This window comes from Ovis canadensis, chromosome 10 (genome assembly GCF_042477335.2).
Source record: "Ovis canadensis isolate MfBH-ARS-UI-01 breed Bighorn chromosome 10, ARS-UI_OviCan_v2, whole genome shotgun sequence".
Taxonomy (NCBI): domain Eukaryota; kingdom Metazoa; phylum Chordata; class Mammalia; order Artiodactyla; family Bovidae; genus Ovis; species Ovis canadensis.
The window spans coordinates 62,023,858-62,600,573 of NC_091254.1; the positions used below are offsets into that span (position 1 = coordinate 62,023,858).

Here is a 576,716-nt window from a genome sequence, read left to right on the forward strand (position 1 = left end):
AATGTAGTTCCCTGTGCTATACCATTTATCCTTGTTGGATCATTTACCTTTTAAAAATATACAATGATCTCCCCACAAGGTCAATTTCCGCTGTTGTTTTCCTGGTGGGGCTTCAGACATCTTTTGACTCCACATACAAGATAGAATGAAAGAAAACAGAAACTGTTTCCTTCTGGAGCAGTCACGTAGTTTCAGTTTTCTTCTGGTGCCAAAAGGTGTGAAATAGGACTGGGTGGTATTTAAATTATTTCAACTGGGATTTTCAGCTTCAATGAGAATTAGATATTTCACATTTGTTTTTAAAAAATGTACATTAGTTTATTTAGGTATTTCAACATATATCGATAAGCATATTCAAGTATGAGCTGTAACTGTTACAACAAAAAGGACTTTTACTGGGAGGGGAGCAAGTAGATTGTCTAAAATATTTAACATGTGAAATAGTTTCCTAACATTCGCTCTCGAAAACAGAATTACCAGAACAATCTCTTCAAAGGGTTGGATGTATCTTCACAAGCGTGCATCTGGCGAGCTATTGTTTTCAGTAGCTGGAGGTGATAATGTGATCCCTTCTGATGTAACACACCAGAATTTCTATTCAGTTCCTGGGGACCCACAAGAGACCCCAGTTTTTTGCTCTAACAGACAAAGCATTATTAGTTAAGAGACTGAGTGACTTCACTTTTACTTTTCATGCATTGGAGAGGGAAATGAGAACCCACTCCAGTGTTCTTGCGTGGAGAATCCCAGGGACAAGGGAGCCTGGTGGGCTGCCGTCTATGGGGTGGCACAGAGTTGGACATGACTGAAGCGACTTAGCTGAGGCTTCTATTTAAGGCTGTCAAATGTACCTTTTCTTTTTTTTACACACTTAAAATACCTGGTGTATATAAGCTCAATAGTAAATATACTAAGAGATGTTTGTTGTTGTTATTGTTAAAAATCGGATTTCCAAGGACAGTATTTCTGAAAAAATGAATGTTTTTAACCTGTCATTGAAAGGCAATAATGTAGATCTGCAAAGATGTCACAAAAGTTCACAAGCCCATTAGCATCATCAATAACATGCTGGTTAGGAAAAGAACCCTAGAGAAGGTAAGCAACTATCATTCAGTACAGTTCAATTCAGTCGCTCAGTCGTGTCCGACTCTTTGCGGCCCCATGAATTGCAGCACACCAGGCCTCCCTGTCCATCACCAACTCCCGGAGTTCACTCAAACTCACGTCCGTCGAGTCAGTGATGCCATCCAGCCATCTCCTCCTATGTCGTCCCCTTCTCCTCCTGCCCCCAATCCCTCCCAGCATCAGAGTCTTTTCCAATGAGTCAACTCTTCGCATGAGGTGGCCAAAGTACTGGAGTTTCAGCTTTAGCATCATTCCTTCCAAAGAACATCCAGGACTGATCTCCTTTAGGATGGACTGGTTGGATCTCCTTGCAGTCCAAGGGACTCTCAAGAGTCTTCTCCAACACCACAGTTCAAAAGCATCAATTCTTCACCACTCAGTTTCCCTCACAGTCCAACTCTCACATCCATACATGACCACTGGAAAAACCATAGCCTTGACTAGATGGACCTTTGTTGGCAAAGTAATGTCTCTGCTTTTCAATATGCTATCTAGGTTGATCATAACTTTCCTTCCAAGGAGTAAGTGTCTTTTAATTTCATGGCTGCAGTCACCATCTGCAGTGATTTTGGAGCCCCCAAAAGTAAAGTCTGACACTGTTTCCACTGTTTCCCCATCTATTTCCCATGAGGTGATGGGACCAGATGCCATGATCTTTGTTTTCTTTTTTTTTTTTTTATTTTTTTTTTTATTTTTTTTTTATTTTTAGTTTTTTATTTTTTAAATTTTAAAATCTTTAATTCTTACATGCATTCCCAAACATGAACCCCCCTCCCACCTCCCTCCCCAGAACATCTTTCTGGGTCATCCCCATGCACCAGCCCCAAGCATGCTGCATCCTGCGTCAGACATCGACTGGCGATTCAATTCACATGATAGTATACATGTTAGAATGTCATTCTCCCAAATCATCCCACCCTCTCCCTCTCCCTCTGAGTCCAAAAGTCCGTTATACACATCTGTGTCTCTTTCCCTGTCTTGCATACAGGGTCGTCATTGCCATCTTCCTAAATTCCATATATATGTGTTAGTATACTGTATTGGTGTTTTTCTTTCTGGCTTACTTCACTCTGTATAATCGGCTCCAGTTTCATCCATCTCATCAGAACTGATTCAAATGAATTCTTTTTAACGGCTGAGTAATACTCCATTGTGTATATGTCCCACAGCTTTCTTATCCATTCATCTGCTGATGGACATCTAGGTTGTTTCCATGTCCTGGCTATTATAAACAGTGCTGCAATGAACATTGGGGTACATGTGTCTCTTTCAATTCTGGTTTCCTCGGTGTGTATGCCCAGCAGTGGGATTGCTGGGTCATAAGGTAGTTCTATTTGCAATTTTTTAAGGAATCTCCACACTGTTCTCCATAGTGGCTGTACTAGTTTGCATTCCCACCAACAGTGTAGGAGGGTTCCCTTTTCTCCACACCCTCTCCAGCATTTATTGCTTGCAGATTTTTGGATCGCAGCCATTCTGACTGGTGTGAAGTGGTACCTCATTGTGGTTTTGATTTGCATTTCTCTAATAATGAGTGATGTTGAGCATCTTTTCATGTGTTTGTTAGCCATCCGTATGTCTTCTTTGGAGAAATGTCTATTTAGTTCTTTGGCCCATTTTTTGATTGGGTCGTTTATTTTTCTGGAGTTGAGCTGCATAAGTTGCTTGTATATTTTTGAGATTAGTTGTTTGTCAGTTGCTTCATTTGCTATTATTTTCTCCCATTCAGATGGCTGTCTTTTCACCTTGCTTATATTTTCCTTTGTTGTGCAGAAGCTTTTAATTTTAATTAGATCCCATTTGTTTATTTTTGCTTTTATTTCCAGCATTCTGGGAGGTGGATCATAGAGGATCCTGCTGTGATTTATGTCTGAGAGTGTTTTGCCTATGTTCTCCTCTAGGAGTTTTATAGTTTCTGATCTTACATTTAGATCTTTAATCCATTTTGAGTTTATTTTTGTGTGCGGTGTTAGAAAGTGATCTAGTTTCATTCTTTTACAAGTGGTTGACCAGTTTTCCCAGCACCACTTGTTAAAGAGATTGTCTTTACTCCATTGTATATTCTTGCCTCCTTTGTCAAAGATAAGGTGTCCATATGTGTGTGGATTTATCTCTGGGCTTTCTATTTTGTTCCATTGATCTATATGTCTGTCTTTGTGCCAGTACCATACTGTCTTGATGACTGTGGCTTTGTAGTAGAGCCTGAAGTCAGGCAAGTTGATTCCTCCAGTTCCATTCTTCTTTCTCAAGATTGCTTTGGCTATTCGAGGTTTTTTGTATTTCCATACAAAGCTTGAAATTATTTGTTCTAGTTCTGTGAAAAATGTGGCTGGTAGCTTGATAGGGATTGCATTGAATTTGTAAATTGCTTTGGGTAGTATACTCATTTTCACTATATTGATTCTTCCAATCCATGAACATGGTATATTTCTCCATCTATTAGTGTCCTCTTTGATTTCTTTCATCAGTGTTTTATAGTTTTCTATATATAGGTCTTTAGTTTCTTTAGGTAGATATATTCCTAAGTATTTTATTCTTTTCGTTGCAATGGTGAATGGAATTGTTTCCTTAATTTCTTTTTCTACTTTCTCATTATTCGTGTATAGGAATGCAAGGGATTTCTGTGTGTTGATTTTATATCCTGCAACTTTACTATATTCATTGATTAGCTCTAGTAATTTTCTGGTGGAGTCTTTAGGGTTTTCCATGTAGAGGATCATGTCATCTGCAAACAGTGAGAGTTTTACTTCTTCTTTTCCAATTTGGATTCCTTTTATTTCTTTTTCTGCTCTGATTGCTGTGGCCAAAACTTCCAGAACTATGTTGAATAGTAGCGGTGAAAGTGGACACCCTTGTCTTGTTCCTGACTTTAGGGGAAATGCTTTCAATTTTTCACCATTGAGGATAATGTTTGCTGTGGGTTTGTCATAAATAGCTTTTATTATGTTGAGATATGTTCCTTCTATTCCTGCTTTCTGGAGAGTTTTTATCATAAATGGATGTTGAATTTTGTCAAAGGCCTTCTCTGCATCTATTGAGATAATCATATGGTTTTTATTTTTCAATTTGTTAATGTGGTGAATTACATTGATTGATTTGCGGATATTGAAGAATCCTTGCATCCCTGGGATAAAGCCCACTTGGTCATGATGTATGATCTTTTTAATGTGTTGTTGGATTCTGATTGCTAGAATTTTGTTGAGGATTTTTGCATCTATGTTCATCAGAGATATTGGCCTGTAGTTTTCTTTTTTTGTGACATCTTTGTCAGGTTTTGGTATTAGGGTGATGGTGGCCTCATAGAATGAGTTTGGAAGTTTACCTTCCTCTGCAATTTTCTGGAAGAGTTTGAGGAGGATAGGTGTTAGCTCTTCTCGAAATTTTTGGTAGAATTCAGCTGTGAAGCCATCTGGACCTGGGCTTTTGTTTGCTGGAAGATTTCTGATTACAGTATCAATTTCCGTGCTTGTGATGGGTCTGTTAAGATTTTCGATTTCTTCCTGGTTCAGTTTTGGAAAATTGTACTTTTCTAAGAATTTGTCCATTTCTTCCACGTTGTCCATTTTATTGGCATACAACTGCTGATAGTAGTCTCTTATGATCCTTTGTATTTCTGTGTTGTCTGTTGTGATCTCTCCATTTTCATTTCTAATTTTATTGATTTGATTTTTCTCTCTTTGCTTCTTGATGAGTCTGGCTAATGGTTTGTCAATTTTATTTATCCTTTCAAAGAACCAGCTTTTGGCTTTGTTGATTTTTGCTATGGTCTCTTTTGTTTCTTTTGCATTTATTTCTGCCCTAATTTTTAAGATTTCTTTCCTTCTACTAACTCTGGGGTTCTCCAACTCTTCCTTTTCTAGTTGATTTAGTTGTAGAGTTAGGTTATTTATTTGACTTTTTTCTTGTTTCTTGAGGTATGCCTGTATTGCTATGAACTTTCCTCTTAGCACTGCTTTTATAGTGTCCCACAGGTTTTGGGTTGTTGTGTTTTCATTTTCATTAGTTTCTATGCATATTTTGATTTCTTTTTTGATTTCTTCTGTGATTTGTTGGTTATTCAGAAGTGTGTTGTTCAACCTCCATATGTTAGAATTTTTAATAGTTTTTCTCCTGTAATTGAGATCTAATCTTAATGCATTATGGTCAGAAAAGATGCTTGGAATGATTTCGATTTTTTTGAATTTATCAAGTTTAGATTTATGGCCCAGGATGTGATCTATCCTGGAGAAGGTTCCATGAGCACTTGAAAAAAAGGTGAAATTCGTTGTTTTGGGGTGAAATGTCCTATAGATATCAATTAGGTCTAACTGATCTAATGTATCATTTAAAGTTTGCGTTTCTTTGTTAATTTTCTGTTTAGTTGATCTGTCCATAGGTGTGAGTGGGGTATTAAAGTCTCCCACTATTATTGTGTTATTGTTGATTTCCCCTTTCATACTTGTTAGCATTTGTCTTACATATTGCGGTGCTCCTATATTGGGTGCATATATATTTATAATTGTTATATCTTCTTCTTGGATTGTTCCTTTGATCATTATGTAGTGGCCTTCTTTGTCTCTTTTCACAGCCTTTGTTTTAAAGTCTATTTTATCGGATATGAGTATTGCCACTCCTGCTTTCTTTTGGTCTCTATTCACGTGGTATATCTTTTTCCAGCCCTTCACTTTCAGTCTGTATGTGTCCCTTGTTTTGAGGTGGGTCTCTTGTAAGCAGCATATAGAGGGGTCTTGTTTTTGTATCCATTCGGCCAGTCTTTGTCTTTTGGTTGGGGCGTTCAACCCATTTACGTTTAAGGTAATTATTGATAAGTATGATCCCGTTGCCATTTACTTTATTGTTTTGGGTTCAGGTTTATACACCCTTTTCATGTTTCCTGTCTAGAGGATATCCTTTAGAATTTGTTGGAGAGCTGGTTTGGTGGTGCTGAATTCTCTCAGCTTTTGCTTGTCTGTAAAGCTTTTGATTTCTCCTTCGTATTTGAATGAGATCCTTGCTGGGTACAGTAATCTGGGCTGTAGGTTATTGTCTTTCATCACTTTAAGTATGTCTTGCCATTCCCTCCTGGCCTGAAGAGTTTCTATTGACAGATCAGCTGTTATCCTTATGGGAATCCCCTTGTGTGTTATTTGTTGTTTTTCCCTTGCTGCTTTTAATATTTGTTCTTTGTGTTTGATCTTTGTTAATTTGATTAATATGTGTCTTGGGGTGTTTCGCCTTGGGTTTATCCTATTTGGGACTCTCTGTGTTTCTTGGACTTGGGTGATTATTTCCTTCCCCATTTTAGGGAAGTTTTCAACTATTATCTCCTCAAGGATTTTCTCATGATCTTTCTTTCTGTCTTCTTCTTCTGGGACTCCTATAATTCGAATGTTGGAGCGTTTCATATTGTCCTGGAGGTCTCTGAGATTGTCCTCGTTTCTTTTAATTCGTTTTTCTTGTTTCCTCTCTGATTCATTTATTTCTACCATTCTATCTTCTATTTCACTAATCCTATCTTCTGCCTCCGTTATTCTACTATTTGTTGCCTCCAGAGTGTTTCTGATCTCATTTATTGTGTTATTCATTATATTTTGACTCTTTTTTATTTCTTCTAGGTCCTTGTTAAACCTTTCTTGCATCTTCTCAATCCTTGTCTCTAGGCTATTTATCTGTGATTCCATTTTGATTTCAAGATTTTGGATCATTTTCACTATCAATATTCGGAATTCCTTCTCCGGTAGATTCCCTACTTCTTCCTCTTTTGTTTGGTTTGGTGGGCAACTCTCCTGTTCCTTTACCTGCTGAGTATTCCTCTGTCTCTTCATCTTGGTTATATTGCTGCGTTTGGGGTGGCCTTTTTATATTCTGATAATTTGTGGAGTTCTCTTTATTATGGAGCTTCCTAACTTTGGGTGGGGTTCTATCAGTGGCTTGTCAAGGTTTCCTGGTTAGGGAGGCTTGTGTTGGAGTTTTGGTGGGTGGAGCTGGGTTTCTTCTCTCTGGAGTGCAATGGAGTGACCCGTAATGGGTTATGAGACATCAAAGGTTTTGGGATAATTTTGAGCTGCCTGTATATTGAGGCTCAGGGGAGTGTTCCTGTGTTGCTGGAGAATTTGCGTGGTATGTCTTGTTTTGGAACTTGTTGGCCCTTGGGTGGAGCTTGGTTTCAGTGTAGGTATGAAGGCATTTGATGAGCTCCTATTGCTTAATGTTCCCTGAATTCAAGAGTTCTCTAATGTTTTCAGGCTTTGGGTTTAAGCTTCCTGCTTCTGGTTTTCAGTTTTATTTTCACAGTAGCCTCTAGACTTCTCCATCTATACAGCACCGATGATAAAACATCTAGGTTAAAGATGAAAAGTTTCTCCACCTTGAGGGACACTCAGAGAGGTTCACTGAGTTACAAGGAGAAGAGAAGATGGAGGGGGTAGTTAGAGGTAACTGGAATGAGATGCGGTGAGATCAAGAGAGGAGAGAGCAAGCTAGCCAGTAGTCACTTCCTTATGTGCGCTCTATAGTCTGGACCGCTCAGAGGTATTAACAGAGTTATACGGGGAAGAGGAGAGGGAGGAAGTAGATAGAGGTGACCAGGAGGATAAGAGAGAGGAATGAGTAGGAGAGAGACAAATCCTGCCAGTAACCAGTTCCTTAGGTGTTCTCTACCGTCTGGAACACACAGAGATTCACAGAGTTGGATAGAGAAGAGATGGGGGAGAAAAGAGACAGAGGCCACCTGGTGGAGAAAGAGGAGAGGCCAGAGGAGGAGAGAGTGGACAAGTCAGTAATCTCGCTCTCAGGTAAACTTGGGTAGTGAAGTTTGGGTTTTTAAATGTACAAAATTGACAACAAAGATTAAAAATCTGGAGTAGAGGTTGGATTTTCAAAGATACAATATTAAAGAAAAGCAGAAGGAAAAAGGAAGAAAGAAAAAAAAGAATTATTAAAAAACAAACAAACAAACAAAAAAACAAAACACCAACAACCATCCAAAGAGTATATATGGTGTTTGCCTTAAAAAAAAAAAAAAGTCTTTTTTTTTTAAAAATAGTAATACTAGGTTATAGAAATAAAAATTAGAGGAGAAATAGAAGACTTAACAATTAAAAAAAAGCTCGGAAAAAAAAGAAAAAAAAAAGCAAAAGGCAAAAAAAAAAAAGAATGATTTTAAAAATATTTAAAAATTAAAAATATATCTGGCTCTTCTCTGATGTTATGGGCCGTGTGGGCTCACTTCCAAGGTGGTTCCCTCTGTTTAACTTCTTCTGTTTGCTGGTTTTTAGGCTCACTAGTTCAGTCGCGCTGTGGGGAGGGGGGATGCTGCAAACAAATAGCACTGCCGTGTGTACACAGTATCTCTGCCCCGCTTGACCTGTCCTTTCTCGCGGCGTACAAACCGCTCCGGCTCTATGATGCTCAGCCGGGAACCGTCTGGGGCCGGCCCTAGGCTGCGTGCACTTCCCCGGTCCAAGCCGCTCAGGTTCGGCCCTCAGGCAGCCCTCAGAGGCACAAATGCGGCTGGGACTGCGCTTTGTGCCCTTCCCAGGTCCGAGTAGCTCAGGAGTTTGGCGAGCGCGATCGCCGCGGCTTGTCACCTTTTCCGCCGCTGCCGCTCAGCTCTCTGGGTGGACCGCTGGCGCACCCCGTGAGGCAGACTGTGACTGTCCAGCACCCCCAGAAGTCTTAGCAAAGGAGCCTGCTTGCAGTTAGGTAAGTAAAGTCTCTCCGGGTCTGCAATTGCCCCTTTCCAGTCCTTACGGCTCTGGCTGCCTGTCCCCGGCGGGGAATGGTCTGCAGCCGGCTTTTTCCGCTCCGTCCTTTGTTCTGTGCTCAGTCCTGGCGGTGTCTTATGTTCGAGCTTTTCGCGTGGTAGCTATCCCACAGTCTGGTTTGCTAGCCCAAGTTAGATCGTTCTGGTTGCGCGTCAGGCGTTCCTGCCCGATTCTTACAAAGCTCTGCAGCCCGCGCCTCCCGCGCGTCCCTGCCCTGCCCCCACTTCCCAATGGCGGATGCAGGCGCCTGTGCTGCTTTTCCGCTGGGGGAGTTACTGGTGGGCTTGTAATCTCTTGGTTTTAATTATTTATCTATTTTTCTTTCCTGTTATGTTGCCCTCTGTGTTTCCAAGGCTCGCCACAGACTCGGCAGGGAGAGTGTTTCCTGGTGTTTGGAAACCTCTCTTCTTAAAATTCCCTTCCCGGGACGGGCTTCCCTTCCCGGGACGGAGCTCCCTCCCCACCTCCTTTGTCTCCTTTTTCGTCTTTTATATTTTTTCCTACCTGTTTTTGAAGACAATGGTCTGCTTTTCTGGTTGCCTGATGTCCTCTGCCAGCCTACAGAAGTTGTTTTGTAGAGTTTGCTCGGCGTTGAAATGTTCTTTTGAGGAATTTGTGAGGGAGAACGTGATCTTCCCGTCCTATTCCTCCGCCATCTTTTTCTGTCTCCGATCTTTGTTTTCTGAATGTTGAGCTTTAAGCCAACTTTTTCACTCTCCTCATTCACTTTCATCAAGAGGCTTTTTAGTTCCTCTTCACTTTCTGCCATAAGGGTAGTGTCATCTGAATACCTGAGGTTATTGATATTTCTCCTGGCAATCTTGATTCCAGCTTGTGCTTCTTCCAGCCCAGTGTTTCTCATGATGTACTCTGCATGTAAGTTAAAGAAGCAGAGTGACAATATACAGCCTTGACGTACTCCTTTTCCTATTTGGAACCAGTCTGTTGTTCCATGTCCAGTTCTAACTCTTGCTTCCTGACCTGCATATAGGTTTCTCAAGAGGCAGGTCAGGTGGTCTGGTATTCCCATTTCTTTCAGAATTTTCCACAGTTTATTGTGATCCACACAGTCAAAGGCTTTGGTATAGTCAATAAAGCAGAAATAGATGTTTTTTCTGGAACTCTCTTCTTTTTCAATGGTCTTTTGTTACATTCTCAGCATCTGCTTCCTGTTTCAGCTAAAACTATCAGGCATCTGATTTCCAGCCTTTTTCAGCTCCTCCCGTGTTGTCTTTTCACCCAAGATGGTGATGGATAGTGAGAGGCACATGGTGTGTGGGCTCTATAGTCAGTTCAGCTGGGTTGGAATCCTGGCCCTGCCACTTTCCGAATGAAGCTATTTCTTTACCATTTTTGCCTCAGTTTCCCTACCTGCGATGATGTGTGGTGGTGGTTTAGTCACTAAATTGTGTCCAACTTTTACGATTCCATGCACTGTAACCCACCAAGCTCCTCTGTCCATGGTGATCCTCCAGACAAGAATACTGGGGTGGGTTGTCATTCCCTCCAGGGGATCTTCCCGACCCAGGGATTGAACCTGTGTCTTTTAGGTCTCCTGCACTGGCAGGCGGGTTCTTTACAACTAGTGCCATCTGGAAAGCCCCTACCTGCAATGATGGGATGATGCAATCTCCTACAGTAACAATTTGAGACAAGTCAAGCATCAAACAATGTTTTATATGGAACAGGTTTTCCATGTGTGTTAGTTATTATTTTTCAAGCGCATGGTGGATATTGTTTCTTGGGTGCTGAGTCTACCAATGCTCTCAGCTAACATGTTTATTGAGCACTTACTATGTACCAGTTCAAGATGCTTGAGATATATCACTGAACAGAACCCCACAGATCCCTGCCCTTGTGGAGCTTCTTCAGGTAGAAGACAGAGAGTAGTCAGTAAATATTATAACTAAGTAAATTGCATTAGAGTGATAAACACTATAGGAAACAAAAGGTATCAGTATGGGGATTGGGAGGTAGGCAAGGATGAGATTTCATACATATGTTCAATACAATATTCCTAAAATAAAACTCATTTTTCTGGAAAAATTAGATTCCCTGATTTTCATTTATTGATAAATCATTCTCTTTGCTGCTCAGGTTAAAAACTCAAGTCACTGGGAATTCCCTGGTCGTCCACTGGTTAAAACTCTGCACTTCCACTGCAGTGGGCAAGGGTTTGATCCCTGGGTGGGTGATAGGGGGGAATTCAGTTCCTTTAGTTTCTTTTCTATATTCCTCCTAACGTGCCACTACATTTCATGTCTTCCTTTATTGTCTCTTGAATCTACCAACTTGAACCTTAGGCCTGTGTTACTGTCAGCTGTCACAGCCTCCTAACCAGAGCCTGCTTCTGGTCTCATCCTGAACTTCACTTGCAAATTCCTTAACAGTTCACCCTGTCTCTTCCTTTCTCTGATGCCTATGGAATGAAGATGGAAGTTGTTCAGGGATGTAAATTCAGGGATGTTCATAATTTGGTTCATCCTGTCTTTCTAGTCCACTCCCACCCCGCCTAAATATAACTTTCCATTTCAGTAAGAATAACCTTCAGGTCGGTCAGTCGCTCAGTCATGTCCGACTCTTTGCGACCCCATGAATTGCAGCACGCCAGGCCTCCCTGTCCATCACCATCTCCCGGAGTTCACTCAAACTCACGTCCGTCGAGTCAGTGATGCCATCCAGCCATCTCATCCTCTGTCTTCCCCTTCTCCTCCTGCCCTCAATCCCTCCCAGCATCAGAGTCTTTTCCAATGAGTCAACTCTTTGCATGAGGTGGCCAAAGTACTGGAGTTTCAGCTTTAGCATCATTCCTTCCAAAGAAATCCCAGAGCTGATCTCCTTCAGAATGGACTGGTTGGATCTCCTTGCAGTCCAAGGGACTCTCAAGAGTCTTCTCCAACACCACAGTTCAAAAGCATCAATTCTTCAGCACTCAGCTTTCTTCACAGTCCAACTCTCGCATCCATACATGACCACTGGAAAAACCATAGCCTTGACTAAACAGATCCTTGTTGGCAAAGTAATGTCTCTGCTTTTCAATATGCTATCTAGATTGATCATAACTTTTTTCCCAAGGAGTAAGAGTCTTTTAATTTCATGGCTGGTCACTTCTATAGATTCACCTTCTGTGCCTACACACCACACTAGGTTCTTTTCTGACACTCTATTGCTTAGCATTTGCTTTCTCTTTGTACAAGTATTAGGACTTTCCTTAAATTTAAAATTTCATAGAAACTTCGTGTAGTTTGACGTATCAACGTATCCCAAGTAAGACATCCCCATGAGGAAAGTGGTGTGGACCTGACCTCAGCAAGGTGGATGCGCTGATGGAGGGAGCTCACGGTTTTCTGGAAACTCAAGCTTTTGATATCTTTATACCCAGCTTACTTAAGATTACCAGCTAACTAGTTTACACCAAAAATGTACAAATAAGATCTTTTTTTAGACTACCTGCATTCTCCCCTGGCTTACAAATCCTGTTCTTTATCTCAATGATTTCCTCATCTGAGCAATTTATGTAAAAATAGTATCTGCTTTTTGAAACATGTTAGTCACTCAGTGTGTTGGACTCTTTTTGATCCTCTGGACTGTAGCCCAGCAGACTATGTCCATGGAATTTTCTAGGCAAGAATACTGGAGTGGGTTGCTATTTCCTATTCCAGGGGATCTTCCCGACTCAGGGATTGAACCCGAATCTCCTGCACTGCAGGCAGATTGTTTACCATCTGAGCCATCAGGGAAATACATATAGAAATTATTTCACATTTTAAAATGTTTCAGGCTTCCCTGGTAGCTCAACTAGTAAAGAATCCACTGGCAATGCAGGAGACCGCAGTTAGATTCCTGGGTCGGCAAGATCCCTTGGAGAAGGGATAGGCTACCCACTCCAGTATTCTTGGGCTTCCCTGGTGGCTCAGACATTGAAGAATCCACTTGCAATGCAGTAGGCAGGCCTGGGTTGGGAAGATTCCCTGGAGCAAGACGTGGCAACCCACTCCAGTATTCTTGCCTGGAGAATCCCCATGGACAGAGGAGCCCTGCAGGCTACAGTCCATAGGGTCACAAGAGTCAGACACGACTGACTAAGCATAGCAGCGATTCAAGTGATGAAGTCTTTAGAAAGGCAAACCCACCTTCTACTTTTGTTATGCAAATAAAATCCAACTCCATTTGGATGGTTTGTGTAAAATATAGTTTCCACTGGTAAATATCAAAGCACTTTTATTCATCTATTTTATTCTGTGAGGTCCTAATCCAGTGGGTTACCATCTTGGTTTCTCAGCAATACTGTCCACTTGACTCAAGCTGCCTGCATGTAAATGGTTCAACAATTTCTTTTCCTTTATATGGGTCTCAGTACTAGTGAAATACACAGTTCTATCTCATAAAAGCCCTTTCCCAAAAATTCCTTTTAATTGAAATATTAAATCATACCAGTCTTTAAAACCACAGGGACCATGTACTGGGAACTATCACCAACCAAAACTATTCTTTCGGATTCAGGTTTCTCAGATGGCTGGCTATTTTCAGCTGAGTTCCTAAGCAGGACTAAACATAGGGTTCCTCTTCACCAATATGGGATAAGACAGCCATCAAGGCTTTGCTTAAAAAAAAAAGCCTATCTTTCCAGTTTAGCTTTGCTTTAGATTGACTATAATGGTTTGTTGATAACAGGTGTTTTATATTTGTTCCTTTATTAGTCTTGTTACAGTTGCCATAAAAAAGTACTATTTCCTCACAGTTTTGAAGGTTGGAAGTTCAAGATAAAGTTGTTGGGTGGTTGGTTGTCTTAAGCCCCTTTCCTTGGCTGGTAGACGGCCACCTGCTTTATGTATCCCCACAGGGTTTTTTTTCTGGGCACACGCAGCCCTGGTGTGTGTCCGTACAGGAGAGCAGTCAGCTTGGGTTAGTTCTCATCCTGAAGACCCATGTTTAACTTACTCACCTCTTTCAAGGCCCTTACCCTAAATATAATCCCACTCTAGAGTAACTGGCGGAGAAGGCAATGGAACCCCACTCCAGCACTCTTGCCTGGAAAATCCTGTGGACGGAGGAGCCTGGTGGGCCATAGTCCATGGGGTCACTAAGAGTTGGACACAACTGAGCGACTTCATTTTCACTTTTCACTTTCATGCATTGGAGAAGGAAACGGCAACCCACTCCAGTGTTCTTGCCTGGAGAATCCCAGAGACGGGGGAGCCTGGTGGGCTGCTGTCTATGGGGTCACACAGAGTCAGACACAACTGAAGCGACTTAGCAGCAGAGTAACTGGAGGTTACTGTTTCAACACAGGATTTAGGGAAACACAATTCAGCCCAAAGTTTCCTAACAGAGATCCCACGCTCACGCTAAGTCGCTTCAGTTGTGTCCGACTCTATGCGACCCTATGGAGAGCGGCCCACCAGGCTCCTCTGCCCACAGGTTCTCCAGGCAGGAATAATGGAGTGGGTTGCCATGTCCTTCTCCAAAAAAAGCATCTAAATATTTACCAAATACTTATAGAAACACAAGTTGAATTCGCAGAAACATACTTTAAATCAGAAGTACAGGCTGATTTCACCAAAATGGTTTTATTTCGGACACTGACAACATGCACAACGATGCAACTGTATGATTACTTTGTTTGGTTTTCTTAAGTATTACTTAAGTATGCATTGAAAATACATGTTTACATTTAAGAAATGTAACACATTTAAGTCCTCTGTAAACAGAACTCCTTCTCAATATATTTTCCTGCTTTGTTTCATACATAAATAACATAATCTACAAAGTTATAAATAAAACTATTAACTCTTATGACGTAAAAGTATATACAAATTTTGGAGCTTGACAAGAGTGTTTTCTTTCTGATTTTATATAAGTAACAACATGCAGTGTTTGCAATGTTTTTTAATCATATAGATGACTTATAATCAAAACCTTTATTGTCTCCCAAACTGTTCTCCCTATAACAGACATTCAGTGTACTTGGTAAAGATGGCACCATTCAAAAGTCAATGTGGTCAAAAGACCAGATTTTTAAAACAGAACAGAAGGTTGCCATTAAATATTATTAAGCCTTATTAAAATCACTTTAGTTTGTCTGAAGAACAAAATATGCTACCAGAGTATTTGCTTGTACTATCATTTAACTGGAAAGCTAACACAATCTTAAAAAATCAGATTCAATTTGTAGTAGGTCTTGGGAAAAAATAGTTCATGGAGATTCTGTTAGAGGAACAGAAACCATATTATCCTAAATTTTCTAAACTTTATTTTGAACCATCACTTCAATCAGTTAAAACTTACAGGGTAAAAAATAACGACACACAAAAATGATCTTAGAAAGGTATATTCAGAATTCCTGATGCAGAAAATGTGATTATTTTTTGTTTAATGACTGGAAATCTTTATTCCTTCAGAAACTAGTAACATTTATTGAATGTCACCACCTGTTTGGTGATTTACTAGATAACCACTCAAGGTATTTTATTAAGTAAGCACTCAAATTATTTTTACTTAACAAAAGTAAAAAGACTTTTCATGTTGGAATTGTTTCATTATGAATTAAAAACTTAGAAAAACATTCTCAATTAATATCTTCCCTAAATTTAAATGAATCAAATGACAATACTAAGCTAAGCACTGTCATTACCTTTAAAATCTAAGTTTTCTGAAAGTTTTACTTTTCAATCAATATGATCTGGGTCACACTATTAACTGCCACTCAACTTCATGTTTAAAAAAAGAAAATATTCTTTGTTAAAGAGCAGATTGACAACACGTTTTCCATGTTCTTACAAAAAACAAGATTCTGACATGCATAATGAATCTAAATCAAAAATCCACACATGGTAGCGGAAATTCTGTCAACTTTCAGTCTAATACAACATAAATCCACAGTTATTTTGCATAAACAATTCAAAATTTAAGTTTATAATGGAAATGTCAACAAGTCTTAACTACAACATTACTACTGATGGGTTCCACTATAGTTCACCCAGGCACAGCAGATGTGCACATCTGATGGACAGACTGCTTAGAAAATTAAAGCTATCAGAGCTATAAATTAGGAATACATAAATATGAACACAGCAATGCCAAAGCATTAGAGCGGTTAAAGAAAAAAAAAAAAGATGTGATGTAAACACAACTGATAGTTTTCTCTGTAAGCCACTTTCCACTGATTTAGAAAGCTATGGTTTTATAATTCTTTTAAAAAGGACAATGTTTCCACATTGCTACATGCAGTGATTTCATTGTATGTTCTTGACTACAACGCAATCTTCAATCTTCTTACACAGCTTGACATAGCTCATCAGGATTTCTTCAGGAAGTCAGCTTGTCATATTTTCAGCAGCCTAGAACAAGAAAGTATGATTCAGTAAAACAAAATCATGGGGGGGGGAAAAAACACCATGGAAATAAATTTGTCAATATTGCACTGTCATTAACAAACAACTCTTCCCCCACATATAGCAAAGCACTTTTATCAGCACAATGCAGAAGCGTTCACTTTTTGCAGGACATTATTAGAACTACCATTTGGACTGACTGCTAGGCTAACAGTAGAAAATTATTGTGTTTGTGCTCAGTCACTCAGTTGTGTCCAACTTTTTGTGAGCCCATGGATTGCAGCCCGCCAAGCTCCTCTGTCCATGGAATTTTCCAGGCAAGAGTACTGGAGCGGGTTGCCACTTCCCATTCCAGGGGATCTTCTCAACCCAGGGATTGAACCTGCGTCTCTTGAGTCTCCTGCATTGGCAGGTGAAGTTTTTACCACTGCACCACATGGGAAGTCCAAATTGTGACATAATCTTAAATAACAGTTAATGTAAAAATATAACAAGCACTACTTGAAAAATTAACTTATAGAAGTCCTCATCCACAGTCTTTGTTAGTTTGTTTCTGTATTGTTTCATTACAGTGCAAAAAGGGAATTAAGAATGAAAAAGATCTGTTATGCTGTAATGCAAAGGAAAAAAAAAGGCAAAAGAGGAATAATGAATTCGTGGCTAACACAGCTTTACCTAAACCAGCATCCATTACCCTTTCCCTGATTACTCTGTAGAAATTTCCACACACCATTATCATTCATCAGAAAATTATTTTATATGCATTTCTAAAAGATAGGATTTAAATAGGCAATTTCTCAAGGCCAAATATGGAAATACTGAATTTAAATAAAAGTACATGGTAAACTCAATTCATTTACATTTCAACCTCCTAATTAAAACTTGTTTTTTAATATTCAGTTCAGAGATCCTTCAAGGAAATTCCTTAAGATACCTGGAAAGTCGTAGGTAACTAAGTATGAAACATTCTTGTCAACAAAACCTCCCATGTTTTGCTATATAATGGTTGTTCATCTTTCTCTTCTTGGGTTTACTATTCACAAGAATTAGAACCTGATCCCATTTTCATACTAATTTTAGAGGTTCCCCTTCAAGATAGAAGGCAACATGTCTTTTCATTTGAATTAGGCAAGCCGTCAACCTTGTAGAGCATTCATGTTAAATGGGTGCAGAACTACTTTCCAGTTGAAAGGAAGACAGCAATGGCATCCTAGAAACTCAAACAGTTTCCAGACAGTCATTAAAGACTCCAAAAGTGTATACACAGCGGTTCTGGGGAAAACCCACATCCGAGGTCTTCTCTCCAAACTTTCCATTGCCCAAGTTTATTCCCTCCTTTGAGGATGGATGGGGACATGGGACTTACTTCATCCCTCATTTCTCTGCCAACTACAAATTCTACAGTGCCAGTGTCCTCATGCTGCAGTGAGGAGATACATCACATACTCTGAGGTATCTGGTAGTACAGGACAGCTTCAAAAGAAAACACAAGGCTTAGTGCGTTTGAAGTCACCGATAGTGTATAATTCAAGGTACCATGGCAAGAAAGTAGAAAATATGGGAAAATGAGTTTTGCCCACAATTTCTGAAATCAGAATCTATAAATGACTGCCAACACATAAATACTAGCTTTGAGGAAACAACACAAAAATTCAGTGTTGATAAAAGTAACATTCATAAAAATAAAGTCTTGTTTTTAAAATAAATACACGTGATTAACAATTCTACTTATGCTGCAGCAAATAAACATAAGGCAATCTGTCTACCACTGTTAAGAAATTTATCTATCTGGGTGACACACAACTAGCTGCTTTTACTATAATATACGCACACACATATTTATGCATACATATAAAATACAACACCTATATACAAATCTAAAAGATTTGAAAGAGAAAAACAAAATAATTAGCAAAATTATTATAATTTTCTTCATATTTAAGAACAGAAGAAAAAACTATGTTTCAGATCAACAATTCCTTGCAACATTTCATCACATCTGTGATTTATATTGTACATGGTCTAAAACAGATGAGTACCATATAATTAAATTCTAATCACTAGGATTTCTAGGTAAAGATAATACAATGCAGCAAGAAGAGTTTCTCCTTACTCTATTTATCACACTAAGAGAAATAAACAAAAAATATGCAGAAAAAAATTCATGAGCAGCAACCACACAAGAGAGAGAACCTATGCATATTAAGGCAGTAAGGCTGGGGCAGGGTAAGGCGGTCAAGAGAAGACAGGTGTGGCTGAGTGCAGTTCTGAACCAACCAGCTCCCAACCCAGATCCAGCAGGAGCAGTTAGGAGAGAACAGACTTTGATCTGCAGAGAATCAACCTGAGGAAGTTTATTCATTTTTAATTCAATGAGATTAACTATAATATTTTTATTTTCAAAGTAGCATGAGACCAGCTAGAATGATGTTAACCAAATATTATCAGGGGTTATCTACTGGTGATCTTGAATGATTTTTGTTTCCTTCTTTGTATTTTCTGATCTAAATATTTAAAAATTACCAACATGTATTACTTTTATACAACTTAAATAGATTTCAAACATTACTTTCAAGAAAAAGTTCTAATGAACATTTCTTCTTTACTGGAAACTTTTCACGATCTCTTCCCCTACCTAGTTTTAGAAAGAGTCAGGTATACCAATTTTAGATTATGGGAGAAATGTGTTTTAAGAGGCTTTGTGGGTGTATGAGACTGATTTTCCATTCAAATGGGCAACACTTTCTGATTTTTGTTCAACTTAATTGTAGTAAGTCCCCTACATGGAAATGAGTTCTTTTCTGAGAGTGTCCAATTTGTTCATAAGTCCAACAAAGTTAGCCTAGGTACCTAACCGACACAATATGGTACTGTACTATAGGTTTATAATAGTATTATTATAACTGTATAACTGTATTTTAGGTTTATAATACTTTTCACACAAATAATACATAAAAAACAGACACAAAAAATAAAGAAACATTTTGAATCTAACAGTGCGGTACCGTGCAAAGTATAAGACAATGGCTGGCATATAGGGAATGGCATTGAGTGGACAGGCAAGAAGAATTACTAATGGTGAGGGAGAGGATGTGCAAGATGGTAGAGCTGAAGGATGGTCAGCAATAGGAGGCAGAGGGCAAGCTGCAATTTCACTCACACCTGACGTTCACAACTTGAAAGTTTGCTATGTAGGGGAGTTACTGCATTGACTTTGCCTTCAGAGTTCATTAAAATCCACTGGATGTGGAATAACCAGGACATCAAAGCTGAAAAAGTTATGTTAAACAGGCACTTCTGAATCTCCTAATACCTTGGTTTTTATTCTAAGAAGCTATGTTATCTGCCCCCTACCTGTCCAGCTAGGTTTCTTGTCTCCAGTTCCTTCACATCAGTCAATCTGCATTAATACAAAAATCTCTTGCTATTCTGCCTTCTTATTCTCTTTCAAACTCCAGCATAGCTGAATAAAAATTTTTGTGGTTGTGGAAGATGTATATTAAGTAAATTCTCTTCCACTGAAATTTCAGAAATTTACTAATAATAGGCTATGATACCTGTTATTTTTAAAAACAGGGTTATGAGACAGTATTAAGCCAGGGAAGGTACTTGGGCTCCAGTCCACTGGTTTGGTTCTAATCATTTCCTGCTTTTTTAAATAGCAGGCTCAGATATTTTTTAGAACTTACTGTAGGCAGAAACTTAGCAGTTAACAACCCTGACGTCAGAAGGTCTGAGCTCAAATCCTAGCTCAACCACTGAACTGGAAGTCTTGGGAGAAGTGAGTTAGCACCAAAGCTTCAGTTTCCTTAGGGGTAAACTCTTACTAGTCGTCACAGTAAACATCCGTGCATTGACTATAAAGGAAACAATGCAGCGAGAGTCCTCAGTGCAGAGTTTAGCAAAAGCAGAGTAAATACTAGCTATTCTTACTGTATTATGTAGTTATTTTTCTTTCTCTCATATGAAAGCAACAGTTATTGAGTTAAAAAAAGGAATATAAGTTGCTAGACAACACAGGGAGCTTAACTTGGTGCTCTGTGATGGGATGGGAGGTGGGTGGGTGGTTCAAGAGGAAGGGGACTTGTGTGTATTTGTGGCTGATTCAAGCTTTGCATGGCAGAAGCCTCAGTTCAGTCGCTCAGTTATGTCCAACTCTTGGTGATCTCATGAACCGCAGCACGCCAGGCCTCCCTGTCCATCATCAACTCCCGGAGCTTACCCAAACCCATGTCCATTGAGTTGGTGATGCCATCCAACCAGCCTACACAATTGTAAATTGTGTTTATTACACAACTGTAAAGAAATTATCCTCCAATTAAAAATACATTTAAAAAAGAAATATAAAATTTGAATAGTTTTCATAATTACTTAAAAATTCTGATTAGAAGCCTTACATGTATATCTGACAAAAGTTCATTTCCAAAATATTTAAGCAAAGACTACCCACAAAGAAGAATAGGACAGATAACCCAGAAAAATGGGCAAACTACATGAAAAGATATTTCACAAAAGAAAATGCCTCCCCCCCAAATTCATTTGATCTCACTGGTACTCACAGAAATGCTAATACACAAGGAGAAGTCCAAACACACTTACCAGAATGACTAAAATTAAAGAACACTCACAATAATAAGTATAGAGAAAGATGAGAAGCAAGGGAAATTCATTTGCTGCTGGTGGGAATACAAATTCATATAACCACTGTAGTAAAGTCTGGCCTTAATTCCTCAAGTTGAAGATACACAGAAGCTATGATTCAGCAATTCTAGTTCTAGATACACACTCAACAGAAATGCCCACATACATGTATCAGAAGACATAGACAACTAAGCTCAGAGCAGCATGTTCATGATAGCTCTGGACAGGGAGCAACCTAATACCCATTCATAGTAGTAAGGATAAATAAAAGTACTACATTTGTATGAAACATGATTATTACAGTGAAAAGGAATGCACTACAGCTGCATACAACAGAAATGAACCTCACAAAAACAATGTCAGATGAAAGAACTCAGTGGAAAAAAGAAACTGTGCTGTCAAATCTCACAGCAAGTTAAAAATTTTTTCACAAAATTAAACTGGTGTTTAGAGATCCATGCTTAGTCAGTGAAAATGTTAAAGTCTCTATCATAAAAATTAGGAGAGTAGTTACTGGAATGGGGAGCAGGAAAGAGAGGTTAGTGATAGGAGAGCATAAGGGAACTTCTAGGGTGCTGACAATGAGAATTGTACTTATGATACATTTTTGCTCTGTAAATGTGCCTTGTTTACCTCTTGGTGTTAGATTTAATAAAAAAAAAAAAAGTTTTAAAAAGCACAAAACCAATGACCCAGATTATTTGAATTTATCAGAGAGTAACTTAATCTGAGATGGGTAAACTGCATGTCTCCTCAAAGGAAAGACAAAAGGGTAGAGGATAAGTTACTTCATCCTTGGACAAGTTTTAAGAAGGACTAACTTAAGTGTTCATATGCTGCTGCTGCTAAGTCGCTTCAGTCATGTCTGACTCTGCGAACCCATAGACGGTAGCCCAACAGGCTCCGCCGTCCCTGGGATTCTCCAGGCAAGAACACTGGAGTGGGCTGCCATTTCCTTCTCCAATGCATGAAAGTGAAAAGGAAAGTGAAGTCACTCAGTCGTGTCTGACTCTTCGCAACCCCATGGACTGCAGCCCACCAGGCTCTTCTGCCCTTGGGATTTTCCAGGCAAGAGTACTGGAGTGGGGTGCCATTGCCTTCTCCAAAATGTTCATGTGAGTTTAATGAGTTTAACACTCAATATGAGTGTTACATAAATATGGAAATAACATCATGTGAGATTTTAAATAGGAGTGTGTGCAAACAAGAAAGGGAACACAACACCTTTACTGTTTGCAATCTCAGCAATTAAAAGGTGGTTGATGCGAATTTGAAAAAAGGTGGTCCTCTGGGTCCACGCTGGCAACACAGCCCATCTGGCCTCAGCAGTTCTTGGCCTCTGGACTACTCTTCCCTTTCCTTCAAGGATGTGCACACACTAACAGCTCCATCAGCCGCCTATAGAACCCCAGAAGTATGACAGCCTTTCTTCATCCCTTTAAGTCAAGCTAGCCTGATTTTGTACTGAGATGTTCACTGTATCTGAATCACACAACCTAATCTCTTCACCAAAAGGTTATCTAGCTACACTCTCAGCCTTCTTTCCAGAGATCTATCTGGGTAGGCTGAGAGCTTCCCAAAGTGAGCGCTGGTTTCTTTTTACTTATTCCTTCCTCAATTTCCTATTCCCCTTACATTTTACCATAAGCAGCAAGGAGAAACCAGGCCCTACTTTCCATGCTTTGGAAATTTCCTTAGCTAAATACCCAAGTTATTGCTTACAAGTTTTATTTTCCTTCCAACAGCAGAATATAATTCAGCTGAGTGCTCTTTATACCGAGGATGGCCTTTCCTCCAGGGTCCAACACCCGAGGTTGTTCATTTCTGTCTGAGACCTCAGACAGGCACCTTTCACGTTCATATTTCTAACAAGATTCTATTCATAATGATAGACATATTCTCTGAGATGACTGATGCTCTTTTCGTTCTGAGCTCTCACTAGAATCACCTTTAATGTCTATCATTCTACCAAATCTTTAAGGCCATCCAGGCTTTTATTATCAAGCACCCTAAAACTTTCCAACCTCTATCTATTACCCAATTCCAAAGTCACATCCACATTTTTATGTATTTCTTATAGCAGCACTCCACTTTCCAATAGTAAACCTAAATTAGATTTCTAGGGTTGCAATAAACATGTACCATCAATTGGGTAGCTTACAACAGAAAATTATTCTCTAATAGTTCTGGAGGCAGAAGTCCTCTGAAGGCTCTAGCAGAGTATCCTTCCTTGCCTCTTACCTTCTGGTGGCTGCCAACAATCCTTGGCCTTCTTTGTCTTGTAAACACCATCACTCCAATCTCTGTCTCTGTCATCACAGAGCATCCCCTCTGTGTCCTCACAGGGTATGTGCTTTGTATATCTGTGTCCAAATTTCTCTTGTCTTTATAAGGACACTGGTCATTAACCCATTATGATCTCATGGCAATTTGATTATACCTACAGATACATTATTTCCAAACATGGTATATTCACAGGTGTTGCACACTTAAGCATATCTTTGGGGGAGGGGGGCAGAAACAATATCACCCCCAACACAAGCAGAATTCTAAACATAATCAGAGACTTTTACAAAAAGACAACATGGTTCAGATAGAGTATTTTGTGATCTGAACATACACTACTAAGATCCCGGCCTTCAGAATTTCTCCTGATGACAGATGTTAGTTTAACCTTGTTTAGAATTATTCACATAAAATTTCAGCATTAATTGTTTTCTAAACAAAAGCATTTTCATTCAGAGTGAGTGAACATATGAATCTCTACCTTTAAGGCTTCTGTGGCCTTGCGAAGTTCCTTAATAACTGATGATAAAGCTTCTGGGTTAATTCCTTGTTCACAAAGCCGCACACATATAGACAGAGTTTCCATATCTAATCCAGTATTCAAAATTCTTGAAATCTCAAGTAGGACTGGAAAAAGACAAGAAAATTTTAAGAATAAAATCTTGTAACATTTAAAAAATGCACGTGAATACCTCTGTTTTTAATTCATATAATGTTGTATAACACCAAAGAACAGCACAGCATTCCTAGATTTGGAAACCGGGATGTAATACTGGAAAACCGGCATGTAATACTGCCCTTACTTAGCTCTAGAAACTTACAAATAAATTACAACCTCCCTCCACATAACTTTTCTATATCTTGGTTTATATTCTACTACTCATTTAGTATCTATCTAAAATTCACATACCATAGTCCAGATTATTCCGAACATTTTCCCACTTTTTAGCATTCTCTTACAATGTAATTTAATCATTCATGTAATATTCCATTTTAAGGAAATAACATATATTACTTAACTGCTCTATTTTGTTATGTGGGTCTCCTGTTTCCCTGATGAAAATAATACCATGACAAATATCTGTACATAGGAACTTAATTTTATCAGAATAAATTCCTAGAAGTGGAACTGCTTAGTCAGTAATATACCATTTGGATTTTGATATGAGCTGTATGAAAATAACACTTTATTTTGGGATGAACAGACAAATGAACAATACTAAGCCACCTTTAATTTCAGTCTAAGTCCTTTTGAAAACTTTCATAATATTCATGATTTTTGTGATATGGGCCTGTTCCACTTTTTCATACTTCATATTCATTTTCATCTTGAGAAGTTCAATTTGTTTAAAAAAAAAAAAAAAACCTCTCTTCCATTCCTATACTTAACCTGAACACATGGAGTACCGTTCTAATGTTTTCACCTGCTAATCCTAACATCTGTATCAACTGAGGATCAGTTTTAACAGATTAAAATTTTCTTATCATCAGTCACATTCTTCTGTTTTTGCATACCTAATAATTTCTGACTGGATGCCAGACATTGTGAATTTTACTGTGCTGGGTGTTTGACAGTTTTGTATTTCTATACATATTCTCAAGCTTTGTCATGAGATATAGTTATCTAGAAACAGTTTGATCCTTTGGTATCTTTTTGGGGTACTTTCCTTGCACACTGATCAATGCCATGCTGAATACCTGAGGGAGAACATTCCATGGACCTCCAGAATTCTCTCTAGGTGCAGGCTCTTTCCTCTCAGGTACTCTGTCTTAAAAACTCTGCCTGCCTTGGTCTCCCTGGACCCTAAACTCCTGCTCAACTCAAGGTATCTGCTGGGTTTTGCCTCAGTTACTCCCATCCTGCCACTGCACTGCAGCCTTGAAGGCAAAATCTTAAAAAAAAAAAAAAAGAATATCTGATCTTGTCATATTCCTGTTTTAAATGTAGTAGCTTCCAAGAGTTCTCAAATCTTCAATAGGGCCTTAGTATATTCTCCTGTCTGGCTCATCTCACATTTCACAACCATAATTACACTGTCTTTACATGAGCCTTTCAGTCTCATTTACCAAGTTCTTCCCAGTGTAAGACCTGGGGAGAAGGAGTCCAGATAAGTTATTGCAATTATGCAGAGACTGGTAGGTGGCATGGACAGGAGAGATTAATACAAAAGGTCAAATCTGAGATGAGTGAAGAACTGAAGAAGCTTAGTGAAGGATAGAGGTAGGGGAGACCTCACATGAGAAAGCAAGGGGATTGATGGTGGGAGCATGGGCTATATGTTTGCTTCACCAACACTGCCTTGCACACTGTGGACTCTCTTTACTTCTTTTGCTAGTTTACAACTTGATACAAGTCAACTGTGTATTGAAAATATTTGGGAAAAAAAATTCTTGGCAGGCAGATTCTTTACCACTCAGTCACCTGAGAAGCCCCTATACAAGAGGATGAATGTGGGTTATATGCAAACACTTAGCCATTTTATATGACAGACTTGAGCACCCACAGATTGTGGTATGGGTGGGTGGGTGAGGGTGCCTTGAACCCAATTTCCCGGCAAATACTGAGGAACAACTGTATCACACTGAAGCCTCAAGTAGGGAAGAAGGAAAGTTTAATCACCATTGCCAAAAACATAATTTGTTGTTACTGTCGCTAAGGCTAAGTCATGTCTTACTCTTTTGCAACCCCATTGACTGTAGCCCGCCAGACTCCTCTGTCCATGGGATTTCCCAGGCAAGAATACTGGAGTGGGTTGCCATTTCCTTCTCCAGGGATCTTCCTGACCCAGGGATCAAACCCATGTCTCCTGCATTGGCTTATGTAGGTCAGCCCAGTCCCTTGGGCAAGTTAAAGTTCTATTTCTGGCAATGCGAGTGGAGAAAGGTGGGATTATTAAAGGACTGCATTGAGGACTTTTTCAGTTGAGTGTGTGGTCAATTCTTAACAGTGAAAGTGTCCCTATGTTTCCCTTTGTGCCTCAATCATTAGAGACAGCCTGGAAAATATTTCATTAACTTTGCAAAACTACACATTTTGACTGACTGTTTTGGACTCAATTATGATTCAGGAGATGTCAGTTTGATCCCTGGGTTGGGAAGATCCCTTGGAGGAAATGGCAACCCACTTCATTATTCTTGCCTGGGAAATCCCACGGAGAGACAAGTCTAGAAGGCTACAGTTCGTGGAACGGCAAAGAGTCGGACATGCCTGAGTGATTGATCATGCATGCATGGCATGATAGCAGCTAGTTCCAATGGACATGACAGGACCTAACTGCCACATTTAACACATGTTGATACACTGCCAACCTGGGGCTTTCCTTTTTACCTTCTGATTTGGGGACACACTGTGTATAGAGGAGCAGTGTTCTCTACTTTGCACACTCTCTCCGCCAGTGTTGGTTGAGAAAAAATAATCTGGTCTTTCTTCACTTTTTCATATTCTAACACTATAATCTGCAGTTCTGCCTGTGAAAACCTTGATGATGCAGCCAATTAAAAACAATCAGTTCTCATTTCTGTATCAGTAGTTTCATCAGAGAGAAAATGTGGGCTTTCTATTCAAATGGAATCCTGTGCCCATATAATAAGGAACAGTTAATATAAGAAAACTGACTAGAAGTCAGGCCTCAAATACACTTCACACTGTTCAGAAACCACATTGGCTTCCAAGCAAAGATGTAAGACAATAATGGTGTACACTAGTCTCTATGTACACAAATCCACTTACAAAATAAAACTAATAAGTTCTGCTATTTCAAGAAGGATGGGAAAATAGGCTGAATATGGTATTAACAAAATTCCATTTTTCAGAAAAAGACAAAAGCAGACACTGAGTAAAATATTAGAAGCAAAGACTCTTAATAAAAAAAAATTCTTTGAAAAGCGAAGCAGCAGCGAGTGCAAAGAAAATCATAAGCTTTATCACAAGTCCTCATAAAGAAGGAGCTCTAATAGGAAGTGGAGCCTATAGTGAAAGAGCCAGAGATAGGACATGAAGGCTGACACTGCTTAATGAGAATTTCACGGTTTGAAAGAGACAGCAGTTCATGTGGGTATCCCTTGGAAAACGCAAAAAAGCAAAACTTAACATCTATCAAACACACATATACAGATGCAGGCAAATAAAATGGGGACAACAAAAGGGGTCGCGGAATGATGTTTATACACAAAAACAGTGCAAGAACTACCTGTTAATGGTCACCTTCGAGATACCTTTATCAGGTTATCTTATTTAAATATTTACAATAATCCTAGGAGGTAGTAGGGGGCTTCCCTGGTGGCTCAGACGGTAAACAATCTGCCTGCAATGCAGGAGACCTGGGTTCGATCCCTGGTTGAAAAGATCCCCTGAAAGAGGGCCTGGCAACCCAAGCCACTCCAGTATTCTTGAGCGAAGAATCCCATGGACAGATGAGCCTGGCCGGCTACAGTCCATTGGGTCGCAAAGAGTCGGACATAACTGAAGCGACTTAGCACTCACACAGCACGAGGTAGCAGTCTTGTTTCACTGGGGTAAAAAAAAAAAAAAGCAGGCTCAAAGATGTTTAAACGACTTGTCCAAGCCTACACCAGGGCTATAAAGTGGCAGAGCCGGCAATAGAAAGAAAGGAAAGACAGGGTAACTCCAAGACACTTTTTTCCTCTATTACTTGCGGGCAGTTTTTACCTGCGTGCTCCCTGCTGCAAAACAGGTAAATACGCCCACGGTCTCCGGACACCGGCATCACCGGCTCCAGGACTAAACGGGGGCAACTCTGATTAAAGCACAACTTGTTTCTTCAAGGGGTAGGTATTTAACATGCTCCCGCTGCAGCGCAAGGTACAAGGAGGGATGGAGCGGTGATCAAACACAGGAAGCCACTGTCTGCAAGGAGCTCACAGTCTGGGGCGCTTCGGAGGCGCTCCCCTCACTGGATGCGGCGCGCGGGGTGGGCAAGGCGCGCGAGGCCGGCGCAGGAGAAGGGATGCGGGGGAACTGGCGCGGGGACCAGGCGTGGCATGAGCTCGCGCGAGGAAGGTCGCGGGGACTGGGCGCGGGAGAGGGCGCGAAATGAGCACTCGGGAGAAAGCCCTCGAGGCGGGAAACAGGCGACGCGCGGGGTCCGTTGCGGGAGGGACCAGGCGCGCGCCGGGCTGACGTGAGACCACAACGCCGTGCGCGCGACAAACTACGCAGGAACGGAGAGACGACTCTCAAAGGATGGGGCCATCAGCTCTGGAGGGTCCCTTAGAAGCATCTCCAAAGATGCCGAGCGGGGCAGGAAGTGGACCTGAAGTCCTCGTGGGCCCAGCCCCGCCCCAGGGCCTTGGCTCTGGGGAACAGAGGCAAGGTAAAGGGGGCGAAACGGGCACTCACTGTCCATGGTCTCCCTCACCGCATTCAGATTCGCTGCCGCTGCCGCCGACCCGGCGCCACTGCTGCTAGCCATGGCGGAGGCCGAGGGAGGCGGGCGAAGGGCCTGACCCGGAACTGGAGCACCTTCCTTTCTCCTGGGCAATCACACCGCGCGTTCCGGGCTCACGCCGGCAGGCTCCGCCTCTCGCGCTGTTCGCCAGCGTGAGGCTGCGTTGATTTGAATTTGGAGCCGCGATACTCTGGGCAGAACGCGAAGCGAGGAGTTGCCATTCGAATTTACTACGCGGCCTCGCTGCGATTGGCTGGTTCGCGGACAGCGGTACGACGTCATTGGCCAGTCGCGCACAAGGCCCGTGCGCTGGTTGGCCTGAGACAGCGCGGAAGCGGGGAGTTAAAGAGTCTGTGCCTGTCGTGGGAGCTTACCCGGCACCGTCGGGAGCGCCCTGGAGTCGCTTTGGGGGGGCTTCCTTTTTATATACACAACTAGGTATGTTCTTTGTGATTCCTGGCCTTTCCTCCTGTCTCGAGTTGGAGAACTCCCTTTGCCCGGCTCTGAACCAGCTGCACGCTCGCCTGGGAATGAATGAGAGCTACCGGGGAGTGGGTGTGGAAGAGGGGGCCCCAGAGAAGAGTGATCGAGTAGGGATGGGAATGACACTGGCGTCAGCGTTCTCCTTTGCCTGTCATCCGAGGAGGCTAGCTACACATCAGCCTTCCATGGAGTGGGTTCTTTTCTCTAGTTGTACTGCCCCTCACTTTAACGGGAAATAATGTCGTCTCGCTTCCATCGTGGGAGGGTGGGGGTCTTAGCCAAAGGCTAAGGGTGTTTGAGAAGAGGCAATCCAAAGCGGTTAATTTCGTAGCCCTAATCAGTCATTTCTTTTCTGATGGGGGCTAAAGTGCAAGACAGGCACCTATGTACAAAGGGACCAGAGTTTTCCTCGTCTCTTATTTGCTACTGTTGTTCTGTCGCTCAGGCTTTTCCGACCCTTTGGGACCCCCGTGGACTGCAGCACGCCAGGCTTCCCTGTCTTTCATCGTCTCCTGGAGTTTGCTCAAACTCATGTCCATTGAGTTGGTGATGCTATAAATAACTGTTTAGTAACTGCAGTTTGCTGGGTAATTGCTGGGCTGTTGGAATTACGTACAAAGTGTTTGTTTACAGACTTGAGATAATAAAAAGCTGTAGGTCCACTGTTCTTTAGCAGGAAAAGGTTTTGTGCCTATTAGAACGTTTAGTTGTCCCGAAGGGGGAACTCACCTCATTCACATTCGGTTGAGTGCTACTTACAAACCAGTTGACTTCTCTGAGCTTGTTAAGTCTCCTGCAAAATTCTGTCACTAATACTTTACCTACCCTTCTAGCTTTCAAGATTATTTAGAGCATCACACTTGTGTAAACTACAAAAAAGCCCCAGGAGCTTAAGTTTTGAGTTAATTCTTTTTGTGAAATGTATGTTTGGTAATGGGGCTTCCCTGGTGGTTCAGCAGTAAAGAATCCGCTTGCCAATGGCAAGGGTCGTGCATTCGATCCCTAGATGGGGGAGATCCCCTGGAGAAGGAAATGGCAACCCACTCCAGCATTCTTGCCTGGGAAATCCCATGAACAGAGGAGCCTGGTGGGCTATACTCCATGGGGTCGCAAAAAGTTGGACTCCACCTGGATGCTAAACAACAACAACCTTTGTTGAATACACTTTAGTTGTCAAAATGAATGTCTGTGGAACTTTGTACTTTTATTATATATACTTATGATTTCTTTTTAGTTTTTCCTCTGTGCTATGGGAGATGTCAAAGAATCAAAAATGCAAATAACACCTGAAACTCCAGGAAGGATTCCTATTTTAAATCCTTTTGAAAGTCCTGGTGATTATTCTAATCTCCATGAACAAACTGTCTCCAGTCCTGTTTTTAAATCGACAAAATTACCGGTAAGTTAGTCTCAACTACTTTTTCCGAATAACTTTAAATGTCAGTCTTTCTTTACAAGTGGTAAACTGGAGTGCACTTTTTAATTCTAATGGTTATTGGTTTTTATAATATAGTGACTGGACTAAAAATGACTTAGCTAGTTATACGAATATTATATATACTAGCTATACTAATATTCTTTTGGATTTTTGCCACCCAGTCTTAGCTTTCAACTTGCTTTTTTTTAGTTAGCATGTTTCTCACAGCTGTGGGTGCCACTAGTTACTATGTTGATGGTCTAAGTACTAATACCATAATAGAGAAGAAACTATTTCGTCTAATTATTTTCAGGTATTCAGCACATTTTATTTGAATGGTATGTGTCAGGTACAGTTCTTTCCTGCAGAGGTTACATCTCGAACAAGTCAGAGTCATAAAACACTAATTCTCAGAGAGCTTGTACTCTGTACCAGGGGTCAGCAAACTTTTTCTGTTAAGGGCCAGATAGTAAATATTTTAGGCTTTGCAGATTATCTGGTTGCTGTTACAGTTACTCACCTCTGCCTTGTATTATAGAAGCAGCCATTGGTAGTATATGAACAGTAAATGTGGCTGTGTTGCAGTAGAGCTTTATTTATGGACACTGAAATTTGAATTTCATTTATAATCTTCACATGTGAGATGCTAATATTATTTTGGATTTTTGTCACCCATTCTTAGCTTGCAGATTGTTTGAAAACAAGTCAACCTGTACTCTAATGAGATAGACAAGGCTAAACTGGCAACCTCAAGAGAGTATGTAATGTGCTATAACAGAAGGCTGATATGGAGGGAAATAGTCTCTTTAACATATTAGGGAAGGCTTCCTCTCTTTAGCTTCTTTTTACTGTTATTGACTACAATGGAGAAGTTCTTTTGAAGTTTGATCTTCTGATTTAGCAAATTATCTAGAAAACTGCAAACTGTGTGGCTTTTGATGCTACTAGCTACACGTGCATATCTACATGCAGCTAGTTATGCACTAGAGGAAAGTTTTACAGTTATACACTTTATATTGAGTCATTATGTGACCTCATGATTTTAAATTGAATGGTATTCAATTTTATTTAATCTTAATAAAAATAACAAAATGACTGCAACTTAATCCTCAAAGCAAGAATGCATGACAGACATCTTGGATTTTTAAGCCTGATTTTTCAAAAATATATTCCAAATTTACCAATTAGAATTTGGTTTGGTTTACAAATTCTAATTGTAGAGTTACAAAAATAAACTTTTGGTTTATTGGATCGTTGAATACAGAAAAGCAGCACTGGTTACCACTCATAATTATTTATTGCATATTTTATGAGCTTTTGCAGATATTTTTGTAGTTAGGACTTTGTATAATTTCAATTCATTCCTGGTGAAAGTAAAGGCTTTTGATAACTCTAAGAGATTTTTAGTTTTATTTTGTGTTTTGCATCACTGATGAGAATTATTTGTGGAATTTCTATACCTTTAATATGCTGTGATTTTTCTATTATTATGTAATTTCAGCAGTCACCCAGATGGAATGTCAGGTCAGTTGATTTAGTGTGATCTGCTTACCATTTGCCTTTTAATTTAGTGATAAAGTCAAATATCTGTAAGATTTTTTATATTATAACCATTCACATTGTTTTTGAAGCTGACATTTGAAGTTAGCATTTTGATGCACTGTTATATGCTTTTGCTCATAAGATCACTTTCTTTTGTTAAGACTCCAGGGGAATTTAGATGGTCTATTGATCAACTAGCTGTAATAAATCCTGTAGAAATAGACCCAGAGGACATTCATCGTCAAGCTTTATACCTAAGCCGTTCTCGGTAAGTTTTTCTTTCTTGCTCTTAAGTGTAATAACGTGTTATCAGTCCAAGGTAATGAATAATTCTTTTCCCTTTAATTTTAGAATTTAATCACACAAAGATGTACACGTGTTGAGATGCTCTTGCAAATATTTGTCCTGCTGTTGTACCCCTTCTTCTCTTGACTTGGTAGCTTGGTGACCATCCCCTTGTAATTAATGCTCATCCAAAGTGCTAAAGAAAGGGACTAGAATGGGGATAGAATGTAAAAGGATTTTACTTAACACTAGATGATACCTTTGATAGGGAAAGTGAAAAGTATATCAAAAAGCAAATGTGTCACAAATGAGATGAATTTTTTGTGGTACGCAAACCATATGTCTTATTTTGCCTCCTCTCTTCAGTATGTTGAAACGTGAACAGCCAAGAGAAATTTATAGAGCCCTGTAGGGGACACTGAAGCGGTACAGGAAGTTATTCCTGCCCTTTAGACTCAACAAGTTGTGAAACAACATTTCTATACTAGTAAACCAGGTATTATCTGAGCAGGTTTATGAAAAGACTCTTGGTGTATTTCAGTAAATAGACCTGTAACACAGAAGAGGGGAAAAGGCGCTGATTTTAATTTAACTCATGTAATTCAGTAAATGGTTATGGTTTCTACCGAGGATAGTGAGTATACTCTTAAAACATGTTGATTCATTCTTAGAAATAAGCGCAGGCTTCCAGTGCCTCTTCCTCACTAACCCAAGTTCCCTGTTTCAGAGCTTCCCACCTTTTTCATGCCATGCTACGTATGAGAACTGCAGTTCTCTAAAAAATGAGAAATGCAGGGTATCCTGGTGTAAAGAAATGAGTCTATCCATATTGGAGATGAAGAGTCCCGAGAGTGCTTCCCTTCCTTGCCCGCCAAGGGTCTGTTCAGGGCACACCAATCATACTGAACAGTGTATGTGTTATGCTGGTGTATTGGTTAGGACACCCTGCCCTGTATGACTTCTCAGACCCTCCTGTCATCCAACTCTACAATATTTGGCCAAACTGATTTTCACTGCTTCCAACCATCACCTGCGTATCCCAGGTTGTTGAAGTCCTCTGATGAAGAAGCAGTAGGTTTCTGAATTCAGTATTGCTAGATCAGACCTTACTAATATTGTACACTGTTTTTATGCACTGAGATCTCGATGATGTCCACGATAAGAGGAAGAGCACTGAGTTAGAAGTCTCATAATGGCTGTTCAAATGGAGATATGTGGATTCTAACTGTTGTGTATTTTCTCACAATTCCTGTATTTATAAATCCACTTGATTTTAATTTTTAATACATGTACATTGGGGGCAGGAGGAGAAGGGGACGAAAGAGGATGAGATGGCTAGATGGCATCACTGACTCGATGGACATGAGTTTGAGTGAACTCCTGGAGTTGGTGATGGACAGGGAGGCCTGGTGTGCTGCAAGTCATGGGGTCGCAAAGAGTCGGACACGACTGAGCGACTGAACTGAACATTATTATAAGCTTTGTTAAGGTACAAATTAGATTAAAAAAATTTAGAGAGAAAAAGGTGTCTTACATAGTTATTCATGATAGCAAATACTTTCTCTGGGAAAAGATTAGGGAAGTGGTCCTTCAAGGCTAACTGCTGAGTCCTTGGCAAGTATATGCCTTGTCCTTGAGACCTAGCAATATTAAATCTATAAGTAATAAATTTGTGGTTCTGTAATTGCATATTCTATCAAAGTGGGAAAAAATTCGTTCGGACAAGTTTTATATTTCAAATTTTATAGTGTTGATATTTAATTTCAGAATTAATAATTTTGCCAGTTTATTTAGAACTGTAAGGATGATAGTCTTTTTTTCATTTATGTCAAAAGTAAGATTTGATTCCAGAACTACAACTATGATAATTTTGCTATAATAGAAGAAAAGGAATTTGGACAGTTTTTAGATTTCTGTGGCATGACATACTTCTTAAATTGTGATTAAAGGGCACAGTTTATTCAAATTATTTTATTTCTGTTGTTAATAGTAATTTAAAAATTGTATCCATGTAAGCCTTTTACTAGAAAATATTCCATTCAAACTGTGAATGGAAACGGGGGGGCAGGTAAGGCTAATAGCACAAGGCTGACTCTCCAAATACTGTCATTTACAAAATGTGATAAGATCCCAATTTTTCTTTTAAAATGAGCTTAACATTTGCCAGTTTCTAACGTGGAAGAAAACTATTTCTTTGAAAGGTTATTATTTTAAATGTTCAGTCTGCTGAAGTAATGGTATGGTTATTTTTCTTTTTTATCTCTGCGTAGAATAGATAAAGATGTGGAAGACAAAAGACAAAAAGCCATTGAAGAGGTAACTTGAAACTATTACTGATGGTGAAGCCAGTTAAGCATCAATTCTGCGTGCACAGCACCTCTAAGAGAGGAAGACTTCCTTCACATTCTTTCCTGTCTCAGCTTCCCCAAGCCTGTCCCTTCCCAGTATCCCTCGGAGCTCCCCTAAGACTAGTGTTTTTGAGCTGATCCAGCGTCTTTCATTGTAATAATCTGTTTAATGCTTTTCTCCCCAAGACTGAGTTCTTTTCTGGTCAAAATTCATCTCTTCCTTCTCAGGACCTAGCATAGTTTGTCTTCTTGTGCCTTTGATGAACACGGACCATTGTTTCAAGTGGGAGTAGAGAAAGCTGGATATTTTCAAGCCTTGAAAATCGTGCCTGGCCTCAGGAATGGTTTTATTTTTTGTTCTTGTTAATTCTTTGAATTTTTAAGACGCTGAATATATTTCATGAAATATAGTATACTGTTAAATAGAAAAAGTATATCACAAGATAGTTTTTTGTGTTTTTATAAAGCTAATAAACTAAGCATTTCACTTTTTGCTTTCCTTTTTTTGCTAAAATCCTTTAGAGTGTAAAGGTTGTCTGTCTTAGTTATTTTTCAGAAAGTCTTCAGGCCGTGACAGCGTTTTTTGTCCTTCCTTTTCCCCTTACTAGTCTTCCTCTGCCCTCTTCTATTCGTTAGCTATGCCTGATTCTTCTACACCCCAAAAGACTTGAGCTATGGCATGTTCTGAGATTCAGTGAGCCCCATATTTCAGATATAGCCTGTTTCTTAGGAAACAGTTTCATAAGCTTTACTCCTGCTAAATATTATCTACTTGTTAATCTATCTAATAATTTCAACATTTTCATTCTAATCCAGTCACCTGATTCCTCTCCAGTTGAATGTTCTCAGACTCTTCCCCATTTCCCAACATTTTGGGAAATATGCTTCCTCTTTCAAATTCTCAACTTAATTTTAAAGGGAAATTTAAGAAAAAACTTAAGAAAATTAATTCAGAGTGAAGACTATGGCTAATGTAGCAGAAGTTAATGGATCAGTAGCAAATTCAATTCAAGTTTATATATGTGACATACAGTAAATACATGCACATAGTAAAAACAGAAGAATCCAAACTGCAAAAATAAAAACATAAAATTAAAACAAAGAGCCTCTCATTCCCTGTCCTACTCCTTGAAAGTAATTGCTATTAACATTTCTTAAGTATACTCTCAGATTCATTTTGTGTATATAATAGTTCATGTCCTTTAAATAATTGCACATAAATAGGATCATCATTCTGATACTCTATTGCCTCTTTCTTTTTCTGCTTAATAATCGCTTAGATTTTATTTTTGATTATCAGCACATAGTGATTTTTAGTAAATAGCATAGTATTCCATTGTATGAATGTATCATAATCAAATCCAGCCCCATTGACAGATGTGTAGGTTGTGTTCAGTGTTTTTCTGCAATGAACACACTTGTACATATATCTTTATGGACTCGCTAAATCAGAGGGTTTGTGTTTTCAATTTTGGTATCAGTTCAGTTCAGTCGCTCAGTCTTGTCCAACTCTTTGCGACCCCATGAACTGTAGCACGCCAGGCCTCCCTGTCCATCACCAACTCCCGGAGTTCACTCAAACTCACGTCCATCGAGTCAGTGATGCCATCCAGCCATCTCATCCCCTGTCGTCCCCTTCTCCTCCTGCCCCCAATCCCTCCCAGCATCAGAGTCTTTTCCAATGAGTCAACTCTTCACATGAGGTGGCCAAAGTACTGGAGTTTCAGCTTTAGCATCATTCCTTCCAAAGAACACCCAGGGCTGATCTCCTTTAGGATGGACTGGTTGGATCTCCTTGCAGTCCAAGGGATTCCCAAGAGTCTTCTCCAACACCACAGTTCAAAAGCATCAATTCTATATTTTGCCATATTGCCTTCCCTAAAGGTTGTACCAATTTGTTCTCCTGGCCATGTTATGATACTGCCTATATTCTCATATCTGCAATACTGGCTGTCAGCAAGCTGCTTAAATAATGCTATTCTTACTACTTTAAAATTTTTATCTTGTTATTGGATTTCCATCTCTTTCGTTTTGAGTGAACTTATGCTTTGCTTCATGAGTTTGTGAGTCTTTTATATTCCTTTTTTTTTAGGGGAACTGTATCTCTGCTCCCCATCTCCATTTTTTAAACATCATTTCTTTATGTGTTCATAGGTAGTTTAGTCAGGAAATTAGTTTTTTGTCATAAGTATTGCAAAATACAAAGAAAATTTTTGTGTTACCTTCAAAACGTAGAGTTGGGAGGGCAAAATACTGTACTACTTACTGTATTAGAGTGTTGGTATAAATGTCTTTCCTCTTTTATTCCGATATAAAGTGAATTAAGCCTAATACAGTAATACAGCATTTATCCAAATGCTGTCCCTCCACTTTTGATTACATTGCTGAATGGGAAAAGAAATGTATGTGGTACACCATTATATGCAGGCATTCTACCACACAAATACAAAAGACAGTAAGTCCCTGTATTCGAACCTTCAAGTTGCAAACCAGAACCCGTGCCATCAGCGTCAGGCGTGAGTGAAAGTGCAGCGTGCCCTCCGTCTCCTGTTGCTGATGGTCCCCCAGCTCTCCCCTCTCCCACCTCCTCTCCCTCCTCCAGCCAGTAGCTCTTCTTGTCTTTTCACTTGATGTCAGCTCCTGTATGCCAGCTGTACTATCCTGTAAGATTCAAAATGTTTTCTTAATTTTTTTATTTGCTTTTTCTGTGTTATTTGTGTGAAAAGTATTATACATCTATGACAACACAATACTATATAGATGACTGTGTTAGCTGGGTACCTAGGCTAACTTTGTTGGATTTACGAACAAATTGGACCTGCGAACTTTTTTTGAAATAGAACTCATTCATATGTAGGAGACTCTCTGTAAATACCCTCAGGAGCATAGATATTGTTACATGTAGTAAAATAATTCGCAAGGGATGATTTGGGTTTTTATTTTATTTTTAAATATTTATTTAAGCTTACATAATTTTAATGTTGGCTTTGTTTGACAACTGATCCACAGGATTCCTGAAAAGTTAATAATCAGATTTTGAGAGTCAGGACAAGGTAGCTCCAGCACATCTCCTCTTGGTTTACAAATATATGTCTGTCTTCCTTTCTTCCTTCCCTCTTCATCCTCCCTTTTGTCAACCTCATCCTTCCCTCCAAAAAAGTTTGGGGAGAAATGAAAGATATTTTCTTTGTGAATAATACCTTTAGCTTAATTTGCAAATTTCAAATGTAAGGGGTTGATTTGAAGTTTTAAACTTTCTCTTTATATATACTTTAAATTTCTTCCATTTCACCTTTGCTCACTTGAGCTTTAAGTGTTAAATTTTAAAATATAACTATAAAGTCAGTGTGTAGCATGTTTGATGGTTATTTAGCACAACTACCATTTCCTATTTCATATGCCTAATGGAAGGACTTTTAATTCTCCTAGTTTTTCACTAAGGATGTCATCGTACCCTCTCCTTGGACTGATCATGAAGGGAAACAGCTTTCAGAGTATCATTCCAGTAAATGTGAGTGTATTAAAAATTGTGTGAATAAAACTCATAAAAATAGAAAGCAGTGAATGTAAAACAACATATATAGTGAAGTATCAGTTTATCTGCTTTGGTAGGAAGCTTGCTATAAAATTAAATTTCTGGGATACCAGGTTTAACTATTTAAAAGTAAGGATTCAAAACTTGACTAAAATTTACAAAATTCTTTTTTTTTAGCCATTCTCTTCTGAATTTAATTTTTTTCTTCATGATTATTGTGAATATCAAGTTATAATGATGGTTATAGAGACCCATAGGTGCAGAAATAGTATTGGATATAGATCTGACTTGTTAATGATTTTTGCAGTGATTTTGAAAGTTAATTTTTTTAATGGAAATCCTTAAATTGCTTTGTTTTTTGCTAGTTTGCTGGTTTCTTATAGTAGTAGAGGAGGAATGGGCATTTATATGACCTCTGGGGTGGTGTAATACAGCCAATTATCTGCAAAGTTAATAAGAAAATTGAAGGTCAAGCCAACAACCTTTCGAATGTTTTTCTACTTGCAGGAAATGGTTAGCTTATATTTGCTCTCACTGTCCTCTGAGTTGTGAGCAGTGTTCAAATATTGCTTTTATACACACACCCCTCATTTCAGTGGAATTGCTACTTTTCAGAATGGCACCCATTAATAGGACACAGTATAAGAGGGAATGTTTGTCCTGTTCTTTATCAAGACACAACAATATTGGAAAGATGGGTCAGTCACTTTTCATGTGCCCAGTGTTCAGCGCTTTCAGTATTCTTGCAACAGCTTGTATGAAAGAGGTGCTGTTATTGACCTCATTTTATAAGTGAGAAAACCTAGTTTTCAAAAGGCTAGAGCACCTGTCCAGAGTTACAGAAATAAGGTGTCAGAACCTGGCTTTAAAGCGAAGCATTTCTCAGTTCAGATTCTGTACTTCGTTCAGATTCATTTCAAAGTAAAGGTGGCGTGCAATAGCCAGTGGAGACCTGGGTTGTAGACCTTCTGTATTATAAACCGGAAGGAGTGATCTTGATCAACTTTTTCAGTGCCTTTTGGCCTCAGTTTTTTATTTCTAAAATCAAGGAGTTAAACAAGATGGTTGTATGTTAACATCCCTCCCAGTTCTGAAATTCTGTATCCAAGGTAACATCTTCATAGATACTAGGTTCCCTGCCCCCAGTTTTTAAATGTTGGACTTTTGAACAGGTGAATCAACCTTCTTATGTGATCTTATTTTTAAACATCATTTTATACTTAAAGTATCCTGTTTTAAAGTGACGTGAATCAGGAAAATGCTAGAAATACCACATATGGCCTCTTTGGTATGGTCATCAAGCCCATGATGACAGAGTGTTGTGGCTGATCAGGGGAGCTTTGCTATGCAAGATGGTGTTGGAAGACAGTTCAGTTCTCTGTGGGTCTCTCATTTCTATACGTCTCACGAAGGGTAGCACGGACAGGTTTTGTTCCAAACTATCTTTTCAAGGATGTTTGTATTGTGAACATCCTTGGAGAATAGAGATAGAGCATCCTTCTGGAGCAGAAGGTAGGTTTGTGTTGATATCTGATATAATAGTGGTACTGTTTCCCTCTGGAGCAGGTTGGGTTGCAGCTTATAAGAATGGGATTTCCTAAGCTCAGGGTTTCTTGGTGGGGACACGGACCCTCTGTGTGTGCTGTATCTGCCAGGACTGTTTCGTATCACTTAGGATTGATGGTCAAAGAGAACTGATACGAACATGAAGCTCATGCTGCCTGCTATGGTGAGAATAGTGAAGTCCTTTGTCTTTGACCCGAAGCCTTATGTCTTCAGCCAGTGTCCATGGAACGTTGACATGCTAACTTGTCAGACCCTTCATAGTTCTTGACATATAGTAGCTATTAGCCGCATGTGGCTATTTAAATTTGAATGAACTAAAATTTGAAGTTTGGTTTCCTGGTCATACATTCACATTTCAGGTGCCCAGTAGCCACACCTAGTGGCGACCGTGTTGGCCCCAGATACAGAACTTTTCCATCATTCCAGAAAAAGCTCTCCTGGAAAATGTGATCTTAGAATAGAGGATGGCAACCTCTGTCTGTAAAGGATCAATTGTTAAATATTCTAGGCTTTGCAGACCATACTGTTTCTACTGCAACCACTCAGTTCTACTGTACCATGAAAGGAACACTGATGATACATAATGAATGAGTGTGGATGTGTTCCAGTAAAACTTTATTTACAAAAAAAGGCAACAAGACAGATTTGGCCCATGGGCAATCATTTGCTGACCCTTTGTCTAGAGTAATACTGTCTGAGTTTGAGCTGTGCTGTATAGCAGTATAGTTTAGTAGCTGTGTGACTTTACGTGAGTTACTTAGCTGTTCTGTGCCTCACTCTCCTTACCTATGAAATGATGGTTGTTGGGAAGATTAAATGAGATGATACCTCCAAGACCACATACTTAGCACGTGGTTAGTGCTCAGTGTTATTTACCTAAAGAATAATAAAGGAAATTGTGAGTCACGGGGGAAAATGATTCTGTTTGTACATGTGGACTTTATGCTGTCAACTTTTACTATTACTAATATTTATGTAGCAGGGTGCTTCAAGGAGTGTACTTGTTGTTTTATTTATGGACTTAAATGAGAATTTCTTAGAAAAGTATACACAGGCTGAGAATTTCTGAGCTAAAGACAGTGTGTTTATCTGATTTGATTGTGCAGAGCTAGAGTGCTCTCCAGAATGACCACACACCCTGCATGCCCACCCGCAGTGTTTAGGACTCCTGTGTCTCTACATCCCTGCCAACACTTGGCTTTCAGATTTGTGCCGTTCTAATGTGTTGGGGCTTCCCTGGTGGCTCAGTGGTAAAGAATCCACCTGCCAGTGCATGAGACCCAGGAGATGTGTTTGATCCCTGGGTTGCTGGAAAAGGAAATGACAACCCACTCCAGGATTCTTGCCTGAAAATCACATGGACAGAGGAGCTTGGCAGGCTACAGTCTACGGTATAACAGAAGAGACATGACTTAACAACAACAGCAGTGGTTTGTTTGACATTCTAAATGATTGTTTTAATTTTCATTTCTCATATGCTCACAGCTTTTTAATTTCCTTTTGTAAAATCCCTATTTATAAATCATTCTTATTGGAGTTGTCTTTTTCTTTTTCCATTTAATTGCTAAGATTCTTTGTGTAGTTACATTAGTAGTTACATTAGTTCTAAACATTTCACATGTCATCTCCTTTCACATGTGTTACTTTTGTTTTGATGTCTTTGGTCGTGTAGGAATTCTTATTTTGTTGTAATCAAATCTATGTATGTTTCCTCGTTTGATTGTGGTGTTAAAGTTATGGAGTCCTTTTAGAGGAAACAACTGAGGAGACAATTGCTATACAGTTGAACAGTGTTGTGATAATGCCACAGTCAGGGAATTGGGAAGAAGAGTCAGGAAAGAGTTTTAGAAATACTTAGAGTCAAGAAGGAGAAGGCAGTGGAACCCCACTCCAGTACTCTTGCCTGGAAAATCCCATGGACGGAGGAGCCTGGAAGGCTGCAGTCCATGGGGTCGCAAAGAGTGGGACACGACTGAGTGACTTCCCTTTCACTTTTCACTTTCATGCATTGGAGAAGGAAATGGCAACCCACTCCAGTGTTCTTGGCCTGGAGAATCCCAGGGACGGGGGAGCCTGGTAGGCTGCTGTCTATGGGGTCACACAGAGTTGGACACGACTGAAGTGACTTAGCAGCAGCAGCAGAGTCAAGAAAGAGAGCCTATTTGTTTTTTATGTTACTCAAATGTTTGGTTGAAGGAAAACTGCTAGGTTTGGAAGAGCTTTATATACACTATTAAGATGTTTGGTGAAAAAGTATGAAAGTGTTAGTCACTCAGTTGTGTCCGACTCTTCTCTGAGAGCTGTGGATGGTAGCCTGCCAAGCTCCTTTGTCCATGGGATTTTCTAGGCAAGAATGCTGGAATAGGTAGCCATTCCCTTTTCAAAGAGAAGGTCTCCAGGAGACCTTCCCAATCCAAGGACTGAACCTGGGTCTTCCACATTGCAGGCAGTTTCTTTACCCTCTGAGCTACCAGGGAAGCTCCTTAAGGTGTTTGAACTCTAGCCTAAGGACCAAGGATGTTATAGGGTTTTTGCAGCAAAGCACCTTTATTACATTTGCCTTATAGAAGGTCACGCTGCCTACAGCAAAGAACGCATTTGAATTTAGAATTTTATTTATCTTTTACCATTCTGATAGTAGACATTTAATGAGAGATTTTAAATTATCCACCCACTCACTCATTCACCCATTTATTTACTACCTGGTGATTTTTTCAATTTAAGAAGCTTAATACTAGTCATTACCTTATATATTTAGAAAAAAAATTATGTGTAGCCATATCTTTGACTCCTGTCTTGAGGGGAGGAAAAAGACTGAGTGCAGTTTTACTGATCAAATTGCAGTTTCTGTCAAAATGGCCTGGCATTTTAATTCCAATAATTTATACCCATTAAAAAATAGTTATTAATGGCAGCTCTGGGTCTTTGTTGCTGTGCATGGACTTTCTCTGGTTGCAGGAAGCAGGGGTTATTCTCTAGTTGCTATGTGAGGGCTTCTCATTGTGGTGGCTTCTCTAAGCGCAGGCTCTAGGGCTTGTAGGCTCAAGTGGTTGTGGCTCACAGGCTCTGGAGCACAGGCTCATTAGTTGTGCTGCACAGGCTTAGTTGCCCCACAGTTTGTGGAATCATCCTGGACCGGAAGTTGAACTGGTATTCCCTACCTTGGCAAGCAGATTCTTAATCACTGGCTCACCAGGGATGTCCTGTCCATACCTATTGTGAAAAAGCATCTAGCCACTGAGGATCTGCTTGAGGACATTGACATTAGCTAACATGTGTCCCTAGCGTTTTAAGGTTGACATAGAGACCAACCCTGCTCCCCTTAAAAAGGATCTTTTGATGCTTCCTTACTTGCTATGGTGATCTTTGAGTTTTAGCCTTGTGGGGATTCCCTGGTGGGTCAAATGGTAAAGAATCTGCCTGCAGTGCAGGAGACCTGGGTTCAGTCCCTGGGCTGGAAAGATCCCCTGGAGAATGGAATTGCAAACAACTCTAGTATTCTTATCCTCAGTTCAGTTCAGTTGCTCAGTCATGTCCTACTCTTTGCGACCCCATGGACTGCAGCACGCCAGGCCTCCCTGTCCATCACCAACTCCCGAAGTCCACCCAAACCCATGTCCATTGAATCAGTGATGCCATCCAACCATCTCATCCTCTTTCGTCCCCTTTTCCTCCTCCCCTTAATCTTCCCCAGCATCAGGGTCTTTTCAAATGAGTCAGCTCTTGGCATCAGGTGGCCAAAGTATTGGAATTTCAGCTTCAGCATCGGTCCTTTCAATGAACACCGGGACTGATCTCTAGGATGGACTGGTCGGATCTCCTTGCAGTCCAAGGAACTCTCAAGAGTCTTCTCCAACACCACAGTTCAAAAGCATCAATTCTTTGGTGCTCAGCTTTCTTTATAGTCCAACTCTCACATCCATACATGACCATTGGAAAAACCATGGCCTTGACTAGATGGACCTTGGTTGACAAAGTAATGTCTCTGCTTTTTAATATGCTGTCTAGGTTGGTCATAACTTTCCTTCCAAGGAATAAGTGTCTTTTAATTTCATGGCTGCAGTCACCATCTGCATTGATTTTGGAGCCCAGAAAAATGAAGTCAGCCACTGTTTCCACTGTTTCCCCATCTATTTGCCATGAAGTGATGGGACCAGATGCCATGATCTTAGTTTTCTGAATGTTGAGCTTTAAGCCAACTTTTTCAGTCTCCTCTTTCACTTTCATCAAGATGCTCTTTAGTTCTTCACTTTCTGCCATTAGGGTGGTGTCATCTGCATATCTGAAGTTATTGATATTTCTCCCGGCAGTTTTGATTCCAGCTTGTGCTTCTTCCAGCCCAGCGTTTGTCATGATGTACTCTGCATATAAGTTAAATAAGCAGGGTGACAATATACAGCCTTGACGCACTCCTTTTCCTATTTGGGACCAGTCTGTTGTTCCATGTCCAGTTCTAACTGTTGCTTCCTGACCTGCATACAGGTTTCTCAAGAGGCAGGTCAGGTAGTCTGGTATTCCCATCTTTTTCAGAATTTTCCATAGTTTATTGTGATCCACACAGTCAAAGGCTTTGGCATAGCCAATAAAGGAGAAATAGATGTTTTTCTGGAACTCTCTTGCTCTTTTGATGATCCAGCGGATGTTGGCAATTTGATCTCTGGTCTCTGCCTTTTCTAAAACCAGCTTGAACATTGGAAGTTCATGGTTCACATATTGCTGAAGCCTGGCTTGGAGAATTTTAAGCATTACTTTGCTAGCGTGTGAGATGAGTGAAATTGTGCAGTAGTTTGAGCATTCTTTGGCATTGCCTTTCTTTGGGATTGGAATGAAAACTGACCTTTTCCAGTCCTAGTGCTCCAGTTTTAATGTTCTTATCCTAGCGCTTCCACAAATTGGAAAATAAATAAATTTAACAGAAGCTTGTCAAATTTTATATTTACATATGCAAGCATTTGTTTTTTAAATGTAAAATAAAAGCTCCCACACTTTATTTTTTTGATATGGAAAAAGTAACCCTATAGTAAATGAATAGAAAATTTAAGATTTTTCACTTAGAATGTTTTATAGGTATCAACACAAATAATGAATCTCCGGTTGGAAGAAAGCTGACCATCCATTCTGAAAAAAGCAATGGTGAGTATGGTATAAACTAGAAAAGAAATATGTTCTATACTAATGCAACATTTAATATTAAATTCAGTTCATGTGATAATATTTCACTCTGGAATTGAAATTGTTTGCTTTTTATAATTGAGCTTTATGAAAACTGACCTTGTGAAAGTGAAAGTGAGATTGTTCAGTTGTGTGCAGCTCTTTGCGACCCCAGGGACTGTAGCCTATCAGGCTCCTCTGTCCATGGGATTTTCCAGGCAGAGTGCTGAAGTGGATTGCCATTTCCTTCTCCAGGGGATCTTCCCGACCCAGGAATTGAACCCAGGTCTCCCGCATTGCAGGCAGACGCTTTACCATCTGAGCCACCAGGGAATATTAATAGATCTATCTGGCCATGTTTGAGAAATGGCAATAGTGTGTTATGTTGTGGTGCAAAGCCTGTGGATTGATTTTTGGTTTTGGAAGGCATTCTTGTGAAACTTTGTTAATATTGGGAAATCTGTCCCCAGATTTAAGCCGGCTGCTTTTTTAATTCATGTGCCAGCAGCACAACCAGGACTTAACTTTTAGCATTTATGGGTTTACATCAATGTTAGAAAGTGAGGGAACCTGTCTATGGGAAGATGGTGTGGAATGGGATGCATAAAGGAAATGACCAAGTTTGGCTGGAGCGTCATGGGGAGACAGTTGATTGGGAAACCCGTACTGAGCTGCATGTTAGATGCTTGCCTTGATTTAACTGTGTTTGTATTTATTTATCTGCTTGCTTCCAGCTGCTTGCCAGACATTGCTGTCTCTTCCTGTGGATTTTAATTTAGAAAAGATATTAGGTAAGTATTGTATTTGTTTAAACCTTTAATAACTTAAATAAAAGATTTTGTTTTAATGCTTCTTTGTAAATGGGGATCTGTGGCAATACCTCTTTTTAAAGAGGTGAGGAAGCCATCCTGGAATTTCTAATTTTTCTTTAACAAGGCCTGAATTAGCCTTTTTGTCATAATGAACTTAACTATATACATAAACTATTCACAGACACATCTTAGTGATATTACCCATACTAATAAGGAAACACTCAAAAAAGGATTTCAAACAGCATCTATGCAGTTAAACTTTTACCCTCTTTTTGAAAAAAAATTCAAACCTAATACAAACTTTTTTTTTTAATCAGACAATTAAAATATAACTGCTCTTCTGAATGACTAGCTCTGCCTTTTATTCCATTAATATTAAATGTAGGTGACTATTTTAGAGCTGATGAATTTGCAGATCAGTCTCCTGGAAACCTCAGTTCTTCATCCCTCAGAAGAAAGCTCTTTTTAGATGGCAACGGAAGTATCTCTGACTCCTTACCTCCAGCTTCTCCCAGAAGTCCTCGTAGTGGTGCCCAGACGTCACTTGAGGTTTTTTATTCAATAGAATTATCTCCTGTGCAGTGTAGGAGCCCTGTGCAGACCCCGAGTTCGGTAAGAAGTGGATTAACAGTGACTGGTTGGTTGGCTGTAGGCATCTTGGACCTAGAAGTTCCTGTTGCTCTCAAGAGGAATGATTCATTGTCTGTTGGGTTTTATATTTCATGTGGGTTAGCCCAGTTCACATTTTGTCATTAGGTATAGAATGGTTTTGGTCACACTCCAACTGTGTATTTAGAGGTAAATGAGTCTCAAGAAATTTCAGTATAAGATATTTACTGAATTATGGAAGATTTTCAGCATAACACACCTAGTTTGGTAGTAGTGGAGTAACTTAATTTTTTTCATAAACTGCTACTTAGTATAATGGTTTGTGTAAATATGGTGTATTTTTATCTGTCTAGTATATTATGTTTCAAAATTTTGGAAGTCTTCTTAACTATCCTCACAAGATGCCTTGCCTTTTGGTGTCTTTCTTTTTTTTTTTTTTACCTTTTTTCTTCTTATTAAAGTATAGTTGACTTACATTGTTGTGTTAGTTTCAAGTGTACAGCAAAGTGATTCAGTTATACATACATATGTATCTATTTTTTTCAGATTCTTTTCCCATGTAAGTTATTACGAAATATCGAGTATAGTTCCCTGTGCTGTACAGTAGGTCCTTGTTGATTGACTATTTTATATATAGTAGTGTGTGTGTGTTTATCCCAAGCTCCTTGTTTATCCCTCCCCACCTTCCCCTTTGGTAACCATAAGCTTATTTTCTGTGTCTATGGGTCTGCCTTTTGGTGTCTTGCCTTTTGCCACAAAGCAAAGGTGGCATCTTGCTCTCTGAGGGCTAACCAAATTATACAACTCAGCTTATAAATGTGTTTTGAAAATAAAGACAAGTAGCACCTGGTGTAACAAAGCTAAGGAGGAGATCCCTATAATTTTGTTTATTTAATTTTATCACAGGGGCAGTTCTCTTCTAGCCCTATTCAGGATAGTGCAAAAAGATACAGTTTGGGAAGCATCACCAATCCTTCACCATTTTCTTCACCCACTTTCTCACCAGTTGCGTTTCAAATAGGAAAGACACCACTCTCAGGTATGTCTTATAATAAAATGCCCAATTAAAATTTTTATATTATCAGTGTTTATTATTACAGAGGCTTATTTTAGCTTGTTCTAACTATAGAGCTCCAAATGACTAGTAACCCTTTTGAAATTTAGAAACCTGGGTTTTTTTTAACAAAAGGAATAATTTACTTTCAAAGACTGAAATTCTCCGCAAGGTTTTGCTCTCATGTCAGATACAGGTAATTTGACTAGCACTATTTATATCAAATATCTTACAAGCAGAATCAAAGAAAGATGGCAGTTGTAGAGATAAGTTGGTTTTGGAATGCCCTCCACTGTGTAATTCAGACTTTGGTAATCAGATATTCGGGCTTCTCAGGCAGTGCTGGTGGTAAAGATCCCATCTGTCAGTGCAGGAGACATAAGAGATTGAAGGACAGAGGAGCCTGACGGGCTACAGTCCATAGGGTCGCAAAGAGTTGGACACAACTCAAGTGACTTGGCACGCACGCACAGTCAGATATTTATATTTTGTGAAAGTGTATTTGTTTGCGTAACGTTTTTAGGTGAATATCGTATGGGGGGATTTACATATTTCTCCTTACACTATATCAGTTTCTTTTTTAAAAAATTACAGCACTTGTTGAAAATCATTCACAGTTTACAAAAATCTATTCATGATAAATACAGTTAGAAAACTGAAAGCTATTTTTGTTAGTCTTCTCCTTATATATGTACATGTGTATATGTGTATATATATCTCCACTTATATATGAACACACACACATAGTTCCATATCCTGCTTTCTTCACAAAGCATTTTATTATAAGTATTCATAAGTCATCCAAGTCATTTATTATTGTTTGAAACCATGATTTTGAATCACTGTATGATAGTCCATTTCATGGATGTACCTTTGTTTTTAATCATTGGTAAACATTTAGATTATTTCTAATTTTTCCTTATATATACATTGTATTGTATATATTTATTTCTTTAGGTTAAAATCTCAGAAGTAGAATTATTTGGTGAGCAAGGATGACTGTTTCTAAGCTCTTACGGAATTTTGTCAAATTTTCTTCCTAAGAAGTTGCACCAGTTAAAATTTTCATCTGTGGTGTGTGAGGAAGTTATTTTCCCCCATCTAGCAACATTGGTCTTCCCAGTGTTCTTTTTGATTTTTTTTATTGTTTGATTCTTTATGATGTTTGTTGATTTGGTGTGTTACAAAAAGGTCTCTTACTGTACTAATTTCTGCGTCTTTAATTTATCACAATGTAGAATTCTTTCCAAATGTTTACTGGTCATTTGTTTGGGAAGGTGAAGGAATTATTAGTTCAGACATCAGAATTTTTGTTCAACAAATGGCCACTCATTGCTTTAATTTCCCTACTCTTTATTATTTGTGTGGCCAAACACTTCATGAGTTCATTTACCAATGGGAGGATTGTTTATGTGCTTTGCCCATTTTTTACACTTTTGTTTTTATTAAGCTAATGAAGTGTTGTAAAAAACTATTAACTTGTAAGACATTTTTATAATTTCATTTACCATCGTTAAGCTCTTTATTTTTGCAGACATTGTTGTGCAGTCCTTTGTTTACCTTTTAATATTGCTTACAGCGCCCACCTGGGGCTTCCCAAGTGGTGCTAGTGGTAAAGAACCCATCTGCCAATGCAGGAGACATAAGAGACACAAGTTCAATCCCTGGGTTGGGAAGATCCCCTGGAGGAGGGCATGGCAACCCACTCCAGTATTCTTGCCTGGAGAATCCGCATGGACAGAGGAGCCTGGCGGGCTACCGTTGATAGAGTTGCACAGGGTCAACACAACTGAAGTGACTTAGCGCTCAAGCAATTTAGCACGCAAGCATGGCTGGTATTTTACCTAAGGACAGATTATTACATATTTCATTTACCAGGTTATTTTGCAGCTGTCAGCTGGCTTGTTCTATATCTTGGATTTGAACAGCATTGCTGTAACAATATGTTTGTCAGGAAATGATTTTCAGGGAATAAAATATTTTGTTTAACTACAAAAGGGAAAACACCAGAGTTTGAAGAGCCTCGCCCTGCCTATGGATACACATTTGTTTGTGCTGTTATTTTTGACACCAAAATTTCACTTTAGGAAATACCACCATTGTTAGAGACATCCGGTTTTGCTGTCCTGGACTGTGATGATGACCATTTAATAATGGCTTTTCCATTTCTCATGAGGTGATTTCTCCTTCCCCATCTATTTTTTTCCCCTCCCTATCTTTTAGAACGAAGGAAGTTTGCTTTTCATTCTCCTGATGCTTCATCTAGGACCAATTGTAATGGGATTACCAATCCATATATCAGAAGTCCTTACATAGATGGCTGCTCACCAATTAAAAACTGGTCTCCTATGAGACTGGAGATGTGCAGAGGAGGTGCCCAGTATCGGACCTCGCTGATTCGGGTCCCTTTTACTCTTGAGGCTCGTAGCGAAGATGAAGAAGACCAGGCAGCTGTTCCTTCCACAGACGCCTCCTCCCCAGCCACGGGCACGGCTGGCGCCCACCTGCCGCAGTTGGGCGGTGACGCGTCTCCGCGCGGCGCGCACTTGGTGGTGACCGCCATGTCTATTACCCAGAGCCAGTCCGGAGCTTCTGAGAAAGAACTGGAACTGCTGCAGGATGTGGAGAGTGAAAAGGAGAATAACACTGTGGATATGGTCGATCCCATCGAGATAGCCGATGAGACCACCTGGATTAAGGAGCCAGTTCATAATGGGAATTTACCCACGGCAGATTCCATGAGCGGGATCGCTTTCAGTATTGAAAGCTCTCACATGTGCTTGTCACCTCTCGCAGAAAGCAGTGTCCTTCCCTGTGAAAGCAGTAACATTCAGGTAAGGTGTTTGAATGTTCTGGAGTCCTTTCCTTGCTCCCTTGGTGTTCTCTAGCCTTTCCTTTATAAGATTATTGTAAGAAAGAAAATGGGTTTGGGACCTAGCCTTCCCGTGATTAAGACTCCTGGCTTCTACTGTAGGTGGCGTGGGTTTCATCCCTGGCCAGCAACTAAGATTGGACATTTCCTGGGTCATGGCCGAAAAGAGAGAGAGAGAGAGAGAGAGAGAAATAGGTTAAATGTGAAACCTACCGCATTATATATTGTTTTTTGAATCAGCACTAGATGATATCAAGAGGGTTGTTTTCTTTGGCCTGGTGATGCATATTTTATGATCATATTCACTGATAATTCTTTGGAGTACGAAAAAAGCGGAAAGCTGCTAGAGTCTGGCAACTTCTCAGGGTTCACCTTTCTTTCCTGTGGAGCTAGTTCCAAAGGAATTCAGTTTGTGGTGTAGCTTTGTATGCTAAAAATACAATAGTTTTGGTTTTTCTTTTATATGATTTAGGGAGAAGACATAGTTGAGAATAATTTTATGTGTTTTTTTTGTACTTTTAAAAAACGTGATTCATAACCGCCATTTTTCATTTAATCATACATTTCCAATTTTGTAGTATCAAATATCAAGAAGGCTTGATCATTTGACAAATACAGTTCACAGTTAGCAGCTTCCTTTCAGAAAGACATTTGTTTCATTAATTGCCATATTCTTTGAGTTGGGAGTTTTGAAAGAACTTTAAAATAGTCAGAAAGGCAATTCTACCTCCCATTTCATAGTAACAATGTCTGACACTTCTGTAGCTCTTAAAATATACCAGGCATTATTTCAAGTACTTTACATGTGTTACTTTGTTTAATCTTCATAATAATCCTATGAAATAGATGAACTATTGTCCCCATTTTACAGATGAGGAAACTGAGGGTCAGAGAGGATCAGTAAATTGCCTTTGTAATTATTAGTAAGTGGTCAAGCCAAGATTCAAATCCTGGCAGTCTGGCTTTAAAGTCCATATTCTTTAAGTTAATACTGGTCCGTAGTAATAATTAATACACAGTCTTCCACTGTGCCAGACACTCTTCCAAACTCTTTATACTAATCCATCTAATCCTCACAACTCTATAATGTTATAGTGCTGTCAGTTTTGACATGATAAAGTTTAAAACTCATGGAGAGATTTTTAAATGACTCCAAATTACATATACTCCTTTGCTCATATTTTATGCCTCTATTGTCTATCGTAACTTCTAGGATCATTGCTCAGAAAATACACTAGAATCACCTTTACATATTCCAGCCTCTAAATTTGGTTCCTAAATAAAGAAGCACATCAGGTCAAACTTAGTCTTAAAAGTATCATTAACTTTTTTGCTCTCTTTTTTTCTTCCTTTCTTTCAGAATTCTTATAGAAGCACTAGAAAATACTTCCATAGACATACAAATTAATCACCCAGTCCAACCACCCATTGGGAGCCTGTCTTACTGCTAAATTGCCATCCACTCTCTCCCTGAGTACCTGCAGGGATGTCCCAGCCTATCTTAGAGAACTTCTCTCCCCATTTACAAGTCTCCTTCACATAGTTCTTTCTGTCTGTCGTATCTACCTGTCAGTTTCAGTTTTACCTTTTGGGCTTTATCTGTTAGCAGAAAATTTTGTAGTTTAAAAATATTTTCATACATTCTTTACTTCCAACCACAGAGGTAGCTCCTGATATTCAGAAATGGTCACCTTTCTCAGGGCCTTTTGACTTGCTTTATTGTGACAAGTTGGCCTCCAGGCATGGTACCCAGCTGTATTCCTGGAGTATCCCTTCATCCTGAGAATTTCCTCAACCTCTCCCATGTTCTGTGCCCCATTCTCTTTCCAGGCTTGCTTCTCGCTTGACTGGAACACATTTTCCAGTAGCTTTCTGGGGAAAAGTCCATTTTTCAAGATAACACACTTTTGCTGGATTTATCTTTATTCTGTCACATTTGAGAATTTGGAAATAATTGCCCTTCAGACTTTGACGGCGTTGTTTCATTGATTCTATTCTCAATGTTGCTGGTGAAAGATCTGAAACCATTTGAGTGCTTCACCGTTTTGCACTGGTCTCATTTTACCCCTTTCTGGAGTAAAGGGTCCTGAAATTGCAGTGATTCTTTGGTGTGGGTTCCTTTTCATCAGTTGCACTTGGCACTCAGTTCCTTATGATTTGTAAACTCTTGCCCTTCACTTCTTGGATCTTTTCTTGAATATTATCCTCAATTTCCACTGTTCTCTTCAGAAGTCCTTTTGATTCTCTAATTTAAACAAATCTTTTCACTGTTCTCTTCAGAAGTCCTTTTGATTCTCTAAACAAATCTTTTCACTGTTTTTTGTTTTTAACTCCCTTTTGTTCTAATTTTGGGGAAATTTGCTCAACTTTATATAATAACCCTTCTATTGAGTTTTTATTTCTGTATCTTGAATTTCTAAGCTTTTTTTTTTTGTTATTGTTGCTTGTTTAGTCCTTGGCATTAATTCAGAAATCTGTAGCGTGGCTGGCAAAGCATTGCGTGGTCTGGCCTTGGCTTTACTCTCCAGCTTTATTTTGTTTCTCTTCCTTCTCTGTTTCAGTCACATTGGCTTTCCAGAGTTTGAAATACTGTGTTGCCTCCCCTGAGGGCTGTGGGGAGTGGTGAGGTGACCTCTGTTGTCTAGTTGGCACACAGTATGCACTGACATTAGTAGTGGCTTAGATGGGAGCTGGCGAGGGGCAGGGGAGGGGGTCAGCCACCATGTTACCTACATTTTTCTTAAGATGATGATAGAATGGACTTTCTAGGCTATTCTGATGTTGGTGATTGGGGCAAATGTAGTTTTCTCTTAGCTGATCATAGTTGGCATATCGGGGTTAAGTGCAAGATGACTGCCTTGTGGGTTGTGTTGTTTGGCGCTCAGCACTGTGCGGTTAAGTGCAGTCTGTGCAGTGATTGGACAGAGGCAGGGGGCCCTCAACTCTTCCTGACCTCATCCCAACACTGTGAAAGTTATCTTTCCCGAGCCTCAGTCTCCTTATCTGTGCAGTTAATAGGGTATTGCAAGGAGAAAATGAGAATGATATTACACTGAGTACCATATGGGATCTGGTACTTTTTTAGGCCTTCACAAAATACTTGTCCTGTTTGTACCAAAATTGAAGTTTGCTAGAGTCCCTTTTTTTCTTTTGCTCTTTTGGGCTGTAAGAGTGTGTTGTAGACTGCTACAGTTTTAATTAAAATGAAAACTTGAGCTAACATCTAGAACTATTATATAAACATGGTATTATTATGAAGGTAAGATTTTTTATTTCAACAATAGGTTAGAGTATAGAACATCTTTTAAAAATGTGTGTTGTTTTGAATCCTCATAAGGTAGCATGCCTTTTTTAGGTAAATTTTATTTAGAGATGCAAGTAAGCTTTTAGAGACAAGCTTAGTAAATAAATTGCAAGAAGTTGATTGTAATTTTTATTTTCATCCACCGGATGTGAGCACAAAGTAACAGAAAAGTATGTTCTTGGCACCTTGTTCACTGATTTTAAAGAAAATTACAAGATGTATTTTATTAGAAGGAATTGTAGTAACTACTTTGAAGAACAGTTCTATGTAGAACTACCTTTTATGTTTATATATTGCTTTTAAAATTCAATATAATCAATATTAAATATTACTTGTAGTGTTCAGTTGTGAATGATATATATAAAGTGATTTAATTTTTTTAAATGGTCTTTACATTCAATTATATAAGCCATATCATATATATATATATTTAACATTTTATATAAATATTCTAAAATAAATTTACTTAAACATAAAAGTTTCTGAAAATACATTTTGTGGTTAAGTGAATTAGTTTGTGGTGTTACCTGTGGTGGTTTTTGTCTCTCCTCATTCCTGGCAGATGGATAGTGGCTATAATACACAGAATTGTGGGAGCAATATTATGGATACCGTTGGAGCAGAAAGTTACTGCAAAGAAAGTGATGCACAAACCTTGGAAGTCGAGAATAAATCTCGAGTTTTTAATACAAAGGTATGGAAAAAACATAGAGCAAGTTTGAAATGGTTGTAGTATTTTACTAAATGTGACTATTGTCAGCCTGTTTCTTTTCCCCATTTTGCTTAAAACTCCACTATCATCTTTATGCCTCATCCTGTCTTCATTTAACAGCAGGAGAAAGTGCTTCAGACCACTTCATTTTCCTAACTCTTCTGCTATGAGGGAGCATAAGAGCTTGGGGTTGGCGGGGTGGGGGAGCTAATGCTACTTTGGAAATGGGGCTGAAATCAGTTCCTTTAAGCTACAGGGCAACAGGAGGAGAGGGTGTCAAATAGGAGGGAGGTAGACCTTTTTGCCTAATATTGTCTCAAAGCTAAATATAAAGAGTTTTGATTATTAGAGAGGGAAATAGTACAACTGAGAGATAACACATCAATTAAGAACAGGCAAAGGTAAGGACTCTTAAAATCCGAGCCTTCAGAGGTAAGATATATGTATCTAAAAAGCTGAGTATTTTTGGAAAAGTACACTGGTTGACATGGACATTCACTGAACCTCCAGAGAGGACAGCTATGACTATATACTAGGAGACCCTCCGTATTATCTGCCAGTTCCACATCCATTAATGCAGCCAACCTCAGATCAAAAGTATTCAAGGGAAAAAAATTCCAGAAAGTTCCAAAAGCAAAACTTGAATTTGCCATGTGCCAACTATTTACATGGAACTTATATTGTATTTGCCACTATTTACATAGTATTTATACTGTATTAGGTATTATAAGTAGATTAGAGATGATTTAAAATATATGAGAGGATGTTTGTATGTAAATATCAGTGCTATGCCATTTCATATAAGGAACTTGACTATCCACAGATTGTGGTATCCTTGGGGGGTGGGGGTCCTAGAACCAATTCCCTATCAATACTGAGGGACAACTGTATTCATATTTGAAGAATTCCATTATAACTTTATAATATAACTTCTCACTAATCAGGAGAATCTGATTTTTGTGTGCCAGTTTAATATGCAGGCTACACTATTTTACCTTTCCTCCATTTTGTCATGAGGGGTGGGATACTAGTTGTCCACTTAAAAGCAAACAAGCATTAAGATACAGGAAGTACTTTTATGATACAGAACACTGATTTGTAACAAAATATGTCTTCACTGTCCCTCTAGAGTGCATAAGGAAATTTGCATCTAGGTTTTAAAGACAGTTCACATAATAATTGTATCCTTAAATGGTACTGTTTAAACTGAAAATAAGGTATTTCTTTTTTCACAGCAAGACCACTCAATGCAAAGGTGTTGGTTGAAAACTTCAAACCTGCCTCAATGCAGCAGTCCTTAGGATACCTCTCTCAGAACCAAAGACTATCACTGGACAGCTCCTCGTATTTTTTATGCATGGGATCAATAATGTGATCATGATTGGGGAAAAACTGCTTCAACTAACATGCTGAGCTTTTTTCTTTCCCTCCTTAATGTGAAAAATCAAGGGCTTAATTCAGTGACACAGAGACAACAGAAAAGCTCCTGGAACTTTCAACAAGTTACTTCAGTACAGGTTCATTTTATTATCAATAAATATTTTTATATTGACATGGAGTGATGTGTTTAATGAAAACTTGAGTGATACCTTTGCTTCAGTCCTACAGGGTCAATGAACTGCTTCTTAGTGAGCCTTACTGACAGTACTAATTTAGCATTAGTCTGGGAAGATGAGGAACTGTGAAGGTGCTACGTTTTATTTTACATAAAAGTATGTGAATATACAGATGAATTCAAATTTGTAACCTTTGTGAAAGGAGTAAATATTAAGAAGGGAACTTACGAACTTTGTATTCAGGTTCAGAGTAGAATGGGTATATAATTTTAGGGGGAAATATTCTTTACTTTTGGAGAATGTATACTCAGATTTTACAAATCACCTTTTAAAAAATGTCTCATTTAAGGAATAATAATTCACATGCAGCCCTAGGAAATAAAGACATCCTCTCATCGTGTCACATGCTCCCTTCCTTTTGTGCACCTTGTGAAGTTCCTGCCAGCCTGCAAGGCTTATTTCTTGCTGTGTACCTGCCTTATCCTCCCCTCAGTACACTAACCATTAAAGCCACCAGCCACTAGTTCCACTGCTGATTAGTGCGTTAGGAAGCCGAGTCCTCAGTCACAGGATTTCATGTGTGTTGCTCAGTCCTGTCTGACTCTTTGCAACCACACGGACTGTAGCCTGCCAGGCTCCCGTCAATGTGATTTCCCAGGCAAGAATACTGAAGTGGGCTGCCATTCCCTTCTCCAGGGGGTCATGGAAACTTAAAACAATCGTACATAAGAGGAATTCTAGAGCCCAGGAGTAGGACTTGGTTGTGCTTTTTTTAATAGCACAAGGCAAGAAAAAATGTAGTTGTGATTATAACTTGAATTCAAGTCCCTCCTTGTCACTTATTACCCGAAATAGGTCATAAAACTCTATCAACCTCTCACCTGTTTGTTACATGGGGATAATAGTCTTTATCCAACAGGGCCTCTTAAATGAAATATTTATGTTGTTACCATAAGAAATGGCATTTGAAGCATCTTAGATTATCAAGGAAAAGGCTTCAAGGGTGAAAATAAGGTTTCTGGTCATTTTGAGCTACTCAGTAGGGACTAGAGCCTGAATTAGGCCTTCCATATAAAAGAGGCACAAGAGAAGAAATCTGGAAAGAGATATATGAGGTCAGTGTAGCCTTGTCTTAACCTGAAACCTCCCTTTTCCTCAACTGTAGGGAGACCATTGCCCATGGGCAAAGAATCTTTGAACGGTTGGGCATGGAAATCAATTTTGTTAAACACATGAAAATTATGAAACTTAAATTTCCCCATGTGTAAATAAGGTTGGAAGGTAGCCATGCTCATTTGTTTACATCAACAGAAAGCAGCCCATGGCTGCTTTCTCTCTGCAAGAGCAGAAGGGTGGAGTGACACAAACCCCCTGGCTGGTGGAGGCTGACATGACTGGCCTCTATGGACAAGGCTTGCTGACTGGCAGGCACTCTGGGGCTTAGTTCACTCGTGGCTTTTCCTCTGACGGAAGCAAGTTCTGCCGCACTGTATGGATGTTTTCCTCAGTCCCAGGAAATGGGAACAACCATTTTATCAACTTATTGACCAGAGATATATTAATACATCTTTCGATACCTGCAATGTTTCAGTATTCACTTACATAACATACTGCTGGCCACAGGCGGTCGTTTCTGCAGAAATCCCTGGGTCAGTAATGTATTTCCAATTACTGAGTGCCTGGATGACAGTACATCTTGTAATTGCTCCCACTCACTACACCTGCTGGTGTGTGTGCTAGTTTCACTCAGTGCCCTCCAAGCTCCTTCAAGGCAGAGATCGTTTGCTTGACTGGTGACAAGCCTGGTACACTGTCAGTACTTCGGAAATTGAATGAGCAACGTAAAATGTTTTAGGGTATCCGCATCCCAAAATATTTCTGAAAATACTGACTTTATCATTAATAATCTTTGTGGTTGACAAAGCAGTTGTCACTGGCACACCAAACAGCAACACTTCAGTCAACACCTCATTCAACCCCTCCTTCCCTACATAATCTGATACATATACACGCAATTTAAAAGCCATTAATTACTCCCTTTTTATAAGTTAACATGCTGTGACATTTAAAGTGCCATCGCTAAGCTTTCTTTGAACCCTAATGTGTTATTTTCAGGGAGATATCTGAGCTGAAGGTCAAGGATGATGATCACACTTATCTGGTATTTAAAAAAATAACTATTTTCCCAGTCAGATCAAAATATTCTACTTCACCTTCCTTCAACAATTTCCCAAATAGTCACATCTGTTTACGGACCACTAATAAAATGCAGGTTTTTAATAGTAAAGGAATACAATGTAAGTTGTGGCCATGTGTGTACAAGTTTCTCAGTCATGTTCGACTCATTGTGACCCTTCCCCTCCACCCCCCGCCCCACTGACTGTAGCCCACCAGGCTCCTCTGTCCATGGGATTTTCCAGGCAAGAAAACTGGCGTGGGTTGCCATTTCCTCCTCCAGGGGATCTTTCCAACCTGGGGACTGAACCCACGTCTCTTGAGTCTCCTGCACTGGCAGGCAGATTCTTTACTACCATGCCACCTGGGGTGCCCTAAAATGAGATAAATTAAAGATGGCAGAGGAAATTAAATGCTGAATTCCCTGACAGCTCTTGACTTCATTGTCTTGAATTCTAAAAACTGCCATCCCATACAGTTACAGCTTTCAAGACTTAGATTGTTCCTTGCTTCTAAAAATGTTATATTTTCACCATAGGAAAATTAGTTTTTTTCTGTCAATAGTAGATAATCAAATTATGCAAAACTCATCTCCTCTTCAGTGAGCAGGTGAGTGCTCCCTTTCAGTGATCTTCACAGATCCCTCAGTTTCTGTCCTGTCACTATATAAGTGATGGTTATTCAATTGAGTTTTTCTGCATAAATAGTTCTTTAATCCTGGAAGGAAGCAGTATGATGGGACAGACACAGTCAACGGTTCAATAAAAATGCAAATTTTAAAAATTATTAAAATATACTTAGAAGTAACAAACTATATCACACACTTCTTAGGTTTACAAGTGTTCTCTCAAGATTCTTTTTTTAAAGGAAACCAATCCTTGAAGTTTTTTGTTGTTGCTGACTGTAGCTATTTTTGAAGCTTCTTCTTCTTTCTCTCTGGTTCATTAATGTCCATGTTTGAAGAATCAGCAGAAACGCTTATTCCTGGTATCTAAAGTAAAGCAAAATGGGAGAAACAGGTGAGTAAAAGCGTAACATCATGAAGAAACCTCAATCCAATCTTCCTCTTCTTCACTGACACTTTGAAGTTCAAAAAGATGGAGGGATGGTGGGGGGAAGGGGAAACAGTAGTTTTCCACACAATGTACCTATGTATGTATATCACACGCAAAGGAATAGTGGTTCAGGATATAACAGGAAGACATGATCTCAACAGACAGACGCCTGTCATTTGGAAAGGGTGTGTTTAGCCATAACATACTCAGTTTCTCTACTGAGAGCTACTGTCAGCATTAGAGGCCTCAGGTGTGTTGGGAGCAGAATCAAGGTTAAGGTCCAATGTCTTAGGGTGAGTCACACTTTAAACTGCTTTTCAAAAGTGCCAATTTCAAAACTGGTAAAAAGAACTAGGCGGATCTCAGGATTCCATTTGTGGAACCAAGGAACTCAGAAGTAGCCCAGATGCCTGAGTTCCTGCAGCCTATGGAAATCAGTGATAAAATAGGATTTCCTCTGTAGATACCTGTCCTGCACACTACTTTGAAGATTCTATAACTAAACAGAAGTAACCCAGGACTGTATCACTCTCTTTCACAAAACACGTACTGTTTATTCCACAACAACATGAACAGCATAAGTCTGGTCTTACCTGTGGTTCTACCAGGGACATTCGGATTTTCTGATGCTGAAGATTGGATGAGTCTAACATGATTTTCACTTTAACTTTATCAAATATATGAAATACTGTGTCTTCTATTTTAAGTGATGGTATCTAAACAAAACACATTTTACTATTTTTAATTGCTTTTTTCCACTTGAAGCTTGGTTCTCATTCTTTATAATTTATCTTCCAAATTAATTTAAACGTTTAAGTTTAAAAATAACCTCAATATTTAATAAGCACCTAGGTGTTCAACATAACCAAAACCACTAATCTAACACCCTCACATACAAATGACCTATTTATGTGCAAACTTCTCCCTTTCACTCTGTGGTACCAATATTTTATTCATTAATCACAGGTTTCTCAACCCTTTAACTAGCAAATTGTTGGTCTTGTACAGGAGCACACAGGTAATTGGGCAGAATTTGTTTTGTACTTCTACTAAGGTCAGGGAAATAGGGAGTGTGTCAGGTAAAACACACTGGGAACTGGATGATAAAATTCCCTTCTTGGAGCTGTCAACAGCCATTTATTCCTTGACTTTAATCCATCTGTTCACCAGGAACAAAGCATAATTCAAGTTTTCCTTAGAAGGGAAAACTTTACAGAGTAGAAAGAAATTAATAACTTTTGTATATGAGAACATATACTGAGGTGAGAAATTGTGAGTAAAACGCTAAGCTTAGTAGGCATAAAATTCTGTAGGGTACAAAAATAATTTTACCAGTTAGAGGTACCACTTGCAACCTACTGAAGACAAAGCGTTCCCAGTCCCACCAAAAGAAAAACCCCAAAATAAAACCATCAGAAATACTGTACCTCATCATCATATATAAGCCGTGGCTTTGGTTTGTCCTTTTCTTCAAAAAACACTGTACCTTCTAAACCATACTTTGGAATTAATACCACAATAGCATTCTTCCTTACAAATAGAATATAAGCTTCTTCACTTACTATTCCTTTGCTTTTGAAAAATAACTGTAAAAGAGCAGACAACCTTATTAAGAATTACCTTAAAGTATTTTGAAGTTAACAAAAAAAAATTATGCAATCAAATTAAAAGTGAACAAAACTTCATTTCTGCTAACATTAGTGACAGAAGGCAAATACCTGGGTATGAAAAGCCACAGAGGCACGCTGAGCGTACTGAGCCATTTTGTGCCGGAAATTGAGATTTTTACATAAATCTGCAAGCTTGTGTTTGTCGGTCAACTCTGGATAAGTACAGTCAGCTCCAATAGCCACAGCCAACAACCGATGAACAATGATGTCTGCGTATCTAGACACATGAAGAAAAAATAAGAATCATGCCATGTTAGCATTTAAATATCCTTTTACAATTTGAAATAAAGTATTTTCTCTCATTTGTTAAGGAGAAAATGTACCTTCGGATGGGTGAAGTAAAATGTGTGTATATTGGGGATGCTAAGCCATAGTGATGAAAATCATTGTCCATTCCAGAGCAGAAGTACACAGCTTGCATCATACAGCGAGTTGCTAATATTCTTAACAGGGTGTTTAGATATGGGAAAATAGGTGAATCCGCCTGGTCCAAAGAGTCAGCTAAAGCCTTGGCTGTATCAGTTTTAATTTCCAAATTCTGTGAATAAATAGAGAAAACTGTTAGTCCCTTGGTCGTGTCCAAGTCTTTGGGACCCCATGGACTGTAGCCTGCCAGGTTCCTCTGTCCATGGAATTCCCCAGCAAGAATACTGGAGTGGGTAGTCATTCCCTTCTCCACAGGATCTTTCTGACCCACGGATCAAACCTGGTCCTGCATTGCAGGCAGATTCTTTACCATATGAGTCACCAGAGAAGCCCAGAGAATATGGAAAAGGGATCAAATTAAACATTTAAAAATCATTACCAGCCATGTCTTCAAAATGTAACTGATCAGGCTAGAAAAGTATGGTGTCTTTTGACCAGGTAATAAGTGTTTATGCCTTTTAGCCTTACCTAGGAGAACTGAAAATAAATTTAGTAAAAGTCATAGTGGTTTTGTGTAATATCAAACCTTAAATTTTTCTGAATTCATTTGAAGGTGCTGAAGTACCAACATTCTCAAGAAGTTTCAAGGGGGAACGAATAGTGGGGGCAGTAGTGCTGCCTCTCAAAGTCCAGCTGTTCTCGCCTAATCTTTGTTGGTTTGGAGAAATGTCAAAGCAGATCTGGTTCCGTTTCCACATGTTGGGATTTTCTCTACGGATCCTTTTCCTCCATTCAATGTAGAAGTAAAGGCCAGAGTATTGGTGACTACAGCTCAACATGATGATACAGCAGTTAACTGCCTATTCTACTTTGCAAGATGAGGCAAAAATACATAAACCTTCCTTCCTCTACCCAGGTCACAGAAAGAAACAGGACAATAAGAGAACATTCTCCAATTTACAGAGTAAGCCTTGGAGGAGAAGAGAAGACCATATATCCATGTTGATGGATATAATAAGAGCTGGCCCACCATAAAGGTCTGAAAAATGAGAAACCAGCATCCTCCTGTTAGAATAATGCTCTGAGATCCAACACCCTTTCTTCTCTCTCTTCTGGACAGGAAAGCTGTGGCTTGAGCAAGTGATCCAAAGAAAACCAATGCAAGCCATAGTCACCCCAAAAGCAGGGGTAATCATGTCTAAATAAAAGTCTACTAACCAGAGGCAGGGGGAAAAAGGGGCTGAGAAAATGGGTTCCCCTTTTTATGTTTCTTCTTTTTTTCCATGTTTGCAAAAATGGACTTCTTCCTTAGGGATGTGAAAGAGGACTGAAGCGAGTTGAAGATAAAGAGGAAAAAAAAACAACTAAGTCTTAAAAGGTCAGTAGTTCAGAGGAGACATGAAGTAACACAAGCATGAAGAAAATGTGTAAAAGCACAGAGACATGGAAAAGTTTAATACGTTCAGGATATTATAAATAACGTAGCCTGGAACATCTGGCTTTAGTATAGGGCAAATGATTTCACTGTGTGAAGAGATGACCATACCCAAGTTAGATGACTTCTTTAATGAAAAGAATTACTGGCACATTTTTGCATTAGGAAACAAAACTTTTATGGAACTGTGACTATAGATTATTCAGGGCAAACACTATATCACAACATGAATACAGATAATGTTTCTAGCTATGGAACCATACCTTGGATTTAGCTGCCTTAACAAGAATTTCATAATTTGATGGAGGAGGAGCAGGATGTTTTCGAAGCAGAGCATGCTCAGAAAATTCTTCATGAATTTTTTTTGCAACAGAGATATTGGCAAGTAACATAAATTCTTCCACCATGGAATTTGTTTCTCTGCCAAATGAAAAGACATTAAATAAGGAAAAAGAATGAGACTTCCACATATCATTCACAAGTTATCTTTTCTGTTAATGAGATAATGAAAATTCCTATGCAAACATTCATGTGTGTATACACATGAGTATTTTTAAGAATTAAACATCCCTTTCATGTCTCAGTTACTATGCTAACAATCTCTTACAATTCACCTACTGCATGAGTAAATCTTATGCTAAAGGGTATTTTACAAGCAGCATTAAAAAACAGAAGCTTTACTAACTCTAGTAACATGTAAAACCTAAATCATAAGCATTTTCACCTTTTTATACTGAGTCCAAGGAGATTTTTATTTAATTCTGTATCTACAGAAATACAGTTTTCTAAGAATTAAAAGCTATTTAGGTCATATCAATATTGGCTTAAAAAAACTGAAATTTTCACCAACAAATTCCACAAATGAAAAGATATTTAAAATAGTTATTTTGGGTGCTTATTATGTCCCAGGCATTGTGCTATAAGTGCTGTTTTCATTGTGGTATGTGTGCATGTATATACATACATATACATATGAATATAGGTACTAGTCCTATTTTGTAGATAAGAAAACTAAAGATGTGTAACATTAATCTCTCACTAAAGGTCAGAATTACTAGTGTAACAGGATCTGGGCCCATTATGACTTGACTTCAAAACTCTTAACTAATTTGATACTGTTTTTCATCAAACACAGTAAATGATTTGTGTATACAAAATATTAGTAAGTGATCTTTTTTTTTTAAATAATTTTATTTATTTGCTTGGCTGCACTGGGTCTTCATTGCTGTGAGCAGGTTTTCTCTAGTTGCAGTGAGCGGGGGTTACTTTTTTTTGTGGTGCGCAAGCTTCTTGTTGTGGTGTCTTCTCTTATTGCAGAGTATGGGCTCTAGGGTGAGCAGGCTTCAGCAGTTGTGGAACATGGGCTTAGTTTATCCAAGGCATGTGGAATCTTCTTCCCAGACCAGGGATCAAACCCATGCCCCCAGAACTGGCAGGCAGATTCTTAACCACTAGATCACCAGGTAAGCCCCTGTGTTCTGTTTAATAGTGCTTTCTCCCAAGTTACTGAAAATGCATTATTAATCTGTCACTCATGTTTCCTTCTTTAACAACATAACTTCTTGACAAGACTCCTGAAGCACGTTAATTTTTTTTTTTAAATTAGGAAGACCTCCAAACACGTCTTTAAAACTATGGGGACAATCTCTTAGAAATGTGATTTTTATTCTTGGTAAGAAGAAATGGTTGATGTTCTACTTTGGTAAAACAAGATTCAAGATTTTCCTCAAAAGAGCCCTTGGTAGTGGGTGTACTGTTCCTACTAACATTAGACTTATTTGCATAGTTCACTCAAAGGTATTTTTAAATTGTAGCTCTAAAGCTGTAAAGCACACACTGGTCCTAACTAACAAACTTGAGTATAATCCCGTTTTTAATCCTTGGTCATCTGCTAGAAAAGTGTAAATGCATGCTTAATTTCAGAATCACCTTATATAAAAGGTATGGAAAGACGCCTAACTCTGACTTAATCAAAATCAGCCTTGCCTCAGGGATCGAACCCAGGTCTCCTGCATTGCAGGCAGATTCTTTACCATTTGAGCCACCAGAGAAGCCCTTGCCTCCTAAACCTTAACCCAAATCAATAAAACAATAACAAGGCTTAACCTCTGACTATTCTTCACAACACCCTATGAGTGCGTACCACTACCAATTCTATTTTACTTAAAAATAAATCGAAGTGTAAAGAGGTCAAATAATTTGTCTGGAGTCATTGGCAGAAATGGGATCCAAATTGAGGCAGTGTGACTTCACATTCCAGGGTTTTGGCCTAGGTCTGTCCTATCACAGTATATTCCCTATTATTCTCTATTAAATACTTAAGAAATTAATGAGGGTAATCCTCTTTTACTTACAATAACTATTACTAGTCAAGTTCTAATACACCACACATTAAAACAAATGAAGCTGGCAAGTTTTCTTTTATAATACAAATAAGGTATTTGAGTTTTAGATGAGACTAGAAAGTAAAATCATATTTATTTTTCTCTACAGAAATCATGACTCCACTAAAATACATATTTGGGGGTACAAATGTTTTATTAATATATACACTAGATATTATATTAAAATAATAATCTTATCAACTACTCATCAAAAAAAATTGCATACCTGAGTTCCTTGGTCTGCAGATCTATAGGATCATGAGTTTCACTGTCCATGTGGAATCGAACTTCTGGAGAAGAAAGAGTCAAAGCCCTAAATAAAATAAGGAGGTGAATCAGTTATGTGAGCAGTAACAGATATAGCTCTGGAAGTTACTCTTAAAACAGAAATGATTAAAGCAAGTATGTGACAGTTTCTCTTTTGAAAGCTTTATAACCACCTGCTAACTTTTATGTTCCTTTATATTTTCACAGATGGTCTAATAGTTTATAGTTCTAGAATCAATTTTAAAAGGCAGGACAACAGCAATACAACAAAATGAGTCCCTGTGTTTCTCAGGATAAAGAATGTCTTCTGTACCCAAAATGAGAGGGTTTGATAAGTTTCATAAAGAACGCAATCAGTTATATTTTATTTACTACAGGAAGGGTGAGGGATGGTGGAAAGAGGCAAAAGGGAAGCTTCCCTGGGCAAATGAGTAGCACCAAAAGATCCTCAGTTCAAAAGTATCTTCCACATACACTCAACCAGCCAATGAGGAGACTGATAAACCACAACTCACGTTACAGATACTGATGGCTATTAGTATCTGAGTACTATGTGTCAGATAACATACTAGGCTAAGTGCTTTACATGCACAGCTCATTTAAAGATTTGGCAAGTTCTTCTTTCCACAAGGCAAGCATAATGTGGTTCTACACATCATGAACCTATCTGCATCCAGTCAGTTCCAAATCAACCAGAAACTAAGAATTTTATTGAGGCTGGGTAACTTCGGACAATCACAAAGAAGGGGAAAAGATGAGTTTGGGGCAAGTGGGATTCCAAGTCCTTTTTTCCTTGACTCACCTTTACTGCAAGAACTATAGAAGGAATACTAGAGAGGGAATCTGACAAATATGCCTTTCTTTCCATGACAAATAACTTGAGCAATACAAGGTTCTACACTACAATTAACGTGTTAATTAATACAGCTTGACCTAAAGAGCAAGGTACACTAATCATATTTTGATCATTACTTCTTCACAGAACATTTAAAACATAACTCTTATCCTTTAAGATAGACATATGACAGATATAATTTAAGATAAAACATATCCTTTAAGAAGGTGAAAGATAACCATTTTTTTTTAACTGATTGCTTTCTCTATTCACCCTAAGACTGAGAAGACTCAATGATAGGTTTTACCAGTAGATGAGTATCTACTTTCAAAACTAGAAGTACAGAGAGTTTCAAATTAAATAAATAGCTTTTCTGTCCTAATCACAATCTACATTATAGATACAAATCAACATCTCTTATTTTAAAACTGTCAAAATAGTTTCAATTGGTTTTATTCACTTTGCTTTTACAAGAAACCTTCTGATACCTGGCATACTGTAAACCTTCAATAAATGAATACGATGAAAAATGTGTTGTTTTGCATTACAAAAGAAATCTAATTATAGTCATCTTATTTACGTCTTAATGACAAATTTGAGCAATAAAGTTTTCACTGGGTTTTACTGCATCTAAATTATCCTTTCAATTTCTCTTCAAGTCAGTTTCAAGTTTAGTATTTTGGATCATAAGAAAATTCCCAGAAAACTGAAATATGAGTAGAGTTAGGTAGGGGTGGCTCAGCATAAATACCTAGAACACCACTGTCAATGGAACGTCCTGCAGGAAATGGTCTCAATCCACCCTATCCAATATGGTACCCACCAGCCTACCATGTGGCTCCTAAGCACTTGGAATACCGCTAGTGTCACTCAGGAACTGAATTTTTAACCTTTAATTTTCACTTTAATAGGCACATCTTATGAAAACAGCAGAGATCTAGAGTTTGCACTATCCAACAAAACCACTTTCAGTAACCACTTGTGACTCCACTGTGGATGGGCATGGGCATCCAGAGACCAACATATGAAAGGCTCAAGTACTTGCTTTACTCTGACAGTTGATTGTTTTTCAAGAATCAAATTTCTTCTGACTACTTCAACAGATTTGGGTATGTGGATATTCCTTAAAACTCCTTTGCAGTCAGGCAAATGCCATGAGATAACAGCTAAAAGATGTGAATCTGCCACTAGTGATCAGATCTTCGGTAAGACTGCTTCAATGTAACCCCTAATCATTTAAAAACTGAAGATGTTGGATTAAACATGCTCTAAAAATCTCTTCCAACTCTAAGTGCAAGGATTTCATTTATCTTTATTGAAACATCTGAGAAAAAACGTTTAGTCTTGAAATTCATTTCTAGTTAAAATCAGGAACAAGCCATAGAAAAGTCTCAAGAAGATCTTCCCTTCCAAAAATTTCTTCAAGATCTTTAATTCAGACATATCAAGGTCTTCAACATAACAGAACTCCTGAACAAACATCAGTCCAGAATCAAGTCGCTAATATTTAAATAGGTAGCTAGAAGAAATAGAATGTATCTATTTAAGAGTCCCTACTCAGTCTATTAAATAATTCATCATTGACCAAGATAAACACTTCATAAAGAGTTCACAAGTTATCATTAACAGCAGGATAGGAGAATTAAAATAAATCAATATTTTTGAAATGTACCCTTTTTCAATTCTTCTTTTTTTCAAAATTTTAGCTAGTTTATTTAGTCCACGGAGACTAGTAGTAATATTATCGTTCATGGCTGCTGAATCAATTCTCATCTGAGCTTCAGCATATGTAAGGGAAGCCTAAAAAAAGAAACCATATATTAATACAAATGCTTAAAAATCTGGTTTACTTTTGAAAATTTATGTTTCCACTATAAAATATCCATGATTTCAGAAAACCTAAAATCAATAACAAAAGAGATTCCTGGTTATAATATTTATATTCCACACTGATGATTTCTGGTTCATTAACTCTTATCTGATGCATTACACAACATAAGCAAACTTACATTAAAACAAAATTAAATGGTAGAATTTCATTATTCTTTTAATGCATAAATACTTAGAAAAAGTTAAAATAAGATAAAAGGAAGGTTAGATTATTCTTTGATAATGACTATAAAGTGAAATCATTTCCAGATGACCAGTACTTCCTTACATACAGCAAATAATAAAACCGTAAGAATCGAGACATCATGTTTTATAGGAAATCTACTAAATACCCCAAATTAAGTATTTAATCTAAGAATTAGAAAATCATAGTAGAAAAGATTAATTTCCAGTACAATCTAAATAAACAAACAGCTTTCTGCTCTGCTCCTATATTTCCCTCCTCATGGAAAAATGCCTTTTAGCCTTTTTTTTTTAAAATAGTTTTATGAGTAAAAATCAGGAATAGTGAAAAAGAGTTAGGTGATGCAGATCAGGATAGATTCTTGGGAGAACCAACTTATCTACTAGGAGCTAAGAGTTCCTTGTCTAAAAATGTTTTATGTTACATGTTTACTAAGTTTTTTTCATATAAAATTTTGCTACACTAACCAACTTTGGGAGAATTATAAACTCCCCTTATTTAAAAATATAAATCTAGGAAAATTTAAATCATTCACACATGACTCCTTGTCAGTTTCACACTAAGCTTTATTTCCAACCACTAGCTAATCAGAAAAGAAAGATGTTAAAGGGAGAAAAAAGAAGGTAACCTTAGAAAATAGATCACTGGAAAAAGAGGGTTTCGCAGACATCAGAGGAAGAATCAGAGCAAAATGAGAACATAACGAAATTGGATGAAAGATACAAAAGAAGAAAAGGAGTGAGAAATGTAATCTGGCTCCGTTCTTTTTGAACATCAATTTCAGACTAGTTCTACTAGAATTCAACTGTGGCTTATATCATTTCAGTGAAAAATGTGAGGAGCAAGAAGATGGTTTACACACCATCTTTTAAAATACTAACCAGTTATAAATTGGGATAACTTCAAATACTGGAGTTCCTACATTAGGGCTAAAAGAATCTACTTGGTCACTTAAGCATACAGGCTTTCTAAGTTTCTGATGACAGAAAAACTGCCACATAATCTCATTTCTAGATAACATCAAAAATTAAGCAGATAACTGAAAACAACAAGATTTAGTGGCAATACTGGGGGAAAACTTCTTTATAATACACCTAACTTTTAAAAAACAATCTAGAACATTGTTAAAAGTAAAAAGGATGTGCAACATGAAATATTAAACATGAAACCAACCTTAGAATTAATGACACTTTTGGTAAACCTCGTTTTTAAGATTTCAGCATTGTGAGTCATTTCCCAAATACATGAAAATGCCAACCTATGGACAAAAGTAAGACAGTATTTGTTAATGGGAATCAGTTAAAGTAGTGAATACTATGTTTTTATGAAGAAGCGTGCATAAATACCTGTCAACGTTAGATCTCAGGGAACATAAGTTAGAGCTAAGCAACTCTGGAACCATGTCAATCCTCTGAAACATATAAAATAAGATAGCAGCTTACTGAGCTATATCCATACATTTATTTGAGGTTCTATTCTCAAATAACATTGATGTTCTAAGCGGGGTGGGGGAAGCCCTCTATAAATAGAATTGAGACAATGTGAAATTAAAAAAAACAAGTCTATTTCTAGAGAAGTAGCTACACACAATTTTTACAAGAAGGAAGCAACGGGCTCTCCTCATAGCTCAATTGGTAAAGAATCCGCCTGCAATGCAGGAGACCCTGGTTCAATTCCTGGGCTGGGAAGATCCCCTGGAGAAGGGATAGGCTACCCACCAGTATTCTTGGGCTTCCCTGGTGGCTCAGCTGGTAAAGAATCTGCCTGCAATATGGGAGACCTGGATTCAATCCCTGAGTTGGGAAGATCCCCTGGAGAAGGGAAAGGCTACCCACTCCAGTATTCTGGCCTAGATAATTCCATGGACTGTATAGCCCGTGGGGTTGCAAAGACATGACTGAGTGGCTTAAAAAAAAAAAGCAATGGAAGAAAACTGGATTTCATGTCAGTGGTAAGTTCTCTACACTACCCACCTAGCTGTGCCCTGAAAGTTTGAAATCTCTGCTCTATACAAAATGTTTGTACTAGATAGCAGACACAAGCCCTAAGAACTCTACAACGGGACCCTCCTCCAATGCTTCACACAAACTGCATGGTGTTTTCAACATCCTTAAAAAAGAGAAACAATGAATTCTTATGGAAAAAAGGTACACAAAAGAACTCTGACAGTTAATTAAGCCTGACTTTCCCTTCTACTCTCACAATTATTCTCTGTAAGTTTCTGGGAGCACACTTATGAAGAAGAAATAGTAATTGTGACAGAACAGACTCATGACTTAACTATATATAAAAAAATGGAAAATATATTAATTACTTAGACAAGTTGACACTTCACAGCAACTCATATCAACTGCATCTACCTGTTATTTGGCTAAGTAACAAAAAACACTGCAATATTTTCACTGATTTAAGGTTGCCATTCTGAAGGAGATCAGCCCTGGGATTTCTTTGGAAGGAATGATGCTAAAGCTGAAACTCCAGTACTTTGGCCACCTCATGCGAAGAGTTGACTCATTGGAAAAGACTCTGATGCTGGGAGGGATTGGGGGCAGGAGAAGAAGGGGACGACAGAGGATGAGATGGCTGGATGGCATCACTGACTCGATGGACGTGAGTCTGAGTGAACTCCGGGAGTTGGTGATGGACAGGGAGGCCTGGCGTGCTGCGATTCATGGGGTCACAAAGAGTCGGACACAACTGAATGACTGAACTGAACTGAAGGTCGCCTTATTCTATGTATGTCCTTTAGCTAATTCATATATTATTCCACACTGTTTCAGAATCCAAAAGTACCCATGATTATGACAAACTACACAATTAACAAAGTGATTACTCATATTTCGCTAAATACTGAGGCTCTCCCTTCCTCAGGAAACACCTCAGATGACTTAATTAAGAATAAAACAGATGACAGAAAAGATGTATCAAAATTCCACTTTAACACATTTACCTTTTCACAAAGATATACAGTTGTTCCCCTTCTAGCTGACTCTTGATCCAAAGCATTTCCTGGCCTAATAAAATGGCTAACATCAGCAATATGAACACCAACCTTAAAAAAGATAACAAGGATGTCAACATGCTTAACTGGGTAAATGTACCAAAGGAATTCTAACGAGAAGAAATTCAGCTAAAAGGAAAAGAAGACACCAGTCACAGTTACCATTTCAGCTTTTTCATGCCCATGAGTCTCTGCAGCTACAAAAGATTCTACCTGACATGAATAATTCACAAATTCTACAATGGGTCAAAAGAAAATTAATTCAAGACCAGAACTACTTTTGAATAGAATGTCATCGTAATTACAAATACCTCCAAATTTCCATTTTCAAGTTCTCTACAATGGAGAGCATCATCTATATCAGTACATCCTGGGGGGTCCACACTACAGACGCACAGATGTCTCAGGTCTTCTCGGTTTTTCATGTCCTAAAAATGCCATATTATTGAAAACTAGAAAACAATTTTGGTGGTACAGATGTAACACAGCTCTATCAAATCAATGATAATTATAATAAAAAGCAGCTTTATATTCTCAGTGATAACAACACTTCATGATTTATAATTTGTGAAGCCCTTGCCTTTGGAAAATGTGATATCAGCCAGTGTCTGTCGCCTAGAAAAGTCTGTCTTTTAGTAAAGTAAATGCTTTTCGTGATAACCTAAGCATTCTGTAGCAAACTAAATGCAATGGAGGAGGGGGATAAGGTTTCTACATGGTTTTTAAAAGACACATACAGAAACCAAATAAAACTAGTAGCTTAGATACAGTAATCCATAAACTCGCTAGGAATTCTTTTCAACATACCTTCTCAGTGATGCTCCAGGGCATCTTTGGTAGAAAGCTAAGAACAGCCTGTGAGAAAGCCTGATGGGGAACATCATGCTCAAGTAACAAAACTTCTGTTTCAGTCTCTTTGTCTCCAACTTCACCTAAATTTTTCACAAAGTGTCCCTAAAACCAAAGAGTATTATAAGACCGGTGTATTTTACAGCTGTTTATTAACTTATATTCTATTATCACACTTAATGGTTGAACGTTTTCCATTACCACTTTAGTATTTCTAAATTTTCTCCACAATTCTTAAAAATGATTATTAGGTAAATTAAAGCTAAAAATGACAAGACTTCTCAAGTGATTTATGGTGGAGACTTTCTGAGAGTTCAGTTCTCATAAAACAAGGTCTCTGTTTAGTTCCTATTATCTCTCAAGTTTAAAAGTTGCTTCAAATATCCCAGCTTCAAAATTTGTTTACTAGAATCTACTTAGGTCTCAAACACTAATTTTGTAGTCACTGTCACCAAAAATTACTTGTTAGGAAGTCTGAGTAAAATTAACCAAGTGATTTACATTGGAATTTCCTAGGATTAATTTTCAGATTGGATGTACTACTTAATACTCCTAAATTTCAGCATGCCTTTTATATAAAGACAGATTCTATTTTTAGTAAAAGAAGCAACTTTATTCCTAAAGTTTTAAATAGTCTAACATAAAATTATTATTTCAAGCTTACATTTGGATATCTGGAATTTCTCGGCCAACCATCAACAGCAACAATAATTCTCCGTCCTTCTAATGTAGAGGCCTGTCTGGTTTCTATCCGAATTCTAGGGATTCTCTTATCAGCAGGAGTAAAGAGATGTCTTCTTGACTAGAGAACATTAGGAAAAAGCATTTACACACAAAAGGCTGGGGATGGGAGCAAGGTGAGGGCTCTAAATTTTGTTCAATGTACATCATTTTCCATTACATAGCAACATGCTCTTTACTCACCTCCTTAATATCAGACTTGGAAAGCATGCCACAATATGGTCTCCAATTCCTTTTTATTATCCCAACAACTCTACCTGTAGGCTTTAACATTTTTTCATTTACAGCAGTCTTAAGCTGAGATGTAAAAATAAAAGTAAAAACCTTCAGTTATCTGTCCTGTAAGGGTAATGAGACAATTTCCCTTCAAAATTAGAATACAGATACTAATACTTTTTCAAGCAGTAAATTATGACATAAAACTATGGAATTTTGATGCTTCAAGATTCCAGCAAGAGCATGCCAAACAAAACCACAAAAATAGTTCTATAATAAAGCACTACCAAAAAAAAAACCCAAAAAGAGAAAACTGAATAAATATGTGAGAACCCAACTCTTCAGTTTTAATGTGAGGCTTTACTGACATATACAGACACACACGCTCATGCACAGGTCTGGTAATTAATAGGATTTCAGTAGTTTCCAGTAATGAGCAGAGTGGTACTTATTAATTTATTTTAAAAAAAGAGATGTATCTTTAAATGCTTGTCTTATTCAAAATATAAACCCAAATAAGTAATAGTTCTTACTAAAAATAGCAAAAGAACCCTATGCTATTTCACCTCTAATACTCTCCTATGGCCTGGACCTTGTAAAGATAATGTTATAGTAAGACTCCAAAGTAGTGATTATAATTCATACAGAGAGAAGAACTACTAATGGTCTGTGAATTCCAACTACTTGTATCATTCTTGTAATTCTAAAATGGAAAAATACCTATCAGGTAGACTTTAGGTCATAAAAAACAACAGAAAGGATTCTCATCATAATAAATATGGTAACAGAGAAGGAATTATTAAACAGACCTATTTTTAAGGGCCTAGAAGTACATCTATTATGCTGAGGGGATTTTAAACATTGCATAAAAGCATTTTGGAAAATTTTAAATCTGTAAAAGAAAAAAAAAGAAAATTTTATTTACTTAAACAATTCAGCTAGATCATATAACTGAATGTCAGAGTTCAAGTTTCATACTCAAGTTAAGTCTTTTTGTATTTTGTATTTCAACCTGTTTATTTGAGCAAAGTAAGACATTAATTTAAAAGACTAACTTGGAGGCAAAGAAATCAACTATGTATATGACATACATTAAACCTACAGAACTATAATTTTATTCCATAAATCTGAAAGCAATGAAACCTATTTCATTTAACTTTCTCCAAAATTGTTTCATTGAATTTTCTCCGAAGCTAATACATTAACAAATTAATCAAAGCTACACAGACAAAAAATAAAACCTGTTTGGTTTCATACAATGCGTTCTCTCTCCTCTTCCTTCTCTATATCATCTTCATTTTGACCTTCATCTTGTAAAACCACAGAAGATGGTGCTACCCACTGATGCTTGGGAAGAAGCTCCACAGCCACAATATCTTCATGAATAGCTCGGTTTAAATTTTTAAGTCCTTGTAAGATTATCTGTGTGAATAGCAAAGAACACATGCCCAGATATTTTCAAAGGCTGTATAATAATGGGAAGGTTGCCCTAAAGAAGTTGAGATATATTCTGATGTCTCTATGTCTATTTCCCTTCCTTTATATTTTTTCTTCCGTCATAGTGTCCCTTTGCTCTGCCCTCTAAATTTCTCAGTATCAAATAGAAAAAACAATGTCAGAAAATATGACTTGTGTTCATGTGTTCCACATAACTCTTACATTAATACCAGAATTTTTAATCTCTCTAAATCTCAGGGTCCTGATTGGTAAAACAAAAGAGTGCCTACTTTTATAGGCAGAGTTGAAAATTAAATGAAATGCAGCATTCAAAGCACTAAGACAAGTACTTGGCAAATAGTCAGCACCCCAAAATGACTGCTGTTTGCTTTAAAGTGTGGGAAGCCCTCTGGAGCAATTATACATTAGGTAAATGGTATTTCCCATAATAGATCCTAATGCAGAAAATAGAGGTACCATAGCAGGGTTTGTTTTTGATTGATTATATTTGTATTCTCTTAAAAGGGGTTAATAGAAAGTTCTTTACCTCAATAAGCAGTTTCCTGAAAAAATGATTAATTCTATCATCTGTGACTTCTCACATAACTTACTTCAAGCTCACAAACTAGGAGGGTAAAGCAAATTTAAATTCTTGTACAAAAATCTGAAACACTTATGAAAGAAAAAAATGAACAGAAAATATTTTAGTGTGAAACGCACTCATGTACACACTTGCCTCTTTATTGTCTTCGTCATCACCATGGACCCATACTGTAGCTTCTAAGTAATTTTCCCTGCTGGCTCGAAATGTCCCTTGAAGGTATGTGCCAGATTTGATGCCCTGTTGTAGCTTACTTAACGGAAGATGCTCTGAAAATATTGTTTTTCCACTTTCTATTTCATTCTGTGAAATAAGCAAACCAAGAGATATAGTTAGTATGTGAGTCTTCGGTATGCTCCACATACAACTATTATCACTATCAGGTATTATTTAAAACAACCACCCACGTTACAGTATATACAACTCTTATGAATTTAAAAGAACATAGCACAGTAAGAAAAAAAATGCTTTTTATTCTTACGGCAACATACACAAACATTTCCATTTCATTACATTTTGGTATCAGCCACCGAAGAAAAAACTCTATGTACCCCTCCAACCCCGTCCAGGCCTTCTCGAATGAAGGTGTGTAGCTATGTGATCAAGTGAGCGGGCAGAAGTATATAAAGGGTAATAGGAAACCTCAAATGTATGAGAAGACTGTGGTTCCGGAAAGCACAAGAAAAGCTATTTTTACTTAGATTATTTTAAACAGCTAAGGCAGTTAGACAGAGGTAGCCTGGGACCTACTGTAGATCCACCGCAATACCTTCCAGAATCCTCTGAGACCTCCAACATCCGATAACCTAACTGCTTGGCTCCTTTAGACGTCTACACTTCCTAAATTTCCCATCTTCTAAGGAGATCATTTTATACTTTCTCTTCTGCTTAACTCTCCAAGTTCCTTGTCTTCCTTCCTCATTCTCAGATAAGGGACCTCCACCTCCACAATGAGAATCGGAAGCAATCAATAGAGACTCGCTCCATGCTGAATCTGCTCACCTATGAGCATCTATCCACCACTTCCTCACCTCTACTCAAGAACTTTGTTATTCTCTTTCTGGAATCAAATTCACCCCTGTACTATAACATCCTCACCATCATATAAACATGAACTATTAAAAATAAATATGGACTTATTAAACCTACCATGAACATGACCTATTAAACAGACTAATGATATGGCCTATTAAAACTAATTGTACCCTCACAGTCCCATCTATCACCAAATCCTAAAATCAACAAAATATTTATATCAATGAAATACACACAACATCTGACTTCTCACTACCTTAACTTCTGCTACCATGATCCAATTTTCTGTCTTGTCTCCCAGGGATACTAAAATATCCATCTAAGTGGAGGCCCCTGCTTCTAACCTATTCTCCTTAGAACAGGGAAATAGGTATATTATTCTGCTCAATAGCTGTCCAGTACTCATGGACTAAAATCCAGATTTTTTCCATGACTTACTACATCCTTACATGATCTGGTCCCTGCCTATATTTCTGACTTCATTCCTAACATTTTTCTCCCTTGCTCACATCCCATCCACACTTTTAGGGATTTCTCAATGTCAACTTATTCTAACCTCAGAGCCTTTTAACTTGCTATTCCTTCCACGTGAAATGCTCTTCCCCTAGTCATTAACTCCTTTAACATACAACACAGCTAAAATGTCTCTGTCTCAAAGGAATTTGCTTTAACATCCTTCCCATCTCAACTTAGATACAATTTTATCAAGAAGCCTTGACATTTCAAATCTGGGTTAGATGCCTTGGCTAAGTACGGTTAGCTCTCCTATCATGCTTGTTCTGAAAACACAAATGTGTTCCAATGCAACTGGTAAATTAGAAAACTACCAGGTGAGAGCAGAGAACTGCATCCAGCTGAACCAAGCTGAATCCACAAAACACACACACACGCGCACACACACACACGTCTCAAACACCTAATGGTTACTTAAGATTACCATGTTTTATTAGCCACACCATCTTCATCTGGTTTAACAACTTTCTGTTCAAATTGAGATAACCCTCTTTCCACTGCGTCAGGAAGTTTCTGCATGTGTCCCTAATCACATTTTCCCTTAAGCTCTGTGAAAGTGAAAGTGAAAATGAAGTTCCTCAGTCGTGTCCGATTCTTTGCGACCCCCATGGACTGCAGCCTACCAGGCTCCTCGGTCCATGGGATTTTCCAGGCAAGAGTACTGGAGTGGGCTGCTATTTCCTTCTCCAGGGGCTCTTCCTGACCCAGGTATCGAACCTGGATCTCCTGCTTATAGGCAGACACTTTACCATCTGAGCCACCAAGGAAGCCCAAGCTCTGTAGTTTTCATTATATAAAATTTTACGTGGCACAGTGACTTTGGGGAACACACACACGTACTATAATAGAACTGACTGCAGTTTCACTATATCCTACATTTACTCTACTCTGTCATAGTACATAGTCAAATACCGTGAATTATCAATGTTGGATTACTTCCTGTTTCTTCATTTAGACCTATCCACCTCATTTAGTGCTACCCAAATCAACTCTGTGATAAAGGAAGTGTTCTTGTGATCTCTAATATGGTAGTCACTAGGCACAAGGGGCTCTTGGACACTTGAAAGGTGAACAACACAACTGGGAAACTGAATTGTAAACTGAATTAAATTTAAACAGCTGCATGCAACTAGTGCATATATATTAGATAGGATAATCCTATTACCTGTATTCTAAAAATAAAGTCCAGCTTTTATTTTTTCACTTCTATTTAGTTTTGTGAAGTAGCTGGTTGAAAACAGGAAGAGAAAAAAACGCTGTAAAGATTGGATGCACATATAATATACTATTATATAAAACCTAACAGTATCTACCATTTACATTTACCATAATTATGTGCCAGGCACTGAGATAAGAATTTTATTAACACTACTATTACCTGAGCAAACTCTGGGAGATAGTGAAGGACAGAGGAGCCTAAAGTGCTGTAGTCCATGGAGTTACAAAGAGTTGGACACGACTTAGCAACTGAACATTATCACCATCCAACCCTAACAATGCTATGACACGGTTATTGCCAAACACACTTCACATTCAAGGAAACAAGGTTAAGGATTCCCTCTCATATCCACTACTGCAGTGACCCCCTACTCCTGCCTCTGCCTCTAATCTTGCTGAGATACAATGTATCATCTTATAAATCAAGATTAGAGTGGTTTTCCAAATAAGTAACATTTCTGATTGTTCTCCATTCCTCCTAGCCACACTCTTATCAAACTTTAATGTGTTCAGCCTAAGAGTATAAAGTAGGGAGCCCAGAATCCTATGTGCTAACTTCTCTTAGTAACAGCCCTTTCAGTTCAGTTGAGTCGCTCAGTCGTGTCCGACTCTTTGCGACCCCATGAATCGCAGCACGCCAGGCCTCCCGGTTCATCACCAACTCCCGGAGTTCACTCAGACTCGCGACCATTGAGTCAGTGATGCCATCCAGCCATCTCATCCTCAGTTGTCCCCTTCTTCTCCTGCCCCCAATCCCTCCCAGCATCAGTCTTTTCCAATGAGTCAACTCTTCGCATGAGGTGGCCAAAGTATTGGAGTTTCAGCTTTAGCAACATTCCTTCCAAAGAAATCCCAGGGTTGATCTCCTTCAGAATGGACTGGTTGGATCTCCTTGCAGTCCAAGGGACTCTAGAGAGACCTTTATATGATAGTTTTAAAAAAAACTACTAACAAAATAAATTCCTGAGTCCTCACTATCTGGCCCCTTCCCTTCCTGTCCTACTTCTCATGAGCCCTCCCTCCTCCTATGGAATTAACACTACAGCTGGATACCCTCTCTCCAGTGCCCACCACCTGTTTGTCAAATACCTACTCCTTATCACAAGCCAGCCATGAGTTCCTTCACTGATTAATCACACAAACAGTGCCACCTTGTGCCAGGCCCTACTTGGGTTGCTGAGGATCAGTGAACAGTGGTATTGTAGAAGTCAAGACTTTAGGGACGGCATTTTGATCAAAAGCCTATTGCAGCCATTCGTGTTGTTTATCACCGAATTCCTATTTCAATTCCAGCTTGCCCACTGATATTCCAATTTCTAAATCTGGTAATTATAAGCTTAACATCCCAAAGTGGCTATGTTAATCTTTCACTTCTCAAAAACAAAATAAAGCAAACTCAAACATACCCCTTCTTCAGACAAACAAGCAAGACGATCTATGAGTTCAGGGTTAGCAGTTAGGCTTTTTATATATTCTTCACCTGAAAAATAAGTTTTTTGTTCTTGATAAGTTTAAATGTGTTTTTTATCCCCCTTAGATTCAGAAGAACATGGGTTATCTTATTTGTGACAGTACACATGTCAATTTTTTGGGGGGGGGAGGGACCCTCTCTGCTGAGGTAGTCAAGCCTGAGAGGCAGTGGATCGAGTGTGTCTATGAACTTTTATTGCTAAGCCCATTCCAAATGTTGACAGGGAAATTAACAGCCACTGCTGGCACAACTCGCTTAGCTTAGCAATGTTGAAAAATTAAAAAAAATACAAAAATATCACATTAAGCTATATATGACCATGAAAATACCAAATAGTCAAATGAACATCTGACCATGGGCCTGATAATTTTTGCATGCATCTGCAAACATGAACTAACAGTCTGGATACATGGAGACTTACAAGTGAACGCTGGTATCCCTTCTTCTATGGCTTTCTCTTTGTTTTTCCTGTCATTGGTTATGAAGATAACTTGCAGCTGATTCTCTGCTGACATATCCTTCAAATGTTCATTGTACCATTTTGCAGCTACTCGGATGGCTCTATCATTCCTGTCATTAGAATTTTCTCCCTGTAACTGTTCTACATAAGTTTCTCTAAGTGCAATGAAAAGGGGAAAAGAGAAAGATAAGAAATGGAAATCAACAGAATCAAGCACACATAAAAAGTCTTTGGACATAAATGCTTAATGATCACTGAACTTAGAGTCAATAGTACATCTTTTCCCCTCAATGTATTCACATTTATACCTCACAGAGGAAATAAATAAGATAAAATAGTGATGTTTTTAAGACAACAATTTGCTTAGAAAGAAAAAAATCATATTACTAATGGAATAATAAAAAGGCTAAAACAAATTCACCTCACCAAAAGAAAAACACAGAAATTTATACTATAGGTTGGGACATTTAAAAAAATCAGTTTGTTGAAAAAAAAAAAAAACTATACTAATATTTTACAGGTCTGATAATGAGATTTCATTCAAACTGTAGATTAACAGAAATTCCTAAAAGCTACCAATTGTACGATTAGATGACTTGTGATCATATGATTAATGTAGTTATTAAATACATGATGCCTGTAAATTATGCATGATACACTCATAATACATGACAAGGGCCAGCAAGAGAATGAAAGACAAGACCCAGATATGACTGCATATTCCTTCTAAGTCCACCAACTCTGTGCTATCAAATGTCAGTATACTTACTTCTTTAAATCTGTTCTTCAAAGCCAAATTTAAGAACAATTACAAAATTCAGCACAATAACTTCTACCTACTTCTTAAAGGTTAAGGATTCAATTTTAGAGTTTTATAATAAATATAAACAAACCTGCTTTAATATAAACATACCTGCTTATGCTTTCAGAATTATCAAAGACATGGTCATAAATTTCTGAATTGGTTTTAGCATGCCTGAGTGTCCTAATTCTTCCTGTCAACCCCAGTACTGCTAAGCTCTATTGACTGCACTTAAGCCAACAAAAGTGTTAACTTTGGATTAAAAATCTGATGGTCATGCTCTACAGAAACTAGGTCTCTGAGTGCTGAAAAACAGTTCCTGTTTTTGGATTTTAAGGAGGAGATAGAAACAAGAAGTCTTGAAGTGCTTAACTGATATTCTTTACATAAATAATATTTAAGTGTGGGATATAAGAATAAGGAAGAGAAATTTGAGATATTAAACATTTTTAAAGTTGTATATGCCCATGGGATTTCATTATCCAATCCACTGTCTAACCCAACAGTTCTCAATATCTGGGGTGATATTGCCCCCCTACAGGACATTTCACAACATCTGAAGACATTCTGGGTTGTTACAGCTCAGGGGATTGGTGGGGGGTGGGGTGGGGGGGTGTTTGCTACTGGCATCTAGTGAGTACAGGCCAGGAATGCTGCTAATCACCCTCCAGTGCCTCACACAGCCTTTCCATAACAAAAAATTACCAAGTCCAATATGTCAATAATGGCAACATTGACAAATCCTGATTAATAAAAGTAAACTGGATTTGTTATCAATTATTTATGTAATACAAGAAATGCATGTTCAGTCCATCAGTCGTGTCTGACTCTTTGCAACCTCATGGACTGGCCTGCCAGGTTCCTCTGTCCATGGGATTTTTCAGGCAAAATACTGGAGCAGGTTGTCATTTCCTCCTCCAAGGGATCTTCCCAACCCACGGATGGAACTCACATCTCCTGCATTGGCAGGCGGATTCTTGACCACTGAACCACCCACGAAGCCCAATGTAATAAATAGACAATAACATATTTTCTAAGATCACACATTAAGTTGAAACAAACATCTTAAATCTGAAACGAATTTTATTTCTTAACCTTACTGTCTTCAATGTGATCAGTTATAAGGTATTAGTGTAACTTTTAAGAGCCCATTAAGAATATACCTGCTTTATATTTTTAAAGCTCTCTTTCATAAACTCCTATATTTAATTAACTTATGTTGGTTATTCATATAATATGGTATATCAAAAACCTAGGCAAATCTCATCTTCCAAAATCCTACTGCTCAACTCATGCTAAAACCAATTCAAAATGAACACATTTTGGAAATTAAAGGACCTACCACATTCTAGGAATCAGGAGACTTCGGTTCTGGCTTTGACCCAATTGATGCCTATGTGACCTTAGCAAGGTCTGTAAACTGTAAGAATCAAACATTACTCCCAGAAGTATGAAACTTAAGTGTATCTTCCAACAATGTCACAGGTGACAGCCAGGAACTTTCACCCCCCAATTTAGCTAACTCTAGTTTCTTGATAACTGAGGTAATTTTCCCCCCTACCTATGGTGTTCGTTAGTAAATGTGTAGAAATGCTTCTCTTGGTTATTAGTCATATCTCGGATTCGTTTGTATACCGGAGCACTCCTATTTCTCACTTCTTGGAGAACTGTTTGTAGCACGATGACATTCCTGATGGCAGGGTCCTCAAGGACATCAATCTTTTAAGCAAATAAATAAATAGTTATTTTTTCCCGTGTTCATTCATAAATTGCTTCTGTTGAACCTAAACCTCTGCCGGTTTTTTTTTTAAACTACCTGTACGTTAAACTAAGGAGCTATTTTGCAGCAGAAAACCCTGCAGGTCGATTAAAGAAGAACACGTGTGAACAAACTAGTTACAAAACTTTGACGAATTAATCATTAATAAAGAGATACGTTGGCCCACATGGTTTTCGCTCGTAGGGACTTACAAGCTGCCTGAGGGTCGCAGGCAGGAGGCCACAGAAGCCCAGGTCCCCGGCCTCCAGACATTAAAATCTAAGGCAGAAGAGACAGCAGGAGTTAGAAAGTTGACGGATCTAAAATTCTTATAACTCCAAGAACTCAAAAAAGTAAAGGTTAAAAAAAAAAAAAAGTACAAGGAAAAAGAACCTCGGCCTGGGGGCAGGAGGCATGGGTCCCGGTGGGGTTGGCTCTCCCTGAGTACGTAATACTGCCCAAGACGCTCCTCCTAGGGTCTCAGTGTCCCCGCCTCCCTTTCTCCTGGTGGGACAGCGGTGCCGCGGCTCCGCCCGCCTACCGGCGCACCTGGTGGAGCAGCACGTTGGTGTCCGGCAGCAAGTAGTGTGGCTGCGGGCAGAGGCTGCTGGCCCGGTCCAGGGGTTGCAGCTCGAGGACAGGTCCCTCGTGCGCTCCGCCGCACGCCGCGCACCCCGACGCACCGCAGCCTATGTCATCCCGCAGGTAGTGCTCGCGCACTATCTTCATCACGCCACCCGCGCGCGTCTTTTTCAAGAAAGTCTTGGACTTGAGCATCTCGCCTCCCTGCTCGGAATCCCGACCCGCTTTAGTGCTCTTCCGGCGGAAAGTGTCACGCTCGGAGCCCTGTTGCACAACCGCACTTTAACCAGAAGTTCGCTCCTTCCTCCTCCGGGATATTAGTGTACCCCTCTCGCGGAAAAACTTCGAGACTGCCGTTGACTGGCCTTCTAAGGTCTGTGAGGATTGGGCGAAAGCGGGCAGATGGGCGGAGCCCAGAGCCCTTTCCATCCATGAAATGGGCGAGGCCAGCTCTGGACTCCAGCTCCCAGCATTCATTGCTTCCCGCGCCCGGTGGACCCGGGAGCGCTGAGTTCCGGCAGCGTGGGCATCAGCCAGGAATCTGTTTCCTCTGTCCTCCCGGCGCGGAAATGGTTGTCTTGGTTACCGGTGCTAACCGTCTCCCACCTGTGATTCCTTGTTGAGGGGCTGCAACCCAAGCTGCCCTCTGGAGACACTTCCAGCTCCTCTAAGAGGCAACTGCTCGAGTCTTCAGCGTGGAGTAATTGAAGCTTTCCAGGTAGCTCGAGGCTACTCTGTTTTCGCATTGGTGTAGGAATCCTTTGATGCTGCCAAATTCGGGTTTTATCCTTCACGCAACACGTGTGGGCAGTGCCAGTCCCTCACCCTTTGTAATCCCGGTGATGTTACCTGTCTTTGATTCGCCTTTCCTTACCTACCGCTGTCCCTTTAAAAATGAGGGAAGCCAATCCATCCAGAGTTCTCAGGATTCTCCTATACACATTTTTCCTAATCCTTCAGTTAAAAAAAAAAAAAAACAAACAAAAACTAGTATCTTCAGTACCATAAGTAATTTATTATATTGTGCAGAATTAAAAGCAGGTAGTTGCTGAAATTTGTGTGAAAGGGTAGAGTTTTAGACTGAGGAATTTTTCTTTTACCATCTTGTTTAATTTTGCTATCTGCAAGTTTATAAAAATGTGTTTTATCTCAGCTTCCCGTTTTCAAAAAACTTCAGTGATGCAGCATTACCTGTAGGATAAATTTAGAACATATTGAAATATGCAAGGACCTCCACAGTCTTGATTATGCATAAAGGACTACCCTTCTGTGTATTTCTGTGGGGGTGGGGTGGTGGGGTGAGGAGTCACTACTCATTTTCACATAGACTTGGCCCAACCTGACTACCATTATCTCCTGAGGTTGTTTTACAGTTTCATCACCTTTATACCTGCATGCTTTTCATTTTTTATTACTCCTCTCCAAATCCCTCAAGATTCTAAATCCTCCCTCTGTGTAACCTTTCCCTGACCAGCTCAGAAGTATCTTTATCTTATAACATGTGTTACTTTTATGAGTAGCATTCTTGGCTACTAGCGATTTAAGTCTTTATTGTTTATCTCTTTCTTTACACCCAAGTAAGAGACCTGCCCCCAGGAACTGAGTTTTCACTTATCAAAAGTGTGGGTTCATAATAGGACTTAATGAGTTTGATTTAATATGTTTGATTTGAGCAGTAATTTACCAATCTGTCCTAGATTTGGGGGTCCTCCCATTTGCCTAATAATTTCTTAGGGAATCCTTAGTATATCTTTGATAAACTTTCTGCTTTCCACAAAGAATGTTTGAATATATTTAAATCAATATTTTTTAATCTACAGAAAATTGAAATAGAGTTGGAAACGAAAAGTGACCCGTAATAATTTAAAATGTCTCGAAAAGTCAGCAAGGCATCAAAAAAAATGAACATCTCTAGCTCCCTGGAATCTGAAGATATTAGTTTAGAAACAACAATTCCTACAGATGATATTTCCTCATCAGAAGAGCAGGATGGCAAGATCAAAATCACCAGGCAGCTAATTGAACGGAAAGAACTGCTTCATAATATTCAGTTACTGAAAATAGAGCTATCACAGAAAAATATGATGATCGATAATTTGAAGGTTGATTATCTTACAAAGGTAAGATCATATGTAAATTTTGTTATCAGTGTGCTTTGTTGTCTTCAAACTGCAGATAAATAAGAATTAAACTTATGAATATATAATCAGAACTTGATACTTTTAACATTTTGAGAGAATAATTATCGGTGTTTTTTTTCTAGCCAAGTTGTTTTTCTGCTTCACTGAGAATTAGCTCTGATATGACTAGCTGGGTAGGAAGAATCAAGATTATTATTACATTATTGAATCTGCTTAATCCTCTACCATGGAGATTTGGTTTCTTTTATACTCTGCTATTTGATAGTTCCTGTGTCATAGTACCAAGTATAACAAATTCAGTTACCGTAGCTTTAATAATTATCTGCCAAATAAGAAGGAATGCCTCAGTCCTTGTTTTTCTGCCTTTTGTGGGTTTTTTTAGAGTATTTTATGTAAGACCTGGTGAAGTTGTCACTAGTGATAAAAAAATTTACAGGGATTTCAGAAAGATAGGAGACACTGCTTAAGTCTTACTACTCTGTCTTCTGAGAAAGTCTTCTCTTTCCACAGAGAAGAGATATGGAAGATGGTAAACCCTCCATCTTTGCTCTTGACTTCCAGCTCTACCTATCTCCTCCCCTCCCATTTGGTTTCAGTTATCTTATCTTTTCTCTGTTAAGTCAGTCTTGGGTAGTTCTTGCCTATGTATAGGGATCATGCTGCTAGAAAAATTTCTTTAGGAAATTTAGGAAAATGAAATGTCCTAAACCCCAAGGTCTTGATGATGTAAAGAAATCGTTTAGGTACATTTTTAAAAAAACATTAATAGTTAATGTTTATTGAGTGCCTGTTCTGTGCCAGACTCTGCTCTGTGAGCTTTTCATGTGTTATCTCATTTGAGCCATACAACTGTTTGAGGTACAGGTGCTTTTAGAGCATCTTCTCTGACCCATCAAATTAAGTGAACCAATAGAATAAGTTAGATGGGTATTTCATTAAGTACACAGTAAGTATTAGTTATTGTTGTGGTTATTGACTAAAATAATATTCTCATTGTTTTCACCCTGTTTATTTTTTGTGCCTTTTATACACGTTCATAGGATTACTTGCCTTGTTTGTTGGGTATTTGTCTCTTAATAGAGTGTAAGATTCCTGAGCACAGGAACAGGGGACATCTTTGTAGTCCCTGTTGTAGCTTCAATGCTTAGAACTGTCTCTGGCACCTAGCATATGCTTGGCTGTTTCTTATATGAGTAACTGAACCCCATTTGCTCTTGAAAAAATGGAACCACAACTGGTTAATACCTTACCAAAGCCATTCACATAGAAGTGATGGAGCCAGGTGGGATTAACACCAGGAAAGCTAAAGCCTGTATTCCATCCAAGTAAGTCTCCTAAGACTTCCTTTTAGGTTCTCTGTGGTGTCACCTACCAAGACTAGGTCACTTGATATTTTATCATTGTATCCAGTGGTTTCCCATTTCTTTTCCTTGAGTCATATTTTTACTCCTCAAATGGATTCCCATGGTGATACTGGCTTATGTATCTCTACCCCTAAAATCTCCTTCACTGGAACTAATTAAAGAACCCCAAGGTAGGTCTCCATTCTTTGACCCAGACAGTCAACAAATAATCTGTTTTTAAAAATATTTATTTATTTTTTGGTTGTGCTGGGGTGTCTCTTGCTGTGTGCGACGAGTAGGGGGCCACTCTCTAGTTGTGGTGTGAGGACTTCTCATTGCGGTGGCTTCTCTTGTAGCAGAGCACAAACTCTGGGGTGCGCAGGCTTCAGTAGTTGTGGCCGGGGGGCTGGCTCACTAATTGTCGCACAGGAGCTCAGTTGCCCCGTTGCATGAGGGATCTTCATAGACCAGAAATCAAACCGGTGTCCTTTGCTTTCCAAAAAGGATTGTTAACCACTGGACCACCAGGGAAGCCTTAAGTATTCTGTGGTATTCAGCTGTGTACCACATTCAAAATTACATTTTATTTGGCTACTTTTTAAATTGCTCATTTTCACCTTGCATTGTGCTCAGTTGTCAATGGTTTCTCTTTTTAAAATGTAATGTTTACGTTACTGGAATAGTGGTTTACTCTTGAGATGCTTCCAAGGATAGCAAATTAGAGCTACAGTTCTAGATACACACAGTTTGAGTTTAAATCCTAGCCCTTACATTTACCTTGGACAGATTCCTTAAGTTTTTTGTTCCCTGATTTCCTGTAAAATAATAATCATGTTTTGTACTTCATGGAGTTGTTAGGAAGATTAATCAATGCACATAAACTCTTAGATGGCTGTGATGGAGTGTGTGCTCAGTCATGTCTGACCCTTGTACAATAAGTAATAGGGGTAGTTATACTTGCTTAACACTATATTATTATTATTACATTGTATCCCATGGTGCTTTATATAATTTTTTATTGTGGTGGTTTTCTGGTTGGGCTGAAAATGTAGAAGATTAAATTAGTCATATTCCTGAGTTTACGATACATAATCATCATTGACCCTTGCAAGATAAGTTCTTATTTTGTATGTTTATTCTTTTATTCCTGTAATGCATTTCCCTTCCTCCTCCTCTTTATGTTTGCCTTTATCTTTTAACATTTGTTCTTTTTTTTTTTTTTTGATAATTTCAAACACATTTATTTTCTCAATCACTTTGAGGTTGATTTGTGTCATATAATTTCAACAAACGCAAGGTTTACAGAAAAACTGTGGTAAACAATGTAACTGTCTCCAGGAAGAGTCGTATTTACAAATTAAAGAACAACTATTTAATTAAATGTAGGTTTTAGAAAAACATTATGCATTACCACCATAAAAAAAAAAAATATATTCCTAAGTATAGTTCTAGTATCCAGTGAAATCTGAAGAGGTAAACAAAAATTTTTTTCAGTCATATTCAGAAAATCTAATGTGTTGACTTGCTTGTTGAGTCTTTTCGAGTCTAATCTTTTCAGCTTTGGTGATTAACTTCTCAGTAAGACCTGGTACTTTTCTTTTCATGAGGTTGATTAAGTTTGGCCTGCCTATCTACCGAAATCTTCAGCCAATACCTCTGTTCATGATCACCAGAAAGAATCTCTAATTTCCAGCAGTGTTTCTTTTTAATTTCCGAATGTGCAGTTACTACTGCTTGAGCATCCTCAGGAGTTTTAAATCTAGCATGGCATTCTGTATCTCCTTCCAGCAAATCAACATAAACAACTTCTGAGATTGCTGCCAAAGTACCCTTGACTTGTTTCCTGCCAGGTAAAGGCTCGGTGCTAATGATCTTCACAATCACACCACTCACAAACTGTGGTCCTGCTGCATTAACTTTCTCCTGAGGACCACACTCTTCACTGTTTTTTCATTTTTCATTCCGGAATTAGTAGGTACTCCATTTGTTTCCATTTCTGATTGTGATTTTATCTGGGATATTGTTTTTTTTTAAAGAAGCCATGCTGGCTTTTTGCAGTGCTAAATACTCTTTCTTCAAATCCAACCATTCTGTTTTTGGTAGTACTCGTAATGGAATAACCTCTTCTCCCATTTTATGCCTCTCTTTATGTTTTTTCTTATGCTTTCTTTTTGCTTTCGGTAGGGATCCGTCCTTTATATCTTCAGTATCCTTTTTCCTCTTCCGTAGAGACTTCTAATTCTTTGCTTTCTTTACAAACTTTTGGAGCTTCTTTTTTAATGTTGTCTTTCTGAGACACTTTCGTAACCTTCGCTTTGGGAGTGAGGCAGTCTGCATCTTCAGAGCCGCTTCTTTTCCTCTTCCCTACTTTGACTAAAGGTAAGCTGGATACTTCGGTTTTTTCTCGTTTTTTCTTTTTCTTTGTGGGTTGTTTTTGGGGTTCAGTAACCTCTACTTCAGAGCTCTCAGATGTGGTCCTTGATCTTTTCTTAACAGACACTTTTGTTGCTCGCGTCCATATTTGACTCCTTGGTCTGGATATTGTCGTCTTTCTTTGTTCAGCCTTTCTTCTTCTTTTTCTTTTTCTTTTCTTCAGTTACTGTGAGAGCAGGAATGGGCTTGTTTTTCACTGTCTTGGGAACTACACCAGGTTTTCTTGGTGCTTCCTCTGGTGGGTTATTAAGAAACTCAATAGCTTTTGCAGCTTGTTATTTTGTTTCAAATTCCACGAAGGCAAATCCCTTTGGGTCCCCAGTAGACTTATAATGTAGTATACTTATATAAACAACATTGCTACATTTCCCAAATACTCTCTCAATCCAGCTGTGGTTAACATCCTTGGGAAGTAGTTCCACATACACAGTCCGCTCATCCTCATCCTTTGGTCTTTCACCCAGTGGCTTTTTCCTCCTGATTCTGGTGCCTTCTAAATCCAGCTCTACAACAGCAGAACTTTTTAGTGCTCTGGCTATTAACTTTCCATCCATGGTCAATTTTTTCATTTTGTTGAATGACACAAGAAGTGATATATCAACATATCCATCTCTAGATTTTTCTATCTGCTCTTGAAGAAATCTATCCTTATGGAGATTTGCATCTCCAAACCAGAAGTCCACTTGCTTCATAATATCTGCAAGCACCTGTTTAACTCTAGACCGTTTCTTTTTTTCTACTTCTTTTTTCTTTTCTATGCTTTCTTCCATTGCCTTTTCTTTATTTCCACTTTCAGTTTCCATTTTCTGTCCAATTCCCAAAATACAGAGCCAGAGACTGCATTCTCAACATTTATTCTTTAAAAAAAATTTTTTATTGAGGTATAATTGATTTATAGTATTATATGTTTCAAGTGTACAACATAGTGTTTCACAATTTTTATTTTTCAAGTTATTTATTGATTTATAAATAAAATCAATCAATCAATTAATTAATTTAAATTAATACATAAATTCAGCTGTGCTGAATCTTTAAACTGCTCACATGGTTTCTCTAGTTGTGGCTAATGGGGACTACTCTCTAGTTGCAGCGCATGAGCTTCTCATCATGGTGGCTTCCCTTGTTGCAGAGCATGGGCTCTAGGGCATGCAGGTTTCAGTGTTACAGAGCATGGGCTCAGTGGTTGTGGCGCACAGGCTTAGTTGTCCCATAGCATGTGGTATCTTTCCAGACCAGGGATCGAACCTGTGTACCCTGCATTGGCAGGTGGATTCTTAACCACTGGATCACCAGGGGGCCATCTCATAATTTTTAAAGGTTGTACTCTAATTGTAGTTATTATTATAAACATTTATCTTGGAAATTAGTATTTTTCTTATTTTTTTCTTTACATAAATCTAGACTGCATATTTTGTTTTAGATTTTATTTCTTTTATAATTTTTCCTTTCAACTCAGTGCAGTTTTTAAAATCCTTCATGTTGCTACATGTACATGTAGTCCTTTGCTTCCAGCAGCCACGCAGTTCTGGTGTCTACCCATCTGTTTACCCCCTCCCACTGTGATAGGCCCACAGGTTGCCTCCAAACCCTTGCCACCAAATGTGGTGTTCCCTTCTTTAGATATTTCTCTTCCAGACCTGATTTGAGATATATATTGGAGAAGGAAATGGTAACCCACTCCAGTATTCTTGCCTGGAAAATTCCATGGGCAGAGGAGCCTGGCAGGCTACGGTCCATGGGATTGCAAAGAGCTGGCCATGACTGAGTGAGTGAGCACATTGACACATATACTCAGGAGTGGAATTTCTGGCTGCAGGGTACATGTCTACTTCATTTAAGTGTATTTCCAGATTTGTCTCCAGGATAGCTGCCTACTCTACATTCCTGTGTTTTTTTGTATACAAGCACTAGAGTTGTCCTGCTTGGAGACCCCTTCAGTTCAGTTCAGTTCAGTTCAGTTCAGTTCAGTTCAGTCGTGTCTGACTCTGCGACCCCATGAATTGCAGCATGCCAGGCCTCCCTGTCCATCACCAACTCCTGGAGTTCACTCAAACTCATGTCCATCGAGTTGGTGATGCCATCCAGCCATCTCATCCTCAGTTGTCCCCTTCTCCTCCTGCCCCCAATCCTTCCCAGCATTAGGGTTTTTGCCAGTGAATCAACTCTTTGCATGAGGTGGCCAAAGTATTGGAGTTTCAGCTTCAGCATCAGTCCTTCCAATGAACACCCAGGACTGATCTCCGTTAGGATGGACTGGTTGGATCTCCTTACCGTCCAAGGGACTCTCAAGAGTCTTCTCCAACACCACAGTTCAAAAGCATCAATTCTTCAGCACTCAGCTTTCTTCACAGTCCAACTCTCACATCCATATATCAACACTGGAAAAACCATAGCCTTGACTAGATGGACCTTTGTTGGCAAAGTAATGTCTCTGCTTTTCAATATGCTGTCTAGGTTGGTCATAACTTTCCTTCCAAAGAGTAAGGGTCTTTTAATTTCATGGCTACAATCACCATCTGCAGTGATTTTGGAGCCCAAAATAATAAAGTCTGACACTGTTTCCACTGTTTCCCCATCTATTTCCCATGAAATGATGGGACCGGATGCCATGATCTTCGTTTTCTGAATGTTGAGCTTTAAGCCAACTTTTTCACTGTCCTCTTTCACTTTCTTCAAGAGGCTTTTTAGTTCCTCTTCACTTTCTGCCAATATATTTGCTGTCAAATATGGGAAGAAGTGAGAATCCCCATGGATAGGGGAGCCTGGCGGGTTATAGTCCATAGGGCTGCAAAGAGTCAGAAATGACTGAAGCGACTTAGCATGCATGCATGGGAAGAAGTATTATAAGGTAGAAGAATTAATCTGTAATTCGTCAAATCCAGGACACCTGGATTATAAAACGAACTATTACGTGTACTACTAAGGTTAAACACTGCTAAATTAAACTGTTATGTGCTGTAGTTTGTAAGATGTATTCTGGCTTCAGAGATGAAAAGTGTGAAGGTATGTGAGTCTGGGATTGATGAAAGAATAGTATTTTTCTCCACTCATTTATTCTCCAGAGCTTACCGATGCATTGAACATCCTGTATATGAAGGTGAAAATGTCATGTTCAGCATTGAAAAAAATGAATTTTCCTGCATGAACTGTAGTGCCATGAAAATGGTTGCAAATCACAGGGAGGGTAGGTTTTTGCTGAATATAATTTGTTGCTATTAACATTTAAATGGCCTGATTTTAAGTTATTGAGGTTCCCGTCATCAGAAGCTTTCAAGTAGACCTGAATGATCAAGTGTCTTGAATATTATAGGTGTTTCTTCTATGGAAAAAGATTGAACCAGCTGTCCAGTGTTCAGTTGTTAGTATGAGAATTTTGAAAAACATTGGTTGCCAGTCACAAAAGTGTGGAAACCATAGCTTAAACAGGATAAGGATTTTGTTTCTCTGGTATAACAGAATTCTGAATATAGGCAACTTAGACCTGGTATTTACCATTGATATCATTAGAAACCCAGGCTCCTTTTAGTCTTCTGGTGGCTGTAAAAATAGCATATGTTTTTCACCTCAAAATCACAGATGGCTGATCTGCCTCCGCTGTTGTGTCCATGTTCTAGGCAGAAATAAGGAGAAGGGTGATGGAAAAATGCAGCATATGCCAAATGAATTTGTTCTTTAAAGAGCTTTCCTAGAGCTCAGGCTGGTGACGTTGATTGACTAGGACTATATAGCATGGCTACACCTAGGTGCCAGGAGAGGGAAGCTGGGAAGTGTATATTTTTAACTGGACATGTTGCTGCTAATAAAAATCAGAGTTACCTGAGAAAGAGAGATAAGTAACAGTTTTTTCCTCTCTTCAAGATCTTTCTTAGTTCAGAAATAAGTGAATCTGTATAATCTAACATCTCTCCACACCAATATAGGAACAATATAGTGCTTATGTTTATTATAGCTTATTACTAGTGATATGTTGTTGTTCAGTTGCCCAGTTGTGTCTAACTCTTTGTGACCCCATGGACTGCAACACGCCAGGCTTCCCTGTCTTTCACTATCTTCCAGAGTTTGCTCAAACCCATGTCCATTGAATTGGTGATGCCATCCAACCATCTCATCCCCTGTCACCTGCTTCTCCTCCTGCCCTCACTCTTTCCCAGCATCAGGGTCTTTTCCAGTGAGTCAGCTTTTCGAATCAGGTAGCCAAAGTATTGGAGCTTTAGCATTTGTCCATGCAGTGAATATTCAGTGTTGATTTTCTTTAAGATTGACTGGTTTGATCTCATTGCTGTCCAAGGCACTCTTAAGAGTTTTCTCCGACACCAAGTTCAAAAGCATCAATTCTTCTGCACTCAGCCTTCTTTATGGTCCAACTCTCACATCCGTACATGACTACTGGAGAGACCATAGCTTTGACTAGATGGACCTTTGTCAGCAAAGTGCTGTCTCTGCTTTTTAATACTTTTCAAAACTAATGGTATAGTTTATTACTAGGACTAATGTTGCTTTGATTTCTCCGTCTCTAAAAACCCAAGCAGATTATTCACAGGATACTTCCCAAGCATTGATTCCCATTCCCCACTCAGCTGCTTGCTGACTGAGAGCCCTGGAAGGGGAGTTGCTCAGGCCAGGCTTCCTGATCTTAGAGGACTGTTCGGTGCACTTTTATGCACACTTATTGCTGTCTAACTCTCCTTGCTTTCTCCACTTCCTTATTCCTCTCCTCCTCACTCTTCTAGCCTGTCAGTTTTTAAATGCTAAAATCTCTTTTTGTTTATCTCTCACTACTGATCCCTGGGTTCCTCATTGCCTGGGAAGTGCTGGAGGGTATCTCCCTAGCTTGACTGTCTCTGAGTCGAGGGATTTAAATCTAGAAGTCAGTTGAAACTGTTAAAGTTCCCACCCTGAAAAAAGCAGAAGTTTCACTCCTTACGGTAACAGTCTTCTTGAATTGCAGAATGGTAATTATGAGGAATGTGGTCATAATTTGTTGATTTAAGACATTTATTGAGACGTGACTGGGAATACAGCAATGAATATGACAAGAGTCCCTTTTTTATGGAGATCACATTTAAGTGAGAGACATCATCGAACAACAATTAAATAAGCTGTCTTCAGGGTCATGTGATACACCATTGCTTAGCAATGGGAATTTTCTGCTTTAGATAGGAAGTCAGCAAATTTTCTCTGTAAAGGCCTGGGCAAGACAGTAAATATTTTAGGCTTTCCAGCTTGCATATGGTGTATTACATATTCTTCCTTCTTCTTTTCTTTTGGCTTTTAACAACTTTATAAATGTAAAACCTGTTCCTAGCTTGTGGACTATATAGGAACAGGACATGGGCAGGATTTGGCCCGTCAGTTTGATATGTTAAGCCTTGCTTTCAATTCTGTGTTAGAGAAGCCATTTGAAGAGTTTAGGCAATTGGACTTATATGTCCTGATTTCTGTTTTCAAAATGTCACTGAAGCAATAGACTAAAAGCAGGTAAGGTAGAAGAGAAAGACCGTGCTAGATAATTGCCTTGTGTAAGACTCCAAGTTTTTGGCTTCATCTCCTGGAGCCATTTATTGAGAAATAGAAGGCTGGAAGAAAATTAATGTAGGAGGTAAAATATAAGTTCTGTTTTGAACACATTAAACTTTAAATGCCAATTAGACTCCCAGATGAAATTGTCACTTTGACTTTAGAGGAAAGTCCATGACTGAGGGTAGGTAGATGTGTCTGTGTGTGTGTGTTTGTATGTAATATACATCAGCATGTGACAGTGTTAGTTGCTCAGTGACTCTTTGCTACCCGTTGGACTGCAGCTTCGAGGCCTCTCTGTCCATAGGATTCTCTAGGCAAGAATACTGGAGTGTGGTGCCATTCCCTCTCCAGGAGATCTTACTGACAGGGATCGAACCCAGGTCTCCTGTGTTGTATGCATGTAAGTACCACATAAAGCTTTGTTATTGGGTGACATTACCTGGGGAGAGTAGAGGACCCCAAACCAAGTCAAGAGGTAGTCAAACATTAGAAATAGGGTAGAGGAAAAAAATCCATCATAGGAACCTGAGAAGCTTAAGAGGGCCCTGTGAGTTAAGGAAGAAAACCAAGAGGAATATCACATAAGATGAAAGAGGATGGAGTGGTCCACTCTGCCAAATCATGCTATCATGTAAGATAAATATGCAGAAATAACCATTGGACTGGGCATTATGGAGGGGATTCATAACCTGAACAAGTATTGTTATTGGAATAGTGTGGGACAAAAACCATATGAAAGTTTTATTAAGGATTGACTTGTGTTAACCTGCATATTTTAAATGGTGAACAAGAATTGCCTGGGTTGAAAGGGAGAGAGTAAAGAATTTTTTAAATGGACTAAGAGTCAGCTCAAGTGTATGGAGACTTAAGAGAGAGCATAACATGTTTGAGGAATGGCAAGCATTTATTTTGGCTAGAATAGAGTTTTCTTTTAAGCTAGTGACAACAGGCATGGTTGGCAAGGGCCAGATCAAGAAGGAGTAGTAGAGGGACTTCGCTAGTGGCATAATGGATGAGAGTCCACCTGCCAATGAAGGAGATACAGGTTCGGTCCCTGGTCCAGGATCCCACATACCAAGGAGCAACTAAGCCCCAAGAGCCAGGACTACTGAGCCCAACTGCTGAAGACCTTTACGCCCTAGAGCCCGTGCTCCACAACAAGAGAAGCCACCACAGCCAGAAGCCCACACACCACAGCGAACAGTAGCCCCTGCTGTCCACAACTAGAGAAAGCCCACATGCAGCAACAAAGACCCAGCGCAGCCAAAAGTAAATAAATAATAAGTAACTTTAAAAAGAAAAAAAGAGTAGTGTAGAATGCCATGAACTTTGGAATTTATTCTGAAGACAGTGAGGATCCGCTGAAGGATTTAACACTGGGGAAATACATTTTTGATAGCATTTTTAAAAGATACGGTAAAGGGAGATAGTTTTGGAGATTCGCAAAACTGAAGGTGGGGAAAGAGTAGGAAACCACTGTCATAATCTAGGTAAGATATGACAGGGATCTAACTGAAGACTTGTCAGTGGATGTTAAAGAGGATGGTGTAGTTGTGGCACCTTTTTATGGAATAAACTCAACAATAAAAAAACAGTGATTTTTGATCAGAATAAGCAATGGGAGAGATGTATCAAATGTGACTGAAATTTTTTTGCCCTGGAAATCAAGGAGATGCAAAGAATATAAGATTAGGTGAGGTGGGTGACTAGGTTCATTTTAGACATTTGTAGCATCACCCATGTAGTAGTCAGTTGAAGACATGTTTCAGACAGATATATGGATCTACAATATATGCAGAGTCTGGCCAGGAAAAAATTATCTGGGCAAGGCACCAGCATAAAAACCCCAGTTGTCAAAGAGTTTTTCAGTGAGATTCAGTTCAGTTCAGTCACTCAGTCATGTCCGACTGTTTGTGACCCCATGAATCACAGCACACCAGGCCTCCCTGTCCATCACCATCTCCCGGAGTTCACTCAGACTCATGTCCATCGAGTCCGTGATGCCATCCAGCCATCTCAACCTCAGTCGTCCCCGTCTCCTCCTGCCCCCAATCCCTCCCAGCATCAGAGTCTTTTCCAATGAGTCAGCTCTTCGCATGAGGTGGCCAAAGTACTGGAGCTTCAGCGTTAGCATCATTCCTTCCAAAGAAATCCCAGGATTGATCTCCTTCAGAATGGACTGGTTGGATCTCCTTGCAGTCCAAGGGACTCTCAAGAGTCTTCTCCAACACCACAGTTGAAAAGCATCAATTCTTCAGTGTTCAGCCTTCTTCACAGTCCAGCTCTCACATCCATACATGACCACTGGAAAAACCATAGCCTTGACTAGAGGGACCTTAGTCGGCAAAGTAATGTCTCTGCTTTTGAATATACTATCTAGGTTGGTCATAACTTTTCTTCCAAGAAGTAAGCGTCTTTAAATTTCATGGCTGCAGTCACCATCTACAGTGATTTTGGAGCCCCAAATAATAAAGTCTAACACTGTTTCCACTGTTTCCCTATCTATTTCCCATGAAGTGATGGGACTGGATGCCATGATCTTCGTTTTCTGAATGTTGAGCTTTAAGCCAACTTTTTCACTCTCCTCTTTCACTTTTATCAAGAGGCTTTTTAGTTCCTCTTCACTTTCTCCCATAAGGGTGGTGTCATCTGCATATGTGAGGTTATTGATATTTCTCCCAGCAATCTTGATTCCAGCTTGTGTTTCTTCTAGTCCAGAGTTTCTCATGATATACTCTGCATAGAAGTTAAATAAGCAGGGTGACAATATACAGCCTTGACGTACTCCTTTTTGTATTTGGAACCAGTATGCTGTTCCATGTCCAGTTCTAACTGTTGCTTCCTGACCTGCATCCAGATTTCTCAAGAGGCAGGTTAGGTGGTCTGGTATTCCCATCTCTTTCAGAATTTTCCACAGTTTCTTATGATCCACACAGTCAAAGGCTTTGGCATAGTCAAAAAAGCAGAAATAGATGTTTTTCTGGAACTCTCTTGCTTTTTCCATGATCCAGCGGATGTTGGCAATTTGATCTCTGGTTCCTCTGCCTTTTCTAAACCCAGCTTGAACATCAGGGAGTTCACGGTTCACGTATTACTGAAGCCTGGCTTGGAGAATTTTGAGCATTACTTTACTAGCATGTGAGATGAGTGCAATTCTGCAGTAGTTTGGGCATTCTTTGTCATTGCCTTTCTTTGGAATTGGAACGAAAACTGACCTTTTCCAGTCCTGTGGCCACTGCTGAGTTTTCAAATTTGCTGGCATGTTGAATGCAGCACTTTTACAGCATCATCTTCAGGATTTGAAACAGCTCCACTGGAATTCCATCACCTCCACTAACTTTGTTCATACTGATGCTTTCTAAGGCCCACTTGACTTCACATTCCAAGATGTCTGGTTCTAGACTAGTGATCACATCATCATGATTATCTGGGTCATGAAGATCTTTTTTGTACAGTTCTTCTTGTATTCTTACCATCTCTTCTTAATATCTTCTGCTTCTGTTAGGGCCATACCATTTCTGTCCTTTATCAAGCCCATCTTTGCATGAAATGTTCCCTTGGTCTCTCTAATATCCTGAAGAGATCTCTAGTCTTTCCCATTCTGTTGTTTTCCTCTATTTCTTTGCATTGATCACTGAAGAAGGCTTTCTTATCTTTCCTTGCTCTTCTTTGGAACTGTGCATTCAAATGCTTATATCTTTCCTTTTCTCCTTTGCTTTTCTGTTCTTTTCTTTTCACAGCTATTTGTAAGGCCTCCCCAGACAGCCATTTTGCTATTTTGCATTTCTTTTCCATGGGGATGGTCTTGATCCCTGTCTCTTGTACAATGTCATGAACCTCATTCCATAGTTCATCAGGCACTCTATCTATCAGATCTAGGCCCTTAAATCTATTTCTCACTTCCACTGTATAATCATAATAAGTGATTTGATTTAGGTCATACCTGAATGGTCTAGCGGTTTTCCCTACTTTCTTCAATTTGAGTCTGAATTTGGTAATAAGGAATTCATGATCTGAGCCACAGTCAGCTCCTGGTCTTCTTTCTGTTGACTGTATAGATCTTCTCCATCTTTGCCTGCAAAGAATATAATCAATCTGATTTTGATGTTGACCATCTGGTGATGTCCATGTGTAGCGTCTTCTCTTGTGTTGTTGGAAGAGGGTGTTTGCTATGACCAGTGCATTTTCTTGGCAAAACTCTATTAGTCTTTGCCCTGCTTCATTCCGCATTCCAAGGCCAAATTTGCCTGTTACTCCAGGTGTTTCTTGACTTCTTACTTTTGCATTCCAGGTCCCTATAATGAAAAGGACATCTTTTTTGGGTGTCAGTTCTAAAAGGTCTTGTAGGTCTTCATAGAACCATTTGACTTCAATTTCTTCAGCATTACTGGTTGGAGCATAGACTTGGATAACTGTGATATTGAATGGTTTGCCTTGGAGATGAACAGAGATCATTCTGTCGTTTTTGAGATTGCATCCAAGTACTGCATTTCGGACTCTTTTTTGACCATGATGGCTACTCCATTTCTTCTGAGGGGTTCCTGCCTGCAGTAGTAGGTATAATGGTCATCTGAGTTAAATTCACCCATTCTAGTGCATTTTAGTTCGCTGATTCCTAGAATGTCAACGTTCACCCTTGTCATCTCTTGTTTGACCACTTCCAATGTGCCTTAATTCATGGACCTGGCATTCCAGGTTCCTATGCAATATTGCTCTTTACAGCATCGGATCTTGCTTCTATCACCAGTCACATCCACAACTGGGTATTGTTTCGCTTTGGCTCCATCCCATCATTCTTTCTAGAGTTATTTCTCCACTGATCTGCAGTAGCATATTGGGCACCTACCGACCTGGGGAGTTCCCCTTTTGGTATCCTATCATTTTGCCTTTTCCTACTGTTCATGGGGTTCTCAAGGCAAGAATACTGAAGTGGCTTGCCATTCCCTTCTCCAGTGAACCATATTCTGTCAGACGTCTCCACCATGACCCGCCCGTCTTGGGTTGCCCCACAGGCATGGCTTGGTTTCATTGAGTTAGACAAGGCTGTGGTCCTAGTGTGATTAGATTGACTAGTTTTCTGTGAGTATGGTTTCAGTGTGTCTGCCCTCTGATGCCCTCTTGCAACACCTACCATCTTACTTGGGCGTGGGGTATCTCTTACCTTGGGCGTGGGGTATCTCTTCACGGCTGCTCCAGCAAAGCACAGCCGCTGCTCCTTACCTTGGACGAGGGGTATCTCTTTACCGCTGCCCTTCCTGCCCTTCAACTTGGGATAGCTCCTCTAGGCCCTCCTGTGCCTGCGCAGCCACCGCTCCTCTGGTTGCTCCTCCCGGCCGCTGGCCCTGGCCTCAGTGAGATTAGATTAAGGGAAAAATAATCCCAGTGACAGCCTGGTAAAAAATGATTTATGAGGCAGCAGATTCAGAGCATAGTTTAATAACCATTTGTATGAACAAACAGAAGGTTTTATTATATTTGCAAATTGACCTTGTTATTTACCTTTTTCTCTTGATTAAGATTGAAGAATTGGAGGAGAAACTTAATGATGCACTTCACCAGAAGCAGGTACTAGCCCTGAGATTAGACAACCAATTGACTTTCCAACAAAAAGATGCCAGGTAAAAGTTTTAAAAAGCAATAATATCTATTTAGCCGTTAAAAATAATGTCATTACCTATTTGTGCATGTGATTCTAAGCTAAAATAGAGAAATCTTAAAGACAGTAATCATTTTTGCATCCAGACTAAGAAATAACTACTTGATATAATACACAAAAATACAAAAAGCCAGAATTTGATATTCATTCAATACATATTACAGATATAACTGAACCATACATGAAAATGGAAGCACTCTAAACTTATCACCACTTAACTTCCTATCTTTTTTTCTCAGCTGTTTGTAAGACCTCCTCAGATAACCCTTTTGCCTTTTTGAATTTCCTCTTCTTAGGGATGGTCTTGATCACTGCCTCCTGTACAATGTCATGAACCTCTGTCCATAGTTCTTTAGGCACTCTATCTATCAGATCTAGTCCCTTGAATCTATTTGTCACTTTCCCTGTATAATCATAAGGGATTTGATTTAGGTCATAGCTGAATGGTCTAGTGGTTTTCCCACTTTCTTCAATTTATGTCTGAATTTGGCAATAAGGAGTTCATGATCTGAGCCACAGTCAGCTCCTGGTCTTGTTTTTGCTGACTGTATAGATCTTCTCCATCTTTGACTGCAAAGAATATAATCAATCTGATTTCGGTATTGACTATCTGGTGATGTCCAAGTGTAGAGTCTTCTCTTGCGTTGTTGGAAGAGGCTGTTTGCTATGACCAGTGCATTCTCTTGGCAAAACTCTGGTAACCTTTGCCCTGCTTCATTTTGTACTCCAAGGACAAACTTGCCTGTTAACTCCAGATATCTCTTGATTTCCTACTTTTGCATTCCAGGTCCCTATAATGAAAAGGACATCTTTTTTGGGTGTTAGTTCTAGAAAGTCTTGTAGGTGTTAAAAGAACCATTCAGCTTCTTCAGCATTACTGGTTGGGGCATAGACTTGGGTTACTGTGATATTGAATGGTTTGCCTTGGAAACAAACAGATCATTCTGTCATTTTTGAGAATGCACCCAAGAACTGCATTTTGAACTCTAGAAGAGAAATTGAAGGCAGAGGGTAAAAGGAAAGATATACCCATTTGAATGGAGAGTTCCAAAGAATAGCAAGGAAAGATAAGAAAGCGTTCCTCAGTGATCAATGCAAAGAAATAGAGGAAAACAACAGAATGGGAAAGACTAGAGATCTCTTCAAGAAAATTACAGATACCAAGGGAACACTTCATGCAAAGACGGGCTCAATAAAGGACAGAAATGGTATGGACCTAACAGAAGCAGAATATATTAAGAAGAGGTGGCAAGAATAAACAGAACTATACAAAAATATCTTCCCCAGATAATCACGATGGTGTGATCACTCACCTAAAGCCAGACATCCTGGAATGCAAAGTCAAGTGGGCCTTAGGAAGCATCACTACGAACAAAGCTAGTGGAGGTGATGGAACTCCAGTTGAACTATTTCAAATCCTAAAAGATGATGCTTTTGAAATGCTGCACTCAATATACCAGCAAATTTAGGCAACACAGCAGTGGCCACAGGACTGGAAAAGGTCAGTTTTCATTCTAGTCCCAAAGAAGGGCAATGCCAAAGAATGTCAAACTACCACACAATTGCACTCATCTCACTTGCTAGCAAAATAATGCTCAAAATTCTCCAAGCCAGGCTTCAGTAGTATGTGAACTGTGAACTTCCAGATGTTCAAGCTGGTTTTAGAAAAGGCAGAGGAACCAGAGATCAAATTGCCAACATCTGCTGGATCATGGAAAAAGCAAGAGAGTTCCAGAAAAAAACGTCTGCTTTATTGACTATGCCAAAGCCTTTGACTGTGGATCACAAGAAACTGTGGAAAATTCTGAAAGAGATGGGAATACCAGACTACCTGACCTGCCTCTTGAGAAACCTGTCTGCAGGTCAGGAAGCAACAGTTAGAACTGGACATGGAACAACAGACTGGTTCCAAATAGGAAAAGAAGTACGTCAAGGCTGTGTATTGTCATCCTGCTTATTTAACTTATATGCAGAGTACGTCATGAGAAGTGCTGGGCTGGGTGAAGCACAAGCAGGAATCAAGATTGCTGGGAGAAATATCAATAACCTCAAATATGCAGATGACACCACCCTCATGGGAGAAAGAGGAACTGAAGAGCCTCTTGATGCAAGTGAAAGAAGAGAGTGAAAAAGCTGGCTTAAAACTCAAGATTCAGAACACTAAAATCATGGCATTCGGTCCTATGAGCAAACAATGGGAACAGTGAGAGACTCTATTTTCTTGGGCTCTAAAATCACTGGACAGTGACTGCAACCATGAAATTAAAAGACACTTGCTCCTTGGAAGAGAAGCTGTGACCAACCTAGACAGAATATTAAAAAGCAGAGACATTACTTTGCCGACAAACGTCCTTCTAGACAAAGCTATGGTTTTTCCAGTAGTCATGTATGGATATGAGAGTTGGACTATAAAGAAAGCTGAGTGCCAAAGAATTGATGCTTTTGAACTGTGGTGTTGGAGAAGACTCTTGAGAGTCCCTTGGACTGTAAGGAGATCCAACCAGTCCATCCTGAAGGAAATCAGTCCTGAATATTCATTGGAAGAGCTAATGCTGAAACTGAAACTCCAATACTTTGGCCACTTGATGCAAAGAAGTGACTCATTGGCAAGGACCCTGATGCTGGGAAACATTGAAGGCAGGAGTAGAAGGGGATGACAGGATGAGATGGTTGGATGGCATTACCAACTCGATGGACATCAGTTTGGATCAAGTTCCTGGAGTTGGTGACGGACAGGGAAGCCTGGTGTGCTGCAGTCCATGGGGTTGCAAAGAGTTGGACACGACTGAGTGACTGAACTGTACTGAACCAGCTGTCTTAACCTTTCTTCATTTGCTTTATAGAAAGTATTGATATATTCTGTGGTCCTTTGGATTCTTTTGGGCTGAAGTACCTTCTGTTTGCCTGCCTACTTTCTCCAGCTCAGTTGTGTGCTTATCCAAAGTTCCTTGTATTTTTCTCAAATCTACCTATGCTAACTGTGCTTACTATACTTCTATAACTTAATTAAAATTATATTTTAAAATGAATACAAAGGCATATACATTTATTTGCAAATTATAATGAATTCTTTGGAATGATTCAATAAAAGTGAGTGACTAAAAGATCATCAAATAAGTGTAAGCAAGAGATGTTTAGACATTGGGGCATAAATCAAATCTATAAAAAATATGCTCAGATTTTTTTCTCAAGTATCTTTTTAAAAGGTTTCCTGCCATTGTAAAGAAATTGAACTTGGAAATTGTGAGAAATGATTTACAGAAAAACAAGGCACATCTCCAACATGACAGAAAACCGAGACCCTGAGGGCAAAATGTTTCAGATGAATGTTTATTTCTATATTTTAATTAGAGGTAAATGTAAAAGGAGGCATCTTTTCCGGTTATGAGATTTTACTATTTAACTGATATGTTGAAGAATTATCTGACCAGTTATCAGCCACTATCACATTAGATGAGTGTGGTTCTCAAATTTGACCATGCATCAGAGCCACCTGGAGGGCTTGTGGGAAAAGACTGTTGGGCACACTCTGGGTTTCTGACTTGGGTTGGGCCCTGAGAATTTGCGTTTCTTCCAATTTCGCAGATGATGTGAGTGCTGCTACTGGCTTGTGGGTAACGCTTTGAAAACCACTCTACTGGGTAATAGGGCTTCTATTCTAGTTCTTTAGACAGTGATCAAATTAAATGAAGTACGGAGGGCAGTTAGGAGACTATTGCTGTAATCCTCTTGATAGTGGTAAAAAGAGGTTGGATTCTGAATATATTTTAAAAGTAAAGCCGGTAGGATATCCTAATGGATTCAGTGTGGGGTTTAGGAGAGAAAGAGGAATCAAGGATTGTACCAATCCTTGGCCTGAATAAATCAAAGGATGGAATTGCTGTCAACTAAGATGGTGAAAACATAATGGAATAGGTTTGTGAGTGAAGAGCGGGAGTTTAATTTGGAACGTTAGGTTAGAGTTATTGTATTAGACATCCATGTGGATATATATGAGAAGTCTGATCTAGAGAGATAAATCTAGGAGCCATTAGAATACAGACAGTATTTAATTCACAAGACTGGATGAATTCCCCAAGGGAGTGAACACAGACAAGAGGAGAGGACCAAGTAATCCCAACATTAAGATAAACAAGATAAAAAGACTGGGAAAGTGTCGCCAATAAAACAGGAGAAAAATGAAGAGGAAAATAATACGGTATCTGGGAAACCAGATGAAAAAAGGAGAGGGCAGATGTCTCGAGTGCTATTGATAGAGATAAAAAGAAATGAGAATTGATTATTAACAATCTGGATATTTCAGTTACCTGGAAATTTTGCTGGAAGCATGAAAACCTTATTAGCCTTTGTTTAAGAGGAAAGGCGATGGAGAGAGTGCATATAGAAAACTGTTGAGAACACAATGGGCAGTGAAATGGGGTCAAACATTGTGGGGGCTTTTTTGTTCATTTGTTTTAAAATAGGACAAATAGTGTTTGTATGTTGATGGGGTACAATGGTGGGGGGGATTCATATGGTCCCTTACTGCTCAAAATTTTCCAGTAGGCAACTAACCATGTCTACTACATGTATTCCTTGAGAAAGGTGACAATTACTGTTTTCATTACCTCATTGTCTGTATTGACATTATGGTGGTTCTGTGTTACCATCTTAAATTACCTGGATAAAGACAATGAAAATTAGTTCAGTGAGTAGGGTCTAAAGCAGATATATCAGATTTACACCTTAAGCAGAGGAAATGTATAATTTTATAATTTGAATTTTAAAAGTTATTAACATTTTCTATTTAATAATTTTTTTTGCTGCACACTTAGTAATTAGTATAACTTTGTCATTTCCTGTTTAACTGGTTAAGTAAGCATTTAGCTGGAGCCAAAAATATTGCTGTTTCTCATTTAATTTGATGTTACTGTAAAATAGGAACTTTGAGAAATTATGTCTCCGTGATTTTTTTAACCTTACCATACATTCTGTGATATTGTAGAAAATATCAAGAACTAATGAAACAAGAAATGGAAACGATTTTACTGAGACAGAAACAACTAGAAGAGACAAATCTTCAGCTAAGAGAGAAAGCTGGAGATATTCGTCGAAACCTGCGTGACTTTGAGTTGACAGAAGAGCAATATATAAAGCTAAAAAGTTTTCCTGAAGATCAGCTTTCTATTCCTGAATATGTATCAGTAAGTGTCTTGTATCATAAAAAACAAAAAAACTGTGTTTTCAGACTAAAATTTGCCATTTCCGTAATAGCCATAACTTTTCAAGTACCCAAGTGATACATTAATTTATGTCTCTGATCTGAAGGTAGTGAAATGGTGTTCAGATGACCAAATTTTAAAGTGTATTTACCACTGAGCTCTGAAGTCAAGCAAATAAATGGGGTTAATGGCTGGAAGATCCATAGAAATGAATTATTTTATCATGAACTCTGGTGGTTTGTAATGTTTATAGAGATGACAATGGTTGCCAGGGGTTAGGGACAGCAGAGGAGAGGAGAGTGGTGTGATTATGAAGGGATAGCTTGAGGGAGATGCTTATGGATCTATGTAGGTCAAGTTCTAAACTGTGGTGTTGGTTACATGGGTATGTACATGGGATTGATCTATGGCAGTGGTCTCAAATATTTTTAGTATCAGTATCATTGACACTCTAAAAATTATTGAGCTTTTGTTTCTGTGAACTGTGTCTGTTAATAATGGATTAATTAGTACTGTAAATGTATCTACTTAGAATTTTGCAACTGAAATAACTTCTAGGGAAAAAAAAACACTAGTATTTGAGAAATGAAAATTGCAGACAGTTTTGGATTATGGTTTAGCTGTGTCAGGAATCAATCTTTCTGGTGTTTTGTCAAACCAGCCAGAGTCTGAAAGAGCGTGGGTCATAAAAACAAGTATATAATATATTCACAATTTTTCTAAGAATTGTTTTTGATTTAACATTTATTTGCATTGAGATAATCATATAATTTGGCGTTGGGGTACAGAATGAAGCAGGGCAAAGGCTAATAGAGTTTTGCCAAGAAAATGCACCGGTCATAGCAAACACCCTCTTCCAACAACACAAGAGAAGACTCTACACATGGACATCACCAGATGGTCAACACCAAAATCAGATTGATTATATTCTTTGCAGCCAAAGATGGAGAAGCTCTATACAGTCAGCAAAAAAAAGACCAGGAGCTAACTGTGGCTCAGATCATGAACTCCTTATTGCCAAATTCAGACTGAAATTGAAGAAAGTAGGCAAAACCACTAGACCATTCAGGTATGACTTAAATCAAATCCCTTTTGATTTTACAATGGAAGTGAGAAATAGATTAAAGGGACTAGATCTGATAGAGTGCCTGATGTACTATAGACGGAGGTTCATTAAATTGTACAGAAGACAGGGATCAAGACCATCCCCACGGAAAAGAAATGCAAAAAAGCAAAATGTCTGTCTGAGGAGGGCTTGCAAATAGCTGAGAAAAGAAGAGAAGCAAAAAGCAACGGAGAAAAGGAAAGATATTCCCATCTGAATGCGAGTTCCAAAGAATGGCAAGGAGAGATTAAAAAAGCCTTGCTCAGCGATCAATGCAAAGAAATAGAGGAAAACAATAGAATGGGAAAGACTAGAGATCTCTTCAGGAAAATTACAGATACCAAGGGAACATTTCATGCAAAGATGGGCTCAATAAAGGACAGAAATGGTATGGACCTAACAGAAGTAGAAGATATTACGAAGAGGTGGCAAGTATACACAAAGTACTGTACAAAAAAAGATCTTCATGACCCAGATAATCACAATAGTGTGATCACTCAGCTAGAGCCAGACATCCTGGAATGTGAAGTCAAATGGGCCTTAGGAAGCATCACTACAAACAGAGCTAGTGGAGGTGATGAAATTCCAGTTGAGCTACTTCTAATCCTGAAGATGATGCTGTGAAAGTGCTGCATTCAGTATGCCAGCAAATTTGGAAAACTCAGCAGTGGCCACAGGACTGGAAAAGGTCAGTTTTCATTCCAATCCCAAAGAAAGACAATGCCAAAGAATGTTCAGACTACCACACAATTGCACTCATCTCACACGCTAGTAAAGTAATGTTCAAAATTCTGCAAGCCAGGCTTCAGCAATACGTGTATCGTGAACTTCCAGATGTTCAAGCTGGTTTTCGAAAAGACAGAGGAACCAGAAATCAAATTGCCAACATTCGCTGGATCATAGGAAAAGCAAGAGAATTACAGAAAAACATCTATTTCTGCTTTATTGACTATGCCAAAGCCTTTGACTGTGTAGATCACAATAAACTGTGAAAAATTCTGAAAGAGATGGAAATACCAGACCATCTGACCTATCTCTTGAGAAACCTGTATGCAGGTCAGGAAGCAACAATTAAAACTGGACATGGAACAACAGACTGGTTCCAGATAGGAAAAGGAGTACATCAAGGCTGTATATTGTCACCCTGCTATTTAACTTATACGCAGAGTACATCATGAGAAACGCTGGGCTGGATGAAGCACAAGCTGGAATGAAGATCGCAGGGAGAAATAACAGTATCCTCAGATATACAGATGACAACACCCTTATGGCAGAAAGTGAAGAGGAACTCAAAAGCCTCTTGATGAAAGTGAAAGAGGAGAGTGAAAAAGTTGGCTTAAAGCTCAATATTGAGAAAACTAAGATCATGGCATCTGGTCTCATCATTTCATGGGAAATAGATGGGGAAACAGTGGAAACAGTGGCAGTCTTTATTTTGAGGGGCTCCAAAATCACTGCAGATGGTGACTGCAGCCATGAAATTAAAAGACCCTTACTCTTTGGAAGGAAAGTTATGACCAACCTAGATAGCATATTAAAAAGCAGAGACATTACTTTGCCAACAAAGATCTGTCTAGTCAAGGCTATGGTTTTTCCAGTGGTCATGTGTGGATGTGAGTTGGACTGTGAAGAAAGCTGAGCACCAAAGAATTGATGCTTTTGAACTATGTCATTGGAGAAGTTTCTTGAGAGTCCCTTGGACTGCAAGGAGATCCAACCAGTCCATCCTAACGGAGATCAGTCCTGGCTGTTCATTGGAAGGCCTGATGTTGAAGCTGAAGCTCCAGTACTTTGTCCAACTGATGCAAAGAGCTGACTCATTTGAAAAGACTGTGATGCTGGGAAAGATGGAGGTCAGGAGGAGAAGGGGACGACAGGATCAGATGGTTGGATGGCATCACCAACTCAATGGACATGGGTTTGGGTGGACTCCAGGAGTTGGTGATGGACAGGAATGTGTCGCGTGCTGCGGTTCATGGGGTCGCAAGGAGTCGGACACGACTGAACTGAACTAGGCAAATAGTTTTGATCTCGTGGATTTCCTAAAAGTGTCTCAGAGTGGCAGCAGTGGCCTACAAGTCCCAAGAACACACATCCCACACATATTGCAAGTTTGTGATACACAGAATTCATTTCACCCTAAGATGCCTGAAATTTTTCATCTGTAAAAGGCTTAATAATAATAACAGTGTCTTTATTCAATATCTTATAATAATCTATGATGAAAAAGAATCTGAGAAAGAGTATATATATATATATGTGTGTGTGTGTGTGTGTGTGTATAACTGAATCATCTTACTGTACACCTGAAACTAACAGAATGTTATAAATCAACTACTTCACGTAAAAAAATAATAATAAATTAACAGCACTTTTCTGTTGAGGTAATTGTGACGATTAACTGTGAATATGTACGTAGAAAGCTTAACAGTGCTCAGAACTTAGTAAACACATAATAAATATTATCTTTTCTTTTTGCTGGAGTGGTGATTGCCTCTCTTGGTTCTCACTGGATAAGGTTTCTAGATTAATAATTTCCTATAAAATGGAGTACTGTTTTGTTCATCCAGCTTTTTATTTAGATAGCTCAAGCATAAATTTTTCTGCCTCCAGTACTGTCCAGAACCAATGATGTATCTCAACTGCTGTCATTGAGGCTCTTTATTCAGCATAGCTGGAAAGTATTCCATTAGTGGCAGTCATACATGTTTTTGTTCTCTGGTGTTCTTTGTCTTATCTTTTGTTTTCAGATAGTATTGTCCTAATTAGTTAATTATACACAGATTTATTGTGTTAAGTGCTAGCTTTAGTACTGGCCTCTTACCAAATGTGGCACTCCTACAATACAGCAGTACATTAAGGAGTTTCAGATTGTATGACTATACAATAATTAGTCACTACTTGCCTTCTCCTTACTTGCGGATAGCTTAGTTTTGTAGAAACTTGTCAGATGGAACACTTTACTAAGTTAGGCAGAGAATTGAGAGTGGAAACAGAAATTTGAACTGATTGGGAGTAGTGACATGAAGGATACCTCCTGATTATTTATCCCTTACACGGCATTGGTAGTATAAGTAGAGCTTCACCCCGCGCCTAGGATGGTAGTAGTGGTTTAGTTGCTAAGTCATTTCTGACTCTGCAACCCCGTGGACTATAGCCCACAGGGCTCCTCTCTCCATGGGATTCTCTAGGCAAGAATACCCGAGTGGGTTGCCATTTCCTTCTCCAAGGCTTTTCATATATATATTTAGGCACTGGGGACAGAGCAGTGCACAGACGACACAAATCTTCCTGTCTTCCCAGAGATTACATTCCTGTGGAGCAACACACACGGCAAACTAAACCAAGTAGCATGTTTGTCGTAAATGGTATGGAGAAAAGAGCAGAGTGAAAATAGGAACTGCTGTCACTGAAGGTGCTGTATTAAATCAGGTCAGGCAAGGGAATTCCCTGCAGTCTAGTGTTAGGACTCCATGCTCTCACTGCCACAGGCCTGGGTTCAGTCCCTGACTGAGGAACTAAAATCCCTCAAACAGTGTAGCCTGGCCAAATATATATATATATATATATATATATATATATATATATATATATATATAATCTCAGGGGAGTCAGGGAAGGTTTTACTGATAAGGTCATATCTGATCAGAGGCCTGAAGGGAGTGAAAGCATGAGCCATATATTTACATATGGGGAAAAGCTTGCTTTCCTATCAGAGGAAATAGCAAGAGCAAAACTTCTGAACACTTGATATGTTCAGGAAATAAGCTGATAGTGTAGAATTAGCTATAGTAGTAGGTGAGAAGTAAGGAGGAAGTGAAGTATTGATAGAAGAGAGGAAAGAGAGACTGTGTCAGGGCCGGGGACTTACAGATAATCTGGGCCTTAAAGGGACTAAATTGAACTCAAAGTATTAGTGGAGAAGTCAGGGCCAATTAAAGACCACCTTGTTTTAGTTTTGAGCAAACAAAATTTAGTGTATAGGCATATAATCTGAAACCCCTTAACACTTTTCTTTATTACCTTAATACTTTTATTTATACTACTGATAATTGAGAGTACTATTAATTAGCAAATTTTAATTGTAATTTGTGTTGCACGACTGTTTGTTGATTTTTTTTTTTTTTTTAAAGATTCGGTTCTATGAACTAGTGAATCCATTGAGAAGGGAAATCTCTGAACTACAAGTGAAAAAGAATGACCTGGCAGAAGAATTAAGTGCAAACAAAGGTCAACTGAAACAACTGACTGAGGTTTGTCTAATTTTGATCCCTGGTGGTAAGAGACTCCAAGGAGGTCTTAAGATTTGTGATAAGGAATATAAAAGTCAGTGATAGAAAAATGGGACTTGACCATGCTGACTGCTGTGATTCTTCATAAGTAGTGGGAAGGAGATGAGACTGCAAATAGCCATCTTAAAGACTGATAGGGTACATCCATGATACTGACCTATAATCCCCAGCTGAGTGTTTTGTTCTTGTAATTCATTTCATTCTGAGTTCTTCATTACAGATCCACCCTGTGGATGATACGAAAGGGAGCTGGTCCATTTATTAGTCATTTAGTCTCTTAATACAGTTACTTCCCCTAATACCTGTTCAGAGCACGTGCTCTGATAATAGCATCCATCCCTGTGAGGCCTGATGCCATGCCAGGTGCTGACAGGGGTGAATACAAGTGTCTGCCCTTCCAGAGTTCAAATTCTAGTAAGGTGGAGTTATATCTTAGATGAGATCTTGACACTCATTTTTTGTGTGACCTTGAACAAGTCATTCAGTGTTTCCTGCTCTGTCAAATGGAGAAAATAATCTTATTTTTCCATTCATTCCATTGAAGTGCCCACACTTGTGTTTCAAAGTAAAAATGTGATTTTTAGTAAAGTTGCATATAAATAGCTATTTTGTGTCCTACTTCAAGGGCAACTTTTACCAAAGACCTACTTTCCAGAAATAAAGTATTGTGATTTAATTTAGATTTTGATGCTCTGATTTGTAGCACTATTAGTGCTGGATGGAATCTACTTCTGTTGTTAGTATAGAGCCACTGTTGCAGGCAAATGAAGGCTCAGCTTCCTTCTTCTGGTAGGAGCACTGAAGTCATCAGGAGCGATGCCACAGTGTGGTGGTTTTTTTCTGCTGCTAACCTACCACATTGTTGTGCACATTTAGAAAGATAGCTCTTAATTTAAAAAAAAAATTTGCATCCAGAGTCACAATAATAAAGGACAAAGTTCTAAGGCCTCCGTTTGTCTTCTAACTAATTTTGCAGCCTTGAGCAAGTCATTTACTTTCCCTTGTCTCTGTTAAATGGCCAGGGTGGTGGTGGCGGCGGTGGCACAGGGTTTGTCAGGGACAAGGCAGACGCGTTTTCAGACTTGGTTCTGCCACACTTTATGGTACCTCAGCATCCATCAAGGACTTCTTGTATTTCAGAGGGAGTCTGGAAGAGCTTTCTAGCCTCGTTTCTATCAAACCACCTCTGTTTTAAATCACTTTTGACATTTGGGGATTCTACAAGTGATTTCTCCTGAACAAAGGACTCTTCGACCCCCCCAAAAAAGAGTCCTGAATCTCTAAAATTATCATATTTTTACTGTATGGTAAAGCAAGTCTCTCTACTCTCAAGGGTCAGTAATGGCATTATATCCCAGATTTTAGTTTGTTTCAACCTTACTAATACCTTTAGTGTTTTATTGACATGAAAGCATAGATGATTAACACTGGTTTCATTCATAGGGTCCCTGAGTGTTTTTAGTGCACTGATAATTCTTAAACACAGAAGCAGTTTTGTTTGTGAACATGTTCGAGTTCTCCCGAAAAAACAAAACCAACAGGATAAATAAATGTTTATAGATAGAGAAATATTTTAAGAAATTTGCTCATATAGTTGTAGCAGACTATGTGCAAACTTATGTGCGTGTATGCTAAATCGCTTCAGTCGTGTCCAACTCTGCACCCCTATGGACTGCAGCCCACCAGGCTCCTATGTCCATGGGATTCTCCAGGCAAGGGTACTGGAGTTGGTTGCCACGCCCTCCTCCAGGGGATCTTCTAGACCCAGGGATCAAACCTACGTCTTTTACATCTCCTGCATTGGCAGGTGGGTTCTTTACCACTAGCGCCACCTGGGAAGCCCCTGTAGAGGCTTGGCGAGTCCAAAATCTTAACAGCGTAAGCAGGCAGCCTGGAAATTCAAGAGAAGGTTGCAGTTTGAGTCCAAAGACTGTCTGCTGACAAAATTCCTTCTTATTCAGTCTCAGTTTTACTAAGGCCTTAACTGATTGGATGAGGCCCATATGGGAGGTAAACTGCTGTCCTCAAAGTCTACTGGTTTAAATGTTAATCTCAGCTTAAAAAATGTCTTCACAGAAACATCTAATATAATGTTTGACAAAATATTTGGGTACCATGGTCTAACCAAGTTGACATAAAAAATTAACCATCACTGAACCTTTCCATCTATAAGTTTGCTTCTTAAAGTTTTACCACCTTTCAGCTAAAAATATAATCCTATGTCTTGAAACTCTTTCTGAATTTCATACTATAAAGGAAAAATTGAATCACATTCAGGAAAAAACAGTTAATGCCTTATCTCTATAATAAAAGGTCTTAGAAACTCAGAGAATATGGTTTAAACATATGGAATTACTTTTGTATTGAAACCACCCTTAAAGTTAGATTTTCTGCTCTGTGAAGGGCCTTACCCAGCTTACGCAACACAAAGAAAACATAGAATGAATATTTTTATTTTATTTATATTTTTTATTTATTTTTTGGCTATGCCATGTAGGATCTTAGTGGGATTTAGTTTCCTGACCAGGAATCGAACCTGAGCCCTCTGCAGTGGAAGTGCAGAGCCTTAACCATTGGACCACCAAGGAAGTCCCTAGACTGAATATTTTAAATGAAAAGTCAAACCAGCAAGGACCTTTTTTTTATAAGGGTATAGTGAATCAATGTTAATATTTAATGTTAAAAGAAATTTTGTTTGACACTATTTTGTGGAGGTTTATTTTTTGAGGTGGTTTGTTAAATTATTTACTGCTTTGATATTTGGGGAATTCAGAGATACTAGTTTAAGTTTCATCTCTGCAGTTTGATGATGGTGTGATGATCTTGGATAAAGGACTTAGTCTTCTCTACCCTTCCCTTCAGTTCCCATGATAAAAATACAGATGAGAATATGTAACTCTTCCCTCATTTACATGGTCATTATTATGAGAATAAAATTCAGTCAATAAATATTCACTATACATCTGTTATGTGCCAAGCATTGTTATAGGTATGTGGGGTACCTCAGTGAATAAAACAAAGATCTCCAGCCTTGTGAAAATTATATTTTAAAAGGAGGGCAGGGAAACAAACAGTAAACATATTAGAAAGGAAGCACAAAGTAAACTATCAAATTTACAGACAGCAAAGTTTTTGAGGGGTAGAATACTGTTACCAGTAAGGCAAATTGGAGGACCATCTCAGAAGACAAGTAAATATTATAACCAATGTGTTTTCTTTTATACATCTCATAGCTTATGATCCCCAAATTAGCACATTCAAAATTGATTAGCATCCCTAGAGAGTATAATTTTTTTCTGTTTTATTATGAAAGTTTTCAAGCTATAGATAGCTAGAAAAAAATTTACAGGGAACACCTAATTTCTGCCTGATAATTTATACTTACCTTAATCTGTCCATCCACCAGTAATATTTATTTTATTAGAAATTGCCAGATTTTTTTTTAATGTATCAGTAGTTCCTTTATATTGCTGGGGAATATTTAATTGTATGGATATATTCATTCTCCCTTGATGGGTATTTGAGTTATTTCCACTTTGAACCCATTATAAATGAAGCTGCCCCAGACTTTTGAACATTGGCTTTGTGTGGACATACATTTTTGTTTTTCCTTAGATAAAATTTAAGAGTGATACTTTTTACTTCTAGATTTCTATTTGTTGTTTATTATTGTTTTTATTGCTCTGGTATTTGTTTTTTCATTATGAGCATATTTTCCTTTATACCACTGAGAATAGTTAAAACCTCTACTTGAAAATCTTTCTGTGCCAATTCCAAAATCTGGGTCACCTCAGAGTTGGTTTTTGTTGATTATCTTTTCTTTTAAGAATGGGTCACATTTTCCTGTTTCTTCAAAGGTCAGATAACTTTTTAAATTGTTTATTTAAATCATAGAGTAAATGTAGATCTGAATAGTACAACTGCTATGTTGGATAGACTGCATTTTGACAGTTACTGATGTTTTTGTTGTAGCAGGAATTTAACTGATTTATGCTCAAGCTGTATACTATGTCTTTTGGGCAGCACATGAAATTTCAGTTGAGGTGGTTTTTTTTTTGGCTTAAGTAGGACTGCTTGGGTCTGTCCTACATATATGTTGTTCAGAGGTCAGCCAGATATTTGGCAGAGATTATCCACAGAATAGAGTTCCCCTTCTCTGTCTCTAGAATTCCCTCCTCACTTTAGAGCATCTGAGTTACCCATACTCTGTTTTCTGCTTCTTCAAGCTAAAAAGATGAAGGATTTTCTCTTATACATCTGTCATCTTACTTGGCACGTGGTAGCTCTGCCTTCCAGCTAAAAGGCTTTTTAAAAAAAAAAAAAAAAAGAGAGAGAGAGAGACACGGGGAAATTCACCCAGTGCTGTTCCATTCTTCCTCTTATAGATTATATCCCTCCAGAATCTGCCTGATTTGGGTCACTTTCTTGTGCGTTCAGGTGGTTGTTTTATATTTTGCCAGAATTTGAGATTGTATTGCCAGTAGGGTTGGTCAGATGGGGACTTACAGATTCATCACCAGAAATGGAACCACCTTACAATTTTGTCTGAAACACAAGTGAAGAAAAAGAAAATAGATTCTGTGCATGTGAAATATTTGGCTTTGAAACCCACTGTTTTCTCTAAAAGGAACCTTGGCTTTGTTAGAGAGTCTTTCAACATTTTTAACTTTGTACTGACAGGGGTGATGACTCATGAGGCATTATTTGTTGTTGTCCCGTCGCTAAGTAGTGTCCAGCTCTTTGTGACCCATGGACTGCAGCACACCAGGCTTCCCTGTCCTTCACTGTCTCCTGGAGTTTGCTCACATTCACGTCCATTGAGTCTGTGATGCTGTCTCACCATCTTATCATCTGCCGCCCTCTTCTCCTTTTGCAGTCTTTCCCAGCATCAGGTCTTTTCCATTGAGACAGCTCTTTGCATCAGGTGGTTGAAGTACTAGAGCTTCAGCTTCAGTATCAGTCTTTCCAATGAATAGTCAGGGTTGATCTCCTTTAGGATTGACTAGTTTGATTTCCTTGCAGTCCAAAGGAAAGTACCACAATTCGAAAGCGTCAATTCTTCGGCACTTAGCCTTCTTTATGGTCCAACTCTCACATTTGTACATGACTACTGGAAAAACCATAGCTTTAACTATGCAGACTTTTCTTGACAAAGTGATGTCTTTGCTTTTTAATATGCTATCTAGGTTTCTCCTAGGCATTATTAGGGGAAATATTAAAAGTAAAATAAAATACATCACTAGACCTTGAACAAAATGTACAGTTTTGGACATTGTGACTTTGGTTGTTTGCACATCTTATTTATTAATAATTATTGAATTCCTTATATAGCTATAAAGTTCAGAATTTAGAAACTAAACTCTGGTATTTGGGCAACTGAGTTTAGTATCTGAGGACATAGAGATTAAGATGGGTCAAATGAACCCCAACAGCTGGGGAAAGTGTAATTGAAGTTCATAGAAATCACAAAATCATGAAATCACATAAGGTGAGGATTGACTTGCAAGAGGATAAACTCAGGACAAATACAAGAAGGTAGTATTATTTCATAGAACAGTTCAGTTCAGTCACTCAATTGTGTCCGACTCTTTGTGACCCCATGGACTGCAGCCTGCGAGGCTTCCCTGTCCATCATCAACACCCAGAGCTTCCTCAAGCTCATGTCCATTGAGTTGGTGATGCCATCCAACCATCTCATCCTCTGTTGTCCCTTTCTCCTCCCACCTTCAATGTTTCCCAGCATCAGGGTCTTTTCCAGTGAGTCAGTTCTTCACATCAGGTGGCAAAGTGTTGGAGTTTCAGCTTCAGCATCAGTCTTTCCAGTATTCAGGACTGATCTCCTCTAAGATTCACTGGTTGGATCTTGCAGTCCAAGGCACTCTCAAGAGGCTTCTCCAACACTGCACTTCAAAAGCATCAGTTCTTCGGCACTCAGCTTTCTATAAAGAAACTCTCACATCCATACATGACTGCTGGAAAACCCCACAGATATGAGATGAGAAACTGATTAAGAAATGTAGTAGAATGTGATTTTTTGACCTTTAAAAAATAGAACATAAAACAAGTAGTAAATTAATAGAAACTTAAAAGAGGAGGCAACAGTTGACAAACATAAATGCCTCAAAAGTGACAGGATCATGACAGTCCCATGTGTATTAAGATATTTTTTAGTTATGTCTCTGAGTTTTATAACTGGGAGTTAAGGAAACAAACTTTCCACTCTACTAAGACTGTGGGATTAAGTTGGTCTTTTCCAAAATGATCTTAATTTTGTTGACCACATGGTGGCAGCATATATCCACTGATTTCTGTAATCAGTTTTGGGCTGCTCAAAAAATACTGTCATTGCCAGAGCTTTACTGTGTTACCTTATTTTCCTTTATATTTCTTATTTCATATCTGTTTCCTTAAACCAATCAAATACTATGTCTTCCTAATAAAACTAAGTTGATCTATAACTGGGAGATAGAATTTTAAGAAACAAACTTTTCTGGCATAATATGCCAGATCAAAGGTGTCTCAGTTATTAACCCTGATATCATAATTATACCTAACAGATACATTCAAAGATGTTAAAGCCCCACAAGTACACACTTAGTTATACTTTTATTCATATATTCTGCTACCTGGTGGCATATATGAGATGAAAAACTGATTTAGAAATGTAATAGAAGCTGATTTTTTGACCTTTTAGTAGATTTCTTGAATTTTCTTTCATTAATTTTTTCTACATCTTTAGTTATTTGGAAATAATATCTATTGTAGATACTAACACTGGAAAATAAGGCTCATCTTTTACTTCAAGTTTAGAGTCTTTAAGGGTCAGTAACATAGTCTAATTATAGCATATTTTGAGCTGTTACATATGTGAACTTGTGTATAGTACTTAGTGTTCTCATAAGTGCTGTACTTTTATTTTCTATTTATGAAATCTCTTTGTAATAGGTCAGAATTCTGGTCTAGTGCATGTAGTTAAGCTATTTGCATCTGTTATGCTATTGTAGAGTTATTTTCAGCATGCTTCTTTCATTTCAAAAGAAATAAATGTTAATACTAATAAGGCATTAATGAGTCTGTGTGGAATGACATTAAGTTTCATGTTGTTGTTTAGTCCCAAACTTGTGTCTGAATCTCTAGTTATCCCATGGACCATAGCCCTCCAGGTTCCTCTGTCCATGGGATTTCCCAGGCAAGAATACTGGAGTGGGTTGCCATTTCCTTCTCCAGGGGATCTTCCCAGACCAGGGATCGAACCCACATCTCCTGCATTGGCAGTCAGATTCTTTACCACTGAACCACCAGGGAAGCCCAAAGTTTCATAAGGAAATTATGCAATATTTTTCTCTTATGAGAGCTTTGGTAACTAGGAAGCAAAAGTGTTTTGTTCAAGAGAACTTCCTTGTTTAGGAAACATAGTTACATTTGTTGAGAAAACTTCTGCAAGATTACCTTGAGGCTCATCTTAAGTATTCATACCTGAATAATCCTGTCTTTATTTGAATGAAAATGAAGCATTTCATTAATGATACATACTTGTGATTCAGGTTTTTTTTCATTTCAGGGATTACTTTAACTGTTTGTTTTCTGAAGTTTCTGTTTTATCCTGCCCAAAGATGAATTTAAAATTCCCTTGTTAGATACATGCTATGATGGTACTCATCAGTTATAATTATTTTAGAGTATCTGACAAATTCATTCAGTTCAGTTCAGTCGCTCAGTCGTGTCCAACTCTCTGCAACCCCATGAATCGCAGCATGCCAGGCCTCCCTGTCCATCACCAGCTCTCAGAGTCTACCCAAACCCATATCTATCGAGTCGGTGATGCCATCCTCTGTTGTCCTCATCCTCTGTTGTCCCCTTTTCCTCCTGCCCCCAATCCTTCCCAGCATTAGGGTCTTTTCCAGTGAGTCAACTCTTCGCGTCAGGTGGCCAAAGTATTGGAGTTTCAGCCTCAGCATCAGTCCTTCCAATGAACACCCAGGACTGATCTCCTTTAGGATGAACTGGTTGGATCTTCTTGCAGTCCAAGGGACTGCACTGCACTTATCCTACACTGCAGTTCACAAGCATCAGTTCTTCGGCGCTCAGCTTTCTTCACAGTCCAACTCTTACATCCATACATGACTAATGGAAAAACCATAGCCTTGACTAGATGGACCTTTGTTGGCAAAGTAATGTTTCTGCATTTTAATATGCTGTCTAGATTGGTCATAACTTTCCTTCCAAGGAGTAAGCATCTTTTAATTTCACGGCTGCAATCACCATCTGCAGCGATTTTGGAGCCCCCCAAAATAAAGTCTGACACTGTTTCCACTATTTAACTGTGTAGATCATAACAAATTTTGGAAAATTCTTAAAGAGATGGGAATATCAAACCACCTTACCTATCTTCTAAGAAACCTGTATGTAGGTCAAGAAGCAGCAATTAGAATATGGAACAATGGACTGGTTCAAAATTGGGAAAGGAGTACAATAAGCCTGACTATTGTCACTCTGCTTGTTTAACTTATATACAGGATATTTCATGAGAAATGTCATACAGGCTGGATGACTCACAAACTGGAATCAAGATTGCTGGGAGAAATATCAACAACTTCAAATATGCAGATAATACCACTTAATAGCAGAAAGTAAAGAGAACCTAAAGGGCCTCTTGATGAGGGTTGAAAGAGGAGAATGAAAAAGCTGGCTTAAAACTCAGCATTCAAAAACCTAAGATCATGGCATCCAATCCCCGCATTTCATGGCAAATAGAAGGGGAAAAAGTGGAAGCAGTGACAGATTTTATTTTCTTGGGCTCCAAAATCACTGTGGACAGTGACTGCAGCCATGAAATTAAAAGGTGCTTGCTCCTTGGAAGGAAAGCTATGGCAAACCTAGACAAGATATTAAAGAGCAGAGACGTCTCATCCCTTTGCCAACAAATGTCTGTATAGTCAAAGCTATAGTTTTTCCAGTAGTCATGTATGGATGTGAGAGCTGGACCATAAAGAAGGTTAGCACCAAAGAATTGATGCTTTTGAACTATGTTGCTGGAGAAGACTGTTGAGAGTCCCTTGGACTGCAAGCAGATCAAACCAGTCAATCCTGAAGGAAATCAGCCCTGAATATTCATTGGAAGGACTAATATTGATGCTAAAGATCCAATACTTTGGCTATAAACTTCTCTGTATCAGAGGATGAGATGGTTGGATGGCATCATTGACTCAATGGACATGAGTTTGAGCAAATCCTATGGGACAGTAAAGGACAGGAAAGCCTGGAGTACTGCAGTTCATAGGGTTGCAAAGAGTCAGACAGACTTACAACTTAACAACAACAACAATCAAGAAACATAATTAAAGAGAAGAGTTTTACAAAAACAAGGAGAAATTAATAAAAGTATAATAATGATAGGAAAGTTTATAATGTACTTCCTTCTGAATTGAATATATCTTATAGACATAAAAATGAGTCAGGGCTAGAAGAAATGAGGCAATAATTTTGATTTACTTGTTATAATAGAGTTTAAAATTCCTTGGCCAGGGGATAATCTTTTTTTTTTTTTTTTTAATGTCAATGAAGGGAATTCCCTGGCTGTCCAGTGCTTAAGATTTAATTCCTCCTAGGGGATCTAAGATCCCATAAGCTACACAGGGTGGCCAGTAAATTAATTAATTAATTTAATTCAATGAAAAGTTTACAAAACTATCATGTATATACTTGGCTACATAGTAAAAGATTTAAATGTTAAGGACAGATTTAATAGTTCCTATTTTTATTTTAATTCAGTAGTGGTCATTTAAAGGGGACTGGAAATAAATTTGGAAATTAAGAAACTTTTTTTTAGGTCAAAAGTAATAAACAAGAAAAACACTTTTTAAATCATAGAGTAAATAAAAATATGAAAACAAGAACATTTTACATCAAAATCTTTTAGACTTATTTAGAGCTGTGCCAGAGGAAAATCTATAGCCTTAAATTACCTTTATAATTGAAGAGAAGGATGGAAAATAAAAGCATATAGTAGTCAATTTTAGAAAGAGAAAAGAACAGTAAAATAAGGAGTTTGCGATTATTGGACATTAATTAATATTGCATGTAGCTCTGTGGTGACAGTCTTAAAAACTGAAAGAAATGTCCCAACAAAATGTAGATTACCACACTAAGTAAAAGTGGAGAACTTGAAGAGAAGAATTACTGCAGAGGTATTACACAGTGAATTCTTCAGTCACTAGTCGTGTCTGATGCCTTGTGACCCCATGGATTACAGCACGCCAGGCTTCCCCTTCCTTCACCATCTCCCTGAGGTTGCTCAAACTCATATCCATTGAGTCACTGATGCCATCCAACCATCTCATCTTCTGTTGCCCACTTCTCCTGCCCTCAGTCTTTCCCAGCACCAGGGACTTTTCCAATGAGTCGGCTCTTTGCGTCAGGTGGCCAAAGTTGGATCTTCAGCTTCAGCATCTGTCCTTCCAATGAATATTCAGGGTTGATTTCCTTTAGGATTGACCGGTTTGATCTCTTTCCAAGGGAAACAGTAAGTAAAGGTATATGATTAATGAAGTTACCAGATTCGCCAGACTTCCCAGGTGGCACTGGCAGTAAGGAACCTGCCTGCCAGTGCAGGAGACATAAAAGATGCAAATTCAATCCCTGCATCAGGAAGAACCCCTGGAGAAAGGCTTGGCAACCCACTCCAGTATTCTTGCCTGAGAATCCTATAGACAGAGAAGCCTGGCAGGCTACAGTCTATAGGATCATGAAGAGATGGACACGACTGAAGTGACTCAGGGCACGTGCTCCAGGTTCACAAATATATTGCCCTGGTAGGGTCAGTTGATTTCTATAAGGATAGCTGATTCCAGTTTGTTAAAAGTTGTCGTTTAGTCGCTAAGTTGTATCTGACTGTTTGCAACCCCATGGACTACAGCCTGCCAGGCTCCTCTGTCCATAGGATTTCCCAGGCAAGAGTACTGGAGTGGGTTGCCATTTCCTTCTCCAGGGGATCTTCCCTACCCAGGGATCGAACTCACATCTCCTGCACTGGCAGATGGATTCTTTACCATTCTGTCAGCCAGGAGGCCCATAATTTAACTATACCAAACTAGTACTGAAAAAGATGGAAAGCTCTGAGAAAGATAGTACAAAACAAATCCATCAGCCATTTTTACTTAACGACTAAAGTTGCAGAAATTCTAAATGCTCAAAAATGAATTCTAGCATTTTATCAAAAGAATAGTGCTTTATGTCTAATACAGTATATTTTAGGACAGAAAGAATAAACTGTTGCATCAGCAAGTTAAAGAAGAATACTCATTTAATTGTATCATTAAATGAGAAAAGATTATAAAATTCAGTGAACATTCCTAAGAAGGAGACTAAGTATTTACTTTCAAAAAATGTTAGCAAAATACTTTATCCTAAATGGCAAAACTATAGAACTTTTTCTGTAAAAATCAGTAACTAGACACAAACTTGGGTTGTTTATTATTATCTAACATAGTCTTGGAGGGCCCTAGCAGATGCACTAAGAAGGAAAAACTCTCCATGTAAACTTTTGAAAGGAGATTAAATTTTTTTTCTGTTAGAAACCACCTAAATTTAATGCAGAAATGTATAAGTGATCAATAGCATTTCTTTAGGTTTAGAGAAATAACTGGTAGAGATGGACTTGGGGGAAAATAATTAACTCATGATGCAGATAGTAGGCTTATATGAAGAGGACTATTAAATTGTATTGTTGAACCTGGAAGCACCATATCTTAGGAGAAAAAGTCATAAAAGTAGCATTTTTTCCCATATTAATGTATTAATTAAATTCAGTTATTCTGTATCCCAAGAATTTTCTGATTTTCTGTGTTTGATTTTTTTGGTGGAAGACAGATAATTCTGTCCAAGGATTGGGCTTGAATAAATGATTTTGGCTTATATGAAAAAGTAAGTGTTCTGGAATTGCCAAGAAAAATGTGGTGGAAAAAATTGAAAGGAAGGGGACGTTGAGATGCTTCTCCTACCAAGATCCCACTTTATACTTCAAAACTAAATGTAATATTGACATAGAAACAGATGTCAGTAGAGCAAAATATAGAAATAGATCTAATTATTTACTACAATATTTGGCAACAAACATCTGTCTAGTCAAAGCTATGGTTTTTCCAATAGTCATGTGTGGATGTGAGAGTTGTCCTGTAAAGAAAGCTGAGTGCCGAAGAATTGATGCTTTTGAACTGTGGTGTTGGAGAAGACTCTTGAGAGTCCCCTGGACTGTAAGGAGATCTAACCAGTCCATCCTAAAGGAGATCAGTCCTGAATATTCATTGGAAGGACTGATGCTGAAGCTAAAACTCCAATACTTTGGCCACCTGATGCAAAGAACTAACTCATTGGAAAAGACCCTGATGCTGGGAAAGATTGAAGGCAAAAGGAAAAGGGGACGACAGGATAAGGTGGTTGGATGGCATCACCGACTTGATGAACATAAGTTTGAGTAAGCTCCAGGAGTTGGTAATGGACTGGGAAGCCTAGAGTGCTGCAGTCCATGGGGTTGCAAAGAGTCAGACACAACTGAGTAACTGAACTGAACTGATTTACCACAATAGCCATAGTTCAATTCAGTTGAGAAAGAATATTTTTTAGTATAAGGGTCCTAGCACAAGTGGGTGATACTCATCTGTTAAAAGAAAAGTTGATTGTCACATTTTATACTATATACATGTATTAATTCTAGTTGGATTAAAATTTTTCAAAGGAAACCTAGGCCATTACTTCAACAATCATGCCAATTTTTAGCTCAGGGTCCACGTGCCTCTAGGTGGAATGGGAAAAACATTATTTTCACTTCTCACCGAAATTTAGAGCTTTAGTTATAAATGCCACAGTAGGTTTGTCCCTGCCTAGAGCTCTGTCAGCATTAGAATTCAGGTATTTTCCTATCACAGTGTAGTTACCACAAGTATCTTTAGAGATAGGCTCATCACTATTCCAACCCTAGCGTAGTTGTTAGACTCCTCACTAGATCTTATCTTAATGCAGTAAGGGAAAAAAGGTCATATGTCGGGCTTCCCCAGTGATCCAGTGGTTAAGAATCTGCCTTGCAGTGCAAGGGACTCTGGTTTGATTAAGATTCTAAGTGCCACAGAGCAGCTCAGCCTGGGAGGTACAATGCCTGAATCCACGCTCTAGAGGTTGTGAGCTGCGCCAACTGAAGCCCTGGTGCTCTTCTACAAGAGAAGCCCATACACCACAGTGAACATTACCTCCCACTCACTGCAGCTAGGGAAAGCCTAAGTGCAGCCACAAAACCCCACACAGCCAAAAAGTCTTTTTTTTTTTAAGACAATAAAAAGACTCAATTTTTCAAAAGAACATGTATGACTTTAAAAAATATTTCAGTAGTTTTACTGCAGTATGCAATTAATACTTGAATGACATGGGGTGCTGACCCTCTGCACAGTTGAAAATCCGCATAGACCTTCTAGTCAGCCCTCCCTACCTGTGTTTGGACACAGATTTAAGCAATTCTGTGTTTACGGATTCAACCAACCACAGATCGTGTAGTATTGTAGTATTTATTATTGAAAAATATCATCATGTAAGTGGACTTGCACAGTTGAAACCTGTTAGTTATTCAAGCGTCAGCTGTAATGTGTTTCCTTTGTAATTCTGCATTATTTTTATTTTTGATTTTGGAAACTTTAGTCTCCGAAGGGATTCACAGTTGTCACCAGATTGCTAGTGGAGTCCAGGGCACAGAAGAGTCTCAAAAATTCCTAATTTATATGATTATTAGCAGTACTTCTCAAACTCTAATGTAAATACAAGTCACCTGGGGATCCTGTTAAAATGAAAACTGACAGAGTAGTTCTGGGTCGGGGCCTGAGACTGTTCATTGTTAGGATGCCTCCCAGCCTGTGCCCCTTCATGGACTGAACTATGAGTAGCTAAGTTTTGGACTGAGTTGTCCAACATAGTGGTCATGGCCACTTGAGGCTATTTAATTAAAATTTATGTTCTCAGTTTTACTAGCCACAGGTGGTTAGTGACTAGCCTATTGAATGGTACAGATGTAGAACATTGTCATCGTTGCAGAAAGTTCTATTGGACAGTGTTCTAGAGGTTGGAGTAGTCTTAGCCAAGACAGAGAAACAAAAAGCTTTAAGAGAAAAAAGTAAAAAGGAAGCCACAGGCAAAGTTTAATATTTAAAGAACACATTTGGTACAAAAATTGGAATGTAGATGATCCAAAGTTAGTATCAGTACTGCTTAAAGCTCTTAGAAATTAACATGAAAAAGACAACCCAATAGAAAAATAGAGAAAGACTATAAATAGATATTTCACAGAAAGTACAGATCCAGATGTCCAGGTGCTCAAACTAACTAGCATTTTGGGAAATATTATACAATTAAAATAACAATGAGAACTCAGGTTGGCAAAAATGGAAAAGGTCTAATATCTATGTAGGTATAAGAGAAAAGATACAAACATTGCTGGCGGAAAAGTGAACTGCTGTAATCTCTTGGAAAGACATCTGGCAGCATCAGTTAAAATGAAAAAGAAGCACTCCTCAGCGCAACAATCCAGTGGCGCTCGAACCTTGTCCCATGGAGTAAAATACTAACATGTAAGACTGTGCACAGGGAGGTTTCCTGTAGCAGGTGCTGGAAGGGGAAAGGAGGGACAGGAAACAATAAATTCTAGTCAATAAAACAACAAGAAAATGGTTACATAAACAATATACAGTGCACACTGGAATTTTCTGTAGTCGTTGACAAGAGAGAATTGGAGAATATCAGTTATTTTAGGATTTACCCAAGGAACCTATCTTCCCATTTGTGTTGTTTTCATGAGTATACGAATATGGAGAAGAAGAGGGAAAAATGCATGTTATATAACGTGAGTCACCTGAGGATGCAGATGGTATATCAAAGAGAAGAGAGGGAGGAAAGAGATTAAAAATATGAAATTTCCTTCTCTTTAACTAGTATGTAGGATAGTTCCACAGTATATATCAGTTGCTCAGTTATGTCTGAGCAAGTAAGGATGTATGATGCAACAACAGGTGACTTATTAATGGTAAAAGAAAGTCACCTTTGCTTTACTAGTAAATTGTCATAGTTATTTTAAATACTTCCACAGTTTAAATGTGCACAAAAAAATTTATGTAAATAATTCTTAGTGACTCCATGGACTGTAGCCTGCCAGGCTCTTATGTTTATGGAATTTTCCAGGCAAGAATACTGGAGTGGTTTGCCATTTCCTACTACAGGGTATCTTCCCGACCCAGGTATCAAACCCACATATCTTGGGTTTCCTGCATTGGCAGGCTGATTCTTTACCAGTGAACTCCCATGGAAGCCCCAAGTTTTCCCTTTAAAAAAGCTTAAACTTTTGTTTGACCTTATATTTATTGAAAAGATATTGAAAATTATCATGTCATATATTGAAATTTTCATGTTCTTTTTAGCTTACTTTTTATATTCAGTTTTGTCTTCCCGCCACCACCCCCCCCCCCCCAACACTTTAAAGAAGAAGTCTAAATTTTTTGAAAAAGATTGTATTTCTTGAGGATCTTAACAACAAGTAGTAGTCTCTGGCAGCAAACAGATGGTTGTCTCTTAAAGGAACAGTCTTTAACAATCAAAGATTAATTAGGTTTCTTGTTCTTTTCAATATTTACTTGCTGGGAGTAGGTTATAGGCAATGTGAAACTTGTAAGAGTTCTGAGGAGTGAATTCTCATGTTCTCAGAATAGCTAATTTCATTTCTACTTCTCTTAGCTGCTCTATTTCTCCCCAGGCAAGAGATCACTTCATTTATTGAAGATTTATTTTGACTTGTAGGTTACCATTCTTTTCTCAGTATCTGTGGTGTGAGAGACAAAAGATTTAAATGATGCTTAGAAATTGTATCTAAAGTAATTGCCTTTGGGTTTATGCAGCTGCTAATTGTTTAAAATATGCCTATTTAATTGAATCTTTGAATACATTTTTATTTTTGTGGAAAACATTTATTCAATGTTATCTTGTTATGATTTTTATAATATGTTTTAAGGAATAATTGTAGTAATTATTTTCAAGGAAGGGAATCTAAAGTTAACTATGAATTATGCCTGTGCCATATTTTAACCTGTAAAATTTGCAGTTAAAGTTTTTTTTTTTTTTAACAGCCTGGATTTGGGCAGTAGATAATATTAACTTCCAGTCAATCGTTTTATAGGTTCCATGGATAGAATCTGTAAAAATCAGGAACTTGAAGTTAAGAAAGGAATGAACTATTTATGAATTCAAGAACCTGAATTCTAGCCCTATCTCTGCTCAGTCTGGAATCTGGGACAAAAACACTTAACCCCTTCAGGCCTTAGTGTTCTTATCTTGGAAATAAGAAGATTCTTATTTCTCGTGTTATCTCGTGTTTCTTTCATCTCTGAAATTCTGTAATTGTGTCCTGCTCAGCTGCTGTTGTTTGGAAATAAAGACTTTATTTAAAGGTCTAATGGTTGATAACTTTGCCAAAACACCGTGTAACATAATTTTTTTTGTTTTTATATTGAACAGCAGAGAAACACAGAGTGAAAAACAGTGTTTCTTCCATTGCTCTCTGCCCTCTTCCCTTCCGCTGTGACGCTCACGTGCATGTCTCCGTTTCCATTCCTAAGACCAGCATCCCTGCAGAACTCCTCCCCAGTTAACGTTTTCTTGGTTAAAGTCTCTTGCTTCACTTTTTTAAAGCTTTAAAAAATTTTTCTTTAATAAAGCAATTAATAAAGAAATTGTAACTGACATTTTACACAAAGAATACATGTTTAACCACCATCCAGACTAAGAAATGGAAGCTCCTTTCACGCACCTTTTCTCAAAATCTTTGAGATGTTTCAACTGAGGGGTTTTTTTTCAGATGATAATTTTCGTTTCAGTTGGAAAACCCATTTATTAATCCTTAATTGTTAAAGTTGCTTTTTCTACATTTTGAGCTTGTTGTCTTAAATGCTAGTGCTGCATAGTCCCTTTATATCAACGTTAGTTGACTCTGCACGCATTTCCAGTGTAACTACTGTGTGAGGTTCCTGGGTATAACCAGAGATCCAACAGGACTTCAGGGAGCTTCAGAGTGGGTGTGTAGAAAACCAAGGGTTAGAGACAAGGCAAGGAACATGCAGCTACAATAACAGACTTATTTTCAGGCTAGCGGTAGCCTTGTATTATTTCCTATTATGAATAATTTAGGAGATGAAAAAAAATGACATTAAGCCCAGCAATCAAAATCAGTTCCATTCTAGATACAGAGGAGACCTGCAAACTGAAATCTTCTCAGTGACTTGGTTTGTCCTTGATATCCCTGTGCAGTTTTTTGGTTTTTTTGTTTTCCTTTATTGAAAGAGGACACTGAGACTTGCTGTTAACCAAACCTGTTTACTTTTTATTTAGACATTTTCTGCTAGAAAGAGTTGGTGATTGGAAATTTTGTTTTCTTTTTTACGTTTGAAAAAATTAAGTTTTTTACTTCTTTGAATTCAGTCAATTTAATATCCTGTTTAGCTCCTTCTTTTCCAATTTTTGTTGTTGTTCAGTTGCTCAGTCATGGCCAACTCTTTGCGACCCCATGGACTGCAGCATGCCAGGCTTCCCTGTCCTTCACCATCTCCCGAAACTTGCTCAAACTCATGTCCGTTGTGTTGGTGATGCCATCCAACCATCTTGCTCTGTCGTCCCCTTCTCTTCCTGCCTTCTAGCTTTCCTAGCGTCAGAGTCTTTTCCAATGAGTCAGCTCTTCGCATCAGGTGGCCAAAGTGTTGAAGCTTCAGCATCAGGTCTTCCAATGAATATTCAGGACAGATTTCCTTTAGGATTGACTGATTTGATCTCCTTGTAGTCCAAGGTAATCTCAAAGGGACTCTCAAAAGTCTTCTCCAACACCGCAATTCAAAAGCATCAATTCTTCGGTGCCAGCCTTCTTTATGGTCCAACTCTCACATCTGTACGTGACTACTGGAAAAATCATAGCTTTGACTATCTTTAGCCTTAGCCTTAGGAGAAGGCAATGGCAACCCACTCCAGTACTCTTGCCAGGAAAATCCCATGGACGGAGGAGCCTGGTAGGCTGCAGTCCACAGGGTCGCACAGAGTCGGACACGACTGAAGCAACTTAGCAGCAGCAGCAGCAGCAGCCTTAGCCTTAGCCTTAAAGTTTTCTTTCTCTTGTTGGTTTTCTTTCTCTTTTTGGTGTTCTTTCTCTTTTTGGTGTTCTTTGTCTTGTTGGTGTTCTTTCTCTTGTCAGTGTTCTCTGCTTCCTCCCTGTCTTTTTATTGAAACTGCCTGACAGAATCTCAACTCCTGATTTTTCTACCTGAGCACTACTAAAGAAAATCACAAAGGCAGTAACACAGCTATAAGTTTATTGTTACCGACTTTGAATGGGCCCACACAATTGTGCTGTAATTCAATTTTTTTCTAGTTTTCTCCTTTTTCACAGCAGTTATTTTAGGCATTCAACACTTCATATCTCTAGCTCTCAGCTTTCCTCCTCTCTCTTTCTCAGCAAATGAGTTGGTGTTTCATTCCACAGAGAAAATGGAAATCTTCAGATGAGAACTGCCAGTTTCTTGCCACAAACCTGTTTACATCTGTACGGTTTCTGTTTTGTTTGTTCCTACTGTTTGTGGTGGCAAGAGGCTTGCTTTCAAAGAGTAGAAAATTATATGCCTCCAGAAACCAAGAGATGATATAAAATCTGTGAACCAGTAGGGTAAGAAGTGGTTCTGTGGCTTGCTGGGAATTGATAGGAGCTACCTGAAGACATCCAAATGCAAGTTTTAAATACTCTTGTCAGCTGGAGCAAAGCCTGCCTTGATCAGCATGCCTGCTGGGCTAAAGACTAGTCTTCACAGAGAAAATGGAGCCTTCTCAGGGGCTTTACCCCCCAACCCTCACCATGCCTGTTTTCTCCAGTATCAGTACCTCTTTTTCTATTCTTTCATATCTATATTTAGACATTCTCAAGCAATCCCATTCTTGGAACCTTTCATGTATCCCTGTTTTCTTGTCTAACTACTCTACTTTCTCTACTTTTAAACTGAAGAGAGAATTGCCTTCTGCTCTGGTGTTTGACAGATTTCAGTTGGAGTCTTTACCATACTGTTTGTGAGCTCTGAGGTTCTTATCCTCTCCAAGCCTACTTTCTTCAACCATAAAAATGAGATGAGGATAATATTAATAATATGCCCGGTCATAGAGTTAAATATTAAAGAATGTAGGTATACTATTAATAGCGCCAAAAAGGTCATATTGAGTCCTTTGCTTACATACATTTGCTTTAGCCCCTGGCAGTCTGTCTTCTGTTCCCATCCCTGAAGCCCTAATGTGTTGTTTGTGGGTTTTGTCCCCAGTAGTCATTGATAGCCCTGACAGCCTCGCCTCCTTAAAGTAGTTGTTTGGTTGTCCCTGCCGCACACCCCAGGCTCACCCTCTGCTTCTGTGAATATTCCCTCGGGTTCCTTTGACTCTGTCCTTCCCTCACCCTTTAAATGTTTATCTTCCTCAGCATTCTGTCTCAGCCTTTGTGCAGTTGAGCTATCAGTTTAGCTAGAATCTCTCTGGTAGCCAAAGCAAAGAAAGAGCATTGCGATGATATTAATGTATAGTTCATGGTCGTTTACTATGTGTTAGGCATTTTTATAAGCGCTTTACATGTGTCCCTTGGTATAATCTGCACAGCAGCTCCGTGGGCCAGTGAGGTAGATAAGAGCATTGACGTCCTGAGAGGTAAACCCCCTCCAAGAGCTGCTGCAGGTAATTTAGTTCTAGGCAGGTGAATTCTGGAGATCTCTGTCCTAATCATAACACTATATGTTCTCCCCCAAAACAGATGATTAGTAATGCTTAGAAAGGTAAGAACTGGAAACTACAGCATCTTCTGGGACATAGATCTGAAATGGTATGTGTGGTGATTTTTTGGGGGAGATGAGAGTCTCCTCAGCTTTGATCTGCTAATAAATAACTCTTAGTAACATTTCATCCCCATGGAGAACGTCAGTGCAGAATAGTATTACCAACACAGAACACACCCAGTATCATTTTTCCGTGATTACATTTTTCATATAGCCATCTGATAGAAATTTAGAGCTAACATTTCACAGTCAGGCCTAATAGTTTAAAAGGGACATAAACACTGTCTTAGTCATCTTTGTATCTACAGTATCTAGCCCAGGACCAGTCACTTAGAAATAGTTGAGTCAGTCTGTGACCTGCATGTGACCGCACTGAGCTCGTCAGCTCCTTAAAAAAGAATGACTTGGGACAGGATGTATTTCACGTGACAGGTTCTGGGGGTAGAGCTGATGATCACTTGCAAGATCTGCTGAGTTCAAAGGGTCAGAAGTAGAAACTCCATCCCTATGTCCTGCTTCTCCTCCCCATTTCCATATTCATGTTTTTCTTCATTAATTTATTGTATTTATTTCATTCTTACTGTATACCAAGTCCTGTATAAAATAATGGAGATCCAATGGCAAACAAGATAAAGTCCCTGCCCTTAAGATGTTTACACTCTGGTGTGAAAAAACTAATTTGATAATACACTAAGATCAGTACTCTAAAGGGAGTATTGATAGTATTCAGGTCTTCAGGCAGTGAGAACAGGTTAGAGGAAGCAGTGTGTTCAGAGAACCTCAGATCTTCATTAGGGTGAACTGTGAATGTGAGAAATGGTGAGAAATGAGGCTCGTAGGAAGCAGGGCCAAGTGCGCATTTAAGGCTTGTACTTCTGCTCCTCTGCCACATGTCTGCAATCCCTTTCTCCTCGTTTGATGAGTACGAGAAAGCTCAGTGTAGAAATGTGTTCCAGGCACTACAAAACTCCTTTTTTGCTGAATACCACAACTGAAACTGCACGGTTAATCTTTTCAGTAACTATTTTTCATTGTGAATGTTTGATATTCATGTGGCTCTTTGCCTGTCATTGTGAACTCTTCAAGAACAGGGGCAGTGTTTCATTCATTTCTGTGTCTTTCGCATCTAATAGTAACTCAGTAAATGTTGAAAATGTCATTAGCATATGTAGTCATTTTATGTGTTATGCTATTCACCAAAGCATAGTTGTCCTATTTTTCTATGAAAAACAGAGTTCAATTTTTTTAATATAAATTTATTTATTTTAATTGGAGGTTAATTGCTTTACAATATTGTATTGGTTCAAGTTTTAAACAAATGAACTTATAGACTACTCAGTGAGTTTAAGATTACTGGCCTTTGAGTAAGGAAAAATTACTAAATAGAAAAATTGAGAATTTTTTAAAATTACAAAGATACTCACAGTTCAACAAAAGCATTCAATACAGAATTTGGTCAAGTATGTTTAGTTTGAATGGTTTGTTACTGTTTTTGACCTATAGACTTATGAGGAAGATCGCAGAAACTACTCTGAGCTTCAAATTAGATGTCAACGTTTGGCCTTAGAATTAGCAGACACAAAACAGTTAATTCAGCAAGGTGACTACCGTCAAGAGAACTATGATAAAGTTAAGAGGTAAGTAGTTAAGATGTCTTTGTTACTTGTTCTCTTTTTTAGCATGCATCAGAGTCACTTGAATTCTTACCATCAACATCATTAATGCTACTTTATAGCTCTCTTTTTTTTCTGTTTCCATAGTTTTTTCTTTTCTAAAATGTCATATAGTTGGAACCATGCCACACAGAACCTTTTCAGATTGGCTTCTTTGACTTAGTTATATACATTTAAGTTTCCTCCATATCTCTTCATGGCTTGATAGATCATTTGAATAATGAATAGTATTCTATTGAATAGTACTCATTGAATAATAATATTCCATTGAATGATGAATAATATTCCACTATCAAGATGTACCACAGTTTACTTATTCATTCACCTGCTGAAGGACATCTTAGTTGCTTCCAGGTTTTGGCAGTTAGGAATAAGGCTGCTATACAAATTCATGTGCCAATTTTTATATGGACATAAATTTTCAACTCCTCTGGGTAAATACCAAAGAGTGTAAACATACTCATATGGTAAGAGTATGTTTAGTTTTGTAAGAAACCAGCCAAGTGTCTGTCCCAAAGTATCTGTACCATTTTGCATTTTCACCAGCAGTGAGTGAGAGTTCCTGTTGCTCCACACCCTTGCCAGTATTCATTATCAGTGTTCTGGATTTTACATTCTAATAGGTGTGTACTCATATCTCATTGCTTTAATTTGCATTTCTTTGATGACAGGTGCTATGGAACATCTTTTCATGTACTTAGTTACCATCTGTATATCTCCTTTGGTGAGGTATCTGTTAAAGTCTTTGGCTTATATTTTAATTGGGTTGTTTGTTTTCTTACTGTAAGTTTTAAGAGTTCTTTGTATATTTTGGATAATAGTCCTTTATCAGATACATCTTTGGCAATATTTTCTCCCAGTCTTGCCATGTCTTCTTATTCTCTTGATATATACCTTATTCTTTATTGTATAAAAGCGTGTAGTTTTGGCAGCTTGGTGAGTTTAGATTGTCTTTTTATATCAGTTGTTTTTATTTTATTTAGAAGTTGCTTTTGCCTTTTTAAATGTGATAGGAACCCAGGGAAATCCTATGTGTATAAATATTTTTGAACTCTTACTTGACTGTTTTTATTTTATGGAGTGAATTTAAGTACTTTGCAGTTTTATCTAAAGTGTTTTCAGCTATTTCTTTTCAACAAAAGGCACATACACTTTCAAAAAAATGATACTTTCTGAGGATATGTTTCCCATTGTGTTGCTGCTGAACAGCTATAGCATATAATTTTCCTTTTGCTGGAATAGACTAATGAACCACTACTTAGCTATATGCCCTTAGGAAATCTCTAATTATTCTAAGCTTAAGTTTTGTCATTTGTGAGGTGGTACTAATACAATAACTACACTGTATAAATTTAGAAGATTGAATAATTTTTATGAAAGTATATATGTGTGCATATATACCCATATATAGAGATTATTGTAAGTGTTCACTCCTGTGTCTACTTGTACCTAAAACAATTCTTAAACCATTGTAGTCACTCAGTGAGTGTTTGTTAAATGAATGAATGCTTTATAAACTGTAAAACACCGTAAGTAAATTTGCAAGGATTTGGGAATATGACGTTGGTACTCCTACTCCCGGCATGACTGGCATGCAGTGTGTGTTACTATGTATATATTTTTATATCAAAATGTAGAGATTATTAGAGCTTGAAATCCATGACAGCTATACGATTGGGTTCTCAAATAGAGCTAGATTTCAAAAGAATCATTTAAAAATGAAGTAGATTGTGATGATAAGATGATACTTTGAGTTGGTGTTTTGATGATCTCTCAGGGCTTCCCTGTGGCTCAGCTTGTGAAGAATCCAGCTGCAGTGTGGGAGACCTGGGTTCGATCCGTGGGTTGGGAAGATCTCCTGGAGAAGGGAAAGGCTACCCACTCCAGTATTCAGGCTGGAGAATTCCATGGACTGTACTGTCTGTGGGGCCACAAAGAGTCAGGCACGACTGAACAACTTTCACTTTCTGCCACTATAAATCTATAGCAACAATAGGTAAAATATGAAAGGAGAAAACTAAAAGGCATAGTCATCAAAATAATCCAGAGTGGCCATGAAAGGATGGGTAAATGAGCCAAGATGAGCCATGAGTTGATAGTTCTTTATGGTGAGTGATGAAAGCAGGGAGTGGGGTGGGGAGGTGTCTCATTTTATCATCTTTATATATATTTATATATATATATATGTATATATATGTTTTCTACAATGAGAATCTAAGAAATAAAACTATAATAAACATCATCATGTGCTAGAAATGGAACAAGAAAACAACCAGGCAAGGGTGGCTCAAGCTGAGAATCCTTTGGTTTACTCAGTAGAATGAATGGAGTTTTAAAAATTGGTCTGATCACAAAAATATAAACTGGGAGAAAAAATCACTTTAATGTCCTTGATAAATTCTCACAAATGTACAGAAGAGAACAGGTATATTGTAATTAACTGCATCATTATTAGAAAGAATTCAAATGCTTTTTGACAGCAGCATGGAGAGCAGGTTATATTAAAAAAAAGAAAATAGATTATAATTTATTTCTATAATATAATTCTGTGTGACAATTAAAATAATTAAATTAGACCTGATTGTATATATTTGCTCGCTCAATCGCTTCATTTGTGTGCAACTCTCTGCAACCCCATGAACTGTAACCCACCAGGCTCCTCTGTCCATGGGATTCTCCAGGCAAGAATACTGGAGTGGGTTGCCATTTCCTTCTCCAGGAGATCTTCCCGACCCAGGTATCAAACCCACATCTCTTTATATCTCCTGCATTGGCAGGCGGGTTCTTTACCACTGGCGCCACCTGGGAAGCCCCTAGTGTATATGGATAAGTCAAACACATTTAATTTTAAGAAGCAAAATGCATATGCCCATCTTTCTTTTTTACACTAAAAAATCATAGCAAAAGTCATTACCTTGTGAGAATAAAAACATTTGTATGTAAAGACATAAAACAGTTAACATGAACCAGAGTGTTAATACTGATAGTCATCTTTAGTTAGTAGGTTTATGGGTGATTGTTATTTTTTAACTTGTGCTTTGCTCAAGTATAAATATGCTATTTTGTTAAGCAGAAGAAATCTTAGAAGTCATCTTTCTGAATGAGTTATTGAAAATCTGATGAAAAGAAAAACAATTTTTAATAGCTCTCCCATGGAAACACCAGGAGAGTAGCTGAAATAAAGGGCAAAGAAACTGATTCTGGCTATAGAAGAAAAGTTAAGAAATAGTAAATCTGTTTCTCTGCTCATTTTTTAAGATATCTGTTTGTAGGTTTGGTCCAATTCTTAGTTTTTCTGTGTTGGGGAAAGAGCTCATCTAAGAATGGAAATTAGAATCTCTGGGTAATCATGAACAATTTGTGAATGAAGCAGTCACAAGAATGCCTGCCTGTGTATCAGCAACACAATCTGAGTAATGAGTGAAGGGCTTTTGAGCCTAACAACTGAAAGCCTAGAGCCATGTTTAAATTCTTTAAAAGTTTTGACTTCCAGATTAGATTGAAGATGATTAGTGAAAAGACACCAGAGTATACCTTTAAAAGTTTTATTGTTTACTTTTGTCAGTGTAGCTTACATATTTATTTTTTACAGATAATAAATTTATATTTATCTGAGCAAGATCTCAAAGAGTCTCCTAAATTTGAAAAGCAGATACTTTATTGTTCACAGAATGACACTGAAATATCTCTGTTCAGTTTCCTGAAATATAATCACCCCTTTTAAAATGCTTGTTATAAAAAGAGATGTAGAATTTACATATGTACTTGAGTTCTAGTTTAATAAAAACAAATGTATTTGAATTTTATAGTGAGCGTGATGCACTTGAACAGGAAGCAACTGACTTAAGGAGAAAATATGAAGTACTTGAAGCCTCTCACATAACTCAAGCTAAAGAAAGAAGTGAATTATCAAAAGAGGTAAGCTTATAGAGTCACTTGTTTGTTTGTTTTTAATATTCATTTGTTTGGGTGCACTGGGTCTTCACTGAGGCACGCAGGGTCTTTATTGTGTCATGGTCTTTTGAGATCTTTGTTCCGTTGCATGTGGAGTCTTAGTTCCCTGACCAGGGATTGACCCTACATCCCTGCATGGCAGGGTGGATTCTTTAACCACTGGACCACCAGGGAAGTCCCGAGTCACTTGTTTTTTTATTGTACAGTGATTGTGGACATAGCCCAGGGCAAGAATTGTGAGAGGGAAATTGTTTCTTTTTTGATATAGTTGCTGGAAAGAAGGGACTTTTTAGTAGCTCTGTTTGGATGGAAATTTTCATGATAAGAATTAGCCTCTTTATATGTTGAGCACAAGCACAAATGAAAGAAATAATTCAGTAAACCTTGAAAAGTAAGATGACATTGCTCTGGACACTCTGTCTCTGCCTGTGTATAGGTAGCCACCTTACAGCAGACTGTTACTTTACTGCAAAAGGATAAAGAGTATCTCAACCGCCAAAACATGGAGCTTAGTGTTCGCTGTGCCCACGAAGAGGATCGTCTTGAAAGACTTCAAGCTCAACTTGAAGAAACTAAAAAGGCTAGAGAAGAGATGTATGAAAAATACGTAACATCCAGGCAAGATTTACATGATTTTCCATAAAAATAGATGTCAATCAAACCATCTTCTTTGAGGGAACTCCTGGCTTTGGGGACAAATAAGGTTTATAGGATAATGTTAAGATAATTGTTTTTGTTTCTTCACAAGATACTCATATTCTAACTGATTTTTTTCTGAAGACATTTTGTTTTTTTCCAAAAGCCTGTTTTTTTTAGGTAGGGAGATCTACACTGTTACTGTTTTTATTAATTTTTTAAAATGATATAATCTTTTTAGCTCCCAGTGACTTAAATCTCTATATAAGTGTTTTAAGAAAGTATTTATATACTTTTATATATTTAATGTTAGTTGCTCAGTCATGTCCAACTCTTTGTAGCCCCATGGACTGTAGACTGCCAGGCTCCTTTGTCCATGGGATTTCTCAGCAAGAATCCAGGAGTAGGTTGCCATTTCCTACTCCAGGGGATCTTCCTGACCCAGAGATAGAACCCAGGACTCCTGCATTGTGGACAGATTCTTTACCATCTGAGACACTGTATGTTTATATGCCTCATATATGTCTCTTCAGAAGGTATGTATTTTATCAGCATTTTTGTGAGCATTTCAAAAACTAAAATTCTGAATTTTATCCTTTAAGACTTCATATATTCGTAACATTTTTCTCAGCTGGTGGTATTTTTCATCAGTTTGTGCTTCTGCTAATACCCTATGTAATGCTTTGTGACTTTGCTAAGAGATCACAGTGGCTGTGGTTGTTGTGCTTAGAAGGAAAGTTTTTGTCAAGAGTCCACGAGGGTCTTTTTTTTTTTTTAAGATTGTCCCCTAATATGCACCACATCAGATTATTATTTCTAAATGAAGTGCATTCCACAATGCATTGGTTTAAAAGTCTTTGGCCATATGCATTAAAAACTATTAGTAAAATATTTTTGAAGATGAATAATTATCCAACATGAACTAACATTTTTTATAGTAATTAAGCTTTTGGGGCAGTATGTTTAAAAGGAAATCTTAGATGGAACTACTTTGAAAAAGTATTTTTAGGAATTATAAAACTTTATATCTAATACTGTTTTTTTAAGGAACATTGTATATAGAGCATATTTGATGTAAGGTATTAAAATCTTACACGAGGGGCAAAGACCTATTTCTTTCACCAAAAAAAAATAATAATAATAATGGATATTCCTTTTGACTCCTTTCAGAGACCGTTATAAAACAGAATATGAAAATAAACTACGTGATGAACTGGAACAGATCAAATTGAAAACTAATCAAGAAATCGATCAACTCCGAAGTGCCTCTAGGGAAATGTATGAACGAGAAAACAGGTAAAAAAGGAAAGTAGGACATTTCTGTGATATTTTATTGGTGTTTGAAGCTTATAGTTTTATTGAAATTAAACTTTAGTTCACAATGTAATGTCTTTTTTAATATGTTAGAGAAAGTTTATCATAAATCTGAATCTAAGTATAATGAAATATTAAAGTTCTCAGGCCTTTGATAACTAGCTTACAACAGGGTTTGTCAGACATTAGGCCTCTTTATTCTGTTATTCCTATTGTCTTTTTATTACCCTGTTAACTTGTCCTTTTGCCTTTATGTTAGTTCCATATTAAGGACAGAAATGAAAAGGAAATTAGAACTAAGAGATGCTAGTTCTTCCTATAACATGCCAGTGATTTCTCCAGGAAATTTCAAAGACTGGAATAATAATAAGAAATATTACTTGTGCCTTGTTTAGCTGCTGGACCTAAAAGAAATCATATTTTTAGATAATCTTAAAGGAGGATAGGTTTTTTTCATGCAGTTACTTTTAGATCAGCATATATCAGGTTTCCTTAGTGATTAGCAGTATTAAGAGAAAAATAAATGCTACTTATTTCAATAGCAGTTATTTTTATATACTATCATGATTCATATGGCTTTTCAAAGTTGACATCTAGAGGGAAATTTATTTGGAAATTAACTTAATTGTCATACTAGTTTATTAACACTGACTTGAATGTATTTGATCTTTGCCAATAAGCAAGTCTTTAAATCAGACTGTGGTTGATATTAGAGAAGTTTACACTTGAACTCTCAGAACAATAAATTTATTTATTTAGCAAATATTTACTAACCATGTACTGATACATGTCATGAGCCGTAGATACACTGATGACCTTTGCCTTCACAAAGCTGGCAGTCTAATGGAGAAATAAGGAACAATTAGCAAAAGTATGATAATAATAGAGCAAATGGCAGGATACTCAGAATGAGACCACATAGACTGAAGGTGTATCTAACTGAGCCCTGGGAGGAATTGGGGAAGGTTGCATGGAGGGAGAAATGCATATGCTAACATCTGCATGGTGACTAAGAATAAGACTGTCAGTTATGGAAGGGAAGGAAATTAGGGGCGCTAATGCGTACCCTGGAGACAAGTCAAAATGAAGTTTTTGGAACAAACTGCAAATAATTCAGTATGGTTAGCCCATAGAGTGAGAAGCAGTGAATTGTAAGAAATGAAGCAAAAGAGGGAAATGGGTCCTAATTATGCATTTGAGCTATTGTCTAACATCGTAAACAGTTAAAAGATTTTGAGACTATGCATGATATGATCTGACTTTATATAGAAATCCATTCTGTGATGTGGAGGAAGATTGAGGGTGTATAAAGCTGTAGACAAAGAGGCCTCTTTTAGAGATTGCTTCCCTTACCAAGGTGGGAAGTAATGATGGAACTACAGTAGTAGCAGCAGAGATGGGGAGGGTTGGGCCAGACTGGGAAAAATGCTCAGGAGGTAGCACTAAGCTAACTGGATAGACAGGAGGATTCGGTGACTAGATTGGACTGGGGAGTGAGAAGGATGTCACTAGGTTCTTGATTGGGCAACCGTGGGGACAGTGATGCAGTCTTTAAAGCATCAGAAAAATACATGGCTTTACCTGAGAAACATGACAAATTTAGTTTAGTTTCACTAAGTGTCTGTGACATGCGTAAATAGAAAAATTGACTGTATACGGTCTAAATCTTAAAAGACCCAGAAAGTGAAAGTGAAGTTGCTCAGTCGTGTCTGACTCTTCGAGACCCCATGGACTATATATATCCTACCAGGCTCCTCTGTCCATGGAATTTTCCAGGCAAGAGTACTGGAGTGGGTTGCCATTTCCTTCTCCAGGAGATCTTCCTGATGCAGGGATTGAACCCGGGTCTCCCACACTGCAGGCAGACGCTTTACCCTCTGAGCCACCAGGGAAGCCACCCACTAAACTTGTGGCATAGGTAATGCTGCTGCTGCTAAGTCGCTTCAGTCGTGTCCGACTCTGTGCCACCCCATAGACGGCAGCCCACCAGGCTCCCCCGTCCCTGGGATTCTCCAGGCAAGAACACTGGAGTGGGGTGCCATTTCCTTCTCCAATGCATGAAAGTGAAAAGTGAAAATGAAGTCGCTCAGTCGTGTCCGACTCTTCGTGACCCCATGGACTGCAGCCTACCAGGCTCCTCCATCCGTGGGATTTTCCAGGCAAGAGTACTGGAGCGGGGTGCCATTGCCTTCTCCGATAGGTAATGCTACTGTTCTCTTTTACAAATAAGTACTTTTAGTCCTGTGACTCAGTTCTGTTATGGATTTTGTAATAAAAGCTTTTATTGGTCAACGTAAAAATCTTAAAATTTATGGGATTGTTTCTATGATAAACATGCATGATTACTTCCAAATAGTGCACATACCCACATAAACCTTAATATGTAGTCATTTTGAGAATGTACTGATTTTTTAGTGTTTGTTGTTGTTATTGTTGTTGGTGGCGGTGATTTTTTTTCTAAAGTCCTTTAAAATACAGCTCATGTATTTGCAATTTGTATTTATAAATTACAAATGCAATTTACAAATTGTATGTACAAATTTACATGTATTTACAAATTGATGTAAACAAATTGATGTAAACTCCTCTCTAAAATGATTGGTAGCAGTAGGTTGGGAAACAGATGATGGAACCATTTCTGGAAGCAGGGAAATTGAGCAGGTTTCCTTTTCCCCTATGTTCTGACTCCATAGCCACATCGAAGTGGATGCCACCTAGTCAGGGAGTTCCTGGGATTGGGGCTACCACCCTAGAAACTCCAGCCAGCCACCAGGATGACTGCATGATAGTGAATCTAGGGTGGATGGTTGCCACCAGGTGGAGCCAGACTGCAGCCTGGGCCCCCAGCCAGCTGTGATACAGACTCACCTGTATCATTTTATTAACCTCACAATAATCTAATCCTGTGTTTTATGTGGCTGAATTCTTTTGAATCCCAGTTTCCTCATTCCGGTGGCAGGATTTAACTGTAGTTAGAGCTTACATCCCACTTGTCTTTCACAAAGTAAAAATAAATTGTAAATTATTTCCTTTGAAACTTAAAATAATTAAGGAAAGGGTTTTAGTGTTCCTTGTTATGAAACATGAGATCCAGAAAACACAAGAGTACTCATTTAGGTGTTTTTGTGCCTGAGCAAATTGATTACTTGCTCTGGACTTAGATGTTTATGTTGATTACTTGTACTTCATCAAAGTGTGCTGTTACAATATGAATTAAAGTGGGAAAAGTACTTACACTTGCATAAATGTACTTAGTCTCCTTGTCTCTTGGGCAATAAGCATTTTTAGGAGAAAGTTAAGTAAGATTAGAGAAATATGATTTGCTTTTAGTTTGTTTTCTATGCAATGGGGGATATTATAAGAGAGTGCCTTTTTAAAGACTTAAATATAAATCATGACACCGTAAAACCCCTTCAAGAGAAATATGCAAAATATTCTCTAACATATGTCATAGCAATCAGTCTCAAGTCAATAGACATAAAAGCAAAAATAAACAAATGGACCTAATCAAACATGTAAACTTGTGCATAACGAAGGAAACCATAAACAAAATGAAAAAAAAAGGCATATAGAATGGGAGAAAATATTTGCATACAATATAACAAAGGTTTCATTTCCGAAATATACAAATAGTTCATATAACCCAATAACAAAAAAGCAAACAACCCAATCAAATAATGAGCAGAAGACCTAAATAGACATTTATCCAAAGAAGACACACAGATGGCCAATAGACACATGAAAAGATGCTCAACATGTCTAATCATTAGAGAAATGCAAATCAGAACTACAGTGAAGTGTCACTTCACACCAGTCAGAATGCTGCTGCTGCTGCTGCTAAGTCGCTTCAGTCGTGTCTGACTCTGTGTGACCCCATAGATGGCAGCCCACTAGGCTCCACCATCCCTGGGATTCTCCAGGCAAGAACACGAGTGGGTTGCCATTGCCTTCTCCAATGCATGAAAGTGAAAAGTGAAAGTGAAGTCACTCAGTCGTGTCCAACTCTTCACGACCCCATGGACTGCAGCCTACCAGGCTCCTCCATCCCTGGGATTTTTCCAGGCAAGAGTAGTGAAGTGGGGTGCCATTGCCAGTCAGAATGGCCATCATTAAAAAGTCTAAAAATAACAAAAATGATGGAGAGGGTGTGGAGAAAAGGGAACCTCCTACATTGTTGGTGGGAATGTAAATTGGTTGCACCCACTATGGAAAACAGAATGGAGATTCCTTTAAAATCTAAAAATAGTTTCTGTATGATTCAGCATTCCTACTCCTGGGCATATATCTGGAGAAAACTCTATAATTGAAAAAGATATGTGTACCCACGTGTTCATAGCAGTTCTACAATGAAGTAATACTCAGCCATAAAAAAGAATGAAACAGTGCCCCCATATTGCAGCATCATGGATGGACCTAAAGATTATCATATTACGTGAAGTAAGGCAGACAGACAAAGATGAATACTATATGACATCAGGTATATGTAGAGTCTAAAATATAATGCAAATGAACTTGTTTACAATACAGAAACATTCTCACAGACATAGAAAATAAACTTAGGGTTACCAAAGGGGAGCAGGGATAAATTAGGAATTTAGGATTAACAGATACAAACTACTCTATAAAAGAAATAAGATCCTACTGTATATTACAGGGTACTAGATTCAGTTTCCTGTAATAAACCATAATGGGCTTCCCTGATGGTTCACTGGTAAAGAATCAACCTGCCAATGCAGGAAATGTGAGTTTGATTCCTGAGTTGGGAAGATCACCTGGAGAAGGAAATGGCAACCCACTCCAGTATTCTTGCCTGAAAAATTCCATGGACAGAGGAGCCTGGCAGACTCCAGTCCATGGAGCCACAAAAGAGTTGGACACAACTGAGGGACTAAATAGCAACAACAATGAACCATAATGGGGAAAAAAAATAGATACTGAAGGGTTGAGATTTAATGAAGGAACTTTGCTACTTTAATAAAGAGAAAGAGTGCCTTTTATTTTCTCTTTTTAGATGTGAAAAAAAGATGGAAATCATTCCCTCCAATCTTGATCTGCCTCTGCAGTCAATCATACCAGTAGTTTGTGAAGTTAAGGAGTTGAGAGGCAAGAAGAAGAAAAAATAAGAGATAAAGACTTAAGAAATGGCTGAGATAAGCAAAAAGAGAACTTACGTATTTGGGTACATCTAAAACTCCAATACTTTGGCCATCTGATGTGAAGAGCTGACTCATTTGAAAAGACCCTGATGCCGGGAAAAATTGAGGGCAGGAGGAGAAGGGGATGACGGAGGATAACATGGTTGGATGGCATCACCAATTCAATGGACATGGGTTTGGGTGGACTCCGGGAGGTGGTGATAGACAGGGAGGCCCGGTGTGCTGCAGTTCATGGGGTCGAAAAGAGTCGGACACAACTGAGTGACTGAACTGAACCAAAAATACTTTATTTGGAATTATAAGGTGTATGCATGCTTTAGCTCAGTCTAGGAGTTAGGTTTCTTGTCTTTCTCTGAACTTTTTTCTTCTTTAAAATGATATTTGGGAGCTATGTAAAATAATGAGTGAAACTCACTCTGGTGGTGAGATTTATTATATAAAAGACTTCTTACTTAGTAGGACCCTCTTGTACATTTGGAAGAAGAGCATTATTCCCTGAACAGGGAGTATAGTGTGAGAGAGATTTGGAATCAGACAGATTCTGGCTGTACGACTTTATTAGCTGAGTGAATATGTCACCTAATATCACTGAAGTTTAATTTTTTGTTTTATAAAATGAGTGAGTATATTTCACAGGGTGATCTGTAAGTTCTAAATGAGATAAAATATGTAAAAAGTACATTATAAATTATAAAGCTGTATATAAATGGTATTTAGGTACTTTTTATTTATGCGAAATGCTTAAAAATTTTCTTTTATTCATTATGTTGACAATTTAAGTAAAATGAGCATTATAAAACAGAAAACTGCTAACATTATAGAATTGTTTGCGTGCCTGTGTGCTCAGTTGCCAAGTAATGTTCGACTGTTTGCAACCCCATGGTCTGTAGCCCACCAGACTCCTCTGTCCATGAGATTCTTTAAGCAAGAATACTGGAGTAGGTAGCCATTCCCTTCTCCAGGGGATCTTCCCAACCCAGGGATCAAACCCAGTTCTCCTGCATTGCCGGCAAGTTCTTCACCATCTGAGCCACCAGGGAATCCCTGGAATTGTTTATCATCACTAAAAGGCAATATTACAAAATATATAATTATTCTTAAGTATTGATTTCCATGGCATTTAACCATTTTCGTTAAATAAGACAATATAAGCATAGAGGTGAAACTCCAGTACTTTGGCCACCTCATGCAAAGAGTTGACTCATTGGAAAAGACTTTGATGCTGGGAGAGATTGGGGCAGGAGAAGAAGGGGACGACCGAGGATGAGATGGCTGGATGGCATCATGGACTCGATGGATGTGAGTCTGAGTGAACTCTGGGAGATGGTGATGGACAGGGAGGCCTGGCGAGCTGCGATTCATGGTGTTGCAAAGAGTCGGACACGACTGAGTGACTGAACTGAAAGCATGGAGGGTCTGCATACCATTTGTTTCAGTCTAAATTTCTGCAAATGGCTGACTTTTGTTGATTAATATTGTGAGATGGTGAAATAAGAGGAGATAAATTCAGCTGATTAAGTTTTTCCAGAACGTAAAACTGGTTCATTATTATAGTCTCATTATTATAACCACAGAAAGAGCTATACGCGTAGTAATACTGTAAAAAAGAGTAAAGAAGAGTTTGTGAGAGATGCTCATTATACTCTTTTCTGCACAGAAAAATATGAAAATGCAAATTGCTCTACAGTTATTTAAAAGGGGGAAGGCAGTAGGGAAAAGGAAATCAAAATTATGCTTTTAAGTGTCACAATTAGTATTGCTTTAGTCATTTTATTTTCCCACCATATCACTGGAAACCATCTTGACCACAATTTATCATTTCCAAAGTACTCAAGAAGAAATTTAAAGAAATAAAAAACTTAAGTTTTGTGTAGAATCTCAGTGTGATATTAAGTACCTTTGAATCTTGAATCTGTTTATTTACAAAAATTAGTTGAGTATACATAACACATTACAATAGGTGAATTGCAACTAGTGTACAGGGATTTCATTCATGATTTGAGAAGTGTATGCCCTCATTAGTGCTTAAACAAGCATACTTCTTTCACTGATATCTTAACAGATATCTGTATGTGGGGTGGGCAGGGAGGGCGGCGGGGGAGCATGCCGCATGACAAGGGGATCTTCCCAGCAGGGATTGAACTCATGCTCCCTGCAATGGGAACATGGAGTCTTGAGCACGGAGTCTTAAACCACTGGACTGCCAGGGATGCCCTGTATATTTTTAAAGTTCTTTTATGAAAACACTTAACCATATTCATAGTGTCTTTGCAGTTAGACTATTCTGAAAGTATGTGGCTTTACAGATAGCTTCTCAAATAATTGTAAATGGAGTTTTATTATTAGCTATTTTTTATTGTAAATTATTTTCTTTATGCCCGGTAGGTGATTACCACAGGTGTTCACTGCTTAATTGATAACATTTAAGAATTTTCAAGGTGTTTAGGGTGTTCCAGGTAAGAAGCAGTGAGAGTTTGGGTTGTGCAAAAACTTAGATTTGCCTGCACTGTTTAGTTCATAGGATGGTGAGGGAGGCTGGTTGAAGAGTGGGGTCAAATTTTTAAATGTTCTGTTGTCAGGTTATTCTAGGAGATTTTATAGTAAAAGAGTGACATGATATATTCGTTTTTTGTAACCACAGTTGCAGTGTGAGATGGATTATGATTGTAAAGGACACAAAGGCAGGAAGACTGGTAAGGAGACAGTTGCAAAATTTAAATGAATATGAAAAATGGAAAGAGAAAATAAAAGTTGAAAGAATATTTATAGTAGAATTGACAAGATCTGGTGATTGGCAGGAAGTGAACAAGAATGACTCAGCTCTTCTGCTTGCCTAGTCTCAGAGAGGTGAATAGTTAGATACGGCCATTAACTCAAGGTTATAGACAAAATTGAGAAAGGAAGATAACAATTAATTCCTGATGTTTTACTGATATGACAGCTCTGATCAAGCTCCAAAGTACCTTCTCTAAGATCATATTGTTTGTCTGTTGTTCATTAAAACAAGTTTAATTTTATTATTTATTTTGTTATTATTGGGATAGCATTTGACATTTGACATTATCATACAGTTGGTCACTTTTACCCATTTTGCCCTTCCCTTCCCTTTCTCCTCTAGTAACCACCACACTGTTCTCTGTATGTTCATGTTTGTTTTTGTTTGGTTTGGTTTGTTCATTTACTTTGTTTTTATTTATTTACTAGTTTTTTATAGTCCACCTATGAGTTAGATCATACAATATTTGTCTTTCTCCATCTGACATACTTCATTTGGCATAATAACCTCAAGGTCCATCCATGTTATTGCAAATGGCAAGATTTCATCTCTTTTTTATTGCTGAGTGCTATTCCATTGTGTGTGTGTGTGTTCAGATTAGTGTTTTCTTGTTCTTAGACTATATATCCAAAAGTGAGATAACTGGATCATATGGGAGTTCTATTCTTAATTTTTTAGGAATCTTCATACTGTCTTCCATAGTTGCTACACGAATTTACATTCCCACCAACAGTGATTAAGGGGTCCCTTTTCTCCACATCCTCTTCAACACTTCTTATTTCTTGTCTTTTTGATGATAGTTGTTCTTGTCAGGTGTAAGGTAATAGCTTATTGTGATTTTGATTTGCATTTTTCTAATTGGTGATTTTGAACATCTTTTCATGTACTTATTGAGCACCTGTATGTCTTCCTTTGAAAAATGACCATTAAGCTCTTCTGCCCATTTTCAATTGGGTTGATTTTTATTGTTGAGTTGTATGAGTTCTTTATCTATTTTGTATATTAATCGCTTATTGTGTGTATCATTTACAGACATCTTCTCCCATTCAGTAGGATCATTGTTGTGTTATTGATGATTTTCTTCACTGTGCAGGTTATTAATTTAATGTTATCTTATTTGTTTATTTTTGCCTTGTTTCCCTTGCCTGAAAAGACATATCTAGAAAAATATTGCTAAGATTGATGTCAAAGAACATACTGCTTATGTTTTCTTCGAAGGGCTTTATGGTTTCAGGTCTTACATTGAGATTTTTAATCCATTTTGAATAAATTTTGTATATGATGTGAAATAGTATTTTTGCATGTGGCTGCCCAGTTTTCACAACACCATTTATTGAGGAGGCAATCCTTTCTCTACTGTATGTTCTTTGCTCCTTTGTCATTCCACTTGTGTCGGTTTATTTCTGGGCACTCTGTTTTGTCACATTGATCCATGTATCTGTTTTTCTGCCAGTACCATTCTCTTTTGATTACCGTGGCTTTGTATATACATTGAAGGCAGAATGTGTGATGCCTGCAGTTGTGTTGCTTTTTCTCAGGATTGCTTTAGCTATTCGAGATCTTTTGTGGGTCTGTGATTTTTAGATAGTTTTGTTCTGTTTCTGTGAAAAAATGTCTTTGGGGTTTTGATATGGATTACCTTGAACTTTAGACTGCTTTAGGTAATAAGCCATTTTGATAGTTAATTCTTCCAATCCATGAGCACAGAACATCTCTCCTCTTGTTTGTGTCTTTTTCAATGTCTTTCAACAATAAGATCACATAATTTATAACTAGGAATTTTCTCTACTGTGCCCCGGATACAATTCCCCTCAGCCCTCAGGAAAGACCCTGAGGCAAGAAGGGATCTTAAGCTGCTGAAGCTTCTGTAGCAGTTTTCTCTGTTTTCCCCAAGGTATGCTTACAAATATTATACTTTTATTTTTTTACAATAAAAAATCTTGGGAAGCATTGCCCTAATTTTAATTCTCTAAATGAATACCTTCATATTTTAAAAATTTTTTATTAAGTGTAATTGACTTATTATATTAGCTTCTGGTGTACAGCATAGTAATTCAGCCTTTTTAATAGATCATACTTGATACAAAGTAATTACAAAAGCATGGCTATAGTTCCCTGTGCTCTACAATACATTCTTATGCTTATTTATTTTATACATAATAGTCTGTGTCTTTTAATCTCATACACCTATCTCTTCCCTCCCCTAGATTTTCATATTTAGGTTACATACTAACTGTAGCTACTATTTATTGAGTATGCATAAATAGATGTATCACATACGTTGTAGAGAGAATTAATTGGGGCATTTTATGAGGTTGTAGGTATTAGTATCTCCATTTTACAAATGTAGAAACTGAGACACTGAGAGATTGTGATTTTTCTGTAATTGTAGACGTTTTAACTGGTGAAACTAGATACCTCTCACTCTATAATGTAATGAAGATTCCCATCTTACTGGCCAAGGATATGCAAATTGACAAAAAATTTCTTACTGAAACTAATTTTTGTGGTAATGTTTTTGGAAAAGAATCTCAGCCTTTTCAGAGAATTTGCAAATCTTGAAGGCTTTGCAGGTGGTGCTAGTGATAAAGAATCTGCCTGCCAATGCAGGAGACTTAAGAGATGGGAGTTTGATCCATGGTTCAGGAAAATCCCCTGGAGAAGGGCATGGCAATTCACTCCAGTATTCTTGCCTAGAGAATCCCCATGGACAGAGGAGCCTGGTGGGCTACAGTCCACAGGATCTCAAAGAGTTGGACATGACTAAAGAGACTTAGCATGCACATATGCACACAAACTCTACTTCACACTTGAAGGCTGAGTGTGAATTATGAGAACTGTATAAAAGCATTTGTAATTTTGAAACTTAGAGAAGAGACCTTTATTTTTCTATAAAATGATGTTTTTTGACAGGGCCTGCCTCTCTGAGACTCCTCTCCTGAGTCCTAGGCTCTGCACCTGTAAGTAGAGCCTGTCCCCTCTCTGCTGCTCAAGGGCACACTCCAGTAGTTCTCCCTTCTGCCTCCTATACTGGCAGTTTTCCCCTTTTTCCCATGTATAAGCATATTGTTTCTCCTATCTTTAAAAAAAAACACTGTATCTCCACTTCCCACTCTCATCCCCCCATTTCTAACCACCTCCCCCATTTCGTTGCTCTGCTTTGTGGCCAGATTCCTGCAAAGAGTTTATATGCTCATTCTTTGTTGTTATTGTTGTCAGTCAGTCGTGTCCGACTCTTTGAGACCCCATGGACTACAGCACGCCAGGCTTTCCTGTCCTTCACCATTTCCCAGAGTTTGTTCAAATTCATATCAGTGATGCCAGCCATCTCAAACTCTGTCATCTCCTTCTCCTCCTGCCTTCAGTCTTTCCCAGCATCAGGGTCTTTTCCAGTGAGTTGGCTCTTCACCTCAGGTGGCCAAAGTATTGGAGCTTCAGCTTAAGCATCAGTACTTCTAGTGAACATTCAGGGTTGATTTCCTTTAGGATTGACTGGTTTGATCTCCTTGCAGTCCAAGGGACTCTCAAGAGTCTTCCCCAGCACCACAGTTCAAAAGCATCAATTCTTAGACACTCGGCCTTTTTCATTGTCCTACTCTCACATCCGTACATGACTACTCATTCTTTACCCCATTTTAAAAGTCCACTGCCAAGCTTTGCCCCTGCCCCATACCAATCTAACAAAGCTACTCTTACCAAAACCCCTAGAGACCATGTTGCCCAAAGTGTAGTGGTCGGGTTCTTAGTTCTTATCTTGCTTAACTGCAGCAATATTGAATACAGTTGATCACTCCCTCTTCCTGGAAACATAGTCTAACTGCCTTCTAGAATCCTGCACTGTGGCTTCCCCATCTCCTTGACATCTTTTGCAGCTGCCTCCATGGCATTTCCATTTGGTTATCTAGTAAACATCTTTAATTTAACGTGTCTAGAAGCAAACTTCTGTCCCTCCAACCTAGCTCTGCCTCAGTCTGCTGCTGCTGCTGCTAAGTCGCGTCAGTCGTGTCCGACTCTGTGCGACCCCATAGATGGTAGCCCACCAGGCTCCCCTGTCCCTGGGATTCTGCAGGCAAGAATACTGGAGTGGGTTGCCATTTCCTTCTCCAATGCACGAAAGGAAAAGTGAAAGTCAAGTCGCTCAGTCGTGTCCGACTCTTCGTGACCCCATGGACTGCAGCCTACCAGGCTCCTCCATCCATGGGATTTTCCAGGCAGGAGTACTGGAGTGGGGTGCCATCTCCTTCTCCTTGCCCCAGTCTGACCCAATGCAATTAAAGACAACTCTAGTCTTCTCACTCAGACCAAAACTTTGAGGTCCTTTTCAAAATCTTTCTTATTTTCCATGTTTTAGTCATTCTAAGATCCTTTTGATTGTGTCTTCATAATTTATTGATCTTTTATCATCTCACAGATATAGCCTCAGTTTAAGGTACCATTATCTCTTGTTCTGATTACTGCAAGAGCCCCTTAAGTGGTCCCCTATCTTCCTTCTGTGTTCCTGTTAAACAGTAAGTCAAATTGGATCACTCCTCTGCTCAGGTAAAAAGGCATTCCATCTTACCGCATCAAAGTTTAAATGATTAAAAATGAAATTATAAGTGATTAATATGGCCTGTGATAACTACATGATCTATGCCTAGTATCCCCACCTTTCTTTCATAGCCTGTCTTCTAGACACTTGCTTAATCACCTTGCCTCCTCTTCCTCTGACTGTTAGGCATGTCTGCCACCTCCTTTGTATGTGCAGTTCCCACGGCTTAACCACCATTTCTGGATGTCCTGGAGCCCTATCTCCTCGCTTTCTCCACACCTTCAGATGTCACTTGCTCTCTATTTTTCCTGACGAGTCTGTTTAAAACTATGAAAGCCCCCTCTTCTCCTGTACTTGCTCACCCACACTCGTTAGCCCCTTCTCTGCTTAATTTCTCTCCAAGGACTTAGGACCTACTGGCATATGTTTGGTTTCTTTCCTACTATAATGTAATCTCCATATGAGTAAGGACTTTCATCTTTGTTCAGTGTTATACTCCCCTGTGCTAATGTCTGATTTATAGTAAGTGTGAAATAAATACTTGTTTAGCGAAAAAATTATTTATTCCTACTTTGGAGAAATCAGACTATGGGTTTAGATGAAATGAAAACCTGTACAAGATTTATAAGATGGATTTAATCCGGACCTAGCTTGGTAATTGACGTTCATAGTCACTCAGTTAACTGTCCGCCAGAGTCACCTAGTTTCATTTTAATATATTCCATTTTATTCCATCAACTACTTGTTAAACCTCAACACATTAATGGAACAAGTGTTTTGCATTTTGGTACTTACCTTTTTTATAATTTTAAAAGATCATTTATCTACTTTTGGCTGAAGTTTTCACACCTATAAAATGAAAAAAATCTACTTGGGAACCAACTGACATAAAGGGAAGAAAAGTCTAGCTTGTTCATTTGACAGTAATCTCAGTAAGTTTCCACTCTTAGAATGCCTAGCTTCCCCCAAGAAAGTATGTTATATAAAATTTCTACTTTGCTCCTTTTTTTCATATCCTGTCTATTCAGTTGTCAACTATTTATGTTAATTAAAGGACAGGTTATCAGTCATTGATTGTATAATAGCAGATAATCCACTTAGAATTCTTTTATTTCATGCTATCTTAGAAACAAATGCAAATGAGCAGTTGTATGTTTTGTCCTGGAGGAAGAATCTGAAGGTAGAGGAGATTAATTCAGATGCTTTTCTAATAAGTAAACTTGTCCTATAAACAGCTGCTTTCAGTCCCTTTTTTGTCCCAACTAGAAAAAATATGTTCATTTTTATTAAACAAAAATATTTTTATTTGGATACAGAAAGAGGAGAATGGGTTGCTTAGTCGCGCTTGCTGAACTCTTCTGATGACCATGTTTCTTTTGCTGTGTATCCTTGGTCAGTTTCAAGTTCTGAGGCATTTGCGATGTTTATTCAGACTAACACGTGCTCTTGGCATTGTCAAATTCTAATTTTTTCTTATTAGAATTTTAAAAGTTCCTAAAGTTTTTCTCTTTCTTGTCACATTCTTCCTACCACTTTCCAAGTATGTATTTCGGTTTGGCCTATTGATACCATGAAATTGTATCAAATATATCTTGCTGCTAAAAAAGTAAGAAAATACATTCCTTCCTGTACAGAACTCTAATATTATTGTATGTTTTGTACTGAGGTTTGCGGGTTTCAGTTGTGAGATTATTATTGTTGTTCAGTCATTAAGTCATGTCCAGCTCTTTTCCAGCCTCATGGTCTATAGCCTGCCAGGCTCCTTTGTCCATGGGATTTCCCAGGCAAGACTGCTGGAGTGCTCCCCAAGTGAAGGGCAGGATGGGGTTGGGAGTGGGAGAGAGATTCAAGAGGGAGGTGACATATGTATGCCTATGGCCGATTCATTTGATGTGTGGTAGAAACCAACACAGTATTGTAAAGCAATTATCTTCCAATTAAAAATAATAATTAAAAAAAAAGAACTCCCAAGTGGGTTGCCATTTCCTTCTCCAGGAAATCTTCCCAGACCAGGGATCAAACCCATGTCTCTTGCACTGGCAGGAGGGTTCTTTACCACTGAGCCATAGATGCCACAAAAGCCCATACTTTTGGATAAACTTACATGTTCAAAGTCATCTCTGCACAAATACACTAGGTTGCATATGAAATACGTCTATTTTGTTGTAACAGTTAAATTCTTTTGTTGGAGAAATAGTTAAGAACTTAACTCTTAAAGTTTATTGTTTGAGTGTTATAATTTAAGTGATATCTTCCAGTTGTTTTTCCATAGAAGTCCTGGTTTATGCCTATTTCTCTGGCATAATCATATTTTTTGTTTGTTTGTTTTTGGCTATGCTGGGTCTTCACTGTGATGTCCAGGCTTTTCTTGTTATGGTGCTCAGATTCTAGAGCATGCAGACACAGTTGTTGCGGCACATGGACTTAGTTGCTCTGTGGCATATGGGATCTTAGTTCCTTAACCAGGGATCGAACACACATCCCATACATTGGCAGGCAGATTCTTAACCACTGGACCATCAGGGAAGTCCCTGGCATAATTATTAACAGCACCTTCTTTCACTCAAAAAGCACCTAAGTTGAAATGTGTATTATTTGGACACTAATGATAATACTTGGAGAAGGAAATGGCAACCCACTGCAGTACTCTTGCCTGAAAAATTCCATGGACAGAGGAGCCTGGTAGGCTACAGTCCATGGGGTCACAAAGAGTTGACACGACTGAGCAACTTCAATGTCAATGTCAATGATAATACTAGGATACTCACTTTTTTTTTTGCATTTTACATGGAATTGATAAAATTTCTTTTCCCTTTTCTACTACCTTTCCTCTTAATCAACCTCCCACATGCAAATATAGAATGATGGGAAGAGATAAGCATATGTGTATGGAAGATGGAGTTAGTAGGAAGCAACATGAAAGAATTACACTTTAGGAATCAGTTAAGAAAAACAGTGTAGGAATCAAATGCTAGCTTTCTAAAAAGCATTTCTAAGGATGAAATATTTGAATTTGTATAATTTAAAACATTTGCTATAATGTTGGCCACCTTCCAACATCTTTCTCTGTTATTATATTTTATTATATATACTCAGTTTGAACTTTGAAAATTTTAACTCCATTAGCTTGTTCATGCTCTTAATTTTTCAAGTTTGTCTTTTGAAGAACATTTGAGTTCCTGCTATTTGTTCTGTAATTATATTTATTTTACATTTTCTAATACATTTAACATTTTCAAGTGGATGGTTTACTTGTTACATAACAGTTACAGTCTTAGCTGTGACAGGAATCAATCCATCTTGTGTTTTATCAGACTAGCTTGAGTTTGCAAGAACATGGACCATAAACACAAATGTATAATATAGTCACAATTCTTCTAAGAATTGTTTTTGACTTAACATCTATTTGCATTAGGAGATAATCATATAATATAAATCTCACAATGACAGAATTTCCCAAAGAGAGGATCTCTGTGAGACAAGGGTACTCTTCAGAGAGGCGGCCTCTTGTGATGAAGAGCATGGACCCAAGCACCATTCGGTTTGGGTTCGCATTTGGGCTCCAGAGTTTATTTACCATGTGACTGTTGTAGGCAAATACTTAACTGCTCTGTGTTTCAGTCTTGTCCTTTGTATTATGGAGATAATGATACAGCCTATACTTTGTGGGGTGGTTGTGAAGGTTCGATGAGTTATTAATATATGTACAGTGCCTGACAGAGTTCCTAGCACAGCATGAGCACTCTGTGTTTACTGGTTCTGTTATTGTCAGTGGAAGAATTGCAGTTTCTCGCTCAGACTGAAACATTAAATGTCAGTTCATAATATTAAAGGAAGTATCTCTGATCTTTATGTTTAAAGGAATTGTGCTATTTCTTACTGAAGTATGCAGGTTGTGGCAGGATATGGAAGGCGTGGTACCTGATAAGACCAGTTTATACAGAAATCTTACCAGCAGGCACCTGTGGGAAGTCTTGTTGGTGGAAACTTGAGTTTCTAGCACTTTCTCCCATTCATTTCATTTTTCTTTATTTGAGTAAACTTTATTTATTGGTCCTTCAAGGGCTAACTTACATGTCTTTCATTCACTCATCTGTTCCTCTGCTTAAAAATAAACAGCTCCTCTTCTTTGTGGCCATAGAACTTGTTTACGCATTAATATAGCACTAATGATAGTTTCCCTGGTGGCTCAGCTGGTAAGAATCCTCCTGCAATGAGAGAGAGCTGGGTTCGATCCCCAGGTTGGGAAGATCCCCTGGAGAAGGGAACAGCTACCCATTCCAGTATTCTGGCCTGGAGAATTCCATGGACCGTGTAGTCCATGGGGCCGCAAAGAGTCTGCCACAACTGAGTGACTTTCACTTCACTTCACTTAAATGATAGTTAGCTGGATGATGCAGACTGTGGCATAGTGAATGCACTGGTACCTTCTAACCACACTTGGTCTCATAAGCCCTAATAGTTTATTTGGGGTTTTATTTCTTTCTCTTTCTTTCTACCTCCCTTCTCTCCCTCCCTCCTTTCTCTCTTTCTTTCTCTTCCAGTTTTATTGAGATATAATCGACACAGCACTGTATAAGGTTAAGGTATACAGCATAATGATTTGACTTTTATACATCATGAAGAGATGACCACATAAAGTTAAGTGAACACCCATCATTTCACATAGATACAAAATTAAAGACATGGCATCACCAACTCAATGGACATGAGTTTGAGTAAGCTCCAGGAGTTGGTGATGGACAGGAAAGCCTGATGTACTGCAGTCCATGAGGTCGCAAAGAGTCAGACACAACTGAGCAACTGAACTGAACTGAACTGATGAGAACTCTTAGGATTTATTCTCTTAACTTTCATATATAACGTACAACAGTGCTAATTATATTTATCATGTTGTACATTACAGAGACACAGATTTGATCCCTGGGTTGGGAAGATCCCCTGGAGAAGGGCATGGCAATGCACTCTAGTGCTCCTGCCTGGAGAATCCCATGGACAGAGGAGCCTGGCAGATTACAGTCCATGGGATCTCAAAGAGTCAGACATGACTGAAGCGACTTAGCATATAGGCACATTGCTAGTACTTATTTACCTATAACTGGAAGTTTGTACCTTTTGGCCACTTTCATCCAATTCCCCCTCCTCCTACCACTCTCCCTGCCCCAACTCACGTAGCCTGATCTTTTTTTCCTGTAAGTTTGTTTGCTTGTTTGTTTCTGTGGTATAATGACCTACAGTACTATGTTAGTTCCCACAGCATAGGGATTCCATGCATGCATGCATGCTTAGTTGCTCAGTCATATCCAACTCTTTGCAACCATGTATACTATAGCTTGCCAGGCTCCTCTATCCATGAGATTCTCCAGGCAAGAATCCTGGAGTGGATTGCCATTCCCTTCTCCAGGAGATCTTCCCCACCCGGAGATCGACCCTCAGTCTCCTGCATCTCAGGCAAATTCTTTATGGTCTAAGCCACCAGGGAAGCCCATAATGATTCCATATTTCTATACATTTCAAGTGATCATTATGGTAAATCTAATTATTATGTTTGCTTTTATTTCTAATGCCCATTTCTGCAGTAAAGGAAATATAGTTAGAGACTGGAGCTTTTTTACCTACCAACTAAGCTTTTATTATGATTAACTAGTACTCTAAATGTGTCTCCTTGGAATTTTGCAACTGAAATAACTTCTAGGGAAAAAAAAACTATATAGTATTTGAGAAATGAAAATTGCAACCAGTTTTGGATTACGGTTTAGCTGTGTCAAGAATCAGTCTTTCTGGTGTTTTGTCAAACCAGCTGGAGTCTGAAACAGCATGGGTCATATAAACAAGTATATAATATATTCACAATTTTTCTAAGAATTGTTTTTGATTTAACATTTATTTGCATTGAGATAATCATGTAATTTGGCCTTGGAGTACAGAATGAAGCAGGGCGAAGGCTAATAGAGTTTTTCCAAGAGAACGCACTGGTCATAGCAAACACCCTCTTCCAACAACACAAGAGAAGACTCTACACATGGACATCACCAGATGGTCAACACCGAAATCAGACTGATTATATTCTTTGCAGCCAAAGATGGAGAAGCTCTATACAGTCCACAAAAAAAACACTGGGAGCTGACTGTGGGTCAGATCATGAACTCCTTATTGCCAAATTCAGACTGAAATTGAAGAAAGTAGGCAAAACCACTACACCATTCAGGTATGACCTAAATCAAATCCCTTATGATTATACAGTGGAAGTGAGAAATAGATTTATTAAACTAGATCTGATAGAGCGCGTGATGAACTATAGACGGAGGTTCGTGACATTGTACAGGAGACAGGGATCAAGACCATCCCCATGGAAAAGAAATGCAAAAAAGCAAAATGGCTGTCTGAGGAGGCCTTACAAATAGCTATGAAAACAAGAGAAACAAAAAGCAAAAGAGAAAAAAAAGTTATACCCATTTGAATGCAGAGTTCCAAAAATAGCAAGGAGAGATCAGAAAGCTTTCCTCAGTGATCAGTGCAAAGAAATAGAGGAAAACAGTGGAATGGGAAAGACTAGAGATCTCTTCAAGAAAATTAGAGATACCAAGGGAACATTTCATGCAAAGATGGGCTCAATAAAGGACAGAAATCATGTGGACCTAACAGAAGCAGAAGATATTAAGAAGAGGAGGCAAGTATACACAGAAGAACTGTACAAAAAAGATCTTCACAACCCAGATAATCATGATGCTGTGATCACTTACCTAGAGCCAGACATCCTGGAATGTGAAGTCAAGTGGTCCTTAGAAAGGATCACTACGAACAAAGCTAGTAGAGTGATGGAATTCCAGTTGAGCTACTTCTAATCCTGAAAGATGATGCTGTGAAAGTGCTGCACTCAATATGCCAGCAAATTTGGAAAGCTCAGCAGTGGCCACAGGACTGGAAAAGGTCAGTTTTCATTCCAATCCCAAAGAAAGGCAATGCAAAAGAATGCTCAAACTACCACACAGTTGCACTCATTTCACATGCTAGTAAAGTAATGCTCAAAATTCCCCAAGCCAGGCTTAAGCAATACGTGTACCATGAAATTCCAGATGTTCAAGCTGGTTTTAGAAAAGACAGAGGAACCAGAGATCAAATTGCCAACATTCGCTGGATCATAGAAAAAGCAAGAAAGTTCCAGAAAAACATCTATTTCTGCTTTATTGACTATACCAAAGCCTTTGACTGTGTGGATCACAATAAACTGTGGAAAATTCTGCAAGAGATAGGAATACCAGACCATCTGACCTGTCTCTTAAGAAACCTGTATGTAGGTCAGGAAGCACCAGTTAGAACTAGACATGAAACAACAGACTGGTTTCAAATAGGAAAAGGAGTACATCAAGGCTGTATGTTGTCACCCTGCTTATTTAACTTCTATACAGAGTACATCATGAGAAACACTGGACTAGATGAAGCACAAGCTGGAATGAAGATTGCTGGGAGAAATATCAGTAACCTCAGATATGCAGATGACACCACCCTTATGGCAGAAAGTGAAAAGGAACTCAAAAGCCTCTTGATGAAAGGGAAACAGGAGAGTGAAAAATTGGCTTAAAGCTTAACATTCAGAAAACGAAGATCATGGCATTTGGTCCCATCACTTCATGGGAAATAGATGGGGAAACAGTAGAAACAGTGTCAGACTTTATTTTTTGGGGCTCCAAAATCACCACAGATGGTGCTTGCAGCCATGAAATTAAGAGACGCTCACTTCTTGGAAGGAAAGTTATGACCAACCTAGATAGCATATTGAAAAGCAGAGACATTACTTTGCCAACAAAGGTCCGTCTAGTCAAGGCTATGGTTTTTCCAGTGGTCAGGTATGGATGTGAGAGTTGGACTGTGAAGAAAGCTGAATGCTGAAGAATTGATGCTTTTGAACTGGGGTGTTGAAGAAGACTCTTGAGAGTCCCTTGGACTGCAAAGAGATCCAACCAGTCCATCCTAAAGGAGATCGGTCCTGGGTGTTCATTGGTGGGACTGATGCTAAAGCTGAAACTCCAATACTTTGGCCACCTCATGTGAAGAGTTGACTCATTGGAAAAGACTCTAATGCTCGAAGGATTGGGGGCAGGAGGAGAAGGAGACGACAGAGGATGAGATGGCTGGATGGCATCACTGACTTAATGGACATGGGTTTGGGTAGACTCCGGGAGTTGGTGATGGACAGGGAGGCCTGGCATGCTGCAATTCATGGGGTTGCAAAGAGTCAGACACGACTGAGCAACTGAACTGAACTGAATCATATAATATAAATCTCATAATGACAGAATAACTAAATATGTAGTTCATTTAGTGATGAAAAATATGTGTTTAATAAATTCTGAGGATATCATTCTATCTATAAAATTAAAAATTTCATATCTCAGTTAATTTGATAATAATAGAATATTTTTGAAGGTCTTTGCAATCAGGATGATACCAGAAAATAATGACATGCTGTTTTTGATGTATATTTTAAAAGGTACCTCTACTTAGATAACAGTATGCCGAAGTTATTTTCTATTTAGTAAGAGTTGTCTATACTCCAGTTTTTTTTTTAATTATTTTATTTCTGGCTCATAAGCTATTTTACTGATTAATCTCTATTGGTTGACACTTTCTAAATTTTGAATCTGTTGTTAGCATCACTGTGCAAAAGATGACATCAAGCCACTGGCACAACAAGTATGACCACTAAACATTTCTGTCTAATAGTTATTAGATAGATTTACTCAAATTGTGTGAGTTTTCATGGCTCCCTACTGACATTCTGCATCAGTAATAAAAACCAACTTCTAATATCCAGTCCTGTTCTTTATGGGAGATAGGTTGATATAATGTAAACAATACTCACTTTGGAGTGAAACACAGCTGAGCTCAAATTATGGATTTAACACTGAAACTCCATTACTTGGACCCAGGGATTTAAGCCCTCTAAATAATTTACTTGACCATAAAGTAGATTAGAAAATATAACACCAAGGATTTGTAGGGATTAAGTGAACACAATCATTTACATTATACTCCAAATTTATTAATGTTATACCTCTGTTAGAGGATTTTAAAGAAAAATTTAATGACTCCTAAAGAAACTTACTGTTGGTATTTTTCTTGATCCAAACTTCTACTATGATAAAAAACCAAATAGGATTTGATTTTTGAAGGCCCCTATCTGGCTGTATACCCTTCATACTGTTCATGAACAGTATGAAAAAGGCAAAAAGATAGGACACTGAAAGATGAACTCCCCGTGTCTGTAGGTGCCCAGTATGCTACTGGAGATCAGTGGAGAAAGAACTCCAGAAAGAATGAAGAGACAGAGCCAAAGCAAAAACAATACCCAGTTGTAGATGTGCCTGGTGATGGAAGCAAGATCCAATGCTGTAAAGAGCCATATTGCATAGGAACCTGGAATGTTAGGTTCATGAATCAAAGCAAATTGGAAGTGGTCAAACAGGAGATGGCAAGAGTGAGCATTGACGTTTTAGGAATCAGCAAACTAAAATGGACTGGAATGGGTGAATTTAACTCAGGTGACCATTATATCTACTACTGTGGGCAAGAATCCCTTAGAAGAAACGGAGTAGCCATCATGGTCAACAAAAGAGTTCAAAATGCACTACTTGGATGCAGTCTTGAAAATGACAGAATGATCTCTGTTCATTTTCAAGGCAAACCATTCAGTATCACAGTAATCCAAGTCTATGCGCTGAACAGTAAGGCTGAAGAAGCTGAACGTTCTATGAAGACCTACGAGACCTCTTAGAACTAACGCCCAAAAAAGATCTCCTTTTCATTATAGGGGACTGGAATGCAAAAGTAGGAAGTCAGGAAACACCTGGAATAACAGGCAAATTTGGCCTTGATGTACAGAATAAAGCAAGTCAAAAGCTAATAGGGTTTGGCCAAGAGAACACAGTGGTCATAGCAAACACCCTCTTCCAACAACACAAGAGAAGACTCTACACATGAATATCATCAGATGGTGAACACTGAAATCAGATTGATTATATTCTTTGCAGCCAAAGATGGAGAAGCTCTATACAGTCCACAAAAAAAAAAGACTGGGAGCTGACTGTGGGTCAGATCATGAACTCCTTATTGCCAAATTCAGACTGAAATTGAAGAAAGTAGGCAAAACCACTAGACCATTCAGGTATGACCTAAATCAAATCCCTTATGATTATACAGTGGAAGTGAGAAATAGATTTATTAAACTAGATCTGATAGAGTGCGTGATGAACTATAGACGGAGGTTCGTGACATTGTACAGGAGACAGGGATCAAGACCATCCCCGAGAAAAAGAAATGCAAAAAAGCAAAATGGCTGTCTGAGGAGGCCTTACAAATAGCTATGAAAACAAGAGAAACAAAAAGCAAAAGAGAAAAAAAAGTTATACCCATTTGAATGCAGAGTTCCAAAAATAGCAAGGAGAGATCAGAAAGCTTTCCTCAGTGATCAGTGCAAAGAAATAGAGGAAAACAGTGGAATGGGAAAGACTAGAGATCTCTTCAAGAAAATTAGAGATACCAAGGGAACATTTCATGCAAAGATGGGCTCAATAAAGGACAGAAATGGTATGGACCTAACAGAAGCAGAAGATATTAAGAAGAGGAGGCAAGTATACACAGAAGAACTATACAAAAAAGACCTTCATAACCTAGATAATCACGATGCTGTGATCACTTACCTAGAGCCAGACATCCTGGAATGTGAAGTCAAGTGGTCCTTAGAAAGCATCACTACGAACAGAGCTAGTGGAGGTGATGAAACTCCAGTTGAGCTATTTCAGATCCTAAAAGATGATTATCTGCCTCCGGAGAATCCTGTATGCAGGTCAGTAAGCAACAGTTAGAACTGGACATGGAACAACAGACTGGTTCCAAATAGGAAAAGGAGTACGTCAAGGCTGTATATTGTCACCCTGCTTATTTAACTTATACGCGGAGTACATCATGAGAAACACTGAGCTGGACGAAGCACAGGCTGGAATCTAGTTTGCAGGGAGAAATATCAATAACCTCAGATATGCAGATGACACCACCCTTATGGCAGAAAGTGAAGAACTAAAGAGCCTCTTGAAAGTGAAAGAGGAGAGTGAAAAAGTTGGCTTAAAGCTCAACATTCAGAAAACAAAAATCATGCCATCTGGTCCCTTCACTTCATGGCCAGTAGATGGTGAAACAGTGAAAACATTGGCAGATTTTATTTTGGGGGGCTCCAAAATCACTGCAGATGGTGATTTACAGCCATGAAATTAAAAGACCCTTGCTACTTGGAAGGAAAGTTATGACCAACCTAGACAGCATATTATAAAACAGAGACATTACTTTGCCAACAAAGGTCTGTCTTGTCAAAGCTATTGTTTTTCCAGTGGTCATGTATGGATGTGAGAGTTGGACTATAAAGAAAGCTGAGCACCAAAGAATTGATGCTTTTGAACTGTGGTGTTGGAGAAGACTCTTGAGAGTCCTTTGGACTGCAAGGAGATCCAACCAGTCCATCCTAAAGGAAATCAGTCGTGAATATTCATTGGAAGGACTGATGTTGAAGCTGAAACTCCCATAGTTTGGCTTCCTGATGCGAAGAAGTGACTCATTTGAAAAGACTCTGATGCTGGAAAAAATTGAAGATGGGAGGAGTAGGGGACGACAGAGGATGAGTTGGCTGGATGGCATCACCGACTCGATGGACATGAGTGTGAGTAGGCTCCCGGAGTCGGTGATAGAACTGCAGCCTGGTGTGCTGCAGTCAATAGGGTCTCAGAGTCGGACACGACTGAGCAACTGAAGTGAGTGATCTGATCTGGCTGTATCACTCCTAATTTTCACTGTTGTTATCTTCCACCTTTTGGACATTCCCCTTAACTGTCACTGTGTGTATCTTTCTGTCAATTTCACTTCCTGCTGTCGTCAGCACTGTAAGTGAATGACTAATTCTGTGGCCTCATACTTCCTTGAGCCCTGCATGAACATTGACCTTCATCTCAGCTCTGCTTCATTGCTATTCTCATGTCACACCCTCCATTTTATGAACTAAAATTCCAGAGCTGAAGGCAGTACTCTACCTCTGAATCACCATTCTTTGACAGCAGTCTCTGGTCTTCCATCCTCCCTGCACAACCACTTCCTCGTAATCTGTGGGTTATCTTATCAGGACTTCAAGTCCTTTGTCCCTTGCCTTCTAATCTCAGTCCTTCTCTGTTCTCTTCCTTTCCTCTCCAAGTGAGACCCAGGATCCATTAGTTCATCAGTTCTCTTGCTTCATTTCCATTTGGATTTTTTATCCAAAAATGAAGGTTTTATCCCAAACTTGATTTCCATTTGGATTTTTTTGATCTCTATATTGTATCTCTATATCTATATCTCTCACTATGAAGTTGTATTTTATATTTATTAACTTCTCAAAACCTCAGCTTTCTTGTGTTTATTATCTTGGTAGTTATACCTACCTCATTACATTATGGCAGGGTTAAATGAGTTGCTATATATACAAACCAGCCAGCCTGCCTTCAGCCATGTTGAGAAAAATTGTGATGAAAGGTAGCATGACACTTAAAGATTAGAGCATGTTTGTACCTATGCTGCTGTGTGCTGCTAGAGAAACTCACCAAGCCAGGCGTATTCATATTACATGCGCTATAGATCACCCAACCCCTAGGGCATCCCTAAGATTTATCAGTTAGTCCGACTCCAAGCAAACCCATTTATGAGTCTTGAAAAGATGAATACTGTGTGTTTGGAATACCTGAAATATATATTTAAATTTTAGAAACCTCCGAGAAGCAAGGGATAATGCTGTGGCTGAAAAGGACCGAGCGGTGATGGCTGAAAAGAATGCTCTAGAAAAACACGATCAGCTGTTAGACAGGTAAGCATCCTGAAAACAGAGACGTTGAAACTTTGATTTTTGTTCCCGTTACTCTTTCTTTTAGAATATATCTTTTTAATAGAAGTTTAGTTTTCATTTAAGTATTATGTACATGTAATAATTTACATATATGATAATGGTACATATTGAAACAAGACAGAGAACAGCGTAGTCACCCTAAGGAGTTTCCTTATGTCCCTTTGGTCAGTCTCAGCCACCACCCATCAAGAGGTGAACACTTTGTGATTTCTCTCACTGTAGTTTAGTTTTGTTCTTCATGGATGAAAAAGACATGGAATTGTGCAGTGTGTACCCTTTTGTGTCTCAGTTCTTTCACTCAACATTGTATGTTTTCATCCATTTTCTGTTATACCAGTAGTTCATTTCTTAACTTGCTGGGCATGAATATTCACAGTTTGTTTATTCGTTCACCTCTCAGTGGACGTTTGTTTTTCTCCCAGTTTGGTGCTACTATGAGGAAAGCTGCTATGAATGTTTGTATACACGTCTTTTGTGGGTATATGTTTCTGTTTCTCTCGTATAAATAGCTAAGAGTGAAATTGCTAATCATCAGTAGATGATTATTTTTACCATGAAAGACGTGGAAGTTGAAATAACTCCTTGACCCATGGACTATAGAATCAGTTATGTTATGTGTTAGCAGACATGAAAGCAGCATTCATGTCATTGTGCATCCATCCTCAGAATTGTTGGTTAACTAAATACATTGTCATTGAGTAGTAATATTTTGAAAAGGGTTTTTTTTTGTTTTTTTTTTAGCAGTCAGTCTCAGCAGTGGGTTTAAAATATTCAGTGAGCCATGTTATAAACAGAACAGGGTCATCCCGACTCTGCTGTTCCCCTTATAGAGCACAAGTCGAGTAGATGTAGCACAATTCTTAGGCCACCTAGGATTTTCAGAACAGTAAATGAGCATTGGCATCACCTTAAAGTCGCCAGCTTCATTAGCCCCTAACAAGAGAGTCAGATTGTTCTTTGAAACTTTGAAACTAGACATTGAGTTCTCCTCTCTGGCTATGAAAGTCATAGGTGGCATCTTCTTCCAATAGAAAGGTATTCCATCTACATTGATAATCTATGTTTAGCATAGCCACTTTCATTAATTATCTTAGCTAGATCATCTGGATAACTTGCTACAGCTTTCACATCATCACTTGCTGGTTTGCCTTGCGCTTTTATGTTGTGGAGATGACGTCTTCCCTTAAATTTCATGATCCCATGAACCAACCTCTTCAAGCTTCAGACTTTTCTTCTCCAGCTTCCTTACCTCTCTTAGCTTTCCAAAAATTGAAGAGACTTAAGGCCTTGCTCTGTATTCGGCTTTGGCTTAAGGGAACATGGTGGCTGGCTGGTTTGATCATCTGACTAGACTACTATAACTTGCTTCATATCAGCAGTAAGGCTGTTTTACTTTCTTATCATTTTTGTCTTCACTGGAGACACAGTTTCAATTTCCTTCCAAGAACTTTTCCTTTACATCCACGGCTTGGCTAACTCTTCAGCGCAAGAGGCCTAACTTTCAGCCTATATCAACTTTCAACCTATAGCAACTTTCAGTGTGCCTCTAAGCTTAATCATTTCTAGCTTTTGATTTAAAATGAGAAATGTGTGCCTCTTCCTTTCACTTGAACACTTTGGAGGCCATCGTAGGGGTAATTTCAGTATTGTTGTTTCTCAGGGAATAGGGAGGCCCAAGGAGGGGGAGAGAGCCTGAGGAGATAAGAGAGTCTGTAAATGACTTTAAGTACTAAGCTGTACAGTCTGTTTGCCATTCTGTTGAATAACATGATCAGAGTTCCCAGTTCTAGAATAATTACCCTGGAAGAACGAGTGATGAAAGTAGTACTAAGTTAATAACAGGAAGATAGTTCAGAGAATACTATAAATAGTTTATCTTATATAGGCAAGATTTCTAAAGCCCCCAAACAATTACAGTAGTAACATCAAAAATCACTGATCCCAGATCACTATAATAAATATAATAAGTTTAAAATATTATGAGAAATCTCCAAAATGTGACACCGATATGCAAGTGAGCAGATACTGGAAAAATGGCACTGGTGAACTTGCTTGGTGCCACAAACCTTCAGTTTGTAAGAGAAAAAAGAAAAGTCAGCATGTGCAAAGCTCAATAAAATGAAAGTGTATTAAAAGGAGATATTAAATAGTGGGGCTGTATGTAACCTTGTTCTTTATGAACCTTGTTCATAATTTTCCAGGTCTCCTGTAAATGTGTTATCATACTTCCATAATTTAAAAAATAAAAAAATATAAAAAAGGAGATATTAATATTTCTGTATCAGCTTAGAATTAAAATACAAGGACAACTTTGAAGATTTTCATATGGAGATACTATTCTATGGTAATAGGAGTTATATCTAGAATGTGATACATTGGTTGGTTCTGGGCACCCAAGCTCTAAACCAAAGGTCTTAATTGACCAAACCTACTCAGAAGATTAGAAAACATCCTATTAGTGCCCAGATTATAACTGTCTACAAATAGTTGAAGGGTACTTTTCTCACTTGGTAAGGTCTAAAGTAGTAGAATTAGAACAACTGAGTAGACATTACAAAAAGAGTAAAGATAAGCTTTCTGATGAAAGTGAAAGTGAGTCTCTCAGTCATGTCCGACTTTTTGTGACCCCATAGACTATACAGTCCTGGAATTCTCCAGGCCAGAATACTGGAGTGGGTAGCCTTTCCCTTCTCCAGGGGACCATCCCAACCCAGGGATCAAACCCAGGTCTCCCACATTGCAGGCGGATTCTTTACCAGCTGAGCCACCACGGAAGCCCAAGAATCCTGGAATGGGCAGCCTATCCCTTCTCTAGCGAATCTTCCCGACTCTGGAATCAAACCAGGGTCTCCTGCATTGCAGGCGGATTCTTTACCAACCGAGCTACCAGGAAAGCCCAAGCTTTCTGATAGGGCTTTTCAAAACGCCTCGGCATCGAGTGTGTTCTCCATCAGCAGAAAAGTGCAGGCATCAGCTGGCTAAGCATTTGGTAGGATTGTGTTTATACGGACTGAAGTATCAAGTGGGTAGTTTGATGCATTTATAAAGTCTCTCCTTTTTTAAGTATTTGTTTAGTTATTTGGCTGCATCAGGTATTAGTTTTGGCACATGCAGGATTTTTCACTGAGGCACATGGACTCTGTAGTTGTGGCGTACAGACTTAGTTGCTCAGAAACATGTGGGATCTTAGTTTATTGACCAGGGATCAAACCCATGTCCCCTGCATTGCAGGGCGGATTCTTAACCACTGGACCTCCAGGAAAGTCCCTGAAGACCATTTTAATCCTGAAATTATCTGTAACAACAAGTTCGAAAGAGTTAATACACTGATTAAGTTACCATGTAAAAGGAATGGTGAACCCAAGCAATTTTTGTATCTTAAAATCTCTGTAGTTCACTTTTCCTGTTGTTTTTTTTTAATAAAAACCTATTGTTTAACACAATATTCGAAAAAGATACTCTCTCTGTATATATTTAAATATCCACTGAAATTCTTTTGAGTATAGTTGGCCTAGGAATATTTTGGGAATATCGTGTATATGTTTTGTGTATATTGAAACCCTAGGAAAAATATTTGTTTTATTTTTCAGAGGTTGAGTTTTTACTCTGGCTTCCTTTGTGTCAAAATCAGAATAAACAAATGTGTTTCATTTACATGCACTGCGATTTCCCTGAATCGTGCTTAAGTAAAGCCTGAGACATGTCTATACACAATTTTCCTGTCAAGGATAACCAATCACAACTTTTTCATTTTTGTTGAAAGTTTTACTTTATCAAATGCTTCATTTAATGATTAAACAACCTGTGTTATTATAAAGAGAAATGTAAGGAAGTGGTATGCCACTTTCAAACATGAATGAAAAAGGCTTTTTGCTCAAGACTTTAATTTTCTACAAAAACAAATCGGGCTTTTCTCAGGCATAGAAAAGACCTCTATATGTCCCAATTCAAATTACATAATTTATTTAATAAGTAACAAATACCCAGCTTTCATGAGCAGGAATAGTTATTACCTCTCCTTCTGTTGCTTTGAATCTCTATAAGCACTCTGAGGACTCTTTCTGCCCGAAGGGGAAATTTTTAAACTCAGTCAGTGTGAACAGAGTAAATTTGAATACACTGTTACATCTGTGGGATCCTGCAGGAGAGGCCTGTGTTTGAATCTTAGTTTAAGTTTATAATCCAGCTGCTGCTGCCAAGTCGCTTGGGTTGTGTCCGACTCTGTGTGATCCCATAGACGGCAGCCCACCAGGCTCCCTCGTCCCTGGGATTCTCCAGGCAAGAACACTGGAGTGGGTTGATATTGCCTTCTCCAATGAATGAAAGTGGAAAGTGAAAGTGAAGTCGCTCAGTCGTGTCCGACTCTTAGCGACCCCATGGACTACAGCCTACCAGGCTCCTCTGTTCATGGGATTTTCCAGGCAAGAGTACTGGAGTGGGTTGCCATTGCCTTCTCCAGAGTTAATTTTAATAGTCTTTTCCAGTTATAGTTATTTTAATTTTTTTAGCTATGATTTGATGTATTTGGAATTTTTTTTTCAGTTTGTAGATATTGTTAAGTGAATATTACTTGACAATATGATTTCAATCCCTACAACTTCTCTGGTAATAGTAGAATTTTGTCCTGATTTTCCACTTGTAGAAGACAGAAGATAAGAGGGAATAGGAGATCTAGTGAGTAGATTAAGAGAGTCATATGTTATATTGGGCTAATTTAAAGCTTGATATAGCAGCCAGCTGTCCTAAATTTCCATTCAGTGCTTTATCCCCAAGAGTAGAACAGTTTTGACATGGCTTTATTCTACCTTTTGTCATATTCTTATATTGTTTTATCTTTGTTTCTTTGTTTTTTAATCGTGCCTTGCTCCTTCAATAGGCCCATAAATGTTTGTGTCATTTGAGATGGGATAAAGGATGTTGAAATTTGAAATAGAATTATTTATACTGTGTTTAAACTTTGTTTACTTAATAAATTCTGTGGTAATTTCATTCATATTATCCTTAGTTTTCCTGGTTACATAACGTTTAGTTCACATCATAGTTGTTATTTGAATGCAGAAATTCTTGATTCTCAATCCCATAATAAATTACTCTTTTGACATACTTCTCTATGAAAGAAAGAATATACAATAAATTCATGCTTCTTAAATAATTTTTAGTATTTTATTTTTTCTTTGAAAATGTGCAAAGTACTCTCTTTAATTGTAAGCTCAGTTCAGTTCAGTCGCTCAGTCGTGTCCGACTCTTTGGGACCCCATGAATCGCAGCACGCCAGGCCTCCCTGTCCATCACCATCTCCTGGAGTTCACTCAGACTCACCTCCATCGAGTCCGTGATGCCATCCAGCCATCTCATCCTTGGTCGTCCCCTTCTCCTCCTGCCCCCAATCTCTCCCAGTATCAGAGTCTTTTCCAATGAGTCAACTCTTTGCATGAGGTGGCCAAAGTACTGGAGCTTCAGCTTCAGCATCATTCCTTCCAAAGAAATCCCAAGGTTGATCTCCTTCAGAATGGACTGGTTGGATCTCCTTGCAGTCCAAGGGACCCGCAAGAGTCTTCTCCAACACCACAGTTCAAAAGCATCAATTCTTTGGCGCTCAGCCTTCTTCACAGTCCAACTCTCACATCCATACATGACCACAAGAAAAACCATATCCTGGACTAGACAGACCTTAGTCAGCAAAGTAATGTCTCTGCTTTTGAATATGCTATCTAGGTTGATCATAACTTTTCTTCCAAGGAGTAAGCATCTTTTAATTTCATGGCTGCAGTCACCATCTGCAGTGATTTTGGAGCCCCCCCAAAATAAAGTCTAACACTGTTTCTACTGTTTCCCCATCTATTTCCCATGAAGTAATGGGACCAGATGCCATGATCATTTTCTGAATGTTGAGGTTTAAGCCAACTTTTTCACTCTCCTCTTTCACTTTCATCAAGAGGCTTTTTAGCTCCTCTTCACTCTGCCATAAGGGTGGTGTCATCTGCATATCTGAGGTTATTGATAACAGCTGCTGTGCTTTGCTGGCGCAGCCGTGAAGAGATACCCCACGCCAAGGTAAGAGAAACCCAAGTAAGATGGTAGGTGTTGCAAGAGGGCATCAGAGGGCAGACACACTGAGACCGTACTCACAGAAAACTGTCAGTCTAATCACACTAGGACCACAGCTTTGTCTAACTCAATGAATTGTAAGCTACTCTGATGATTTTTCAAAGTTTATAAGATTATGTTTTATTACTTGATTACTCTTATTTTTTGAAATGTTCTGTTTGCCCATTGGTTTGTTTCATTTATATTGAAACAGTCAAGCTCCATGTTCTCAAATTTTCTTTCAGTTTTTAAGCTGCTGTTCCATCTGACATATATTTGGCCACTTGTATAGGATATTCTAAACTGGTTTCATCACATCCTAAGTTACCACAAGTGACTCTATTTCTTTCCTTGTAAAGGCTTTGGAATTAGTAGTATATAATGTCATGTACATGAAAGCATTAAGAAGTTTATTGCTGAGATGAAAATTATTTCTTCCTTCTTGGTCGAGACACAAGGCTTTGAAAAGAACTGATAAGAAAAACCCATATTTGGATCACAGTGTATGGATTTTGTTTTATCCACCTCTCATCTATCTTTCTTTTTCTTTATAAGGTATTGGTCTGATCTGAAATTCCTTGTCCCACCAGAAACAATGGCCCAGGGGGTCCTGTAGCCAGTCATGGATAGTTTGTTGCTTATAATTGGGCTTAAAGGGTACTACAGGTTCTAAAGTGATATACCTATTCTCCTCCTCAAAAGAATACATCTTTAGTATTTTCATGCAGCGAGTCAAAATACACACATGCACAAAACAATTAGATACTGTTTTCTGTCAGTCTGTTTTTTTTTTCCAGAGGACTAGGTGGCTTCTGTAGCCAAAAAACAACAAAAAAAGCTATATTAGGGAAATTAATGATGGATGCCAGTATTGTTAGTCCGTGGGACAGAACATCTTTATACAGTAATAGACTAGAGTTATCAGCATATCTTGTTGTGTAAATGGAACAATTGATATAGAGAAAGCTGTTTCCATTCCTGGCAGCATAAACCTCTTCTCTCCTCAAGCCAGAATAACTTTCAATGGATATCACTCTCAGAAGATCAATTCACTGTTGATATTATCAAATCAAAACTGGGCTTTAGCAGTCTATCTTAGTCCTTATTCTTTTTTAACTTATTATTTCAAATTTCATTTGTGCACAAAAGCTACAAGAATGATGCAAAGAACTCCTTTAGGTCTTTTATCTAGATCCTCCCCTTTCTAGCATTTAACTACATTTGTTCTATTATTCTTATTCTCTCTCTCTCTCCTCTTTCTCTCCCTTCTTCCCCCACACATTATTTTTTCTTTCCTGCATAGTTTAATGCATCATATACTTTTACATCTTCACAGTTTATTTTCTAGGAATAAGAATATTCTCTTATACAACCACAGGACACTTGTCAAATTCAGGATAACATTGATAATAACACTGGTATCCATTTTTGCCATTGTCCCAGTAATGTCCTTTTATAACAGTTTTTTGTCTGGCCCAACATCCCATCCAAAATTATGCTCTACTTTTAGTTATCATGCCTCTTAGTCTCCTTTAATCTGAAACAGTTCATTTGTTTTCTTTTCCATTTTGTTTTAATGACTTTTGATTGATATGTTGGATCATATACATATATATGTCTCTTCTTTCTGGAATCTCTTCTGCTCAGCTTTTAACTGTCACTTTAGGGAATGACCAAAAGTGCTTTTAAACTCAAACCGTATCTTTTCTTATGTTTTGTAAACTGTACTTCCAGCTACGTGATTGACATTTTTACCTCGATGTTTTTCTGGACCTTTAAACTCAGTATTTCTGAAACAAACTCAGCTTCCACCCACATTCACCCTTCCCAGAACAAAAAGTGGCTTTAGCTGACCTCACATCAATAAACTATACTAGCATTCTTAGGTCATTTATTTCTGTTTGACCTTCCAGAATAATAATCCTTTCCCCTTGTTCCTCTGTGTAATCTTGCTAAATTTCATAGCTTCTAAAACCCCTGTCATATCTGTATAATCCTCTGCATTCCTGCTGCCATCATCCTGGGTCAGCTTCTCGTTACTTCTTGACTGGTGTCATGTTGTAATTGTGTACAGTAGCCTCTTAATTGATTGCTCCATCTTTCCCCCTCAGTCAGTCCTCTTGCCCAGACCTGTTTCTCCTCCCGTAGTTCTGCATTCTGACTAATGTCATTATTTGCCCAGGCACTTGAACAAGAGAGCTGGTGGTTCACATCTCCTTTTTTTTCCCCCCTCACTCCTCTTCTCTTTATTCAACCAAGAACTGTTTGTTGACAACTGCCATGTGCCATTTGCTGTGCTAGAAGTTGATGTACATAAACAAATCCGTGAAGGGAGACTGCCCCTACTGAAAGTCAATTGAGGGAGACGGAAAATAACCAAACAGATCCATAATTATTATAATTATGTGTTTTGATGACTGCTCTGAACTAGATTAGAGGAGGAATAATGGATCGGGCAGGGTATATCATGGTAAGATAGTCCAGAAGGGCCTCTCTGAACACTTAAACTAAACAAATGTCATGTTATTTCTAATTTCTAAATATATCTAATCATGTCCCTCCTCTTAAACCCAGGTGCCGCTGCTTTAGTCAAAGCTTTCTTTTCTCTTGCCCGAACTATTTATAATAGCCTCTGAACCATCTTGCCACTTTCAGTTTAGTCCTATTTTCATCACTCATTCTTCAAGAATAATGTTCTAAAACTGAGAGCTCTGATCATGTCATTCAGAAGAATGGCATCCAGACTGCCCACAACTTAGCATTTAAAGTCATTCACAGACTTCCTGCCTGTCTTCGCAGTTGCAGATCTTTCTTTTGATTCTCCCCTTATACTCAGGACTAGTTGATCTTTTCACATTCTGCAAGAGTGTGGTGCTTCCTGGCTCACCCTTTTATATGTATTCTTTGCTAAGAATGACCTTTTCTTTCCCTTTCTCATGTATCTTACCTTTCACCTGTCAGGTAGAGGCACATTCATGAGGTGAGACTGAAATCACTGATCTTGTCTTCCATGCATGCCTTAAGTTCCTGTCAGAAATATTGACATCTCTGCTATTTTCTAGCATTATAATTGTGTTTAATTTGCAAATCTTTCCCTCTGAAGTGTTGGGGGTTTTTCTTGAGGTCAGAGGTTTTTCTCTTCGATATCTTTGCCTCTCTAGTAAGATAAGGCCTCTATTCAGTGTCTTTGATATAAGGAATTCTCAACAAATATTTATCAATTTCAACTGATCAGAGCTTACCATGTTCATTTTGACTCTTTCCATCATGAAGGCAGTTTGAATGCTGAAAAGAGTGCCCCAGACTTGATTTTACTGTATCAGTGATTCCCAAATCTAGATGAATTTCAGTTACCTGGAGAGATATTTTTGGGTTTTGGGGGAAGACTTTTTTTTTTGCCTCCCTCTACTTGGTAGAGGGTCCCCAGGAATTTGGATTTCCTACAAAGCTCCGCAAATAATCCTGAGCTATTCATTCCTCAGATATGTGTTTTGGAAACACTGCAACAGTATCTATCACTGTGCCCTTCTTGGTGCCTTAATTAACCAGTAATCTCAAAGAAAATATAAGCTTTTTTTTTTTTTAACTTGGATACAATCTCAAAAATGACAGAATGATCTCTGATCGTTTCCAAGGCAAACCATTCAATATCTCAGTAATCCAAGTCTATGCCCTGACCAGTAGCGCTGAAGAAACTGAAGTTGAACGGTTCTTTGAAGACCTACGAGACCTTCTAGAGCTAACACACAAAAAAGATGTCCTTTTCATTATAGGGGACTGGAGTGCAAAAGTAGGAAGTCAAGAGATACCTGGAATAACAGGCAAATTTGGCCTTGGAGTACAAAACGAAGCAGGTCAAAGGCTAACACAGTTTTGCGAAGAGAACGCACTGGGCATAGCAAATACCCTCTTCCAACAACACAAGAGGAGACTCTACACATGGACATCACCAGATGGTCAATACCGAAATCAGACTGATTATATTCTTTGCAGCCAAAGATGGAAAAGCTCTATACTGTCAGCAAAAACAAGACCAGGGGCTGACTGTGGTCAGATCATGAACTCCTTATTGCCAAATTCAGACATAAATTAAAGAAAGTAGGGAAAGCCACTAGACCATTTAGGTATGATGTAAATCAAATCTCTAACAATTATACAGTAGAAGTGACAAATAGATTCAAGGGATTAGATCTGGTAGAGTGTCTAAAGAACTATTAATGGAGGTACATGCCATTGTACAAGAGACAGGGATCAAGACCGTCCCCAAGAAAAGGAAATTCAAAAATGCAAAATGGTTGTCTGAGGATACCTTACAAATAGCTGAGAAAAGGAAAGAAAAGGAGAAAAAGCAAAGGAGAAAAGGAAAGATACACCCATTTGAATGCAGAATTCCAAAGAATAGCAAGGAGAGATAAGAAAGCCTTCCTCAGTGATCAATGCACAGAAATAAAGGAAGACAATAGAATGGGAAAGACTAGAGATCTCTTCAAGAAAATTACAGATACCAAGGGAACATTTCATGCAAAGATGGGCTCAATAAAGGACAGAAAGCATGTGGGCCTAATAGAAGCAGAAGATATTGAGGTGGTAAGAATACATCGAAGAACTATACAAAAAAGATCTTTATGACCCAGATAACCACGATTATATGATCACTCACCTAAAGCCAGACATCCTGGAATGTGAAGTCAAGAGGGCCTTAGGAAGCATTACTACAAGCAAAGCTAGTGAAGGCAGTGGAATTCCAGTTGAACTATTTCAAATCCTAAAAGATGCTGCTGCTAAAGTGTTGTACTCAATATGCCAGCAAATTTGGAAAACTTAGCAGTGGCCACAGGTCTGGAAAGGTCTGTTTTCATTCTAGTCCCAAAGAGAGGCAGTGCGAAAGAATGTTCAAACTACTGCACAATTGCACTCATCTCACAGGCTAGCACAGTAATGCTCAAAATTCTCCAAGCCAGGCTTCAAGAGTATGTGAACCGTGAACTTTCAGATGTTCAAGCTAGTTTTAGAAAAGGCAGAGGAACCAGAGATCAAATTGCTGACATCCGTTGGATCATCAAAAAAGCAAGAGAGTTCCAGAAAAACATCTATTTCTGCTTTATTGACTATGCCAAAGCCTTTCACTGTGGATCACAACAAACTGTGGAAGATTCTTAAAGAGATGGGATTACCAGACCACCTTACCTACCCCCTGAGAAATCTGTATGCAGGTCAAGAAGCAACAGTTAGAACTGGACATGAAACAATAGACTGGTTCCAAATCGAATAAGGCATATCTCAAGGCTGTAAATTGTCACCCTGCTTATTTAACTTATATGCAGAGTACATCGTGAGAAATGCTGGGGTGAATGAACCACAAATTGGAATCAAGTTTGCCAGGAGAAATATCAATAATCTCAGATATGCAGATGACACCAGCCTTATGGCAGAAAGTGAAGAAAAACTAAAGAGCCTCTTGATGAAAGTGCAAGAGGAGAGTGAAAAATTTGGCTTAAAGCTCAACATTCAGAAAACTAAGATCATGGCATCCAGTCCTATCACTTCATGGCAAATAGATGGGGAAACAATGAAAACAGTGACAGGCTTTATTTTTCGAGGCTCCAAAATCACTGCAGATAGTGGCTGCAACCATGAGATTAAAAGACCCTTGCTCCTTGGAAGGAAAGTTATGACCAACCTAGACAGCATATTAAAAAGCAGAGACATTACTTTGCCAGCAAAGGTCCATCTAGTCAAGGCTATGGTTTTTCCAGTAGTCATGTATGGATGTGAGAGTTGGACTATAAAGAAAGCTGAGAGCCAAAGAATTGCTGCTTTTGAACTGTGGTGGTAGAGAAGAGTCTTGAGAGTCCCTTGGACTGTAAGGATATCCAACCAGTCCATCCTATAGGAAATCAATCCTGAATATCCATTGAAAGGAGTGATGCTGAAGCTGAAACTCCAACACTTTGGCCACCTGATGCGAAGAGCTGACTTTTGAAAAGACCCTGATGCTGTGAAGGATTGAAGCCAAGAAGAAAAGGGGACGACAGAGGATGAGATGGTTGGAGGGCATCACCGTCTCCATGGACATGAGTTTGCGTAAGCTCTTTGAGTTTGTAATTGACAGGGTAGCCTGGCATGCTGCAGTTTGTGGGATCACAAAGAGTTGGACACAACTGAGCGACTGAACACTACTGAACTGATGATGCACAAAACTTAGAAAGGAATTAAAGAGAAAAGTGAAGATAGGAAAAGGAGGGAGGGTAATCCAGAACATTGAATTGATAATTTGAAAAGGAAGGTTTCTAAATCAGAAACAGACTAAAACAAAAACAAAAACAGAAAGAGAAAAAAGTCATCCAAACATTTAGTGAAGTGATATTAGACATAGAGAACAGACAAAATATATCCATGTTCAGAGAATTATCAAGAAGAATTTTTAAAAAAGAGAAAGTTAGTGTGTCAGGATAAGAAAGCAAAATGGAAGAGGAAAAAATATTTAGAGATATAGTAGAAGAAAATTCTTTCTGAGATAAGGATCTGCAGTTTAGCAGAATTCACCACATTCTGGGTGGTGTGGAGAGAACAGGAACAATAGTGCAGTAAATCCAAGTGAAGTTGTTAAATATAACTTAAAGGAACATTATTAGAAGTATCTGGACTGGATAAGTAAGTCATTTGCTAAGGAACAAAATACTGGTTGAGCTTAATTTTCTCTTTCCATAATTTTGTACTTTATTTGTTTAGCAGTATTATTATTTTTTTAATATATTGATTGATTAGTTGATTGCTTTGGTAACCCCAGGTCTTAGTTGCAATAAGTTGCAACTTAGTTGCATCCTCAGTTGTGGCATGGAGAGTCCTAGTGGTGGCAGTGTGGGATCCAGCTCCCTTACCAAGGGTCAAACCCCAGTCCCCTGCATTGGAGGTCAGAGTCTTAGCTACTGGACCACCAGGGAGGTTCCTGACAATATTTATTAACCATCTGTTTTAAGCAAGCACTTCTTGACAGTGGAATTGAAGATATAACAAAAGGTCTCTGTCTCAGCAGAATTTACATTCTTATGGTGTAAATCAGAATGCATGTAAATAAGCAATAAAGAAAGTAATTTTTAGAAGGTAGCAATTATTTGTAGTGATGCTTCCTAAGGCCCTCTTGACTTCACATTCCAGGATGTCTGGCTCTAGGTGAGTAATCACACCATCCTGATTATCTTGGTCGTGAAGATCTTCTTTGTACAGTTCTTCTGTGTATTCTTGCCACCTCTTCTTAACATCTTCTGCTTCTGTTAGGTCCATACCATTTCTGTCCTTTATCAAGCCCATCTTTGCATGAAATGTTCCCTTGGTATCTCTAATTTTCTTGAAGAGATCTCTAGTCTTTCCCATTCTGTTGTTTTCCTCTATTTGTTTGCATTGATCGCTGAAGAAGGCTTTCTTATCTCTTCTTGCTATTCTTTGGAACTCTGCATTCAGATGCTTATATCTTTCCTTTTCTCCTTTGCTTTTTCACCTCTCTTCTTTTCACAGCTATTTGTAAGGCCTCCCCAGACAGCCATTTTGCTTTTTTGCATTTCTTCTCCATGGAGATGGTCTTGATCCCTGTCTCCTGTACAATGTCACGAACCTCCATCCATAGTTCATCAGGCACTCTGTCTATCAGATCTAGTCCCTTAAATCTGTTTCTCACTTCCACTGTATGATCATAAGGGATTTGACTGAGGTCATACCTGAATGGTCTAGTGGTTTTGCCTACTTTCTTCAATTTCAGTCTGAATTTGGCAATAAGGAGTTCATGATCTGACCACAGTCAGCTCCTGGTCTTGTTTTTGTTGACTGTATAGAGCTTCTCCATCTTTGGCTGCAAAGAATATCATCAGTCTGATTTCAGTGTTGACCATCTGGAGATGTCCATGTGTAGAGTCTTCTGTTGTGTTGTTGGAAGAGGGTGTTTGCTATGACCAGTGCATTTTCTTGGCAACACTCTAGTAGTCTTTGTCCTGCTTCATTCCATATTCCAAGGCCAAATTTGCTTGTTGCTCCAGGTGTTTCTTAACTTCCTACTTTTACATTCCAGTCCCCTATAGTGAAAAGGACACCTTTTTTGGGTGTTAGTTCTAAAAGGTCTTGTAGGTCTTCATAAAACCATTCAGCTTCAGCTTCTTCACTATTACTGGTTGGGGGATAGACTTAGATTACTGCGATATTGAATGGTTTGCCTTGGAAACAGAGATCATTCTGTCGTTTTTGAGATTGCATCCAAGTACTGCATTTCAGACTCATTTGTTGACCATGAAGGCTACTCCATTTCTTCTAAGGGATTCCTGCGTGCAGTAGTAGATATAATGGTCATCTGAGTTAAATTCACCCATTCCAGTCCATTTTAGTTCACTGATTCCTAGAATGTCGACGTTCACTAAAGCATCACTACAAAGAAAGCTAGTAGAGGTGATGGAATTCCAGTTGAACTATTTCAAATCCTGAAAGATGATGCTGTGAAAGTGCTGCATTCAATATGCCAGCAAATTTGGAAAACTCCGCAGTGGCCACAGGACTGGAAAAGGTCAGTTTTCATTCCAATCCCACAGAAAGGCAATGCCAAAGAATGCTCACACTACTGCACAATTGCACTCATCTCACACACTAGTAAAGTAATGCTCAAAATTTTCCAAGCCAGGCTTCAGCAATATGTGAACTGTGAGCTCCCTGATGTTCAAGCTGGTTTTAGAAAAGGCAGAGGAACCAGAGATCAAGTTGCCAGCATCTGCTGGATCATGGAAAAACCAAGAGAGTTCCAGAAAAACATCTATTTCTGCTTTATTGACTATGCCAAAGCCTTTGACTGTGTGGATCACAATAAACTGTGGAAAATTCTGCAAGAGATAGGAATACCAGACCACCTGACCTGCCTCTTGAGAAACCTATATGCAGGTCAGGAAACAACAGTTAGAACTGGACATGGACCAATAGACTGGTTCCAAATAGGAAAAGGAGTACATCAAGGCTGTATATTGTCACCCTGCTTATTTAACTTCTATGCAGAGTACATCATGAGAAATGCTGGGCTGGAAGAAGCACAATCTGGAATCAAGATTGCTGGGAGAAATATCAGTAACCTCAGATATGCAGATGACACCACCCTTATGGCAGAAACTGAAGAGGAACTCAAAAGCCTCTTGAAAGTGAAAGAGGAGAGTGAAAAATTGGCTTAAAGCTCAACATTCAGAAAACAAAGATCATGGCATCTGGTCCCATCACTTCATGGGAAATAGATGGGGAAACAGTGGAAACAGTATCAGACTTTATTTTTCTGGGGTCCAAAATCACTGTAGATGGTGACTGCAGCCATGAAATTAAAAGACGCTTGCTCCTTGGAAGAAAGTTATGACCAAGTTAGACAGTATATTCAAAATCAGAGACATTACTTTGCCAACAAAGGTCCGTCTAGTCAAGGCTATGGTTTTTCCATTGGTCATGTATGGATGTGAGAGTTGGACTGTGAAGAAAGCTGAGTGCCGAAGAATTTATGCTTTTGGACTGTGGTGTTGGAGAAGACTGTTGAGAGTCCCTTGGACTGCAAGGAGATCCAACCAGTCCATTCTGAAGGATATCAGCCCTGGGATTTCTTTGGAGGGAATGATGCTAACGCTGAAATTCCAGTACTTCGGCCACCTCATGCGAAGAGTTGACTCATTGGAAAAGACTCTGATGCTGGGAGGGATTGGGGGCAGGAGGAGAAGGGGACGACAGTGGGTAAGATGGCTAGATGGCATCACTGACTCGATGGAAGTGAGTCTGAGTGAACTCCGGGAGTTGGTGATGGACAGGGAGGCCTGGCATGCTGCGATTCATGGGGTTGCAGAGTCGGACACGACTGAGCAACTGAACTGAACTTAGCAATTATTTAAGAGAGATAAAATGAGAGTGTGATTCAAGGAAGTGAAACTATATGAGGGGTGACATTTTTGCATCCTGAGTGATGAAAAGTCACTGGTCCTATGTGGACTCAGGAAACCTGTTACCCATGTGGCCCTCCTTAAAAAAACCTACTTAAAAGTGTAATCTGCACTTCCCTGATGGCTCAGAGGGTAAAGGATCTGCCTGCAGTGCAGGAGACATGGGAGACTCAGGTTCAATCCCTGAGTCAGGAAGATCCCCTGGAGAAGAAAATGGCAACCCACTCCAATATTCTTGTCGGAAAATTCCATGGACAGAGGGACCTGGTGGGCTGCAGTCCATGGGGTCACAAAAGAGTCGAACACGACTGAAGCCTCTTTTAAAGCATGTCACCACAGCCAAAGAATCAAAGAACTTATGCATTGAGATGTTAAGGTGTAAAAGAACTGGCAGTGAACACTTAATGTAAAATTAAATCATAATAACTGTTGTCATTCTGGTTTCAAAACACATTATAATCATAATAGTTAAGGGGAAACTACAGCATAAAAATAATAATTTAACATAAGTAAAGGCAAAAATAGTGACTTGCGACTAAAATTAGAGAATTGATGGTGAGAGGAAAATAGTGTGTATATAATATATATAATATTGTATAATTATAATTTCCTCAAACTTCATAAGAATCAATAGCATTATCAACAAATATATATTTAAACATATTAGTTATGAAAGAAAACATTAATTTAACTGAAAACAGATAATATACTTGCATATTGCCAGAGGAGAAGGGAAAAGAAAAAGAAAGCATAGACTTTATAACAAAAAATAGATAAAGCAAACATCAAAGAAGCATAAAATGGAAAATATAAATTCTTAAGATGACAGACAACTGAATGTGTCTTTTCTGGCAATTTTAAGTGTGATGGACCCCCTATTATATAGGAAATGAAATACAGTTTGGGTCAAAAATTAAACTATATTCTTTTCACAATAAATATCTCCCGATATTTAAAGAGGAAAAATAGGGACTGTGATTGTGATCCAGTGATTAAGAATCTACCTTACAAGGCAGGGGACACAGATTCATTCCCTGGTCAGGAAACTAAGATTCCATATGCTGTGGGGCAGCCAAGCCTGTGTGCTCTAGAGCCATGCACCCGGCTACTGTCTGCAGGCTCTAGAGCCCCTGCGTTTGAACTGTGGTGTTGGAGAAGACTCTTGAGAGTCCCTTGGACTGCAAGGAGATCCAACCAGTCCATTCTGAAGGAGATCAGCCCTGGGATTTCTTTGGAGGGAATGATGCTGAAGCTGGAACTCCAGTACTTTGGCCACCTCATGCGAAGAGTTGACTCATTGGAAAAGACTCTGATGCTGGGAGGGATTGGGGGCAGGAGGAAAAGGGGACGCAACAGGAGAGGCCTATGCGCTGCAATTAAAGAAAGCCCTCGAGCCGTCACAAGGATCCAGCACAGCCAAAACAAAAGAGATGCAAAAGATTTTTTTTTTAAGTGAAAAATAACACTATTCTAAAACTATTCTGGAATAATTCCTTTATTAAAACTGTTTTAAAATAATAATTCAGGGCCTTGAGAATCCCTCTGTCGTGACAATATATACACAATGAAGAGATGCTCCAGAATATTTAGGCATCACATTTGCCACAGGGAAAGTGCGCACTTTTTCACTGAATCTAGCTTAAGGCCACATTAAGTTATGATCAAAGATATAGTTCAGTATGTAGCTCGTTAATTAGCTTAGTGAGAATATGGTGATAGTAAGATCAAGGTTTCAGGTCCATTCATCTTGCAGACCTTTTATTTTATTTTTTGTGGAGGTGAGTGGAGGAGGATGAGGGGGTTCTATCATCTTTTCTAAATCTATCCAGCTGCCTCACATATTGTAATTTTTGGTCCCAAGTGGAGAGAGTAGATAGAATCAGTACAAATATGTAAGTGTTACTAGAAAAACAACTCAAAGCACATGCTCTTCTGGTGACTTATCAATAACGTGTGTTTGTAAATGAAAGAAAACACATCATCACATATCTGCACATTTTTCAAGATGCTTTCTTAGAAATCCAGAGTCGTTGTTGGTCAGTCATTATGTATATGAATTGAATCAGAGAGAGGGGTATGTGTGGGTGGGTGGGTGTGTGTGTGCGCACACACGTGCATTTATATAGCTTTCTTTATAGGCTGCTGCTCTGTTGCTTAGGGGGATATTTTCATAGATTTACATTTGGTAAATATATCTGTGTCCAAAAAAAGATATGTGTAAAAAGTTGGAATGCCAGCTGACTAAATCAACTCATAAAAACTTCAGTTAAAAGCAAGATATTTTCCACGATTATTTTAAAATATGATGTTTACTGGAAGGAAAGTCCAGAGAATTACCACAGATGAAGTGTGAGTGTATTTCTCCCACTTGTAAATGAGCTCTTATTTCCTACAGTGTATATTCTGGTCCACAATGAGTCATTTTCAACATGTTTCAATTTAACTCCTAATACATTTTTAAACTTGGCAGGCATATTTAGATGAACGTTACTTCCAGTTTTAGAGACTGCTTCTAAATTATACTTCAGTACTGCAGTCATTATGAAAAGTTCTTTCAGTAAAAAGGAAACAGAATTGATTGGAAGTGTTATGTTTTGAAGGAATAAAAATGGTTGTCATGAATAAAAATCAGATAGTTAAGCTTTTAAAAATTTTGTTACTGCATAACCCTCCTAATATTATCTTAAAGTGCTATAAGGTTCGTCTTATTGATAGAAGGCACTCAAGAAAAAATGAGATTTATTTTAGGTAATAAAGTTAATATTTATTGATCTCTTACTATGCCTAGCACTGTTTAAGTGTTTTAAGTGTATTAACTTTTTTAATGGCCATATAATAAGTAGTAGTTCAGTTTCTATAAACCATTCAGACTTTTTTTCTATTATATTACATGGAGCCTGACACATTTCTGGACATATAACTGGTGTTACATGAATGTTTGTAAAAGTTAATATTTTATGGAGAATTTTACATATGATGAATATTTAATAATTCCTGTTTATAAATTTGTGCAGTCCTGTGAATCTTACAGTCTACTGGCAGATTTCAGTTGATCAAACTGTCCAGTGTTACAATTTTAATATCTTTATTTTTATCATAAAAATGTTTACTCTAACTTTAAAGGTTGCCTAAAGTTTAGAGCTGGGAAAAACTTAGTTATTGAAAACAGTCTACTCATTTAGCAGATGAGGAAAGAATCCTAAATGGTTATATGACTTGCCCTGAGTTATACTGTTACTAGGAGCAGCATGAGAAGTAGACATGTGTTCTCTTTGTTCCTGTCCTGGTGTTCGTTCTGCCACAGAATTGTGTCATTCCATCACTAAGAATATGAAGCACAACGTGTGTGATGTTAAACAGCATCAGTATGTACATTTTTGCTCTCCAGTATGCATGTTAAAAACAATAACAAAACTCACAATGATGCTGTATTAATTTCCTGTGGTTGCCATAATAAATTATCCCAAACTTTGTGACTTAAAACAGCAGAAATTTATTCTCTCAGTCTGGAGGCTAGAAGTCTGAAACCAAGGTGTCTGTAGGGCCATGCTCTCTCCACAAGCTCCAGGGACACGCCATTCCTTCCTTCTTCCATCTTCTGGGGCTCCAGGCATTCCTTGCTTTCCTTGGCTTATGGCCACATCTTCTCTAGTCTCTGCCAGTCTTCATATCACCTTTTCCTCTATATGTGTTTTATAAGGATATCTGTGATTGCATTTAGGGCCCACCCAAATAACCCAAGGCAGGCTCTTCCTCTCAGGATATTTGCTTAATCACATCTGCAAAAACCCTTTTTACATGTAAGGTAATATTGGAACATGGACATACATTTTGGGGACAGCCCACCATTCAACCCATTCAATATGCCTTTTAAGTCATTTGAATTAATATAAAGTTGGATTATCTTTTCAACCTACTAATGTGACATTTAGCAAATTACTCGATCTTAAATGACACCTTATAGATTCTAGCCTCTGTACCATATGATGTGTGATGTGTATTTACTCTGAACTAAAAGACATCCTACTTCTAATAATATATTTTTAAGAACATCATGGCAGGTACATTCTGAGTTAAAGAAACAGAATTGGATGTTTTTAACATAGTGTGGAAAAACAGCTTTAAGCTAAGCTATATTAACTTCATTTAGACCATATAATTGCTTTCTTCTATATAGCGAATACTTTTTGCTTTATTATACTTAAGATTCAATAAGTAAGATCTTTTAATAATATAATGACTTCCATGTTTTATTTTTGTTATACTCATTTTTTTCATTCAGCAAACTTTTAGCCCTTCCTGGTTTTAATAAATGTATGTGTAACCTGTTTATTTCTAAGTCATATGCTGGATACGTGATCATTTAGTTTCTCCTTCTGTAGAAATCATTGTTACTAGTATGAAGAAATTCCAGAAATCATTGTTACCAGATGTGAAGATATTCTCAATTCCTTTTATCTGTTAAAGGGTTTTACTGTAAATGAAGGAAGAAACATAACTATATATTATATAATTCTGTGCATCATAGAATTAAATGATATTTATTTTACAGTTTAAATTCTCAATAAATGTTAACTATTATTATTTATTCTCACCATCCAGTTAGTTGACTTTTAAACTTTAATTGTGTATTCTCTGTTCAGCACAATAAAGACAAAGGGTTGAAGCAGTCTCTGACTAGATCTGGAAGAACTATTTCATGCAGATGGATAACCTTGACTGTTACAAAACTCTTGGATGAAGGAGGTCCCTTTCCTCAACTTACCATTTATTTTAATCATTAGTAATTCATATTATTGGGATTTCCCTTGCATTATTTGAGAGTTTCAAAACATTGTGTTGGCCAAAAAGTTTGTTTGGATTTTGCCATAACATCTTACAGGAAAAACTTTTTAGCCAGCCCAGTAATATATCCATGTGTTTTTTTAATGGGTTTTTTTTTTTTAACTTAAAGGCAATATGTTTTTATTTTACAAGTTAGAAGTCTAATCTGTACATTTGTCAAAAGTAGGAAATGAGTTAATAGATCTTCAAACAGCGAAACTTAACTGACATCCACATATCTATTATTAGATTTCAGATGTTTTCCTTTAATTCACTGGAACCCCAAATATGAGTTTCTGTTAGCGAGAATATTCATAGATGCTCCAAATGTAATGATGCCTGTCATTTCTAACATACTTTTTGTCCAAAATCACAGAGATGGAAAATGACCAAAAGAATACATCTCCCAGCCTCCAGGCAAGGGTGCACCCAGATCATTCAGGTCAGGTAGACTGTCCACATGTAAACCTGTAGAGGAATTCATATTCCTGTAAATGACAATGAAATGTTAGCTTTGAAATAGTTTTTTAAAGTAGTTTAGAGGAAAATCACAGTATGGTTAATAGCCTGTCATTTATGAGAATGGAATGTTCTGTATGTTGGTACCACAAGACATGTCTATTCTTATTCATTTCTCATCTTTTGCTATTAGTTAAACTGTGCATTTGATCCAGAAATAAGTCAACAGATGTTTAAATGGAAAATGTGTTATGAAATCCAACCATTTGTGTATAGTAAGCATAGATTTTCTTTTTTTTCTTTTTTTTTTTGGACCTCAAAGTAATAGCACTTGAGGTCCAAAATCAAGTTCTTTAACTAAAATGCTGGTCTCTAATTTTTGAAAATTAAAACCATGAACTGAGTGCTTCTAAAGATAACAATTTTTTAGCCAGTTTTCCATGTCACTAGCTACTGTACAATTATGTGTTATCCAATAGCAAATAATGCCTCTTATCGTGATAGAAACCACCTCTTGCTCAGCTCTCTTATCGTGCTTAAATATTAAGCATTACACTTATAAGAAATTGTAAGCTCTAGTAGCTGTTCTACAGGCTTATGTACCAGTTTTCGTCCCACAAATTTTAAGCAGAACTACCTTTACAAATTAAAGTATACACAACAAACTGGAAAATTCTTAAAGATGAGAGTACCAGACCACCTTAACTGCCTCCTGCAAAAGCAGTATGCAGGTCAAGAAGCAAGTTAGAACTGGACATGGAACAACGGACTGGTTCAGAATTGGGAAAGGAGTGTGTCACCCTGTGGCACATTAATTTAATTTATATGTAGAGTACATCATGCAAAATGCTGGCCTGGATGAATCACAAGCTGGAATCAAGATTTCCGGGAGAAATGTTAATAACCTCAGATATGCAGATGATACCACTCTAATGGCAGAAAGAAAAGAGGAACTAAAGAACTTCTTGATGAAGGTGAAAGAGGAGAGTGAAAAAAACTGGCTTAAAACTCAACATTCAAAAAAGAAAGATCATGGTATCCAGTCGCATCACTTCATGGCAAATAGATGGGGAAAAAATGGAAACAGTGACACTTTATTTTCTTGGGCTCCAAAATCACTGCATCAGTAACTGCAGCCATGAGATTAAAGGATGCTTGCTCCTTGGAGAAAAAGCTGTGACCAACCTAGACAGTGTATTAAAAAGAAAAGACATCACTTTGCCAGCAAAGGTCCATATAGTCAAAGCTATGGTTTTTCCAATAGCCATGTACAAATGTGAGAGTTGGGCTGTAAAGAAAGCTGAGCACCAGAGAATTGATGCTTTTGAACTGTGGTGCTAGAGAAGACTCTTGAGAGTCCCTTGGACACCAGGGAGATCCAACCAGTCAATTATAATGGAAATCAATCCTAAATATTTATTGAAAGAACTGATGCTGAAGCTGAAATTCCAATACTTTGACCACCCGATCGATATGAAAAGCTGACTCATTGGAAAAGACCTTGAAGCTGAGAAAGACTGAGAGCAAGAGAACAAGGGTGCGACAGAGGATGAGATGATTGGATGGCATCACCGATTCAATGGACATGAGTTAGAACAAACTCTGGGAGGCAGTGAAGGACAGGGAAATCTGTCATGCTGCAGTCCATAGGGTCACAAAGAATCGGACATGACTGAGACTGAACAACAACAAGACACAGCTGAAGTTTATGCCTTCTTACATCATACATATGTCTTTGATGGTAGAGAGCACTAGAGCAATGTTAAATTAATGCCTCACACTTTCTATAAGCTTTCAATAAAAAGTTTAGCAATTGTAATTCTTGGCGTTCATTTGACTAGACTATGAAAAAGTTCGTTTTTCTTTTTATGAATTTTATTTATAAAAATGATGCAGTTTATAAACACTTCTAATTTTTAATTGCTGATACTATCTGATGAATGTTATAAATTTGTACATACATAATTGTGTACCCAAAGTAAAACTCCATACAGCTAAACTCATTTTCCTGTATCATGGAATATTGTTGTTTAGTCGCTAAGCTGTGTCTGACTCTTTGCAACCTCTTGGACTATAGCCTGACAGACTCCTCTGTCCATGGGATTCTCCAGGCAAGAATACTGGAGTCGGCTGCAAATTTCCTCCTCCAGGGGATGTTCCCAACCCACAGATCGAACCTGCGTCTCCTACGTTGGCAGGCAGATTCTTTACCAGTGAGCCACCAGGGGAGAATATACTGGATATTGTCATGACTGCCTCTTCTCTGTGAGAATTAAGTATCCACTGCACAATTTTATGAAATGTTCTCTGCTTCCCTCAATTCTTTAATATCTGAATGAATCTAAGGCTTCCTTCCTGTCAATTTCAAATGTGTAACATTGCTTACCTTATTTCTTTTTAGTTTAAATGTGAGCCAACATTATGAACCCTGTACTTTTCTGTGAACCTCAGGAAGCAGAAGAGAAATATCTCTCTCCCTATGCTTTCAGAGGAGAATGTATGTATGTATGTTGTACTCAGATTTCTCTTGGGTGAAGTGTGGACTATGACAAGAATAATAGAGAGGTAAAATCTCTCCCTAAATTTTTCTTTCAATGGACTAGAAAGTGTTCAGCTCAATAGTCCTTGAACCTTTGTGCGTAACACTGTAGATGAAAAAATTTCTTAAGATATGATTTCTGTTTCCAAAGAGCTAAAAGAATAACTGTATATACATATTTATATTTTAAAGCAAAATGTTCTGTATCTCAAGGATCTCTACTGGTCTATGAATATCCCTATTTATTTTAAAGTAGTATAGGGAATGATCTTTTAGAGAAGGAGGTATGTGAAACAAGCATCTGAAGTTTGAATTGTGATATGCCAATCTGAGAGAAGGGCATTCCCAAAACTTTATAAACCTTCCTAAATGTAGAAGGAAGACAATTAAAGGATTATCCAGAAATAACAGATAATTCAGTCAACTGATTTGGCATATGTACAGTTAGGCAGAGGAGATAGATAATTTCATATTCTGGTAGCCCTGAAATAGAAAACAAAGAGCTTATATTCACTTCAGTGAGTTGTGAGGGGTAATGCGATGAGAATCATTTTAGATCATTAACTTGGTAATAAGCCATGAAATTAAAAGATGCTTACTCCTTGGAAGGAAAATTATGACCAACCTAGACAGCATATTAAAAAGCAGAGACATTACTTTGCCAACAAAGGTCCATCTAGTCAAGGCTATGGTTTTTCCAGTGGTCGTGTATGGATGTGAGAGTTGAACTATAAAGAAAGCTGAGCACCAAAGAATTGATGCTTTTGAGCTGTGGTGTTGGAGAAGACTCTTGAGAGTCCCTTGGACTGCAAGGAGATCCAACCAGTCCATCCTAAAGGAGATCAGTCCTGGGTGTTCATTGGAAGGACTGATGTTGAAGCTGAAACTCCAATACTTTGGCCACCTGATAAGAAGAGCTGACTCATTTGAAAAGACCCTGATGCTGGGAAAGATTGAGGGCAGGAAGAGAAGGGGACGACAGAGGATGAGATGGTTGGATGGCCGACTCGATGGACATGGGTTTGGGTGGACTCCAGGAGCTGGTGATGGATGGGGAGGCCTGGTGTGCTACGGTTCATGGGGTCACAAAGAGTCGGACACAACTGAGCAACTGAACTGAACTGAATATATATTCAGAGAAATATATATTTCAGAATAATTCAGGATACCATGAATAGGAGCATCTGACACTCAAGTAACAGATAACCATGGCCTCAATTGGTGTGATAGCCCAAGGGAATAGATGGGAAAATTGGTTTTAGAAATACAGCTAGGGGCTGGTGACTTGTGGAGATTCTCTACCCTGTTCTCTACTCATCACACTTCCTTTCCCAGAGAAAAGAAATTCTTAATATGTTTGGCTCCTGTTCCAAGATGGTTCTGGTCATCTTTCTCGTTTCTGGTCTCTAATCTCTCACAATCATGAAGACAGGTTGCTCTTCCATTTCCTCTTTCCCTGTGACTAGAAAAACAGGGTTGGAGATCACTTGCACTTGTTAATCTTTGGCAATATATACACATGCACTGATGTATTTAGTCTCCAGGAGCCATCCAGAGTTAAGATGGGACTGGGGCTTAATGACCTCTCTTAAGCTGATCACATTCTCCATTCCCATCTACCAGAGACTTCTAAATTGCAGTTTTCACTCCTGAGCCCAGCTGAATAACACAGTCGTGATTCTGTTTCCCATTTGCTCCTGGCCTCTTTGCACCTGTTTTTTTAGGAACATCATGCTGAGGGTGCTTATTTTCATGGATCATTAAATATTTCTTGGATCTCCCCAAATGTCATCTTAACAGCACTCAATCCCACTGTCTCCACAAACAAGTGGATCCTATGGTCTGCACATATTAGAGGCAATATAATTTATGTTTCAGATTACCATTTCCAGATGTAGATTGCCCGGGTTGTGATACTTGCTCCATCATTACTGAGTACATGACTTAAGGAAAGATGTTTAACCTCTGTGCCTGTTTCCTCATGTATAAAATGACAATAATAGTAACTTAATCATAGAATTGTTGTGAAGACTAAATTGGTGTTTGGCACAGAGTTTGCCACATAACCAACATTAAACAATAGTTACTGTGATTAGTAAAGATTCAGTAACTAACTAGGTTTGTGTGTTTGGGGGCACTTATCAGTGATTTCTACAAAATTCGGGGTAGTGAAGTTGACAGTAATTTCATAAGACTTTGTGAAAGCAGAAGTGATTCACAGATGAATGAGGGTTATGATACTGATTTAGGACTTGTACTTGAAGCTCTAACACATCATTGACATAATAAAAATATGGTAAATGGGAATAAGGATCTCAAGCCTGGGAGAAAGATTAGGACTGCAAGATAAAAATTGGGGACATGTCAACATTGCTGAATCTTGTAGTAAGAACTGTGAAATTTGAGAAGAGATTTAATGAGTGCTAAATACTTTCTGTGAATTAGATACTCTGTCAAATGTTTTGAGAGTTTTTTTTTCTTCTTTGATTTTTTTTCTTGATTTTTATTATTTCTCACAAATGGCTATTTTTTAAGTGAGGAAATTAAGGCTGAAGTAGATTGTTTTCTTAAAGTATGATAGCTGAAATCTACAAGCAAGCTATTAAACTAATCTCTAGCAAGATTACAGAACACAGGGTCGTGATGAAAATAAGTTGATTATCTCTCTGTATACTAGTGATAAGTAGTTGAAATTTTTGAAAATTAAAAGTCTTTTAGTACTTACTGTTTGTAACAGCATCAAAACTACTAAATACTTAAGGATAAAATTAACAAAATATGAAGCAAGTACATGACACTGAAAATTAGTAAATATTGCTGAGAAAAAGTAAGGCAGACCTAAATAAATAGATACATCACATTCCTAGATTGGAATGCTGAATATTGCTAACGTGTCAGTTGTCATCAAAGTGATTGATAGATTCAGTGCAATTGTGATGAAAAACTCAGCAGGTATTTAGTTGGAAATGAGAAGCTAACCTAAAATTTACATAGAAATTTACAGGACCCAGAATATCCAAAATAATTTTTTAATGTGAAAGTGCCAGTATAATTCAATAAAGAATTATATAATCTTTTCAGCAACATGCTAGAACATTTTTATATCCATGTGCAAAAAACTAAACCACAACCCTTACCTCAAAATATAAAAATTAATTTGTATTAGATGCATTCTGGGCAGATGTTTTCTCCAACTCTGTGATTTGTCTGCCTTTTCCTTTTTAATCAGAAGAGCAAAAATTTCCTTTTTCATGAAGTGCAGTTTAACAACTGTTTTCTTTATGGTTCAGCAGCACTCATAGATCTAAATATAAGGACAAACAGACACACACACACACACACACACACACACACACACAAAATACAGAAAAATCCTATTAACCTTAGGTTAGTCAAAGAACATGTAAATAGGACACAAAGAGTGTGAACCGTAAAGAAAACAGTTGTTAAACTGAACTTCATGAAAAAGGAAATTTTTGCTCTTCTGATAAAAAAGGAAAAGTCAGGCAAATCACAGAGTTGGAGAAAACATTTGCCCAAAACGTATCTAATGAAGAACTTGTACCCAGAATACTTACAATTTAATTAAGAATATAAACTTTCCACTTAAAAAAAAAAAAGTGGCCAAGGTTTGAATAGACATTTCATGAAAGGAGAAATGCAAATAACCAATAAGCAAAAGAAAAGATGCTCAATATCATCACTCATCAGGAAAATGAAAACTAAAACCACAATTAGATACCACAACAACCAGAATGCTACAATCTAGAAGGGCTAGACTTTAAAACACAAATAATACCAGATGTTGGCAAGACTGTAGATTAGCTGGACTGTCTACACATTGCTGGTGCGAATGTGGAGTGGTACAATCACTTTGGGGAACAGTTTGGCAGTTTCCTATAAAGTTGAGCATTAACTTACTGTATGATTCAGCAGTGCTACTTCTGGTTATTTACCTAAGAGAAATAAAAATGTGTGTCCACAAAGGGCCTGAATATAAATGTTTATAGCAGCTTTATTCATAATGGTCCAAAACTGAAAACAGCCCAAATATACATCAGATAGTCAATGAATGAGCAAATTTTGGTATATTAATTCTCTGAAAAACTACCCAGCAAGAAAAGGAACCAGCTGCTCAACACGCAACTCCATTGGTAAATCTTTCTAAAACGTAGTATGTTGAATGAAAGAAGGCAGTTAGAAAAGGCTGCGTACTATTTGACTTCATATATGAAACATTCTAGAAAAGGCAGAACTAATAATGACTGATGATCAGTCACCAACAGCCAGAGGTAGGTTGAAGGAACTGACTTCAAAGTAGCACAGGGAATTTGGGGGTTTGATGATAATGTGGTTTGATTGTGGTCCTGGTTGCATGACTGTGAACATTTGTCAAAACTCATAGACTTTTATACTTAAAATTGATTTGGCTGCTCTTGGTCTTAGTTGTGACACGTGGGGATCTTCGGGCATGTGGGATCTATTAATAGTTACCTGACCAGGGATTGAACCCAGGTCCCCTGCATTGGGATCATGGAGTATTAGCCACTAGACCACCTGGAAAGTCCCAAGCTAATTTTTGTTTTAAGGTGATTAAAAAAGGTATAGCCAATGGGTGGTATGCCAATATTCAAATTTATTTCTCTACTTTTATGGCAGGGGTGGGAGAATCAGACAAAAAATAACAGGAATTTTAAGATCTCTATTTTCAGATGACTTGTAGGAGTGAAAACTAGTAAGAGGCTAAATTGTGACGATGCAAACCAGCACTATAAACAAATAGGAAAGAAGGGTCATTAGTTTAAAGAGCTGACAGAGTTAAGAAAAAAGTTGAGCTTTGTAAAATTTTTTAGGACACAAGAGAGCTTAGCAGGTTTGTAAGCAGAGGAGACTCACTATGACAGAGAAAGTTTGAAAATGTAATCAAGTGATAATTGAGGAAGTCAAAGTGTTTTGGTATCCAGAGGTCAATTAGAGAACTATGATCCTTTGAACCAGAAAAGGAACATTTTCAGAGATAGAGCATTAGAAAAGAAAGAAAATTAGGGTATAAAGAGGTTTAGGGTAGAGAGGAGAGAATTGAAAGAAACCTTTGCTGGATAGGTAACTGATCTTAGCAAAGAAGGAGTCATCAAAGGAGAGTGAAGAAGGCTCTAAAGGACCCAAGGTGTTAATAAAAGACAGCATTTTGGGGGAACACTCAGTATAGAAAATAGAATAGTCTAATAGGTATGGATACATTTATTCCAAGCATCAGTAAGAGTTAGGTCATAAACCTGGTTAGCATGTTGTCACTAGTGTTCCAGAGCTACTCTTAACTCAAATCAGAGCCAAAGCAAATCTAGCCTGCCATCTGTTTTAGTACAGCCTGCAAGCTAAACATGGATTTTTATATTCTTTAATTATTAGAAAAAAATCAGAAGAATATGTCATGACATATGAAATTCAGATGTTAGTGTCCATAAATAAAGTGTTATTGGAACACAGCTACAGTCATTTCCTTATGGATCATCTATGGCTTCTTTCAAGCTACAGCTGCACAAAGCCCAAGTTTTTTGCTTCTAGACCTTTACAGAAGAAATTTGCTGATTCCTCATCTCAAGCATTTAGGCCAGCTTTTCAGTAGCTCCCACAAGTAGCAGTGGTCATTATCCATCTTCTCTGTAGCCATTCCCAGTTCTGAGTAAGGCGGGTTACCATTTGTAGATTTCTTCATGGATATCAGGGTGCTCTTCCCAATGCATCTGTTTAGCTGGGCTAATGAAAAATTATTTGACTTTGAAGACATAGTTCTGTGTCTTGACACGGATAAGATATTCACATTCTACTAACTGGAAACAAACAAAAACACAAGTTCTATGCTTGCAAAATTTTTGTATTTCAAGTAATTAGAATATTTTATGGTTCATGTGAAACATAGTACAACATGTAGGCCAGATTGAAAACTACAGTTTGTTTGCCAGGAAAGCATGTAAGGTCACCTATCATTTTATCCATGAGAGGCCTGTTTTTGTTTGGTTTTAGAAAAAGGGTTGGCGATCTTGAGTATTTAATTTCATTCAACAAATACTTTGCGTTTACTATACCACCACAATTTTAAGCATTTTTCTGGTGTAAGCTCACTTAATCCTCATAACATGATGAAATAACTATAATTATTAACATTTTGTAACTATGGAAACTGAGACATAGGTAGTAAGGGGCAGTTGTGGATCCATTGCAATCTAGCTTTAGAATCCTTGCTTAATTTAATTAAATGTAAATATTTAAAATTGCAGTTTATAAAAGAGTACTTTAGTCTCATCACATGAACCTTCAGTATCACTTGATATACTTTTTGAGTCAATTAAAATGGCTTTCCAAAATATCATCTGCACTGCTTTTTGTATTTTTTCATTTTTGGAATCCTTAGATGATACTGTTGCCAAATTTTCATCTTTTGCCACAGTACCCTTTCCAAAAGGTTTTTTTTTTTCCATTTGTTCTTTTGGTGTGTTTGTGATCTCCACCACGTGATTGATTATGTTTCATTTGTAAGATAATTTTTGACATCTGCTTTGGTTGTAAGGCAGCATCCCAGAAATAATTACTAAATGTGTTGAATGTCTTTGCCTCTATATTTATTGATTCCTTCAAGAAGACAGTATCAGCATCAAAATTTGCGTTGATTATGGTCTTTACAAGCCAGTGTGCCCTTCCTACACAGTGTTTTACATTTCAAAGTAAAGTTATTTAGAGAATTTTCAATGAAAAGGATATTATAAAAACTCAAAGAAAAAGTGACCCTTTGCTTTCAGGATGGTTTTTGAGGGAAAGGCCTCATCTTACATTCACACCTGTACTATAGGTGATGGTGGGCAGGGAACCAACTTTGTCTAAAGCAAGAGAAGTAACTTTTCTCTCTAGACTTCCTTCTAGAAAGAAAGTGAAAGTGAAGTCGCTCAGTCATGTCTGACTCTTTGCAACCCCATAGACCATAGCCTACAAGGCTCCTCCGTCCATGGGATTTTCCAGACAAGAGTACTGGAGTGGGTTGCCATTTCCTTCTCCAGAGAATCTTCCCAACCCAGGGATCAAACCCAGGTCTCCCACATTGTAGGCAGACGCTTTACTGTCTGAGCCACCAGGGAAGCCTGCCTTCTAGGACATCCATAATACCTTTAATGACCTGAGCCTCCTTAAACTCCACACCTAAACCCAGGTTTACTCTGCCCATGAGGAACCACTGTGTGTTTGATTCTTTCCATGAATAGCCCTAGCCTGTTTTATCTTCTCTTTCAACTTTGTCTCTGCAGTCTTCTTTCTATAGTCATGTCTGTCCACACTAACCTGCCAACAGTGTGTTGCTAGAGTTTGAGTATGTCTTTTTGGTACACACTTACTTTCATTTGAATTTTTTTCTCTCTTGGACACAGGATGTTCCAAGAGAAGAGCCCAGAAATTTGAGGCAGATCTGGGTGCAATTTCCAGCTTTGTTACTGACTTGGGCAAGTTATTAACTTTTTCAAGTCTCAGTTTCTTTATCTCTAACAAGAGAGTAATCCACAACTCTGTGTTAGTTTTAGAGATGATTAAGTGAAAAAAAATATGTATACATGGATAGCAAATACAAACATAAGACACTAAATTATTGAGCTTTGTTCCTTTGTAGTGATCTATACACTTGTTGACAAGAGTCATGCCAGTTCAAGTTTTCTTACAGTAAAATCCTTTAGGGTTCATCTCTGACTGATTTGTTAAGTCTGTATTTATTTGGCTGTGTCAGGTCTTAGTTGTGATATGTGGGCTCTTTTTAGTTGTGGCATGTGAGCTCAGTTGTGGCATGTGAACTCTTGGTTGTGGTGTGTGGGGTCTAGTTCCCTGATCAGGGATTGAACCTGGGCCCCCTGCATTGGGAGTGCAGAGTCTTAGGCACTGCACCACCAGGGAAGTCCCTCATCTCTGACTTTTGATCACAAGCCTCCTTCTAGCCTAATATTAGAAAGTAGAGGCTTTGGGTCTTGGTTACAATAACAAGTAAGAAAAAAGGAAGAGGCAACGGAATCTAATAAAAGTGCCAACCTTCTTCCAGCCTGGGGCTTTCCTGGTGGCTCAGACAGTAAAGAATCTGCCTGCAGTATAGGAAACATGGGTTCAATCCCTGGATTGGGAAGATCCTCTGTAGAAGGAAATGGTTACCCACTCCAGTATTCCTTCCTGGAGAATCCGTGGACAGAGGAGCCTGGCAGGCTATAGTCCATGGGGTCACAAAGAGCTGGACACAACTGAGCAACTAACATTTTCACACTTTTCCCCCAGCCTCATGAGAAGGAACTTAAACACTTCCTGGGCTGGAAGGGTACAGGAAAAGTGTAGGGAGAGAGGTGATGGGGCTCCAGGAAATATTTAAGGAGAGAAAGCATTTCTTTATAGTACTAATGTGAGATTTTTAAATGTTTATTTTTTTTCATTCAATTAATACTTATTTTATTTGATTATATTAAATACTTTATTATTACACTTTCATCCTGATGTATTTATTAGCCATAAGTAGACACTTAAATAAATACCTCAGTATGCAGAGATTTTCTGAAATTTTATAAGTATTTGACAGACAGCCATAGAAGAATCATAGCATGATTCTTCTATGCTAACAGGCATGATATTTTATTGTATATCCACTTGTTTGAAAATCCTGAGGTAGTATTGTGTAGGAAAACTGGTAAGCAATTATTTAGTCCACTAAGTCTAAGGAGAGAACTTTAGAGAGGAGAAAGTAGACATAACAGAGTGATTTCGTTCTTCTCATTATTGTGTTTTGTTTTTCTTCTTCATGTCTGTTTTACATGCCCTCATGATAGATATTCTTGTGGGTAGGCTAGTGAGTTGCACTTGTATTTTTTAAACCTTGTGTCCATTTTGCAACAATTTTAATCATTATAGAACCTAGATGTATCATGCTATATGCTATCATATCACACAAACTTTGCTCCATTTGCATTTCTGTTTTAAAAATATTTTTTGAATGTTGTCACGTCTCCATCTACCACCTTAGTCATTAGGTAAACTACATTTTTAGAAACTTTCATCTTTCTTGTAGCTCATTCCTACCTATCCTATCATTTTGTTTTTTTTTGTTTTTTTTTTTTTTGTCCCTTCACTTCCTGTAATTTGTTTTTATCTTAAACTGACATCCAAACCTGGAAATAGTCATGTTAATTCACTCGTTTTGTCATATTTCAGGAAAGATTGTCACTCATCAGATTCGTTTATGATACTTTGGTGTTTTCTATCCTGGCTTGGACCTACTTAATTTCAGTTTTGTAACACCTAAAATGGTTAATATGAGTCTGTTTATTCAGACTCATATTAAAGAGTCATTAAGAGCTTATTACATATCACCTGATACACTAGATCCTAAGAATCCAGAGATACATTAAACTTGAGTAACTAGAATAACTTGTATTTTAATCGTACAAGGCACTGTTGTATGCTTTTCACGTATATTTGCTCGTTTAGTCAGCTTAAACTCAACAGTCCCAAGTCTGTCCTCAGAGATGGAGCCATGGCATCTGAATTCTTACAGGTTCCAGAGGCAATGCTGATGGTTGGCTCCTTTAGCCTATTTTCAAAACACGTTTATATAAGTTAAGTTGTAGATTTTGCCTGTTAATAGGAAGTTTGCCTAAATAAATGACCTTTATTTTCCATTTTGCCTTATACAGTACTTTGTGTGTTAGCTGTAATAAGTTGATTTCCATTCTTTACCCTATATCTTGGGGGAAAATGGGGCAAAACCATGATTAGCCTACATTCTGCTACTGTTCATACCTGACACTGTTCTTCATAAAAGCTCACCCCAAAAGTGTTTTTTCTTAAGACTTTTTATTTTTAAGACACCATTTTTTTAAAGGAGTTTTAGGCTCACAACAAAATTGAGAGGAAAATACATAAAACAAACTATATAACTATTTTTAGATTTGACTTTTTAATGTTCTGATTTTTTTTCTTTAATGTAGCTTCACACTACATTAAAAAGCCTATATTGAAAGCAGCATGAAATAGTTTTGAGTACTCCAATGCACTGATGTAATAAATACTCTTAGTTCAGAGGATGATTGAAGTTGAATTTTAAGTGTTGTCATGTTGCCACAAAAGAGAAAACAGCTACACATTCAAATACTGTTATAAAATATTTTACTCTAATTTTATCTCATGCATGCTTTGAGTTATTTTAAGGCAGCATTCCTTTCGTTATATTTGTTTCACTTAAGTACTTACTTTTATCTATCTTCACATACCTGGTACCAATTTTTTGCCTTTATAGATGGCCAAATATTACTACATATTGTTTATTAATGACATTACATATTTTATTTGATCATGATATGATAGATGCATTGAATTACTCTTAATGCATGCTTGAAATTCTTATAAATCCATGGTACAGTTGTTAAACATACTCAGCGTTTTTAACTCAGCAAAAGAAGCTCTCTCACATTCATTGAAGAATTAGCTTGTAAGCCAAAAATGACAGATGTAGTATTACAGCTGAGACGTGGACTTGTTGAAAAAATCATCTTAATGGCAGAAACATTTGGACAAATACGCAAACGCCTTTTAAATTCCTTTCTCATGTCCTATAATAATCATTGTTGTAATACTGATAGTTGTTTTGTAAGTTTTTACTACCTGCTTTTTTTTCTTTTTCAGTTTAGAAAATTTCACACTTGAAATGACCAGAGTTACTAGAGTTCTGTTTCTCTGTAACATAATATGTGTATCTTTAAACTACTCTTCTGATTTTCGCTGAAAATAGTTTGGATTCAGTATCTAAGTATATATTTTAAAATTTTATAATATTGAGAACACAAAAGAATGAAAGAGAACAGTTAGTAGAACAATAGGTAGCAGTAATGTATAAAAGTAAAATCTCTAAAATTACATTTTTCATTTTAATGTCAATGAAAAGAATGCAATTTCAGATATATTCATGGTTCTAAGCATGTTTTTGACCTTTAGAACTTTCACATGGGCAACATGGTCCTATCAGTAGATTTCTTTCCTTTACAAACAGCAATTCTCAATTAGAAAACAGACACTTCCCTCTGGATCGGTATATTACAGGGTAGCTAGTTGGTATGTAATCTGAATAACACAAGATTTTGGTATACTCACCTTTCCAACTGATATATATATATTGATATAATTGAAGAGTATAACTATATATTTAAATATTAAACATGTAGTGATATGATGTTATTTATAAAGAAAAACCTGTAGATATTTGACAAATCCTCCTTTGAAAATTCACTTATAAGTTGTGATATCAATATGTATAAATATAAATGTGTATATAAATGTACATTAATTTGGAATGTATAAAACTACATAAAATTTTGGGTTTTCTTTGTTTGCTCTTTAAATATATTTTTGGTTGCACTGGGGTGTGCAAGGCACACAGGCTTCAGTAGTTGCCACACACAGGCTCAGTAGTTGCAGCTCGCAGGCTCTAGAATGTGGGCTCAGTAGTTGTGGCTCACGGGCCTAGCTGTTCAATGGTATGTGGAATCTTCCCCGACCAAAGCCCATGTCCCCTGCATTGGCAGGTGGATTCTTACCCACTGTACCACCAGGGAAGCCTGTTTGCTTTTTTTTTTTTTTTTAGTAATTTTACTCATTTATTTATTTTTGGCTGTGCTGGGTCTTTGTTGCTGCCTGGCTTTTCTCTGCTTGCAGAGAGTGGGGGCTGCTCTCTATTGCAGTGTGCAGGTTCTCGTTGCAGTGGCTTCTCTTGTTGCAGAGCACAGACTCCAGGGCTTCAGCCATTGCAGCATGTGGCCTCAATAGTTGTGGTTCCCAGGTTCTAGAGCACAGGCTCAGTAGTTGTGGCACATGGACTTAGTTGCTCCATGGCATGTGGGATCTTACCAGACCAGGGATCAAACCCTTGTCTCCAGCATTGGCGGGTGGATTCTTTAACACTGAGCAGCCAGGGAAGCCTCTGTTTCCTTTTTTAAATAACAAATTAGAAATTGGAGATTGGGTCTGGTACAGCAGGAGTGCTTATTTCTGGCTTCAGAGATCTTTCAAGTGTTTTCAGGATATTAAAAAACTAAACTGATATAATGTACTTCATCCCTTATTTGGCTAATAAATAAACACTTCAATTTTGAGAAGTAAAATATATGTCAGCCATAATTATTTAAATGGAGGGTGCTTAAGTTTACATTTTTTAAATTGCTCATATCAAACATTTTTTAGTTGCCTTTAAAAATTACTTTTAAGTCAAACCACATAATGTAAAAACAACTTTTTTTCCAGCCTTTCACATCTCCCAGATATTGTTACCTACAATAATACCATTTCACCAGGATGCACACTTTTCATGTTCTTATGTGATTTTGGCTATATTTATAATACATGTCTAAATATGTATGTAAGTAATGAATCAAGCTTGTATTTTTTAAACAAACACAATAGAATGTATGGATCTGAATGATTATATCCTCCACAAAGTAAGCACTTTTGGGGCTCATACAATGCTTTTCCCAACTGTTCAGTCATCGCTCAGTATAGTTAGTATAGTTAAAAGTATATAAAAGTATAGTTACTTTTTAGCACAATCCTTAGAGTAGCCTTTAATTGTAAGAGCTTTCTTCCTTCAAAGATGTATTTGTTTTTGGAAAATCATACTTAGAGTAAAACTCATTGCTTTGGGTGGGTGAATAAACTGGGCACTACTATTAGTATAAAAAATGAAGTGAGAAACTGGGGAAGGGCTAAATATCTTGACAATCGAGGAATAATTAAGAATGGAAAATTATGGGGCCAATAAAAATAACACTTAAAAGGGGGATTTAATAGCATAGGAAGATTTTTACATTCTATTGAGGGGGGAAAGGATAGCAAATTCGATATGAGGGTGTGATTTACATATAGAATGTACATATATGATAAGATAAAAAATTGGTGAGAAACCATGTTTCATACACCTGTGGGACCATTTTTAATTGATACTGCCACTTGGGAGGGCAGTATCTCTTAAACTTTAAAATCCTTTGACTCAGCAGTTCCACTTCATGATCTTTCTTAGAGAAACATTCACTCATGAACTGGAGGCATTATTTAAAATCATCTTTGAAGCACTCTGTATAATAAAAAAAAATTGGAAATAATCTAACTGGTCATAAGTTTAGTATAAAATAAATGAATTTGGGAATTAATTAAATGATTATGTCCACATTGTGATCTGCTACATAGAAAATGGAAAGAATGAGGTAGAGGCATGGAAAGATCCCCATATTCTTAGATGAAAAATAGTTTACAGAGTGTATGTGACATGCTGCCATTAAAAAAAATAATAAAAGTAGATTGATATATCCTTCTGTGTACATGTATTGCTTAAAAAGAAAAAAGAAAACCTCAAAGAAGATGCACAGAAAAGTGGTAAATAGGAGGTCTTTAGTCTTTACTTGGGGCTTCCCAGGTGGCACTGGTGGTAAAGAACCCGTCTACCAATGCAAGAGACATAAAGAGATGTGGATTCAATCCCTGGATCAGGAAGATCCCTTGGAGAAGGAAATGGCAACCCACTCCAGTAATCTTGCCTGAAAAATCACATGGACAGAGGAGCCTGGTGGGCTATAATCCATAGGGTCGCAGAGAATTGGACATGACTGAAGCAACTGAGCAAGCAAATGTTTACTTCTAATATTTGAAGTCTTTCCCTAAGACTGGATGTGATACAGAATTAAAATTAAAATCTTCCAGTTTGTGTTTTAGTTTTGTTCTTAACTGATAAATATAATTCTTTATTTCCTTTATTTGCCAGGTCAATCTGCTTTAATTTATTTTTGTTGGACTGTTTTGACTTTGCTCATGGGTGTATATGTGTATATTCCATTATTGTAATTATTATTTGCCTGATTTTGTAACTGCCATTTGTCTGGGGTTCATCTTTGGTTTCTCGTTTTTGGATATTTGTTTTAATCTCACTTAACGCCATAACAAACCACTTGTGGAATCTTCGTTCCTGACCAGAGATCAAGCCCTGAGCCTTTGGAGTGGGATCCTGACTCCAAGACCCTAGACTACCAGAGAACTAACCCTAGGGAGTTTCAAATAGTGAGAACTCACACAACGGAAACCACCTGAAAACAAGATCCACATCACCCAACCACCAGTAGCACCCTGTACAGGACACCTCATCTAAGCAACAAACAAAACAAAAATACAAACCCAATCACCAGCAGACAGTATTACCACCTCACTCAGCCTTGCCCATCGGAGGAAAAACAAGCAAACAAAAAGCACAAAAATCTCACCCTGTACAAAGCTTACACAAACCACTGGACCAACCTTAGGAGGACAGAAACCAAAAGGAAGAAAGAATTCAACCTTGAAGCCTTGGAAAAGGAGACTTCAAGTGAGGTAAAAAAAAATAATGAAAAGGCAGAGAAATACTACACAAATGAAGAAACAAACTAGAAACACAGAAGTCCAAATAAATGAAGAGCAAATAGGCAAACCACCTGAAAAGAATTCAGAATAATGATAGTAAAGATGATCAAAAACCTTGAAAACAAAATGGAGAAAATGCAGGAATCAATTAACAAAGATCTAGGAGAATTAAAGAATAAACATACAGAGATAAACAACACAATTACTGGAATTAAAAATACTCTAGAAGGAATCAATACCAGAATATCTGAAGCAGAAAAATGAATCAGTGAGCTGAAAGATAAAATGTTGGAAATAGCTTATGAAGAGCAGAATAAAGTAAAAAGAATGAAAAGAACTGAGGATAGTCGCCGAGACCTCTGGGACGATATTAAACACACCAACATTCGAATTATAGATCTGAAGAAGTCCAAGAAGAAGAGAAAAAAAAAAGGGTATGAGAAAGTTTTTGAAGAGATTATAGTTGAAAATTTCCCCAACATGGAAAAGGAAACAGTCAAGTCCAAGAGGCACAAAGAGTCCCATGCAGGATAAACCCAAGGAGAAACACACCAGGACACACACTAATCAAACTAACAGACTAAACACAAAGAAAGACTTAAGAGCAGCAAGGGAAAAGCAACAAGTAACATACATGGGAAGCCCCATATGCTTAACAGCTGATCTTTCAGCAGAAACTCTGCAGGCCAGAAGGGAATGGCAAGGTATATTTAAAGTACAGAAAGGGAAAAACCTACAGCCAAGATTACTGTACCCAGCAAGGATCCCATTCAAAATTGATGGAGAAATAAAAAGCTTTTAAGACAAGCAAAAGTTAAGAGAATTCAGTACCACCAAACCAGCTTTACAACAAATGTTAAAAGGACTTATGTAGTCCAGAAATACAAGAGAAGAAAAATGATCTACAAAATCAACCCTAAACAATTAAAATGGCAATAGGAACATATATGTCAGTAATTACTTTAAATGTAAATGGATAAATGCTTCAACGAGAAGATAGACTGGCTAAATGGACACAAAAATAAGACCCATATATATGCTGTCTACAAGAAACCCACTTCAGACCTCAAGACACATAGACTGAAAATGAGAGGATGGAAAAATATATTCCATGCAAATGGGAAGCAAAAGAAAGCTGGAGTAGCAACCCTCATATCAGAAAAAATAGACCTTAAAATAAAGATTACAAGTGATAAGGAAGGACACTACATAATGATCAAGGGATCAATTCAAGAGGAAGACATAATGATTGTAAATATCTATGCACCTAACATAAGGAGCACCTCAACACATAAGATAAACACTAACAGACATAAAAGGAGAAATTGACAGTAACACAATAATAGTAGGAGACTTTAACACCCTACTCACACCAATGGACAGATCATCAAAACAGAAAATTAGTAAGGAAACGCAAATCTTAAATGATACATTAGATGAGATGGATCTCATTGTTATCTTCAGGCCATTCCATCCAAATGCAGAAGACTACACCTTCTTCTCAAGCGCACATGTGACATTCTCCAGAATAGGCCAATTCTTGGGTCATATATCAAACCTCAGTAAATTTAAGAAAATTGAAATCGTATCAAGCATCTTCTCCTACCACAATACCATGAGACTAGATATCAATTGCAAGAAAAAAACTGTAAGAAACACAAACACATGGAGATTAAACAACACGTTTCTAAATAACCAACCAGTTACTGAAGAAATCAAAAGGGGAATCAAAAAATTTTTAGAAACAAATGACAATGAAAACATGAGAACTCAAAACCTATGAGATGCAGCAAAAGCAATTATAAGAGGGAAGTTTATAGCAGTACAATCCTACCTCAAGAAACACGAAAAACATCAAATAGACAATCTAACTTTGCACCTAAAACAACTGGGAAAAGAAGAACAAAAAAAAAAAAAAAACCCAAAATTAGTAGAAGGAAAGACATCATAAAGATCCAAACAGAAATAAAAGAAAAAGAAATGAAGGAAACAATAGTAAAGATTAATAAAACTAAAAGCTGGTTCTTTGAGAAGATAAGCAAAATTGACAAACCTTTAGCCAGATTCATCAAGAAAGAAAGAAAGAAGAATCAAATCAACAAAATTAGAAATAAAAAGGAGAGGTTACAAAAGACAATGCAGAAGTGCAGAGGAATTTAAGAGACTTTTCTGAACAGTTATATGGAAATAAAGTGGGTAACCTGAAGACATTGACAGATTCTTAGAAAAGTTCAGTCTTCCAAGACTGAACCAAGAAGAAATAGAAATTATGAACAACCCAATTACAAGCAGTGAAATTGAAGCTGTGATCAAAAATCTCCAAAAAACAAAAGCCCAGGACCAGATGGCTTCACAAAATAATTTTATCAAACATTTAGAGAAGAGCTAATGCCTACCCTTCTAAAACTCTTTCAAAAAATTGCAGATGAAGGAATATGTCCAAACTCATTCTATGAGGCCACCATCACCCTGATTCCAAAACCAGACACAAAAAAAGAAGACTACAGGCCAATATCACTGATGAACATAGATGCAAAAATCCTTAACAAAATTTAGCAAACAGAATTCAGGAACACACCAAAAAGCTCATACACCATAATCAAGTTGGGTTTATTCCAGAAATGCAAGGATTCTTCAATACATACAAATCAATCAGTGTGATACACCATGTTAACAAATTGAAAGACAAAAGCCGTATGATAATCTCAATAGATACAGAAAAAGCCTTTGACAAAATTCAGCACTCATTTATGATGAAAACTCTTCAAAAACTGGGCATAGCCTACCTCAACATAGTAAAAGCCATATAGGATAAGACTACAGCAAACATTATTCTCAATGATGAAAAACTGAAAGCATTTCCCGTAAGATCAGGAACAAGACAAGGATGTCTAGTTTCACCACTATTATTCAACATAGTTTTGGAAGTCCTAATATAGCAATCAGAGAAGAAAAAGAAATAAAAGGAATCCAGATCGGAAAAGAAGTACAGCTCTTAGCAGATGACACAATACTGTACATAGAAAGCCCTAAAGATAGTAGCAAAAACTTAGTAGAGCTAATCAGTGAATTTAGCAGTGTTGCAGGATACAAAATCAATATACAAAAATCACTTGTATTTTTATATACTAACAATGAAAAATCAGAAAGAGAAATTAAGGAATCAATCCTATTCACCATTACAGCAAAAAGAATTAAATATCTAGGAATAAACTTACCTAAGGCTACAAAAGAACTGTACACAGAAAATTATAAGACACTAATGAAAGAAATCAATGATGTCATAAATAGATGGAGAGATATTCCATGTTCCTGGGTAGGAACAATGGAGGAATGTCTGTTTAGGTCTTTTTTCCACTTTTTGATTGGGTTGTTTGTTTTTCTGGCATTTTTACAACAATATTGTGAAAATGACTATACTACCAAACACAATATTCAGTTTCAGTGCAATCCCTATCAAGTTACCAGTGGCATTTTTCACAGAACTAGAACAAAAATTTCACAATTCATATGGAAACACAAAAGACCCCAAATAGCCAAAGTAGTCCTAAAAAAGAAGAATGGAGCTGGAAGAATCAACCTTCCTGATTTCAGATTATACTACAAAGCTACAGTCATCAAGACAGTATATTCCTGGCACCAAAACAGAAATTTAGACCAATGGAACAAGATAGAAAGCCCTTACACTTACAGATACCTTAATCTTTGACAAAGGAGGCAAGAATACACAATAGGGCAAAAACAGCCTCTTCAATAAATGGTGCTTGGAAAATTGGACAGCTACATGCAAAAGAATGAAATTAGAACACTTCCTAACACCATACACAAAGATAAACTCAAGATGCATTAAAGACCTAAATGTAACACCAGAAACTATAAACCTCTTAGAGGAAAACATAAGCAAAACACTTTGACATAAATCAAAGCAAGATCCTCTGACCCACCTCCTAGAGTAACAGAAATAAAAACGAAAGTAAGCAAGTAGGACCTGATTAAACTTAAAAGTTTTTGCACAGCAAAGGAAACTATAAGCAAGTTGAAAAGACAACCCTCAGAATGGGAGAAATAATAGCAAATGAAACAACTGACAAAGGATTAATTACCAAAATATACAAGCAGCTCATACAACTCAATGCCAGAAAAACAAACCAATCAAAAAGTGAGAAAAATCCCTAAACAGACATTTCTCTGAAGAAGACATACAGGTAGCTAACAAACACATGAAAAGATGCTCAACATCACTCATTATTAGAGAAATGCAAATCAAAAGTACAATGAAATATCACCTCACACCAGTCAGAATGGCCATCATCAAAAAGTCTACAAACAATAAATGCTGGAGATGGTGTGGAGAAAAGGAACTGCTCTTACACTGTTGGTGGGAATGTAATTTGATAAAGCCACTATGAAAGACAGTATGGAGATTCTTTTAAAAAAAACTAGGAATAAAACCACCATATGACTCAGCAGTCCAACTCCTAGGCACATACCCTGAGGAAACCAAAATTGGAAAAGATACATGTATCCTATGCAGCACTGTTTACAATAGCTAGAACATGGAAGCAACCTAGATGTCCATCAGGAGCTGAATGGGTGAAAAAGTAGTGGTACATATACACAATGGAATATTACTCAGCCATAAAAAGGAACACATTTGTGACAGTTCTGATGAGGTGGATGAACATAGAGCTTATTATACAGAGTGACGTGAGTTAGAAAGAGAAAGATAAATATTGTATTCTAACACAAAAATATGGAATCTGGATGAATGGTACTGAAGAACTCATTTACAGAGCAGCCATGGAGAAACAGACATAGAGAATAGACTTATGAGCATGGGGAGATTGGAGGAGAGGGCGAGATGCTTGGAGAGGGTAACATGGAAATTTACATTACCGTATGTAAAATAGGTAGCCAGTGGGAATTTGCTGTATGGATCAGGAAACTCAAACAGGGGCTCTGTATCAACCTAGAGGGGTGGGTTGGGGAGGGAGAAGGGAGGGAGTTTCAAAAGGGAGGGGATATATATATATACCTATGGCTGATTCATGTTGAGGTTTGACAGCAAAACAACAAAATTCTATAAAGCAATTATCCTTCAATAAAAAAATTAATTAAAAAAAATTAAAACCTTGAAAATATTTACTTGTGCAGAGAAGAAGGAGCAATATGAAAATATAAACAGTTATCATTATAAGCTTATGATTGACATTTTTTCTGTTTTCCATATTTGCCAAAATTCTATGATAAATCTATTATTTGTATAATCAACACAAAAATTGTAAAGCCATTTTGAATAAATGATGAGAAGACATTTCTCATGTGGCTTATAGATCATCTCAGAATAAAAGTAAATCCAAAGTATTTCTTAAACAGTGATCAAATTGTTCATTTACATAAGTGTCTATTCCCAGCCCTATGAAGTAGTAGCACTTATCCTGATGTCACTGGTGCATTTGTTAAAAATTTAATTCTCTTTGTTTTATTTACAATTTGTATAGCTGAGACTGTCTAGTAAATACATTAGTATGGTTTGAGTAGGTAATTTTGACTACTGGTTTAAGATACCAAGTTTCAAATCATTGTGAAAGACTTCTATTGTCTTCATGTGTTTGACATTGTATCTCTTCTTTAAAAAGAAAAAGTCTTTATTCTTTTAAAGTCTTGAATATGATGCATGGCCAGTATATATATTTTTTTATTAATCACTTTGGTTCTGAAATACAGGTTTTGGTAAACTCTGGCATACATGTCTTTGCTCAAATACCACCTTCTCCTCCCAACCCCTTTAAAATAACACCATCGCTGACATCTGCATATTTCCCCTACTCTATTATTATTATTATAATTTATTACCATATCACTTTACATTTGTTTGCCTTCCTCGCATCATTATAATGTGAGCTTCTTAGAGTAGTAATGCAATTTGTGCTTCTCTGGTATCCTAATAGAACCTGACACACTTAAATACACAGTAAATATTTTTAAATGAATTAAATGTTGTGGAATGAAATATTCTGGTTGGGACCTCCCTGGTGGTCCAGTGGTTAAAACTCCATGCTTCCATTGCAGGGGCATAGGTTCAATCCCTGGTCAGGGAACTAAGATCCTGCATGCCATGTGGCCTGCCCACACCCACATACACACTCACACACACACAAAAGGAAATATTCTGGTTAATAGAAAGTTAACCCTATATAAAACAGCCTATTTGAAAGAGAAAATAAAAAGCTTACTCCATACTCATGCTTTAAATATGTAATTGATAGAATACTACATATTTAAATGCATATCCTTAGAAGGACTGATGCTGAAGCTCCAATACTTTGTTCACCTGATATGAAGAGCCAACTCATTGGAAAAGACCCTGATGCTGGGAAAGATTGAGGGCAGGAGGAGAAGGGGACGTCAGAGGACAAGATGGTTGGATGGCATCAGTGACTCAATGGAAATGAGTTTGCGCAGAGTCTGGGAGATAGTGAAGTACAGGGAAGCTTGCCATGCTGCAGTCCACAGGGTGACAAAGCGTCAGACGAAACTTAGTGACTGAACACCAACAACAAATAATATTAGTTAATACAAGATTAGATACAGATCTATAAATATAGATATACAGATAGATATTATTGAGAGCAAGAAAACCTTTAGGGATAATTGAAAAACCAATAGTTTAGTATCTTTAACCTAAGATAATTAGCTTTTTCTCAGTTCACAGAAGCAGAAAATCCAAATGAACAGGTTTGTGTGTGTGTGTTTTTCCTCAATTCTTAATTAGCAGAATGATTCGGAAGGCTTGGTTAACTGTCAATGACTCATCCAGAGCATTTTCAGCATGTGGTTCAAGGCTAGTATTACAAGTGGAACTGGTCTAGAAGCACAACCAAAATTCTCTCTAAACAGAATGGAAATGAGTTTTATCCCCATAGGAGGCATAGAAAGTAAAGGTACAGATTAGTTATCAGCTCAGCCAAAATGAATACTTCAAAGGAAACTGAACATCAACTCAGTGAAGCCTGTTGAAAGAATAAGAAGGAAGGACCTGAAACACCAGAGTGAAAAGAGATTGATGTCCCACCCGTGTAAACAAAATTCATTCTTAGTAATCAGAGATGACAGCTTCTGTCCCTGGCTAATCCAGTTTCCCACAGTGTAATCCCTATCTGAAGTTTCAGGCCCGTCTCTGTTTCTGAGCACTATTCTTTTCTTGGTTTTATTTTTGTTTTTTCACATGTAGAAAGTTCATCAGCAGCCTGTGCTCCATTTGTTTGTGGAGTTTAGAATTAATTTCTCCTCCCCACACAGAGGATTTAGTGGTTCAACCATGACTTCCTGCTCCCGTGTATTCTTATAAACCCCACAAGTATTTTCCCTGTATTGACCCAGAGTTCCTCTCAAAACTTGATCTAACTGATGCCCAGCTACTAAAAATCCCTCCCTGAACACTTGCCTATAACTGGAAATCCTATGACTTTGCTTAGCTTCTTTTACCAGTCTTCCTTGTATGTGCCTTGCCTCAGCTGCTTCACTGCCTTCATTCTAAATTAGACCAGCTCTCAGGATTTCTTAATGGAAGGACCGCCTATCGATCCTGGTAACTACAGGAACCTTACCACTGGATATGTGAGATCTTAGTTCCCTGACCAGGGATCAAACCGATGCCCCCGCAGTGGAAACATGAAGTCTTAACCAATGACTGCCAGAGAAGTCCCACACCCACTTTTAATATTTGGGAAGCCATGAACATTATGTGGATAAAAATTCAAAGATCAGCTGCTGTTACTCATTGGAGTAAAAACTAGATTAATAATTATAGCAGTCTTTGACTTTCTTGGGCCTCCCTGGTTGGTGGCTCAGACAGTAAAGAATCTGCCTGCCATGTGGAAGACTGGGTTTGATCCCTGGATCAGGAAAATCCCCTGGAGAACGGAACAGCTACCCACTCCAGTATTCTTGCCTGGAGAATTCCATGGACAGAGGGCAGAGTTGGACATGACCGAGTGACTACCATTTTCACTTTTGACCTTCTTACCCGTGATAACTTTGTTGATAGAAATGGGAGTAAACATACATTGCTTGGCTTAATACATCAGAGTATAATGAGCAAACTTTCACCATAGTATATATGTAAAGACTGCTGATGTAAATATTGTTATACAGATCTGTTGTTATTTAGTGTTTTATCTAGTGCTTTTGTTCCAATGAGCTCTCCTGTTTCTGAAGACAGAATTCTATCTTGATGTCTCTCCTGCAGTTATTTCTCAGCATTGCAGAATATGCAATGCTGCTTGGAGTTTATTCACTGTAGCTGAAAGCATTTCTTATGGGTTAACTCTGTTGTTCCCTGTCTAATTGCTCATTTTCACCTTTTCACAGATGAAATTCTCCTTGTTTGTCCAGCTTAAAGTATGTTGCAGTGACTATTCCTTAAGAGCAAACAGTTCATTCTAGGTCTTTATAGTACTATTCTTAAAGTAGTGTGTGATTTATGAGTAAGTCTTATGCAAACTAAAAACCCAGCTAATGTAAAGACTAATCTAGTCAAACTAGGGACCTGGGGTGACTATAGCTGGAGATGCTGATAAACTTTGTAAGAAATGTGACCTCTTAAGGTTACTACGCTGAATTAGAATGTCAAACATAAACTTGCGAACATATGAATAATATTGCCTTCATTCAAATAAAAGTTTCACATTAAGAGGAGAAGATGAGAAGTCTGAGTCAACTGCGTAAAATGTGACAGGTTATATTAGCAAAACAAATAGGAGGAAGTTAGCTGAATTGTCAGCCTGTACCCTGGTCACCATCTCTTCCTCACACTGAAACTGCCTTTGCAGCGCTAATGTTTCTAAAGTGTTTTCACAGTTCAACTTAAGTTAAAATAATAACTATTATTACAAAGACATAATGATTTGAGGCAGATTTTCCTTTACTGTGTAAACGACATGAGAATAGATGAATCCTTTAGAATTATCATTTGGTTCATGTAAGTGGCATTTTATTAAACTTAATATCCTCAAATTTTTAGGTAATCACTATTGTACTTAACTGTGTAGTAAAATGGGAAGGTGAATAGTGCTAAAAGAAACTTTCAAATGCCACATAATGAATAAGAAGAGCAGGTGTAATCTAAAAGCTAAGTCTTTCATTTCCTGTTTGAAGTTGACCTCAGAATTACTCACAATGTCCTGGATCGTAAAAAGGCAAACTTTACATTTTAATTTTTTCAGAACAATCTCTTTTAAAGATAAATATCACATTCCAAATGACTTAGTATTTATTTCAATAATAAGGTCTAGTATGCCCCATAGTGTAGCATACAAATAGGTATGGATTTCACATGTTTTATGCATTTATATTTTATATGACAATTTACCCCAGGGAATTCAGGGCATTTTCATGTCAGTAAGTTGTTTAATTAATAAATTTTTGACTAAAGTAATTGTTTTACTGCTTCATATCCATGACGATGGCTATAATCAAAGAGACAATGATAAGTTTTGATAAGAATATGGAGGACTTACCACCCTCGTAATTGCTGGTGAGAATGTGTAACCACACTAAAAGCAGTTTGTCAGTTCCTCAAAAAGCTTAAAACCTGAGTGACCATATGACCTAGCTATTCTTTTATATATGTATATAATTAATGCCTGGACTTCCCAAAAAGTTAAACACACAAGCTGACAGTCACCTTAAAGCCTTGGTGTGTATTAAGTGATGTGTACCAATAAGCCTGAATGGAGCTTCCACTACTCTGAATGTAACATACTTGAAAATAAAGAAAGATTCAAGAGTACCAAGAGTGAAGTAGCCTGTAGCAAGAATCTAATGCCTGTCTTCTCTGATATTTAAAATGTTCTTGTCACAAGAGTGAAGCGACTTCCTTTAAAACACGTTTGAAAGTTTATCTGACTTCAGAAATATCAGCTAAGATTCTTATGTAATAGTGGAAAGATCATTACTATGGAGTCAGACATAGCTGGATTTGAGACCCCTTCTGAAATCTACCAGGAACTTCTTCCCCTTAAAGAAATGAATTAATCTCTGAACCTCTGGTTTCTCATCTGCAAAATACCTAATAGAGTTGTGGGGTTAAATGAGATGCCATGGGTAACACAGACTGTACTGTCTGTTTCTCTGGCCTGCATGTACTCTTGTTTCTACTTCTAGAGAACTTCCGCCTTGGACTTCTTCCTGCTGTGTACTCAAACTCACATCTGCACAAAGAGTTAATTCTTCTTCTTGTATGTACCCATCAAACCTAGGGTTTACCTTATTGAAGCGCTTATCTTGTTCTATTGAATTTTCATATTTATTTGCATCTCTTCTCCAGAAAACTAAGTTCTTTTTTTTTGGGGGGGGGGGCACACCACGCAGCTTGTGGCATCTCAGTTCCCCAACCAGGGTCTCAGTCCCTGGACCAGGGACTGAAGACCGGCCCTGGCAATGAAAATGCTGAATCCTAACCACTAGACCACGAGGGAACTCCCAAAACATAAGTTCTTCAAAGGGGAAAAAAAATTGTCTTCCACTGTATACATATTTGCCTGGCATGGTGACTAGCTCAATAAATATTTGAAAAAATTGAATTTTAGGAACATCTAGCATTATATTGGGTTCATAATAACTCCCTGAAAAGGCATACTATGTCTTTGTTTTGCTTTTTGTTAGAACATAGTCAACTTGAAGCATTTCAGATCTACAGTATGCAGTGATTTATATGTTAAATGGAAATGTTTTTATTACTAGTTATACCTATGGAATGAAGAGAATGTTTCTTATCTGTTTTGTAATAGACTGCTTATTGTTATATATTTATCTTTGTAATATGTACATTATGTTTTCTTATAAAAATCAAATATATATTTACCAGCTTAAAAATGTATTTTATATATGTCTCAGGAATTGCAAGTTAATGCATATATTTCATGCCATTCTTCTCCATTTAATATTGTTTAGACTTAGAATGAAATAGCAAGGTTGGAAACAATGCTATAGATTTAAGCCTATGAAATATATGGAAATTAAGTCATTTTAAGTAATAACTGAACCTTGTTCTTACCATTTTTATTTTAAATGTCTTATCTCGCAAAATAATAATAATAGGTAATAGCTATTTTGGAATGGGAAGAATGAAAATAAGAGATCAGTAAAGGAAGTTTAATCAGTATGTTTTGTTTCCCCAGACTTAGCATATTTCCATACACACGACCATCTAAATTATTTACAAAAGCTTTGCTGAATAAATAAAAGTTATTAACTGAATGATAATATAGGGATATTGAACAGGTAGAAGTACTGCTTATGTTTCTATAAATTGAGATTCCTTTATTGTGTCATAATTGTTTTCTTTTTTCAGGTACAGAGAACTACAACTTAGTGCAGAAAGCAAAGTAACAGAATTTCTCCATCAAAGTAAAATAAAATCTTTTGAAAGTGAGCGTGCTCAACTTCTACAAGAGGAGACTGCAAGAAATCTCACACAGTGTCAGTTGGAATGTGAAAAATACCAGAAAAAATTGGAGGTACATATACAAGCTTTTGTTTTAAAATTAACACAGAATGTCAGCTCTGTAAGCATAAGATCTGTTTTCTTTTTCATTTAATTTTGGTTGTGCTTGGTGTCTGTTGCTGCACACTAGCTTTCTTCTAGTTGGGGCGAACTGAGGCCACTGTGGCACTTGGGCTCAGTAGCTGTGGCGCACAGTTGCCCCACGGCATGTGGAATCTCCCTGGACCAGGGATTGAACCCGTGTCCCCTCCATTGGCAGGCAGATTGTTAACCACTGGACCACCAGGGAAGTCCATATATCATATTGAGCTTTATAAATAATATTTGTGTTATGCATGAGAAGGAGCCGTGTCTTTAATTTTTAAAGATCTCTTATCAAGAGAATGTATCTTCCTCTTTTAGATAAAAAGGTGGAAAGAAGTAATGGACAGCCTCTAAGAAAAGAAATGCAAATTGCCATAGGTCTGTTTGTTGTTTTTAAAGTGTTGGCAGAAGTCCCCTTAAATGGGAAATCTCATTTAAGTAGAAAATGGACCATCCCTTCTAGAGAATGATATGGTAATTTGTGTTAAAATCCTTAAAAAATTGATCCAGTAATTTTAGTTAAAGGAACAATGAGGTGCTTGTTGAGAACAAGTAAGGTTTTATGTTCTTTGTGTATATCACAGCATTATTTATTATCGTAAAAACTGGAAGTGTCTTAAAATGTCCAGCAATAGATAATTAAACAGTTTTTGATTAGTATGTTAAAATTATAAATTTTGCTGTATTCATACATTGTATGATTATGTGCAATCATGTTCTTCAATATGTTAGAATCAAGGAAATGCTTCTTTAAAATGCTGAATGAAAGACACAGTAATATCATTAAAGTGAAGTCCCTCAGTCATATCCGACTCTTTGCAACCCCATGTACTGTAGCTCGCCAGGCTCCTCCATCCATGAAATTTTCCAGGCAAGAATACTGGAGTGGGTTGCCATTTCCTTCTCCAGGGGATCTTCCTGACCCAGGGATCGAACCCAGGTCTCTCGCACTGCAGGCAGACTCTTTACCATCTGAGCCACCAGGGAAGCTTAATAATATCATTAGCATGATTAATTAATGATGTAAGTATTCATTACAATAAACTTTCAGAGACTACATTTTGGAAAAGTACTCTGATAAGATTAACAAAACAAAAGGAACTTCCCTGGTCATCCAGTGGTTAAGAGTCCACCTCAGAGTTCAAGGGGGACACGTGTTATATCCCTGGTTGGAGAACTAAGGTACCACATACCATGGAGCAACTAAGCGCACACACCACAGCTCTCTAGTCCTTGCACACTGGAGCCCATGCAACACAGCTAGAGAGTCCGTGCACCACAGTGAAAGATCTGCATGGTGCATCAAAGATCCCACGTGCCCCAACTAAGACCCAGGGCAACCAAAATAAATAAATAAATATTTAAAAAATAATAATAACAACAAAATAAAGAGTCTTACAGAAAATAAAGCCTTAGGGAAAAACATAAAGACAGTGTTAATTAAATAGCACATATTTAAAGAAACATGAGTAAAAATTATAGATGATACCTACTTCTGAATAAACCAGTGTTCTGCATTTAAAACTTTTTCAGGTACCTTCTTTGGGAAACTGCTGCAGTCACAATCTGCTACAGGCGACTCTCCCACACATTTTAGATTAGATTAGCTCTGCTTTGGTGTTCGTCATCTGCAAATTTTTTATGGTTTAAGTATTGTAATTCCTAGCCATTTCTTTTTCTTTCCACATCAGATGGCTGTGCTTACGGATGTGTTTGGGGGGAGTGAGGGGTTATATTTAGGAAAGTAGAAAGCCACTTGCCCTATCTGCATACTGAAACCAACATTTCATTAACCAATACTTTACAACACACAGCGCTGATGTTCTAAACCTTCTGTTTTATTGTTTTTAGCTGGTTGTAGTCAAAACTGATTTCATGACCTCCTAAAGGTTGCAACTTGAAATATGAAAACCAGTTTTCCATAGAGCTACCCACTTAGTCTGTGGATGCAGGTGACTAGTAATTATTGAGCTCTCTGTAGAGGCCTTACATGGAGAAACACCTTTGTGAAAAATACTATGATTGTAAAAACTTGAGTTGATAAAACTGAGGTGTTAGGGGAATTTCTTTAGTTTCTCCTCTGTTAAACTAGGATCTTTGAGAGGACAGGGACTATTTATTTACTATTGTCATCAGTGCCTAACACAGCACCTCACTCATAGTGGATGCTCAATAAATATTTAATGAGTGAATGAATGGTTTGATGCTGCGCTATGCTTAGTCAATCAGTCGTTTCTGACTCTGCGACCGCATGAGCCGTAGCCCACCAGGCTCCTCTGTCAATGGGGATTCTCCAGGCAAGAATACTAGAGTGGATTGCCATGCCCTCAGGGGATCTTCCCAACCCAGGGATCAAACCCAGGTCTCTCACATTGCAGGTGGATTCTTTACCATCTGAGCCACCAGGGAAGCCCAAGAATACTAGAGTGGGTAACCTATATCTTCTCCGGGGGTCTTCCCGACCCAGGAATTGAACTGCGCCTCCTGCATTGCAGGCAGATTCTTTACCAGTTATAATGAAGTCAGAGAGAAATAATGTTGTGAAGGGTAAAGATTACTATAATTATGTACTTTTTGATGGCTTTTACCCAATATTCTCATTGATTTATGCCTTAGGGACAGTCTGTTTTATTTTTTTCTTATCAGTTTCCAAATGCTTTCCAAAAACTGGCTTTAGAACTTTCTTGGTGATTCAAGTGGTTAAGAATCCACCTGCCAGTGCAGAGAACACATGTTCGCTCCCTGGTTCAGGAAGATCCCACATTCTGTGGGGCAGCTAAGCCCATTCCACAGCTACTGAGCCCACGTGCACCTGGAGCCTGTGCTCTGCAACAAAAGAAATCACTGCAATAAGAAGCCCACACACAGCAACTAGAGAGTAGCCCCCACTCACCACAACTAGAGAAAGCCCTCACGTAGCTACAAGACCTAGCACAGCCGCAAGGAAATAAATGGCAAGTTTTACTTAAGAAAACACTGACTTTATATTTTTGTCTTAGAGCAATTATTGACCTATAATTTTGTGTTTTCATTCATTTATGTATGTTATCTATATAAGTTTATAACTTTGTATTATAATTCTGTTATTTAAAGGAAGGAAATATCCACTGTGAGAGCTTGATATTTAATGGATTCTTAAAAGCAGTTGACCTATTTTTTACATTCATGATTAAACTCAGATGTTCATAGGTTGGTTTTTCCCTAAAGAATCTTTAATGTAATAGCCATCCATAGGTCTAGTAATCATGTTCTTCAGTGGCTTTTCAGAAACTGTAATAAATTTATTCACACCAGCCACTTAGACAAACCCATGATAAAAGAGAATTCTCTACTGTGGTGTACCAGAGGTATTGAAAGGTACCCCAAGTCAAAAGTTTCTGGCCCTCTCTTCTTTCTGTCATGAATGAGAATTTTAAATTGTATCTTTCAATTTAATACTACCTTTCAGTCTCCTCTTAAAATAGTATTTTATGAAATATGTCGTCTCCAGCATTTTAGTTCTTTGTTTCTTCAGATATCCATTTCTGCAGTTTTTCTTTCGTAGTTTTGTTGGGAAAGTGAGATACAGATGAAAGGTTATCAGCCCTGCTGTGAGAACCACCATTTAACACTGTCCTTACTGAGCCTTTCTACTGACAAAGGCATTAATGTGTCACCGGCGACCAGATTCTTAATGAATTACATCCCAACTTAGTGAACTCTCTGAAAACCCCAGATTGTTTCACTGTGCAGTGATTTTGTTATAATAAATTCTCTAGAAAGCATTTCCAACCAGCAAGAATTAATGCTACAACAGGAATTTTCTTTTTCTGATCCAGTCAAGGATACTACAAATCATCCTACAAATATAACTCCCGTGTTACTCTTTTTCCATCTTCCAAAGGAATGTATTTAGAGGGTAGGGGGTGATTGTTAGTTTATTTGGAGTTGGGAGAGAGTTTTGATGGAGGTAATTTAAGAAAATGAGATGAAATAGATTAAATTAAATCAAAATTTCTGCTTGTTAAAAGCTGTAAATAAATCTTCCATGTCTTTTTTCTCCCTATTGCAGGAAGCAGTCACATACATTTGTTAAGGTAAACTTTATGTCATTAGAGAAAACTTTTCTTCAAAATTACTTAATAATAGAGAATTCAGGATAATTAAAGCAGTATATCTAGAGAAGGAAATGGCATCCCACTCCAGTATTCTTGCCTGTAGAGTCCCAGGGACGGAGGAGCCTGGTGGGCTGCCGTCCATGGGGTCGCACAGAGTCGGCCATGACTGAAGCAGCTTAGCAGCAGCAGCAGCAGCAAAGCAGTACGTCTCATCTTTATGAGCCATTTAATACAGAGTATTCGTACTTGTATTTCCTGCAGTGGTAATAGTATTTTTCAGCACTTTTACTATATTCTAGTCACTCTGCTGAACACTGTGAATTTATCCTCTCATTTAATGCTTCCCACAACACACTGAGGTAGGCCTAGAAAGAATAATTACCTAAGATCACAACGAGTAAGTGTCAAAGCCAGGATTGAAATCCAAATCTTTCTGGCTCCAAACCATATTCTTACCATAATATTCAATTGCTTCTCAGGAAATACTGCATTCCTTATGCTGATTGAAGAAGTAAGTATAATACCACCCCATAATTTAGTCTGTACTAGTAGGTAAACTTGCTAGATAGTTGCAATTTAATGTAAGCGTTAAAACATTCCTTTGTCACTAGAAATGTCTCCTTCTTGGTGAATTCAGTATTGTCACCCTAGTGATTTCTTCAGTAAGTTACCATAGGAAAATATAGGCTTCTACTTAAAATAACTCCAATTTCCATGTCTTTTATATGTCTTTTTAATAAATTTGTTATCCTTTCTTTCTGTACAAAGGCACTTTCTGGTACTGTTCCAAGTAGCACTTCACATTTACATTTTGGTTTGCTGCTTTGAATTTATGATTGTTCAGCAAACCAAAAATCTTAACTAAAACCATGGTCAGGGTAAATGAAACAGTCTGTGGTAGAAAACTGAAGGACTCATTACGAGTATGTAATTTTTACACACAGCTTTGCAAGTCTTTCTCAAATATCTGTGATCACTAGATAAATAATCTCCACCTAGGTGAGGAGTATAGCATTATTGCATTTTTTGAATTCTAACAAGCAAATGCCAATGTTACTCCTACAACTATTCCTAAGTTTTACATTTTTTTCAATTTATATAAAAAGGTGCTTCATAATTTTCAGTTCAAAACAAATTATTTTCCTTGGGAACGAATGTATTTTACCTCTTCGGTCATCTTCATTGAGCTTTCTCTTCATATCTAAATCATTAAAAAATATTTTTTGCTTCATGTTTTCGTCTTAACTGCCAACCAATTTAATTCTGCCTTTGCCATTTTTTTTTCCACTTCTAGGTTCTAACTAAAGAATTTTATAGTCTCCAAGCCTCTTCTGAAAAACGCATTACTGAACTTCAAGCACAGAACTCTGAACATAAGGCAAGGCTAGACACTTATGAGAAACTGGAAAAAGAGCTTGATGAAATAATAATGCAGACTGCAGAAAGTAAGTCTCCCCCAACACACACACCCCCAACGCAGACACAGCTTTTTCTTCTGACAGCACAAGGAACCTGATACTGTTTCTAAAACTGCTTTGCTATATTTCTTTAAAATATTACTTGTGACTTTCTTTGAAAGAATACTTTGTAATTTAAAAAATAGTTAACCTTAATTCTAGTGATTTGAGAGCAAAAAATATATATTTGTCTAACTATGATAGATTTTATCTTTTCATTTATTTATTTGTTTTACTGTTTCATTTCACTCATTTAGCGATAAAGTGATTACATATGCCAGGATCTAGGGTGTAGAGTTCATGCAATAATTCTTGCTTATAGGTATTCCTAGTCTATTCTGCTGGGAGAGACAAACATGTCAACAGATAATTAAAGTGCTATTAGCAAAAGAGAGGCAGATCTTGGTAAGTACAGAAGAGATCGTGAGTTAATTCCTTGTTCGAGGTGAGGAATCCCAAAGAGGGGAGATAACATTTGAATGAGTCTTGAAGGACAGATAGAAATTCATTGCACACCCTGTATTACAGACTTTGACCTTTAATTTCTACTTCTTTATTCCCCTCTTATTTGCCATCTTCCTGTGTTGTCCTTGACTCCAAGAGAATATTTCAAATTAACATTTCACCATTGCCTGAGATGTTTGCTACAGTACATTATTTCTATTCAAAAGTCAGAAATGATAGTATTATTCTTATAAAAGTAGGTTTAATCTTCAGCTGAAGTTGAGGTTGACTCTATCTGGGGTAGCTTTTCTTATGAAGACTGTATTATGTTGGTAGCCCAATTTAAGAAAAACTTTTTTTCATTAATTACCTTTTTTTAATTTCTAAGGTCAGTGTCTGATAACTGCAGTAGTTTCCAAATTTATCCTCAGTTTCTTCATGGCATCTGAGTAACCTCTATAAAATATAGATTTGACCATACCATACACCTGCTTTAATGCCCCTATAAACATAAATCAGCCTAAGGTCAAATTCCTTAGCATGTCTTTTTATGATTAGACTCATTTATCTTTGTACTTTTTCATGCCTTGCCATTCTTATCATATCACCTTATTTTGAAAGTTCTATATTCTTTTTTATCTCTGTAACGTTGCAGATGTCCCTCTGTTTAAATAAATAAGTAATAAAAGAAAACTTCCTCAATCTGATAAGAGATACCTATAAAAAATATACAGCTAATATAACTAATGATGAAATATCAATTGCTTTCCCTTTAAGGGAGAGAACCAGGCAAGGATTTCTAGAGGATTGCCTTCTAGAACCAGGCAAGAAGTTTTCATAACTTCTATCAAACATATTTGAGCTTTAATGGATGATAGGAAAAAATTTACAAAGATCGGAAATGAAGAGGAAAGACTATATTTTCAGATTACAAAGCAATCACTGACACTGATAAGTAAATTTAACAGGCTATGATAATTACATGAAAATATACTAGAAGTAAACAATTGGAAATCGAAATTTTAAAAGCAATTTTGTTTACAATAGTATCAAAAAACACAAAATATATAGGAATAAATTTAACAGTACAAAATACAAATCATTGCTAGGAAAAATTAAAGAAGACTCTCTAAAATATCTAAAGATAAAATCATGAATTCTATTAATTCAGTGTTGTTCCAATCACAGTTCCTTTTTTAACATTTTAGTATTCCATTTATGTGAAAATTCAAAGTCTACTTTTAATAATAGCATGACACACCTACCAGAATGCCTGAAATTAGCAAGACTGACCATTCTCAATGTTTGTGAGGAAGACTTTCTTATAAAACCAAACAACCTATCCAGTTATCCAGCAATTTCATTCTTAGTTACTTTCCCAAAGACAAAGAGCATATGCACACTAGAACAACCCAAATAATGTGAGCGGGTCAGAGGGAGGAACACAATTGGAAGGCCCACACAGACTGACTTCAAGACTTACTATAATGCTATTGTGTCAAGCTAGCATACTACTGGCATAAAGAAAGACAGATACAGCAACAAAATAAATTAGAGAACTAATAAATAGACCCACACTTTCTGGGTTATTTGATTTTTAATAAAGACAGCAAACCATTCAACTGGAGAAAGGAAAGTTCCATACATGGTGCTAAAAAAATTAGACATATTTTTGAAAGTGAACCTCAACCTTATTTCATACCATACACTAATACTAACTTAAGAAAAAACTTGCAAGCAATAAGTAAAACTGTAGATGTTTGGAAAACATGATTGTTTTTGCAACTTGATGCAGCTCAAAATTTCCTAGATAGGTTCTTGAAAGGAACTATAATAAAATAAAGCTTTACTAAGTTGATTTCATCAATATTAAAAACCTCTGCTCTTTTAGAAGACATTTTTAAAAAATGAACTAAGTTGCAGAGTAGGAGAAGTAGTCATAGTCTTATATTTGACAGAGCAATGGTATCCATATTAAGAAAATGACTCGGAGGAAATATTCACAAAAGTCTTGACATAAGATTATCCAGATGGGCCTATCTCAAGGGTCCTTGTAAGAAGGTTATGTGATGATGAAAACAGAAGTTGGAGAGAGGATTTGAAGATCCATAGAAAATGTTAAGAAAGTCATAAGAAAAAATATATTTACAGTACTTCACTCTATCTATTAATACTGTAGGTTTACATCATCTTCCCATGTGGTGCTAGCAGTAAAGAACCTACCTGCCAATGCAGTGAGACATAAGAGACACAGGTTCGATCCCTGTGTTAGGAAGATCCCCTGGAGAAGGGAATGGTAACCTACTCCAGTATTCTTGCCTGAAGAATTCCTTGAACAGAGGAGCCTGGCAGGCTACAGTTAGGGGGTCGCAAAGAGTTGGACACAACTGAAGCAACTTAGCATGCATGCATCTACATCAATATTGTTTTAAATGGTGCAAACCACTGTAGATGTTATATGTATTGCTAATGCTAGATATCCAAAATGAAAAGATAGATGGACCTAGAGGTTATCATACTAAGTGAAGTAAGTCAGAAAGAGAAAGACAAATATCATAATAATACATTTATATGTAGAATCTAAAGTATGGCACAAATGAACTTAGTTACAAAACAGAAATAAACTCACAAACATAGCAAACGAACTTATGGTTACCAAAGGGGAAGAAGGAGGTAGGAGAATTAATTAGAGGAGTTTAGGATTAGGAAATACAAACTACTATATGAAAAGTAGATAAACAAAATAGATAAACCTACTTTCTAGCACAGGGAACTGTATTTAGTACCTTGCAATAAACCGTAATGGAAAAAAATATGAAAAGGAATATATATACTCACTTTGCTATACATCACAAACACAACATTGTAAATCAACTATACATCAGTAAAAAATTCATATTATTAAAAATAAATGAAAAGATAATGTGAAGAAAAAAATTCACATTTATTTACAGGTATAAAAATTCATGCATGGATAAAAAAGAAGCAGCAATATCACTTTATCACAGCCCAACGTAACTGATATGATTGTTTCAGGGTAGCCTAGCCTATACACTAATGACTGAATCACTATAAAATTTTTGTGACATACAGTATTACAGTCATATTTACATTACAGTATTGGAAACATTGTTACACCTTTTAAAAAGCTACTTACCTGTGATGATACACTAACATGCAGTTTCTTCAGTTATGAGAGACATACAGTACAGTAATGTAATTGTTTGACAGCAAGGTTATAAAACAGTAAGAAAACTAACACATTATTGATTTTGTTAAATATTACCTATGCCTGTATAAGGATAGAATAGCATCTACATATACTTTATGCATTCATGACTTACCTTATTCTTAGCTTTTTTAGATATTTTAAGGCTACATGGTTCATCTGCAAGTTTTTTCAAATTGTTTCAAATCTCCAAAAAATAGAATATTCATGTATGAGTGTGACCCAAGCAGTTCAAATCCTTGTTGTTCAAGGGTCAACTGTATATATTTCTCAAAATGCATTGAATGGTAGACTTAAGATTTGTACCTTTGACCATATGTAAATTTTATTTTAAAAAAAGAACCGTAAATAATATTGAACTATAGTTGATAATTTACACATGGAACTGTTTGGAGTGAAGGCTCAGTACTGCAACTTCTTTTGAAATACATCAGCAAATAAGATAGATTCTCGAATGCACAGCATTGGTAGCTCAGATGGTTAAGAATCGGTCTGCAATGCAGGAGACCTAGGTTTGATCCCTGCGTTGGGAAGATCCTCTAGAGAAGAGAATGGCAACCCACTCCAGTATCCTTGCCTGGAGAATTTCATGGACAGAGGAGTCTGGCAAGCTACAGTCCATGGGGTCACAAAGAGTTGAACACGACTGAGCGACTAACACAACAACAACAACTTGGATGAATACAGTGATGGACAGATGTGTGAGATGTATAATTTAAATTCCAGATGTTGGATATATGTGTATATTTCTTTCAGGTTTTTCATATATGTAAAATATTTTCTTAATAAAATTTTTAGAAAAGATATAAAAATTAATTTTTTTGCTGTGACATTGTATAAACCATATCTTTGTTAAACTAGACTTATTTGTACTTGGAAGACCAGTAAACTAGGTTCTTTTCTATCCATTTACACTGGAAATTAGAATATTCCTATCCTTGTTTAATGAATACTTACTGAAAAATGAAATTTGTGAAATGTAAGGGCAAAACATTCTTTTTTAGTACCATAGTGTGTACAGTACTCAAAGGATTGTTGTCTAATTCGTCTCATTTCAGCTGACACAAGATGCTTAGACTTTATTTATTAAGGTGTAACCATGACAAAAAATCTCAACAACCAGATAACCATGATGATGTGGTCACAAATTTCAAGCGAGACATCCTGGAGTGTGAAGTCAAGTGGGCTTTAGGAAGCCTCACTACAAACAGCTAATGGAGGTGATGGAATTCCATCTGAGCTATTTCAAATCCTAAAAGATAATGCTTTTAAAGTGCTGCGCTCAATATGCCAGGAAATTTGGAAAACTCAGTAGTGGCCACAAGACTGGAAAAGGTCAGTTTTCATTCCAATCCTAAAGAAAGGCAATGCCAGAGAATGTTCAAACTACTGTGCAGTTGTGCTCATTTCACAGGCTAGCAAGGTAATACTCAAAATCCTTCAAGCCAGGCTTCAGTAGTACATGAACCAAAAACATCCAGATGTACAGGCTGGATTTAGAAAAGGGAAAGGAACCATAGATCAAATTGCCAGCATACCCTGGATCATAGAAAAAAGCAGGAGAATTCCAGAAAAACATTTACTTCTGCTTCATTGATTACACTAAAGCCTTTGACTGTGGATCACAACTAAATGTGGAAAATTCCTAAAGAGATGGGTATCACCACCTGAGAAACCTGTATGCAGGTCAAGAAGCAACACTTAGAACCAGACATGGAACAATGGACTGGTTCAAAATTGAGAAAGGAGTATGTCAAAGCTGTACAACCTGCTTATTTAACTTATATGCAGAATGTACATCATGCACAATGCGGGGCTGGATGAAGCGCTAGATGGAATCAAGATTGCCAGGAGAAATAGCAACAACCTCAGATATGCAGATCATACCATCTTCATGGGAGAAAGTGAAGAGGAACTAAAGAGCCTCCTTAATCAAGGTACAAAAGGAGTGAAAAAGCTGGCTTAAAACTCAACATTCAAAAAAGTAAGATCATGGCATACATTCCCATCACTTCATGGCAAATAGATGGGGAAACAAATGGAAATGGTAACAGTTTATTTTCTTTGGCTCCAAAATCACTGCAGATGGTGACTAGCTCTGAAACTAAAAGAAGCGTGATCCTTGGAAGAAAAGCTATGACAAACCTAGTTGTTGTTCAGTTGCCAAGTCATGTCCAACTCTTTGTGACCCCATGGACGGCAGCATGCCAGGTTTTGCTGTCCCTCCCATCTCCCAAGGTTTGCCCAAGTTTGTGTCTGTTGAATTGGTGATGCCATCCAACCATCTCATCCTCTGTCACCCTCTTCTTCTGCCTTCAGTCCTTCCCAGCATCAGGGTCTTTTCCAGTGAGTTAGCTGTTCATGTCAGGTGGCCAAAGATTGGAGTTGCAGACAGTGCATTAAAAAGCAGAAACATCACTTTGCTGACCAAAGTCCGTATAGTCATATGTATGGTTTTTCCAGTAGTCATGTTTGGATGTTAGAGTTGTACCATAAAGAAGGCTGAGCACTGAAAAATTGAAGCTTTCGAACTGTGGTGCTAGAGAAGACTCTTGAGAGTCCCTTGGACAGCAAAGAGATCAAACCAGTCAGTTCTAAAGGAAATCAGCCCTGAATATTCATTGGAAGGACTGATGTTGAAGCTGAAACTCCAATACTTTGGCCACCTGATGTGAAGAGCTGACTCACTGGAAAAGACTGATGCTGGGAAAGATTGAGGGCAGGAAGAGAAGGGGACAACAGAAGATGAAATGGTTGGATGGCGTCATCAACTCTATTCACGTGTGTTTGAGCAAACTCCAGGAGATGGTGAAGGACCAAGAAGCCTGATGTGCTTCAGTCCATGGGGTCACAGAGTCAGATATGACTAACTGAACAGTAGCAAACCATGGCAAATTGCAGTATCCTGTTTATGCTTGAATTGCTTTTTGTAATTAAGTGTAATATTACTTTGGAGAAGGAAATGGCAACCCACTCCAGTATTCTTGCCTGGAGAATACCATGGACAGAGGAGCCTGGCAGGCCCTGGTCCATAGGGTCGCAGAGAGTCAGACACAACTGAAGCAACTAAGCCCGCACATAATATTAAGTATTTGAGGAGTTTTGTTTTCAAAGATCTTATCAAGTTGTTAAAAGTATAGATATTGTCCAGAAAGTAAATAAATTTTTTGTAAATATCAGATTTCTAATTGTCAATTGAGGGACCTCTTCTCCATCCTCCTTCTACTTGTAACCTCTGCTCAGCATTTGTCACATTTTTCAAAACTCTTCTCTTGCTTCTTAAATCATCACTTTTGATTGTTTCTTCTCCATCATTTTTATTATCTCTTCTTCTATCTGTTTCTAGTTCCTGGGGATTTTTTCCCCTCATCCTCTTTAACTCTTACTTACCTGTTTTCTAGATAATCTTATCTCTTTCCGCAATTTCAGTTAGTGTCTTTAGGCTAGTCATTCCACAGGTCTGTATGGAATTCTAGTTTTCATTCCTTTCCTAAATCCAGTTAATAATAGTACCTGTAACTTGTGAGGAGTTCTGTTTTCTCATTACTGGAATTTTTTTCCTATATAAAATCAGAGTTAACAACAAAAATCTGTTGGTCATGTCACTTACCTGTTTTAATCACTTTTAACTTTTTGTTATCTTGTTGTCTTAGAATAAAATCCAGGCTCTTTAGCCTAGCAAACAAGACTACTACCATTGTTTTTCAGACTAACTGTAGCCACTTTCCTCCCAATTGTTAATACTAAAACTTCTCAGCTCTGTGCCTTTACACATTACAGTTCCTTCCGGCAACTTCTCTGTAAATGTCATTCTCCCCATACCTTCTTTATGCCTGTAGCATGGGAAAAATGGTAGTACTCAGATATTAGTTGTGCTTCTAAGACACATTCATATGTCTTTAGTACCATTTACCATGTTGTATAGTATATTGCTTCTTTAATTAAATCATCACTAGAATAATTATACCATAAGTTACTAACCAAGTAAGTATTTCTCAAATTTAAGTTGTCCATCAGTATCTGATGAGTTTTTGAGATGTTAGCTAAATTTACTCCTCTCTCTTCTGAACTTAGAACGATGTAAGACAGACAAGAGTCAGACGGGTATCTAATGCCAGCTCTAGCTCTGATAGAGATGAAGTGAAGTCAACTTGGATCTGAGTAGTGATAGCTGATAACACGACTGCTCATGGCACCACGCATCTCTCGCTTCCACATGTCCCTCATAATTAACAGTCTGACCTCTGAAAACTGATCTTGGTTCAGTGTGAAAAATAGAGTCAAAATTGAAGGAAAACACTTACAAATATTCCTAAAATGTTTACTGTACCACAGCAGGATCAAACAACAAAAAGGCATATTACAGTGATAGGCCTGCAAGTAACTTCCTTACTAATGTAGAATCTGTGGCTTTGTTTTAAACTTGAAACACTTCTGAAAGTAGGTTTCTCTTTTGGACATTAAAATAATGGTTATCAATGAATAATGTTATAAAAATTGTTATATGTCATTGACTGCTTTAAATTGAGCTATAAACCTTCAGTTTTTATGGCCTTTGATTAAATGTTTTTTCATCTCAACTTCCAGTAAAATTATCATTGCATTTAAACTTTTTACCCATAAAATGTTAACCAGTTGGTTAAAATTTCTTTTGGGGAGTGTGTGACAATAACAAAATTTAGAAGTAAAGGTTGTTGCTAAATTTTTTGTAATTAAAAAAAAGTCAATAGGTTCTTAGACTGTATGTTTTCTTTACAGAGTAGCCTACATAAATGCATAATTTCATTATTGCAAGTTAGGATAACTTGATAACAAGTTATATAACTTTATCTTCTGATAAAATAATGAACATCTTTTCTAATTAAAAATAGTCATTTATCAAGAAGAGAAGTGATGAGATTGAGGTTATCTTTACTTTTTCATAATTACATAACAAACATTTCATGCAAAAAGCCTTTGAATCTCAGAATAAACAGTCTATATTATTGTGTTTTATAACAAGACAACTTAATGTGTCATATGATGCAGTCCCTTACACTTTGAAGCAATAAATGGGACAACTCCAAGCAAGCAGACACTTTATGAAATATGCTGCTATTTACAAATGGCCTGTTTGAGATTATGCATATAAGTGTTCTTATATTCACTAATTCATTATTATGACCTCTTTTATTTTCACTTCTGGCATGCTTTTTAAGAAGAAAGAATTTCACAGCATATACTTATTATTTTCCAGTTGAAGATGAAGTTGAAGCCGAAAGGGTTCTTTTTTCCTATGGCTATGGTGCTAATGTTCCCACAACAGCCAAAAGACGACTAAAGCAAAGGTAGGATCAATATATATTTGTTTACTTATCTAGTCAAGCTAAATGTAATGACATTCTGCTTTTTGATAATGTACTAAATGGAGTGACAAATAAAGTTACTGTATTTCTTCTTATGCATAAATATTACATTGTTCATGAAATATAACATAGTAATAATCATGCCTTTCATGTATTTTTAAGTAGACTGTAAGTGTACATTAGAATTTTCCTCGAATTGGATTCCATTGAATAATGGCATCATTTAAATGCTGATAATGGCAGCATTTAAATTTTTTCAGGTTAAAATTAATGAATTGTGTTTCCTTTTTTCCCTTGTTTCATATTCGCCTGTGTACATTCCTTGACTTATACTTGAAAGAGAGAGAGAAAAAGATTGAGAGAGAGAGAAAGAGAGAGAGAGCTAGCATATATGCACTGGTCACTCAGTCGAGTCTGACTCTCTGTGACCCCGTTGACTGTAGCCCACCAGGATCCTCTTTCCATGGGATTTTCCAGGCAGGAATACTGGAATGAGTTGCCATTTCTTCCTCCAGGGGATCTTCCCGACCCAGGGATCAAAACCGTGGCTCCTATGACTCCTACATTGTAGGAAGATTCTTTTACTGCTGAGTCATCAGGAAAGCCCAGCAGATATATTGTGACTGAAAATATAAAAGACTTTATGAAGACCAAGAAAATGTTTAGAAGATCCACCAGTTATTTTATAAAATACTATTTATTGAAAGTATGCCAAGAGAAAATTGTACCTATATTAATTGGTTTTCTAGTTGACCTAACTCCTTTCTCCCACCTAAATTCATCCTGCTTTGCAAAAAGAGTCCCATTTGCTACCATAACAAATCTAAATGTTTCTGTCAGACTTCTGAGCCCTTCCATGTAGCTCTGCTTCTCCAGCCTTATTTGTCTGTCTACCCAAAATGATGGTAGTATATCTCCCTGCCTATAAACATCTATTTTCCATGTAACCACACAACAAGCATTTGTCTTTATCTTGCTAGCTCTCATTTCCATATTGCTTCCCCAGCCAGATGGAAAGATCCTCAAGGTCAGCAAGTACATCTTATTCTTGTTTATTCTCCATTGTCTCTACCCAGCATGGTGTGAGATAGCTAGCAGAATTGTCTCTTCATCTAAGTATTTGAGGATTCAAAGCTGCTTATTTATCTGTTATTTTTATATGAATTGATTTAAACATTTAGAGATATTACATACTAAGTAAGAAAAACAATTAATCTTAACTCTAACACTTTTATAGAAGCTTTGGCTCAGAAGATAACATGTCTTTATAGATATAGGTCATTTTATGAGAGGTAACAAAAAGATGCTTAGAACTTGTGTTTCCTACTAGTTACACTAAATAGATCAAGGATAGTTGACTACTAGATAACAAATTGTAGCTGGCATGGTTAATTCTGTTTAGTGAAGATGCAAGTATTTCTAAATTATGTATTATTTGAAAAATTGGGTGTAATCCCATTCCATTCACATTCTTCCCCGAGTCCCTCCGAGTTCACTAAGGATGACCTAGGATAATTTGTCGTTTTCAGGGTATTTCTGTATTTGAGGATTATATTGCCAAGGGAAAAATAGAAAAGTGATTTTATGGGCAAGCAACTTTTTTTTTTATCAGTGGCAAATGATTGGTAAAATGCTAAAAATTGAAATTTGAAGGAAAAAGTCCATAATTTTTGCATCCAGTTCCTTCAAATGCATCTTGTTCACAAGAAAAAAGAAATTTTCTCTTATAAGGTTTCTTTTGGTAGCCCCAAATACTGAGTTATTCTAAAATTGAAAGCAATTATTACTATTAACCTTAATATTTTTTTTGGAATTTCCAAAGCAGATGTTAATTTCTTAATATTTAGACTGAAAATATAAGGAACCACAACTGATTCATGTTCTGCATAATCTTAACTGTCTGTTCAAATATTTCTAAAGATTTTATCACTGAGCTATCTATGTGCCTTGAACAAGTGCCTAATGGGCATGCTATTAATACCTCCTACCAGCTGGTGCCAGGCATTCTTCTCATGATGAACCAGAGGGTTATTTTGAGGAAGTGCTTCTCAGGTCATCTAAATGGAGTGAAGGGAAAGTAAGTCTGGATAGCCAGAGGACATTTATGCATTCCTTTTTCCATTCATTCAACAACTTTTATTGAGTACCTACTGTACGCACAAAGTTGACCCATGTCAAAGAAAACCCCTTTTGAGGATCTGATGCATTTCTGAAGTTTGCAAAGTCCTTATTTGATTTTCTGATGGATATTTGTAAAGAAGTAAATGGCTTTGTACTTTAGGTTTAATTTATTTAAGATTGTTGTATGGCAGAAACCAATACAACATTGTAAAGCAATTATCCTCCGATTCAAAAAGAAAAAAGATGAAAGCAATATAATCTTCTAGAAAATTTATATTTAATTTATCACATTTAAAATTAAAACAATGGAAGCTTAGGGTGACTTATAAAATAACAGAATGGCCCATGAAATATTTACATAACAAAGTTTCCATTATACATCAGCCCATAACAAAGTGTATTGAAATTTCAAAGGAACTTGTTTCACATCTGCTATACAGTATACCCCATTCATACAGTGTTTGATTTGAAATCTCATATATTCAACAACTAATTCCCTGGTGGCTCAATGGTAAAGAATCCGTCTAACAAAGCAGGAGACGCAAGTTCAATCCCTGGATAGGGAAGATCCTCTGGAGAAGGAAGTGGCAACCCTCTCCAGTGTTCTTGCCTGGGAAATCCCATAAACAGAGGAGCCTGGCAAGCCACATTCCGAGGGGTTGCAAAAGAGTCAGACACAACTTAGGCACTTAACAACAACAAATATTCAACAACCAATTCAGGTATTTCAGGGTAGCACTTAATTGGAGGGGGTTTCTGATTATAAAAATAATACGTGTTTATTTTAGAAAATTGGTAAAATTACCAGTAATCCTGCTATCCAAAGATAACCATTCAAAAATGTATACAGATAGATATATTTTCTACATATTTATGGTATTATTGTATGTAACTTAGAAGTTTAACTTTTTGTCTTCTAATTTTACCCTGAACATTTTCTTATATCATTGGATATTCTTCAAATAGATAAATTTTAATGGTTATTCAAAACTTTAGTTTGTAGGCCTTCTGTTTTTGAGTGCCATATTGCCATTAGTAAATCGTCACTGAAAATTTTCGCTAGTTGCCTATTGCCACTTAAGGCATATTATGAAATTAAAATGAGAAAATGGATACAAAGTTCATCACAGTGAATGCCTGGCATCGAGTAGGTGTTCAAGTGAAGTTTGTTATGTTAGTTAATGTTCCTTAAAATAAATTGATCAAAGCATTGATTTTAGAGATAAGGCCAGTGTTCCAAAAATGCTGGTGAGGCATAATTTGAATTTTCCTTTAAAACAATTTTGTTTTATTGTAATGAGACCCTCTTGAAGTAATTAGTAGAAACAACCCCTGGACATGAAACTAGTTTTGAGATTCACATTCTTTGATATAACTCAATTTCTTAAGACATAGACCATAATGCCAGTTTCCCATAAAGAAGTAACAAAACTAACTTTTCTAAATTAGTTTGAAAAATAAATTCCAGAAATGTATCCTAAACGCATTACAATTGTTAAATAAGGGTGCTCCCAGTTTGAATTTTCAAGAGAGATATGAGCAATAACTAAATATTGTATTAAGCTTTCTGGGCCAAAGTCATGGAAAGTTAAAAGGGCTTAGACAATTAAAGCAGATTAAAATAAAATAAGCTCTTCTTGACTTGACTAAACTTGAAAATCTGAAGTAATGTTTTTGTTTCGGTCATGATTGTTTTGAAAATAGCAAACAAGATTTTCTGGTTACATGTTTTGGTTATGCTCTTTAACTTGTAATACTAAATGGGCAACACCCAGGCACTAACGTGGTCCTAGTGTGTGCATCTCTGTTTGTTTTGGCAGACCTGAATGTGGAGACTTTTCTGAGGGTTTTTAAACCTTTCAAATTGCAAGATTTACTGCATACTACTGACCTTTGTTTTAGTTTCTGTCTAGTTTTATAAAGAGCTTTAAGTTGAAACTTTCACAGTAGACTAATCTTTATAATAAAGGAAAAGATAACACAGAGGGAGCTTTTATTTTTCTCTAGCAGACTTTTGAGCATAAAGTAATTTTGTTTTCCTCTCCTTTATTCTCATATATGTGAGTTCTCATTTTTGTCCTTAGAGAAAAGTTGTGCTTATTTCATTTGGGTTGGTTTTAGGAATAGTCCTTTAAAAAGCTACTGCTAATCAACTTGAAAGTTTAACCCTACAGAAAAACTAGAAAAAGACATACAACTATAGGTAATCAGAATAAACCACTATTTATTTAGTCCCTGTAACTGCCACAAAAGTGGGCAGTGCAGGGAGCAACCTGATGCTCTCTGAAGCTGAAATCATTCTGGCCTGTATGCCCTTTTTCTGAACCATTTCTTCATGCCGTGCTAATAGAGACAGAACTCTGACCTTCTAAAACTGAAGAAGATCAAAAACCCCAATGTTATTTCGGTCTATGTAACTAATTAGCAGGTACCTGAGTATATACAGTTAGTATTTAAATTTTGGTAATACTGAGTGAAGTATCCAGTATTGAAGGACTCAAGACAGAGTATCAGTCCCCCACTGTGCTTTGATAACTCAGATATGAGCGAGGGTCAACCATGTTCACTTTGGCTGGGCTATGCTTCTATGAAATTATGTGTGATAATCAGAAGTGCTGACTTCCATTGACAAATCCAAAATGGTAACTTTTATTTGGTGTCATGAGGTGCTGAAGAAAGCTAAGAGATAACCCATGGGAATTAATTTTACCATATAACAGGTAAAAATTTAGTTTAAAATTTAAATATAAAACTATACTCTGGTGGTATTAGTTTCTAGTTCATGTCAAATTTAATCTTGGTGCAGGTAAAAAAAAAATCACATGGCAGTTAAGTAATTACAAAGAATTGAATGCTGTACCTACTGTAGTATCCCAACAAAGAGCCTGTAAAAGCAGTGCTTTCTTGAGGAGTTCAGTACTAAATAAATAAATAGCCTACCAACCAAACTTTAGCAGGAGTCATTTTTCCTGACTGTATCCCTGGTTACTCATTATAAAGAACTCACTATAAAGACTTGTTTTCATTGTATGTGCATTGTAGTTAAGGAGACATAAACTCAGCATAGTTGAGCAATTGTTCATTTGTCTTGCCTTGAATTTCATTTAAGCTAAAATCACGTCCTTTCTTCTGACTTCTAATATCCCAGATTTCTAAAAGAATATACCCGTAACATCAAACTACTCAGCACAGCAACATGCCACATTTAAATATTTAGGAGGTTGAAATATAAAAGCAGTCACAGGTGAATTCGGCCAAAAGTTTAGGGAAGAGCTACCACTTATCCTCAAAGTCTTCCAGAAAATTTCAGAGGAAGGAGAACTCCCAAACTCATTTTGTGAGGCCACCATCACCCTGATACCAAAATCAGATGAAAATACCGCAAAAAAAGACAGTTACAGGCCAATATCACTGGTGAACATACATGCAAAAGTCCACAACGCTCTAGCAAATAGAATCTAACAACACATTAAAAAGATCATATATCATGATCAAGTGGACTTTATCCAGGGATGCAAGGACTCTTTAATATATACAAATTAATCAATGTGATGCACCATATTAACAAATGAAAAGAGAAAACCATATGATCATCTCAACTGATGAAGAGAAAGCTTTCAACAAAATTCAACACCCATTTATAATTTTAAAAAACCTCTGCAGAAAGTAGGCATAGAAGGAACATAACTCAACATAATATAGTTAAGGGACCGACTCGTTGCAACAGCATGGACTACAGGGCTCCAGACTTCCCTGTCCATCACCAACTCTGGGAGCCTGCTCAAACTCATGTCCGTCAAGTCAGTGATGCCATCCAACCATCTCATTCTCTGTCATCCCCTTCTCCTCCTGCCTTCATCAGGGTCTTTTCCAATGAGTCAGCTCTTCATATCAGGTGGCCAAAGTATTGGAGCTTCAGCATCAGTCCTTCCAATGAATATTCAGGACTGATTTCCTTTATCATTGACTAGTCTGATCTCCTTGCAGTCCAAGGGAGTCTCAGGAGTCTACTCCAACACCAGAATTCAAAAGCATCAATTCTTTGGCACTCAACTTTCTTTGTAGTCCAACTCTCACATCCATACGTGACTACTGGAAAACCCATAGCTTTGGATAGACGGACCTTTGTCAGCAAAGTAATGTCTCTTCTTTTTAATATGTTATCTAGGTTGCTCATGGCTTTTCATCCAAGGAGCAAGCATCTTTTAATTTCATGGCTTGAGTTACCATCTGCAGTGATTTTGGAGCCCAAGGAAATGAAGTCTCTCTCTGTTTCCATTGTTTCCCCATCTATTGGCCATGAAGTGATGGGACCAAATGCCATGATCTTAATTTTTTGAATGTTGAGTTTTAAGCCAGCTTTTTCACTCTCATCAAGAGGTTCTTTAGTTCCTCTTCACTTTTTGCCATAAGGATGGCGTCATCTGCATATCTGAGGTTATTGATATATCTCCCTGCAATCTTGATTCCAGCTTGTACTTCTTCCAGCCTGACATTTCGCATGATGTACTCTGCATTGAAGTTAAATTAGCAGGGTGACAATATACAGCCTTGATGTACTCCTTTCCCAATTTGAAGTCAATCTATTATTCCGTGTCCAGTTCTAACTGTTGCTTCTTGACCTGCTTACAGGTTTCTCAGGAGCAAGGTAATGTGGTCTAATATTGCCATCTTTTTAAGAATTTTGCACAGTTTATTGTGATCCATACGGTCAAAGGCTTTAGCATAGTCAATGAAGCACAAGTAGAGGTTTTTCTGGAATTCTTTTGCTTTTTCTGTAATCCAGTGGATGTTGGCAATATGATCTCTGGTTCCTCTGCCTTTTCTGGGGCTTCCCAGGTGGCTCAGAGGGTAAAGCATCTGCCTGCAATGTGGGAGACCTGGGCTCGATCCCTGGGTTGGGAAGATCCCCTGGAGAAGGAAATGCAACCCACTCCAGTATTCTTGCCTGGAAAATCCCATGGATGGAGAAGACAGTCCATGGGCTCGCAAAGAGTCAGACACAACTAAGCTACTTCACTTTCTTTCTTCTTTCTTTCTTTCTTCTGCCTTTTCTAAATCCGGCTTGAACATCTGGATGTTCTTGGTTCACATACTATTGAAGCCTAGCTTGGAGAATTTTGAGCATTACTTTGCTTGCATGTGAGATGAGTGCAATTGTGCAGTAGTTTGAACATTCTTTGGCATTGCCTTTCTTTGAGATTGGAATGAAAACTGACCTTTTCCAGTCCTGTGGCCACTGCCGAGTTTTCCAAATTTGCTGGCATATTGATCACAGCACTTTCACAGCATCATCTTTTAGGATTTGAAATAGTCAACTGGAATTTCATCACCTCCACTAGTTTTGCTTGTAGTGATGCTTCCTAAGGCCCACTTGACTTTGTGTACCGGGATGTCTGGCTCTAGGTGAGTGATCACACCATCGTGATTATCTGAGTTATGATCTTTTTTGTATAGTTCTTTTGTGTATTCTTGCCACCTCTTCTTAATATCTTGTGCTTCTGTTAGGTCCATTACATTTCTGCCCTTTATTGTGCCTACCTTTGCATGAAATCTTCCCTTGGTATCTCCAAGTGCCTTCAGTTCAGTTCAGTTCAGTCGCTCAGTCGTGTCCGACTCTTTGCGACCCCATGAATCACAGCACACCAGGCCTCCCTGTCCATCACCAACTCCCGGAGTTCACTCAAACTCACATCCGTCCATCGAGTCAGTGATGCCATCCAGCCACCTCATCCTCTGTCGTCCCCTTCTCCTCCTGCCCCCAATCCCTCCCAGCATCAGAGTCTTTTCCAATGAGTCAACTCTTCGCATGAGGTGGCCAAAGTACTGGAGTTTCAGCTTTAGCATCATTCCTTCCAAAGAACATCCAGGACTGATCTCCTTTAGAATTGACTGATTTGGATCTCCTTGCAGTCCAAGGGACTCAAGAGTCTTCTCCAACACCACAGTTCAGTCCCTTACCAGATATGTATTTTGAAATCTTCTTTGCCAGTTCTGTGGATTACCTTTTCACTTACTCTTTGTTTTTTTTTAACTTACTTACTTTTGGCTGCTCAGGCTCTTTGTTGCTATGCATGGACTTTCTCTAGTTGCAGCAAATGGGGGCTACTCTTCACCGTGGTGCGTGGGCTTCTCATTGCGGTGGCTTCTGTGTTGTGCAACACAGGCCCTAGAGCTCGCAGGCTTCAGTAGTAGTAGCATGTGGGCTTATTTGCTCCATGACATGTGGGATCTTCTTGGACCAGGGATTGAAACCATGTCATCTGCATTGGCAGGCGGATTCTTAACCACTGGACCACCAAGGAAGTTCCTCTTTTCACTTTCTTGATGGTGTCTTTTGAAGCGCAAAACTTTTTAATTTTAATTCAGTCCAGTTTGTGTCTTTTGTCATTTGTACTTTTGGTGCCATATCTGAGGGTCTTTTCCCAGATCCAAGTTCATGAAGATTTTCTTCTGTGTTTTCTTCTAAGAATTTATACTTTTAACCCTTTCATATAAATCTTTGATCCACTTTGAGATAATTTTTGATATCATGAAGTAAGGGCTTTGTACCTTTTTAATGTGGCTAATAGAAAATTTAAATTGCATGTGTAGCTTGTATTATATTCTGTTGGACAAAACTGGCCTAAAATAGTAGTCTCCAAACTTTTCCTATGAATCCCTATTAGGGGGAAAAAACTGAGCGTGTACTCAGGAATATTATATGTCTGTGTGTATGTGTGTGTCTTTAGTTGCTGAATCGTGTCCAACTCTTTGTCACTCACATATATTTATATATTTATATGTACATATATATGTTGTATGCACACACTGTCACATGAAAAGTGTCTTATATGCATGCTCACTCACTCCAGTCATGTCTATCTCTTTGTGACCTCATGGACTGTAGCCTGCCAAGCTCCTCTGTCTATGATATTTTTCTGGCAAGAATACTGGAGTGGGTTGCCATGCCCTCTTCCAGGGGATCTTCCCAACCCGGGGATCAAACTTGCTTCTCTTGCCTCTCATGTATGGCAACAGATTCTTTACTGCTGAGCTACTTGGGAAGCTCCAATCCATACCATACTGCTTTCAATTTTCTCCAGCAGATCATTCTTCACTTCTGTTTTTCCCTCTACCCAGAATGCAGTTTCTCTGCTTTGTCACTGCATTAGTTAATTTTCATTCTTCAGTGTGGCCTTTTATATTATTTAATGTACTACTATAATTTTTTTTTACTTGCTCATCTTCTTCAGTTAGCTCCTCCAGGAAGAAACTGTGAAATCCTAGTACCTGTGTAGATGATAGGTTTTTAATAAATGTTTGTTAAAAGAGAATGTTCATGATTATTTTATTAATTAATGAATATGTTTCTTCCAACTCAGCTTGCTTTTCTGCAGTCATTGATAGTCCGTATCCAGAGGGAAATAATTGCTAATTTTCTTTTTATCATTTTTAAAAAGTTTAACTGCAAGTATTATAATGATGAAAATTTTTATTTATTGTTTCTCCTGAGTGTTCTGTGTGCTTAAATATTTTATTTTTTGAAGAAAAAGTATCTCATAGTATTTTTTTATTCTTGATACTATATTCTTTTTCTTTTTTCCCTAGAACAAGGACTCTTAAGGGCAATTTGAGAACTGTAACGTGATTTCTAGTAATCTGTGAGAAGATGTATTCTGCTGTCCTTACTACTGACTTGGAAGTGAATTTTTAAAGCATGATTAGTGGGTCAGTTGTAGACCAATTGTACCATAGTGGCTTTCATTTTCTAAATATTGGTCATAAACATTAGCATTCATAGTAATAGTCACAGTTGTTCCCATCAGCATCAGTTCTTAGAAAAGTTTTCTCAATCAAACAGTGCTATGAAATATCCATTGAAATACTGTAGAACACATTTCTGGGTGATTTCAAGAAATTGTAAGATACCTTCCTTCTATTTAAAGTAGATTTTTCTCCCTCAGAATCCTCCAACCAAAAGCAGGGAAATTCAAAGTAGTGATAGCTTTGGTTAGGGCTTAAGCACCAGCATACCAAGAATTTCTTGAATTCAGTGGTTGATAAGTGGTATCACACCATATCTGCATAAGAGCATTAGGCAATTCCCAAACAAAACAAAAAGCACCCAAACCAAATGAGCTGTTTAATATTATTAAACTTGATCTCTTCAAGTCATTAACTGCTTGAAAATGTTAGTAAGGGGTGACCTTTGCATCTCATTATTTTTGTGCATTCTTTATTTCATTTAATCTCATCAATAACTGTTTCTATATAATAGTGTTTGATTGTATTCTTTATACTGAACACTATACAAATATGATCCGTACTACCAACATACATTTATTAAGAAATTGCCATGTCAAAAAAGACCCTAATACTGAGTTCTGTTGGAGACAGAAAGATAAAAGTTAATTTTAACATGTATGGAGGATGAGAAAAAGAGAATGAAAGTATGGATGAAGATAACTGCAAAGTTTTTAAATTAACCTAATGAAAAGACACAGCTAATGATATGTAATACTGATGTTTGCAAAGATGAATCAATAGATTTAAAATGTAAACATAACAAAATTATCATTAAAACTTATTTTATTTGAAGAAGATCTCTATCTTATTTTAAAGCCAGATTTTAGAGAACTTGATATATTTTACATTGGGGGATTGAGTATATGGTAGCCATAAACAACAAACTGAGAAAAATTCTTAAAGAGTAGGGAATACCAGACCACCTTATGTGCCTCCTGAAAAATCTGTATCCAGGCCAAGAACGGTTAGAATTGGACATGGAACAACAGACTGGTTCCAGATTGGGAAAGGTTTACGTCAAGGCTGTATATTGTCACCCTGACTATTTAACTTATATGCATAGTATATCTTGTGAAATGCCGGGCGGGAAGAAGCACAAGCTGGAATCAAGATTGCAGGGAGAAATATCAGTAACATGACACCACCCTTACGGCAGAAAGTGAAGAAGAACTAAAGAGCCTCTTGATGAGAGTGAAAGAGGAGAGTGAAAAAGCTGGCTTAAAACTCAGTATTTCGGAAAACTAAGATGATGGCATCCAGTTCCATCACTTTATGGCAAATAGATGGGGAAGCAATGGAAACAGTGAGAGACTTTGTTTGGGGAGGCTCCAAAATCGCTGCAGGTGGTGACTCCAGCCATGAAATTAAAAGATGCTTGCTCCTTAGAAGAAAAGCTATGACCAACCTAGACAGCATATTAAGAAGCAGAGACATTACTTTGCTGACAAAGGTCCGTCTAGCCAAAGCTATGGTTTTTCCAGTAGTCATGTTATGGATGTGAGAGTTGGACTTATAAAGAAAGCTGAGCACTAAAGACGCTTTTGAACTGTGTTTGTTGGAGAAGACTCTTGAGAGTCCCTTGGACCGCAAGGAAATCCAACCAGTTCATCCTAAAGGAAATCAGTCCTAAATATTCATTGGAAGGACTGATGCTGAAGCTGAAATTCCAATACTGTGGCCACTTGATGTGAAGAAGTGATTCTTTGGAAAAGATCCTGATGCTGGGAAAGATTGAGGGCAGGGGGAGAAGGGGTCAACAGAGGATGAGATGGTTGGGTGGCATCACTGACTCAATGGACATGAGTTTGAGTAAGCTCTGGGAGTTGGTGATGGACAAGGAAGCCTGGCATGCTGCAATGCATAGGGTTGCAAAGAGTCGGACACGACTGAGCGACTGAAATTAACTAAACTGCAAATACCTTAAAAAATCAATAAAGGAAGAAAGTAAATGAGTGACTCCCTCAGACTAAACAGGGAGGAAAGAGAGTAATGCTAATGGGTACAAATTTTTTTTGAGGGGGAGGAATAATGAAAATATTCTAAAACTAAATTATAGTGATAGTTGTACAACTCTCTATATAGTAAAACCCATTGAATTGTAAAGTTTAAATCAATGGGATTTATGGTATTATAAATTACATATCAAGAAAATTTCATGTTGATAAAGCTGTTTTTTTGTAAAAAATGATTGTCAGGCACAGAAAGACTGTGTGTTTTCCATCTCTAACTTTAATTGGTTATTAAGGCAAAATCTTAGGTGTCGCAAGGATAGAAACCCAGATATGAGCATACCTAAGTGAGCTACCCAGTTCACTGTATAACAAAAGAACTCATAATTTCGAATAACGGGTTCTTAGAAATAGGTATATAGGGTGATATTTAGCAATTTTTTCCAGAGTTTTGTATGAATTCCTTTTTCTGATGTTCAGTTCAGTTCAGTCGCTCAGTCGTGCCCAACTCTTTGCGACCCCATGAATCGCAGCACGCCAGGCCTCCCTGTCCATCACCAACTCCCGGAGTTCACTCAAACTCACGTCCATCGAGTTGGTGATGCCATCCAGCCACCTCATCCTCTGTCGTCCCCTTCTCCTCCTGCCCCCAAACCCTCCCAGCATCAGAGTCTTTTCCAATGAGTCAACTCTTCGCATGAGGTGGCCAAAGTACTGGAGTTTCAGGTTTAGCATCATTCCCTCCAAAGAAATCCCAGGGCTGATCTCCTTCAGAATGGACTGGTTGGATCTCCTTGCAGTCCAAGGGACTCAAGAGTCTTCTCCAACACCACAGTTCAAAAGTAGCAATTCTTTGGCGCTCAGCTTTCTTCACAGTCCAACTCTCACATCCATACATGACCATTGGAAAAACTACAGCCTTGACTAGACGGACCTTTGTTGGCAAAGTAATGTCTCTGCTTTTGAATATGCTATCTAGGTTGGTCATAACTTTTCTTCCAAGGAATAAGCGTCTCAATTTCATGGCTGCAGTCACCATCTGCAGTGATTTTGGAGCCCCCCAAAATAAAGTCTGACACTGTTTCCACTGTTTCCCCACCTATTTCCCATGAAGTGATGGGATCAGATGCCATGATCTTCGTTTTCTGAATGTTGAGCTTTAAGCCAGTTTTTTCACTCTCCACTTTCACTTTCATCAAGAGGCTTTTTAGTTCCTCTTCACTTTCTGCCATAAGGGTGGTGTCATCTGCATATCTGAGGTTATTTTTATTTCTCCCTAGTGTATGTTAGGAAGTATTTAAAATACAATGGAATTATTTCTGTCCTATAATTTGAGTTAGAATGAAAATATTTTTCTTCCTGTCATTGTAGAACATCCTGTCTTCTCAATTTGTGCAGATCTTGAGATTCTAGGATTAATGGACTAAGTTTATGGACTATGAAAATGTAATAAATATTCAATTTTTAAGTTTCTGGAATTACAGAACAAGCCTTTTCAGCATTTTTAGCAGTTTTTAAAGCATTGTGTCCCAATGGTTAGGAAAAACAATTTTATAGCTGAGCCTTTTTTTTTTTCCCATTGTGTCTTAAAAGTGGAATTGGGACATTTTTCATTTAATGTGATTATAAATACTGAAGATTACACTCAGTAAATAAGTTGTGATGTAGTGATCACAGTGTGATCTTTTAGTGATTTCTTTTAGTACAGAATCTTTACCTTTACTATTAGACATCTGTCTCTACTTTTCCTACATGTTTTCCATCTCTATTTTCAATAAAAAATCTTTTTAGTTGTGTTTTTTGTTATGAAATACATTATGTTGTCTGAGGAAAACACTGATGCTCTTCAAAGTGCAAGATTATTATTGTTTCAACTAATTGCCTTATTTGTTTGTAAAAGGGAAATTTTTATAAAAAATGGAGAAAAGCTGTAAATTGCTTTCTTGTGGTCTTTTCAAGCAAATATCACAATGTAACTCTCCACTTTTATAGCAATGGCTAGAAACTATTACTGTGATAATCAACATATCACAGTTGCATTATCATGAAGATTTTTTATGTTGCTTTCAAAATTCTGAGTTGTTGGGATATTGGTCTTCTACTGCTGACACCTGAGAATATTACTTGACTTTATTTTTCTGTTAATATTGAAGTATTATTAGGAGACGGTCAATTTTCAAGCACACAGGCACATTTTTAATGTTTGAGGTAGTAGTCCTCTTTTGTACACATTGATTTTCTTATTCCATTCTTCTAGTGTCCACTTGGCAAGAAGAGTGCTTCAGTTAGAAAAACAAAACTCGTTGGTTTTAAAAGACCTGGACCATCAAAAGAACCAAGTAACACAGCTTTCACAAGAGGTAAATAACCTAAACAAATGAAACACATATAAAGAATCACAGTGTTGATTGTAATTCCTTGTTACTCCTTTGTGTATTTTCTGAGCAGTTTCAAAATAAGCTGTTTGCTAGTACAAAATGATTTTATAGTCTATGAAAACTAACTGAATAAAGCAACTTAAAGTGTATGGTAAAAACTAAGATCAAAAAATGAGATTAAATACCCAGACTAAATATAAATGCAGGCTAGACAGACAAAGCTTTGATTTCTGTAAATATACACTGGCAAAGCAAGTTTAGCAAATTTTGGTGGCATTTTAAGTTTTAAACTAAAGCCTCATTTTCCAAGTAAATTTTCTTTTTGACTTCCTTGATGAAAAATGACTTATCTATTAAACACACTTGACTGGTATACACTTAACCCCTCACAGTCTTTGATATATGATAGTTCCCAAATTATACTTACTTTTTAAAAACTCAAATTTATATTTCTTTTGCTTAGCATTTTACTGTATCATTTAAAGACAATATATACATTTTACATAGTACTTCCAATCTTCTTATTTAATCAGTATCTAATTCCAGTTTTCTATGCTTCTGAAATTCAAGTAATAAAATGATTCAAACCAAAGATATCACCTTCGTAGCATTCCCTTTACTTCCTGAGTTTCAGCATAATGAATTTTTCTATGTTAGTATTTTAGGTCTTATAATAAAGGGACTTTTAAATGAGTATATTAAAAACTATTAATATGTACCATATATTCTGCATTTGTTTGCCTACAGACCTGCTGATATTTGTCTACGTAGTGCCTTCTTTGTAATGTGCTTTTAATACTACAGCATTAGGAGGATCTTTATGCTCAAAGTATTTGTGATATGATATGATATGGTATGATATGATGTGATGTGTGTTATGATGCCTGGAATTCATGTTCCATAAAAATGTAAGAGAGGAGCTCAGTAGATAATACAAGAATCTCAAAATATTGATAATGATTGAAGCTTGGTGATGGGTACATATAGATTCAGTATTCAGTTCTGTACTTTTGTGTGTATTTGAAATTCTTTCATAAGACTTACAGAGAATCAGTAACCCTAAAAAGGTTTCTACTGACTGTAGTGTATACTTTTTCCCTTGCAGTTGAAAAAAGTATTAGAATTTGATATATTCCATGGATTTTACTTTTTCCTGCCTTAGAAAAATTTTCTTAAATTGAAAAAGAATTCCATAAACTAATTAGCTGAAAGGTGATAATATTAGATTGCTTCTATACCAGTAGACTATTCATGATAGATGTTGAAAAAACAAGAGAGAAAGTCTCTCAGAATCTGTATTCTTTTGAGTAATTTATATATTTAAACCACGTAGGAATTTCTGAGAATTAATACAGAGATAAAAATCAACTGACTAATATTTAAATTTAACATTAATTTTTATGTTATTCAAATTATACTGAGATTATACATAAATGAATCGTCTAAATCAAAGTGCTAAAAAAATATTCAAAATGAAAACACATACTCCTTTTATAGCAGCTTTATTGAGTCATAATTGATGTAAACTAACCTGCACAGATTTAATCTGTACAATATAACTGATATGCATAACCATGAAATCATCACCAAAACAAAGACAGTAAACACATCTGTCGCTGCCAATGTTTCCTTGTGTCCCTTGGGAATCGCTGTCCCAGCCCTCCCCACCCCCATCCTTGTCCCTAAGCCACCACTGATTTGCATTATGTCACTGTAGACTAGTTTGCATTTCTTAGACTTTTATGTAAATTGAATATATATACATGAGCAACTCCCAGTTGCCTTATATATATATATATATATATAATATGCACACACTATTTTGTCTGTCTTCTTTCATTCTGCATAATTATTTCAAGATTTGTCCATAGTCCATTCCTTTTACATTGCTGAAGAACATTCCATTGTATGAATTTACCACAGTTGTTCATCCATTCACTTCTTGATAGATACTTAGGTTATTTCTGGTTTTTACCTATTATAAATAAAGCTGATACGAACGTCCATGTACAAGTCTTTATATAAACATATGTTTCTGTTTCTCTGGGGTACATTCCTGGGAATGGAATAGCTGGATTGTGTGGTAGGTGTCTAATGTTTTAAGAAACTGCCGAACTGTTTTCCAAATGTTCATACTATCTACTTTTCCCACTAACAGCATATGAAAGTTCTAGTTCCTCTACCTCCTTGCAATGATTTGATATGGTCAGTCTTTTTAAGTTTACCCCATTCTCATAGTGATTTTAGTTTGCATTTTCATAATGATTCATCTTTGCTATTTGTTTGTCTTACTGGGAGAAGTGTCTGTTCAAATTTTTTGCCCATTATATCAGATTGTTTTCTTATTAGTGAATTTTGAGAATTATTTGTGTATTCTAGATACAAGTCTCTTATCAGCTATATGGTTTCCACATATTTTCTCCCACTCTGTGGCCTGTGTTTTCATCTCTTAGTGTTGTTCTTCGAAGAGCAAAAGTTTTTAATCTTGTCCATTTTTTCAGTTCACTCTTTTTTAGACTGTGTTTGGTATGTTATATCTAAAATATCTTTCCCTAACTCATGGTTAGGGTTTGTCTGTGTAGTCCTGTAGATCTTTCGTAGTTTAAATTTATGATCCTTTTTTAATGTTTGTGTGGAAACGACACAGAAGAGCCAAAAAGCTTTGAACCTGAACAGAACTGGAGGACCAGTACCATCTACTTTCAAGACATTATAAAGCTACAGTAATGAAGATGATGTGGAAGTGACATAAAGACAGGGATAACTGGAACAGAGAGTCCAGGGACAGACTCACACGTAGATTTTTAACTGATTTTCAGCAAAGGTGTTCTTATTCCTTTGTGTAAATCCAAATTTCCATCTGGCATCATATTGCTTCTGGTTGATATACTTCTTTTAACAATATTTATAAAGTAGGTCCACTGGAGATAAATTCTTTTCACTTCTGTATGTTACAAAATGTTATTTTACCTTTTTGTTGTTTAGGTTTTTTGGTCTTTCTTTTTTTTTTTTTTTTTTTAACATTTCTGTCTATTCCTAACAAGAGTAAAGACTGAAACATATTTCTCCATTATGCTACTACAGCCAAATAAACTAGAAGGGTTCACTGGGTAGCCTTTCCCTTCTCCAGGGGATCTTCCCAACTCAGGGATCAAACCCAGGTCTCCCACATTGCAGGCAGATTCTTTACCAGCTGAAAAACAAGGGAAGCCCAAGAATACTGGAGTACATAGCCTTATCCCTTCTCCAGTGGATCTCCCTGACCCAGGAATAGAACCGGGGTCTCCTGCACTGCAGGCAGATTCTTTACCAGCTGAGCTATTAGGGAAGCCCTTTTCTTTTTTTACTGGAGTAAAATTCACGTAACATAAAATTCACCATTTTAAACATTTTAAATTGTACAGTTCAATAGTTTTTGTTATGTTTGTAATGTACAATCATCACCACTATTTACTTACAGAACATTCACATCACCCAGAGAGAAACACTGAACGCACTAAGCACTTACTCCTCAGTCTCCCTTCCCTCCAGCCCCTGGAAACCACTAATGCGCTTTCTGTCTCTATGGGCCTGTTCTACATACTTCATATAAATGGAATCATGCAAAATGTGCCTTTGTTTGTCTGACTTCTTCAGCATAATGTTTTCAAGGTTCATATATTAATATGTTGCACCATCAGTACTTAATTTTTTATGACTAATATTCCTTTGTACAGATATTTCACATTTTGTTTATCTGTTCACCAGTGGTGGACATTTACCATTTCCATCATTTGCCTATTGTAAACAGCACTGAGCATTCACGTACATTTTTGTTTGTTTGAACACATATTTTCAGTTACAAGTACATACCTAAGCATGGAATTACTGGGGTCACATGGTAATTCTGTTAACTTTTTGAGGAACCATGGAACTGTTTTTCACAGCAACTGCACCGTTTATATCCCCATCAGTAATGTTCAGGGTTCCAGTTTCTCACATTCTCACCAATGCATATTTTCTGTTTTCTAGGTTTTTTTAAATTCTAGCCATCTTAGTGAGTGTGAAATGGTGTCTCATTGTGATTTCAATTTATATTAACCTTATAATTAATGATGTTAAGCATTATTTTGTATGTTTACTGGCCATTAGTATATCATTTTTGCAGAAATACAAGATATACCCATTTGAATGCAGAGTTCCAAAGAATAGCAAGGAGAGTAAGAAAGCCTTCCCAGTATTCTGTGCACAGAAATAGAGGAAAACAATAGCATGGGAAAGACTAGAGATATCTTCAAGAAAATTAGAGATACCAGGGGAACATTTCATGCAAAGATGGGCACAATAAACTACAAAAATGGTGTGGACCTAACAGAAGCAGAAGATATTAAGAAGAGGTGGCAAAAATACACAGAAGAACTATACAAAAAAGATCTTCATGACCCAAATAACCATGATGGTGTGATCATTCACCTAGAGTCAGACATCCTGGAATGTGAAGTCAAGTGGGCCGTAGGAAGCATCACTATGAACAAAGCTAGTGGACATGTGGAATTCCAGTTGAGCTATTTCAAATCCTAAAAGATGACACTGTTAAAGTGCTGCACTCAATATGCCAGCAAATTTGGAAAACTCAGAAGTGGCCACAGGACTGGAAAACATCAATTTTCATTCCAATCCCAAAAGAAAGGCAATGCCAAAGAATGTTCAAACTACCACATAACTGCACTCATCTCACATGCAAGCAACGTAATGTTCAAAATTCTCCAAGCCAGGCTTCAACAGTACAAGAACAGTGAACTTCCAGATGTTCAAGCTGGATTTAGAAAAGGCAGAGGAACCAGAGGTCAAATTGCCAACATCTGCTGGATCATCAAAAAAGCAAGAGAGTTCCAGAAAAACTTCTATTTGAGCTTTGTTGAGTATGTCAAAGCCTTTGACTGTGTGGATCACAACAAACTGTGGAAAATTCTTCAAGAAATGGGAATACCAGACCACCTAATCTGCCTCCTGCGAAATCTGTATGCAGGTCAAGAAGCAACAGTTACGAATTGGACATAAAACAACAGACTGATTCCAAATTGGGAAAGGAGTACATGGAGGCTGTATATTGTCACCCTGATTATTTAACTTATATGCAGAGTACATTATGAGAAATGCTGGACTGGATGAAGCACAAGCTGGAATGAATATTGCCAGGAGAAATATCAAAAACCTCAGATATGCAGATGACACCACCCTTATGGTGGAAAGTGAAGTAGAACTAAAGTGAAAGAGGAGAGTGAAAAAGTTGGCTTAAAACTCAACATTCAGAAAACTAAGATCATGGCATCTGGTCCCATCACTTCATGGCAAATAGATGGGGAAACAGTGAGAGAATATTTGGGGGGGGGCTCCAAAATCACTGTAGATGGTGACTCCAGCCATGAAATTAAAAGATGCTTACTCCTTGGAAGAAAAACTATGACCAACCTAGACAGCGTATTAAAAAGCAGAGTTATTACTTTGCTGACAGAGGTCCATCCAGTCAAAGCTATGGTTTCTCCAGTAGTTATGTATGGATGTGAGAGTCAGACTATAAAGAAAGTGAGCACTGAAGAATTGATGCTTTCAAACTGTGGTGGGGGAGAAGATTCTGGGAGAGTCCCTTGGACTGCAAGGAGATCCAACCAGTCCATCCTAAAGGAAATCAGTCCTAAATATTCGTTGAAAGGATTGATGCTGAAGCTGAATCTTCAGTACTTTGGCAATGCGAAAAACTAACTCATTAGAAAAGACCCTGATGCTGGGAAGGATTGAAGGCAGAAGGAAAAGGGGATTACAGAGGATGAGATGGTTGGATGGCATCACTGACTCAGTGGACATGAGTTTGAGTAAGCTCCAGGAGTTGGTGATGAACAGTGAAGCCTAGCGTGCTACAGTCCATGGGGTCACAAAGAGTCGGACATGACTGAACGACTGAACTAAAATGAGCTTTGGAGAAATGTCTACTGAAAGCCCTTGCCTATTTTTAAATTGAGTTGTTTGTCTTTTTGATGTTGAGTCATAAATGTTCTTTATGTATTTGATATTAAATTCTTTTAGCTATATGATTTACCAGTATTTTCTCTCATTCTGTTGGTTTTCTTTGGCTTTCTTGTTAGTTCCTTCAATCACAAAAGTTTATAATTTTGATGAAGTTCAAGTTATCTGTCTTTTCTTATGTTTTTTGTGCTTCACCTTTGGAAGTTTTACAGCTTGAATTTTTATTTATGTTTTTCATTGTGCTTTTTAATTATTTTTTAATTTAAATTATATATGTTTAATATATACAACATGATATGTATAAACATAATGAAATGGTTACTACATCTAAGCTAATTAACAAATTTCCAGATATGTCACATTTTGTTTTTCCATTCATCCACTAATGGCGTTTGGGTCATTTCCATCTTTTGACTATAAATAATGCTACTGTGAACATTTAAGGATAGGCACCCTACATTTAGCTATCTATTTGATTTTTTTTTTTTTTTAGTATACACCAAAGAGTAGAATTGTTGGGTTCATATTTGTTTTGTTTGTTTGTTTGTTTTTATCTTTGTTTTTGAAAGATATTTTCCCTAGGTAAGAATTCTAGGTTGACTTTTTTGCTGTCTCATATTCAGTTTTCTTCATATTCAGTGAAAGATGTTGCTCCACTCTCTTCTAGTTTGTATTGTTTTCGCCAAGAAATGCTCTGTCGTCTTTATCGTTGTTCCTGTCTAGGAAATATGTCTTATTTTCTGGTGACTTTAAGATTTTCTTGGCTCTTGTCAGATTCCACTGTGCTAGATGAGACTTGGGCCCTAGCGCGCTAGAAATAAACTCCCTTCTTGCCTTTGCAAAAAAAAAAAAAAAAAGATTTTCTTTTCACTAGGTTTAACCAATTTGACCATGATGTGACTTGCTGTTGTTCATGTTTCCTGTGCTTGGGTTTTTTCAGACTTCTTTTCTATGTAATGAGTGAGTGAGTAAATAGGGAGTGAAAGTCACTCAGTCATGTCCACCTCTTTGCGACCCCATGGACTTAATTCTCCAGGCTAGAATACTGGAGTGGGTAGCCTTTACCTTCTCCAGGGGATCTTCTCAACCCAGGGATCAAATCCAAGTTTCCCACATTACAGGCAGATTCTTTACCAGCTGAGCCACAAGGGAAACTTCTATGTAATATGATCATCAAGTTTAGAAATGTTTCATCCATTATTTCCCCCAGTGTTTTTTCTATCCTTTTCTCTCTCTTCTCTTTGGAGACTCTATTGCACATATATTTGCCTGCTTGAGGTTGTCCTACAGTAGAACAAATGATGTTCTGTTCTTTCTTTCTTACTTTTTTTTGGTCTTTCCTTTTGAATAGTTTATCTTACTAAGTCTTCAAGTGCAGTAGTATTTTCTTCTCTAATATGTAATCTGCTGTTAATCCAGTCCACTGTTTTTCATTTCACATGTTGTGGTTTTCATTTGTAGAAGTTCAGTTTGGATCTTTTTTTGTATCTTCCAGCTTTTTATTTAAGCTTTTTTTTTTTTAAGATTTAATTTCTTGGGCATATGAAATACAGTTTAAATAATTACTGTATAAGATACCATTATCTAGTAATTCTATTATTGTATCACTTATTGATTGATTGATTTCATTATATATCATATTGTCCTGCTTCTCTGCATGCCTACTAATTTTTTACTGGATGCAGACATTGTGAATTTTCTCTTACAGCTAAATATTTTGGAATTTCTTTAAGTTTCTATAAGCTTTTTTTCTCAGAAACATGATTATGTTTCTTGGAAAATGTTTGATTCTTTCAAGTCTTGCTGTTAAGCTTTTACAAAAGCAAAGAAGGGTTCATCTTAAGGCTAATTTTTCCCCCACTGATGAGACCAAAGTCTTTTGAGTACAAACTGTATATGTGTGCTCAGTCATATCTGATTCTTTGCAACACCATGGACTGTAGCCCGCCAGCCTCCTCTGTCCATGGGATTCTCCAGGCAAGAATACTGGAGTGGGTTACTATTTCCTCCTCCAGGGGATCTTCCCGACCCAGGGATTGAACCCACATCTCCTACATTGGCAGGCAGATTCTTTAACACTGCACCACATGGGAAGCCAGTTGAGTATTATACCCTATATTTTGTGAATTAGTAGATTCCTTGTTTTGGCTGTTGGGAATAGTAGTATTCCGGGCCTATGTGATCTTCAGAGATTGGTCCTTTTATCTTTTCAGTGATCCTGTCTCAGCCACTGGTGGTTTTCTTTACACACATGTACTGTTCAGTGCTCAAGTGAATGTGCAGACTTTAGTGTTCACTGTCTGCACAGCTCTCTTTTATTCATTAGTCTGCCAGGTGAACTGTAACCACCTCAAGTTCTTTTTCTAGCAGCAGCTCCTTGACTCAGGGAGTTTGGCAGACTCTGCCTTGGTTCGTCCTCCCTACGGACTCTCTCTGTGCAGGAAAACGGGGCATTTGTAGGACTGGGCTCACTTTGTTTCCTGTGTCTCAGGGATCCTTGACATCCTTCACTGCTTGATGCCCGGTGTCTTCAGACCATTACTTCATTAGCTGGTCCAGGGCAAAAGAGAAAAAAGTTAGTTGGTTTCCTGTGTGTGTGTGTGTGTGTGTGTGTGTGTGTGTGTATGCCCACCTAATTCCCAAGAAACCACCAAGTTAGTTATAAGTGTTGCTGTTATTAAACAGTAGAAAATCTAGACTAAATGATAAAGCATGCCACATTACCACCCTCAAGAACTGGTCTTCATTCACCACCTTAAACCCTGATTCTTGTTCTTTGTAGTCATTCAGTAAATATTTATCAAACACCTACTTTATTCAACCACTAATGAACAAAAGAGGCACATGGTCTTGCCTTCTTAGTGTGTACAGCCTCATTCACTAAGGCCTTGTTTTCTCTTGCAAGCACTTACACATTTATCTGTTATAGCTAACTTAATTTTAGAAAACTGACTTTGAAAAGAACATGCACAATCTCAAGTGACCAAATGGCAAGATTTAGTTGCCTGGAATTTTGTACCTAGGAGGCACTTGATGAAATCCAGGTAATTTGTTACAGAACTTTAGGTTGCTAGATTTCAGAGAGATTGCAAGATGCATAGGTAGAATAAAGCAGATCTATATGTATGAGACATTCATACAGTCTTGATAAATTTTTTAAAGGAAGATTGCAGAATATTATGTGTTGTGTTCCTCTATTTGGATGTGTGTGTGTGTGTGTGTGTGTGTGTGTATAAAGGGTGGGGTTGTATCTCTGTTAAAGCCTAGAGAAAAGTTTAGAAGATATACAACTGTCATGCCAAAGGCACACAGATACCAGTATGCATGCATTCTTGTTGTGGTTGTTCAGTTGCTAAGTTACGTCCGACTACAACCCCTTGAACTACAGCATGCCAGGTTTCCCCGTCCTTTACTATGTCTCGAAGTTTGTTCAAACTCATGTCCACTGAGTCAGCGATGCCTTCCAACCATCTCATCCTCTGCCACACCCTTCTCCTCTTGCCCTGAGTCTTTCCGAGCACCAGGGTCTTTTCCAGTGAGTCAGTTCTTTGCATCAGGCGGCCAAAGTATTGGAGCTTCAGCTTCAGCATCAGTCTTTCAATGAATATTCAGGGTTGATTTCCTTTAGGATTGACTGGTTTGATCTTTTTGCTATCCAAGGTACTCTGAAGAGTGTTCTCCAACATCACAGTTCGAAAGCATCAGTGCTTCGGCACTCAAGCTTCTTTATGGTCCAACTCGCACACCCATACATAACTACTGGAAAAGCCATAGCTTTGAGTATACAGACCTTTGTTGACAAAGTGATGTCTCTGCTTTTAAATATGCTGTCTAGGTTTGTCATAGTTTTTCATCCAAGGAGCAAGCATCTTTTAATTTCATGACTGCAGTCACTGTCTGTAGTGATTTTCATTATGAATATAAAATAAACTTTGTTTGGGTAAACTTAAAATCAGAGAATTAACAGAGTTTATACCAACATCCAAGTTCTCTTCCCACAGATAAGTGAGCTTAGACCTAGCATGGAAGGTCTGGATGCACCGCAGATAGGCCTCTAATAGAGATCCCAAAACACTGTGCACATTTAAAGTGAAAGAGGATAATAGGAAGGACTTTCTTTATGATCCAGTGGCTAAGATTCCCAATGCAGGGGGCCTGGGGTTCGATCCCTGGTAGGGGAACTAGATCCCAAGTGCCACAACTAAGAGTTCACATGCTGCAACTAAAGACCCTGCATGCTGCAGCTGAGACGTGGTGCAGCCAAATAATAAATTTTAAAAAAGAAGGTAGGGAACATCTCAGTGGCTGTCCCAGCGGGAGAGGGAGAGTTACTGCTCCTATCAGCCTGTTCAGTTACTGGTCCTATCAGTGTTAGAGGATGTGAGCCTGCAGGACCCCCCGTGTTTGTCTCTCTAACATCAAGCAGTCCTTACCACTGGGACTGGGAGTAGAAGTGAGGAACAACTAATTGTTACTGCATGCATTTGTCAATTGTTTGGATTCATTTCAACTCATATAAGATTTTTTAAAAGTATAGATTTGGTCATCGATATATTTTCTAACTCATAATAGGTATGAAGAAAATGTTGACCCATTAGATAGATCATTAACCTAACCCATCCACCAAACATAGGTAGCTTTATAAAGATTATAAAGATAAGTAGCAAAATCCTATCTTTTAAATATATCTATAAACAAGGATTATTACATTCCAGCAGTATTCTTTGTACCCAAAATTTCATTGCCTAGTGTGTACATACATGTACATGAAGACCCATACATACATGCTTCAGTATGCTTATGATACATGCATGGAGACATTTGGAATGATGCACACCAAAAGATGTCATTGATGTTGGTTGTTATTGTGGAAAAGGCACTGAGGTTCCAGGATGGATGGAAGAGATCTTTCAGTTAATACTCCCTCTCTGAACTTTGAATTACTTACTGTGTGTATGTGATACCCCCTGTCTCTCTCTCTCTCCCCCTTTCTTCCTCGCTGCCTCCATTTCTTTACCAAGAACAAGTGTATTAAAGAAATATGGAAGTGTTACAGAATATCAGAAAAGGGATTTGCTATAGGAAAAATTCAAAGCATCTACAAATGTAATGTGGGATTTTGAAGCATTAATACTGAGAAAAGGAAATAGGAAGGGTGTCTAATGTCTGCCCAGATAAGGAAAATTATGTGGCAGAAGGAGTTTTTACTTGATGGAGTCTTTGTAATGCTTGCCAGTATGTTTTAGTTTCTACCAGTGACCTTAGGAAACATGATTGCCACAAACATAATAAATGTCTGTATGTATATCAGAAGATGGAGAAGGCAATGGCACCCCACTCCAGTACTCTTGCCTGGAAAATTCCACAGACAGAGGAGCCTGGTAGGCTGCAGTCCATGGGGTCGTGAAGAGTCAGACATGAATGAGCAACTTCTTTTTCACTTTTCACTTTCTTGAATTGGAGAAGGAAATGGCAACCAACTCCAGTATTCTTGCCTGGAGAATCCCAGGGACGGGGGAGCCTGGTGGGCTGCCATCCATCTATGGGGTCGCATAGAGTCAGACACGACTGAAATGACTTAGCAGCAGCATGTGAGAAGAACGTTTGCCTCTATCCTCTGAGTATCTGACTTGAGAAATTGGGAGGGTTGTTCCACCAGCATTCTGGTGGAGCCCAGGCTCTAGGAAGGAGTCTATAGTACACACAACTCCTACAGCCCCACTTCAGCATTTTAAAGGAGGAGATTCACATGCCAACCCCAGCCCTAAAACTACACAGTCAACATTTCCCACCATATTTCTAAGACTCCACTAATATGAAAGGGAAAAAAAAAGTTCCACTATTTTTTGTATCACTGAAGAGTCAAAGGGCTTCCCAGGTGGCTCAGTGGTAAAGAATCTGCCTGCAATGCAGGAGAAATGAGTTCGATCCCTGAGTCAAGAATATCCCCCAGAGAGGAAATGGCAACCCATTCCAGTATTCTTGCCTGAAAACTTCCATGGACAGAGGAGCTTGGAGGACTGCAGGCCATGGGGTTCCAAACAGTCCATGGGAGAGCAACTGAACATGCATGCAGAAAGTCAAAAGTAGATGATACTGCCAGTTAAAGTGTGATACAGTACTTTATTATCACTTCAATTTTTCTTCTAATTTTAGACAAACATTCTTTAGACAATGATTTTTATCATATATTATACAATTCTGTTTCTGCGCTTTTCTTCTAACACAAACTTTTAGTGGTGAAAATCACATTATCATCTTTCTGAAGACATTTTTATGGCAGTTAAAACTCAACCAATGAAGGGTTATCCAGAACTCAATTGAAACTACAGTGTAAACAATTAAGACCAGATTTGTTGATGTGCAAGCAGGGCCGATAGGGATTCTAAGATGTGTCCCAGTTTCATAGAAAAGATGAAAACTAGTATGATCTATTGAATCCCTTTGCTTGGGAAAGTTTGTTGATACGTAAAATTCTTCCATAAAGACCAGTGGTTTTGTTTCACCAGTAGAAATGCAAAGCTTAGAAAGTAAACATTTGGATGAAGTACCATGTCGCTTACAATTTTTTCACAGTTTTTAAAGGTTTGTTCCGTTTATGGTTAATAATATATTGGCTCTATACCCTGTATTTTACAGTATCTTCTCGTGGCTTACTTACTTTTTACATAATTGTTTGTACCTGCTAATCCCTACTCTCCCTGTCCCTCTCCCTGTGGTAACCATTACTTTGTTCTCAGTATCTATGAGTCTGTTTTCTTTTTGTTATATTCATTAGTTTGTTTTATTTTTTGGTTGCCACATACAAGTGATGACATATAGTATTTGTCTTTCTCTGACTTATTTCACTTAGCATAAATAGCCTCTAAATCCATCCATGTTGTTGGACGTGGCAAAATGTTCTTTTTATGGCTGAGTAGTATTCCATTGTATGTATATACCACTTCTTTTTTTTCTCTCTCTCCTATTTTTTAATTGGAGGATAATTGCTTTACAGTATTATGTTGGCCTCTGCCATATGTCAGCACGAATAAGCCACAGGTATACATATGTTCTGTCAAATACAGTTTAATTCATCAGTCCATCAAAAGTCTTTCATCCACCCAAAACTCTCCTCCAGGCTGTAGATCATTATTTCCTGTTTTAAAATGTCCATTTCTTCCCAGAAAATGTCCAGATTCTTTAGCATGGTCAACTCTTTAGCATGGCCATAGAAACCCAATTCAGTCCAGTTTAACCTATTTGTCATCCTTGTCTTATGTTATCTTTCTCTCCCCACGTCCTTGCTTACATCCAGCTCCCCCACCAAATAATGTGTCCTTTGCTCCCACTACATCCACTTTGTTACCCTCCTGCTTTGAAGTCTCCTCCATTTCCTTTTGTTTCTGTGTTCCATCAATGTCAACAAACCCCAGAGTTCTTCTTCTTACTAAGATGGGCATCTTACCTCGTCTTGTTTTATGGCTTCAGCATGAAGTAGCCTTTTTGGTGTAGGCCTTTTTTAGTAAGCCAGTTGTATATGTGGAAATATATATAATCATAATTCAAACAGTACAGAAGGAGAATTCAGCAAATACCAAGTCTTCTCTACTCAGTTCACCCCATCTCTGAACATCTCTCTAAGTGTCCTGCTTCAGTGGCACTGACTTAGTACAATCTCTTATCTCTCATCTGAATTATTTTAGTAAGCATCTGCTTCACCTTCCTTTCTATTCTTTAAGCCCTCTGCCTTGTTGCCAGAGTGCTGTTTCTAAATATAAATCTGTTTTTCTTTCTTCCACAGTCAGAGCTGTCTGTTTCCTAAGAATAATGATATATAAAAGTGTCCATTATCCGAGCCTTGCCTGCCTACCCAATTTCCTCTTGCATTACACAACACACACACACACACCCCCACTATGCTCCCCCCATACATAACTACTTGTGCTTTACTTGTAATTCTCCAAGCATTCAATGCTATTTTATGTCACCATGCTTTCGCACATTCTAGTCTGCCCAGCATACCCTTGTCTACGTCACAGATACTTGTCTTTTAAGATCAGTTTCAAGTATCACCTATTCTTCTAAGCCTCTTCTGAACCCCAGGTAAAAGTGGCTTACATATCCCCATCATGCCATATATACCTCTCTCTCTCTCATATGTGTATATATATATACCTATATATGTGCACACACCCACATGTCCATATAATTAGTGACCTGGCTGTCTGTAAGCTTTATGTATATGTTTTTATTGGTCTGAGTATTTCCACCATTTAGTACAGTTCTTATTTCTAGTAGGTAATAAATAAATATTTGTTGAAGGATTAGTTTCCAGTTTTGATGGGACAAAGTATGCTTTTTGTTATATACTGGACAAGAGATGAGTATATATATCATCTCTACCCACCACCACCATGAAAAAAAATGCTCCAGTTGCATCAGTAGAATCATCAACCTTTATTAAAAACACTGTGGAGTTTTTTCTTTTGCCTTGTTTTGTTTTAGGGTGAAATGGCTATAAAACTAAGAGCTGAGTAATAAAAAGGTATAATAAAGGTAAGAACATCTTACATGTCTGTAGCATTTAAATCATATGCTGCTATATTCATTTGCCATTAGATTATGAAAACCATGGGCTTTCGGATGGGACAGACTGAGTTAATCTGTCTCTAGGCAAGTTATTTAAACCTCAATTTTTTGATGTGTAAGGTAGGAGTAATAATACTCTATCCATATTTGCCCTAAGAATTAGAGATAACCCAATCTGAGATAAGCACCTAGTACACTGACCTGTTAAATCACTCTGTAAATGCTGACAGTTTAGGTATTTGTTTGTTTGGTTTTTATCCTTCATATCATGTATTTTTCTCTTGGCCATAGTATTGATGAAATAAATATTTTATTAATAAAGATAGCATGTTTTAAAAGAAATAGTAGTTGCATCATTGGAGTTCATTGTGCTTATTTTGCCTGTATGAAAATATTCAAAATGAACTATTTGAATGAATTTTAACACAGTATAATAAGATTTTTTAATGATAATATAAGTAATTTCTATGAAGAGATGTATGGTATGAAAACTGCAGCTCTAAAGAGTAGTAAGCTGCTCTTAATTGAAAAAGTATATTTAATTGCATACAGACATAGCATTTTAGGAGCAGTATGCAAAACTGCATGTTTTAAAACTAATAAAAACTTCAGAATAACCAGAATTTTTATGTTTAGAGAATATGAATTACTAATAAAAATTCAACTAATTTGTTGAGTCATTGTATAGAAAAGATTAAATAGCAATAATATAAATAAGATAATTAACAGCACCAATAACATAGTCTTTATTAGAAATTTTAAGTAGATACTTTTATAAAATCAAAATTATTTTAGGAATAAATAATAATAATGGCTAGCAATATCAGAGAAGAATGAAAGAATCAGAAAAATGACTCAGATGCAAAGTCTGTCCAGTTCACTCAGGTTCCTGGTGAATATGGTATTTGTCTTAGTAACATACTGCAAACTGTAACATGTGATCCCTCCACTCCTCAGACCTAAAAGATCTGATCTAAAAAGATCACTTTTCACCAAGTGATCAAACTGTCAGTAAACTGGCTCCAAAGTTGACCTGCAACAGATTTGGGTTTTGACAGATTTGAATATAAACTCGATCCTTTTTAGTTAAAGATATAACTACCACATGGACAAATAACTGTTACCTTTTTTTGACTGTGACCTATAGTAAGAAGTGTATCTTAATATCATCCCAGTATGTACATATGTATGTATATTTGCTTGTGTGTGTGTGAATATATAGGTGTGTGTGTATCTAAAATGATTTTCCCAACACAGCGAATACCCTTACCACATTCTGCTAGTTGCTATTCTGTTCTGTTTCTTTTTTCTTTTAATACTGTTTGCAACCCACAGTGTGAAAACACTCATCTGGACAGGCATGTAACACATTTTTTCTTCTTAAGTCAGCCTTCCTGAGAAATCAGTTTCAGGGTTAAAAAGAAAGGAAAGGTGAAGAAGTAAAAATGAGTAAAGCATGTTAGAGAAATAGGGAGTCATCTGGTATGACTGTAATATAAAAGTGTGTAAGCTTCCCAGTTGTATGTATCTACTATCTTCAGGAGCAATGCTAATCTAATCTCTCTATCATTTTGAATTAATAGTGTAATGGTGAAGCAGTTGTCATACTTTTCTGTATTTTTGTTCTGGCCCTTTTCAGTCAGTTTTTTCCATTTTTTCAGCATTACCCCTTGAACAGTCTTGAACAGATTCACTGTGGTTTCTGCCATTGGTTGGAATTAGTACCATTTACAGATGTGAGTAATTTCAGTCTGTAACTTTTCCTCCAGACTATTTAGAATACATACATATGACTGTGGATCAGAGAACCCCATTATTTACCTTCTTTATCAAGCCTTTATCTTCCCAAAAAGGCAGCCCTCTAATTCCAGGGTGATTCCTTTCTTAAAACAAATCTTGTTTTAAACTTTATTGAGTTTTTCAAAGGCCTCATATCCATGTTTTAACATTTTTATCACTAAATTGCAGGTATTATTCCTGACAAACTCCCAACAAATAGCAGGATTTTCCATTATAGAAAGTATGTTACTTTTCCCCCCAAAAAAATTTGTTTCCTTATGACTCTTCACAACAGAAAGGACTATGTTAGAAAAATCTATAAAGGTAATGTTATTATAAAATAAATGACTTTGTCAAGTGTTAGATAGTATTGGTATGAAATTGTCTGCCAGCAAATATGTATTAAATGCCAACTGTGTGCCAGGCATTGCTCTAAGCCCTGAGAATAATCAGTGGAGAAGACAGACAAAAATTCCTGCCCTTGCCCTTTGGAGCTTTCGTTCTACTGAGGGGAGAAACAAGAATATTTTGCAAGTAAAAGATATACTCAAGTTATATAATGGAAGTTAGAACTCAAGTTATATAATGGAAAGTAAAGCAGGGAAGAGGATAGTGATTATGACTGCCTGTAGTTACACATGGACACACAGAAGACATAAAATGAGTGCCATGGTTCTCATGTATCTTCTGAAAGTGGCCAAAGCAGCAGGGAAACCACCACAGAGCCTCTTAAGTCCCATGTCAACATCAGTGCCCAGGGAGAAGCAATCAGATGTTTGTAGCATGGGAGAATGGCTGTGAAGCAGATTTCTTTGTGGTAAATTGGTCACATTTCTTCACTGCTTGTATGTGTGCCTATGCATGCATGCTTATAGCCTCATTCTTTATTTGGGGGAAAGTAAGGTGATAGATAGAGTGCCTGATGAACTATGGAATGAGGTTCATGACATTATACAGGAGACAGGGATCAAGACCATCCCCATGGAAAAGAAATGCAAAAAAGCAAAATGGCTGTCTGGGGAGGCCTTACAAATAGCTGTGAAAAGAAGAGAAGCGAAAAGCAAAGGAGAAAAGGAAACATATAAGCATCTGAATGCAGAGTACCAAAGAATAGCAAGAAGAGATAAGAAAGCCTTCTTCAGCAATCAGTGCAAAGAAATAGAGGAAAAGAACAGAATGGGAAAGACTAGCGATCTCTTCAAGAAAATTAGAGATACCAAGAGAACATTTCATGTGAAGATGGGCTCGATAAAGGACAGAAATGGTATGGATGTAACAGAAGCAGAATATATTAAGAAGAGGTGGCAAGAATACACGGAAGAACTGTACAAAAAAAATCTTCACGACCCGGATAATCACAATGGTGTGATCACTAATCTAGAGCCAGACATCCTGGAATGTGAAGTCAAGTGGGCCTTAGAAAGCATCACTACAATCAAAGCTAGTGGAGGTGATGGAATTCCAGTTGAGCTATTTCAAATCCTGAAAGCTGGTGCTATGAAAGTGCTGCACTCAATATGCCAGCAAATTTGGAAAACTCAGCAGTTGCCACAGGACTGGAAAATGTCAGTTTTCATTCCAATCCCAAAGAAAGGCAATGCCAAAGAATGCTCAAACTACTGCACAATTGCACTCATCTCACATGCTAGTAAAGTAATGCTCAAAGTTCTCCAAGCCAGGCTTCAGCAATACGTGAACTGTGAACTTCCTGATATTCAAGCTGGATTTAGAAAAGGCAGAGGAACCAGAGATCAAATTGCCAACATCCGCTGGATCTTGGAAAAAACAAGAGAGTTCCAGAAAAACATCTATTTCTGCTTTATTGACTATGCCAAAGCCTTTGACTGTGTGGATCACAATAAACTGGAAAGTTCTGAGAGAGATGGGAATACCAGACCACCTGACCTGCCTCTTGAGAAATCTGTATGCAGGTCAGGAAGCAACAGTTAGAACTGGACATGGAACAACAGACTGGTTCCACATAGGAAAAGGAGTCCGTCAAGGCTATATACTGTCACCCTGCTTATTTAACTTATCTGCAGAGTATATCATGAGAAACGCTGGACTGGAAGAAGCACAAGCTGGAATCAAGATTGCTGGGAGAAATATCAATCACCTCAGATATGCAGATGACACCACCCTTATGGCAGAAAGTGAAGAGGAACTAAAAAGCCTCTTAATGAAAGTGAGAGAGGAGAGTGAAAAAGTTGGCTTAAAGCTCAACATTCAAAAACCTAAGATCATGGTATCCGGTCCCATCACTTCATGGGAAATAGATGGGGAAACAGTGGAAACAGTGTCAGACTTTATTATTTTGGGCTCCAGAATCACTGTAGATGGTGACTGCAGCCATGAAATTAAAAGACGCTTACTCCTTGGAAGAAAAGTTATGATCAACCTAGATAGCATATTCAAAAGCAGAGACATTACTTTGCCGACTAAGGTCTGTCTAGTCAAGGCTATGGTTTTTCCAGTAGTCATGTATGGATGTGAGAGTTGGACTGTGAAGAAGGCTGAGCGCCGGAGAATTGATGCTTTTGAACTGTGGTGTTGGAGAAGACTCTTGAGAGTCCCTTGGACTGCAAAGGGATGCAACCAGTCCATTCTGAAGGAGATCAGCCCTGGGATTTCTTTGGAGGGAATGATGCTAAAGCTGAAATTCCAGTACTTTGGCTGCCTCATGTGAAGAGTTGACTCATTGGAAAAGACTCTGATGCTGGGAGGGATTGGGGGCAGGAGAAGAAGGGGAAGACAGAGGATGAGATGGCTGGATGGCATCACGGACTCGATGGACGCGAGTCTGAGTGAACTCCGGGAGTTGGTGATGGACAGGGAGGCCTGGCGTGCTGCGATTCATGGGGTCGCAAAGAGTCGGACACGACTGAGCAACTGAACTGAACTGAACTGAAGGAAAAGGAATTCTTATCTGTCCACATTCTGGGCTGGTCTGACATATTGCTTTCTTTTCGTTATTAAGAAGTAATAATAAATACTGGCAAAACACGTACCAGAGCCAGACTCACTGGGTTTAAAACCTCATTTTTGGTAATTTACTAGCTGTATAAAGTTGGATCAGTTGTGGGGGGTGGGGGGGTGGAGGGGTGGGGGGTGGGGGGGTGGGGGGTGGGGGGGTGGGGGGTGGGGGGGTGGCAGGGGTGGGGAACAAAAGCAAGGGAAGAAAAAGTAAGTTTTAAAGCAAAGACAGTCTGAAAAGACTACATACTATCATACTATGTTTCCAAATGTATGACACTCTGGAAAAGGGGAAATTTATGAAGACAGTAAAAAGATCAGTGGTTGCCAGGGATTAGAAGGGATGAACAGACAGAACTGCATGGGTTATTAGGGTATAGTGAAACTATTCTTTATGATGTAAACAGTGGATACATGGGATTACAGTCAGTCCTCCATATCCACAGATTCCACATTCATGGATTGAATCAACCAACTGTGGATCAAAAATACTTGGGAAAATAAAATCCAGAAAGTTCTGAAGAGCAGAACTTGAATTTGCTGACACTAGCAACTATTTCCATAATATAATTGCATATATAATTATATAATATAATCATATTAGGTATTATAAGTAATCTAGATATATTTTAAAGTGTACAAGAGGATATGTGTAGGTTATGTGCAAAGACTGTGCCATCATATTTTCTATAAGGAACTTGAGCATCCTTGGACATGAGCATCCATGGGGGATCCTGGAGACAGTCCCCTGTGGATTCCAAGGGACAAACGTACATTTGTCAAAACCTGTAGAATATACATCACCAAGAGTGAACCCTTGGTGGTTTAAGCTGTGGACTTTGAGTGATAATGATGTGTCAGTGTAGGTTCATTAATTGTAACAAATGGTGATGGCTGTGGGGTTGGGGGCAGGCAGAGTACCTGGGACTCTGTACTTTTGCTTAATTTTGCCGAACCTCAAAGTGCTTTAACAAAAGTCTTTAAAAAGTAAAAAGGAAGAAAGAAAAAAAGAACAAACATGAAAGAGAATGAAATCTGAGAACCACAGAGAAAAGATAGGAGAAGAGGAAAGGAAGGAGTGGGGAAGATGTCAGTGACTGAATGTAAGGGTATCATGGCCACCTTTTGTCACTTGTGCGATTTGTCAGTCCTTAAAGCTGTTTTTGTTGATAGCAGAAAAATACCCCCTGGAAAGTAATACTGTCTAGAGAAAAATTAACAGAACTTACTTTTGGGTAATGTTAAAGAATTTGGGAAAGACGGAGTTTTCTGTGTGTCTGTGTACATTTCATGTTGGTGTGTCACCCCTTGTAAAGTTAGTGTTACATGTTTTATGGATGCACAATATGTAGTGTAACTGGACATGATATCTTATTTTTTGATGTTCCAATACAGAATTATATAGAAATTAACATTTTATTTTAATACTAATAAACATATTTACCCTGTGAAGGGCTGATTCACTACATGAACAAAACATTAAACTTTAATTGTAGTACATCTCTGTGTCTAAATTTGCCACGGGCTTAAACCAAGATGTCTTTGTTATAGTTCATCCTGGAAAAAAGTTCAATCACATGGATCCAGGACAATATACTAGAATTTATTCTTTAATCCATCTTTTTAAAGGCTCACAATACCAGATCATATGAGTATGTGTGTGAGAGTGTGTGTGTGTGTGTGTGCACATGCCAAATGCCAGCCACCACTGAAGCAAGGAAAAACAGTGACTTATTTATAAATTATATCCTGTTTACATATCAAACAGATATTATAACTGTTTAAAGTCTTTCCCTTACTAGTGTGCCTTTATAAATTCATAAATGGCTATAATTTTTTCTTTCAAGAGCTATTACAAATCACATTGTAAATCCCTCCTCCGCTGTCAGCATTGTTGTACAAGTGAACCACATTAAAATGAATTTTTCAGGGGTAGCTTTGAGGGGGAAAGAAACTTAAAGCACTTGAACTTGAGAATTCCATTCTCTAACGCTAATCACAGGCCCTTCCAGCTTTCCCAGTTCTTCCCACCCTCCCAGTCTTTTCATTTCCACCACATCTGTGCTTTATTTGTACTCATAAACCCTTTGCATTTCCAATCTGTCAAGCCCCTTGGCTCCACGTGGCCTCCTAATACAGCCTGGGGCCTTATCAGTCATTTGAACATTACATTCACTGACCACTCTCCAAGGCTTTGTTGCCAGATTCATCTATCACGCTTTCCTTGACATTCCCACCTTTAGCCTAATATCTTATAATCAGATAGTTACTCCATCAATATATAATGAAAGGGAGGAGAGGAGAGAAAATTCTTCAATACAGTTTTAATGTACTGAAAATTTCTTGTGGAAATGTTACTTTTGCTGCTTGCAAGTGGAACAAATTCCTGTTGTTGTACATCAACAGGGTTCGCATACCTGTGGCCCAGTATTTTTTATTTTTCTATATCTATCCTGTTTCCCTTTATCTTTACTGAAGGCGACTTCCACTCTTGCAAACCATCCATTCCATTATATAGCTTTCCTTATTACAGTTAGATCATCTAAATTTATTTTCCTTGAGTCTTTTTCACCCAGGGATTTTTTAGTATGTTCACTTACTCTTTTCTTCTGTGATCTCTCTCCAAAAAAATGAGCTTTGTGTGTGTCCGTGTGTGTGTGTGTGCACGTCCGTGCATGCACTCAGGCTCAGTTTGTGTGTGTTAATGTAAATAACTTTTAAAACTTAACCCCTCTCTCTCTTCTTCCTTCCTTCTGCTCTCTCTCAACCTTTCTTCAGCTCTGCCCTTCCCTCAGTGATCACCAATGACTTCCTGATTGTCAGTATTTTCTTCTCAGTCCCTTACTCTTTCAGTGGCATGACATTATAGATGTTACAGACATTACTGAAATTTTGTCCTCACTTTGCTTTACAGCACCATTTTCCCGCATATAGCTCTTTAGTCTTCGTAACTGATATCTTCTTCTTCCAGACCTGAAATGTAGGTGTCCCTTTCATGTTCTTACACCTCAGTAATGATTCTCAAATTTTAGTGAGCATAAAAATCACCAAAGATTTTTGTTGAGAATATAGGTTTCTAGATCCTACCCTCAAAGATTATAATTAGATAGGCCTAGAATGAGGCCCAGGAGTCTGCATTTTTAACAATCTGCATTCTTATGACTCTAATAAAAGTGATTCAAGGCCACACTTTGAAAAAAATAATCCTCTGCAGCCCTATCTACTCCTATGACCTCAGTCATCGCTTCCAAGCTGATTATTTCCAAATATTTTAACATCCTACTCTCATGAATTTCTCCTTATTCTGTAGACCATACTTCTGGACCATACTCAGGACCAGAGCAGGGCTGATAATCATGCTTACTTTGATTATTAAAATAATGTTCAGAGAAACACCTGTAAGCAGCTGTTGCCCTCAGCCCACAAGTGTCATTCTACCACTATGGTGCTGTCTATCCTGGTGCCTCTCCTCAGATCTTCTGTACCTCCCCACTTTTCAGCAACAAAAAAGTAACACCTGGAACCACAGAGTTTCTCCAGGATCCTGCCCCAGTGCAAAGGCTAGCATCCTAATTGGTTGAATTGTATCCATTAAATATTAATATTACCCCTGTTGTAGGGGATGATGTCATTAACTATATGGGGCACAGGAGAAGAAGCTAGTTTTAGTGGGGAGAATAGTCAGTTCAGCATATAAGATAGTTTATGTGCAGTACTCTTAAACCTACTAAAATAGTTGGATGGAGTGACCTGTAATAAATTCAAAAATTACAAGAGCTGTGCTTTCCAAGTTTGACTAATCATCAGAATCTAAGGCCCAACCCTGAGAAATTTATATTCATTAGAATTGGGGCAGGACCCAGAAATCAGTTTTTTAAACATTTCCCGCAGTGGTTCTGATGATTATGTAGATATGAGAACCACCGCTTTGGACTGAGGACACAGAAGTATACAACGAAAGTATTGCCCCCTGTTGAACCTCAAATAGGCATTTCCATTCCATGGCATAGTCAGAAAGATCAGACAACAGGATATGTGGGTTTCTCAGCACAGCTAATTACCACGACAAGAAAGTATCTCATGTATGTATTTTATACACAGAAAGCAACTCAATCTTGCATTCCATTCAACAGAATGCATTTTGTCCCTGATAAGAAAGAGTTCCATTTCTAGGAGTTCCTATGAAAATAAATTCTATAAGGAAATCAATTCCTGTTTGGGAAAAAGGTAACAAAGTATAGTCACCTTCTTAAGTCTTTTAAGTTTAAGAGAACATATATAATTATATTATAATCACGTGTTGCATTTCTCTGAATCATATGTACAGTTTATTGAAACAAAAGAGAAATAACAATTCTATAAAATGTTGTATCGTGAGTTTAGTCCTGAGTCATTCGTTATGTACGTGATTCCTGAGTCACAAATTACTAAGGCTTTCCTATAAGGAAAAGATTACTAACAATAGGCAAAGTGAGTGATTGTGAAACTTTTTGAATACAAATGATTATAGTTACAAAAAGATTGTTTTAAAACTGTATCGGAGAAATTAAATTCTGTTGTTACATTAATTTCAAAAATAGATATTAACATCAGTTTTCATCTAGGGGATTTAAAAGCTTATAAAGAAACATTCTTAAAATTTACAGCCTTATGCAAGTTTTACTACCTAGAGAGAAAGAAGTTTGTTGGTTGCCTAGTAGAGATACATTTTGGAAGTAAGGTTTTTGGTCCTCAGTTTTGTTTATAATACTAAAACCTAACATATGTAATTGCTGTAATGAGAAAAAACAAAGTAAAATAATTAAGGTTAATGACTGCTGTTACATTTTTTTCTGTAAATGCCCTTAGTTCTCCCATGTCCCGCCCACCCCTGCTCCCCACCCCCAACTATTCTGCACTTGGAAACGCAAAATAACTTGTCAGTTCAGTTTATTCAGTTAGGGTCAGTTCTGTGAAAACAAAGTCAAGGCAATTGTTTGATTTAATTGACTGGTGAAACTGGTTATACAGGTAAGTAGAAGTTAGTTTTATTTTTGTCCAGCTGCATATTTGAATGTTCATAAAATAACTTAGCAGAATAATAAGATTCCAGTGACATAGTAATAGATTTTAAAGAATGATTACCAAAGCAAGGGAAAAGGGCTCTAAAACACAAACTATAGAAAATATTCATGGTATTTTTTTTCTTTATGGCTCCACTTTCACTGTAATGAATTGTGTCCAAAAAAAAAAAAGTCTTCTTTTCTTTCACTATTCATATCCTGTTCTTTGAGGAATTTTTTTCCTAGGTGACAGTTAATATAACCTTAACAAAAATGTCCAATATAATTTAGGTGAATCATTTACATAACTTTTATAAAGTGGTCCTCAAACTGTATGCTGATAGCCTTTAAGAGTTAGTCAGCCACCTCTTGGCTTCACTGTCTTCCTCACCCACCTGAACCTCATGGTTGGTCATTTTCGCTATGAATGTTTCTGCCCTTGATTCTTTGTACCTTCCTCTCTACCGTCCTCTGTCTACACCCTGCTGTTCTCCACACCTTCAACTTTGAGGCTGCTAGTCACTCTTTTTTTTTTTTTCCCCTATGAGAGGAGAACCAAAAAAAAATGCAGTGCTACAATAAATGATATGTTTCAATAATTCAAAAAAAAGGTATAGATCTTGTAAATGTAGTTTATTTGAGAGGGAAATATAAATCATTTCTTGTCCTAGAAAAGCAGCAAATCTTCAGCCTCAGTTAAACTTGTTAGGATTTATAAAGAAAAAAGGAAAAAAAATGTTCATATAAAAAGCTAGAATTTTATTGTCAAAGAACATTTAAGGTGATAAAGTAGGAATTTTATAATTTTTTTGTTCTGCATAATAAAATACTCCCTTCCTGACCCCCTCTTCCTTATAATAATAGATACCCACCACTTTTTTTCTAATTGTTCAGTTTTTACATATCCAGCTTTATAATTGCTTTTTCAAGAACTTATTTTATACCAAAGTAGTGGCTTCCTCATACTGACAGTGCTGTTTAGTCCTGTTCTAGCATACATTTTATATTTGCTTAGGAGAAGAAGAGTAAACACAAAGAAATTAAAAAAAAAAAAACTAAGGTTGGTTGATTACATAAATGATAAAATCCTTTAGAAAGATCTTTGGTCTTATATATCAAAAACATTACATAGTTATACCCCTTTAATATTGGTGCTTCTGTTATGGAAAAAATTTTTTAAAGAAAGTATTAAGGAAAAATTTTATCTACAGTATAAAATCATTTGTTTTAGCATTATTTATACTAGTCAAAAATTGATGACAGCCTAAATGTTTGCTAGTATAAACAATGTAATTAAATTGTGACTCATTGGCTTACTAGATAGTTTTATAACCATTAAAAATATGAATTAAGGTCTTCCAACATCCTGGAAGAATGATTATGATAGAAGATAAAGTGAAAAGGGATGATACAAAATTTTACACAGTACACTAACTTTGAACAATCTGAAAAGGAACTAAAATATTTTATTTATAAAATAAAATACTTAGGAATAAATTTGATCAAAGGGGAGAAAGACATGTACACTGGAAACTACAAAACATTCCTGAAAGAAGTTACAGAAGATATCTATGGCTAATAGAGGATTTAAGATTGCTTTTTGTGGGTTTGGTTGGTTGGCTTGGTTGTTTTTTGTTTTCATTTTTTTAAAAATTGAAGTATTGTTGAATTATAACATTGTATAAGTTTGAGATATAGAACATAGTGATTCACAGTTTTTAAAGATTATACTCCATCTATAGTTATTGTACAATATTGACTATATTCCCTGTTCTGTACAATATATCCTTGTAGCTTTTTTTTTCTTTCTTTCTTTTTAGCCATGCTGCATGGCTTGTGAGATCTTAGTAACCTGACCAGGGCCCTTGGTAATAAGAGTGCAGAGGCATAACCTCTGGACTGCCAGGGAATTCCCACTTACTTCTTTTATACATACTAGTTTGTTCCTCCCCTAGCCTCTCTTCCCTCTCCCTACAGATAAACCACTAGTTTGTTTTCTATCTCTGTGAGTCTGTTTCTTTTTTTGTTATATTTACTAGTTTGTTGTATTCTTTAGATTCCACAGATAAGTGATAACATTACAGTATTTGTCTTTCTGTCTGACTTACTTCACTAAGCATAATATCCTCCAAGTTCCATCAATGTTGCAAATGGCAGGATTTCATTTTTCATGACTGAGTAATATTCCATTTGTGTGTGTGTGAGTGTGTGTGTGTAGTTATTGTTTAGTCGCTAAGTCCTATTCGACGCCTTTGGTGCCCCATGGACTGTAGCCTGCCAGGCTTCTCTGTCCATGAGATTTCCCAGGCAAGACTACTGGAGTGGGTTGCCATTTCCTACTCCAGGGGATCTTCCCAACCCCAGAGATCGAGCCCATGTCTTCTGCATTGGCAGGTGGTTCTTTATCACCAGGCTGCCTGCAAAGCCACCACATCATCTTGATCCATTCATCTGTTGATGGACTTGCTTCTATATCTTGGCTTTTTAAGTAACTTCTGCTATGAGTATTGGGGTGCATGTATCTCCATCTTTTCCAAAGGAGAGTAGAACCCAAAAAAATTGCAGTGCTAAAATAAATGATATGTTTAGGGGAGTAGGATTGCTTGATCATCTGATATTCTATTTTTAGTTTTTCGAAGAAACGCCATACTGTTTTCCATAGTGTCTGCACCAATTTATATTCCCACCAGCAGTGTTCAAGGGTTCTCTTTTCTCCACATCTTGCCAACATTTGTTATTTGTGGTCTTTTTGATGATAGCCATTCTGATAGGTGTAAAGTGATAACTTACCATGATTTTGATTTACATTTCTCCAGTGATTGGTGATGTTGAGCATCTTTTCATCTACCTGTTAGCTATCTGTATGTAGAAGACTTAATATTGTTAAGATAACAGTACTGCTCAAAATGACTGACTGATTCAGAGCAGTCCCTATCAAAATCCCATAGGTATGTTTTGCAGAAACAGAATAGCCCATTTAAAAATTCATGTGGAATTTCAAGTGACCTCGAATAGCCAAAACAGTCTTGAAATTGAAAAACAAAGGTAGAAAGACTCATACTTTAGATTTTAAAACTTATTGTGAAGTTACAGTAATCAAAAGAGTGTTATGCTGGCATAAGGACAGACATATAAGACCGATGGAATAGAGTTGAGAGCCCAGAAGTAAATCTCACATATATAGTTTTTTAGTTAAGGATGCCAGGACCACTCAGTGGAGAAAATACAGTCCTTTCAACAAACAGTACTGGTAAAATTGGATATCTACATGTAAAAGATTGAAATTGGACCCATGTCTTATACTACATATAAAAATTAACTGAAAATGAATCAAATATGTTAAATTTCAAAAATAAAGGTATAAAACTCATAGAAGAAAACATAGGAGAATATCTATGACCTTGGAATCAGCAGTGGTTTCTTTAAAATGACACCAAAAGAATGTACAACAACAACAACAAAAATAGGTATGATTATACGTCATCAAAATTAAAAACTTTTGTGATCAAAGGTCAGTATCAAGATGGTGAAAAGATAGCCTACAAAATAGGAGAAAATATTTGCAATTCATGTAGCTAATTAAGGATTTAATATCCAGAATATATAAAGAACTCATATGACTCAACAGCAAAAAAAAAGCCTAACTAAAATATGGGCAAAAGATGTGAACAGACATTTCTCTAAAGAGGATATACAAATGGCCAATAATACATAAAATAACTGTGTTGGAGAGGATGTGGAGAAATTGGAACCAAGTGCATTGCTGTTAGGAATGTAAAATGATGCAGTCACTTTGAAAAACAGTTGGCTGTACCTCAAAAAGTTAAATATAGAATTACCATATGACATAGCATTTCCACTCCATTCCTAGGTAGATAACCAAAGGAATTGAAAACAGGGATTCAAACAAATATTTGTATACCACAACATTAGTCACAATAGTCAAAAAGTGGAAACAATGCAAGTATCCACCAGCAGATGAATGAATAAATAAAATATGCTCTAAACATACAATGGAATATTATTTAGCCATAAAAAGGAATAGGGTACAACATAGATAAACCTTGAATACATTAGAATTAAATGAATTAAACAGATGCAACATGACAAATATCATATGATTCCACTTATATGAGGTATCTAAAATGGGAAAATTCATATAGAAAGCAAAGGGTTTCTGGAAACTAGGGAGTTAAAGGGAGTGTTTTTACTTAATCTATACAGAGTTTCTGTTTGGGTTAATGAAAATGTTCTAGAAATAGATACCAGTGATGCTTACCTGTTGTGAATGTACTTAATGCCATTGAATTGTACACTGTAAAATGCACAAAATCATAAATGTTATGTTTACATTTTAAACATGATTATTTAAAATACATTTAAGTTCAGTTCAGTCGCTCAGTCGTGTCCGACTCTTTGCAGACCCATGAACCACAGCACACCAGGCCTCCCTGTCCATCACCAACTCCTGGAGTTCACCCAAACCCATGTCCATTGAGTCTGTGATGCCATCCAACCATCTCATCCTCTGTCATCCCCTTCTCCTCCTGCTCTCATTCTTTCCCAGCATTAGGGTCTTTTCAAATGAGTCAGCTCTTCACATCAGGTGGCCAAAGTATTGGAGTTTCAGCTTCAACATCAGTCCTTCCAATGAATACCCAGGACTGATCTCTTTTAGGATGGACTGATTGGATCTCTTTGCCATCCAAGGGACTCTCAAGAGTCTTCTCCAACACTATAGTTCAAAAACATCAGTTCTTCTGTGCTCAGCTTTCTTTATACTCCAACTCTTACATCCATACATGACTACTGGAAAAACAATAATAGCCTTGACTAGATGGACCTTTGTTGGCAAAGTAATGTCTCTGCTTTTTAATATGCTGTCTAGGTTGGTCATAACTTTCCTTCCAAGGAGTAAGCATCTTTTAATTTCATGGCTGCAGTCACCATCTGCAGTGATTTTGGAGCCCAGAAATATAAAGTCAGCCACTGTTTTCAGTTTCGCCATCTATTTGCCATGAAGTGATGAGACTGAATACCATGATCTTAGTTTTCTGAATGTTGAGCTTCAAGCCAACTTTTTCACTCTCTTCTTTCACCTTCATCAAGAGGCTCTTTAGTTCTTCACTTTCTGCCATAATATAGTTATTTAGGTGCATAAATTATACATAGTGGTTTAGGTACATAAGTAAAGATGACAAGGAATATGAAAGCATGAAAAATTACTAAATTATAAGTGATTATGTTATTTTGGGGCTTCCTGGTGGCTCAGATTGTAAAGAACCTGCCTGAAATGCAGGAGACCCAGGTTCAATCCCTGGGTTGGGAAGATCCCCTGTAGAAGGGAATGATAACCCCACCCCCGTATTCTTTCCTGGAGAATTCCATTGACATAGGAAGCTGGCAGGCTACAATCAATGGAGTCGCAAAGAGTTGGACATGACTGAGCGACTAACATTTTCACTATATTATTTTGAATAGAAATAAAGTTCAAGTAAATGATTTTCATTTTAGCTAATGGATATTCATTAAAAGATAAATTTTATATCACATGTTGTCTCAGACCAACAAACAGTAAGAAAATTTAGGTGACTCATTCCCCAAATTGGTAAGACTTAATATTTTATTTAAAAATTTTCTTTCCTATTTACATGGTCTTTATTTTTATTTTAAAGAATAGTTATGTTGGTTGGTAATTTTTAAAACCTTCAGATTTACAAAGGAAGAGCTTTTCAGAGTAATTCATGTAAGGGAGAGCTGATATCTGTGCTAGAGCATTTTGAACAGTCAGGTTCTTATAAAATTGCCTAGATTTTAATGAAACCTTTTTTTTTTCTTTAGCTTGACAGGGCCAATTCTCTGTTAAACCAGACTCAACAACCTTACAGGTATCTCATTGAATCAGTTCGTCAGAGAGATTCTAAGATTGATTCCCTGAAGAAGTGTATTACCGAACTCGAAAAAGATGTCAGGTAACCATCTACAAATCTTGTATTTGAGTAATAAAATATTATTATTATTTATTTGGATAATAAAGGCATTGTGAGCATAATACTGCTGTAGTTGAGGTGGGAAATTGGTAAGAAAAAATGTACATGACGAAGGTGATCTTAAATGTGATGTGTTCGATTCTCTTAGAAAAGCTAAATCATATCCCATTAAGGTATTCACATTCCACCTGGTAAATCAGAAGTCTTAGCCTGGAAGTAGCAATGCTACACTGATTAACAAAGCACTCCCCCAACCCCAGGGCACACAACAGCCAACCTGTGCTGTCCTTGTTCCCTAGAATTCTTTAGTGGGATGGGCCACTTGTGGAGTCAGAGCGACTTTTTAAACAGATAAAATGTACACATTTACTTAGATTCCTGTTGACTTTGCCAAGGAATTTAGGCTTTTCTGCCTCTGACCTTTTACATGAAGTAAACCATAAATTACCTTTCACATCCTTAGTTGAAATTATTTTCTTACATGGCACCTTATCAAAAGACTTGCTCCACTGAATAATTATTCAGATTCTTTACCTGTTCATCTCATGAGATCATTTTAATCTTTTTAAATTACAGTAGAATAATGATGCTATGTAAAGAAAGATGTTTTAACTCATGGATGCTTCGTTAGTTGGCTTAATTATCATTAGATTTTAAAATTATTTAGAATAAGTAATTAATAAATTATTAACCAATTTAAAAAGTATAAGCAAAGAATTAGATGAGAAAGAAAATTCTTAAATTAAGTAATTAGAAAAGGTAGTTTATTTAAAAATATAGTTATTAGAGAAGATAGCCATTAAATTTAGGTTACCCAAGATATATAACCAAAAATATAAAACTACTGATAATTAACTGCATATAAGGACCACATGCTAACTGTTTGCACCAGTGGAGCTCTCTGATAACTAACTCAAAAGTGTGAATGTTGTTTTTGATGAATCAGAATAATCTTTTCCTCTCTTTTCTACCCCACCAAAAAATTGGCCTAGAATTTTATTCTTGATCATAATTTTTCAATAATGTAATAATTTTAAATCACATTGATGTTTTAAATGTCAACATAGATAACAGTTAAATATTTAAAATATTCATAACCAGCATTATTAAATTAATTCAATGAATTAACTAAACCGTTCTATAAATAGCTATTGGGAGCAGTAGAAATTAGGTCTTATCATTCACTGGGCACTTGATTATCCTAGGGAAATGGAGGAAAGAGCCCCAAAGAGAATTTTTTCTTTACATATTATAGAAATTTGTTATATTTGAAATTTTGTATAGAGTTTTGTTTTACCTTTGTAATCTTGGAGCAGGGATATATAAAAAGCCCTGTGGGAAATTTGCCTCTTTCAGAATTACCTTCAAGTAAATTTGTTTGAATATTTATTTTACTAAGAATTAGGATAGCTAAAAATGTTTATTATAGAGAAAAATATAGCCAGCTATAGGAGAAAATTATAATGATGAACAAATTCATCCCTGGAGAAAATTAGCCATTTGTCATCTAAGAACATATTAGTTTTGTGATAGGGCCAAAATTTGAATCCAGATCTGTCTGCTTTCTAATTCCATAATCTTCACCTTTATGTTATACTGCCTCCCTATGTTCTAATCTGAATAAGAGCTAATTTTTTATTAATAATATAATTAAGAGAAGAAAAAAAAAACAAAAAATAATGCAGAATAGTAGTTAAAAGGAGAGCTTTTCATGAGTTGATAATCACTGAAACTATGTGACAGATACCTGGGGGCTTATTAAATTTTCTCTCCTGAAATATTTCATAATAAAGTCACTTTTCAAAAAACAGATTTTAAAAGGGAGGACAAGGGCAAATCCAGCTCCGTCCTTAGTTTTGAATTAGAGCAAATCAATTAAAGTCTCTGAACTCCATCCAGTACAACTTCCTGTCATGATAAAATATTACCTTTCTGCAGTGTCCAATATGGTAGCCACCAGCTACACGTGGCGATTGAGCATATGGTAAATGTTACTGAGGAACTAAATTTTTAATTTTATTTGAATTAAATTAATGCTAATGTTCATTGCCAATTTTGGCTAGCTAATGGCTTTAGTATTGGACACTATAGCCAGTTTTCTTATCTGTGAAATGAGAGTGGCACCAACAGCACCTAATTCACATGGTTAACCTGTGCACTAAATGATATAACCTTTGTAACATATATAGCACTGTTCCTACACTTTAAAATGCTCAATTAATGTTTGATATTATTAGTATTGTCTTATTTTTAACATATTTTTATGTTGAAAATATCTTTAAAATGAGAAATAACATTTCTCAAAATATGCTGAATCTTGACAAAAATTTGTTTAGTTGCTAAGTCATGTCCGACTGTTTTGCCACCCTATGGACTGTAACCCACCAGGCTCCTCTGTCCATGAGATTTCCCAGGCAAGAATACTGGAGTGGATTGCCATTTCTTTCTCCATGACAAAAATTAGGACTCCCTTAATAACACCAACAGTAAGTAATCATAAGAACTATGCCAATTATGGAGTTAAACAAACAAAAAAAATTTTATGTGCTAAACATCTGAGACCTTTAAAGCTGTCTGTGTTTCATAAATTTATTATATATTATTTTAGTAGACTCTGAACTGATATTTCACAGGATATGAAGTCTTGCTCTTCATTGAAGCAATTATCTTCTAATGTGAAGAGTTACGGTGCTTTCAGCATTGTAATTATGGCTTTCAAGATGCTGTAGATGTACCCTGATGTCATGGATGAAAAGATGCCGTACAATACACAGCCCAGTCAACAAGTCAGACACAGCAGGTTAGGTCACATTCTGCCTACCATCACCCTGACTCTGAGCCAGTGGCATTTCAAATAGAGTAGAATTATCCTGAGCTTCAAGTACGTATCAGCCTGGTTTTTTTCTCATGGTAAATGCATCTGTAAAAATATAGATATTAATGTGAACATCAAAGGGTAATTGTGAAAATTAAATGAAGTAGCATATAAAAAGCAAAAGCTTCCGGCACACAAGAGAAACTCAGTAAATGTTACCTCCCTTCCTCTTGTACTTCATTAATTCGAACTTTAAACATTTGATGACCCATCCAAAAAGATGACTAAGTGATCATGTTCTTTGAAAATTCCTGTTTGTTTTTGCTGGGTGTGGATTTTAATTGTAAAGAATATTTACATAAACTGATTAATTTGTAAATATTTCTCTAGCTTATACAATATAACCTTCTTTAAAGAACTAAATATAATTTTATCATTTTTCTACAAAATAAGGCAGTATCACTATGTCACACCCACAACTTGCCAGTTTAGCTATTGATACAATTTATTCAGTGCCTAGAAAGGTTAGAGTAAATATGCACTAAAATGAGACTGTGATAAACATGTTAATAGCTAACACTTGAGATATCACTATTCACTGTCATTAAAGGAATAATCTGTTCTAAATGTAGTCTTTTTAACAATCCATCAATCCACAAGACAGTCTGAGTTATATAGGTTTGATCTATAGGTCAGGACTGAAGGAAGCATGGAAAGAGAATAATTAGCATAAATTTTCTTTTTCTGTTGTCAGTTTCCATTTTTTGTTAACTAGTCATTTAGAAGGAAAAGACTACTTAGGCTTATAAGACTAAGCCAGAGTATATTGATCCAGGAAGTTAAGGAACAGTATATCAGGAATATGTTTTCATACAGCAGGTGAAAGAGAGCCATAAACATGAATTTCTGAGTAATAATTAACAGTGAATTGAACAATTATGGGTGTAATATACCATTCACCGTAGATGTGCTTATAAGGAGATTTGTTTCGTAGTTGCTTTATGAGTCACGCATAGAAGCTTTGTGTTTTTAAGGGTAAGTTTCCACTGTTATGAAATGTCCTATGGAGATTAAACTTCCATTGAGTAATTACTGTGTGTGGAAGAACACAGAATATAGTAATCATCATATTCACTTTTAGAGACCCATGTGTTGGAAGTGGTCTCCATTGTGATTTAAGAAAGACAAGGCTAAGACTGAGAATATACACCCAAGGGGCTTCCCTGATGACTCAGTGGTAAAGAATCTACCTGCCAAGGCAGGAGACACAGGTTCAATCCCTGGGTCAAGAAGATCTCCTGGAGAAGGAAATGGCAACCCACTCTAGCATTCTTGGCTGGAAAATCCCATGGACAGAGGAACCTGGCAGACTGCAATCACAAAAGAAGCAGACACGACTGAGCAACTACATGTCTGTGGAGCCAGCGTGTCGCAGAGTTGCTTTGTAAGCCAGTTTATCCACTTGCCTTTTATTCCATATTATATGGTTATTTTTGTTACTTAAGTATGAAATATTTACTTTATTCTAAAAAAATTAGGCACTACATATGAAGCATTTCTAATGAATTATTCGGTCCAAATCCTTTGATTACATCAACGTTCCATTCCTATTACACTGTACTTTACTTATGGGCCTGTTGATATTTGAGAGCCTGTCTTTATGTCTTTGTATGCACGCCCCTGTGTGTACTACATAGAGTACATGTCTACATTCTGTGTTGGGGGGGTACATGTATATGAATATGTAAATGTATATGAGTATGTATATGAACACATCTGTTCTTTGAAAATTCCTCTTCGTATTTATTGGACATTTATTTTCATTTTGAAAAATATTTTGTCTTCTTAGCTAAAGATAGAATTTTAAAGTTACAGAAACACCTGATCCTTTACCATTTTGGGGGGGACTCAAGCAGAACACAGCACTCGATTTCCTTTATATCTAGTTTTTTTCAACTCCTCGGCTCAGTAGGATCTCTGGCGCCTAAATACAAAAGTCTGTTTGTTTTCCTGTTGAGGTGCTTACCTTTATTGACGTTTAATTACCATTTTCCTCTTATGACTCTTATCTAAATCAGTTACACAGTATAGCATTTATATAGAGGTTTGTGTTCAGGGTTTTATATAATCATTCATTAGATAATTCACATGTCCCTTTGACATACATGAGCATCATTTCCACTTTAATAGATGTGAATACTGAGGTTCAGTGGGGTGGTATTTGTGGTGCATTATACTACACAGTTGAATCTGGCACAGTTGGAAATGGAAGTCAGAATTGCATCTAGTCTTTCATCTCAGAGGACACACTCTGATGCTTCCTTGGGGAAGTTCTGTTACTAGGAAGAGAATTTGAATTTCTCTGTTCTCAAGTCCTTGGAATTAACAGTTCTCCCAGAACACCTACTGCTATTCCTTGAGTTTAAAAAAAAAACTCCCCCTAATATTTTAAAAATTGGTGGCTTTCCATTTTCTTAAAGTATAACTTAAAACATCCTACCCGTTCAGCAGACAATTCTCGTTAACTTTACCGTCTCAGATTCTGTTTTGACATTCAAGGAATTGTGCTTCTTCAATTCATTGTTGCTTTTCTTAATCCTGGTTGCAGTACTGTCTGAATAGACTCACCCCAATGGCTTTCAAAGGATATTTAATGGTTCTAATTAATTCTTATATGTTGAATAATAAAACTACAGACAGTGTAAGATAAGCCTCAGATATTTATCTTTTCAAATAATAATGTGTCCTTACAATTAGGCTTGTCACCCTTTCCTATCAGAAAATAGGTCATTTCAAAGAAAAATCCACAATGCAGACTTAGAAATTAAAGACTGAACTAAGAATATGGAGGCAAAAATTGTTTTCCTGAGTTTACTATAGACCAAATATCTAATTTATCTCAGTTATATACCTGGTAATTTAGTATGTGGCTTCCCTGGTGGCTCAGAGGGTAAAGCATCTGCCTACAATGCGGGAAACCTGGGTTCAATCCCTGGGTCGGGAAGATCCCCTGGAGAAGGAAATGGCAACCCACTCCAGTACTCTTGCCTGGAGGCTACAGTCCATGGGGTTGCAAAGTCGGACATGCCTGAGAGACTTCACTTTCACTTTCTTTCACTTTCAAATTATAAAATATACTTTCAGTTTTAAGGATAAATGTTATAATTTGACTTTCAGTGTCTCAAATTTTAATATGGTGCCATATGTACTTTCTTTTTACCTTTTATATAAGTCCCACTTCATCTTTTTACATTTCAGGAGTAACCAGTCATCTTTGAAAAAACACTAGTTGTATGCCCCCACTAGGCAGAAAAGTATTCTATGAAAATGTCTCAGTCACATTGTCAGATTGAAAAATTATTCTTATAAAATAGGTAGGCCAATGATTGAATCAAACATTGTAGTCACTGATCTGATATCTTTATGAACTATAAATTTAATTTTTCTTCAATTCAAATCATCAAATTTGTCTTTAATCTTCTACAATTTCTTATTTGTTAAATTTGTACTAGCATGACAGTTTTTTTAAACTTGGTGTATTTTTTCCCCCTAGCAATTTAAATAAAGAAAAGTCAGCTTTGCAGCAAATGAAGGATCAAATGGCATTAGATTTGGAACAACTTCTAAATCATCGTGAGGTACTTTTTCCATTTTGTCTTACTTTTTAACACTTTAGGCTTTTTCAGAATCAAATTGGGTTGAGATTATTGGATCCCAGTTGCCCATATTCATTATGAGTTAATTCTTATTCCTGGAATTCCTAATTCTTTATGGCCCCTTATTGCCTTATGCATATCTCTGTCATTGAATTTCCATGTTATTTAATAATCATCTGTGTTACACCTTTCTCCCTCTAGACTGTAAATTTCTTTAGTGTACCTCTTTGTCTTGTTTATCATTCTGTAGCCAGTGCCTAGTGTACAATATTTGTGTTGAACTTTAAAAGCCATAAGTTTTCTTTAATTTCTTCCTCATGAAAAATCTTTTAGACTTAATACAATCCCTATTTTATAAAAGAAGTAAATGAGTTTTAGGGGGTTTGCCTAGAGCCAGATGGTCACTGGGATAACCTCAGTTTTCTTCCTCATTTTTAAAGTCAGATTTATTGAGATATAATATACAATAAAATTCACCCTTTCTAGCATACAATTCTGTTAATTTTGTTAATGTGCACAGTTTTGTAACCATCACCACAAGCAATATATAAGACAGTTTCATCATCACAGAAAATTCCCTCTTGAACCCTTTTCCCCAACTCCAATCTGAGCAACCAGTGATCTATTTTCTATCCCTGTAGTTTTGCCTTTTCCAACAAAAGGTATTATCCTTTCACAGAATGTCAAATAAATAAAATTATCAGGGAATTTTCCTGGCAGTCCAGTGGGATAGGACTCTGCGCTTTCACTGACAGTGAGACAAGTTCCGTTCCTGGTCAGGGAACTAAGATCCCACAAGCCAAGTAGTACAGCCAAAAAAGGAAATAATAACAACAATAATAAAATTATTGGTCTTTTCAATCTGGGTTTTGTTCAGTTGCCATAAAAAGATTCATTCATGTTGTTATAAATATTAGTAATTTGTCCTTTTTATTGCTGAGTAGTGTTCCCTTGTATGGATATACCACAGTTTGTTAATCCGTTTGCAGTTGAAGGTCATTTGCGTCATTTCCATTTGGGAACACTTAAAAATAAAGCTGCTGTACACTGTTGTGTATATGTTTTTATGTAAATAAAATTTTCCTTTTCTCTTGGTAAATATCAGGAGCAGGATTTCTGGGTCATGTGGAAAGTGTATGCTTAACATTGTAAGAAACTGCCAGACTATTTTCCAAAGTGACTATGTCTTTTGCATTCCCACCAGCAACAAGTGCCAGTTCCAGTGGCTCTGCATTCTCACCAACAGTTGGTATCATTAAGCTTAGTTTTTTAATCCATGAATTTTTTCCACTGTACTATCACTGCCTTGTCTTAGCCACGTTTTTACCATTTTGCAGTCCTAACAGAGAAAGAAATGCTCAAAGCAGATCATTGGTTTATAAGTATCCTGAAGACATTGCTTCCTAGTCTGGAAAAGATATATCAGGTATTTGGGAAGAAATTTTTGGAAGGAAATTATTGAGAGAGATGAAGCAAAGAATATTCCTAGAAACAACTTAAAGATACATATCCTAGAAATAATGTCAAGGGAATTGGGAGACTGTCTTTATCTTAGAAATGGCCTTTGGAGTGAGTTCTCTTAAAGGTGTATTTTATGTGATGGGTGAAAAGGATAAGAAAGTGTCCCTGGGCTAGATTTTAGAGATGATTTTTAGGTAGATAAGTAGACCTGACAACAAGTTACAGAGTAGAGAAATTTCTGAAGATACTTATTCTTTTTTCCGACTTTCAGCATTCCAGGCCTTATCTACTATTACTTGTGTCCTAGGATTCTGATTTCAAATAGTTGTTGCCTCACTGTGGAAGCCAGATTTATTCAGTATATGTATCATAACAAAAGTTTTTAAAACTGAATATTTAAGAAGTAGTAGCTACAGAGGTCCATTGTCATACCAAAAGCTTTTTTTTTTTTTCCCCCAAAAAGCTGCATAATAGATAATGTATTTAGAATGGCAAGTCTCATTTGAATTTAGAGAATTATGCTCAACTCTGAAAAATATATGAAAGCCTTCATTTATATATTTTGTATGTCACACTTGGAATCACATTATTCATGAGTCCAAATAAAAGCTCTAAGTTTTAATAGTGGGTTGATACTTGAGTAGGTTTAAAGGAAAATTTGTCTAAACATAAAAATTAAATACTAGCAAGGTGAATTAAGTTGACAGCTACCGCATGGCATCAATGAAGTTTGTAAGTATACACATCTAATTAAATAATTATCAGTTAATTTGCATGCATTTGAGATTTCTTCATTTTGGTATACAAATAATCCAACATTATGACTTTTCTTTATGCCAAACAGTCAAAGAAAAGTAGCTTTTCTTTCTCCCCAAAGCAAAATAAAAATTCAAGTTTAATGAAACAAATCTAATATAAGCTTGTAATCTTTTCTAAGAAATGGTTTAAGGAATTCCCTGATGGTCTAGTGTTTAGGACTCCGAATTTTCATTGCCAGGGGCCTGAGTTTGATCTGAAGTCCGGGAACTAAGATCCCACAAGCCTCCTGGCCAAAAAAAAAAGAAGAAGAAGAAGAAAGAAAGAAACAGTTTAGCACCAACTTGCATCACATGTACAGCATGCATGCTCAGTCACGTGTGACTCTTTGCAACCCTGTGGACTGTGTCTCCCCCGGCTCCTCTGTCCACGGGATTTTCCAGGCAAGAGTACTGGAATGGATTGCCATTTCCTACTCCAGGGACCCTTCCCAACCCAGGGTTCAAACCCACATCTTTTGTATCTCCCAAATTGGCAGGCAGATTCTCTACCACTGCATTACCTGGGAAACCCTTATAATGTATGCACACCCAAATGCAAATGCAGAAGGCTTCTATGGAAAGAAAATAGCCTGTAACCTAGGAATATGCTTGAACATTCCTTTGAACATTTACCTGATGAAACAGAATCTGCAAGATTGATTTATTCATTTTATGACTCTGAGGGTGACATGCCCAGAACACCCAGTAGATAACAGTTGAATAAGAATAACTCTGATAAATAAGTCAAATTTATTGAAAGTGAAAATCTGGACTGAGACTAAGGGGAGGGCAAACAGTCACTGAGGGCACAAAATACTGGAGGTGCCCCCTCAGGGGCATGCCCAGTGCAGGGCTGGCAGCTGAGAGCTTGCCTCACCCTTGTTAGGACCCTGTGAAAATGATCTAGCATGAGTCATTGATTCAATCAGGCAAATTTTCTCAGTTTAAATAAGTGATTCATAAAGAGACCAAATGAACATTTAAAGTGTTTCATATTCTTTTTTGCATTGGACAGGTCTTGCTTTAATTTTAAAAGTGATGTTACTTAGTTCTGGTAAGACTGTGTGTGTGTGGTAATAATACGAAATGAGATCCCCACCTCATTTACATAGTTATCAAATATGTGTTACATGAAAAAAAGAAAATGAGTGGGATAGTCCTGGGCTGACAATGCTAGGATAGGTGAGGCAGGGTTTTTCTTTTCTGTATTGGTCTTAGCTCAAAACGTCAGGTTAAAACCTCATTCACATTAGTAGTTCAGTTGTGGTCTTAAGAATTTCCAGGAAGAATAAAATCGATAGTGGTCTCTTATTCTATTAATTTTTAGAATTGATACATTCACAAACCGTTGTGTGTATTTGGAAAGTGTATTGGGTTACTTTTATTCTCATCTTTTCTTTAGAGAAAGTGTATTAACCTAATAAAAAAATGTTAAGAAAGGATTGTTGTTTAGTCACTCAGTTGTGTCTAACTCTCTGTGACCCCAGGGACTACAGCCCACCAGGCCTCTTTGTTCATGGGATTTCCCAGGCAAAAATGCTGGAGTGGGTTGACATTTCTTCCTCCAGGGGATCTTCCTGACTTGGGGATCAAACGTGCGTCTCCTGTGTTGCTGGCAAATTCTTGTCCACTGCGCTGCCAGGGAAGCCCTACTGAGCCTATGCTTTAGAGCCTGTGAACCTCAACTACTGAGCCCATATGCTGCAACTACAAAAGCCCCTGCACCCTAGAGCCGGTACTCTGCAGTGAGAGAAGCCTGATCATCACAGTGAAGACTAGCCCCACTCTCCACAACTGGAGAAAACCCACCCACAGCAGTGATGACCCAGCACAGCCAAAAATCAATCTTATTAAAAAAAAAAAAAAGACACAATTTAATGTCATGATCTCTGCCTTTATAGAAGATCAGAACAAAATCTGGTGCCATTTTTCTTTGTTTTGTGAAACTTTAGGGACCTACTAAGTGCTTCCATTTATATTATATAATTTAGTGTTTGCTGCTGTCCCCTGAGATAAGTATTATTGTCCCTACTTTTACAGATGAAACTGATGCTGAGTAACTCATGGTTAAGTAACCCAACCATGCTTACATACTTACTGTTAAAACTTTTTTATTTTTCTGAAACAGAAGCTTATGATCCTTATTAGTCTCATTTAGACAAAAATCTCATGATGAATTATTGTTTGTGTGAGTTCCAGAAAATTTTTGCCGCTGTAGATGAAGCTATATGCTTTTTTTTTTTCCCAGAAGATGAGAACTGTGTAATTTAACGTGTTTCCTTTTTGTCTTAGTTGACAGAAAACTCAGAGCTAAATATCTTTCCAGGTGTTGTAATCGTTTTCTTTTCTTTCACTTTTGATGCTTCAAAGTAGCTTTTTCTTTATCTTTCAAGTGGAATGAAGTCTTTTTTACCCTTCAATGCCTCCATTTATACTAAGACCTTTTATGTATAAAAATATAATATATAAATCTTAAATAATTAGGTTTCTAAAAATATAAAGGAAAAGACCAACTAACATGATCTCACTTTTAGTTAACAGTATCAGGGCTTCAAATTCAACATTCAGTTTTGAGTATAAGAAATATGATTCCTTAGAGTGACTTTTCTTATTTCATCATATGTCCTTAGAATCTAAGCTTTCAAGAGCAGGAAAAATATCTTTAATCAGCTAAATATCTAGTAAAATACTGAGCATAATTTTAAGAAGTGGATGTAAAAGCTCTTCTTTACATTCTTTAAATTCTAACTGTGTTAGGGACAATGGTAAGAGCTCCTCTTAGGAAACTTTTCAGTGTTTTATTGAGCAATAGTTGGTATCATGAGCTTAAACTGGTGATATTGGTGTTCAACAAAAATGAATCAATTTGAAAACTATTTAGAATGCAGAATCTCGGGGCTCGGTGATTGATTGGATTTAGGGAATGATGAGAGAAGGAATGAGAATTGATGCCTGGGGTTTTGGCTTGTGTCCTGGGTTTATGGTGATGCTACGAAGGCCATAGGACGAATAAGTTTGGGAAAGAACTCAAGAAAATATCTAAGTGGATCTATTCAGTAGAGAGTTTGAAATGTAGGTTCTGGAGTCCAAGGAAGAGAACTTACCTAGAGCTAGAGATTTGAGAGTCAAAGCATAAACATGGTATGTACACAGAAGCAGATAGAAAGAACTAGTGAAGGTGTATAGAGTGAGAACAGAGAGGGGCCTAGGACAGAGTCCTGATGAGTACTAATAGTTTAGAATAGGCAGAGCAAAAAAAGCTCACAATAGAGTGAGGAGTGATCAGAGAAATGGCAGGCACATCAGGAAGAGTGGATCCCTAAAGCCAGAACCATTCAGTAGGGAGTAGGTTGGCAGCAGTGGCTTCAGCTGCCAAAGGGCCAGGTCAAACAAAGATAAAAAAGAAAGTATCATTTGGATTTAAAAAAATGCTAAAACAAAAAGCAGTTTCAGTGGTGCTAAAAGGCAGATTTCAGTGAACTGGTAAATGCATAGAAGTTGAAAAATAATAATAGAAAAAATAAACAACCCTCTGAATAAAGATTGTGGCCACAAAATTAAAAGATGCTTGCTCTTTGGAAGAAAAGCTATGACAAACCTAGACAGCATGTTCAAAAGTAGAGACATCATTTTGCTAACAAAGGTCTCTATAGTCAAAGCTGGGATTGTTCCAGTAATCATGTACAGATATGAGAGTTGGACCATAAAGAAGGCCAAGTGCCGAAGAATTGATGTTTTCGAATTGTGCTACTGGAAAAGACTCTTTTAAGTCCCTTCAACTACTGGAGCAATTTGGCCACATGATGCAGAGAGCCAGCTCATTGGAAAAGACTCCAATACTGGGAAAGATTGAAGTCAAAAGGACAAGGGGGTGGCAAAAGATGAGATGGTTAGGTAGCATCACCAACTCAATGGACATGAATTTGAGCAAATTCCAGGAGATAGAGCAAACTCAAGGAGCCTGGCATGCTGCAGTCTATGGATTTGCAAAGAGTTGGACATGATTTAATGACTGAACAACAACTGTTTAAGAGAATATAAGGTGGTCAGGGAGGGAGCATGAGATCAAGGGCTTTTACCTTCCTGAGTTGGAGAGTATCCAGCCTAACTGGTGATAGGAAGGAGCCAAACAGAGGGAGACACTGAAAGTTCAAAAGAGGATGATCAATTGAGCAAAAGTGCTGGGAAAGGAAGAGATCCAGGATGAAATGATGGGATTTAACTTTAGATAGGAGCGGGCACCTTTTCCATTTTGAAAAGGAGAAATAAAAATTATGTTAAAAGTAACTTAGTAGGTTTAGTGGCAAGAAATTAGGAAGTTCCCATTTAATGGTGGTTTTCTAATGGCAAGACAGGTGATAGGATCAGAATTTGGTTTTTTATTTTATTTATTTTTGACGGTGCGGGGTCTTCTTGCCTGCATGCAGACTTTCTCTAGTTGCAATGAGCAGGGGCTTTTCTTCATTGTGGTATGCAGTCTTCTCATTGTGGTGGCTTCTCTTGTTGCAGAGTACAGGCTCTGGGTAAACGGGCTTCAGTAGCTGCAGCTTGGAGGCTCGCTAGTTGTGGCACATGCGCTTTAGTTGTTCCACAACATGTGGAATCTTCCCAGGCCAGGGGTCAGACCTGTGTCCCCTGCATTATCAGGCAGATTCCTATCCACTGTACCACCAGGGAAGTCCCTGTTGATTCTTTTTTTAGCCATACCGAGCAGCGGTGTGTGGGATCTTAGTTCCCCAAATAGGGATCAAACCCTTTCCCCCTGTAGTACAAGCACGGAGTCTTAATCACCAGACCACCATGGAAGTCCTAGGATCAGAATTTTGAGAAAAATACAGATTTTAAATAGCTGTATAATAAATGAGTGATGTGTATTACAGACATAACAAATAATTGCCAAGGTGAGATGTCATATGTTCATTGTAGTACCATTCTGTGTAATTTTTCTCTAGCAGCTTACACTCAGCATGCTAGGTGCAAGCATGGAGAAGGTAAGCAGTTGGTCTGATCCAGAATTACAAATGTATATGTTCAGCTCTCGTTAACTTGTAAGGCTGGAATTACCTTTATATTCTTTATGTCACATATTTTGAAATACTGTGGAAAAATATAGCAATCAAACAGACAAGATAGCTCTGCTACTTAGTAACTGTGGATTCTTAAGACAATAATTTAACCCCTCTAAACTCAGAATTGTATGAGAATTAAACAATGTAGTGCTTTTCTGACACATAACAGTAACTCAGTAAATGTAGGTCCTTTCCCTCTTTTCCTTCCTTTTCAAGAATCAATTCAGATGTTATCTATTCTTTGAAGCCCTTCATAACTCAGTAAAGAAAACCTTGTTTTTTAAAATCTCTTTCCCACAACTCTAGAAATATTTGTATTAATATTCCTACCACTATATATCATCGGAGAAGGCAATGGCACCCCACCCCAGTACTCTTACCTGGAAAATCCCATGGATGGAGGAGCCTGGTGGGCTGCAGTCCATGGGGTTGCTAAGAGTCGGACACGACTGAGCGACTTCACTTTCACTTTTCACTTTCATGCATTGGAGAAGGAAATGGCAACCCACTCCAGTATTCTTGCCTGGAGAATCCCAGGGACAGGGGAGCCTGGTGGGCTGCCGTCTATGGGGTCGCACAGAGTCGGACACGACTGAAGCAACTTAGCAGCAGCATATATCATAATTACACATGTGTCTTGCCGATGAAGCACCTAGTTTTTCTTTGTGTATTAGCCCTTAGCACAGTATTTAGCACATAGTAAGTATTCAGTTGGGCTTCCCAGATTCAGTGGCTCAGTGGTAAAGAATCTTCCTGCCAGTGCAGAAGATATGGGTTCAGTCCCTGGGTGGAAAAGATCCCCTGGAGGAGGAAATGGCCACCCATCCCAGTATTCTTGCCTAGAGAATTCCATGGACAGGGGAGCCTGGTGGGCTGTAGTGCATGGGGTCGCAAAGAGTCAGGCATGACTGCGCAACTGAATGTACACACACTCATGTCCAAGTATTCAATTAAATGTTTGTTAAACTGTAATCTTTTTCAGTCTTCAATAATAATTTCACTGAGTGAGTGTGAGTGAAAGTCACTCGGTCATGTCCAACTCTTTGCAACCCCATGGACTATAGTCCATGGAATTCTCCAGGCCAGAATACTGGAGTAGGTAGCCTTTCCCTTCTCCAGGAATAATTTCACTAGAAGCTGTCAAATTGAGGGCTTTAGAAACCAACCTTTAATATATTCACGTGCTCCCCCCTCATACATATATATTTGTGGAATATAATACATCTGTTTCTAAAACCTGAACTTCAGACTTCCCTGGTGGGCCAGTGGTTAGGAATATGGCTGTCAGGACAGAGGATGTGGGTTCGAAGATGCGTGGTGTGTTAAGATTCCATGTACCGTGGAGCAGCTGGGCCCTTGCGCCTCAACTGCTGAGCCCAAATGCCCTAGAGCTTGTGCTCCACAACATGAGAAGCCCGTCTACCACCACTAGAGAGGAGCCCCCGTGAGCCACAACTAGAGAAAGCCCACCAGCACCAATGAAGACCAAGCACAGCCAAAAATAAATAAAATTTAAAAAAATAAAACAAGCTTCTTCTACCCTTTCACCCAGTGCTTCTGTCAATAATCTCTCTCAGGGTCCACAAGCATTTCAGTTAGTATTTAACCAGAACTTAACCAACCACTTCTTAGTAAGTGCCTAGAATGTGCAAGGCCTCACACTTGCCTGAATGTTGGCCTAACTCCCACGGTTCCAGATAACTTGCCTCTTACTGTGATGTGTGTCACTTAAAAAAAAAAAAAAAAAAAAAAAACCCTGCAGTTAGCCAGGTTTCTGCAAAATGAAGTCACGGTATAATTATCATTCTTTTATGGTATGTTTATGTTCCAGGACTAACTCCTATGTTCTTTGTGATTTCTCGGAAAGTTTCAGGGACGTTTCGGCATCACAAGTGCCCCTGAGGCAATCCACTTCATAAAGGGCTCAAACAAATTACATATTTCTATATGTGTGTCATTCTTTTTGGTTCATACTTAACTATTTTGAAATTTCCTTAAGAATACCTTTTTACATGTTTTTCTTAGACACCTATGTAGTTAAATTTTACAGTCAGAACAGTCATCATGACTTAAAAAAAATACTGTGTGGGTAAGTTAATTTTTCTTTAAATGAAGATGTAATTATTTCTCAGATTGATACACTTCTCATCGTAGTGTGCTCTTCAAGTTCAAATTTGTTTTTGATTTCCTAGATGTAAAAGAGTGTTTTAAAGGTAATTATTGTAGTGGAAAGCTAAAACATATATAGTATAAGTCATATTTTCCCTATAAAATTTGAGAATGCTTATTTTTTCCACACAAGGGTATGTGAATTTAAGTCTGAGGAAATACAGAGAGTAAAATATTGCAAAAATACTCATTGCAAGTGTTGGATTTAAATAGACTTGAAGTATGACTAAACTAAACCTACTATGTAAAAGTGTAATAATATAACTTCTTCCTACCAAAATATTTTAATTGTTTTCAGCCCAATTATGTTATAACTAAAATATCTAAAGAGCCCTGTGACGGCCTTATACCCACTTGACAGAAGCAGCAACTGAATGTTTCCTCTCCTCAATTTTGAATTGCCTAAAGACACACAGTTTTTGTTTAAGGTTATACTCTGTAGACGTCCATGTTTATGTGGACTTGCACTAAACTTAACAGAACTAGGTCAGATTATTTTGATTTTCTTAAGTACCTTGGCTTCTTTTTTAATCTTTTCATCATCAGGTTTAAAAATACAAATACCCCTGTTGTGTCCTGCAGGTAAAATTCTGCCTTGGGTGAAACATTCTATCTCATCATAGAAATACCTTATTTGTGTACATATGCCCTTTTAACAGTTTTTGCATCATACTTTCACATCTATTATGTATCACATAGACCTTTCATTTTCTCATTTTAGGTTTGTTTTGTTTTGTTTTGTTTTTAAAGAATGAAATGTGTATTTTTCCCACTACATTTTAGAAGTTTGGTATGTTTCCTTTTAAATAGTAAGTACACTTCTCTGACCTTTTTTATCAGTAAGGAACAAGTGAATGACCTCTTGCTATCATTTCTAACCCTGTGTTTTTATGACTCTTAGGCTAGCAGCTGTTTATAACAAACTAAACAATTCTTGGGTATAAGGACACGCACAAAACAAACTGCAAAGCTATTAAAATAAGTCTCTGGAAATATGTGTTGGCCAGGAGAGAATATTAACAGTGAAATGAGACGATTATGGTCTTCTTTGGCAGTATTTTAATTTAAACTTAGGACATCTATATCCCGTATCAAGTCGCTGACACTGAAGGAAGACTGGGAATGTAACATGGAGAAGTTCGGGCACTGGAGTGAGTCACACTCCAAACACCGAAGAGTCTCAAAGAGCCTGGAGTCTGAAATTAATGATGGAAATCAACAAGAATTTACATCAAAACCTACCAGATTATACTGAAATAATAAAAGCCAGAAAGACAACAGCTAGATGAATACTGGTACAGAAGGAAAAGCCAGGTACAAGATGACATGTATACCAGAGGCAAGGCCGTTAAAAGTCCAAGGTGAAATTTGGTAATCAGATCAATGAAGGGATCTGCACAAACCAATCAGAACAGAATTGAGGTTCCCACACTTCTGTTTTCAGTCATCAGTAGCAGTAGCCTACTTCAGTGTGTAATAATGCTAGCTTCTTCTACCTGCCTCACTGTTGAGGATGACCTTAAGATTATATCCAAGTTCAGGAAAGAATGTTGTTAGTGATTAGTTATGTCCCCTAGGCTATGACAGCACAGTTGTGTCTCATTTACTAAATCCTTGAGCTCTCACTAAGCTTTCCATGTTAGATAAGAGTATGACTCCAAAAATATTTATCATCTGAAATGCATTAGAATAAGGAGTAGATAAGCCTTATTCTTCTCTGTTCTGGCCAGAACTTCATTCTGTTGTAGACTTAAAACTTTGAATACTTACCAGGAGGTAATCAGAGGAAAAGAATCAAGATGATAAAAGAATTCCATTCAGCCAAGAGAGATTAATGGATTTGGGGGTGTTTAGAGAAGAAAACTGAAGCTCCAATACTTTGGCCACCTGATGTGAAGAGCCACCTTATGGGAAAAGACCCTGATGCTGGGAAAGTTTGAGGGCAGGAGAAGGGGATGACAGATGGGCAGATGGACAGATGGTTGGATGGGCATCATTGACTCAATGGATATGAGTTTGAGCAAACTCCAGGAGATAGTGAAGGACAGGGAAGCCTGGCATGCTGCAGTCCATGGGACCACAAAAAGTCGGTCACTACTGAGCAACTGAACAACAACAGGGTAGAAAAGATTTAGAGAGATACAAGAAATTCGAAGTAGGCATGTGAAAGAGGCAGAAATAGACTTGTGATACATCTCTCCAAAGGCTGGAATTAAAACCTAAGGGTAGACATTATATGGAGACATGTTTGGTTTGCTTTGTGTGGTTGCTATTGTTGCTTTGTTTTGTTTTGTATAGAGGTTAAATAACTTGAAGGTCCCTTCCAAACCTGAAATTGTGACTGTCAGAGGCCTTGATAGAGAGCATCTGCATTATTGTGTAAATAATGAATTCATTTGAATTCTAATTTGAATTGCTTTGAATTCATTTGAATCCTGATTTCATTTCTTAATAGCTAATGACTTTGGCTGTATTTCTTAAAATCTTCTAAACCTCAGTTTGTCTTGAAAATTGCAGTAATATCTACCTCTTGGTATTTAACAGAGGATTAAATTTTTTTTTTTCTATTTATTGGGTGTGTGCTGGGTCTTAGTTGCAGCACATGGGTTCTTTGATCTTTGTTTGGTATGCAGGATCTTTACTGGCAGCAGTGAGCTTTAGTTGCAACATGCAAGATCTAGTTCCCTGACCAGGGATCAAACCCAGGCCCCCTCAATTGGGAACATAGAGTCTTACCCACTGACTACCAGGGAAATCCTGAATATTAGATTTTTGTATAAAATACATAGTGCAAAGCCTGGAACGTAGTAAATACTACATGAATATTAATTTGCCAGACAAAAATCTGTTTTGTCTATTCTTTAGAGTGTAGCGGTATTAGCATTCAAGGTATACTTTACCTTCTTAAAAAATTATATATTGAGTGAATTGAGAGAGTAGCATTGACATATATACAGTACCATGTGTAAAATGGATAGATTGTGGGAAGCTGCTATGTAACAGAAGGAGCTCAGCTCCGTGTTCTATGAAGACTTAGAGGAGTGGGATGGGGGGCAGGGTGGGAGGGAGGCTCAAGAGGGAGGGGATATATATGCATACTTACATACACACTGATTCACATTATACAGCAGAAGCTAACACAACATTGTAAAACAATTATACTCCAATAATAATAAACTTTTTAAATCATACATTGAGATGTGCTAAAAATTTGCTTTGGTAATGATTTTAAATTATCTTTGGACACTTAGAGTATCAATAGATAACTTTATAACAATTTTGCATTTTCTTTTAAACTATTTTGTTAGATGTGATAATGATATATTTTTTTAATCCTTATCTGATAAAAATCTCTACTGAAATATTTACAAGTGAAATGATCTGAGGTCTGAAATCTGCTTTCAGATATTTCAAAATAACTGGAAAGGAAGTAGATAAAAACAATGTTGACAGAACATTATGGCAGTTCCTCAGGTGATTAAACATGGAGTTACCATATGGCCCAGCAATTCCACAACTGGTTTTTTACTCGAGAAATGAAAACATGTCTACACAGAAACTTATACATGAATGTTAGATGATAACAGCATTATTCACAGCAACCAAAATGTGTAAACAACCCAAATGTCCACCAGTTGATGAATGGATTAAACAAAATGTGGGATAGCTGTACAATGAAATATTACTCAGTCATAAAAATAAATGAATTACTAGTAGATATATAACATCATGCACCTTGAAAACACCATGCTAAGTGAAAGAAGCTGGTCACAATGGATACACATGTTCCATTCATTTGAAATGCCTTGAACAAAGAAATCCACCGAAGTAGAAAGTCAATTAGTGGTTGCTTGTGGCTGGTAAATTGAGGGCAGGGTGAGATAGTGGAGTGATTCCTAAAGGACTCAGGTTTCCTTCTGAGGTGATGAAAAAAAATTTGTTTTCATTTTATACTTTAAATGGATGACTATTATTGGCAAGTGAATTATATCTCAATAAAGCTGTTTTTAAGAAAAAACTATTTATTGCCAAAATGTTGATAATGGTTAAAGCTGAGCAGTAGAAAATGGGGACTAAAAGTTTCCAAAATAAGATGTTTAAATGCTCTTTCAGATGTAGTTTAAACCTCCAATATAGGTATGTACTTGGTTTAGAACAGTTCAGTTCAGTTCAGTTTAGTCGCTCAGTCATGTCCGACTCTTTGCCACCCAATGGACTGCAGCATGCCAGGCTACCCTATCCATTATCAACTCCCAGAGTTTACTCAAACTCATGTCTATTGAGTCAGTGATGCCATCCAACCATCTCATCTTCTGTCCTCCCCTTCACTCCTGCCCTCAATCTTTCCCAGCATCAGAATCTTTTCAGCTGAGTCAGTTCTTTGTATCAGTGGCCAAAGTGTTGGAGTTTCATCTTCAACATCAGTCCTTCCAATGAATATTCAGGACTGATTTCCTTTAAGATGGACTGGTTGGATCTCCTTGCAGTCCAAGGGACTCAAGACTCTTCTCCAACACCACAGTTCAAAATCATCAGTTCTTCAGTGCTCAGCTTTCTTTATAGTCCAGCTCTCACATCCATGACTACTGGAAAAACCATAGCCTTGACTAGACAGACTTTGTTGGCAAAGTAATGTCTCTGCTTTTCAATATGCTGTCAGGGTTGGTCATAACTTTTCTTCCAAGGAGCAAGTGTCTTTTAATTTCATGGCTGCAGTCACCATCTGCAGTGATTTTGGAGCCCAAAAAATAAAGACTGACACTGTTTCCACTGTTTCCCCATCTATTTGCCATGAAGTGATGGGACCAGATGCCATAATCTTAGTCTTCTGAATATTGAGTTTTAAGCCAACTTTTTCACTGTCCTCTTTCACTTTCATCAAGAGGCTCTTTATTTATTTATTTTTTTTAGTTTTTTAGTTTTTTAATTTTAAAATCTTTAATCTTACATGTGTTCCCAAACATGAACCCCCCTCCCACCTCCCTCCCCAAAGAGGCTCTTTAGTTCTTCACTTTCTGCCATAAGGGTGGTATCATCTGCATATCTAAGGTTATTGATATTTCTCCCAGCAATCTTGATTTCAGCTTGTGCTTCCTCCAACCAGTGTTTGTCATAATGTGTTATGCATATAAGTTAAATAAGCAGAGTGATAATATACAGCCTTGACATATTCCTTTCCCGATTTGGAACCAGTCTGTTGTTCCATGTCCAGTTCTAACTTGCCTCCTGACCTTCATACAGGTTTCTTAAGAGGCAGGTCTGGTGATCTGGTATTCCCATCTCTTTCAGAATTTTCCACAGTTTATTGTGATCCACACAGTCAAAGCTTTGGCATAGTCAATAAAACAGAAATAAATATTTTTCTGGAATTCTCTTGCTTTTTCGATGATCCAGTGGATGTTGGCAATTTGATCTCTGATTCCTCTGCCTTTTCTAAATCCAGCTTGAATATCAGGAAGTTCACAGTTCACGTATTGCTGAAGCCTGGCTTGGAGAACTTTGAGCATTACTTTACTAGCATGTGAGATGAGTGCAGTTGTGCAGTAGTTTGAGCATTCTTTGGTATTCCCTTTCTTTGGGATGGAATTAAAACTGACCAATCCTGTGGCCACTGCTGAGTTTTCCAAATTTGCTGGCATATTGAGTGCAGCACTTTCACAGCATCAACTTTTAGGATTTGAAATAGCTCAAGTGGAATTCCATCACCTCCACTAGCTTTGTTCATAGTGATGCTTCCTAAGGCCGAGGTTTTCTGGCTCTAGGTGAGTGATCACACCATCGTGATTATCTGGGTCATGAAGATCTTTTTTGTATAGTTCTTCTGTGTATTCTTGCCACCTCTTCTTAATATCGTCTGCTTCTTTTAGGTCCATACCATTTCTGTCCTTTTTTGTGCCCATCTTTGCATGAAATATTCCTTTGGTATCTCTAATTTTCTTGAAGAGCTCTCTAGTCTTTCCCATTCTATTGTTTTCCTCTATTTATTTGCAATGATCACTGAGGAAGGCTTTCTTATCTCTCTTTGCTGTTCTTTGGAACTCTGCATTCAAATGGATATATCTTTCCTTTTCTCCTTTGCTTTTCACTTCTTTTCACAGCTATTTGTCAGACCTCCTCAGACAGCCATTTCGTTTTTTTGCATTTCTTCTCCATGGGGATGGTCTTGATCCCTGTCTCCTGTACAGTGTCATGAGACTCCGTCCACAGTTCATCAGGCACTTTGTCCATCAGATCTAGTCCCTTAAATCTTTTTCTCACTTCCACTGTATAATCAGAAGGGATTTGATTTAGGTCATACCTGAATGGTCTAGTGGTTTTACCTACTTTCTTCAATTTCAGTCTGAATTTGGCAATGAGGAGTTCATGATCTGAGCCACAGTCAGCTCCCGGTCTTATTTTTGCTGACTGTATAGAGCTTTTCCATCTTTGGCTGCAAAGAATATAATCAATCTGATTTCGGTATTGACCATCTGGTGATATCCACGTGTAGAGTCTTCTCTTGTGTTGTTGGAAGAAGGTGTTTGCTATGACCAGTGTGCTCTCTTGGCGAAATTCTATTAGCCTTTGCCCTGCTTCATTCTGTACTCCAAGGCCAAATTTGCCTGTTACTCCAGGTGTTTCTTGACTTCCTACTTTTTGCATGTCAGTCCCCTATAACGAAAAGACATCTTTTTTGGGTATTAGTTCTAAAAGGTCTTGTAGGTCTTCACAGAACCGTTCAACTTCAGCTTCTTCAGCATTACTGGTCGGGGCATAGACTTGGATTACCATGATATTGAATTGTTTGCCTTGGAAACGATCAGAGATCATTCTGTCATTTTTGAGTTTGCATCCATGTACTGCATTTCAGACTGTTTTGTTTTGGTTTAAAACCAGGTTGGTTTTTACTTTGGGTTAGCTCAGGTAAGAAGGATGCACAGAATGCTGACTTGACTGCCAGATACATTGTTATTCCTCTGAGGAGCACTTCAGTGTAACCTCCAGTGGAGCACATGTTTGCATTATACTTCTTAGAGCTATTTTCATCAAGAAATGCCATCTATGTGTCCCCTTGCCAACATCTTTGCAGAGTTTACAACTTTCAGCCATTTATTGGCATCAACCGTGCAATACTCTTAAGCAGCTGCTCTGCAGTGGAGCTCTTTTAATATGCCACCCACTATGCAAATAGTTTATACTAAATGACCAGGATATGTGCATTCACATTCAAGAGAGTAGTTTATCTCTTTTATAGAGTGTTTGTACAGTCATCATCTTCAACATCATCATTATCTGGAAGCTTCATAAGAATGTCCTTAACTCTTCCACTTTGAGGAGTAGAGTACTGCAGTGTGGTTTTTATTGTTTTGTTTTATTTTTATCTTAAGTTACAATCATATAATTGGATGCAGTTCTACATTTGTTCATTTTAATGAATGGTTCCTTCATTCCTGAAGTTACGGTAATTTTCTTATGTATTTGATATACTAGAATTATAAGATATATCCTATTAGGTTTTTGTAGATCACTAGAAAACGTATCAGAACTAATCAATATTATTATCAGTCAGACTGTTATAGAAGAACGTTTAAAGGTCTCAAACAAGTGGTATAAGGAAAAGAGAATTGAGGCATGGTACTTTTGTTGTACTTGAATTTTAAAATGAATGAGTAATGAATCTATGATTTTTAAAAAGCAGAAATTAAAAGAAATATTTTGACAAATGACTTTCTAAATTAATGGAGCATTTGCCAGGAATTGACTAGGACTGCCAAAAAGAAGGGTCCCTGAATAAGATATTCTACATTTTGTAATTTTGGATAAGAGAGCCTGCTTTCCATCTGAGGACCCTAGAGTGAAACCTGCTTGACAGATTTTCTTGTCCACATATCCAGCTATCTCATTCAGACGAATGGCCCATAGCAGCAAAAAGAAAACATTTTGTCTGTTTCTTCATTCATAAATTGGGACACACAACCAAAGACTGTCAGAAACTGGAAGAAAATTAATAGCACAAGAGAGAAAAAAAAAAGGCACAACAAACAGAGGGACTGACACTTCTCCAGAGAAAACAAAAAAATTCTATGACAGAAAAGAACTTGCAAGGTTTTGTAATTAGTTTCTTCAGAAAGATTTGAGAAATTAGTATTTATAGAAAATAAGCAGTGTATAGAAAAAGTTTCTGGTGTTTTCAAAAATTGCTGAAATCAAAATCATGAAGTTACTGTAAGTAAGTTAAAATGCCAGTAGAAGGATGTCAGGAAAAGTGAACAAACTCTCCTAAAACTTTGAAAAAGGTAAAAAGACAGAAATTTACCAGGAAAAGGTAAACAATATTGACAGTTCTGAGAGAAAGAAAATACTTACAAAGAAATCAGCATTAGCTTGGCATCATAGTTCCCAGAAATTTGACTTTAGAAAACAGAGAAGTAATACCAGCAGAGTTCTGAGGACAAGTACTTTACCAGAGCACCCCCTCATGAAATTACTAGATTGTTTGCCATCAAATGACAGAGAGAGAGACGAGAAATAATGGAACATGCCAAGATGTGCAATAAAAGGAAATTTCAGAGTAACAACTTTGCATCAGTCTTAAGATCAGTCAGTACAAAATTGATTCCAGCAAACAGTATGATTAAGAAGCTAGATAATCTTAGGTAATATGGAAAAAAAAAGGCATTTCCATCAATGAGGAGAAAAAAGGCAGAAACTCTTTAAGAAGAAGGGGAGAGATCACTGTAAGAAAGTCAAGGTTGCTAATCTAAAATGGATAACCAACAAAGACCTAGTGTATAGCACATGGAACTCTGCTCAGTATTGTGTGGCAGCCTGGATGGGAGGGGTGTTTGGGGGGAGATGGATGCATGTATATATATGGCGGCTGAGTCCCTTCGCTTTCACCTGAAACTATTACAACACTGTTTGTTAATTACCTATGTGTGTGTGCTAAGTCACCTCAGTCATGTCGTACTCTTTGCGACCCTATGGGCTGCAGCCTGCCAGGCTTCCCTGTCCTTCACCATCTCCCAGAGCTGGGTCAAACTCATATCCATTGAGTTGGTGATACCCTTAGACTCAGGAAAACTGCCCACCCTCACAATAGAAGAAATGCAAAATAAACATACCCAAACACATATGAGACTGGCAAAGATCCAAAAAGGTGAGACAAGCATACACTTGATCAGTTTGGAAGCTGAAACTTATTGAATCAGAGTAGATTTCCTAAGTTTACACAGTTAATAATCCTGTCCAGAGTAGGGGAGTCTTTGACTTCTAACCGAATACTGACATATTTCCACTACCTGTGCCTGGCTTTCTGTGTGCTCAGTCTCCAGTGGTGGTGTCAATACTATTTGACGTTAAGTGGAATTTTCTTTGTTCAAATTTACCATTGATATAAAAGAGATCATCTGTATAAAAACATAATAAAACTGCATCTTATTTTGGTGTCCATTGTAGCTGTGTATTATCCTAATAGGAATTTTGCAGAATTCTGTTGTTTTTTCAATGTTCTTTACTTAGATTTCAGAAGCTGTGCTAATTTAATGTTAGCACTATCAGATGAACAGCAGTAGTACTGTGACAGCACCCTCCATTGGGGTCATCCTAGTCTAAAAGTAAAAACCTGTGAATTTCCCTTCTGTCTCCTGACCAGCATCAGAAGTGATCTGTTACCTGTAACTGTTCCTATATGAGCAGCAGGTGAGGCCAAAGAGAAACAAAAGCATGACTTCCTCTTGGACTCTCAGGAGCCAAAGCCCTCTGCCTGGTACCCCCTCATCCCCTTTGTTTTCTCCCTCCTTATCCTCACCGTCTCCCCCTTCCCTCCCCTCAGAAGGTATGATTCCCTGGACCCTGTTTATCTATAGAATAGTGTTAGGTTGTATTGGAGGAAATTTTTTTCTTAATATTTTATCTCCATGCCAAGGTATAAAAGGTGTGACTAGTAAAAAGTTTCTTTCAGATAAAAAATGTTCCTTTGATAGGCTGAGAGACCATTGTCTCCCCTCTCACTTCTATTTACCGCGTGGTAACTAGAACAGGAGCTGAAATCTACCGTAACAGCAGACATGTTTTACATTAAATCAGTGGTACACACACCACCATAGGGAAGCATATGAATGAAGTAGCATAGTCTCAAAAGCAATGAGTCCTCAAAAGGCTCAAATATCAGGGACTTCCCTGATGGTTCAGTGGTTAAGAATCCACCTTGCAATGCAGGGGACAAAGGATCAATCCGTGGTCAGGGAACTAAGATCTCACATGCTGCAGAGCAACTAAGACAGGACACAGCCAAATAAATAATTTTTTAAATAGTATATCAGACTGGCAGTTTCTGAAGGTAGACACATCCTCATGTGCATTGGCCAAGCCAGCCCCATTCCTGCAGAAAAGAGAGGATTCTGGCATCGTTTCTTCTAGCTCCTCTCTTGGCCCTGTGAGTTATTAAGGCTTTGTGGCTTAAACTCAACAGCTCTGTTTTAAAATACTCACTCAAGCTAGATGGTTCTAAATAGAACTAATGACAGCCAGAAAAAAAAAAAAAAAAAAGGCCTGTAGGAACTTGCTCTGACACAGAGCTGATGTCTATAAACAGATTAGGAGAAGGAAGCAGAACATTTTCTATCGCTGTAACTTTTGTGTCTTGGCATGAAGATGAAATAAAATCATAGGAGAAAATTACCTCCAACAAAGCCTACCACTGTTCTACAGAGAATAAAGTAAAGAAAAGTTTAGTCTGCCCTCTCTCCATATACTTGTGTTTGATCAAATCAATTTATTAATGAAGCATAAATATCCACTAGTTAGTGTGCGGTGCTAAAGGTTTGACTATGGGGAAAAGAAACAACAAAACAGATGTAGAAGAGAGAATGAGGAAAATTTTTGATCTGGGTTTTTCAAGTTCAGCTTAACTAATCCTTAGTTCAAACAATGACTGATAGACCTACTCAGGTTTTTGTTTGTAGAAGAGTGAGTATTATGTTTTGTTGTGTCTTTACTGAAGTATAGTCGGTTTACAATGTTTCAGGTGTAGGGCAGAGTGATTCTGATTCCCTGTGCTATACAAGTTGGTTCTTGATGTTGATCTGTTTTATATATAGCAGTCTGTATCTGTTAATCCCAAATTCCTGATTTATCCCTCCCCCCACTTTCCCTTTTGGTAACCATAAATTTCTTTTCTGTCTTTTAGTCCGGGAATAGCATAGTTAAAGAAATCCTGAAGCTATATTAAACTTATTGTTTGAACTGCTGATTAATAGACAAGAAAAAAATTTTCAGACTTTTTCCCTTGCATCTTCATGCAAGATTTCAAAAAAGGCTGGTAGGATAGTTTAAGAGGTAGAAGAGAAAAAGTTAAGTGCCTGAATAATCTGTTTATCAAGTATGTGTAGAAAAGCTACAGGGGGGCGTAGCTATGCCCATGACTCCCAAATCTGTTAAAATCACCTGGGGATCTTTAAAAATTTCAGAGAAAAGGCTACACCCCGGTTCAATTATCTCTCAATCTCTGAGAGTGAAACACAGGCATCAGGGTCTTTTTTTTTAAGCTCAACAGGTGATTCCAATGTGCTGAAAAATTTGGGAAACACTAGACTATGGAATTGGAGAAGGCAATGGCACCCCACTCCAGTACTCTTGCCTGGCAAATCCCATGGACGGAGGAGCCTGGTAGGCTGTAGTCCATGGGGTCGCTAGGAGTTGGACACGACTGAGTGACTTGATTTTCACTTTTCACTTTGATGCATTGGAGAAGGCAATGGCAACCCACTCCAGTGTTCTTGGGGAGAATCCCAGGGATAGGGGAGCCTGGTGGGCTGCCGTCTCTGAGGTCGCACAGAGTCGGGCACGACTGAAGCGACGTAGCACAGCAGCAGGCTATGGAAAATATTTTTTTTGAAGTACAGTTGATTTATAATACTGTGTTTGTTCCAGTTGTACAGCAGAGTGATCCAGTTATACATGTATATTTTTTCAGAGTATTTTCCATCATAGGTTATTATAAGATATTGAATATAGTTCTCTGTGCTATACAGTAAGTCCTTGTTACTGATCTCCTTTATGTATAACAGGATAATACTATTGTTGTGTCTCTTAACCCCATACTCCCTATTTCTCCCTCCCCCTCTTTCCCCTTTGGAATGATACATTTATCTTTTAACAATATTAACAGTTATGAGATTTTGTGCATCATTATTGAACATTAATATGTAGTTATTTTCACAACTTTCCTCATTTGTGTAATGTATTGTTTCAGTGTTTTTTCTACTTCAAGAATAAAAATAAATATTTTAACATCAATATCATGAGTTCTGCTTGCTAAAATCATACTTGCCTTCCTCTTCTATTTTCATGTATCAACAGGAATTGGCAGCAATGAAACAGATTATCACTCACATGCGTAGTAAGCGTTCTGAGGACAACTTACTTTTCACTAAAATGGAATCCAAAAATGTGACAGAAAATCAGAAATCAAAGACTTTGAATGTGCCTAAAGAACCTGAAGACAATGTATTTATACCCAAACCAACACTGTTTGTAAGTACAACAAAAATTAATTTAGAATGTTAGTCTTTAGTTTTCACTAAATATATTTGACTTCAATATCCTTCCTCTCACTCATATTGGTTTCAGACTAACTGTAATCATTTTACGAAAGGGCCTTGAAAGATCTGTGTTAGGCCCTTTACATAGAAAGACTAAATCATATGATCAAGTCCACACAGCTGGAAAGTATCAGAACCAAGATTCAAATCCAGGTAATTGAGTTCCATAGCCCATCTTTTTTTTTTATCATACTACTAAATTTTTTTCATATCCTCCAATCCTCCATTCTACCTTGCCACTCTTGGGTAATGAAAGAGCCTCCTATTTTATTTATCAGGAAACACAAATAGAAGTCATAACGTGATGCCTTGGACTTCTGAGTTTGTCCAGTGGTTAAGAATCCATCTGCCAATGCAGGGGACATGGGTTCAACCCCTGGTCAGGGAAGATCCCATATGCCTTGGGGTAACTAATCCCATGCGCCACAACTACTGAGCCCACACTCTAAAGCCCATGAGCTGCAACTACTAAAGCCCATGTGCCCTAGAGCCCATGCTCTGCAATAAGAGACACTACCACAATGAGAAGTCCCCTTACAGCAACCAGAGAGTAGCCCCTGCTCACCACAACTAGAGAAAGCTCGTTTGGAGCAACAAAGACCGTGCAGACAAAAATGAACAAATGCATTTTTAAAAAATGATGCCTTCTGCAACCATGTGTTTGAAACAACAAAGGATGAAACTTTGTTTTGTTGGCTTAGAATGTGAAAGAGATATGCTTGATCTCTCTGGTGAGTGATAGAAGGACCAGATGAGGTGCTACTTCTCAAAACTTCAACTCAGAAGTTTCGGTTACCACGTTTTATACTTTTGTAAATAACTTTCCCATCAATTTTAAACACAATAAAATACTTTCTTTAGGAAAAAAAAAAGAACTTGCCCAGTAATTAGCATTAATATAGCACCTTCCATTCTCCAGGGACAAATTTTAAACGAATCAGAAACTCTTGATTTGACTGGTTTACAGCATGATCTCTCAGTTCTCATTAGGATGTAGCTGAGATCATACCTCTTTTGAAAGATTTTCTCTTGTATATCAAAGAAAGTTTATTATAGATAAAAGAGAAAATGCAGATAAGCAAAAAGAAGTTTGTTGAGGGGGGGGGGGTTGTTTGTTTGTTTGTTGTTTTGACCATGCCTCTCGGCTTAAAGGATCTTAGTTCCCTGACCAGGGATTGAATTCCAGCCCTCAAGAGTGAAAGCGCTGAGTCCTAACCACTGGACAGCCAGGGAATTCCCTGTTTGCATCATTTATAAATTTACATAAGAATAAAAGGGATGTAAAATATCACCTGTCCCCTCTTATTTGTAAAATAATATATTTTGCTGTAAGGAGTTTCTTATGAAGTATAAAACCAATCATATTAACATAAACCAAAAATCTGAAATGCATTATTAGGTAAAAATGTATGTGCACAGAAAGTAGTTAAAAAAAAAAAAGAAATTAGAAATATTTGGATTAAAAGTAGAGAAAATAAATTATGAAATATTGAAAATGATGTTTTAATAATAATGAGAATTTAACAGAATCAAACTAGGAGTAACTTTATGAAATAGTTCACTTTACTTCAACACGGTTACCCCTCCATGCCTTAATTTCTCAGAAAAGGCATGATTTTTACCATCTGAGCATAGAGACTCAAAGCCAGAAAGATTTTCTGTATGATATTCTGAGTCAGTGAGTCCTCAGAATCTTAAACTTTTTTCAGCTCCCTAGATGATTATAATAATCGGTCAAGTATGGGAACTTCTGATCTAAGCTGTTTCATTATACATTCAGAACATGCTACTCAAGATCAATGAGATGTGAGAGATTGCTTGGTGATTACATAGTTCAGCCTCCTTTTTCAAAAAAATGACAGAGTTACAATCTAAATGAAATAAGGGATAATTATCATAAGGATCTATGTGGCAGTAGACTGAGCTAACAGAATGGAGAAAACAGGAAATCTAGATTGACCAGCCTGGGAACAAGGCAGCCCTGTGGATTTCCAGGGCTGAGTCCATGGATCTTCTCCTCTAGTGGTACCTTGGTTTCTCGCTGTTTCTCTCTTAGTGTCTGCTCGCTCACGGTTTCCACCTCCTTATCCACTTGCTCACAGTTCCTTGTCTTGAGACGTGTTTCTCTGCATCCTTTGCCTAATCTGCTCTCTTCTAACTAGTTCTCTCTGTATTTTCCAAAAGCAAGAATTGAATCGGCACAGTTCCTCCTTATTGGGGGATGGATACCTCTTGTGGCAAGACGTGTTAAGGTTATTAGCCAGCTACTGAATGGCTGCCCTTACTAATGACCAGGGATCATCTGGTACCAAAGAAAGCTGCCTAGGGCTGTTCATTCAGAAGGGCTACGGCTAGGCAGGTTCTCCTCAGAAAGTCAGCTAAGATTATGGCAGACACTATGATGTGTCTGTTATTATAGTCTACAAGAAGAGAGCAGACTGAATATATAGATGCTAATGGGAAATGTAGCGTCAGATGAAAACCCCATGGTACAGCCAAATACCTTAAGCCTATCACATGCTCTGGTCTGCTTTTCTGACCCTTCTCTGTTTCAAGCAACGAACTACTCTTTCTGACCCTGACCTCCTACATGTCTGACTTTAGCTGGGTAAGTAACCTGATTCTGATATCCTGAAATCCTGACTGTCACCAGTACAGAAGTAACAGATTTCTCCAGGATGTCAGCATAAGGTTTTGCAGAGAAAACAGTTAAGATTATAAATGTAAAGTCTTAATTGAGTAGCTTTTATTTCCTCCTTTATGCTTATCTGTATTTTCTTTTTTTCTACAATAATCTTTTTCTTATATACTAGAGAAAATGTTTCAAAAGAGGTGTAATCTCAGCTACATCCTAATGAAAACTGAGAGCTCATGCCATAAACCAGTCAAATCAAGACTGTATTGCTAATAATGTAGAATTTGGAATGGGAACTGACCAGGTCACCTGGGGTGAGTCACTAAAATGCCCTGAACTGGTTCTTATCTATAAAATTAGGAGTGAGATTGCATGATATAAGGCCTGGACTTCTTTTATAGTAGCATCCATGATTATCTTAAAGCATCATAATTTCTACAGTTACTGAGTATTTTCAATTTTCCATAGCAATGCTTTTCTTGTTTTCTCTGATCTTGTTAATAGGAATTTATGGTGCTAATATTTGAAAGTAAGATCTAACCATTACATAATTTTATGGTTCTATAGCTAAAATGGAACATTTCTAATTTACTTCCAGATCCTTTGGCTGAAATTATTTGCTGTTGGTATTTTCCCCTAATATTAAATTCAGTAATGGAGGGATGGATAGGTGCGTGTTTATATATACACTGAAAATATGAAAATATACAGAAAGCCCCTGTTAAATGGGCAGTAGGGTAAAGGTGGATTCCCTGGTGGTTCAAATGGTAAAGAATCACCTGCAATGCAGGAGACCCAGGTTTGATCCCTAGGTTGGGAAGATCCCCTGGAGGAGGAAAGGGCAACCCACTCCAGTATTCTTGCCTGGGAAATCCCATGAACAGAGGAGCCTGGTGGGCTGCAGGCTATGGGGTCACATGGTCAAACATGACGGAGCAACTATCACTTGCACTTGCTGGGTGAACGTAGAGCTGAGTTAGAGAAGAGAGAAGGGAGGAATAAGAACTTAAGACATTTTTCTTCACATAAGTTTATAATCATAAAAATGTCCTGCAGTGTTCATGTGATATTTACATACGAAGGCAACCCCACAAGGTGTATTTTGTTTGTTTGTTTCCTTTTTTTGGCTGGCTGTGTCAGGTCGTAGTATCAGCACTCAGGATCTTTCCTGGCAGCAATAGGCTTCTCTCTAGTTGTGCTCGTAGGCTGCAGAGCAGGTGGGCTCTGTAGTTTGCAGCTCTCAGGGCCTCCGTGAGGCACCCGGGCTCAGTTGGAGGACATAGGCTTAGTTGCTCTGCTATACATGGGATCTCTGTTTCTCTGACCAGGGATGGAACCCACATCCCCTGCATTGGAAGGAAGTTCTCAACCTCTAGACCACCAGGGAAGTGTCTCCCACAAGTTGTATTCTGTAGGAAAACTCTTGGCTGTTGAAATCACACATGTTGGCAGGGTTATTATTCAGGCATTTTTGATGAACCAACAAAGACTAAACTGAACCATAGAATGTAAGTGCTTTGAGGATGGAAGCTGTGTTCCCATTGCCTTACATAGCACATGATCAAAGCAGATAATAAATATTTGGTAACATAGGACTTAAAAAAAAGAAAGTTATTTGCCTCCCCAATTTAGTTATCATCTTAGCTGTTAAAACTCTGTGGGGAATTTTAGCGTTGAACTAAATAAACTACATGGGGTCACAAAGAGTCGGACACGACTGAGCAACTGGACAACAAATAAACTACAAGGAAAGTGAAAGCAGCAGCTTCTAAGACCACGTGCTGCTTCTGTGTCAGGCAACACCACTCAGTCTCTTTCATCCGAAACTCACAGTTTGTTCCCACCGATAATCTGCTTTCTCTTTGGTTTTTAGCTGTCCTAGCCATTTTTACCTATCACCTTCCTAGAAGACAACAAGAGCTATTTGAATCCTCTTTGTAGTAACTCTCCTCTCCTTTCAGAGCAGCATGGAACTGTCTTTTGCTAGTTGTCTGTTCCTTTCCCAAAATACCTTTATATTCAGGATTCATATCATTGTCATTATTTTGTCAATACTTTCTTTAAATACATATTAGCAACCCCACTGTTAGTCTTGTCTCCAGGTAGATTGTGGTGGTTTGGTTGCTAAGTCATGTCCAACTCTTTGCAACCCCAGGGACTGTAGCCCACCAGGCTCCTCTATCCATGGAATTCTCCAGGCAAGAATACTGAAGTGGTAGCCATTTCCTTCTCCAGGGGAATCTTCCAGACTGAAGGATGGAACCCATGTCTCCTGCATTGCAGGCGGATTCTTTTACCACTGAGCCACCAGGGATTGTAGGCATTAAACAAAGAAAGAGCCTGAATCTCCAAATAGAATAGGGAACATAGTAAGAATACGCAGCACAAGTACGTAATTGAAAGGTCTGAATTACAGGGAGTTCATGATAGCGTCCCGGTCTTGGCTTATACTGGTTACCTCACTGGCTAGTGTATGTTGAATGGGTAAATTACATTTATGTAATTCTTACAAAAATGATTATATAAACCACTTGATTCTCAAGAAGTGGTTTAGAAGGCTATGTGTAGTCATCTGAAGGCCAAACATGTTCAAGTAAGTTAAGCTGAACAAATGTGTGCTGACTCTATAGAGGACCTAAGCATTATAGAGCATCTGATCATGAAGAGAGAGTCAACTTTGGACTTCTCGGTCCAGCGCAGGGGGTGCAGGTTCGATCCCTGGTTGGGGAACTAAGATCCCACATGCTTCTTGTGTAGCTAAAAAATAAGAATAATTTTAAAGATAAAATGAAAATAAATACATTAGAAAGTTTGAAGTAAGTACTAAAAAAAAAAGTCAGCTTTAAAGATGCTTGTCCTCCAAGATCAAGGATAAGAGAACAAATGAAAATAGTAAAAGGTGAAATTGGGTGGACTCTTTTAAAGGAAATACAAATTTATTATGAAAATTAAAAAGAGAGAGAGAGAGAGATAATATGATGTTGATGGGCACCAGGAAAGAAAGCACTGAGGTTGATCTTGAAGAATGTCTAGGATTTGACAGGGACAACAAGGGTTAATGAGTAAGAAATTCTAAGAGCAGAGAGTGTAATATTCATAAAACATTTTCTAATTTGCTCCTTTTCATTATCCAAAATGAGAATGTTTAATAATTTGACTTTATACCTCTCCTACTACATTCTTATGCCAGGCTTTAGGCATTTCACCACTTAATGCTTTCTCTTAGGACAAAAGAAAAATATACATCAATAAGGTATACATAGAGTAGTCTGATTCAAAGAGGCAGGAATTATTAGAATGGTGGTTACCAGAAAGCAGGGGGAATGGGGAGTTATTATGTCTACTGTGTGCAGAATAAGCAAAATATTTTATGGCACACCAGGGTAAATGAACTTTGCTGGTAGGTTGAAGCAGCTCCAGCCATGTCTAAAGGCTCAGGGGCCAGTTGCTCATCATACCTCTAATGCTTTCTTGTCACATTTGTTTGGAAGCTCTGGTTTCACTATTTCATGTGGAATCTAGATTTGTCTCATCAGAACATGCTCAGAATCAGACCTCAAGATATCTAGCTATGTCTATTTACATTTTTAAAAATAATTTTGTAATTTCAGCTCTCAGGAATAGTAATAGCAACCCCTTTCTGATGTAATGTAGCTGTGAGCTAAATTAGAAATAGCAATTCATTTTAGTACACGTGGAAGTAGAGCTGTGAGGACTCCGTAATTTGGGGCAGTTTCTCATTTAGTCACTTCCTTGGTAGAAAAGCTGGTCGGCTCTCCTAGACTCATTTAAGTTGAGCCCTGCCTTTGAGGACTCGTAAATATTTGTTTCTTTGATTCCTAGTTTGTATCTTTGTTTTCAAAATACAGTGATTATATCTACCAAGCATAGTATTTCTTTACTTCAAAAAAGTGGCGCTGGCTGAACGTTATTAATAGATTCTTAACTTCTAGCTCTCTTTCTAGATTCCAGGAATAATCTACCAGGGGTATTGTGTCTGCATTTATCAGTCAGCATTCTTCTCAATGTTATAATCCCCAAGTTATATATTAATGTTTTAGTTGTCTGTTTCTGGATGATACAAAAGTAGCTATCTTATCAGTTATTATCTCCCGAATCACATTGAAACAGTAAATTACTTCTGGTTGGTTTCCAGTTAATCCCATCATTTGTTTTTAACCACAGCCCCCTGAGCTCTTTCCTAGATCTGGTATACAGTTTACTTCAGGGCCTGCTAACACCACTAATCATGGGAGGTTTTCACCATTTGTACAGTAATTTGTACTGTTTCTTTATAAAGTTACAAATATAATTAACCTAAACCAGCTTGGAAAATTAAAGCAGTGTTTTGGCTCAGATGGTAAAGAAGAACCCCAAGTCCTGAGTTAAGATCCCCTGGAAAAGGGAATGGCCACCTACTCCAGTTTTCTTGCCTAGAGAATTCCATGGACAGAAGAACCTGGCAGGCTACACAGCCTATAGGGTTGCAAAGAGTCAGACACGACTAAGTGATTAAAATTTATCTGCCCAATACAAAAGTTCACTCTAAGTGATTTGTATGTCTAGGACTTCCCCGGTGGTCCAGTGAGAATCTGCCTGCCAGTGCAGGGGAGACAGGTTCCATCCCTGATCTGGGAAGATTCCACATACCAGAGTAGCTAAAACTGTGTGTCACAACTACTGAGCCCACAGTCTCTAGATCCCATGCTCTGGAACAAGGGACCCCATTCACTGCAACTAGGAAAAAACCCATGTGCGGTAACCAAGATCCAGTGCAGCCAAAAGTTAATTAATTAATTCAGGAGTTTGTATGTCTAATATATGTCTAATGTGTTTGTATATAAAATATATTATCAAAAGGGTTTCATATCATGGAACCTCTGAGAATCTTAATTCTTTTTAACTGTGAAATAGAAAATAAACATGCTCCTCAGAAGATTAACTCTGTAAATGACTGAAGAGGCATAGCAAAATTTGTTACCTAAAATACCATCTTATGGGTAGAAGAGCTAAACAACTTCAAGATAGTAACATAAAAGAAACACTACTGTTAAATAGGTAAAAGACTGGAATTACCAAAATAAAAAGCAGTTAGTTCTGTATCTGAATTTTTGTGCCCACTTTATTTAACAGTCATCTATCAGGGGTTGGCAAATTTTTCCTTAAAATGCAAGACAGTAAATATTCTAGGCCTTAAGAGGCACATGCATATTGCTTCGCTTTTTACCTTTCTTTAAAAATGTTAAATCCATTCTTAGCAGGCAGTCCATATAAAAACAGACCATGGACCATAGTTTGCCAGTCAGTGATCTATCTTAATGTAGTTTGCTCAGTACTAATCAGGAGTTGGTAAAAGCTTAGAAACTTCCAGTGTCTGGAACTTTGGGCTGTCACTAATGGATAGTACCTTACTGACAAAATATCTAAAAACAGAGAATGCATGTGTCATAGGATCTGAAATCAGCTTTCCAGAATCACTATTATCTCCAAGGAATTTGTTTGAATTTTGCTAGTGTTTAGATATAGATACTGATGTAGATGAGAAGTTGACCTATTCTATCGTAATGTTATTCACCGGTAACCTGAGTTTCAGACAGTGACTGAGGGCAGAAGTTTACCAGTAGAAAGACTGAGCGTGCCTTGAGTTCATACCGCAAAATATGCTATTTCCATATCTTACTGGTTATTATCATTCCCATTCAATAATGGCAGTGTTACTTAGAATCATTAATAGTGCCCGCCTTACTTGTAAATGGTGATGTTACCTGATTAGTTGGAGCCATATTATGGCATTACTGTGGTGTCATTTTCTTTCACATTGCATAGGGGCAACTCTTGAATATAAACTCTCATGAGAATTCATAGCCAGACTTAAATAGAACTGAGAGGTGTCTCTCCTAGCTAAGCCTAACATCATTCATTCATTTTAAAAAATGTTTATTGAGCCCTTACCTTATGCCAAGTACTGTTAGAGGTAATAAGGATATAAAAATTTCTCCTTCCATGAGTGCTTACATTCTTTTATGAGAATTAAACTATAAATCGACAAGCAAAAAACAAAAAACAAATTGTGGAGAAATTGGAAAATTGACAAATGCTATAGGAAAAAATAAAACAAGATGGGGAGTGAGGAATAGAGGGGGTGGCCTCCTCAAGAAGGTGACACTTAAGACTTGGAAGAAATAAAATCAAATGCTCAAGAGTTTTGAGCAGCTGGGTTTTGCTAAATCTCATCATTATCTTAATATTAAGTCAGTATACCCAGGCAAAAATAGATTCCGATGGGAACTTGCTTTGCTATTAAACATGTAGGAAATGAGTTCCTATTACTTTTTTTTTTTCTATTTTAGAATACAAAATATCTAATAAAATATGTGACTTTCTGTAACAGCAAAGTCCAGGTAGCTCACACTGGAAACTGTACCCTTTTTCAGTGTTTCTGCTTTTTTCAAAACATTTTTATTTATTTCCTTTTGTGGCCATGTGCACACTGCTTTATTTGTTTGTTTGTTTTTCTCTGTCTGGTTTCGGAGATCGGAGACTGCTCGCTCGTTGCAGTGCACGGGCTTCTCCTTGCAGCGGCTTCTCTTGTTTCGGAGCACGGGCTCTCGGCATGCGGGCTTCAGTTGTTGTGGTGCACAGGTTCAGTAGCTCCTCGACATATGGAATGTCCCAGACCAGGGACTGAACCCGTGTCCCCTGCACTGGTGGATTCTTATCTGCACTTCCTGGGAAGCCGAGAGGCTGATAAATGTAGTTTTTCATTACTCTCATAATAAAATCAGAGTTCTGTGTTTCAGAAGAGAAAAATATATGTAACCCAGGAAACCAGCAGGCCATGTCATCTATTCAGTTCAGTTCAGTTGCTCAGTTGTGTCCGACTCTTTGTGACCCCATGAATCACAGCACGCCAGGCCTCCCTGTCCATCACCAACTCCCAGAGTTCACTCAAACTCACGTCCATCGAGTCTGTGATGCCATCCAGCCATCTCATCCTCTGTCGTCCCCTTCTCCTCCTGCCCCCAATCTCTCCCAGCATCAGAGTCTTTTCCAATGAGTCAACTCTTCGCATGAGGTGGCCAAAGTTACTTCATGGCAAATAGAAGGGAAAAAAATGGAAGCAGTGGCAGATTTTCTTTTCTTGGGGTCCAAAATCACTGTGGATGGAGACTGGCGCTATGAAATTAAAAGACAGTTGCTCCTTGGAAGGAAAGCTATGGCAAACCTAGACAGCATATTCAAAAGCAGAGACATCACTTTGCAACAAATGTCCTTATAGTCAAAGCTACCAGTAGTTGTGTATAATTGTGAGCCATAAAGAAGGCTGGGCACCAAAGAATTAATTTTTTCGAATTGTGGTGCTTGAGAAGATTCCTGAGAATCCCTTGGACAGCAAGAAGATGAAACCAGTCAATCCTAAAGGAGATCAACCCTGAATATATATTGGAAGGACTGTTGCTGAAACTCCAATACTTGGGCCACCTGATATGAAGAGCTGACTCTGGAAAAGACCCTGATGCTGGGAAAGATTGAAGGCAAAAGGAGAAAAGGGCAGCAGAGGATAAGAGTTAGTTAGTATCGCTTACTCAGTGGGCATGAATCTGAGGACAGTGGAAGACACAGGAGCGTGGCATGCTACAGTCCATAAGGTTGCAAAGAGTCAGACAAGACTTAGCGACTGAACAGCTACAACCGCACATGCATAACGGGCTTCCCTGATGGCTCAGTGGTAAAGAGCTCACCTGCAAATGCAGGAGACGTGGGTTTGATTCCTGGTTCAGTAAGATCCCCTGGAGAAGGAAATTGCAACCCACTCGTTTTCTTGCATGGGAAATACCATGGGCAGAGGAGCCTGGCAGGCTTACAGTCCATGGGGTCGCAAAAGGGTAGGACATAACTCAGCAACTAAACATACACACACACATACATAATACTAAAAGAACTTTTAGTATCCATTGATTGAGAAAATGTAGATATGCAAATTCTATGCCTTTTTCTTGGTCTATACAATTTGCTTTCACATTTTTTTATCCTCGAGCCACAGTTAAAACCAGTTTATGTCATGCCTTACTGAAGAGCATAGTTTCTCAGAGTGGAACCTACTTGTCCTCTGGCAGATCAGCTAGCATTCTGGTTTGTACTTTGGTTTCTTTTAGATTTGGTTAGCCCCTGTCACCTTTGAATTCTCTTGGAAGATAAAACCTGGCTTTTCCCTGTTTCACCCTGAAGGCTTCTTTCACCTTTAATACTAAGGACTTTGGACTTTCTATTAAAGAAAAACAACTGAAGTGTTTTAATGCAGGTTTGCATTTTAGAAAGATAAGCTTGGAGGGATTGTGGGTGATGAACAGAAGAGATAGTCAAATCAGAATTAGGAAATTCTTGCAGGAATGAAGCAGAAATAAAGGCCCAAAGTCTTTTGGAGTCAAGATAGAGAATAAGGAATGTAAAAGATATTTCTGTAAATGTTAAGGACTGTTTAGAATGAAGACAGCAAGCGGAAAAAAAAAAAGAAGAAAGCTAAGATGAAGAAGAATCAAACATTTTTGGTTTAGATGACTGAACAAAATATGGTACCATTTGCCAAGACAAAATATGAAGGATTGGGGGAGTTCCTTTTGACATACTGAATTTTAGTTGCCTTTAGGTGTTATGTAAAAGTATCTGTAGCATACATATGGGGTCTGAGGAAGGAGATGGAGGGACTACTGGTGTATATGGTGATAACCAAAGGTGGCCAAGGGCATGGCTGTGGTCAAGAGGAGCTGACCATTGATGTCACTTCTAATATTTTGTGCATTCAGCTATGGCATATGAGAAAGATAAAATTATAATTTATCATACTTACCTATATGCCAGTGTACATATATTTTTATGTATTTAGGAATGTGGTTCTTCATAATTCTAAGGAGCTATAAGTGGGAAAAGAGTAACTGCATATGTGATTTATTACATAAAATAAGATGTTTTGATTTGAATCAGTACCTTATATAGATTTCTGAGTTTTACTGCAGCCCACCTTCCCTGCTCCTTTGTTACCACTCTGTATAGCCAGGCTCTTTGGGACTGAAATGATTGAGCAGTGAACCCAAGAAGTACTCTGGTTGGTCAACATAACATCATACAGTCAAAACGAACAAACTTTTTGGCCAACCCTATACTTAACAATTCAGAATACCCAAAGCACAATGATTTAGATCTAGAAATTCTTCACTAAGTAACTACTGAGTGAATGAGTATCTATATAGATAGATAAGACAACTAAAAAGAAACTGTGGCCTTGGTTGGTTTTTTTTTTTAATAATTTTCTTTGAAAAATAGAATAAATTCATAAAATGCTCACCTCTGTGCTCCTACTGCTGCTGCTGAGTCGCTTCAGTCGTGTCTGACTCTGTACGTCCCCATAGAAGGCAGCCAACCAGGCTCCCCCATCCCTGGGATTCTCCAGGCAAGAGTACTGGAGTGGGGTGCCATTGCCTTCTCCGGCTCACCTCTGTAGAATATGTTAAATGCAGACTTTAAGCCGGAAAACACAGCTGTGTATTTTTTTTTAATAGACATTCCAGTGGGAGATTATTTCTGACAAAAGACAAAATCTTTGCCCTTAAGTATCCTTCTGAATTATAGAACGCAATTATTTACTATAATGTTACAGAAAAATTCCCAGTGTATATAGTTGCTTTGTTCTTTGAATTGCTTCTCTTGTACTCTTGTCCTTCTTATAAGCATTTTACTTAATTTTATTTTATTCTTTTATTTTTTTCACAGACCAAGAAAGAAGCACCTGAGTGGTCTAAGATACAAAAAATGAAGACCTAGTGTTTTGGACAGATTCCCAAAGTTCTTTTTCTGATGAACAGAAAGTTTATCTTAATTATGTACCTGACATTTTTTAAATAGCTAATTTGAAGCTTATTTTAACTGAACATTAAATTAACAAATTTTATCATAATAATCAAAATACATAAAATGTAAATATTTGGTTTATCTATTTTGTTAAAAAATAAATATTGTGTACTCTATTATGATTTAAATTTTGGAACTTTCATAATTCTTTGAGTCATTTTAAACATGTGGCTTATAAATATTTTGGTTAGCTGTTATATTGGTGAATATTTTCCTAACCACATAAATTTTGAATTGTCATAACACAAATACCAAGACACTTTACAATTTTTAAATTAATAATCATTTGTGAAGAATACTAGAAAACATTTCAAATGCCTGATAATGGTAGTCAGAGATCATGTTAGTGTATATGTATTGCTGATTCTTTCTTGGAGTCTGTTTTTTTCTTACATTTCATATTATTGCTCACCAATACAATCCTTTACAAAGTCTGTTACTCCATTGGTCAAGTAAAAATTTGGTGAAAAGTGTCTTGTTACTTTGGTTGAAACAGTGCTGATTCAGATGCAATATGGACCAAATAGCATTTTCTCTTTTTCTTGTCATAAATATGTTCCATTTCTTATTCAAGAGTTACAATTTAGAAGAAAGAAGAGGAGTGAAAGAGAAAGAAAAAGAAATATATTTTTATGTATCAGATTTTCTTAACCACTGTTGGCATAAAGTGTAAAAGTAAAGTGAAGTCGCTCAGTCGTGTCTGACTGCAACCCCATGGATTGTAGCCTGCCAGGCTCCTCTGTCCATGGGGTTTTCCAGGCAAGAATACTGGAGTGGGTTGCCATTTCCTTCTCCAGCCGTTAACATAGAGGCTGGATAATTTTTGTTCAGGATGGGAGTAGGGGGCAGTTCTTTGCTTTGTGGAATGTTTTATCAACACCGCTGGCCTCTACCACTAGATGAAAGTGGCATTCCCACCCACCCCACCCCCGGTTACGACAATCAAAACCCTCTCTGTCCCCTTTAACTCCTAGTGAAGAACCACTGATACACATTTTATCACTGATTATCCTTGTAGATATGAGAAAAGAATCTATCTGATCACTGTGTTCTTTGAAAGTTTACAAATGTCATTCATAGTTGAGTGTGAGAGAACAGAAAAAGCCTTTGATAATAATATACACTTGTAAATCTACTGTTGGCCTAAAAACCCTAATCTACTGCTTCCCTTTTATTTCATTTGGATACATCTGAAATATGATTTTTTGCAACAAAGTTTTTTTTGTTTAGCCTCTCTTCAGGCACACATTCTGATTCCAGATACTTTTCAGTTCAGTTCAGTTCAGTCGCTAAGTCGTGTCCGACTCTTTGTGACCCCATGAATCGCAGCACGCCAGGCCTCCCTGTCCATCACCAAGTTCACCCAAACCCACATCCATTGAGTTGGTGATGCCATCCAGCCAGATACCTTTATAATTCATTACACCTAAACATGTAGACATAATTTATTTCCTTCCAAAATGCTAGAAGAGAATGTCTATTTTATTTTTTTATTTTTTTATTTTATTTTTTTTTTTAGAGAATGTCTATTTTATTTTCAATTCTAGTTATTTATCTGAAAGCATTTTATAATTTAGTTCAGTGTAACTCCATTTGTTATATGTACATATTTTAATATAAAGGATTACTGATTGATAGTCCAAGTTAAAGTAATGATGTGGGCAAAAACACAGAAGCAGGAAAATTTAGAGCTAATTTTAAAAATAGAAAACACAATGATGAAGAAATTTTAAAAACCTTTCTCCCTTCAAATCCCTGTTTTTTCCCTTTTGCCCTTCCTTTCATTTCTAGATATGAATTACTCCTTTAAAAAATACAGTTCTTTCTGTCATTTCCTACCTTACCATAGCCATAGGTCACTCAGTCGTGTCCGACTCTTTTCGACCCCAGAGAGCCTGTCAGGCTCCTCTGTCCATGGGATTTTCCAGGCAAGAGTGCTGGAGTGGATTGCTATTCCCTTCTCCAGGGGATCTTCCCAACCCAGGAATCGAACCCGGGTCTCCCGCATTGCAGGCAGACACTTTGCCGTCTGAGCCACCAGGGACCACTAATAAATCCAGAATTAGATTGTGGTATGAAATCTTTTTGCATGACATTTGTGAATTTTCTATTTCAAGTGCCACTTCTTCCAGAAAGTTCTATCTTTTCTACCATAATAATCTGTATTGTGTACTCTGTACTCTATATCTCTTAATTCTGATTGCATATTTTATGATTGTTTACTTGTTCATTTCCTTGAAGGCAAGAACTGTTTCTTAAGTTTTTTTGGTTTGCAGTATTTAGCACTGTGCCTTGAATTCAAGCTATAAATGTTAATTTGATAAGTTGGGCACAGATGAGATATAGTGATGTAACTTTTTTTTTAATATATCGTGAATTAGAGGGACTTTTTTTAAGTGTCATAGACTCTGTCCTAGTTCATTTGTTAATACCACTACAACCCTTGCCTTTTCTTTCAATTTCCAGACCTTAATTTTGTCTTTCTTCTTTTTTTAAATTGCAGTAAAAAACATAATATTTACAGAAAATAACATAAAATTTACCATTTACCCATGTTTAGTTGTAGGGTTCTACACAGTACAATAGGTCTCTCAAACTTTTCCCTCTTTCAAATCTGAAACTCTGTACCCATTAACCCTTTCTCTCACCAGATCACACAGTGACCCAGGGTCACTGTATTGTACAGGCAGAGTTGGATAATCAGCAGGGGTTTAATCCAGATTCCCGCCTTTAGGGGAGATGGAACTTGTTAATGAGCCAGATTCCCTTTCATTTTAAGGTGCTAAGAAGCAGCATGCATGCGTGGTAAGTCGCTTCAGTCATGTCCGATTCTTTGTGACCCTCTGGGCTGTAGCATGCCAAACTCCTCTGTCCATTGGATTTCCCAGGCAAGAATACTGGAGTGGGTTGCCATGCCCACCCAGGGATCGAACCCATATCTCTTATGTCTCTTGCATTGGCAGCCGGGTTCTGTACCACAAGTGCCACCTGGGAAACCCACCTGAGAAGCTGATGATAGGCAAAACAAAAGAGTTTTAAAAGTAATTAGTACTGTAAATGCTGCAAAGAATTCCTTCCTGTGGCTTGGAGGTGGTCACCAGGCAAAGCTCACCAGCCAGACAGCTGTCAGGAGTCCTCCAAGGTACGGTTTGTTTTGGTTGATTTACTGAGTCCATGGTCCAGTCCTCAGCCTTACAGGCCCAGAAACTTAATTCTGTTAATGAATTAAAGATGACAGAGTTGCCCACACTTACACTGGTTACAAATCGTAATGTATCAGTTGTGAGTGAAAAGTAAAACTATTATATAGAATGTGACTTACTGGGATAAGCACCGATGATGTGTTCTTGCCCTGTTTTCCCTTGCTTCTGCAATATTGTACACTCATCATTTTCCCGCTTGGCTCCTCTTGTACCTAAATCATAAAACATTAGAGTTGTTCAGAATGTCTTTTCCCCCTTAAGTCTTTTTTATGTTCTGTACTTACTCTCTTAATAAGCCAGCTCTCTGGCTTCAGTTAGTATATGCCAGTTTCCCCAAGTTTATATCTCTCACCCAAAGTATTACCTTTTAGAATAAGACCTGCCCATTTGACATCTCCACTTGAGTGTCTCATTGTAACCTCAAACTTGACATATACAAAACTAAATTCAACAAGTTTCTTCTCCAGTGTTCCCACTTTCAATTATTGGCTCCTATCAGTGGCTGTTGAGTGGCTTGTATTACAAACCTATGAGTCATTTCAGACCCTTTTCTTATTAGCCCGCAAGCTTCAATCACCACACCCAGATGATCTGCATCTTAGTTTCCTTTTTAAAGAACTTTTGATTATGAAAATTTCCAAATATTTAAAAGGACAAAATAAATCTTGGGGTGATGGAAATGTTCACTATCTTGATTATGGTGGTGGTTTCATGGTTATATACATATAAAAGTGTTTATCAAATTCTATTTTTCTAAATGTACAGTTTATTATATGTCAGTTATTAGCAGCAGCAGCAGCAGCATACCTCAATAAAGATGTTTAAAAAGAAGAAAGAGTTAGGAAATCACCACTGAGTAACCCCTGATGAAGTGATTCAGGCATCAATCACCAATGAATGCTAAAGCAATTGGAGGATATTGGAGAACTTTATATTAGGACATAAGCACCTAAATGCTCCAGTCAACCTTGGATTATGTTGACTTACGTGACTCTTGATATGATATAACATGAAGTATAAAACAATACCAATGCAGGATCCTTGCAGAAAAACAAGTTTAACCTGAGTCAAATCAAGGCTTCAGAATTAACTTAACAGTCTACAGGCAAAACAAGTAGACCAGGCTTAGTGACACCAGGAAGAATGAATCATTCTGCGCACTGGGGATGTTCATTGTTTCTAGACCCTCAGTATTTCTAGGCTTTTTCATTAGAGCTATGACATCGGTGTTTTTTAACACAGAAGGAGAAAGTATGAGTTCCTAACAGTGTAACAAATTCTAATTTAAGATTTTTTTTTTAAGATTTCAACTTCTTTGATTTTATACTTTCTGTTTCATTTCCTGTTTGTGAATTTCTCTTACCACTTGAGTTCAAACCCTCATGTCCTCTTCCCTAGATTATGTCAGTCTCCTAACCAGTCTCCTTAAATCTACTCATTCCTCCAAACCACTCTCCACAGAGAATAATGATCTTTTTTTTAACACTATAATTTTCTATTTAATCTACAGTCTATATAAGGTATTATAAGATATGAACTTAGAAAATGGAACTAATTGCTGTTGAAGTATAAGCTGAGAACATAGTATGTGTTAGTTGCTCAGTCACGTCTGATTCTGCAACCCCATGAACTGTGTAGCCCACCAGGCTCTTTTGTTCGTGGAATTCTCCAGGCAAGAATACTGGAGTGAGTAGCCATTCCCTTCTCCAAGGTTATCTTCCCAACCCAGGAATTGAACCTGGGTCTCTTGCATTACACACAGATTTTTTTTACCATCTGAGTCACCAGGAGAGCATAGTTTAACATGTTTCAATAAATTTAAATCAAAAATTTTAAATGATCAGCTAGATAAGCCTTATTTTATCCTAAACCCATGTAAAAATATTTTTTCTTTCATGTGAGGTAGAAAATAGTTCTATTTTTCTTTCAGTGCAGTCTTGGCAATTTTAATTATAAAATGGTACATCATTGGCAAATTTAAAATTTTTTTACTATATTGATGATAACTTTAAAATTTTTTACCATACTTGCAGAAAGGTATTTTATATGCTGTTTTCACAGACTGCTGCTGCTAAGTCGTTTCAGTTGTGCCCAACTCTGTGCGACCACATAGACATCACCCCATCAGGCTCCCCTGTCCCTGGGATTCTTCAAGCAAGAACACTGGAGTGGGTTGCCATTTCCTTCTCCAATGCATGAAAGGAAAAGTGAAAGTGAAGTCGCTCAGTCGTGTCTGACCCTCAGCGACCCGTTGGACTACAGCCTACCAGGCTCCTCTGTCTGTGGGATTTTCCAGGCAAGAGTACTGGAGTGGGTTGCCATTACCTTCTCACAGACTAGAAGTTCAGAATTACCTTAACTAAAAGACTTATTTGCTAGAATTATCAGGATAAATGCGTCTAAATAGATTAAAGTGTATATTATTGCTCCCAGTCTTAAAAGCCAGTCCTTTTAATTCCTTTACTAGAAGTATTCTGTGTTTCCTTTATATTCAGAGTAACTGCAGTTTAGAAAAATATTAATAAATTTATTTTAAATTAACTTTTGATACATCATTTCCACTTTTATAATTGAACACTTTCTAACTCAAAAACCTAACACTACCTAATACATTTAATTCTATGACTCTCAACTGTATTAAGCAGTTTAGAATCTAACATATTAACTCCAAATAGAGCAGGATGGAACAGAACAAAGATGGCTGTCCTGAACCCAGATGCAATATAAAATAGTTCTTCTCATCTAATAATAGGAATACTCATGTATTCAGTTCAGTTCAGTCGCTCAGTCGTCTCCGACTCTTTGCAACCCCATGAATCACAGCACACCAGGCCTCCCTGTCCATCACCAACTCCCGGAGTTCACTCAAACTCACGTCTATCGAGTCAGTGATACCATCCCAGCCATCTCATCCTCTGTCATGCCCTTTTCCTCCTGCCCCCAATCCCTCCCAGCATGAGAGTCTTTTCCAATGAGTCAACTCTTCGCATGAGGTGGCCAAAGTACTGGACTTTCAGCTTTAACATCACTCCTTCCAAAGAACACCCAGGATTGATCTCCTTTAGAATGGACTGGTTGGATCTCTTTGCAGTCCAAGGGACTCTCAAGAGTCTTCTCCAACACCACAGTTCAAAAGCATCAATTCATCGGCACTCAGCTTTCTTTATAGTCCAACTCTCACATCCATACATGACCACTGGAAAAACCATAGCCTTGACTAGACAGACCTTTGTTGGCAAAGTAATGTCTCTGCTTTTGAATATGCTATCTGGGGGGGCGGGGGGGGGGGGGGAGGAAGTTTTAAGCTTTAATATTTAAACTATTCATTTCCACAGTTTGTAATACAGCAGTTATGTCCTTTATTGCTAACAGCTTCATAAAACTAATAGTTTCAAGCAGAAAAAACTGTAATACAAGTATAACTTTTTCTTTAATTTTCTTGAATTCCCTAGCATGTGTAATAAGTGGATTAAGAACAGAGAAAAAAAATTAATTGAAATTTCTTCCTTTAAATAATCAACACATAAGCCCAGTAAATCAGAAGAAATGTTAGAAGCTGATCCAAAAATTTGAATAACAGCTTTGCCATTTTAGGGAAATGCATTGAATACCCTCTAGTTAATTTATCCTTATAGTTTCCTTCCAAGTAAAGCCAAGTATGAAGGGCAGGGGCACGGATTGGGGGAAGTGGACTGTCGTGAATTCTAAATATTTGTGAAAGCTTTTAATTGTATTTTTACATTCAGTTCAGTTCAGTCACTCAGTCATATCTGACTCTTTGTGACCCCATGGACTGCAGCACACCAGACCTCCCTGTCCATCACCAACTCCTGGAGTTTATCCAAACTCATGTCCATTGAGTCGGTGATGCCATCCAACCATCTCATCCTCTGTCCTCCCCTTCTCCTCCCACCTTCAATCTTTCCTAGCATCAGGGTCTTTACAAATGAGTCAGCTCTTTGCATCAAGTGGCCAAAATATTGGAGTTTCAGTTTCAGCATCAGTTCTTCCAATGAACACCCAGGACTGATCTCCTTTAGGATGTACTGGTTGGATCTTCTTGTAATCCAAGGGACTCTCAAGAGTCTTCTCCAACACCACAGTTCAAAAGCATCAGTTCTTTGGCACTCAGCTTTCTTCACCATCCAACTCTCACATCCATACATAACTACTGGAAAAACCATAGCTTTGACTAGACGGACCTTTCTTGGCAAAGTAATGTCTCTGCTTTTGAATATACTGTCTAAGTTGGTCATAACTTTTGTTCCAAGGAGCAAGCGTCTTTTAATTTCATGGCTGCAGTCACCATCTGCAATGATTTTGGAGCCCCCAAAATAAAGTCTCACTGTTTCCATTGTTTCGCCATTTATTTGCCATAAAGTGATGGGACCAGATGCCATGATCTTAGTTTTTTGAATGTTGAGCTTTAAGCCAACTTTTTCACTCTCCTCTTTCACTGTCATCAGGGGTCTCTAGTTCTTCTTCACTTTCTGCATAAGGGTGGTGTCATATGTATATCTGAGGTTATTGATATTTCTCTCGGCAATCTTGATTCCAGCTTGTGCTTCATCCAGCCCAGCATTTTGCATGATGTACTCTGCATATAAGTTAAATAAGCAGGGTAACGATATACAGCCTTGATGTACTCCTTTCCCTATTTGGAACCATTCTGTTGTTCCATGTCCAGTTCTAACTGTTGCTTCTTGACCTGCATACAGGTTTCTCAAGAGTCAGGTCAGCTGGTCTGTTATTTCCATCTCTTCAGCATTTTCCACTGTTTGTTGTGGTCCACACAGTCAAAGGCTTTGGCATAGTCAATAAAGCAGAAGTAGATGTTTTTCTGGAACTCTCTTGCTTTATTGATGATCCAACGGATGTTAGCAATTTGATCTCTGGTTCCTCTGCCTTTTCTAAATCCAGCTTGAACATGCTGAACACAGTTTACGTACTGTTGAAGCCTGGCTTGGAGAATTTTGAGCATTACTTTGCCAGCATGTGAGATGAATGCAATTGTGCAGTAGTTTGAGCATTCTTTGGCATTGTCTTTCTTTGAGATTGGAACAAAAACTGACTTTCCAGTCCTGTGGCCACTGCTTGAGTTTTCCAAATTTGCTAGCATATTGAGTGTAGCACTTTAACAGCATCATGTTTGGGGATTTGAAATAGCTCACTGGAATTCTATCACCTCCACTAGCTTTGTTCGTACTGGTGCTTCCTAAGGACCACTTGACAAACACATTTGTTTAAGAATGTATTCCAATATCACATGGCAACGTTCAACAATACAAAAACTGCAATTACTTTTGCACCAACCTAATAAACAGAAATCAATTTTTAAGTGCCCATTACAGTAGTGAGGGGTGCGCTCATAATTATTTAGCAACCAGCTCCCAGAAGAAAGGACCCAGATTTCGTGGAACCCAGATTTTTGCAGTGAAATGGAATAAAGACCCCCCCACCATGGCTGACATCAAACCACCAAAGTGGCATTGTCAGGGGTGTGTGCTCCACTGAGGTGCCAGCTGGCTCTACAGAAATAGCCCTGGCCCACAAGGGTGTGAGGTGGGGTGATCAACCATGCCTGCTTTCCAGGCTCCTTCTGAGCAAGTATCAATCATTCATTTGTGTACAACTCTTTACAGCCCCACGGATTACATACAGTCTGCCAAACTCCTCTGTCCATGGAATTCTCCAGGCAAGAATACTGGAGTGAGTTGCCATTGTCTTCTCCAAGGGATACTCCCAACCCAGGGATGGAACTCCAATCTCTGCTTTGCAGGCAGATTCCTTACTGTCTGAGCCACCTGTCTACATTATCCAGTGGCCTTCTTGCATTTCCTTAAACTGTCCCAGCCCCTTTTTCCTCAGGATCTTGGCTACAATTGTTTCCTACTGCATCCTTCCTTCTGTGGGGATTGTGCCTCAGCCTTTAGATCTAGGTCTTCTGTGCCACTCCACACTGTGGGAGGACTCAGATCATGATATAAAATGCAGTTCTTAAAAAAAACTTTAAAACCACTACCCTAGACAAAACTACAATAGGCAGTGCCATTCAGACTCTGATTTTATAGAGTTTAGATTAACAGTCCTGGGGCTTCCCTGGTGGCTCAGCTGGTAAAGAATCCACCTGCAGTGCAGGAGACCTGGGTTTGATCCCTAGGTTGGGAGGATCCCCTGCAGAAGGGAATGGCTACCCACTCCAGTACCCTGGCCTGGAGAATTCCATGGACTCTGTAGTTCCATGGACACGACTGAGCAACTTTCACTTTCATTTAACCGTCCTGACCCCACCCTGCCTTTACCGCATTGCCTATACCGCTGTAATTTACATTCTGTTAATAGTTACCAAAGCAGTAGTGGTACATATACACAATGGAATATTACTCAGCTATAAAAAGAAATGTATTTGAGTCAATTCTAATGAGATGGATGAACCTAGAGCCTGTTTTACAGAGTGATGTAAGTCAGAAAGAGATAAATATCGTATTCTGATGCATATATATGGAATCTAGAAAAATCGTACTGAAGAATTTATTTACAGGGCAGCAATGGAAAAACAGACATAGAGAATAGACTTATGGACATGGGGAGAGGGGAGGAGAGAGTGAGATGTATGGAGAGAGTAACATGGAAGCTTACATTACCATATGTAAAATAGATAGCCAACGGGAATTTGCTCAGGAAACTCGAGCGGGCTCCATCAACCTAGAGGGGTGGCATGGGGAGGGAGATGGGAGGGAGTTTCAAAAGGGAGGGGGTATATATATACCTATGGCTGATTCATGTTGAGGTTTGACAGAAAGCAACAAAATTCTGTAAAGCAATTATCCTTCAATTAAACAATTAATTTTTTAAAATAGTTACTTTCTAGTCCTTTCTGGAAGCCTGTGAACCTGCCTTTTATGTGACTGTGCACATGTCTGCTCTAATTTAGATTTTACTTTCACTCCAGAGGACTGTTTTATCCTTACGTGACACAATACCTTTGTGCTCCACCCCAGCTATACAAGTTGTATTTCATTTGTTTCCAGCACTGCTACTGTCATGGGATTTTCTAAAAAATTTTATTGGAGTATAGCTGCTTTACAAAGTTGTGTTAATTTCTTCTGTACAATAAAGTGAATCAGCAGTCCATATACATATATCCCCTCTTTTTCGATTTCCTTTCCATTTAGGTCACCACAGAGCATGGAGTACAATTCCTCGTGCTACACAGTAGGTTCTCCAGGGCAGTATGCTTATTATTTATTTTATTTTGCTTATTTATTTGACTGCAGCCAGTCTTAGTTGTGGCACATGGGTTGCCCTGAGGCATGTGGAATCTTCCCAGACCAGGGATCCCTTGCTAAGTGGATTCTTAACCACCGAACCATCAGGGAAGCCCCCTATACTTAAGTCTTCCTTTCTCTGCCCTTTCCCCCTCACTCCCTCTCCCTCTTTGTCTTTCTTTTTTTCTTTCCCTTCATTAGTACATTGGTACATGAATCAGAATAATGAACTTTTTTTTTCGTATTTTCTTTGATTTGATACTTTGTATCAGGTATTTATTGAGTATGTATTTTCTATAGCTAATGATGTTTTACACTCTCTTTAATAACAGTAGAACAATTAAAACTTTTACTGAGAGTCTAAAATTAATTCCTGTTCCCTAAACCTTCATAGTTCATAAAGTGAAGTCACTCAGTTGTGTCTGATTCTTTGTGACCCCGTGGACTGTAGCCTACCAGGCTCTTCCGTCCATGGGATTCTCCAGGCAAGAATACTGGAGTGGGTTGCCATTTCCTTCTCCAGGAGATCTTCCCAACCCAGGGATGGAACCCAGGTCTCCTGCATTGTAGGCAAACACTTTACCATCTGAGCCAGCAGGGAAGTCATAGTTCATGGCACATGTAATTCCCTAAATCCATCTATAAGTGCTTTATTAAGCAAGTTGTTATATAGCAAAAATGTCACTAACATTCAAAACTGTGCTCTAAAATATGTGTAGACTTTCTAAACTGCTGAAGACTTCTCTCTCATTACTCTGCTCACTTATTTGTAATACTGCAGAGTCATAAATCTGCCTCTTTTACTTTCACTTCCTTCCATTTATTTTTGGTATGACCATCTTGATTTACTATTATTATCATTATCATGATCATTCCTAGACTAGATCATTCCTGGGTACTAAGACAGTTCCAGGGACACACTACGTATTCTATAAAATGTTACCTCACTTTTATTTTCTTTAGTGTAGTTTAACGTTATCTATTTAAAATACTTTCACCAGGAGCTAGAACAAAGCTATGACCCTAGGGACCTAGAACAAATAAAGAAAACATTTCTCTAATTCCTATTGCCTTTGGTGACTAAAGGATAAAACACAGTAGGCACTGGAGAAGGAAATGGTAACCCACTCCAGTGTTCTTGCCTGGAAAATTCCATGGACAGAGGAGCCTGGCAGGCTACAGTCCATGAGGTCACAAAGAGGCAGACAGGACTGAGCGACTAAGCACTAAGGCAAACTTTAGGAGGACAAAGAACTTTAGGAGGGTATATCTTCTGCTGAGGGCTTCCCTATGGCTCAGCTGGTAAAGAGTCCATCTGCAATGAGGAGTTTGATCCCTGGGGTGGGAAAATCCCCTGGAGAAGGGAAAGGCTACCCACTCCCGTATTCTGGCCTGGAGAATTACATGGACTCTAGTGACTTTCACTTTCACTATCCTCTGCTGATGTGCTCCGAGCTTAGAATAATGCCTTGCACATGATGAATACTCAATAGAGGATGGTTCAATCAATGAATTTGTGGACAAGCAGAGACAGCTGCTAAGTGGCTTGAATGCCCACAAATATGTATAGATATTCATTAACTGTAGAATTCACAGGTGTGTCCATCCAGTTAATCAAAATAAATTAGATGGCCAAATATATCACAATTTATTTGTCAATGTGGGATGTTCAGTCACAGGCTCTTTAGGTACCTCTTGTCTCAATAAAGGTAAAATAAAATTTAGCATGTGATTGTTCCAGTAAATATTTACGCAGACAGGTGAATTGGTTTCTGTTTGTTTTTTTTTTTTTCTTTTAGAACTGTTTTAGATTTTTAGTTTGGAATTTTCCAAGACAAAACTCAAGTGGCATTTGAACTTAGAATCACAGTTTGTTCGTACATATTTCAAATAACCATTGTTTCTATGACTGAAAAGTTGTTTTTTGTTTTTTAATACCCTGAAAGGCAATCCCAAAGAATGCTCAAACTACCGCACAATTGCACTCATCTCACACGCTAGTAAAGTAATGCTTAAAATACTCCAAGCCAGGCTTCAGCAATATGTGAACCATGAACTTCCAGATGTTCAAGCTGGTTTTAGAAAAAGCAGAGGAACCAGAGATCAAATTGCCAACATCCGCTGGATCATCGAAACAGCAAGAGAGTTCCAGAAAAACATCTATTTCTGCCTTATTGGCTATGCCAAAGTCTTTGACTGTGTGGATCACAATAAACTGTGGAAAATTCTGAAAGAGATGGGAATACCAGACCACCCGACCTGCCTCTTGAGAAACCTGTATGCAGGTCAGGAAGCAACAGTTAGAACTGGACATGGAACAACAGACTGGTTCCAAATAGGAAAAGGAGTACGTCAAGGCTGTATATTGTCACCCTGCTTATTTAACTTATATGCAGAGTACATCATGAGAAACGCTGGGCTGGATGAAGCACAAGCTGGGATCAAGATTGCAGGGAGAAATATCAATAACTTCAGATATGCAGATGACACCACCCTTATGGCAAAGTGAAGAGGAACTAAAGAGCCTCTTGATGAAAGTGAAAGAGGAGAGTAAAAACGTTGGCTTAAAGCTCAACATTCAGAAAACAAAGATCATGGCATCTGGTCCCATCACTTCATGACAGATAGATGGGAAAACAGTGGAAACAGTAGATGACTTCATTTTTCTGGGCTCCAAGATCACTGCAGATGGTGACTGCAGCCATGAAATTAAAAGACGCTTACTCCTTGGAAGGAAAGTTATGACATATTCAAGACATATTCAAAATATGCTAGACAGCATATTCAAAAGGAGAGACATTACTTTGCCAACAAAAGTCCATCTAGTCAAGGCTAAGGTTTTTCTAGTAGTCATGTATGGATGTGAGAGTTGGACTATAAAGAAAGCGGAGTGCCAAAAAACTGATGCTTTTGACCTGTGGTGTTGGAGAAGACTCTTGAAACTGAAATACTTTGAAACTGAAACTCCAATACTTTGGCCACCTGATGCGAAGAGCTGACTCATTTGTAAAGACCCTGATGCTGGGAAAGATTGAGGGCAGGAGGAGAAGGGGACGACAGAGGATGAGATGGTTGGATGGCATCACTGACTCGATGGACATGGGTCTGGGTGGACTCTGGGAGTTGGTGAGGGACAGGGAGGCCTGGCATGCTGCAGTTCATGGGGTCGCAAAGAGTCGGACATGATGGAGCGTCTGAACTGAACTGAACTGAAATATACATTTTCTTAAATTTTTACAATGTTGTGTTGGTTTCTGCCATACAACAATGCAAATCAGCCATAATTATACATATGCCCCCTCCTTCTCTAATCTCCCTCCCCTTCCCATCCCATCCCTTCAGATCATCACAGAGTGCCAGACTCGGTTCCCTGTGGTACACGGCAACTTCTCACCAGCTATCCATCTTACATCTGGTGCTGCTTTCTCCGTTCGTCCCACTCTCTCTCTCCACCACTGTGTCCCCAAGTCCGTTTTCTATATCTGGACCTAATTAAAATTAAAAGCTCTTGCGCAGCAAAGGAAACAATCAGTTCAGTTCCGTTGCTCAATCGTGTCCAACTCTTTGCAACCCCAGGGACTGCAGCATGCCAGGCTTCCCTGTCCATCACCAACTCCCAGAGCTTGCTCAAACTCATGTCCATCAGGACAGTGATGCTATCCTCTGTGGTCCCCTTCTCCTCCTGCCTTCAATCTTTCCCAGCATCAGAATCTTTTCCTGAAGGAAACAATAAACAAGATTAAAAGACAATCCTCAGGATGGGAGAAAATACTTACAAATGAAACAACTGACAAAAGATTAATCTCCAGAATATATAAGCAGCTCATATAGCTCAATATTAGGAAAACAAACAGCCCAATCAAAAAATGGCAGAAGACCTAAACAGACATTTCTCTAAAGAAGACACACAGATGGCCAATAAACTCATGGTGCTTACTGTGTTGCACCATAAATGATGTACCACATCACTAATTATTGGGCTTCCCTGGTGGCTCAGACAGTAAAGGATCTGCCCGCAAAGCAGGAGATCCAGGTTCAATCCCTGGGTCGGGAAGATCCCCTAGAGAAAGGAATGGCAATGCACTCTAGTATTCTTGCCTGGAAAATCCCGTGGACAGAGGAGCCTGGTGGGCTACACTCCATGGGATTGCAAAGAGAGAAATGCAAATCAAAACTACAGTGAGGTATCACCTCAAACCAGTCAGAATGAGTGAGTGAGTGAGTGAAAGTCGCTCAGTTGTGTCTGACTGTTTGTGACCCCATGGGTTATACAGTCCATGGAATTCTTTACGCCAGTAATAGGTAGCCTTTCCCTTCTCCAGGGGGTCTTCCCAACCCAGGGATCAAACCCAGGTCTCCCACATTGCAGGCGGATTCTTCACCAGCTGAGCCACAAGAGAAGCCCAAGAATATCGGAGTGGGTAGCATATCCCTTCCCCAGGTGGTCTTCCCAACCCAGGAATCGAACCAGGGTCTCCTGAATTGCAGGCAGATTTTTTACCAATTGAGCTATCAGGAGAGCCCCCAGTCAGAATGGCCATCATCAAAAAATTTTACAAACAATAAATGCTGGAGGGAATGTGGAGAAAAGGGAATCCCCCTATCTGTTGGTATGAATGTAAACTGATACAGCCATTATAAAAAACAGTTTGGATATTCCTTTAAAAAATGGGAATAAATCTATTTATTCCCAGCAACCCCTCCACTCAGCATATACCCCAAGAAAACCATAATTGAAAAAGACACATGTACCCCATTGTTCACAGCAGCACTGTTTATAATAACCAGGCCATGAAAGCAACCTAAATGTCCATTGCCAGATGAATGGATAAAGATGTGGTACATACATACAATGAAATATTACACAACCATAAAAAAGAATGAATTTGTGTCATTTCTAGTGAGGTGGATGAACCTAGAGCCTGTTATAGAGTGAATTAAGTCAGAAAGAGAAAAACAAATATATTAATGTATATATATGGAACCTAGAAAAATTATTTTGATGAATCTTTTTGTTTTTGAGTAATAATTATTTATTTTTGCTTTCTAGAATCAGGAGTATATGGTTTTGGCAGATTTATACAGATACTGATATGGTTTTCTTTGGCTTCATAGTTTTGAATTTATTTCTTAAATACTTGGATTTTACAACTTACTCGATATATAGATACATAATTCCTGAAATTCCTATTAAAAATTGAGATTTAGGGATTAGCCCTGTCTCACACATACAATACTACCACACACCTGCCATTCTGCTTTCCATTAGCTTTATTTTCTTTAGTGTAATATCGGAAATTTTTATTTTCTTGTTTGTTCATTGCCTGTCCCTCCTAAATAGAATATATTCCAAGAAAGCAGACAATCTTATCTGACACTACTATGTCCCCAGCACCTAGCACAGTGCCTGGCACAGAAAAATTCCCCCTCGAAATTTTGTTGAATGGTAGGAAGAAAGGAAGGAAAGAAGAAATGGTACTTGCCTCCTGACTTTTTTTTATTATTATTGAATGTTTGCTGGGAATTGTCTTAGTCCACTTGGGCTACTAATAGGAAATGCCACCCCACTCCAGTATTCTTGCCTGGAAAATTCCATGGACAGAAGAGCGTGGCGAGCTATACCGTCCATAGGGCCACAAAGAGTCAGACACTACTGAGTGCCTGAGCAGATCAGAGAGAGCAAAATATAGACTGAATGGTTTATTAACACCCGGAATGTATTTCTCAATTCTGGAGGCGATGAAGTCCTAGATCAAGGTGCCAGTAGACCGATGCCTGCTTTCTGTTCATGCGTCTTACTGCTGTGCACTAAGCTGGCAGGAGGGATTTGGGAGCTCTTGGGGCCTCTCTTATAAAGGCATTAATTCCATTAATGATAGCTCCACCCTCATGACCAAATCACCTCCCAAGGAACCCCCACCTCCATTTACCAGCACATTGGGGAAACCATTTCAACAAATCAATGTGGGTGAAACAAGCATTCAATGTAGAGCAGGGAAAAAAATAAAACTAATTTGATAGCCCTTTCTCCCATGTTACCCAGAAAACAAGGTCATTTTCCATCTCTGTATCTTAGGATCTTTTTTCCTCTCTTTTTAAAAGAAGAGATATTTTTCCTTTCCATAGTTAATACCATTCTACTTGTATTCTTCACCATCCATGGGTGAGCAGATGATACAGGAAGAATAAAGAGCGAGAAATGCAGAGGGTCCAAGACAAATGGAGAAGGCAATGGCACCCCACTCCAGTACTCTTGCCTGGAAAATCCCACAGACGGAGGAGCCTGGTAGGCTGCAGTCCATGGGGTCGAGAAGAGTCGGACATGACTGAGTGACTTCACTTTCACTTTTCACTTTTATGCTTTGGAGGAGGAAATGGCAACCCACTCCAGTGTTCTTGCCTGGAGAATCCCAGGGACGGGGAAGCCTGGTGGGCTGCTGTCTATGGGGTCGCACAGAGTTGAACAGGACTGAAGCAACTTAGCAGCAGCAGCAGCAACACAAATACTAACATTTGAGGAAAAGACAAAGTTAAAAAATGAAAAGGAGAGTGTCCTTCACTCTCATATACCTCCTACAATCTAGATTCTTCCCCAAACCACCAAATTGAAACCATTGGCCCTAAAGGCATTGCTACAACTCCTGTTATTGAATTTCTAAATCTGTGTCTCTTACCACGTCCTGCCTAAGTGTCTTTCTCTCTCTAACCCCTTTGATAAAGTCAAACCTCAGTGTTCAGGTGTGAGCCCCTTTTTTGTCTTGTTTTCCTCCACCCTCCTTTGATCAGCAAATAAATGTACCTCCGTCCCACCCATATTCCACATTTTCCATGAGGAAGAGTTTTCCCAAATGTTCCTTCCTCTTTGCTTCACCTCCTGACTATCTGACTGGTAGATTTTTAGGAAGTGTGTTTGTATCGTTTTTGTCTACTTTTTCTTTTTTCTTATGGAGGAACTATCTTTTCTATCCCGGGGAAAGTTACCTGCCTTTCTTGTTCTAAGTCACAGTCATCACCTTGTGACTAAGAGGCTGTGTCTAAGGCACAGCGGGAGTGGGGGGGGAGGGGGGGAGGGGGAAGGGTGGTGGGAAGAGTAAGGCCCCTTTGGCCTTCACATTCAACTGTGTCCTCCAGTATAACATTTATTAAAAAACCGCAGTGCAGTGCTCACTTGTGCCCAATTTTTTGTGACCCCAGGGACTTTGGCCTCAACAGGTTCCTCTGTCCACGGGATTTTCCCAGCAAGAATACTGGAGTGGGTTGCCATTTATAATCTCTATCCACTGTTTTTGCCTTCTTAATCTAGACCCTGCCTGGCAAGAAAGATGCTATTTATTGAATTCCTCAAGTCTCCACACAGTAAAGATTTTTTTTTTTTTAATGAGGTTTGTATACTCATCTTGAATACATATAAAAAGTCTCTTTTATCCTTTCCCTGAGATACCTTTCTGGTGTCCAAACACACAGAACTTGTTCCTCTTAAAAGAGTGAAGACTAATCTATTTGAACATTTATTTTTTTCATCACTTTGGAAATAAAGGTATCAGTAGCTCTAATAGTTAATACAACTGTATTAGTTTTTAAGTCCTAAATGATGAAAAAATGTCTTTCTGAGTGAAAGGAAGGAATTGGCCTCTCTCATCTGTTCTTACACATGACTTTCAAATCTTCCTGTGCACCCCTTATAATCCCTGGACTCCTTTCTTTTTTTTTTTTTTTTAACTCTTCTACCTTCAGTCCTATGTTACCAATTCTCTACAGAATATTTCCTCTTAGATCTGAATTTTTCCAATGCCCTACATATTTTTTAGTTCTTTGAAACTTTTTAGTTGGACATAATTACAGGCTTACAGAGAAGTTGCAAGAATATTGCAAATAATTTGATCCTTTACCCAAATTATTCAAATGTTAACATTTTATCACATTTGCTTTGTCCTTTTCTCTAGGCTCTCGATTTTTTTGTTCCTGTTCTGGACCTTAAGAGAGTACTTTGAAGATATGATTTCCCTTTACTGCCAAATGTTTCAGTGAGCATTTCCTAAGAACAAGGACATTCTTTTACATAAACAGAGGACAATGATCAAAATCAGAAAATTAACATTGATACAGTACTGTTATCTAATCTAAAGACCTTATTCAGATTTCACCAATTGTCCTAAGAGTGCCTTTTATGCCAAGGAAAATCTCCAATCATTCACTGCATTCAGCTGCTGTATCTCCTAAATCTTCTCTAATCTAGAATAGTTCCTCAATCTTTCTTTATCTTTTAGGACAGAGACATTTTTAAAGTGTACATGTGAGTAATTGTGTTGACTGTCCATCAAGCAAATACTCTTTTGACCCCATTCATCCACATTAATTTGCTCACAGAGCGACATTGAATAAAAGCAATCCATTTTTCTACATCCCTATTCTAGTTTCATATTTCATCACCTCTCGTTAGATATGTGATCACTTATCCCCTCTTAGTTCCTCATCCTTAAAACTGGAATAATTACACTTACCTAATGAGTTATAGAAAGGCTTAAAAGAAGTGATATATTTAAAAGGAATTTACCCTCCAAACTCATCAAGCTGTATACATTACATATACACAGCTTTTTGTATGTTAATCATACCTCAATAAAGTAGTTTTGTTTTGCTGTTTTTTAAAAGAATTTACCCAATGCATGTCACAAAGGCCATTTGCTTTTCGTGTAATTTGGTTTCTCAACTCTCCGCCACTTTGCTACCCTTACATAAATGCATTCTAGTTTCCCCATGCCTAAAAAGGCAATTCTTGAACTACTTACAGCTCACCAAAATAATTGTCAGTCTCATCAGACTATTAATATTGAACCTATAGTCAGTTAAAACCCTTAAAGCTTTTTCTGCATAATTTCTTTTGCTATTTCTATCATTACTACAACTAGTACCAGCAACAGTACTTGACAGGATCTGCATAGAACATCTCTTTGGATGGCCCTTTATATTATGTACTTCTCCCAGATCCATATGGTAGTTATTATCTGCATTTTTGAGATGAGGAAACAGATTCTGAGCAGTTAAGTCACAAGACTTTTATAAGTGAGAGAGGTGGAATTTAGTCCCAAGTGTTTCAGAACATAAGTCTTTATTTCTCTATTAAGTATCGCCTTTTTAATTTCCACTTATCCTTCTGGCTTATTGGAACACTTAAGGTTCCTGATTTTGCCATCCAATGTAATCGTGTTTTTCCCCCAGTGTGCATCTTGTACGGTCTTCCTCCAGAGCATTGATGAAAATGTTATTTGAGACCCCTGTGATAAATGGAAACATTTTCTTCTATGTTGAAATCAATCACTTTCTGGGAACAGTTTTTTCAAATATCTATAAATAAATCTTACTAGATGGTAGACTGATTCACTTATACACATCTTATCCACAAGAACAACTTAAGATTTTTTTTTCCATGCCTATGGCATCCCCTCTGGCTACAAATCTAATTGCACCACTGGGCGGAAATATTTGTCTTAGTTTAGCCAAGATTGTTTGTGTTGGAATAATATTGGTCTTAGTGATTATTCCTTTACTTCTTACAAATCTTTTCTCTAATAATCTCTTCTAGAGTTTTGGTAGGGGTGAATTCAAATAATGCTGGTTTCCAAAATTCTGGTTCCTTTCTAACAATGTTCCCTGGGTTGCTCTGTGCCCTAAGAAAGGTCACTCTTTTGACTTAGACATTTCTGAATGAATGAGAAAATTAAATCCACCATTTATTAAACTCACTACACTAATTATGTTTTTTTTACTTTGGCCACAACTTACGCAGGAAATATCCTCTCTTGTTTCACAGATGAGAATGCTGAGAGTTGGAGAAATGTTAAAACTTATCTAAAGTCACTGAAGTTGGAAGTGATGGAGCTGTTAGATATATTGACTCAAAAAATAAAAGTAAGTGGCACATTTTTGCAAACTCTTTATGCTGTAAATCATGTTAGGACATTCTGCTGCTATTAATTGTTCATTTGTACGAAATGGTATAGACCAAAAATTAGATTTACTTGAGCATCTATATGTTCCCTACCCAACCAAATCAGTAATGTATCAGAAAGCAACAATTCTCAAAGGGTTTTCAAAGGAGCAATCCACTAGCCTCAGGCAAATGCAGTTCTTCTGTCGCTGTCAAATGTTGGACATAAGTTTCATACTAGTGATATTCTCTTTGTGATCCAAAGGCTTCTGAGGAGCCCTTTAGAAAATAAACCCATTTAATGTTCATAAAGCACAGGGCTAGTTTCCTGAAACACATTTGCAGAAGCTATTATAGGTGTTAACGTAGTATTTCTTTTCTTTTTTACTCCTTGGGACTCCAAGGATGTTTCTCCAGAGATACAGTGAGGTTTAAAAACATATTTTTATTTATATGAACATGCCTCTTACTTGGCCAGTGCGCCCTCCTGTCCTAAGGTTGAACTTGGTCTTCACCAACCTTCTAGTTTAGAAATGGTGCTGTTATTTTATATATATACATGGGCTTCCCTGGTGGCTCAGATGGTATAGAATCTGCCTGCAATGTAGGAAACCTGGGTTCAGTCCCTAAACTGGGAAGATCCCCTGGAGAAGGGAATGGCTACTCACTTGTATTCTTGCCTGGAGAATTCCATGGGCAGAGGAGCCTGGTGGGCTATAGTCTATGGATGGGGTGACAAAGAGTTGGACATGACTGAGCAATTTATATATATAAATTGGGCTGTGCCCACTTGGCTTGCAAGATCTTAGTTCCCCAACCAGGGATTGAACCTAAGCTACCACAGTGCAAGTGCCAAGTCCTAACCTCTAGACCGCCAGGGAATTCCCGGCTGTTATCCTGATTTTACATTTGCAGAAAAAGGTCTAGTGTTTCTAGGAAATTTGCTCAGGCCTGACAGCAAGAGAAGGTCCAAACGGAAACTCAGATTCATATTTATATCAAATCCAATTCAGCACTCTTTCACTTGCTTCATGTCTTTGTTTTTCTGCCTTTGATCATTTAAAAAGCTCATTGACATTTCCAAAAACAAGCAACTTTGGAAAATGGACATGATTATATTAAAAATGGATGATGAACTTTACATTACAACTATTTAAATGGTAAAAGTCATACTTGGAATTTTTTTTCCCTTTTGAACAGGTCTTCCTCCATCAGCATCAGCCAGTCGAGGTTGGGGATGGATACAGGAGACCTCGCTAAGTCTGAGCCCTGTGGGAAAAAGAGATCCTGAAAACAGCAAATTAGCCCACAGCTATACCTGTTTACATAGTCAAAGTATGTTTGTTCTGTTTGAAGATACTTCAAAAATAACAATTGTCAAAGAGATTACTGCTTTGATCAGGGAATCTGAATCTCCTTTGTTTGACCATGAATAATTGGTCTTTGTAATGTTAATGCTTCTTTTAAGGAATATCAGATCTGTAAATTCACCTTAATTACAGGCAAGCCAGTTGTAGAGGGAATTCGTAACAGCATTTCATTGAAGGTCTTTTCTAGTTCCCCTTCAAATCTAATTACAGCAGAAAGATTATTTTTACACCAAGCACCAGAAAGCTATAATTATTCGTATTTTCATTCACGTTCCAATAGGTCAAAAGCATTATCTTATTGAAGAATAAGATTGAAATCTTAAAAATGTCCTTGTTCGTCCACAAAGTGCAGAAGGAGGTAGAACCTTAACTGAGTTGTTCTTGCTAACCTGTTAACCTTCATCCAGCCGGCAACTCAGAAGTCTGTTTTCCCCAGACTTTACACTTGGAAACAGCACTCTGGAATCCACAACCTAAACAATGATTAATACTAAATCTTGTTTAAAAATTGGAAAGCAACTAAATAATCCAGTTGGAGGATATGAGTACAGTAGGGAGACAAGAAGAAGAAAAAAAGATTTTAAGCCTTCCTTTGTAATTTGGTGGTATTCAGCTTAGTTATATTTGTTGTAACAACACAAATGTCAATACAGAAAGTTAGATGTTGCTGAAGATGTGAGGAAATGGGATTGCTAAACTGTAGATTGGGTGATTTAGTTAGATATGGGGAAGAATGTCTCAACAGCAGGGTGAAATCTCCTTTTGTGGAGGTAGCTTGAAAGTTGCATATTTTGTGAAATGGTGTGGGGCAAAACTTGTGAGCCAAGGGGGTCCACTTGAAGATGGGGAAGCTTTCCATTGATTGTATTTGTTATCTCACATTCTATTCAATCCCCAAACGGGATTTTCGCCTCTGGCCAGAAGGCTAACGACCATTAAGCATTTACACTTAGCACCCACCAGATTGCCACCTTCCAACCTGAGAGCATTTTTGGTAGTAGTGTGCTGACATTTTTTTTTTTTTTTTTTGTGCTGACATTTAAACTTATCATTATAAAAACTTTGAAGAGAGCCCATCACACCTGTACTGGAGGGGAAATATCTCTGAGGTTTAAACCACAGTGAACATATTCCCAGTCATTTTGGGTGTGGGTTTTTTTTTTTTTCTTAATTATGGCAGCAATTAGCTTTGCAGCATGGCGTTCATTCCAAACAGCAGGGATGAAGAACAATAATCTTGTTTACCTGAAACTGGAGAGAGTGTACCTAGCTTTGTTCCCTCCACAGCCTAATCTAAACTCTTCCAGAGGTGCCATTCCGCACAATAGAGTGTGACTGTCCCCATCCCCCCCAAAGATCCTCCCTCCCCTGGTTAATTCATTTGTCACTGAAAACCTCCACAAGATCAAGAAAAAACAGATACCAGGCCGTTTCAAACTTTTGCTTCCATTAATTTCAAAAACAGAATCCTCAGATATGGGAATACCTTTTTTTATTTTTAAGTTGTTTAAATCTGTCCAAATTATCCCAGGGAAAATAATGGAGCTGTTTTAGATTGTTCTTGACAATGAATAGAAATAGGAAGATGACCGTTGTCAGTCCTGGGGAGAAGCAAATTATTAAATGGATGAGTTATTTACATGAAAATGAACTGCCTCTCCCATGGGGAAATTAGGTGACAGGCGATTCTGCATTACAAGAGGAACATGTCACTGGTTTTCATTTTCCACAACAAAGATTTTAGGGTAATTCCCTTTCAGGAGAATGGAGTAGTTTCTCTTCTACATGCATCACCATTCAAAACCATTGTTGTCATCGTGTGAGAGCTTTTGGTTTGGATTTTGTTTTTTTTCCCTCCAGTAAGAACTGAAATGGCAGGTGGGCACAGTACAAATGGGTCGTAACCCTTGTACAGGGCCAAACAACAATACTCTGAAGTTATACTACAGCGTTGGACATGTTTTAGTGTTTTACAGTGTCCACAGTTTATTTCTCTACTGTAAAATGTAGGCTACTACAGAGGAAGAACAATAATCAGTTATACATTAACTCTGAAAGGTCATTGCTTGTGGCAAATGCAAGGTCTATTGATCAAGTAATATTTGTCGGCAGAAATGAGTCTCATGACTGGACGAAGCTCGTGAAGGAAACCATTGTCTAAAGGGACATCATGATATGTGCAAATCATCCATCTGCTCAAGGTGGTTTGAATATCATCACATGTTTATCAGCGCTTTTTAAATGTAATTTACTGACTTTTCAGCTAATCAGTCCCCCAAACTGCTTTCTTTTGTCAACTTACTATGCTGCACATTCAAACAATGATTAATCGCCTTATGTTAACTATGAGATAAGGAAAAAAATGAAAAGAAAATGAATGACGTATTCACTTGTGTTACAAAATGGGCTATAAACTAGTTTCCCAGCATGAGCTGTGGTTTACTTTCAAACTTAAATAACTTGTCTATGTAACCTTATCTTCCGGGCACTTCCTGCAAGCTTCATATATTATGCAATCAAGCCCATAAATATAGGTAGAAGTTAACTTGAATAGCTGAAACAGAGTTAACCACACACATGTAGTTAAAGCTTTATCGCCATTTCTGTCATAAACCTCTCCCTTTTCTTTAAGAGATTTACCAAGCTGTCATAAAAAAAAAAAAAAAAAGTATTATGGCTGTATCTTTGCAAAAAAAAAGAACTCTTGAGAAGTGCCTTGTCTCCTTAAACATACTGAACTTTGGCTTACGGTCCCATAGTCATACACCACGAGTGCTGCCACATATCAGGAAGGCCAGTATGTTTGCATGTCGAATGTCTCAGGGTTGAGGTGGCACCAGCGTTTATTATTTCCATCTTATTTTTCATAAATTCCTTAAAAAATTAACACTATATAACTCCAGTGATGACATATTGCTAGAGGTATATAATTAAGCACATTCAGCTAAGTCATCAAATAAATAAGGAAAAGTGTAAAGTAGAATGCTTTACCGGAAAATAAGTGATTATACATAATCAAATATCTGTAATGAGAGGGATAGGATAGAAATTTTCCAGGCATATAATCAGCCTAAAATAACTGGGCAGGAAAATTAAAAGGATCAGATTCCCTACATTGACTTAGCAAAAGACTCTAGCAAGCATTCTACTGATGACTCTGCTGATTTCTTTCAAGAGCGAACACCAATGGCACTCTACCTTGCAGTACATAGGCAGTATCTTGAGAAACTAAACTCAGTCATTTTAAGTTTATTATTATTATTATTATTATTATTATTATATAGCTTCTGTTTTATATTTCGGTTTTCTGGCCAGGCGAAATGTGGGATCTTTGGCTCCATGACCAGGGACTGAACCTGCACCTGCTGTGGTGAAAGGCGATGTTTTAACCACTGAACCAGAAGGGAAGTCCCACAAGTTCCATACATATACATTTTAATGGGTAGACACAAGGCCTCTCTTTCTAGAAATGACTTCTCTCCAGAAATATGAGATTATCTTTACCTCTTACTTTCTTATCATAGATGTCTGAAGGTCGTGGAGTAGAGATTGCTGGACTTGAGTCAAAAAACTGAGTTCAAATTCTTTGATGCTCTTCTCAGAGATCTCTTCTTCCAGGAAGCCTTCCTTGACTATCTGGCACAGATAATGCTTTATCTTTTAGGTTTTCAAGATATTTGGTGCTTAACCTTTAATAACACTTTTGGTCCCTTTGAATCATTAGTGCTCTTTAGTGCAGGTCATGTCCCATAGTAGGTACTCTGTAAATGTTGAATAATGGGTTTCTAAAATTGAGAGGGTTCTATTAGGAGAAATGAATTTTTTGTTTCTTTTCAGATTGATACATTCCATGAATCTCAGCTCATCTCTCTAGTAATAGGCATTTATGGAAATAAACTATGTTTTGCATGGAACTGTCAATGCTTAATTATTCTTGGGACTTAGGTAGCAATCTCCCTTCCTGCCTACCATCCACAACCCCCAAACTCTCTTCTCTCTCCAGAGATAAACTGTTAATCATCATGTGTTAGCAATTTCAAAATATGAAAGTGTTAGTCACTCTGTCCTGTCATAGGCAATGTATATTTCATATAAATTAATTACATAAATGGTACGATGAAATATGTATTAACCAATGACTTTTTTTTTTCATTTATCATGCCTTTAGGGTCATTTCATGTCAAAATTTCTGGACAATATATAGATAAAGTAGAATTTACTCAATCATTTGTTGTTGTTTAGTCCCTGAGATTCTTTGCAACCCATTGGACTGTAGGCCGCCAGGTCTCTCTGTCCATGGGATTTCCCAGGCAAGAATACTGGAATGGGTTGCCATTTTCTTCTCCACGGGATCTTTCTGACCCAGGGATTGAACCCATGTCTCCTGCTTGGCAGGTGGATTCTTTACCACTGAGCTACCTGGGACGCCTTCTCAATAAATTTACTTGACCATAAAATTACTTATTGTTGGATATTTAGGTGATTGCCAATTTTTCATTATTACAAACAATACTGCAATACATTCTGGTACATCTGTCTACTTTTGTGCACACATAAGGGATTTTGAGGAAAGACTTTCTAAAAGTAGAATTTCAACCTGTGTGAGAATTTTATCTTTTGATAAATGCTCTAGAGTGCCCTGTATAGGTAGACTTTTTACCAAGTCAATACAAAGTTATATTTTTGCTAACATTATGAGCCTTCCAGTTTCCCTTCTCTGACTTTCATTTTCGTACATTAGTTGAGTAAAGATGGTTTTCCCATTGCTGTCTGATTTGCATTTCTCTGAGAGTGGTGGGGCTAAGAAACTTTTCATACATTTATTGGCCTCTTGTACATCTTCTTTTGTGAACTGCCTACTTACCACCATTGCCTGATTTTCTCTGAGTTCTCTCTGTCTTATAGGTTCTTTTAAAGATCTCTTTTATGACTGTGAATATGAATCCTCTTTGCAACTGTTTTCTCCCAGATAGTCACTTACCATAGGGGGCTGAGGTAGAGGGGTCAGTTTTCTTCTCCTTCTGTGGTCACATTGATACACAAGACTCTGCATTAGGTTAGACTTCCTTCTGGACTTTATTATGTAAATTCTTTATATATCATATAGAAATTGGTTGTGATGAATCCATGGGCTAACTATTCTCACCAGTTTACCCGGTTTGTGATTTATCCTAAATGTTATGTCTGTTCTTCCTTGAAATTTCCCCCTCTCTCCTACTATCTGCAGTTTTGTAGGAACTTGTCTTTTCCTGAGGGTCAATCAAGAATCAAAGTCCACAGCAATCTCTATCTCTTCCTTGTTCACTCTTCACTGGCACAGATAAAGTTATTTTGTTATTTCATGTACATACATTGTAACTTCAATGAGATGCGAAGCTACCCAACTGACAGTCCCTTGCTTTTGCCATAACTCCCAGTGTCTAACACATAGTGAGAATCTAATAAATATTTGTTGGTTGTTTCAACAATTCTATTTTATAGAAAAATCTTTACTCTATCCCCTCTCCCCAAGATCATGTACACTATGGGCCATTTCCCTGTGCATTTCTTCAATCATTGTTTTTGTGTAATTTGTCTTTTGTTCCATTTGTCATTAGGTCACACCTGCTTATAGTGCTTGAGGTTCTAAATCTCAATAATAAATTGAGAACAATGTTAAGGACCTGATTTTCTCAAAATTCTCTGCTGACACAAAAAATAATCTAGCATTTGAAAAATACATCTAAAAGTCTAACTTATTCCCTAGGACAGGCCTTATTTCACACAAACTGAGACATGTCTTCTCAGACACTAAAGAGAGACCATAGCTTTATAGAAGTTTTTTGGATTTATTTGTTTTTTAAAGTTAAATTCAAAAACCAAATCTATACTACATGAAAATACTAAATCTACACTGCACAACAATAAAATCTAACTCATTGATTGGTCAAATTGTGATTCTTATTGCTACTGGTTCTACCGTATTTTCTTAAAAAAATTTTTTTTATATCGTAGAACATTTCCAAAGGATACAAAATTAGTGAGAATGATCCCCTTATGTACTTATCACTCAGCTTCAACCATTATTAATTCATGGCCAATCTTTTTCATTCATACCTTCATACAATGTTTATCTTCTCTGAGTTACTTTGAAGCAAATCCCCAGTGTCACATCATTTTGTACTAAAATATAAAATTTAAGTTCAAAATTTTAGTTTAAAGCTCTGGAGGACCTTGTGTTTAGTGTGTGTGTGTGTGTGTGTGTCTGTATGTTCTTCATTCAGACATGCATTTTCATATAATACTCAACTTGGAGCTGAAGAAACAAAGATGAATGGAACATGAAATTTGAGGCTTCTCAGGTGGCTCAGTGGTATAGAGTCCACCTGCCAATACAGGAGATGCAAGAGACACAGGTTCAATCCCTGGGTTGGAAAGATCCCCTGGAGAAGGGTATGCCTACCTGCTCCAGTATTCTTGCCTGGAAAATTCCCCAGACAGGAGCCAGAAGGGCTATAGTCCATGGGGTCTCAAAGAGTTGGACATGACTGAGCAACTGAGCACACACAAATCAACCATTAGTTGCAAACATCATGAGCCTTTATCCATATATATTAGTATTTAGGATATTACTTAGTGTCTTCTAAGAACAAGGACATTCCATTACATAACCACAGTTAACTATCAAGTTCATCCATACTCAAACCTACCCTAATACTGTTTATTACAAACAATGCTGCAATAAACATTCTGGTAAGTCTATCTTTGTGAACATTTAAGTAATGCTGAGAAATGAATACCTAAAAGTAGAATTTCAAAGTGTGTGAAAGTTTTACGTCCAGTTCATACTCAAACTTTGTCAATTATCCCAATAAGGTTTATTGTGACAATTCCCTTCCATTCCCCCTTGTAGATCAAATCAGGATTATTTATTCTGTAATAAAGAAACAATAGCTGAGATTTTGTCTTTCATGATTCTTTCATCATATTTACATTTTCCAGGAGTGTAGCCAGTGGTTTGTAGAAAGTTCATCAATTTGAGTTTGTTTGACTTTCCTCAAGGTTAGATTGAGGTGATGTATTTTTCTGTACAATAAAAACAAGTCAAACAATGGTGCATCCTTCTCAGTTTATCACATCAAAAACAAAAACAGAAACAAAACTTCGAAATATCAGTCTGTCCCATTAACAAAGATGTGAATTTTGATCATCTGCTTAAGGTAGTGTCTGCCAAGTTTTTCCATTTGTCAAGTTGCCAGTTTTCCCATTGTAATTGATACCTTATTTATGGGGAGATATTTTGAGGCTATATAAAATATCCTATTCCTTATAAGAATGTCACCCAATCATTTCAGCTTCCTTTAATTCTCGCATGAATCAATTAAAACTAAGATAGTTGTAAGATGGTGATTTTTCTAACGCATTTCTTTTACATTCTTACATGGCATTCAATCAACCTTTTATTCTTTCTGTTGTTGATTGTTTGCTTGGTGTTGACTGCACTGGGTCTTCATTGTTGCGCACAGGCTTTGTCTAATTGTGGCAAGAGGGGTCTATCTCTAGTTGCAGTACGTGGCTTCTCTTTGCCATGGCTTCTCTTGTTGGGAAGCACAAGCTCTAGGTGTGCAGGCTCAGCAGCTGTGATGCACGGGCTAGTTGTTCAGCGGCATATATAATCTTCCTGGACCAAGGATCAAACCCATGTCCCCTGCACTGGCAGGTGGATTCTTAACCCCTGGACCACTGGGGAAGTCCCACACTTTTATTTTTGATTTTACCTTTTATGTTTATAAGAATAAAATTGAGTTCACCAAACACCAGTGGTCTCCTTGGTGTGGAACTCTGTGCTCAGAGACATCATATGGGGCACAAAGACAAGACCATCTGTGTCTTATGCATAGGGGCATGCCACTTGAGAGGAGAGATGGATTCAAGTCAGATGGTAGGAGGTGCTTTACTGCAGATACGAACCTAATGGGAAAGAGAAGAAATCCAAGAGAGGGTAGTTTTTACTGGAGCATGTGGAGTGACCTTGGATGAGAGGTGGGGTTTTAGCTGAGCTTGTGATTTGTGGTATATGTGGTCAAAGACAGGCATTACAGTTGGAGGGAACAGCAGTAGGCATTTGGGAAATGACAAAGAATCCCTATGGTTAGAGCCTAAGTTTCCTGGGAGAAGAGGCAGGGGGGCAAAGTGAAATTCCAGGCTGGGAAGATTGGCTGGGGTTACCTCAAAGTCCCACACTGAAGAGTTTAGACTCCAATTTACTCAGTGAGAGAAGCAATGAAACATATTTGAGGATGGTGGGGGTGGGGTGGGGTGGTGGTTACCTATGGATGATGCTAAGATTGTGTCTTACCCACGTTTGTATTTCCAAGGCCTACAACAGTGCTCAGCACATGAAGGGTATTCAGTAACTGTTTTCAGGCACCAGTGATAAGCTGGATGATTTAGAATAGGATTGTGTGTGTGTTTGTTTTACTTATGAGTCTAGATCATGATGGCAGGATGGAGCAGGGGGTGGTGGGCCCTTAACTCTAAAAGCAGGTCTCTATTGAATTATTCATAGAAAATGTTTAAAATATCAAGTTCTGAGACCACCACCAGGTTCCCTGTGACTTTAATTTTTAGTTCCCAGAAAGTATGTTTAGAAATTATTTTTGAATAACTTGCCAATAGAGAAAACAAGACTCTTAGATAGTAAAAAACATCCCATTAGAAACTATTTCATTCTATATCATCTTTATATTTTGAAATTAAAAAGCTAAAACAAAAAATGGGAATTCCCTGACAATCCAGTGTTTAGGACTCGTGGCTTTCAATGTGGTGTCCCTGGGTTCAATTCCTGGTGCAGGAATTAAGATGCTACAAATCCCGAGGCACAACCAACCAACCAAACAAACAAAGCAAAATATAAAAATATCTCTTCAAAGATGCATATGAACTTTGAGAAAGTAAGAGTTTTGTCAGAACACTGTAAATAACGTAGTTAATTTAATAAGGGAAAACAAAGCAAGAAGGTAAAATGAGATACGGAAAATGACTGTGTAAATCATTGTAGAAGTCTTATTGATCTCTTACCAAGTGAATTAATTTATATTTATATTTAAAACACCTCCAGGTTGTCCCTTTCCAACTTCAAATCTCGTAATCTCTCTGCAGCTTCTTTATTCTGCAGTGAGTCCTGAAAATCTACTGGCTTGATTAAGAAAGTTTACATATTTTCCCAGTACAGGGTGTTGATAAGTTGTGGCAGTATTTGGTGGTTTCAAAAGGAAAATCATTTAATCTTCACCTCCAGTTGCAATAAACATTTAATGGTATAGAGGTAATATTTGTGTATGCTTTTATTAAAAACATTTATTCTAGTTACAAATGGAATACATGGCAAGTGTGGAAAATCTAGAAAATATTCAAAAGTATAAAGCAATGCAAAACTACCCATCATTTCACCATTCAATGAGAGCTACCAAAATGCATACATGTGTTGTATTTTCGTTTCATCTTTGGGTGTGTGTTTATAAAAACCTCTTAACTTTTTTTTACCCTACATGAGTACTTTTCCATGTGACTAAATATCCTTTAATAATATGATTTTGGGTAGCAGAACAGTAGCTACTATATGGATATACTATTGAACTACTCTCCTATAGTTGGGCAAACTGAGGTCTTTCCAATGTATAATATATTTCCTAGAGGGGGATTTATCTATTGTTTTAAAGGTTGTTTACATTTTAGCCTTCTTCAACTTACTATCCAGCTGTGCTCTTCAGAAGTTACACTAATATACCTAACCATCACCAGTGGATAGACATGAAGGAACAAAGAGTCTGCACTGGTCTTCGCACCATCCTTTTACACATTTCACTTACAAATGAACCTCCAAAGGGGTATTTCCTTATGCCCTGTGCACATTTTCACTTGAGCGTGCATTGTGAGTGCCTCACAGCCTGGGACCATTAGGGCTTTGTCATCACATGAACTGCAATTGGCTCAAAACCCCGCTCATTGTGATGCTGGTGATGTGGCCTCCTTAATGTTCTAAAAGATTGTTTGGCGTAACTACTTCAGTTCAGGACTTTTCTCTTGACCTTTCCTATCATGTTTAGAGTCAGAATTCAAATACTGTGCAGTTTAAGCTACAGTATGCCTGGCCTGTAACTTGGTTCAAGGCGTTTACATTTGTCTGCTTATTATACTCACAAGGTGGAAAAAGCAATCCCAGTGCCCCCAAAAGGTAAAATATTGTTGTTTTTTTCTATTAATAGAGTTTGAAAAATAGGATAAATTATAGTACATTTAGAAATTAGTGCACATTGAGAGTTTTATGAAATATTTCAGGAAGAACACATTTAAATCAAAATTTAAATATAAAATTAAATTTCTTAAGAACTGGGATTCAGATAGTAAAAAAAAATAGAATATAAAGTGTTTTTCTTAAGACCACTCTAATTTACACAGAAAGAAATATATAATCTTATTTAAATTACATATTGTTTCATCACAAAAGGAATAGACATCTTCTCTCAGGTGTCTTAGTTTTTTGAGTAAAAATGGTTTGAATTTTGACTAATCGCATTTGAATCTTCTGTTTATTGTGTTCTTTTCTCAACGACTCTTTTTTTTTAAATTTTTATGTGTGGTTTCAAGCAGTTGCCATTAATGAAAAGATTAAAAATGTGAAATATAGGACAATAATTATGTTTTTGTTTCTACTGATACATATTTTAATGCTTGGTGGACAGTCAATGATTATCAAGAAAAGTCACTTTAAATTGAATAATCCTACCCTAGAGGAGAATTTACTCCCTTACAAAAAAAAAAAAAAAGATTTTTATTCACTGTCATGCTTTTTCTGTATCATGCTCAGTATCAGTGTCATGCTCAGTATCACTCAGAAATTTCACTCATTTTACCAAAATGCAGTTTTCTATCAAGTTGCCGAAGTGAATAAAGTGTTGTCAAAAATAAGATCCTTTAATTTCAAGTTCTCCCTGAGGTTTCGGCCAAACAACTGAATACAGATATTTCTTTTGCCGTGTTTTCCTATGAACACTACCCTAGTGATAGTTTCATATTTCTTTCATCTCATCATTCAGAAGCTATTTATCCATTTTTTCCCCCACTGCCTCCTTCAAATCCCCCCCTCCCCCACAGCTGACTGCCTGCGCAACCCCCACACATTCAGGCATATTTATTCCCGTAAAGATAGTGACACTTAGGGTTTATTCTAAGACTAAATCTGTGTTGCCCAGTGACTAAGGACTTAAGCATGCACACTGCTTCTATGCTTACCCTCCTACCTAACTTGACTACTCAACTTTTTCTCTTTCTTTCCCTCTGAATTCTCTGTTTTGGAACAGTTCAGTTAACCACCGCTGCCAGGCCACTAATTGATTTTTGAAACCTGACATTTGTTTTTTGTTTTCTCCTATCTTCCCTAATGGTACAGCACTACTAAGCAGGAAAGAATGCAAAGAACTAGAAAGTTCAAAGTAATTGAGGATCTGTCCATTCACACTGTCTGGCTTCACGCCAACGCAGAACCTGAAACATTTGAAAAATATTTATCAAGTTTTAACCCTTTTGATTAAGTCGAAGAAGCAGGTTTGCTGCTAGATCATTTGTGTTCACAGCAACAGCAAGTAAGCTTGGTTGAACATGTCTTTTATACGTTCAGAACCGCATAGCAAATGTCTCTGAAAAGATTACTTTCCAATTTCCGTACTATTGTACAGTGCTAAGCTAGTTATTTTCTGTGAGCTTACAGAGCTGGGTATTTCAGAGAAACCATTACTTAAAAGTGGCATCCCTATTTCATGAATCCTTCTGTCAGAGATGAAATTTAAATAAATATTACTGTGTTTGAGCAAAAAAGATTGTATTCAGCTTTTCTGTTATAAATGTTTTGAACCCAACCATAGCTAGGTTCATATCTATATTCATTAAGAAAATTGGAAATGAGAAAAAAAATTTAAAGGACTATAAATACATTGTATCAAAAGTTTATCAAATAGGCTTTTCCCCCCCATTGGAAACACTTTTGTAAATGAAAATACGTCAAAAAATGGTGTGAAATATAGAAACATTTCCAGTAAAATAACTGGATCTTATTGCAGTGAAAGCTTAGGTTGAAATAACAGGCCACTGACACTCTGGTAAAAAACAACAACAACAACAGAGAGAGATAAAAGGAAAGGTCTAGATTGGCTTAAAAGCAAATTAAAATATAAATAGATGCCAACTCGTATTAAATGTAAGTTAGATTTAGATTTAAAGTTAAAAAGAATATAAAAGTTCTATTGAGTTATCTATATGACACAGATTTGATCATGTTAGTAGCATTAACCACTAAAAATCTTTTAAGGGTTCAATTTTTTTTAAGTTATATTAAATCCCATAACAATTCTGTAATCTGTTTCTAAATTATTTAATTACCTAATTGGATTCAGTATTAGAGAAAATCAGGGCAAGGTTTTTTTTTTTCCCCCCCAGGGCAACTTTTTAAAGATGAAGGTAGATAGTGTGGGATTGTTTGCTTGGAAAAAATTTGCCAAAACACATTAAATAATCCTTTGGTAGCATGAAAGTAGTCATCAACCATTCTCTGAAAACAGTGATCACAGCTATAAAAATGAATCATTAATAAGAACAGAATGAAAAGGAGAAAACATATTTTACAGCATAATTTTATGTTTTCTAATCATAAACACCTATAACACTTCATGTGTATATTAGTTTTTAAAATCTACACACTGAAAAGAGATCCATATCCTTTGATAGATTCACTCCTTGAGGAGAACATTTTCCTAAGAACACTTTTTTTTTTTTTTGTAAAAGCTGCTTTACGGTGAAGTGATGATGAAGATGTAAAAATGTCTAATGGTATATAGTATGCTGTCAACATATGTACATATGTAGTAATATTCCAGGCATTTTTATTGCAGTGTAGTGTTATGGCTTCCCAATAAGCCAGATAAAAATCATGTACAAGAATATTAAGGATTAAGGAAAGTGGTTTCCTTAGGTGATTGCTGGCAAAATTCACCTTCCCCCTATAACACAGTAAATGGACAGTGACATATTTTCGCTCTTACTTTCCGATAAGTTTGGATTTCCAGTTTTCAGAGCTGCTGCGTGTCTAATGTTTGTGACTTTCTTTGATTGTCTTTTCGTAGGAGTAGGTGCAACGGTGTAAGGTAAATGTGCTACGTTTCTGTTTTGCAAACATTAAACTCCACTTTTTGAACACACAGTGGTAGCAAAAATAAGTAAAGATGTAATGTCTATTTAAATACATTTCATTTAATCGTTGGTGCTTAAATTAGATTGCATGCTTTGGTTAGAGTCAACAGTGTAAATATTAAAAACTTCAAAATTCATGTGTCCCATCTCCCTCTTCTCCATACCAGGTACGAGGTTGAAATGTGTGTGAAAACTCCTACCCATTTAAATACTGCAAGGGAAAAAAACAAGCTTTTATGCAAGGACTTAAAAAAAAATATAACCTGCCATTAAACCTTTTATTCAGGGCATTTCAAATTTGCTTTGCTAAAGGGATTTATTCACTGCTAAAGATACACAGAGACAAGAGCTGTTTTTAAATGTTTATCACACCGCCCCTAGTTTTGCGCTAAAGAAAAGTACATTTTGTATTTTTAAAAATACACGCTCATTAAACAAAACTCCAAAACCTTAGCGCCCCCACCTAGCTGCCTTCCAGGTTTCAACTTGCGAGTTTCAGGTCCTTGCACAACACCTAAGGCGTGCAAAACTCTTTTTCTCGCTAATCCTGGCAGAGAGTCCGAAGAGATCTCCCTCCACGTCTCCACCCGAATTCCCTCTCTTCCCCAGATTCCACTCGCTTCTCTTTTTCCCTCCGCCCCCGTCTCCGCCAGCCCAATCTGTCAGAGAGGTTGTGTACAAACTGCGCGGCCGCCCTGCGCGCGAAGCTCGTGGCCCGAAAGGGGTGCGGTCCGCCTGGCGGAGGCGGGGCTCTGAGCTAGCTTCTCCCTTTTCATAGGTTAGCTGCTCAGGCCCGGCCAGCTTCGGGGCCCCGAGATTTGTCGGAGCGCTGCCAGTCTGGCCGGCTGGCCCCGCCTCCCCGGAGTTGGGTAAAATAGAGGCGGGCGTCAAGTGTCAGTAGTCGTGGGGCAGGTACGCGCGCTAGCAGCTCGCTCGCGGAGACAGGCAGTGGCGGGAGCGGACTCCGGGGAGCTAGGGAGCGCGGTGGGGCGGGGCGGGAGAAAGTGGTCGCCGGGTGGACGTCGGCGTTTACGCGTGGCGGAGCGGAAGAGTTTGGCTTTTCTTGCGCGCCTTTGAAAACCGCGCCTGCTTGTGAGCTGAGGGGTCAGTCCGGAGCCAAGCTCGCCGACCCGAGCAGCGTGGGCGAGGTGGGAAGCGCGCTCGACTCGCGCCCCGCTCCCGGAACCGCCCCCCCCACCCCCCACCCCCGAGTGCCCATGGCTACGCGGGTGCTGACCATGAGCGCCCGCCTGGGACCCGTGCCCCAGCCGCCGGCCCCGCAGGACGAGCCCGTGTTCGCGCAGCTCAAGCCCGTGCTGGGCGCCGCGAACCCGGCCCGCGACGCGGCGCTCTTCCCCGGCGACGAGCTGAAGCACCCGCACCACCACCCGCAGGCGCAGCCCGCGCCGCCGCAGCCGGCGCCGCCGCCCGCCGCGGGCCCGCGGCTGCCCGCCGAGGAGCTGGTCCAGGTAGGAAGAGCCGCTCCCCTCCCTCCGCCTCCCTCCGGGGCCTCGGGCGTGTCCCGCCGCTGCGGCTCGCGGGCGACAGGGGCCGCTCCAGGCTGGGGCGCGCGTCGGGGCGCACCGCGGCCCAGGGCTGGGGGGCAGCCCCGCCCTGCCCTCCTGGCCTGGTGGGGGCACCCGAAGGAGAGGATCTATGGGGAGTCTGCCCTGGCTGCTCTGTCCGGGAAAGGTTCAGGAGGGAACTGGTGCTCACGCGCACCTTGTTTTTCTACCATTTGGGGGATGAAAGCTCGTTCCACACGCCGGACCTCAATTCCATGTGTCCCCTAAATCCGCCGCCTCCCGCTGCCCTGGCCTTGGAGGTCACCCGCTGTCCCGATCCACGGCGTCCCGGATTCAGTGGGAACGCAAATTGGGGTGTGTGGGGGGGGAGTGCTGGGGGGAGGCCCCTCGGGGTGCTAGTTTAATATCGCTTGGAGCAACCTGCTTTAGACGGCGATCTTAGGGCTCCTTTGGGAAACGGGAGTTAGAAAAGCTAAGGTGGTGTTGGAGCGCTTATTTTTCCTTAGAAAAGAAAGGAAAAAAAGGACCGGGAGGTGTTGTTTTCTTCATCTGCGCGTAAATTTCCTCCCGGAGCCGCGTTGAAAGCTGGCAGTTGGCTTTTACACTTGCCCGGCAGCCGAATTAGAGCAACCGCCTGTTTCTTTCGCCCACGCAGGGAGTCATATAGCCCAGAAAAAACTTCCCGGGACTTTTAGCCTGTCCCAGGGAAAAAAAAAAATTGGAAACATACCCACATGCAAACAGCTGGAAGAGCTAAAATCAGAAACCACTAACCACCATGGGAGTAAAGCGCACGAAAGGGTTTAGTTCGGTTTATTTCAAGACGCCTCATTTAATACCCCCTTGGTATACTGTGTATTTGCTATAGCAAGCTCCTGCTCCGGGGGTCTACGAGTGTCACCGTGCTGTGCAAGGGCAGTGGCATTTATCAGAGATGTGACTCACAAGAACAGCGCGATTTTATTTTTAAATCGTCTCTTTGCGGGAAACCCGAATCTATATCCACACAAAATGATTCGGGATCTGATAGCTGAAATTAAGTAGTAGCAAAAAAAAAAAAAAAGACTGTTATTCACTTTTTAAAATGCCACGGTTAATAGTTCTGTGAGCATCTAGTTGGGGGTGTTGTTTCCTATGTGTGTGTTTCTGTTGAAATTTCCTTTCAGTGCTAAAAATTTTAGAAGTTTGTTATACTAGGGAAGATGATAGCTGCAAAAGACTGAGGAGACCGGTTACAAGCTGGATTATGTCCTAAAGAAAAATCACCATTTTAAAACCATGTGGGCATTTGTCAGTTTGCTGCTTAGAAGACACAGGAGGATAAGGGATGACTGAGCTTTTTACAGAGTGAGGGGGAATGTAGCGTTGGCCCACTGAGAAGGACACGATAAATGTTTGGCTGATGACTGTGCTGGCTACTGGCAGCCTCTCCACCCACGGCCCCTTAGCACCACTCTACCAAAGGAATGGTTTTCCCCTAGGTAATTAAAGATCTGTTTTAGATAGGGATATGAATAGGAACATTTCATTATCATATTAACCAATTACAGAATCTGCTGATTAAAATCAACATTTAGATCAAACTGGTGGAGAAGTTGGTTTGTTCTCTCAGTGGATACTATGTTTTGCTCAAAACATTGTATTTAAGTTTCCATTGAACTGTAAACTGGAAAAGGCACTTAAATAGCCAAAGAATATGTTTTATATTAGCTATTTCGGCAATATCTACCCAAGCAAAGAAATTTTGCAATATTAACTTTAACCGTGAAGGTTTACTGAGGTTTTTTTTTCCCTTTTCAACCACTGGATTTACCTATATGACATGAATAAGATAGAGATAATTTGGCCTTATTACAATACTGTATTTTCAGTTGTAATGGAGCAGAGAATCCTGCTTGTATATGAGTGATGATAAAGTATACTTTATTATTGCATCAGAAAGGAATATTTTTTTCTCTTTGCTTCCTTTTTCTTCTTGATTTGTCTCTTTCACTTTGTCTGGGGTTGACCGGGGGCGATTTTACCAAACACTTGTTATACACAGTTTCATAAGGTTTTTGGTGAACCATTTGTTTCACAGTTGACAAACCTGATATGTTTATAAGCAACACTTAGGAGTTTGCCTTGGGTATTTTTCATAGAGATTGTTGGGAATTTTAGTAAGCACAGTTTGTTCTTCCCGAGATGATGAATTGGGCAGATTATACATGTTTCTATCTCTTCTTTTTTAGACAAGATGTGAAATGGAGAAGTACCTGACACCTCAGCTTCCTCCAGTTTCTATAATTCCAGAACATAAAAAGTATAGACGAGACAGTGCCTCAGTCGTAGACCAGTTCTTCACTGACAGTGAAGGGTTACCTTACAGTATCAACATGAACGTCTTCCTCCCTGACATCACTCACCTGAGAACTGGCCTCTACAAATCCCAGAGACCGTGTGTAACACACATCAAGACAGAACCTGTTACCATTTTCAGCCACCAGAGTGAGACGACAGCCCCTCCTCCGGCCCCAACACAGGCCCTCCCCGAGTTCACCAGCATATTCAGCTCCCACCAGACCGCAGCTCCAGAGGTGAACAATATTTTCATCAAACAAGAACTTCCTACACCAGACCTTCATCTTTCTGTCCCTCCCCAGCAGGGCCATCTGTACCAGCTCCTGAATACACCGGATCTAGATATGCCTAGTTCTACCAACCAGACAGCAGTAATGGACACTCTTAACGTATCAATGTCGGCCGCCATGGCAGGCCTTAACACTCACACCTCCGCCGTCCCGCCGACCGCCATGAAGCAATTCCAGAGCATGCCCCCTTGCACATACACCATGCCAAGTCAGTTTCTTCCCCAGCAGGCCACTTACTTCCCCCCGTCACCACCAAGCTCAGAGCCTGGAAGTCCAGATAGACAAGCAGAGATGCTTCAGAATTTAACCCCACCTCCATCCTATGCTGCTACCATTGCTTCTAAACTGGCAATTCATAATCCAAATTTACCTGCCACCCTGCCAGTTACTTCGCAAAACATCCAGCCTGTCAGATACAATAGAAGGAGTAACCCTGATTTGGAGAAACGGCGCATCCACTACTGCGATTACCCAGGTATGTGATCCTACCTGGTTAAAGAATCAGTGTGTGTGTTTAGTGTGTTCGTGCGTGCCATTTTCCACCTCACATTCCAACTTTACATGGGAGACTAGTGGTTGACAGTTAAAAAAAAATTCACCTGCTCTGCTCTTGCGGCATCCCAGTCTCCAGTGCCTTACCCAAGTAACTGTTTAGTTACTTTGTGCTTATTTGATAATAGTAAAAAAAAAAAAAGTTTGGAATATTATGGGAAAAAAAAAGTTACTGGACTCTTTTCTTTTTAATGTTAAATACATGAGAGTCTTGCTACACTTACCATGTTTACTGTAGCAATCTAAATTGGAGTTCTTAATTCTAAATTAAGTAACCTGGAAAGGAATTACTTAAGTAACATAGGGGAAAAGAATGGGTGGCAATGAAGAGTGGGTTGGTGCAAGACAAGACCATCTATAGAATAGATTTCAGGGTTGGTTCTGATAGCATGTGACCATATGCTCTTTCTTGAATGAGATATGTGGTCCAAAATATAAATTGATGACGGTGATGAATATATCTAGAAGTTGCTGGCATAAGCTAGTTTATGATTAATACAGGGTATAATTTATTGACTGTGGTACGTGATATGACATGACATACTAAATGAAAAAACAAGAAATGTGGGAGTACAGAAAATTGCAGTCATCTTGGATAATGGTTTAACATTGTCAGCTCTGGAGCCATTAAAATTTTTTAACTCACTGAGGTATGTGTTACTAGTATAAAGCACCTACTGGTATAAACACAGATTTCCCATTTGTAGTTTGGCTTGATTGTCTGCTCTCTTTCTGCTAAAGTGAAACATAAAGCAAATCACTTTATACCTTTAATCAGGTAATAGGGGAGTATGCTTTAAAACATCTCTTAAAACTGAAGCTTCAAATATCTCCTTGCATGAGAGATTTCATCTTTAAAGCCCGATTTTAAACACTGAATCATCAGATGTAAAGATTTCAAAAGGATCTCCAGAATGACACGCTGTTCTTCTCCTTTATTTCAGGCTGCACAAAAGTTTATACAAAGTCTTCTCATTTAAAAGCTCACCTGAGGACTCATACTGGTATGTAATTTTCTTGTTAATTCTGTGAGTTGTGTAAATAGTATAAGTGGTATTCATCCTTTTAAAAGCCAGCACATGTTTGATCTCTTCTTTCTTCTGTCAACTTTTATTTTTTAATGGCTTACCTTTTTCAGCACTGGCTTGGCTCAAAATTCAGTTCAGTGAAAAAAGTTTGGTTCCAGGAAGGCTGATGTTCCCTCATTAAGGCCTTGCCCTGTCACCTCACATAGAATTAATTGCTCCCAAACATAAACAACAATGTTTACTAATGGATTTTAAAACTTTAATGGCATTGCTATTCCTATCTTGAAGGAAAAAAATGTAACTCATTTTCTCCCTCCAGAACAAATCAGTTGGCTTCTATAAAACTACATCAAACACTAAAGCCTTTTCCATTTAGCAGGTAAAGCATAATTGCTTAATAAATTATCTTAATTTCACCTTGAGCCTAAAATATCTGTGTTTAGCATGTTTTCCCTGCTGGTGAAAGGTGGGCTGGAAATTGAAAAATACTAAAATCAGGCAAAACTAGAGTCGTGGTTTAAAAGTTATTTTACATTCTACCCCAGTCCATATTATACATTGGAGAGACTTTATTCCAGCTAATATCTCATCTGTGTTTAAAATGTTTAGCCCCTATAATTTTATAAAAACTTCTGTCAGATCTATACACTCATTTTAAAATTTTCAAAACTTTATATCAGAACTTATTTGAGGATGAAATTAGATGGTGGCAAGCTGTAAAAATCTCCAAATACCCGAAGTATTTTTAAAACTATGGGTGGTTACCATTAGTGATTTTCTTAAAAGGATAGGCCTGAAGGAAAGAACCTATACAAAGTGATTGTGTTTTTTTTTCCTCTCCGTAAATGCAGCTTTAACCTAAAGTTCAGAGAATAAGTTTGCTAATAAAAGCAATGACCTAGCAAAATGTTTTATTCCATCATTGCTATGGAAACCGAAGTGTTCAACAGTTCCTTTGAATGGGCTGCTGGATTAGTGTGAGGACTTGAATCTCCCCAGGCTAGATGTTACTATGGAAATTGAGTTTTGATAAATGAAGTAGTTATCTCTAACTGCTGCATTAAAAAGTAAAAGCCTTTGAACAAAGGTCAGTGCTGAGATAGAGCTCAAAGAGGAACATGGCTGCAGACATTTCTTATGCGCATTGGAAAGTATTGCTTGATATCCCAGTGATAAATACTACTTAAAATCTGAGTAGTGTTGGCGACAATGTGGTAGATTCCAGGGCTTTCTGAGAAATTGCTTTTAAAGAAAAGACATCTCCTGTATTTATCAGTGAAACCAGTGGGTTGTTTCAACCTGAAGTTTTTAGGTAGAGACAAAAGGCTATCTCCTAATCCCAAAGTAGAAGTTATATTTATACTTAAACAAACACCCATTAGCATGTAAACTCAGTCTGCAGTTTTCAGCATACAAATGACAAGACCATGAAAACAGTCTATGGAAATACTAAACTATCCTTTTATAGAATATACATTATATATTTAGGAAGAAACATTGAAAATGGGTTTTTACTTGAATTATGATTAAGGAGAAGAGGAAATAACTTCAGAACTTTTGAGCTCTTGTCCTTTCTCCTTTGAAAGTCCTTGAAATGGGAGATAGGAAGGAGGAAACAATGTTTCTTCTGAGGTTAAAGTCTCCTAATAAAGGAGGAGCATGATTCCATATATCAATGCAATCAACTGCTTATTGCTGGGATGTAGTCAGGGCATATCTAAATGGCCTTGCAACCCCTGGCAGGGTTTAGTGCTCAGAATGCTTATACCTGGGATTCTGGAACTTGACCTGCTGGCAGGGAAATTTAATAGTGGGTTGTCTTAACGATGCTTATACTGAAAAAGATAAAAACCAACTAAAAAGAAGATGTAGGCCTAGTTTGAATCCCATGTATCGACTTTTCCACGCGATCATAAATGTGTGTCCATTGACATCTGATGAGTGAGACCCCGTAATCCAGTTTAATAAAGTTTTGTTTGATAGCCTTTCAGACGCCTCGAGGAGGGTTTGTGGCAGACTTGTTCATCTGGCTAAACCCGTTCTTGGGTAATCATAGAGCATTGAGGTTGTTTTCTCCTCATTTTTAGTTTCTACACAATGCCTTTGAAAATTACCTGTGTGCTCTCATTGCATCCTCCCCACCCTGTCGTCTTTTAATGAATGTATCTGAAGCTAGCGAAGTTTTTCTTTCCTTCTTCCTTTAAAGGCCCAGGTATTTCTAAATAACTTCTCTCAGTGTAATTAACTTTTTGTTTTAGAGGACTTTGAAAAAAATTTATGTGGGAATGTTGATATTGTATTTTTGTTATAAAAACTTTTTAATGATTGCCACTTTAGGCAGAATGTGCAGGACCCTAGGACTTCTTTAGAAAATAATTGTAATTGCTTTAAAATGTCAAGTTACCTTATATTTTTTAAATGTTTTAAGCAATTAAAACAACCTACGCCTGAGTTCTGTTTAATTGCTTATTCTGGATTTTTAGATCGCAAATGCTTCCTGACTTATAAACCGAACATAAGGACATAGTCTTTCCCAAACAAGACGTTTTTTTAAAAATTTGAGATGAAAGAGTAGAAAATGGTGGTTAGAAGTCTCATAGCATTCAAGTTTTTCTGAGTTTATACATTTTGATTTCTTTATTCAGAAAGAATATACAAAAGTAATGCAGAACTCTATGGTTAGACAAAATACCTGAAGTTGATGTTGCCTCTGTTCTAGAGGAAAAATTGTACTTATTGGCCTATAGGGATATCCTTATTACCTGTGTGGAAGTGTTTGTGTTACTTCTAGCATATATATATATATATATATATATATATATATATATATGTCGCGCCTCTGATTAGAAATAAGTATGGCTACTTAGGCAACAGTGTCACGAGGTGTATATTTCCAAATAAAAATATTTGTCCTTTTAACAGCATTTTAAAAAGCACATTGGCAAGAAATTGAAAACATTTATCACCCGATGCTAGTTTCTTGGTATGCCTGAGAGTCCCATGAGTTGAAATGCTGCTTTTACATTGAGTGTGGAAATTTCTTTGAAAATTGTGGTTACACTTTAGTAAAAAGTACTTACTTTCTAAAGAAAGAGTTCTGAAAAAGCAAACAGTGCACTCTGAATACCGATGTTTGAAATCTGAGTAGTTTTAGTCACATGTGTGGCTGTGTACTTAGCCCTGGAGTATATGGTAAAGCAGTTGGGGAAAGAGGGTATGGTAAGGTTTTATGGTCATTTGGCAGCTATCTGGAGCAGGGCAGAAAGTGAGCAGTTGTTCATAGTCTGAGCAGCACACACACACACTGGGCGTCAGTGTCAGTAGCCCTTAGATCCAGACTCTGTGCCCAGGTTGCTACATGTGGACTACATGATCCCAGAATGACTGCCACTGAATGACAAGAGGGCAATTGGAAACACCCCCAAAAAAGAAAATGGAAACATACAAATAACAGGAAGTGGACTGTGGGTGAAGCACTGTCCTGTTAGAATCTCACAGCTGTATTCGGGATTCCTTGTTTAAGAAAGAATTTCGCAGTAAGCCTTGGAAAGATTTCTAGCCCAAGACTACTTGTAGAGGGGCTAAATTCCCACCTGCTGCCTCACTTCCCGTGTAAAACACTTTTCTAATGACATTTATATTAAGATGGTACTATGTGTACTTCAAAACACATAATCTCTGCTAGAGATTTATTGCTCAATTGATTTTAGTTTCAGTTTGTGTACTAAAAAATACCTAGGTATAAATCCCTATTTAGTTCTTTGCTCTACACTTACTATCCATTGAATGTCTTAGGTATAGATTTTTGTTTTAAAATACTGGCCATGTTGATAATAAAGGTATTTTCATTTGCAGCACTTCCCCACAAATAGAAAACATTCAAAATGTTCTGAACATGAATTATTCCTTTTTTGTGAAACTGTGGGAAGCGGTAAAACATTTTAAAAAATAGAGAAAGGAATTCATTTCCTTAAAAATGATTTAGAGTTAAAATCAGAATAAGATTTTATATATGTGTGTGCATACATATGTCTCCATATATATGTATATAGCCTTAGTGGAGATCATGCAGCTTGGATCTAGAGATCAATGTTGGTAGAGGTGAAAAAATTTTGCAGGATGAAATTAGTACTCAACTGATTTTTCTGAGTTTATATTTGAAAACTGCAGGAAAAAGTATCCCATTTAGCCTGTTACGTGTTACCGGTTAGACATTCTTAAATTATTTTTGTTTGCAGCTTTGAAATTAATTTTTCTATATTGACAAGTTCAAGTTAACATAAAAAAAAGAAAAAGTAGCCATTGTCACTCATTTAGATGCCTGAAAAGGTATTTATGAGCATAGAAGCTTAGAAACAATTTCTTTTTAATGACTCACGGGAAAGGTTTAACTTTGCTTCTGGGACTTGCTCTTTCATCTGAAAAACATTTACATTTACATAGGAAATTGATTAAAAATTGTTTTGAGATGATAAAGTATATGGAACTTTTAGAAGTATAATTTGATTAAGCAAACGTTTTTGACTGATTTTTCGAGAATCCAAAGAGAATCTCTTCTTCCTTGTTGTTTTTATAGATTAGGGGGAAAAGATAGCTCGTAAATGGACTAAATAGAATTGCTGAAGTCGAGATAGAAACAATTAGCTGTGAAGATAGTGAGGGCAGTAATGTTTTTAAAAGTAAAATATTTTAATCACCAAAGGTTTTTACTTTGGCAGATATTGTTAGTTTTATAGAATGTGGTAGTTGTTTACTTGATGACCCACATCTTTTCAGGTGAAAGATTAGAAACAAAGTAATGTCCTAGTTTAGCAAGTATCTCTGTAGCAGCATTCCTCTTCTGTCAGCCTGTATTATTTATATCCAAGAATCTCTTACAACTCGGATTAAGGTGAGTTGCTGTTTTAGAAGTGCCCCATAGGTAACTTTCTAAAAAACATTCAGGCAGAAGAATATACCTGTGACTACTTTATAAATGCACAGTGTTTAGAGCTGGGAAGAATCTCCAGGTCAAGATAACCACGTTAAGTGCAAATTTAAGGAAAGGATAATTAGGACTCATTCAGTACTAGAAAAATGAAAATATAGAATTTTTCTGTTTTGGCTAAAAAAGGTAAAATATTTCACCGAGACTTTACTGTTTCAAAATTTTACTTTGGGTTCTTATTTCAAGAAAGTGAATCTGAATGTCATATTTTTGTCAGGAGACTCAGGAACTGGTATTTCATTAACGCTATCAATGATAGAGGATGTTTTTGTCCAGAACCCTTGGGGCTCAGATGGTAAAGAATCTGCCTGCAATGCGGGAGACTCTGGTTGGATCCCTGGATTGAGAAGATCCCCTGGAGAAAGGAGTGGCTACCTGCTCCAGTGTTCTTGCCTGGAGAATTCCCTGGACAGAGGAGCCTGGCGGGCTCCAGTCCAGGGTCGAAAAGGTCAGACACAACAGGAGACTGACTGTTAGGAGAAGTAGCGGAGGTGCTTAGGTGCCTAGAGATTGGTCCTGCTGGGGTAGAGACTGCCACCTTGGGGGTGGCATGCTCCCCCTGCTCTGTGTCTGTCTTTGACCAGCACGAGGGGCTCCACAGTTCCTTGGTTTTCCTCAAATCCAGTCCAGTCCTGGAAAAGAAAACTTGTTTACATAGAGTTGATTTACCCTTGTACAACTGCAGGATGGATAATAAACTGATTCGGAACATGTCCTTCTGAAGAGTTTAAAAGTACGATTCTCGCCTAAATGCACGTTTAGTCAGATAACACTCAGTGATCCTTGGCAGAAGGAACCAGGCAAAACCCTGCCACGGGTGAGGCCGTGGTTAAAAAAAAAAAAAAACAGTATAGTAGCCTTACACTAGATGCCTTCCCGTCTCTTTTACCTTCACGCCTTTTCATGAGTGAAAATTCCCAAGCTGGTCAGCCTCAGGACACACTGTGATTAACCAAAGGTGCATAAGGAGGTATGGCAATAGAAGACAGTCTCTGTGTTTGAGAACTTTTGTGGCTAGTTAAGGAGGCAGAATACAGTTGTTTGAAGCCTTCATTCAGCAGTATCTGTGCCAGTACAGATCAGTCATTTAGATCAAATTTAAGTGATGATGGGGATACAGAGAAGTGTAATGATTTCTCTTGGATACTTCATAGGTTTTTTGGAAGGAATCCGGTGAGTCACGTTTTAAAGATAAGCACAAAAGAAGAAAGAAGGGAATTTTTTAATATAGCCTTTTAATTCGTTTCCTTAAACTGAGCACATTATTGACAGGGATACTCTATCAAAAGTAAACATCAGGTGAAGTGAAAGTTACTCAGTCATGTCTGGCTCTTTGCGACCCCATGGCTCTAGCCTGCCAGGCTCCTCTGTCCATGAAATTCTCCAGGCCAGAATACTGGAGTGGGTTGCCATTCCCTTCTCCTGGGGATCTTCCCAACCCAGGGATCGAATCCAGATCTCCCGCATTGCAGGCAGGTTCTTTACCATCTCAGCCACCAGGGAAGCCCAGGATGTACATTAGGTACCTTTGCAAATACTAGCAATAAAAATCTTTGAAATGAAATGCCTGCCCTTTTGTTGCCAAGTATAGGAGAGATACTGCAGTGACCTTTAGTAAAAAATTTTAATAGAAAATTACTGATATAGATATATAAAAATATGAACTAATGAGCCAAAGTCACCTTACTTTATGTGCTTTTAAAGATATCTAATATTTCCCTATGCGTTTCTTTAATCTTGGTATTAATGCCTCTCTTTTTTTAAAACCTTTCATTAGAATATATACTGTTTTAGACGGAGAAGGCAATGGCAACCCACTCCAGTACTTTTGCCTGGAAAATCCCACGGACAGAGGAGCCTGGTAGGCTGCAATCTATGGGGACACAAAGAGTCGGACACGACTGAGCGAATTATCTTTCACTTTTCACTTTCATGCATTGGAGAAGGCAGTGGCAACCCACTCCAGTGTTCTTGCCTGGAGAATCCCAGGGACGGGGGAGCCTGGTGGGCTGCCGTCTATATAGGGTCGTGCAGAGTCAGACAGGACTGAAGTGACTTAGCAGCAGCATACTGTTTTAGAATCTAAATTCCTTAAATCTCTAGTGATGGGAAAAGATCTGATGATTATTGAATTGCATGAAAATATTTTCCACCTGAAATAAGAATTCATTTTGTGCATCAAGGACTCAAATTCTAAGAATTAAGCTTAAGGGGGGATTCCCTGGTGGCTCAGGTGGTAAATAATCTGCCTGCAATGCAGAAGACCCAGGTTCCATCCCTGTGTTGGGAACATCCCTTGGAGAAGGGAAGGGGAATCCATTCCAGTATTCTTGCCTGGAGAATTCCATGAACAGAGGAGCCATGAGGTCACAAAAGAGTCAGACACTACTGAGTGACTAACACACTATTGACTATTGAAATAATTTATTTCATTTTAACAGTCAGAATAGAATATGGATGTTAAACTATTTGAGGCCAGAGACCAAGCCTTATTCGTTGCATTTTGCAAGTCACCTGGTACAGGTTGTGATTGTTAGTACATATTACTCTCGTTTACTAAACATTGACTTTAATTCTGATTTTTGACCTCTATCAAATATAGTTGATTGGATTTAGTTTTAGCATCAGGAAGGAAACCAGATATACAAATTTGCTGTAACAAAAAGGTTACCTAAAATAAATAAGGTAAAATTTCCATCTATGATACTTTTCTTTTGTTAGAAGAATCTATGCAGAACATTCTAGGAGAAGGCCTTAGTGTGAATCAATTGAACATGTTCAGCCAAGCAGAGAAACTTCCCATTCTAGTGTGGTAGATTCATAAGTCATTTTTTAGTCTATTCAACAGAAAAAAAAATAGCTGATTTTTAAGTTCATCACTAAAGACTTTTCAGATTCTTAGCAAACATGTTCTGCTAACTCATTGATGTTCCTTTCAGTTCAGTTCAGTTGCTCAGTCATTGTCTGACTCTTTGCCACCCTATGGACTGCACCATGCCAGACTTCCCTGTCCATCACCAACTCCCAGAGCCTACTCAAACTCACGTCCATTGAGTCGGTGATGCCATCCAACCATCTCATCCTCTGTCGTCCCCTTCTCCTTTTGCCTAGGGCTCCTTTAGCCTAGGGTTAAAGGAGAGCCATCATTAGGTGGTATTTGGGGATTATCAGTCCCAGAACAGGACAACCATCAGAAGTCCACCTGTCCTGAAAGGTGGGTGTCCTTGGGGGCTGGCTTAGCCAGGATGTGTCCTATGCTTCAGACAGTCTGAGACTTAAGGCCTGCTTTGAGTCCATTAGGCTAGTTGTTAACTGACCTGGACACACGGCTTTAGAATCTTTAAATGTGAACAGTATCTGTGTATTCCTTACATCATTCGTGTAGAGCCTGTATCAGTGTTTGCCAATGGAGGGTATAACTGGGACATTGAGGAAAAGTGGCAGGCCAGGCTTCTCAACATGACCTCATTGTTCTGCTTCTAACTCTTGGAGTTGTTGAGGATAAATGAAATACGAGCACCTGAGTCAGAGTACGTGCTCAGTGTCTGCTTCTGCCTGCTCCCTTCTCCTGGTAATGGTTTAGCTTAACATTAATTGACTTCATCAGTATGGACAATATGTATATTTAACCATTGTTTCTTTTTTTAAAAAAAGGATTAAGGATTTCTAGTAAAAGAGTCCTGGTAATTTTATAAGACGATGAGAAAATATCCACTTTGAGATAAAGCCGAAGCTTGTTTTTCGTGCTGTAAATATTTGTCACTTTTTTTTCTTCTTGCCTTTGGAAAGTTTCGCATTAACAACAGCATGAGAACTTAAAAATACAGTTGATGTTGAAAGAGCTTAACTAAATATTTTAAATTGGTGGTATTGGAAGGAGATTCTGTAAAAATCCAATTAAACTTTTGAAAGCTCTATCCTGTTGAAATAACTTAAAGGAAGTTAGTTTGGTTTCCCAGAAGGACTATGCATAGTGTTTCTGGCTGAGGAAGAAAGACCTGAATCTGCTATTTATTTGGCCAGAAATTGGGTACCAGCTTCCTCTACAATGTTTTACTTGAGCAGTGTTGACACTTGAACAAATCCCGTACAAACTGCCCCAAGTGGGGAACAGTTGTCCGTCCTTCTGTGGTAAAGCTCCGGCCCCATGACTAACATCCAGAAACTGGTAGTATTCTTGGCTGAATGCTCTATAGATACGTATAAATTGAGAGCAAAACCCCAACTGTTTTAGGAACTTTCATGGCTACCGTTTTTCAACCAATCAGTAAAGTAAACTTTTAAAAATACTGATGCAGTTTATTGCTTCCTAGCCAATAAAAATAGTGAACAAAAAGAGTCTAGTGTCCCTTGTTTCTTAAATAAACTTTTGAAAATTCAGTTCTCCTGCCATTTAATTATTCAATTCAAAAGACTAGAATGACTCCTTTTTAAATCAGGCACTTTTTTTTTCCCTTGCCTCAGACATCAGAAATAACTTTCTCTTCACGTTAAATGACAGTGAAGTATTTAGCCAACCTGTTTGTTTTGGTGATTTATTTTTCACAGGGAACAAGAACAAACACTTGGTGTGCAAAAAAACTTTTTCTGTTTGATTTACATCGACGAGTGATAGCTACATTTACTACTGGCATTAAGACATTTCTGTGTATTAAACATACTGAATATAAGCAAAAGAAAAGTGGTTTATTTCTGGTTACTTAAAAGGTTTAAGTGTATTAGCTTAAATTCTTTGAATTTACTCTTAAGAGGGGGAAGAGAAATACTTCAGGAAGTTGAGGTGTGCATTTTTAAAATGGAGCAATAGGAATCAAAAAGGGAATCAAAAACATAAAAAGTATTTGTGTGTTGGTTTGGCGCCAGAGGAGAGGGAGAAGGGAAGAGTGGCTCAGGGATACTCACTCCAGGAGTTGAAAGAGAAACCCCCTGGGAAATAATTGGTACAAAATTCAGAGGGCTGCTCTGGGCCTTCTTTGTCCATAAGGGGTTTTGTTGTGGAGTCATGTTATGAATTATGTGAGCCTTATGGAGTCACAGTGGTTATCAGGACAGCAAAAATACACTAACCACAAGCTGTGGAAATCTCGGTTGATGTGGACAATGTCTTTTAAAATTTGGCCTCAGCTGAATAATCTTAGAACTTCCTGAATATGATCCTGTTAAATCAGGCAGAGAAAGGTAGTTGAATTTCACTGTGGTACTAAGTAACCAGTGTTCAAAGCAATGCTGGGTTTTCTCCAGCAGCAGAAAACATTTTAAAGAATTTAGAAGTTTGGCTGTTCAGAGTTTTCAAATGCTATTCAAATAAAACTCAGCGGTTATACAGAGTGGAATCAGGAAGAGAAAGATAAATACCGTATTCTAACGCGTAGATAGGGAATCTAGAAAAATGGGCCTAAAGAATGTATTTACAGGGCAGCAATGGAGAAACATAGAGAATAAACTTATGGATATGGGGAGAGGGGAGGAGAGGGTGAGATGTATGGAAAGAGTAACATGGAAACTTACACTACCGTATGTAAAATAGATAGCCAATGGGTATTTGCTGTATGGCTCAGGAAACTGAAACAGGGGCTCCGGTGTCAGCCTGGAGGGGTGGGATGGGTAGGGAGTTGGGAGGGAGGTTCAAAAGGGAGGGGAAATATGTATACCTATGGCTGATTCATGTTGAGGTTTGACAGAAAACAGCAAAATTCTGTAAAGCAATTATCCTTCAATTAAAAAAAACTCGTCAGTAAGCCAGCAGTACTTTAAGATGCAAGTTTACCTTACAAATTCTCATCTTAAATTCATAGAAAATTATAACCAAGTTAAGCATCAATAAAAGAGCTACTAGTGATTGCTTAGTGAGAGATTCTTTGATCTGGGGGTTTATTTAGAGGAATACACTATCTTAAATAGGATTAATTGATTCTAAAACTGGGAATTAAGGCTGCCTTATAAATAGTAAGGGTTTTCCTGGTGGCTCAGATGGTAAAGAACCTTCTTGCAGTGCAGCAGATCTGGGTTGGGAAGATTCCCTGGAGAAGGGATCATAAGTCATATTTTTTTTAAAGGTGACATTAATTTTATTCGTATATCAAAAATATACAATGATGTGGGGCAATTACATGAAGTCAGAAGCTGGTCTGTGGTGAGGAACAGCAAAGGCCTTTGGCAAACCTGGTAGTTTCTTTGCATGTCATTGTGGGCAGAATCCTTTTGGGCTGCCGATATTGAGTAGTTTTGAAAGGTTACCAGCAACTAGCAAACCTTAAGAACAAACAACATTAAGAAGAATACAGATTGCAGAGGTGTGGGGAAGTGGCTCAGATAGAGGGGGGTAGGGCGGTGGCTCAGATGTCAATTCACTATTTAAGGGGAGAGAGAGGAAGATTGAATTAGAGGCTTTTATAAATTATATATATGTAAGTTCCATGAGTTCAGGCATTTTTGTTTTATCCTAAGCATTCAGGATAGTCCCTGGCATATAATATGCATTTGACAAGTCATTGATGGAATGAATTCTGATAGTCTTTCTGATGCAGTGCATTGCAAAGGGAAATTAAATGTGCGTGACACCACAGTTAAGTTATTGATTGGTACCGGACTTCCTGATCTGCTTGAGAAATTGTTAAAATGCTGAAAGCTTTAACACCATTCAGCTTTAATCTTTATCTAGTTGTTTTGCTTCAGTCTGAAAAATGGGAAGATATGAATATATGCGCACTGGAGGGAATTTCAAAGAGCTAGTCCATTTTGGAAAGCCATGTGTTAAGTGAACTGGCTTATGTGCTGGCATTTCACAGTGGCTAAGTGAAGAAACTTTTAGGACCACTTTGTTGCAGTAAAGGCTCAGTTGTGGTCCATTAAGTTGGTGATGTGAGCAGCTCCTTCTTGTAGCTCCTGAATTTCTTCCTCCCTGGGCCACCTTAGAGCCATCAGTCCTGCACTAATTCAGTTGGGGTTGGTTGGTATAGAAATTATATTGGCACAGTAGTAATAAAGCCGCTCAAGCTCATCTAGTCATCTCATGGATTTACATGTGCAGGAACAGTTCAGTGCTCATAAAAATATGAGCACTGATTCATCCTGCACATGTATTTTTAAAAATTGTTTAAAGAGAATTTTTAGACAATTTAAAAACTGAAGTACAGTTGATTTGCAGTATTTCGTTTTAGGTGTACAGCAAAGTGATTCACTTATATGTGTATCTATTTTTCAGCTTCTTGTCCCTTATAGGTTATTGCAGAATATTGAGTACAGTTCCTTGTGCTATCCTTGTTCGTTACCTTTTTTATATATAGTTTCGTGTATGGGTTAAACCCAAACTCCTAATTTATCATCCTCCTCTGCCCCCACCCTATAAAATTTCCATTTTCCGTTCTTCAAAAAGTACACAGAGTACTTTAAGGACTATTCTGCAATACTGACTCTCTGCACTAGGTGCCCTGAGCAGTTTCTAGTTCGTCAGGAATCCACACACCTTCCTCCGTAGAGCCTGAGTTTGAAAGAAACCCCTTGGCAGACAACACTACCTGCCTTGTCCAGGGTTGCCAACTGTCCGCTCACCTTCCCCTCTTGGTCTGTTGCGCAGGTGAGAAGCCGTACAAATGCACCTGGGAAGGCTGCGACTGGAGGTTTGCGCGCTCAGACGAGCTGACCCGCCACTACCGCAAGCACACCGGGGCCAAGCCTTTCCAGTGCGGCGTGTGCAACCGCAGCTTCTCGCGCTCCGACCACCTGGCGCTGCACATGAAGAGACACCAGAACTGAGCTGCCAGCGCCGCCGCCCGTGCATCCTCCGCCGCCTGCCCCACACCGCTCACTTGGCAAAATTTTAAGCTACACAGTTAATTCTATATATATAAAAGAAAATGAAAACACAAAACTGGAAATGTATATTTTGTATATTTGAGAAAACAGGGAATACATTGTGTTAATACCAAAGTGTTTGGTCCTTGTCCGAATCTGGAATGCTTGCTGTATGCTGGGTTGACCCAGGCAGATGCCGTCATCTCAGACAGGTAGCCCCATCTCAGCTCGGGCTGGGCGTGCAGGGTGTATTTGCAGTGTTCTTCCCAAAGCACCACCATTTAATGTGACAGTGTTTAGCAAACAAGTCCGTTGGGCACAAGAAGACAGCTGGATTGTGTGTCAAGATTTTGCTTGACATCAGAGGAGTTTTTTTTCAATACAAGATAATTCTCTAGAGGTACGCAGCATACCTGGCAATTCACAAATAGCCATTGAACAAATGTGTTGTTTTGTTTTGTTTTTTTATATGAGTTGCCTATATTTGCTATTCAAAATTTTGTAAATATGCAAATCAGCTTTATAGTTTATTACACGTTTTCTAAGATTCTTTTGGGGAAAAAAATCATAAATCTTTTGAAAATAACCATGAATACATTTACAGTTAGAACTTGTGGTAAGATACCTCTTAAAACCTTACCAAATTCATTTCCTTGGTAGGTAGAAATAAATCACTCAAACTTCAAAAGCAGATTTCATGCACTGATTAAAATCGGATTGTTTATTTTAAATACAAGCTACATTTTATATGAATTGTGAACTCAAGAGCTTAAAGATGGAATATTCAAAAGTCAAAACATCTTACAATAAGCTAAACAGTATCATTTTTGAAAAGAAAGACATACGTAGTTTTCACTTGGGAATGTTGAATTTATGATGCAGTTTTCATATACGGAAACGTTGAATTTGATTCAGTTTTCATATACTGAGATGTTTGCTTGTGCAGTACAATTGGTTAAATGCCAATTTATGTGGACTTTGCATGTAATATACAGTGAGACACAGTAATTTTACCTAAATTACAGTGCAGTTTAGTTAATCTATTGTTAACACTGACTCAGTGTCTGCCTTTAATTATAAATGACATGTTGAAAACTTAAGTAAGTGCTACATATATGCAATATAAAATAGTAATGTGACACTGATGCTGTTAACCAAAGGGCAGAATAAATAAGCAAAATGCCAAAAGGGGTCTTAATTGAGATGAAAATTTAATTTTGTTTTTAAAATATTGTTTATCTTTATTTATTTTGTGGTAATATAGTAAATTTTTTTAGAAAATTTTCATAACTTGATAAATTATAGTTTTGTTTGTTAGAAAAGTTTCTCTTAAAAACGTGTACATAGATGACAAATGGTGTAAATATTTTGTAAGAGGCTTCAAAATGTTTATACGTGGAAACATACTTACAGGAAAAGCATAAATTGGTTGCTGTTTTGCTTCTTTTTCCCTCTTATTTTTGTATTGTGGTCATTTCCTATGCAAATAATGGAGCAAACAGCTGTATAGTTGTAGAATTTTTTGAGAGAATGAAATGTTTATATATATAAACGACAATTTTTTTTTGAAAATAAAAAGTGCCTAAAAGATTCACATTGTGCCTTCTTCCCCTACCATAGCAAAAACAATGAGCAAATTCCTCTCGTAACTATTTAAAAGGATCTGTTTAATGCAGACAGTTAATAAAAAAGTAATTCCCATGGCAGAGAGGAATTTGTTTTTACCATATCAAAAGTATAAAGGGAGGCATGCTTCATGAATGTTGATTTCTTTTCCCCTATTCTGGTCAGTACACAAATACATTACTGATTTTATGTTTTCAAAATCATTACTTGTAGACACTGGAGGTAACTTGTATATCTAGTTTAAATTTTATTTTTTGTTGGTCGTGCCTCTTGGCTTGTGGGAGCTTAGTTGCCTGACCAGGGATTGAACCCTGGCCCCAGCAGTTGAAGAGCTGAGTTCTAACCACTGGACTGTCAGAGAATTCCTTGTATATCCTAGTTGTATTGTCAGAGGTAAAACAAGAATAGGGGTTTTTAACTTCTTTTCCTTTTTAAAAGGACAAAACCGATTTTAACCACTAGTAACAATACACCTGGGAGCCTACACCTTGGCTTCTAGTGCTACCTCCAGTGAAAAGAACTGGGGCTCCTTGGAGACATGGCTGATTCTGGGAGTAGATGTACAAAATAAGCCTGTAGTATCTTATAGCTTAAGACTGTAAGCAATCATAATTCCCACAGTGATGCAGGAATGTCAGAGCAACAATATAAAACATGATTGAATTGTAACCAATCCTGTTTTTTTATTAGCGTAGACCCATGAGTCCATGCTAATATAAATGATTGAAAAAATAGGAAAAAGATCTGAAAAAAATCTCCAGTTTTTGTGGATCCAGTCTCCGATAGAATGTAACTCTCTACTCTTAAGTTCAGGCTGCATAAAGTGACTATATTACAAAGAGTACAATATAGCCAAGAGGGAAGGGGAGGGTCACTTTACAGTTACAAAAACCTGCCAGACACTCAGATGGTGATCAAAGTCCTTGTCAACAGATAAGTCATGCTCTCAAAGTATATACTCTTGGTTTGATGTGATGAAAATGGGACTTTGTCTCTGTGGTCTTCCTCCTAAAACACGTAAGCCCCATGTAAGCATGAGAAAGACATTGGACGTCCCATATGACGGACATTCTGCGAACTATCCAACCAGTAGTCAAAACTCAAGGTCTTGAAAACAGGAAAACAGAAGCTGTCACAGCCAAGATAAACATAAATGAGACAAAACAAAATGGGATTCTGGAACAGAGAAAGGACATGGGGGAAAACTGAGGCAATTTGAGTAAAGTTTGAAATAGAGGAAGCTGAGGGTGGGGTATATAGGAATTCTGTATTTGCAATAAGTCAAACTTCTAGAATAAAGTTTCGAGCAGAAGTTAGAGTGAAAGTTGAGGATAAAGTTTGGAGTGAAGGAAAGTAATTCAGTATCACTGTCATATTTTCAAGAAGTGGAAAAATCCTGATGGGAAAATAAGGTAAAATTGCAGTTACATAATTTGGCATCGTCCAGCCTTCCTCATTATTAGACCCCTCATTCTCCCTGTCACTCAACCCAGCTAGCTCAAGAAGAGGGCATGTTCATTCCCCAGCCAGAACCTCATTCTTTCATGGGTGAAAAACATAATTTCTTTGGCTTAAGTTTATTTCTAGAATTGAGATAGAAAGTGAGGCTACCAGGTTTCTGAGGCAAAGACAGAGATGTCTAATGATGCATCAGAGATGGGTAAGTATTCAGTTGATAATTGTAAGAATTAAGTTTTCTTGTGGGTAGAAATGTCCTGCTTGCTTTGGTTCCAGCACTTAATTGTATTTGGCTTCCTCATGCTTCAGTACCAATTTACTCCAGATTACAGATCACAACTGTTTCTAGTCTCCTTTTTTTTTTGGACCGGGCAGCATCTGGGGTCTTAGTTCTCCGACCAAAAATCAAACCACCGCCCGGTTCATTGGAAGCACGCAGTTTTAACTGCTGGACCACCGGGGAAGTCCCTCTCTCCCTTTCTTTATTCTCCTTTTCTCCCTTTTGTAGAAAGCGGCCCTTTCTCTTCTCTTGCCAGCTACCAGTTCACATCCTTGTGTGCCAGAGCACAGTTCAGATGCTGTCTTTCTTGGTCACACTCAGTGGAACCTCTTTTGCATTTGGAGACATGATGACACTTCAGCGTTCGAATATTTTCCAACTTCTTTCGTGTATGTTTTTCCTCGTCAGATTGTCAACTCCTTGGAAGAAACACCACTTCTCAGATTGCTTTTGTATTCCTGCTCTTAGTGATTGATAAAGCAGATGTCAAAAATAATTTTACAGTGCTGTGTGAATTGGTTTAAGCCCTGAAGGGGTTGAATCTGTCTGATGTTCAACAGATTTCCCCTTCACGTTGCCCTGTTGATGTAGCGTTGGTGCTGGATTCTTGATGAGGTGTGGGACTAAAACTGATTACAAGGTGAGCAAACAGGTAATGCCTTGTGAATTTTCAAACATTGTGAGTGAATTTTCAAAGAGAGAATTATTTTAGACAATTGTGCCTAACACACTTTCAAAGCTGCAGACAATTTAATTTCTGATCATTAGCATATCCACTAAATAAATAGCTGCATTCAAATATACTCTGACCAGTCTCTTGATAAACAAGCTACACCAACTAGATGAAAATTGATTAAGACGCAAGATTCCAGTTAGCCAGAACATAATGATGTTACTTGACATCAGTTAGTAATGCTCTGAGTTTTAACCATCTTCAGTTAGTTGTCATTCTCCCTTCCACCCCCTGCCCAAGTTATCTCATTTTCTGTTTTGCTTCATTATGTTATTTCATTCTTACGTTGCAGCTTGTGTTAAATGCATCACTTCATGGCATCCAATTAGGGAATCCTTAGATAAGCATGACTTGGCCTGCCTACATAAAAATTTCTTCAAAATCTAGCTAGATTCCTTTTCCTATCTGCAACTAAGCCCACCAGAGCTCTTTGGATTAACTCGTGGACTGTAACATAACAAAACAGAGCTTTATTCTCCATCACTAAATCTGGTCTCTACTTTGAAGTTAACCAAATTCCATCTTTGGTTAGATTCTTTACTGTAGTCTCAAAGTAATCAATAGGAGATACTCCCCACCCTCACTCCCCAACCCTTTTTACTCATACCAGAGGTATCAGTGACAAAACCTCGCAATTATTTATATTTAATATTTATATAAAATGAAGGCAAAAAGAAGCATAATAAATCACATGAGAGCTATGTATAATTAGAAGAGTTTGCTACAGGGAAACTCAGAGTGTCCTTTTTTCTTTGTAAACCAGCAATCTTTATTTTACTTACCACTTTCAGAGATTACCACCCCATGAAAGCATTTGGAGTGATAGAAATGGTAATATTCTTGAACATAAATGTAAAAGCTTAATGCTATTTGGGATACAAAGACATTTGAATGATGATGTATATTTGAAAGCATTTGAACAGGAAACTAAGACACTATACAGACTTCTAGGAAAAACAAATGGTAGATTAGACACATCTAATTTTGCAACTTCCTTAAAAAACCCGCTAAAGTGAACAGTTTTTTTCCTTTAAGGAATAACCCTATGAGTAAAAAAGGAAAATAGAAATACTAACAAGCTTGTGATAGCTGGGAAAAGCTGGATAGATGAGGCAACAAGCTGAGCAGAACTGAAAAAGCTAAATCCTAAAGTAGTGGTGGAGAAAACTAGAAACAAACCTAATTCTAATCCCCACAAAAATCCCAAAAGATCTCAGGAATCTGTAGTCTCAAATAGTTCTAAAGTAGAGCCAATATGCACTTGTTAAAAGTTTGTCTAAGAAGTTGTTAATTACCTAGTTCACTTCTTCCCCTCCCCCGACTCCTGCTATAACATCAACACTGTGAATAGGAAATAACCAGCTATGCCCCACTGAGGAATGGAGATTTCTCTGCTTATTCTCTGGAGAATTCTCTGGAGAGGGTAAAGACAGAGGATCTCTAAATCAGTAGACTACAGGTCCAGTTGAGGGGAGAGGTGCCAAATAGAAAGTAGGAGAATTAAATAAGCATGCATGTTTGTTGCTGGAACCCTTTCCTTATTTGATTTCTAGAATACTGGAGTCAAGCCTTTATCTTCCAGGCAGGAGGCTGGAAAAGTCTTCCAGCCCAGGAAGAACGATCTAGATGTACTGATACTCCCAAGTTCTCCAACAATATGGCCTAACCAGATCATTTGCTCCCTCACTACTAATAAACAACCAAGAGTTACCAGATATCTGAGGAAAACATTTAATGTAAAAGAGAGGACAACTTGAAGGAAAAATAAAACACTATGTAAGATACTTGAGGGACTTGATGTGCACTCAGTCATGTCTGACAATTTGCGACCTCACAAACCACAACTGCCAGCCTTGTCTGTCCTTGGGATTCTCTAGGCAGGAATACTGGAGTGGGTTGCCATTTCCTTTCCACCATGTAAGATAGGGAAAAAAGATGACCCCCAAAAATGACCTTTTCATTATAGGGGACTGGAAAGCAAAAGTAGGAAGTCAAGAAACACCTGGAGAAATAGACAAATTTGGCCTTGGAGTATGGAATGAAACAGGGCAAAGGCTAATAGAGTTTTGCCAAGAGAACCCACTGGGCATAGCAAACACCTTTTTCCAACAACACGAAAGAAGACTCTACACATGGACATCACCAGATGGTCAACACTGAAATCAGATTGATCATATTCTTTGCAGCCAAAGATGGAGAAGCTCTATACAGTCAGCAAAAATAAGACCAGGAGCTGACTGTGTGTCAGATCATGAACTCCTTATTGCCAAATTCAGACTGAAATTGAAGAAAGTAGGGAAAACCACTAGACCATTCAGGTATGACCTGAATCAAATCCCTTACGATTATAGAATGGAAGTGAGAAATAGATTTAAGGAACTAGATCTGATAGAGTGCCTAATGAACTATGGATGGAGGTTTGTGACATTGTACAGGAGACAGGGATCAAGACCATTGCCAAGAAAAAGAAATGCAAAAAAGCAAAATGGCTGTCTGAGGAGGCCTTACAAATAGCTGTGAAAAGAAGAGAAGCAAAAAGGAAAGGAAAAAAGGAAAGATATACCCATTTGAATGCAGAGTTCCAAAGAAGAGCAAGGAGAGATAAGAAAGCCTTCCTCAGTGATCAGTGCAAAGAAGTCGAGGAAGACAGTAGAATGGGAAAGACTAGAGATCTCTTCAAGAAAATTAGAGATACCAAGGGAACATTTCATGCAAAGATGGGCTAAATAAGGGATAGAAATGGTATGGACCTAACAGAAGCAGAAGGTATTAAGAAGAGGTGGCAAGAATACACAGAAGAACTGTACAAAAAAGATCTTCATGACCCAGATAATCACGATGGTGTGATCACTCACCTAGAGCCAGACATCCTGGAATGAGAGGTCAAGTGGGCCTTAGGAAGCATCACTATCAACAAAGCTAGTGGAGGTGATGGAATTCCAGGTAAGCTATTTCAAATCCTGAAAGATGATGCTGTGAAAGTGCTGCATTCAATATGCCAGCAAATTTGGAAAACTCAGCAGTGGCCACAGGACTGGAAAAAGTCAGTTGTCATTCCAATCCCAAAGAAAGGCAATGCCAAAGAATGCTCAAACTACTGCACAATTGCACTCATCTCACACACTAGTAAAGTAATGCTCAAAATTCTCCAAGCCAGGCTTCAACAAAATGTGAACTGGGAACTTCCAGATGTTCAAGCTGAATTTTGAAAAGGCAGAGGAACCAGAGATCAAATTGCCAACATCCGTTGGATCATGGAAAAAGCAAGAGAGTTCCAGAAAAACATCTATTTCTGCTTTATTGACTATGCCAAAGCCTTTGACTATGTGGATCACAATAAACTGTGGAAAATTCTGAAAGAGATGGGAATACCAGACCATCTGACCTGCCTCTTGAGAAATCTGTATGCAGGTCAGGAAGCAACAGTTAGAACTGGACATGGAACAGCATGCTGGTTCCAAATAGGAAAAGGAGTACGTCAAGACTGTGTATTGTCACCCTGCTTATTGAACTTCTATGCAGAGTACATCATGAGAAATGCTGGGCTGGAAGAAGCACAAGCTGGAATCAGGATTGCTGGGAGAAATATCAATGACCTCAAATATGCAGATGACACCACCCTTATGGTAGAAAGTGAAGAGGAGCTAAAAAGCCTCCTGATGAAAGTGAAAGAGGAGAGTGAAAAAGTTGGCTTAAAGCTCAACATTCAGAAAACTAAGATCATGGCATCCAGTCCTATCACTTCATGGGAAATAGATGGGGAAACAGTGGAAGCAGTGTCAGACTATTTTGGGGGGCTCTGAAATCACAGTAGATGGTGACTGCAGCCATGAAATTAAAAGACTTTTACTCCTTGGAAGGAAAGTTATGACCAACCTAGATAGTATATTAAAAAGCAGAGATATTACTCTGCCAACAAAGGTCCATCTAGTTAAGGCTATGGTTTTTCCAGTGGTCATGTATGGGTGTGAGAGTTGGACTGTGAAGAAAGCTGAGCACCGAAGAATTGATGCTTTTGAACTGTGGTGTTGTAGAAGACTCTTGAGAGTCCCTTGGACTGCAAGGAGATCCAACCAGTCCATACTAAAGGAGATCAGTCCTGGGTGTTCATTGTAAGGACTGATGCTGAAGCTGAAACTCCAGTACTTTGGCCACCTCATGTGAAGAGTTGACTCATTGGAAAATACTGATGCTGGGAGGGATTGGGGGCAGGAGGAGAAGGGGACAACAGAGGATGAGATGGCTGGATGGCATCACCGACTGGATGGACATGGGTTTGGGTGTCCTCCGGTAGTTGGTGATGGACAGGGAGGCCTGGGGTGCTGTGATTCACGGGGTCACAAAGAGTCGGACATGACTGAGTGACTGAACTGAACTGAACTGAAGTAGAAATCTGTATACAGAAAACTAAACACATAAAAACTTACATACACATACACACATATTATTAATTCCACATAAAAGAAAATTTGTGCCACCAAAGAGATGGTCATTTACACATATTATGTAGAAATATGGAGGAAAACATCGCAGATTGGATGTGTTGAATGTGGGTATCTTTAGGGATGGAGTAATGGCAGGAAAAGGTAAGGTGGGATTATTGGTGTTTCATTAAAAAAAAAACAAACCCTTGTAGAAGTATTTATATTTTTACCACAAGAAGCACAGATAATTTTGATAAAAATTAACAGGGGCAGAAGGAGGAAGGGGCTTTAAGGAGGACAGTAAGTACAGAAGAAAACATGAAATGTGTACCCATGGCCCTTTGGAAACTACTGGATACTTCTGAATGGTTTATTCTGTCTTTTTATTGAAACTGAAGCAACCTTTGGTAGTTTGATGAGGGGAGGCTCTGTTTCTCACATGAAGGTCACTGAAAGACCTAAGAAAATTAAAGAACTGTAGGTTTAGATGAAGGCATGTATTCAAATATTTGGAGATTATTTATTGCAAAATAGTTAAAAGCAATTCGCATTGAGGTACTAATACTGGGGCCTACAATTGTAGAGTTGTACAGGAAGATATTGTTATCTTGACAAACTATGCCACAGGGAAAAATAATTTTTTCTGTTTCTGAATTTTCCACACTGGGATTAGGACATAGTCAGTGCTCAATAAATATGTGTTGACTAAATAAAGAAACTGTAAAAATACCTCATAAAGGTAAAAATACCTCATAAAGATGGAAGAAATCTTAGGGACATTAGACCAAGAAAATTAAAGTGATTTAAATCTGAGTTAAAAATGTAGAGAGTGGTCATGAAATCTCATCAGAAATTATTAAAAAGCTATTGTTCCTTGTTCTAGTAGCAACTGTTTTGAAAAATCCTTTTACTACATAATAAGATTTAAGGCCACCTTTGAAGTCTCTGGAACTTAATTGAACTTGCTTTGCTGAGTACACTAATTTCTTCTTTTGTAAAGAACTGAACTACAGTGGGTTTTGTTTTTGGCCATGCAGCACGACTTGCAGGATCTTCGTTCCCCAACCAGGGATTCAGCTTGGGCCATAGCCAAGAAAGCACCAAGTTCTAACTACTAGACTGCCAGGGAATTCCCAAACTACAGTTGATTCACAGTGTTTCAGGTATATAGCAAAGTGATTCAGTTTTACACACGCACACAAATATATATACATATGTTTAATCACTAAGTCAAATCTGACTCTTTTGTAACCCCATGGACTGACTGTAGCCTGCCAGACTCCTCTGTTCATGGGATTTCCCAGGCAAGAATATGGAGTGGGTTGCCATTTCTTTCCCCAGGGGATCTTCCCCACCCAGGGATAGAACTCACATCTCCTACATTGGCAGGTGGATTCTTTACCACTGAGCCACCTTGGAAGCCCCATGAATCTTAATAGGATTCTCTATATTGGCTTGATCCCTGGTTGGGGAGCCAAGATCCTGCATGCCTTGTGGCCAAAAACAGCAACAGCAACTACAAAATGCAAAACAAAACACTGTTTGAACCCTAAAGGTATAAAATAAAGAGATGACTTTCATAAAAATAAGACCATGATAATTAATACTCTAAATTCTTAGAGGGATAGCCTGTCTTTGTTTTATTTTCTAAGACTGAGTAGGGAGTGAAGGAGGCAGGGCCATCTAGTCTCAACCTTAGGATACTTGTTTAAAGATGAAAACTAGGGTCCGTGTGCATTTATTTACCAGAGGATAATAATTTCTTTATTTCTCCAGTGATATTTGTCTTAGAAATGGTACAAAACATAGCATATACACACTATTACATATAAAATACATAAACAGCAAGGACCTACTGTATAGCACAGGGAACTATACTCAATATTTTGTAATAACCTAAAGTTATGACCAACCTAGATAGCATATTCAAAAGCAGAGACATTACTTTGCCGACTAAGGTCTGTCTAGTCAAGGCTATGGTTTTTCCTGTGGTCATGTATGGATGTGAGAGTTGGACTGTGAAGAAGACTGAGCACCGAAGAATTAATGCTTTTGAACTGTGGTGTTGGAGAAGACTCTTGAGAGTCCCTTGGACTTCAACGAGATCCGACCAGTCCATTCTAAAGGAGATCAACCCTGGGATTTCTTTGGAAGGAATGATGCTAAAGCTGAAACTCCAGTACTTTGGCCACCTCATGTGAAGAGTTGACTCATTGGAAAAGACTCTGATGCTGGGAGGGATTGGGGGCAGGAGGAGAAGGGGACGACAGGGGATGAGATGGCTGGATGGCATCACTGACTCGATGCACGTGAGTCTGAGTGAACTCCGGGAGTTGGTGATGGACAGGGAGGCCTGGCATGCTGCGATTCATGGGGTCGCAAAGAGTAGGACACGACTGAGTGACTGAACTGAACTGATCTGATAATATTAAAAAATCTGAAAAAGAACGTATGTGTGTGTGTGAATCACTTTGCTGTATACCTGAAACTAACACAACATTGTAAATCAACTATACTTCAATAAAAAATAAATTGATTTAAAGATGGTACAAACAAAAGCAGTCATTTTCTGTCAAAAGAAAAAAAGCTGTGCAAACATAAGTTTTGGTGAATATGTTACTAATTCCTCTTGAATTTTAATTGGTTCTGGGTTTTGACTTCACTCCCACGTAGACTACTCCAGGTGAATTAGCCAGAAGTTTGCAGCTGCTTTTCCTGTTTCACCTTTTATCAGGCATAGAGAAGATAGTGGAAAACTAGAGGTTTTATATGATTGCAGAACCAAATTAAGGTTGTCATTGTAATAGCTTCCCACAATAATTCATAAATTTTATAGAAATATAAATGGAAGTTTTGATTGGCTACATTTATAGCTGTAGGGTCTTCAAAGATACATTCTGAGTGTCTTGAATGCTGTTTCAGTTATTGTAAAAATATCTGCCAAAAAAGAAGATTATTAAAAAATAGAAATGGCCAATAGAACTTCAAGGATGATCTTTTCGTCTTAAGCCTTCCCTACCAGAATGTGAGATATTTGTTTGTTGAAAGATGTGTTGTTTCTTCCCTTGACAATGTGATTGTTATGAAATTACCAGCAATGCTAATGTTTTAGCCAAAAGTGAAACAGGTTTGTTTAATGTTTTATTTTGTTTGTTTTTTTTTAAACCGCTTATAATCTTGGAATAACATCAGATAAACTGTCTAAAAAACAAAAAATAAAGCCGGTTACTTGGGGCTAATGAGAAGAGCTCATATTATGATATATTAGAAACAAAGTGCTTAGATCTTCCAGGCAACTTACTAAGACAATTTTCCTTCAAGAAAATTAGAGTATTGAGTGGGGCAGGGTGGGAGGAGTGGGGCAGAAATTGGATAAAGGTGATCAAAAGTTATCTTATAAATTCTAGTTATAAGATAAATAAGTACTAAGGGTGTCAGCATGATAAATAACACTGCTCTACATTATATATATGAAAGCTGTTATGAAAGCTGTTAAGACAGTAAATCTTGAATTATCACAGGGAAAATATATTTTTTTTAATTTTTAGTTTTTTATTTTTTAAATTTTAAAATCTTTAATTCTTACATGCATTCCCAAACGGAAAATATTTTTAAAATTTCTTTAATGTATCTATCCCCTTTGTGGATCACAGCTTTGTTGTGGCAAAGGGGCTTGCATAACCCAATGAAGCTATTAAGTCATGCCATATGGGGCCACCCAACATGGATGGGTCATAGTGAAGAATTCTGACAAAATGTGGTCTACCGGAGAAGAAAATGACAACCCACTCCAGTATTCTTTCCTTGAGAACCTCATGAACAGTATGAAAAGGAAAAAGTAGATGACACTGGAAGATGAGTTCCAAGGCCAGAAGGCATCCAATATGCTACTGGGGAAGAGTGGAGGGCAATTACTAATAGCTCCAGAAAGAATAAAGGGACTGGGCCAAAGTGGAAATGTCGATTGGTTGTGGATGTGTCTGGTGGTGAAAGTAAAGTTCAATGCTGTAAATAACAATATTGCATAGGAACCTGGAATGTTAGGTCCTTGAATCAAGTTTGGTAAATTGGATGTGGTCAAGTAGGGAATGGAAATATTGAGTATCGACATATTAGGAATCAGTGAACTAAGGTGGTTGGGAACGGGTAAATTTAGTTCAGATGACCATTATATTGACTACTGTTGGCAAGAATCCCTTAGAAGAAAACAGCCTGAAATACAGTACTTGGGTGCATCCTCAAAAATGACAGAATGGTCTTGGTTCATTTTGAAGGCAAATCATTCCACATCACAGTAATCCAAGTCTATGCCTCAACCACTGAGAAAAATGGTTGAAGAAGCTGAAGAATCAATGGAGAAATTCACCAGTTCTATGAAGACCTACAAGGCCTTCTAGAACTAACACCAAAACGACAAAAAATATTTAGAGGTTTTAACAAATGTTATTGCTTTTCTGCTAATTTCTTTACGTGTTATAAATATTTAAGGCAAAAATGATCACATGGTCTTGGGGGCTAGATGTAATATATGTGAACATAGATGTAGTATATTTGAGCTATAGGAAAAGCAGGGAGGTTACAAATGGACTTAATATGGTTGCAAGGTTTCTGCATTTTATTTGAACTAGTACAATATTAACTCTAGATTTCAAAAAGTTAAGAATGTATACTATAATTGTTGAGTACCCAGTAAGAAAATACAGAGATATAACTGAAAAGCCAATTTAGGAGCTTCCCTGATGGTCTAGTGGTTGAGAATCTGCCTGCTGATGCAGGGGTCATGAGTCTGATCACTGGTCTGGGAAATTCCCACATGTTGCAGAGGAACTAAGCCACATGTGCCACAGTGATGGAGCCAGTGCTCTAGAGCCCATGAGCCACAATTACTGAGCATCCGAGCTGTGACTACTGAAGCCCATGAGCCTACAGCGTGTGTTCTGCAACAAGGGAACCCACTGCAATAAGAAGCCCACGCACTGCAAGAAAGAGTAACCCTCCCCACCACCCCACCAACTAGCCACAAGGTCTGTGCGCAGCAATGAGGACCCAGAAGAACCAAAAAGAAAGAAAGAAAGAAAGAAAAACCAAAACTTCCCTGGTGGTCCAGTTGTTAAGACTCTGTACTTCCAATGCAGTGGGCCCAAGTTCGATTCCTGGTCAGGGAAATAGATAGCATATGCCTCAACTAAGAGTTTGCCTGCCGCAGCTAAGACCTGGTTCAGCCAATTAAAGAAATACATAAATAAATATTCTTTAAAAAAGCCAGTTTTTTGTTCAGTTGCTAAGTCATGTCCAACTCTGCTACCCCATGGATTGCAACATACCAGGCTCCCTTGTCCTTCACTATCTCCTGGACTTTGCTCAAACTCATGTCCACAGCATCTTGTCAGTGATGCTGTCCAACCATCTCATCTTCTGCCAGCCCCTATTCCTCCTGCCTTTAATCTTTCCCAACATCAGAGTCTTTTCCAATGAGTTGGCTCTTCATATCAGGTGGCCAAAGTATTGGAGCTCCAGCTTCAGCACCAGTCCTTACAAGGAATATTCAGGATTGATTTCCTTTAGGATTGACTGGTTTGATCTCCTTGAAGTCCAGGGGATTCTCAAGAGTTCTTAGCCATCACAATTCAAAAGCAGCAATTCTTCAGTGCTCAGCCTTCTTTATGGTTCAACTTTCATATCTGTATATGACTACTGGAAAAACCATAGCTTTGATTATACAGACCTTTGTTGGCAGAGTGATGTCTCTGCTTTTGAATATGTTGTCTAGGTTTGTCATAGCTTTCGTTCCAAGGAGCAAGTGTCTTTTAATTTCAAGGCTGTAGTCACCATCTGCAGTGATTTCAAAGCCAAGGGGAGGAAAAAAGCCAAGAGATAAATGAAAATAGAGTTCTAAAAAAACTTTTTTTTTTTTTTTGCAATAACTAAAAAGAAGGCAGGAAAGTAGAAACAGGACAAAAAACAGAACAAAACAAAACAAACCCAACAAAAAACCCAGCAGGGACAAATAAAAAACAAATAAAGAAATAGTGGACCTAAATCCTACTGTTCAACTATTACATCAAATATTCGTGAACTAACATGCTATATACATACCCCCCCCCTCCTTAAGGGTTAAAGGTGTAAGCTCATTTTTGGAGTTGTTTGATTCATATTTTTGAAAAAAACTTCTTTGGATGACTCCTTTAGTACACAGATATAGAGTAAGGAAGGATCTACCCATTGTGCCATTATTAACACTCTGATCCCAGCCTAATAACAACTAGCCCTCGATCACAGGTTTACATCCTGGGTAAACTTATGTGGTCAGCAACCAGCAAGAGCTGGGCCAAGAAGGGGTGGGCCACATGGGTAGCCAGCATCTTGGTCTCAGGTCTCCCTGGACAGAGTACTAACTAAGAAGAAAGTGACACTGCCTTCTGTTTTTTAAAAAGCACCAGTTTGTTTCCTAGAAATCCATCTCTATAAGTACTTTATATGGTATATCCATCATGCCATGATTATAGGCAAGAGAGAATCAAAGAGACACACTAAACAGTGAGCAGGAAAACAGAATTGTTGAAACAGAGAAGGGTTGATTTTTGAAAAGGGGTAGTTCAAATAAACCTGGGGTCAGGTATCAGGCTTAATCTTATAAATTGGGTGGTCACAACCAAATAGTGTGTTGATAACCAGGGAGTGTGTCAGACATAACCGACACATAATATGTGCCATGATACTGTCTTGGGTCTTTTTTTATACACATTACCTCCCTTACTATTGGAGAAAGTGAAAGTGAAGTTGCTTAGTCATGTCCAACTCTTTGCAACTCCATGGACTGTAGCCTACCAGGCTCCTCTGTCCAAGGGATTTTCCAGGCAATAGTACTGGAGTGGATTGCCATTTCCTTCTCCAGGGGATCTTCCCAACCCAGGGATCGAACCCGGGTCTCCCACATTGTAGACAGACGCTTAACCATCTGAGCCACCAGGGAAGTCCTACTATTGGAGAAGGAGGTGGCAACTCACTCCAGTATTCTTGCCTAGAAAATTCCATGCATAGTGGATACAGCCCATGGGATCACAGAGGGTCGGATACAACTGAGCAACTGAGCACCTTACTATAATCCTATAATGAACTTATTATTACACTGATCTAATAAATGAGGGAAATAATGTTCAGGAAGAGTAAGAGATTTGCTTTTCTTCATGGAAACATAGCTGCTAAGAGACTGAGCTGGGTGTTCTGACTTCAACTCCTTCACTCTTTATGAAATAGCATACCTGTCTCAAGAGTCAGGAGACTTAAGTTTAGGGCAGCTCATCAGAGTCAAGGGATTAGGGAAACTGGACTTGAAGTTAATTCCAGTTCATTTAGAGGGCTTCTCAGTCTTCCTGTGGGGCAAGGGTTGGTTCTGGGGTTCTGCGTGCCTGGCCTATGAAGAATAGTAGGTGAGTCCTGATAAGAGGAAGCAAGTAGATTCATCTGCTTAGAGATACTGACTGTGCCTTGAGGTGGAATCGCGGTGGCCCAGAGCTGCTGTATACAGAAACAGACCCCAGAGCTTGGATGCGCCTTTAGGGAGTGTTTTGTCCACCGACTTAAACAAACTATTCAAGCCAAAGAACACAAGCCACTGTTGAAACAGAAGGACAAGTACATTCCTTGAGATTATACCTAAAGGGAAGACAAGAAGAAAGGAAAGTGGGGATGTTCCCAGGCCTTTGATCTTGTCTACCTGCCACAGGCCTCTCCTCCCCCCTCCAAGAGACTTCCTGAGGCAGGAAGTGGTGACATCACCCTGGTTTGTCAGCAGCCTCCTGCTCTGAGTCATCAGGATTGCTGGCATAGTTCTCCAGGAGATCTCCAAGCAGATAATTTGCTCCCCTTGTAGGGCCTTGGCAACGTGCTGAGCAACAAATCTGTGAGCTGCCAGACTTCCATTCCCGAGTGGGGTTTCCTCCTTGGAATGTCACTCAGGGTCCTTACAAGGAGCATCTCCAAACTTTTACTTCACATCATCCCATAGTAACTAACTGGAAGTGGGGGTTGTTGGTCATCAAAATAGACAATGGAATGAATTACAGTGAATTTTAGCCATTTCCCCATGTGGAACACGAACATGCATTCCAATAACTTATTATTTTAACCAATGTGTAGGAAAATACCTTTCTATACAAATGGGTGCCCCGGATGATTGTTTCTGTAGGATAGATCTCTAGATGTGGATTGGAGGGATCATTTAATTTAAATAGGGCAAGTAAAAACAACACAAACACGAGGATTTGTGTTGTTTTAATTTATCCCATTTAAAGCCTTTTGTCAAGGAAATTTGCAAATAAATATAAAAGTAGAGAGAAAAGTATAATGAACATCCACTCCTCATTTATCTAGGTTTCACAATGATCAACTCAGAAACTCTTAATTTACCTTTTCCCTTGCCTTCTCTCCCCTTATTATTTTTTGGCCATACTCCAGGGTCATGGAATATTAGTTCCCCGCCCAGGAACAGAACCCATGCCCTTGGCAGTGAAAGTGCAAGGTCCTAAACACTGGACTGCCAGGAAATTACTGCCTTTAGATTATTTTAAAGCAAATTTCAGGCATTGTATCATTTCATTTGTAACTATTTCAGTATGCTCACTTCAAGTTGATTTTGGTGTGTGTTTTTTCTTAATATGTGTATTTTATAGAAGTATAGTTGATTTACAGTGTTTCAGGTGCACAGCAAGATGATTCAGCTATACATATATTATTTTTGAGATTATTTTCCATTATAGCTTATTACAAGATGTTGACTATAGATCCCTGTGCTATGTAGTAGACCTTTGTTGCTTGTTGCCTATTTTTTTTTAAATTAGAAATCTAGCATTCTATTCATACTAAGTCAAACAAGTGGAATCAAAAGCTGATTATTATTAAAAAAAAACATAACCACGACATGATCTTAGCATCTCAAAAATGAATAATTCCTTAATATCATCCAGATATGTCATTTTAAATCTGAATAAGTTCTCAAAAATTGTCCTTCAAAAAACAAACAAAAAAATTCCTCATTGACCCTTCCACCATCAGTGCTGCAGAATTCTGGGAGGACAGGCAGGGTACAGGAAGGAACTTGCATTAGCCAATGTTGAAATGTGAAGAGCGACACCAAGAAATGGCACTGTGGTAAGAGCGGAAGTTGAACCCACCAGTGGTCTCTGAGCTCTCTTCATACATTTCACTGCCTTAAAGGACGGTCTTGAATAGCAGACAACATCAAAAGGCAGCTGTGCTTTTCTCAGAATAAAACAGCTGAACCAAACAACCAAAACCAAACAGCTGTACTGCCTTTGGATTTAGTGTTACATTAAAATTAGATGTTTTCTTTTCTCTGCCTTTTTTTTTTTTTCTAGAAAGAAACAATTGAAGAGTTGTATTTCAGACATGAATGTTATGTTCAAATCATGTGTGCACACAGCCTACAGTACTTCCATACTTATTATGGAAATTTGACTGATAACATTGTCACACATAAACTTAGACCCTCTCTGTTGTTTTCATTATTCAATACTACTTAATGATTTAGAATTTGCCTGTGTACAGTGACCACTATTTATGATCCAGAAGTGGAAGCTCAAATGCAAATGTTTATGTTATTTGTAAAAAATATGAAAAAATTTCATGGAATTGAAACAGCTTAAACTTCATTTTAACAAAGGGATTGTTTTTTTCCTTTATAGAAAAGTTAATTATTATCTTACAGTCTAAACTAAACGGAACAATACGGGCAAAGAACAAAACACCATCTCAATTCTTCCTAACAAAAAGCCTGAAAAAAGTGAAAGTATTAGTTGGTCAGTAGTGTCTGACTCTTTTCGACTCCATGAGCTGTAGCCTGCCAGATTAAGCCTATAATCATCCCCCCACCCCTCAAATAGGTGATACCTTTCATTAAATTTTGCATTACAAAATATGACATGCTGATAGTAGAAATATGATCAAGCTGAAAGAAGAAACTAAAGATATCTATGGTTGCACTATTTATTCTTCAGATATAACCTGGTATCTATGCTAGTCATTGTCACATCCTGCCGTTCATAAACCCATTTCCAAACTTAAAGGGTTATATCATCGATTCTCGTCGGTAATCTGCTTTGTTTTCTACTTGTGTTATGGCAATTTTTCCATGTCATTAATTACTTTCATGATGTAATTTACATAGTTCCACAAAAGTGTTTTTAATCTTTTTCTTCCTGTGTGTGTATTTTGGGTGTGAGGTTCTTTAGAAGAAGAGAAGAGGAAACTGACTGGAGACCAATGCTTTTCAAATTATGTGTGATAAAGGACAGTTTTTCAAATTTCCAATCTATTGTGAGATTGATACTTTAAAAAATATGGTAAAGTAAGAGAAATGAAATATGAATTTAAAAAACCATTTTCAAGAGAATATTAAATATTTAAAAGAAAAATAAAATCAAAGTATGCAAAGATCCAGTTCAAACTTTTTAATATTAGATGTGACAGATATTACTTTGTGAAATGGTCATGCAAATTTCAGAGTGTTTATTCTCAATATTTTTGTTGATATTATCACAGACTAGTGGCAGTTCCATTGTCTCCATTTTGATTACATTGCTTTAGACCTTCCCAAGAACATGACCACACCACCATGGCTATCCTGGTTATTAAGATCAACCCTGAATATTCCTTGGAAGGACTGATGCTGAAAATGAAGCTACAATACTTTGACCACCTGATGCAAAGAGCTGACTCATTGGAAAAGCTCCTGATGCTGGGAAAAATTGAGGGTAGGATGAGAAGGGGGCAACGGATGAGATGGTTGCATGGCATCACCAATTCAACAGACATGAGTTTGAGCAAACTCTGGGAGATAGTGAAGGACAGGAAAGCCTGGCATGCTGTAGTCCATAGGGTCGCAAACAGTCGGACATGACTGAGCGACTGAACAAGAAGAAGAACGTTAAGTAAATAGTTCTCTTTATAAACAATCAAGGGTAGAAAAGTTAAATCATCATTTTAATTTGCTATTGTAGAGTAGAGCCAACAATCTTCAACTCTCTCCCATATTCCACACACAGGAAGGCCAGAAGGGACCTTGGGGTGTTTTAGTGAATGGTCACCGGAGTGTCATTCCTTGGGCTTCCCCTACACAAAGTCTTGGCCCCACACCCATGAAACACAGAGCGTGCAAGAAATCTATCTTTCTATCTTTCCTCTACCACACTATCCTTTGAGACTGATTCCGGACTGTTCTCTGGATAAGCCAACCAATGAAATGGCCCATATAGCTCTTGCTTTTAATAGGATTGATCGTTTTAAGCAGCTTTACTGAGGTGTAATGGAGAAGGCAATGGCAACCCACTCCAGTACTCTTGCCTGGAAAATCCCAAGGATGGAGGAGCCTGGTAGGCTGCAGTTCATGGGATCGCGAGGAGTTGGACACAACTGAGCGACTTCACTTTCACTTTTCAATTTCATGCACTGGAGAAGGAAATGGCCACCCACTCCAGTGTTCTTGCCTGGAGAATCCCAGGGATGGGTGAGCCTGGTGGGCTGCCGTCTATGGGGTTGCACAGAGTCAGACATGACTGAAGCGACTTAGCAGGAGCAGCGGCAGCATTGAGGTATAACTGATAGACAATAAGCTGCACATACTTAAAGCATACAATTTGATGTGTTGACACACACACATATATATGTAGCCTTAATATAGCCTAATGCAAGTCCTTTCTCAAATTTATGCTTTTCAAATACATATATATATACACACACATCTTTGAAACCAGCTCCAAATCAAAGTAGTGAAGATATTCATCACCCAGTCTTTTCATGCCCCATTAAAGTTCTTTTCTCTGCCCCTCCTGCCTCCTTCCCTCTCCCAGGCAGTCATAGATTTGCTTTCTGTCAGTACATTCTTCTTCACATTAAAAAAAATATATATATATATTTACTTATTTTTATTTATTTATTTGACTGTGCTGGGATCTTACTTATGGCATGTGGGATCTAGTTCCCTGACCAGGGATCAAACCCAGACCCCCTGCATTGGGAGCCCAGAATCTTAGCCACTGGACCACCAGGGAAGTCCCTCTTTGCATTTTTAAGAGTTTTATATAAACGAAACCATACTGTACATACTAGTTTTTGTCCAGCTTCTTTTAAGTAGTTTTAATGTATATATTATAGAATTTGAAATACATTCACGTGGCATAAGAGTGAATGCTTCACTCCTTTTAATGCCAAGTAGTAGACCATCTTGTGGCTCAAACATGGTTTGATCATCCGCTCTTTGTTGAAAGACATTTGGTGGTTACAATGCTGTATGTCAATTATAGCTCAATAAAACTGGAAGAAAAAAATACTGTTTTCTTATTATTGTGTTGAGGTCTTAATACAGCCTAATGCAAATCTTTTCTCAGATTTATGCTTTACAGATTTTTCTCTCATTCAGTGTCTGCTCTGGCCACAGGGTCTGTGTATGTCTGTGTCCTAATCTTATAAGAACATGAATCATGTTGGATTAGGGGGTCACCTGAATGACTTCAGCTAACCTTAATTACATCTTTTTAGACTTTGTCTCCAAATATAGTCATGGTCTGAGGTACTGGGAGTTAGGACGTCAGCATATGAATTTTGGAGGGACACAATTTATCTCAAAACAAACACCTAATTGAACAGCGGAACTATTCAGAATTCAGGACTCTATTTCAAATCCATTCAACACTGGTAACTCAATGGAAGATTCTTCAGGTGAATTTCAAATACTGATATATTATTTACGGAACATGGATTCTCTCTAGCAGTTCCAATTACATGATGTTGGCCATAACTACCTCACCAATGAGTGAGATTTTCCCTGAAAAAACCTCTGTGAATCATGAGTCATTCTCTCCTTTTGTTAGCTGCTGAGCTCTGAAAGAGGTGAAGCAACACCTTTTCAGGTGTAAAATGGAGATAATAGCAGTATTTGCCTTATAAGGTTACTGTGAGGATTCAAAGAGACAATTTACATAAAGCCATTAGAATAGTGCCTAGCACTTAGGGTTTAAAATGTTAGCTGCTATTATTTATTCATCATATACATGCTAAATTCTGCCTTCACATTAAGCATCGGGCATGATGATGTGGCAGAGGCAAAGATAAATCAGTCACAGGTACAGTACCAAGTAAATGATGAATCTATTTGTAGTATCAATAACTACCAGTTATTGGACTTCCCCAGTGGTGCAGGGGCTAAGGTTCTGTGCTCCCAATGCAGGGGACCAGGGTTTGATCCCTGGCTGGGGAACCTGATCCCACATACTGGGACTAAATATTCCACAAGCCACAACTAAAACCAGTGCAGTCAAAATAAATAATAAATAAATATTAACTTTCAGTTACTAAGGGACTCCTGAGGATCAACTCCTATGCTAGGTGATGTACATTGATTATTTCACTTATTTTCCAAAAATATCTTGCAAAATAAGTCATACTTGTTCCATTTATAGGTACGGAAACTAAAACTCCTTGAGGTAACCAAACCCATAGGTCAGCTATTTAGTTGTGGATGTCAGCTTTACCCCAGCCTGTCTGATGCCCAAGTTCTGTTCCCTTTTCTGTGAGTTTGTGGTCCCCGGAGACACACTGCACATGCATCAGGAAATATATATACTACAGGGGAAAAAAATGCCATGAGCCTTAGGAGAGATATTGATTGTTGTAGGCATTCGAACAGCAGGAGAGATTTCCCTTCCGGGTTTTAGGGAAAACCCACAGGAGAGATATCATTTGGGCTGAATCGGCCTGGGTGGAATTGGCAGGGCTGGGGGATGGCAACATTCTTGGATATAAGAACAAAACCATACAACAGGAAACTGTGGTTTTTAAATGAGGAACAAGAGGGTGTTTAGTTTGACTAGAATGATGTGGGAAGCCCTCATCAGCTCCGGCTTGAACTACTGCCCCTTTGTTCTGCCCCTAACTTGCTGTTTGCCTCATCTTTCGGTAGACTTGGTCCCCCCAATCTTCTCCACATTACTGGGTGATAGACCATATTTCTAAATCTGATCATGTGACTCCCCTGCATGAAGTTTTCTGTCTCCCTACCACCAACAGGAGAGATAGCTAAACTTTAGAACCATCATGCTGTGTCTCTTACCTACTGCCTAGTTATGTGTGTGTGCATGCTAAGTCACTCCAATCCTGTTCAACTCTGCCCACCAGGCTCCTCTGTCCATGGGATTCTCCAGGCAAGAATACTGGAGGCGGTTGCCATGCCCTCCTCCAGGGGATCTTTCCGACCCGGGGATTGAACCTGCATCTCCTGTGGCTCCGGCATTGCAGGCAGATTCCCTATCACTGCGCCACCTGGAAAGCCCACTGCCTAGTCATACTGGCTTATATTTCCCCACATTGCGGGATCACCTGCAATACTGAACCCCAACTGGTAGAAACTGCTGCATTCCCTAACACCATCCTGGTCTTCACATGTGCAGTTTTTCTTTTCCTTTCTTATCCACCTGGGAAATTCTACTTTCATTCTTTGGTTTCAGCTCTTAAAATGCCTCCCCTGAAGTCTTTCCAGATTATCCTCCATCTCCTCCACCAGGCAGACTTGGCCCATCTTTTTAAGCACCCATTGCATTGGGCGTATGATCATCAAATGATTATTTTATTATGGGGATTATGTTACTTAGATGTTTTTCCATTTTTTACATTTAAAGACACAGCAAAAGCTGTGTCTTATTTTCTCTTTCGCATTCTCAAAGTTCAGTAAGTAGCAAGAATTCACATTTATTTTATACCCCTTAAATGAATGAATGAATGCATGCGTGAATACTGGGACTACATTAGTAAGGAATACTGTGGCTAGATCTTTAGGGATCTAGATGGTAAGTTTAGGGATCTAGATGGGGGGTCGCAAACAGTTGGACACGACTGAGTGTCTTTCACTTTCTTTCTTCATGTGCTCCATTATTCATGTTTTTCTGTGAAATGAGATTGCAATGGACAAGTGTTAATTCCTGTGGCTGTTATTAGAGGTTTTCACTTTGTTGTGCTCCTTCAGGACAGGGACTAGAGCACACAGGGAGATCCTTGAATCCCTGGCATCTTGCACAGAACTTGGCAGATGGGTGTTCAATGCCTGTTTGTTGAAAAAAAAAGAAAAAAATCCTCCCAATATTGTCACGTTTAGGTTAATGACTCTGTCGCTATTTCCACATTCTTAAAACTTCTCTGGTCTTCTCCATTCAGACAAACAAAACCTCTCTTTCTGATGCTTTAATAGTGCCCTTTCTACAGCCTCTTTAGGCCTATTTGTTTTACCAATCTGTATTCTTGCTCAGTCGTGTTTGACTCTTTGAGACCCCATGGACTATAGCTCACCACTTTCTGTCCATGAAATTTTCCTAGCAAGAATACTGGAGTGGGTTTCCATTTCCTCCTCCAGGAGCTCTTCCTGACTCAGGGAGGGAACCCAAGTCTCCTGCTTCTCCTGCATTGGCAGGTGGATTCTTTACCAATGAAGCACCTGGGAAACTCATACCAAATATTGTATTTATTTCTTTAAACCAAGAAAGCCCATTAGCTTTTCCAGCTGAGTTCAACTCCTTGTCTTTTTCTGCCCACTTTCGACTGCCCTGCTGAGAACCACTTTGATTCAGTGGCCAAGAGTTAAATGAGGTGCTTGAAAACCATTCCTGGCAGGTTGTGGGTCCTTGGAGGAGGTAAAGTCTTGACTTAGTAAATTTCCCTCTAGGTCCCTGGTTCCTCTATCTGGAAGAATGTCATGATCAGGGAAACTAGTTAAACGTCAACATTCCTGATACCATTTCAATGTCACTGACTCAGAATTTGAAGCAGCAGGTGGCTGAGGACAACAGGACATCGAGGGATCTGAATTTGAAGTGTCCAGGTGATTGTGATATTCAGAGAGGTAGTCGAAACCCTCGGTGTAACTCTCTTCTCAGGTAGGCAAAGGGGCTGGGGAAAAGGACACGGTGGGGGATGGGGGAGGGGAGGAATGACCCGCAGTCTAGGTTTGACTCTGCTCTCAAAGGTTTCCATTTCTAATTTTGTATCTATAGTCTGTTTTCTTTCATGCTTTTCAAGATTAACAGGTAGAGGAAATCTAGAGATTCCAGGACTCGCTACTATATTTCTATTAGAAGCAGGAATTTCCATGAAGACTAACAGACCGTGATTCTTCTATTTCACAATCCCAGAATAGCTAGGGACCTTAAAGGTCATTGAGTGGGACATGCATATTTTGAAGACGGCCTTAGATATCCAAAGGACAGGCAATGACATCAAGATTAGCGATGCACACACTGGCGAGTGGCCCTGGTCAAGCCTTACCAGAGGCTTCCTGCCGCCAGCATTGCCAGTGGAGAGATCAGGTGTCTGTCCAGAGGAAAGGCTCAAGGGAGAGAGACCTGGAGGGCTGCATACTGGAAAATGAAGTGAGATAGGATTGTATAGGAGTGGAGTGGGTGGAGAGGTCTGCACAGGAGCAATGTGTCAGTGCCTTCCAACAGAAAGGAATTTATTTACTCACTCCCCAAACATTTATTAGTTAACTACTAGGAGGCTGATCTGATACTGGCCAGAGTTCCTGCCCTCAAAGGGCTCTCAATCTAGTGGGACAGACAGATACATATTACAATGGAGGGTGATAAATCCGACAATGGAGGCAGATACTACGAGTGATGTAAGAATATGCTAATATACTACAGCCCACATTCCTCTCTCCTGCTCTTTTTTAAACTGCCAGCTTTTCTTCTTTATATTTTTCTCTAGGGATGTGACGCATGAATATATTTCATCTCATCTCTCTCTTCTCCTATAATTACAAAACTTTTGCTGTGCTGCAGACCAAAGGTAATTTACTGCTGTGGTATAAAATAGCCACTATGTACATGGCAGTCTAGATAAGAGGAGGGTTTGGAGGAGAATGGATACATGTATATATACGGCTGAGTCCCTTTGCTGTTCACCTGAATCTATCACAGCTTTGTTAATCAGCTATACCCCAAGACAAAGTAAAAAAGTTAAAAAAAAAATTAAAACGGCAACTGTGTGAGTGTAGATTTTAAGATGTTTCAGGGACGGATTCGATAGGTACAGAAAAATGAAGAAACAGATAGAAGGTACCCCAGATTAATGTGGAGTTAGGAAGGTGCAGGCAAAGGAAGAGGAATTAAATTGGAGTCTGAGTAGGAAAAAATATTTCAAATATAGAAATGGCTGTAATTAGAAAATATCAGGTGGTATAATTTTGACCTGTATAGTGGACAATAATCATTCAAACTGTATTATTTGCAGTTCAGTTCAGTCACTCAATCGTGTCCGACTCTTTGCGACCCCATGGACTGCAGCACACCAGGCTTCCCTGTCCATCACCAACTCCTGGAGCTTACTCAAACTTATGTCTGTAGCATCGGTGATGCCATCTAACCATCTCAACCTCTGTCGTCCCCTTCTCCCGCCTTCAATCTTTCCCAGCATCAGGGTCTTTTCAAATGAGTCAGTTCTTCACATCAGGTGGCCAAAGTATTGGAGTTTCAGCGTCAGCATCAGTCCTTCCAAAGTATATTCAAGACTGATTTCAGTATTAGGTTATTGATTAACAAAGGGGGAAATGTATCCTAAACTTTTAATAAAGAACCACATGAAAAAAAGAAAAAAAAAAAAAAAGAACCACACGAATCAGAAGTGCTGCAGGAAATTTCAGATATACCAGGGAAGATGTTTTACTCTTATAACCTACTGTTACAATTGTTAGCTTAATTGAAAATTAATGATCAAATCTGTATAGTTAGTAGTAAAGTTACTCTGAATGACATCTGATCTTAAAATTACTGTGTTACTATAATTGTTAGTTAATACTAACTTCAAATACAACTTAAATAATACAGAAAATTTAAAAGATGGTGCAAGATTATTAATAAGGTTCTTGTTGAAATGGAATCCTAAGTTGTTTTATGTATGTTTTCATTTTTAACAACTAGGCTGAATCTGTGCTACACAGATTTAGTTATTAATAGATATCTTATAATTTTGGCCTCACAACTGAAGTTAGTGTTTCCTTTTTATTTCTTTATACTCCTAACGCAAGACAAGCACCCGCTAGGCATTCACAAAATGGTTGTTGACAGGTGAAAACCTTGAGTGGGTATGCACAGACTTGGAGTTCATAATTTTGTTCTGTTATGAAATGAACAAAATATGAACTCCATAATCCATAGTCATTTAAACCCATCTTTTTCTTAAGAATCAGGAAAACATTTGTACTTTCTGGACAGATTTCTTTCAATAAAATTTGTGATCTAAATTCACTCTGCTTATTCAGCACTCAGACCCAATACTTCGATGACTGGAGTGCTGGTCTAGAATTTAGAATTCACTCCAAGTGGACTTTCAGCCTGAGTTGCTGAATAATGGCGTCAGTTCTTGCACCCCTTTCTGTGCTGCGGGAATCTGTCACCTGGACTTGGTGATGTGGCCTCATTGCCATGGGCAGACTTGTGAGCTGGGACTCCGTTGCATGCAAAGAAGAGCACCTGTGACGGTACATACTGAAAATTCAGTTGTAGGTGTATTTGCAAATTGGATTTTGAGGGGGAAGTTTAAGCAAATCCTTTTAAAGGCGAACCCCTCCAAGGGTGTGAGTAATGAAGAAATAAAACTGACATTAAAAAACCTATTAAAATCTAGTTTCCAGAGAAGACTTTGTCTAATGACATTTATGCTTTCATAGTTAGGCATTTAACAGTCATTTTGTGTCAGTTGCTTCCTTTAAAAATGCCATGTGACAAATTTTTCTGTTCTCTGTTTCTAAGACTCTAATCCCAATGACTCTTAACATGCTTGAAATGAGCTGATGGCTTTGAGATGAGGTTCTCTGTGCTTCTGGATTTCTCTACAGCAACCAATAAGGAACCCTTAAGCACCAGTATATGAGATCCATCACTCATCCAATCTGTTCATTCCAATCACTTTTTTCCTTTCATTCAGTCTTCAAAATCTAGGTTAAATTATTATGGCTTAAAAAAAAAAAAACCAACAAAAACGGCTAGCTAGATGTTTAAAGACCTTAGATTTTAGAATCATGTGTCTAAACTAAGAACTTCCCTGGTGGCTCAGACAGTAAAGAATCCACTTGCAATTCGGGAGACCTGGGTTTGATCCCTGGGTTGGGAAGTTCTCCTGGAGAAGGGCATGGTGATCCATTCCAGTATTCTTGCCTGGAGAATCCCTGTGGACAGAGGAATCCCAGGCTGTGGAGTCACAAAGAGTCAGACACGACTGAACAACTAAGCAGAGTCTAAAGAAAAAATTATTCTCTCTCGATGATACTTGTTGTTTGTATTGGTGATACATTTGGTTTGCATTCTTGTTTGCCTCCTTAATGTTTTGTTTTGTTAAAAAGTCACTGCACTCTCCCACTGGCAAGATTTTTAGCCTAACAGTTCAATTGTTTAAAAAAATATTTATTTATGTATTCATTTGGCTGTGCTGGATCTTTGTTGTGGCATACAGGAACTTTAGCTGTGCTCTGTGGGGTCTAGTTCCCTTACCAGGGATCGAACTGAGGCCTCCTGCATTGGGACAACAGGGTCTCAGCTGCTGGATCACCAGGGAAGTACCTTAACAGTTGGATTTAGCACCTGAATTCTACTTACTACTGCTGCCATCCCTCTCAAAATGGTGAGAAGAGGAACAAGAAGTAATAGAGACCTAGATAGCATAGTTTGGTCATATTATAAGTTGTGATAAAGGCAATGGATGACAAGATTTTCACTGTGACCCCTTCACTCTGTAGTTGACATTGGCTATTTGGGAGAGTGGTTGCAAGAATGGCTGGCTCAGGATCCAAGTTTCTATCTTTCCCTCCATGGAAAATATAATTCTGATTGGGAAAAGAAGATGAAATTATCGAGTTTCATTACCTGAACTGCTCTCTAAGATAATCTTGGATGGGTCAAGTATGAGTGTACTTAAAATAAAGTAGAAATGAAATTTTATTTGATCTCTTGTTAGATTCCTTGAATTGTGGCCCTGCAACCTGTTTAACATAAATTCCATTTAAAGCATTGTTTTCTGAAAGCAAAACTCGATGTTTGCAAAACGTATAGACTCATGGGTTTCTGGTGGGGAGCGTGCACACATACCCCTCCAAAGTAAATACATACATTCTAAATTTACCCGAGCACTTGGAGCAGCTCTTAACATCATATGACAAGGAGAACATTTGTTAATCAGAAAAATTACAACCTATTCATACTAACTGTTTGATTATTTCTTTGCTGACCTCTGAGGTCCCATTGTTGATTGAATTAGGTATAGGAACTCATATTTATTTTAGCAACTAGCTATTATGAATGCAAACTCTTCTTATCATCAGATGATTGATAGACACATTAAGAAGTTGTTCAACAGGTTGCTTGGTTTGAAGAAATGCTTAAATCCTGATAAGTTACTTTTTTTTTTTTTTAATCAGGGAAGAGTAAGAATTAGCACAGATCAACCCATGGTAACAACAATTTTGTTTTCCAAGGGGAATGTTATCATTTTAAAAATTTGATTATTTTAAGGAGTAGTTGCTGTCAGTCCTTTTTATAGATTTAAATGTATAAAATTCAGAAATAAGTAGTTTTTTTCATGTTGGCTGGAGAATGTGTGTTACGAGGAAAATTGTCAAGCAATGAATTGTCAAGCAGTGATAAAGGATCTGTTGATGCTAATTATCTGAATATTTTTCTGTTTTTTAAAAAGGATTATTCTGTTTTGTTTAGTCATTCCATAAAGCCTTTGTTTTGTGGAGACTTTCAGGCACTTAAAATAAGTGAGGATCACAAATGCCTAACATTTTTTTTGCTGTTGGTAAAAGTATTGTTTTGATTCTCTTTAAAATGGAAACATAAGCATGACAGAGTTAGGTCAATTGCCCTTGGCTATCTGATAGGTGAGCAATGAGGTTCAAGTTTGTAGGTATTCATCTTTAGTCTTCGGTGAACAGTGTGGCTTCTCGATCATACTGGCCATCATTTTGGCTCCTCATAATATCTCTTCTTAAGGACTCAGGCATTGGGTGATGAGTACCAGAGAAAGGTCTAAATATGGGCATAATGGGTAAATCAAAATGAAAGACTGAATATTTCTTCTTGAATGGAAGATGAACGAAAGATGTTGCAAGAACATTCTGTTGTATAATGCCTCAGCTTCAAAAAAGTGACCTCAATTTCTCATGGTGGCTTTGGATATAGTTTCTGAAGTGCAAACTGTCCTGGGGTCATCTGGTCAGGATTTGCTGGTGGGGATCTGCTGGGGGTCTCTGCTGTAGGACGGGAGAGTGTTTTATCTATTGGTGTATTCACAGATGATGTGGAAAGGGTCTAATTATTAAACAAATCACAGGTTCATATCTCCCTCCCTCTCTTCCACTCGTTTCCTTGGAGACACTGTTCCTTGTCAATTTTCTGAATTGCATTAATATTAAACTATGACTTTGAATCAGGAAGAATATGAGGTATCTGAAGAGCAGTATTTATATCTTCCATGTGACATTTGCATCACATGGATAAACGTTGAAAATGTTCTTGAGAACACTGAAAAAATAAGGAAATAGAGTTCAAAAATAAAGTATAGAACTTGTTAGACTAGTTCCTGTTTAAAACTTGGTGGATTATACCTCTTTGTTTTAGACCATTACAACAGCAATGATTAAATATCAGATTCCTTAAAGAGTCACTCACTGCTTTTGGAAAGTTTTGATGAAAGCATTGTATTTATTAAACTCTTCTACCCACACATCTTTCCTTCAAGATGTTGTTTTTCCCACGTCTGCTGTTTTATTACATGACAGTTATTGAAAGGTTAGATGTCGTTTACTTTCCCAAGGTTTATTTTCGCATCATAAATCATACTTAAAAAAATTTTTTTTAATACATCACAAGAAGCAGTGTGGTCTGTTCAAGCTGGGCATCAGGAGACCTGGGTTCTATTTCCAGCTCTCCATATGACTTTGGGTAAATCAATGGATTTAGACATGTTTCAGTCTCTCTGTCTGTATAATGGGGATAATAATATCTCCTTTCCACTCATTTCATAGGGTGTTTTTTTTTTTTTGAGGATTAATTAGTTAATGTTTGCAAACCACTCTGAGCTCCTTTGATAAAATACAAAGCTCCATTATTTTATGACAATAATAATAGTGTCTTGGACCTGTAGGCTTTCTTTCATCCAAGGATCCCAGAGTACTTTACCGCTGGGATTGTAACTTTACAGAAGGTTACTGTGTGGTTGCTGGCTCTCCTTGAAGAGACAGATGGTAACAAGCAGTCTGGGTTTTCACTAGAGAGTAATTAAGTCTCCCACCAACTCCTGCGTCATTTGCATAAACTTCTCAAGACAGAAAAGCAGCTCCCTAAAGACAGCATAGTCAAACGCCTCATCCCTCATCACTTTTTATAAACAAATCACAAGGGATTTGGAATTTGGAATCTCGATGTTTTCAACTCCTGCATCTATACGTTGAGAATTTGGTGAAGCATGGGAATATTTAGACAGCAGTTAAATTAAGTTGAACAAAAATAGAAATGTGGCCCGGGTTACCTGGAGGTCTTTCCAGTTGTGTGTGCCAATTATGGACGAGTCCTGTGATCTCTCCTGGGCTGTCTGGTTAGGCTGACTTCAGGTACTTGACAGGGAAGAATGATGTGCCTAACTCAAGCGCATCTGGGGTTATTAAGAAGGAAAGTGTACGATGCGGTCCCTGCTTTCAAGTTGTTTACACCTTGTTTGAGAAGATGAAATGAAGATACAGGAAACAATTAGTGGACCATGAAAGACAGCATATAATTAAAGGTCAAATTGTGTGGAACAGACCACAGGAAGTAGAGAGAAGGAAGTCACCAATATAGACCAGCATAATTCAGGAAAGATTTACCAAGAGGGGAATTTAAAGGAGTGTTTTTCCCAGGGCCAGAATCACAGAAGCAGTGTATGTAGTGTGTGTATGGACCGCAGGTGCCTGTGTTAGGACACAGGGTTGATGGGGAGATTCTTTGCTCTTCCCAGGAAACCTGGGACTTTGGTGGCAAGCGGGGGTGGGATGGGGTGGGGCCGCATAGGGCGGGGTGTGGGGGTAGGGGAAGCTCCCAGGGTATGAGGAACTTTCACAGGCAGGCAGAGGAGTTTGGACTTAATTTAATTCACCCTAAAGAAATTAAAAAAAAAAAAAAAAGACTTCAGAACTCAGGGAACTGAAAAAAGCAGTGCTTTAGAATAATTCTTTGGCAACAATCTGCAGGAATCACTGGAGCAGGAAAGAGACTTAAAGCTGGGAGGCTGGCTGAAATCAGATACAGTAATCCTGCAGGGGGAGGTAGGCATTATTCAAGAAGAATTAATTAAAAATAGAGCTTTTAATGAGAGCTTAGCATGTGCTGGAAATGTGTCTTAGTCTTACAAAAACCCAAGGTGATACTAATATTAACTCATGTTAGCATTGATTTCCTGATACGGAAACTGTGGTTGAGAGAAGCTAAGAACTTGTCCAGAATCACAGACTTAGAATGAGTTGGAGCCAGTGTTTGCGCCCAGTATGAATCCTAAACCACTATTTAGGTTTAGGAAATTAAAATGGGAGAGGTAGGCATTTTGATGAAAAAATAGTCATCTAATCTAGACAGGAAGATGCTGGGTTAAACAAAGTTAACCCCCTACCCTTCTTTATTCCTGCAGGATGTCTTAGAACCTCTGTTGTGCTACTTATTGTACATTGTGAATCTGCAGGAGAATTTAGTCTAAGGAGCACGTCCCCACTGAGGCACAGTGCAGAAAACACTTGGAAAATGCTGACTTGGTACCATCCTTCATAGCCACGGCAAGCTCCAGGATCATAAGGCTAGGGGGCCATCAAAATGGAAGTGGGAGGTGGATTGCAATCGTTAACAGAGAGAGCCTCAAGTTAGGTTGTGGGTTAAGAGAAGCAGGAAGTAGGAAGAGGGCAGACAGGGGAGGCTGCCTTCAGGATGCCAAGTTAGGTTTAGGGACCCACGAATTCAAAGAGGGAAGATTTAGCTCACAGGCAAATTAGCTACAAAGAGAACTGAGCTATGGGAGGGAGTTCAGTGACCACTGTGTCTGATGCTGTTTCCTTCCTTGCCTCTCCAGGGCATATTCTGCCTGTCTACCCTGATTCCGTATTGCCATATCTGGGCAGCTGGTGCTCTCAGTGTGGTAAAGAGAGGTAAGTAGATTTTCCTGGTAGGAAAAGTGTTCAACAGTTTGGTTTCAGGCAGAAGATTTGGTTGATAACTTGGAAGCTGAGGATTATAAAATTTGATTTTGACTCCAGATGAAACTAAGAATAATTCTAATGAGAAAAGATTGGCAAAGAGGATTTTCCCTGATCTTTTCTGAGGTGTTGAAAGGGGAAAAGGTTAAAACAAAGCTACAGTTGAGTCTGAAGCCCCAAGAACCCTTAAACATTGGCTGGCTTTAAAATACTACTGCCAATGATCAGAGCATTAGCCATTATTTCTAAAGCTTGCAATTTGACTTACGAATCTACTGATTACATTTTGGGTACATTTGGCAGCCAGTGTAGAGCAGGAAATCATTATTGGATAAAAAAGGGCCACACAAGAGGAAATTTTTATTGGCAAACACCAGCTTATATATTTACAGAATCCTATCCTCTTAGTCCGAGAAGAGACTACTCCTGGTTTTAGAATACGTCCAAAGAGATAACAAATCTTTCCTCTTTTTATGGACCCCCGTCTCCCTGCCAATAGCCCCCACTGACTTCCAACTCTCTGAAATGGATTCTGGCTTCCAATACTGCCATTGTCAGATATAGCCACAATCAGTTTAAATTCTTTTTTGGGGGGATAGAGTGGAGGTGATCTCTTCTGTGAACATTGAAAACAGTTATCATCTTTTCTTTCAAAACCCTTCATATTCTAGAAGGCTATAATTACATTTCCCTCAATTTTTTCAGCTCTACGTGGAATAATAGACATGTGTATGTCTGACATTTGTTGACTCCTCCTGGAGATGCGCAGGGCAGAGAGCAAGTCACTTAAAGGCTCTCATTTACTTCCAACAAAATCCTGTGAATCAGACGTTTTTATTCCCATTTAAAAGATGAAGAAATTGACACTTGAGGTCCGGAGGACAGGAAATAATACCTTTCGAACAGTTGGAAAATAGAACAGCCAGGATTGAAAAACTGCCACTCTTATGAAAACTCATAGGCTGAATTTTCCAACCCTTTGAGTCAACTCCCCTGTAACGATCTTCCTTATTTTCCCTTTGATTTCTTTTCTTTAAGGACTGGTTCTTCCAACTCCTTTCCTCTTCTCCATGCTCTCTTTCTATTTGAGGCCTCACTGTTCCTCTTTTACTTGTCATTTAAAAGATATATTACACATACAAATATTTATATATTTTATAATATTTATGCATTATTTAGTTTTTTCCTCTCATTCTGTCTACCTGAAATTCCTTGCAAGTTTGAATCATACCTTGAGATTCATTGACTTCAGACTCAAAAATTGTTCTTTGAGTGGTGATTGTCTTATTGTGGAATGTAAAAAACTGAGATCAAATTGAGAGGAGGATACACTTTTATGAGGCTAGACCATTCCTCCTTCCCCTGAAAGCATTTTGTATAAGTCAAGTGTACTAAAAAAGAAGGTGGGTGTTGGGGGTCAGAGGGCTTGGGTTGAAATTCTAACTCTAAAATCTTCTACTTGTTTAACTTTGAGAAAGATACTATAACTTTCTAAGGATCCATTTTCTCCTTATAAAATGGGAGTGATGATGAAGCTGAAACTCTAATACTTTGGCCACCTGATGTGAAGAACAGACTCCTTGGAAAAGACCCTGATGCTGGGGAAGATTGAAGGTGGTAGGAGAAGGGGACAATAGAGGTTGAGATGGTTGGATGGCGCCACTGATGAGATGGACATGAGTTTGAGTAAGCTCCAGGAGTTGGTGATGGACAGGGAAGCCTGGCATGCTGCAGTCCATGGGCTCACATGACTGAGCCACCGAACTGAGCTGACGATGATAATATTAATCTTATTGAGTTGCTGTGAAGATTAGAGAATGCAATTAAGTGGGCGTTTTGTAAAGCTGAGTACATGGTACCTGTTACAACCACAGCTTTTATAATTTAGACAATATTCTATTCTTGTATCTCTCTCATAGAAATCACTCTCTACTGGATTGTAAATTCCTCAAGGGCAAAGACTGCCCTTCAATTTTATTATCTGTCCCACCAATCTCAGTGCTGTCATATAGTAGGAGCATTCGACAATTTTTTTTTTAAATGAGACTGTATGAGAAGGAACTCTAGTGAAGAGTCCAGGTTGGAAGATTTTGCAAAAGAGTCTTTAAAGCTTAACACAGGGTCTGTCAACTGAACTTTGTACCTCATTGCAACGTGAGACCTACACACAAAAATGGTGCTTAATTAAGTACTTAACTTGAATTTATCCCAGTGACTATGTTTTCTTTTTCTTAAAATTTATTTATTTTTATTTTTTTGGCTGTGGAGGGTCTTCATTGCTGTGCATGGGATTTCTCTAGTTGCAGATAGCGGAGGTGGTTCTTTGTTGCAGGGACTTCTCTTGTTGCAGAGCACAGACTCTAGGCATGCAAGCTTCAGAAGCTGCAGCGTTGGCTCAGTAGCTGTGGCACACGGGCTACTGCTCCCTAGCATGTGGGATCTTCCCAGACCAGGGAAGGAACTGGTGTATTTTGCATTGCAAAGTGGATTCGTAATCATTGGGCCACCAGGGAAGCCCTATGTATATCTTGTAGCTCATTTTCAAATATGGAATTTTTTAAAAAATAATGTCCTGTCCTCGTTTTATGGAATCTATTTTTCCTTTAGCTTTTTACACATTTGAAACAGATTTACAGTTCCTTTCAGATTGTCCTATTGCTCCTAGTTCCAGCACTGTAAGTTTTCTTAATTGAAATATAGTTGATTTAGAATGTTTCAGTTGTACAGCAAAGTGATTCAGTTAAGTATACACACACACACACACACATATATTCTTTTTCAGATTCTTTTCCATTATAGCTTATTACAAGATACTGAATATAGTTCTCTGTGCTATACAGTAGGTCCTTATTGTTTATCTATTTAATTTTATTTTTTGGCTACATCTTGCAGCTTTTAGGATCTTAGTTCTCCAACCAGGGATGGAACACAGGCCTCGGCAGTGAAAGCGCCTGGTCCTAACCATCTAATCACCTGGGAACCCTTTCCATTTTATATATAGTAATTGTAATTCTTTCTTTCATGTTGCATCTCTTTCATGGCAGTTGACTTCCTTTTTTTTTTTACAAAAATTAAAAAATTTTATTTATTAAAAAATTTTTTCATATTCTATCATTGCTATTTTATTATTTTAAAACAGCTTAATTGAGATATAGTTTACATACTATCCCTCTTAAGTGTACAATTCAAAGTTTTTTTTCCTATATTCATAGATATGTGCAACAATGACCACAGTCAATTTTAGAATATTTCTTTTTTTTTAAACTTTTTATCTTATATTGGAGTATAGTTGATTAATAATGTTTTGATAGTTTCAGGCAGACAGCAAAGGGACCCAGCTATACCTATACAGGAGTTATAATTTTTGACCATGAACTCATCTTCACTGTGAGCTGTCTGAAGGGTCCAACTAATCCCTAGATTGTGGCAATATCCAGTGAGATGGTTTCCTATTTGTCTCTTTTATGACCCAGAAAGGGGTAAGGAGATCCAGTGCAGCTTCTGTCGCTAACAAGGCTTAGAGTATAGGCCCACAGGAGAGCCCTACAGATTCCTTCTTTTGTGCCTTCCCACTTGACTGTGACAACCAGCATGTACCCCATACTTTCCAAGATATTGATAAAGACCTTGTAAAAGTCCATCTTCCTCCTATTATTCAGAAATGCTGCTCTGATGTGGCAACTAGATGATCCTGACAGGATTCTGATTATTTTTATTAAGTACCAAATTTTCTTAACATGTTCACTAAGTTGACTGAGCGGTGTTTTTTCCCCCTCCTGTACAAAAGTGAAACTGATGGGTGAATATATTTCTAAAGTCTTTTTGGGGGGTCAAGGGTGATTACAGATACTTTATCATTTTCATTACACATTTTATATTTTTCAAATTTTCTACAATAAATGCTTTCAATAAAAAAGTAATTTTAAACACCTCTCTTCAGTTTCAGTGTTCTTAGATTTCTCAAATCATCAGTCTACTTTTCAACTTCCTCAAGATTTCCCAAACACAGTTACTAGGGTTTTTTCTTCATGGGTCATAATATCTGTCTAATATCCCACTAAGATTTCATAGAATTAGGGAATGATACATGTCAAATGGGGCTTTGTAGGTGGCACATGGTAAGAATTTGCCTGTCAATGCAGGATGCAGGTTTGATCCTTGTGTTGGGAAGATCTCCTGGAGTAGGAAATGCCAACCTATTCCAGTATCCTTGCCTGGAAAATTCCATGGACAGAGGAGCCTGGAGGGCTACAGTCCATGGAGTCGCAAAAGTCAGACATGACTGAGCACACACACACATGTCAAATATTCTAGGAGAATCTGGTTTCACTCTTACATTTGTAAAATCAATATTTAATTCAGAAAGTCTGGGTGTTTCTTGTGCATATAAGGTTTTTCAGCTTCTCCAATGGCCACCCTCCTTGCTAATTTTCTCTGGATTTTCTTTTTAGAGTTTTATTATTTAATGGTTTGAAGCAAGTTTTATAGTCTTTATTGGACAGAAATAATAAATATCTGTAGAGTTATAGTATACTGTGCTGTTATTTTTCCAACACATAAATACCTCTTCAGACTTTGTGGAGCTACTACACGATGATGGTGAGTAGTCCCTTGATCGTGACTGTGGGTTCTTACACTAGACGTAGATCCAAGAAATGGAAGTTATTGGCATGTCAAGGATGAATATGACATTGATTTTCCCATCCAGGAGTTTGTAATCTAGAAAAGATATAGACACTAAGGCAATGGCAAGAGTACCATAGAACAAAGTGTGTCTTGGAGGTAAATATAAAGAGCTATGGGAATAAAAATGCAAGAGTAATTAGTTCTGCCCAATGGAAGAGAATAAGAGAAAACTAGAGAAAGAGGGTAACCTGGCTGCGCTTAGACGAGGATTTCACTAGGAAGGTGAGGTTTGAAGGCATTTGTGGCAGAAGAAATTGCTTGAACAAACACAGCTGTGGCTATCACAATATTTGGTTACAAGAAATAACATATTTGTTTTTTCTAAATAAAATAAAACCTGGTTTAGGATCCCCACACCTCCTTTGTCAAGAAGTACAGCGTGTCATGTTTTGGGGGATGGGGACACCAGTGGGTAGGGTACACAGTTATAAACACTTTGGACATGGGCCTCTAGTGTTGGGGCATCACAGTGACCACTGAAATGTTCATGGTTCAAGCCCTGAGTCTATATAAAGGGAACTCACATTACCTGCTGTCCCCCAGAGCTTATCTCCAAGAGAGTAAGGGTTTTCACAGGGGCTTGCAGTTTTTCTGGGAGGTGGCCTGGGATCACATCGCTCTGTATGCGGTTTTATTTAATGCCCGTTTTTCCATCTGGCATCTTATCTCTTCCCTGCGTATGCACACACGCACACTCACTTTAGCTGTGTCTGACTTTTTGCAACTCTATGAACTGTAGCCCACCAGGATCCTCTGTCCATGGGTTTCTCCAGGCAAGACTACTAGAGTGGATTGCCATGCTCTCCCCCAGGAGATCTTTCTGACCCAGGGATCGAACCCACGTCTCCTGAATTGCAGGAAGATTCTTTACCCACTGAGCCACCTTGGAAACCCACCTATCTCTGCCCTACACCATGGCTACTGCTTAAAAAGCATACATTGAAAGCCTGGTTCTGTGGCAGAAAATAAAGCTTTCACATCTTTTGAGGGTTGAGAGGGGGTAGCTCTCTGATGGTACAGAGTAGGGTAGGGGTCTGGGGTCCAATGCTCTTTGTGCAGACTTTTAGTCAAGCCCTCTTTTTTCTCAACTCCCCACTTTCTCCATCTTCATTACCTGATGCTTCCAGCATGTGAGCCTGAGGAACTTATTATACAGGAGACAGGGATCAAGACCATCCCCAAGAAAAAGAAATGCAAAAAAAGCAAAATGGCTGTCTGAGGAGGCCTTACAAATAGCTGTGAAAAGAAGATATGCGAAAAGCAAAGGAGAAAAGGAAAGATATATCCATTCTAATGCAAAGTTCCAACGAATAGCAAGGAGAGATAAGAAAGCCTTCCTCAGTGATCAGTGTAAAGAAATAGAGGAAAACAATAGAATGGGAAAGACTAGGGATCTCTTCAAGAAAATTGGATACCAAGGGAACATTTCAATCAAAGATGGACTCAATAAAGGACAGAATATATGGACCTAACAGAAGCAGAAGATATTAAAAAGAGGTGGCAAGAATACACAGAAGAACTGTACAAAAAAGATCTCCATGACCAAGATAATCACGATGATGTGATCACTCACCTAGAACCAGACATCCTGGAATGTGAAGTCAAGTGGGCCTTAGGAAGCATCACTGCAAACAAAGCTAGTGGATGTGATGGAATTCCAGCTAAGCTAATTCAAATCCTAGAAGATGATGCTGTGAAAGTGCCGCACTCAATATGCTAACATTTTTGGAAAACTCAGCAGTGGCCACAAGACTGGAAAATGTCACTTTTCATTCCAATCCCAAAGAAAGGCAATGCCAAGGAATGCTCAAACTACTGCACAGTTGCACTCATCTCACACACTAGTAAAGTAATGCTCAAAATTCTCCAAGCCAGGCTACAACAATATGTGAACAGTGAACTTCCAGATGTTCAAGCTGGTTTTAGAAAAGGCAGAGGAACCAGAGATCAAATTGCCAACATCTGCTGGGTCATTGAAAAAGCAAGAGAGTTCCAGAAAAACATCTATTTCTGCTTTATTGAGTATGCCAAAGCCTTTGACTATGTGGATCACAATAAACTGTGGAAAATTCTGAAAGAGATGGGAATACCAGACCATCTGACCTGCCTCTTGAGAAACCTGTATGCAGATCAGGAAGCAACAGTTAGAACTGGATATGGAACAACAGACTGGTTCCAAATAGGGAAAGGAGTACATCAAGGCTGTATATTGTCACCCTACTTATTTAACTTATATGCAGAGTACATCATGAGAAATGCTTGGCTGGATGAAACACAAGCTAGATTCAAGATTGCCAGGAGAAATATCAATAACTTCAGATACGCAGATGACACCACCCTTATGGCAGAAAGTGAAGAACTAAAGAACCTCTTGATGAAAGTGAAAGAGGAGAGTGAAAACGTTGGCTTAAAGCTCAATGTTCAGAAAACTAAGATCATGCCATTTGGTCCCATCAGTTCATGGCAAATAGATGGGGAAACAGTGGAAGCAGTGGCAGAATTTATTTTGTGGGGCTCCAAAATCACTGGAGATGGTGATTGCAGCCATGAAATTAAAAGATGCTTACTCCTTAGAAGGAAAGTCATGACCAACTTGGACAGCATATTAAAAGGAGAGACATTACTTTCCCAACAAAGGTCCGTCTAGCCAAGCCTATGGTTTTTCCAGTAGTCATGTATGGATGTAAGAGTTGGACTGCGAAGAAGGCTGACCACCGAAGAATTGATGCTTTTGAACTGTGGTGTTGGAGAAGACTCCTGAGAGTCCCTTGAAATGCAAGGAGATCCAACCAGTCCATCCTCAAGCAAATAAGTCCTGAATATTCATTGGAAAGACTGATGTTGAAGCTGAAATCCAATACTTTGGCCTTCTGATGTAAAGACCTGGCTCATTTGAAAAGACCCTGATGCTGGGAAAAATTGAGGGCAGGAAGAGAAGGGGACGACTGAGGATGAGATGCTTGGATGGCATCACCGACTCAACGGACATGAGTTTGAATAAACTCTGGGAGTTGGAGATGGACAGGGAGTTCTGGCGTGCTGCAGTGTGTGGGGTTGCAAAGAGTTGGACACTATTGAATGACTGAACTGAACTGCCTCACTACATATATATTTTCTCCCAGTGCTTCCAGAATTTTCTCTTTATAGCACTTTTCTGAAATTTCATGAGGATATCTCTTACAATAGCTCTGTTTTTATATATTATGTTAGGTGCTCAATTTTTTTTTTCAATTTGGAAACACAATTGTTTGGGAATTTTATGAATTACTGTTTGATTACTTTCTCTCCATTTGTTTTATTCTCTCTGTCTGGAATGCCTATTATTTGGATGTAGTACAATGTGTATTGATCTCCAACTTTTATAATTGAAAACATTTTCTATTTTCCATCCTTTAGTCTTTTGCTCTGCTTCTTTGGGGGATCTTTTTGCAACTGTATTTTCTAACCCTAATTGAGTTTTTCAGGTTTTGCTGTTACATTTAATTTCTATAGACTCTCTTTGTTCTGTTTATCTTTTTAAAAATAAGTTATTCTACTCTTGTTTCATGAAGGTAGTATATTCTCCTGTTTCTCTGAGGAGATTGATAATAGTCTTTCTTTGGCTTTGTTTTGTGTATTTTTTCTGCCCAGTCTTTGTTTCTTCTGATTATTTGTTCTTTCTCACAGGAGAGATTTTCCTCACACCTTGATGATCAATTTAACACTGGATACTAAAAAGCGGGACTGGAAACACTACACACGTGGGCGAGCTTTTTGACTATGGGCTTCATCACAAAATGGTCTGCTTGGATTTTTTGTTGTTGTTATGTGTGTGTGTGTGTGTGGGGGGGGGGGGTAATATCCCTGATGTCTATTTCCTTAGATTTTTCCTCAAAATTTTCCAAAGCAAAGAGTTCAATCTCCTGTCAGAGCAGTGTTGTGCAAACTTCATTGTGTGTACAGGTCACCCAAGGAACTGTTGAAATGCAGATTCTGATTCAGGAGGTCTTGGGTAGGGCTGAAATGCTGTGTCTAGTTTGCAACTGTTACCATGTTCCATGGATGCATCTTGTTTAAAATTTCAAAGTTTATTAATTTATTTTTGGCTGTACTGGGTCTTTGCTGCTGTGTGTGGGCTTTCTCTAGTTGTAGTGAACAGAGGCTACTCTTCCTTGCTGTGCACAGGCTTCTCATTGTGGTGGCTTCTCTGTTTGCTGAGCACGGGCTCTAGGGTGCCTGGGCCTGGGTAGTTGCTCTGCGGTATGTGGAATCTTCTTGGACTAGGGATCGAACCTGTGTCCTCTGCACTGGCAGGTGAATTCTTATCCACTGGACCATTACAGAAGTCCTATGGATGCATCTTTTTCTTTTCTTTTTTTAAAAAAATATTTATTTATTTCGCTGCACTGGATCTTAGTGTGGCATATGAGATCTTCAATCTTCATTTCAGCATGTGGGATCTAGTTCCCTGACCAGGAATTGAACCCAGACCTCCTGCATTAGGAGTGCAGAGTCTTAACCACTGGACCACCAGGGAAGTCCTATGGATGCATCTTGAGTAACATGGGAAAAGGATTATGATCCTTTTGGTTGCTAATTCTGGGAGGCATTTGGGGGAAAAGACCTGGGAGGTTGCAACATTCTCAATCCCCTTGCTTTCAGCACAATGGTGGCTCAGCTCACATACCCTGGGCTTCACCCTCTCCAGAACAGCCTCCTCCCTTGCTCTGCAGGGGAATGGGAAGGGGGAGGAGGCAGTTGTTTGGTTAAAGGGAGAAAGCGGAGAGGCAGCAGGGAGTCTGCTTGCCTTGAAACAGAATTTTTACCAATTCTGTTTTGCCTTTATCTTTGCCCCTGCTTCCAGAGGTTGGTTCTGTCAATCTCTGAAGATTGGTTCTGCCAATTTTTGAAGATTAAAAGAAGCAGTGTGCAAAGCAAATCAGGCTGATGCTAGGCTCCTTCAGCTGTGACTTTAAGATTCTGCTTTCTTGGATTCCTTATATTATTTTAATTGAATATGTTCTTCCTCTTTCCAACCTCTACTTTGAAAGTTAATTCTTTTTTTCTATTTTATCTCCCCTTCTCTTTGCCCTTGGTATTGGTGCGCCTGACAAAATCTTTTTACTGTAGTTTTAGGGAGTTTCAGGAGAGAGAGCAGACAGTGTTTAGTCCACCATCTTTAACTATAAACCCTCCCTAACTGATTTTTTCACTAGATATTTCTGACTATTGTCCCCAGAGTCCTTGAAAATATAGTTCACAGTACACGATTGATGGGACTTTGTTTCCCAGCTGAAACTGATTTGCTTGCCTTTCCAAGTTTGAGTAACCTGGGCTCATACATTTCTATCTTCAAGTCTCCCTATACAAATGAAACAAGTGTCACTATTTTATTGACTAATTTCCAGCATTTCCTCTCGTCTGGGGCTTGTTAGGACCATTACTTTTTTTTTTTCCACATCTGGGAGCAACTATAAGGGAATCATTTTAATTAATAGGAGGTTCCCACTTGTCTTAGAACTGATTTGTTTATAGCTGAAGAGAAAGCTGATTTTTTACTACCCTCTGGAACTCTAATTTGGTTCTACTTGGTTTTTTCCACTGTCTTTCCAGATAAGTATACAGATAAAGGGGGTATCACAAAGAGGTCATCTGTGATAATCTGCATGTCTTTTCTCCTTTTTCGTTTTCTCCCCTGCTACACTCCCCAACAGGGAGCTGAGCCTAGACACTTAATAGAAATAACATTTGGCATGTTGAGGAAATTGAATTATGGAATAAGGGTGATGGCTCCGAGATTCCATGACGCCGTGGGAACCTGCACATCTGAAGGTGCATCCCTTAGTGAGGGTTTGTCTTTCGCTGGATCTGATGGTATGAGGAAGTATTTGGCCAAGAACATACTCATAGCTTTTGAAGTCACATGGACTTGGGTTCACTCCACTTACTATTGGGACTGACTTGCACGAGATGCCTAATCTTTATAAGTTCCTGTTACCTCACCCGTAGGGGAGGAAAGCTAATACCTGCCCTACGGGTTATTGTGAAGATTAAATGTGATAATGTATGTCTGTGTGTGTTAGTCGCTCAGCCGTGTCTGACTCTTTGTGATCCCATGGACTGTAGCCCGCTAGTCTCCTCTGTTCGTGGAATTCTCCAGACAAGAATCCTGGAGTGGGTTGCCATTCCCTTCTCCAGGGGATCTTCCCAACCCAGGGATTGAACCTGGGTCTCCTGCACTGCAGGCAGACTCTTTATCTTCTGAGTCACCAGGGTAGGTAAAGCACTTAAGACAATGATTGCCCTTTAGGGTGCCCTTACAGTTATGAGTTATTTCGGGGGTGTTACAGATGTCTCTTTTCCCCTCTTCCAACAGAGAGTCTAGCATCATCTGCAATTCCAAGCATTCAAGTCTTCTGTACCTGGTTATATTAGATAACAGAAGACATTTGAGTCATCCCCATAACGATATATTTGGCAGTCCTTTAAAAGTTATTTATGACACAGACTTAACAAAAAATCTCCCAAAAGAAGAAAAAAGTTTTTTTTTCAGACCAGCTGATCCTTTAAAAAAAAAAAATCAAATAGTTAAAAAAAAATTCTAGCTACTTTGGTTCTATGAAACCCATTAAGAAAAAAGCATACAATTAGGGGATTTTTGAATAAAAAATCTTGGTGCAGAGTGCCAGGCTAATTCTGACGGGTGTAGGGCTATGCTGTAGCAGCTTAGATGACTTTTAGTATTCAAATTAGTATCTGATATATTTATTTTTTATGAAATACTACATGATAAAACATTGAACAGGTGTCAGATGGATGCATAGATACAAGCTGACTTTTCCCTCCTTCAGACAGAAAAATGATTAGTATGATTCCATTATTTTGTTTCTCCTTTCAATCTTTTTCCTCTTTATTTCTTCCAAGGTGGAACACGAGGGAAGGCTGTAAGGGCTAAATTAGACTAGACGGAAATACGTGGCTGGCCTAGTTTGCTATAACTTCCCTCTGTGACTACCCTGTGCAGCTAGGGCCTAGAAATACCTGTCTTGTTACTAACCTGTCATTTAAGACAGCTCCAAATGGTTTAGTGTGATATAATCACACATTATCTCTGTTTCTCTCTCAACAGCTTAGTCTACAGTCCCTATCATGGCTTCTTATCAATATGAGACACCAATAAATGCTTTTGAATTCTTAGTGTGTCTCGAACCTCTTGGCATTGTGTCCAGTTGTGGCCTGAATGCCCAGCCTGTGTTCTTTTTATGCATTTCCTTCAGGTTAAAGCATCTGCCTCCAATGCAGGAGACCTGGGTTCGATCCCTGGGTCGGGAAGATCCCCTGGAGAAGGAAATGGCAACCCCCTCCAGTATTCTTGCCTGGAGAATCCCATGGACGGAGGAGCCTGGTAGGCTACAGTCCACGGGGTTGCAAAGAGTCAGACACGACTGAGCGACTTCACCTTCACCTTCACCAATGCTGCCTCAGTGGTCTAGCTTGACTTCAACTTGCAAGTGATGTTTCCACCTTCAGTCTTTGGTTGTATGAAGCTGGGGCTCCAGCAGATACAGCCATCTGCTTGGGGAAAGGCGCTTCCCTGGTGGCTCAGATGGTAAAGAATCTGCCTGCACTGCAGGAGACCCGGGTTTGATCCCTAGGGTCGGGAAGATCCCGTAGAGAAGGGAATGGCTACTCACTCCAGTATTCTTGCTTGGAGAACTCCATGGACAGAGGAGTCTGATGGGCTACAGTCCCTGGACTCTCAAGGTTGGACAGGGAAAGAGATGCAATGAAGATGAGTTGGTGGTGGTTTAGTTGCTAAGTCCTGTCCAACTCTTGTGGCCCCATGGACTGTAGCCCACCAGGTTCCTTGGTCCTCTGTCCATGGGATGGATTGCCATTTCCTTCTCCAGGGAATCTTCCCAAACCAAGGATCAAACCCGGGTATCCTGCATCACAAACAGATTCTTTACTGACTGAGCCATCAAGATGAGACCATCCTCACTAAAACAGAAGTATAGGCTAATGGAGCAAGATAGGAAACCCAGAGATAAACCCACACACCTATGGACATCTTATCTTTAACAAAGGAGGCAAGAATATACAATGAAGAAAAGATCACCTCTTTAATACGTGGTGCTGGGAAAACTGGATCAGTTAAGTTCAGTTGCTAGCTATGTGTAAAAGAATGAAATTAGAAGACTTCCTAATACCATACATACAAATAAACTCAAAATAGATTAAAGACTTAAATATAAGGGTGGAAACTATAAAGTGCTTAGAGGAAAATATATGCAGTACACTGTTTGATATACACCACAGTAAGATCCTCTCTGACCCACCTCCTAGATTAATGGAAATAAAAACGAAAGTAAACAGACCAGACCTAACTAAACTTAAAAGCTTTTGTACAGCAAAGGAAATTATAAACAAAATGAAAAGACAACTTTTGGAATGGAAGAAAATAATTGCAAACAAAGCCACTGACAAAGGGTTAATCTCCAAAATATATAAGCTGCTCATACAGTTCAATATCAGAAAAACAAACAACCCAGTCAAAAAATTGGCAGAAGACCTAAACAGATATTTCTCCAAAGAAGACATACAGATGGTCAATGAATCCATGAAAAGATGCTCAACCTCGCTTGTTTTTTAGAGAAATGCAAATCAAAAGTACAATGAGGCATCATCTCACACCGGTCAAAACGGCTGTCATCAAAAAATTTACAAACAATGAAAGCTGGAGAGGGTGTGGAGAAAAGGGAACCATCCTGCATGGTTGGTGGGAACATAACCTGATAGGGCCACTATCAAAAAACAGTATGGAAATTCCTTTAAAAACTAGGCCTAAATCTACCATGCTGCTGCTACTAAGTTGCTTCAGTCGTGTCCGGATCTGTGTGACCCCATAGACGGTAGCCCACCGGGCTTCCCTGTCCCTGGGATTCTCCAGGCAAGAACACTGGAGTGGGTTGCCATGTCCTTCTCCAATGCATGAAAGTGAAGTCGCTCAGCTGTGTCCGCCTCCTAGCGACCCCATGGACCGCAGGCCACCAGGCTCCTCTGTCCATGGGATTTTCCAGGCAAGAGTACTATATGACTCAGCAATCCCACTACTGGGCATATACTGGGCATATACAATTTTAAAAGACACATGTACCCTACTGTTCATTGCAGCAATATTTACAATACCCAGGACATGGAAGCAACCTAGACATCTAGAAGAAACTGTGTACATTTATACAGTGGAATTTTTTTCAGCCATAAAAAAGAATGAATTTGAGTCAGTTGCAGTGAAATAAATTGAAAGAGAAAAACAAGTGTCATATATTAAGGCATATATTATGAAATCTAGAAAAATGGTACTGATGAACCAACCTAGTAGGGAATGGACTTGTAGACACAGCAGGGGAAGGTGAGGGCGGGACATGGATTGAGAAAGTGGCATTGACATATATACACTATCATGTGTGAAATAGATAGTGGGAAGTTGCTAAATAACACACGGAACCCAGCCTGGTACTCTTTGATGACCTGGAGGGGAGGGAGGCTCAGGAGGGAAGGGATATGTGTATAATTACGACTGATTCGAGTTGTTGTATGGCAGAAACCAGGGCTTCTCTGATTGGCTCAGCAGTAAAAAATCCACCTGCCACTGCAGGAGACATGGGTTCATTCTCTGGGCTGGGAAGATCCCCTGGAGAAGGAAATGCCAACTGACTCTAGTATTCCTGCCTGGGAAATCCCATGGACAGAGGAGCCTGGTGGGCTACAGTCCATGGGATCACAAAGAGTTGGAACCAATTTAGTGACTAAACAACAATGATAGCAGAAACCAACACAAAGTTGTAAAGGAATTTTCCACCAATTAAAAAACAAAACAAAAATGAAAATAAGGGTGACAAAATTAAGAGATTAAATTAAAAGGAAATATTAGATAATTAAAGAAAATGATGAGGCCATCCTTACAACATCCCAGGGCTCTACCTGGTAGGAAGAATCCAGGAGTAAAATTTGCTTCCACCCGACCAGGTTCTCTCCTGGCACTGTAGAGGAACTATAGCAAAGAAACAGATGGGGGCCTGACTTTGATCTTGGACTGGCTATGTCAGATGTGTCCCATGATATTAATTTTTGGATCAACCTGAGACAAATTGTACGATTTTTTAAAAGGTTAAAAACTAGGAAAAAAAAAAAAAGGCCAAGAATACATTTCTATCTTTTGTCCTTGACTGAGAGAGGAGAAAACACTAGTATTTAGTATTGTGTATATTCACGGCTTATAAAAAAATCTGATTTTGAAGCGAAAAAATTTTATATTCAAAAAGCCTCTTTTCATTTTTTTCAAACATTTGGATCGTCACAGTATTCTATCTTTCTAATTGTAATGTTTTCTTGAAGTGCTGTTTTTGTAGAAAGTAGTTTCTCACATTAAAAAAAAAAATCACATGATTTAACATTTCAAAATTTCTTGGTTTGATCGCCTTAAAATCTTTCTCCTGATTATCAATGAAAGCCCTCAGGAGTCTGGGGACTTAGCCTTTTTCCTTTCAAGTGTGCTCAGAATCAGCAGGCTTGTACATTTCAGAATATGATTTTAGGGCTGTAAGGCCAATTCAGCATCCTGGTTTTGAAATTTGATGCCAGATTCCAGTCACTGTTCATCTTCTCTCCTTTTCTTCCTCACTCCTGCATCCCCATGCACTGAGCTCTCCCAGGACATCAAAAGGGGCCCTGCTTTGAGGGGGCAAAAATCACACTCAGGGGACATTCCAATTTTGTGTTTAAAATTTAAATTGTGATTCTGATTTAAAAGGACCATGTTTTCTTTTCTGTTGCTTCTTAGAACCCAACCCATTGTGGAAGTATAACAAATGGGAAAAAAGTGCTGAGAAGAAATTATTTACATGATGTATTGGAAAATACTCAGGAAAGATGGAAAGATTACTATGTTTATGGTCCCTGCTTTCTTTAAAATCGTTGTATTGTTTTTAACAGCATGCTTACTTTTACTTTTTTTAATAAAACTTAAATGGAATACAATCAACCCTAAATCACTGAGCTCCATTTAAGAATTAATGTTACCTTTTTAGACAACAGACTCGAGGTTGCTGAGGACAGGAGAGGAATGGATTGGGAGTTTGGAATTGACAGGTGCAAACTATTATATAGAGAATGGTTAAACAACAAGGTCCAGTGTGTAGCACAGGGAACTATATTCAATATCCTGTGATAAATCATAATGGAAAAGAATATGAAAAATAATATATATATGTGTATATGTAACTGAATCAATTTTCTGTGCAGTGGAAATTAACACGTTATAAGTCAATCACACTTGAATAAAATCTATTAAAAAAGAATTAATGTCACTTTTTACTTCTACATTAAAAAGCAGGTCTTTAGAGTCTTATTTAAAAAAACAAACAAACATAAAATTGAAGTTTAGAGATATACATCTTGCCTAAGCAAATAGACAGATATTAGAAAGAGAAGAAATGTACAAAAGTCACTTTAGATACAAGCAGTGGGGAAGGCACCACAATTTGGACAATGGAGAAGAATCATGGAAGATTCGGTGGATGTGAGAGTGTGAGGGTGGTGTGGGGTGATGGTGATTGAGCCATTCTCCATTTTTTGTTCCTTCCCCTCATCTTGGTGTGGCAGCTATTCATGTTCCCAACAAGTTAGTTATCTCTGGTCAGGAGACTATTTTGTGCATTACTCCTCATATTTTTCATCCCTTAAATAAGGGGTGAATTCCCTGCCCATCTGTCTCTTCTTGGGTCACTTCTTCATGTTAATTTTTGGAAGTATTACAAAGAAAGTATCTTAGCATTAATTTTTGACCCATGTTTTTTTGTTCCTGTTCTTGGATCATTGGTTGGTTTCTTTGGAGACAATTTCTGACAGTTATGCCAATTGTTACACAGTTGTGAATATCAAATTACAACCTATAGTCAATGTTCTGCAGAATACTTTAAAGCAAAATCCACAAAATACAGAGCTTGTCGAAAGATGACATAGCTTTTCTTTCTATAGTTCTTCAACAAAATATATTTCTTATGGAGTTAAATTTTAAGTGTTCATAATCAGGGTTGCCATTTGTATCACAGTAATTGCTACAAGAAAGAGAGTTTCCCAGTGCTAAAAATTGAGAAGAATTTAAACTCGAATGATCAGTGAATAAATATAATATACTTCAAAAGTAACAAAGAAATGTACACAAATGCCATCCAGCAGCAGTATAAGACTCACAGAGCTGCTTTATAAAGAACTTTTATAAACTGAGTGAGATTATCACTTGAATTTTATATTTGAAAAGTTGAGCTTGGTTCTATCTGATCTTATGGAACAAGCATATTCTATATTTTTCTTTTAAATATGATGCTATAGTACTATCAGAAAGCTGTTTGCTTATATCTTACTAACTTTTTTTTGTGTGTGTATAGAGAATTTATTGGGAAAAAATATTTAAAATGAAAAAAAAAACCCTTCTACTTAGTTTCTAAGAAAAATAAAACAAATAGTTGATTTATTTCTTTGTAGAAGCAAGCAAAAGTGGAAAATAAAGGCTATTCAGGGGCTTCCTTGGTGGTCTAGTGGTTAAGAACACCCCTGCCAATGTAGGGGACATGGGTTCGATTCCTGGTCCAGGAAGATCCCATATGCCATTACAAAAGGAAGCCCATGCACTGCAACTACTGAGCCCTTCTTCTGGAACTCATGTGCTGCAACAAGGGAAGCAACTGGAATGAGAAGCCTGTGGACCACAATAGAGAGCTGTAACTAGAGAAAGCCTGAGTGAAGCAATGATGATTCAGTGCAACCAAAACTAATTAAACAAAAACTAAATTAAACAAATCTTTAACAAAAGCTATCCTGTATTAAAATAGGAGATTTGATTTTCTTGGTTAATATTTGTCAATTTTCAAAATTTGGAATCTCTTTAAGGACAGAGGTCTTATCTCTGTTCTGTTTACTGCTGTGTGATCAGTTTGTAGGTGGCATTTGCTTTATACACGTTCAATTGTTGACTAGGGACATATTTTTCCACTGAAAATATTTCTTTATATTCATTGGTACAATGATTGTAGGTCATTATATACCAAAATTATTTGATTCACATCTTCTGGGCTTTATGCCTTATTTTGACTAAGATATTATTCCCAAACCTGACCTGACTATAGTTCAATAATTCTTACCTAGTTTTTAACTGTCTTGTCCATTTTTCTTCTTTTTCTCTTTGATTAAAAAATATCACCAAATTGAGTAAAGACTGCCTGCCTGCACTCTGCCATACATGGTGGGATGTTGCTGCAGGACCTTGCTTCGTACCTGTAAGATCTCTATCCGATAAACAGTTGATGTCTCAAAAAGAATCTCTCCAAATTTAGGGCCAGATTAGATGCACCTTTTATTCTCTTCCAGACTCAAAATAATTTAGACCTATATTCACATTTGGGCACACCTTTTTAAAAAAAATATATAAATTTATTTATTTTAATTGGAGGCTAATTACTTTACCATATTGTATTGTATTGGTTTTGCCATACATTGACATGTTAAATTGTCTGCTCAAGCAGTAGGGGAGGGTTCTCCTCTGAGAAGTCAGCATCTGACAGCTTGTTAAATTAACTATATGGAAACCACATAACACTGGCCTTTGAAACTAGGAACTGATAACTAATCAATGTGCAAGGGTTGATTGTTTGGTAAACCATTGATAACCTATGACCAAAGGGCATTATTGAGTTAATTTAATTATATGTGTTTTTAGATATGTTAGATTTGAAATCATAACTATAGTTGCAGAGAAATCAAAATGTTCCTTTTTTAAAAAAATAATTTCCTTTCTTTCTGAAGGTGCTGGGTCTTTCTTGCTGCTCAGGTTTTTCTCTATTTGCAGTGAGTGGGGGACACTCTCTAGTTGCCGTGTGCAGGCTTCCTAATGCCATGGCTTCTCCTGTTGTGGAGCATGGGCTCTGGGTGCATGGACCTCAGTAGCTTAGGCACATGGGCTCAGTATTTGCAGCTCCTGGGCTCTAGAGCACAGGCTCAGTAGTAGTGGTAGAAGGGCTTTGTCGCTCCGAGGCATGTGGGATATTCTTGCACCAGGAATTAAACACGTGTCTCCTGCATTGGCAAGTGAATTCTTTATCACTGACTCACCAGCGAAGCCCGCAAAAGGTGTTTTGGACAATATATTTATAAAATGGTTTTATGTTTACATGGAAGGTATACAAAGTCTTTATCTGAGCACCGGATTCTCCGTGTTTCATTTCTAGAGCCTCTTGGTCTTCTCAGGGAGCCTTACAATGTATGTTTCACACATGCAAATGTGCTCATATGGGTATCTTTGTGAAACTGCAGCCAGCTTTATTTGAGTAGCCTTACAATTTGCAAGTGGTGCCAAATTTAACCAGATGGTGAGTATGGAGTTACTTATAGATAACTTTAACTTGATGCCAATGGTTTTACACACATCCAACAACTAATTAATTCAAAAACACTCCCCCAAAATAGTATACAAAACTGTATCCATTTGGCATTAATAATGTGAGATAAAGACATTAAAGTTGATCAGTTTTGTGGTCTTTCCTTTCCCCTTTTTAAGGGAGAATAATATCCCGGTGGGTACAAACTGAGTTCCTGCTTTGCAACTGCCTCGCTTTTCTTCAAGTACTCATTCTTTCATTGAACATGCAAACAACATTATCCTTAAGGTAATTCTGTAAGAATTCAACTTACATAAAAGTATATAACATGTACGGATTGCACTTTCATAAAATGCCCTTCCCTGCCCTCCATATCATATCCCACTTCAATCCCAGAAATAACTACTATTGAGACTTTGGTATATGTTCTTCTTGACTTTTCTTCTCTGCTCAAATATAAGCAATCTTGTCAGTTTCAAATTTCACATGTGAGATTCTATCACATATATTATTCCATAATTTACTGTTTTCACTTTGATTTTTCCATATCAGTGCAGAGAAGCAGCTCATTCTTTTTAAATGCTGTAGAGTAAATATTAAATGTTAATAGAACACTATTCAATTCTTTTTTTTTTTTTTTTGGTTTTACTGTTTCTCTGTTAGTAAATCATTTATGTTTTCTCCCAATATTTCAGTTACAAAAAATGCTGCCATGAACTTTCTTTTACATTTTTTTTCAAATGCTTCCTTCTTCTTCTCTTTCTTATGAATTGTTTGGTAGACTCATTTTACATTTTGGGTGCCCTATATGTCTAATATAAAAGCTGGAATGTGAAGTGCTGCTTTTTTTTAATTCTTAATTGAAGTATAGTTGATTTACAATATTGTGTTAGTTTCACGTGTACAGCAATGTGATTCAATTAAATATATATGTAAGTATATATGCTCAGTTGTTCCGTCATGTCTGACTCTTTGTGATCCCATGGTCTGTAGCCTGCTAGGCTCCTCTGTCCATGGAATTTTCCAGACAAGAATACAAGTGAGTTGCCATTCCTACTCCAGGGAATCTTCCCCACCCAGGGATTGAACTGCATCTCCTGTGTCTCCTGCATTGGCAGGCGGATTCTTTACCACTGCACCACCACTCTTTTTCAGATTCTTTTCCCTTAGAAGTTATTGCAAAATATTGAAAATAATTTCTTCAGGTGCTACTTTTAACTTTTCTGGAGTTTTACAGATGAATTTGGGGGAGAGGAGAATATGGTATGGCAAGAAACTTAAAGAATCATGTTGACTCATTCGCTAAGTAGCTCTCATCTTCAAAGTACACAAACATACTTCCCTCAACACTACATTCCTCTATAGTTATGACATCTCATTGCAGTCAAACTTCACTACGGAAGAATCTCTGCTTGTTTTCTCTGAGTGCTCACTTCCCATTCAGTTCTCCCTAATAGCAATCTGGACTCTGCTCCATCACAGCTACCAGTATCAAAACTGCTCCTTTTAAGACCTTCTGGTTACTAAATTCTTTGGATGCATTTTAAGCCCTTCATCATTGGCCTCTAGGTACCACTCAATATCCTTGCCTGTTAAAAAAATTCATTTATTTGGCTATGCCTCGCAGTACGTGGGAACTTGTTTTCCATCCAGAGATCAAATTCATGCCCCCTGCATTGGGAGTGTGGAATCTTAACCCCTGGACCATCAGGGATGTTCCACCGCTCCATAGTCTCTTTAAAAAAAAAAACAAAAACTATTTACTTTTTATTGAAGGATAATTGCTTTACAGAGTTTTACTGCTTTCTGTCAAACCTCAACATGAATCAGCCATACACACAGAAGTCGCTCAGTCGTGTCCGACTGTTTGCGACCCCATGGATTGCAACCCACCAGGCTCCTCGGTCCATGGGATTTTCCAGGCATGAATACTGGAGTGGGTTGCCGACATATATTCCCTTCTTTTTGAAACTCCCTCCCATCTCCCTCCCCATCTCACCTTTCTAGGTAAATACAGAGCCCCTGTTTGAGTTTTCTGAGCAATACAGCAAACTCCCGTTGGCTATTTATTTTACATATGGTAATGTAAGTTTCCATGTTACTCTTTCCATACATCTCACCCTCCCCTCCCCTCTCACCACATCCATAAGTCTATTCTCTATGTCTGTTTCTCCATTGTTGCCTTGTAAATACTCTTGATCACTTCTGGCTGAAGGTCTTGCCTCCTTTGGTTTCTGTGACACAATTGTATCTATCGGTTCTGTTTCAGAAGAAAGTAACAGAAAACTCAACCCAAACTGGTTTAAGAGATAAGAAACTTCATAGGTCTCAGGAATGCAAGTCTAGAGAGAGAGAGCAAGGGTCAGGGTTGGCTCCAGCTCCATATTTCTGTGGTTCTCCTGGCTGGTTGGCTTCCTTCAGTTGGTTTGCTTCTCAGGTTGGCATGGAGAGGGGCTGCAGCAAGCCTCAAAGCCCATATGGAAGAAGAGAGGGCATTACTTCAGAAAGTTCTTCTAAGAGGCTAATGAAGAGTATGTTTGGCATTCCATTACACTTTTTTTTAAAATATATTTTTTCTTGTTGTCATTGTTACTGTTTAGTCGCTAAGTCATGTCAGACTCTTTTGTGATCCCATGGACTGTAGCCTGTCAGGCTCCTCTGTCCATGGAATTTCCCAGGCAAGAATATTGGAGTGGGCTGCCATTTCCTTTTCCAGGGGATCTTCCCGACCCAGGGATTAAATCCAGCCTCCTGCATCCAAGGCAGATTCTTTACCACTGAACCACTGGGGAAGTGCATCTAGTTTTGTGGTGGTTTAATCTCTCATTCATGTCCGACTCTTGTGGCCTCATGGACTGTAGCCCCTGGGCTCCTCTGTCCATGGGATTTCCCAGGAAAGAATACTGGAGTGGGTAGCCATTTCCTTCTCCAGGGGATCTTCCTGACCCAGGGATCGAACCCGGGTCTCTTGTGCTGCAGGTCGTCTCCTGTATTGCAGGTGGATTCTTTACCAGCTAAGCCACCAGGGAAGCCCTTCCTAGTTTTATTAAAATACAATTGACATATAACATTGTGTGAGTTTAATGTGTATGAGATAATAATTTGATATAGGTGTATACTGCAAAATGATTATCACAATAAGTTTACTTAATACCCATCCGTTCACATAGTTGATTTTTTCCTTGTGCTAAGAAACTTTTCATATCTACTCTCTTAGCAAGTTTCTAATATACAGCACAGTATTGTTGACTATGGAACTTCTCAGTCCATGGAGTCACAAAAAGTCAGGCATGACTTAGGAACTAAAACAACAACATTGCTGACTATAGTCACCATCCTGTAAATTACAGTCTTGTGCGTGTTACGTGCTAAGTCATGTCAGTCATGTCTGACTCTTTGCGATCCTCTGGACTGTAGCCCACCAGGCTCCTCCGTCCTTGGCATTCTCCAGGCAAGAATTCTGGAGGTGAGTTGCCATGTCCTCCTCAAGGGGACCCAGGAATTGAACTCTTGTCTCTTATGTCTCCTGCATTGGCAGGAGGGTTTTTTGTTTGTTTGTTTTACTTTTTATTTTTTACCTCAAGTGCCATCTGGGAAGCCTACATACATACCTAGGACTTATTTATCTTATAATTGAAATTTGTGTCTTTTGACCACCTTCATCTATTTCATCAAACTTTTCCTGAATCTCACTGGGTTATTTGCCCAGCAAAGTCCCCAGCAAAGTGGGTGGGATATCTTTATACTGGTGTGTCAACCCTTAGCCTCCCTAGAGGCCCAGAGACTTCGTGGGGGGAGGAGTTATGTGAAGACAGACAGCAGGCAATTGATACTTGTTAGTAAACCAGCAATGTACACCACAACTACCTTCCCAGGGTTTTTCTGTTTGTGTTTTTTTAATTGCAGGTTGTTCTCCTGCATTCCTTGATGATTTCTTCTTCCTCTGCCCAGCCCTTCTATGTGGACAGTCCCCAGAGTCTCACTCTTGTTTTCTTCTTGCCATTCTGTTATCCCTCAAGACAATTTGTTCACTTAAAAAAAAAAACAACTTTTCATTTTGTATTGGAGTATAGCTGATTAACAATGTTGTGATAGTTTCAGGTGAGCAGCAAAGAACTCAGCTATACACATACATATATCCCCTTCCCATTCAGGCTGCCACATAACACAGAGTTCCAATTGGTTTACTTTTGAGGCTGTATATGCCAACTTTCAAATCTACAACTCCGGTTCTCTGAGCTCTCCAAACTGTAGACTTGCATACAGTTGTGTATTGGACGTAGATCCAAATGTGTCTCAAACTGAGTTAGTCAACATGGCCCAAAGATCAGCACATCCTTCCGCATTCCTTATCTCAGTGAGTGACTTCATTAAACACTATTCCCTAAGTCCTTGTAGACCCCTCTCACTTCTCAACATTGGAGTAATCACAAAACCCTGTTGATCTAGCCACCAAAATTAACAGGGCCACAAGCTCTGAGAAATCTTTTCTATATTACCCTTCTCTCCAATCTGTTATGTGCTCTTGTCATATGTGACTGGCGCTGCATATAAAACTGTATAAAAGAACCTCCATTGACTATCCTCTTGACTGCCGTTGCCACATCTTACTAGTTTTTAATATCCCTGTTCTCATCAAACAACTTGAACGCTATCGGTGTTCAAGAAATGTTCGATGATTGTAGAATGACTTTAGTCTTTAGACACTTACTGGGTCATTGTGATTTCTAGACATTCTCCCAAGCTCTGAATGTTTGATGTTCTTCCTTGACAGACTTGGTCCTGCCTTCAAGCGGGTGGAGTAATGGGAAAATGCCAGAAGCTGTGTCCCAAGGCTGTGAGTGTCAGGTCACGGCCAGTGTAAACAATTTGAAACTAGGTCAGGGATCCAAACTGGGCTGCTGAATCTAGGAAGCTAAAGCATAAAACCAGTTGTATTGGTGTCTGGGTTTTTGAAGAGGCTGGCGGGAAGAAAATCCCAGGTCCATGTGAGACAGCTATAGCAGCTTTCCATGAAGTTTGAGATGCTCAGAGTACCATGGTCCCATGGTAATACAAAGATGAATAGGGGACGATCCCTGATCTAGTAGGAACTCAGAGTGATGTGGGAAAATAGATATGCAACAAAAACTTATACTTCACCGTAAGAAGTGAAATAGTGAAACATGTCTATAGCATTAAGGGATCCAGACATGGAAGCTGATGCCTGTGCTTAGGAGAAATTGTGATGACCTTGAGAGGCTGCTTGTTAAGAAAAGTTTCTCTCTCTTTTTTTAAGATTATATCTCAGATTTGGCATTTAACTCCATAGATGTCCCCAGGACAAACCACTTTCTTGAATACATAGGCAAAAGTTGGTTTGTTCCACTGAATCTATGTCACAATTTTTTTTCCAGAGCTCATAGGGACTGTTCCCTGGTAGAAACTTTTTCAGTAGCTTTGTATTCAAGTTATAAATATGAGCGCATTTTTAAGGGTAGTTTTTATGCATAAAAATGATTATTCAGAGTTTAGTATATAAAATTAATATTCAGTATATTAAAATTAAATATACTATACATTTATGTGATAAATATTTGGTTTTAAGTTCAGCTTATAAATATTATCCCAATTAAAAGTCTAGCAAATTTTGGCATTCCTTTTATTTGCAAAATAAACACCCTTAAGCCTTTAAAAGGCATTTATACATTTAACACATGTGATTTTCCTATTAAATGCTGTATCAAACACTTGTGTGATTTAATAAAGAAAATTCTTCCCAGATTCTTAACTGTTTTAAGTCTAATGGAATATAAATGTGGGTAACTTAAATATTCTTATATTATATATAAAGTTAGATTTCAACTAGTCTAAATGCCTTATATAATTATACATTTTAAATTTATGGGGTTGACTTTTTACTCCAGTAGGTCAAATTTTCTTTCAACATTTAAACATTTAACATTATCAACATTTAAAGTAACCAAGTATGTTCAGACTTTTAAATGTAGAAATATTAATTATAGCAACCAACATTGCTAGAACACCATTTTCTAGACTTACAGACCTTATGGGAATGTCACTAGTTTACATATATTTGTGTGTGTGTGTCTGTATGTGCACATGTGTGGTTCTATGAAATTTTATCCCATGTATAAATTAATGTAACCACCACAGTCAGGATACAGAATGGTTCCATCATTACAAAGGCATTGTCTCTTGCTATCCCCTTAGGAGGAAACTATTTTATTTACTTTTGTCCTGCCAAAGCACTGTACAATGTCAGGTACATGACAGACACCCAATAAAATATTTGTTAAATATACCAGTACATGACTAAATAGGACTAGGAGAATGTACCCAATTTGTTTGGATAAAGAAACATTAATCTGTTTACCAGACTTCAGTTTAACAAATTCCATCTCATGATGACTGACTTGCAAAGAACACAAAATTCTCAGCTACCAAATCTCATAGAAATGTTGCATCACTCATTAATCTGAATCTTGCAATCAAGACTTTGCTGACTACTCCTTGGCGGTCCACTGGTTAGAATTCTGCACGGCCACTGAAGGCAGCACAGGTTCGATCTCTGGTCGGGGAACTAAAAAATAAAAACACAAAAAAACTTTGCCAACCTGGAAAGCTTATAACTCTTGAGGCCTCAATACACCTCAATAAACAATGTGTCCATATAGTTACAAGTTTTCAATAAATGACATGAAATCCATATGGATAAGTTATGTGAAACGTCTTTTGGACACCCTCTGGGATCCAGACCAGAGAATGGAGGCAGCCTGATTGGAAAGTCAGAGCTCCAGGCCTGTGAGGCCTGACTTCCTCTTGGTTCCGGTTACTAATACTGTCCCAGAGCAAACAGAAATATGACCCTCCATTAACTTGCTTTAGACTGACAACAATAAAATTTCCCCTAATGGTACTAGGGGGAAATCGACTACTCCTGCAAGATATTTGCACATTGTTGGCTGTTTCTTGACCTCAAGATATCTTTTTGGAAGCATTTAAAGAACTAAGGAAAGAAATTGCCCTTTAAGTTGACCTTGTGACAGAAGGAGGTGGGAAAATAATTACACTGCATACCAGGCCTTACCTTTGCACGGAATAACTACATGACAAATACTAAAGCAAACACGCTGGAAGAATACCATAATATTCATTCGCCTCGTTTCTGATAAGAAGGGTTATGCATTTTTATATCTTTAAAACCTTTGTTTTGCAGGGTTTGCTCTAGCCGGTTGCCTCTTACTCACAGTGTGTGGAGACTGAATCACTTTGGAATCCATTTTTATTGAGTTACTTGAAATGTAGCATGCAGTGCATTTTGCGTTAGGAACCCCAGGTACAACCTGTTTCTGTAAATGATTGATTTCCATGGATCTGTTCCTTTAATTGATTTGATATTTACTTAAGAAAGTTCTTTGCTTGCCTTGTCAGCCCTCTCTGAGAGCTTTTGTAAAGTGTGTCGCCGTCATAAATAGGCAGGCTCCTTTCCAGACCAGTTGCTTCTCTGATTGTGCTGGGTCTTCGTTGCTGTGTGCAGGCTTTCTCTAATTGTGGTGAGCAGGGGTTTCTCATGGTGGCTTCTCTTGTTGCAGAGCGTGGGCTCAGTAGTTGCAGGTCGCAGTCTCTAGAGCGCAGGCCCAGTAGCTGTGGTACACAGGGTTTTGTTGCTCTGCAGCATGTGGAAACGTCCTGGACCAGGGATCAAACCTGTGTCCCCTGCATTGGCAGGCAGATTGTTATCCACTGTACCGCCAGGGAAGTCTACATGGATTTTAAATAAAAGCATCTTAGAAAGTCTTTTGCTAGTTTTATTGATTCTAAAATTCAATCTAAATAAAAGCAGGGTGATTGCTATGAAAACTGAGTTGTGGCAAGCTCTGTGCCAGCCTTCCAACTACATTGCTAGCCTGAAGCCATTCTGGAGGGGCTACTGGATATGGAAATTGTGAGGCAAAGTCCTCTAACTGGGAGGCCAGTAAGTCTAGAGGGCCGTAGTGTCTCCACCTCTCTGGGTAACAGTGATTCTAAGGTCTTAAAGTAATCTGTGTGTATTCAGTCTTCGTCCCAGGTCACTCTGGTAGTGAGGCTTGTAAGGAGCACGCTCTTTGAGTTGAACGTTTCAGTTTCATGGAGCTGGTTGGAAGAGTCCAGGCCCCGAAGATAGGGCTTGGAGAAGAGACCTCTCCATTTTGTACCTGCGTCTCTTTTCCAGCAGCAACCAAAAGCTGTTCAGTCCCTTTTCACTACCTTTCCTCTCTGGGTTGAAAGTGCTACAAAATAATATTCCAAGAAGCACCTATGCTGTTTGTCTTAAGCTCACTTAAAAGGAGAGTGGTTTTTATATGGAGTTACCAAGACCAAAATCATCAGACTAAATAAGAGCTGAGAAGGAAAATTGCCTTCCAAAGCTTCCAGCCATTGCAGCCACTGGATACTGTTGGTAGCCAGAGCTTACGTCTGCAAATGACTCCAACCCAGAGCCCCTGGCTGCAAGTCTTCCAGTTGGCACTGAGAACTGAAGGGAGTCACTGAGTTTTTCTTTGAGAAGGTCATGATGCAGGGGAAACCCTATTCAGCCTTCCAGGGAACTTCCAGAGCTATGGACTGGGGGCCGCATTACTTAGGCAATTAGACGTGCTTTCCAAATGTCTGTGCTTCCTTTTGCCCTTATCAACACGAGTGTTTGCCCAAAGGTGGCTCTCTGCTTTATCCTTGCTTTTGAGGAGGAAAGCATTGTTAGTGGAGAGGGCAGACTGAGGGCAGAGAATTGCTCATTTTTCTACATCATGGAAAATAGAGGATATGCTGGAAACGTATCCTTTCAACTGGCTTAATCCTTTCAGTAAGGCTGGTTTCAATGAGCTCCATTGTGTTCAGTCCTTACTTGAGAACATGATAAAAATAGAAAAAAATAGAACGCTTAGAGGACTACATCTCTAGAACCAGAGTGAAAGGCAGAGTTGAGGTAATTGTCTAGATAATCCAAGAAAAACCAAAGAGAAACAAAATTAAACCCACTGCTGTTGAGGAGGGGGAAAAAAAAGAAAAAAGCAGCATTAGGAACCTGAACGATCCAGTTTGTTTCTCTGCATTGTTCAAATTCACCAGCTCTGCATCTATATTTACTTTTTCTACACAGACTGAACCTAAGTTATGTTGAAGAGTGTTTTTCCCCAATATTATCTCAAGTACTACCTCCCAAATGCCTTTGCTTTAAAGTATTCCTCTTTGCCCTATTTCCCAGTAAGAAAGAAAATAGATCTCACCATAGATTTATGCATATTTTTTCTATAAGACAGTATAAAAAATAGATTCGTTTGTTTCTCTGACTTCCCCTTAGCAGGTTGCTAAAGGCTGGAGATGGTTTATCTCCACCCTCTCATGTTTTAAACCTGTTGCTTTATGCTTGGCTAAGTGCCTGTCATGTGTGTTGGTTGCCAGCACAACAGCTTGGCTCATTTGGAAAATCAAGAAATCCAATTTCCTCCAAGATTTCAGCTGGTAATATTCCACTGGATGCAAGTGAGACACTGCCTGACTTGGAGATGCCGTCCTGGCCAGAGTTCTCCTTAGACTGGCTTCCCACGTTGGGATCACTACTGGTCTCTCAGATTACACTCCCTGACTATGTTGTTTTAAAGGTACTGTTTCTCTCATCACCCCTCCCCCATGAACTCAAACCTTTAATTCATTCATCTTATTTTTCCTTCTGTCTTTTTCTTAGCGTACCCAGTCACTGAGTCTTGTGGATTCTTTTTCCCGTAAAGTTTCCCTTGCCTAATCTTTTATTTTATTCCCATTCCCTAAGTTTGGGTTCCTATTTTCTTATCCCTCTTAATAATCCTCTGCTTTCTTCAACCTCATCCATTTGGCTTTTTTCTCCACAAATTGATTTTATTTTGTATTGGTTGTGTTGGTTTCTGGTGTGCAACGAAGTGAATCAGCTCTATGTAACTATACATGCCCTATACAGATGTATCTATACATCTATAGAAGAGTATACATTTACTCTTGGAACTCTCTCCCACCCCTTCCATCCCAACCCTCTAGGTCACCACAGAGCACTGAACTGAGCTCCCTGAGATATACACTGCATTCCCACCTGCTGTCTGTTTTATACATGCTAGTGGATATATGTCAGTCTCTGTCTCCCAGTTCATCCCACCTCCTTTACCCACTCCACTGTGTCCATACATTCATTGCTACATCTGCATCTCTATTCCTGCCCTGCAAATAGGTTCATCTGTATCATTTTTTTAGATTCCACAATATGTGTCAATGTGTGATATTTGTTTTTCTATTTCTGACTTACTTCACTCTATATGACACATTCTAGGTCCATGTCTCTATAAATGACCCAATCTCATTCTTTTTTAATGGCTCAGTAATATTCTAATGTATATATGCATCATATCTTCTTTACCTATTCATTTGTTGATGGACATTTAGGTTGCTTCCATGTCCTAGTCACAAATCATGAGTCACCCATTCCAAATCTGTCCAAAGTAAACACCAGAACAACCTTCCTTGATGTTTCTCTTAATTGAATTGTATTTTATTTTTTTGCACAAACATCTTTTACAACTTCTTGCTGCCCAAAAGATTTGCCCAAATCCCTTACCCTGGTGTTGAAAGCTTTTGTCAGCTTGGTTCTGATGACTTTGGAGCCTCAAGTGAAGAGTCAGCTCCAAAAAGCTGGGTCTCTTGTCTTTCTGTGTGAAATGCTTTTCCTCCTCTTGCTCATCCATCAAAGCCCTAAAGGTCTCTAAAGGATAGATCAGACATCCCAATTCTTCCAGGAAGGTTTTTCTGACTACCTTGAAAAGAAATGGCCATCTTTGATCTGGAGTCACAGAATCTTAGAGTTTGAAGGCATCTGGAAGATGCTGAGTCTTACTTTTTACCCTGAAGCACATACTTTGACCTTTGCCTAAGCATGTCCAAGACGGGGAACACACATAGCAGTTCTTTGCATTTGGGGGCCAATGTTATTAATGGGGGTTTCCCAGATGCCACTATGGTAAAGAATCCCCCTGCCAATGCAAGAGATGCAGGAAACGTGGGTTCAGTCCCTGGGTTGGGAAGATCCCCTGGGGGAGAAAATGACAATCTACTCCAGTATCCTTGCCTGGAAATTCCCATTGACAGAGGAGCCAGGAGGGCTACAGTCCACGGGATCGTAAAGAGTTGGACAACTGAGTGACTGAGCACATTATTAATGGGAATTTCTTTCTCTTACTCTCTCTGGGATAATTTCTGCCTCCTTGTATCTTACTCATTTGTGTTCTGTTCTTGGGAGCAATACAAAAATACCACCCTTTTCCTATATCAAAGCCTTTCAAATATTTGTTGAAAGCTGTCATAGCTATTTTGATTAATCCAAATACAACCTCATTTCTTCAATTATTTCTTTTTAAATGCTATTTTGATACAATCTTGAAAGGTTACTTTCCATTTATAGCTATTACAAAATATTGGCTATATTCCTTGTGCTACACAATACATCTTTGAGCCTATCTGATATCCAGTGGTTTGTACCTTCCAGTCCCTCACCCCAGTTCTTTTTTTTTTTTTTTTAACAATAAATCAACTTTATTTATTTTTGTTTGATCACACGAGGCCTTCATTGCTGTACATAGGCTTTTCTACTTAAGGTGAGCCGGGGCTACTCTCTGTTTATAGTGTGTAGGGGCTTTTCATTGTTGTGATTTCTCTTGTTGTAAAGTGCAGGCTCTAGGGTGCGTGGGCTTCAGTAGTTGTGGGGCATGAGCTTAGTTGCCCTGGGGCATGTGGAATCTTCCCAGACCAGGGATCAAACCCATGTCCCCTGCATTGACAGGCAGATCTTAACCAGTGGACCACAAAGGAAGTCCCACCCCAGTTATTTCTGTATCAAAGTGGTTTTGAAATTACCCTCCATCTTGGCTAATTTTTTTTTTTTTTTTTTTTTGCCGTTCTGTATGGCTTGTGGGATCTTAGTTCCCCGACCAGGCATTGAGAAAGCCAGGGAATTCCCCATCTTGGCTCTTTCATCTGTAGGTGTATCAGGAGTGTTGACAATAATCTCAAAATATAGAGTCCAGGAAAAACACAACTTTCCTGATCCATAGTATTCATTCCAGATAACTTGATATGTTTGTGCCACTCATTTGGCTCATTACACATTGTAGCATATACAGAGTTTTTTAACCACAGAGGAAGGAGGGACTATGCCTTTGCATCTGCTTGTCAACTAGATGATCAGCCCTGGAGAAAGCAGTGACTTGGACCTGAAGGCCCAGAATCGAGCAGGCTTCCAATAGAACATTGCTCAACCTAGCGCTCACTTCTTAGCTCTTAGATTTTTGATCTCTTGGCAGCATCAGCACTGTTTTTACTTTTTAATGTTTTTTGGCTGTGCTGTGCGGCATGCAGGATCTTAGTCTCTTGCAATGAAAGCACGAAGTCCTAGCCACTGTGCCACCAGAAAATTCCCAGCATTGACACTGTTAACCACCTTCTCTTTCTGGAAACTCTTCCTATGGTTTTCATGACAGTCTACTCTGTGGGTTTTCTCCCTAATTTTCTCACTTTTTAGTCAGATTTGTAATTTCTCTTTGTTGTTGATTTTCTCTGGGGCTCTTCCTAATACCCGTTCCCCTATTACTTCTTTATCTTCACTGTCCTTTCCCTTCCCTGGTGTCCATCTTCTCAGGCACAGATCACTGTCATTATCTCCTACAGTCAGATTTTGGAAGCTGGGGAATGCACAAAAATGGTTCAACTTTAAAGTCTTCTCCTAGGGGTGCAAAACAGTAGAAGAAAGACAAAAGAAGAGATTTGAGAGATATTTGGGAGGTGGAATTGGGTGGCTCAGGGATAAAGAATCTACCTGCCAATGCAGAAGATACAGGTTCAATACCGGGATTGGAAACATCCGCTGGAGAAGGAAATGGCAACCCACTCTAGCATTCTTGCCTGGGAAATCCCATGGACAGAAAAACCTGGTGGGCTACAATCCACGGGGTCGCACAAAGTCTGATTGGCAGAGCCACTGAGCATGCGTGAAGAAAATTGGTGAACTTAGCGATTTACTGGATTCTAGGATGAGAACAGTGAAAGGAAGCATGAAGAGTGATGGGTAATGCTAACATTCTTAGCTTCAGGAGGTACATGTGTGCATGGACTTGAGGGGAGGAGTGTTGGGCTAGCACACTACACACTTCACAGTCCGCATCAGAGTGCTCGCTGCACTGTATTATAGTCACATGTTTAGCTGTGTAACCCATACAGCAGACACTGCAGATTCTGGGAGGGCGAGGTCTGAGCACGTGTCTATGGTGTTCATGGTTGGATACCCTTTTCCCTGGACAGGGCTTGGGATACTCCAAGTGCCTAATATAAAACTGCTCTAAAATAGATAAACAACAAGGTCCTACTATGTAGCACAGGGAACTACAGTCAATACCTTTTAATAAGCTGTAATAGAAAAGAATCTGAAAAAGAATCTATACATTCTTATATGTACATATATTCAAATTTCTGAATCACCTTGTTATACACCAGAAGCTCCCACAACATTGTAAATCAACTATACTTCAACACAAGAAATAAAGAATATATTATTGTTGAATGAGTGAATGAGTTCTTGTAGTTTAATATCACAGATTGTGATCTGTTTAAAAATATCTTTTTAGAAAAAGGCTTGGGGGCAGTTTAAGATGAATCAGGAAAGAACCTGCTGTCATATCTTGCTGCGTATAACTGGAGTTACAAAATAGAAGGAAAAAAAGACAAAATATGGAACTTTAAAATGTATAGCATTAACTGAACATCAAGAAATGATGTAATACACTGGAGCCAATCAGTGAAGTGCTGAGTGTCTATTACGGGTCAGACTCTGTGTTAGGGTCAGTGAGTAGTGATCAAACATCTGTGTTTGCTCAGGAAAGGCCTGGTTTATGACCATTGTGCCAAATGAATTGTTAAAAATACTCTCATACTCTAAAATACTCTCACACTCTAAAATACTCTCATACTCTAAAATACTCTCATACTCTAAAATACTCTCACACTCTAAAATACTCTCACACTCTAAAATACTCTCACACTCTAAAATACTCTCATACTCTAAAATACTCTCGTACTCTAAAATACTCTCGTACTCTAAAATACTCTCGTACTCTAAAATACTCTCATACTCTAAAGTGTTTTTATCAGGATAATATGTTAACTGATCACACTAACCCTGGGGAATGTAAGTAATTTTAATTCAAATTAAGAAAGAAGGTTGTAATTAATATTGGACTAGATGGTACTGTGCTTCCCAGATGGTGCTAATGGTAAAGATCCTGTCTGCCAATTTGGGAGACCATCCCCGGGTCAGGAAGATCCCCTGGAGGAGGGCATGGCAATCCACTCCAGCATTCTTGCCTGGAGAATCTCATGAAAAGAGGAGCCTGGTGGGCTACACTCCATGGTGTTGCACAGAGTTGAACACGACTGAATCAGTTTCACACAAAAACACATAGATGGGATTCAGGGTATCAGCAGAAAGGCTCACAGAGATTTAGGGCTGTCATGAGGAAATTCACCCCGGAAAAGCGCTGGGAGGAAAAAAACAAACAAGCCTCAACTCCAAAAAGAGTCAAGAAATCTCTAAACGGAAGATCAAGCAGTTGATCTAGACAGGAGCCTAAAATGGCGTCATCATCAAGAGATTGCCATCTCTTCTTTCCTTGGTTTGAAATTCCCACTGAGTCATCCCTTGGGTTTCTACAAAAAAGATGTGGGGAAGGGGGAGAGTCTTGTTTTCAGAATGCTTCTATTTTTTCCCTATTAAATAATAGTCTTAGTGATATAGAATTCTATTATTTTCTGTTGACCAGTCATGAGACAATGATATTAAGTGAATAGTTACATAATCACAATAGTAAAAGCTGTTTATCAGTTCAGAATGTCACTATTAAAAAAAATTTTATGGAAGTACAATTGATTTATGATGTGTTAATTACTGCTGTATAGCAAAGTGATTCAGTTATACATATATATTCTTTTTTATATTCATCCCTAGTATGTTTTATTGTAAGATATATAAGATATTGAATGTAGTTTCCTGTGTTACACAGCATGGCCTTGTTGTTTAACCCATTCTGTGTAAAAGGGTTTGCATCTGCTAATCCCAAACTCCCAATCCACTCCTCCTCTGCTCCCTCTCCTGGCTTGACCACTACAAGTCTGTTCTCTATGTTTGTGAGTTTGTTTCCATTTTGTAGATTAATTGGCGTCACATTTTAGATTCTACATATAAGCAGTGTCGTATCATATTTGTCTTTCTGTCTTTCTGACTTACTTCACTTAGGATGATAATCTCTAGTTACATCCATGTGGCTGCAAATGGCATTATTTCATTCCTTTTTACGTCTGAGTAATATTCCATGGTGTGCATATTCACACCGCATCTTCTTCCTCTCAGAATGCTACTCTTACAGAGCAGTGTGGCCAGAGAAGGACTGAGACCACCCCTTCTATTCTTGCAGAGCGTTTCCTCATTGACTGATGATCAGCAGTAGCAAGTTTGAAGTCTGCTTGGTTTTCACCTTGGCAGGGAACAGGGAAGATAAGAAGGTATAGACCCTTGGGAAGCTTGATAAAAACTGACAATAGCCTGGGCTCAATATGAGCCTTGACAGCGTCGATGAGTCCCACATATCTGGAAGAGCTGAAAAAATTGTAACTAGGGGGAGGTGGCCATGAGATAGGCACCAAAATGAAATCAAGTGTAATGATGTGGAGGACTTGTTTTCATGAGAATTCTAAAGGGGCTGTCTCTCATGATAAAGATAGACACATACACTGAGTATCCCAGGAGCGGATGGCCCCAGAGGAGTGGTGGAAGCGTGTGCAGCGAGGGAGGGAGTTTCCCAAGTTCTTTGAAAGGGAAACCAAGGGAGAAGCAGTGAAGTGTCTAAAGAGGATTTTTAGGAAATTTTAGGAATTCTGAGAGAGGCACAGGTTTTACCAACTTCACCCAATAGCATGGATGCTGGCAAGGATCTGGGGATCTCCGTGTATGCCAAACACATAATTTGTATCATTATTTTTCAACAGAATAAAGATTATGGATATAATCCATATTAATCTATAATCCATATTAAGATATAATCCTGAATAAAATAAAAAACATTACTGAAGTCATGTGGCTCAGTGGTGTCAGACTCTTTGCAACCCCACGGACTGTAGCCCGTCAGGCTCCTTTGTCCATGAAATTCTCCAGGCAAGAATATTGAAGTGGATTGTCATTTCATTCTCCAAGGGATCTGAGATATCCCAGGGACTGAGGCTGCATCTCTTTCATCTCCTGCATTGGCAGGCACAATCTTACCACTGCGCCACCTGGGAAGCCTGAAGTCAAGTGACTTTTTGCTATCTATACATCTCTTCATTAATGAATAATAAAATAGAAATTTTTGTGTGTGAGTGTGAAGCTGCTGCTGCTGCTAAGTCGCTTCAGTCATGTCTGACTCTGTGCGACCCCATAGACGGCAGCCCACCAGGCTCCCCTGACCCTGGGATTCTCCAGGCAAGAACACTGGAGTGGGTTGCCATTTCCTTCTCCAGTGCATGAAAGTGAAAAGTGAAAGTGAAGTCGCTCAGTTGTGTCCAACTCCTAGCTGCAGTACATGGGGTGAGTGTGAAGAGGACTCCTCAAAAATTTCAGAAGCAGAAAGGTGACGAACTCAGGTTGGGAGCAGCCTCAACTCCTTATTCCTGGAGAAGGGAAAGGCTACCCGCTCTAGCACTCTGGCCTAAAGAATTCCATGGACTGTATAGTTTATGGGGTTGCAAAGAGTTGGACACAACTGAGCGACTTTCACTTTCACTTCCTTATTAATCTCTCTGTGTCTTTCTACTTCATATATCATTGTTATCATTGTACAGTGTTGAAATTGCCTGTAGAAAGAGCAGACAGATTTTGCTTTTAATAAAAAACCCAGAGGCTCTTTCTGACATAGGAATTTGATGTCTTCTTTGCTTTTTCTCTGGGAAGATGAGAAAAATAAAGGGGCTGATGCATGCTTAGGGAATGTCTTAGAGGCTTTTGTTGACTATGACAATGTTAAAAATATAGATAGGCAAAAGAAAACTGACTTACTTCTTGATATATTCTGGGTTTATATCTGTTGAGTTCAGTTCAGTTCAGTTGCTCAGTCGTGTCTAACTCTTTGCGACCCAATGGACTGCAGCATGCCAGGTTTTCCTGTCCATCACCAACTCCCGGAGCTTACTCAAACTCACGTCCATCGAGTGATGCCATCCAACCATCTCATCCTATTCTCTGTTGTCCCCTTCTCCTCCTGCCTTCAATCTTGCCCAGCATCAGGTTTTTTTTTCCCCAATGAATCAGTTCTTCGCAACAGGTAGCCAAAGTATTGGAGCTTCATCTTCAGCATCAGTCCTTCCAATGAATACTCAGGACTGATCTCCTTTAGGATGGACTAGTTTGACCTCCTTGAAGTCCAAGGGACTCTCAAGAGTCTTCTCCAACACCATAGTTCAAAAGCATCAATTCTTCAGCACTCAGCTTTATGGTCCAACTCTCACATCCATACATGACTACTGGAAAAACCATAGGTTCGACTAGACGGACCTTTGTTGGCAAAGTAATGTCTTTGCTTTTTAATATGCTGTCTAGACTGGTCATAGCTTTTCTTCTAAGAAGCAAGCATCTTTTAATTTCATGGCTGCAGTCACCATCTGCAGTGATTTTGGAGCCCAAAAAAATAAAGTCTGACACTGTTTCCACTGTTTTCCCATCTATTTCCCATGAAGTGATGGGACCAGATGCCATGATCTTCATTTTCTGAATGTTAAGCTTTAAGCCAGCTTTTTCACTCTTCTCTTTCACTTTCATCAAGAGGATCTTCAGTTCCTCTTCACTTTCTGCCATAAGGGTGGTGTCATCTGCATATCTGAGGTTATTGATATTTCTTCCGGCAATCTTGATTCCAGCTTGTGTTTCTTCCAGTCCAATGTTTCTCATGATGTACTCTGCATATAAGTTAAATAAGCAAGGTAACAATATACAGCCTTGACGTACCCCTTTCCCAATTTGGAGCCAGTTTGTTGTTCCATGTCCAATCTAACTGTTGCTTCCTGACCTGAATATAGGTTTCTGTGGCAATTAGCTAATCATGTTGTGTTTATTCTTTGTAACGCTGATGTCCCTCTCACAGCATTCTTCTTTCCTCTGCTCTCTGGTTCAGTTGGGTTAGTAACTTTACTCTTGCAATGCTTTCTGTTTCCTGTTAAGATTTAAGGACTATGATATGGCTATGTAAATGATTATTGATGTTCTGGCTTCTTTCTCTAAACATATAATCAATTTCCCCACATTATTCAAATTTTCATTTAAAATGACTTTCCCTAGAATCCCATATATATATTTTATCATTCATTAAACTCTTTTGTGGAGCCTGGTGGGCTACATGGGATTCATGTACATGACTGAACAGAGCATAGCAGCAAGTTCTTTTGTGGGTAATTTCTCAGATTTTGCCATCAGAAACAATGCTGTGGTCTACGGGGTTGTGGGATCAGGTTGTCCACCTCCACCCTGAATTATTCTTCCGGTCGTAGTAGTCTGACATGCTCAGGGCACCACTTCCTCACCCTCTGCCCATGTGCTCAGAATGGGGCTCAGGAGTTGAGCCTATGGTTTGCTCACCGGCTTCCCCTGCTTACATTAGTCAATGGCTCAGCAACGGGCTTGTGAGCCAGTCAGAGCCAACTACATGCACTGATTCCTTGGCTAAGACTTCTGAGAGACTCACAGTCTCTCCTCCAGGATTTACAATGAGAGGCCAGGAAAGTGATATCACTGCTATGGCAGGGAGCCTCAAAATGACTCCAGTGAGGAAAGTAGAGCAGAACCCAAAGACAGAAGCCACAGAAAACAACAAAAACAAACAGAAAAAACCTGCATCTAGACAAGGTCGTCTGACTTCTGGCTTCAGTCCTGTTAGGCACCTTGACTTTTCACTTATTGAGCCACTAAATCCTCCACCTAGTCCCCTGCCCCCTAGTACACATCTGTCTGCCTTGAGAGCCCTGTTGTAACCTCTTTGTTCACATATCTTGTTTTGAGTTGTCACTGATTTTTTTCCCCTTTATTTTTTAATTGAAGCATCAAAGTTGTGTTATTTTCAGGTGTACAGCAAAGTGATTCAGTTATAAACACACATATATATGTATATAAATCTATTCTTTTTCAGATTGTTCACATATCTTTGACCTCATAGCAAATAATAGCTGATACGTGCTGAGTGCTTGCCTTCTGTCCAGCATCATGTGAAAGGCTTTCCATTTGTGATCACATTTAGCCCTTCTAATAATCATCACAAATGGCTACTATTACCATCTTCACTTTATGCATAAGAAAACTCAGAGAAAAGAGGAGAATAAAACACAAGTGTAAAGTCACAAGCAGAGCCAGGATTCAATCCTCGGTTTGTTCAGGGCCAGAGCTATATCACATCTACTTTTCTGCTACTCCTAACTTCCTTTATTCATTCCCTATGAACAAAATGAACTTTTATATGGAATCAGAAAGACTCAAGCATGTAAAGCCTCTATGAAGAGCAGTGTAAAGAGGTAAAGGTTTTGATCCTGGAGCAGGATACAAGAAAATAAAAGGCTAGGTTTTAGAAAGAGCAAAAGAATAAGGGTCTGAGACAAGTCCAGAAATAAAGTTTAGTCTGTCCAGAGCTGAGAGTTCATGTGGAAACATTATAAGATTGAATCAGATTTTGGATCCTACTTTAAAAAGTCTAATCGTGGTATTAGTAGCAATGGGGAGCCCTTGATTACTTCAGAAACTGTGAAAGACTCTTGATTTGGTGGCGCTCCATGAACCATGCATGTTCATTTACTTTTGGCTTCCCTCCACACTGATTTCAGTTGGCTATTTATGTCAGTTATGTCTGACTCTTTGTGATCCCATGGATTGCAGCATGCCAGGCTTCCCTGTCCTTCACCATCTCCCAGAATTTGCTCAGACTCATGTCCATTGAATTGGTGATGTCATCCAACCATTTCATCCTCTATCATCCCCTTCTCTTTCTGCCTTTAGTCTTTCCCAGCATTAGGGTCTTTTCCAGTGAGTTGACTCTTCTCATCAGGTGGCCAAAGTATTGGAGCTTCAGCTTCAGTATCAGTCCTTTCGATGAATATTCAGGGTTAATTTCCCTTAGGATTGACTGGTTGGATCTCCTTGCAGTCCAAGGGACTCTCAAGAGTCTTCTTCAATATGACAGTTTTTTTTTTTTTTAGTTTTTTATTTTTAAAATTTTAAAATCTTTAATTCTTACATGCGTTCCCAAACATGAACCCCCCTCCCACCTCCCTCCCCATAACATCTCTCTGGGTCATCCCCATGCACCAGCCTCAAGCATGCTGCATCCTGCGTCAGACATAGACTGGCGATTCAATTCTTACATGATAGTATACATGTTAGAATGTCATTCTCCCAAATCATCCCACCCTCTCCCTCTCCCTCTGAGTCCAAAAGTCCGTTATACACATCTGTGTCTCTTTCCCTGTCTTGCATACAGGGTCGTCATTGCCATCTTCCTAAATTCCATATATATGTGTTAGTATACTGTATTGGTGTTTTTCTTTCTGGCTTACTTCACTCTGTATAATAGGCTCCAGTTTCATCCATCTCATCAGAACTGATTCAAATGAATTCTTTTTAACGGCTGAGTAATACTCCATTGTGTATATGTCCCACAGCTTTCTTATCCATTCATCTGCTGATGGACATCTAGGTTGTTTCCATGTCCTGGCTATTATAAACAGTGCTGCGATGAACATTGGGGTACATGTGTCTCTTTCAATTCTGGTTTCCTCGGTGTGTATGCCCAGCAGTGGGATTGCTGGGTCATAAGGTAGTTCTATTTGCAATTTTTTAAGGAATCTCCACACTGTTCTCCATAGTGGCTGTACTAGTTTGCATTCCCACCAACAGTGTAGGAGGTTTCCCTTTTCTCCACACCCTCTCCAGCATTTATTGCTTGCAGATTTTTGGATCGTAGCCATTCTGACTGGTGTGAAGTGGTACCTCATTGTGGTTTTGATTTGCATTTCTCTAATAATGAGTGATGTTGAGCATCTTTTCATGTGTTTGTTAGCCATCCGTATGTCTTCTTTGGAGAAATGTCTATTTAGTTCTTTGGCTCATTTTTTGATTGGGTCGTTTATTTTTCTGGAATTGAGCTGCATAAGTTGCTTGTATATTTTTGAGATTAGTTGTTTGTCAGTTGCTTCATTTGCTATTATTTTCTCCCATTCAGAAGGCTGTCTTTTCACCTTGCTTATATTTTCCTTTGTTGTGCAGAAGCTTTTAATTTTAATTAGATCCCATTTGTTTATTTTTGCTTTTATTTCCAGCATTCTGGGAGGTGGATCATAGAGGATCCTGCTGTGATTTATGTCTGAGAGTGTTTTGTCTATGTTCTCCTCTAGGAGTTTTATAGTTTCTGATCTTACATTTAGATCTTTAATCCATTTTGAGTTTATTTTTGTGTGCAGTGTTAGGAAGTGATCTAGTTTCATTCTTTTACAAGTGGTTGACCAGTTTTCCCAGCACCACTTGTTAAAGAGATTGTCTTTACTCCATTGTATATTCTTGCAATTACTAGAGCTAATCAATGAATATAGTAAAGTTGCAGGATATAAAATCAACACACAGAAATCCCTTGCATTCCTATACACCAATAATGAGAAAGTAGAAAAAGAAATTAAGGAAACAATTCCATTCACCATTGCAACGAAAAGAATAAAATACTTAGGAATATATCTACCTAAAGAAACTAAAGACCTATATATAGAAAACTATAAAACACTGATGAAAGAAATCAAAGAGGACACTAATAGATGGAGAAATATACCATGTTCATGGATCGGAAGAATCAATATAGTGAAGATGAGTATACTACCCAAAGCAATTTACAAATTCAATGCAATCCCTATCAAGCTACCAGCCATATTTTTCACAGAACTAGAACAAATAATTTCAAGATTTGTATGGAAATACAAAAAACCTCGAATAGCCAAAGCAATCTTGAGAAAGAAGAGTGGAACTGGAGGAATCAACTTGCCTGACTTCAGGCTCTACTACAAAGCCACAGTCATCACGACAGTATGGTACTGGCACAAAGACAGACACATAGATCAATGGAACAAAATAGAAAGCCCAGAGATAAATATGACAGTTTTTTAGCAGACATCATGTAAATGGAAGCTGTTGAGCACATTTTGGTTTATCCTCCTGGAAGGATCTTCCTTAGAACCCAACTGTCAACTGTGAAGAAGCCCAAGCAACTACAGAGAAAGGTCCATGGAGAGGAAGAGGTCACCTGGCTGACAGCCCCAGCTGTGCTCTGCTGGCATCTACCAGCTCTTGACAGCCATGTGAAATGAGGTCATTTTGGATATTTCAGCCACCTTAGTCATTCCAACAGGGAGCCAAAGAATCACCCAGCCAGCCCTTAAAATGGTGAAAAACAATTAATTGCTGTTGCTCTAGACCATAAAGTTTGGGGTGGTTTGTGATACAATAGATCAGTAACACACTTCAAGCTGGCTTTAGAAAAGGCAGAGGAACCAGAGATCAAATTGCCAACATCTGCTGGATCATGGAAAAAGCAAGAGAGTTCCAGAAAAACATCTATTTCTGCTTGATTGACTATGCCAAAGCCTTTGACTGTGTGGATCACAATAAACTGTGGAAAGTTCTGAAAGAGATGGGAATACCAGACCACCTGACCTGCCTCTTGAGAAACCTATATGCAGGTCAGGAAGCAACAGTTTGAACTGGACATGGAACAACAGACTGGTTCCAAATAGGAAAAGGAGTACGTCAAGGCTGTATATTGTCACCCTGCTTATTTAACTTATATGCAGAGTACATCATGAGAAATGCTGGGCTGAAAGAAGCACAAGCTAGAATCAAGATTGCTGGGAGAAATATCAATAACCTCAGATATGCAGATGATACCACCCTTATGGAAGAAAGTGAGGAAGAACTAAAGGGCCTCTTGAAAGTGAAAGAGGAGAGTGAAAAAGTTGGCTTGAAGCTCAATTCAGAAAACTAAGATGATGGCATCCGGTCCCATCACTTCAAGGCAAATAGATGGGGAAACAGTGGAAACAGAGGCTGACTTTATGTTTTTGGGCTCCAAAATTACTGCAGATGGTGATTGCAGCCATGAAATTAAAAGACGCTTACTCCTTGGAGTAGCTCTTCCCTGTAGCTCAGATGGTAAAGAATCTGCTTGTAATGCAGGAGACTTGGGTTTGATCCCTGGGTGGGGAAGATCCCCTGGAGAAGGGAATGGCAATCTACTCCAGTATTCTTGCCTGGAGAATCCCATGGACAGAGGAGCCTGGCGGGCTACAGTCTGTGGAGTCGCAAAGAGTTGGACATGACTGAGTGACTACTACTACTACTCCTTGGAAGGAAAGTTATGACCAACCTAGAGAGCATATTAAAAAGCAGAGACATTACTTTGCCAAGAAAGGTCCATCTAGTCAAGGCTATGGTTTTCCCAGTAGTCATGTATGGATGTGAGAGTTGGACTATAAAGAAAGTTGAGTGCCAAAGAATTGATGCTTTTGAACTATGGTGTTGGAGAAGACTCTTGAGAGTCCCTTGGACTGCAAGGAGATCCAACCAGTCCATCCTAAACGAGATCAGTCCTGGGTGTTCATTGGAAGGACTGATGTTGAAGCTGAAACTCCAGTACTTTGGCCACCTGATGGGAAGAGCTGACTCATTTGAAAAGATCCTGATGCTGGGAAAGATTGGGGGCAGGAGGAGAAGGGGATAACAGAGCATGAAATGTTTGGATGGCATCACCGACTCAATGGACATGGGTCTGTGTAGACTCCGGGATTTGGTGATGGCCAGGGAGGCCTGGCGTGCTGTGGTTAATGGTGTCACAAAGAGTCGGACACAACTGAGCAATTGAACTGAACTGAACAGTTGAAAGTGGTTGAGTTCTTGCTTGCCACCTCCCACCCCTCTTCCTTCCAGCAAACATGAAGGGCTCTGTGGACAGTGCAAAGATCAAGAGAAGGAAGCCTCGGGATAGCTGTCCTGAAGGAGCATGGTGATCCTTGCCCCTCTGGCTCTGCCTTGCCTCTTTCTGAGCTTCAGACTTTCATTTACAGCAGGTTATCAATATTTCCAAAGCACAGTTCAGTTTCTTCCATTTGAAACTCCCCTTTCTCTCCTATCTTCATGTTGGTTACTAGTATTGCGAGTTGGCCAAGAAAGGAATTTCAGGCTCCTTTTGGCCCTCCCTTCATGGTTGGTCCCCATGTTCACTTACCAGCCTGTACTGCTGCAGATATGGCACTGAAGAGGGGGGCGCCTGGATACCAATGGAGCTCCTGCAGCCACTCTCATAGAGGCCATGGCCGCTGGGACCATTGCAGCTGGGGAACTGACATGTTCTCGAAAAGAACGGGTAGCTAGGCCTCTAGCCAATGTGTAGCTTTACCTCCAGAGCCAGCGGTTCGGCCCCTTCTTCCACCTCCAGTCTTGGCAAGATGAAGACTTGGTTGCAGTCAAGGCAGTAGGCACAAAGGAGACTGTACTCCTTGTAGATTTAGAAGTTTATCCTCCTTTGTGCAGGACCTAGACCAAGGGCTTCCCAGGTGGTACTAGTGGTAAAGAACCCACCACCCAATGCAGGAGACATGAGACCCAGGTTTGATCTCTGGGTTGGGAAGAACCCTTGGAGGGGCAATCCACTCCAGTACTCTTGCCTGGTGAATCCCATGGACAGAGAAGCCTGGCGGGCTTTGGTCCATAGGATCACAAAGAGTCAGACACAACTGAAGCGACTTGGCACACAGATTAAAGGCACACAGTTTCCAAAGAATGTTTTGAAAAGTCCAAAGCATATGTAATTAATATAAAGTTGAATCAATTGTGCTACATTTAGACTGTGTTAGATTATGAGGAGGATGTAGTATCCTGGCACTTTGTTAGCCAGGCAATCTGATTTCATTGCTTTCTTCTGGACACACAATAATGCCATACGAATGAGAAGCCAGGTATCATTCTTTCCTCCATAGTCTAAAGATGACTTATCTTTCCCATTCATTACTAGAAGAGGGAGTCAAGAGACCCCAGCCGGAGCAGCTGCTTGTCTCTGTGGCATCTCAGTTTGTGTTTCTCTAGGGTGGCAACAGCTGACATCCCTTCTTTTGGGTGGATGCTGCTCCCCTCCTAGAGCAGACAACTTGGCCACCTTGCCTCCTCACCTTTTGTACGGAGCAGAAAATGGCCACATGTTCTTCCATCTCTCCTGGGGTTCTGATGCAGGGCAGCCATCAGCAAGTTGTGTGACTTCACGTCTCTGCATCTGGGTTTCTTGTGTCTGGGGTCAGGAGACCTGGGCGGGGGGAAGTCTTACCTCCTCCTCTTGGTCACAGCATGACTTGAATAAGTTCTTGATTTCAGAAGGCACTCATTTTCTGGTTTGGAAAACGGAGGCAAGTAAATCAGAGAATCTGTAAGAATCTCCTTCCAGATTCAAAAAGCTTGTATGTGCTGTGGAAAACTGGGCATGTATTCAGACACTTCCCGTTTCCTTACAGGACTTGGTTTTAATCGTCTCCTGCCATTTTCTTCCCTTTATTGCGACTCAGTCAATTAGACCGTGTTTTAGTTTTGTTCTGTTCATCAAATGAGGATAATAAGGGATGCCTTCGAGGGAGTCAGGGAGGATAAACTAATTAAGGGTCGGAAAGTCCTAGTGGCCGCGTGCCTGTTAAGTGGTCATGATTCTAAACAGATCCTTCTGGCTCCTCAGCCGCTCACTGCCTGAGTGTCAGATGGTCCCATTTATAACATGATGTCCTCTTTTATCAAAACAGACACACGGAGGCACTGAGAGGGTGGATCTCAGAAGCAAAGGCCAGGATGCTGGCTGGGGTGCAGATGGAGGAGGGTAGGAGTCAGAAGCTGAGGGAGGAAGGAATCTGAGTGGAAGCAACTGCTGGTACGATTGAGACTTGGGGACCCCAGTTTGTGGTCTATCACTGGCAGGATTAGGGAGAGGCAGAAAGGATGATGTAGAAATGGGCAGAAGCGAATTCTGGCTCTGTGTCTGCTGTTGGCGCTCCTGGCTTGGGGTTCGGATCTCTCCTTACCGACCTTGATTGTGTGGGGACCAGGGGTTGGGGAGAGGAGCCTCGAGAGGGCAGCTGTAAGAAAGGCAGAATCTACTTCCTTGAGAGAATCTTGCCCTGGCACTGTAAAGCCTAGCCAGCTCATTCAACACACCACTAGAGCATACTGCTTGTTGATCTAAGTTATGCTCTTGATGGCTCGACAGTTCAGAAACTAGAAAGCATGTATTTCAGAAAAGAACATAAACACCATCCATTGTGTATGACAAGTTTTAAATTATTTTTTGAAGCCTTTTTGATTGAAATTAATTCCTTCTTCTTAACATTTCCCTATTGCTTTTGGGACTGCCATATATTTGAGGTATTGATGTAACTACCATGGTAAATTGTAAGTGCCTTGAGAGCAGAGAACGTATTATTCATTTGTGAGCTCCTTACAGTGTCTGAAAACTGTTTTCAACATAAAATGTCTTTGATAACCACTGATTAAGTTGAATTGTGTTATGTTATATGAAGAAAGAACATAGAGAATTGAATAATAAGATTTTAGAATTTTTGATTTTATTGAATTTATCACTCAGGCAAATGCTATCTTTTTTGGGGGGGGGCATTGATTTAACTTTCTTAAAAAAAATTTATTTATTTGCCTCACGGAGGAGAGAGGGCGACAGAGGATGAGATGGTTGGATGGCATCATTGACTTAATGGACATGAGTTGAAGCAAACTCCTGGAGACAGTGAAAGCCAGGTAAGCCTGGCATGCTGCAGTCTATGGGATCACAAAGAGTTGGACATGACTGAGTGATTGAACAACAACATGGGTCTTAGTTTGGGTATTTGGGATCTTTGATTTTCACTGAGGCATTCAGGATCTTTAGCTGCAGCAACTGGGATCTATTTCCCTGATCAAGGATTGAACCTGAGCCCCCTGCATTGGGAGTTTGGAGTCTTAGCCACCGGACCACCAGGGAAATCATGATTTAATTTTGTTTGTGAGGCTAGAACTCTCCTTTTGAAGTAATAACACAAAATTAGTTTATTTGTGTAAAAGTGAGATGAAATTAATTTTGTTTGGGGCAAAGAATGAAAGGATGGGAGAGGATGGATAACAGGGCAAAAGTGGCAAAGGAAAAGTTTCACTCACTTTATGAGCTGGCCTTTGGGCAGATTTGATTTTAGTTATGTAACCTCTCACTCAAGTGGCTCACCTCTGCACACGCCTTGATATGGAACAACTGAAGTCGTTTGTTGCCCTATGTCACCAAACACATTAAATGAAGTACACACTCATTCTGTCTTCTGATTAGGTTGAACTTTGGATAATGATGTATATTGTCAGCAGATCCTTCTGCCACTATTCTTACCACATAATTTGCTAAGGAATATTTACCTTTGTACTCAGTGTATCTAGAAGGTAGAGGTATGAGGTTGTAATTTCATGCTCTTGATAGTCAGGAGGAAAATTTACTGACCCTTAAGTCATAGGCTTTCATCTTGAGTGGGGAAATATATAGCATCGAAGAAATAAAGTGTTCTAGACTTGCCTTGGCCCCAAGAATTACCTTACTTCTTTTCTTATTTCATAAATGAGACTACTGAGACCCTAAGAGCTTAAATGATATGCCTAAGACTGGAATCAGAATCCAGGCTTAGGGTTCTATGTGCTGATAGTATTGCTACTTTCCCCTATTGTCTGGCTTGAATTCATAGAAATGATCATTTTCTTCTATTTTGCTTTATTTGGGGTTGCTGTTGTTTTTCAGTCACTGTGTCTGACTCTTTGAGACTTCATGAATGGCAGCATGCCAGGCTTCCTTGTCCTTCATATCTCCTGGAGTTTGTTCAGACTCATGTCCATTGAGTCAGTGATGCTGTCTAACCGTCTCATCCTCTGCTGCCCCCTCCTCCTTTTGCCTTCACTCTTTACCAGCATCAGTCTTTTCCAGCGGGTCAGTTCTTTGTCTCAGGTGGTCAAATTACTCCAGTAGCTGAAGCTATTGGAGCTTCAGGTTTAGCATCAGTACTTCTGGTGAATATTCAGAGTTGATTTCCTTTAGGATTGACTGGTTTGACCTCCTTACAGTTCAAGGGACTCTCAAGAATCTTCTCCAGCACCACAGATGGAAAGCATCAATTCTTTGGTGCTCAGCATTTCTTTACGGTCCAACTCTCACTTCCGTACATGACTACTGGAAAAACCACAGCTTTGACTACATGGACCTTTGTTGGCAAGTAATGTCTCTGCTTTTGAATATGCTGTCTATGTTTGTCATAGCTTTTGTTCCAAGGAGCAAGTGTCTTTTAGTTTCTTAGCTTCAGTCACTGTCTGCAGTGATTTTGGAGTCCAAGAAAATAAAATCTGTCACTATTTCCACTTTCCCCCCATCTATTCGCCATGTAGTGATGCGGTCAGATGCCATATTCTGGGTATCATATATCATATACAGTTCAGCAGATTGCCTTCTCTGTGGGTTGATTACCAGGATTTGTCTTCTCATGGCTACTGAAATCTTTATGGTAAGAATGTTAGGCTCCTCCTAGCCCATTTTTAGAGGGTTTAGTTTAACTTAGTATGTATATGTGTGAAAGTGAAAGTTGCTCAGTTGTGTCCGACTCTTTGTGACCCCATGGACTATACAGTCCATGGAATTCTCCAGGCCAGAATACTGGAGTGGGTAGCTGTTCACTTCTCCAGGGGATCTTCCCAACCCAGGGATCAAACCCAGGTCTCCTGTGTTGCAGGCGGACTCTTTACCAGTTGAGCCACCAGGGAAGTCCAAGAATACTGGAGTGGGTAGCCTGTTCTCCAGTGGATCTTTCTGACCCAGGAATCAAACCGGTGTCTCCAGCTGAGCTACCAGGGAAGCCCCTGTGTATATATGTGTGTATATACGTATATATATTTTGGTTGTGCTGGGTTTTTTGTTGCTGCACACAGGCTTTTTCTAGGCGCAGTGAGCAGAGGCTCCTCTTTGTTGCCGTGCATGGGCTTCTCATTGTGGTGGCTTCTCTTGTGGAGCACAGGCTAGGTGCACGAGTTTCCAGAGATGCAGCATATGGGCTCTAGAACATGGGCCCAGTAGTTGTGGCACACAGGCTTAGTTGCTCTGCATCATGTGGCATTTTCCTAGACCAGGTATTGAACCGGTGTCCCCTGCATTGGCAGGAGGAGTCTTATGCACTGTGCCACCAGGGAAGTCCTAACTTGGTATGTTTAGAAGCTAGCAAAGGATTTATAAGAAATGACTGAATCCATATATGTAATCTATTTATTGTTACTACTGTATCAGTAAGGGATGCTTTATGCTACAAATATGCTATTTTATAGGCTTAAGTAATAAAGATAAGTGAGTGAGCAGAAATTCAACAGTGTCTTCAAAATCCAAGTATTTTGAACCTTCTGCTCTACCATTCCCTGTATTATCCTGCTTAATCATTGTTTCAACATAGCTGCCTTGTTTCTAGGCAGCAAGAGGGGAATGGATCAGTACTGGTGATCTTATTTCCTTCTTTTGAAGAAAATGTTTTTTAGAAGTTGTTCACCCTCCAACCTGTAAATTTCTTACTTCTCATTAGTCAGAGCTATGTCAAATGTTAACTCTTATTTGAAAAGGGAAAAGGAGTTATATAGCTTTCCCCCCTTTTTTTAACCTATATAGTGGATGTGGGCAAGAGAAATATACTCAACATGTGTTGAGTTGGCCAAGCTTCAATGTAATGTAGCACAGAAGTAAATATATGCATAACCGTAAGTAATATTCCACACCAACTTCTAATTCTTTTTACTTTCTGGTCCATCTTCTCTGATGGAGAAGTCAGAATTCTCATTTCTTTGTTTGGTTAGATCCCAGAGAATTTACTGGATGTGCCAAATGTGCCCAAACTGAGAGATATGCAAAATTAAAGGGTCAGTAGGTATGTTGAGAAGGTTTCCCAGGTGGCTCAATGGTAAAGAATCTGCCCGCCAATGCAGGAGACACCAGAGATGTGGGTTTGATCCCTGAGTCGGGAAGATCTCCTGGAGGAGGAAATGGCAACCCACTCCAGCATTCTTGCCTGGGTAATTCCATGGACAGAGGAGCCTGGTGGGCTGCAGTCCATGGGGTCACAACGAGTCAGACATGACTGACCCACTCAGTGTGCACGTGCGTGCGTGCAAACACACACACACACACACACATGCAGACTGGGATCAAGATGTGAGTACAACGGGGTCATTCAAAGGCAAGAAAGTAGATCAAAGTGGTGAAATTTATAGGCTCTGGAGCTAGATTGTTTTAGACTTACGCTCTGGCTCTACCACTTCCTAACTATGTGACTTTACCATGCTACATAACCTCCCTCAAGCCCTGAGCACAGTCTCTGGCTCATAATAAGTATTCAATATCATCACCATCATCATCAAACACAAGAGGTTTGAAGTACAGATCTTAGGAACTGGTGTCTAGACTGAAGAATTATCATAGCTTGAGGTATGAAAGGAGGTTAAGTGGAAAAGCAAGAGAATGAAATCAGATAATATATATTCCCTGCAGTGAGGTGTGTTGCCTGCTTTAAAAGGATTCCCTGTTGCAAGGTAGTATGAGTGACTCATTCATGGGGGTGTATCTCTTGTGGCTTAAACATATCTCTTGACAAGTGGTGTACTGTATAGGATTCCAGAGTGTGGAAAAGGGCTGGCCGAGGGGAGAAAGGCTGGCAACAGAGTTCTCATGAGAGTAGGGTGGAAACCTTCTGGTCATGGGTCTTCAGCCAAGGGTGCCACAGCCTATGAGAACCTTCATGATAAAAGCCATAGAGAATTAGCTTCTCCCTTTGATCTCTCTTGCTCTGTTTTGATTTATTGATTAATTGTGTGTGTATTTTATGAGTCATTGGGAACGCCCATTAGCAGTGCCCACTTATACAGCAGTAGCTCTAGGTAGAGTGGACATTTGGGCTCACTGGAATATAGCTTGGTTCACAGACCTATGTGATGTGTTTAAGTCCATTACTGTCTAGGATCTAAAATGAGGTGGACCTGCAAACACAGTTCACGTGTTATCCACTCTTTCCTTGGATGGACATCTGACTACCAAATAAAAGGCTATTCATCTTTACCACAGAGAAGGCAATGGTGCCCCACTCCAATACTCTTGCCTGGAAAATCCCTTGGATGGAGGAGCCTAGTAGACTGCAGTCCATGGTGTCACTAAGAGTAAGACACAACTGAGCGATTTCACTTTCAATTTTCACTTTCATGTATTGGAGAAGGAAATGGCAACCCACTCCAGTGTTCTTGCCTGGAGAATCCCAGAGACAGGGGAGCCCGGTGGGCTGCTGTCTATGGGGTCGCACAGAATCGGACATGACTGAAGCGACTTAGCAGCAGCAGCCGCAGTGTCTTTATCAGGGCTTCCCTGCTGGCTCAGTGGTGAAAGAATCCACCTGTCAATGCAGGAGATGCAGGTTTGATCCCTGAGTTGAGAAGATCCCCTGGAGGATGAAACGGCAACCCAATCCAGTATTCTTGCCTGGGAAATCCCATGGACGGAGGAGCCTGATGGGCTAAAGTCCATGAGGTCTCAAAAAGTCAGACACAACTTAGCGACTAAAACAACAAAACAACAAACATCTTTATCAACAGCTATGAGTTGTGAGGTCCATGGCTCCCTCCCCTTTCAGAAAAGACCTGATATAGACGATAGTGTTAAACACATATGCTAGACGCTATTATCTATGTTAACTAATTTAATCCGTGAAACAACTCTGTAAGATAGGTGTAATGATTACCCAGATTTTTACAGATGAGAAAACTGAGGTCAAGTAACTTACAAAGACCATAAAGATGTCTGTTGTGTTGAAAAAAACAATGTGGGTAGGTCTAAGGCTGTGTCTAAACTTAGGCTAAGACCCATGACTTCAGAAAGGCTAAGAAAATTGGTCTGCGATTATTCCTGTAGATTGTTTTATCCTAACTTTTACATGAAGAGTGAAGTTTCACAAAGCACTGATCTAAACCCTTTGTGTTAAGACAGAGATAGTAAAAGAAGAAAAGCTCATGTCTTGGCTTTTCTTAACGTACATTAGCCAATGACGTGTGCAAGGCTCTTCTTTGCCCACATCGTGAATTGATTGACAGATGAGAAGATTTGCCTTGCAGTTTCATGTGGGGCAGTTCTTAGGAATCCAGCCGCATGGAAAGGTTTGAAGTGAGGAGAGTTTGCCAAGGAAAAAGTAATGAAGATTGAGGTGGATCTTGTAAAGAATAAATAGAAGGAAGTTGGGCAGGAAATTCCCAACATGAAAAATGCAGGACCTACACACGAGCAATTCATTTTCACTGGAATATAGGGGATATGAAAGGGAGTATTTGAAGTAAGAAGAATGGGAGATGGATCATGGAGGACTTGAAATGCCAGACCAAGGAGTAAAAATTCTATTCAGTAGGTAATGGGAGACCTAATAAATACAGTTCAAGTAAAAAATAGGGACCCTGGGGAATTCCCTGGCAGTCAAGTGGTTAGGACTCTGTGCTTCCTTTACAGGAAGCGTGGGTTCAATCTCTGTTCAGGGAACTAAGATCCTGCAAGCTGTATGATGTGGGGGAAAAAAAATTGGGGTTTTGGGAGGAAGGACAACTATTATTTCATTTACATTTACATATAAGCCCAACGTGGGCTATTATAGTCACTGCCTGACTGTGACTCCAGATTGGAGGCTGTGATCGGGTATTTATTTACTTATTTTTTAAGTGCACACCAAAGTTATTTAGTTTTATACATATAAATGTTATATTCAAACACATGTTCGTTTTCGGATTCTTTTCCATTACAGGTTATAACAAGATATTGAATATAGCTCCCTGTTACACAGTAGGTCCTTGTTGTTCATCTACATTATATATAGTAGCGTGTACCTGTTAATCCCAGACTCCTAATTTATCCCTCTTCTCCATCCCCTTTGGCAACTCTAAGCTTGTTTTCTATGTCTGTGATTCTATCTCTGTTTTGTAAGTTCATTTATATCATTTTTTTGATTCCACATATAAGTGATATCATAGGATATTTGTCTTTCTCCATCTGCCTTATTTCACTTAATATGGTAATCTCTAGGTCCATCAACGTTGCTGTGAATAGCTTTGTTTCATTCTTCTGTATTGTGGCTCAGATGGTAAAGAATCTGCCTGCAATACAGGAGACAGCGTTCAATCCCTGGGTCAGGAAGATCCCCTGGAGAAGGGAATGACTACTCACTCTGATATTCTTGCCTGGAGAATTCCATGGACAGAGGAGCCTGGCAGGCTACAGTCCATGGAGTTGTAAAGAGTTGGACACGACTGTGCAACTAACACTTTCAATATTCCATTGTACATATGTACTACATCTTCTTTATCCATTCATCTGTTGATGGACACTTGGATTGCTTCCTTGCCTTGGTTGTTGTAAACACTTCAGCTTGTGGTATGGTGTGTCAATGTCCATTACTGTCTCTTTGACCACCACAGGTGTCTGAAAGTAAGACTGGGGCAAAGAATGATTACTGAATAAATGGTAAATGAGTGGAACTAGGATTTATGTTTTCTGACTCTTAGATCACTTTGTTCATTTGACAGATATTTTTGAGTCTCATTTTAGGTACAGTAGATACAACCATTACTGAACACGGTTTTAGGGAAAATGATCATCCCCAAACTTAATCCACTGCCTGTCTTACTGGCTCCATCTTTACATTTTTGGGTTTGGGCCCTTTCTATTGCTCCTGTAAAACATCCAGTTCTGAGCTGCCATTATCTTTTGCCCAATTCCTTTCATAGCCTCTTAATGGGGCTCATGGCTTTTATTCTTGAGTTTCTATACACACACAGAAACTAGAGTAATATCATAAAAGCAGAAGTTGGATCTTGGCATTCAGCTTCATAATACACTTCAGTGGCTTCTGTGATTAAAATCGAAACATCTCTCCCCATCGCCCAAGTCCTTGTATGGATACCCTTTCCTGCTCAAGACCTCTGATCTTCCCCTCGTCTCTCTCCATTGTTCACTATGCTCCATTCCCATTTACCTCGCGCTGTTTCTTGAACGGTCTGGTCGTAGTGTACTCCTTTACTCCTGCTGTTTCCTTTGCTTGGAATGTTCTTCTTCTAGATTCCAGCATGGCCACACATCCCCTCCCTTGAATGCCATTCAGATTTCTATTTAAATATCATCTCCTCAGACAGCCATTCTCTGACTAACTATCTAGCTATCTTTATGCACTTTGCATGACAAGAAATTATGCTTTTAATTCTTTGTCTGTTTATTTATTATGGGTATTGCTCATCAGGATGTAAACTCTGTGTAGAGAGGACTTTGCTTATTGGCTCATTATGGTGTCCCCAGCACCTATAGTAGGACCTGGCCTGTGAACACACAAAAGTATCATTCAGTGAATGATTAGTATTGGGATTTCTTTCACAGCTTAGAGGAAAAGTTGTTTCATGCTTCAAAACACTCAGCATATATCTGTATACCTTTTCCTAACTTATCGTAGCTTCAGCTTTAGATTTGCCCTTCTTGACTTTTGCAACTCCTGAATACGCGACATCCATTTTAGGCATATTACTGGCAGGCTGCAAATAGTAGAGTGTATTTCTGATTCGAATTCTTTTGACTGCTGTGAATAGTTTTTCTCTGGTTGTTAGTAATTAAAACAAACAAGTCGAAAGACTCATATTATTCTATTTCATTGCCAAATTGGATATTGCTCAACTCAAAATTAAATGTACACACACCCACAAAACTAGCCAAACTGGCTATTACAATTACATAAAGTTCCTTGTGTTCATTAGCAGTGTTACCTTTCATGGTTTATCCTGTTTGGCATATACATCAAAGTAACAGTCATAAGACTTATATAAAATTTAGAGCATGTAGATGTGGAAAAAATGTTAAGATTTTTTTTTTGTTTGTTTCCAGCTAAATTTCAACAAAAGCATAACCTTGTTGCTGTACTATAAAGCTTAAGGCACGAAATAGGGAAACTCAGTGTTTTGTCAAAACTTGGTACTTTCAGCCCAATTGTCAGAGTCACCTAAAAATGGCAGACATGATTCAGCTTTGTACTCTGCATCTTGGGAATTAGAGTCAGAATACCAGCCCTGATCTCTTTAGTGAATGATTCATTTGCTAACATGATTAACAATTCTGGGAGCCAGCAATGTTGGCCACTAATATCGGATTTTAAGAAGCTGCCTGTTTCAATAGCATTGCAAATGTATTTGTTTGTACCTGGGGAGAGAGAGGTCTTGAATCTGCTCTTGTGTTTTTATTTGAACCAGGAGAATGAATTTAGGATTTCTAAAGCTTTGCATTATTTTATGGGTAGTACCCATCCATGAGAAAAACAAAGCAATTAACCATTTAGGGGAATTAAGACTAAAAGAGTGACAAAGCATCACCAAGAAAACCTTGTAGTTCAAGTTTGTAGAGGTTTGATGAGTATGTTGAGTAAAAACTATTTAACTTCAGTTCATTGTTTGATTCAACCTTTTTGAACACAAAGGATTCAGGAAAACTGGGGCAGATGGTCAGATTGAGATTTGGTTATATGATTATTAGTTCACATGTCTGTCTCTCAGGGTGGTCTATGAGCTCCTTGAAGTTAAAACCTTATTCATCATTATTTCCCATTGTTTGGCATGACAAGTTGTGTAGCTTAATTACAAGGATGATTGTGATGATGCAGTCATGGCTAACATTGCTCAGCTCACCACCAGTCAGGCACTATGCTAACTGCTTGGTATACATTGCCATATTGAATTCTTTTTCTTGAAAATTTTTATTTTTTAAAATTATTTTTAAAATTTTTATTGAAATGTAGTTGATTTACAATGTGTTAGTTTCAGGTGTATAGCAAAGTTATATATATATATTTCAGATTATTTCCCATTATAAGTTTTTATAGGATATTGATTATGGTTCCCTGTGCTATATAGTAGCTTACTGTTGGCTAGCTATTTTATATACAATTGTGTGCATATTTTAATCCCAAGCTCTTAACTTATCTCCCCCACCTTTCCCCTTTGGTAAAAATAAGTTTGTTTTCTGGGTCTGTGAGTCTATTTCTCTTTTGTGAATAAGTTCATTTGTATCATTTTTTAATATTTTACATATAAGCCATGTTGTATGATATTTGTCTTTCTCTATCTGGCTTGCTTCACTTCGTACGATAATCTTTAGGCTCATATCATCTTTAATTCCTGCAACAATATAATCTATCCATGTTTGAGGAGGAAACTGAAGTTAAGAGATGTTCATTAACTTGTCCACAGTCACACACAACTAATGAAGTGCTGGACCCGGGATTCCAAACCATTTCTCTTCTTTATTCTAAGTCCATATTGTTAACTATGACACTTTATGCTTGTTGCCTGAATGAGTGAGGGTAGGACCCCTCCTCCACCTGAGTGGAGTTAAAATGTGACAAACAGAACTAGACGATAATCGTGTCCTAGAACAAACCTCACCAACCAGAAAGAGATGAGAAACCTTCAGTGTGGGTGGCAAGAGATGAAAGGATTGCCTATGTCACTGATTAGCTTAAAAAAAAAACAACCCAGAAACCTAAACAGAGAAGAAAGTAGAAATTTTTAAAAAGAGAAGGTAAGTTTTCATCCCTGAAAGCTTCTGAAGTGATATGTTTAAACTCTCATCCTGTTCAAATTCCTGTGGGTATGTGTGGAGCAGGAGAGGAGAAAGTCCATGCAAAGGATTGAGCATGGCTCTGCATGCTGAACTGCCTTCTCTCCTTCCCCGGAGTCGTATGTGCTTCAGAGACACATGGGTGGAAAGTTTTGCCCACTTTGGCTGCCTTCCCTCATGCGCGTGGGTGGAGGTTTGCACGCCTAGCACTTCCATGGGGAGTTCAGGTTGCTGTACCTGTTCTTGGGTCTAACAGGGTGAGACATGTACCTGTGTTGCAGGCCTGTCCCAGGAAAACTTGTCATACTGGATATGGAAATCGTTAAAGCAAAGTGGGAGGCAAGGTTGTCTTCTTTTCATGTCGATACTGGGGTTGCTTTCCTCCTGTCCGGCCAGAGCACAGTCCTAATAAAATGAAGGGGGACCAAAAGGAAACTGTTTGTATGGAGTGCTCACCTCGCAATTCTGGGGACATCAACTAAGTGACATTTTCACAGACAATACGCATCTGAAAGGAATGTCCCCTTCAAAAAACAAAAGAAAAGAAATCACGGGTTTCTTTGCCAGTCATTGTCATCTTCCCTTGCTCTGGGTCTTACAAACTTGATGGCTCTCTAGCTTTTCAGATTCTGATTCTTCCCTTCTTTGGTCCTCAAGTCTTGGTCAGGTCTGTCCTCTGGCCTCTATTTGATCAGTAGTTTTCCAAGAACCAATTTAAGTCTCAGAGTACCACAGACCTGCTGTAGGAAAAATATTTCACTTTCCTAAAGCCAGCATCATCAGCCATTGATGGAAGGTGTTCTTCCCCCAGTGTGATTACGTGAGAATTAGTGATGGGTAAACATCCACGTGAGGAGATTTAATTTGGATAAATATAAAGCTTGTTTGCTTAATTGGAATTTATCTGATCTTTTCTGTTTTTTCTTTGTTCTACAAATTTTCCAAAACAAGTGCCGATTTGATATTCTTCCTATTTCCTGGTCCGGGGTGGAGAGGAACTTTGTGAGACTCAACATTCTTTTGATATTTTGATAATTTCCACTTCAAGGGAAACAAAGGAGGGTACAGATGCATGCACATGAAAAACCAAACAAGATAGTGGCAGAACTGACTCAACCATTCCCTTCCTTCACCCTGGAAAGGTTCTAGTGTGAGGAAGCCATGCTTTTGAGTGGTTAAGGTATTTTCTTCATCTTGGTTTACTCTTTCCAAGCAGGTAACAGTGGATCTGGGAGAGCTTTTTGCTTTTGTGGGCTCCTACTCAGAGGGTGGACAGTCTTATCTGCTCACTCCCCAGCCCCTCCTCCCAATTCTCAGGTCTCACTGAATCCGTCTTTGATTTCCTGAAATGTACAAGGGCCCTAAATAGTCCCTACCTGATGCAGAGCTAATTTATATGCATCCTTTTCAAAGAGGATGAAATAGTCACTGTTTCTAGTCTCCCAATGTAATTTTTAAAATTTCTTGACAGAACCTAATTTCTTGAATCTTTTCATGTTTATTGATTTGCAGTTTTCTCCACTCTGTTTGTGTCTTGCATGCTTCTATGAAAAGGCTCATCGAGTCCAAACCATAAGCAGACAGAGCAAATGGGACTTTTGGAAAAAAAAGACATTTTTGATGGAAGCTCTTATTTTTTGACAACTGGAGAAAATACTTTTTAAGGACTATTTCCCCTGTTGGGACATTTGCAAGAACAGTTACATTTATTTTATAGCATACCACAGACCTGCTATAGAAAAAATATTTCACTTTCCTAAAGCCAGCATCATCAGCCATTGATGGAAGGTGTTCTTATTGGGTATTTATTTTATCCAAAAAAGAAAGAAAATTCCACGCTCCAGGAATCCATCTGTTGCTACATTTCATGAGAACAAAATGCACAGAAAAATATGGCTAAACACAATGCATTCACATTTTCTCCACCTTTGGACTGTTACCAGTCATAAAACTCCATCTTGTATAGACAATCTGTTAAAATAAGTTACTAAGAAACCCAAACAGGTATAAAGGTCATTCTCAGTATGAGTGGGCTTTCTTTTTGCTGTGGTTATAGCCAAACCAAAACTCACTTTGAGAGGGTGTTTTATAGTTGATATTTTAAACTGTAAACCACATTATATGATTGTAGAACCGCACCCAGCAGAGTCAATCTTCCTGTTTCGGAACTCTTGTGGGATTCAGCACATAATTCGTGTTCCTTCATCATGTTCTCACTATGTTCAGACCTCAGAGTTTACGAGCAGGTTGCTTCACTGCATTTTAAGCATTGTCTCTCCGAAGGTATATTTTAAGAAAGATATGGGCAATGAAAAGGAAGCCAAATGTATCCTTCATAGGAGAGACAGAGGATGTTTAACAAACTAGGAGGAATTTTATTTCTAGAGATCTTGAGAAAATTTATCAAATTATGGGAAGGGCATATAGATTTGAGGGCAAGTGCATTTAAAGTGAAGAGAGACTCCTCTCTGCCATCTTCTGAGCACCTGTGAGATACCAGGCATTTTGTTAAGCACTTTACCTACATTATCTCACTAAATCCTCGGTGAGCCTCTGAGAAATATAAAGACCGTAGGTTAAGAAAGATGAATGACTTGCTCAAGTTCAATTAGTTGAAGCACAATTAGCTGGAACTGTACACTTAGCTGGATGCCTAGTTCTGGCCTAGTGTGGTTTTGGACCAACTCAGTCTGCATCCCAAAGCCATCTCCTTGATGTAATCGATGGAGGTCTCCGACAACCCTGCTCCCATCAGTTTTAACCTTGCGCAGGCAGAAGAATAGAAGTGTTTTGTGGATTTGCCCTGGCTTTTCAATGATAAGATAGTGAATGGCTGGTCATGCTGAAAATTTAGATACTCTTGGTTGGCTAAGCCAAACTGAAGAGCTTCTCTGTGCATCTGGATAAAAGAAATAACGTGGGGCAAACAGACTTATCTTGCTTTTCTCTAAGCATGAGCAATGGTGAGCCATTATGTTTAATAAAGTCACAGGTGAGTTTTTCCTCCTTTTGTGCAGAAAAATTTATTGTTTTCCACAACCCACACTTACCTTAAATAAATCTGTTAAAATGTACATTTTAAATAAAACTTTTCAAATCTCTTCACCTAGCAGCTTAGAAGCAGGAATGTTTCTTTTCTCCTTTGGTCCAGCCTAAGGGTAAAGGACTCTTTCAGAACTTGATATATGAAGTTTCCTTGACTGACTTTGGTACTGGAGTGGGGTGCCATTGTCTTCTCCTGACTGACTTTGGAGCTTCCTAAATCAGTGTTCTTTATTCTCCAAAGTTAACATATTTATGACAATTATTATTCTGAAACGTAGTATCACTTTTCTCCATTCATCTGTGCTATAAGATTGTATAACTATCTGTCAAATGAGATTTTAAAAAACCCTCATACTCTTCCTAATTGGAAACTGGATCTCAAGGGACTTATAATTTAGTTGGGCATCCTTAACTGTTCAGTCGTGTCCAACTCTTTGCTACCCCATGGACTGTAGCCCTCCAGGGTCCTCTGTCCATGGGGTTTTTCAGATGAGAATACTGGAGTTAGTTGCCATCTCTTCCTTCAGGAGATCTTCCTGACCCAGGGAACTTCCTGACCCAGGGATCGAACCCACGCACCCTGTGTCTCCAGCACTGCAGGTGGATTCTTTACCCACTGAGTCATTAGCTGGGGAGTTACAAAAAACAGTAACACTTTGGTTACCATGAGATGGATGGAATATGTTTTGGTGGGAGTAGTCTGGTGGATCACTGCTGCCTGGAGCAGTTGGATGTAGAGAATGAATTAGCATTTGAGTTAAGCCTTTAGGGAGCAGTCGAACTTGGTGAGGTGAAGAAGAGCAGGAAGGAGAAATTGCCAAGCAATAGGTGGAACATGAAAGAAAACTCAAAGAAGGGGTGAATACTGAATATGGGTAGGGGGCTGACAGAGAATATTGGGAAAGATAATAGTTGCCATACGATTATTGGACCAGATTCTTTGTTTTCTTTTGAAGGCGTTTTCTAGATCTGGTTAGCGAAGAAAGCAAACTTTTGCAAGAACTCCAGCTGGCTGAAGCAAAACATGGGAGAAAAATATATCCTTTCTTTTTTCAAAAAATTAATTTATTTGTTTTAATTGGAGGCTAATTACTTTACAATATTGTAGTGGTTTTTGCCATACATCAACATGAATCAGCCATGGGTGTATGTGTGTTCCCTATCCTGAATCCCTCTCCCACCTCCCTCCCCATCCCATTCCTCAAGGTATCCTTTCTTTCACACATCTTAACGACAGGCACAAACCTTTCCTAGTGCTTTTGTTGCTAAGACAATAAATGAATCAATAAAGGAGATATATTATAAGACCAAAATGGTCCAAATGAAGACCATCTATAGTAGGTTTATCAATCTGAGAGCTATTGACATTTAGAGCTGGATAATTTTTTCCTTTGGGAAATAGGCACCATCCCATGTAACAAAGACTGTTTAGCAGCATTCCTGACTCTACTTACCAGATGTCAATGGCACCCCACCCCTCCAACTGACTGCCTCATTTGGGAAAACCAGAAGAGTTTCCTAACATTGTCAAATGTTATGGGGGAAGGACAAAATCTTCTCTAGTAGAGACTTATGCTTTATGAATAGAATGACCTAGTGGGCTTCCCTGGTGGCTCAGTGGTAAATAATCCACCTGCCAATGCAGGAGACATGGGTTTGATCCTTGATTTGGGAGGATCCCACATGCCTCAGAGCAACTAAACCTATGTTCCACAATTACTGAGTCTGTGCTATAGACCCCGGGAACTGCAACTACTGAGCCCATGAGCTGAAACTACTGAAGCCCATGTGCCCTAAAGTCCATGCTCCACGACAAGAGGAGCCACCACAGTGTGAAGCCCATGCAATGCAACTAGAGAGTATTAAATAAATGGAGTGTTTGCTTAGAGTCTCGGAGAAGAGATCATAGGGGCAAATAGCTGTTTACATGAAGCTGTGTGCCCACTTTTTGCCTTGTTGTGTTCTATTTGAGAGGTCTTCCCTGGTGGTTCTGTGGTAAAGAATCTGCCTGCGTGCAGGAGACGCAGGAGATGCAGGTGTAGTCCCTTTGTTGTGAAGATCCCCTGAAAGAGGGCAGGCATGGGAACCCACTCCAGTATTCTTGCCTAGAGAATTCTATGGACAGAGGAGCCTGACGTGTTCCAGTCCATAAGATCGCAAAAATTCAGACATGACTCAGCACGCATGCATCTTCTGTTTGAGAGTGTCTTGAATATTGTGAAAGTAACCAAAAATGTCAGGATGAACACCTCCAGCAAACATATGGAAAAATGAATAGAGTGACAAATGTGACGAAGCCTGATTGTCAGATCCTTTACCAGAAAGTGTAGGTTTGAGAGAGAATATACAGAAGAAGCGAGGCAAGAGCCTCCCTTATACTGGAGATTATTTACAGGTCTCACTGGAGCAAATTATTAGTTTGATATCTCTTGTCTTTGGACTCTGCATCTTATCTTAACCAGGGATTTATGTATCTTCCTCCCAAGGGAGCAGGTCAGAGTTCCTGAGTCCTGAATTGTGGAACCTCAGCTTCTTCAGGGAAAGATTTGGCTGGTGAAGAATGAAGAGAGATGTGGGGAGAGTTCAGGGATGGGAGATGAGTTCCATGTGGCAAAGATGTGTATGTCCATCCTCCTTCTGACCAAGTGATGACAAAGTAAAGGGTGAAGTCAGCCAGCTCACTTTCCACCTCTCAGGACTCTTCTTGCCCCCGGTTCACTCACATCTTTCATTTCTGAGTAACACATTATTTTGTATTTGACATATTAACCCATTACTAATGACTAATCTCAACAATTCCCAGGGTTAGGATTTGAGGGAATACCTCTTTGGAAGTTCAGATTGGCCGGTCTCTATTTGGAAAATCTCTATGTGAAAATTTCAGGTTGAGTGTCCTCTAATGCAGGCAACTTTTCATCTCTTCCAGATATTCCATCAGTAGGGGCATTTTTTGAATTCCAGACTCATGGACTCAAACGTCTAGTTGCTATCTCTACTTGGACAGCTTGTAGATGTCTCCAACATTACGCATCTCAAAATGAACAATTTCCCTCCTCCCCACCCAACCTGCTCCTATATCTTTACCCATCTCATTCAAAAATGGCTCCATCCTTCCAGCAGTTTAGGTCAAAATTCTTGAAGTCAGCCTCCACTCCCCACTTTGTCTCACACCAGTCATCACACGCCAACAAATCTTGTTGGCTTTGCTTTCAAAGTATATCTAAGATCTGAACATTTCTCACAGTCTGCATTGCTGCCATTCAGGTCTGGGCTACCCCAAACTCAAGACAAGGGCCGAGACGATATTTTAAAATTGTAAGTCAGATCTTGTCACTCCTTTGCTAAAAACCTTTCAATGTCTCTGTATCTCAGAGTAAAATCCAGATTTTTGGTGGTGCAGGGGGCGGCGGGGGGGTTCTACAATTTCTCCCTAACCTTTTATCCCTCATACTTTGTCTCCCACTACTCTGCTCACTCACTCAATAACTTACCTCCCACTTGCTGTTTCTTAAGCTTAGAAGACACACCAATGTGTTCTTTCAGCCCGGAACTCACTTCCCCCAGGTATCCACGTGATTACATCTGGCCCTTTCAAATCTTTGAATAAATACACCTTGCAACAAGACTTACCCTGATTTTGCAACTTAAAACTATGAGCCGTTTTGTATTGCCTGCCAACATCTGACCCTCTTATCTTTCAGTCCTTTTTTTCCTTGGTATTTCTTTAAAAAAATATTTTTTAATTGAAGTATATGTTGATTCATAATGTTGTTCCTTCCTCACACTCCTTTTTTTTTTTGGTATAAAATAGTGCTTATTGACTTCTAATATAGTCTATAATTTATTCACTGTACTTATTTTTTGCCTTCCATTTGAGAATGGAAACCTCTCAAGGGCAAGGATCTTTGTTTAACCCTACAACCTAAAGCATTGTCTTGCACATAGTGGGTGCTAATATGTGCAAGCAGCCACTCTCCTCCCTTACCACTCCTCACTGGTAACCACTAGTTTGTCCTCTATATCTGTGAGTGTGTTTCTTTCTTGTTATATTTACTATTATGTTTCATTCTTTAGATTACACACATAAGTGATATCACACAGTATTTATTTTTCAATCTGACTTACTTCACTAAAAGCATAATACCTTCCAAGTCTATCCATGTTGTTGCAAATGAAAATATTTCATTCTTTTTTATGGCCGAGTAGTATTCCATCATATTATATTTACCATATCTTCTTACCCATTCATCAGTTGATGGGCACTTAGGTTGCTTCCATTTCTTGGCTATTATAGATAATGCTGCTATGAACATTGGGGCACATGTATCTTTTTGAATTAGTGTTTTCATTTTCTTCTGATATCAGACTTTGAACTCTTATGGGGAAAATGATCCACTGAACACACTAATAGCAGTGGTTGATTGTATTCTTTTTCTGAAAGTATGTTCCTCAAATTGTGTGAGCTTCAGGGGCAATTAAACCTAGCCTTCTCCTGTGCCAACTTCATAGGGTTTGTATGAGAATTGAAGAGCTAATATATGTAGAGAACTTTTAAAAAGTGCCTGGCACCTTGAGGTTAAAGACTGTGTTATGCTTTGCACTGTCCCCACCTCCACTGTGATTAGCTCAGTGGATGGAACAGAATAGGGGGTGGAAGAACATCTTTGCTAATAAACAAGTCAGCTGAACAAATGGATACATTTTGATATGACAGTTCAACCATCTTTTTAGGTTTTTACTCCCAAGTGTTACCCTCCTCTTTTTGTTTTTTAAGACTTTTCTTTTGAGCAGTTTTCAGTTCAGTTCAGTTCAGTTCAGTTCATTCGCTCAGTCGTGTCTGACTCTTTGCGACCACATGAATCGCAGCACGCCAGGCCTCCCTGTCCATCACCAACTCCTGGAGTTCACTCAGACTCACGTCCATCAAGTCAGTGATGTTTAGGTTCATGGTAAAGTTGAGAGAAAGGACAAAGTTTCCCCATACATCTCTTGCCCTTATAAGTGCACAGCCTCCTCCATTATCAACATCCCCTGCCGGTGTGACATGGACCCACACTGACACATCACAGTTACCCAGAACCCATAGTTTTCATTTGGGTTCCTTCTTGATGTTTTATATTCTGTGTTTGGACAAACGTATAACAGCATGTATCTGCCATCATAGTATCATCCAAAGCACTTTCATTGCCCTACAAAATTCTGTGCTCCACCTCCTCAGCCCTCCCTCCACTAACTCCTGGCGGCCAGTGTTTTATTTTCTCCATAACTCTTTCCCAAGTGTCATACGGTTGGAATCATACGGTATGGAGCCATTTCAGACAGGCTTCTTTGACTTGCTCCTGCTGCTGCTAAGTCGCTTCGTAATAAGATATAAGCAAATCACAGAGTCGTGTCTGACTCTGTGTGACCCCATAGATGGCAGCCCACCAGGTTCCCCCGTCCCTGGGATTCTCCAGGCAAGAACACTAGAGTGGGTTGCCATTTCACTCTCTAATGCATGAAAGTGAAAAGTGAAAGTGAAGTCTCTCAGCCATGTCCAACTCTTAGCAGCCCCATGGATTGCAGCCTACCAGGCTCCTCTGTCTATGGGATTTTCCAGGCAAGAGTACTGGAGTGGGGTGCCATCGCCTTCTCTATTCTTTGACTTAGTAATGTCCATTTAAGATTCCTTGATGACTTCCCAGGCTTCCCTGGTGACTCAGCTGGTAAAGAATCCACCTGCAATGCAGGAGACCTTGGTTTGATTCCTGGGCTGGGAAGATCTGCTGGAAAGGGGATAGGCTACCCACTCCAGTATTCTTGAGCTTCCTTGGTGGCTCAGCTATCTTCCCATGGCGTTAAAGCTCATCTGTTTTCATCAAGGAATCTTATTCTATTCTCTGCCTGCACCACCGTTTTGTTTTTTAAAAAATTTATTCTTCCCTCCTTCCTTTTATTTATTTTTTTTTTTGCCCTCCTTCCTTTTAAAAGTTAAGCTTCTGTGCTCAGTAATTTGTCAAAAGACAAATAGAAAAATGTTCATATATATTGCTAATCGGCTCTATCTCAATACAAAAGAAAAAGTTCAAAAAAGCATAAAAAATGTTCATGTGCAGATTTGCTTATATCTTATTATGTACCTAACAAGGCAGCATCTGAATGGCATGGTCTTCCATGATAATTCTAATCTTGTGAATAAGACTGAAGGTCAGAATCATTAATTTTTTCAGCAGTCCTAAACATAATGTGGTTCCAAATCATATAGTTGAGTGTAAACCTGTGATAAATGGCAATGAGGTTAAAATGCCACTTTTTAACAGCCCTTTTCTTATTTATATGCTTATGCTAACATTATTTCAGTTTTCCTAAGGTTCCTACCCTCAGTCTTGTTTTCTCCATCATATTGATTTCTTGTACCTGCCATATTTTTATTTAACCAATTAGCTAGATAGATGTGTTTTAAATATCAGCCTATAATGACTATTTCTATAGTGTAAGACAAACTTACTGACATAAGTATCATAGGAAAAAAAAAACAGCTGAGACAAAGGTTTAGACATTACTATAGAATTGTTTTTACTTTCTTACTCACATATACCTCTCAATGAGGTATAATCAGGCTTTATTATATCATCTACTGAAGCTACTTTATCATCTACTGAACTTGCTTTATTAGTAGTCAAAAGTGAGCTCTTAACTGCCAAAAAGCCTTCTCGTGAGTGCTGCTTCTCCCTGGTGTTTGCAACATTCTGTGGGGTTGAGTTTCTTCTTGAAACAGCCTCTAAACTTGGATTCTGTGGCAAGTATTTTTTCTTTTCCCTTCTCTGGCTATTCTTAGTATCCTGCCTGGCTCTTCATTGTTCTCTAAAGAGCTGTCTTTTGACACCTTCTTGCCAAAGGGTAAGTTTGTACTTGGGCTTCCTTAGTTGTAAAGAGTCAGCTGCAATGCAGGAGGCCTGAGTTCGATCTTTGGATTCTGAAGATCTACTGAGGAAGGAAATGGCAATTCACTCCAGTATTCTTGCCTGGGAAATCTCATGGACAGAGGAGCCTGGCAGACTACATGGGGTCGCAAGAGTCAGACACGACTTAGTGACTAAAACCATCATCACTACCAAGCTCGTACTTAACCTATATTTGGGTGGTTCCAAAACCTGTATGTCCAGATCTATATAATGAATTTTATATTTATTATATAAGTATGTGCAATGAATTATATTTAAAAATTTATATAATTTATATAATGAGTTCCAGACCCGAATTTTCATCAGCCTCCTAGAAATGTCTATAAGAATATCCTCTAGGTGTCTTGAACTCAACATATCTCAAAGTATAACATGTGGTTTTCTACCATCAGCACTAATTTCCCTCCTGTGTTTTCTGTCTCACTTCATGGCAATACTGTGCTTAAACCAGGTTTGCTAAACTAGAAACATTGGAATCATCTTTAAGTCTCTTTTCTCCTGACTTTTCTTTTTTCCAACACATCCCCTCCACAGTTGCTGTCTATCTTTCTAAAATATTACCTTTAAAACACAAAAATGGTCCTCTGATAAAACAAATGAACAAACTTCGTTTTCTTTCCATTGAAAAGGACATTTTAAACACTTTGGAAGGGTTTGGTGGTGAAAAAGTTCTGTCAGAAAAATAACTGAAGGGAAGGCACCATGTCACTACAAAACATTTCCAAAGGTAGCAAAATAAGAGCTTCTGAAAGTGAAGCCATGAGAAGAAAAATATCACTAGCATCTTGTGTTTATTCTCTGAGGATCAACATAGCTCTCTTTAGATTTTTACCTTAGAGCCTATAGTTTTTTTTTTTTTAAAGCATTCTTCCTCATATTTTCTCAATCATGTACAGGAAGATTTGAAGCAAGGAATGCTTCTTAAAAATGTGGGTTTGTGTGTGTGTTATTTTCTTCTGTCAGCTGTATCTAGCTCAATATTTGCCAAATAAAGTTGTTCTGCAGTTCAGTGAACATTTCAATTCTTCACTTAAGAGCTCAGGAGGGAGGAAGAAGAGAAGGGTGAGAGAGAGACGATCTGGACAGGTATCACCCCACTGAGGAAGGGCCTGCGGAGAACTAGGAGAAGGGTGGTACAGTGCAGCTTGACTGGTCCACACGGGGTGAAAGATGAGAAATCCAGTCAATCACTGGAGTAATAGTGAGTTTCCATTTCTTTGGTAACTTCTGACTCTGTGTGAAGCAAACCTCAGAATTTTCCTACATTACCGATATTATGTAGAAATGACTTCATTCTTTGTAATATTGTTCTAGGTCATTTCACACGGAATGACTTAGTGTAGACAGAATGCAGTCTCTTCCAAAATTCATGCATTTATGAAGAAAGAATCTTCCGTATCAACCAGTTATTCAGTGATCTCTGGGTTTTCTCATTCACATCTTGACAAGTGCAAAACTAAAAAAAAGGTTTCTTTTTCTCCATATGGGGTTAGCATCATTCTGTGAAAGGCTGTTCTATCATTCAGAAATTTATGACTTGTTAGTGACGTTCCTGATTTATGCTTTGTTACCAAATGGCAGTAGGTATTCCACTCATCCTGTTCTTAAGTATTAAATATCTCCACTCTATTTTTCACAAATTTTAGGCCTCTAAAAAGGAAAAATACATGCATGTTTTTCTCGATTTGCTTAAAGTTTTTATTTTGTATTGGGATATAACTGGTTAACAATGTTGTGATTATTTCAAGTGAACAGTGAAGAGACTCAGCCATACATATACATGGATTCATTCTCCCCCAAACTCCCCTTCCATCCAGAGTGCCACAGAGCATTGAGCAGAGTTCCATGTGCTATAGAGTAGGTTCTTGTTGGTTATTAATTTTAAATATAATAGTGTTTACATGTCCATCCTAACTGTCCCTTCCCCCAGGCAACTACAAGTTTGTTTTCTAAGTTTGTGAGTCTCTTTCTGTTTTGTAAATTCATTTGTATCATTTCTTTCTAGATTTCACATACAAGGGATGTTGTATGATATTTCTCCTCCTCTGTCTGACTTCACTCAGTATGATGATCTCTAGGTCCATTCATGTTGTTGCAAATGGCATTATTTCATTATTTTTAATGGTTGAGTAATATCCACTGTATATATGTACCACATCTTCCTTATCCATTCCACTGTTGATAGAGGTAAGGTATGTCCAAGTAATCTCTAGGTAAAGTAAGATATGCACAAGTTTTACATCTCCCTAAGAAGTAGGACTAGAAGAAGCACAAGCTGGAATCAAGATTGCCGGGAGAAATATCAATAACCTCAGATATGCAGATGACACCACCTTTATGGCAGAAAGTGAAGAGGAACTAAAAAGCCTCTTGATGAAAGTGAAAGAGGAAAGTGAAAAAGTTGGCTTAAAGCTCAACATTCAGAAAACGAAGATCATGGTATCCGGTCCCATCACTTCATGAGAAATAGATGGGGAAACAGTGGAAACAGTGTCAGACTTTATTTTTTTGGGCTCCAAAATCACTGCAGATGGTGACTGCAGCCATGAAATTAAAAGAGGCTTACTCCTTGGAAGAAAAGTTATGACCAATCTAGATAGCATATTCAAAAGCAGAGACATTACTTTGCCGACTAAGGTCCGTCTAGTCAAGGCTATGGATTTTCCTGTGGTCATGTATGGATGTGAGAGTTGGACTATGAAGAAGGCTGAGTGCCGAAGAATTGATGCTTTTGAACTGTGATGTTGGAGAAGACTCTTGATAGTCCCTTGGACTGCAAGGAGATCCAACCAGTCCATTCTGAAGGAGATCAGTCCTGGGTGTTCTTCGGAAGGAATGATGCTAAAGCTGAAACTCCAGTGGTTTGGCCACCTCATGTGAAGAGTTGACTCATTGGAAAAGACTTTGATGCTGGGAGGGATTGGGGGCAGGAGGAGAAGGGGACGACAGAGGATGAGATGGCTGGATGGCATCACTGACTTGATGGACGTGAGTCTGAGTGAACTCCAGGAGTTGGTGATGGACAGGGAGGCCTGGCATGCTGTGATTCATGGGGTTGCAAAAAGTCAGACACAACTGAGTGACTGAACTGAACTGAACTGACCTGAAGAAGTAGGAGAATGTCTCTATATCATTTAAGAGTGTTATTAGAACTGAAAGTCAAAGGCAGGTTGACTGGCATGTGTTTATGAGGTTGTCTGAAATCTTTCCCAAAGAAATGTAATCATACACACATAAGTAAGCATAAGAGAAGAAAATATGACAATCCCTAGCATACAGTCTTGGTCATACATCTACTGTGATGGATAACAATGTGTTAGGTTATGATCTGGTACCTAAGAGTTAGTGAAAACCAAGTCACTTTTGTGATGTGGAAGCTTGAATATTTTATTTATTTATGCTCTTGGAACATTAGTATCCAGTGTAAAGTGCTAGTAAATTTAATAAATATCAAGTACCCATTAAGTTTCAAAAAACAAATTGAAGCATACTTATTGTGTACAAGACAATATTCTCCACGTTCCCTACAGAGCTGGGAGCAAAACAGAAAAGTTCCGCTTTTACTGGGGATGGCTAATACATAGATTGCTTACTATTTCTCAGGCACTGATTTGAACTTTTTACATATATGAACTTTAAAAAAAATGCTAATTTTTTTCGCTGCTCATGGTCTTAGCTATGGCCCTCAGGATCTTTGATCTTTGTTGCACCTGCAGGATTGCTAATTGGGACATGTGAATTCTTAGTTGTGGCATGTGGGATCTACTTACCAGACTAGACATTGAACTCTGGGCCCCTGCATTGGGAGCTCCGAGTTTTAGCCATTGGACCACCAGGGAAGTCCCCTTGATGAACTTTTAAAATCTTCAATTAGCCCTCTGAAATACTATTGTTATCTCATTTCATAGATGAGGAAACTGAGACTCAGAGATGTTAAGAACATTACCCAGGGTCCATCTGGGTAGTTAGTGGGAGAGTCAGGTTTCATATACAAGTGGTCTGTTCCAGAGATAAAGTCAAGAAATGAAAATATAGACAATAGGAACAAAATCAATGGTTCACTTAATTAGTGACTTTGAGAAGTATTTTCCCTAGAAGATCACTCATGGGTGGTTTCCAGCTGTAACCTGTATCCCAAGTTGCCATTGATCTTGAAGAAAACTTAAATCCTGGGCATTGCAGTGAGCACTAATATTAGCCTATGGCACTTGTTGATCAGCTTTGCTGCAAATATCAAAATAATGAACGGAGTCTTATCAGATACTCTTGATCTTAGAAACACCTCTTACTTTAGGTTCAGTTCAGTTCAGTTCATGTCCAACTCTTTGTGACACCATGGACTGCAGCACAACCAACTTCCCTATCCATCACCAACTCCCAGAGCCTACTCAAACTCAGGAAAATAAAATAAAATCTCTAGAAAACACGAAGTGGAATGATAGTGTTTACATCCAGCCTATAACAAGCATGTTATTTTGTCACTATATCATGTAGAATGCCCGTGCTCTCTGGATAAGTTTTATCCAAGTAAAGCAAGACATGTCACAGCTTGACTGAACTTGACTGATCAGCACGTAGAAATCTAGCAACCTGACTTATCACTAGAGAATGCTTCAAATGATAACTCTTGATAGTAACATTCACACTGATGTGCTTTGAAAGAAATATGTCACCTGTTCTATACACCCAAAGTGCTTTCAACTGAGAATGAGTTTCACATGTTAGCTTAAGAAAACTAAAACTTAATCCAGGCCTGAATAACTCAGGCATTCAAAGAAGGGACTAGCTGAGGTCACCCACAAGACAGTCAGCTTGACCTTAGACTTGAGACCACACCCCTGAGCAGCCGACCAGGACAGAGCTCAGAGGACCTGTGGAAATCCAGCACACTACTAGGAAACAGCTCAAATCCAAGTCGTAGCTATAAGCCAAACTTCATCTTTGTACAGGAAGTCCTCTACAGAGAATGGGTTCCGTTCTGAGAGAGCATTCGTAAGTCCAATTTGTTCATGAGTCCAACGAAGTTAACTTAGGTACCCAACTAACACAATCAGCTACAGAGTACTGTACTGAAATAGGTTTATAATATTTTTCACACAAATAATGTATAAAAAACAAACACAAAAAATGAAACATTTTAAATCTTACTGTATAGTGCCTTGAAAAGTACAGTACTACAGTACAACAGCTGGCATACAGGGCTGGCACTGAGGGAAAAGGCAAGAAGAGTTACTGACTAGAGGAAGGAGAGGAGGTGGGAGATGGTAGATCTGAAGGATCATCAGCAACAGGAGATGGAGGTAGGTTTAGCCACCCAGTTGTGTCTGACTCTGCGACCCCATACGCTGTGGCCCCCCAGGCTCCTCTGTTCATGGGATTTTCCAGGCAAGAATACTGGAGTGGGTTGCCATTTCCTTCTCCAGGGAATCTTCCTGACCCAGGGATCCAACCCAGATCTCCTGCACTGCAGACAGACTCTTCACTGACTGAGCTACCAGGAGAAGGAGGGCAAGCTGCAATTTCATTCACACCAGATGCTGATGGCACAGGTTCTGTCTTCTTGCTGGATTCAATTCTATCTACCCTCTTTAAGAAATGATCCAGTGATGTTTAAGTAGTAGCTCTTTTATTTTTTCTCATCGTAGATAACACTGTAGAGCTGGATTGGATTCTGAATGGCTGCTGTAACCTTTGTGTACCATTTTGTGTTTGGGTCTTGGGCCTCAAAAACTAACAGTGCCTCCCCAGATGGAGAAAATCCCTTCGCCATTTCCTGTGTTGTGAATCTATTCAGCTACATCTTCCTCTTGTCTCTCTCTGTCCTTTCTCTGTGCCTCCAATTCCATCAAGACTTCATTAGTCAGCTTCTCGTGTTGCACAGCAAGGAGTTCAGTGAAGCTGTGCTCTTGCAGATCTAACTCCAATGTCTTGCGGAGGGTCACTAAGTTGCTGAAGACCTCTTTAGATTCCTCATCCATCTTCTCAAATCCATGAAAATTGTGAATAAGCTTCAGGCAAAGGTTCTTCCAAACCCCATTCATGGTGATGGCATAACCTCATGCACATTTGTTTCATATCTTTGAATGTTCACAACTTGAAGGTTTGTATGTAGGGGGCTTATTGTACATGGAAGATTGTTCCAGAAAGCTTAGAAATTTGTAATGATTATATGGTTTGTAAAAAAATGAAAAAAAAAAGCCTTTTTAATATATTTCAAGTGGATCCCTTGGCTTAGCTATACAAAGTTCAGGCAGGTAGATTTAATGAATTGTAACTAGAGGCATCAAGAATTTCCGTAAAATGTCATGGTGTGATTCTTACTTCAGATTATTATACTAGCTACATGGTTATTAATATTGATGAACTATGGCTAAAATATTTCTAAACTTAGCTCTTCCCTCATTCTAAGCCTAACTGGTCAGTCTTTCAGGTAGAGGCCAAAATGTTTGTGTATGTGTAGTTATGTGTATGCATGTACATGCATGCGTATTGTGTAATTATATGTATGTATATGTATGGTGTGTGTGTGTATGTATATATATATATATATATATACGTATGTGTGTGTGTGTGTATGAGTGTTTCTTATAGTCTCTCATCAATAGTATTAGCAAACGGAGAATATGTGAATTGTACCCAACAAAGAATGGTAGGTTTTGCTGCTATAGTATTCTTATGAGTCGAATTGTGTTTCCCCCAAAGATATGTTCAGGTTCTAAATCTTGGTGTGCGTGAGTGCTCAGTCACTAAGTCATGTCCAATTCTTTGCAGCCCCATGGACTGTAGCCCAGTCTCTTTTGTAAATGGGATTTTCTAGGCAAGAATACTGGAGAGGGTTGCCATTTCCTCCTTCAGGGGATCTTCCTGACCCAGGGAATGAACCTGCGTCTCCTGCATTGCAGGTGGATTCTTTACAGCTGAGCCACCTGGGAAGCCCAACCCCTGGTACCTGTGACTATGGTCTTGTTTGGAGATAAGCTTTTTTGCAGATGTAATCAAGTTGGGATGAGGTCATACTGGACTAAGGTGGGGCCTTGATTCAATGTGACTGGTGTCCTTATAAGAAGAGGGAAAGATACACAGAGAAGAGAATGGCACATAAAGAATCACACACACACACACACGGACGAAGATCATGTGGCAGTGGAGACAGAGATGGCAGTGACGCAGCTGTAAGCCCAGAAACACCGAGGACAGCTGGCAGCCACCAAAAGCCAAAAAGATGCAAGTAAGTCATGTCCCCTAAAGCATTCAGGGGAGAACGGCCCTGCTGACACCCTGATTTTGGACCTTCAGCCTGAAGAACTGGGAAAGAATACATGTCTGTTGTTTTCAGCCACCCAGTTCGTGATACTTTGTGAATAGTGGCCTTAAGACACAAATAAAAGTATTATGTTCCAGGTTGGTATTGTGGGTCAAAATAGTAAAATAGGAAAATGAGAAGCTCTCTGAATGAATCCTAAAATATTAATTCATGTTAGTATTTTAAGCACTCTGAGATTGTTGGGATAGGGTGGGTCTATTCAATGTGACTTTTCCAGCTCATTCCCTATGTGGAACCAGCTTTGAATTCTCTGTGTTTGTATGATGGACATGACGAACACACTCCTACACACCTTCGAAGGGGGAAGTCGATCACTCTGACCACTGTGCTGGCCTATCACTCTCCCAGTGGACCAACTTTCATTTGATGCTATAAGGTCGGTGGTGGAGATGAGAGTACTTGGGGATGGGGTTGGGAATTGTTGCAAAGGTCTTGGCTACAAGATGGTGTTGGGAGTGATAAAACTGCATATTATGCTGAGAACTGACTGAAGAGAGAAGATTCACTGGCTGATCATCTCTGTCACCTGAAGAGATCCTTTCACTTTGGGCAGGGATGAATAGTATGTATATATTAGAAAGAGAGCCAAATGGTCTTTTCCATTTCGACGAATGCTTTTTCTCCCCCTGGGCCCTAGAACCAACTGCCATACTCATCACACATGATGATGTATTTCGATGAGGTGGTGTTGCATATTGGGGTTTCTAGAAACAGACTCTGGCATGAAGGTTAGAGTGTGAGATGTTTATTAGGAATTAATACTTGAGAAAGGGAAGTAGGGAAAAGCAGGAATGGGCAGAGGAAGAGATCAAGTTGTAATAGAGACCCAGTTAAGCCTTGGCTAACCCAGCAGGGAGCTCTAGAATAAAACTGAGTTGTTCCATCATGGGCACAAATGACTGCATCCTATAATCCCCACCTTTTTTAACTTGTGGCAAAGTCCTGACCTCAGTCAAGGGCATTCTCTGCAGGAGAAGTTTATAGCTGTAGTCTATATGCTGGTTAGTCTAGAGCTGGGCAGCAAATCCTTTCTTGAAAGGAGATTGGGTGGTTCAGCTTTGTGTCTATCACAGGTGTTAGGAGATTGACTTCATTGACCTGGATTCCTAAGATCCTGGAAGGACGTTGAGGTGTTGGTGGCGCTGGTAACTGGGAAAGTTATAAGGGAGTATTCTGAGTGGGTAATACAGTTGATTGGTAGGTAGACTGGCTAAGCTGTATCTTGAAGATGTAAATGCAGAGTTTTCCTTTTAGTTTTTGATGTGCACCATCGATTATCTTGGACTGTAGGTAGTGGACTGATGGAGAAAGCACAGAGCAGCCCCTTCAGCAGTCAGCATATACATTGGGGGATCCGATTAGTAACCAGGAGACTAAATGTGTAGAGACAGAAGATCTCTTTGCAAAACAAGGTAATAGAGAGGTGTGGATGGGTAAAACAATCTAGATGAAGAAATGTCCATTGTAGGGTGGTGTTATGGCCAAAAGAGAAGAGGATGTCCTTCATTCATTCATTCAAAAGGTGAGCCTTGAAGGGTGACTGGTGATTAGGTAGGTAAAGAGGGAAAGAGGAGAATCCTATACAGAGGGCTGGGTGGCACAGGACCCCGGATCTCTGTCATGGCCCTTGATGATCCAAATCTTTCATTTTTGTTCCCTTTGCTGAAAAGAATAATAGAAAACTCCGTGGAGGGTGAGCCAGCAAGGCTGAGTACAGAGACCACGATGGGATGGAAGCACTACAAAAAGTTGGTGCATGGAGCTTGGGGGCACATGTGGGGTGAGGGGAGGCCTAGGGCTCAGACAGGGTCTAGCTGGTGGGGGGGTCTTACCCACCATTTCAAGGGGGTGTAGATGCTTCCTAAAGATGAAGGTACATCTTTGAAGGGCTTAGCAGGAGAGTAATATGAGCAAATTCATGCTTTAGAAAGATCTCTGATGGAGGGAAGAATGAATTGGAAGGAGGCCAGCCTTGAGGTGGGGAGACCAGCTAAGAATATTTTAAAGTGGTTTAGCAAAGAAGAGTTATGTGGGCAGGACTAAAAATTGAATAAGCAACAGTGGGTGATAGTTTAAAATTAGAGGGTTAAGAACAGAGAGAGGTCAAGGATGGACATGATGTCTGGTTGGAGAACTGGGATGAAGCAAGCTCATCGAGCACTTGCAGACTTTACCCTTGGTTCCACTCTCTTCATCCATGGCCGTAGGATTCTAAAAGGGATGATGATTCTCATAATTATAGAAAAGAGACTTACATTATTCCTTCTGAACAGAAACAAATGTAGAAGCAGAGATATGAAGTCAGCAGATCTGGATGATCTGGGCAAGTTAATTGCCTTTGAGTCTCAGTTTCCTCTTTGGTAAAATGGGGATAATACTACCTATAACTCTGTGAGCATAAATGGAAAAAAAATGATTAATGTATTAATGTATATGAAAGCTCTCAGCCAGTACCTAATATAGAGCTGACCCTTAGCTCTCCAGTCATTCATTTAAGGACATGGTGTTTTAAAATACGTTGTTAATGTTAACATATCACAAACCGACATTTATTGAAAACCTACAATCTGCAAGGCATCAAGGAGGATAAATAAATGCAACACATTGTTTCTGGTCTCAAGATTTTGTAGCTTGTTTAGGAAAACAAAATTTATATATGTGAAAAACATAAAACCAGTAACGTATTTAAATCTTTTTGAAGGTTCAGGCAACAAGAGGGAACATGAGGCAAGATATTGATAATAACAATTGTCAGTTGTTTAATTAGATATACTTAGAGGAAGAAGACGTCCCTTTAATCTGAGGTTCTTAAAGAAGCTCTGAGGAAGAAATTGGATTGGAGCTGTGTGTGTTTGTATGTGTGTGTTTTATCTGAATCACTTTGCTCTACACCTGAAACTAACACAACATTGTAAATCAACTATGCGTCCATAAAAAACTAAAATCCAATAAAATAGATTGGATTTTGTAGTGTGGCTCGGGGGTTGGTAATTGTCTGCCCTGCCCACTGCCTGTTTTAGCATGGACCTGTGACTAAGAAGGGTGTTTAAATGGCTGAAAAAAATTGAAAAAGAATAGCATGTTGTGACACATTAAATCATATGAAATTTAAATTTTAATATTCATAGATGTTTTATTGGAGCACAGTCACACTTGCTCCTTTGCACCCTGTCTGCACTGCTTTTGAGAAACAATGAAGTTGAATACTGTGTTCGAAACCCTATGGTTCACAAAATCTAGAATATTTACTATCTGGCCCTTTACAGAAAGTTTGCTGAGCCCTGGTGTGGAGGATGGAGGGAGACATTCTGAGTATGTGGGATGCCAAGAGTGCAAATGATTGTGTTGAAAAGAAACAGAAATGAGTCATGAGAGGAGTGGGAATGCACAGGAGCCTCATGGAAGCCAAAGGAGGGCAAGAGGGGCTGTCTTGAGAAGTAGGGAGTGTCAACACTGCCAAGGGGTACCAACAGCAGACAGAAACGCAACTAAACATGGGCTTTGCAGTTTCACATCACTTGTTAGTTTGAATCCTATGGAAGGCAAGGAGTAGGAGAGCTGGAGGTGAGGGAGCAGAGGCGGAGCGTAAGAAACTGGGTGGATGCAGTAAGATTTAGTAAAGAAATACCTGTGTAGTTTACCACAGAATAGAGATCTTCACATATTTGTGGGTTGGGATGGGAGGTGGGAGGGCTGGGGAAGGCAATTCCAGAAGGACCTTTTGGAGAGGCTCTCTAGAGAGGGACTATTTGAAACACTGAGGTTGGGGAAACATCAAGCCAACATTTTTTTAGACAGACTTCTTTTTTATGTTCTTAAACTCATTTTATTGACAGTAAAACAAAAACAAAACAACTCACTCATTTCTTCTACCCCTCTAACCCTACTTCTGACAATCTCAAGTCTGTTTGTGTTATCCGTGAGCTAGTTCTTTAAACATTTTTATTAGCATATAGTTGTTTTACAAGGCTGTGTTAGTGTCTACTGTATAGCAAAGTGAATCAGCTATGCATATACATATATCCCCTCATTTTTGGATTTCCTTCCTATTTAGGTCACCACAGAGCATTGAGTAGAGTTCTCTGTGCTTTATAGTAGGTTCTCATTAGTTATCTATTTATACATAGTATTAATAGTATCAATATTTTATACATAGTATCAATAGTTAGATAAACCTTGAAGCCATCTCATACAGACGAGAATTGAATCAGCTCCTTCAGAGTCCTTTCAGCTACATGTTCCTGAACTCTGAGTTAAGAGATGCACGAAGAACTGGGTCAACAGACTGGGGTTTGCATCTGTCCCAACGTATGAGCTGTTGGCCTTGGGAAAGTTGCTTAAGCTCTTTGCCCTCTTTGCTTATCTGGGAACAGTGGATGCTAATATATTCATCAGAGGATTATTGTGAAAAACAGTGAGATGATTCTGTTTGGAAAATATCAAAAGCATGGGTTCTGATAATTAGCAAATTCTCAATAGCAAGTCAATATTAATGCCATCTCAGTTAAACAATAATAGCTAATCAGGAAAGTGTCACTTTGTTAGGGGACATTTGCTTTTCTTCCCAGAGATGGAACAAATATTGTGCGGCACCACTCCCCATTCCTATGACTGCGGTACTTTGTCAGTTGATCGCAGAACTCTATCACTGAAACCAGATGTGGCCTCAGAATTTTCTCAAGCCAGTGTCTAGAAATACTAGCAATTAGAGTTGGCACAGAACTTGAAACATTTTATATTCTGACCTAATGCCTATTTACCTCTCTATAACATATGCATGGAATTCTTCCTGGAATTTTGCCATTGGGATCAATAGATCTGAACTCATAGTTTGGAAGCAAAAATGTCAATCTTCTATGTACTCTTTTGCTGCTGCTGCTGCTGCTAAGTTGCTTCAGTCGTGTCCAACTCTGTGGGACCCCATAGAAGGCAGCCCACCAGGCTCCCCCGTCCCTGGGATTCTCCAGACAAGAACACTGGAGTGGGGTGCCATTTCCTTCTCCAATGCATGAAAGTGAAAAGTGAAAGTGAAGTTGCTCAGTCCAGTAATGTCCTTTATCTTACAAAATAAAGACCACATTGTCATACTTGCCCTTGAGGTACATTTTTACAAAAGTATTGTCTTCTGAAAGTATCAATGACTTTGAAATTTCAGAATGGAATTATAATAAAAGTAGCCTAAAATATTACTTCTTTATTTCCTCCAGACCTCAGGGAACATTTAAACCTCATTGATCAGGACTTAAATCTAAACTCTGGTTAAAGATATTGACCAAGTTTTCCTCTCCGTTGAATATACGTAACATTTATTGAAATCAAATAAATGCTTCTGACAGAGGGGAGACATTTATATTCCCTAGAGCTCTTGATAAAAGATTTACTCACAAAGCAGACTGCAATTCCTGCCTTTTCAAATTTCTGTGTCTGTTCTGAAAGAATTTTTCTTGTACTGTGTATGAGGAAAATATATGCTACATTGGAGTGCGCTGATAAGATCATGTTTCTATGGTACCATTTTTTTCTGAGTATTTTGGTATTTTAAGATGTTATCTTTTTCATTTTCACAGCACGCTAGGAAGAGGGAAGGACATGTTGTTCTCACCTCACAGTGAAATTGAGGTAAGCAGTTACTCACTCTCTTGCATAAGTCACTGATTGAGCTGGGGATGTGATGGCAAACAGCCTTCTTCTATTCACCCTGACCCTGCAGCATTTCTGGTCAATCCATTAATCCTATTTTCTTGTTCTTAGTTAATGACTACAGAGTTGACTCTGCTTATCGGCACTGAGGGACAAGAGAACAGGACATAATCTCAAATGGTAGATGATATAAAAGTAATTTGGATTTGGCGATAAAATATGTTTTTGTACTTGCATTGGAACTCGGGCGTGTCTGGTGTTCTGGAAATTTACAGCATTCCAGTCCAAGTGGAGAAACTACGCAAGGGAGACCCAGGGCACCTCGTTTGTCTCTCTTGATTCTCAGCCCACCTGCTCTACCCACCTTGCCCTGCTGAGAGCAGAGCCTCATCTCTTGACTGATTCACTGAACCAGCCTACGTAAATCTGTCTTGTCTAAGTTCCATTATAGACATTCTTCTCTTCTTTCTCATGGATATGGGAGAAACCAGTATCTTGGATCAGAAATTGTTATTAATTTCTTGAAGATTTATTTTTAATACAAGGCACTAAAATGTACTATGGAAATTTTAAAGTCAGACTTCTTGACTATGTAATTATAAGAAGAAAGAAACGGAAAGCAACACGGGTGCCAGGTACTGACACTGAATGATAGACCTCTATTATAGGAAAGTGAAAGTATCTTCTTACTCGAAGTTTTGTCAGTGATGAGAATAAATTCTTTTATAACATTTATGCATCACATGTTTAATTAAAAAAAACCCCACAAGCATTGCTTAGTGTCTACTCTATGCCAGCAATGATTAATGACTGAATTGATGATAAGAATTTGCATAGAAGCAAATAAAAGAAGTTGAAAGTTAAAAGAGCTTGGAGGTAACATTTAACATTTTTTAAAGATAATTTTGTCTATTTATCTTTGCCTGTGCTGGATCTCCATTGCTGTATGGCTTTTCTGTAGTGGTGCAGAGCGGAGGCTACTCTGCAGTTGTGGTGTGTGAGCTTCTCATTGTGATGGCTTCTCCTGTTGCAAAGCATGGGCTCTAGGGCGTGTGGGCTCAGTAGCTGGGGCTCCTGGGCTCTAGAGCACAGACTCAATTGTCGTGGTGCATGGATTTATTTGCTCTGCAGCATGTGGGCTCTTCCTGGACCAGGGTTGAACCCATGTCTCCTGCATTGGCAGGTGGATTATTTACCACTGCACCATCAAGGAAGCCCTTGTAACATTTTGATTTTTGATTCATTATTTATTTATGTGTACATTTAATCAATTCATTTATTGATTAAATGTTAATGCATTCACTTATATTTAATATTAATAATCTTTAATTGATTTGTTTATCCATAAAAAATCTAAGTACCTGCTTAAATATCTACTGAGTGTTAATTTTTCTCTCCATTTATTCTCTCATTAACTAGGAGCAGTTTAAAATAACATTGCTTAGCCATCAAAAAGAATGAAATAATGCCATTTGCAGAAATATGGATGGACTGAAAGATTATCATACTAAGCAAAGTAAGTTAGAGAAAGACAAATATCACATGATATCACTTATGTGTGGAGCATAAAATAAAATACAAATCAACGTATCTATAAAACAAAAGCAGGCTTACAGATGTAGAGAACAGATTTGTGGTTGGCAAGGGGAAGAGGAGGTAGGGGAGGGAAGGAATAGAAGTTTGGGATTAGCAGAGGCAAACTAGGATGGATAAGCAAGGTCATATGGTAGAGAACAGGGACTTATATTTAATATCCAATGATAAACCATTAAGGAAAATAAAAAGATGATATTGTTCAAAATTATTTTTAATTTAGTTTTTACATTTAACATTGCAGATGTATATAACTCAAAAGAGTCAAACTGTGCTACAAGATTTGTTTGAAAATCTTCATTCTGTTTTCATCCCCTCCTTTCCTACCCTTCCACAACCATCCTCCTCCAAACATGTTTCATTTCCCTATCTTTACAGACAACTATCCTTAATTATACTAAATGATTTGAGGGACATGGTATTTACTTCCTTGTCTCTAAATAACATGCTTATAGTCCTCTCTCTCTCTCTTCTTCCTTCTCAGTTTTAGGAATCATGTTTTGATTTTGACTATGGAAAATGAGAACTTAGTTTTTCACACACACTTTCCATCCCCTTCTTTATTCATCCATATTTCCCATCTTTCTCTCTTTACATAAGGTAATTACATAATATATAACATACTGTGCATAATATAATACATTCCATACAAGTATATGAAATAAACCAGATAGTATATTATTAGTACAGTTCCTTTACTATGTAAGTTTTGCTTTCCTTTGTCATCCTTTTGGGATTTTTTTGTCTTTTCTTTTTTTGTAGACACTAGTTTTTATTGTTATTTGATGTTTCCTCATTTTGACAAAGCGTTTCTTCTACTTGCTTTCTGTACATTGATGCAAGGCAGACAAATAGTCTGACCCTTTGAATGTCTGGATACGCTTTTATCCTAACCCCAACTATGGTTAATGGTTTTCTTATGAATGGAGCTCCACATTGGGAATCATTTTTTTCCTTCATAATTTTGAATATACTGCTTTATTACTTTCTCCAATGTTTTTACTGAAAAGTCTAGTGTCATTCTCATCTTCAATCCTTGATATGAAACCTGTTTTGTCCTCTCTGGAAAATTGTAGGATAATCTTTTTCTGGCCTCAGTTTTCTATAATTTCACCATGATGTATATGATTGTACATCTGTTTTTGCCCACTAAATTGGACAATTAGGAAAACTCATGCCTTTTAGTTCTGGATATTTTTCTGTAATTATTTTATTGATGATTTCATTTCATCCATTTGCTCTGTTCTTTCATTATGAGATTTTATTATTTGGAAAACGAATGTGCTGAATGAATTCTCTAATTTGGACCGAACCTCCCAATTTTCCATTACTGTCTTTTGCTTTTTTTCAGGGATATTTTCTCAACATGATCTTTCTCAACATGATCTCAACATGAGATTTTTTTCCCCTCTGATATACAAAAGTGTTATATATTTTAAAAAATTTCCAAAGCCACTTTGTTATCTGAGTTTATGTTGCTGTTACTTTGCCTCTGAAGATGTGAGAGATACTCTTTGATTAGGTTTCTTCTCATTGCATTGTCTCTGTTTCCTTTGCATTGTTTCTTTCCACACAATGTCTTTTACATTAAATGCCTGTTAATTGTTTGGTGATTCTTGGTTGTCTGTTTGTAGTTAAGAGTGGGCCCTAAAAGCTATTTGGAATCTCTTGGAGTGAGGTTTGTGTTGCCAACTGTCTGCTTCATCAGAAGTTTTATTGGTGAATCCATAGTGTTAGCATCTTTAATTCTTTTACCTAAGCCTGGCTACATTCACCCAGAGAAGTCACCGCAAGACTCTTTTCTGAGAAGTATAATTCTGGCTGTCAGCGCTTTCCGAGCTGGAGAAGGTTCAAGGTCTGAACATTCCTTTGGTACTTATAATCCTTCTCTCTTCAGAATGGTCCCAATGCCTTTGACTTAGCTTGGTGTCCTCTGATCCATGGTGGGGTGGTTTAGTTGCTCAGTTGTGTTCGACTCTTTGCGATCCCATTGACTGTAGCCCTCCAGGCTCCTCTGTCCATGGGATTTCCCAGGCAAGAATACTGGGATTCCTCCAGGGGATCTTCATGACCTAGGGATCAAATCCAGGTCTCCTGAATTGCAGGCAGATTCCTTATCCACTGAGCTGAACTCTTAGTTGTGGCTTGTGAAATCTAGTTTCCTGACTAGGGATTGAACCCAGGACCCCTGTATTGGGAGAACAGAGTCTTATACACTGAGCCACCAGGGAAACCCTGCTTTGATCCACAGACTTTCTCTTTATCTTGTCCAGAGAGGAAGCCTTCAGTTTTCTCCTAGAATAGGCTGAGATATGTAAATTTTAATTGTTTCTTCTTTTTAAAAAATCATTTAAAAATATTTATTTATTTATTTGGCTGTGCTGGGTCTTAGTAGTGGCATGTGGGATCTTTAAGTTGTGGCTTACAAACTCTTAATTGTGGCATTTGGGATCTAGTCTCCTGACCAGGGATCGAACCCAGGCCCCCTGGGCCATCAGGGAAGTCCCTTAATTGCTTCTTAATCACACTTCTAACCAATCCTCTTAGTGTGTAGCTCCAGTTTCATCTCTGGCTTAATATTACTCAATATTGCCAATTTCCAAGGTTTTGGGAGTTCTGTGGTACAATCTGATTAATTCTTGGCTTTCCTTACTCTTTGCTTTCCGAAATATGCTAAGTCATTAACCACTAATCTTTCTGCTCTTCAGTTTCTAAAATTCAATAGCTCTATTCATATTTCCTATTTTCTTTGTTTTCTTGGGTTTATGACTTACAAAGTCCGTTTACTGCTATTTTGGTGGACTTTGCAAGGTAGTGAAGGCTTATCTCTACCTCTAAATAGATACTTGAAATTATTAACAACTTTTATTATTTAAATACCAAGTCCTTCTTTAGACACTCTATAAAGAAAATTTTCCATAGGAAATCTCAAAGGAATATGCACTGACCCTAACAGTACAAGAAAGAAGTACCCTGACAGTAGAAAGAAGATGTAGCAGTGAAGTTATTAACTGAGGTTATTAATATTTGGGGTATCCTAGTCAAACTGATACCTGTGGGCTAAGCATAGTAGGTATTATCTGGTCAACATAGCACTGAACATTGCTTAAAGAGCTTTATTTTATAAATATTTTTTCATATTTATATATTTAAAAAATTTTATTTTAGTGGAGGCTAATTATTTTACAATATTGTATTGGTTTTGCCATACATTGACATGAATCTGACATGGGTGTACATTTGTTTCCCATCTTAAACCCTTCTCCCACCTCCCTCCCCATATCATCCCATTGGGTCATCCCATTGCACCAGCCCTGAGCATCCTGTATCATGCATCGAACATGGACTGGTGATTAAGTTCACATATGATAATATACATATTTTAATGCCATTCTCCTAAATCATCCCACCCTCACCCTCTCCCACAGAGTCCAAAAGACTGTTTTATACATCTGTGTCTCTTTTGCTGTCCTGCAAACAGGGCATGGCACCCCACACCAGTACTCTTGCCTGAAAAATCCCATGGATGGAGAAGCCTGGTGTGCTGCAGTCCATGGGGTGGCCAAGAGTCGGACACGACTGAGCGACTTCACTTTCACTTTTCACTTTCATGCATTGGAGAAGGAAATGGCAACCCGCTCCAGTGTTCTTGCCTGGAGAATCCCAGGAATGGGGGAGCCTAGTGGGCTGCCATCTATGGGGTCGCACAGAGTTGGACACAACTGAAGCGACTTAGCAGCAGCAGCAGCATACAGGGTTATCGTTACCATCTTTCTAAATTCCATATATATGCGTTAGTATACTGTACTGGTGTTTTTCTTTCTGGCTTACTTCACTCTACATAATAGGCTCCAGTTTCATCCATCTCATTAGAAGTGATTCAAATGTATTCTTTTTAATGGCTGAGTAATACTCCATTGTGTATATGTACCACAGCTTTCTTATCCATTCGTCTGCTGATGGACATCTAGGTTGCTTCCATGTCCTGGCTATTATAAACAGTGCTGCGATGAACATTGGGGTACATATGTCTCTTTCAATTCTGGTTTCCTTGGTGTGTATGCTCAGAAGTGGGATTGCTGGGTCATATGGCAGTTCTATTTCCAGTTTTTAAAGGAATCTCCACAATGTTCTGCATAGTGGCTGTACTAGTTTGCATTCCCACAAACAGTGTTAAGAGGGTTCCCTTTTCTCCACTCCTTCTCCAGCATTTATTGCTTATAGAATTTTGGATCACAGCCATTCTGACTGGCGTGAAATGGTACCTCATTGTGGTTTTGATTTGTAGTTCTCTGATAATGAGTAATGTTGAGCATCTTTTCATGTGTTTGTTAGCCATCTGTATGTCCTCTTTGGAGAAATGTCTATTTAGTTCTTTGGCCCATTTTTTGATTGGGTCACTTATTTTTCTGGAATTGAGCTGCAGGAGTTGCTTGTATATTTTTGAGATTAATTCTTTGTCAGTTGCTTCATTTGCTATTATTTTCTCCCATTCTGAAGGTTGTCTTTTCACCTTGCTTATAGTTTCCTTTGTTGTGCAGAAGCTTTTAATTTTAATTGGTCCCATTTGCTATTTTTGCTTTTATTTCCAATATTCTTGGATATGGGTCACGGAGGATCCTGCTGTGATTCATGTCAGAGTGTTTTGCCTATGTTCTCCTCTAGGAGTTATATAGTCTCTAGTCTTATATTTAGATCTTTAATCCATTTTGAGTTTATTTTCGTGTGCGGTGTTAGAAAGTGTTCTAGCTTCATTCTTTTACAAGTGGTTGACCAGTTTTCCTAGCGCCACTTATTAAAGAGATTGTCTTTTCTCCATTGTATATTCTTGCCTCCTTTGTCAAAGATAAGGTGTCCATAGGTGCATGGATTTATCTCTGGGCTTTCTATTTTGTTCCACTGATCTATATTTCTGTCTTTGTGCCAGTACCATACTGTCTTGATGACTGTTGCTTTATAGTAGAGCCTGAAGCCTGGCAGGGTGATTCCTTCAGTTCCATTCTTCTTTCTCAAGATTGCTTTGACTATTCGAAGTTTTTTGTATTTCCATACAAATTGTGAAATTATTTGTTCTAGCTCTGTGAAAAATATCGTTGGTAGCTTGATAAAGATTGCATTGAATCTATAGATTTCCTTGGGTAGTATACTCATTTTCACTATATTAATTTTTCTGACCCATGAACATGTATATTTTTCCATCTATTAGTGTCTGCTTTAATTTCTTTCACCAGTGTTTTATAGTTTTCTATATATAGGTCTTTTCTTTCTTTAGGTAGATATATTCCTAAGTATTTCATTCTTTTCGTTGTAATGGTGAATGAAATTGTTTCCTTAATTTCTCTTTCTATTTTCTCATTATTAGTGTATAGGAATGCAAGGGATTTCTCTGTGTTGATTTTATATCCTGCAACTTTATTTTATTCATTGATTCAGTTCAGTTCAGTTCGGTTGCTCAGTTGTGTCCAACTCTTTGCGACCCCATGAATTGCAGCATGCCAGGCCTCCCCGTCCATCACCAACTCATGGAGTCTACTCAAACTCATGTCCATCGAGTTGGTGATGCCACCCAGCCATCTCATCCTCTGTCGTCCCCTTCTCCTCCTGCCCCCAATCCCTCCCAGCATCAGGGTCTTTTCCAATCAGTCAATTCCTCACATGAGGTGGCCAATGTACTGGAGTTTCAGCTTTAGCATCAGTCCTTCCAATGAACACCCAGGGCTGATCTCCTTTAGAATGGACTGGTTGGATCTCCTTGCAGTCCAAGGGACTCTCAAGAGTCTTCTCCAACACCATAGGTCAAAAGCATCAGTTTTTCGGCACTCAGCTTTCTTCACAGTCCAACTCTCACGTCTATACATGACCACTGGAAAAACCATAGCCTTGACTAGACGGACCTTAGTCGACAAAGTAATATATCTGCTTTTGAATATGCTATCTAGGTTGGTCATAACTTTCCTTCCAATGAGTAAGTGTCTTTCAATTTCATGGCTGTAATCACCATCTGCAGTGATTTTGGAGCCCAGAAAAATAAAGTCTAACACTGTTTCCACTGATTCCCCATCTATTTCCCATGAAGTGATGGGACCAGATGCCGTGATCTTAGTTTTCTGAATGTTGAGCTTTAAGCCAACTTTTTCACTCCCTCTTTCACTTTCATCAAGAGGCTTTTAGTTCCTCTTCACTTTCTGCCATAAGGGTGGTGTCATCTGCGTATCTGAGGTTATTGATATTTCTCCTGGCAATCTTGATTCCAGCTTGTGCTTCTTCCAGCCCAGTGTTTCTCATGATGTACTTTGCATGTAAGTTAAATAAGCAGGGTGACAATATACACCCTTGATGTACTCCTTTTCCTATTTCGAACCAGTCTGTTGTTCCATGTCCAGTTCTAACTGTTGCTTTCTGACCTGCATAACAGGTTTCTCAAGAAGCAGGTCAGGTGGACTGGTCTTCCCATCTCTTTCAGAGTTTTCCACAGTTTATTGTGATCCACACAGTCAAAGGCTTTAGCATAGTCAATAAAGCAGAAATAGATGTTTTTCTGGAACTCTCTTGCTTTTTTAATGATCCAGCAAATGTTGGCAATTTGATCTCTGGTTCCTCTGTCTTTTCTAAAACCAGCTTGAACATCTGGAAGTTCATGGTTCATGTATTGCTGAAGCCTGGGTTGGAGAATTTTGAGCATTACTTTACTAGCATGCGAGATGAGTGCAATTGTGTGGTAGTTTGAGCATTCTTTGGCATTGCCTTTCTTTGGGATTGGAATGAAAAGTGACATTTTCCAGTCCTGTGGGCACTGCTGAGTTTCCCAAATTTGCTGAGGAACTCCCCAGGTCCGTAAGTGCCCAATATTCTACTGGGGATCAGTGGAGAAATAACTCCAGAAAGAATGAAGGGATGGGGCTAAAGCAAAAGCAGTACCCAGTTGTGGATGTGACTGGTGATAGAAGCAAGGTCTATTTCTGTAAAGAACAATATTGCATAGGAAGCTGGAATGTTAGGTCCATGAATCAAGGCACCTTGGAAGTGGTCAAACAGGAGATGGCAAGAGTGAACATCAACATTCTAGGAATTGGCAAACTAAAGTAACTGGAATGGGTGAATTTAACTCAGATGATCATTTTATCTACTACTGTGGGCAGGAATCCCTTAGAAGAAATGGAGTAGCCATCATGGTCAACAAAAGAGTCTGAAATGCAGCACTTGGATGCAAACTCAAAAATGACAGAATGATCTCTGTTCATTTCCAAGGCAAACCATTTAATATCATGGTAATCCAAGCCTGTGCCTCAACCAGTAACACTGAAGAAGCTGAAGTTGAATGGTTCTATGAAGACCTACAAGACTTTTTAGAACTAACACCCCAAAAAGATGTCTTTTTCATTATAGGGGCCTGGAATGCAAAAGTAGGAAGTCAAGAAACACCTGGAGTAACAGGCAAATTTGGCCTTGGAGTATGGAATGAAGCAGGGAAAGGCTAATAGAATTTTGCCAAGAGAACACACTGGGCATAGCAAACACCCTCTTCCAACAACACAAGAGAAGACTACACATGGACATCACCAGATGGTCAACACTGAAATCAGATTGATTTTATTCTTTGCAGCCAAAGATGGAGAAGATCTATACAGTCAGCAAAAGCAAGACCAGGAGCTGTGGTTCTGATCATGAGCTCCTTATTGCCAAATTCAGACTGAAATTGAAGAAAGTGGGGAAAACCACTAGACCATTCAGGTATGACCTAAGTCAAATCCCTCATCATTATACAGTGGAAGCAATAAATAGATTTAAAGGACTAGATCTGATAGACAGATTGCCTGATGAACTATGGATGGTGGTTCATGAGATTGTACAGGAGATGGGGATCAAGACCATCCCCAAGAAAAAGAAATGCAAAAAAGCAAAATGGCTGTCTGAGGAGGCCTTACAAATAACTGTGAAAAGAAGAGAAGCAAAAAGCAAAGGAGAAAAGAAAAGATATAAGCATCTGAATGCAGAGTTCCAAAGAATAGCAAGGAGAGTTAAGAAAGGCTTCCTCAGTGATCAATACAATGAAATAGAGGAAAACAACAGAATGGGAAAGATTAGAGATCTCTTCAAGAAAATTAGAGATACCAAAGGAACATTTCATGCAAAGATGGGCTCGATAAAGGACAGAAATGGTATAGACCTAACAGAAGCAGTAGATATTAAGAAGAGGTGGCAAGAATACACAGAAGAACTGTACAAAAAAGATCTTCACGACCCAGATAATCACGATGGTGTGATCACTCACCTAGAGCCAGACATCCTGGAATGTGAAGTCAAGTGTGCCTTAGAAAGCATCACCGCAAACAAAGCTAGTGGAGGTGATGGTATTCCTGTTGAGCTATTTCAAATCCTGAAAGATGATTCTGTGAAAGTGCTGCACTCAATATTCATTGATTAGCTCTAGTAAATTCCTGGTGCAGTCTTTAGGGTTTTCTATGTAGAGGATCATGTCATCTGCAAACAGTTTTACTTTTTATTTCTTTTCCAAAGAAGAGTTTTACTTCTTCTCTTCCAATTTGGATTCCTTTTATTTCTTTTTCTGCTCTGATTGCTGTGGCCAAAACTTCCAGAGCTATGTTGAATAGTAGTGGTGAGAGTGGGCTCCCTTGTCTTGTTCCTGACTTTAGGGGAAATGCTTTATATTTTTCACCATTGAGGATAACGTTTGCTGTGGGTTTGTCATATATAGCTTTTATTATGTTGAGGTATGTTCCTTCTATTCCTGCTTTCTGGAGGGTTTTTTTTTTATCATAAATGGATGTTGAATTTTGTCAAAGGCTTTCTCTGCATCTATTGAGATAATCATGTGGCTTTTATTTTTCAATTTGTTAATGTGGTGTATTACATTGATTGATTTGTGGATATTGAAGAATCCTTGCATCCCTGGGATAAAGCCCACTTGGTCATGGTGTATGATCTTTTCAATGTGTTGTTGGATTCTGATTGCTAGAATTTTGTTAAGGATTTTTCCATCTATGTTCATAAGTGATATTGGCTTGTAGTTTTCTTTTTTTGTGGCATCTTTGTCAGGTTTTGGTATTAAGGTGATGGTGGCCTCATAGAATGAGTTTGGAAGTTTACCTTCCTCCTCAACTTTCTGGAAGAGTTTGAGTAGGATAGGTGTTAACTCTTCTCTAAATTTTTGGTAGAATTCAGCTGTGAAGCTGTCTGGACCTGTGCTTTTGTTTGCTGGAAGGTTTCTGATTATAGTTTCAATTTCCATGCTTGTGATGGGTCTGTTAAGATTTTCTATTTCTTCCTGGTTCAGTTTCAGAAAGGTGTACTTTTCTAAGAATTTGTCCATTTCTTCCAAGCTGTCCATTTTATTGGCATATAATTGCTGATAGTAGTCTCTTATGATCCTTTGTATTTCTGTGTTGTCTGTTGTGATCTCTCCATTTTCATTTCCAATTTTATTGATTTGATTTTTCTTCCTTTGTTTCTTGATGAGTCTGGCTAGTGGTTTGTCAATTTATTTATCCTCTCAAAGAACCAGCTTTTGGCCTTGTTTTTTGCTATGGTCTCTTTCATTTCTTTTGAATTTATTTCTGCCCTAATTTTTAAGATTTCTTTCCTTCTACTAACCCTGGGGTTCTTCATTTCTTCCTTTTCTAGTTGCTTTAAGTGTAGAGTTAGGTTACTTATTTGACTTTTTCTTGTTTCTTGAGGTATGCTTGTATTGCTATGAACCTTCCCCTTAGCACTGCTTTTACAGTGTCCACATTTATGTATTTTATAAGCCTATACTTCTATCCTATACTTTTCAGAATCAGGTGATCTATCAATATCGGTTTACACTTCCATAAGCAAAAACTGGCTTGCATGGAGCAGATGAGATGTGCCTTTCATATTTCAACAAGTCCCCTCCACTCCTTTTTTCTCCCAGCCTGCTTCTTATTTATATCACAGGCCTGGCTCTTGTAGGCAATCCAGCCTTAGAGAATTGGAACATTGGAGTTCATCGTCCTTGAGCAAGCAGTCAGAGGAATAGGACAACACTGAAAACCAGCTGCTAAGGCAGCCCCAGAACAGATCCCAGCCTTGTTAGCCTCCACTTAATCTCTTCTAGTGGAGTTGTCCAGGGAACCCTATCCAGAGGCATTTTGGTGAACATGGACTCACAGCAAGGGAGTAGTTCATATAAACCAGAAGAACAAGGCACTCCTTGAAAGCAGTTCAAAAGTGTTTATCTTCCAAGAGGACTCCATATTTATGTTGTCTTGCCAGGGACTGGCCAAAGTATAGCTCTCAGTCTGAACTCCCTGCTGATGAATACAGTATTTTTTTAGTTATATTAATATTTCAGCTTATGTTCAAGTCTTGTTCCTGAGAGTAGTTTTATTCTGGTAGATCATGACACTAGTGATTAACAATAATAACAACTGCAACAACAAATCTTTACTGAACATTTATTCATGCCATCACAGGCACATGCATTATATCAAGGAATTCCCACAAAATATGCAAAATAAGTGTTACTTCTGATGTAAAACTTATGGAAAATGAGAGTTAAGTGATTTATTCAAGGTCACATGATAATGAGTGAACTAGTCAGAATGTGAATCCAGTCTGTTTGATTTTAAAGCCCATGATTATTTCTAGAATTCTGAATTGGTATATCCTTGTTTTATTCTTGAGTTGCCAAGACTCTTGGCCACACTGGTAGAAGCACACTTCAGCTTAAACAACAAAAGGAAAAGTACTGAAAGATATAACCAAGCTGAAAGAGCAAGGGTTTTGGTGACCTTAAGCAGTGAGTAAGACTGGAGACTAGATGGCTCACTATTTATCTGCTTTGTCTCTGCTTCCCTCTGAGTGAGTGAGTGAGTGAGTGAAAGTTGCTCAGTCGTGTCCAACCCTGTGCAACCCCATGGAATAATCCATGGAATTCTCCAGGCCAGAATACTGGAGTGGGTAGCTGTTCCCTTTTCCAGGGGATCTTCCCAACCCAGGGATCAAACTCAGGTCTCCGGTATTGCAGGTGTACCTCTGGAGAAAACTCCATTTCCTTGCATGGGAGCCTGGCTTGCTCCATGATGGAGGGGCTTGGGGAGAGATTGACTTGACTGTAGGCAATCTTTGACTCAGTGATTTGAGAAACAAGTGATTCTTCATTTGGCATTCCCAGCAAAGAAATCCTGGGAAGACTCTCAGCAGTTCTGTATGGCTCATGTGTCCATCCCTGGTCCAGTTGCTATGTCCAGGAAGACAGCAAACTGAGTTCTGCAAAACCCTTTAGTAAAGTTGATAGAGTCTATTAATGTAAGGAGAAGGAAGAAAGAGAGATGATTAGATAAGAGCTACTGTGCCTCTCTTTGTGTTGATTCTTAAATACAGAATTCTGTTTTACAAAATTTATTCCTTTTATCAATAAAAAAGTAAAAAAAAATTATAAGACAAAAAAATACCTAATATTCACAGGATAGTCTTAATGTTCTTGTTCAAAATTCTTGGAGAACACTTCACTGCTGCCTTCATTTTAGAGCCTATAAAGAGGAGAGGTCACAAGTTAGCAACATCAGTTACATAACTTGCACCTGAACAAGAAGCAATCTTAATTTAGATATTTCTAAGTAAGTCAAGTCTCACACAAGGTAAAGGATGTGCGGACTTAGTGGACTGATGAATAAAGAGGGAACTACTGTGGAGGAATAATTACCAGGGAAATCCTGTCTTTTTGCTGGCTGTCAGGAAGACTCCCAGAAGTTTTAAGACTGATAGTGTTGTTGAAAATTTGAGACAGAAAGAGTCCGTGAGTTAGAACCAAACTTCACAGAAGTTTGAGCTACTTGAAAGTGACTTTAAAAAAAGAAGAAGTGGATGTGCTCTCAACTGGCAAGTTTAAGTCCTTCTCACTCTGTTCTACTACTCTGAGGACCCATGAAGAAAATGTCAGAAAATAAAGTAAATTTCATGTAAAGATGAGGACAATAAAGGACAAAAATGGCATGGACCTAACAGCAGCAGAAGATATTAAGAAGAGGTGGCAAGAATACAGAAAAGAATTATACAAAATAGGTCTTAATGACTTGAATAACCATGATGGTGTGATCACTCACTTATAGCCAGACATCCTGGAGCGTGAAGTCAAGTGGGCCTTAGGAAGCATTACTACAAACAAAGCTAGTGGAGGTGATGGCATTCTAACTGAGCTATTTCAAGTCCTGAAAAATGATGCTGTTAAATTGCAGCACACAATATGCCAGCAAATTTGGAAAACTCAGCAGTGGCCACAGGACTAGAAAAGGTCAGTTTTCATTCCAATCCCAAAGAAAGGCAATGCCAAAGAATGTTCAAACTATAGCACAATTGCACCCATTTCAAATGCTAGCAAGGTTATGCTCAAAATCCTTCAAGCTGGGCTGCATCAGTACATGAACAGAGAACTTTCAGATGTACAAGCTGGATTTAGAAAAGGCTGAGGAATCAGAGATTAAGTTGCCAACATCTGCTGGATCATAGAAAAAGCAGAAGAATTCCAGAAAAATATCTGCTTTTTCTTTGTTGACTACGCTAAAGCCTTTGACTGTGTGGATCACAACAAACTGTGGAAAATTCTGAAAGAGATGGGAAGATCAGACCACCTTATCTGCCTCCTGAGAAACCTGTATGCAGGTCAAGAAGCAACAGTTAGAACCAGACATGGAACAACAGACTGGTTCCAAATTGGGAAAGAAGTACGTGAAGGCTGTATATTGTTACCCTGCTTATTTAACTTATATACAGAGTACATCATGTGAAATGCTTGGCTGGATGAAGCTCAAGCTGGAATCAAGATTGCTGGGAAAAACATAAATGACCTCAGATATGCAGGTGACATCATCCTTATGGCAGAAAGTGAAGAACTAAAAAACCTCTTGATTAAGGTGAAAGAGGAGAGTGAAAAAGCTGGCCTAAAACTCAACCTCCAAAAAATGAAGATCAAGGCACCTGGTCCTAATCACGTCATGGCAAACAGATAGGGAAAAAATGGAAACAGTGACAGACTTTATTTTCATGGGCTTCAAAATCACTGCAGACAGTGACTACAGTCATGAAATGAAAAGATACTTGTTCCTTGGAAGAAAAGCTATAATAAACCTAAACAGTGTATTAGAAAACAGACATCACTTTACTGACAAAGGTCTGTCTAATCAAAATTATGGTTTTTCCAGTAGTCATGTATGGATATGAGAGTTGGGCCATAAAGAAGCCTGAGCACCGAAGAATTGATGCTTTTGAACAGTGGTGCTGGAGAAGACTCTGGGAGAGTGCCTTGGATTGCAAGGAGATCAAATATGTAAATCTCAAAGGAAATCAACCTTGAATATTCATTGGAAGGACTGATGCTGAAGCTGAAGCGCCAATATTTTGGTCCCCTGATGTGAAGAGCCAACTCATTGGAAAATACCCTGATGCTGGGAAAGATTGAGGGCAGGAGGACAAGGGGGTGACAGAGGATGAGAGGGTTGAATGGCATCACCAATTCAATAGACATGAGTTTGAGCAAACTTCAGGAAATTGTGAAGGACAGGGAAGCCTGGTGTGTTGCAGTCCATGGGGTCACAAAGTTGGACATGATTGAGTGACTGAACAACAATATTTTGTTTGCATGTGTCAGTGGGTTAAATTGCAGTATTCTACCATCAGATCAGATTTACTTTTAAAAAGATCGTTCAGACTTCTGTTTTAAGAATGTATTGGGGAGCAGTAGGATGAATGGCAGGAAGATATGTTAAGAGTCATGTGATGACCCAGATAAGAGCTGATGGCCTGAACCAGGGAAGGAGAGAAATGGGTAGATGTGAGAAATAGTAGAGGAATATTAGGACTTGGTGATTGATTGGAGAGGGAGTGAGAAAACAGAAAAGTGAAGACCTGGCACAATTTTCCATCTAGCTTTCTGGTTTGGGCATCTGGATGGATGAAGATACCATTTACTGAGGGAATAAAACCAGAAGGAAGATCAGTTTTGGGTGAGCAGAGGTTCTGAGCTTAGTTTTGAACATGTTGAGATTGAAAGTATTTGTATTTATATTCATATACATACTTAAGAAGTGTCTCAAATTAGTCAACAAATCCTGTTTATGCACTTTCTTTTTTCCATATCTGTTCTTTCTTTTTTGTCTTTTTCTTCTACCACCGTAATTGGAATTACAATCACCTCATATCTAGAAAGTTGAATAGTCTTCTATCTTCCGTTTCTCCTAGTACTTGTATAGGGCTGCAGTATTAATCTACTCAAAAGCTGGTTTTGGTGTGTCATCGTTTATCTCACAGTATCTCAATGCTTTCCTATTGCCAACAGAATACTTCCAAAAATCCTTACAGTTTGACTCCAAACTACTCCAACCTTATCCTACTCTTCCTTTACTGAGAATTTGCCTCAGTTCGCCAAACTAGCACTTCAAATACAATATATTCCTTTCTCTTTGCAACTATGCTCACATCATAGCCTTTTGCATCGCCTGAGCTTGCTTCTTCCCTCTACCCATCTGACCCTTTAAACTCAGCTCTTAAAGCTCACATCTTCCTTGGAGACCATCAGTTAACTCTATTACAGTTCCATTTGAGTTCCTCATTCTCCAAAACTCTACCAGTTGCTGCCCATGCCCCTTACTCCCATTGGCACTTATTCCCATTTTGCATTGTTTTGCAATTTCATTGTGTTCATTTAATCTCCTGATATAAGATTGAGAACAGAGATCATATTTCATACTACTTTGATATTCTCCAGAGCACCTAGCATACTTCTATGTACAAAATAGGCACTCAGTAAGTGTCTATCAACTTAAAAAACTAAAGCCCATTTTTTTTCCCTTCCTGCTAGTCTTATCTCTGCCTGAGTAAATGAAGTTGATACGTGAAAGCAGTTGAGATTAAGCATGTAAAGTGGAAGAGTAAACAGGAGACAAAGGAGATTTTAATGAAACTTCATGATGTTAAAAAAAATCATTAACTATTAAATGTACTTTTAAAGCTTTAAAAATATTTAGATTTCCTATCTCATCCTCATAGCAATTTGGTGTATATTTTAAGGCACAGAGGTGCTAAAATTAGAACAGTAATTTTTTTTTTTGACAACAAAAAAAAACTTGTTTTAATCAAAAAGTTTTTTGGCTTTTCATATTATTTCACAGCAAAAGTCAATAAATCTTAGTGTAAAGCACTTTTTCTGCCTCTAAATTGGCTTTGAAGAAAATCTTATTTCTTTGAAAAAAAAAGTCAATGAAAAATAAATAAAATATTTAGAGCAAGTTTGTTGGTATAATGATTGAGTTCTGAATCTAAGTCTTCAATAAATATCTAAGTTTGGATACCAAAGTAAGCACCAATAAAAAATAAAAAAGGGAAAAGCACTCAAACTATGGTTCAGTGCAAACATTTTCCATGAAATGAGTGCTGCTATTCTTATTACAGAATTAGAGAAGTCAACTTAATGCATATTTAAGTCAACAGAAACTGTTCTAGGTAAATGAATTTAATCTTCATGGTCACTGACACACAATATAATCTCGTTTCTCTCAGGATTTTCGTCTTTAAGTAACTAAGTGACTCATAAGCTCAGAAAATATTTTCTGGTACAGGTAAGTCAGAGCTTAGCATGAAATATTCTGAATATTTCTTCTCCTCTTCAGATGAGTATTTCAAAAATAACAGCTCCTTCCTGGAAGGTGTAATTGGCTTTTGGTTAGGAATGTCTAAAAATGATTGTCCTTTTGTGGAATGCATTTTAGGACAAACTAGAATATACTTTTTCCTTTCTCCATCCATCAAAATCCTACCAATACCTTAGGGTGTAGCTCAAATGTTGCCTCTTTTACACAACTTTACTTTATCTGAAGGCAGAACTAATCATCTTTTGCACCTTTTTTTTGTGGAAGAGGGGTAACATTTCTTACAATATTCATTTCAATTTACAAAGAAGTTCCATAGTTGGTGTATATATTCGGTTTCACCCCATGGAAATTATAAATTATTCAGTTTTATATCTCCTTTTATACCTTAACACAGTACTTTACATGTGGTAAGTGATAAGTGAATATATTTTATTTTTAAATATTAAAGCAGTTTAATCAAAATAATGCATAATTATGGTTAAAAAATACTATAGAAGGGTTTATAAGGAGAAAAAAATAGTCCCCTTTCCTCACCTGTCACTGCCACAAATCTTGATTATCAGTGTGGTGGTGGTTTAGTCACTAAGTCTGTCTGATTCTTGTGACCCCATGAACTAGAACCCTCCAGGCTCCTCTGTCCATGGGATTCTCCAGGCAAGAATACTGGAGTGAGTTGCCATTTCCTTCTCCAGGGGATATTGCTGACCCAGGAATTGAATCCAGGTCTCCTCCATTGCAAGCATATTCTTTACTGTCTGAGCCACCAGGGAAGCCCTGATTATCAAGGGAACTACATTTAATTTTTAATCTTTTTTTGATTCAAGTTCTTCTCATGGTTACCATCATTTCACTAAATAATATACTTAGTTCTCTATTTTTTTTTAAAATTTTCTATTGATTTTCTGTTATGGAAATGACTATTATGGGAGATGAGGACTTTTTTAAACTTACATTTTTATCTATCTTTCTCTCATGTTTAAGTTGCTTTTCTTTCTCAAAGATTGTATCCAGTCCCCAAAATAGAGGGAATATTTTTAGATACCTTCTAGGGGCCTCTGTCTTCTCACTGCCACCAGCATTGTTGCTCCTCACAATGCTGGTTCACAACTGCCATTTGGGGACTTCTTTCTTTTTGTTCTATCTTGGTTGGATTTTCTGATTTCCAAATCTCATATTTTCCTTCTTATTGGTTTTCTATCCACATTTTGTGGAATGCATCCTTAGCAAACCTTAATGAGGGATGTTTAGGAGGGAAATTTTCTTAGTTCTCCTTGAGTTTTATTTGATTTAGAGCTTGATTGTATAAAGGATTCTGTATTGAAAATCATTTTTCCTCCAAGCGTTGAAAATACTGTCTTCTGGTGTCCACTGCTGCCAATGAGACATTCAATACCAGATGGAGTGTCACTCATTTGTAGACGAGAATCTCTAAGATTTGAGAATCTTCTCTTTATCTTTGGGTTTTGGAAATTTCCCAATGAAATGAAGAATGTTTTGACTCTTCAGCTCTGGGATAGTCTCGATTATTTGCTTGATGATTTTATATCTATCTATGTCTTTGCTGCTGCTGCTGCTATGTCGCTTCAGCTGTGTCCGACTCTGTGCGACCCCATAGACGGCAGCCCACCAGGCTCCCTCGTCCCTGGGATTCTCCAGGCAAGAACACTGGAGTGTGTTGCCATTTCCTTCTCCAATGCATGAAAGTGAAAAATGAAAGTGAAGTCACTCAGTCGTGTCCGACTCTGCACGGCCCCATGGACTGCAGCCCACCAGGCTCCTCCATCCATGTGATTTTCCAGGCAAGAGTACTGGAGTGGGGTGCCATTGCCTTCTCCGAATTTATGTCTTTATTGAGGTGTAATTCACATACTCTACTATTCATCCATTAAACTGTACAATTCAATGGCTTTCACAGGATTGAGCAACTATCATAATTCTGGACTTTGAATATTTAGAATATTTACATCACCACAAAAAGAAACTTTATACTCCTTGACAGTCACTCTCCTCTTCCCTGTTCCCCAGCTCCTGGTACACACTTGTTATTCCATCTCTCAGTCGTGTCTGACTCTTTGTGAGTCCATGAACTGTAGCACACCAGACTTCCTGTCCATGACTATCTCCCTAAGTTTGCTCAGACTTATGTCCATTGAGTCAGTGATGCCATCCACCCATCTCATCCTCTGTTGCCCCCTTCTCCTCCTGCCCTCAATCTTTTCCAGCATCAGGATCTTTTTTTCAATGAGGTGGCTCTTCACATCAGGTGGCCAAAGTATTGGGGAGCTTCAGCTTCAGCATCAGTCATTGGAAGGACTGATGTTGGCACACATTAGTCTGCTTTTTCTCTATGGATTTGCCAACTCTGGGTATTTCATATAAATGGAATCCTATGATATGAGGCCTTTTATATCTGGCTTCTTTCACCTAGCATAATGTTTTCAAGGCTCAACTATGTTCTAGCCTGTGTCAGTATTTCATTTCTGTTTATGCTATGTCACTTCAGTCATGTGCGATTCTTTGCGACCCTTTGGATTATAACCTGCCAGGCTCCTCTGTCCATGGAATTCTTCAGGCAAGAAATCTGGAGTGAGTTGCCATTTCTTCCTCCAATTTCCATTTATGGTTGCATAATATTCTATTACATGGACATAAAACATTTTGTTTATTCGTTTATCAGATGATGGACATTTGGTCTTTTTCCACTATTTTTTAAATGAAAATAGTAACACTGTGAACTTTCAAGTGCAAATTTTAATGTGACCCTGCTTTCATTTTTCTTGGATATATATTTATGATTGGGATTACAGGGTCATTCATTCAATAATTATACTTTAATTGCTTAGATCTTATCACATTTTCTTAGTTATCATTTTCCATGGTATCTGGCTCTTTATGATTTTAATATATTTTGAACCTCTCTGAGAAAAACTAGTTGGTTTCATTAGTTACCTTTGTGTGCTCCAGAACTTATCTCCTATTCACTGATATTTTCCCCATTCTTAGCCCTCCCAATCTCTTTGTTATTTTGGGCTAAAATCTGTACTTGTGTTAAGCAACATTTTACTAGAGTGTTATCAATCCAGCAGGTTGAATTCAAATCCAGTAAATTATATTTATTGGAGTATTAATTTGTTAAATGATTATCCAAGTGCCCCACTAAATGCCTGTATAGTGGAGGCAAGTAGATTCTTTACATATTGTCTATCTTCTTACCTTCATGTGATAGTCATGCTATACCTTACAAAAATCTGAACTATGGAAAACCGACCTTACAGAGAAAAAACCATTACAGCAATATAATTGATCCTAATGTGCAAGAGATTATGAACATGTTTTGACTTTCTCTTACACTGAAAAGAGAAGAATGAAAACCTTATCGATATTTTTTAAATTTTCATAGAGTTTGTTTTTGATTCACATTATGGCTGACCAAAGACAAATCAAAAAAATTCCCCACCCCTGATCTGCTAAGTAGAATTTATGATCTCTCCAGAGTTTTATCCCTGGAGAAGGAAATGGCAACCCACTCCAGTATTCTTGCCTAACAAATCCCATGGATAGAGGAGCCTGGTGGGCTACAGTCCATAGGGTCACAAGAGGCAGAAACAACTGAGCAAATGAGCACAGAGTGTTATGGCATGAACTTGCTGACTACTGAGAAGTATTATATAAAACAAATTTCCTATGTTCAAACAAATCTAAAATAGTATCAGGTAGGCATCATCTTCATGTAGAGTAGGATGCCAGTCTGCTTCCCTTTCCTTTCCTGGAAGGACATGTAACTCTGGGAAACAATGATCATTGATACTGGTTGCCATGAAGGGAATGAACAGTGTTACTCTCAGATATTCCCATTAATTCTTTTACAACGGGTTTCATGGCTGCCGCCACCAGTCAAGAGCACTGATGTTGTGTGCTCAGTAACTCCCTAACTCTTCAACTCTTCCATTTCTGGAGAGAGGTTTCCTTATGAGTAGGTAGAGCCAGGTTACTTAATGACTATGTGACCAATACTTGTTTGATACTCTATTTGGTGGGATGTGGGTACTATTTTGTAACGAGTGGGTAAATGGATCTGATGAATGCAGGTGACTTCCTTTCCAAAACTGAGCTCACTTTCTGCAGGGGAACTACACGTTTCTATGTATGGTCTTGAGAAAGTTTTCATTATTCATCAAGATTTCTTCATTGGCAAAGAGGGATACCTATAATAGCTCGATCAAATAGCCACTGTGACATGATCAAACAAAGAACCTCAGAAATGAATGCTCCGTATGGCCCCATTTGTCAATACCTTTATATACATGGGTGGGACAAACACACCACACACACACACACACACACACACAGAATTACTAGTGTGAGGCTTTATTCCTTTGCCAGCGTTAGCATCTTTCATTGCATTCCAGAGCCTATATGATTTAAATTGATAATGAGTTATAGGCTTAAAATTATATGCTCTAGGATGACTCATTATGCATAGGCATACTTCTATCCTCCAAATGTGCTTCTTTTAATTAAAGGACTGGGAAGCTTTTAGAGTGTGGATCTGTTAATCTAAATCATGGGGAATAATCCTTTTCTTAGTGAGCCTTGAGCTGCATTAGCCCTTGGTGTCGCTTGTGATTTTCTCCAATAAATCTCATTTCCTTTTTCCTAATTTCTAATTGGTATTGGTTTGATGTTAGTAGTATTTAAAACTTAAACAGTCCTAAATTTTAAGGTACATTGACATTCCAGGAGGACACATCTGAGCCAGGATTTCCACAAGTGCAATTCCATCTAGGATTTTGGAGAGAAATCAAACTTGGGTGTGCTATATCAAGCCTCAGGTGTGTCCTAGAGACGGAATTCCTTGGCATTCCTTCTTTGATTTTTTTCCTTCTATTTCTTCCATGGTCTTCTTTTTTCCCTTTCAAACCACTGCCATGGCGGCTTTTAAATGAATCTAAACCTCAAGAAATAAAGGCACTTTTTAGATCCTAGGGTTAATATCTTGTCAGTGAATTGAGACCAGGTCATCTCTGCTTTTACACCTGTCTGGTTTTCTATGGCAAAGGTATTCTGTGTTGAATAAAGCTCCCACTGCAGGATATCTAAGAACCATTGACTCTTAGGAGTCCTGGGCTTGTGAAAAATGAAGTGATTGATCTTATGAACCGGCTGGGAAAAAAAGACAGCAAGAGTCTTAAATTATGTATTTGTTCATGAAAAGGCTTAAGGGCTTTGAGCCACATACAGCTCTTAATTCCACACAAACGCCTTTCATTGAAGCTAACAGCTACCATGGTATCTTGATTGAAGTCTTTGGCGAACATACAGAATGTGTTGATAATTCATATTATATCACACTGTAACTTAGGTGCTTGCCAGGGAAGCATACTTCTCTCTTCAGAAAAAAAATTAATATTTGCTTGATTCCCTGATAAAAGGAATACTACAAAAGAATATTGCAAAACCTTGAAGGCTTGGCAGGGTTTCCTATGTGGGTGGAAAAATGTTGTTCTGAAGCCAGAGTGGAATTGCTCATGAAAATATAACATAAAAAATACGTTAAGAAAGAACCTCAATCATGGGAGAAAAAATACATATATAATTGTATAAAACAAGAAAGCTTATGGACTTTACTAGCATGTATGAAATAAACATGATGATATAATGTTATGAAAATGGCAACTCCTTGATATTAGAAATAATTGGAATCTTTTTCTTATGCTGATTTTAACCCTTATCAGATTCCCACTGTGTTTGGATCTATGTGTATTGGGTGTTGATATATTTATATCTTGCTCCTACCCCAAATCTACTTCTGCCTTTGTCATAGAGTGTAGCACTCTTGCTTCTCAGAAAGGAAGCTATTTTTAGTTGAGGTTATAAAAAATTTAAGTGTTGGAATGTCCCAGGTCTAGAGGTAAAATCCTCCCCTTATTCCAGCTTCACTCTCTGAACTCTAACCGATTTCCATACGTTCCCCCTCTTACCCCACCATAACCTCTTATAGAAGCTTTGGCACAGTAATGATTTCCACCTTATACTGCATGATAAATATGTGGGACAAAGGAGGGTGAACAGAGCTGTAAAAGACTGCTGCTGCTGCTGCTGCTAAGTCGCTCCAGTCGTGTCTGACTCTGTGTGATCCCATAGACAGCAGCCCACCAGACTCTGCCGTCCCTGGGATTCTCCAAGCAAGAACACTGGAGTGGGTTGCCATTCTCTTGGAAAAAGATTTAGTATTTTCAATTAATGATTTATTTATTTATTTATTTTTAGTTGAGAGGGACATATATTTTGAAGTGTTTTTCCTAAACCTTCTTCTATAGACATGGATCAATCTTCCCCCTTATGAATATCTATTCTTTCCATAGAGGTCAGTGAATGTAAGGGATGTGACTTCAGAAATTCCCTATAAAGGAAAGATGGTTAAAGTAAATTGCCATTTTTATCTTATCTCATAGATCTTGGGCCTGTGTCTTAATTGTGTTTCTTTGTTAGAGACATGTAGTCAATCTTCCCTAAATTGGAGAAGCTGCTGCTGCTGCTAAATTGCTTCAGTCATGTCCGACTCTATGCGACCCCATAGATGGCAGCCCACCAGGCTCCGCTGTCCCTGGAATTCTCCAGGCAAGAACACTGTAGTGGGTTGCCATTTCCTTCTCCAGTGCATGAAAGTGAAAAGTGAAAATGAAGTCGCTCAGTCGTGTCCAACTCTTAGCGATCCCATGGACTGCAGCGCACCAGGCTCCTCCGTCTATGGGGTTATTCCTTGCTAAATAAGGAATGGAAAGAGAAAGCTTCGCAGAGCAGATTGGGGGTGATTTTAAACAAAAGATAAACTATAGCTTAGCAGAAGGAGTGGGAGAAATGGATGATTAACTTTCCCGAGCAGTAGTTAATGAGTAATCAATGAAGCATTTCTTCAGTACTTCCTAGATTCCCAAAAGTGAAGTAGGCAGCATGAGAATCAGTGAAGTCTCGACATGATATTTAGCCTTAAAGGGAACTTAGCCTCTAGTTAGGTAATACATATTTTACATATCAAGTGAAAACACTGCATTCTATAAAACTCTCTGAATGCATAAGGAATTCAGAGAAGGGAGATGTGAGTGATCCATGGAGAAGTTGGGATAAGATAAAGGAAACTTAAAGATGGTCAGTGGAGAATTTAGGTGGACATTGAGACTGCTGGTCTGAGAAATGAGTGGTTGCACTTGAAACCTGTTGAGGAGACATGCATGGTGTGTAGTGATGTTTATGGAAAATTAGTTTGGGGACCCTGATCCTTGAAAGCAGAGTTTATCCTTGATAGAAAAGGAAACCTAATGGGTTCCTAATGAAAGAGCTGTTCCAGGAAGATGAAACAGTCATCAGGGGATCAGAACAGAATGGAATAGTGAGAGATATTGGAGGCTGATGATTTGCTAGAAATCTATTTTTAAAAAAAAGCTTATCGAGGTGAATATCACATAGTATAACATTAACCATTTTAAAATGAACGATTCAGTGGCATTCAGTGCATTCATAATGTTGTACAACTATCACCTCTATCTGGCTCCAAAACATTTTCATTTTTCTTTTTTTTTCGGCCACTCTGAGTGACTCAAGGGATACTAGTTCCCCGAACAGAGATCAAATCTGTGCCTTTGGCAGTGAAAACATAGAGTTCTAACCACTGGACAGGCTCGGAATTTCCAAAACATTTCCCTTATTTCTAAGTGAAAGTCCTTACCTTTTAGAAGACGTTTTCCCCCATTTTTCAGCCTTTGGCTACCATCAGGCTGTATTTTGTCTCTACAGACTTGTCAGTTCTGAATAGTTCATAAAATAGAATCATGCAATTTGTAACATTTTGTGTCTGGCTTGTTTCACTTAGCAAACTGTTTCCAAGGTGCATCTACCTCGTTGCCTGTGTCAGTACTTCATTCCTTTTCATGGCTAAGCAATATTCTAGAAGTGTATTTCTGACTACTGTGGAGTAGAGTGGTGTACAGGGTTAATCTAAAATGTGTTTTGAAGCGAGGAGTGACGGTTAAACTCTATAATTCCATCTTGTTTACATAAGAGAAGAATCTAAGGTGGTTATTCTGGGTGAATGGAGATAGTATCTCACTGATAGAAATAGAATAATTGAAGGAAGAATAATTTTAGGAAATAAGACTTGAAGTTTAGAGTAAGAGTGAAATTAGTAAGTAGAGATATCTCACAGAGATATGAAAATTCAGGAAAAAAATCAAGAGTTGAAGTCTAGAGTAAAACATTTGATAATTATTCCTTAAGTTTAAACTGATAGTGGTAAGTTAGAAAATAGTCTGGATTAGGGACGGAAAACTCCACAGGATATCAAGGTAAGTTTTATTCAGCAAAGTGTTTTGCTCTGCCTAGAGTGGGACAAAGTTGAAAACTGAAGACAGAGGACTTATGAAGACCAGGAGACATGCTGAAGAAGTATTGCCCGGGCTGATAGCCACTGGTGTGGCAGTGGGCATCCAGGATGACAAGAAGCTTCAACAGTGCTGCAATTCTGCTAGATGCCGAATCTACAGAGATCAGAAAGGTGGCAAAAATGGTGGCAATGCCATATGATTTTGCATCAGATAGATTAGGGTTCAAACCAGGCTATGAATTACTACTTCAATGTAATTAAGTGATTTATTTAATTTTTCTGAGCAGATTAAATGAGATAACATTTGTGAAGGTGAACAGTACGTAGTACTCAGACAGGGAATTACATATATATGTAAGTACATATGTGTATGTGCAATGTATATATATATATATGTAAGGCTTCCCGAATGGCTCAGTGTTAAATAATTTGCCTGCCAATGCAGGAGATGCAGGATCTGTGGGCTTGATCCTCGTGTGGGGAAGATTGCCTGGAGCAGGAATTGGCAACCCACTCTAGTATTTTTGCTTGGGAAATCCCATGGACAGACGATCCTGGTGGGCCACAGTCCATAGGGTCACAAAAAGTCTAATACGACTTAGTGACTGAGCACACACACACACACACACACGTGTACATATAGTAACACACATGTATACATACATATATGTATACACACACATTATATACACATATGTATGTATTTGGAGAGGTGGGGCAGGCACAGAAGTATGCTGAAAACTCTATGTAGGGTTCATGCTTTGGAGAGGTGAACTTTTTTTTGGCTGCGCCGCTTGTGAGAATCTTAGTTTCTTGACCAAGATTGAACCCAGTGAACTCTGCAGGGAAAGTGCGGAGTCTAACCACTGGACCACCGGGGAATTCTCTGGGAAAGATGAATTTTTAAAAAGAAAAGTGAACATAAAGACAGATTTATTCATTTATTTGGTTTTAATCATTTATTTATTTTATTTTGTCTATTCTTAAAAGGCTGCATGAAGATAGTTTGCAAAGATGCATATCATAAAAGAGTACTTTCTAAAGATAGTTTGTGAAGGCACATATAGTATAAGACCAAAATAGGTACAAATTAGGTTTAAGAAAAATGAGACAAAGGGAAAAATATGACAAACCGGAGAAGAAGCCTCGGGTTGGTTTAGAATAAAAGTCTATTGCTGTAAATTTCATACCTTTGCTTGAGACAGGTTGTAAGTTCAGCTTGAAATCTTAGATATTGTTCTGTTTGATACAGAGTCGTTTAAGAGGAACTATCCTGCTGATCAAAGGCTGAGAGAGGGAAGTGAGTGAGGAGGCTGACGTGGTGGTGAACTGCAGATATTAAATGGTTTTCTTCTGATGATATTCACTTTATTGCTGCAAGCACATTCTGCTGTCCATCTGTTAGAAGCTTATGTAAAACTTGGCTTAATTTGGTTTTCAGGAGCAAGTTTAAACAGGTAAAGATAGTACCTGTGAATTTCCACGTAGTTCCTCTATTATTTTGTACCTCACTGAGTGTTTTATTTATTTATTTTTTGAAACCCATATATTGAAGCCATTAGAGGGAATATGAAAGAAAAGGTAAGTGTCCTTGATGGCAAAGGACCATGGCAATTGGGTTGCTTGTTCCCAGGATGGACTGGTTTACAAAGAAAAGTGGAGCAGGGGTCAGAAAGAGGAGACTGGCCATCTTAGCACCTCTGGATCTTCAGTTGGGAATCATTATTTTGTTTGAACTAAATTGCCAGAATATCAGACACATCCATATTTTAAATATAAACATACTTCAATAATACATTTCTAAGCCAAGTATACATAATGTTTTGATTATCTGATCTTGTCAGTCACCCACATACTAGTTCTATTCCTGATAGCAGTGAATGAGAGCCAGCGTTAACTTGAAAGATCGTATGCCCATGTCTGTGTAGCTTTAAACATTTTAAAGCATTTCAGGTTACCTGCTATGGTCTGAATGTGTCTGCTCCAAATCTATGTGTTGAAATCTAACCCCCTAAAGGTGATGGTCCCATAACTTCATGAGAAATAGATGGGGAAACAGTGGAAACAGTGTCAGACTTTAGTTTTAAGGGATCCAAAATCACTGCAGATGGTGACTGCAGCCATGAAATTAAAAGACGCTTACTCCTTGGAAGAAAAGTTATGACCAACCTTGATAGCATATTGAAAAGCAGAGACATTACTAAGGTCCATCTAGTCAAGGCTATGGTTTTTCCAGTGGTCATGTATGGATGTGAGAGTTGGACTGTGAAGAAAGCTGAGAGCCAAAGAATTGATGCTTTTGAACTGTGGTGTTGGAGAAGACTCCTGAGAGTCCCTTGGACTGCAAGGACATCCAACCAGTCCATTCTGAAGGAGATCAGCCCTGGGATTTCTTTGGAAGGAATGATGCTAAAGCTGAAACTCCAGTACTTTGGCCACCTCCTGTGAAGAGTTGACTCACTGGAAAAGACTCTGATGCTGGGAGGGATTGGGGGCAGGAGGAGAAGGGGACAACAGAGGATGAGATGGCTGGAAGGCATCACTGACTCGATGGACGTGAGTCTGAGTGAACTCCGGGAGTTGGTGATGGAAAGGGAGGCCTGGCGTGCTGCGGTTCATGTGGTCGCAAAGAGTCGGACACAACTGAGTGACTGAACTGAACTGAAGGTGATGGTACACAGAGGTGGGGCCTTTGGGAAATTATTAGGTCATAAGGACAGAGCCCTTTTCATGGATCACTGCCTTGTGGCAAAGGGGCTTGCATAACTCAGTGAAGCTATGAGCCATGCCTTGCAGGGCCACCCGAGACAAATAGGTCATAGCAAAGGTTTCTGACAAAACATGATCCACTGGAAGAGGGAATGGCAAACCATCCCAGTATACTTGCTGGAGATCCTCATGAACTGTATAGAAGGCCAAAAAGATATGACACCAAAAAAAGAGTTCCCCAGGTGTAAAGGTGTCCAATGTGCTACTGGGAAAGAGCAGAGGAGAATTACCAATAGCCCCAGAATGAATGAAGTGGCTGGGCCAAAGCAGAGATGACACTCTGTTGATGTGTCTGGTGAGGAAAGTAAAATCTGATGCTGCAAAGAACAGTATTGTTTAGGAATCTGGGATGTTAGGTCCATGAATAAAGGAAAATTGGACATGGTCAAGCAGGAGATGGTAAGAATGCACATCGACATCCTAGGAAGCAGCTAACTGAATAGATCTAGATAACAGTGTGCCTTAAGAACTATGGCAGAGGCTTATAACATTGTACAGGAGATGGTGAATAAAACCGTCCCAAAGAAAAAGAAAAGCAAGAAGGCAAAGTGGTTATCTGTGGAGGCTTTAAGAATAGTGGAAGAATGAAGACAAGCAAAAAGCAAGGGAGAGAGGCTAAGGTACATCCAATTAAATCCAGAGTTTTAAAGAATGGCTAGAAGAAACAAGAAGGTCTTCTTCAATGATCAGTGTTTCATACTAGAGGAAAACAACAAAAGGGGAAAGACTAGAAATCTCTTTGGAAAAACTGGAAACCTTAAGGGAGCATTCCACCCAAAACGGGCACAATAAAGGATAAAAATGGTAGAGACCTAGTAGATACTGAAGAGATAAAGAAGAGATGGAGAGATATTACATGGAAGAACTGTATTAAAAAGATCTTAATGAACTAGATTACTATGATGGTGTGGTTAGTCACCCAGAGCCAGATATTCTGGAGTGTGAAGTCAAGTGGGCCTTAAGAAGCACTGCTGTTAATAAAGCTAGTGGATGAAATGAAATTCTAGAACTATTCAATCCCTAAAGTAGGATACCATCAAGGTTTTGCATTCAATATGTCAGCAAATCTGAAAGACCTAGCAGTGGCCACAGGACTGGAAAAGGTCAATCCTCATCCCAGTTCCCAAGAAGGGTAGTACTTTGGTAGTACCATGTGCCAATGATGTCCAATGTGCACCATCGAACAACTGCATTCATTTACTGTGCTAGTAAGGTCATACTTAAAATCTTGCATTCCAGGATTCAGCATTATGTGAACCAAGAACTTCCAGGTGTCCGAACTGGGTTTAGAAAAAGGGAGAGGAACTAGAGATTAAATTGCCAACATTTGCTGGATTATAGAGAAAGCAGGGGAATTTCAGAAAAACATCTATCTCTGTTTCATTGACTATGCTAAAGCCTTTTACTGTGTAGATCATGACAAACTGTGGAAAGCTCTTAGAGTGGTGAGAATACCAGATCATCTTGCCTGTCTCCCGAGAAACCTGTATACAGGTCAAGAAGCAACAGTTAGAATCCTGTATGGAACAACTGATTGGTTCAAGAGCAAGAAAGGAGTACAGCAGGGCTGTCTGCTGTCACCCTGTTTGTTTAACCTATACATTGAGCACATCATGAGAAATGCCAGGCTGGATGAGTTACAACCTGGAGTCAAGACAGGCTGGAGAAACATCAGCAACCTCAGATATGCAGATGATACCACTCTAATGGCAGAAAGCAAAGGGGAACTAAAGAGCCTCTCAATGAGGGTAAAGGAGGAGAGTGGAAGAGCTGGCTTAAGACTAAATATTAAAAAAACTAAGATCATGGCATCTAGCTGCATTATTATATGGCAAATAGAAGGGGAATAGGTGGAAGTAGTGACAGATTCCCTCTTCTTGGGCTCCAAAATCACTGCAGACAGCAACTGCAGCCATGAAATCAGAAGATCACTGCTTCTTGGCAGGAAAGTGTTGACAAACCTAGACAGTGCGTTGAAAGGCAGAAACATTACTCTGCCGGCAAAGGTTTATATAGTCAAGGCTATGGTCTTTCCAGTGGTCATGTACAGTTGTGAGAGCTGGACTATAAAGAAGGCAGAATGCCAAAGAATTGATGCCTTTGAACTGTAGTGCTGGAGAAGACTCCTGAAAGTCCAGGAGATCAAAAAGTCCAGGAGACAGCAAGGAGATCAAACCAGTCAATCTTAGGGGAGATCAACCCTGACTATACACAGGAAGGACTGATGCTGAAACTGAAGCTCCAGTATTTTGGCCATCTGATGTGAACGGATGACTCATTGGAAAAGTCCTTAATGCTGGGAAAGATTGAAGGCAGGAAGAGAAAGGGATGACAGAGGATGAGATGGTTGGATGACATCACCAATGCAATGAAGATGAACTTGGGCAAACTCCAGGAAATGGTGAGGGACAGGGAGGCCTGGCATGCTGCAGTCCATGGGGTCGCAAAGAGTCAGACATGACTGGGCAAATGAACAACAGCAACAATGGACCCCTTACCAATGGAGTTGGTGCCCTTATAAGGAGTTCCAAGAGAACTCCCTCACCCTTTGCTGCCCTCCTGAGGGATACAGTGAGAAGTCTGACCTGGAAAAGGGTCCTCACCTGACCATGTGGGCACCCAGATCTTGAATTTTCAGTTTCCCAAACTGTGAGAAAGAAATACCTATTATTCATCAGTCACTTAATCTGGTATTTTGTTTTAGTAGCTCAAACAGACTAAGGGTCCATACTCCACATTTGTGATTCTCACAAAAACATTCTGAATAAGGCAGAGCTGGTGTTATCACCATTCTCATTTCATGAAGAAACATCTTCAAAGTGTTTGATTTAGTCCTAAGCTCATATTTCTGAGAAATGGCAAAGAATGAAATCTTTGCATTCTGCTTTTTCCTATGGGAAAAAGAGAAAACTACAGGATCCTGGAATAGAAAAAATATGTTCATTTAAAAATTGGGAAAATCTGAATAAAATCTGTAGTTTAGACAATGGTGATGTACCTCTCTTAGTTCTTAGTTTTAACAATCTAAAATTGTTAAATGAATCTAGGATTAACAGTCATGAATCTGGAAACATAAGGGGTACAATCTGAACAATGACTATTTTAGGAATACCTGGGCTTCCCAGGTGGCGCTAGTGGTGAAGACCTGCCTGCCAGTGCAGGAGATGTAAGAGACATGGGTTTGATGGGTTGGGAAGATCCCTTAGAGGAGGGCATGGCAACACACTTCCAGTATTCTTGCCTGGAGAATCCCATCGACACAGGAGCCTGGCAGACTGTGGTCCATAGGGTCACAAAGAGTTGGACACAACGGAAGCAACTTAGCATGTAGGTACAGGTTCTCAAGAGGCATAAATGAGAATTTCAGAAAAAGATACTGAATAAGTATCTGATGGAGGAAAAATGTAAAGAATGTTGTCTAAAAACATAAATTCAGAAAGGCATAAAGAGAAGTCAATAGTGTCAGATGTGACATTCCACTGCCTGCATGTCTAAAACGAAAGTCACTCCTTGCTCACCAATCAGCTATTCCTTTGAAGTTTCCTGGCTCTGTGAATGGCATTATCACCATGAACTGGAACGCCAGAAACCAGAGATTCTTCCCTCTTCCTGAGCACCCTATCCAATCAGTCACCATGCCTCTGGACTCCATTTACTATCTCTTCCATCTTTTTACTATCGAGTTCAGACTTCCAGCATCTCTCTCACCTGAACTGTTTCTTGCCTTAGTCTCTTATCTGGTCCTCTACTCCCCATCTTCTCCATTTCTTCCTCATTTTCAAGGATCATTTTTTTCTTTCCTTTTTTTTTTGAAAACTTTTGGCATTTTTAAAGATAGAGAAAAATCCAAGAGATGAGAATAACCGTCATCCATATTCTAATCATTCAGAATTAATCACTGTTGACATGTTATTTATTTGCTGCCAGTTTTTCTCTTGAAAGAAAAATCACTCTTTTGTTTTTCAAAAATAAAATGACTTGCATTCCATATAAACGATTGAAACAAGATGAAAGAATTACAGAGATGAAAGTTCAGAAATCACCTCAAGTCTCATGTTGCAGAAATCATCATCACTGAGTTAGAAACCAACATTCTAGTTCTCTCTCAATATCCAGAGTGAACTTCCTAAACGAAAACAAAATCAGCTGCATTCCCGTTCTTAAAATCTTGTAACATCTTAATCTAATCATGAGAAAAATTTCAGGCACACCAAATTGAGATACAGTGTACAAAACATCAGACCAGTCCTCCTCACAACTGTCAATATCATGCAATACAAGAAAGATGGGAAAAGTGCTTCAGCCAAGAGGTGCCTAAGGAGACTGACGATGAAAATATAATGTGCTATCCTGGAGGAGATTATGGGACAGGAAAAGGACATTAATGCAGAAAGAGGTGAAATGTGAATAAAATCTGGAGTTTAGTAGATGTTGAGTGTTAGTCACTCAGTTGTGTCCAACTCTCTGTGACCCTATGGACCATATAGCCCACCAGGCACCTCTGTCCATGGAATTCTCCAGGCAAGAATACTGGAGTGGGTAGCATTTCTTTTCTCCAGGGGATCTTCCTGACCCAGGGGTTGAACCTGGGTCTTCTGCATGGCAGGTGATTTCTTTACCATCTGAACCACTAGGGAAGCCTTAACTTTAGTGGGTAGTCATGTGTAAATGTTGGTTTCTTAGTTTTGACCCAGGTGCCATGATTATGTAAGATGTTACAGTTAGGGGAAACTGGATGAGAGATATGCAATGACTCTGTGTCCTACCTTTGTAAGTTTTCTATAGATGTGAAATTATTTCAAAGTTCTAAAATATTACACAAAAATACAAGTTATACAAAGAGAAAACCTTTAGTATCATCTCAGCTTTCAGACCTGCCTCTTGAGAAACCTGTATGAAGGTCAGGAAGCAACAGTTAGAACTGGACATGGAACAACACATTAGCTCCAAATAAGAAAAGGAGTACATCAAGGCTGTATATTGTCACCCTGCTTATTTAACTTATAGGCAGAGTACATCATGAGAAATGCTGGACTGGAAGAAACACAAGCTGGAATCAAGATTGCTGGGAGAAATATCAATAACCTCAGATATGCAGATGATACTACCCTTATGGCAGAAAGTGAAGAACTAAAGGGCCTCTTGAAAGTGAAAGACAAGAGTGAAAAAATTGGCTTAAAGCTCAACATTCAGAAAACGAAGATCATGGCATCCGGTCCTATCACTTCATGGCAAATAGATGGGGAAACAGTGGCTAACTTCATTTTTCTGGGCTCCAAAATCACTGCAGATGGTGATTGCAGCCATGAAATTAAAAGACGCTTACTCCTTGGAAGGAAAATTATGACCAACCTAGACAGCATATTAAAAACAGAGACATCACTTTGTCAGCAAAGGTCCATCTAGTGAAGGCTATGGTTTTTCCAGTGGTCATGTATGTATGTGAGAGTTGGGCTGTAAAGGAAGCTGAGCACTGAAGAATGGATGCTTTTGGACTGTGTTGTTGGAGAAGACTCTTGAGAGTCCCTTGGACTGCAAGGAGATCCAACCAGTCCATCCTAAAGGAGATGAGTCCTGGGTGTTCATTGGAAGGACTGATGTTGAAGCTGAAACTCCAATACTTTGGCCACCTGATGCGAAAAGCTGACTCATTTGAAAAGACCCTGATGCTGGGAAAGATTGAGGGCAGGAGGAGAAGGGGACAACAGAGAATGAGATGGTTGGATGGCATCACTGAGTCAATGGACATGGGTTTGTGTGGACTCTGGGAGTTGGTGATGGACTGGGAGGCCTGGAGTGCTGCAGTTCATGAGGTCGCAGAGTCAGACATGACTCAGTGACTGAACTGAACAGATTTCAGAGGGACTTTATACTTTTTATCTTAACAGATAAGTCCTTTCATGTACTGGGACCTGCCTTTTTCTCACTAGTCCCATCCCCCATAAACCTACCTACACATCACACCCCCTTTACTGTAGCTGAATGGAACCACGGAAAAGACCCTGATGCTGAGAAAGATTGAAGGCAAAAGGAGAAGGGGACAACAGAGGATGAGATGGTTGGATGACATCACCAACTCAATGGACATGAGTTTGAACAAGCTCTGGGGGTTGGTGAAGGACAGGGAGCCTGGCGTCCTGCAGTCCATTAGGTTGAAAAGAGTCCGACATGACTGAGCAACTGAACAACAAAATGGAACCATGTGATCAAGACATGCTGGTCTTTGAAAGTCTGCTTCTGTTCCTTCTTCCTTTATCAGGGTGACCTCCTAGGTTTTCTGTTTTGTTGTTGCTGCTGCCGTTCAGTCGTTCAACTGTGTCTGACTCTGTGATTCAGAGTAGTATAGTCTGTATAGTCCATGGAATTCTCTGGGCCAGAGTACTGGAGTGGGTAAACTTTCCCTTCTTCAGGGGATCTTTCCAACCCAGGGGTCGAACCCAGGTCTTCTGCATTGCAGGCAGTTTCTTTACAAGCTGAGCAACCAGGGAAGCCCATAGATACAGATACAAAGTAACTGCATCCGTGGAGAGATAAGCGTAAGTTATATAGGAAGCTTCTACTGTGCACTCTTAATACCATGTTGTTCAAAAGTCAGCTGTAGTTTTCTTGTACTCACTCTTGATTCCATCAAGTGTGTCCTCTATTCAACAGCTATAATAATCCCTTAAAGGTACAAATTTAATTCTATTTTTCTTAAAACTTTCCTTTGCACTGTCTTTGTTCTTAGAATGAGAGTTGAAATGTTCTGCAGCTTCATTTCTATAAGAGTTCAGGGTTGCACTTTTATATAGACTTGGTGGTGTGTGCAGTGGTCTGAGAAGCTGAGTTACTTTCCTCGGCACACATTTGCCCCCTCTCCTTTTCTGGTTAAATCTTACTAATTATTTAATAAAAATTTTCCCTGATCTATCCATTCCTTCCCTATCACTGTGAGCACACACTCCTGGTTTCTGTCTGGTTTGAGGGGAGAGGCTACTACTATCTTTTCATGGTTAAGAGTTGGCTTGAATTGGAAGTGGCTCTATTCTTTTTGTTTCCTCCAGAATTTTATTGTTTTAGCTATTACATTTAGGTATATTCTTGAGTTAATTTTAGTATATGGCATGAGATAGGGGTCAAACTTCATTTTTCTGCATGTTCGTATCCATTTTTCCCGGTGTCGTTTGTTGAAAAGATACCTTATCCCATATTAAATTGTCTTAGCACCCTTGTCAACAAATTAGGTTTTAAATAAACCTATCAGATATGAGAAAAGATAGTACTGAAAAAGTAAACACATATGGGATTTAATGCTCAGGTCACTGGTCAGATAATTTTTTTTTTCAGTTTTTGTTCTTTAAAAATTTTTTTGAAGTGGTTCTGTTCTTTAACTGGTATGTGGTCGCAGCAAGCACCTTGTCCTCTCTGTTTCCTCGTCTTTGTTCTGAAAATTAAGTAGTATAATAAGTGCTTAGAACATCACCTGGCACAGAATGGGGTTCAGAAGTAGCTGTTGCTATGCTATGATCTGTTCTTTGCCTTCGTAGTCCTGGACACCAGCATCATTAATGCATTATATTGGCACCACTGGGTTTCTCGTGTCTAACACAAATACTTGTTGAGTAATTGTTGTTTCCTTTGTCTGAATCGCACTTTCACTCTTTCTCCTCCCCCTTCTCCATGGAGTCAATCATTGCATGCTCCTGCTCCCACCTCTGGAGAAGGAAATGGCAACCCACTCCAGTACCTGGGGCCAGTGTCACCCAAAGCCTCCCTGCTCATGACACCTTTCCCTGAAATAGAGATGCCTTCTATGGTTCTTAAAGCTCCTATTGTTCCCACTTTGTTAGAACTGCCAGTCTCTCCTTAGACTCTCAGCCCTGTGAGTACTATAAGCTCAGGAAAAAAAAGCTCCTGAAGATGAATAAATAATTAGATTAATGTCCCTAGGCTCACTGTACTGTTGTAAGGATCAAATGGTAAGATCTCAATAATTTTCCTATCTAAAAAATCAACCTGGTCTCAAGAATAGTGAAAAAGTTGAGTCTCTGATATAATACTGGCAGTGAATAAGGACTTGGGACTCAGTGATATCAGGGCTTTGGGGCAAAAGAAAAAAGAAAGGTGTTTGACAACTTTTAGGTGAAAACTGGACAGCTGATAAGGCTGGGGAAATTTAAGTGGCATGTACTCACACTGTGTGTACATGAGTAAAATTGTCCCCAAAACAGGTGGAGTAAGTTCCTCAAAGACCTTCTCTTTTTAAACACCTCAGGACATCTTGTATGTTGCTTATACACAATAAATGCTTAGCAAATGCCTGTTGGGTGACACAAACTCACATCATAGGTGGACAAATAAATGAAGGAAGAATCTTAGAGGCATCTGGCCTACCTTCAAGATGAACAAAACAATTCTAGCTCATGAGAAGGAGACTTCTCTAGCCCATGAGAGAGAGAAGGAAATGGCAACCTACTCCAGTATTCTTGCCTAGAGAATCCTGTGGACAGAGGAGCCTGGTGGGCTGCTGTCCATAGAGTCGCATAGAGTCAGACCCGACTGAAGTGACTTAGCATGCATGCATGCATTGGACAAGGAAATGGCAACCCACTCCAGTGTTCTTGCCTGGAGAATTCCAGGGACGGAGGAGCTTGGTGGGCTGCCGTCTATGGGGTTGCACAGAGTCGGACACGACTGAAGCAACTTAGCAACAACAGCAGCAGCAGCTCATGGGAAGGATCATTTTCTCATATCAGTCAGAACTTTAATAACAGAGAAAAATTCAATTTCTGGGCTTTTCTCATAAATGGAGGATGGTATTTTTATATATATTCAAAGGAACTCATTCTTTGATTTTTTTTTTGTATTGTTATGGAATAAACAGATAATCTTAATTACCAAAGGAAATTCGGCTCACATCTTTCCCAGTTGTGGCAAATTCTCAACATCCTACAGGGAAGTCTTTAAATACAAGATAGTTTTGGAATGTTGGGATTTCTCCAGTGTGACTCTTCCTGCCAATGGGGCAGTTTTGGGGTGACTTATGATTTACTTGTATTTTTGTTTTCACTCAACAGTAGAGAATAAAATTTAAGACATGTGGCCATGTAAGGCCCAACCTTTGAACTGGTTAATTTGGTGATGACTGCTAGTGCAGAATATACACATTTAGCAAAACAGCAAATAAACAACCAACCACATTTTTGGCTCAGGTAGAGCAAAGGAAGATTAAAGAATAATTAGAATATTTATTTATTAAGAATATGAATTTACAACTAAATAACTTGTGAGTAAAACTTTATTGAGAAATTTAAAAAAATTCAATATTAAAAAATATGTCTCACACAGGAATCAAATATTGAGTACTGAAACCTTTGTCTTTATTTCTATCTTCCTTAGAAAGGAGCAAACAGTTGATTAGAATTTTGGTTAACTTCAAGTTTGTGGTGTGAACAATAATGTTTATATCACAAATGCCAACTCAGAATAGTGTTGCTCACCCATTGTGTGCCAAACACATGACCACAAGGGGATACATTAAGGTGAAGAAGAGTTAAGGTGTTGTGATTGTTGTTTTGGCTCCAACAGGCAACCTCAGTCAAGTTACAGAGAACTTTCTTCCAAAGTGAGATCAATCTAGTCACAAAAAGATTCCGCTACTCTGAGATTGAAAAACACTTCTCATGAAAAGAGATGGAGAAATTGAAATCTGAACAAGTCAGCTCTCCCAGCAGGACAAGCAGAAGCCATATGGAAGCTTAATTTTCTTTTGACTACTTTAAATGAGAATCTGGATTTACCTGAGAGATTTAAAACTGATTGACAAGGCCCTTGAGGTGATCTCCTCAGCTGCAGAAACAAGAAGAGTTAATTGGGCAAGATAATGGAGTCAATTTTGTTAATTCTTCAAGTAGTTCAGTTTCTTTTCTTCTTCAGTCAGTTTGGGTGGGTGGGGGGGGGGGTGGATAATTATAAAAGCAAGAAAAATCAGATTTACAACTCTAAGTCTTTCCAAGTGATTTAAATATGTACTGTTAAGTGTTGACTGGGCAGCTTAATGAAGCCCAAGATTTAGAGCCACAGCAGATTTAATAAATGCCTAAATTTTCTTACAGATTTCTCATAAAAAAGTGTTTATAAGTTAAGTTTTGCACAGGATTTAATAAGTATGTGCTACCCTTGAGCATGATATGGAATCATGTTGAAAAATTCTCAATTGTCACTGTGGAATTTTGGACACAAGATGAAATAAAAAGTTGATGTATCTTTCATTTTGATAGAACCCTATTTCATTCATTGTAGGTATTAACAGGAGGTTTTATAAAAAAGAAGGTAGTGGGGGAAATGACAAATCTAGAAAAAACAACAACAAAAACCCCCTCCATATGATTGGCCCTGATGTACCAAAGAAAAATTAAAAGGATAACTCTATTACTAACTTGGTAGCTATTGAAATTCAAAATCTGCATCCTTTGTGCATGCTAAGTCACTTCAGTCATGGCCGACTCTTTGTGACGCTTGGGCTGTAGCCTACCAGGCTCCTCTGTCCATGGGATTCTTCAGGCAAGAATACTGGAGTGGGTTGCCATGCCCTCTTCCAGGGAATCTTCCTGACTCAGGGATGGAACCTCTGTCTCCTGTGACTCCTGCCTTGCAGGTGGATTCTTTACCTCTGAGCCCCTGGGGAAGCCCGACTTGATCTTACAGAAACATTTGTACAAATACACATGGGTATGAAAACAAATTTGTTTGCTTCTATGTGGTTTATAACAACACAAAATGGCACCCTCATTTGTCCATCAATAGGGAGTTAATAAGTTACATTATTTCTATCCATACAATTAACTAGCTAGATCTATAGCATAGATATAAAAAGTGCCTATCACGTATTCATTAGTTCAGTCAAAATATTTTCTTGCGAGTTAATTGAATACTAGTCAAGATGTTAGGGATGAAGGATGGGAGGGATGAGGACAGTCAAGGCCACAGCTCTCCTCAAGCCAGCATGTGGAGAGAGAAAAGAGAGAAGAAAACAGTCAGATGATTTCAAATAGTTAAGCTATCAAGAAATAGAGCCAGGAGATACAGTAATAGGGAGTGATTGGAGAGGCTATTTGTTTGTTTGTTTTTGAGGCAGTTTTGGGTCCACAACTACATAGCTTTTAAAAATTAATTTATTTTTCATTGGAGGATGATTGATTTACTATGTTGTGTTGGTTTCTGCCATACATCAACATGAATCAGCCATAGGTATACACGTGTTCCCTCCCTCTTGAACCTCCTTCCCACCTTCCACTCCATGCCACCCCTCTAGGTTGTCATAGAGCTCCGGGGTGAGATCCCTACATCATATAGCAAATTCCCATTGGCTCTCTGTTTTATTTATGGTAATGTACATGCTTCAATGCTACCCTCTCAATTCATCCCACCCTCTCCTTCCCCTGCTGTGTTCACAAGTCTGTTCTCTATGTCTGCTCCTGGAGAGGCTATTTTGATTAAGGAAAGCCCAGAAAGTGACATGCGACTTGGAGACCAATGGTCTAGGCAAACAGAAGAGGATGTGCAAAGGCTCTCAGGTGGGATGAGCTTGGTGTCTCCTGAATAGAGAGGACCCACACAGCTGGCACCACCTGCCGTTAAAGAGATCTTAGGGAGGTGGATCTCAGAGGGCTTTGGCAGCCACAGTGAGGAATTTAGATTAATCCTATGTGCAGTAAGGAGAAGCTAGTGAAAGGTTCCCAGTAAGGAAGTGAAATGATCTGATAAATGATATAAAAAGATCACAGTGGCAGTACCTGCTGAAAGGGAAGAGAGAGGCAGGGAGAAACATCCAGCCAGAATTGCAGAGTCTAAGTAAAAGATGATAATGACTTGGCCATAACTTGGGCCAAAGTGAAGTGTTGGTTGTTCAGTCATGTTCAACTCTTTGTGACCCCATGGACTGTGGCTCCCCCAAGGTGCCTCTGTCCATGGAATTCTCCAGGTAAGAACACTGGAGTTGGTTAGCTATTCTCTTCTCCAGGGGATCTTCCCAACCCAGGGATCAAATCCAAGTCTCCTGCATTGCAGGCGGGTTCTTTACCATCTGAGCCACCAGGGACGCCCAAGGTTATGTCAAACACTGAATGAATTTGAATTCCCTTTTGGAGGGTGGTATTGTTGAGAGCGCCTGCTATAGAAATCCCTGCTTCACGTCTCTCAACTTGAAACTAGATCTGGGTTCTTACAAGGCTTCTCCTTAATGTCTCATTTTCCTCCTCCAAATCTGAGAAGAATGAGCAAATGATTGAAAGAATGAATATTGCCAGGTCTGCGGTATCTCTTTCAGAAGACCATTGGTAAGACTAAATAAGATAAAACTCGTGAAAACATTTGGTAAACTGTCCAAGTGTTCTGTTAGTATCAGTTATTAGTAGTGTTGATTCAGAGGGGTTCCAGATGGAGAGCTGCACTGAAACTGGGCTCCTGGCTGTCAGAGGAATTGTTATTGTTTTAGTCACTGAGTCGTGTCTGACTCAGTGCAACCCCATGAGCTGTAGCCTGCCAGACTCTTCTGTCCATGCAATTCTCCAGGCAAGAATACTGAAATTTGTAGCCATTTCCTTCTCCAGGGGATCTTCCCCACCCAGGGATCGAACCTGCGTCTCCTGAATTAGCAGATGGATTCTTTACCTCTGAGCCACCAGGAAAGCCCCTAAGGCGTTTTAATTTGTAAAAATCAGCCCATTGTCACAGAGATAAGTGAGCACTTCTGCAAAATCTTCTAGAAGGTGGTTTCACTATGGAAAGTGGATAAAATGCATCTCATCAATCAAGGCAGAGCAGGGAGATGAAGCTGAGGGAGAGCGAACTAATTAGTAATTACAAAATAATTGGCCGCTATGCAAGCAATAAAAATAATAAAATATTTTCCAAAGCATTTCTGGCATGCTGGAGTGATTTCATTAAGTCAAATTTCTCCCAGGGCTTAAACTTTTCCTGCATGTGAATTAGTCCCTTTGGGGGCTATTCTTTCTGTCAGGTATGAGGGGAAAGTTCAGGAAGTTCTCAAAGCCCAGATTTTTAGTAACTTCTAAGTTTTTTACTTGATATACAGAAAATGGGTAGGACTTTCAAGGAATGTAATTCCTTTCCCTTACACTTTAAGAATTACAACCTCAGGGAAGGAAGGAGAGCTTGTCTCAGGTGAAATTGCTTGTGATCGTAAACATATAATATGATATATGGGCATAAATGGAGACAATCTGAGAATTCACTTAATATGTTTTTTTGACTGCCTTCAAGCAGTAGATACTGAAGGACATTCAGTTCATGTTTTATAACCAGTGTAGAGAATATTGTATCTGAAAGCCTTTCACTCCCTGCCTGTCATTTTTGGAGAGGAGAGCAACTCCAGGTTACCCATGCATGCTTGATCAGTCGCTCAGTCGTGTCCGACTTTCTGCAACCCCATGGACTATAGCCTGCCAGGCTTCTCTGTCCATGGGATTTTTCAGTCAAGAATACTGGAGTGCAGGTTACCCAGGGGAAGTTACCTTTTCTAGGAAGAGTCAGATAGAGAGAAGAGAAGGAAGACCTGTAGGATCCATAATGATTTATTAATCCTGAAGCCACAAGCAACAGTCATTTCTTCTGTAAAATCTAATTGACGTCACTGACTTTGAATATTCATGCTGATTGCCTTTGAGTTCAATCTTATCTTGATTTCATCATACCACCTACTACCTCCCTCTACCTTCAAACAATGGACCCATCAAGCCAGTTCTGAGCATGCCCCAGGCTCACTTTCCTAGGGGAAAATTGAGCATTACCTCATTTCCTGAAAATGTGTCCAACAGAAACAAAACACTTCTCTCTATGAAAAGCAGACAGCAGTATTAACGTTTGCCAATTTGGTTGGTGATTTGCTCGCTTTAAGGACCACAGAATGTTTGTAGTAAGGCTAAATGTGTGCCAGTGTAGCCTTTGGGAAGCTTTTCTTTTTTGTTCTTGAATATATATTTTTAGCAAATGAGAAATAATGATCTTCCATTACAAAATAGATATGTGGTTTGCACAAAATTAACATGATTTGATGTTCACCCAGCGAAATGAAAGTTGTGATGCAATATTTCAAGTCAAAAGTATTTTATGGAACATTAACATATCAAGTGAGAAGAATGTTCTTTGTAATCCATAATATTGATTCATTAAAAAAAAAGACTTCATGGAATAGAATTGTTCATAAGTTATTATTGCTGTTCCCATAAAAATATTTTCTGTTTAAATTCATAACAAATGTTCTGAGGAGGAGAAATGTCTTTTCTATGTTCCATTTAACAACACAATAACTTTGTTTTCAGAATCTCATTTTATTCCAGCTGGAAGATATATGATCTTGTTATACAAAAACAACCACTTCATCTCTACAGAAACTTATTATAAGAATTTATGATTATCATGTTCTATGGAGGGTATAAGGCACAATCTTTATCAAGTTTAAACTACATGCCGTGCAGCTGAAACCTCATCTTTGGGAGGATTAGATCGAAATTATTTCAATAAAGTTCTAAACACAGTTGAATGTTAAGACATTTACAGCTATTTGATACAAATGTGATCATATGTATTGCCTTATAATAAGACTATTAAATAATGTTATCAGTAATTATGATCCATCCTCATTGTATCTGTTAAATAAAGAAATGGCAAAAGATAGAATGTAGGATAAAATTGTGAGGGAAGGGGCACTGAAGTGTGAATGCTGAAGCTTGGATGTGTGACCTTGATAAGGTCATGTGATAGGTGATTCCATGAAGACATTTCCAAGACTTCTGATATTATTACAAAAGAACACTTCTGACACACGATATTCCTGGCTCTAGGTCTTTGAGGTTCATTTCTCTCGAAGATTCCTTTTCTTCTGACATAATCCTAGTCATAGTTTAGGTCAGGCCTTAAACAGCCCTTGCTCTGAGAGTTGCCCTGTGTACCCCATGTTATTCACCCTTGGTGATCAGGTTGGAGTCCCTGCTTTGAACATGCATTTCACCCTGAGCTTCTCCATTTGTATTACCTCACCTAAAATTTATTACTATTTATATTCCCCAAATAAGGACAAGGATCTGGCTGCCATGCCAACATGCTATATTCACCTCCTGGCACAGAACCTGGGGTATAGTGTATGCTCAGTCAATATTTTATGAATTGAATGAACAGATCTTCATTCTCACAGTTCCATTATCACCAGGCTATTAGATATGAACTCAACACTTGTTCAGCTGGAAGATGGAGGGTTTAAAGAAGAAACAAATTTCCCTCTCAGTTTTCTAATTATACCTCCTAAACTTTTGTCTGATGGATATACTAATATAGACTCGAAGGAAGTTGTTCTTTTGCTCAGTTGTGTCCTACTCTTTGTGACCCCATGGACTGCAGCAACTGCCCTCCACATTCTGCCCTCCACCAACTCCCAGAACTTGCTCAAACTCATGTCCATTGAGTAAGTGATGCCATCCAACCATCTCATCCTCTGTCTTCCCCTTCTCCTCCTGCCTTCTATCTTTCCCAGTGTCAGGGTCTTTTCTAATGAATCAGCTCTTCACATCAGGTGGCCAAAGTATTGGAGCTTCAGCTTCAGGATGTTGTAGGTAACAACAAAATATCTTAAAATTAAGACTCCTTTTTTGAGGTCCCACTTAACTGGGAGGTTCAAAGAGTATATTTGGCTTTGGGAATGAATGGATCTAGGAGTTCTTATCATGCAATTATAAAGCCACTTTTCTTTCTCCTCTTTTATCACTGCTTTCTCTGTGTAGACTTATTCTTTGGGCCTCTGTGGTGGCTCAGTGGTAAAGAATTCACTGCCAAGGAGGAGACATGGGTTCAATCCCTGGGTTGGGAAGATCTCCTGAAGAAGAGACTGGCAACCCATTCCAGTATTTTTGCCTGGGAAATCCTATGGACAGAGGAGCCTGGCAAGCTATTTATGGGGTCACAAAAGAGTTGGACATGACTTAGAGACTAAATAATAATAATCCCCGCATAGACTTATTCTTAGGCAGGATCTTACTGCTTGAGGGTAAAGTTGGCCCCATCTTACATTGTTGGTATAGCTCAACAACCCATAACAGCCCGGATTTGATCTTAGGTCAAATCTCCATCCCAGGATCCATTGTGCAGCCATAGAAGATGTGGAAATTTGTTTCCCCTGGGGAGGTGCTCACGGGGTGTGGGAAAGGAAAGAGTCTCACAAGAAAGAAGAATTTGTTACCAGAAAAATGGAAACAATGTTTAGTGGGCTGACGAAAACCTTAGCTAACACAATTAACTTACAAAGAAGTACTGGACATCCTGGAAACCTGTCACCACTGGCTCCGATCAGCCATCTTGATTTTGCTTGATCGGAATGCAGGTGGATGGGAGGGCACTTTAGACATTTGCTTCCTTTCATGTATTGACTCATTACATGAAATATGTGTACCAGGGTCTAGGGATATAAGAATGAACAGGACAGACAATGGTCTTTGCCCTGATGGGACAAAGCAAGGAAGCAAATATGATAAAAATTGTAATAAAAGCTATAAAGAAAATGAAGACTATAAAGTCTTCATGGGTTAACTCTCATTTTCTTCATCTTTTCTCAGTATCTTCTAAGTAATGAGGTCCCACCTTGACTCTCTTTTAAAAACTTGTAGCCCACTCCGTCCTGCCCTGTTCACTTCTCATTCCTCTTCCTTTTTCTTTATATAGCTTCTTTGATCTAACATAACTGCTGACCTTCTGACATACTCTATATTCACTTATGACATACATATTGCATGCATGTTCAGTTGCTAAGTTGTGTCTGACTCTTTGCAACCCTGTAGACTATAGCCTGCCAAGCCCCTCTGTCCATGCAAAAATATTGGAATGTCTCCTGCATTGGCAGGCAGAGTTTTAAATTTTATTTTTTTAACCACTGAGCCACCTGGGAAGTCCACGATTTACATATTGAATTTGCATATTTTGTTTTCACCATTCCCCTCCACTGGAATCCCTGCTAAAGGCAGGGATTTTCGTTTTCCTGTTTTGTTCACTGATGTATCTTCCAGTACTTCATACATAGAGGATGCTTGAAAAATATTTTTGAATGAGTGAAGGAAATAGAAAATACTAGAGATGATTTGCTGTTGCTCAATCACTCAGTCGTGTCTGACTTTTTGTGACCCCATGGACAGCAGCATGTTAGGCTTCCCTGTTCTCACTATCTCCCGGAGTTTGCTCAAACTCATGTCCATTGAGTCAATGATGCCATCCAACCATCTCATTCTCTGTCGCCCAATTCTCCTGCCCTCAGGAGATGATTAGGATGAATTTTAGACAAGGGACACGATGATAATTTTGTAAACAGAGATGTAAGCTGAGATGTGAATAGTGAGGAACTAGGCTTAAGGCTATATGGGGAGAATGGGATGCTTTAGTTAAAGAAAGCAGCAGATAAAAATGAAAGAACTTGGAAAGTTTAAGAAAATAAACATACTGGTGGGCTACAGCATGGTGAGCCGAGGGGTGAGTAGCCATGGTAAAGTTAGAGAGATGTAGAGGCCCGATCATTTGAGGTCCTGTAGCCCATGGTAAGGAGTTTGGATTTTTATTCTAGTGTGATGGAAAACCACTGAAAGGTTTTAAAGTAAGGGAGCACATGATTGGAATTACACTTTTATCTGCTATTTCTTGAACTGGTTCAGAGTTGTTTTCCCTGTCCAAATAAACTTAACCTCTCCCCTGAATTTCATTTAATGGGTTTTCCCCATCTCCCTGTGTGCCCTCAATCTTATCTTCATACAGCAGCTCTACTGCTCATACCTGAAGTAATTCTTCCTGCTGAAACCTAGAATGCCTTCCCAATATCTCCAAGGCAAAACCCCAACTCTCCTTGAATCCTACAGGCCCTGACCATCTGCCTCTCCTGCTTTTCTTGCTCCCGAATGCTTCTCTCTTGCTCACTCCTTTACAGACACGTGGACCTTGATGTAATTTCTAGAACACACCAACCTGCTTCTTCTTAGAGCCTGTCCGTGGGTCCCTCCCCTGCCCTCTCCATACCCAATTACTGCCTCTTCACGTTTCTGGTTTGTCTAAATGTCACTTCTTCAGGGAACTCTTCCTTACTCACTCCCAATCCATTACTCCACTGTGAGCTCTCACTGTATTTTGTACTTGTCTTCAATAACATTAGATGTACACTTGGATGTTTATTTTCTAATGTGCTTTTCTCTCGAAACTATAAGCCCCATGAGGGCCTGGTCTGTGTCTATCTTATGCACCATCTCTCACAGAACCTGATTGTAGTAGCTTAATACATATTTATTGACTGATGTAATGAGTTAAATAAATAGCTTAATCAAAACACAATTAGACTTGCTTTTTTAGTTAACTCATTATTCATTTATAGACCTTTTGTAAACACACCCATTCAACCTTATTCTTTCTGCTCTTTTCCTTTAACAGCTTTACTTTTAATTTACTATACTTTTTCTTCCTTGGCCTTGTCCAGAAGTTTTCCTCCATCCATTTTCTTCCGCAATGATAATGTCCTGTGTTGGGGTTGGTTCTCAGGGCCATTTCTGTCCATGAGAGGCAACAGCTCTGTCATTCTGTTTCCTCCCTGCTTTGGGAGCAGGGTCATCCACTGAGTCTGGGCCATTTCTCTATGGACAACCACATAGTGCTCATTTCAGAAGAGACTGATGACTTTTATTTTTTTATTTTTTATTTTTTTGACACTGATGACTTTTAAATGGTAAGAAATGTGACACCCTCTGGAAGAAGCACAAGCTGGAATCAAGATTGCCGGGAAAATATCCTCAGATATGCAGATGACACCACCCTTATGGCAGAAACTGAAGGGGAACTAAAAAGCCTCTTGAGGAAAGTGAAAGAAGAGAGTGAAAAAGTTGGCTTCACGCTCAACATTCAGAAAACGAAGATCATGGCATCTGGTCCCATCAACTCATGGGAAATAGATGGGGAAATAGTGGAAACAGTGTCAGACTTTGTTTTTTGGGGCTCCAAAATCACTGCAGATGGTGATTGCAGCCATGAAATTAAAAGATGCTTACTTCTTGGAAGAAAAGTTATGACCAACCTAGATAGCATATTCGAAATCAGAGACATTACTTTGCCCACAAAGGTCCGTCTAGTCAAGGCTATGGTTTTTCCAGTGGTCATGTATGTTGGACTGTGAAGAAGGCTGAGCGCCGAAGAATTGATGCTTTTGAACTGTGGTGTTGGAGAAGACTCTTGAGAGTCCCTTGGACTGCAAGGAGATCCAACCAGTCCATTCTGAAGGAGATCAGCCCTGGGATTTCTTTGGAAGGAATGATGCTGAAGCTGAAACTCCAGTACTTTGGCCACCTCATGCGAAGAGTTGTCTCATTGGAAAAGACTCTGATGCTGGGAGGGATTGGGGGCAGGAGGAGAAGGGGACAACAGAGGATGAGATTGCTGGATGGCATCACTGACTTGATGGACGTGAGTCTGAGTGAACTCCAGGAGATGGTGATGAACAGGGAGGCCTGGTGTGCTGCAATTCATGGGGTTGCAAAGAGTCGGGCATGACTGAGCAACTGAACTGAACTGAACTGGAATTCTTGGGTTTTGTTTTTTTATTTTTATCTTTTATATTCTTTTAGTGAAGTATAGTTGCTGTACAATATTATATAACTTATGGCTGCACAATATAGTGATTCACAATTTTAAAGGTTACATTACATTTGCAGTTATTATAAAGTATTGGCTGTGTTCCCTGTGTTGGCTGATATATCCCCATAGCTTATTTAAAAATGTTTAAAAATTATTTTTAATTTTAATTTAATTTTTTATTGAAGTATGGTTAATTAACAGGATTTCAGGTGTATAGCAAAGTGACTTGGTGTTTTATAACATACATTATATATATGCTGCTGCTGCTAAGTCACTCAGTCATGTCCGACTCTGTGCGACCCCAGAGACGGCAGCCCACCAGGCTCTCCCGTCCCTGGGATTCTCCAGGCAAGAACATTGGAGTGGGTTGCCATTTCTTTCTCCAATGCATGAAAGTGAAAAGTGAAAGTGAAGTCGCTTAGTCGTGTCTGACTCAGCTACCCCATGGACTGTAGCCCACCAGGCTCCTTCATCCATGGGATTTTCCAGGCAAGAGTACTGGAGCATTATATATATACATACATATATATATACATACACATTTGCTGTGTTGCTCAGTGATGTCTGACTCGTTGGGACTGTAGCCAGCCATACTCTATCCTCTCTTGTAATCATCCTCTATCCTATACTGTAGCCAGCTAGTCTCTTCTATCCATGGGGATTCTCCAGGTAAGTATACTGGAGTGGGTTGCCATGCCTCCTTCCAGGGGATCTTCCCAACCCAGGGATCGAAATGTCTTCCACATTACAGGAGCAGAGCTATATATGTATATATACATAGTTTCTTTTTTCAGATTCTTTTCCATTGTAGGTTATTACCAGATATTAATATAGTTCCTTGTGCTATACAGTAGGACATTGTTGTTTATCTATTTTATATATAGTAATGTGTATCTGTTAATCCCAAATTCTTAATTTATCCCTCTAAGTCCCTAATTTATCCCTCTCCTTCTGGAATTCTTGTTTTTTAGCAAGTATCTCCCCACATCTGCAATTAACAGATTAACAATTAACAGTTAATTAATTAATTAGCTTTCTACTTCACAGTAAAAAGACACTGTGTGACCACTAGGATGGCTCAGGCAGAAGTGCTGTCTTGAGGAGCTGTGAGACCCTCTTTAGTGAAAACACCAGGCCAGGAAAAAAGTGAGGGCAGTGTAGCATGATAATGCCATGGATACATTTCTCAAGGAGAGAAGTCAAAGCCATTTTTTAGCAGGCAGAATACATGTTCATCAGGGAAACAAGATTGGAAGTGACTTCAGCTTTAGCCATCCCAGTGAACAGGTGTTGAGTTCACCAGCCTCCTTCCCCTTTGGTGGGATCTTGACCTACTGGTTCACTCAGAAAAATCAGTCGGAAGTCCACTGGTGCCTGGCTGAGCTGAAGGAATTGGCTACAGCGAAGGGGACCAGGACTGTGGGGGAGTGACACGCCCTTCAGGAGGGACTAGGAGGGCTGATAGAGAGGGCTGTAGGGGGCACAGAGGCTGGAGAAGAGTCAGCCTTGTGTGGCTTAGTCCACTTAGTTACATGAGGCTCAGCCGTCGGTTGAGAGGCTTGGTTTCACAACCACCTCACCCAGTGTGGGATGGGGCCCCATAATAGAGTTTTATGTGATTCTCGTTTTACCTGCAGAGCATGGTTAAACATGAACTTGTGTGGCAGAAAGGACCAGCCCTGGTTTTCAGCAAAGAGCTTTTTAATAAAGCCATAATAGGATGAATCATAGCCTTCCTCAACCTCTCTTTTCTTCTTCTTATGTAATTTTAATTTTCTTGTTTGTTTCTGAGCTAATGTCATTAGTTTTATCTACTTGTCCAAATACACTCAAACCTCTTAGTAACATCAAGCTAGTTTTTGTTACTATGTCATATTTCCTGCCAGGTTTCTGTATTAGATGCATGCATGTCACAAGTAACAGCAACTATATGGCAGACTGTGTGAGCTGTTGGAAAGCTTGTGGGTAGTGTTTCCTGGAGATCTGTGGCTGATTCTTCTCTCCTAGTGGCTCCATTGTCACATTGGAAGTTTTGAATAGAAAAATTGTCTGCAAGAGGGTGGTTATAAAAGGAAACCCTCAAATGATTAAATGCTTCAACTAAAATATTTTTACTGTAAGAGCTGAAAAACTGATGTAAGGACTGCTAACTGGAGTTCACGGTTTAGGAGAAAAAATAGGATAAAACTATGACCAGTAAAATGTCCTAACCCACTTACTTGTTTTTTACCTTATTTACTTACTTATTGCCATATGGGTCAATTAAACCAGTCAATCCTAAGGGAAATTAACCCTGAATATTCACTGGAAGGACTGATGCTGAAGCTGAAGCGCCAATACTTTGGCCACCTGATGCAAAGAGCCAACTCATTGGAAAAGACCTTGATGCTGGGAAAGACTGAAGGCAAAAAGGAGAGGAGGGTGGCAGAAGATGAGATGGTTAGATGGCATCACTGACTCAAGGGACACGAATGTGAGCAGACTGACTCTGAGAGATGGAGGAGGACAAAGAGGCCTGGCATGCTGCAGTCCATGGGGTTGCAGAGTCTGACACAACTTAGTGACTGAACAGCAACAAAAAGCCATGCGGGGAGTAAATGATTATTTTGTTTCTTTAATTTTTGTTAAACAATTATTTTAAAACGTTTTCAATGTAAATGACTTTCTTTTACCTAAAAGTATTGCATACCTTACTTATATATTTGAGCACATGTTTAAAACTTGGTTTGTGGTAAAAAGGAGCATTTCTCCTTTGTGTTATCTGACAGGGTGGCAGTTGGACAGAAGAGTGAAATTTTGTGTTTTATTCCATTAGAAGGCTAAGAAACTTGACTAACTCCCCTTATTTGGAGAACAGGAAGTGGCCTAGGATTGAGATCCAAAAACATCAAATTTGTTTGATGTTACCAGTAGAGACCTGCCTTGATGTGGCTTCTTCAGATGTAACTGGAACTGAAAATTGTGACATCCAAAAATGGTGGGAGAGTTTGAGGAACATTAGTCAGAACCTGTTACTTGAAATTGCAGCTGCTGAAGTCACTATTCCCAGGGTAAATGTCTGATCTTACAGAATCTCTGCAATTGTGATTATCTGAGAAAAGGTTTGTTTGAGAAGACCAATAATTAATTAACATTTTGAGGATTTCTTCTAAGCCATTCACATTTCTTTGATCTCTTTAGCCACCTCAACTCATTTCTAGTCTTTCTACTTCTTGACTGAATCAAAGAAACACAATTGGTGGTTTCTTGATGCCTGTATCAAGATTACCTGATGTTCCTTAAGATAAAGTTCTAAATTCCACACTGACTAGAAGGATCCAAGTTTTGGAAGCTGTATTTTTGTTAAGCTCCTTGTTTTTTTGGCATCCTAAAATTTGGAAACCACTGGTCTCTAGTATAGAAACCAATAACCACACATATAATGAATACTTAGTTGCTACTGATATTACTAGCTGAATCAGTTTTGATGAAAACTAAGGCTGAGTATTTGACATTGTTGCTATCTGTTTTTGCTTATTTAAATAATTCTTTCTTTTTAAAAACTGAAGTATAGCTGATTTACAATCTTGTAATATTTTCAGGTATATAGCAAAGTGTATATGTGTGTTAGATGCTCAGTCGTGTCCAGTTCTGACTTTGTGTCGTCTTTGTGACCCCATGGACTGTAGTCTGCCAGGCCTCAGGCACCTCTGCCCTTGGACTTCTCCAGGCAAGAATACTGGAGTGGGTTGCCATTCCCTTCTCCAGGGGATCTTCCTATATATATATGTATATATATTATTTTTCAGATAGTTTTCCATTATAGGTTATAATAAGATATTGAATAGAGTTCCCTGTGCTATACAGTTAAGACCGTGTTTATCTGTTTTACATATAGTAGAGTGTAACTGTAAATCCCAAGGTCTTAATTTATCTCTCCCCTATTTCCCCCTTTGATAATCCTTAGTTCATTTTCAGTCTGTGAATCTGTTTCTGTTTTGAGGATCAGTTCATTTGTATCATTTTTTTTTTTAGATTACATAAATAAGTGATATCATATGATCTTTATCTTTCCGTCTGACTTACTTCCCTTGGTATGATAATCTCTAGTTCCAAATAATTCTTTATAAAGAGTGTGATACTTCAGAATAAAAGAGAAAAATATCACTAATTTTAGCCTCCTCTCTTCTTGAGCTTAGAATATTCTAGACCAGTGGTTGTCAAGTTTAGCTGTGCATCAGAATCACCTGGAGATTCTGAATCCGCTAGAACACAGATTGCTGCCCTCATCCCCAGTGTTTCTGGTTCTGCAGGTCTAGGATGGACCTTAAGAGCTTTCTTTTCTTATAAGTTTCCAAATGTATTTGTCTTCTAGGGTAGATGTCACAAAAAACAACAGACTGGGTACCCTGAACAAAAGAAACTTATTTCCCTCACCGTCCTGGAAGCTAGAAGTTGGAGACCAAGGGTTGAGTTCTCAGAGGCCTCTTGTTGGCTTGCAAATGGCTGCTCCCTTGCTGCCTCTTCTCACTCTCTTTCCTCTGCACCTCTGCAACCTTAGTGTCTCCTCGTGTTCAAATTTCCTTTTCTTATAAGGACATGAGTCAGACTGAATTAGGGCCCACCCTAACTGCCTCATTTTAAATTAATCATCTCTCTTTTTTTTTAATCTTTCTTTTTCATTTTTTAAATCATGAAAATATGATAACACAATTACGGGAGACTTGGAAAATACAGAACAAGGATACATATGGTTCCACTATATATTGCAATTGTTTGTTTCAAGTAGATAAATTAAGATTTTTTGTTGGAGCTTTAATATCGGACTCTCAGAAATGAATAGAATGAATGTATAGAGAAGGAGAAGAAGATAGTAGACCTGAAAAGCATTATGAACCAATTCAACATGATGAAGATTTATATAATTTTCACACAGCAGAAGGATACAAATTCTATTCAAATGACTTTTGAAAAGCCATTTTCCAATCAAGTAAGACAATTCTTGGTTTCCTATTTTTTCTACCAACTAACTTTCTCCCAGTGATCTTTCCTTCGTCTCTGTTTCATTTATTATCCTTGGCAGAGGATTTTCCAGTCTGTAGTTACCTCTCTCCATCCTCACTGCCTTCAAATCTGATGCTTCAAGTGTCAGATAGTGTTCCCACCCCACGCAGCCCAGCCCCAGGCACAGAAACTGCCAGTAACCATGCAAGCTACAGGATGTATGCCACGAAGCCAAAGCTAGCCTGAACCTGCTAGACTCAAGACGGCCAGCAAGTAGGCTGAAGTGTTAGTCTCTCAGTCCTGTCCGACTGTTTGTGACCCCATGGACTGTGGCCCACCAGGCTCCTCTGTCCGTGGGATTCTCCAAGCATGAATGCTAGAGTGGGTTGCCATTTCTTTCTCCAGGGGATTTTCTTGACCCAAGGATCTAAAGGGGGAAAGAACTCCCTGACCAAGCCAGGAGGATTTGGTTCAGCTAGGACCCTGAAGGAGGGGGCCTCACATCTAATTTGGTAATGATACCAATGTGAGTATCTTCCCAGCAACGCACATTTGTGTATTCAGATCGGAGCTTATCTTGTTTGTTACCGATCTGCTCTTCCTCCTGACTTCTGTGTTTCTGTTCCTGGTATGACCATTTCCTTGACACTAAAATGGGCCCATGAAGCCATATCTAACATTTTACCTTGCTCTGCTCCCCATGTCTCATCACCAAGTTGAAACATAACTACCTTTGTATTTCTTTGTCCCCTTCTCTTCTATTTCCCTTGCATCCAGCTTTATGTAGGTTTCATTAATTCTTCTTTGAATATTGCAATAGCCTTCTAGCAAAAATCCATTCTTTCAGTTTTTCTCTCCTTTAATGAATACTATCTCCTGTTGCTAGATAAATCTTCCCAAGTTCAGTTCAGTTCAGTCGCTCAGTCATGTCCAACTCTGTGTCCCCATGAACCGCAGCACGCCAGGCCTCCCTGTCCATCACCAACTCCCAGAGTCCACCCAAACCCATGTCCATCGAGTCGATGATGCCATCCAATCATCTCATCCTCTGTCGTCCCCCTCTCCTCCTGCCCTCAATCTTTCCCAGCATCAGGGTCTTTTCCAATGAGTCAGCTCTTTGCATCAGATGACCAAAGTATTGGAGTTTCAGCCTCAACATCAGTCCTTCCAATGAACACCCAGGACTGATCTCCTTCAGGGTGGACTGGTTGAATTTCCTTGCAGTCCAAGGAACTCTCAAGAGTCTTTTCCAACATCAGAGTTCAAAAGCATCAATACTTCTGTGTTCAGCTTTCTTTATAGTCCAACTCTCACATCCATACATGACCACTGGAAAAACCATAACCTTGACTAGATGGACCTTTGTTGGCAAAGTCATGTCTCTACTTTTTAATATGCTAAGTTGGTCATAATCTTCCCAAAGCATAATTCTAATAAAAAACTTTGACAGTTTTCCCACAGTCTGTTCAATAGGCAACATGTCTACCTAAATAAAGCCCAGGGTTCTGTTACAAGAAGAAAGGGTGAGTAGGAAACTGTCAGTGTCTGCCCGTCTACCCCACTGACTCCGGAAGTATGCATCACTCCTTCCCTTTCTTCCTCAAGGGAGATACTCTGAAATGCAATGCACTTAGAGCCTCCAGTTCAAGGTTAAGGATTTCTGCCTGTGTAGTCAGCTCCCTTAGATATCAAAGGGGATCATCATGGTGTGACAAAAAGTTACTACCCATCTGCCATGCCCAATATTCAACAGTAGATTAGAAACATAAAGACTGCAGTCTAACTTACATGGAGGAAATCAAAGACTCTGGGCTATTGCAATCCCCCCCCCCCCCCACCCCGCCGCTTTTTTTTGGCCACATGCATGACTTGTGGGATCTTAGTTACCCAGACCAGGATTGAATCTGGGCACTCTGCACTGGACCACCAGGGAATTCCCCAGAGCAATTTCTAAATCACGTTGGTTGAGAATAGTGAAGACCCTAGCCTAGGCAGTTGAGTGATTTCCACGGTTATTGTCCTCAATGCCACGGGCTCTCTCTCTGGGATGCTCTTACTGGTCGACTCTTCTATATGGTCTTTCTAAGGTGGGCATTCAAGAGTGGGCTTTTTTTTAGGGGCTGCATTCCTATATCACCTCTTTCTGGGGATAAGCTTGAGGACTCAGGGATTATTTAAGAGATTAATATCATGATACCACTGGCTAGCCTAGAGTTTTATGACCAATACAAATCCTACAAACCCAAAGGGCTTCCAGTTTACTTGCTGCTCTTCTGTTCTGTGTAGGTAACCCAGAATCAGATACCTTGTCTTTATAAGGTTTTTGAGCCTGAAGACTCTCTTTTATTACTTACAGCCCTCTGTTCTTTGCCAACTACCCCTTTCCCAAACTGAGACTATTTGGATTAAAAGGCATGAAGGGTCTTGCTAATTAACTGCTTCCACATTTGACAGAAAGCTCCTAAAGGAAGTACACCGTACCTGACAAAAGCAACAGGCCACGGATTTATCTCTCCTGAAGGCTGCTTTTGCTTCTGCTTTTGGCCATGGCTTATAATAGCTTCACTTTGAAGTAAGAAGTACATGGCTTCTTCAGTCTGAAAAGACTCCAAGTAAGACTCAGTCTGCTGGCTATCGGCTCTTAACAAAGTTGTCTTCCTTCCCACCCTGATGGCAGATTGGCTAGCTCTAATCTGGGTTCGTCTTTTTTGTAGAATATTACTGGCAGTGTTTAGAATTAGCCAACACACACTAACACTCTAAAAATGTCCTATTATTTTCATGAACGTCACAACCCTTTGTTTGTCCCTTCCTGGGTTCTGCTGGCTACCGTTTTACCAGGATTGCCAACTTTCCAGTCTGCAATACTTTTGTCGTTGCGTGTCATCCAACCATGTCCTTTAAATGAATCCTATAGGTTAGATAAAGCAGAGGTCCACTTTTGGTATAAAAATCTTTATTAGTTAAAATTAAGTTTGGCGCATGTGTCAGTGGCTTAAATGATGTGGAAGTTGATCTCTCTTCCTTGTAAAAAAAGTTTTGAGGGAGGCAGTCTAGAGCTGATATACAGACTCCACAGTATACTAGTGTTTCAGGATCTTCTGACTTTCCTCATCAACTGCCTAGAATGAGACCATTGACCATGTGGTTCAAGTTGGCTGCTGGAATTCCAGACATCACATTTGTTTTCCATACATAAAGATATAGGAAGAAGGAGAAGAGTGTAGCCATCCTCTTTCCTTGCGATTTTTTCTGGGCATTCTATACTACATTATATACTCCATACTACATGATAACTGATGGTTATAATGAGCTTCAGAGAAAGTTCGCAAGCTTCTGGAGAGGCTGGATTGATGTATCCAGCTGTTTATCAAGGTTCTGCTACTAAGTGAAGGGAATGTGGATATAGCGGTTGGACATTAACAACCTCTGTCACAACTAACTTTAATATTTAAATAATTATAAATCAAGGTAAACAGTTTTATGTGCCTTAAGTGATCTTCAAGTAGATTTTAGTGGGAATTTGGGCTGGCAGGGTGGGGGTGGGGTAGATTAGAGGTAGTTTCCAACTAGATGGACCAAGGAAGACTATTTTTTTTAACTGTAAAAAACTGTGCTAATTTTTTAATTGGTAGACAATTGCTTTACAATTTTGTGTTGGCTTCTGCTCTACAGTAATGTGAATCAGGCACGCTTAGACACGTGTCCCTTCCCTCCATCCATCCCACCCCTCTAGGATATCACTGAGCACTAGCCTGGGCTACTTGCGTTATCTTAGCAGCTTCCCACTGTCTATTTCACATATGATGGTGTATACCACAGAAGACGTTCAAAAGGAGGTAGCGCATGAATTCATTCTTTGAGTGAGAGGGAAGTAGAACATTCAAGCTAGAGAGCCTGAGTTATGAGTGCAGAAATTTTGTGCCCTAGGTGCCTCGCTGCCCTAACCCTAGTCCCAGTTCTGGACTGGAATAGAATGTATATTAAGGAGGCAGGCAGCAAGTAAGGGTGGGATATGGGCTTTACCCAAGTCAGGTGAAGAAACAGAACAGTGCTCCTATAGACGTCAAGAAGAAAGCCTAGCATCGCAGGCCAGTTCTACATTGCAGCCTGGCAATCCTTCAAACAAAGGAAGAATTCTGCTGTTGACCAGCAGTCTAATTTCTTGTAGACCGTACACCAAAGACAAATTACATTCATTTTGCCATGGATATTCTGAGATTCTGAGTAACATTTTACTCTTTTTATGATTAGACCTATATCAGATATTGAGTAAGGAAATATTCAGGACATCTGCTAGGATGTTAACATAGCTGACAGCTGCTGTAAAGCTACACAAAACCAGGATAGAGTGGGGGAGGGGCAACAGGACAGCATTCTCCCTGTGTGGGCTGCAGGGCGCATGCTCACATGAGTCAGCTGGGGGGAACACGCCCTGGTTTGCAGTGCAACATTGGTGGGATTACAGTGTTACCCCAGGGATGCAGGGGACATGTCCTGTTCTCAGTTACTCTAGTCTGAGAGTAGCTTGGTCACTTGCACTGAGGATGAAGATAAATAGTTACAAAGGCCCTTAATAAAAACACTAAACTGGGAAATGTGAGAAGTTGGTTATACTGCCTGGTTGTAACATGAAAGCAGAAATGCCACGTCACCGCTTTCCTAACCTCTGCAATTAAGAAACTGGAGTTCTAGGTTTATAATTTCTGTAACCACATGTTTCAGATCCTGTCTCTTTCCAGTGATAGTTAAAGATATTGTGCTGGAAACTCCATTCATTAGTTGGTCTGTCTGCTGCTCTCTGATAGATGAGGGTGGGGAGTTGATTGTCCAAAACAAATGAAAAGTAATAGACGCAATTTATTGAGGTACTTTCTAGATGTAAATCTCTTGCCATTCATTATCTCATAAAACTCTTTGTTCTTACCTCTAATTATAGACAGATAATGGAGGTTTATAGAGATACTAAGTATCATGTTCAGTGGTCATCCTGCTTATGTTGGTGAACTTTCTCACCTGGTAACCCACTTCCTCTTGAGAAAACATCTTTGGGCAACCTCAAGCATAGGAAAGTTATTTTTTATATTTGATCCAGAATTTAATTCCTTATAACTTCTGCTTACTGATTCTAATTCTGTCCTTAAATATGCAAAAATAGCTATCATGTTTGCAGGTTTATCTTGTCTCCTGATTAAAAATTCAAATTCCTCATGTGGTCTGATTTCATGCTTCTTCCGTACTGGGCTTGCTATTCTTTGAATATGTTCCAGTTTGTTTATAACCTTTAAAAAGGTGAACATAGTAATCCACCTGTGGTTTCTAAATGCACATTCAAAAGGGGACTGTCACCTCCCTCATTCTAGATATTATACTTCTATTAATGGAAACTAGAATTTCATTACATTTTTTTTAGTGTATCAGGAAGGAGGCATTAATATTTTATAGTTGACTTCCATTGAAGACACTGCTAACAAAATCTGAATCTTTTTTCTTTTTTTACATTTGTTTTGCTACACTTTGTTACCTCCATACCCTATTTCTGCAGTCAGTTTGTTTTTTTTTTTGGATGCAAGCATGGATCTTACATTTGGCACAGTTAAATAGCATTTTATGAAATTCAACCCATTGAAGATGCTGAAGATCTTTTTGAAGACTGATCTTGCCATCCACTGTACTGACAATTACTTCTAGGTTCCTTTCATCAGTCAATTTGAAAGCCTGCCCTCTATATCTTCTAAGCAAGTACAACTAATAAGACAGGGCAGAGATCTAACCAGTGTTTGACACTTCCCTTCCATTTGACATTGATCCAGCAGAAGGAGACCAGTCCCTAGCACCTGTCAGATGGCAGTCTGTCTTTCCTGTGCTCCTTTTGGCATTCAGATACTTGTTTATAATCTTTTCCCTTCAGCTATGGCCTAAAGTCTTTCATCATTTACTGTTTCAAGGTCTGCACATTTTCAAGTCTAACTCATAGCCTACACTGTGCAGGAAGTTTGTTCTGAACAACTGTGATTTCCCATCTCCGAATTCCCTTTGCATAGACTCTTTTTATTACTATTATTTTATTTGTTGAAGCATAGTTGATTTATAATATCATATTAGTTTGAGGTGTACAGCATAATGGCAACCCACTCCAGTGTTCTTGCCTGGAGAATCCCAGGGACGGGGGAACCTGGTGGGCTGCCGTCTATGGGGTCGCACAGAGTCAGACACGACTGAAGCGACTTAGCAGCAGCAGCAGCAGCATAGTAATTCAGCATTTTTGCAGATTATACTCTATTATAGGTTGTTTTAAGTTAATGGCTATAATTCCTGTGCTATGTAGTATATCTTCATTGCCTGTCTATTTCACACATAGTAGTCTGTACCTGTTAATCCCATACCCCTAATTTGTCCCTCCCACCTTCCCTCCTTTGCATAGACTCTCATTCTCAACCTCCAGTATACTGGAGGTAAGCTCTGTCTTTACCTCCAGTCTCATGCAAACAAGAACATGTTATTTATTAGCCTCCAGCATCTTGGTTACTATAATGTCAGGCTGAGGGTAGTGCTCCGTTGTTACTTGCTTTTGGTTGATTAGGGCAGCATTTCTCAATGGCGGATGGTTTTGTCTCCCCTTCTTCCCTCTGGAAGGAACGTTGGGGAATGTCTGGGGATATTTTCAGTTGTCTCTACTGGGGAAGATGCTACTGGCATCTAGTAGGTAGAGCCAGAGGTGCTGCTCAACATCTAAAATGCACTGGACAACCCCCCGCCTCCCCATCAAAAAAGTATCAAAAGTGTCAGTACTGGGGCTTCCTTGGCAGTCCAGTGGTTCCGTGAATCCAATACAGGGGGCATGGATTCGATCCCTGGTGAGGGAACTAAGATTCCACATGCTAAAAGACCAACAGAAAAATACCTGTAGTGCTGTTAATTAACCGTGTATTAGACAATTCAGATGTGTTCCGACTGACTTTTTTAAAGGGGCACACCATCTGCCTATTGATGGGTACCTTTTGGTGGCAGGTAACCATTCTTAGAATGGATGATGTTTCTATTCAGTCACGTCTGTGGTTCAGGCCAGGCCAGTTAGTTTTGGGTAAATGATTGAAAACTTGATGGTGAGGGAGGTAGCAGGTATCACTACAGACATAATGAAGCTGATTTCACAAGCTTCACCTAAAAATTAGTTTGATTACTTTCTGGCCATGCTCTATTCAAATATCTAGGGTTTTGCCTCCTCAGTCAAATAAATTTTTTTAGAATGAGATAATAATAGCTTTCCTCCAATTATTTCATAAAGGTATTTTGAAGAGAAAGGAGATAATGTACTAAAGAATTTTGAATTCTCTGCTGGGGAAATTGCTATTAAAACATTATAATGATAATTAGCAGTGGCATTCTGGGTATGGAAGAACAGAGTAGCTTACATACAGTGCGTTACATTCCAAAGAAAAGAACTAATTAAGGCAAACATCGTTCTGGTTCTAACACCTATTTCTGTGGCCAGGGCTGATCCCTTAAATAGAAATATGCCTTCTGCCTATGACCCAAGGAGACCCTACTAGATACTCCCTCCCTGACCCATGGAATGGGGCCAGGGCAGAAATACTGGGTGAGGAACAGTCAAATGTTTGCCAATTTTAGTGTGCAGAATGCTTTGACAATTTCTAAAAATTGAAGACTTATTAGGTGAAGAAAGTCATCTCTTGATGAACTCAGCTTGTTTTCATGTTCTCTTCCAGATCTCAGGGGATTTTTTAAATTGAGGTATAGTTGATTTACCACATTGTGTTAATTTCAGGTGTATGGCAACGTAATTCAGTTATACATATATATACATATTCTTTTTCAGATTTTTTCCTTTATCTGTTGTTACAAGATATTGCATATAGTTCCCTCTGCTATACAGTAGGTCCTTGTTGGTTATCTCTTTTAAGTGATACATAGTAGTGTGAATCTGTTAATATCAAACCCCTAATTTCTCCCATCTCCATGGTTTCCTTTTGGTAGCTCTGTTTTCTATGTCTGTGAGTCTGTTTCTATTTTGTAAATACGTTTATTTGTACCATTTTTTTGTGGGTCTTCCACAGATTGTTGTTGTTCAGTAGCTCAGTCATGTCCAACTGTTTTGCGACCCAGTGGACTGTAGCCCCGCAGGCTCCTCTGCCCATGGAATTTTCCAAGCAAGCATATTGGAGTGGGTTGCCATTTCCTGCAAGATTCCATATGTAAATGATATTATATGATGCGTGTCTTTCTCTGTCTGACTTACTTCACTTAGTATGACAATCTCTAGGTCCATCCATGTTGCTGCATAAGGCCAGGGGGATCTTTCAACAGCCACAAGGAGTTAAAGGACTTCTAAGCGGTGACAGTATGACTGCCCCCAAGCGTGTGTCCCTTTGGCATGCAGTCCCTAGCCTCCATGACGCCTGCCCGCCTCACCTACTGTTTGTCTGTGCCTCTGTGGCTGCTGTGTGGTTGGCATCCACCCCCACGCTGGCGTGCCAAAGGAGTGAATGAACAATGGCATAACCTGGCACTGACGGGTGTTTTAATAACTGTGGAAAATGAGGAATTTACAGATGCATGAGTCAAGCACCCACTTCAAAGGTCCTCACCCGAAATCCTCCTGAAATTAGAAGCAATACTACTGAACACAATGCAACCTTTTGCATGGCTGCCCAATGTTACTATAAATCTGTGTGCGCAGCGTTTGGGAAAGTTACATTACTGGGAAACCGGTGCACTGCTTTCATCTGGGATTTATGTGTAGTGTTCAGTAGGTAGGCCCCGCTTGGGAAATAGGAGGTATGTCATGGGAAGCAATTTGCTTTTCACCCTCAGCCAAGACTCAAAACAGGCCCAGGCTATTTGACCAGTTACTTCACCAGTGACCCTATGTAGTTAGATTTTCCTAGGACTAAACTGCCTTTGCTTTGAATAAAGAACATTATCTCTCTGTTGGGCCTAGTCTGAGACTCCACCCACAAAGGGGAGAAACAAGTCCTCTGTGTCCCACTTCTTTGTCCATATACCCCACTTCCTCATGACTTCTCAGCAGAGACTTGAATGCTTACGGTGTTTTTAGTAGACACTGTCTCCCCTGCAACGGCTCCCTGTTCAGGTCTGTCGTCTTCAGCCAGAAAGCTGAGGAAAAAGCCAGATCTACTTTTTCCTCTCATGAATAATTGCTTCCACTCAACCAATGCTCAAGTTCTCATGAAACCTCATCTTACCCTGTGAGGTAGATATTTTTCACCTCTATTTTGTACACAAGGGAACAGCTTCAAGAAAGCATAAATAACTTGTCTAAGGTCACACAGCTAGAGGTGGAAATTCTAACACAGGTCTGAAGTCCAAGCTCATACACTGGATGATACTCCTCCTGTTCTCCACATTGGAACTTAATTGTGGATTTCCCATTCTTTTTGATTAGCAGCAACACAGCTATTTACCTCATAGGATTTATATTCTCTTATGATTTCTATCTCAGCAGGGTCTTCTGGGACAAATGGCAAGATTGTTACTGTTAGATTTCCACAAACTTTGACAAGTGTTGAGGGGTGGGTGGAGACTCTCAACTCTATCAAAAATACTGCCCAGATGGAAAGGCCTGTGGTTGGTTGGCCTTGTTTGTCCAGTCCATGCTGGACTTTTGTGGCTATTGTTACTGGACAAGACAGATCCTGGATGGGGCTCTTCTGGGCACTGTTGATGTTGGCCTTGGTGACTCTCATATCTTCCCTTCAGTTTCAATACTGACCAACATTTTGCCCCATTTTCTCTTCTGACATGCTAAGACCTTCAATTCAGGTGAAGTCAAATGTATTTTAGCTATTTTGTTGATCAGATGTCTTTCTGAGGCAGACAAAAACTATGAAATGTAACTATTGGCATCCACAAGACCCTGTGCTCTATTATTTTTATCATCTTATCCTCACCAGGAATCATCTGAGAAAAGTATCATAGTTTTTCTTTAATAGGCCAATATTTATTATGATTATTAATATTAATATCTTATCAAAGCATTAGTCAATTGAATTCACAGTATATAAATAGATAATATATTACAACCAAGTGGGGTATATACCCAGTACACAAGTTTGGCTTAAAACTCTTTTTTTCAATTATATATGAAAGTGAAATTCTCTCAGTTGTAGCATACTCTTTTCGACCCCATGGGTATAGTCCATGGAATTCTCTAGGCCAGAATACTGGAGTGGGTAGGTTTTCCCTTCTCCAGGGGATCTTCCCAACCCAGGGATTGAACCCAGGTCTCCCACATTGCAGGCAGATTCTTTACAAGCTGAGCCACAAGGGAAGCCCAAGAATATTGGAGTGGGTAGCCTAACCGCTTTCCAGCAGATCTTCCCGACCCAGGAATCAAACTGGCGTCTCCTGCACTGCAGGTGGATTCTTTACCAACTGAGCTATCAGGAAAGCCCATATATATATATATATATATACACACACACACATACTTTCTGTTTTCACATTCTTTTCTCTTACAGGTTACTACAAGATATTCAGCTTGGTTCCCTGCGTTATATAGTAGGTCCTTGTTGATTATTTATTTTCTATCTTACTGCTGCTAAGTCGCTTCAGTCGTGTCCGACTCTGCGCAACCCCATAGACGGCAGCCCATTAGGCTCCCACATCCCTGGGATTCTCCAGGCAAGAACACTGGGGAGGGTTGCCGTTTCCTTCTCCAATGTATGAAAGTGAAAAGTGAAAGGGAAGTCTCTCAGTCATATCCGACTCTGTGCGACCCCATGGACTGCAGCCTACCAGGGTCCTCTGCCCGTGGGATTTTCCAGGCAAGGCAATTGCCTTCTCCATTTTCAATATAGTAGTGTGTATATTTTAAGAGAAACATATCACAGTTTTAATCTTGAGGAAATTAAATGAGGAAAGGGAATAATTTAAGTGATTTTTCCAAAGACACACTTAGCGAATCTAAACTTTAAATCAGTAAAGGTGATGGTAGGAGTTTAGTTGTGGCCAATGTGACATACAATTCATTACATTTTTTTCTACTAGATTCCAAATTATAAACTGGATAGTTATGCATGGTTGACTGTGGTGGAGATTGATGTTGCTTTGGTTAGGGATCAAAGAAAAATAATTTTCCCAATTCTTGACGTGTTCACATTGTTGAAAAAAAAATCCTTCCAGTTTTCCTTCTTTTTTCTTATTTCCTAGAGTTAAGTGCAGGCCAGGAAAGCTTTGGAGTGTGACTTCAGGACCAGGCTGTGTTTCACTGCCATGTGACTCTGTATATCATCAGTCGCTATTGCTGAACCTCCTTGGATGACAGAGCACTCCTCCTAGAAGTCTGGGTCAGGGGAAGGGAGGCGAGGGCATTGATGAAGCTAGTAGTACTCTATAACGTTGGTGCAAAACTTCTTGTGTTGGTGACTCAATTGTGTCCAACTCTTTGCAACACCATAGACTGTAGCCCACCGGCTTCCTCTGTCCATGGGATTTTCCAGGTAAGAATACTGGAGTAGGTTTCCATTCCCTTCTCCAGGGCATATTCCCAACCCAGGGACTGAACCAGGGTCTTTTGCATTGCAGGCAGATTCTTTACCATCTGAGTATTATATCAAGTTGGTGCAAAACTTCTTGAAGCTCACTTATTTTTTTGCCTTTCTTCCTGTATATTGAAAGTATTTTAAGGCTAAGCATTTCTCCTTTAGTTTTTGCTTTGAAAATAGTGGTTTTGTTCTTCATTCTAAGTATTTGAAAAATTTTCAATATGATTTCTTTTGCATCCCATGAATTATTTAGGGGAATGTTTCTGAATTTCTAGTTGCATGGATTTTAAACTTGTTTATTTTTCTTATTTTTAAAATTTATTTTATTAATTAAAATTTTAAAATTAGAGCATAGTTGATTTACAATGTTGTATTAGTTTCTGCTACATAGCCGAGTGAGTCAGTTATACATATATTTATATCTACTCTTTTTAGATTTTTTTCCCCATATAGGTCATTACAGAGTACTGAATAGAGTTCCCTGTGCTGTTCAGTACGTTCTTATTATTTATTCTATGTATATTAATAGCAGTGTGTATATGTCGATCCTAGTCTCTCCATTTATTGCTGCTCTCCTTTCTCCCCTGGTAATCACAGGTTTGGTTTCTATATATGTGAATCAACTTCTATTTTACAAAGAGGTTCACTTTTTGCCACTTCTTTCAGTCAATTCAGTCAGTTCAGTCGCTCAGTCATGTCTTGACTCTTTGCAACCCCATGGATTACAGCATACCAGGCTTCCCTGTCCATCACCAACTCCTGGAGCTTGCACAAACTCATGTCCACTGAGTTGGTGATGCCATCCAATCATTTCATCTTTGGTCATCCTCTTCTCCTCCTGCCTTCAATCTTTCCCAGCATCAGGATCTTTTCCAAGGAGTCAGTTTTTTGCATCAGGTGGCCAAAGTATTGGAGTTTCAGCTTCAGCATCAGTCCTTCCAATGAATATTCAGGACTGATTTCCTTTAGGATGGACTGGTTGGATCTCCTTGCAGTCCAATGGACTCTTAAGAGCCTTCTCCAATACCACAGTTCAAAACCATCCATTCTTTGGTGCTCAGCTTTCTTTATGGTCCAACTCTCACATCCATGCATGATTTCTTTAGCCACTTCTTTAGATTCTGCTTATAAGCAATATCATATAATATTTTTCATTCTCTGTTTTAATGTACCTCACTCAGTTTGATGATCTCTAGGTCTATTCATGTCTCTGCAAATGGCATTATTTTGTTCATTTTTATGTCAGAATAATATTCCACTGTATATATGTACCACATCTTCTGTACCCATTCCTCTATTGATGAACATTTAGGTTGTTTCCATGTCTTGATTATTGTAAATAGTGCTGCAATGAACACTGGGGTGCATGTATCCTTTTGAATTACTCTCTTTCCAAATATATGTCCAGGAGTGGAATTCTAGATCATATGGTAGTTCTATTTTTAGTTTTTTTGAATGAAACTCCATATTTTGCTCTCCTTAGTGGCTGTACTAATTCATATTCCCACCAATAGTGAAGGAGGGTTCCCTTTTCTTCATACCCTCTCTAGCATTTATTGTTTGTAGATTTTTTGATGATGGCCATTCTAATCATTGTGAGGTGATATGTCATTATAGCTTTGATTTACGTTTTTCTTTTTTTATTGAATGAAAGAGATTGTTTAAATTCTGTAGTGTTGGCAGCTTTCAAAAGTTTCACACACATTATTTTGTATAATTCCATAATAACTCTTTTTTTTTTAAATCACCTACCCCTCTAACTGTCCCTCTCTACTTCCCTCTCCCCACTGATAACCACTAGTTTGTTCTCAATATCTGTGAGTCTGCTTCTTTTTGTTGTATTCACTAGTTTGTTGCATTTTTTAGATTCACATATAAGTAATAGCATACAGTATTTGGCTTTCTTCTTCTGACAGTGTAATATCCTCTAAGTTCATCCATGTTGCTGCAAATGGAAAAGTTGATTTTTGTATGACTGAGCATTATTCTATTATATATTTATATAAATTTACACAGCACATCTTGTTTATCCATTTAGCTTTAATGTGTTTATTTTATGTGAAAGCATGCCCTGTATATATCGATTTCCTGAAATATGCTGAAACTGATTATATGACATAGTTTTGGTCAGTTTTTGTAAATGTCTCATGTATGTTTCAGAAAAATATTTATTTTCTAATGGCTAGATCCAGAGTTCTGTGTTGTTGTTTAGTCATTAAATCGTGTCTGACTCTGAGATTCCATGGACTGTAGCAGGCCAGACTCCTCTGTCCTCCACTATCTCCCAGAGTTTGCTCAATTTCATGTCCATTGAGTTGGTGATACTATCAAACCATCTCATCCTCTGCCACCCCCTTCTCCTTTGTCCTTCAATCTCTCCCAGCATCAGGGTCTTTTCCAATGAGCTGGCTCTTCACATCAAGTGGCCAGAGTGGAACTTCAGCTTCAGCAGCAGTCCTTCCAATGAATATTCAGGGTTAATTTCCTTTAGGATTGACTGATTTGATCTACTTGCAATCCAAGAGTCTTCTCTAGCACCACAGTTCAAAAGCATTAATTCTTTGGTGCTCAGCCTTCTTTGTGGTCCAACTCTCACATACATACATGACTACTGAAAAAACCATGGCTTTGACTATACAGATGTTTGTCAGCAAAGTGATGTCTCTGCTTTTTAATATGTTGTCTAGATTTGTCATAACTTTCCTTCCAAGAAGCAAGTACCTTTTAATTTAGTGGCTGCAGTCACCGTCCGTGGTGAATTTGGAGCCCAAGAAAATAAAATCCGTCACTGCTTCCACTTTTCCCCCTTCTACTTGCCATGAAGTGATGGGACTGGATGCCATTATATTTGCTTTTTAAATGTTGAGCTTCAAGCCAGCTTTTTCACTCTTCTTTTTCACCCTTATCAAGAGGGTTTTTAGTTTCTCTTAATTTTCTGCCATCACAGTGGAATAATCTGCATATCTGTTGATATTTCTCCCAGCAATCTTGATTCCAGTTTGTGATTCATCCAGCTGGCAGTTTGCATGAGGTACTCTGCATATAAGTTAAATAAGCAGGGTGACAATATATAGCCTTGTTGTAGTCCTTCCCTAATTTGGAACTGGTCAGTTGTTTCAAGTCTGGTTCTAACTGTTGTGTCTTGACCTGCATTTAGGTTTTTCAAGACACAGGTAGGGTAGTCTGCTACTTCCATCTCCGTAAGAATTTTCCACAATTTGTTGTGATTCACACAGTCAAAGGATTTAGTGTAGTCAGTGAAGCAGAAGTAGACATTTTTCTGGAATTCTCCTGCTTTCTCCATGTTATAACAAATGTTGGCAATTTAATCTCTGGTTCCTCCGTCTCTTTAAAACCCAGCTTGTACATCTGGAAGTTCTTGGTTCACATAATGCCACAGCCTAGCTTGCAGAATTTTGAGCATAACCTTGCTAGCATGTGAAATGAGCACAATTGTACAGTAGTTTGAGCATTACTTGACACTGCCTTTCTTTGGAATTGGAATGAAAGTTGACCTTTTCCGGTCCTGTGGCCACTACTGAGTTTTTCTAATTTGCTGATTCATATTGAGAGCAGCACGTTAACAGCATCATCTTTAGGATTTGAGATAGCTCAGACTGAATTCAATTACCTCCACTAGCTTTTTTCATAGTAATGCTTTGTAATGCCCAGTTGACTTCACACTCAAGGATGTCTGGCTTTAGGTGAGAGATCTCACCATCATGGTTATCCAGGTCATCAAGACCTTTTTTTATATACCTCCTCTCTGTATTCTTGCCACCTCTTCTTAATCTCTTCTGCTTCTGTTAGGTACTTATCATTTCTGTCCTTTATCTTGCCCATTCTTTCATGAAATATTTCCTTGATTTCTCCAATTTTCTTGAAGTGATCTCTAGTATTTTCCATTCTATTGTTTCCCTCTATTTCTTTGCATTGTTCATTTAAGAAGGCCTTCTTATCTCTCCTTTCTATTCTCTGGAATTCTGCCTATTAATTCAAGCACATCGATTTTGCTGTTGAAATCTATTGCTTTAAAAGTTTTTGTCTGCTTGATCTGTCAATAAATGAGATAGATATGTTGAAAGCTCTTACTATTAACATGATGATGGGTAGATCAATTTTTGCTATTTATTAATTTTACTTTAAAAATTTATAAGTTGTAAAGTATACACAAATATAGACTTATGTGATACTCTATTTTAAAAAATCTTTATGTAGTAAAGACCCTCTTTATCTTTGATAATGCTTTCTAATTTGAAGTCTCTTTTGTCTTATGTTAATTTCATGGTCCTCATTGTTGTTATTATTTTGGTCAGTATTTGTCTATGTAGTTTCTCTTCTTTTTATCTTTTCTCATGTGTTTATCTTATTGATGTATCTTTTGTGAAGAATATATACTTTTAAAAGAAAGAAGCAAACAGCTTTACAATTTTTGTGTTTCTATTGGATAGTTCATTTCATTTACAATTATTGTGATTTTGAATATATTCTGACTTGTTTTACTATCTTACTTCAACTTACCTTTTGTCTTGTTTGTCTCATTCTATTTCTGTTCCTTAATGATAAAGCTAACACCTGAAAAATTTCTACCTTTTCAGAAGATATGATCTTCACATTTTAATAAGGTGTAATGTACCATTCTGCTTATGAAGACAAAGCATAGTTGCAATTTAACATTAAAAAAGATATGCAGAAGTTAATGGCCTGATTCTTAGCATTGCCAAAATATGTCAATAATTTGTTGATAAAAACTGTCTAATAGTTGAAAGAAATCTTGCACTTTAGCTTTTTTAATGGTTTTTGTCTTGCAATATGCCTGTTAAGCTGTGAAAACACCATAACTTTTATTTTTTTTAATCACAAACTGATTTAATGAGGGTTTCCTTCTTTTCTTATTTTTTTCCTTATGTCTGGATGTGTCTCTGGCTGTCTGGTTTCTAGGGATTCTGGAACCCATGCACAAACTTGCAGCCTTCTCTCTCTTCCTTAACCATTAGCTGGCCTCCACCAGTAGCCACAGCCACTCACAACCCGCAGGCTCTAGCTACTAACACAAAGAAGCAATTATACTTTTATGTTAGAGATATTTAATAAACAAAGAAAAGCAAAGCTCAGAGGCTTGGATGGAGGTAAAGTGTAAGAGAGACAGAGATTTTTAAAGTTCATGGAACTTTTCTTAAACAATCAAAGAAACCAACACCACTACTGTTTTGTTTGCTTTGCCAGTCTTTCTGTGCTCTTTTATTTTCTGTTTATTGATCTGGTTTTCACATCCCATCATTTAGTCCTGGTCTAAAGAATTTTATGTTGCAGCTTATTCAAGAGGCTATTCTGTTCAGTGACATTATAAAATAGCTCCAAATTCCATTGCTTAATGAGAAACATTGTTTAAAAAAATCATTGAGAACTAAAAATTGAAGTTGTGGATATGTTGGAGCCATGGGAAAAGAGACTTCTTTTTAAGTATTCTTTATAGTGTTCAAGGATTAAAAGAATCAGCACTTAAAAGTAATGTCAAAAGTCCTTTTATTTTTTATTTTACGTATTTGAGTCGTGACTCACGGCATATGGAACTTCCCTGACTGAAGATCAAAACTGTGCCCCCTGCATTGCTAGGGCAGAGTCTTGACCACTGGACCACCGGGAAAGTCCCCAAATACACTTTTAAAATAAATGATCTTATAATATGATATTGTCTTCAGTCTAATGCCAATACTGCGTGTGATCTGTTCAGACTTTTTAACCTGTCCTTGACTCTTCTCAGATGTCAGCTGGTGTGTGCTTTAGAAATGTAAACCAGCGTTTTATATGCATCTAAGCAGATTATTATAAGGCAGGCAAATTTGCTGGGGGAAAACCCAATGGGGATGAATGCCTATCTTCCTTATGGTGAATAGTACATGGACTTTGGAACTGTCTCCAATTACTCCATCAGTTTTCCTGGTTTTGAAGCTCAGGCCACAGGAGAACTTTATTTATTTTGTTAAAATAGTTTTAGGAGATAAGGATCAAAATTAAATATTCAGAACAGGTGCTTGTCTGCAAATGTGTACATGCATTGGCACATAGCTTGTGAATTTGCACCATGTGCCAGCTTGGTAATTATGGGTGGAATTTGGGCATTAGCTCTAGAAAATGTAAACTTCAGTGGGTTTTTTTTTTTTTTTTTCTCTCAGCTGAACAAAACCATCCAGGACTGTGTATTTTCCATGAGAATAGTAATAATCCAGAAATGAGTACTGAGGAATTAATTGTTTCATGAGAGATAAGTGTGTTTATTCCCAAACTGCCCCTTTAAAATGCAATCTTTGTAAAATATATCACCCAAATTTTGCAGCCTTCCTTTGTGTAATATACTAGATAAAATTTAAGCTTCTCTAGATGCTTAGGGTAGGGTCATTATTAGAAAACTTTGTTATTTTTCAATGTAAGAACGCAAGGTGCCTATGGGCTTGTTGAGTTCTGTGGAGATATAGGCCCTGAATTAAATGCTTTGCAGCCTGTAGTTACTAACTTTTTCTTATCTCCTCTCCATACTTTTTCTATTTCTGTCTTATGGTAAAACTGATGCTCCTAGTTTTAATTCCTGCCTTATTTACCATCCTTTAGGTTTATTGTTTGAATTGACAAATTGTTGGTCATTATTGAAGCTGGGCAATGTGTACATACTGCTTACTTTATTCTGTGGACTTGGGATATGATTGGATATTCCCAAGGTGGATTTGGACAGGACAGAGGAACAATTAACCTTTAGGTGAGGGCTTGTGGCAGATTGCACTTCCCCAAGATGGCTGCCAACTATCTTTCATTCCGCATTCCCTTCTGCACTATGACCTCGACCCCCAGTCCTATCCCCTACATATATTCCCATATATCTGGTGAGGTTTGTGATGAATATGGCAGACACAGCACTATGTGTCTTCTAAGACCAAGTCATGAAAAGCAAGGCACGTTTTGCCTTGTCACTCACTTTTGAAGGCTTGAGTCATTAAGTAAGAGATCTGACTTCCTTGCTAAGAGGAAACCTAAGCTACTTAGAAATACCACATGGAGGGGGCATAGCTGTCAGCTCCAATGGAGGGCATAGTTGTCGGCTCCAACGGAGGTCCCAGTTGAGCAGTTTTAACTTCCTGGCACATAAGTGAACACACCTTTAGAAGATCCTAGCCTTCAGTTGCTGAATACTCCTCCCAAAGCCCACTCTTCCTTCACTCCCCCACCCCCTTCCCACCCTTGCTGTTGAATTTTCCCAACTGAGGCCTCAAACATCAAGCAGCAATGAGGTACCACTTCACACCAGTCAGAATGGCTGCGATCCAAAAATCTGCAAGCAATAAATGCTGGAGGGGGTGTGGAGAAAAGGGAACCCTCCTACACTGTTGGTGGGAATGCAAACTAGTACAGCCACTATGGAGAACAGTGTGGAGATTCCTTAAAAAATTGCAAATAGAACTACCTTATGACCCAGCAATCCCACTGCTGGGCATACACACCAAGGAAACCAGAATTGAAAGAGACATATGTACCCCAATGTTCATCGCAGCACTGTTTATAATAGCCAGGACATGGAAACAACCTAGATGTCCATCAGCAGATGAATGGATAAGAAAGCTGTGGTACATATACACAATGGAGTATTACTCGGCCGTTAAAAAGAATTCATTTGAATCAGTTCTGATGAGATGGATGAAACTGGAGCCAATTATACAGAGTGAAGTAAGCCAGAAAGAAAAACACCAATACAGTATACTAACACATATATATGGAATTTAGGAAGAGGGCAATGACGACCCTGTATGCAAGACAGGAAAAAAGACACAGATGTGTATTACAGACTTTTGGACTCAGAGGGAGAGGGAGAGGGTGGGATGATTTGGGAGAATGGCATTCTAACATGTATACTATCATGTAAGAATTGAATCGCCAGTCTATGTCTGACGCAGGTTGCAGCATGCTTGGGGCTGGTGCATGGGGATGACCCAGAGAGATGTTGTGGGGAGGGAGGTGGGAGGGGGTTTCATGTTTGGGAACGCATGTAAGAATTAAAGATTTTAAAATTTAAAAATAAATAAATAAATAAATAAATTAAAAAAAATAAAAAAAATAAAAAAAATAAAAAAAATAAAAAAGAAAAAAAAATCTGAATTCTGACATTCACTAGCTCTGTACCTTTGGATAAGCTACATAACCTCCCTGTGCTTACGTTTCTTTCATCCATAAAATAAAGGAATAAAGACAGTAAAAAAAAAAAAAAGAAAAATGTATTCATGTACCTGTTACTTCTCTTCTATTTCTTTTGTTTTATTTTTTTTCAAATCTCTGCTTCTTTTATCTAATTACTTGTGTATCTTCTTCTCATGAAATGTTAAACCCATTTAAATATTTTAGTTTACTGTTACCTATTCCAAGATTATCCCAATAATATTATAAATATTTCACTTCTGTCATTTATCATTTGTCAATGCTGCCTTTTATCATTAAAAAATAATTGGGAAGTGTTTACTTTTTTTTCTAAACCTTATTGTAAGATAGTTCAGGTCAAAATTTCAGCTCATCCTCCATAGCTTAGTAATTGCTTAAATATTCAGACTTGATTTTACTTCTACCCTAATTTATAATTAGTAATCCAGTTAAGAAATTTGGCAAATATATATTGCCTTGTCACTTGTTCTTCAGGCTTCCCTGGCGGCTCAGTGGTAAAGAACCTGCATGCAAACGCAAGAAACACAGGTTCAATCCCCAGTCAGGGAGATCCCCTGGAGAGGCGAATGACAGCCGCTCTGGTATTCTTGCCTGGAAAATTCCGTGCCCAGAGAAGTGTGGCTGGCTTGCAAAGAGTTGGAGAAAATTGAATGCACACACATGAATGCACTTGTTCTTGCAATTAAGTACTGCCTTAGATTCTTAGAATTTCAAAGATAAAGACAATATCTTAAAATCTGCTTGATAGTGGTTTAGTCGCTAAGAATCCATGGGAATCTCCAGGCAGGAGTGGTGGAGTGGGTTGCCATTGCCTTCTCCAGGGGATCTTCCCAACCCAGAAATTGAACCTGAATCATCTTTGCAGGCAGATTCTTTACCAACTGAGCTATAAAGGAAGCCCCCTAAAGATCAGTGTCATATATGTATTTGATACTTTAAAATATGCTTGGTAGTTGATTGATTGAATTTGGTTGAAATTACCTGACTAGCAATGAGATACTAAGAATTAAGCTTTATATGAGGAGATTGACACTTGATTTATGACTTATTAGTTTGAGAAGGACCTTTGTGGGTGACTAATGGTTCCATTTCTAAAATAATATAAATGCCTATTAATTGGTTTGAGCCTGAGAACATTAAATATACTATTGGAAACTTTTATCTGTCTACCCACATATGGCCATCCCCAGAATCAGCACAGACTTGTGTGGAAACCACAGAGAAACAATCTCATTCTTATTATCTTGCTTTGTCATTTTCCACTGTGCTATTACATGTCTTTACCCCTTTATTGCATTACCTATGGCATTTACTCCTTACTCTTTTTATTCTTCTTGAATATCCCACCTTGTCTCTGTCTCTTTCACATGACTTTATTTCACAATGACAATAGAACCTGTTTGTTATGAATACTGTTACGTTAGACATGTTTGCCTTTAACTTTGTATGGTCAACCACCCTAGCATCTATCCAAGTCAGGAAAGTAATGTTCAGATTTATATCAAAGAATTAAAAAAAAAAAACAGAACAACAAAAAAAAATCAAGCAGCAGAGTCAAACAGTTCCTGCTGTGTTCTCTCCTAATCCCGAATTACAAAAACTGGAGTGATTTCTTACACAGCAGTAGTAATGGACACAAAGCCCTGGGGATTATTCTATAAGTGAAGACCAAGAGTTTTAGTGCTTAGTCTTTGAGAAGCACTGTGTGGGGTTGTGGTTAAGACATTGGGCTCTGGGGTTGGGCAGATCTGGATTCAAATCTTGGCTCCACCCTAACCAAGGTGAAATTGTAATCCTCTTTGCATGAGATGGAGACAATACTAGTATCCCATCATGGGGTTTATAATGATGAACTATTCAATATATACCATATAGCAAAGTGAATAGCGCAGTACAAATACTCAGTAACTTTTTTTTTTTTTTTTACTGTGTGAAATGTATGACTTCTTAAAGACTCCTATTAATGCTTTCCTGATTCTCAGCTGGATTCCAGATAGTTGAACTTTCCCAGATAAATTAGATTCTATTAAATTACTGTTGGGCTTCCCAGGAGACATCCACCTGCCAATGCAGGAGACGTAAGAGACTCAGGTTTGATCCCTGGGTGGGGAAGATCCCCTGGAAGAGGGCATGGCAACCCACTCCAGTATTTTTGCCTGGAGAATCCTATGGACAGAGGAGCCTGGTGGACTAAGGTCCATAAGGTCCCAAAGAGTCAGACACGACTGAAGTGACTTAGCATGCACACATGCATATTACTAATAGTAATTTATTTTCACAACCCAAAGCTTGGAGAGAAAGTAGCAGTATACATCTCTTAAAGCAGAGGTTGCTAGACTATAAATTAGAAGAAGGCAGGGACCACATCTTTTTCATCATTGGCTCTCTAGAGCAAACACTGTTGAACACATAGAAAATGATCTCTAAGTGCTCTTTGTGTGAAATACCACAAAATCCTATTTGGTAGCCTTTGGATGACACAAAAAGATCACCTTATCATTTGTTTATTTTCAGAGTTATCAAAGATAAGGAATTTTCTGGAAAAAATTAACCCAGAGGTCTAAAATTTTAATATCTAGCGCAACTCTTTTCAGATGTCTTAATTTTATTTAGAACCACAGAAGCACACACAATATTAAGATAATCCACTTTTCTATTTGTAGAATATCTTCTCCAGATCTTTGAAATATTATGATAGATCTGAAACAAGTTCTTATATAATTAGCCCAATGCACTTTTGTAGAAATTTTTACAGTTTTGGTTTATATGATTCAGAGGCCAAATTGATTATGTTGAGGAAGCACAGTGACTTAAATTAATTGTAACCTTAACCAATGGCTCAGCAGGTGAAGAATCTGTCTACAATGCAGGAGACACAGGAGACTCAGGTTTGGTCCCTGTGTCAGAAAAATCTCTTGCAGAAGGAAATGGTAATCCACGTTAGCATTCTTGCCTGAAAAGTCCCATGATCAGAGGAGCCTGGCAGACTACAGTCCAATGGGTCACAAAGAGTCAGACATGGCTGAGCAATGCATGTAGCACGCAACTTTAAACTTACTTCATAATTGCAGTCACACCAGGCAAAGGCTTGATCTTCTTGTCACAACACAGAACACTAATTAGAATGAAAATGATAAACCATGACAAGGGATTTTGCTATATTCTAATGATACAATTAATGGAAACACTAGATTCTGATGTTTATTGAATGAAACATGATAATATAAGCTCCTCTCCAGGAATTAGATAACCTTGAAAGCTTTGGCATTTTATTGATGACTAATTTGGAGTCTACAAAGCAAATTCTGCTACCCAAGGTCCAGTTATCCATGTAGGTTAGGTTAACCTATGTTATCTACATAGATTAGGTTATGCTATGGTGACAACAGATACAAACTGTCTCTGTCACACTATTCCCACTTTCAGTTCAGTTCAGTTCAGTCACTCAGTTGTGTCCGACTCTTTGTGACCCCATGAATCGCAGCACGCCAGGCCTCCTTGTCCATCACCATCTCCCAGAGTTTACTCAGACTCACGTCCATCGAGTCTGTGATGCCATCCAGCCATCTCATCCTCGGTCGTCCCCTTCTCCTCCTGCCCCCAGTCCCTCCCAGCATCAGAGTCTTTTCCACTTTAGGTTCAGATAACTCTACAGGTAGTGGTCCAGCCTTCCTGGCCCTTTGATTTTGGACCATCTGCATCTCAGTATTTGTGTGATAGAGGCTTGTGGTGAGGGAAATGAGTTAAGACAGAAAATCTTGTCTTAACTCGATGCTTTACTCAGAAGTGATCCTCCTCACTTTTGCTTCACACTTGCTTGGCCAAAACAAGTCAAATGGTCATGTTCAATTTCACCAGGTGAGAATGAGTCATTCTCCTATGTGTTCAGGGATGGGAAGAGAATAGGGAACATTGGTGAGCCTTAGTAATGTTCCAGAATTTGCTTCAATATCTTTTTTTAGGGCAAAACCTGTTTTCTTCCTCTACTTGCTGAAGATTGCATTGAATATAAATGGAATCTTGTGTTTCTACTGTAACCAGTACAGCTACAATAAAGTACATTGTAATTTACTGCAAAATGGGATTTGGTGGGGGGTTGTTCTGGCTTGGATTCTTTCCAAGGGATGGGGGATACTTAGCCCTGAAAATGTCAGAAGGACGTTGTTATAGTACTGCTTTGCTGAGAAAGCATTTCTGAGGTATGGGCCTGGCAAATAGTACCATAGCAAGGTTCTCATTTAATCTTCTTCCTTGGGACCCTGAGAATAAGACATACAGTTTGGAAAATACTCTTAGGAAACAGAATACTATTATATTGACATAATTAATTTGTAGTTGTAAGTATTCACCTTTTTTTCTCCTAAGAACCCCAGTGTGCAATCACTGCTGTCCCCTATGAGTCCATGCCCAGTTCTCAATTAAAAGAATATATACACACGGGGAAGGTCTGATAAGACCCAGTTGGCAAGATGTGTTAGTTGTAATCCTTTCCCCCCACTCTAAACCAAACAAGGTATGTTATCCATTTGCCTCTTTTGAAAGGTTGAGTATGATTTCTATTGCTATGTCTGAGGTCTTGACTTGTGCAAGAAGAGTGTCAATAATTTGAATCTCTTGGCACTTTCTCTAATGACTCTTGGCCAATAAGTGCCAAGCAAGCTTTTGGTGAAGAGACTATAGTCCAGCATGTTGGTGGTAAACCCTTGGACCAACCTTTTAACTGAAATGCATCATGGTAAATTCTGGGTAGAAAGGGGTCAAACAGGGAATTCCCTGGAGGGCCAGTGGTTAAGACTCTGTGATTTCACTACCAGGCCAGAGTTCAATCCATGGTTGGGAAACTAAGAAGCTTGAAGACAAGCTGTGTGGTGCAGCTAAACAAACAAACAAGCAGCAAACTCCCTTACCCCCAAAAAAGAACCACAAACACACAAATAAGTGAAAGTGGTCAAATAATTTTTGCCCTTTGTGTTTCTTCCACATCACAAAAGAATCCCTATGAGTAATTAATACATGAACTTCCCTGGTACATTTTCCCCAGCCACCGCACCCCCCCGACCCCCGCATCATAATGTAGGATTTGACTGGTGAACTTATACAGGGGTCATGGTGGGGTTGACCTTTCATTCAAAGTCTGCAAAAGTGTTTTTGCAATGTGCCTTTCACAGTAAGCACCAGTCATTTAGGAAGCCATCTAAATCAGAGCATGCACTTGAAGTTTGGTGTTTGTCCACATTTTCCACTGTTTTACTATTACCACATATGAAGTTGAAAACAAATACTTTATTTTACTTGTGGCTGCACTGGGTCTTCGTTGCTGTGGGTGGGCTTTCTCTAGTTGCAGCAGGCGAGCGGGGACTACCCTTTTATAAATGCACAGGCTTCTCTTTTTTCAGAACACAGGCTCTAGAGCACAGGCTCAGCAGTTGTGGTGGAGGAGCTTAGTTGCTCTGAGGCAGCCAGGATCAGGGATCGAACCTGGGTCCCTTGCATTGGCAGGCAGATTCTTTTTCACTGTGCCACCAGGGAAATCCCACATGTGCAGTTTTATCCCTAATAGCATTTTGGTAGTTTGCTGCCTTTTTAATAAAAACAGGGCAGTGCATTAAAGGTTGTTGCCTTGCAGCAGGAATAAGAACCATATCCATTTCTCAGGTGCCCGAACAGAGTACCAGTGTCAATCTTTGAAAAAAGAGCATCAGTATCCTGGCCTGAGAGCTTTAGAACACACGTTGTCTACCAGGGCAATGACCCTTTTCAAGACAGGGAAATAAGAAAAAGGTGTATTTTGGGGGAAAGAGCTGATTTTTGCTGCTAATGAGAAAGATTTCTTTGGATTTATTTCTCTATGTTATTCTCTGTCTTGATTTTTCCCCCAATATGTATTTCTCAACATACTGTCACATATAATGGTAAGCACCTGGTTACATTTATTCTTTCATTCATTTAACAACTATGTATCAATTATCTACTATGTGCCAGGTAAGGTTGTTTAGGATAAAGAAATATAACCTTAAAATATTCACTGTCCACTAGGGGAGATAAATAGATTAAGCATTAGAGAAATAGAGTAGAAATAGAAAGGTTATAGGAGACCCCACAAAAGGGTATATATAAGTACCTATAGGGCAGGGGGGCTTCCCTGGTGGCTCAAAGGGTAAAGAATCTGCCTGCAATGCCAGAGAACCGGGTTTGATCCCTGGGTTTGGAAGATCCCCTGGAGAAGGGAATGGCTACCCACTCCAGTGTTCTTGCCAGGAGAATTCCATGGACAGAGGACCCTGAGGGGCTACAGTCCATGGGGTTGCAAAGAGTCAGACATGGCTGAGCAACTAACACTCACTTTCACATGAGGAGATGAGAGAAAGATCACCATAGGTCTCCTAGAGTCTCAAGAGTCTTGAAGGATGAGGGTAAGCAGATCAAAGGGGAAAGTCTATTGCAGGCAGAGGCAAGAACCCAGAGACATTAATCAATGGGAAGTTTGGGGAGTGGCATGTGACCTGTGAAGATGGTAAGAGATGGATTGTGGCAGACCAGGAGACTGATTGAAATCTAGAAGCCAGCCTCACAACTCAGGACTTGGAGGGGTTTGGACTTCATCTTGTAGAGGTGGGGAGCCTTTGAAAATCAGAGAGGGCTCTGATCTGATTTCCATGTTAGAAAGATAACTGCAAAGACAAAGCTTAGTTTTGCTTGGAAGCTGCCATGTTGTAGGCCCAAGAAGATGGCATGGCAAGAAGAGGGGAAATGAGGGACTTCCTTGGCAGTCCAGGGTTAAAACTCTGCACTTCTGCTGCAGGGGCACAGGTCCGATTCATGGCTGGGGAACTAAGATCCTGAATGCCGGGAAGTGAGGCAAAAAAAATGAGGGAAGATGAGGGATATTTACACTAGAAAATAAAGAGAACTTTTAAAGTGATTAGATGCAGAAGGTGAAGGAGAAGAAAAAAATCAGTGATGAGTTACATATTTCTGGCTTGTGTTACTGGCATTAAACAAGATAAGAATATAGGGTAATAAGCCTGATTGAAGGGAACATGAATTTGTGATGCCTAAAATTTGAAAAGGATATATCCAATAATATGATAGCATTGGTTACTGTTATATGCCAAATACTGTGGTAAACTGTATATTTTAACTGACTGAATTCTCACAACTATCTAACAGGGACAGCTAGTTTCTTCTATTAAATCTATCTTAAGACACATGTTGATATTAAAGATGTTAAAATGTTCTTTCTAGAACTGATAAAATATGATATTACCCCCATTTAATGGATGAAGAAACTGGGGCAGAGAATAAATGATTTATGCAAAGTCACAATGTTATTTAATAGAGGAGCTGGATTCAACCTGAAGCAGTCTGGCTCCAGAAATTGTTCATTTGATCACTGAGCTATGTCACTTCTTGGTATAGATGTATCTCAGCAGAATGGAGATTGTGATCTGAGAGTCATCAATACAGATTTTTCTATTACAGGGCAAAAGTGGAGGTGGTGTGTATGGTATCATCAATTTGTGATGGAGCCATTTAAGTTAAAAAGGAAATAGTGTTATAGTTAAAATGGATAACCAACAGGACCTACTGTATAGCATGTGGAACTCTGCTCAATGTTATGTGACAGCCTGGATGGGAGAGGGGTTTGGGAGAGAACGGATATGTGTATGTATGGCTGAGTCCCTTCACTGTTCACCTGAAATTATTGTACATTGTTTTTAGTTGGCTATTCAGTTCAGTTCAGCTCAGTTCAATCGCTTAGTCGTGTCCGACTCTTTGCGACCCCATGAATCGCAGCACGCCAGGCCTCCCTGTCCATCACCAACTCCCGGAGTTCACTCAAACTCATGTCCATCAAGTTGGTGATGCCATCCAGCCATCTCATCCTCTGTCATCCCCTTCTCCTCCTGCCCCCAATCCCTCCCAGTGTCAGAGTCTTTTCCAATGAGTCAACTCTTCGCATGAGGTGGCCAAAGTACTGGAGTTTCAGCTTTAGCATCATTCCTTCCAAAGAACGCCCAGGACTGATCTCCTTTAGGATGGACTGGTTGGATCTCCTTGCCGTCCAAGGGACTCTCAGGAGTCTTCTCCAGCACCACAGTTCAAAAGCATCAATTCTTCAGTGCCCAGGTTTCTTCACAGTCCAACTGTCACATCCATATATGACCACAGGAAAAACCATAGCCTTGACTAGACGGACCTTTGTTGGCAAAGTAATGTCTCTGCTTTTCAATATGCTATCTAGGTTGGTCATAACTTTTCTTCCATGGAGTAAGTGTCTTTTAGTTTCATGGCTGCAGTCACCATCTGCAGTGATTTTGGAGCCCCCCAAAATAAAGTCTGACACTGTTTCCACTGTTTCCCCATCTATTTCCCAGAAGTGATGGGACCAGATGCCATGATCTTCGTTTTCTGAATGTTGAGCTTTAAGCCAACTTTTTCACTCTCCTCTTTCACTTTCATCAAGAGGCTTTTTAGTTCCTCTTCACTTTCTGCCATAAGGGTGGTTAGTTGGCTATACCCCAATACAAAACAAAGAGATTTATAAAAATGAAATAGCATTGATAATTATAATCCATACTTCTTTTGATGGGCTATGCTTTTGATTCAGTGGTAAAGAATTCTCCTGCCAATGCAGGAGACACAGGAAATGGGGGTTCGATCCCTTGGTCGGGAAGATTCCCTGGAGAAGGGCACACAACCCACTCCAGTATTCTTGCCTAGAGAATCCCATGGACAGAGGAGCCTGGTGGGGCTACAGTTCATCGGGTCACAAAGAGTCAGACATGATTGAAACGACTAAGCACACACATACTTCTTGTGACACATGAACTGCTACTGCTAAGTCACTTCAGTCGTGTCCAACTCTGTGCAACCCCATAGAGGGCAGCCCACCAGGCTCCCCTGTCCCTAGGATTCTCCAGGCAAGAACAGTGGAGTGGGTTGCCATTTCCTTCTCCAATGCATGAAAGTGAAAAGTGAAAGTGAAGTCGCTCAGCCGTGTCTGACTCTTCGAGACCCCACGGACTGCAGCCTACCAGGCTCCTCCACCCATGGGATTTTCCAGGCAAGGGTACTGGAGTGGGGTGCCATTGCCTTCTCTGGATACATGAACACATGTCAAAATATCAGAATACACCTATTTTAGGCAAATGTTCTGTAAGAGATACTAAAGATGCGATATCAACAGATTTGTGCATCAGAGTTGCCCAAAGAAAAACTGAAAGTTTTCAGAGAGGAGACAGTGGTGCAGTTAATTCTCCTGGCCTTTCAAGCTCTGACTTCTCTGACCATTCAGAATTTCCTCACATACTTTGTGAAATGATGGTGGAGAGGGGGCAGGAAATCTGCTTGAGATCATTGCCATGCAAGTGTGGAAAATAAAGGCTATGGGCTTGCATGTGAAGTTCATGATGTCCATAATCCTGGGAATAATTAAATTTCTTACCTGTGGGCAGGTGTGTGTTTTTGGCTATTTGCCTTTGCTTACTAGGAAGACAGAATCACTTAGCTCAGTGAGATACAACTTTTGGGAGGCAATTCTTCTGATTCAATAGCAACAAATTTGTTTTTCAGGCACAGTTTTTTTTTCCCTTACTTTCTCCCACTCACCTTCTCTCCTCCATTTCTTCCCTAAATTATCAATTTCCAATGAGGTAAGCTGAAGGGTCAATACATAGGTTGTTAAAGACAGAAACTCAGTTCACAGAGTTGCAAGGGAAATTAAAAGAAGCATTGGTGCCCAGTCTTCTGGTTGGTTTAAGCTTTAATCTGGCCAAGAGGATAAGAAAAGAAGAGCTTTGTGGAAGAAGATTGATCAGTGTCTGTTTCCTTCTCAACAGGGTCAGGTGCAGAAGAGAGGTATAAATTGTCTTTGAAAAGAAGATGGTGGAAGAGTCCCAGAGAGAGGACTGCTTTGGTATGCAGCAGCCAGCTTTTCAGATGGGGTCAGTATGAACAGCCCTGAGCGGCAGAGGCTTAACCCAAACAATTTCACACGCTTGTAAGTGCCTTTCATCCAAGTCGTTGACAGTATAATAACAATAAACAGGGCAAATGAAGAAGCCACTTCAGCAGGGAATGAGTTTTCCAGAGAAGAAAGCCATGTTTTGGAGAGAAGGGATTCTAAAATTCCTTTACTTGGCTGTGTTTTGGCCCCTGAAGATATCAACAAGTTTTAAATTTTGCTGTGGTTATTTAATCCCACTCTAGTTAAATCATCTTCACCAAATGTTTTTTGAAAACTGTAAAAAATTCCTTATTTGTTTATATAAGGGTACTTAGATAGAAAAGAATTCTATTTATATCCCTTTAGTGATTGTTGGCATAAGACAACAGTCTCGATATCTTTCTTTTGTATTTATTTTCTAGCACAACTTCTTCTTTCTGCCCGACAACCCATATTAAGTAATCAGATTAGCTATGTGATAAATTGATTTGTGTAAATCTTTTGTAAAGGAGGTGGCTTATACATTCCAAGATAAATACAAAATAGTGAAAGCACCAAAGTCATCTTCAAGAGGTTGAAAACAATTTCTTTTTCTTTAACAGAGAAGAGTTTGGTGGAGACAAGATCTGAAACACAAATGGAAAATGTAATAACCTCCTGAAAGGTAGAAGTAAATGATAGACTATTTGGTGGGTAATGAAGCTGGGTGGAACCCAGGCAGGCCTTAGGGCAAAAACTTCTCTAAGAATATATCAGGAATTACATTCTACAGCTGTTAACAAGAACTGTGATATGGTGTCCTCCACAAACTGAGGGCTTATATTTATCTAATTTAGTGACAAGTCCAGAGGTAGTCATACTGGTCTGTTACATGGCAGCTCCCTGATGTTGCTAGAGACCAGGCTTCTGCTCTTAGTCTCACAGAATGGTTGTCGGAGCTCCAGCAATCACATTCTTGACTCAGGTAGGAAAAAAGAGGAGAAAGGGACTGAGCAAAGGGGATCTGCTCATTGAGACGGTACCCTTTAAAGAGATTTCCCCAACAATCTACCTAATAACATGCTTATCTGCTAAAAACCCAAGCAAGGTAGTTTTCTGAACTGGGCACCTCCTGCCTTCCCCAGTAGTTCTGCTAATAAGGAATAGGGGAGGCTGGGTAGAATCTAGTAGGCATTGCTTTTGGAGTGAGAGGGAGCACGACAGGTTAATAGCATTGAAGGTAAATCATGTTCATTTTATTATTTTAGCTAGGGTCAAATTTTTCAGAAGCCAAAATGAAAATGCTGTTTTTTTGTTAATACAGTCTAGCCCTAGACACTATATGATCAATACAATAACATTTCATGCATCCAGGTATGGTTGAATTATTGGGGTCAATAACTACAGAAAATCCGGAAATCACTGAAGAATTAAGCATTGACACTTGACTGATTACAGAATTCTGGAGGGGTGCACGGCAAATTCCTGCCTGGAGAATCCCATGGACAGAGGAGCTTGGTGGACTATAGTCTATGGGGTCACAAAGAGTTGGACTCGACTGAAGTGACTTAGCATGCATACTTCCTGCATGGTAAGAAATTTGTTGTTATTATTATTATAACTATTATTATATTGAATGGTGTTTGAGAATAAGGAGGTGAATTGGGAACTGGCTCGTTTTGTTTAAGCTATTTTTTGGAGAGCTTGTAAGTAGTTGAATTTACCTTCCTAGATTCCATATGATAGAGACAAAATGGCCCCAGGATTCTAGAAGAGAGCCCTGTAGACCCTAGAAGTTTTCTAATTGATCTCAGTGGTGTAATAAACAACTTTGTGCAGTTGGTTGTGGTTTTTATCCTCTGAGGAAATGCAAGTCTCTAATATCTGTCTTGCAACCCTCTGTCCACCAAAAACCATCTATTTCTTCTCACAAAACTTCCTGTTGGTCCGCATGTGTCCCTCACCCCCACCTAGCTTATACTGATGGGACCTAAGGAGCAAGTTCACTCCTTAAAAAAAATGTTAAAACAACAAAAATCTTTTCTTAACTCTAACAACAATTCGGTAATTACATCAAATGAAGGCAAGTAGAAGCTGTTGGTAATATAATTCTACCATGTTTGAAATGTTTATTTTGTCTTCTAACTAGGGTAACCTTAAGGGAACAGAGAGTAGGTTTCACAATGGCAATTACTTTTCATGTCTATAGTCATCCAGAATATATCCCAGAAGATTTGGAATGTGGAACACCAACTAAATCCAGAGAGCCTCTGTGCTTGGATTAGCGCCACTGGGCATGAAACAAGGTACCAAATTGACATTATTTTCTTTTTCTAGAGAACTTAATACATCACTACACTCCCGTGTGAAGAATAGAAATGAATTTTGCTTTTAAATCTGAACCTACTCAAGAAAAATGTGGAAGGAATAAATTCAAGTGTGTGAAAGCATAAGGAGGCAAAAGGAAATAATTCTATTATATTTATTTTTCAACAAGGGCTTACATCTGTTTCTAATTTACGCAGATTATTGACACATCTGGATGTTTGGCCTTAAGAATTTTAAGTTGCTGTGGTGGCATTTATTTTCTGAATCAACTCTTCAGACCACCCTGGAACTTGTGCAGCTAGTTTGGAGAGAAGTTTGTGATATTTTCAATAAAGTTACCTTTTGGCATTTTAGAAACAGTGTAAATGGGATTCTGTCATCTTGTATTTATAAATTGTGGTTTTGCATTTTTGATACCTGTAGGAAAAATAAGACCAAAGCCAAAGGCCTAATGGTTTGACAATGACAAATTATAATAGCTAGATAAAGCTATCAAGGGGACATTGGAGATGGGTGTAAGGTTAGCCATTCATATTAACAACTGGGGACCCTAGATTTCAGCAGAAACCAAAGAGTACAGAAGTGAGTGACTGATGGAAATCCTGTTTTTACTTGGCCTGATGGGAGTATGCATTTTAACAAGGAAAATGGAATTGTTAAGAAGTATAATAACATTGATTAATACTTTACCTCTTGGACCGATTCCTTTTGTAATCAGGAGCGAACTTTTCTCCCTATGTGGTCTGATTGGAGTAATTTATTCCAAGAGTATGAATAATGGAGATCATGGAGTAAAGCCTTTAAAGATTTTAGAAAACAAAAGCATGGTGAAACACTTATTTTATGGCAAATATTTTTAAATGGAGTAGCATGATTTTATTAAAAGAAACAGAGACCGTACATCAAAACACGAATGCAAATTGCCAAAAGCAAAGCAAAACCTTCTTATAGTTCTTTAGTTTAAAGGTACAATAGAAATAATTAGGAGCATAGATCACTTTTAGAAGAAGGCTCTTTGGAGTCTTCAGTAGTTCTGGTTTTTTGTTTCATTGTTGCAGCCAACCTTAAAATTCTTGCCTGTTAGACATAAAGTCTTACTAGATGGGGTGATGCTGCACGGCAGATTGACATTGAAAAAAATGATATTCTTTAGAGGCAATTATTGTGTTTCATTTTGAAAGGAAATGATCATATTTATAGAACATCTAGTATATCTGAGAAACAAAGTTATCTGTTGTGCTGACGTTCTTGTGTCTTTAGATATTATTTTATTAGATGTTCACAAAATAAAAACTCTAAATATATATTCATGCCTGAGATAAATAATAAAAGGTTCCCAAATATCAGCCCAGGGCTTCCCTGGTGGCTCAGCCATAAGGAATCCACTTGCAATGCAGGAGACTTCGGTTCTATCACTGGTTTGGGAAGATCCCCTGGAGAAGGAATGGCAACCCACTCTAGTATTCTTGCCCAGGAAATCCCATGGACAGAGGAGCCTTGTGGGCTACAGTCCATGGAGTTGCAAAGAGGTGGACACTACTTAGCAACTAAGCAACAACAGTGGAGGTCTACTTCTTACAGCTTTTCAGTAGAGATGGCAGAGAAGGAATTAGAATCAGCAGGCCAAATCTGAAGACCTCAACTTGCATAAACAAACTCTGTAATTAACAATGTTCCTGTTTCTGTTTCGGTAGAGTCTTCTTGGAGAAGGAAATGGCAACCCACTCCAGTATTCTTGCCTGGAAAATCCCATGGATGGAAGAACTTGGTAGGCTACAGTCCATGGGGTCACAAAGAGTCCAGACACAACTGAGCAATTTCACTTTCTTTCTTTCTGTTTTAAGAAGCTAATAGATGTCCATTGGGATCAACTAATGGGCTCCAGGACTGGTTTCACTGCAATTCGATAGAGTGGCAGCTTAGTAATATATAGTGTTCACTCGAATGATGAAAAAAACGGTATGACTTTTGGTATCACTTACAGTCCTGTCATTTCAAGACTCAGATCTCATGAATGTGTAAGTCACAAAGCTAACTGGGAATTATTTATTTATTTGTTTTGGCTGGACTGCACTGCTTGCGGGATCTTAGTTTCCTGAGCAGGGATTGAACCCCTGTCCCCTGTACTGGAAGTGTGGAGTCCTAACCACTGGACTGCTAAGAAATTCTGACTTGGAATATTTCTAGTTAATCCTTAGTGCCTAACTATTGATTAAACACCAATAGGCCTGTAGTAGATGCTTTGATGATGGAAGTTAAGGTGAAAACCGAGTGTACAGACAATGCAAGCATTTCACCCAAGGGAAGCTTCACCTTTCTTTTAGTCCAGAGTTTGAGTCACAGCTGGGTTTCTGGAGATTATGTAGGCTGGCTTGAATTTTAATCCACCCTCTCTATTTCCTCTGTCCACAGACAATCTGCCCAAAGCAGGGGTCGGGGGAAAGATTTGGGGGGAATTTCTAGTCTCTTTAATGACAGACCTTTGGAAACGCTCATGGACACTGACAACTAAATAGGGACTGAATAGGACAGTCTTCTTAAGGAACTCTGTAAAGGGATCTGGTCATATGTAGAGTGTTTCTTTCCCAGGTGGATCCTTTACCTGGCATGTAGGGCACAGAAAATAACCTTTTTCTTGAACATCTAAGGGAATCCATTTCTCTCTCAGTAAACCTTTCTGTGGCCTGTTTCAGGCTGCTGTTGAAGCTATAAATCAAAGAATATGAAGGAGCAAGACTGGAGTGTGTGTGTGTGTGTGTGTGTGTGTGTGGGTGTGTGTTTTAGTCACTTAGTGTCTGACTCTTGTGACTCCAAGGACTATAGCCCGCCAGGCTCCCCTGCTCATGGAATTTTCCAGGCAAGAATACTGGAGCGAGTAGGCATTTCCTCTAGGGAATCTTCCTGACTCAGGTATACAACCCAGGTCTCCTGCGTTGCAGGTGGATTCTTTACTGTCTGAGCCACCAGGGAAGCTCTAAAACTAGAGATAACCAGATGTAAAAAAAAAATGCTGTTTCAGAGAGAAGAGGAAGAAAGCAGAAGGAAAGAATTGGGAAGCGAAAGGGCAGAACTGGGTTAGATCCTTGTTCTTTAAGATTCAATTTCTCTGGTGTATTGCACATCCAGACCTCCCTCTTCCTCGCTTCTGACGGGAACTAGGGAGCTGAAGAAATATGTCTTGGGGCAAATTCCATTGAAAGATTTGGAGGAGGCAGTCCCAGAATGCTAGGGGTGAAAGGTAAATTTGTTTGTCTGTTTTAAATCAGAATAATCTCCCCCTCCTCTTTTTTTTCCAAAAGGGTTGTGTCCGACTCTGTGTGACCCCATAGAGGGCAGCCCACCAGGCTGCCCCGTCCCCAGGACTCTCCAGGCAAGAACACTGGAGAGGGTTGCCATTTCCTTCTCCAATGCATGAAAGTGAAAAGTGAAAGGGAAGTTGCTCAGTCGTGTCCGACTCTTTGCGACCCCATGGACTGTAGCCTACCAGGCTCCTCTGTCCATGGGATTTTCCAGGCAAGAGTACTGGAGTGGGGTGCCATCGCCTTCTATGCTTCACATCAATTTGATTCAAAAAGAACTCACGTCTTCAAACGAAGGCTACCAATTTGTTTTGCCATATGTAGCAGTTGTACGTTGAAAAAGTTTCAGCACAAAAGATCACCTTTAAAACTCCCTGGGACATTCTCACATAAACCAGAATACTTCATAAATGATAAAAGTTCTTTCTTCAGTTGTTCAGTCTTCTCCATTTCACCTATGTCTTCAGTGTTGAGTTGCTTAATATTGCTGTTAATGTGGTTCTGGATCTTCAAAAACAGAGGCAGATATCCACTTTGATTATGCTGAAGGCAAGGCTTTTTTTCCCAAAGCATCTCTCCACCCGATACAATAAAGATCATATTTCCCTGTAATATAGATGAAGAATAGAGGCCCAGAAAGGCAAAGGGGATGAATGGAAGTCTCTGAGTATAACCCAGAGCAAACAAATATTTTTTCATACTTATGTATATTATTTTATTGCTTCCTCCCTCACTGGAATGTAAGCTACAGGAGGGCAGCTTTTCCTTAATTTATTGAGTTCTGCATCAGGTCTTAGTTGTGGTGTGCAGGCTTCTGTTCAGTTGTGGTACGAGGGCTCAGTTACTGTGTGAGGGTGTAGTTGCCCCACAGCATGTGGAATCCTAGTTCTCCGACCAGGAATTAAACCCATGTCCCCTGCATTGGAAGGTGGATTTTCAGCTATCAGACCACCAGGGAAGTCCCCCCCCCCGCTTTTTTTCTATTTAGATATAATTGGCAAACAAGTATCTTTAGTTTTTTTAAGTAGGAGAAAATAATTATTAAAAATATTTTGAAGATTTAAGAAGATGTCTCTTTGTGTTTACTAGGTATGTACAGTATATTACACACTGAACCTAAGGCAGCGGTGAAGAGGAAAGGAGGGCACCTTCCATTGAACTGACCATGAGCTGATGTGGAACTGAAAGTTGATCTGAACACCTTCCACGGACAGAAAACATTGACACCTACAAAGCTGGCATTCAATGATGTTATCAGCAAGGGTGAACACAAATGGACATAATATGAAGGTGATGGATGGTTGGCCATTCAGAGAAAGAAGAGTTTTTCTGTCCAGTCTTCCAGGGCTAAGAGTTTGGATGGAATGCCTACAGGAATCTTGTCAAGTCTCTGTTCATGATGAGAGTTGAGCTGTCACATACCCAGTGGAAATCCTCTGGATTTGTTGGTTTGTGGATGAAGGAGAATTTCCTCCCTTCAGCCATTCCAGAGGGTTCAGTGGGATTTGGAATCTTGAGGTGTGTGCTAGTCATGACTTGAATCACCAGGAAGAACCCTGCTTATTCTTTCTTCCTTCTTCCTTTTTTGCCTTCTCTTCATCACACTGTGGCTCGAGGCTTTCTCAAAGACCTGCTCTGATGTCAGAATCTATTGTACTTGATCTTTCTCAATGTTTTCTTTTCTGTTTTTACTGGTTGGATCACATTCAGCTCTGATCTCTCACCAACCAGAAATTCCTATTCTTTTGACTCATTCATTTCCTTTACCAGGAAATATCAGGATGAACCATTACATTATCAGGCCTAATCCTTATATAATTTTCTGTTTTCTTTTCATCTGACCTTTAAGGTGCTCTCAGCTATGTTTTAGATTTACAAGGCATGTTTAAAATCTGTTTCCAATGCAAGATGATATTTTATCTATATATTAGTAAAATCTTTTCAGTCATATCATAATTCAGTATTTTTGAGGACTTAGCATTTTGCAGTTATCCAGAAATCTGTAATTCTTTTTTTTTTTCCCCTTTTTTACCATTGAAGAATGACTTTATTTTGGGGATTTACTTTAAGCAAGCAGATATTATCAAGACTAGCAAAATGTTGGTAACTAAGTCATGACTATGTGGGGGTTGATATCCTTGACTTTTATGATGTGTTTTAAAATGTCTGTAATAGAAACCTGGGATAATGAAATGGTGGGAAAAAGTAATAAGTCTTAAAAAAACAGTCTTCAATAAACAGTTGAATGTCCCATACAACTTGACATTAAAAAGATACTTTCCCTCTCCTATGGTATTTTTTTAAATTAATTTATTTTCTATTGAAGGATAATTGTTTTACAGAATTTTACTGCTTTCTGTCAAACCTCAACATGAATCAGCCATAGGTATACATATATCTCCTCCTTTTTGAAACTCCCTCTCATCTCCCTCCCCATCCCACCCTTCTAGGTTGATACAGAGCCCCTGTTTGAGTTTCCTGAGCCATACAGCAGATTTCCATTGGCTATCTAGTTTACATATGTAATGTAAGTTTCCATGTTACTCTTTCCATGCATGTCACCCACTCCTCCCTTCTCCCCATGTCCATAAGTCTATTCTCTATGTGTGTTTCTCCATTGTTGCCCTATAAATAAATTCTTCAGTACCAGTTTTCTGGATTCTGTATATATGTGTTAGAATACGGTATTTATCTTTCTCTTTCTGACTCACTTCACTCTGTGTAATAAGTTCTAGGTTCATTCACCTCATTAGAACTGACTCAAATGCGTTCCTTTTATTGCTGAATAATATTCCATTGTGTAAATGTACCACAAATTCTTTATCCATTCGTCTGTTGATGGACATCTAAGTTGCTTCCATATTCTAGCTATTGTAAATAGTGCTGCAATGAACAATGGGATACTTGTGTCTCTTTCAATTTTGGTTTCCTCAGGGTATATGCCTAGGAGTGGGATTGCTGCGTCATATGGTGGTTTTATTCCTAGTTTTTTTAAACAAATTTCAATACTGTCTTACATAGTGGCTGTATCAATTTACATTCCCACCAACAGTGCAAGAGTGTTCGCTTTTCTCTACACCCTCTCCAGCATTTATTGTTTGTAGACTTTTTGATGAGGGCCATTCTGACCAGTGTGAGGTGATATCTCATTGTAGTTTTGATTTGCATTTCTCTAATAATGAGCAATGTTGAGCATTTTTTCATGTGTTTGTTAGCCGTCTGCATATCCTCTTTGGAGAAATGTCTGTTTAGGTCTTTTCCCCCAATTTTTGATTGGCTTGTTTGTTTTTCTGGCATTGAGTTGTATGAGCTGTTTGTATATTTTGAAAATTAATCCTTTGTCAGTTGTTTCATTTGCTATTATTTTCTCCCATTCTGAGGGTTGTCTTTTCACCTTACTTATAATTTCTTTTGCTGTGTAAAGCTTTTAAATTTAATCAGGTCCCACTTGTTTACTTTTGTTTTTATTTCCATTACTCTAGGAGGTGGGTCATAGAGGATCTTGCTTTGATTTATGTCATTGAGTGTTCTGCCTATGTTTTCTTCTAAGAGTTTTATAGTTTCTGGTCTTACACTTAGGTCTTTAATCCATTTTGAGTTTATCTTTATGTATGGTGTTAGGAGGTGTTCTAATTTCATTCTTTTACATGTAGCTGTCCAGTTTTTCCAGCACCATTTATTGAAGATGCTCTCTTTGCCCCATGGTATATTTTTGCCTCCTTTATCAAAAATAAGGTACCCTTAGGTGTGTGGATTTATTTATGGGCTTTCTAGCTTGTTCCATTGGTCTATATTTCTGTTTTTGTTCCAGTACCATACTGTCTTGATGACTATAGCTTTGTGGTATAATCTGAAATCAGGAAGGTTGATTCTTCCAGCTCCATTCTTCTTTTTCAAAACTGCTTTGGCATTTGGGGTCTTTTGTGTTTCCATATGAATTGTGAAATTTTTTGTTCTAGTTCTGTGAAAAATGCCATTGGTAATTTGATAGGGATCGCATTAAATCTGTAGATTGCATTTGGTAGTATAGTTTCACAGTATTGATTCTTCCTACCCAGGAACATGGAATATCTCTCCATCTGTTTATGTCGTCTTTGATTTCTTTCATTAGTGTCTTATAATTTTCTGTGTACAGTTCTTTTGTCTCCTTCAGTTCAGTTCAGTTCAGTCACTCAGTTTTGTCTGACTTAGGTAAGTTTATTCCTAGATATTTAAGTCTTTTTGTTGCAATGGTGAGTGGGATTGATTCCTTAATTTATCTGATTTTTCATTGTTATTATATAGAAATGCAAGTGATTTCTGTGTATTGATTTTGTATCCTACAACATTGCTAAATTCACTGATAAGCTCTAGTAATTTTCTCATACTATCTTTAGGGTTTTCTATGTACAGTATGGGAGAAGGCAATGGCAACCCACTCCAGTACTCTTGCCTGGAAAATCCCATGGATGGAGGAGCCTGGTAGGCTGCAGTCCATGGGGTTGCTAAGAGTCAGACACGACTGAGTGAGTTCACTTTCACTTTTCACTTTCATGCACTGGAGAAACACATGGCAACCCACTCCAGTGTTTTTGCCTGGAGAATCCCAGGGACGGGGGAGCCTGGTGGGCTGCCATCCATGGGGTGTCACAGAGTCAGACATGACTGAAGCGACTTAGCAGCAGCAGCAGCATGTATAGTGTGATGTCATCTGCAAGCAGTGAGAGCTTAATTTCTTCTTTTCCAATCTGGATTCTTTTTATTTCTTTTTCTTCTCTGATTGCTGTATCTAGGACTTCCAGAACTATGTTGAATAATAGTGGTGCAAGTGGACACCCTTGTCTTATTTCTGATCTTAGGGGGAATGCTTTCAGTTTTTCACCATGGAAAATAATGTTTGCTGTAGGCTTATCATATATGGCCTTTAGTATGTTGAGGTAGGTTCCCTCTGTGCCCAGTTTTGGAAGACATTTCATCATAAATGGGTGCTGAATTTTGTCAAAAGCTTTTTCTGCATCTGTTGAGATTATCATATGGTTTTTATCTTTCAGTTTGGTAATATGGTGTATCACATTGTTTGATTTGCATATATTGAGGAATCCTTGCATCCCTGGAATAAACCCAACTTGATCATGGTGTATGAGCTTTTTGATGTGTTGCTGAGTTCTGATTGCTAAAATTTTGTTGAGGATTTTGGCATCTATGTTCATCAGTGATAGTGGCCTGTAGTCTTTTTTTGTGTTGTCTTTGTCTGGTTTTGGTATCAGGGTGATGGTGGCATCATAGAATGAGTTTGGAAGTGTCTCTTCCTCTGCAATTTTTTGAAAGAGTTTTAAAAGGATAAGCATTAGCTCTTCTCTAAATGTTTGATGGAATTTTCCTGTGAAGCCATCTGGTCCTGGGCTTTTGTTTTTGGGAGATTTTTGATCACAGCTTCAATTTCAGGGCTTGTAATTAGGTTGTTCATAATTTCTATTTCTTCCTAGCTCAGTCTTGGGAGACTAAACTTTTCTAAGAATCTGTCCATTTCTTCTAGGTTATCTATTTTATTACCATATAGTTGTTCACAATAGTCTCTTATAATCCTTTGTCTTTCTGCATTGTCTGTGGAAACTTCTCCTTTTTCATTTCTAATTTTGTTGATTTGATTCTTCTCTCTTTTTTTCTTGATGAGTCTGGCTAAAGGTTTGTCAATTTTGATATCATCTCAAAGAACTGGCTATTAGTTTTATTAATCCTGATTACTGTTTCATTTCTTTTTCATTTATTTCTGCTCAGATCTTTATGATTTCTTTCCTTCTACTAATTTGTTTTTTATTCTTCTTTATCCAGTTGTTTTTGGTGTAAAGTTAGGTTGTCTACTCAATGTTTTTCTTGTTTCTTGAGGTAGGATTGTATTGCTATAAAATTACCTCTTAGAACTGCTATTGCTGCATTCCATAGATTTTGAGTTGTTGTGTTTTCTTTGTCATTTGTTTCTAAAATTTTTTGATTTCCCCTTTGATTTCTTCAGTAACCTGTTGGTTATTTAGAAATGTGTTGTTTAATCTCCATGTGTCTGTGTTTCTTACACTTTTTTTTCCTTGTAATTGATATCTGATCTCATAGCATTGTTGTCAGAGAAGATGCTTGATACAGTTTCAATTTTCTTAAATTTACTAAGGCTTGGTTTGTGACCCAAGATGTGGTCTATCCTGGACAATGTTCCATGTGCACTTGAGAAGAAGGTGTATTCTTCTGCATTTGGATGGAATGTCCTGAAGATATCAATGAGATTTACCTCAGGTAATGTATCATTTAAGACTTGTGCTGCCTTATTACTTTTCTGTTTTGATCATCTGTCCATTGGTGTGAGTGGGGTGTTAAAGTCTCCTACTATTATTGTGTTACTGTTAATTTCTCCTTTTATGTCTGTTAGTGTTTGCCTTATGTATTGAGGTGCTCCTATGTTGGGTGCATAGATATTTACAATTGTCATGTCTTCCTCTTGGATTGATCCCTTGATCATTATGTACTGTCCTTCCTTATATCTTGTAATCTTCTTATTTTAAGGTCTAATTTGCCTGATATGAGGATTGCTACACCAGCTTTGTATTGCTTCCATTTGCATGGAATATATTTTTCCATCCTCTCACATCCAGTCGATATATGTCTTTATGTCTGAAGGGATTTCTTGTAAAGAGCATATGTATATGGGTCTTGTCTTTGTATCCATTCAGTCAGCCTGTGTCTTTTGCTTTGAGCATTTAATCTATTTACATTTAAAGTAATTATTGATTTATATGTTCCTATTGCCATTTTCTTAACTGTTTGGGGTTGATTTTGTAGATATTCTTTCTTCTGTTCTATCTCTTGACTATATAAGTCCCTTTAACATTTGTTGTAAAGCTGATTTGGTGGTACTGAATTCTCTTAACTTTTTCTTGTCTTAAAAGCTTTTTATTTCTCCATCAATTTTGAATAAGTTCATTGCTGGGTACAGTAATCTTGGTTGTAGGTTTTTCCATTTGTGTACTTTAAATATATCCTGCCGTTCCCTTCTGGCTTGCAGAGTTTCTGCTGAATGATCAGCTGTATAGGGTGAAATTTGTGTTGAGTTTTTGTTTGTTTGTTTGTTTTTCCTCTGATGGGCAAGACTGTTCAGTTCAGTCACTTAGTCATGTCTGACTCTTTGCGACCCCATGAATCACAGCACGCCAGGCCTCCCTGTCCATCACCAACTCCCAGAGTTCACTCAAACTCACGCCCATCGAGTTGGTGATGCCATTCAGCCATCTCATCCTCTGTCGTCCCCTTCTCCTCCTGTCCCCAATCTCTCCCAGCATCAGAGTCTTTTCCAATGAGTCAACTCTTCGCATGAGATGGTCAAAGTATTGGAGTTTCAGCTTCAGCATCAGTCCTTCCAATGAACACCCAGGACTGATCTCCTTTAGGATGGACTGGTTGGATTTCCTTACAGTCCAAGGGACTCTCAAGAGTCTTCTCCAACACCACAGTTCAAAAGCATCAATTCTTTGGCGGTCAGCCTTCTTCACAGTCCAACTCTCACAACCATACATGACCACTGGAAAAACCATAGCCTTGACTAGATGGACCTTTGCTGGCAAAGTAATGTCTCTGCTTTTTAATATGCTGTCTAGGTTGGTCATAACTTTCTTTCCAAGGAGTAAGCATCTTGTAATTTCATGGCTGCAATCACCATCTGCAGTGATTTTGGAGCCCCCCCAAAATAAAGTCTGACATTGTTTCCACTGTTTCCCCATCTATTTCCCATGAAGTGATGGGACCAGATGCCATGATCTTCGTTTTCTGAACGTTGAGCTTTAAGCCAACTTTTTCACTCTCCTCTTTCACTTTCATCAAGAGGCTTTTAGTTCCTCTTCACTTTCTGCCATAAGGGTGGTGTCATATACATATCTGAGGTTATTGATACTTCTGCTGGCAATCTTGATTCCAGCTGGTGCTTCCTCCAGCCCAGCATTTCTCATGATGTACTCTGCATGTAAGTTAAATAAGCAGGGTGACAATATACAGCCTTGATGTACTTCTTTTTCTATTTCTAACCAGTCTGTTGTTCCATGTCCAGTTCTAACCGTTGCTTCCTGACCTGCATATAGGTTTCTCAAGAGGCAGGTCAGGTGGTCTGGTATTCCCATCTCTTTCAGAATTTCCCACAGTTTATTGTGATCCACATAGTCAAAGGCTTTGGCATAGTCAATAAAGCAGAAATAGATGTTTTTCCGGAACTCTCTTGCTTTTTCCATGATCCAGCAGATGTTGGCAATTTGATCTCTGGTTCCTCTGCCTTTTCTAAAACCAGCTTGAACATTTGGAAGTTCACAGTTCATGTATTGCTGAAGCCTGGCTTGGAGAATTTTGAGTGTCACTTTACTAGTGTGTGAGATGAGTGCAATTGTGTAGTAGTTTGAGCATTCTTTGGCATTGCCTTTCTTTGGGATTGGAATGAAAACTGACCTTTTCCAGTCCTGTGGCCACTGCTGAGTTTTCCAAACTGGTGATAGAAACAAGGTCCAATGCTGTAAAGAGCAATATTTCATAGGAACCTGGAATGTTAGGTCCATGAATCAAGGCAGATTGGAAGTGATCAAACAGGAGATGGCAAGAGTGAACATCAACATTCTAGGAATTAACAAACTAAAATGGACTAGAATGGGTGAATTTAACTCAGATGACCATTATATATACTACTGTGGGCAGGAATCCCTTAGAAGAAATAGAATAGCCATCATGTTCAACAAAAGAGTCCAAAATGCAGTACTTGGATGCAATCTCAAAAATGACAGAATGATCTCTGTTCATTTCCAAGGCAAACCATTCAATAGCACAGTAATCCAACCCTATGCCCCAACCAGTAACGCTGAAGAAGCTGAAGTTGAATGGTTCTATGAAGACCTACAAGACTTTTTAGAACTAACACTCCCAAAAGATGTCTTTTTTATTATAGGGGACTGGAATGCAAAAGTAGGAAGTCAAGAAACACCTGGAGTAACAGGCAAATTTGGCCTTGGAGTACGAAATGAAGCAGGGCAAAGGCTAATAGAGTTTTGCCAAAAGAATGCACTGGTCATAGCAAACACCCTCTTCCAGCAACGCAAGAGAAGACTCTGCACAAGGACATCACCATATGGTCAACACCGAAATCAGATTGATTATATTCTTTGCAACCAAAGATGGAGAAGCTCTATACAGTTGGCAAAAGCAAGACCAGGAGCTGACTGTGGCTCAGATCATGAACTCCTTATTGCCAAATTCAGACTGAAATTGAAGAAAGTGAAGAAAACCACTAGACCATTCAGGTATGACCTAAATCAAGTCCCTATGACTATACAGTGGAAGTGAGAAATAGACTTAAGGGACTAGATCTGATAGACAGAGTGCCTGATGAACTATGGACGGAGGTTCATAACATTGTACAGGAGACAGGGATCAAGACCATCCCCATGGAAAAGAAATGCAAAAAAGCAAAATGGCTGGCTGATGAGGCCTTACAAATAGCTGTGAAAAGAAGAAAAGCAAAAAGCAAAGGAGAAAAGGAAAGATATAAGCATCTGAATGCAGAGTTCCAAAGAAGAGCAAGGAGAGATAAGAAAGCCTTCCTCAGTGATCAATGCAAAGAAATAGAGGAAAACAACAGAACGGGAAAGACTAGAGATCTCTTCAAGAAAATTAGAGATACCAAAGGAACATTTCATGCACAGATGGGATCAATAAAGGACAGAAATGGTATGGACCTAACAAGCAGAAGATGTTAAGAAGAGGTGGCAAAAATACACAGAATTGTACAAAAAAGATCTTCACGACCCAGATAACCACAATTGTGTGATCACTCACCAAGAGCCAG

At 38.6% G+C, this 576,716-nt stretch overlaps 5 protein-coding genes, 3 non-coding genes and 1 pseudogene across 17 annotated transcripts; 4 read left to right on the forward strand and 5 right to left on the reverse strand.

Annotated features, from left to right (window-relative positions):
• Positions 1-15,234: 15,234 nt before the first annotated feature.
• Positions 15,235-28,786, reverse strand: MZT1 (mitotic spindle organizing protein 1). The gene is made up of 3 exons (XM_069602338.1): positions 28,491-28,786; positions 23,613-23,758; positions 15,235-16,210 (listed from the first exon to the last, which is right to left on the reverse strand). The coding sequence occupies exons 1-3, from the start codon at positions 28,561-28,563 to the stop codon at positions 16,187-16,189; spliced, it is 243 nt and encodes an 80-aa protein (XP_069458439.1). The 5' UTR covers positions 28,564-28,786; the 3' UTR covers positions 15,235-16,186.
• BORA (BORA aurora kinase A activator) lies at positions 28,392-55,783 on the forward strand. 3 transcript variants are annotated; one of them, XM_069602328.1, is made up of 12 exons: positions 28,392-28,464; positions 30,257-30,421; positions 32,143-32,249; positions 34,537-34,582; positions 38,044-38,125; positions 44,783-44,848; positions 45,601-45,657; positions 46,064-46,290; positions 47,194-47,326; positions 49,565-50,175; positions 54,080-54,211; positions 55,465-55,783. In XM_069602328.1, exons 2-12 carry the CDS (start codon positions 30,272-30,274, stop codon positions 55,528-55,530), a joined length of 1,677 nt encoding a protein of 558 aa, XP_069458429.1. In that variant the 5' UTR covers positions 28,392-28,464; positions 30,257-30,271; the 3' UTR covers positions 55,531-55,783. The 3 variants fall into 3 exon arrangements, with proteins under 3 accessions (XP_069458429.1, XP_069458427.1, XP_069458428.1); XM_069602326.1 differs by lacking the exon at positions 28,392-28,464 and adding an exon at positions 28,889-28,977; XM_069602327.1 differs by lacking the exon at positions 28,392-28,464 and adding an exon at positions 29,468-29,609.
• DIS3 (DIS3 homolog, exosome endoribonuclease and 3'-5' exoribonuclease) lies at positions 55,733-83,107 on the reverse strand. Of its 5 annotated transcripts, XM_069602318.1 has the most exons (22): positions 82,699-83,042; positions 82,362-82,428; positions 81,952-82,109; positions 79,550-79,743; positions 79,064-79,137; positions 75,027-75,194; positions 74,111-74,275; positions 72,821-72,934; positions 72,561-72,698; positions 71,855-72,001; positions 71,359-71,475; positions 70,997-71,098; positions 69,393-69,457; positions 69,220-69,304; positions 67,645-67,772; positions 65,097-65,183; positions 62,750-62,906; positions 61,009-61,223; positions 60,734-60,902; positions 60,443-60,601; positions 59,609-59,731; positions 55,733-58,951 (listed from the first exon to the last, which is right to left on the reverse strand). In XM_069602318.1, the coding sequence occupies exons 3-22, from the start codon at positions 82,002-82,004 to the stop codon at positions 58,868-58,870; spliced, it is 2,544 nt and encodes an 847-aa protein (XP_069458419.1). In that variant the 5' UTR covers positions 82,005-82,109; positions 82,362-82,428; positions 82,699-83,042; the 3' UTR covers positions 55,733-58,867. The 5 variants fall into 5 exon arrangements, with proteins under 5 accessions (XP_069458419.1, XP_069458418.1, XP_069458421.1 ...); XM_069602317.1 differs by lacking the exon at positions 82,362-82,428 and having other exon boundaries at positions 82,699-83,107; XM_069602320.1 differs by lacking the exon at positions 81,952-82,109 and having other exon boundaries at positions 82,699-83,093.
• On the forward strand, positions 82,695-313,520 carry PIBF1 (progesterone immunomodulatory binding factor 1). Of its 4 annotated transcripts, XM_069602323.1 has the most exons (18): positions 82,695-83,449; positions 84,552-84,851; positions 99,686-99,786; positions 104,809-105,007; positions 110,264-110,383; positions 131,794-131,927; positions 135,773-135,881; positions 136,354-136,535; positions 137,724-137,849; positions 163,112-163,210; positions 212,898-213,063; positions 218,526-218,676; positions 227,598-227,688; positions 241,822-241,924; positions 272,152-272,282; positions 278,669-278,753; positions 300,610-300,783; positions 313,255-313,520. In XM_069602323.1, the coding sequence occupies exons 2-18, from the start codon at positions 84,600-84,602 to the stop codon at positions 313,303-313,305; spliced, it is 2,274 nt and encodes a 757-aa protein (XP_069458424.1). In that variant the 5' UTR covers positions 82,695-83,449; positions 84,552-84,599; the 3' UTR covers positions 313,306-313,520. The 4 variants fall into 4 exon arrangements, 3 of the variants coding, with proteins under 3 accessions (XP_069458424.1, XP_069458425.1, XP_069458426.1); XR_011259599.1 differs by lacking the exon at positions 278,669-278,753; XM_069602324.1 differs by lacking the exon at positions 163,112-163,210.
• LOC138446914 (la-related protein 7 pseudogene) lies at positions 87,669-89,488 on the reverse strand (annotated as a pseudogene).
• TRNAG-UCC (transfer RNA glycine (anticodon UCC)) lies at positions 112,938-113,010 on the reverse strand. The gene has a single exon. It is a non-coding gene; the product is annotated as a tRNA-Gly (tRNA).
• Positions 313,521-349,287: 35,767 nt separating the features above from the next.
• On the forward strand, positions 349,288-368,492 carry KLF5 (KLF transcription factor 5). The gene is made up of 4 exons (XM_069602316.1): positions 349,288-349,854; positions 352,143-353,016; positions 354,038-354,097; positions 366,685-368,492. Exons 1-4 carry the CDS (start codon positions 349,603-349,605, stop codon positions 366,861-366,863), a joined length of 1,365 nt encoding a protein of 454 aa, XP_069458417.1. The 5' UTR covers positions 349,288-349,602; the 3' UTR covers positions 366,864-368,492.
• A 12,023-nt stretch (positions 368,493-380,515) lies between these two features.
• On the forward strand, positions 380,516-380,588 carry TRNAG-UCC (transfer RNA glycine (anticodon UCC)). The gene has a single exon. It is a non-coding gene; the product is annotated as a tRNA-Gly (tRNA).
• A 28,235-nt stretch (positions 380,589-408,823) lies between these two features.
• Positions 408,824-408,896, reverse strand: TRNAR-CCU (transfer RNA arginine (anticodon CCU)). Its single transcript has one exon. It is a non-coding gene; the product is annotated as a tRNA-Arg (tRNA).
• Positions 408,897-576,716: the final 167,820 nt, after the last annotated feature.

Bases quoted from the DNA above. Each gene is read 5' to 3' on its own strand.
- BORA (XM_069602328.1), top strand. From the start codon at position 30,272: ATGGGAGATGTCAAAGAATCAAAAATGCAAATAACACCTGAAACTCCA. The intron at 30,422-32,142 runs GTAAGTTAGTCT...TCTTTTGTTAAG, and splicing joins TTAAATCGACAAAATTACCG to ACTCCAGGGGAATTTAGATG. The intron at 50,176-54,079 runs GTAAGGTGTTTG...CATTCCTGGCAG, and splicing joins GTGAAAGCAGTAACATTCAG to ATGGATAGTGGCTATAATAC.
- MZT1 (XM_069602338.1), bottom strand. From the start codon at position 28,563: ATGGCTAGCAGCAGTGGCGCCGGGTCGGCGGCAGCGGCAGCGAATCTG. The intron at 23,759-28,490 runs GTGAGTGCCCGT...GTCTTTTTCCAG, and splicing joins GGTGAGGGAGACCATGGACA to TCCTACTTGAGATTTCAAGA. The intron at 16,211-23,612 runs GTAGAGATTCAT...TTCTTGTTCTAG, and splicing joins AGGCCACAGAAGCCTTAAAG to GCTGCTGAAAATATGACAAG.
- KLF5 (XM_069602316.1), top strand. From the start codon at position 349,603: ATGGCTACGCGGGTGCTGACCATGAGCGCCCGCCTGGGACCCGTGCCC. The intron at 349,855-352,142 runs GTAGGAAGAGCC...CTTCTTTTTTAG, and splicing joins CCGCCGAGGAGCTGGTCCAG to ACAAGATGTGAAATGGAGAA. The intron at 354,098-366,684 runs GTATGTAATTTT...TCTGTTGCGCAG, and splicing joins TCACCTGAGGACTCATACTG to GTGAGAAGCCGTACAAATGC.
- DIS3 (XM_069602317.1), bottom strand. From the start codon at position 82,926: ATGCTCAAGTCCAAGACTTTCTTGAAAAAGACGCGCGCGGGTGGCGTG. The intron at 79,744-81,951 runs GTAGGGGGGAAA...CATTGCACTTAG, and splicing joins TTTACTAACGAACACCATAG to AGAAACTTATGTAGAACAGT. The intron at 58,952-59,608 runs GTAAGACCAGAC...GCTTTACTTTAG, and splicing joins TGTCCCTGGTAGAACCACAG to ATACCAGGAATAAGCGTTTC.
- PIBF1 (XM_069602323.1), top strand. From the start codon at position 84,600: ATGTCTCGAAAAGTCAGCAAGGCATCAAAAAAAATGAACATCTCTAGC. The intron at 84,852-99,685 runs GTAAGATCATAT...CTCTTGATTAAG, and splicing joins AGGTTGATTATCTTACAAAG to ATTGAAGAATTGGAGGAGAA. The intron at 110,384-131,793 runs GTTTGTCTAATT...TTTGACCTATAG, and splicing joins AACTGAAACAACTGACTGAG to ACTTATGAGGAAGATCGCAG.